This window comes from Anopheles gambiae, chromosome X (assembly GCF_943734735.2).
Source record: "Anopheles gambiae chromosome X, idAnoGambNW_F1_1, whole genome shotgun sequence".
In the NCBI taxonomy this organism is placed as follows: domain Eukaryota; kingdom Metazoa; phylum Arthropoda; class Insecta; order Diptera; family Culicidae; genus Anopheles; species Anopheles gambiae.
The window spans coordinates 24,322,271-24,814,690 of record NC_064600.1 but is presented as its reverse complement, the minus strand read 5'-3'; the positions used below and the strand labels follow the sequence as shown (position 1 = coordinate 24,814,690).

The 492,420-nt window shown below is 41.5% G+C and overlaps 5 protein-coding genes, 8 long non-coding RNA genes and 1 pseudogene across 21 annotated transcripts in view; 7 read left to right on the top strand and 7 right to left on the bottom strand.

The window, feature by feature from the left end:
• Positions 1–11,937: 11,937 nt before the first annotated feature.
• Positions 11,938–349,668, bottom strand: LOC133391686 (protein lozenge-like). Of its 9 annotated transcripts, XM_061647406.1 has the most exons (8): positions 349,041–349,668; positions 348,299–348,595; positions 296,069–296,773; positions 264,671–264,784; positions 180,724–180,825; positions 148,534–148,731; positions 47,601–47,695; positions 15,004–15,193 (listed from the first exon to the last, which is right to left on the bottom strand). In XM_061647406.1, the coding sequence occupies exons 3-8, from the start codon at positions 296,757–296,759 to the stop codon at positions 15,152–15,154; spliced, it is 1,242 nt and encodes a 413-aa protein (XP_061503390.1). In that variant the 5' UTR covers positions 296,760–296,773; positions 348,299–348,595; positions 349,041–349,668; the 3' UTR covers positions 15,004–15,151. The 9 variants fall into 9 exon arrangements, with proteins under 9 accessions (XP_061503364.1, XP_061503340.1, XP_061503351.1 ...); XM_061647380.1 differs by lacking the exon at positions 47,601–47,695 and having other exon boundaries at positions 11,938–15,193; positions 180,736–180,825; positions 349,041–349,601; XM_061647356.1 differs by lacking the exon at positions 47,601–47,695 and having other exon boundaries at positions 11,938–15,193; positions 349,041–349,600.
• LOC133392673 (uncharacterized) lies at positions 69,634–70,187 on the top strand. Its single transcript, XR_009765741.1, has 3 exons — positions 69,634–69,770; positions 69,878–69,968; positions 70,034–70,187. It is a non-coding gene; the product is annotated as an uncharacterized LOC133392673 (long non-coding RNA).
• On the bottom strand, positions 136,930–142,392 carry LOC133391696 (uncharacterized). The gene is made up of 3 exons (XR_009765159.1): positions 139,816–142,392; positions 139,618–139,708; positions 136,930–139,552 (listed from the first exon to the last, which is right to left on the bottom strand). It is a non-coding gene; the product is annotated as an uncharacterized LOC133391696 (long non-coding RNA).
• Positions 194,799–195,699, top strand: LOC133391697 (uncharacterized). Its single transcript, XR_009765161.1, has 2 exons — positions 194,799–195,134; positions 195,200–195,699. It is a non-coding gene; the product is annotated as an uncharacterized LOC133391697 (long non-coding RNA).
• On the bottom strand, positions 250,867–251,570 carry LOC133392206 (uncharacterized). Its single transcript, XM_061651745.1, has 2 exons — positions 251,175–251,570; positions 250,867–251,085 (listed from the first exon to the last, which is right to left on the bottom strand). Exons 1-2 carry the CDS (start codon positions 251,439–251,441, stop codon positions 250,966–250,968), a joined length of 387 nt encoding a protein of 128 aa, XP_061507729.1. The 5' UTR covers positions 251,442–251,570; the 3' UTR covers positions 250,867–250,965.
• Positions 279,033–283,548, bottom strand: LOC133391693 (uncharacterized). The gene is made up of 2 exons (XM_061647418.1): positions 282,380–283,548; positions 279,033–282,305 (listed from the first exon to the last, which is right to left on the bottom strand). Exons 1-2 carry the CDS (start codon positions 283,544–283,546, stop codon positions 282,300–282,302), a joined length of 1,173 nt encoding a protein of 390 aa, XP_061503402.1. The 5' UTR covers positions 283,547–283,548; the 3' UTR covers positions 279,033–282,299.
• Positions 349,669–389,098: 39,430 nt separating the features above from the next.
• On the top strand, positions 389,099–392,478 carry LOC133391347 (uncharacterized). The gene is made up of 3 exons (XM_061645011.1): positions 389,099–389,120; positions 389,643–390,233; positions 390,635–392,478. Exons 1-3 carry the CDS (start codon positions 389,099–389,101, stop codon positions 392,476–392,478), a joined length of 2,457 nt encoding a protein of 818 aa, XP_061500995.1.
• Positions 392,479–407,151: 14,673 nt separating this feature from the next.
• LOC133391345 (uncharacterized) lies at positions 407,152–408,898 on the top strand. Its single transcript, XM_061645010.1, has 3 exons — positions 407,152–408,227; positions 408,390–408,523; positions 408,735–408,898. The coding sequence occupies exons 1-3, from the start codon at positions 407,803–407,805 to the stop codon at positions 408,896–408,898; spliced, it is 723 nt and encodes a 240-aa protein (XP_061500994.1). The 5' UTR covers positions 407,152–407,802.
• LOC133392173 (uncharacterized) lies at positions 408,739–409,975 on the top strand (annotated as a pseudogene).
• A 12,925-nt stretch (positions 409,976–422,900) lies between these two features.
• On the top strand, positions 422,901–424,291 carry LOC133392172 (uncharacterized). The gene is made up of 4 exons (XR_009765502.1): positions 422,901–423,034; positions 423,097–423,187; positions 423,261–423,571; positions 423,666–424,291. It is a non-coding gene; the product is annotated as an uncharacterized LOC133392172 (long non-coding RNA).
• Positions 424,292–463,679: 39,388 nt separating this feature from the next.
• LOC133393094 (uncharacterized) lies at positions 463,680–470,212 on the bottom strand. Its single transcript, XR_009766002.1, has 2 exons — positions 464,824–470,212; positions 463,680–464,749 (listed from the first exon to the last, which is right to left on the bottom strand). It is a non-coding gene; the product is annotated as an uncharacterized LOC133393094 (long non-coding RNA).
• Positions 470,213–488,414: 18,202 nt separating this feature from the next.
• LOC133392696 (uncharacterized) lies at positions 488,415–489,258 on the top strand. Its single transcript, XR_009765763.1, has 2 exons — positions 488,415–488,762; positions 488,836–489,258. It is a non-coding gene; the product is annotated as an uncharacterized LOC133392696 (long non-coding RNA).
• Positions 489,259–490,101: 843 nt separating this feature from the next.
• On the bottom strand, positions 490,102–491,989 carry LOC133392189 (uncharacterized). Its single transcript, XR_009765518.1, has 3 exons — positions 491,194–491,989; positions 490,994–491,083; positions 490,102–490,928 (listed from the first exon to the last, which is right to left on the bottom strand). It is a non-coding gene; the product is annotated as an uncharacterized LOC133392189 (long non-coding RNA).
• Positions 491,990–492,058: 69 nt separating this feature from the next.
• The window catches only part of LOC133392733 (uncharacterized), a 1,085-nt gene continuing 723 nt past the window's right edge, over positions 492,059–492,420 (bottom strand). Inside the window, exons 2-3 of the long non-coding RNA XR_009765781.1 lie at positions 492,277–492,367; positions 492,059–492,211 (exon numbers count right to left, since the gene is read on the bottom strand). This is a non-coding gene — a long non-coding RNA (uncharacterized LOC133392733). The remainder of the gene's footprint in view (positions 492,212–492,276; positions 492,368–492,420) is intronic.

The window sequence follows — 492,420 nt, the reverse complement described above, 5'->3', positions numbered from 1 at the left end:
CTCAAGCGATGTGAGCGAATTGCGCTTGCTGCTCGAAGAATCGCACAGGGAAAAAGCGGAACTGCTTGAGGAGTCACGCAGAGAGAAAACGGAGCTGCAGGCTGTGATTACCCAGCTCCAAGTCGAGCTCGGGCTTATGCGGCAGCAGCTTGCAGAAAGCTCTGAACGGGTAGAACGCGCAGCACAGGAGGCGCGGGAAGATGCCAGGCGTTGCGAGGACACCCTCAGAGAGGAAGCCGAAAAACGCACGAAGGCGTTATGCGAAGAGGCCCAGCGCGATCGGGAGCTGATCTCATTGCTTATGGGAAACAGTTCCAAACCCAGCCATTCAAGAGGCAACCAGCAACAGCAGCAGCAGCAGCAGCAGCGAAAACAACACCGACAACCATCACGGCAGTCACTAACTGTGCGACAGTCGCAAGAGTTGCAACCGTCACTACGTCAGCTCCAACGACAGCACCAGGAAAGTGAATTGATAGAAGAAGCCTCATCGTCAGCGGGGACACTCGAGGATTCCTTCGCAGAAGTTGTCCAGCGAAAGTCGCGTCGTTGGCAGGAGCTGCGGACGGAGCGGCGGAAACAACAACAACACCAGCAGGAGCAGCCGAGGGCGGGTCTGCAGACAACAGACGCAGCTGGTCAGCAACATCAACGGTGCGAAAACCTGCAGAGACGCTCTGCTCGGAAGAGGCCAGATGAAATATTCGTGGCACCGGGTACGGGTCAAACCTATCAAACGCTGTACGAAAAAGTTCGTTTGAACCCGAATCTGGCTGAGGAAAATCGCCAGATTCGAAGGGGACATCGAACGGCGCGCGACCACCTGCGCCTTAAACTGGAGTGCAACGCTGACGCTGTAGCCCTCATGAGAAAAATACAGGAAAAGTTAGATGGGTACTGCGCGGGTTGTCACTGAGATGGCGGAGATAATTATCACCAATATTGGCATGTTGGCCACGGAGGAGGACATCCGCAAGACATTCCAGACAGTGTTAGAGAAGGAGGCGACGCTGGCCACTATCAACATCTGGGAGCGGCGCGATGGTTCACAGCGTGCCCGAGTGCGATTGCCACGCAGCGACGCCAACCATCTGATAGATAAGCGGCTCCTAATTGGCTACTCTTGCTGCATGGTACGAGAAGCACCGAAACCGTTGCCAAATTCGCGCCGTTGTTTCCGGTGCCTGGAACGCGGCCACATGTCCAGGGACTGCCAGGGGATCGACAGATCCGGCATGTGCCTGCGCTGTGGAGCGATTGACCACAAGGCAGCCAACTACAATAACGACCTAAAATGCATGATCTGCGGCGGCCCGCATCGTATCGCCGCCGCCTCCTGTGCGATAACAACACGGACTTGTTGATGGATATTTTACAAATAAATCTCAACAAGAGCAGGACTGCGCAAGAACTTGCGCTCAATACGATGCGGGTAGAAAAAGTGGACGTTACGCTGTTGTCGGAAATCTACGGAGTTCTCCAAAATAACGGCAACTGGGTGGTTGACTGCCACAAAAAGGTGGCCATAGTAACCAGCGGAGTGCGATACCCTATCCAGCGCATCCGAAGTGTCCGAGTTCCGGGCGTCGTGGTAGCAGACGTCAATGGGGTAACGATTGTGAACTGCTACGTTCAACCTCACATCGGAGTGGCGGAGTTTGAGGGGATCTTAGACCGGATCTTCGTATTGGCCCAAGGCCATCCACGGGTGCTGCTGGCAGGCGATTTCAACGCCTGGCATAACGCTTGGGGGAGCGAGCGTACCAACCAGAAAAGTGAGGCGCTTCTCCAGCTGGCCAACAGTCTCCAGCTCGAAGTCCTTAACGTCGGAACCGAACCCACTTTCCGGGGCTGTGGAGTAGCGCGGCCCAGTAGAATTGACGTGGCGTTTGTTAGCCCGTCTATCTGCCGTCCGGACCTGGCGACAAACCCGGCCACTTGCTGGCGAATCTTGCGGAGCTACTCTTACTCCGATCATGTGTACATCCGCTACACAATCGGCGAGCTTCGACGGATCGACGAGAGATACCACGAGGACAACGCTCAGCATCAGCGCGTTTGGCTGGGACACGATGGAACACACGACAGTTCAACTCCCAGTTATTCGAGTCATCGCTGTGGGCTTCCCAGTTTGAGGAGCGAGGCACGAGTGCAGAAAGCTTGGTGGAGGCATTGACACGGGCCTGTGACGAGACTATGTCACGCGTGTTCCCTTCGCAGGAATATACAGGCCGGCCAGCATACTGGTGGACCCCGGAAATCGCGAACCTGGTAGAGGCTTGCCGCGAGGCAGATCAGCTGCGCAACGTATCACCCAACCATCTGGGAGTGGCAGCCGAGGTCCAGCAGACGAGAAATGGATTAAAGACTGCAATTAAAGCTAGCAAAAAGCAATTCTTCGAATGTATGGTGCTAGCGATGCACAACGATGAGACGGGGCAACTTTTCCGTAAGGTCCTTTATCGTATGAAACCCACACGTACGGCACAGGAGCGCGATCCAGCGGTGTTGGAGAGAGTGGTCTCCACGTTGTTCCCGGAGCATCCCCCAGCAGAGTGGCCCACTATAGACGGAAACGAAGCTGGCAACATGGTGCCGCTTCGTGAGATCACCGATCCGGAGTTGCAAACCATCGCTAGTAGCATGCATCCTAAGAAGGCCCCGGGTCTTGATGGGGTGCCAAATGCCGCTCTTGCAGTGGCCATAACGAAATACCCTGGCCCATTCCGACAGGTGTACCAGGAGTGCTTGAACACGTCCTGCTTCCCACAACAGTGGAAAAAGCAGCGATTGGTACTCCTGCCTAAGCCGGGCAAACCACCGGGCGACCCATCATCCTTCCGTCCGCTTTGCCTTCTGGACAACGCGGGCAAGGCGTTCGAGAGGTTGCTGCTGAACCGCTTGAACGAGCACCTGGAGAATCCGGAGAACCCAAAACTGTCTAAGCATCAGTACGGATTTCGGCGCGGACGATCAACATTGCTGGCTATCCAACAGGTGGTGAACGCGGGTCGACGAGCCATGTCGTTTGGGCGCACAAACAACCGCGACAGGCGATGTCTCATGGTTGTTGCACTCGACGTACGCAACGCGTTCAACACCGCCAACTGGCAATGCATCGCGGAGGCGCTGAGAGAGAAAGGAGTTCCTCTGCAGCTGCGCAGCATTCTGCAGGACTATTTCACCAACAGGGAATTGACTTACGACACTGCAGAAGGTCCCGTGACGCGTCGAGTCTCGGCCGGCTGTCCGCAAGGATCTATTCTGGGTCCCACACTATGGAACGTCGGATACGACGGCGTGCTGCGGTTGGACTTCCCTGAAGGGGCTCAGATAGTTGGGTTCGCCGATGACTTGGCGGTTCTAGCGGCAGGAACAACGCCAGAACACGCGGCGAGAATTGCAAAGGAAGCAGTGGAATTAGTGCATGCGTGGATGAGGCAATACCATCTGCAGCTGGCTCCAGAAAAGACGGAATGCGTTATGATATCCAGCCTCCGCCGAGGGCATCCTGAGATACCAATGCGAGTGGGTGGAGTTGAGATTCGCTCCAAGCAGGCGATTCGCTACCTGGGGGTGATGATTCATGACCACCTTTTGTGGCGACCGCACGTGAAAATGGTCGTGGACAAGGCCAGTCGCGTGGTGAGGGTAGTGACCAACGTCATGAGAAATCACAGCGGGCCCCAGGTAGCCAAGCGGAGATTGCTCGCCGGGGTGTCGGAGTCAATCATCCGTTACGGTGCACCCATCTGGGCTGAGGCCACGGAACGCCAGTGATACCGGCGGATGTTAGCAAGTGCCCAACGACACCTGGCGCAGCGAGTGGTGAGCGGATTTCGCTCCATGAGCTACAGCGTAGCTGTACTCATGGCCGGGCTCATTCCACATCACCATCTGATAAGGGAGGATGCTCGATGCCACCAGCGATACCTCGCCGACACAGAGGCGAGTCGAATGGTCATCCGACGCGAGGAACGTGCTGTGACACTTGCGGCATGGCAACGGGAGTGGGACGCGAACGCTGCAAATCTAGGAGCCAGCCGCTATGCACGTTGGGCACACCGCCTGATTCCCGATGTGCATTCATGGATGGTACAGAAGCGGGGTGAGGTGGATTTTCATCTTGCCCAGATACTCTCGGGACATGGATTTTTCCGAGAGTTTCTGCACGTCTGCGGCTTCGCTCCATCTCCAGAATGCCCGGAATGCACAGGCTCGGTCGAGTCAGTGGCTCACGTGCTGTTCCACTGTCCGAGATTTGTAGAAGTCCGGCGCGACCTACTGGATCTGGGAACGGACGGTCCCATTACCGAGGAGAACATCGGGCGGAGGTTGCTGCAAAGTTCAGATTCTTGGACCCGAATCAAGGAAGCGGCACAACGCATAACCACAGTTCTGCAGCTGCGCTGGAGAGAGGATGAGGCAGCGATGAACGCGCTTATCAGTTCCGCCTCCGAAGAGGCGACAGTCAACGCAGAGCAGGCGCAGGACGAGGCTGCAGTACGACGAGTGGCCCGAAACCGCCAAACAAGGGCCCGTAGAGCTCGGCTACGCGCGGAGCAGCTTGGCGACATGGAACTGGCGTCCGCGTTACGACTTTTGTACATGCCAGCAGCCAGTGATGCAACACCAGCCGAAGCCACACCAGCACCAGTAACAGCAGCAGTAGCACCTCCGACACCACAACGCAACCGGAGGCGAACGCAGAGACGGGTCGGACAACAACAACTATCCGACAGTCGGCTGCAGGGTCACACAGCGCAACTTACTGTGGAAATGGACCAGCGCCAAGCTACGGTGACACCATCGTCACCGCCACCATCGGGCGAGAGACAGGAGAGGCGTACTGGCCTAACACCAGAAGAAGAAGCAGCCGTTACCGCTCAAGTAACATCAGGGCCCTAAGAGAGCTGCTCAAGGCACAGAGGATGACTCCCACGCGAGTAACGGACGGGCTCAAGCTAGGTCACAAGGTTTTTTTTCTCATAAAGGATGAAGGCACAATAGTGTATAAATGCGTAATAATAATAATACTAATAATAAAAAAGGAAGGTCCAATCGGACGGTCTTATCCGGTGGGTAAATCCCTAACGGGTAACCCCCATCGGAAGGTGCGCGCAGTTGTATGTTAACTATGTAAATTTTTTGACAAACCTGCGGATACATTTAAAAAAAAGGTATAGAGACACCGGTTCCATGGATCTATACATCTATTATAGAGGCCTGGAGCGTAGGTGCAAAAACTTGCTTAAAGCAAAAAAAAGGTCATACTGGCCGAGGTATGTCAAACACCTCAAGCCTTCCACTTCGCTAATGGAGCTTCAGAGCATGGTGAAAAGGATGCGCAACAGCAAAGCAACAAACGAGAGCGAAAGGGTTTCTGGGGCATGGCTAGAGCCATTTGCACAAAAAGTCTGCCCTGATTTCGCTCAAGTACCACCATTTCAACAGAGTGCTCATGGGAGTGATCCGCAAATGGATTCACCGTTCACAATGGTTGAGCTATCGCTTGCTCTGTACTCCAGCAATAATTCGTCTCCAGGACTGGATCAGATTCGGAACAAATTGCTCCATAATCTGCCAGATCTGGCGAGGAAACGGCTGTTGAAATTATTCAACATTATGTTGGAGCTTAACACCGTTCCGTTGGAGTGGAGAGAAGTGAAAGTAGTCACCCTTTTGAAACCTGGTAAACCGCCATCAGAATGCAACTCATATCGACCGATAGCAATGTTATCTTGTCTGCGAAAATTATTTGAGAAAATGATTCTTTTTAGACTGGACAATTGGCTTGAATCCAAAGGCCTCTTGTCAAGTACCCAATTTGGCTTTCGCAAAGGCAAGGGTACCAACGGTTGCTTGGCGCTGCTTGTGTCCGAAATCGAGATGGCTCATTCTCGTAAAGAAATGATGGCATCTGTATTTCTTGACATCAAGGGGGCTTTTGACTTAGTATCAGTCAATGTTCTGTGTCAAAAGTTAGAATCTGCGGGCTTTACCCCAAGACTGAATAACGTCTTATTCAACCTCCTTTCGGAAAAGGCAATGAATTTCGACAATGGCTACATGAAAATTCGGAGAGTCAGCTTTCATGGACTACCACAAGGGTCCTGTTTGAGCCCCTTGTTGTACAATTTTTATGTCAATGATATAGATACTTGCCTTGCACCTGGCAGTAGCCTTAGGCAATTGGCGGACGACGGTGTTCTCTTTCTTTTACAACACTGAGAGTAATAGACGCTTGAATTTGATTGACTCAAAAGTCGAAGATATCCATTACCAGATCTTTTCGATACCTAGGGGTTTGGTTTGATAGCAAAATTGTATGGAGGACACATATTGACTATCTGGTACAGAAGTGTACAAGAAGAATCAATTTGCTCAGAACGATTACCGGACTCTGGTGGGGTGCACACCCCAAAGACGTCCTTAACCTATACAAGACTACGATACTGTCCGTCTTGGAGTATGGTTGCATATGCTTCCACTGGGCAGCCAAGTCGTATTTAATCCGACTTGAGAGGATTCAGTATCGCTGTCTTAGAATCGCGCTAGGTAACGTGAAGTCGACTCATAACATGTCACTCGAAGTGATGTCCGGAGTGATGCCGCTAAAGCTACGTTTTGAGCTACTATCGCTTCGCCTTTTCGTCCGCTCTACAGTATCAAATCCCTTAATAATCGAGAACTTTGAAAAACTGCAAGAGATAGGTTCTAAATGCAAAATCATGAAGGTCTATCATGATTTTGTTTCCTTACAGGTGCACCCTAGTACTTCTTAAAGTATAACTAGTGCCAGCTTACCAGAGTCCTGCAGTTCCATTTTAAGTGTAGATACCTCATTGAAGGAGGAACTTAAAGGTATCCCCGATAACCTTCGCCGGATGACAATTCCCAGCAAATTTGTGGAGAATCATGGCCATGCTAACAGTAACCATTTTTATACTGACGGATCCTCATCAGAGCAAGGCATTGGATTTGGTGTATACAACACGTGCTCCAAAGCATTCTTTAAATTACGCCAACCATGCTCAGTATATGTAGCGGAGCTCGCCGCAAACTTTTATGCCTTATTATTGATAAGTGCATGCCCTGCGGATCGATATGTAATTTTTTCAGACAGCCAAAGTGCTATGGAAGCATTAAAATCCGTAAAGGCTGTTAAGAGCCCAGACCATTTTGTGAAAGAAATTGTAAAGGTTTTAAGCTCACTGTTTGAAAAGTCGTTTCGCATATATCTGGTATGGTTGCCTGCTCATTTTGGTATACCAGGAAATGAACAGGAAGACCATTTGGCCAAAAGGGGAGCTGCAGAAGGGTCGTTCTTTGATAGGCCTATCCTTCCTCATGAGTTCTTGCAGGCCCCACAGGCGTTTTGCATGGCACGTTGGCAAAATCTGTGGGATTCGGATGAACTCGGAAGGTTTCTATATACAATCACTCCTCGTGTATGCTTGAAGCCTTGGTTCCATAACACCCCTGGCGATCGTGCGTTCATTCGAATGATGTCTAGACTTAGGTCTAATCATTTCGCATTGGGTGCACATCTCCAGCGTATAGGACTGGTCGACTCTAAGGTATGTGGCTGCGGGCTGGGATTCCACGACATGGATCATCTTTTGTGGTCCTGCGTGGAATACGAGTCTGCTCGACCTACCTTGCTGGACGCGGTCGAAAGACTGGGAAAATGTACTGATATCCGATTCGGGATATATTAGCGGCATCGGACTGAGAATTCCTGAAGGCCATATTCAATTTCTGTAGGGAAAACGGCTTAACTGTGTGACTTTCCTTTTCCTTTCCTTAATATCTATATATATATAGAAAGAAATGTAAACAAACAAAAGAATTGACACAAGAGAAACTGCTTGACAAGTCGACCATATGCGTTTTTCTCGATCGAATTGGTAAATCGATAATAGGTAAACGATACCTATTTCGAGACAATTTCGATGTCAATGGACAATTTTGCTTCGATCGCAATCGAGTCGTGTTTTCTTATACGATACGGGTCAAAGTTGTCGCGAAGAACACGCAAAACTGCGGATTTGTATGAAGAATTTTGCGCTTTCTATCCGATTGGCATCCGATTGTCCTTGGGATTGTATCGGATCCTCTATCCCAAACGACCAAACCGCGATGAATGGGTAAAACTATGGACCTGAGATGGGGTCCTATCTCAGTACTCATACTGGTACCCAAAGATAGAGAGAGAGAGAGAGAGAGAGAGAGAGAGAGAGAGAGAGAGAGAGAGAGAGAGAGAGAGAGCAAAAAAACAGATGCTCCTCCCTCTCCACCCCCCCCCCCCGCTTTCTCTCACTTTTTATGTGGTTTCTAGGAGAGGGGGAAAGAGAAGGAGATATATTTTCGTACAGTATCTCTTTGCGACAGTCGATGTTATTGCGCGGTGCCTTACAAATGTTACTGCGTGGTCGAATTAGGAATCGTGCATCGAATCGATGGAATAAGGGAGTACGGAGGGGGGGGGGGGGGGGGAAGAGGAAGCGCAGATATAAACGTTGCACATTCACTCATACATTCTTACAGCACCATGCAATTCGCGAGAACAAGAAATCGAGAGAGTATATTTTAACGCTCGCGAATGAGTGCAAGCAGGTACGGTATAGAAGAGCAAAACAGCCGAGTTTTTGTTCAAGCTAGGTCCAATATCGCTCATTGGGAATCGGGCGTCATTTAATCAATCCCTTAGAACTACAATCGGATGGATGTTGGTATCGGTGTTGCCATGAGTGCCAAAGAAAAACAAGAAGATTTTTCGCTGCCGTACATAAGTAGTGAACAGTGGCGGATCAAACGGTAGGCGGACTAGGCGGTCGCCTGGGGCCCCGCCGATTTAGGGGCCCTGTAGATTGCCATTCTATAGTATGTACTATGGACAGAGTACTAGCGACAAGGGCCCCCGGAAGGATGGCCGTTAGGCTCCAAGGCTGGCAAATCATTTGCACCGCCCCCCCCCCCCCCCCCCCCAAGCAAAAATTTTACAGCCTGTGACTGATGATCGAAGGGGCCCCCGACTGTTCGCAACAGCAAGTTTAGTGCCGCTAACACCCCCCCCCCCCCCCACCGCAACAACATTTACCATTTACAGGGGGCCTCAACTCGTTTTTCCGCCTAGGGCCCCCGATACCTTTGATCCGCCACTGGTAGTGAAATAAATTTCGTCACTCGAAGCTGGTACTCACCGCGTTTGTTTCTCAACTGTATAGATAGAGCATTTGAGTTAGGGGAGGTTTTATGGAGTGTGTGTTGGTCTCAAGCATGCTTGAAAGTGTAGCCCATGAGGGAGAAATAGAAGAGTAAAGCGTAACTTGCTCCCATTTTGTATCAATCAACATTGCGTCTTTTGATATCGAATTAAATCAAAAAATTTAGGCATTGGTCTTTTGTACATTTAGTTTTAATTTATTTTAATGGCGTAACTATCGATGGGACTGTAGCAAGGTTTCCGTTGTTTCTCAAATGGAGTAGTTCGTCTAGTTTTGTCGAGCTTTCAACATATGGCTATCCACATGAAGTTACATCTCTGCAGGCACAATGTATTGTTAAGCCTTTATTTTTATGTGATTCTCTTTGTATTTGATAACTTCATCATTATTAACAATTTGCATTTTATTAAGTATCTGCGTGTTTTTTAGTGTCTTTTATTAATACTGGTTCTTCTACAAGTGAATTTTCTGTTTCAATGCACATATATTACAAACATATCGCAAATACTAGTCATATCATTATACCATGTTGTTTTTACATACAGTGGCCGGCAAAACAAAGTGCCCACTACTTACAATTTAATTTTTTTTACCTTTTTTTCGTAAAAAATGAAGTAATTATACTGCTTTATTTTTTGAAACATTGTTCGTGGCATGCTTACGAATGTGTAGTATCATATCATAACGAAAAAGAGAAGTTTGCTTCAAGAAAATTTTTTTTTCCAAAATTTAACAAAATCACTGTGCCAAATTAAGTAAGTAGTAAATAAAGTAGTTATTCATTTCACAGAAAATATTTTTCTGAACAAATATAACACCAAACTTATAATTTATAAGCAATCCTCTCGCATTCTTTACATGTTCGAGGATCTTTGGCGTGTTTTTTTTCAAAACCCATTTTTAATAAGATGTATCCCAAAGTATTGATGAAGGATGTTAAAATAGGTATCAGCCATAATAGTACTTTCGATTCACACGAAGGTATATCGTGAGATTGTTGAAAAACTGGTATTTGGACAGATGAGTTCTAATAAGAACTGATGTTCAAAAATATCCAGACGCGATCCAACAAACTGGTTTGTATGAAGGGTGCAATGTGATGACCAGGGAGGGGATTTCTATAGGAGAAGTGGGGAGCATGGTTTGAATCGACGGTATAATAAGAGCTTATACCTATATAAGCATCCTGTGTGAATTTATCTGTTTTCTGTGAAACATACGGGTTTAGTAAATAAATTAACGTTCCAACAGGAGACTCAAGCTATACATGAAAAATGTTTTAATTTTTGTTCAATCGAATCGAATAAAACTTCTTTAATGACTCCCACTTAGTCATAATTTTAATCCTATCGAGATTTCGTAGGCAAATTTTGATGCAAGTGTAAGGAAAGGAAAGGATTAGGACAAACAAAATATGTTAACCGTCATGTGTAAAACCGCCTACCCGGGTAAGTCTCGCATTTTAATAACAAAATAACTTTGGATTTAAATGCCTCAGAAAAGATGTTTTCTACCCATGTGCAAAATATAAAAAAATATCAAAAATGTTTAAATATTTTTTTTAAATTATTTAAGTTTATATACCCTTCACATGTACAATCGCCTACCCGGGTAGGCCATACATTTTGTATGGAAGAATTATGTTTTTCGTGGTTTAAAGCGTATATCTTTTGAATTACTTGTTAGATTTGAATAAAAATTGTCTTATAGGGTCACACAAATGTTTTAAACCATATCGTAGTAAAATTAGAATTTTAAAAATCCTGTCAATATTTTTTTTAATCAAAAATGTGCTGTAACTCCAACACCCCAACCGGCCTTGCCGCACGTTTTGAGAGGATGCTTATGTCTATTTCTTTTGTTTCAAATGTTGTATTACAGTGTAACAATACTTTGAAATACTGAAAATATCTCTTTTAAAATGATACCAACCACAACAAGCAAACGAAATAGAATTGGCTGAAAGTTAACACACACATGAATACTTTTGTCATAATGTTACTGCCTTATAGGGATGGGTGTTTTGGAGCGTACCAATGGCTCCGAAGTTGGCTCGGCACCCACGGCTCCAGAGCCGGATCCACACCAACAGCTCCGGAGCCGGATCCGCACCAACAGCTCCGGAGCCGGGTCCGCATCAACAGCTCCGGAGCTGGCGACAAATCAATGGCTCCGGAGCCGGCGGTGAATCAACGGCTCCGGACCAACGGCTCTGGACTAACGTTTCAATAGGGACGGCATTGTATGATAGCCTAAAAAATGAATATATCTTCTCGCAGGTGTAGAAGCTAACACCCGATGTGATTGTGTGATTGTTGAACAATGTTCAACACTTATCGATTTTTTTTATAGATTCCTTTCAACATTATATACTCAGCTAATTATGGATCTTCCCGATTGAAACTTTATTGAAAATGATTTTTTGGTGCAATCTGTAAAACCGGCTCCGGAGCGTGGAGTGTGGAGTCGTTGGTGCGGAGTCGGTTCCGGAGCAGCTGGAGTGGAGTCAGCTTTGGAGCCGTGGATTGGGTTGGAGTTCCGAAGTTGTCTGGAGCCGGTCGGAGCCGGTTTATAATAAAACATGATGAGCATATTTTATCTTTTGAAATGAACTTTTGAACTTTTTTTGTGAACTTTTGAAAGAAACGTAAGTAAAACTTAAAAAAAGACTAATCATCCACTTAAAACATGCGGCGTGGCCAGTTAGAACATATTTTTGATTGAAAAAAATCTTGATAGGATTTTTAAAATTCTAATTTTACTACGATATGTTATTAAATATTATTATGAACCTTTAAGACAGTTTTCATTCAAATTTTAGAAGAAATTCAAAAGATGTACTCTTTTAACCACGGAAAACATAATTGTTCCATACAAAATGTATGCCCTACCCGGGTAGACGGTTGTACGATTACGTAAAATTTTTTGGTCGTAAGCAAGACGGTTAAAGCTCTGAAACACTCGTAGGAAGAAGCAATGCCAAATATGTGCAAATAAAAACAAAATAAATTATGTCAAAAATCCTCGAACATGTCATTAATTCCAGAGGATTGCATATAAATTATGATGATGATTAATGTTATATTTTTTCCGAAAATAGTTTTTTATAAAATGAATAAAGTGGGCACTTTAGTTTGGCACAGTGATTTTATTCAACTTTGGAAAAAAAATTCTTGAAGCAAACATTGCATTTTTGTCATGCTATGGTACTACTCGTTCTTAAGCATGCCACGAACAATGTTTCAAAACATAAAGCAGTACAATTACTTCATTTTTCACGGAAAAGAGTAAAAAATGTTAAATTGTAAGTAGTGGGCATTTTATTTTGTCGGGCTCTGTATAAATTCGTGTCCACATGTGCGCTATATGTGCTCGCAAAATGCAAAAATATCAAAATGAGTGACACTTTGTTCTAGAAACGCAATCTTCATTCAGAATACTGGTAGAATTATTTTAAGTACCACAAATATATGACATATGATAATGGTATCAATGAAAACATAATTTTTGCATATTTTGAAACTCTTTTTAAATCATACTCCTACTAACAAAATCCAAATGCTTTCCCGTTTTGCCCAACAGACCTGCAAACCTGACAGATCGAGAAAGCATGTTGGTTTTGTTGCTATAAATATTTTAGGAAAATACCTCCTCATTTTTTCCAGTCAAATAATTATAAATTCCAAATAATCGATGGAATTTATGCTGCAGCAAAAATATATTGGAAACGTTTAAAATTTTACAACATTTTTATACAGTCACTGTTGGGCCAATATAATAGCGTTTAAATCAAAATTATCGTTTTTATACTAAATATTTACCCGTTTAGAAATGCTACTGTACCTTTTATTGACTTAAAGAATGGACCCATATCCTTTATTGAGTTTGATAAAACTAGGTTGTATCATGCATAATTCTATACAAAATACTACGAACTGCGTGCATATGCGTTACGCGCTCTCCCATCGACACGCATTTGAAAATATATCTGTGTTGTTGTAGCTCACGTTTCTTAATATCTGATAGATATATTCTCAATGACTTGCTTTAATAGGCAATTAATCCTAATGGTTAAATTTAGCATTTATTCACACATTTGTTTCATGAAATTGGATCTACAGGCTTTTAAAAAGACTTTTACGTATCAAACTGTATGGACACAAACAGGATAATTGTACCAATTTTTATTTACAAGAAGCGATTAATAATAATTAATAGCTTCATAATTAATAACGATTAGATGCCCTCAAACGATAAGATTATTTGACCACAAATCTATTCCCACAACACTGCCGAAACAAATGTAATGTAGAAAGATTCCTTGCAACATTTTCATGCTGGCCTGTTGCAATTGGATGATTTTGCTACTCGCTTCCTTCTTCACGAACCTTGCTCAATTTCCCCATCAACGACGAAAAATATTGCTAGATGGATGATTTTTAGGCAGAAATTGAAATTATCGTCTGAGAGCATCCGTAAAAAGTTTTACATACTGATTATCATTGTGCCACTAATTGGCCAGTCACCACGTCTCTTTTTCGTGGCTGTAAGCATATATGGCTGATTCATATATTAAATGTATATTTGATTTACAGGGCTAACATTGCATTTGCATTTCAAACCTGTACATTTTGAATAACGTATTTCTTATAACTAGTCTGATCAACCTTATATAATTGAGGAATTGGATAAGCACTAGGTTGAGGATCAAGATGAGATAGGAGTAAATGATGGTGGAGATGGTAATGTTTTCTCGGATATAAAATTGGTGGTTATACCGGGCACTCTCGCGATAGTTCTGTTTCAGTATGGTCGCCAGACAGAATTCCCATTGTCGGTGGTCTGTCCTACCTGGCTAGTATTATCGGAGTGGCCATTCAATCGCCCACCGACAACTCCAGCACCACTCAGTACTCGATGAGTTGATTCGTCGAGGGCTCCACGGGCCATTGCACTGCAATTTCCAATGAGCGACAATTCAGGATTAGTAATGACCGCTACACCACCACTCTGATTTCCATGGCCGTGTCCACCAATTAGGTTTGCTCCTGTCTGATGATGATGGTAATGATGTCGATGAGACACGGCCGCTGCCGCAACAGCCGCAGCTTGGGTAGTACCAGCCGTAAGATGGTCCATAACACTCTGAAGTTCGCCAGCATGCATAGCAGCAGCTGCTGCTGTTGCCGCGGCGGCTGATGCACTGTTTTGTACCGGACTACCTCCAGTAGCAACGGCAACAGCAGCTGCCACTGCTCCGTGCGTGGACTGGATATGATGGTGATGATTTACTGCATGTCCGAATCCTCCCACCGATTGGTTTGCAGCTGTGTATAGCTGTGAGTATAGTAGACTAGCTGGGAGGACGGGGTAGAGTGGTGATCCATTACAACTGCTGGTCCCATTCGAACCGACAAAGTTGGGTGTTGTGGATGCGTTGGATCCTCCATTGCTTTGGCTCATAACAATGTTTGAGAAATTTTGATGTAGTCCATTGCTATTACCATCTCCCCCACCATTGCTTCCTCCACCATTAGCACCACCATTTACACCGCTGCTGTTACCAGCACCGGTGGTAGTTGTGGGACCGCTGCTGGGACCAAGGTTGGGTGTGTTGGAAGTAAGTAAGTCATCTTGCACAGGAGATTCAGCTTGCGACGAGTCACTTAAACTACGAGGTTCACTTTGATTGCTGGTTAGTCCGTAGGCGTCGACGTGATTGTTAGTACTCGTTGACTGTGCGTATCGGGGTACTATAAGACTATTCGACAAATGAGCGGGAATTTGCGGAGTTAAGCTGTTTCCGCTACTACCGCTACCACCAGTGTTGTTCGAGTTATTGGTAACGCCTCCTCCACCTGAGATTATATTTGTTTGCCCCATGTGGCTTGTGGCTTGTTGTGTTGCCCCAACCAGGCTGCTTAGGTGTTGGTCCAGGTCGGTAGCCGTTGAGTCCGGTAACACTATTAAAAAAAATCAGATAAGTAAATCCCATCATAAGACGTATTGAAAAATATTTCAAGCATGTCATGCAGCGTTCGGAAGTCGAGTCGATCGGACGTGTTTGACCTAGCTATCGTGGTTTAATAGAGAGTAGAAATGGGCACACACGTAACTGTGATAGTGTGAGTATATTAGTCGTCGTAGTGGCAAGCTATGCTCGCGATCGCAAATAAAAGAACAATGCGTGTCCAGTGATAGTAGTAGATGTACGTCTGTCGCGATACCTAACCGGAGCAAGAAAACCGGATTGAAAGAATCAAACCGCGAACGACCTTCATGCTCATCGTCGTCCAGCACGTACAGCTTAGTGGCGGAATATGAAGTAAGCACAAATGATCAAAATGAAATGCCTACTAAAGAGATGAACGTCGACGGGTTCCAACCTATGTTAAAAAAAACGTAGCGTGTGGAAGGTGCAGAAGATCTTTAAAAAGAAACCAAGGCCGATTCCTCCTTTGGTTTCCAACACAGGTACCGCCGAACAAAAAGCAAACGCTATTTCGCTCCGATTTGCAAGTGCTTTATCTCTTGGTGATCATATTGACAGTCCTACGGAATCGGAAGTAGGCAGTAGTATGGATCATCTACAAGAAATATTACGAACAGCTGTGGAGATGTCGCCTGTAACGGTGAGTGACAATGCCCTTGAAAGTGAAATGTACCCTTAAAGGGATAATAATTTTTAAGGCACCAGGGTTCGAGGGGCTTTTCAACATCGTGCTTAAACATCTCAAAGGCAAAGCTCTCACACTAGTAAATAACATTCTTACTAGATGCTAAAATATCCTACCAGCGGAGCAATTTGGATTCCAACATTGTCACTCCACCACTCACCAGCTGCTACGGTTTCACAATCCGCTACAGCATAACAAACGAGCGTCAAAATCCACAGCCATTGTTGTCCTCGGTGTTGAAAAGGCCTTCGACGATGTGTGACACAATGGCTTGCTGCATAAAATGATGTGGTTTGGGATCCCACTCCATCTCGTAAAGCTGATGCAGAGCTACATTAGTGGAAGATCGTATCAAGTCTTACTTGGTTCGACCAATTCGGTTCACCAAAGACATCCCGGCTGGCGTTCCGCAAGGCAGTATCTGCTGTATACATCGTATATAGCTGACCTGCCAAAGCTGCCAAGATCCTGTCAACTCTATTTATATGCTGACGACATTGCACTGACAGTTGAACGGAGGGGTTTACCACAACTTCGCAATACCACCCAGCGTTGCCTGGATACCATCCATAAGTGGATGACAACCTGGAAAGTTACACTCAATTAAGGGAAAAATTCAAGCCATGATTGCCCCACATAGGTAGAAAGAAAGACTGTTAAACCTTAGCATAACTATAAATATGGACGGTATCCCACTTACAAGGGAGAACGAACTTTAGTATATAACAGGTTGGCTGATAAGTCCCCGGTCTAACAAAGAAAAACACATTTTTTTTTGTCAAAATTCGTTTTTATTATTCAACATAGTTCCCTTCAAGAGCGATACAACGATTATAACGACCTTCCAATTTTTTTATACCATTTTGGTAGTACTCCTTCGGTTTTGCCTCAAAATGGGCCTCAGTTTCGGCGACCACCTCTTCATTGCAGCCAAATTTTTTCCCTGCGAGAATCTTTTTGAGGTCTGAGAACAAGAAAAAGTCGCTGGGGCCAGATCTGGAGAATACGGTGGGTGGGGAAGCAATTCGAAGCCCAATTCATGAATTTTTGCCATCGTTCTCAATGACTTGTGGCACGGTGCGTTGTCTTGGTGGAACAACACAACACAAAAGTTGCTTGACAAAAGACGCTCTGTCTCACAAACTAATTGACATACAGACGTCAAATTTTGACACGAATCATTTGAAGGTTGGTACTATATAAAAATAATATGCATTTAATACTAGCGGCGCCATCTATGTGTCAGACCGGGGACTTATCAGCCAACCTGTTATTTCGGCCAATTCGCGGGTCGGAATGATAGAAGTAGTAAAATCGTGTGAAAATTAAAACAAGTTTAGCGTCAGAAAGATCGTTGCTAGGACAATCAGTTTGCGGTTAGTGTGTTTCGGCCATCGTGAACGAGTTGGCGTCAGTGTTCGCCATCGCAATTTGAGGAGTGTCGTGGAACCTTTAAATGGCGAAAGCATCGAAAGAAGCAGAAAAAATGGTGCCGTGGATAAGAATTTACCAAGATCGATTGGCAGGCCTAGAGCAATTTGAAGAATTTATGGATAATTACGTGGATGCACAACGTTGTGAATTAAGTAGTCAGCTTTTGTCCTTGGAAGAGGCAAAAAAGACTTATGAAAGCGTGGGGGAAAAGTTGTTATTGGAGTATGATGAGTGTGATGAGGTACAGTTAAGAAGTGAGAGGAAGGAGTTTCAAAGAAACTATCACAAAGTGAAGGGTTTTCTGTTAGAAAAACAAGGACGAGATGAAAGTGTACGACCGATCGCGAACAGTACTATGACGAACACAATGTTTTCGAGTTCACAAGTGCGTTTACCGAAAATAGAGCTTCCTACGTTTAGTGGTGATAGTACGCAATGGATGAGCTTTAAGGATCGTTTCGAATCGATCCACGAGGTAGTGGAGTTGTCTGAGGTTATGAAACTGCAATATTTACTGACGTCGCTGAGAGGAGATGTAGCTCGACAATTTGAACATGTTCAACTTGTGGGGGAGAACTATTCGAGTACATGGAAGGCGCTTTTGAAGCGTTTCGATGATGAAAAGAAGCTGAAGCGCGAGTATTTTAAAGCGCTCATGGATCTTCAACCAATGGCAACAGCAACACCCGAAGAGTTGACTCGAACCGTTAATGAATCTCGACGGTTGGTGCGGCGAATGGAACGACTAGAGGAGCCAGTATCAAAATGGGCTACACCTTTAACAAGTCTGGTAAGATGCAAAATTAATCAAGATACGTTAATGGCATACGAAATCTTTGCAGCTGACACGGAAGAACATTTTGATGACCTGATGGAATTCTGTGCAAAGAGGATAAAGATTTTGAACAACACTGTTACCGATGGGACAAACAGAATATCTACAAAAGTAGCAAATGATCCCATTTCAAGTCGTGCAGAGAACAACGGGCAGAGAAAGAAGGGAATGAAACCGAACGCAACTTTAGTATGTGCGAGCCAAGCACACAAAGCCGTTACAAAATGTTGCATTGTATACCAGGGTGATCATCCAGTAGCAAGGTGTCCATCATTTGAGCGGCTCTCAGGATCAGAACGCCAGGAAGTAGTCAAACAGAATGCACTATACTTCAATTGCTTGACTAAAAATCATCGATCTATCTTCTGCCGTTCATCAACAAGATGTGAGAAGTGTAAGAGACGTCATCATATGCTATTATGTAATCGTATTGCCTTTCCAACCCCACCAAGTCGAGAAGAAACTATAAACGCTACAACGCATGTAAAAGCTGCCAAGGAGCAGATCGATTGAGGGTAAGAGTTCCCTGTGTAGATGTATCGAAGCCACCGACAAAAAGTCAAGTGATGGGAAGTATTGCCAAGATATACGATCCACTAGGTTTTGTGGACCTTATAAAGATGGTGGCAAAACTTTTTATGCAACGGTTGTGGACGTTGAAGGAGGCAGACGGGACAATGTGGCCATGGGACAAGGAGTTACCAGAAGTATTGCAGAAGCAATGGGCAACGTTTTGCAGCCACTTGGGAGAGTTGAATAACGTAAGTGTTCCACGATTTACCAATCCTACGATGAGCGACGATTTACAATACCACATTTTCTGTGATTCGTCGGAGAAGGGATATAGGGCATGTGCGTATTTGAGGTGCAAGACAGAAGAAGTATGTGTGGCTAATCTGCTTGTATCTAAGTCCAAGGTGGCACCTTTCGCGAAACGAATTACAATTGCAAGACTGGAGCTTTGTGCAGCATTGTTGGCGAGCAACTTGTACAATTTTATTAGGAAAGCAAGATTGCCGGAAGCACCATGCTATCTGTGGACGGATTCGATGACCACATGGTATTGAATCACCTCACCTCATCAAGGTTGGAAAACGTTTGTGGCAAATAGGACGGCCAAAATCCAGTCTTTTACTAATGGATGCCAGTGGAGGCATGTCCCAGGCATGAAAAATCCGGCAGATTTGGTATCGAGAGGATGTCAGCCAACAGCCTTAGTGGAGTGCCAGCTATGGTGGTCGGGGCCATCGTGGTTAGTAAAAAATGAAGATGAGTGGCCAAGATCAGCATCTACTAAACCAGCAGAGGCGACAGGAGAAGAGAGGACAACAGCTGCATTGGTATCAACTGAAGTTCAGAGTGGTTGGGATGAACTCTTTTCTAAATATTCTACATAGAGTAAACTCCGTCGAGTTGTGGGATACTGTGTACGGTTTTTAGACAACATAAGGAGAGGCTCCAAAACAAAGAGGACAGAGCTGGTGATTGAACGTCTCACTAGCGAGGAAATACAAAGGTCAGAAAAGATGCTGTGTAGAATGGCACAAATGGATGGATTTGCCCAAGAGATGAAGGAGTTGAAGGCCGGAAGGGGAGTGGCCCGTTCCTCAGCAGTACGAGTATGTGATCCATGGATTGATGAGGAAGGTCTGATGCGCGTGAATGGCAGACTACGGCATGCGGAAGCAAGCCATTCGATGAAGTACCCGATAATCATTCCGAAAGGACATATGTTGGCAAAATTTCTGGCATATTATTGCCACATAGAATATCACCATGCAGGCCCACAAATGATGCTATCTACATTGCGTCAGGAATTTTGGATCATCGGTGCAAGGTCAGTGACACGCGCAGTGCACCTGGAATTGGTGTCCGACATAAGCACACCAGCGTTTCTGGCAGCATTACGGAGATTTATCGCTAGAAGAGAAACGGTAACGAAAATTCATTCTGACAATGGTACCAATTTCAAGGGAGCAGCGAATGAGTTGAACAAGTTGTATGAGCTATTCAACTCTACTGATCATCAGCAAGGTATTTGGGCCTGGACAGCTGAACAGTAAATCAGATGGAAGTTTATCCCGCCTCGCGCGCCACACTTTGGAGGCTTGTGGGAAGCAGCAGTGAAATCAATGAAGCGTCATTTACTGCGTGTGTTGGGCACATCATCGGTATCACACGAAGACATGGTGACACTATTGACCGAGATTGAGTCTTGTTTGAATTCCCGTCCGATTTCACCATTGTCGGACAGTCCAAATGATTACGAAGTACAAACGCCAGGTCATTTTCTCACAGGTTCAAATATGCAACATTTAGCGGAAGTAGACTTAAAAAACATCCCAGAGAACCGCTTGAGCCATTGGAGACACGTTCAACATTGAATACAGCATTTTCGGAAGCGTTCCCAAGTAACATTTTAAGTTTTATCATAGTTCTAACAATGTTGTTATCATCATGGCATTAAGTATTCAATTAATAGGTGTTTTTCTTGTATGTCCACAGAAAACCAATAAAGCTCCAATAAGCTAATAAAGCTCTTTTAAGCCTAAAAGGGCCAATCTACAGAACTCTATTAAAACCATTCGTTGCGACCTTCTCTAGACTTTAAGATCTTGTACCTTGAAAATTTAATTCAATCTCCAAGTACATGTTACGACTAAGATAATCATATTTTAAGAAGATTCGATGATCTTTAGAAAGTCTTTAAAACACATAAAAAATGAAATCGTAGGATAAAAATCATAACCCGTACCACTATGAAATTGTTATTCTTGGAAGATTTCAGTGGCAATAAAAATACAACCATAACATTATCTGCCTGTGAATCGTGATAGCCAACAAATGAAATAGTCATATTTTTATGTTAAGCAATATGACATTGCCGAAGGGCAAATTTAAATGCCAAGAAAGTTTTACTGATGAAACATTACATTGTATTTCGAATTTTGACGAAGCGCCGACATAATAATACACTTAATAAATAGAGAAATAACAAAAAAAAAATTAATTAAAAATAACTGTCGAGTGTTATGCTATTTTCAAAAAGAAAAAAAACCTTTGACTTTAATCCCATATTGTTGCATAGTATAAAGTAATATCAAGTTAAAAAGGTCATGTATTATTAAAGATTTAATTATAAGCATGAAATCAAACACTTGCATACACAGAAATTCAATATGGCATACACATTTATGTACCAATAAATGTCAATTTCATTACAAAATGGTTTCCATTGCATCAAGACACTTATATCTTGATTGACGACTCTTTCACACACATTTTGATTTAATATGTATGGCAACAAACAATGTTTAGACTTAAAACTCTTAGTTTACCTATTCATGTGCTCTGTTAAGCAAGGTTATTAGACTCTTTACAGGTTGTGACAAAAGCCTGTTTTGGCCGATTTCCAATAAAAAAATGAATGAAAAAATTTTGACAGACAAATTGGAATGGTTTGTTTACAATTCGACTGGTTGCAACTGGATTGCAATCGTGCAATAGATGTTTTAGGTTGAATTGTTAAATTATTGTAAATCTAATTTAAATTATGTACTTTCTATTGGACTTGTGTCGAGTGTGGAAATTTGATTCATATTTTAGTGAAATGAAAAAGAAATAATTTTATTTTTTTATTTCTCAAAGAGTTTCATCTCGCGAGTTACCTTTCCGTCCAAGAACAGTCCTGTGATCTAGTGATGGGCGTTTCGGAGCGCACCAACCCGTTAGTCTGGAGCCGGCTCCGACTTTTTCCCGAAGCCGGCTTCACACCAACGGCTCCGGAGCCAGCTCCGCTCCGACGACTCCGGAGCCGGCTCCGCTCCAACGGCTCTGCACCAATGGCTCTGCAGCCGGCTCCGGACTAACAGCTCTGCATTCATGGTTCCGTTCCAACGGCTGCGGAGCCGGCTTCGGGCCCACTGTTCTGGAGCCGGCGACGAATCAACGGTTCTGGACCAACGCCTCCGGACTAACGGTTCAATAGAGCATTGTACGATAGCGTAATAAAAAAAAAAGAATATATCTTCTCGTGGAAGCTAACTCACGATGTGATTGCAGTATTGACATGTATGACGTTGTGTAGCATTCGTTGGTCTCGCCTTTCGTAACTATATTCGAAACTCATCGATTTTTTTGATAAATTATTTAAGCATGACCTTCTCCGCTATTTACGGATTTCCTCGATTGAAACTTTATTGAAAAAGTTTGTTTGGTCCCTTGTGTTAAATCCAGCTCCGGAGCCGTTGGAGCTGAGCCGGCTCCGGAGCCGTTGGTGCAGAGCCGGCTCCGGAACCGGCTTTGGAGCCGTGGGTGCGGAGCCGGCTCCAAAATTATCTGGAGCCGGTCGGAGCCGCCTCCAAAATTATCTGGAGCCGGTCGGAGCCGGCTCCGACTTTGGAGTAAATTACCGTTCCTTCTTAAAAGCAACTGCTATTCGTGATGGTTGAGGAGCCGTTTTTTCTGACTGTTACTCTGTATACTGCTCTGTTAGTCTGTGGCTGTTACGCCACCACGCGGAAAAGCATACTAGCGTCATATACCACATATACTAGTATCTCCTCCCTCCTAACAGCAAAGCATGATGTACCCAGAACATAAATAACCAGCAACAGCGACTTTAGGGTCCAACAGGTCTGACACGCAGACTGGATGCAAGTGACCACTTCATATTTCATCTCAGCCCACTACAGTATAAACTGTTACAACGAGTTTTTCGTACCGTATAACCGTATAACTAGCATATTCAAATGCTCTACAAGTACCTTTCTTCACGAGGAAAATCTCGCATTACGATCCCAGGTGTGTCGTATGATAATATTTTTCATTTTTGATAGAGGCAGATAAACCCTATCCACATTATTTCATTTTTCCTACAAATTATATGATAAAGAGTAGAAGAAAGAGATGAATATGAGGGTCACCGAGTAAAGCACTTGTGAAGGGAGAGTAGTGGTTGAGCTGGGAAGTAAATGTTGAACGGTCCTGTTGTAACAATTATAATTAGGAAATAAACCATAAGTATATTTGTGCTTATGCATAGTGGTTATTTAAGTTATTGTCCGCGGTTCCATGTCGGTTCGTTGCAGTCGTCGTGTTCGAGACGAGATCGTCTATGCTGCCACTGTTGCCGTTCCAGTTCAAAGAAAACAAATGTTCATTCCATTCTGGCTGCAGCCTTATTCCTGTGGGGGTCGATGATTCATGTCACCTTGGGTGTAGCTTAAGCAGTGTTTTAGTAAGGACGAGACCATGCCACACAAGCTTCTACTTTATCATCATCTCAGCACCGCAATTTCGAAGGAGGGATTCGCATCATCCCCGCTGCCGCAAGTTCGTCAGCGCCGTCGCGGTTAGCTCGGGTCAAGTGCAATAGCGGAACGAAAGTGATGCCGGTAGCATTTTTTTTGCACCACATCATCACAGGTTCCCTGACCAACATCGTCAAAAGGGTGTCATCACATCGATACTCTTTCACTGAATTATTCCGTGTCCGTTCCACTCCGAATAAAGGACGAGCTGTTATGCGCGAAGCAACATGGGATCTGGCCACTTCCCACACGAGGGGCAGCATCTGGAATAACCCAGTTTGGACACTGCTGCTGCTGGGCGGCATGAACCCTCGTCCACTGAAGCTGGGACTGCAATATCAAACCTGTAGAACAATTGAAACTGATGAGACAATCCGACGTTATCCAGGGCATGTAAGCAAAACTGACTCAGCATTAACCAATCCAACATAGAAGTCATATTCTATAAATGATATAACGAGCTAGCATTAAGAAAAAATGTAGCACTAATTTCGTCTTCTGTAAACTTATTTATGTTGTTCATGCCAAGCAACAGCTGGCCGGCATCTATTTTGACAGACAAATTGTAAACAAGGTATCCATAATGGTGACCCTCTAAAACGCTCTGTCGTAACCTGTATGGAGTTTAATAACCTTGCTGTTAAGCATAAATGACTGTACAGCACTGTACGCGATGACATGTGAAACATGTTAACCTGTATGGCAGCACTGGCGCAAGCTATTGTGTCTTAGGAAGCTTAATCGTGTCAAGTGTCAAACTTGTAGACAAAAGCGTCTGTCGTTGTAGTGCTCCCGAAAGAATTGGAAATTCAGTGTTGCAATTAAACAAACTTGTCCAAAATAGGCCTGAATTCGTCTTTCGAGCTCTTATAAAGTGGGAGTCCAACAATGTTTATATTTAGCGATATACTGTCCAGCTGATGAATTGCTGGGAACGCCTGCTCAAGGCACGCTCCAACTCCATTATGCCAATATTTACCATCACCTATCGTGTCTTTTTCTACATTTCGATCAGTTTTTAGAAAAGTCCGTGGATCTTACGGAAAAAACTCCCGGTATCCTTTTGTCAAGTAAACCCATAAGCGACTTCAGGACATTTTTTATTATGTTGAAACCGGACCTGCTTTGAAGATCGTTGTACAGTTGTTCATCATCATTAATAGAGTTTTGAACGGGAGTTACACTTGGGCGATGAATTTCATCATTTACAGCTGGGAAAAACTTTTGTTGTTGTCCCAATTGTAGAGATTGTGTGGATTCCCGAGGCGGTGGTTTGATGTTTCCCCGGTACCAAAATCCATGCGACTTTTCGCTAACGGATTGATTAAATGGCGCCCGATTAGACGATCCGATACAAGCACTTTTCAGGCTTAACGGATTGAGCGAGATACACCGTCGCGGCGACACGATACATGTTGCATACATGTGTACTACATTTTAAGAGCCCCCCTCGCTTTCTTTCGGATTGCAATGAGTTCAGACACACTTAAATCTTCGTTTAACAGATTTTATATTCGTTTTTTATTTTTCACTTTCTTTTCTGAAGTAAATTCTTTCATACACACATCCTCCCCCAGGTATTTTTCAAAGATTTTTCGACGAAACTAAAAAAAAAAATAACGCACACAACTAGATCCGCGAGAGAGTGCGTATCGGCAAAGAAAAAAAAACACATACACACACCTCCACCTCCCCTTGGTGTTTTTCGCAAAGTGATCCCGTAGAACGTGAACGCAAAAACACACACACAAAGCACGCAGGCAAGTACACACACACCCCACTCCTCCCCCACCTCGTGTTTTCGCAAGGTGATTCCGTAGGAGATCGCGAAACAGCAAAAAACACGCACACAGCCACGCACGCATGCAAGCACACATACACAGCCACGCACGCATGCAAGCACACATACACACACATACACAGCCACGCACGCATGCAAGCACACATACACACACACATACACAGCCATGCACGCATGCAAGCACACATACACAGCGCACGCACGCACGAACGCACGAGGGAGCGTAAAGGTTCTATACGTTGCCGGTCTCCCCCTCCCGTGTTCTCGTTCTCCGACAAGGCTGATGTGTGCACGTTTATGCTTGTACCTTTGCCGTCCTGTCAGCTGGAGGATGAGTTCAGCGCTGTTGAAAAAATGAAAGTTAAGAATAAGATTAATCACTCTTTTTTCGTACGCTTTGTGTGTTATCATAACTTACCTTATTGCAAACAAAATCCGGAATGAAGCTCCTCGTTTAGAATATTCCGCATTCGATCACATCCTCGGCGATGCTCGACGCCATCAGTGGATGAAAGCAGGAATAGAAACAAAGAAAAGCATCAGTCACCATCAGCATCATCTTACTCTCACACTTTTACATCGGTTGATGATTCTTACCTTTTCAATTTCACCAAAACAAACAGCGATGGGACCAAATCCAGAACACCAAAATCACACACGACTTCTGGAGCAAACTGACACATCCTCCCCTCCAATTGTTTGCCGCAGACTGACGTGTGTGTGAGCAGCAATGTTCTTGATGCGGTGAGCAACGGTAAAGCACACACAAGAAGAAGCGAGACGGCTATACGAGTAGCGACTTACGCCGCCGCACAGACAGCGCGCGTCATAATTTTATGCGCGAAAATCTAAAAATTTAAGTTATTCATGACAAATTGTATCGACATTTTCATACTCTGACGAACTTTTACGAAAGATATGTAAAAACTTAATGTAGTGCATTTAAATTTAGAGCAATATCATTAGCAGAACATAACATTTTGATATTTGTTTGTAAATTCAGATCCTAAGAGCTACTACTTATTTGAACAATAAGTGTAGAAACACAAATTTTGTCTGAGTCCAGAACAGCAACAGGGAAGATGTCGTACCCTGAGTGTGGAGATGTGTGTGTGTATGTGGTGAACGTTGCCGCGACAAGCGTGCTTTAGGATACATCGCGTGTAGGAGGGGGTAAAATCGTTTGGCTCATTGAAAATACAGGCAAAGTTGGCGCGAAGCAAACGCAACACTGTGGATTGTATGGAAAATGTTGCGCGTTCAATCCGATTGTCATGCGATTGTCCTGGGGGAATGCGTGTAGGAGGGGGTAAAATCGCTTGGCTCATTTAGCGCGTGGCTACGGAGCTGAAAAAATGTTGAAAATTTTTTCAACTTTGTCAAAATTGCTTGTCAACTGCAAAAAAGAGCTTTTCTCGTGGCCGCACCAAAAACATACACAAGAGCGACAAAAAGCTCCAACATCTAGATATCATCTATATTTTGTTTAAGAAGCACGAAATAGGTGCATAAATCAATTAGAATCATGCATTTTAGCATTATTATCATAACAATGGGTCACAACTGCGCCAAATAGCTGTTTGTTTACGCTTTTTCACGAACGTCAAATTTTGTCAACTTTTTTCAACTTCTTTTCCTGGCTGCTCCAGGTCACAAAATTTTGACAAAAGCTCAAAAAAGTGACAAAAGCTCACATTTTGAAAAATTTGTCAGCATTTTGTCACTCCCGTGGCCTTTCGCTTATTGAAAATACAGGCAAAGTTGACGCGAACAAAACGCAACACTGCGGATTGTATGGAAAATGTTGCGCGTTCAATCCGATTGTCATGCGATTGTCCTGGGGGCAGGCAAACCCCGGTACCATTATCCATGCGATTTCGGTCTCATCGGGCTCTATCTGGGCGCCCATTAAAATAATCCCTTAGAAGCTCCAATCGGGCTGAAAGCGAGAAACGTCGCGGCGGCACGATACATGTTGCATGCATGTGTACTACATTTTATTACCCCCCTCACTTTGTTTCGGATTGCAATGAGTTCAGACTCAGTTTTAACTTCGTTTAACATATTTTCTTTTATTTTTCACACACACACCCTCCCCTCTGGTATTTTTTAAAGATTTTTTTCTTATTGAAAAACCAAAAAAAAAAACAATCGATCACATGAGACCCGCGGGAGAGTGCAAAATGGCAAAGAAAAAAAAACAACACACAAATCTCCTCCTCCCCATGGTGTTTTTCGCAAGGTGATCCCGTAGGAGAACGCGAACGCAAAAACACACACACACAGCCACGCACGCACCCAGGCAAGCACACACTCACACCCAACCCTCCCCCTCGTGTGTTTTCGCAAGGTGATCCCGTAGGAGAACGCGAACGCAAAAACACACACACACAGCCACGAACGCACCCAGGCAAGTACACACTCACACCCAACCCCTCCCCCTCGTGTGTTTTCGCAAGGTGATTCCGTAGGAAATCGCGAAACAGCAAAAACCACACACACAATCACGCACGCATGCAAGCACACACACACACACACACACACACACACACACACACACACACACACACACACACACACACACACACACACACACACACACACACACACACACACACACACACACACACACACACACACACACACACACACACACACACACACACACACACACACACACCTACCCCTCTCTTGGTGTTTTTCGCAAGGTGATCCCGTAGGATCTCGTTATGCGAGGCGGCAAAAACACACACAGCCACGCACGCAGGCATGAACACACATACACACACATAGACGCACGAGCGCACGCACGCACGAACGCACGAGGGAGCGTAAATGAAGATGCTCTATACGTTGCCGATCTCCCCCTCCCGTGTTCTCGTTCTCCGACAAGGCTGATGTGTGCCCGTTTGTGCGTGTACCTTTGCCGTCCCTCCTCTCCTTCCTCATCCGTTGACCGTTCGTTGTAAGCTGGAGGAGGAGTTCAGCGCTGTTGAAGAAATTAAAGTTAAGAATAAGATTAATCACTCTTTTTTTGTATGCTTTGTGTGTTATCATAACTTACCTTATTGCAAACAAAATCCGGAATGAAGCTCCTCGTTTAGAATATTCCGCATTCGATCACATCCTCGGCAATGCTCGACGCCATCAGTGGATGAAAGCAGGAAAAGAAACAAAAAAAAAGCATCAGTCACCATCATCTTACTATCACACTTTACCATCGGTTGATGATTCTTACCTTTTCAATTTCACCAAAACAAACAGCGATGGAACCAAATCCAGAACACCAAAATCACACACGATTTCTGGAGCAAACCGACACATCCTCCCCCTCCAATTGTTTGCCGCAGATCGACGTGTGTGTGAGCAGCAATGTTCTTGATGCGGTGAGCAACGGTAAAGCACACACAAGAAGAAGCGAGACGGCTATACGAGTAGCGACTTACGCCGCCGCACAGACAGCGCGCGTCATAATTTTATGCGCGAAAATCTTAAAATTTAAGTTATTCATGACAAATTGTATCGACATTTTCAAACTCTGACGAACTTTTACGAAAGATATGTAAAAACTTAATGTAGTGCATTTAAATTTAGAGCAATATCATTAGCAGAACATAACATTTTGATATTTGTTTGTAAATTCAGATCCTAAGAGCTACTACTTATTTGAACAATAAGTGTAGAAACACAAATTTTGTCTGAGTCCAGAACAGCAACAGGGAAGATGTCGTACCCTGAGTGTGGAGATGTGTGTGTGTATGTGGTGAACGTTGCCGCGATAAGCGTGCTTTAGGATACATCGCGTGTAGGAGGGGGTAAAATCGTTTGGCTCATTGAAAATACAGGCAAAGTTGGCGCGAAGAAAACGCAACACTGCGGATTGTATGGAAAATGTTGCGCGTTCAATCCGATTGCCATGCGATTGTCCTGGGGGAAGTTGGCGTGAATCAAACGCAACACTGCGGATTGTATGGAAAATGTTGCGCGTTCAATCCGATTGCCGTGCGATTGTCCTGGGGGTTGTTGTTGGTTCAACTGCATTTTGAAATGGCTGATTTACTGCTCGTAATGTTTCCACTACTCTTATAGGATGTGTTTGCACAATTTTGAGATAGTTTTTAGCTACATTTCGCCTAAAACTTCCACTCGATTTTATTCTGCTCAATTTGTCATACATGATAGCTACTTTTGTTGGTACAAAAATATGACAACTAGCAACTATTCTTCCAACATTCTTTTTATAATCCTGACGTGTCGGTTTTAAGAGATTATAGTATTAACAAGCGTAATATTAGACAGGATGGTCTTATTGCTTTGAGTTTTAAATAGATCTTAAATTAACGGTTTTTAAAAGCTCTTTACAGCACATCTACAGTGCGATTAAAATAACCCAAAAAAACAACAATTTTGGTTTTAATAGGTGGTTTTGTAGGTGTTTTAAAATGTTTTAAAGATGCTCGTATTTCAAAGACTGCTTAGCAAGTAAAAAATATGCATTACGACATTTATTTCTTAGGCCAATCATGATAAAACTTTGATAAGGCATGTTTAAGTCTAAAAAGCGTAGGAAATGTTCCTTGGGTTGGCATGTGGAATATCTTCAACAGCTGCAGACTAGACCCAAATGGAGAGACCCAGTACGACTGATCTGCCCTGGAATGATGGTAATCGTACGAGGAGATAATGTGCCACCGCCAGTGCTGTAAAATGTCATGAGTATCACGAGATTTTCACCAACGAAAACAATTAACATATCCGTGGTAGCTTGATGCTCATTGCTGATAGTCAATAAAAGTGCGCCATTACATGCTGAACACGACATGTGAATTCTTGAGTCCAACACGATACTCTGACTGACAAGCTTAGCTTAATGCCGGCGCAAGCATTATCATGATTTTTTTTCTGGCTGTGAACAGTGCTGCCAAATGCCACTGTTTCAATCATCAACACTCATGACTGAAACGAAGCTCATATAAGATCACGTACACAACTGAAATGATCAGTGACTATACTCAAACAGTTGGAAAATCAATCACATGCTTGGTGACATTTAGTTTAGCACCCAACTTTTGATCACTCACTTGGTCACGACATTGTTGTCGGCGATAATCGCGACATTCTTGGAATATACTTGGCGCGTAGGCTCTAGCAACAAAATGAGCACGCTTTCTCTCTCTATCTGTTTTGATTATCTGTCGGGTCAAACAGAGCGAGAAAACATGCTCATTTTGTTTCTTGGAACCACTCGCACGCAATGCATATCGCGATGATCACCGACTGCAAATGTCGCGACCAAGTGATTGAACACGAGCTGGTTGCACACAATGTCACCAAGCATGCGATGGTCGCACCAACTGTTTGAGGCTCGCCTCTGATCTTCGCAGTAGAGCTCGTGACGCTGAGATGATTTTGTTTCAGCCAGAATTTGTCATGACTATGTCAGTGACATTTTGCAAAATTGATCACAGCAAAAAAAAGTCGTGATATAGTGACTGACCAAGCGATGGTCGCAAACATGTCATGAGCATGTATTACTCACACCAATCGTTCTGAGTATCACCTCTGATTATCACAATTGAGTACGTGACGCTGATATGAATTTTGCTTCAGTCAGATTTTTTTATGACATTGATAGTGACATTTTGCAGCACTGGCCACCACTAAAATGGCTATTAGCGAGAATAATCGATGTACACCCAGGACCAGACGGCACCGTAAGAGTAGTCACGTTACGTACACCACAAGCAAAAGAACTAAAGAGGCCAGTTAGTAGAGTTTGCGTACTACTATGAACTGAGGCGAAAATCTCGTGCGACAGTTTTTTTTGTCGAGTTAAACATTTGGTTAGTTTTTGTCGAGTTATTTTTTTTTTGCACATAATCTACGAAAGTGAGAAGCATATCTATTATTATTATTATTATTATTATTATTATTTATTTAATCTTCAACGGGCCGTATGGCCTAATTAAGATGTAACAGTTCAATAAAAAAAAAACATAGCAAAAACAAGATTTGCATCGCAATTTACTGCGGCCACGGCAAAAGCCGGAGACGTTCCTTGAAGCACTGAGTTGAGATGTCGAAGTCGAAGCAATCCGAGACAGTGTTGAAGACAGCCGACATGCGGAACATAGGGTCAGGCCGACCAGCACTGGAACGGGGTTGAGCGAGCCGTAGAGTTTCTCTAGACCTAACCCGTCCGGCAAAATGATTGTATTTTTTGAGTGATTTCCACGCAAACAATGAGACCCCAAATTTTGAGTGATTCAGGCCGAGGGGTATGAGGAAGCTTGAGGAAGCAAGGAGAAACGCGCGGCGATGAGAGTTCGCATTCTGTTTTACACGCGCGCTTCACTAACAGCAATACAAATATCGTGCTTTGACGAGCCGTCTGTGTATGTGTGTGTCTTCTTTCATCGAGCTCAACAGCTTGGAGCTGCTCGTCACATCGTGTTGTCTCGCTTACACTACAGCATCGAACCATCGCTCCGTATGTACCCCCTCCTACGCGTACAAAACCACCAGTACAGCGCAACGCTTTGTCGGAGATGGTTGTGCGCGTTTTTTCTAAGTCCCGCGCGCAGTATTTGTGCGTTGATGCGTGAAGTGAACAGTGTGTACAGACGCACATGCAGTGCGTGCATCGACAGGTAAGAATTTGCTGAACAGAGGCAACGCAGATTGTCGACAAGTATCCCGCAGCCTGGCTCGACCCGGTACTTTACAGTATGACGCCATTCGTGAGTATGAACGATTCTAAATGTGTTGTGAAAGTGTAATTTATGTTTCAATAAAATGTTTATGTAACCAAAAATGACCATGTTTGTTGTTAGAATAAGTGCGTATTTGCGATCGTGTCTATGCATGAAAGAAAACGAGAAACGAAAGAAACAAATATCTTTGGATGTGTTGGTAGCATGATTAGAAAGAACACAACACATTGAGAACTGCAGAGCGCACCGTGCGTTAGGGCTCGCGCGGGGGTGGGAAGGGGGAGGGCTCGCGCGAGGGTGTAACTTATTCCTCCAAGAGTAACTTCTAACGGGGGACGGTACTCAAATCCTTCATACTCACGTATGGCGTCATACTATAAAGTACCGGGTCGAACCAGGCTGCGGGATACTTGTCGACAATCTGCGTTGCCTCTGTTCAGCAAATTCTTACCTGTCGATGCACGCACTGCATGTGCGTCTGTACACACTGTTCATTGCACACTTTACCAAAATACACCGACGCACGAGACTTAGACGAAATGCGCACCAACGCACAAATACTGCGCGCGGGACTTAGAACGAAACGCGTACAACCATCTCCGACAAAGCGTCGCGCTGTACTGGTGGTTTTGTACGCGTAGGAGGGGGGACATACGGAGCGATGGTTCGACGCTGTAGTGTAAGCGAGACAACACGATGTGACGAGCAGCTCTAAGTTGAGCTCGCTGAAAGAAGACACACACACATTCACAGACGGCTCGTCAAAGCACGGTATTTGTATTAGTGTTAGTGATGCCTGCGTGTAAAACAGAATGCGAACTCTCACCGCAGCGCGTTTCTCCTTGCTTCCTCAAGCTTCCTCATACCCCTCGGCCTGAATCACTCAAAATTTGGGGTCTCATTGTTTGCGTGGAAGTGTTCGGGATGGTGCATACCCACCGGGCACCAGCACTCAGAGATCCCTTGAATACGCGCTTGAAAAAGAACTTGAGTTGGCGAAATTATTCAAGTGATCCGTCGGGTCCCGAAGCCGAAGCAAACCCGAAGCCGAAGCATAACCCGAACGGGGGTCTGCACGAACCTTCGTTTAATTAGTCCCCTCCCCCTTTTTGCCAGGATTTCTTTCCGAAATGATACAGTGCACACCATCATACTATCGTAATTCGATTTATTGAATATCGAACCAACATAGAATACAAAAAAAAACACAACACTTGCACAACAATCACTGCACTTAATTCTAAATCAACGCACATAATTTAAAAAAAAAACACTTTTTACACTCGCACAGTGAAAAAAAAAAGAAATTCAGCACAGCACTTTCTGCTCCTCATCGCTGTTGCTCCTGGTTTTTCTCGCTGCACTGTACGGGCCACTGCTCCAACACTACGACACAGCCACAGGTTTTTGATGTCTCCGTTCGCCGTGAAACACACATGAAATGGAAGAAAAATGATATTAATTAGAAGGGGGGATGTTGGTTGATAATTTTAATCACTTTTACTTACCTCAAATTAAACAAAACTCCATTTTCACGGGGTTTATCCGCCAAGCGCTGAAACACCACACGAGCACCAACGTCACTGGACTGAAAGTAAAGCCTACTGCGTGAATGTGTGTATGTGCTTCTGCCAAGCCAACCGCGCCGTACTGCGTGTGTAGCCAAGTACGTGTGTGTGTATATTTGCACCACTGGACACAGAACACAAACCTCACCGCACAGCAGAGCGTGTGTCGCCAAGTGTGTGCATGTGTGTATTTGCACCACTGAATTCTGAACGTCCACCGCACCGCACCACACAGCGTGTATCGCCAAGTGCGTGGCTGTGTGTAGTATCACCGTGGACTGCAGAAAACTACCTGCACTAGAACAGAGCGCTGGTGTGGCCAAATGTGTGCATGTGTGTACTTGCTCCACTGAAAGCCGGTATCGCACCAGATTTCGGGTGTCGCCTTGTGCGTGCGTGTGTGTTATTCTCACAGCACACTCGTTCATCATTTTTTCGTTCTTTCGCTTGAGCCACTCGATTTCGTTCTTCGCTGATTTTGGCAGCGCACGAGGGGGTTTCGGCTTCAACTTCCAACAACAACAACCACACGAGGAGGCTCGGGGACACTCATCAGGGGAAAATCGCTCAAATTAGAGCGAGAGACAGATAGAAAAAATGAAAGGTCAATATAAAATCTTCGGCTTTTGACCGTTGGGTAGATATCGACTCGATGCAACAAAGGCGATGAGTCGATAGAGCCATTTAGCAATCCAGCGATGAAAGAGCACTGTGTATTGCGTCTTCTAACCGAAAGAGGTTCAAGGCCTAGAAGACGGCACCGCGCAGCATACGGAGGAAGATTATTGCGATCCTGCCAGGGAAGTAGGCGTAGGGCATATCGCGTGAGCTTACGTTGAATCGCCTCAAGTCGAGCAATTGAAGAAGCGGTAGTTGGGCTCCAGACTACGCACGAATATTCCAGAACCGAACGAACGATACAGTTAGAGACAGCTTTGATGCACATGGGGTTGCGGAATTAATTAGTTGTCCGGATAACCACGCCAAGTAATTGATTTCCTCTGGCTATAACGTCATCGATATGCTGTTTAAAGTTCAAACTAGAGTCAAGCAGAACGCCCAGGTCTTTGGCATGATTTTGTCGATTAACTGTAGTGCCGTCCATGAAGTAGGTCTCAGTGAATGGGCTCCTGCATCGACTAAAAGACACACAGTAGCATTTCTCGATGCAGATAGTCAGTCCGTTACGCTTGCACCACGAACAGAAACTTTCGATGCAGTCTTGCAGGAATGTACAATCACCTGTGTTGTGAATAGGCGCAAAAAATTTTGCGTCGTCGGCAAACAGACTGATACTGTCGGGAGGTAAAGCGAGGGTAACATCGTTGATGAACAATATGAAGAGAAGCGGGCCAATATTGCTTCCTTGTATTATAAAATAATATAAATTAATATTATAAAATATTATCTATTGTATTATATGAAGTATTATGAATTATGAAGCATGTATTGATCCTAGAAGTGAAGTACTTAAGGGATTGAATTATGTTGACGTGAATTGTAAAATTTTCAATTTTGGTGGTCGGGAAATGTTAGCGCCTAGATGTATGCAGAAAAGTTAATTGCATATGTTGGATGTAATCGGTGAATAGTGCACCGACCGCTATAGACGCACATCGATCATCCTCGCTGGATGCTATGACAGCGAGATCAATAGGACAGGTGTACGCGTCAGACCGATAGCGAGGACAATGTATGTGTGCGTTAGACGAAAAAAAAGCGAAGCACGCGGTTTAGGCAAAGAGCAATTGTGAATTATAAAGATTAAATAAAAGTGAACTAAATTGAAATATTATCAAACATTTATGGTCCTTCGAACCGGATAAGGTGCAATAAGTGATAAATTACAACAAAAAGTAAATATAAGCGCGTAATATGGAGCGTTTATTGATTAAACGATCACTGATAGATGCACGAGTTCAGCTGCTCAAGACAACGGTCGAGGAAGTGGTGGCGAGCGAATACGACAGTGTAAGCGTTGCTGTGTGCTTGAAGAGAGTCAACGACCTGTCCACGCAGTATGTGGAATTGCAAGAAGCGATTGTAGATGAGTACGAAAACGAGCAGCATCGAAAGGATATTGTGGATCATCAAATTACATTCGATGAAACTACATCAAATATGCGAACCGCTTTACTAAAAATTGATAATCGTTTTAGGGAAGCTGCTGAAGAAAAAACGTCGGAACAAAATGAAGGCAACGAACAAAATGGTGCGGGCGCCATCAAATTGTTAGCTGAGCAGCAAACAGAATTGTTAAGATTGCTGTCGTGTTCATTTAATCCACATGCCGAAGCAACTTCGGTAGCAGATACAACCCCAAGAATCGATGTAAGACTGCCGCGGATGAATTTACCCACGTTCGATGGTGATATACTCAAATGGGTATCCTTTTATGATTTGTTCGAAACTGCTATTCATCAAAACGCATCGCTACACAATGCACAAAGATTGTACTTCTTGAAGACAAATTTAACCGGCGAAGCAGCTGCTTTAATTTCGCACTTAAAGATCGAAGACGGCAATTATGAGCCAGCTCTAGAGAAACTAAAGCAGAGGTACGAAAAACCTTTAGAGGCAGCTGTGAAACATATCGATCGATTCATGAAGCAACCGGCAATTATTAAACCATCAGCAAGCGGCTTACGATCATTGCATGATATTTCCGACGAAGTGCTACGAGCACTGGCAGCTATGAAGCAAGAAGGACGGGATATTTGGCTGATACATATTCTTATAGAGAAGCTAGATCCTGAAACAAAGCAGCTGTGGTGTCTTAAGCAAGCCGAAGAAGGTGATAATGTGATGAAGTTGGACATATTTCTGAAGTTTATCGATGATCAAAGCTCAGCGTTGTTTATGACAAAACCAGTTCCAGAAAGACCAGTAGTAGCAAGATATGAGAGACGTGAAGCATCTAAAGCATTGACAGTTGGCGTTGTTGAGAACTCAGTTAAAGTTTGTGGCATTTGTCAAGGCACACATAATACGTCAAATTGCACTAATTTCAAATTGATGAGCGTAATAGAAAGATTAGGTGCGGTTAAATCGTTGGGAGTGTGTTTCAACTGCTTACAAAAGGGGCACAGACTACCACAATGCAAGGCAGTGCAAAATTGTCACCTATGTCACAAATGCCACCACACATTTTTGCACATAACAGATCTAAGAAAACAGCCATTTGATAGAACGATTGAACGACCCAATTGCTTAGTCGTGTCCCAAGAAAAGGAACAGAGACAAGATAATGTTATAAAAGAAGGAATTAGTAGAAAGGAAGAACATGTACAAACAATTCTTAGTGCGAGCACTGTTCCAAAATCGAAGGGGCAAATTTTATTATCCACTGCTGTGGTTGATATTTACGATGATTCGGGAAACCGATTTGCATGTAGAGCCCTTTTGGATTCAGGATCGCAACTTAATTTCATCACGACTAGAATGACAAATATTATGACACAAAAAAGAAGAAATATTGACTGCGTAGTAAGTGGCTTTAATGGAAATGAAGTGCGTATTTTACAAGATATGAATATCAACATAGCATCACGCATAGAAAAATGTATGTTGAATATTGATGTGCTCATCACTCCTAAGATCACGAACAAATTGCCTGAAAGATCATTTGATATTTCTGAATGGAATATTCCTACCGATATCGAGCTAGCTGATCCTACCTTTAACATGAGAGGAAAGGTAGATATATTGATCGGATCAGAATGGTTTTGGAATCTGGTTAAGCCTAATCAGTTTGAGATGGGAAAGAGTCTTCCTATACTAACCAAAACATCGCTTGGATGGATAGCTGGAGGAGTCATTAATACTAATGTCCAAGTAATAGCGCAAACATTCTGTTTAACGAATAACGATACACTAGCTGATATACTTACAAATTTCTATAAGATAGAAACATGTGATGAATACGTTCAAACACGAGACGACGATGAAACTGTAGCACACTTTAATGAGACACATCGTCGAGACGTTGATGGAAGATTTTGGGTTCGCCTTCCATTCAAACCCAATTGTGAGAAGTTAGGTGATTCAAAACAGATAGCCATGAAGAGGCTAAGTACAATAGAAAGACGCCTAGCTAAACAACCAGAACTTAGAGAACAATATTCAATATTCATGCGTGAATATACAGAATTGGGTCATATGAGAAAAATTTCGAAACATGAAGAAGGCGATGCGAATGATGCCTATTACATACCACATCATTATGTACTGAAGCCGTCGAGCACAACCACGAAGCTAAGAGCAGTTTTCGATGGATCAGCAGCTACGTCGAATGGTATAGCACTTAATAATATTTTACGGAAAGGGCCGACGGTTCAAAGAGAACTATTTACAATATTATTGAGTTCGAGAAGTTTTCGATATGCCATAACTGCTGATATACCCAAAATGTATCGGCAAATTCGAGTGCTTTCACCAGATACTCGATTTCAAAGAATTCTTTGGCGATATTGCGCTGAAGATCCAATTGACGTTTACGAATTGGAAACAGTAACATATGGCTTGACACCATCCCCATTTCAAGCAACTATGTCATTGCTGCAGACAGCATTAGATCATAAAAATGAGTTCCCAGATGCAGCAAGAGTGCTGGAACAAAATACATACGTTGATGATATAATTGCTGGTGAAAATGATTTAGATCGTGCATGCAAGTTACAGAGAGACTTAGAAAAGATTCTAGCAAAGGCTTGTTTTGGTGCGCACAAGTGGTGTTCAAATAGTAGACAAGTGTTAGAAAATATCGCAGAAGGAGATCGGGGCTTCAAATTAGAGGTGATAGATAAAAGCTCACCAATCTTAGTGAAAACGCTTGGCGTAGTGTGGAATCCTGATAAAGATTGGTATTCATTTGACGTTACTTGCAGTCAGCAAGAAGCGACTACGAGACGTAAAATATTGAGTGAAGTCGCAAAAATCTATGATGTGCTAGGATTGGTAAGCCCTGTTATAACGTTGGCAAAATTAATACCTCGAGAAGTAAGTGAGCTTAGAACTGGGTGGGATGAGATAGTGCCGCAAGTTACTATTAATAACGCTCGCTGTTGTGCGATGATGAGTGAGGTGTAGTTTGTGTTGCTCTCCCTGTTGAAGTGTTTAAAGTGGTGAAAAGGTGTAAATAGTGTGGAAATTTTTGTTACACATGACGACTGAATAACAGGACTTTGATATGTAGTGAAGTTGTATCGAGAGACGATTGAAATACTCTTGATTTTAATTAATTTATTTTGTGTTGTTTCAGTAGCTGTAAACAGTTTCAATGTGTTAGTGAACTGTACGAACGAAGGAGGATCTCCTGAAATAACGTATAACGTGTATTAGTATTAGTAGTAAGCAAAACGGGCATCGATCATTACTAATACACTCGGTGTGCTGATGAGTGTTTGTAAACACTCGTCATGAGTTGCAAGAAATGTATAAGACCGGTGTTGATTAGTGACGACCCGGTTACTTGTATGGGTATATGCCATGGTCAATTTCATCGAGCTTGCACAAGGCTTACTAAGCCAGCGGCTAAGATGATTAACGACATAGTGAACGTGAAGTATTGGTGCGATGATTGCTTGGAACAAGAAGGCTCAGGTGCATCAAAATCCGACGAAATGCTAGAAATCAAAGCGATTTTAGAAAATATTAAATTGTCAATTGTTGCTATCGAGGAGAAAATTAAAACGAGTGTGTGTGAAGTTGTTAGCATTGGTATTACCAATATGCAGAAATCTTCGATAGATGCTATTGAAACGAAATTGGCCAGTAGTGTTAGTGATGCGGTTAACACCGGCATCTCTAGCATTGAGAAAAAATTAAATGCAAAAGTTGCATGCAATATGCCACAAAAAAACTTGGTAGAAAAATCTGATGCAACTTCCCTTATTTTGCAGGATACTGAACACACTGATTCAATAGGTACAACAGAATGGACAACTCTAACTCGTAAAAGAAAAAGGAGGAAATAGTGGAAGGATGGAAACTCCTAGAAATACCAAACTTCCCAATGTCTCAAAAATAGATAATCAAGTAAAAAACAATACTGGGACTTTAATAATTATACCAAATATAGATCAAACTTGTGACAAAACTAGAAGCGACATGAGAGCGAATTTGGATCCAAGAATACATAAAATAACAAATTTCCGTAATAGTAAGCCTGGTCAAATTATTGTTGAATGGGCTTCACAAGAAGGGATTGACCATATAAGAAAGGAAATACAGACATCTTTGGGTGAGAAGTATCTAACTTCCTTGCCAACTAGAAAGTTCCGTATTATCGGTTTGTCGGAAAATTACAAAGAAGACGAAATGGTAGATCTCATCAAAACGCAAAATAATGGCTTTTCAACAGCGTACATCAAAATTTTGGGAAAATTTGAAAAAGCTGACTATAAATATAAAAAGTATAATGTCATAATTGAGGTGGATCACGACACAGCAATTTACTTAGACAGAGAAAAAAAGATTAATATTGGATTTGATAGAGTCTACATACACGAATCTTTTCATATCATGAGATGTTTTAAGTGCGGACAATTTGGTCATAAAAGCACAACATGTGATAATGAAGAAACTTGTTCCAAATGTAGTGGTAAACATAAAACATCAGATTGTAAGTCGTCATCTGAAAGCTGCATTAACTGTTCCACCCAAAATATGCAATGAGGATTAAAACTGAACACTGCTCATTCAGCCTTCAGTAAAGAATGTCCCACGTTTAAATGGTTAAAATCAAGAAAACAGCAATTGAGTAAGTAGCAATTGCAGAATAAACAAAGTAAGAACATACAGATGTTATACATGAATGTGGCTGGATTGTCGTCTAGTCACATAATGTTGAATCATATTGTACAAACAATTCAACCTTGGTTAGTGTTTATAACCGAAACACACATTGTGGAAGCTGAAGCTTTCGAACAGTTTGGAATTCCTGGATTCACGGCAATTTCATGCTTATCCAATTCTCGACATACTGGAGGTGTGACTATATTTATAAAAGAGTCGATAACTTACAAAATTTTAATTAATGAAGCTCGCGATGGAAACTGGTTTTTATCAATTTCAGCGACAATAAGTAAGAAATCATTCATATTTAGTCTAGTGTACCATTCACCAAGTTCTAGCAATGCCCATTTTGTTAATTTACTCGAATGGTGGTTTGATAAATTTCTTGATCTTGGAGAAGACAACATTCTAATAGGAGATTTTAACATCAATTGGTTGAACTCCGCAGAATCTAAACCACTGAGACAGCTAATGGAATCTTTGAACATGAATCAGATTATTACTGAGGAAACTCGAATAACTCAGCGAAGTAAATCTCTAATGTTTATGTTTATGTTTATGTTTATTTGTCTATCGATGGACAATAATGCCCTCTCGAACCATTTTAGCAATGTTTTACAATGAGTTCTTTACAATGGATTACAATAACATAGAACATAAAAATGTGCACTATGGAACCAAATTTAACACAGAATGATCATGATCATAAAAGATCATGTATACTGCAATCATAACTCATTCATAGCGAAGACTGATCCTACATTGAAAATAGCAGACCATGAAACAATTGTTCTATATTTACAAAAATGCAACGTTTCATTAAACAATAAAAAAAACATTTAAAAGTTGGAAAAGATACAGTAAAGACAAAATATGTTCATCTGTAAATGTTAATCTACCAATCACAAATTTATGTTTGCATGATAAAGCACACCGGCTAGAACAAGTAATAAAAAATAGTATAGCTCAACTCATTGATGTTGCTGTAGTAAATAATAACAATTATCAAAAGTGGTACACCGGGGATTTACAATGTAAAAAGCAGCGCTTGGACAAACGCTACTTCACATTTTTAAAAACCAATTCAGAGTTAGACTGGAGATCTTATAAAACCAGTAGAAATTGCTACCTACGTGAGCTCAGAATGACGAAAAGAAATTATTTTGAGCGAAAAATAAATAAATCAAAAAATGATAGCAAACAATTGTGGAAGTTGTTAAAAAGTTGGTTGCAAACAGGTTCCAATGAAACAGGTAGGGTGCAATTAAATGACAAGATAATCGAAGATGAATCAGAAATTGCCCGGTTGTTTAATGAACACTTTGTCAATAGTGTTATGGACATACATAAAAGCATTCCTCAATGCAATGAACCAGAGCAAATTACAAATATGGAGCAAACAAGAAAACGATTTCACTTTCAGCCGATTGATATTCAAACACTCCAAAGAATCTGTTTCAAATTGAAAGGAGCTTCTGGACTTGATGATATAAATGGTAAAGTGATACGAGATTGTCTCAGTGTCACAGGGGACACGTTACTTAACATTATTAACGATTCTTTGATTACGGGACAGTTCCCAAATACTTGGAAAGAATCAATAGTGATTCCCATCCCTAAGATTAATGGTACAATCATTGCAGAAGAGTTCAGACCGATAAATAAACACCCTAGAAAAATTTTTAGAACTCGTGGTGAAGGAGCAATTGGTTCAATACTTAAAGGAAAATAAATTATTAGTTCCAGAACAATCAGGATATAGAGAATCTCATTCCTGTGAAACAGCTCTGAACCTTGTACTTGAGAAGTGGAAAACCAATTTAAACAAAAAACATATAACATTAGCTGTCTTTTTAGATTTGAAAAGAGCCTTTGAAACAATATCGAGACCTTTGTTAATCAATGCCTTAAAAAACTTCGGTATTGTGGGACAAGAACTTGATTGGTTTAAAAATTATTTAGAAGGGAGAACTCAGAGAACTCGTTTTAAAACCACAACATCGGAATCTCTTGAAAACTCATTGGGAGTCCCCCAAGGAAGTGTGCTTGGTCCTATTTTGTTTATTATGTATATAAATGACATGAAAAATGTATTAAAATTTTGTGATATTAATCTCTTTGCTGACGACACGGTGGTCTTTCTCTCTTGTAGCTCTGTAAAAGAAGCAACAACGAAGCTGAATGAGGATCTGGCCTCGCTAGATCAATGGTTGAAGTACAAAAAATTGAAATTAAATGCAAAAAAAACTAAAATGTTAGTGCTCTCCCGTACCAAGACTCTCTTTAACTTACAGATCAATATTGATGACGAGGCCATAGAGAGAGTTAAAGAAATAAAATATCTTGGAGTCACAATAGATGAAGAACTGAAATTTAAAAGCCATATTGATAATATCATTAAGAAAATGGCGAAAAAATGCGGGATTATTTGTCGACTAAAAAAAGACTTAAGTGTTTTTGCAAAGATACAGCTTTACAAGTCTCTTATGGCTCCACATCTGGATTTTTGTCCGTCAATTCTTTTTATGGCTAATGCAGGACAAATGACAAGAATGCAAAAACTGCAAAACAGAGCAATGCGAGCTATTCTAGGATGCGGATGGTATACGTCGTCATTGATTATGCTGGATACCCTAAAATGGATGTCAGTGAAACAGCGGGTAATGTACCAAACAATGATTTTTGTTTATAAACTCCTGAACAGTCACTTGCCTCAATATCTTTGTGATCGGGTTGTTCGAGGATTAAATGTGCACGACTACAACACAAGAAGAGCAGCAGATCCGAGAGTTCCTAAGGTTGAGACAGCATCAGCAATGAACTCTTTGTTTTTCAAAGGCATACAAACTTTTAATATGATGCCCAGAGTAGTTTGTAATGCAGAGACTATACCCCAATTTAAGAGACTGTGTGCAACTCACATCAAGGCCACTATTGTATGAAGTATGACTGTTGTGACAATAGTAAGGAAGTAGATTAATTTAGAAAAGACGAAATCCGCGAAAGCGTGAATGAAATATAAATTGATAAATAAATGTTTTAGTCACTTGTTGTGTAAACCTCACTTGTCATCACCAGCTTTGATGATGATGATGATTTTGCGCTTTTTATTGTTTTTTGCTTTTATCTTTTTCTATATATCTTTTTAAAATTAAATTTAAAAAAGTTAAAATAAATAAACAAGTTAACACAAAAAGAAAAATAAAGGAAAAGAATGAGTCGATATAGCATTGAGACACGCGCGCGAAAAATAGTATATATAATTTGATAACTTTCCTGGGGGTAGTGGTCTGGTCCAATGCAACCCGAAACGTGAATCGTCATAAATTGTACAGTAACGGAATAAGGAAAAAGTACGCTGTGAGATAGTTTTGAAAGTGGTTCTCTATCGCCATTAGTTGGTTGTAGGTTGAACCGGCTATACAAGAGAAACGAAAGCAGGTACCATGTATTGAGACCGACCATGACTGCTTCATAAAGAGGAGAAGAAAGAAGTTTTGTAGCCACCACGTTCTTGAAATACTTACTTGCCTTATGATTTGATTATTTGCATAATTACTAATTTACAACAACACAATTATCGATAAGATACAATCGTTCCTCTCAATACTATATCGGGGTAAGAGGTGGGACTCATCATCATCATCATCATAAGTGGATTTGCTTTCGTAATGAACTGTTTCATTTGAACCAATTGAAAGTGCCACGCTGGATTTTTGCGATTAATACTAAGGTGATTGAGCTCCAAGGGTTTTCGGACGCTTCTGACAATGCGTACGGAGCTTGTGTTTATAGTCGATGCATCAATGACGATGAAAATGTAACAATGAATCTAATATGTAGCAAATCGCGCCTATTGCCAACTAAAATAGAAAAACGAAAGGCTATCACAACACCACGTGCAGAGCTACTTGCTGCACAGTTACTAGCTAGATTGGTTGTAAAAGTGATAGAAGCAATTGATGTGTCATTCAACAAAGTGTATTTGTGGACAGACTCACAAATTGTAGAAGCGTGGATACGTCACCCTCCAGAACAATTACAAACCTATGTTGCGAATCGTGTTAGAGAAATTCAGGGGTTTACAAAGGACTTTACATGGCGCTATATAACTTCGAAAAATAATCCTGCTGATATAATTTCGCGTGGTGAAACCCCCAAACGATTGTTCACTAATGAAGGGTGGTGGTATGGGCCCTCCTTCTTAAGAACAAAGAGTGTAGTTGAAATGCGTGTGAATCCAGAAAATGATTTTGAGGTTCCTAAGTTAAAGGGCAAGGTGACGTTGATTGCTGCAAGTATGAAAGGAGTAAAGTTGAATTTTGAATTTACCAGTGACTATAAAAGACTGTTACGAATGATGGTGTATATAGTGCGTTTTGCGAAACACAGAGTGTCTAAAGGAAGCGACTTAAAGAAAGATTTACCAACAAGTGCAGATTTAGAGGACAGTTTGAAGGTAATAGTGCGGTGTATTCAACGTGAATCATTTGCGAGTGTTTCGAGCGTTAGAAAATGGTAATACGAAACATGAACTATTGAGCTTGAGACCATTTATTGATCCAGTGGATAAGTTATTGAGGGTTGGAGGACGGTTGAAAAGTGCATTTATTCCATATGATAGTCAACATAAGATGCTGTTACCAGCAAACCATAGGTTTGTGGAGATTCTTGTGCGACATTTACATGAAACGAACCTACACCAAGGACAAAAGGGATTGTTAGCAGTGGTTCGTCAACGGTTCTGGCCGCTAAGAGTAAAATCTACTATTAGGAAAGTGATTGCGAAGTGTGTTATTTGTTTCCGAGCAAACCCTACTACCATTGAGCAGTTGATGGGTGATTTACCGTCCTACCGGGTACAACCAGCCCCAGTGTTTCATCAAACTGGTGTAGATTTTGCTGGACCATTTCTAATCAAATCTAGTGCTTCTGGAAGAAAGCCATCGATTATAAAAACTTATGTGTGTTTGTTTGTGTGCATGATTACTCGTGCAATACACATTGAGCTAGTTTCCGACCTATCGACCGATGCATTTTTGGCGGCCCTGCGTCGTTTTATAAGCCGTAGAGGCCTTCCTCTTAAAATCTTTTCAGATAACGCAACAAACTTCGTTGGAGCGCACAACGAGTTGGAAGAACTGGCTAAGATGTTTGCTGAGGAAGAAAATGCTAAGAGAATCGTTTACGAGTGTACCAGCCGCGGAATAGAATGGTCATTTATTCCTCCGAGGAGTCCCCATTTCGGCGGGATTTGGGAAGCTGGTGTAAAACAAGTGAAACATCACCTTACTCGCGTCGTAGGGAGCCATCGATTATCCTATGAGGAACTGAATACGACTCTTATTCAGATAGAAGCAGTACTCAATTCAAGGCCTTTATCCCCTTGTTCTAACGATCCTTGCGATTCAACAGCCTTAACACCCGCACATTTTTTGATAGGGCGAGCAATGCAAACAGCAGCTGAAATTATCTTAAAAATTATCCAGACTGTCTAGATGGCAACTTGTGCAAACAATGGTACAGCAATTTTGGAAGAGATGGACTGTCGAATATCTTCCTGAGCTTCAGAATAGGTCAAAGTGGAAAAATTAAGTAACAATTACACAAGGAGCATTAGTATTGCTAAATGAAACCAATTGTCCTACATTTCAGTGGCCATTAGGTAGAATAATACAGTTACATTCTGGAGCAGATGGTATTGTCAGAGTGGTTACAGTTAAAACAGCAAAGGGAGAATATAGACGAGCGGTATCAGAATTATGCGTTCTTCCCATTGATGATTGAAATACCTATTTCAATGCGGGGAGTATGTTAGATGTAATCGGTGAGTAGTGCACCGACCGCTATAGACGCACATCGATCATCCTCGCTGGATGCTATGACAGCGAGATCAATAGGACAGGTGTACGCGTCAGACCGATAGCGAGGACAATGTATGTGTGCGTTGGACGAAAAAAAAGCGAAGCACGCGGTTCAGGCAAAGAGCAATTGTGAATTATAAAGATTAAATAAAAGTGAACTAAATTGAAATATTATCAAACAGCATACAAATAGCCATAATATAAGGAACGATTATATTAAGTGTTAGTGAGAACGCGTACGTATATCAAAATGCATGAACAATAAATGTTAGAGTCTAAGTTGAACCACCGTACAGAACACATCGGTTTTTGATTGAGTTATTGCAAAGCGTGTTTGAATTTGCAAAACGATGCGAAAGGCCTCTAAAAAAAGAACCTGAGCGATTTAAAAATCAAATTGCGCTTGTGAAAAATAGCATCGGTGCGGTCAAACAACAACTTTTGACTGCTAAACTGAATCTTGAGCTTCTGAAATTGTTTTGCTGACATTTGATTGTGACTTGTAAAACCCTGTAACGTAAGAGAAAAAAAATAAATAAGGAGAATTAAAGATAATTAGAAGAATTTAAATTAAACTTACAGGTTGTTGTAGATCAAAAATGACGGTTTAGGAAAATATGATTAAGCAGCCCATTTATATTAAGATTTAGTGGAGCAACGCTATGATGCCAACGCACAACAGTTTTGCAAAAAAAAAGTACACCCACGAAATTCTTTTGAACTTTTCATTTTGACAGCATTCATTAAGTAGTTGTATAATGCAGGGAATTGGGGATTGAAGCAGACCGAAACGTACCGTAGAGTTCTCTGAGTGACACCTATACCTAACATCTATATCTAACATCTTTATTTAACAAGGCCAGATCAAAGCGAGAACAAAACAAACGGTTTCAATACCGAGTCTCTCTGAGATTGTTGGGAGGGAGGCAAAAGAGATAGAAATTTTTTTTCACGGCTTAACATCCCTCTCAACACTCTAAGAGAAAGTTTGTATGTAAATCCCTATTGATGGTTCTCTGCTTGTTCTCTGCTCGTTGGTATAAGCACTCAGAGAACTCAAAGAACAATTTTAAAATAAAGCGGCGCTCAGTGATGTCACGGAGCGCATTCAACGCCCTCCGAACAATGATCTATTCCAACTGGCTCGAGCCATCACCACACCCACTGTCAAAATAAAAAAACTCAAACGAAACTCTTTTGTTCACTTTTATTGTGCAAAAACCGTATTGTGTTAACTGCAAGTCGAACAGTTCTTTCAGCTGATATGAAATAAATTCCATGGTTTAAAGTGTATTTATTATCTGATAATCTTTGAGTATAAATAAAACCGCTATTTTTGATAACTTGAATCATGATATACCGTTTACTTACATTTGTATTATTATAGGCGACCTGTGATACCGGCTTGGTCCTTGGTGTATTGGTATGTGCTGGTGATTCTGTTGCTGGTTGTTTCTGCTGATAAGCTGTAGGCATAATTTAAGGGTATTTATATAGTTGTACACAAAAGCAAGCAGGACATTTACTTCCATTATCATCGTTGTAGATATCAATGGATAATTGTAACATCGGAAACAGTGTGGAGGCTTCCAGGAGCGGATACTTGGAGCGGAGTGCGTTTGAAAACTTGGCTTTTAAAAATAGCAAACAAATTAATACACTGACCAACATGACCAACCAATCCATGTGCATTTGAAGCTAGATACAATGATAAAGTTACAGCAACAAAATCAATCTCATTCCGCCCAATCCACTTCTGTTTTAGAATATGTTTTTCTGCCAGAGGAAGAAGACTTTAGACGAATTTAGTTTTCCATTAATTGCATTGCAAGCTAGCCTTGAAGAATTTGATGCTGTTGAAGAGAGCAACCGAAGTGACGGTCAAAGGACGAATGTATGATGCATTAAATTTAACTTTTAACGGGGTTTGTCGTTTGGAATGCTGCTGGAGTAGACAAGGGCGCAGTAAGATCAAAATAAAAATTCCGCATTTACAAACATGTTTTGAGATTTTTGAGACATATAGCTGTAGCAGTTAGTGTAGATGGAGGAGAGAAAAGGGTTGATTTTTGTTTGTTTCAATGTTTTGTTTTGTGTTTTTGTTCAGTGTTAGTCGAGGAGCATTTAAACGCAAGGCGAAGAAAGGGAAGGATACCAAATAAGATTTAGTGTTATCAGCACTATCGTATAATTTGATAAGTTTAAAAAAATTGTTGAATTCCTATTTTGTTAATTAATTAAATTTATTTTTGTTAATTGAATAAATCCAGAAATAACAACGATGCATTCTATGTAATTCTATTACTTATTCAAATCAAACATTCACGTTTTGAAATATTGAAGTGGTATTAGTTTGAGTGAGTAGTTAATAAATGAATAAATGAGTGAGTTAAAAGTTAACTTTTTTATTCAGGACGAACGATCCAAAAAGGCCGTAATGCTTAAGTAATAGTAAACTTATAATAGTTCTGTAAATTGATACACGATTGTACTCGACATATATTCAACATCTAGATGACTCCAGGCGATTCCGAACAACTCCGAACGACTCTTGGTGATTCCGGACGATTCTGAATGACTCCGGATAACGCTGGGCGAACCTACCTTCCGCAGTTGATTCCGAAATTATCGAAATTGGATTGGAGTCGACTACGGATTTTTTGCCAACTATTCAAAACAGTTAAATTAAGTATAGCATAATGTCCTTCATTATTACTACAATTATTTGCAGCAGTAGTTATCCGAACCGAATATAACATTACTTGCTTACAAATTATCTAATGCATAAGTGTCCTGAAACGCTCCCAATCTAACAACGCTATTCGTCAGTCGATTGCTTTGGTCTAATGGGAACGTGTGGCTTATGGTGGCTCGATCACTTACTTCGACAGGCTTAAAATATAATGAAAATACTTGCATTAGAGTGTGTTTAGAATAAAGGTCCATGAAGTGTACTTGCCTGAAGCTCTATCTATTAGAGCGGTTTATTTTCAAGCATCTCCTTAAAGATTAAACAGAAGCAGGCAAAGCCATTCGTGCTGACCTCCCTGCTGCTCATAGATTCGTATTAAATGTTTTTCAATGTTTGCTAGACAAAATAGATTGTTACACACAAATTTAACTTAAAGTTTGAAAATATTTAAAATTTTAAAAGGCACCATAATGACAAAAAAGTGGTAGTAGGGTACAAATGATTAATTAGGATTTTAGGTGATTGCGGAAGGATATTAGGGAGAGATGATAATCCAAGTGACGGGAAGAGGCATTAAAGACACTCGTTGCATGTAGTATCGGGTGTTTACGACCAACAGGCGTACGACGAGAAGGGATATTTAAAGGGTGACGCATACGAAAAGGACTGAAGGACATATAAAGATGGATAGAGGAGATCAAATGCGAAACATCGGTGATGCCAAGCAGCCATAGAACGACGAGCTTCCAGAGTTTCAAGACCCAGAAGCCTACATCTATTCTTGTACGACATCTCCCTACTAACGTCCTCTAATTTCTGGATTGCAAATCTGGTGAATGCTCGTTGGACCCGTTCGATACGATCGATATGTACTTTGGCGGTGGGGGTCCAAAGAACCGAGCAATATTCGAGCGTTGTCTTCACGATTGCACAGTATAGGGATTTTAGACAAACTGGGTCTGTTGCTGCGAGCCGTAAAGAAATGTCATTACCTGCATAACATAGACCTGAAGGTCTTTGTTAGGAGATTCTCTGTACAAAAAACGTTGGGCACACTGATCTTCTTCCTTAACCTTTACCTGGTGGAACATTTCCTTTATATCACCAGAGCAAGCAATTTCGTGTTCGCGGAATCTGATGAGTACACCACATAAAGAGGTGGTAGGACCGGATAGGAGGAATGAGTTCAGTGACCTTTCTTCATTTTTTGCGGCAGCATCAAATACTAGACGAGGCTTAGGTGGAAACTTGTTCTTGTTTACTATAGCAAAGTGAGGAATATAGTTTATCTTCCGGTTATATTCGAGCAGCTCCCCAGGTGTAGCCTTTCGAGCATATCCTTTGCATAGGTATTCCGCAATAGTTCGGTGATACCATTCTTTTAATTCAACATCCTTTTCGAATTTTTTTACTTGTGATTTTAATCTTGTCAGGGCTTGGGGATAGCTATTTGTTAACTGTGGTTTGTCTTCCTTCCAAAGTAATCCTATCTCGTATCGGTTTTCCTTATATGCCAAGGTACCCTTCATAATTTCCAACGCCTGCTGTTCTAATTTTGGCATTGGCGCTTCGTTCGATTTAACTCCAAATTCTTCAGTTGAGAAAAATTTCTGCATGAGTGACGACATTAATTTTTCATCTTCTTCTTTTTGATCTTTGATTGTAAATAGAGGACTACACTTGTTTATATCATTTTGCTAATAATGTTTTCCTCCTCCGAATATTGTCCATCCCAGACGAGTCTCCTGAGCTACCGGCTGGTTAGGTTTTCCGGAGCGATATCCAATGCTTTGAGTATAATAAGCATGTGGGAGACCTAAGAAAACTGTGGGAATGGCATCATAATAACTTTTTAAATCGATATTTTTGAAGTGTTTGTACGTTTTGCTTAATTTCTTAGCATCTACCGTTTGTCTGGGGAGGTCGAGTTCCTTCACCGAGCGTAGATTCTTGATGTTGAGCATTTTATTATTTGACCCACGAACCCTCAAAGAAACAATTTGACTATGTGGCTCGTCTTGTATGTTTCCATTCGTCCACGATAATTTAAGAGGCATATTGGGCCCTGTTAGTTGCAGCTGTTTTCTTACGTCATCAACAATAAGACTTGTTGCTGACGCTGGATCCAACAAGGCAAATGTTTTTATTTCCGCACATTCGTGATACAATGTGATCGGTATGATTTGATAGTAAAGCTTTCTGTCCTCTTTGTGGAAGTTTAATCTTTGTGGAGGAATATATGATGGGGGATTGTTCCTCTTTCCTATGGAGCAACGTATGGTGTTTTTGTGAGCAACGTTCCACTCTGCATTGAGCAGGAAGCCGGCAGCTAACTGCCTTATGGTTTTTGTATTTGCAGCAATTAGTACAAATGCCCTTTTGGGTTAACAGTTTCCATCTCTGCCATACTGGCTTATCTATGAGCTCTTGGCATTGAGTTATTTCATGAGCCCTTCCACATACCAGACAATGATTGTCTTTAGAATACATCTTTGGCTGTAAGTGGGCATTTAAACGGTGCCCTCAAAATTTCTGACCATTTTCATTTGCTACCAAAACTGCCGCTAGGTCCTCGGTTGGATTTATCCATAGTGCCAGATCACTTAATGTGTGAATCTCTTTTTCGTTTAATGTTTTTACAATCCATTTATTTCTAAGATCTGTTGATAGTCGTGCTATGAGGTCGCTTAGAAGCCTCTGATCATTTAAATATTGTGTTCTCCCCAGTAAATTCATATTATCTACCATATTATTCAACGCATTGGAAAATTCTATTATTGATGTTGAATTTGCTATTGATATGTGTCTGCAAGCTGTGAGATCGTTAAGCAAAGACTTGTAGACGCTTTCGGGGTTACTATAAAGTTTTTCTAATCGGTCGATAATTTTATCAAGATTATCAGGACTTAACATGAGACCACTGACTGATTTTAATGCATTCCCTTTTAAGTATCGCTGTAGTCTATTCAGATTCTCCAGCTTTGAAAAATTTCCTTTCTTAGTTGTTTCATCAAAGGCCGTTTTAAATCGAGGCCATAGTTTATAACTACCATCAAATTCAGGAAGTTCCATAAGCGTACTTTTGCCAGCAGAAGAACTAGCAGTTAGTGCGCTTACAAGTCTGTTAATATTTTCGGTAAGCGAAATATTTTCCTCGCTTTTTTCGGGATTCAGAGCCTTTTCGCTTAGCAATTGTTTTGTTTCCTGCTTTTTTGATTCTATTATGATTTGATCTTCAAGAGTTTTCTGCAATCTTTCTATTTCTTCTTCTTGCTGCTTCTGTGATTCTCTGTTTCGTTTTTCATTATCTCTCTTTTCCTGCAATAATTTCTCTGTTTGAATTAATGCTTCTCGCATTTCTTTCCCGTCCTTTTTATTCCCGTTTGCGGCTTCGTTTAATTCCTCTTGTAACCGCTCCAAATCCTTTTTATTGTTATTACTTTGTTCTAATTCTTTCTCTCTTTTTTCCTTTAATAATTCGCAAAGTCTTTGTGATTCTTCTAGAGCCTTATTTATCTCCTTCCTTTCTTCTTCAGATTTCTTACATTTTGAACATACGAAATTCTTTGGGGTACACTTTACCCCCAAACAACTCAGGTGAAACCACCTGTCGCATTCCGTGCAACTAACCTGTTTCCCCCACTCATCTTTCTTAGTACAAAGTTTACAATGACCGTTTGGATTAGTAATAAATTCCATTGTTACTCACTCAGCGTTTGAGATGCTTTCGTATGCCGTATCACGGATGTCCGCTTGCTGATGATGCTAGTCGATCTGGTGGGTTCTTCTCTGGTCCGGCTACTGCTGTATAGTCGTCTCTAGTAGGTTGGATGCTTTCTTCAGTCACGTTATTGCCGGCCCCGCTCTGCTGCTTGGAACGTCTGCGATCGCTGTCTGCTGCCTGAAGTCGCTGGTGCACTGACCGTTATCCGCTCGCTGTTTGTTTTGTTTGCCGGCCCTGGCGATGAGTCGCTGCTTGCTGCTTGGTGCTTGGAGACGCCGGTGGACTTGCCGCTTGTCGCTCGCTGTTCGTTTTGTTTGTCGGACCTCACGATGAGTCACTGCTTGCTGTCCGTTCCAAACCGAGTAAGCCTACTACTACTACGTTGTTGTTTAATTCGATGTTTTTAATCAGCTATTTCCATTGAAACTTAAGCTGTTTGTTGTTACTCGTTGTTTTTATTTCGTTGTCGCCGACCTTGCTGTGTAACCACCGAATGGTCACTACGTTGGCGTAGCCTTCTGCTGATTTGGCTTTTTGACGTTTTGCCGTTGGTTTGTTTATATCGTTGTCGGTACCCTCCGTGCTCTTGTTTTCGCTAACGGTTCTCGGGTTTTGTTTATGATGTCACCTTATTCTTATGGTGTTTCGGCGGTCGTGCTTAGTTACGCACTTATTTGCCGTTCTATTCCACTCCTGGTGTTGATTTTAATGCTTTGTGCACTTTCATTCGCGGTGTTTCGGCGGTCGTGCTGGTTTACGCACCTTGTTGCCGATCTATTTCACTCACGGTTGTGATCCTTACTATTTCACTCACTTTAACTCGCGGAGTTTTGGCGGTCGTGCTGGTTTACGCACTTTGTATCCGATCTTTTTCACTCACGGTTGTGATCCTTACTATTTCACTCACTTTAACTCGCGGTGTTTTGGCGGTCGTGCTGGTTTACGCACCTTGTTGCCTATCTATTTCACTCACGGTTGTAATCTTCTCTATTTTACGCACTTTAACTCGCGGTGTTTTGGCGGTCGTGCTGTTTTACGCACTAAGTTGCCGTTCTACTTCACTCACGGTGCTTCGGCGCTTATGCTGGTCTGAATCACGTGCTATTAAATACGAGGAGGTCGTTAGTTCCTCTCTGGAGCCACCATTAATGCTGCTGGCGGATGTGTTGCTCCGTCGCAGTGCCCAACGCCGGTGCCTTACACCGAGTCGGGTATATTTTTCCTTCGTCGACCGGAGAGTGCCTCCGACTATTAAGAAACGAGCGATTCTGAAGTTTGTGTTCGAATGCGCTTACTTTATTTAGGTTTTCATCTCTTATATGCTATTTAGTTGCTGACCGCATATATTTATTTATTTATTTATTAGGTAAGCTAACTGTAACTATGACTATTTTGATAACAAGTTTTATTTAATGCGACATGTACCTATGTTTTATGAATTGCGTAAGTCACTTCCTCGTTTGAACCGTGAGAACGGTTGACTACCTGTTTATGTTTGTTGCGTTTCTGAAGCGCGCGCTATTGCTTGAGGCGTGTTTTGCTTGAACTTTGTTTTAACTTGAGGTGTTTTATCTTGAAGTGTTTTACTTCGCTACATCCGCATATATGCTTTTACTTCATAATGAGGTCGTACGCAACAGCTGCCCTGAGGCACACCAACATTTGATACAAAAAGAGAAAATAATTGATCCTTAACGCAACTGCAGTGATTGACAGGACAACTTCATCAGAAGTTTACGGAACTTCATCACGCTTAAGGCAACCTTTGCACTTGATACAACAAGCGCGCTACACAATATCACAACGGGTTTTGTGGCTCGAAGCAATCATTTAACCACCGGCTTTAAACGTTTTTGAAGTAATGGACACATCTGAAAATCGAAAGTGCAGAGCTATGTAAAGTGCTCGTCCATAACAGGGTTTTCCATGAGTTCTCATAGCTGTGGGACAATTTTTTGACTCCTTCTTAAGCGAAATTAACTTTATGTAATGAGAATTGTACGCTATCGCATCCTTGTTGGACAAACCTAATTAGAATTTCCAAGGCCCTTGTTCAAAAAGGTTGCCATAGAGTCCGATTTCCAACGTATGAAGTTCACTTCCTATTAGACAGAGTCAAGGAAGTGTCCGACAACTTTGAGAATCCCTGAATAATTGTGAATTAACGATTAAAAATTAATGTCGATTTTTTCTCTAAAACTAGTTAACAAACAAATTTTCAAAATGTCCATTAATCTGAATCTGTTTAAACGCATGTAGTTGAATGCTTGCTTGAATCCGTAACACTGGAATTGTGATATTGTACACCGCGCTTGTGATATAAAGTGCGAAGGTTACCTTAGGCGTGATGACGTTCCGTAAACAACTGATGCCGTTGTCCTGTCAATTGATGCGGTTGCGTTAAATGTTGCTACGCTTGCGAAATCAAGTAAAACCCCTGTGTATTTAGCACGATAAGCACGGTTCAATAAAAAAGAACATAGTCAAGAGATAATAAAGAAATCGACGAGTTAAGTTAATAACAAGGAGTTTGGAAAACGATCGAAGGCGAATTTGAAATCTATATACACAACATCATCTTCGTCTCCAATTAATATTGCAACTGCCCTGCAGCACATGCCCACGGATGTTCTAGATAAGTCTATAAATGATATTGTCATCACAAATGAATCGGTAGAAAAGGCAATCAAACAAATCACTTACTTACTTGCTTATCCGGTGCTACCACCGCTTTGCGGTCTTGGCCTGCATCAGCAGTGTCCGAAACCGCTCACGGTCTCACGCCTTCGTCTGCCAGTCCGTTATCTCGGCTTTCATGGCGGACGTCTCCACGCCATCTTGCCACCTCAATTTGGGACTACCACACCTCCTTGTCCTTGTGGACGGCCTAAACAGACTTTACGGGCTGGGTCGTCCGTTTCCATGCGTACAACATGGCCAGTCCACCGGAGCCTGGCGAGCTTGATACGCTGTACGACAGTGAGGTCGCCGTACATCTCGTATAGCTCGTCATTATAGCGGCTCCTCCATTGTCCTTCCACACATACGGGGCCAAGTATCCTTCTGAGCATCTTCCTCTCGAGCGCAGCTAAGAGGGTTTCGTCAGATTTGGACAGTGTCCATGTCTCAGAGGCGTATGTGAGTACCGGAGCTATATAGGTACTATAAAGTCCCAGCTTCGTCCGTCGCGGCAGGTTCTTTGAGGTGAACTGATTTTTCAGGCTGTAGAATGACCGGTTGGCAGCCAGCATCCTTGCGCGCAACTCAGCTTCCATACTGTTGTCGTTGCTGACCTTTGACCCAAGATAGGTGAATTGTGGGACGACTTCAAAAGTGCGTTCACCTATCTGTACATCACGCCTACGTAGATTCTTATTATTTATTGGTAGGCCCGCTGATGTTGCCACCATCAGTTTGGTCTTTGCCTCGTTTATCTGCAATCCGAGGTTCTCTGCCGCCTGCTCGATCCCTTGGTAGGCTTCTGCTACATAGGAGAGCCGCAGACCAATGATGTCTATATCATCAGCGTATGCCAGGATCTGGGTTGACTTATAGAAGATGGTTCTCGTAGTCTCCACACTTGAGTCACGGATGGCGTGGATGGATGGTTGAATAAGAGACAAGCAAGCCCGTCATCCTGGCGCAGACCTTTGGTGGTAGCAAAAGGTCCTGAGAGTTTTCCATCCACCCTCACCTGGCATGTGACGTTGGTCATAGTCATTCTAACTAGCCTTATCAGTTTGGCCGGGATTCCAAATGAGCTCATAGCGTCGTACAGTTTTACCCGTACATACTCTTTAACGTACGGGACAAGACGATCCTGAAGGATCAGGGAGAATATTTTAAAGAATACTCAACACCGTAATACCCTTGTTGTTGTTGCAGTCCAACCTGTCTCCCTTCTTGTATATGGGGTAGATGATGCTGAGATTCCAATCACAAGGCATCGATTCGCTATCCCATGGACTCGAATCAAACGAATTAAACCCACCTTTATCCCGGGTCTGGAAAGGATTCCAGCAATAGTCTTACAGAAGTCAACTTCTCTTTTAGAGCCACTGTTCAAGCTTTCGCTGCACTGTTCTACATATCCTACTTTGTCTTTGTTTGTGGAAGTCTTCGAGGATGACACCCGTTCATAAAAAGGGTCCGAGACATGTTATATCTAATTACCGTGGCGTAACTTCTCTATGTGCATCCGCAAAAAAAAAAATCTTGTCCAGGAAGTGTTTGTCAGGGGTGGCTTGAATGGTATCAGTCCAAGCCAGCACAGGTTTGTTCCCAAACGATGGGTGTCGACCAATCTCGTTCAATTCGTGTCTGAATGCCTTGCGGCAATAGATGACAAGTCACAGATCGATGCAATTTATACTGATTTCATGTCAGCATTTGATCGGACTAACCATGACATTCTCCTTGCGAAACTGAGCCGGCTTAGCTTTAATAATAATCTAGTCACATGGTTAAAATTATATCTAAACCAAAGATCATACAGTGTTAAAATCAATAAGTGCTTGTCCAACCTGTTCGACAGTTCGAACGGTGTCATACAGGGAAGTAACATTGGCTCAGTATTGTTTATCCTATTTATTAATGATATTGTATTTGCGCTTCCAAATCAATGTTTGCTCATGTATGGGGACGATGTCAAGATATATGCGACCTTTAGAAATTATTCTCCTTTAGGAAATAACCTTTAGGAATAATAAATAATAAGCCCATGGCTGTGAAATATTTCGCATTCAAAATTGTTGCAAATTTATAAATGAAATATTTCGAAATTTTCAGCGCTGAAATTTTTGGATTCAAATATTTCTTCGATCGGAATCCAAGAGTTTTCCTTGACATTTCTGCTCGCTTTTTCGATCGCTTCCCGCACGACAAAATCGAGCAGTTTTGTAGCTTGGATTTTCGATCGCTTTCCGCCAAAAGTGAAAACAGCGCCGACTGCTTCGAAGTGTTTTCGACCCGTTACAGCTTTCTATTTTGTCGTGAAAGCAACAGTAACAACTCTGTTGTTGTGTTGTGTCGGTCAAACAATCTGAGATTGGCGCCTTTCCGTGACAAAAAGCTGACGGAAAGCAGTTTGACAATTTTGGATTTCCGTTTGTGTTTCATAATAGATATCTTGGCAGTGTGCTTGTGAGTTTGTGTTTCGTCAAATTTTATTTTTCCAACACACAACACAAACGGATTTCATAATACAAATCTTCCGATTTTGACAACTTGTCTTTACAATTTGTGTTTAATAATCGGGCCTTATATGTTTATATTGGAAACTGTCTTAAAATGAATGGCAGGTGAAGTACTTCTTCTTCTTCTTCTTTGGCTCAACAACCGATGTCGGTCAAGGCCTGCCTGTACCCACTTGTGGGCTTGGCTTTCAGTGACTAATTGATTCCCCCCATAGCAGGATAGTCAATCCTACGTATGGCGGCACGGTCTATTTGGGGATCGAACCCATGACGGGCATGTTGTTAAGTCGTACGAGTTGACGACTGTACTACGAGACCGGCTCAAGGTAGGTGAAGTATATTTTTCGTAAAATCCGATAAGCTATACCGTAAATTAATAATAGTTAACGGTATCGTGCGTAGCCGGATTAGTGCAGTGACCTAAACTATCGACATGTGAACACGAAAAAAAGAGAGAAAGAAGTACGAGTGAGAGAATTGGAAGAAAAAGTGGATCGAGAGAGAGAGATATCATCAAATAGTCTCAGTTCAACGTGTGAGAAGCGGAAGAGACTGTAAGGTGAGCGAAAGAGCGATTCGACCGACAACAGATGTACAAGCGAGAAGGAAAGGCTGAACCGTGCTGTGCGAAGTGATGAAATTGTAGTTCCGTGAGATTATTCAGTTCGTCAAAATTAGTGCGAGTGAAAGAGAACGCTAATTATGAAGGAGAGTGAGAGTGAGAAAACCAACACAGTCGTGACGACGAGAGATCATCCAGATCGTTTTAACGTGACAAAGATAAACTATACACCGTTTGAAATTCGGTAGAACGAGTACGAAGCTCAGCAAGAGAATCGGAGCTAACAGTGAATGTGTTTATACGGCGAAGAGGCGAAGTGACGAAGCGTCGAAGCGACGAAGCAACGAAACGACGGATGGCGAGCGGAAAGCAGACGTATTAATATATCGGGCAGTGGGGTAAGGACTAAGCGTAAGTTAGGAAATAGAACAAGGTAGGCAATAGAATAGAGAAATTTATAAATGATATTATTGTAATTGCTCAATTAAACATACGTTGATATAATTTCGTGCACTGGTTGCTCACAATATTACAAAAAAAACATCCTTCCTTTACATTACCCAACTTCCCATTTTACAATACTATCAAAAATAAACGAAAATGTTCTAAGATTTAAAAAAAATTAAAAAAAACATTATCTGGTGATAGAAAGTTTCGCGAATGTCTGCTTGAACACTATCGTGCCTCTGCAAACCGCCTATTTAAAAAAAACTAAGGCCTATCTGAATACCCGCTGCGCAAAGCGATCGAAAACTTCTCAAACTCAAACTGCAAACATATTTCACAGCCCATGGCTCCAAAAATCCAAAAATTTCGGCGCTGAAAATTTCGAAATATTTAATTTATAAATTTGCAACAATTTTGAATGCGAAATATTTCACAGCCATGGGCTGATAAATGAACTCTTTTTAACAGTCGTTAAAAGTTCATTTTGGTTTAACCGAGTTCATTTCTTGTTCATTCCTGTTAAAATAAACGATCGTCAAAATAGTTAACGACTGCTCGATATCGCATATAGGCAAACACGGGGAAAAAATCGATCAGTATAATTAAACGACTGTTAATTTGTATCGCATACGCTCTTGACAGTCGTTTGTTTAACGACAGCATAGGACCAGTCGTTAAAATTAAAAAATTAACTCAATGCGATCGCAATGCCAAATTCTAGCAATTTTTAACGACTCTGATTAATTTTTAACGACTGTTAATTTTAAACCATTTTTTCGCGATGCCAGCTATTGTTTACGCTATACCTGACTGCCCAGTTCTAAGTGCTCGGTTATTTCGTTTACTCGTGCGAGTTCTTCTTTACGTTTTAATTATGTTCTTTCTGATACTTTATTGCCTCGATCTGAAACTGTTAGGGACTTCATTGTATTATATTAGACACGAGACTTTATTTAGACAAACAATTTGATGACGTTATTGCTAGGGCTAACAGGACTCTCGGACACATCATTAGAAGTAGCAAAATCTTTCATGACCCTCTCTGCTTAAAATCACTTTACTGTTGCCTTGTTCATCCGTTGATTGAGTACGCTTCAGTTGCTTAGTTTCCGGAGCAAGTTACGAGAATTGAGAGGTCTGAGAGGATCCAGTGAAAATTTCCCCGGGTAGCTATTAGGCCGCGGGGCCACGGGGCTTTCTCAAGCTGAGAAAACATTCTCAAGAACTCATTTAAGTTTCTCAAGCACTCAAAACTTGTTCTCAGACGCAAGCTCGTGGCCGTCGTCAATTTTTTTCACTCTGAGAAACTGATAAAGCCACTCAAGTTTTATTTGAAGCTTTAAATAGAAAATATGTTTTTGATCGCATTTTTTTAACTTTTTCAATTATAAACATTGAATACATTTTCCAAAGAGATTATCGAAAAACAAATATCACAATTGCTTATATTTCAGTTATCCGATCGCTGCATCATCAACTTTCTCAAAGATTCTCAAAGATTCTCAAAACCGATTTTGTTCCGATTCGACAAACGCTGAGAACGAGGTTTTCTCAAAAGCACTAATGAGTGTTTGAGAAAAATGAGCGTTGAGAAACCCCATGGCCCCGCGGCCTGAGGTAGGAAAGAGAGAACGAGAACGACATGTGCTACGCCGCTTATCGCAATGAAACAAAAGAGTGATAACAATCGCACGAGAAATTGTCGTTCTCTTCGCTCTCTTGCCATGCGCGACAGTGTGCGTGATACACTGTCTTTCCCTGGACATTGACCGGTGGTAGAGCAACTACCACGGAAAATCCAGGAGTCGGCACGGCTGCCCACAACAAACACCATTTTAATCGCTAACTATGCCTAAAGTACTACGCTTGCTTTTAAAATTCCCATGCCTATCGAGGATACTATCCATGAGCAGCAGGGAGGTCAGCACGAATGGCTTTGCCTGCTTCTGTTTAATCTTTAAGGAGATGCTTGAAAATAAACCGCTCTAATAGATAGAGCTTCAGGCAAGTACACTTCATGGACCTTTATTCTAAACACACTCTAATGCAAGTATTTTCATTATATTTTAAGCCTGTCGAAGTAAGTGATCGAGCCACCATAAGCCACACGTTCCCATTAGACCAAAGCAATCGACTGACGAATAGCGTTGTTAGATTGGGAGCGTTTCAGGACACTTATGCATTAGATAATTTGTAAGCAAGTAATGTTATATTCGGTTCGGATAACTACTGCTGCAAATAATTGTAGTAAGAATGAAGGACATTATGCTATACTTAATTTAACTGTTTTGAATAGTTGGCAAAAAATCCGTAGTCGACTCCAATCCAATTTCGATAATTTCGGAATCAACTGCGGAAGGTAGGTTCGCCCAGCGTTATCCGGAGTCATTCAGAATCGTCCGGAATCACCAAGAGTCGTTCGGAGTTGTTCGGAATCGCCTGGAGTCATCTAGATGTTGAATATATGTCGAGTACAATCGTGTATCAATTTACAGTTTACTATACAGTTACATAAGTTTACTATTACTTAAGCATTACGGCCTTTTTGGATCGTTCGTCCTGAATAAGTTAACTTTTAACTCACTCATTTATTCATTTATTAACTACTCACTCAAACTAATACCACTTCAATATTTCAAAACGTGAATGTTTGATTTGAATAAGTAATAGAATTACATAGAATGCATCGTTGTTATTTCTGGATTTATTCAATTAACAAAAATAAATTTAATTAATTAACAAAATAGGAATTCAACATTTTTTTTAAACTTATCAAATTATACGATAGTACTTGTAGTGATCGTTGCGACATCTATGCGTCAGGCACGGGAACCACTCCACTCACTTAGCATAGTTCCAAACCGTATCAACCAGGAGCTAGGATCGAGCTAGGTGATAAGATCGGATGCGCCGATCTGATTACGAGAGAGGGTCGGATGCGCCGAAGATAGGATCGGGTCGCCGATCTAATGAAGAGAGGAGATCGGATGCGCCGATCTAGCGAGACGATAGGATCGAGTGCGTCGATCGAGTTAGGGACGGACCACTTCTCACACGCACCTGAACCGAAGCACACGTGCCAATAAACGAGACCAAACGTATCACAAAAGTATACAGAAAACAATACAAGTGGTGACCCCGACGTGATACAAGTGAAACACAAAAAGTTTTTTTCAGCTCGGTGCTTATTTGCTCTCGTTTGCCTCGTTTTCGTGCCCGCGAGTGATTATCGTGCACGCCAGTGAGAGTTGTGCCGCGAGTGATACTCGATTCCGCTAGTGATCCGTTCCGTCGTTATTCTGCCAATCGCGATTCGTGTGCTGAAACAGCCAGTGTCTCCCCACTTCCGTCGAGATACAGCTTCGTCGAGACCATCACGGTGACGTCGGACTAGACGCTGGCACCCTGCGCAGCCATCGCGAATCTGCACCAGACGGACGGACCACGTGGTCCGGCCATCGCGATAAGCCGTCGGAGAAGACGCACCCACGCGGTTCGGCCATCGCGATTCCACGTCGAACAAGACGCAACCCAGTGGTGTAATTTCACTTCGGACGAAACGTGCCACGCGGTGCAGCCACTGTGTACAACGAACGTGACGTACCACAAGGTGCGCCTACGGCAAAAATCGGCGGACGAGAAGCAACACGTTGGTGCTATCATTACATATATACGTCGTGTGAGACGCAACAACTCGGAACGCCAATTCCGAATCCACATCCGACGTACGTACCACGCCGCGTAGTCACTGTGAATAAGCGACTGGTGAGACGCAACCACACGGTGTGGCCAGGTTCCACGTCGGACGAGACGTGCCACGCAGAGCGGCCACTGTGAACAGCCGTCGGACGAGACGTAACCATCGCAGTTCCACGCGGTGCGGCCATCGCGATTCAACGTCGGACGAGACGTGCCACGGCGTTTCGGCCATCGCGGTTCCACGTCGGACGAGACGTGCCACGCGGTGCGGCCATCGCGATTCAACGTCGGACGAGACGCAACACGGCGGTTCGGCCATCGCGGTTCCACGTCGGACGAGACGTGCCACGCGGTGGGGCCATCGCGATTCAACGTCGGACGAGACGCAACACGGCGGTTCGGCCATCGCGGTTCCACGTCGGACGAGACGTGCCACGCGGTGCGACCATCGCGGTTCCACGTCGGAAGAGACGTGTCAGGCGGTGCGGCCATCGCGAACAACCATCGTACATGGCCAACGCAGGAGTATTCCGCATCGAATACAGCTAATCATTTTCATTTTTTTTATCATTATCATTCTTTTCAATCATTATTATCATTTATATATATATATATATATATATATATATATATATATATATATATATATATATATATATATATATATATATATATATATATATATATATATATATATATATATATATATATATATATAAATTATTATAATCATTATATGATCGTTGATTGCGTGTGTCCGGAAATATTATATCTTAGTTAGGATAGTTTTTTTTCTCTATCATTATTATTACTAGTATTATTCTAAATATTCATTCATTTATTTTACATTATTATTGCGTTTTTTTTATTTAGTTTTTTTTTTCAATTTACATTTCTTGGTTTTCGACCAATTTAATATTTTCCAAAAGAGAAAAATTTAAACACGATTACTCTGTAATAAGTCACGTAAAAAGGATTTAGTTTTTACTATGAATGAACAGAGTGGTAAAGTTTCGGTTACCGTGAGTGGGGAACCTTCCAAAGTGCCAAAAACGCAACCATGCTCGCCGTCACGCAGCGAACCTCAACCAGAGATCGAAAAAATTTCTATGAAGCTTCCTGAATTCTGGGAGGATGCACCGGACGTTTGGTTTGCCCAAGCTGAGGCAGAATTTGAAAGTTCAAAAATCATTCGCGAAAGAACAAAATATTCGTACTTGTTGGGCGCTTTACCGAAACAAATACTGGTAAAAGTGATTGACGTGTTGAAAAAACCCGATGTGGACAACCCTTACACCTCACTCAAACATCATATTTTGAATAGAGTTACTCAAAGTGAAGAGGCAAGATTAACAAAATTGCTCTATCACGTGGAGATTGGTGACAGGACCCCTTCGGACTTGTTCCGCCATATGGTGCAGTTAGCAGGAGATTCGAGTATGGTAGGTTCGGCCCTCATTCAGAAACTATGGAAATCGAGGTTGCCCAAAGCAATAGAAACGGCACTAATAGCAGTTGACACAAAGGAACAAGAAGAACAGCTGCGGATCGCAGACAGACTGTGGGAGTGTGCTCAAGTGGGAATGGTAGCAGAGGTAAAGAACAAGAGTGAATCTGATTATGATACACAAAATATCACCTCTGAAATAAGGGCAGAAATCCGCGAGCTTCGCGAGGCAATTAAAAAATTGACTTTTCAAGAGCGAGGAAGAAGCCCATCGCGCTCTCAAAGTGGTCGTGCTAGGCAACGTTCCAAGTCTGCTCGGTCAACCTCACAGTCGCGCATGTGCTGGTACCATTTTCGGTTTGGAAAAGACGCCGAAAAATGTGTTGCACCATGCACCTTCAGCAAAAATAACAAAAAAAACTAACGAACTCGCGTGAACTAGCGGATGTCCCGCGAGCTCACATTAGCTTCTCGCCCCGTCTTTTTATCGAGGACGAAATGTCCAAATTAACATTTTTGGTCGATACAGGAGCTGATGTGTCTGTAATTCCGCACACCATGATAGGAAAGGCAACGCGTAAAACAGAGGCAATGCTCACCGCAGCCAACGGCAGTGCCATTGCAACGTATGGTACGATGCTGCTAAGAGTTAGCCTCGGATTACGACGTGTTTTTAGCCATATATTTATGGTGGCTGCAGTCAACCGACCTATATTGGGAGCAGATTTTCTTTTTAGTAATGATATCGCAGTAGACTTGAAGCGACGCAAGTTAGTAGATTCGTCTACTCACATTACTGCTCAAGGGAGAATTGCTCAGGTTGACACGCCTACACCTAAACATTTTTCACATGAACCTTCCGCATTCACGAAGGTGTTAGAAGAGTTTCCAAATCTACTGGAGCCTCCGAATTTCAATGAGCCAGTGCGTCATTCGGTCCAACACCACATCGAAACCAAAGGGACTCTTCCCTTCTCAAGGCCTCGGCGCCTGGACCCCACAAAACAGAAGATTGCACAGGCAGAGTTTCAACAGATGTTGCAACTAGGAATCTGCCGTGTGTCATCATCACCTGTTTCGTCACCTCTACATATGGTGCCTAAATCGAATCAGGATTGGAGACCGTGTGGTGATTATCGGCGACTCAATGCCATCACCACACCAGACCGATATCCAATTCCCCATGTACAGGACTTCACCATGAACCTCAACGGGTGCACATTTTTTTCAAAGTTGGATATAATCAGAGCCTACCACCTGATTCCGGTTGCAGAAGAGGACATTCACAAAACTGCAATCACCACACCGTTCGGATTATTCGAATTTGTTCGAATGCCGTTCGGCCTTAGAAATGCTGGACAGACATTCCAGCGATTCATGAACACCATATTCAGTGATTTAGATTTCGTTTTCATTTATATAGACGATATCCTTATTGCCAGTCCAACAAAGGAAAAACACGTGGAACACCTTCGAATAGTGTTGAAGCGTCTCTCAGAGAACGGCGTAAGGATAAAATCGTCGAAGTGCCGTTTCGGGGTAAGCGAGATAGAATTTCTCAGCCACCGCATAACGGCCGAGGGCATTATTCCTTGCCCAAGCAAAATAATTGCTATCAGAGATTTTCCGACTCCAACTACAGTTAAACAGGCCCAACGCATAGTTGGAATGGTGAACTATTACCACCGGTTTATTAAAAATGTTTCGGAAAAACTGCGTCCTATTCACCAACTAATAGCTGAGCATAGCAACAAAAAAAATAAAAAGATTTTTGAATGGTCTCAAGAATGCGAGAAAGCATTGCAATCCATAAAAATCGACCTTGAAAAAACGACCTTGCTGGCCCATCCCATCAGTGATGCCAAACTATCGGTCTCAACGGATGCCTCCAATTATGCCGTCGGCGCTGTTCTCGAACAGACAACAAACGGCAAGCGAGTACCTTTAGCGTTCTTTTCAAATACCTTATCGCCAACGGAAACAAGATACTCGACTTACGATCGCGAATTACTTGCGATAGTTCTCGCTATTAAACATTTCAGACATTTTCTTGAAGGCAGATCTTTTGCGGTATATACCGATCATAAACCGCTGATTTCAGCATTAACTTCCAAATCGGAAAAATCACCGCGACAAAGTCGCCAGCTAGATTTTATTTCCCAATATACCTCTGATATACGCTATATTACGGGAGATAGCAATGTGATAGCTGATGCACTCTCAAGGATAGGGGAAACAGAGGCAATCACGAGAAATAGCTACGAAATTTTTTCTAGAGAACAGAAAAATGATGAACAACTAGTGAAGCTCATGCATAGTGCAACAAAAGACGTGAACTCAAAATACAGGTTGGAACGCCTAACCTTATTCGACACAGATTTAGTGTTCGAGTCCTCGACTGGGACTAACAGACTTTACGTCCCATCAACCTTAAGGAAACAAACTTTTGAGAGCCTTCATAATCTGGCACATCCAGGCATACGCGCTTCACGCAAAATTGTAACGGATAGATTTTTCTGGCCGTCCATGAAAATAGATATTGGCATGTGGACGCGAGCTTGTCTGGGATGCCAAAAAGCTAAAGTGGTTCGCCACATGAAATCCCCAATCGAGGAATTCAAGCCTACGAAAGGCAGGTTCGAACACATTCACATGGATTTGGTCGGACCATTGCCCCCGTCAGAAAACATGACATACCTACTAACAATTGTGGACCGATTCACAAGGTGGCCAGAGTGCTACCCGTTAAACGATATAACTGCACCCACAATAGCTAGAAAATTCGTTGACGAGTACATCTCACGTTTTGGCTGCCCTGCAGTTATTACTACCGATAGAGGTAGACAGTTTACTTCAAAGCTATTCAACGAGCTTACACAAATAATGGGAGTACACCATATTAAAACAACAGCATATCACCCCTAGTCAAACGGTATGGTGGAGCGTTTCCACAGACATTTAAAGGAAGCAATCAAGGCAAATGAAAACACCAATCAGTGGACGAAATGCCTACCATTGATACTTTTGGGAATCAGAGTCGCTTTTAAAGAAGACCTTAAAGGCGCACCTGCGGAAATGGTCTATGGCCAGAACCTGAGGTTACCTTCTGAAATATTTACCCCATCACAAGACAACTGCTTGACGGATCGAACCGAATTTATCAAAGATTTAAAAGAAAAATTTAGATCGGTGAAACCAAAGACCCCAAGGTACGATCGTCATAAACACGTTTACTTTCCAAAAACCTTAGAGGATTGCAAACAAGTTTATGTTCGAGTTGATAAAGTGAGAACAGGACTTACTGCACCATATGAAGGACCCTACGACGTTATAAGAAGATGTCGAAAATACTACGTCGTAAAAATTAACGAGAAAAACGAATCAATTTCTGTTGATCGACTGAAACCAGCGTTCGAATCGGAAGAGAGCCCAGACATGGTAAAATCACCAACCTCACTTCCGGTTTATCCTTCCAGAGGCGCAAGGAAAAAAACAGTCCGTTTCAAATGATACAATTGTCCGCGTTTTTTTTTTTCGCGTTTGACTGTTCATCGAATTCGCGACTGGGTCACTGGGGGAGGGTCATGTAGTGATCGTTGCGACATCTATGCGTCAGGCACGGGAACCACTCCACTCACTTAGCATAGTTCCAAACCGTATCAACCAGGAGCTAGGATCGAGCTAGGTGATAAGATCGGATGCGCCGATCTGATTACGAGAGAGGGTCGGATGCGCCGAAGATAGGATCGGGTCGCCGATCTAATGAAGAGAGGAGATCGGATGCGCCGATCTAGCGAGACGATAGGATCGAGTGCGTCGATCGAGTTAGGGACGGACCACTTCTCACACGCACCTGAACCGAAGCACACGTGCCAATAAACGAGACCAAACGTATCACAAAAGTATACAGAAAACAATACATACTGATAACACTAAATCTTATTTGGTATCCTTCCCTTTCTTCGCCTTGCGTTTAAATGCTCCTCGACTAACACTGAACAAAAACACAAAACAAAACATTGAAACAAACAAAAATCAACCCTTTTCTCTCCTCCATCTACACTAACTGCTACAGCTATATGTCTCAAAAATCTCAAAACATTTTTGTAAATGCGGAATTTTTATTTTGATCTTACTGCGCCCTTGTCTACTCCAGCAGCATTCCAAACGACAAACCCCGTTAAAAGTTAAATTTAATGCATCATACATTCGTCCTTTGACCGTCACTTCGGTTGCTCTCTTCAACAGCATCAAATTCTTCAAGGCTAGCTTGCGATGCAATTAATGGAAAACTAAATTCGTTTAAAGTCTTCTTCCTCTGGCAGAAAAACATATTCTAAAACAGAAGTGGATTGGGCGGAATGAGATTGATTTTGTTGCTGTAACTTTATCATTGTATCTAGCTTCAAATGCACATGGATTGGTTGGTCATGTTGGTCAGTGTATTAATTTGTTTGCTATTTTTAAAATCCAAGTTTTCAAACGCACTCCGCTCCAAGTATCCGCTCCTGGAAGCCTCCACACTGTTTCCGATGTTACAATTATCCATTGATATCTACAACGATGATAATGGAAGCAAATGTTCTGCTTGCTTTTGTGTACAACTATATAAATACCCTTAAATTATGCCTACAGCTTATCAGCAGAAACAACCAGCAACAGAATCACCAGCACATACCAATACACCAAGGACCAAGCCGGTATCACAGGTCGCCTATAATAATACAAGTGTAAATAAACGGTATATCATACTCAAAGATTTTCAGCTAACAAATGCACTTTATAGCATGAAAATAAAGCTGATATAAGCTGAAAGAACTGTTCGACTTGCAATTAAGCATCGACTTGCAATGAACACAATACGGTTTTTGAACAATAAAACTGAACAAAAGAGTTTCGTTTGAGTTTCATTTTGACAGCGGGTGTGGTGATGGCTCGAGCCAGTTGGAACAGATAATTGTTCGGAGGGCGTTCTATGCGCTCCGTGATATCACTGAGCGCCGCTTTATTTTAAAATTGTTCTTTGAGTTCTCTGAGTGCTTATATCAACGAGCAGAGAACAAGCAGAGAACCATCAATAGGTGTTTACATCCCGCTTGGCAAAGAGTAACTCATTTTGATGCCTCTCGCTACCCCTGACCTTAGTTTTAAAGGAATCATGCGACACACTCGCACTCCACTACCCCATCCCATGGAAAACGCTCCCACCATCGAGGTGTTGACCAAAATTTCGCTGTGTGCATGAGACACACACTCCCACTCCTCCAGCCCTCCACAGCTGAACGCACCCACCGTTGCGAAGATGGGAGAATTTTTACTCTGAGTGTGAGACCCTGAAGCGCAAGAGATGACACTATGTGTAAAGACGATCATAATTCGATATGGTCAAAAAGCGTCGATTGTCGTTTCATTTATCTGGTAATGATGTTTTCACTTCATCAAAATTTTAAACGTTCACAACTAGGCTGATAACAAATTTGAAATGTAAATTAGGATAAAATCAATTAATTTGAAGTAAAAAAAATCCATTATACATTGTTATAACCATATGATCAACACTGTTACATAGTGCCATATGCTTTGTGTTCTTCGCTCTCGCGCTGTGTTGTGAACGTTCAAAACTCATCGCCAGAACGAATACAAAGTTCATTTGGGAAGGATTGGTGCCGCAAGATGCAGCGAAAATCATTAAGTGTTATTAGAAAAGTTGTTAAGTTAATCGTGACAGATGTCAACGCAGGCGTAAATGCCGTTTTTTTGTTACTTGAACTACGGGTAAGTGCATGCATAACAAAAAGAATTTTCCAAATGATGTTTGTAATCTAACAATTGTACTGCTTTTAATGTTTGTATATTCTTCTATTATTTTCCATCACACCTAGCTATTTCATTACCATAGCTCCTGATAACAGATCAAAGCAGGTGAATCGGGCTTACAGAGTCGCCGTTTAACTTAAAATATCTTCGTGATCGGTAAGTTTTAAATAGTAGTAGTTTTGTTCACCATTCTAATGATCGATTTATCTTTCATTCCTCAGGAAAACGCATCAAACAGCAAGTGTTTTTCTTCCAACAGCACGCGCCATCAGTGGAGCAAGCTGCTAACTTTTTGTTCGCCCAGCACGCACCATCCAGAATTGAAATATTTCTGAATAGCTCTGTGAATAAAAAACTGCACAATTACTGTCCGAATTTCCTGGAATTTTTTTATCGATCTACGCTTGCAGGAATGGTGTCCGTTGAGGAAAAGGAATGAAAGGGTAGGAGTGAGGATTAACCAAAAACGCGGCATTGAGAATGAGGGGAGGTGCGCTCAGCGCTCACGCTGGGACACTCACGATGCTTGAAATAAAACCCTCTTGGCAGAAATCGCCTGTACACTCTGCCTCTCCCTACCCCCGCTCTACACTTGCGAGCAATCATGCGACACACTCGCACACTTCCATACGTCTCCACCCCTGAACGCTCCCATCGTTGAGGTGTTAAGCAAAAATCCGCTCTGAGCTTGAGAGACACACTCGCACTCCACCAACCCCCCATGACCGATTGCTCCCGTCATTGCGATGATGGGTTATTGTTACATCTGTGTGTGAGATCCTCGCTCTCACTCCGCCATGCCTTACCAACCTACTTCATGCCGCAATACTTCCACATTTGCGGTGATGGTAAAATTTTCAATCTGATGAGAGAGCGAAAGAAACTATGGGCGGATCATAGTACTATTTGGCAAAACATAAATAAAACTGATAAGCATAATTTGACTTATAGTGTCAGTGTGTGTGCAAGCGTAAAGGCGTTAAATTGGTTTAAATTAGCAGGTAAGTTGTGTAAAGTGTGATGATTGCTGGTGTTTTTTTTCTTTTTCAGTTTATAAACTGTATATTGTTATAGGATCCAGGAATCCAGTTCGTAACGGCTCGAAGCAACGGGCAATTGCTGATCAGAAAGGAGGAAAGAAAAGGTGAGAGGGGAGAATAGTGAGCGAAAGCACTCACAGCCGGTGAGTGCGTAGCTTAAATGGATACCACGCAAACAATGAGACCCCAAATTTTGAGTTATTCAGGCCGAGGGGTATGAGGACCACGCAAACAATGAGACCCCAAATTTTGAGTGATTCAGGCCGAGGGGTATGAGGAAGCTTGAGGAAGCACGGAGAAGCGCGCTGCGATGAGAGTTCGCATTCTGTTTTACACGCGCGCTTCACTAACACCAATACAAATACCGTGCTTTGACGAGCCGTCTGTGAATGTGTGTGTGTCTTCTTTCAGCGAGCTCAACTTGGAGCTGCTCGTCACATCGTGTTGTCTCGCTTACACTACAGCATCGAACCATCGCTCCGTATGTCCCCCCCTCCTACGCGTGCAAAACCACCAGTACAGCGCGACGCTTTGCCGGAGATGGTTGTGCGTGTTTTGTTCAAAGTCCCGCGCGCAGTGTTTGTGCATTGATGCGCATTTCGTTATAAGTCTCGTGCGCCGGTGTGTTTTGGTGAAGTGTGCAGTGAATAAACAGTGTGCACAGACGCACATGCAGTGCGTGGATCCACAGGTCAACGAATTTGCTGAACAGAGTCAACGCAGATTGTCGACAAGTTTCCCGCAGCCTGGCTCGACCCGGTATGACGTCATTGGATTCTAAATGTGTACTTTAGTGTGTACTTTATGTTTCAATAAAGTGTTTAATGTAATAAAAAATGACAGTGTTTGTGTTTAGTTTTAGAATAAGTGCATGAAAGAAAACGAAAAACGAAAGAAACAACTATCTTTACATGTGTTGGTAGCATGGCTCGAAAGAACACAAACACATTGAGAACTGCAGAGCGCACCGTGCGTTACGGGTGGGGAGGGGGAGGGCTCGCGCGAGGGTGTAACTCATTCGTCGAAGAGACACTGTATTTCGACAGCGTCACTCAAATCACTCAAAAAATACACTCATTTTGCCGGACGGGGAAGCTTGAGGAAGCAAGGAGAAACGCGCTGCGATGAGAGTTCGCATTCTGTTTTACACGCGCGCTTCACTAACACCAATACAAATACCGTGCTTTGACGAGCCGTCTGTGAATGTGTGTGTCTTCTTTCAGCGAGCTCAACAACTTCGAGCTGCTCGTCACATCGTGTTGTCTCGCTTACACTACAGCATCGAACCATCGCTCCGTATATCCCCCCTCCTACGCGTACAAAACAACCAGTACAGCGCGACGCTTTGCCGGAGATGGTTGTGCGCGTTTCGTTCTAAGTCCCGCGCGCAGTGTTTGTGCGTTGGTGCGCATTTCGTCAAAGTCTCGTGCGCTGGTGTGTTTTGATGAAGTGTGAAGTGAACAGTGTGTACAGACGCACATGCAGTGCGTGTATCGACAGGTAAGAATTTGCTGAACAGAGGCAACGCAGATATTCGACAAGTTTCCCGCAGCCTGGCTCGACCTGGTACTTTGCTTTGCAGTATGACGCCATTCGTGAGTATGATAGATTCTGAATGAGTTGAGAAAGTGTAATTTATGTTTCAATAAAGTATTTAATGTAACCAAAAATGACCGTGTTTGTGTTTGTTGTTAGAATAAGTGCGTATTTGCGATCGTGGCAATGAATGAAAGAAAACGAGAAACGAAAGAAACAAATATCTTTGGATGTGTTGGTAGCATGATTGGAAAGAACACAACACATTGAGAACTGCAGAGCGCACCGTGCGTTCCGGGTGGGGTGAGGGGGAGGGCTCGCGCTAGGGTGTAACTCATTCCTCTAAGAGTAACTGCTAACGGGGGACGGTACTCAAATCACTCAAATAATACACTCATTTTGCCGGACGGGTAGCGGTAGCTTAAACGATCAAGCCTCTCGTGAGCGGGCACTCAGCGTGGCTTAAAGCGTGGTCAATCCCTCTTGGCAGAAATCGCCTGTACACTCTGTCTCTCGCTACCCCCGTTCTGCACTTGCGAGCAATCATGCGACACACTCGCACACTTCCATACGTCTCCACCCCTGAGCGCTCCCATCTTTGAGGTGTTAAGCAAAAATCGGCTCTGAGCTTGAGAGACACACTTGCACTCCACCAACCCCCCATGACCGATTGCTCCCGTCATTGCGATGATGGGTTATTGTTACATCTGTGTGTGAGATCCTCGCTCTCACTCCGCCATGCCTTACCAACCTACTTCATGCCGCAATGCTTCCACATTTGCGGTGATGGTAAAATTTTCAATCTGATGAGAGAGCGAAAGAAACTATGGGCGAATCATAGTTCTATTTGGCAAAACAGAAATAAAACAGTTAAGCATAATTTAATGATATTTAATACAACACACAATAATTTACAATTAGTTTAAGAGTAATAATGATTCAATAAATGTGTGTTGTGTTTTAAATCTTTTTTTCCTGGCAATTGAAAGTTGTACACAAAACTATTCTAAAAATTTGGACAAGTATTGAAGCTGTCCCATAGTGATAAAAGTTGTTTTCTTCATCTGCGGTTCGCCTCCCTCGTTTGACAAATATCAGTGTTGACAAAAATTGGCTGGTTTGGTTCGGTGAAATTCTGGAGTGATTTATGCTGTTTAGTGAAATAATATTAGTTAAAGTACAGTTTAATTTGCTTGTGCTTACCGAGCATATAAGTGCAGTTAACCAATATTTATTTAATTGACTTAAAGTGTCAGTGTGCGCAAGCGTAAAGGCGTTAAATTGGTTTAAATTAGCAGGTAAGTTGTGTAAAGTGTGATGATTGCTGGTGTTTTTTTTTCTTTTTGAGTTTATAAACTGTATATTGTTATAGGATCCAGATATCCAGTTCGTAACGGCTCGAAACAACGGGCAATTGTGGATCAGAAAGGAGCAAAGAAAGGGTGAGAGGGGAGAATAGTGAGCGAAAGCACTCACAGCCGGTGAGTGCGTAGCTTAAATGGATAGCGGTAGCTTAAACGATCAAGCCTCTCGTGAGCGGGCACTCAGCGTGGCTTAAACTTTTGAATGCCAATAAGCTTTGTTTAAACTACGAGTTTAAGCCTACATGTCGCGCGATTTCTGTCAGAAGGGATGAAGCCTACATGTCGCGCGATTTCTGTCAGAAGGGCGGGAGATCGCTTGCGTGAACGCTTGGTGTAGCAAGCGAAATCGGACAAGTCCCAGAAAAGCGAGACGCAAGAGTTTTTCTCGAACGATGGAAAGAGAAAAGCCATATGAAACATGAGGATGGTTGGTGAGACACAGCCAAGGTGGGAGTAAAAAGTGACCAACACCCAGAAGTGCAAGACAGAGTGAAAATTTTTCTGAATGTTAGAATGAGAAAAATGATAGATACACATAAAAATCGCGCGATAATGCCGGTTGGGTGGATAGCAACAGACGATCGTCAAACCATCTTAAGCTTAAAATGATAGGTCAAAATAGTGTCTGGTGATGTGGTTTTGAACACTCTTGCAGCATGCCAAGACCGTGCAGTAGTTGTAATGCCAGATGAAGAAAGTGGGCATATAGGCTACAGACAAGGGGCTACATAACGGTTACAACTTTGTACAACATTTCATTCAACAATCGTTTCTCTTCTCCTTCCTCTTCTTCTTTGGCACGATAACTCCTACCTCTACCAATATTTCAGCGACATATTTTTTAACCATAGCAGGATAGTCCGTATAGGAATAGGACTATTGTGGTGAAAAAATGTTCTTGGTTCGGTACGGGTTCGCGTTGTAGGCAGCGCTGAGTTAGCACTTTGCGATTGGCGCGGTAAGCTTATCGAACATGACCTTGCGTAACAATTTCTATCGATGTGATGCGTTAGGTGAGAAGCGGACTTCCAGTTATGCCAAACCGGGTAGGGGCACAATACTGCTCCTAAATGAGTTGAAGGGACAAGTTGTACTATCCTATGTCCGATCAGATCCTACCTTCTTTCCGTTCTGGTCGCTTTATTTATACTCCCATCTTAAGAAAGTTAGCGCATATTTGTTCACCAGATGTTTACGCTCGTAACTTTCCCTTTTGCAACTTGGCGCGCTTTGACGAACGAATGTTTGTCCAGAGGAACGCCTTCCTGGTGGGCTTTTACACTTTTAAATGTTTTGCTTAAGTTCTAATGCGTTTCTTATGCTAATTGCTCTTCCTTATGTATGACCTACTTTTGAGGTCTTTCTTGTTTATGTCCTACTTGGGTGGTGCGACTACTATGGTAAAACACGGAACCACATGTGCAGTAAAGCACGGGACGCATGTGCAGTGTTTTACCAGGCTGTAAGCATTCATGTCTTAAGCGGGTACGTGACAGCATGGATGCTAAACCTCCACCCTCCGGAAGAATAACGTAATTTAAATTGAGTTATTCTCACATTTTAATAGCTCTATTTTTATGTACTATTTGGGTTTGATCTTCAATAGTTTCATTAGTTCCATCTATGTTAAATACTTCTTCTTCTCGGCCTGCTCAGGTATGAGCACGTCTCGTAGACATGGTCAGGTCGCCAATTCGTTTCCAGGAAACTTGGTTCTGGGCTGCAGTCCTCCAACCACGGCTGCATCCAATCTCTGACAGGTTCGACTCCACCTGATCCAGCCAACGACCCAAGTAGCAACCGAAGCTTTTTTCTCCCAGTTTCAACCCCCTCATGTCCACAAACTGCCTTCGCTCACTATTCCTATCCCATTTCTACATTCCACAACGTTTGTCGCGTTCTCGCTCATCAGGGTGTTAGTCAATTCTCTCTTGCCACACGAAGAGAATTCTTATGCACACTTCGTGTGTTTGATTCTACCCATCCCTTTTGAACACAAGTCATTTTCTTCCATCGCACTCATCAGGGTGTTTGCTCTTTTCCACCCAAGCCAAAGAGCGACTTCAGTGTGCTCTGAACCGTGCGCATGAAAGTGTGTGTTTGTGTGCTGCGTGAACTATTTTTCCTGCGTAAAACACTTTCCCGTACTGCACCATCCGCGGTGTTCTTTTTGCTTTATAGGAGGACGAATTGTTATCATCTGATTGTTTCGGTAAGTGTTTTTTTTAAGTGTCTAGTGCTATGTACCATCTCTACATTGACTTCAAAGCCGCATATGATAGCATAGCCAGGGTAAAACTGTACGTCGCTATGAGCTCATTTGGAATCCCGGCCAAACTGATAAGGCTAGTTAGAATGACTATGACCAACGTCACATGCCAGGTGAGGGTGGATGAAAAACTCTCAGGACCTTTTGCTACCACCAAGGGTCTGCGCCAGGGGCACGGGTTTGCCTGCCTCCTATTCAACTTGTCGCTAGAGAGGGCCATCGAGGGTGGAGACTACGGGAACCATCTTCTATAAGTCAACCCAGATCCTGGCATACGCTGATGATATAGACATCATTGGTCTGCGGCTCTCCTATGTAGCAGAAGCCTACCAAGGGATCGAGCAGGCGGCAGAGAACCTCGGATTTCAGATAAACGAGGCAAAGACCAAACTGATGGAAGAAACATCAGCGGGCCTACCAACAAATAATCAAAATCTACGTAGGCGTGACGTGCAGATAGGTGAACGCACTGTTGCTACAGATTTGCTATTTGGGTACTAAGCGAAATGGGCAACGCAGGAGAGAAAACGCACTGTTGTTTCGCCCGACCGAGTGAAAAAAGGAAGAGAGTTCAATTTCTTCATCAATTTTTAAAGCGTCACCAATAAACAAAAGTGTGCTATTACAAAGGTGTTTAAAGTTTTCCATCTCTACAAATTTCTTTAAAAATTGATCAGCATCAAGAAGTAGGAAAGATGAACTGCGTTGCTTGCAATCGCCCTGATGAAGCGGAGAATATGGTGTCATGTGACAAGTGTGGAGAGTGGCAACATTATGGGTGTGCAGGAGTCGACGATGAAATTAAGCACAACCCGTGGATGTGTGAAAAGTGCAGTTCTGGAGTGAAGACCACAGTTGATTCGATGGAAATTACGAATCACGCAGAGCAGGTCGGCGGAAACGTTAAAGGAGAGCTTAAGAGTAGGAGCGCCACGCGGTCGGCAAAGGAACGATCGTACGACGATGATAAGCGCTCTCTGAAAGAGGAGCAAAGCGTTTCTAACTCCGCTGTGGCGAGTAGTACTGGTGCGACAAAGAAGCGGTACAAGGACGAGAAGCTATTATCGACAAGTGGTGTAGAGGAGCAGCCAACGGTAATCGACGGGCGGTCGATCGAGCGTAATGCAGCGGTTCGACGGCGTGATGACGATACGCTATCGAAGAATAGCGGTGTAGCGGAGCGGCGAGAGGAAATCGGCGGACGGTCGATACTTCGTGAAACAGGTGAGCGGATGCGTGACGACGACACGCGGTCGATGCGTCGTGATGGAACGGAGCGGCTGGAGGTAATCGACGGGCGGTCGATCGTGCGTAGTGCAGCAGTTCGACGACGTGAGGATGATACGCAATCGAAACGTAGCGGCGAGACGGATCGGCGTGAAGAAATCGGCGGACGGTCGATAGTTTGTGGAACGGGTGAGCGGAAGCGTGGTGACGACATGCGGTCTATGCGTAGCGAAGTGATGGGACAGCAGGATCATTTCAACTATCGGTCGATAGGTCGTGGAACGAGAGAGCGAATACCTAGTGACGACGCGCGGTCGGTGTGTAGTGGTATAACGGGACGAAGACAGGGTAATGACACGCGGTCAATACATGAGGGTGAGGCAAGGCGGAGACGAGATGGTACAAGCCAATGAAGGTGTGAGGACGATGTACTCTCACGGTATACGAATGAGACAGTGCGCAGGGGAGACGACGAAGAAGAAGAATTGCAAGAGAAATTACTGATAAATGAGATTGCATTGCTCAGGTTGCAATTGAGTAAGCGTTTACGTGCGGAGAAAGAGAAACAAGAGAGAGAGTTGGATGAATTGCGTGCTACTAGAAACTCAAGATATTGGTTGGATAAAGACAGTGTGCGATCTATGACGACAGAAAGTAAAGTAGAAGAATGGTTAGATGATGCGTCTAGAAAAAGTAACAAGCCAAGAAAAAATGACGTTAAGGAAGAAAGCGAACCAACAAACAAACAGATTGCAGCGCGACATATAATCGGGAAGGATTTGCCGATGTTTTCGGGTGACCCTAAAGAATGGGCCATATGGTACGCCGGCTACGAAAGAACCACCAAAACATGCGGTTTTTCATTAGACGAAAACCTTATTAGGCTGCAACGGTGTTTAAAAGGGCACGCTCTAGAATTAGTGCAAGGCCGCTTGTTGATATCTGACAATGTTCCTTGCGTGATTAACCTCTTAAAAAACGGTTCGGCCAACCGAATGGTTTGATACGATCGACAGGGTTAGGATGACACCTTCTCCAAGAAGAGATGACCTGCAGAGTCTAATTAGGTTCGGAAGCGTAGTCGATGGTTTGGTACAGCATATCGAGGCAGCAAGAATGAAAAATCACCTTAATAACCCCACACTGTTGCACGATGTAGTGCACAAGCTTCCTACAGAGTACCAATTGAAATGGGCAGAATATAAATTAAAGCAACGTAAAGAAGACGACCTCGGTATGTTCGGATGCTTCATGAATCATCTGTTGGATTTAGTTTTCGAAATAGTTGATGATAAAACGGTCACTGGAAGAGGACACGTCAATGTCCATAACAATAATACGCAAATATGGTCACAGAGGACATGTGCGTTATGTAATGGAGGAGGGCATGGAGTATCGACCTGTGCCACATTTAGATCATTAACAAATAACGAACGGTGGAGGCGAGTAAATAATTTGTCATTGTGTCGAATGTGCCTCAACAAACATAGTAACTATCCATGTAGAAGCTTTTCTGAATGCGAAATATCGGGCTGTCGCCTCCCACATCACACGTTACTACATCGAACAAATTTAATAGATGATCAACAAAATAATGAATCATCACGGCAAACGACGAGCAATAGCGGATATTGTAGTACTCATTCAAATATAGGAAGAACAAGTTTGTCCATATTTAGAATTATACCTATTACGCTCGAGAAAAGCGGTCATACAGTGAGCATTTATGCGCTGTTGGATGAAGGATCAGACTTGACGTTACTAGATGAAGAAATAGCTCAACAAATGCAGATAAGCGAAACTCAACACGAGTTAAAAATGATGTGGACGAGACAAGTAGCAAGGACAGAGCGATATTCCATGAAGATTAACAGTTTAACAATTTACGGCAAACAAAAAAAAAATACCAAGTTAAAGACGTACGAACAGTATCGAGCTTAAAACTCCATGAACAAACGTTGTGCTATCAAGAACTAAAAACAAAATACCCCCATTTAAGTGGCCTACCGATTAAAGATTACAAAAGGATAGTGCCAAGAATGCTGATTGGATTAAATAATTTAAGCCTAATAGTCCCATTAAAAATTCGAACGAAGGTAAAAGAGCTCGAACACTTTTGATAGTACTACTAATAGAGTAGGAAAGCGGTTCGAGACTGGACTATTGTAGAAAACCGATAAAAAAAATTTCCACCAAGCTACGATAGGGCATTTAAAAGGTTGCTTGGACTGGAGAGACGATTACGAAAGGATCAAAAGTTATATGAGAGAGTTCGCAGCTTGTTAAGGGAATATGTAGATAAATAATATGCGCACCAAGCTACAATTCATGAGCTTGTAGCATATCTGCTATACAGAACATATTGTAATACACACTATCAGCCATAGACACATTGTAACACACTTTGGAAAGCCAAATCACACCATTGTAACACATTCATTGTCGCGCACACGAAAGTGTCTTTCGGAGCAGCAGCTTAAGACAGGCACAGTACACGCCGACTTAAGCACAATAATGAACGCACCAACTGGTTCTTGTCAAGTAATGGCTTCATTAATTTATTCAATTGATTTTATACTCTAAAAATGCTGACCGTCGTCGATCAGCATATTCTTCTTAATCTATTTTTCTTAGCCTATTTTTCCATTTAATCGTTAAACCAGCGCGCATCGCTGGCGCGTTGCATAACATAGCTAGTCAGCATTTATTGACCTAGCAACGCTTTGTTTTTTAAGCCTAAATTGTCGTCAGCGACATCCCTCCCCCCGTAAATCCTCGTAGGGGAGTTACAATTCTAGGTTTAAAGTGGGTGGCCTGCATGGAGGAGGACCAATATTTTGTTTTAGATATTTCTTGATTAACATCGCGGAAACCAAGATGACCGTAATAGAAACACTAAGTATGGTTATCGAGAAGAGTACATAGTTACTGGTTACTGATTCTACTTCGTTAGACTTATCTTCTTTTGATATGCTTAAATTTAACATGGGTTTAAAATATGCTCTAACTTGCTCAGATTTTATTAGCATCGTCGGTTGTATTTCGAACTTGCTCGTCAAAATGCTACAGTCTAGTGACAAGGTTATGATTCCGATTGAGCAGCTTGGTGTAGTGAGTGTTTTATTACATTTTAGTAATATCTTATCAGGGTTGGTAGAGAAGAACAGAATACTGTTTGGATTTGTAAGTTGTATAAATTCAGTGACTTCTGGCCCTATTTCCTTTGAACTACATCTGGTACCACTTTCTGTGTGTAGTAATGCTGATGCTATGCAGTCTGGTTCTCGTTGTATTATTTTCTCAGAAGATATGTAATGCGATTCGTTCAGTTTAAAAATTTCCTTCGGGTATAAGTAACTAGTTTCGTTGATGGCTATTGTATTTTCGTGTATGTCTAAAATCGTATAATTAGCAATGTTTGGAATGGCTATGACTTTAAACATCTCGTAATTTTCTATCGATACAATTACGTTTTTGATAGAAAAGACTATTTCACCATTTTCTATCCTCCTATTGGTTATTTCCGAGTATTCTAAAACGTTATAATGACTTGCCATCTTTCTTCGTATAGTTTGTTTTAACATCTCTTCATCCTCTAAATATAATTGGTTTGAATCTATTTCGTGATACTTATTTATCATGTCTTGTACTAGAGCGGTTGTAAGCATGATCGTTTCTTGTATGTACTTTGTTAGAACTTCATTTTTGTTATGCTTAAATTCTTTGCTGAGAACATCTATACCATCATAGAGTTTGTCTATTCGGTGACGTAAATTTTCTGTTAACTCATTGTGTTTTTTATTTGTTTGGGTCAAACGTTCGGACACATGTGTAATTTTTGTATCCTCTGCTGCTCTGAAGGCTGCTAATTGCTCGTCTATGTCGTCTCCCCCGAACATGAAATCTTTTAATATACCAAATATTCCCCGGGAGCGTTTTGTCCTTTTGTGACTTATTCCTTGAATTAGTTGAATTGCATGGTTGCATTCGCGCTGGATTGTAACTTTTAGATCTGAGAGTTCGGAGTCCGTACTATTAACGGAGTTCAATACTGTGGTTAAGTGTTTTTTCAACGTTTGTAACGTATCCGTATCATTTGCCGGACGTGTCCCCGTATGGAATGTCGTTTCCCATGCTCCTTTTTTCAATAGGAGTGTCCCAATATGATCAAAGTATATTCCTGGTTCAGGGATAGGTACGATCGATAAGCATTCGACTCTAAACAGAGCGGCTATGTATATTGTTATTTTAAGGATGAGCTCCATGATACGGGCCTAATTTTGAGCTTTTTCCTTTTTGGTATTTGACTTGCTAGTTCTTCTGCTTTAGCTTTTATAACGTTAAGATTTGTTTCCTTCCTTTTTCCCCAATTTGGAAATGTTTGATCTCGTTTTACCTCGAGTACTGCTAGTTTTACAGTTGGCCTATTAACTACATTATTACCTACTTTGATTCGTGCTGAACGAGTTTGTCCGTCTACGCCAGTTACCAGCTCGCAGATTCGGCCTTTAAACCACTTTCCTTTCCTTTGTTCATCGGGAAACGTGACAATATCGCCTATTTGTAATGGTTTGGCCGGTTGAGTCCACTTTTCTCGTATAGAGAGCTTTGGGAGATACTCAGCTATCCACCGTCGCCAATATTGTTGTGTGATTGCCTGGGCCCTTTTCCAATCGGACCGTACCAATTCTGTTTTGGTGATATCTGAGATATTCGGCTCTGCCTCGCCGGAACAACCTAGCAAGAAATGAGCTGGAGTTAGGGGCTCGTCATCTTCTTCTTCTAGTGTTAAGTGAGTCAATGGTCGATTATTTGTTAGGAACTCTATCTCAGTTAGTATTGATCTGAGAACGTGTTCTTTATAACTCTCAGCCATGGGAAGCAGACTCTTGATTTCTCCAACCATTCGCTCCCACGCACCTCCAAAATGAGGGGCGCCTGGTGGGTTAAAGATCCATTCTATGCCTTCTGAGGCACATCGATATCTTATTTGTTTCATCTCATTGTCGGCTCCGACAAAGTTGGTCCCATTATCGCTGTATAGGAAAGATACCTTTCCTCTTCTGTATTGCAAATTTTTTAAGCAAACAATAAAGGTGCTTGCCGTTAGATCAATGGCTATTTCTATATGGATTGCTCTTGTGGTTAAACACGTAAATATAACACCCCACCTTTTTTCTGACCGTCTGCCTATCGTAACGAATAGGGGGCCGAAGTAATCTACTCCACAATGCGTAAATGGTTTTTTAAACACTGCTGTTCTACATGTTGGCAGTGGTGCCATTATTGGTGGGATTGGTTTAGCTCGTGCGTTTTTGTAGTATTGACATTTGTTTATTACGTGCTTAAGACTGCTTCTGAGATCTATCACCCAGAATTTTTGACGAACTGCAGCCATCACTGATTCGCTCTTCTGGTGGTAGTACCTTTCATGATAATGTTGCAGGATAAGGTTTGTAATGTGATGCCTTTTTGGTAGGACAATAGGGCTACGTGCGTTAAATTGAAGAAATTTAACGTGTTCAAGTCTTCCTCTAGAACGCATGATCCCATCTTGGTCCAACATAGGGCACAGGCACCTAATTTTACTGCTGCCATTAATCGGGTTCTTCAATGAGAGTTGTATCATCTCCGTTTGAAAGCTTTCCCATTGAGCCTTTTTTATTAAGTGGCACTCAGCTAAGTCAAGGGTAGCTTTATCGATTGCTGTCGAAAATGACAGGGATTTAGCCTTACTTTTTAACCAATCCAAGTACTTTAGTGCGTACGCTACCGATCGTTTTAGACGGTGCCAGTTGGAACACCATTCGACGGAAATGGCGTCATAATCTATTCTTTCCACTGTTCTCGAAGTGTTTACCCTTTTCCGGTCTTCAAATGTGTCTGGAATGTCTGGTGTTAGTATTTTTATTTCTAAATTTTTGAGAAAGTCGGGACCATTTAACCATATTGACTTTTTCTTACAAGTTTTTGTAGCTTCGTCAGCAGGGTTTTCTGCAGATGCTACCCAGTTCCACTGCTTCGGAGAGTTGAACTCCAAAATTTCTCCGATTCTCAGGGCTACGAACTGATTATATGTTCTAGGTTATGAGTTAAGCCAAGCTAGAACTGTTTTTGAATCGGTCCAAAAGAATTCTGTTTGAACCCTTAACCGCAATTCCCTCTTGATTGATTCGTTTAGGCGAGTGCCTAGCACTGCCCCTTGCAATTAAAGCCTAGGGATCGACAGTGGTTTGGTAGGAGCGACTCTTGATTTTGCGGCCACGATACTTATGTCGATGCCTAAGTCGTGGACTGTCCTAAGATACGTGACTGCGGCAAAGGCTTTTTCTGACGCGTCTACGAAAGTATGGAGCTCCCTGATCTTTACGTTATTTTCAATCGAAAAACATCTAGGTATGGATATGTTGATCGAGTTTTCGATTCGGCTTATCCAGTTTTCCCATTTTTCCTTTATGGACTGTGTGACTTCGTCATCCCAGTCTAGTTTAGTTTTCCAAAGATCTTGCATCAAAATCTTACCTTCAACAGTAATGTTGGCAAGATGGCCTAGAGGATCGTAGATTTTCATTATATATGAGAACATCTGACGTTTCGTTATTGTTTTAATATCTGCCCTTTTAAACTTGTACGCAAAGACGTCGGACTCTTTGTCCCTAATCAATCCCAACACTTTATCGAAGTTTTGATTTTTCTCCTCTATGCCAAGTACACTTTTCTCGGATAACCTGTTGGTTGGAATGCTTTTCTCCACTTCTTTTGAGTTGGAAAGAAATTTCTCATAATGAATTTATTATCATCATGTATTTTACACACCTCCGAGATAGTATTCACGGCTGTATCAATATCTGGATAACTATCTAGGTAGTCATCTACGTAGTGATTTTCAATAATTGCTTTTACTGCCTGGGGATAAATTTTTTTGTAACGCAGTGCGTTTTCGTTCTTCACAAACTGAGCACAAGTTGGTGAGCAAGTTGCCCCAAACGTCATCACTTGCATAACGTAAACTTGAGGAACGTCAGAAGGCGATTCTCGAAATAGAAATCTTTGAGCGTCTTGATCTTCCCGTCTCACCTTTACCTGGTGATACATTTCCTTGATATCTCCTGAACAGCCTATTTTGTGTTCCCTGAAGCGGACTAGCACTCCGAACAGGGACGCAGTAAGATCTGGGCCGGAAAGAAGTTGAGAATTAAGGGATATATTTTGATCTTTTGCAGCCGCGTCGAATACTAAACGTGGTTTGGGAATGGGTTTATTATGGTTTATCACGGAAAAGTGGGGAATGTAGTTTATTTTTCCGTTTAATTGCAGCAGTTCCATTGGTGTCGCCTTACGTGCATATCCCTTTTCAACGTATGCGTTTATTTCTTTATGATACCATAATTTTAAGTTTGGATCCCTTTCCATTGCCTTCTCTTGACTTTTTAAGCGCGTAAGCGCTTGTCCGTAACTGTCTGGCAATTTAGGATTGTCGGTTTTCCATACTAAACCAATTTCGTATCCGTCGCCAGTATTTTTAAGCGTGTCTTTCATAATTTTTAACGCTCTTTTGTCTTCTTCAGAGGCACGGGTTGGAGTAGGTTTAACTCCAAATTCCTCTGTAGAAAAGAAACCACGCAAGATTTGCATCATGTTCTTGTTTTCTTCTTCGTACGTCTCTGTCATCACAAATGAGTTCTCTGTGACATTTGGCGTATTCGTTCCCCCAAAAATGACCCAACCAAGCCTCGTTTCATGGGCAATTGGTTCGTTTGGTCTACCTTCTCGATATTTTGCACCATGGCAAAGATACGAATGAGGAAGGCCTAGTAGCACGGTAGGCCTCGCATCTGCATAGCTAGAGATACTAATGCCTTTCAAATGTTTAAAATTTCTTTGCAAACACGGAGCATCTATGGTTTGAACGGGAAGGTTAAGTTCCCTTACACTTCTGAGACCTTTTACTTGAAATTTTCTTTTGTTAGCTCCCTCTACTGTTATGGGAACTATCCTACTTTCTGTCTCTTTTTGAATGCTTCCGTCCGTCCAGGAGAGAGTTAGCGGTCTTTTTGGTCCGTGAACGTTTAGTTCTTTTCGGACACTTTCCAAAATGAGGCTAGTTGAAGAGCCAGGATCCATGAATGCATAAGTTTCGAATTTTCTATCATTATGGTGCAAAGTGATGGGCACGATCTGATAGAACAGATTATTCTTTTCCTGATGGCAATTTATTTTGTTTGTAGGTTGCCTTTCTACCAGATTTCTTTTATGAAACATACTATGATGCCTTTTGCCGCACCCGTACACACTACATTGTGGTGGTAGACGACAGTTTTGGGCGTTATGGTTGCTGTACTTGCAGCAATTGGTGCAAATTCTATGCCGAATGAAAAGAGATAATTTTTCATCGGGCATCTTACCGTTCAATTGTCGGCAACGAGTGGTTTCATGAGGAAATCCACAAATTTGACATATCGTTTGCTTTTCTGGCCCTTTATGACGATGCTGCATGTTTTGACGGTTCGACCTTTCTTGTTTGGCTACTCCTTCGTTCGCGGCCAGTATAATGGCCAGTTCTTCAGAGGGTTTCAGCCATTCTGCTAGGTCTTTTAGCGTGAGATTCTTATTATCTTGTTTCCTACTTATTGTGTGTTTCAACCATTCGTTCCGAAGTTCGGTTGAAAATCTTGATGTCAAATCGTTTAGCAGCCTCTGGTCATTCAAAAAACCTTCTTGCTTCAACAACACCATGTTGTCAATGAGATTGCGCAAAGCGTTGGAAAATTCTAAGAATGCTGAGGGATTATCTATCGTTATGTGCTTTACTACTAGTAATTCTAACAGTAAAGACTTGTAAATGCTTTCAGCATTTCCAAACATTTTGTCGAGCCTGTTTAATACAAGCGGAACGTTTTCTGGGTTAAGCATTAACCCACTAACCGCACGAAATGCTTCGCCCTTCAGATGCTTTTGCAGCCTATTCATGTTTTCTAAATTTGAAAAATTACAAGCTCGGGAAGTTTCTTCGTAGGCTTGTTTAAATTGAGGCCAGCATTTATAGCTTCCATCGAAATCTGGAAGCTTTGAAAGTGTTACTTTCGAGTCCTTAGAACACAACGATTGAACCATTTTGTCTAAACTCTGAGTTAACAGATTTACGTCTAAACTTGTCATTGGTTTTTCATTGACATCTTCTGATTTTTTGTTTTGTATCTCTTCTTGTAGCCGTTTTAGCTCTTCTTCTATTCTTACTTTTTCTTTTTCTTTTTCTTCTTCAATTGTCATTTTTTCTTTCAGCAGTTTTTGCGTTTGCATTAGTGCTGACCTATATTCCTGCCGTTCAACTTCCTTATCTTTACATTTTTTGCATAAAAAATCTTTAACAGGTGATTTTATGTCTAAGCATGACAAGTGAAACCACCTGTCGCAATCAATACAAGTTATCAATTTCCCTATCTCATCTGGGTTCGTGCATAATTTGCAGTGCCCATTCGGATTCTTTTTAAAATCGTATTCCATCTTGAACTCACCGTGGTTCAGATCCGCTTCAGCAGGGTCAACTCCTATTCGGCTGGTCAGGGACGGCTGGATCGGGAGTGATGTCTTCACTGCTGCTTGTTGGTCTTCTCAGGATTACAATACGACGTCTTCCGTATTACGTGCCGGTTGCCCTCAAACCGAGAACGATGGTTGCCTCAACCGGAACGATGTTTTCTTAGCGGTGGGTCGGCGGTCATACACACGACGGTCATACACACGATGGATACACTCGTCACAATTAATTTCTTCAATTTGCTCTTCCTACGTTGCACTGCGTCGGATGCCTAGCTCGCGGCACACGTGTTTCGTTATACGTTTCGTCGGAGTTAACGTCCGATACTTGCGACGCACGTTTTACGATAACTGTTTGTTTTTTTTTTTTTCAACTGGAGCTAAATTGACGGTTTCATGTTGCGTTGCGAGAACGGATGCACCTTTCGAAGCTCGCAACGTACACGTATTGGTCACCTTTTTCACTAGTTCAGCATTTGCCTTGTACGTTGGCAGTATCGAGTTCACTTTCGATTGCGTCACTTCACTAACGGTAATGACCGCGTTCTATTCACTGTTGTGTCGTTGCACTTACAGTTCTTTTGCACTCACTCACCGCCGAGGCGCTTCTCGGGTTTTGCTTCGTCGAGCTCGCGGCGTACGCGTATTGGTCACCTTTTCACTAGTTCAGCATTTGCCTTATACGTTGGCAGTATCGAGTTCACTTTCGATTGCGTCACTTCACTAGCGGTAATGACCGCGTTCTATTCACTGTTGTGTCGTTGCACTTACAGTTCTTTTTGCACTCACTCACCGCCGAGGCACTTCTCGGGTTTTGCTTCGTCGAGCAACTGGTGCGTGGCCCTTCTTCCTGGGCTGGCTGTCGTAGATCGGCTACGCCGGATCGTCGTCCGTCGCCGTTGTTTCACTATCACAACCCTGCTTGGGTTGCTGTGGGGTCTATTCACGCCTCTACGGGCTTGTTACTACTTCGGGTTTTTATTTCCCGATTTATTTGACTACTTGCCGAACCATTGGTTGATGCGTCCTCTCTGGAGCCACCATTTGTCGCGCACACGAAAGTGTCTTTCGGAGCAGCAGCTTAAGACAGGCACAGTACACGCCGACTTAAGCACAATAATGAACGCACCAACTGGTTCTTGTCAAGTAATCGCTTCATTAATTTATTCAATTGATTTTATACTCTAAAAATGCTGACCGTCGTCGATCAGCATATTCTTCTTAATCTATTCTTCTTAGCCTATTTTTCCATTTAATCGTTAAACCAGCGCGCATCGCTGGCGCGTTGCATAACATAGCTAGTCAGCATTTATTGACCTAGCAACGCTTTGTTTTTTAAGCCTAAATTGTCGTCAGCGACATTCATTATAACACACTCAGTAAATCAGATCATACCATACACACCCGGAAGTCTCAGGCCACACCGTTCATATAAAAACAATTGTGACACACTTATCAGAACCAACCGAAACGTACAACATAAGTAGGAACAGTTTATGCATTTTAACCCAAAGCAGGAACAGTATATGCATTAAACTCAAAACAGGAACTTAGTGACAAGAACCATCGTTCTTGTCAACAAAAGATAAACGTAACTAGCTGAGTGAAAACAATAACTTTCCAACATAAAAACCCGGAACCAAATGTGCGAAACCCTTAACTTCAGTATAAATAAAACCAACTCCGACCGTGGCAGGTCAGATTCGTTCCGACTGTCAAGATAGGACATTACGCTGCTCAAAAATCTTCGCCTTCCAACTTATTTCAAGAGTTTAGTTATGTCCCCCTTCCCAAGGTAAGGCCTCTAAACTCCAACGTTTCCAGTAAGGGAAACCTCCAAAAGGTTTCTATGATCGCCTGGACGATCAAGTGTCGAAAAGTCCGCTCGAACGAAGTTTTATTTCCACCTCGGCTCATGTCAGCGAAACACTGACCTACCGCGACGATACCCGAAGTACAGTTGTACGATCATCGCATTACAAGCTACAAGATACGAAAATCGACGAATGTTGGTATTTGCCACTAGGATTAGTGATCAATCCGAGAAAACCGAGCAAAGTGAGACTTATTTGGGATGCAGCAGCTGCCTCACATGGAGTATCTCTGAATGCTGCGCTTTTGAAAGGCCCCGACCTTTTAAATTCGCTGATATCTGTACTATACAACTTTAGAAAACACGCATACGCTTTAACGGGAGACATAAAAGAGATGTTTCATCGATTACTAATTCGGCCTGCTGATCGGCAATACCAGCGTTTTTTTATGGAGAGAAAGCCCAACAGAAGACGTGTCTGTATACGTACTGGATGTGGCTATGTTTGGAGCAGCCTGTTCTCCAACTTCAGCGCAATATATTAAAAATCGTAATGCATGGGAAGTAGGTAACGATTCTAAGCGCGCGCTGACCGCCATATTAGAATACCACTATGTGGACGATTACCTCGACAGTTTTGCGACGGTGGAAGAAGCCATTGATGTAAGACTGGAAGTGAAAAGAATCCATGCAGAGGGAGAATTCGAAATACGTCGTTTTTTATCGAACAATCAGGCAATAGTGAAAGGTGTGAGTCAAGAGGCAACGAACATAGATAAGGCTATAGAGATCGACAAAGGAGTAGAATCTGTACTGGGTATGAAGTGGAAACCGGACAAAGACGTTTTAACTTACTCGTTTGTAATAAGGCCGGAAATGGAAAGAATACTGCTGAAAACACATATCCACACAAAGAGAGGGGCATTGAGAATTGTAATGAGCTTGTTCGATCCTCTTGGATTGCTATCCTTTTTCCTCATACATGGAAGAATACTGCTGCAAGAGATATGGGCTGCTGAAATTGACTGGGATGAAACAATACACGAAAGTGATAACCAACAGTGGAGGCGTTGGATCGACATGTTACCCCGATTATCCGAAGTAAATATTCCACGGTGCTACTTTAATGGAGGTAACTACGAAAGCTATATCAATCTAGAAGTTCATATACTTGTAGATGCCAGCAAATCCGCAAATGCAGCTGTAGCATATTTCCGAGTGATTACTGGAGACGAGCCCATGGTTGCACTTGTCACAGCAAAGGCGAAAGTAGCACCTTTAAAGCTGATGTCCGTGCCGCGGTTGGAGCTTCAAGGCGCGATACTGGGCGTACGACTTCTAAACAACGTAGAAGCGAATCACCGGCTGAAAGTCAAACGACGTGTGCTATGGACCGATTCCGAAATAGTTTTAGCCTGGTTAAGATCCGACCATAGAAGATACCAACAGTTGCTGTAGCCAACAGTCCAACAGTCGTAGGCTTTCGAGTTGCTGAGATACTTACTTCAACCGATGTAAGTGAATGGCGAAAGGTGGAGTCCAAGTTAAATGTGGCAGATTTAGCGACCAAATGGAGCAAGGAGCCTAGTTTCGATGAAAATTCACCATGGTTCAAAGGACCGTCATTTTTAAAACAAACAGAAGATTGTTGGCCAACACAAAATATAGAACCATATACAACAAACAACGAGCTAAGAAGAGTTAACATCCATGCAGAACAGCAACAAATGGTAGCGATCGAACGATTCTCAAGGTGCGAGAAGCTTGTAGGAAGTATAGCACGAATACATTGGCTTATAAAATACTTGAAGCATAAATGTCAAGAAAATACAAAATGTGAAGATGCACTGAATCAAGAACAATATGTAGAAGCGGAGATAACACTTTGTATATGGGCACAAAAAGAACACTACGAGGCGGAGATCAAACAAATGCTCAGTTTGAAGCAGATACCAAGATCTAGTACGATATGTAAATTGTGTCCCTTTTTGGACGAACAAGGTGTTATGAGAATGCGAGGAAGAATAGGAGACTCACCATACGTACCATACGGAACAAAATATCCTATAATCCTTCGACAAAAGTCCCGAATAACGTTTTTACTGGTAGACAAATTCCACAGAAGATACAAGCATGGTAATCGAGAGACAGTTGTGAACGAATTACGACAACAATACTATGTGCCAAAACTGCGGGCGCTGATAGCACGTGTACTTCGCGAATGCATATTTTGTAGGATAAAACTCGCTAAATCGTGTACACCCCCTATGGCACCATTACCTATAGAAATAGTTACACCTTTTGTTCGGCCTTTTACATACGTAGGAATCGACTATTTTGGTCCGGTGTATGTAAAAGTAGGTCGTAGCAACGCAAAACGCTGGATCGCTCTTTTTACCTGTCTAAGTATAAGAGCCATTCATATGGCAGTAGTACATAGTTTATCGACAGAATCGTGTGTAATGGCAGTGCGCAGATTCGTGGCGCGAAGGGGAGCACCAGCTGAAAACTTCAGCGATAATGGTACAAACTTCCAGAGTGCTAGTAGACAGCTGTATTTGGAAGAGAGGCAACGCTACAAAGAATTATCATCCGTTTTCACCAACGCAAACACGCGTTGGAACTTTAATCCACCGGGTGCACATGGGAGGAGTGTGGGAAAGAATGGTTAGGTCCGTGAAATCGGCAGTAGGCACAGTTATAGACTCACCTAGAAAACCCGACGACGAAACTTTAGAAACGATAATACTCGAAGCAGAATCAATGATCAACACTAGACCCCTTACTTATATTCCTCTTGAGTCAGCAGACGACGAAGCGTTGACTCCAAATCACTTTTTGCTGGGGAGCTCATCAGGCATTAAACAAATAGAAGTACGCCCTACCGATATCAAAAGCACATTGTGGAGCAGCTGGAAGCTGGCACAACATTTGTTGGATAGTTTCTGGAGAAGGTGGTTGAGGGAATATCTGCCCGTTATAAGAGGGAATATCTGCCCGTCAGAGAGAGATTGACTGTCAAACTGAGTGGATGTGCCTTCCTCGTGCTCCTGATTTTATACGCTGTTTTGCCGTGTTATTTCTGAAATTTCAACATTTGCAACAGTGGTGCTGCTGAGTTGTTCGTACTGGCTAGTGCGTGCCTTCGACTAATATAAAGCTGCACTGGAGTTATTCTGTTTATTCAACATTTATTCAACATTTTTGCCGAGAAAGTGTTTGGCTTCGTTTCTGCTCCTGTCACTCATCAGTTTGTGCTGAGTCATCGTTATGCAGTGCTCAACCTGCAATGCACCCACCGATAGTGCTAATTCGGTGTCCTGTGCCGGTGTTTGTGGTTCCAAGCATCACACCCATTGCACGGGGTTGTCCCGTGATTCTACTCGTGAGCTTGGGCGTAATAATCAGTTATTGTGGTTGTGCAAAACATGTCACGAGTTTCGCATTGGCACAAATTCACTTCTCACAAGTGAGATAGCAGCCCTACTCGAATTGGTGAAAGCAGATATTCTCACCACAATTGACTCATCTCTCTCTTCTCTTAGATCGGCTATCAAGAGCGATTTGCTTCCTGAGATCCTCGCTCTCGTTGATAAGCGAGCGCTAGCACCCATATTAGCTAAGCCGTCTGTCAGCAACGCATCGCGAACGCACACATTCACTAATGTATCGTCGCTCAATGCCACAAATACATCCAGAATGACTAAAACAGCTTCCGCTCGCCGTACATTTACTAACTCAACGGAGCTCACTGATGATATCCAAACTGCGAACGATACCAACACTGTGGAAGATTCTGACAACTGTAACCACTACAATCATCGTACTAAGCCGACTAGTGATGTTAGTGCTGGAAACTATCGAACAAATACACAAGCATCTTCTGATCCTGTTTTGAACCAAAACACCACCAACACGGGCATAGCCGAGAAAGTATGGTTATACTTCACGAACATCAAATCGCATGTCTCCGCTGATGATATGCTTGTGTGGCTTAAAGCTGTGCTACCAACGGACGATATTAATGTTTACCGTCTCACGAAAAAGGGTGTGAACCTGGACTCGATGTCCTTCATATCGTTCAAAGTGAGTGTTCCTAAATCTCTTAAGGAGCTTGCGCTGCAGTCTACTATTTGGCCAGTTTCACTTACTGTTCGGGAGTTTGTTGCTCGTGGCCTACCAAAGCAACGTGTACATGAAAGGGCTCGATTTGACCCTTCTGAGCTTATTTCGCATCGTACAAATAGTGAAAATTGCTCTTCAGCTGTGCCAAAAACTACCGCTCATCCGGATCATTTTTTGGAACATCGATCGCCACCCCCACAGCGCGGGATTCTATCACCATCCCAGATGACCGAGATCCTAGAGGCTATTCAACTGGAGTTTCCTCCCACACCGCCTCAGTTATCACCGGGGGTGGGGCTTCAATCACAATCCAATCTCAGCAACAAGAACCGCTCACCACAGATCAGCCCGTCTGCCAAACGGATAGGTCACAATTCATAGACCCATTCGTGATCTATTACCAAAATGTTCGAGGCCTTCGCACCAAATACAATGAATTGCGCCTTTCTGCGAATGAATCAGGGTTTGAAATGCTTGCCCTTACTGAAACCTGGTTAAATGAATCGATTCCATCCAACATGGTCCTTGATAGTGATGCCTACAACATATACCGCTGTGATCGAAGCAGGTTAAACAACGAACGTTCGCGTGGGGGTGGTGTGCTACTGGCATGTTCCGTTCGATATCCTTCTGTGGCACTTAACATGAATCAACCCACGCTTGAAGCTTTATGAAGCTTTATGTATACGTGTTTCTTTTTCTAAGTTTCGTCTTTATGTGGGGATTGTTTATGTGCCACCGTATTTGAGCAGCGACCGCAACTATTTGGAATCCCTTTCTGCTTTCATCAGTGATGCATACATGCAAATGAAACCGAATGATCATCTTATCCTTCTGGGTGACTTCAATCAACCTGCGTTAGAGTGGTCGCTTTCTACCGCAGTAAGGCCAGATTCATCTTCAGCTATAAGACATTATGTGCCACATATTTCTTCGAATACATCCAGTTCCTGCTTTTTGGATATGTTAAACCTGCATGAACTCTATCAGCTGAACGGGGTGCATAACCATTTAAATCATTATTTGGACCTGGTGCTCTCCAACTCTGCTGCAGCTGCTTGTTGTTCTGTGTATCCTGCTTCGTCACTGCTCCTGCCCCAGGATGCCCATCATCCTGCTCTAGAAATTGCGTTACCGTCTTCTTTATTTAGGGCTAGTAGGGTTTTGAATGTATTACCTTCTGCTCCTAATTCATTGAGTGTTCGTTATAACTTTCGGCTCACAGACTATCGTAAACTTAATTCAATTCTATCTCGTTCCGACTGGTCTTTTTTTTATCAATGTACATCGGTCGACGAGGCTGTCCAATCGTTTAATGCTTTGTTAACCTCTGCACTCCTTTCATGTACACCTATTTTTCGTTCCCCTCCTAATCCTCCCTGGTCCAATCGTACTCTTCGCAACCTGAAAACGGATAGAATGAAATATCTTAGGAGATATTGTCTGAACCGATCTGCTTTCAACTTTCGTTTATTTAAGTACGCTGCCTCTGCGCATCGACTATACAACAGGGCTCGTTTGTAGACTGCAATCGCGTTTCCGTTCTGATCCAGCATCCTTCTGGCAATTTGTTAGGATTCGAAGAGGGTGCAATACGTTACCTAATGAAATGGTACTTGATTCTCGAACTGCCTCTACGCCTGTTGAGATCTGTGAGCTATTCTCTGCACATTTTTCCCAAATGTTTGAGCCACCGGTTAGTGACCCTAACCTTATTGAGGGTGGGCTACTCTACACGCCAGAGAACTTAATTAATCTCTCCGATATTTCGGTTAGCTCTGAAACAGTTGTACAGGTGTTATTTGGGTTGAAACGTTCTTTTACTCCTGGTCCAGATGGCATTCCTGCCTCTGTTTTAATAAACTGTAAGGACGTGCTTGCTCCACACCTTGCTAAAATTTTCAACCTTTCACTTTCTCTTGGGGTTTTTCCTGCTCTTTGGAAATCCTGTTGGCTTTTTCCGGTACACAAAAAGGGATGCCGTAGCATTGTTTCTAATTATCGTGGGATAACCCAAACTTGCGCCACAGCCAAAACTTTTGAGCTATGTATCTTTCCAACCATACTTCATAGTTGTACTTCCGCTATTAGCCCTAAACAGCATGGGTTTATGCCTGGTAGGTCTACTTCTACTAATCTCATGTCTTTTGTTACCAATATTTTCAGATCTTTTGAGGCAGGTACCCAACTTGATGCAATATACACCGACTTTCATGCTGCTTTTGATAGTTTACCTCACTCTTTATTATTAGCTAAATTGTCTAAACTTGGTTTTGGTGATGGCATTATTAGCTGGCTGTCCTCATATTTAAGTAATCGATCATGCAGGGTTAAAACCGGGTCGTACTTTTCTGAGGAGTTTTTTTGTACGTCAGGTGTCCCTCAGGGTTGTGTGCTAAGTCCACTTCTGTTTTCTTTGTTCATCAATGATGTCTGTAATGTTTTACCTCCTGATGGTCATCTCCTTTATGCGGATGATATCAAAATCTTTTTACCTGTGTCTTCTTCTTCTGATTGTATGAGACTTCAGCATTATCTTAAAGCATTTGTTCATTCGTGTTCATATAACTTACTTCGCTTGTGCCCTGAAAAATGTTCTGTTATTTCTTTCTCTCACTCTCTTTCTCCTATTTTATTTAACTATACTCTCTCTAACTCGTCTCTCTCTCGTGTTATGTCCATCCGTGTCCTTGATATTATACTTGACTGTCGTCTTAACTTTAAACTGCAGCTTGATGAGGTGCTACTAAAAGCAAATCGAACCCTTGGGTTTATCTTACGTTTTACCTCTATTTTTAGAGATCAAAGCATCCTAAAAATCCTTTATTGTGCTATGGCCTATTCTTGAATATGCTAGTATCATCTGGAATCCTCCTACTATTGATGGCTGTTCGAGAATTGAAAGCATTCAGCGCCTCTTTACCAGGATTGCCTTTCGTCGTTTGTTCGGTGCTGCCTCACTACCTCCCTATGAAACGCGATTGCAGTTATTCAATCTTCACTCCTTAAGCTTCCGCCGCCAAGTGTTTCAGGCTTGTTTTATTGGTGGCTTATTACTTTCTGCTACTGATGCTCCTGATTTACTCTCGTCCATCTCGCTGTATGTTCCCTCTCGTTCTCTTCGTCCACGTGATCCTCTGTCAATTGAAACACGTCATACTCTTTATACTTTCAATGACCCTCTTCTGTCCTGTTTCAGGTTGTTTAACCACTTTTACTATCTCTTTGATTTCGACTCCTCTCTTAACTCTTTCCGTAACCGTATTTTTTCTTCTAATTCCCTTTAATTATTCTCCTTCGTTTTCTATTACTCTCTTTTTTTTGTTTTTGTTAAGTTTATGATAGTCTCTACGCTCTACTCTTGTTTTTTTTCTTTTCTTTTTTGCTAGGTCAAGACTAGGTTAGTTAGGCTTAGTTTTTCATGAATTATTTTGTTTATTTGTTAGTATTAAATTAGTTTTAAGTCTATTATATTTAGCCTTGATGGCGGATATTGTATGAAATAAATGAAATGAAATGAAATGAAATGAAATAACAAGATAAGATAAATGGTTCACTAATATAAAAGATATCAATGAAGGCGATGTGGTATTTGTAATAGAAAGTGGAAATAGAAATACGTGGAGGAGGGGGCTTGTAACAAAGGTGATAAAGGGAAAAGACGATCATGTTCGACAAGCATGGGTAAAAACTAGCTACGGGTTGGTGAGAAGGCCTGCAGTTAAGCTGGCATTGATAGACGTACAACACTAAAATAGGAGTGAACGCAAGCGGTTCACGGGCGGGGGGATGTTGCTACAGATTTGCTATTTGGGTAACGGTCAGACGAAATAGAAAACGCATCGAGCGAAACGCACTAAGCGAAATGGGCAACGCAATAGAGAAAACACACTGTTGTTTCGCCAGACCGAGTGAAAAAAGGAAGAGAGGAGTTTCCGGAAAATAGACGATCTTTTTGCGATAGGAAAGAGCAACGTGGGCAGCATCAATTTTTAAAGCGTCACCAATAAACAAAAGTGTGCTATTACAAAGGTGTTTGAAGTTTTCCATCTCTACACGCACTTTTGAAGTCGTCCCAGAATTCACCTATCTTGGGTCAAAGGTCAGCAACGACAATAGCATGGAAGCTAAGTTGCGTGCAAGGATGCTGGCTGCCAACCGGTCATTCTACAGCCTGAAAAAGCAGTTCACCTCAAAGAACCTGTCGCGACGGACGAAGCTGGGACTATATAGTACCTATATAGTACCAGTACTCACATACGCCTCTGAGACATGGACACTGTCCAAATCTGACGAAGCCCTCTTAGCTGCGCTCGAGAGGAAGATGCTCAGAAGGATACTTGGCCCCGTATGTGTGGAAGGACAATGGAGGAGCCGATATAATGACGAGCTATACGAGATGTACGGCGACCTCACTGTCGTACAGCGTATTAAGCTCACCAGGCTCCGGTGGGCTGGCCATGTTGCACGCATGGAAACGGACGACCCAGCCCGTAAAGTCTTTTTAGGCCGTCCACAAGGACAAGGAGGTGTGGTAGTCCCAAATTGAGGTGGCAAGATGGCGTGGAGACGTCCGCCATGAAGGCCGGGATAACGGACTGGCAGACGAAGGCGTGAGACCGTGAGCGGTTTTGGACACTGCTGATGCAGGCCAAGACCGCAAAGCGGTTGTAGCGCCGGATAAGTAAGTATGTAAGTAAGTAAGTGATATGTGATTTTTTTTCTAATTAAAACATTTCACTTTACAAGTTTCAGTTGTGTGCTGCTACCGCTAGCTGTTCCTCAAACTTCTTAAAAAGTGTGACACAGTGTGCACAGGCGTTCAAGGTTCAATTGATCCTCAAGCACAAAGGTAAGTTTGTCACATCTTTAAATCAAGTGTAATCTTTTTAACCAAGTGTGTCTATTAATTGTGTATTTTCATCAACAGCCTTCATACAAAACCGCGGTTGAGGCGCGCCAAATCTGATGACATCTTTCCTGAACCAAGCAGGTTGAACACGCGCACCACTACGGGCTCCAGCGCGGTGTAAAGAGGGAAGAAGAAAAGACAGAATGGGAAACAGCCGCGCCAGGCTTCCAACCACCGTGTGTGTGTATGTAAGTATATGAGAATGAAAAAGTGTGCGACTTTCGGGCGAGGGGTATGTAGAAGCATGGGGAGACGGTTGGAAATACGCGGAATTACGCGGAGGCGCGAGCGTGTTTTGGTTTCTACACAGTTTTTGCACTCACACAATTACACATGTGTGAATGTGTGCGTTCACTTTCAGCCTGCGCGCTCAGTTTGGATTTCTCGCAGCGGCATGCGGGTATCGGTGTTCCGCTCGCACTAGTGCAGCGAGTGTTCCTCGTGCGTTCCCTTTCTTGCCACCACACGAAATCGTCAGTTCAGCTCAAGCGTTCGCCGTGAAAGGCCGCGCGCGTGTTAGCCTAAGTCCCGGGCGATCGAAGTTTCGCTAAGTGTTGAAGTGTTGTGCACATTGAAATGAAGCTGCGCTTATCTTTCACCATTTAACTTAAATGTGTGATTTGCGCCGCTTTATTTCAATGTTTTTTTTTGCTTTATTAAACATCAACAACGGGATCCACGCAGTTAGACGGCTATTTCAAATACGACGATTTTTTTTATTTAATGAATGTGTGTGGTTTGAAGCAAGATTGTGTGAAGCTATGTATTTTATTTAAATGTGCGTTTATTTTCAATAAAAGTGATAAAATATAAACCGAGTTTGATGTGTTTAAGTTTTTGTTTTGATTCGGGTGCACCAAGTCCGTGTGAAGCAAAGCGTACAGCGCGCTACGAAGGAAACGAGCGGGAGGGGGTGTCAGTCCAGCGCAGCGCTATTCTCTGGAATCAAGTGGGAGGGGGTACAGTATCGGACAGAATGATAGGACCCTAGTTTTTTCAACGCACCGTACACTTGTTTTGCCACGTTACTTGTGTTTGTGTGTGTGTGTGTGTGTATGTGTGTGTGTGTATGTGTGTGTGTGTGTGTGTGTGTGTGTGTGTGTGTGTGTGTGTGTGTGTGTGTGTGTGTGTGTGTGTGTGTGTGTGTGTGTGTGTGTGTGTGTGTGTGTGTGTGTGTGTGTGTGTGTGTGTGTGTGTGTGTGTGTGTGTGTGTGTGTGTGTGTGTGTGTGTGTGTGTGTGTGTGTGTGTGTGTGTGTGTGTGTGTGTGTGTGTGTGTGTGTGTGTGTGTGTGTGTGTGTGTGTGTGTGTGTGTGTGTGTGTGTGTGTGTGTGTGTGTGTGTGTGTGTGTGTGTGTGTGTGTGTGTGTGTGCGAGTGTGTGTGTGTGTGTGTGTGTGTGTGTGTGTGTGTGTGTGTGTGTGTGTGTGTGTGTGCGGGTTTTTGTCTGAAGAAACGTAGCTTGACATGGTTTCATATTGCATTGAAAGCATTCTGTTTATGTGTGTTATCATGTGAAACAGCGTGCGTTCACACTTGGATAAAAGCTAAAGTTTGCATCGACAGCAGCGCTTGTTCCCCGGACGAGAACGCAGGTGTGCTGTTTCATGAATGTGAATACGACACCGGTGCGAAATGAAAACGCGCACAATAGCAATGAACTCGGCATTCCCTCACAGGTGTTTCTCCAGTGCACGCCATTGAAAGGCATGCGTGCATCTTTGCGTTGAACGTTGTGTGCGCATGGGAAACTTTGTGTGTGCATTGAGCAAGCGCGCAGGTGTTCTTTTCAATGGGCGTTTTGTTTCATGAGCGCGGCAGTATTCTGTTCTGGTTTTGAATGGGTACATGCTCACTCGCTTACTCATTGATTGTTTTTATCCATACGCTTTTTTGCTGCTCGACAACGATGTGATTCATCGCGTATAAAAGCAGAACGCAGGCAGTGCACGGCATCAGTCGTGTCCAAGTTTTTAACCAGTGTGTTCTTGACGGTCTAAGCAAGCAATTTTTATTACAATGGGTCGAGGTAAACATTGTACCGATTATCAGCGCCATATCATTAAGCGAATGGCGGCTGCTGGCATTAAGCGCAGAACGATCGAGTTCGTGATGGAACGATCGCGCACTTTTGTGGCGAACGCGCTTCGGACAACCGAAACGCGCAAGTCACCCGGACGTCCTCGGAAGACCACGGCGGAGGAAGACCGTAAGATTGTTAACATATCGAAGAAACATCCGTTTAGCTCGGCACCAGAGATCCGAGGCAGACTGAAATTGGCGGTGACGCCGAGAACAGTTCAGCGAAGATTGGTCAGTGCCGGGCTACTCGCGCGAGTGCCAGTCAAAGTGCCCAATTTAACACCTGCGCATAAAAACGCACGGGTGTTATTTGCAATTGAGCACATGTTCTTCGATGAAGAGGATTGGCGCAGGGTTTTGTGGTCAGACGAGTCAAAATTCAATCGACAGGGGTCGGACGGACGTAGGTTGGTTCGGCGCCCTGTTAATTGTGCTCTTGATCCGAAGTACTGCTTCAAAACTTTCAAGCATGGCGGTGGTAGTCTCATGGTGTGGGGATGCTTCTCCTACTATGGGATGGGTCCGTTGGTTCGAATCCACGGTAATTTAAATCGGTTTGGGTATCGAGATATTCTTGATACTCATTTGCTATCACACGCTAGGAAAAACCTTCCTCGGTCTTGGATGTTTATGCAAGACAACGATTCTAAGCATACTTCCGGGACTGTCCAAACTTGGCTTGCTGACAACAATGTCAAAACAATGAAGTGGCCAGCCCTTAGCCCAGATCTCAATCCCATTGAGAACCTCTGGGCAATATTCAAGAAGAGGCTGGGTAAAAACATACCGGAAGATCTGGATCATCTCTTCGATCACATGCAAGAGGTGTGGAGCAAAATTCCACCTGAAACGATCCAGAATCTGGTGATGTCGATGCGTCAACGCATGATTAATGTCATCGTGGGCGACGGCAATAAGATCAAAAACTGAGCTTATTGCATTTTTGAATAGGGATCACTGCTCGCGAGGGCGGTGGTCCTGCAAATTACAATAAAAACCTAACCCAAAACACAAAAAAACTACTGACAAATCTATCCGAAACGACCTACTTGTGAAACAAACACACACATCAATACACATTCAAACATACATACACACACACACAAACACACACACATGCACACACACACACACATACACACACACACACACACACAAACACATAAAAACCACACATAAACTTGACCCAACGGGTGCATGGTGCGTTAAAAAACCAATGCCCTATCTTTCTGTCCGATACTGTACCAGTTCAGTGCTGCTCAAGCCGAAAGAAACGGGAAGGAAGCGGTATGATAAAACAGCGCGAGCGAGCGTTCTTTACAGCGAGAGCGCCTCGTGTATTTTAAAGGCAATCAAGAGAGCGCATTCTCTCCGTGGTAGCGCTCCATCTGCCATTTTTTAATTTCGAGCCCAAAACAACGGACTTCGGATTCGATCATGGGCCGGGCCCCCACCGCGTGTTTCTACCTACCCCTCGCCTGAAAATTTCGTTCTCTTTGTCTGTCGGGGTGTGAATCCTCTTGTGTGAACTGCAAAAAGAAGAGAATAAAGAGTGTGAAGCAGCTAGACTGCCGCAACCAAATCAAGAGAGTGAATTCGCATTTCAATCCGAAAAACTGGGAGAGAGTGATGACATGCGAAAGAGAATAAAACTAGAAACACGAGAGAGGGCCACACGAAGCGCTTTCTGGTTTTTTCGCCTTCGCGCACATTTTGCTTTATGCGCGCGAAAAAGTGACCCTTGATGAGCGCGATGGCTCCCATACAAAGACCTTCGGCTTTGCTATCTGGGATTATCGCTCGAACCCTTGCTCGACTTCGAGCGGAAGCGATGGCTCGAACCTTTCTTCGTGCAAAAAGCCGAAATAAGTTCGGGTTTCGAATGGGAAAGAAGCAAAACAACACACGCAAACACACTGTGCAGTTTGATTTTGGGGCGTGCCCTTTTTTTCGCGTTCGCCTTGGGTGGGCAGGTGGGGTGGGCGGGTTAAACCTGGAGCCGCTTGTGCTTTATGGAATCCTTTTTGCTGTCGGTTTACCTGTGAACTGATGGAGAGTTATTTTTGTAAATGAATTAAAGGGTACACCGGTGGACAAAAAGATAGGAAAAAAGTTTGTTGTGTGTTTTTTTGCGTGCAATAGGTGTGTCATCGCCAACAGTTGTTGTTGTTGTTAGTATGGTTTAGAGAGGCTTTGGCTATTGCGGAGTTCGTTGGCCTCTTATCGCCAACAGATCGAGGCGTATGTTGTTGTTAGTATGGTTTAGAGAGGCTGTGGCTCCTGCGGAGTTCTTTCGCCTAACGTTCGAGGCGTACTGAATTTGCAATCGCTGTTTGTTTGCCTTTTATATTCGCATTTGTGATGCGCTACTTATCTGAGTTTTGAGTAACGGCAGCGTTTTTCGGTAGTATAAAAAGAGATCCAAACCATGTTGCGCTTCATTCTTCATTCAGTGGTCAAGGTGAAAGTTTGCGATTTGAAAATTCCACAAGTTCATCATGGGTCGCGGAAAGCACTGCACTCCAGAGGAGCGGAAACATATTCAGGGTTTGTATCGTGAGAACGTGCCTATCAAAACCATCTGCAAGACGTTCGGCCGTTCGCGGACGTTTGTGGACAACGCCATTCGTAGCGAGGCTACGGGTAAATCCACAGGTCATCCGCGAAAAACAACGGCTGACGTTGACGTGCAGATGGTTGAGATAATCAGGGGGACCCTTTCAAAACTTGCAATCGTATAAAGCAGGAGCTTAGATTGCAAGTTTCGGCGAAAACGGTGTCGCACCGTTTACACGCCGGTGGGTTCTGTGCCCGGAAATCACGAAAGGTTCGTAAGCTAATGCCGCACCACGTAGAAGCGCGCATTCGGTTTGCCGAAGAGCATTTAGCTGCATTCATCTTTTGGTGGAGCAAAATAATTTTTTCGGATGAGTCCAGAATCAATCTGGATGGTTCGGACGGCACTAAATACGTCTGGCGCCTTCCTAAACAGGCGTATCATCCAAAAAATACTATAAAAACCCTAAAGCACGGAGGCGGCCACGTAATGGTGTGGGGTTGCTTCTCCTGGCACGGCCCGGGTCCTTTGTTCCGTATCAAAGGGACACTGAACTCGGAAGGGTATAGAAACATACTACGTCGTAAGATGTTGCCACACGCCCGACAAAAATTCGTAGACGAAGAGCATTACATCTTTCAGCACGATAACGACTCAAAGCATACATCGCGATTAGTTAAATGTTTTTTGGCAAACGAGGATGTGCAAGTTCTACCGTGGCCTGCGTTGAGTCCAGACCTCAACCCGATTGAGAATCTGTGGTCAACTCTCAAGCGTCAGCTTAAGAACAAGCATGCACGTTCTGCCGATTCGCTATGGAGACGCTGCAAGGCTATGTGGAAACGTATAGACAGAAGCGAATGCCGTAACCTCATCGGCGATATGGCCCTACGCTTTGAGGAAGTGATAGCGAATAACGGTCAACACATTGACCGTTAGAATATGTTTCCGCTCTGTGGAACACCGCAACACCACCTCCCAACAACCACTTAAACAGTCCTTTTCAGGGCTACCAAATATTTCCGACAAGAACTATGTTTTTCGGTCACAGAAAAAAGTTCCTATTTTTATGTCCACCAGTGTCCACCACACTTACCTACCGCCGGCTCATGATCCAGCATTTGTGATGGGAGAAATGTTTGAAACCAGCCGGTCAAACAATTTAACCATTTATTGCATCGCGCTTGGCGAGATTATTAATGCAATTAGAATGGATATTTTCCATCGTTTGATTTATGTCTAGTATCACAGGCGCTAACTTTCGCGCAATGAAGAGATACCCGCTTACTGCTGAATATTTCAGATATGTGTAGCGACCTTGGCCGCTACCATATAGACCGTCGATGACAGCTGATAACGGCGGCCGTATCCGTACAGGCGGCTAAAGAACACGAACCGTGAAATACGAGAGGAGGTGAGATAAGGATCATCGTGAGAATGGAGAGAGGACAAGGTTGACGATCGAAGGAGCCAACGGGCGATGGCGGTAAAAAGATGAAGGAGATTCTGGTGTCGGTGCTTGGCTAGATCGGAAGTGTAGTGAATTTAAATAAAAGTTCTGGTGTTGGGGAGCATAAAATTTAGCACTTTATTTATAATAAATAGTTCTAACCGTTTTATCTGGTGACAGCGGTAAAGCGCAAAATTTAGCGCATATAAAGTCATTTCTGGCTGGTGTTCTTAACCCGGGTAATTTGGTAACGGTAAATATTTTAGTGATAAGTGGTGTAGGGAAAACGCAGCGTCATAGTGGTAATTATAGCTAGTGAATTAATTTTAATATACATATAGTTAGTGGCCTAATAGTAAAGTGCATAGTTATTAAAATATTTTGAAAAAGTTATAGTGTCCGAAAAAAAAACCTTTATTTAGTGAATTTTTTTTTATTAATCATAGTCACATATTTTTTCGTACATATAACATATAAGGTAATGAACAACAAAGTTCTGTCTCTTAAGAACAGAACTGTTCAAATTAACACCGAAAATATAACAAATATTCGTATCACCCAGACTGCAAATCATTTAAATTCAACAACAATTAGTGAAGCGTGTTTAACTAAAAATTATAGCTTCAAAGAACGCCTTCAAATACTTAAAGCAGAGCTTCTTAATCAAAGCGCGGAACTTGATAGAGCAATAAACAGATCGCATAATAGCATGGCTTACGAGTTTCCCATTAAACAGGCAATGCTTTGCATTCCTGAATTTAACGGAGATGCAAGAGATCTGGATGGTTTTTTGTATCAGATTGAATATTTTGCAAATCAGATTCCGGAGGGAGAGGCTGAAGAGGATTTGATTCGCACAGTTATGTTTAAGTTAAAAGGAAAAGCAGCTGGTTTTTTTAACCGTATTTTGGACGATACGTGGGAAAAGGTGAAGATGAAATTGATTAGACAATTTGGAGAAAAATTTGACATCGAAGCCATTTTTCAACAAGTTGAGACGCTTCATCAAGGGGTCAATGAACCTTTCTCGGAATACAATGAAAGGGTGTTAACACTAAAAGAGCAAATCATCAATAATGACATAAATAACACGGAAGATTCATACGCGATTAAAAATTTAAAAATTCACTTTTTGGCCGGTTTAAGGAAGCCAGAATTGCAAACACTCGCGAGAACAAACAAACATTTACATTTTAATGAACTGTTAGAATATCTCCAGGAAGAGGTAGTTCAAATAGAACACATCCGAAAAATAGAAGAACGATTAAATCGTACAATGATTTCTAAACCAAACGACGCCATAAACAATGCTATTTTCACCAATTCAATCCACAAAAGCGTTGATAACGGAAGCTCATCCAGCCCACATGTCCAAAATAGCGGTATTATTAGAAACCAGCAGTATGTAGATTTTGGGAATAATAGTAGAACACGCTGTGATAATAATATTAATAGCACTCAATTGTCAGACCCGAATCATTTTGGGCTACCACAACATAACAGCACTACATACAATCCTAACATTACTAACAACACCAACAATTTTTCACGGTCAAAAAGATTTCCAACACCGTATAGAAGCTATGGTGCACAACATATTCCAACACAAAACAATTATTCACAATATACTCCAACACAAAACAATCATCCACAAGGGCCTTCTCAATACAACCATTTTAGAAATACATATAATCAACCCCAATCACATAACAGTACAAATCAAAAAAACTACAACACGGAACACCAGTCGGTCTAAATAAAAATTCTAGTGTTCCCATCGTTAAAACTGATTTGTTCTGCCTTAAGGCAGAAGAAGCACAAACAATCGAAAGGGATCCGATAACAAATAGTGAATACATACACAATTATGAATCACTAGATATAGCATTCACTAAGGAAGGTAAACTGATGGTTCAAATTTTATCAGAGAGTGAAAAGAAAAAAAAGATTAATTATCTAATTGATTCGGGAGCATGTTCGAATTAGTGATGAGAATAGTTCCGAAAATTGAGGAACGGAACGAACCTGCCAATCTGGAGAAAAAGAACGGAACGCGGAACGCAGGTTCAAGGGAACGCAGGATGACCTGCCATGGTTACGCTTTTTTCAGTTGCTCACTTTATATATGGTTAACTTGAAAGTATTCATTGAATATTGTGTATTATAGTTTTTGTGCAGTAATCACACAGTTTCAATTAAAACAAAGCTAAATAATAGTTTACTGAATGTGTTTACTATTCTTCTACTAAAATATACTTAACTTACGCTTAACTTAAGTAGCCCGCTATACAGTTCCTTTTTCATTGAAAGGTTAAGGCATTTTGTTGTTTTTGTTTTATTATTCCCTTTTATACTTCTACATAATTCATAATTCATAATTCATAAAAGTAAATCAGAAATTTGTTGCAACGCATATGTAATTTTGATGCAAAATCAAAAAGCTTACAAGTTTAATCGGCTTTTTAAATTTCGTATGGTCTAAATTACACTACACTGATTGAATTGATATTTCTTAATAGAAGCAGATAGCATCGAATAACATTGGTGTATATAAAATACATAGACTGTTAAGTTGTTTCTGTAGGGTTGACATTATATTGTACGGTGAACTACCGGTGTGAAAGTGTCCGGTAGTGCACTTTAATTGTCCATAAGAATGCGCTGTTTCACGGGGCGATAAACGGCGTTAAAGAAATTATTGCGGAAGGCTAAACGTGTCATGCACGCTACATATTTAGTTGCACAAAAAAGATCTCAGGTAAAAATTCAAACGAGTTCATTGGAGATGCATGCGCAACGAAACAGCTTAGCACCAGACACATAGCAATTCATTGACTACCACAATGCAGTCCAAATAACGCACCTATACTGATAACATCCATATGGCAGAAGAGAGACATTCCATTCATTGCGCTTACCGCTAGTGCAGGATTGTCTCTTTAAATTTTGGCGATTAGCTTCCCACCAATCACAAACATCTATCCTTCTCTGGCTTCACGGCTCAGGTGTTGTACCGTTATCTCTTTGACTGAGAGAGTATGGCTTGCGCTGTTATCACTCACATAGACAGAATGTGTGTCTGTCCATACTAGTGTTGGCCGTTCCGGTCCGAACCTAGTAAAAAAGTTCCGTTCTTTATGAAGGCCGTTCCATTCCGATCCTTTATACAAAATCGTTCCGTTCCGTTCATTCCGTTCTTTCCGTTCGTTCCGTTCCGTTCCGTTCATTCCGTTCATTCTGTTCATTCCGTTCCGTTCCGTTCATTTCGTTCTTTCCGTTCATTCCGTTCTTTCCGTTCATTCCGTTCCGTTCAATTCGTTCTTTCCGTTCGCTCCGTTCCGTTCCGGCCTTTGCCGCTTCAATATTGTTAGCAAGGTGCTATCGTTCGTGCGTTCCGTTCTTTGAAAAAACCGGCATAGTCCGGCTGTTGCTTGCTGCATGCAAGATAACTGTTCACTCTTTCTCGCACACGGTATATGTTGCTTGTGCACTCTCCCATGCTCACAGGAATATTCATCGCACTTCGTCGCGTATCGTTTATAAAAATCGTGATAACCGAAACCAAAAATGGTGTTGCATTTGGTTTTATGGTGCAATTTGTAACATCTATTATACTTTTTGTTATAATTTAGCTTGTTTTAACTAGACAAATAACTATTATAAAATTTAAATCTATACTCATATGGCAGAACGGGTTGGAAAAGATGTATTATAATATGCGAGTATGAACAACGAAAAATAAAATGTATTTATTTTTTATGCCACGATATCCACTTGATCTTGGCACTCGGCATGATTCCACCCAAGCGCCACAGATTAAGCTTAAACAACTGGAAAATTGAATATCCATAGAAAAAAAATGAAAGCTCCACAGCTTCATTGGTTTGATCAATAGATGGCGTATTACAACTCATCATTATATTGCTATCCTTTTCTTGCAATGTGTTTCGACAAGTTTCATCTTATCATGACCTATATAGGCTTCTAACTTTCCGAGCAAAAGTCTATATGAATGGTCGTGTGGTCAGATACATGGGTATCAACACCAACGACCATTACTCAAATCTCACTTGCTTCAGTGCTGGTGGTTCCCATTGGAGTTTAGTATTTAAACAATCGTATCGCCGTTCTAGTTCTAGCGATGCACAACTTCAATGCGAAACCATACAACAGTACAGAAGAAATGAGAAAGCTCTCCTCCAAGCGATGAAGTTCCACTGGTTGGGGTATCCCACCAACAGAGAGCGCCACCAGCTTGTTTGCTATTTTTAGAATGCATGAGTCGTTTGCCGTCTCTTAAACGAAGTCTTTCTATATTCCGTTTAGGTAGAGAACTTGAGTCGTTTAGAAGCCGTTTAGTGGTCGTTTAGTGGATTTGTGGCACTTGGGCAATATTTGGCCATTCGATTCGAAACATTCTGTTCCATTCGACAACCGTTTGAGTGCCGTGATCTTGTGAACGATTTGTGTGGGAAACTATTTGTTTTAAATATTAAGTGAAATTGAAATAATTAGTCAATCTCGTGATACAATCGTCAACTCGTAACACTCAATAACTTCGGCATGGGTAAAAGCCTCGAATGGATCGTGCCCCCATACGCTGGGATGATTATCCTGCTATGGGCATTTAATAAGCCAAGCCTATTAGTGGTACAGGAAGGCTTTGACCGAAAATGGTCGTCGCATCTAAAAACTTTTAAAAATGCTAGTTAATAAATGCATGCTTTATATTAGCACAGCTGGTAGAGCTTACTGAGCATAGGTTGAACCCATCTAGATTTGGTGTCAGATATGATTTCAGATTGAAGAAACGCCTTTTCATATCTTGGAATGAGTAACAACCCCCCCCCCCCCCCCCCCCGGATAACAGTTTGGCTTCTAAGCTTTGGGTCGGTTCTTTTGCACCCCAGGTTCACGTTCCGTTCTTTCTGAAAAATGAACTAGTTCCGATCCGTTCCTTTTTTTTTAACGAAATTCCCAACACTAGTCCATACTAGAAAGAAGCAAAAGAGAAGAGAACGCCGTTCTTTACCGGAACGAAAAGAACGCTGAGAGAAACAGGTTCAGATTTTACCTGCTTTCTTTGTACGTACCAAATCGGCCCATCGTATGAAAGAGAGCAGATGATCGTGCGTTCCAGACTGGATCGAAAAGAACGCTGAGAGAAACAGGTTTAAATTGAACCGGCAAACCGGCTCATCAATACAAAGAGAGTAGAATGTCGTGCCGTCTAGGCCGGATCGCAGAGAGCACTGAGAGCAACCGGCACAGCACAGATCGCCGAGAACGCTGAGAGCAGCCGGTTCAGATCGGATCGATAAGATCGTTGATAACAGTCGGTTCAGGTCGGATCGCAAAGAACGGTGGGAGCAACAGGTTCAGTTTGAACCTGCTTGGGTTAAAAATAAGGATCGCGGTCCGGATGCTTGCATGCTGGAACGGATCGCACCTGGCAGGTTCGGAACGCAACGCGCATCACTAGTTCGAATGCATTGAGTTGGGAATTAGCAAAAGAGCTTAGGTGTTCTACAATAGATTATCAGGATAAAGTAACGTTTTCAAGTTTTAACGGAACATTATCCGACACTGTGGGTTCAATTTTTATAAATTTATACGTTGGGAAATCGTTGTATCGAACAAAATTTTATGTTATAAGAACACTTGGTGTTCCTGGAATAATTGGGGCAGAATTTTTAATAAAATATACTGTTGATGTTGGGGAAAACTTTCGAACAATAAATTTAAAGAAACCATCAGGTGAAAATATAGAGGAAACAGAAAAAAAATGGGAACAGAATACAAATACTGTTATCGAAGATAATAATACTATACCACAAGATAATTTTGAACTTCTCCCAAATATTGAGAAGCAACTTACAGATTGTGATTTAATTGAAACAAGCAAAAGCACTCCATTGGTGGGCTTAGAACGATTTGGGGAATTAATGAAACAAATCAATATCGATCATTTGGACAGTTCAATGGCAACGGATATGAAAAAAATTCTCATTGAGTATAAGGATATATTTTACTTGCCGGGAGATAAACTTACATATACCCAAGCGGCAACGCATGAAATTGAAACAAGCTCTAACGTCCCCATTTACAAAAGGCAGTACAGATTCCCTGCATTACTAAATAATATCATGGAAGAGCATGTAGAGGAAATGCTGAAACAAAAAATTATAACCCCAAGCAAAAGCCCATGGAATGCACCCGTGATGTGCATACCAAAGAAATCTGATAGTGAAGGGGCACGAAAATATCGTATTGTTGTTGACTTTCGTGCGTTAAATTTAATAACAAAACCATTTATATACCCTATTCCGAGGATAAATGATATTATGGACAATATTGGAAACAGTAAATTGTTTTCAACAATTGATTTGAAATCGGGTTTTTTTCAAATTTCCATAGCACGCAAAGACGCTGCAAAGACTGCATTTTCAACGTCTAAGGGACACTATGAATTTTTACGAATGCCAATGAGTCTCAAAAATAGCCCATCAACATTCCAAAAACTAATGAACACAGTCCTATACTCAATTCAGCCTGTCAAAGCGTTTGTCTATCTAGATGATATTGTGGTGTTTGGCGAAACGGCAGAGGAGCATAATTTTAATTTAATTAAAGTTCTTAAAGCGCTAATGCAATACAATCTTAAAATTGAACCATTAAAATGCAAACTTCTTCATACAGAAATTAATTATTTGGGCCATACTATAAATGAACAAGGAATTAAGCCAACACAAGGAAATGTGAAAGTTATATTGGATATGCCAACACCAAAAAGTATAAAAGAATTACGATCGTTTTTGGGAACAATTAACTTTTATGGTAAATTTATCCCTAACGTGTCTGAAATCAGGAAACCATTACACGAGCTACTGAAGAAAAATAAAAATTTCGTTTGGGATGAGCACTGTGAAAAGGCATTTGAAAAATTAAAACAATTTCTAGTTTCAGAGCCTTTGCTGGTACGACCAAATTATAAGGATACCTTTGTCATTACAACCGATGCTAGTGATTATGCTCTTGGGGCAGAATTATCCAATGAAACAACGAAAGACAGACCAATTGCATACGCTAGTAAATCCCTTGTAGGAGCGGAAAAACGGTACCATCCTATTGAAAAGGAACTTTTGGCTATTGTATGGGCCGTTGAATATTTTAAACATTACATTTATGGGCAAAAATTCCTAGTTTATTCTGATCATCGACCGTTAGTATCGATTTGGAGGCTCAAAGAAAACTCTCCGATACTATCAAGGTTAAGATTACGACTCCAAGGGGTGGAATGCGAAATTCGCTACAAAAAGGGAAAGGAAAATGTAGTCGCTGATTTTTTATCAAGGCTACCAGAACTTAATCGGAACGAAATACAAGAAAAACAAGCAAACAAGACAGTAGCCGTAGTTACACGTCAACAAAGTAAACAAATATTAGAGTCACTAAATAACAAAAAAGAGAATAATGTACAAGAAGATGTTGTGAAAGACGAACAAGAAGATCACTGGGGAAATTTGTTAAAAATACATTGGGATGGGGATCTAAATGGCAAGGAAATGCAGAGAAAAGAACAGCTAGATAAGATTAAACAAACAGTTAAAACCAAATTTAAAAATTACAGCTCAGATCTAGACAGGATTGAAATTGAAAGAAGCGAAGTCAATACCGTGCTTCAAGAATTTCACGATGCCCCATTAGGAGGACATGTAGGGGTAAGAAGAATGAAGAAAAGAATCAAGGAATTGTTCTTTTGGAGAGGAATGGATAGTGACAGTGAAGGGTATGTCAGATGTTGCAAGTCATGCCAACTCAATAAGATTGGAAAATTTAACAAAATCCCTATGCAGATTACCACTACTTCGAAATACGCATTTGAAAAATTATATATGGATATCGTTGTCCTACCAGAATCAGAGGGGGGTAACAAGTATGGGCTTGTCATTCAAGATGATCTTACAAGATATCTTATAGTTATTCCCTTAGAAAACCAAGAGGCAACAACGGTTGCAAAAGCGTTTGTTGAAGGCGTAATCTGTCTTGTAGGTACCCCATCCGAACTAGTAACAGATCAGGGCACAAACTTCATGAGCCAAGTCATGAAAGACACTTGTAGGTTATTGAAAATTAAAAAAAATAATACTTCGGCATACCATCCACAAGCGAACGTAGTAGAGAGAGCAAACAGAGAGCTAAAAATTTATCTGAGACAATTTGTGGGAAAAAATTATCAGACGTGGGACAGAGTATTGCCATATTTTGCGATGGAGTACAATACTAGTGTAAACTCCTCTACTGGGTTTACGCCTTACGAATTGGTATTCGGTAAGAAAGCTAGATTGCCAACATCAATATTCCATAAAACAGATCGTAAAAAGTCATATACGGATTTTTGTGAGGAGTTAAGAACAAAACTAAGGGAAATACACGCTATTGCTAGAGAAAATTTAATTAATTCAAAAACAAAGAGAAAAGCAAAGTATGACCAAAGTGCAAATGAATGGATCATCGGCTGATTATGAGGCGCTTCGTGTCCTTTCACGTTCATCCCGAAGACAGTCCAACCCAGCTTGGTCTTGATTGCCATTGGCTCATCACTTCGGCCCATTTTGCGCCCTAGTGGTATTAGTAGATGGCTATGATCGAGACCAATTAGTATAGTTGGCCTTGCGCTCTCGTAATCGCTGATGTCAATTCCTCTCAGATGAGGACATTGCTCTCTGAGAACGTTGCAATCGATTGATTGCCTCGGGAGCTGGAGATTCTTCACGGTTCTCATTTTTTCCAGGAGACGTTCTTTCTTCTCCTTCTCTCCTTTCACTAAGCAACTTACTTTCCTACTTTCTTTCTCTCGTATGGACAAATTCTGCGTCCACGTCATCGTAATCGGCTCAGTCGGCCCTTCTAACTGAAGCTGATTAGCTGTTTCTTCCTCGATCAACGTAAATGATGACCCTGAATCTAACAATGCAAATGTTTTCAGCGTTTTATCTTCGTTGCGTAACACGACCGGAACAATTTGGTAAAGTATTTTTTGTTCTTGATGACAATTCTCCTCCGCATCGGCTGTGAAGTGCAAACGGTGATGCGTTTCTTCGCATGGATGTGGGCCGCGTTCTCGTGCGGCTGTGCTATTCTGTGCGGTGTAATCTATTGCATTTCTTGCGTATGTGTTAGTGGCCGGTGAATTGTTTTGTGCGTTACCAAAGTGGTTGTGATTGAACGGTCTTTTTGTGTTGGGCGCTGAAGACTGGTGAACGTTCATCGAGTGTTTTGGCCTTACTGGCCGTTTTGGCAATTCTTTAAGTACCTTTGCTTGAGGCAGCAACCATTTGCCAAAATCTTCCAGCGATGGAAGAACACCCGGTTTGATATTGGTGGATTTATATTCGATCCATTTTAGATGCCTATCAGTAGGCAGTTTACAAGCCAACTCATTTACGAGGCGATGGTCTTGTAAATACATAGGCATATTTATTGCCTTTATGTTAGTGATCATGTCCTGAATCGCGTCGGACAAATCAGGTATTTTGTGCTGATTTTCAACACGTATGTTTTGCACGTCTTTAAGCAGCTCGTCGTACACGAGTTCTGCTCTGCCGAATTGCTCTTCGATCTTCGTAATTATTTCCGGCACGTTATCTGGCTCGAGAAATAGACGGTGCACGCATTTATACGCCTCTCCCTTAAGGGCGTGTTGAAGCCGGGTCATGTTTTCAACATTTGTATATTTAGCCTGCTTAGTCGTTTCCTGATACGCACGCTTGAATTTCAACCATTCTTTGGCCTTGCCATCGAAATCAGGTAGCTGATCAAAGGTCAAGCGTTTGAGATATGTGTTTGTATCTAAGCTGCTACCTTTAAGTGCTTCGATTAGGGCTGCAATTGCCGTGTTTTGGTCTGAGCCAGTCGACGCTGGAGCCTTAATCTTAGCATAGTCTTTTGTGCATTTTATGCACAAGAATGGTTCGTCTGCTTTAGGCAACCGGTTCAGTTTGGCACATGCCATATGGAACCAGCGATCGCATTCGTCGCATTGAACCATATTGGGATCATCAATCCGGCTGCATAAGCGGCAGCTACCATTGTCGTTATCGACGAACGGAGTAAGGTTTCTTTTCGTAGTCATGACGTAGCTAATGTGCTGATGAGTTCGTGTGCGTGTATAGTGCACAGATTGGTGTGGGTGTGCGATGTCGCACTGGTTCAACGGTGCGCAAGGGCTCTCCCTTGGAGCTCTCGCTTAGTGCTCTCTCACGCTATCGCATACGCAGCTCGCTGGAGCTGTACACGTATTAGTGGAGCCTATACGTGAGTGCAAAAGCGTAGGTGGAGAGCGGATGCAATCCTATCGGAAGCGATGCTGTCTTCCTCCTAGTGTGAGTGCTTCCTCTGGAGCGAGGATAGGTTCGTCTAGGAGCGAAGCAATTTCTCTTCGGTGAGAATGTAGAAGGCTAGAGAATTTGCGGAAGCTTTCATACCACGGGCAAATCTCTCTACCATACAAATATGAGGAAGATTCCTCTCTGGAGCCACCAAATGTTACGACGGCGAACGGATCTGTGGGCCACGCGAAGGATGCGGCCTTGTAAATCAAACCCGCTCGGGTAACAGCGATCTTCTCAACCGTTCAACACCAATAATAAACCTTCCCGCTAGTTGCTCTCTCAAGTAATTTGAGGAGCCTATGCCGCAGAAGGGGGTGAAGAGGGATGAGAGATTTCTTTCTTGATCCGAATATGCAAAATCAAAAAAAGACGAGGTTTCTAAGAGTTGCAAAATCCGAATGATCATTTATTAAAAGTTCGGTCCCTTTTATACCCCCGGAAGCCCATACAATTTTTAGGGTGTTAGTTTATCCTTTCCGAGGATAATAGTACATAAGTGTACGTACGCGTGAGTGCCGCATGTTAGTGTATGTGACGCATTTTTATTCCGCTTTTACACGTAGCGTTCCCGGTTTCTCGATTAAGGTGATCGCGCACCACGCGAATTTACAATTTGACACGTCCGTTACGAATTTAATAATTGCGAGCGTAACAATCTGTTTCGATTACATTGGCATCTTCTTCATTCCATATGGCATCTTCATTATGTATGTGTATTACTTCTTTAAACCAATCATCATTCTTTTGTTCTGAAGTAAGGTTTTTTTCCCTTCTCCTTGGCTAGCATGCATTCTCAAATGCTCGTTTAGCAAAACGTATTCCCTATCAAAAAATATAAAGAAATAAAAGTGCAAAACTTACCCAGGTGGGCGATCATTTGTCAGTGACCAGTGATAGGATTGTATTACGTTACGTAACATAATGTGAACCCCCCCTCTCCCCTATGTAACAAACCGTAACGCTACAGGGAACCCCCCCCCCCCCCCTTTGAGCGTTACGTAATTTATGGACGCCCCCCTATACACACATGGAACAGCAGCGAGTGGAACAATAGAAACACGGGTTCAGGGAGGTCGGCACAACGCCAAATGTAACACCAACAATGTTACGAGTTGCTTTCGTCTTCACACATGACGGCACCGATGAAGACGAATTTTATGATAGAGGTTGAGCTGGTGAGGTTGAGCTGTAGATTGAGCGGCGCAATTGAATGATGAGGCATCGAACTAATATGCAAATAGCTCCCCCAGCATGTGTTCGACTCACGGTTAGCAGCATTCAATTTATAACGAGCGGTCAGAACAATATACCCTATCAAATAAGAGAGAAAGCAATTACACAAAACCGAAGCATTATCAAATTAAATAGATATACTTATTTAGCGAGGTACACCAGCACCAGCACACGTCTATTGAAAGCACGAGGAAGGTTTGCCGGATGCGATAAAAAAAATGGCAAAGTTCGGCGATAACAATATCGATATGCATAAAAAAAGAATCCACGTCGGAATTTTCTTGCTAAAGCTTCGTTAAAAAAAAAAGTGTAATGACATGTAGCGACCTTGGCCGCTACGATATAGACCGTCGATGACAGCTGATAACGGCGGCCGTATCCGTACAGGCGGCTAAAGAACACGAACCGTGAAATAGGAGAGGAGGTGAGAGAAAGATCATCGTGAGAATGGAGAGAGGACAAGGTTGACGATCGAAGGAGCGTGTGTTCTAACACTAACTCAAAATATACCTAGAAAAAGTTTTTCGTGTTTTTGTTTTATTTTCATTACGGGTTCAGAAACTTTTTTTAAATCGATAATATAATCAAACTTAGCAATGCGGCTTTTTTGCGCCGTTCCTTCTGAAAAAATTATCTATAGAAACTTTCACGTGTATTTTAATGAAATATTTGAAAAGTGGTGAAAAATTTAGAGAATGGTGAAAAAAATAACATAGTAAGCAAATATTGCAAAGAACATGCAGTTTTTCATAATCATGAGGATGAATGCCACCTTGCGAAAAAAAAACACACCCCTCCCTCAGCAGCGTTGGTATTGGACTGATTAAACCATTAAATTGTTCGGGTCCCGTCAACTGAACGAGAAAACCCGCTGCTTCCCATCTTCATCCATACATTAGCTCCGCGCACATACACATCTACACGCGCTGTGTTTGCAGCTGTAGAACTTGATGCAGAATGCATGCTTTCTCGCTCTGGCACAGAATAAAAGGTTCGAGCGACTTCGGCTTTGTCTGGTGGGTTGATGAGCGCGATGGCTCCCATACAAAGGCCTTCGGCTTTGCTAGCTGGGTAGTAGCCGCCGCATTACCAGCCGAAATCGTTGCGGCCAAGCCAAGGTCGGTACATGTCATTACGCTTTTTTGTTTTGTTTTGTTTCGTTTTGTTGATGCTTGCCTTGCAAGAAAATTATCATTGGTGTTTCTGCTTCAAGCATTTTTCTCTTGCTTCACCTGGCAACCTTTCATTTTTACTTCCGTCACGATACTCGTGTTTCTGTTGTTTGGTGGTGCCGGTTGTATCTTCCAACGTAATATAATTCCCGAGTGCGCATATAACATCTAACGTATTCTCTTCCAGCCGAGTGCCTCCTGCTCTTCATTTTCAACCGAGATGTATTAATGGCATTGCGACAACGCGATCATAATTTCTTACTCCGATGTTCATCGTCAACCTCGTTCTTCTTCAACTTCATCCGATCAACCTCCTCCGTTCAACCTTCCTGTTACTCGTACCGCAGTTCAATTAGCTGATTAGCCCTTAATGTGCAAGATCATATTGTGAATTTACTAACTGGCAATATGATCTGATCTGTAACTATTTGTTTAGGAGTGCCTTGTACACAAATAATTCTTTATCGCGTTATCGCGTTAAGTCATCTTACATGACAAGCCCAGATTTGTTTCCTGCATTTGACTCCGGTAGGACTACTATGTCGACGAAACGCTTTTCGATTGGTACCCCTGACGTGGTCGTTATTTTCAATGGAATTCTGTTATAGTGACCAATCTTGTTCATCTGGCATGATCTACAGCTTTTAATGTACCCCTCAATGTCTTTGTACATATTCTCCCAAAAGAACATATCCTTAATCCTCTTCTTCATTCTTCTAACTCATCCATGACCTCCTAAGGGTGCATCGTGAAATTCTTTGAGAATTGTGTCTATTTCCTTCGGTTCTATTTTTATTCGATCTAAACCGGGTGTGTATTTTTTTAGTTTGGTTTTATCTATTTGCTTTATGTTGTTTAACCTCTCCTCCCTCCGTAGTTCATTTTCGTTCGTTTCTTTATCTATATTCATTTTTCTCAAATCACCCCAATGATCTTCTTGTTCTTCTTCGTCAACCTTGTCGTCTGTAATGTTGATTTGATGTTTTTGTTTATCTTCTATACCCTTTTGTTGTTGACGTGTAATCACAGCCATTGTACTATTTGTTTTTTGTACTTCTTCTACATCTCTCAACTTTACCCCAGGGAGTCGTGCGAGAAAATCAGCAACCACATTTTCTTTTCCTTGTTTATACCTTATCTCGCATTGTTCGCCTTGTAGCCTCAGCCTTAACCTTGTCAATATTGGTGAATTTTCTTTGAGGTGCCAGATGGAAACTAAGGGTCTGTGGTCTGAATATATCACAAATTTCTGCCCGTATATCTAGTGTTTGAAATAATCCACGGCCCAAACAATTGCTAGTAACTCTTTTTCGATTGGATGGTACCGATTTTCCGCTCCAACAAGAGTTCTACTAGCATAAGCGATTGGTTTATCCTTCGTTTTTTCATTCGATAACACAGCTCCAAGCGCATAATCACTAGCATCTGTGGTAATTGTGAAAATGTCATCATAGTTTGGTCGTACGAGTAAGGGTTCTGAGATAAGAAAATTTTTTAGTTTGACAAAGGCCGTGTCACACCTTTCATCCCAATCGAACTTTGCATCTTTTTTAAGTAGTTCGTGCAAGGGTTTCCGGACGTCTGATACATAAGGTATAAATTTTCCATAAAAATTTATCGCTCCTAGAAAGGACCGTAATTCTTTTAGGGTTTTCGGCGTTTGCATTTTGATTATGGCTTCTACGTTTGCTTGCGTGGGCTTGACACCCTTCTCGCTGACTGTGTGGCCTAGGTAATTAATCTCTCTATGCAAAAGTTTGCATTTGGTAGGTTCTATTTTAAGATTGTGCTGTCTTAGTCCCTCTAATACTTTAATCAAATTCAAATTATGTTTTTTCACTGTTTCCCCAAACACAACAATGTCATCCAAATACACTAATGCTTTGACCGGTTAAATTGTGTAGATTACCGTGTTCATTAAATTTTGAAACGTTGATGGGCTATTTTTCAAACCCATGAGCATTCTGGTAAACTCATTAATGCAGTTCGAAAATGCAGTTTTTGAGCCATCTTTGGAATCTATGGGAATTTGAAAAAATCCCAATTTAAGATCGATGGTTGAGAAATATTTGCTATTCCCTATACCAGCTGTGTCAAACTCATTTCTTCAGAGGGCCGCAAGTACAAATTTTCAGTGATTCGCGGGCCGCAAAGTTGGGAATGGAAAATATACCCCAATATTTATGTAAAATACTTTTTTAAATTTTTATTGTTAAACAAATTGACTTTTTATACTCTTCGCTTCTTATCTGGAATCGTTTGTTATGTACAAATTCGCGATGTTTTTTTATATGTGCTATTTTTTATGTGAGAAAATTTTGTTAATGTACTTTCAATGTTATTATTAAAATAGGACATTTTAAATTACTCGCGTTCTCTTACGGCAGTTCTACTAGAAAATATCTGTTAAACACACTTTTTCACTGAAGTAGGAGAAGTCTAGCAGCCTGTAGTGAATCTTTTTCAAGCAATCCGAGCTATCCATCACTGGATGAATAACAAAAATATTTGCTTGCAATGTTTTGACACATCAAGAGAAAAATTGTAATAACACGTGTTTAAACATTATTTTTCGCTAATTTCCAAGTTCCAAGTGTTCTGGTGATATATTCATTTCTTATAACAAGAACCCGTATTTTACGAATAACTTTTTCGAATTACGATAATTTTATCTGACGAAGAGTCTTGGTGTGTGATCCCATACAGATCCGCAAATCTGTTTTTGACACTTGAAGGGAGATGATTCGCGAATTGAGGAATTGAGGACTGTGTGAGCTAATCTATTAATAAGCTTAGTATTGCAAGGCTTCGGCATTTCGATTTTTTTTATCCTTAATCTAAATCCTTTAGGCTTAAGCGTAATCATATCATTTTGGTTTTGATTTTTGGGGAGGTTGGAAATTACATTAACTCGTCCTGCAGAATGTTGGGTACACATAATTCCAGCTTGGCAACAATCATTTTTATCAATATTTATGGTGGCATGATTATGACAAAAAACAGAAGTGGCTCCAATCGAATATCAATGATGTAACATTCTAAGGTCCGAAAAAAATCGAAGCCGACTGAAGCCTTTACTCGGCAGTCGGGGCCATGGAGATTGTCAAATTCGGTGGGACAACCGATGACTCAAACGGTTCCGAATGGCTCTAAATGGCTCTATAGGCTTCGGACAGCACGGAACGGAACTGTTGGTTTGATTTGGCCGGATTCGAAGTCGGAATAGCTATGACCGGAAATGATTTTGAGCCGTGAATGCGATTCCGGCAATCAATCACTAGTTGTTGCAAAGTTTCCTAGTGTATGTATCAAGTTATTTTCATTCCTTTTTCGTTTGTAGACAGTTGACGCAGATCTATTTTTACATACAGAATGTGCAATCGAGTGTGCACAAAATTATGCTAATAGGGTAAATGTACCAATAGTGGTGCAATTTGTAGAGGTACCGATGTGTTTTAATGGATTTAAAGTGTCAGGAAGGACAATTTCTGAATATTTTAACACATAGCAATTGGAATATGTTTTATCTTCGCAATCACAACCATTTTTACCATGAAATATATCAAATTTACGAAAAAATACATATTTTTGTGATTGCTTCGTTGTGCCTATAATGGTGGTATGGTTCCTATAGTCGTCGTATTGTGTTCCTATAGTGGTGGTAAACAAGGATGCCCCAAACAGTGTATAATATCAATATAACTTAGTTTTGAAGATGTTTTCGTGTGAATAGCAACGATTACTGCCATAATATTGGTTTCTTGCGTAATTTGATCGTAAAAAAATGTATAAATTTGATTGATGAAACTATTCACTAAAGTACTGCATTACACCTGTCATCAACCAACACCCGGGAGAGTGTGCTTGATTTGAAGTCAATTTTTCATTCAGCCAGATAAGCGAATTTTGGCCTGTTTGTGGTAAATTACTTAAATAAAACTCATTTCTGTTGCTTATTTTAGTGAAAACAGTACGACATGTCAAAAATTTCCTCGAAAAAATCTAAAATGGCCTGTATTTATTGATTTTATAACTATAACCACTATAGGAACATGCCTGTTTTGTGTACCTATAATGGCACTATGGTAAAAAACACTTAGAAATGCATAAATATGGTCAAAGGGCAAATAATTTTAGTAAAACAATAACATTCCATAACAGTCATTGTCAAATTATTTGACTGCAACAAACTGCAATATTAGCATGGATGAGCCAACCCGATCTAGCAGCGTTACGACAGGCACGCTAGGTGGTGTGAGTTAACGCATATATACACGCATAACGCCTGTCTTAACGCATATATACATAGGGACAGGCACAACGAGCGGCATTCAGTCGCAAGAACTCCAGAAAGGCTGTAATAAATTTTGAACTTTGCTTACAACAAACGTTAAAGATATTACAATTTTCACTCTCCTTTCAAAATTTTGCGACAGTCATGTTGAAAAACTAATTGCGTGAGTATGTGATCATTTAGAACGTTAACAGAAATGTGAGTTTTGTTATGAAATCCTAAGGATTTTGGAAAAATGTTAACACATTTCACAAAATAATGGATTTTTCGGTCACTAAGTAACGGAATGGCCCCATTTAACTTTTAAACCCTTTTTAAAAGGCTAAAGAACATTTCACACTAACTTAAATAACTTAAATACTTTTAATTTGCCCTATGAACCGCATTTTAGAGCAATAGCGCCACTATTGGTACTACCACCACTATAGGTACATTTACCCTATTCAGAATAAAATCGAAACATAATACCACTGAGTTTGCATTCGATTCCATGTTTCTTAAGGGTCTCGATTGATATGTACGTTTGTGTAGAATAAGTTTATGAGATGTTATGGGTACATTCATGTTAGTTTCGAAAAATATACCAACAAAAGGGTTGTTCTTCTTTGGAAAATTTAATACACTTTGACAGATAGTAATAACAGATTTATGGTTTGCAGTGCTTTTAGCAATTCTCAAAATACTCTCGCGGGCCGCATTCAGAATCGACCAGTTTGACATACCTGCCCTATACTATCCATAATGTCATCTATCCTAAGGATTGGATAAATGAAGGGCTTCGTTATTTCATTTAGTGCCCTGAAATCTACTACAATTAGAAATTTCTTTTCTTCCTCCCCATTTCCCTTTTTTGGTATGCACATAATGTTGAGCTTCTCGGATTGATGCGACAAGTGCCTATCAGGCAATACCGAATGATTGCCAATCGGGCCACACTTTGTACACCACACACATGATTGAACTCTGAATAAAGGTCATTCCTGCATTAAGCGTACAAGCGAACACACGTCTTTTCATTTGGTAAAACAGTCCACTCGGTATTTCCACTTTGCGTTTCTCTTCCAGTTCAACAGGTTATGTGCCCAGCTCTGTGTGACCAGTTCAATTGAAAAGTGCGCGACGCGGTTCGGAAAAACAGTTATTTTTTCAGTGTGAAAAAATTAGGACATTTCCGGAAGGTACGCAGGGCGGTTAAGGAATCGTGTGTTTTTTCGTGGTGAAAGAAAAAATCCAACCGGAAAGGTTTTTGCACGGACAAAAATGGATTTTTCGAAAGTGGGTGTCATCCGGCTGAACAACCGAAACTATCGGTCGTGGGCTTTCAAAGAACAGATGTTGATGATGCGGGAGGGTACGTGGACGTACGTTGACCCGGGTGCACGAAAACGACACAAGTTCGTTCACGTTCATGGTTCGTCAGCCTGAAATTCGCGGTAACGATCGGTCGTGGATAATCGACTCGGGTGCAAGTTCGCACATGTGTAGTGACAAAAGCGCGTTCACGGTAATGGAAAAAAGCTTGCGTTCAAATGTTACCGTCGCGGATGGCAGCGAAAATCGCGTTGAAGGCGTTGGCGATTGCCTGATCAAGTGTGCGGTGAAAAGTTGAAATCACGCTACGGGGTGTGTTGTATGTCCCTACGCTGGAGGGGAACATGATTTCAGTCGGTAAACTCGCGGAAAAAGGTGTGCGTGCGGTTTTTTCCGTTTACGGAAATACGGTCGTCGCGGTCGCGGATAAAGTGAGCGATATGTATTGGTTGCGAATCGCACAGGATCGAGTGATTAAATCAGAGGCCAAGGAGCAGACATACGACGATCCCAAAATAGAGGATAGTTCGACTGAAAGCGTTGAAATGGAGTGGTATCTCGATGAAACGAAACGGGAAGCTAAAACTAACGTGGCCAATGATACAATCTCCGAATCTGAATTTTATGGTTGGGATTGTTCAGACAATGGCTGGCCACAAGGTTTTTGGAACAACAATGATAACAATTGGATTCGCAGACTGTGGGACGATGACGACGCTGAAGCTGGAGCTGCGGTGCCGGAGACAGCTGGCGTTCCACCGGTAAGATATGACGAGGAAGTATATCTGGTGAAGGAAAGTGTAGCAGAACCAAACACGTATAAGGAAGCTGTATCCGGTCTTGAGAGTGCCGAATGGAAATCAGCGATGGCAGAAGAAATGCAGTCCCATCAGGAAAATGGAACGTGGGAGCTAGCGGAGCTGCCGCCACACCGGAAAGCTATCGGGTCGAAATGGATCTTCAAGTGTAAGGCGGATGAAGACGGTCATTTCGTTCGGTATAAAGCACGGCTGGTGGCGCAAGGTTTTTGCCAGAAATTCGGGACGGATTACGACCTGGTGTTTGCCCCCGTCGTAAAGCAGATTACTTTCCGGACGATGCTGGTTCTGGCGAGTAAAAGAAAGATGTTAACGAAGCACGTTGACATAAAGACGGCGTATCTACATCTCTTCTCAAGAAGGTCTTCTCAAGAAGGAGATTTTTATGCGCCAGCCACAGGGATTCGAAAGCGATAACCCGAACGAAATATGCAGGCTGCATCGCTTCCTCGTGTCTGGAATACGAAGATCGACGACGTACTGAAAACTATGGGTTTCATCCAATCAACGGCGGACCCATGTTTGTACATACGCGAAAAAGCGGGTAAGTCCATCTTTGTTCTCATTTACGTTGACGATGTGATCGTCATATGTAACACGGAGGAAGAATTTTCTGAGCTGGTCCACGTCCTGACACTGAATTTCACAATCAGCATCATGGGTAACCTAAGAATTTTTCTCGGCATACGTATTCGGCGGAACGATGGGCGTTACTGTATGGACCAACAAGCTTATTTGGAATGAGTTCTGGAGCGTTTCGGCATGCTGGATGCTAAACCATCCAAATACCCGATGGATCCCGGCTTCTTAAAACGAAAGGAGGAGAATGGCAGGAAGTTGGATTCGCCAAAAGTGTATCAAAGTCTCATAGGAGCTCTGTTGTACGCTGCAGAGACCAGCAGACCCGATATTGCAATCGCCACAGCCATTCTGGGCAGGAGAGTGCAAGATCCATCAGAAGCAGATTGGAACGAGGCCAAACGGATACTACGTTACCTCAAGGGTACACTGGATAGTGTATTGTACCTTGGAAGCGGCGGACAAAAGCTGGAGTGTTTTGTGGACGCCGATTGGGCAGGCGACGAGAGTGACCGCAAATCCAACTTGGGGTTCGTGTTTAAGTTCGGCGGCGGGCTCATCGGATGGGGCTGTCATAAGCAGAAGTGTGTGGCACTATCTAGTACCGAGGCCGAATATGTTTCCCTTGCCGAGTGTCTACAGGAGGTAAAGTGGATCCTGAAACTGATGGCGGATGTTGGTGAGCAACTGGATGGTCCAGTTCTGGTCAACGAAGACAATCAAAGTTGCATTGCGCTGACTAAAGGAGACCGAGCCGAACGTAAAGCAAAGCACATCGATACGAAATTTAATTTCGTGGAGGATATGGTTCGGGACGGCATCGTGAAACTGCAGTACTGCCCAACCGAACACATGCAAGCTGATTTGCTTACCAAACCGTTGCAAGCAGTGAAACTCCGACAACTTAGGGAAGCGATCGGAATAAAACCATTCAGTGTTGAGGAGGAGTGTTGAGCTTCTCGGATTGATGCGACAAGTGCCTATCAGGCAACACCGAATGATTGCCAATCGGGCCACACTTTGCACACCACACACACGATTGAACGCTGAATAAAGGTCATTCCTGCATTAAGCGTACAAGCGAACACACGTCTTTTCATTTGGTAAAACAGTCCACTCGGTATTTCCACTTTGCGTTTCTGTTCCAGTTCAACACATTTCATTTCATTTCATTTCATTTCATTTCATTTATTTAATACAATATCCGCCATCAAGGCTAAATATAATAGACTTAAAACTAATTTAATACTAACAAATAAACAAAATAATTCATGAAAAACTAAGCCTAACTAACCTAGTCTTGACCTAGCAAAGATGAAAAGAAAAAAAACAAGAGTAGAGCGTAGAGGCTATCATAAACTTAACAAAAAAAAAGAGAGTAATAGAAAACTAAGGAGAATAATTAAAGGGAATTAGAAGAAAAAATACGGTTACGGAAAGAGTTAAGAGAGGAGTCGAAATCAAAGAGATAGTAAAAGTGGTTAAACAACCTGAAACAGGACAGAAGAGGGTCATTGAAAGTATAAAGAGTATGACGTGTTTCAATTGACAGAGGATCACGTGGACGAAGAGAACGAGAGGGAACATACAGCGAGATGGACGAGAGTAAATCAGGAGCATCAGTAGCAGAAAGTAATAAGCCACCAATAAAACAAGCCTGAAACACTTGGCGGCGGAAGCTTAAGGAGTGAAGATTGAATAACTGCAATCGCGTTTCATAGGGAGGTAGTGAGGCAGCACCGAACAAACGACGAAAGGCAATCCTGGTAAAGAGGCGCTGAATGCTTTCAATTCTCGAACAGCCATCAATAGTAGGAGGATTCCAGATGATACTAGCATTTTCAAGAATAGGCCATAGCACAATAAAGGATTTTTAGGATGCTTTGATCTCTAAAAATAGAGGTAAAACGTAAGATAAACCCAAGGGTTCGATTTGCTTTTAGTAGCACCTCATCAAGCTGCAGTTTAAAGTTGAGACGACAGTCAAGTATAATACCAAGGTCACGGATGGACATAACACGAGAGAGGGAAGCGCTAGAGAGAGTATAGTTAAATAAAATAGGAGAAAGAGAGTGAGAGAAAGAAATAACAGAACATTTTTCGGGACACAGGCGAAGTAAATTGGATGAACACCAATGAGCAAATGCATTGAGGTAATGCTGAAGTCTCAGACAATCAGAAGAAGAAGACACAGGTAAAAAGATTTTGATATCATCCGCATAAAGGAGATGACCATCAGGAGGTAAAACATTACAGACATCATTGATGAACAAAGAAAACAGAAGTGGACTTAGCACACAACCCTGAGGGACACCTGACGTACAAAAAAACTCCTCAGAAAAGTACGACCCGGTTTTAACCCTGCATGATCGATTACTTAAATATGAGGACAGCCAGTTAATAATGCCATCACCAAAACCAAGTTTAGACAATTTAGCTAATAATAAAGAGTGAGGTAAACTATCAAAAGCAGCATGAAAGTCGGTGTATATTGCATCAAGTTGGGTACCGGCCTCAAAAGATCTAAAAATATTGGAAATAAAAGACATGAGATTAGTTGAAGTAGACCTACCAGGCATAAACCCATGCTGTTTAGGGCTAATAGCTGAACTACAACTATGAAGTATGGTTGGAAGGATACATAGCTCAAAAGTTTTGGCTGTGGCGCAAGTTTGGGTTATCCCACGATAATTAGAAACAATGCTACGGCATCCCTTTTTGTGTACCGGAAAAAGCCAACAGGATTTCCAAAGAGCAGGAAAGACCCCGAGAGAAAGTGAAAGGTTGAAAATTTTAGCAAGGTGTGGAGCAAGCACGTCCTTACAGTTTTTTAAAACAGAGGCAGGAATGCCATCTGGACCAGGAATAAAAGAACGTTTCAACCCAAATAACACCTGTACAACTGTTTCAGAGCTAACCGAAATATCGGAGAGATTAATTAAGTTCTCTGGCGTGTAGAGTAGCCCACCCTCGATAAGGTTAGGGTCACTAACCGGTGTAGAGAATAGCTCACAGATCTCAACAGGCGTAGAGGCAGTTCGAGAATCAAGTACCATTTCATTAGGTAACGTATTGCACCCTCTTCGAATCCTAACAAATTGCCAGAAGGATGCTGGATCAGAACGGAAACGCGATTGCAGTCTACTCGAATAGGCCTCAAAACGAGCCCTGTTGTATAGTCGATGCGCAGAGGCAGCGTACTTAAATAAACGAAAGTTGAAAGCAGATCGGTTCAGACAATATCTCCTAAGATATTTCATTCTATCCGTTTTCAGGTTGCGAAGAGTACGATTGGACCAGGGAGGATTAGGAGGGGAACGAAAAATAGGTGTACATGAAAGGAGTGCAGAGGTTAACAAAGCATTAAACGATTGGACAGCCTCGTCGACCGATGTACATTGATAAAAAAAAGACCAGTCGGAACGAGATAGAATTGAATTAAGTTTACGATAGTCTGTGAGCCGAAAGTTATAACGAACACTCAATGAATTAGGAGCAGAAGGTAATACATTCAAAACCCTACTAGCCCTAAATAAAGAAGACGGTAACGCAATTTCTAGAGCAGGATGATGGGCATCCTGGGGCAGGAGCAGTGACGAAGCAGGATACACAGAACAACAAGCAGCTGCAGCAGAGTTGGAGAGCACCAGGTCCAAATAATGATTTAAATGGTTATGCACCCCGTTCAGCTGATAGAGTTCATGCAGGTTTAACATATCCAAAAAGCAGGAACTGGATGTATTCGAAGAAATATGTGGCACATAATGTCTTATAGCTGAAGATGAATCTGGCCTTACTGCGGTAGAAAGCGACCACTCTAACGCAGGTTGATTGAAGTCACCCAGAAGGATAAGATGATCATTCGGTTTCATTTGCATGTATGCATCACTGATGAAAGCAGAAAGGGATTCCAAATAGTTGCGGTCGCTGCTCAAATACGGTGGCACATAAACAATCCCCACATAAAGACGAAACTTAGAAAAAGAAACACGTATACATAAAGCTTCAAGCGTGGGTTGATTCATGTTAAGTGCCACAGAAGGATATCGAACGGAACATGCCAGTAGCACACCACCCCCACGCGAACGTTCGTTGTTTAACCTGCTTCGATCACAGCGGTATATGTTGTAGGCATCACTATCAAGGACCATGTTGGATGGAATCGATTCATTTAACCAGGTTTCAGTAAGGGCAAGCATTTCAAACCCTGATTCATTCGCAGAAAGGCGCAATTCATTGTATTTGGTGCGAAGGCCTCGAACATTTTGGTAATAGATCACGAATGGGTCTATGAATTGTGACCTATCCGTTTGGCAGACGGGCTGATCTGTGGTGAGCGGTTCTTGTTGCTGAGATTGGATTGTGATTGAAGCCCCACCCCCGGTGATAACTGAGGCGGTGTGGGAGGAAACTCCAGTTGAATAGCCTCTAGGATCTCGGTCATCTGGGATGGTGATAGAATCCCGCGCTGTGGGGGTGGCGATCGATGTTCCAAAAAATGATCCGGATGAGCGGTAGTTTTTGGCACAGCTGAAGAGCAATTTTCACTATTTGTACGATGCGAAATAAGCTCAGAAGGGTCAAATCGAGCCCTTTCATGTACACGTTGCTTTGGTAGGCCACGAGCAACAAACTCCCGAACAGTAAGTGAAACTGGCCAAATAGTAGACTGCAGCGCAAGCTCCTTAAGAGATTTAGGAACACTCACTTTGAACGATATGAAGGACATCGAGTCCAGGTTCACACCCTTTTTCGTGAGACGGTAAACATTAATATCGTCCGTTGGTAGCACAGCTTTAAGCCACACAAGCATATCATCAGCGGAGACATGCGATTTGATGTTCGTGAAGTATAACCATACTTTCTCGGCTATGCCCGTGTTGGTGGTGTTTTGGTTCAAAACAGGATCAGAAGATGCTTGTGTATTTGTTCGATAGTTTCCAGCACTAACATCACTAGTCGGCTTAGTACGATGATTGTAGTGGTTACAGTTGTCAGAATCTTCCACAGTGTTGGTATCGTTCGCAGTTTGGATATCATCAGTGAGCTCCGTTGAGTTAGTAAATGTACGGCGAGCGGAAGCTGTTTTAGTCATTCTGGATGTATTTGTGGCATTGAGCGACGATACATTAGTGAATGTGTGCGTTCGCGATGCGTTGCTGACAGACGGCTTAGCTAATATGGGTGCTAGCGCTCGCTTATCAACGAGAGCGAGGATCTCAGGAAGCAAATCGCTCTTGATAGCCGATCTAAGAGAAGAGAGAGATGAGTCAATTGTGGTGAGAATATCTGCTTTCACCAATTCGAGTAGGGCTGCTATCTCACTTGTGAGAAGTGAATTTGTGCCAATGCGAAACTCGTGACATGTTTTGCACAACCACAATAACTGATTATTACGCCCAAGCTCACGAGTAGAATCACGGGACAACCCCGTGCAATGGGTGTGATGCTTGGAACCACAAACACCGGCACAGGACACCGAATTAGCACTATCGGTGGGTGCATTGCAGGTTGAGCACTGCATAACGATGACTCAGCACAAACTGATGAGTGACAGGAGCAGAAACGAAGCCAAACACTTTCTCGGCAAAAATGTTGAATTAACAGAAGAACTCCAGTGCAGCTTTATATTAATCGAAGGCACGCACTAGCCAGTACGAACAACTCAGCAGCACCACTGTTGCAAATGTTGAAATTCCAGAAATAACACGGCAAAACAGCGTATAAAATCAGGAGCACGAGGAAGGCACATCCACTCAGTTTGACAGTCAATCTCTCTCAATAACTGGTGCGTTCCAAGGGCTTTTGCTTGGCCTTATTATGTTCTGCTTTAACATCTCTTCTATCTGGTCTTCCATTATTTTGTTTAAAGCAGCCGGGAATCTTTATTGTCTTTTGTGTATAGGGATGTTTGAATTTGTCTCTATTCCTTGTTTTGCTGCTTGTGTATGTGTCAGCTTATCACCTGGCAGGAAAAATATGTCGGTAAAGTAATGAACAATATTTTTAACATTGTTTTCAAGTCCCTTTCTAGGTGGTGAAGGTTGATTTTATCTATGAAAGCATCGTATTTTTCCCTTCCAATGATTTCTGTATGTTATTTTAGCTCCAGTAAATCACAACCCATCACAATCCTTTCTTTTCCTTTTTTGGCACACACTCCTGGATTTCTACCTTATTGTCCACTATATGTTTATCAGAACAACTAATTTCCTCTTTGTTTTTAATTTCACGTTTAGGTTTAATTAAGATTAAACTTTCAAAATGTTTCCCCTTCATTGAAGATGTACTTGTGCAAAAATTCTGCTCCGATTATGCCAGGAACCCCAAGTAATTTTACTTTATAAAACTTTGTTTTATACCTCGAACTGCCAATGATCAAATCTAACACGGTAGAGCCTATGGTTTTCGATACCGTTCCATCGAAACTTGACAGTGTCAAATTATCTGCAAAGTCGATGCATGAAACCTCAAACAGTTTGGCTGATTCCCAGCTCAAAGCATTAAAGCAAGCTCCAGAGTCGATCAAAAAACTTAACACTCTCTTCTCGATGTTCTCCACAAAAATGGTTTCATAAGTTTACCTTCGTCAGTGAATTTAACATTCAGCTTTTCGTAATCTTCTTCCTTTTCATGCATCCTAAAATGAAAGAGATCATTAATCATAGGATCACTAGCGTTTTGTTTTTGATTGACTAGTGACCCTTTGTTCAGTTTTTTTTTATACTAGATATGAAGCGATGCTTGAGCAGTTGGGTCTTGATTTGGTTTTGGTTGTTGGTATTGGTTGCTCCTGTAAGGGACAAAATACCTCGCAGGACGAGAAAAGTTGTTACTAACATTTGATATGTTTGGTTGTATTGCTGTGCTATTAAATTATGGATTACCGAAATGGTTAGTTTCCATGTTATTTGTGTTCCATGTTCCATTATGTCTGTATTGAGGTTGCGTTGAATTGAACCGTGAGTTGTAAGCACTATTGTCGAAACTCCGGATTCAAGATTCTTCTAGCTCCACGTTATTTGATTGGGACAGCCTTTCTTCAATATTTTGGATCTTCTCAAGTTGGACTATTTCGACCGCCAAAAATTCTAACAATTCTTCGAATTCAAGATGCTTGTTTAAACGTGCTTGTATTTTTAGATTTTTATCCCGTAACCCTGCTAGAAAATGTATGCGCAAATTTTTCATAGCATAGGAATCCTCTGTTGTGTTATGATCGTGATTGATAATGTGTTCTTTTAATGTTAAAGCTCTCTCTTAAAATTTTATGAACGGTTCATTTAACCCTTGCTGCAGTGTTTCTACCTCATGAAAAATTTCCTCCAAATTAACTTTTTCATAAAATAGTTTTACAAGTTTAATTTTCACTTCCACCCATGTTTCTGCGTAAATCCTATTAAATAGCGAAGCAGCTTTCCCTTTCATTTTCATCATAACCACTTGAATTAATGGTTCTTCGGATTCTCCTTTAAGGTTTTTTTTCGCAAAAAAGTTCGTTTGATATAAAAACTCTTCCAATTCTGCTGGAACCGCTATATATTCAGCAGTGGCGGGTAAAGCCTCTCCGAGGCCCTAGGCGTTATGGTAGACGGGGCCCCTTCACCAAATCCATCGACGGAGAGGGGGGGAGGTGAAATGGTGTACGAATCATACACTGCAAATTTTCTAAGTGTGCTGCAGTTAAATTTTTATTGAAATCTATTGAGTAATACATGGTTTTGTCGTTTCACTGAATATCAGTGAAACTAATTACTGAAAATGCAGCTATTTATTCTGTCAAAACGACATGTACATCAGTATGAGCCTCAAAAGAAAACATAATGCGATGCGCGCTTGCTCGTCATGAACAAACATTTGATAACCGCTTACAGACACCCCGATACAATTTTAGGTGCGTATTCGGCTTGCGGGATTTACGTTTTTGTTGAGAAAAATCTTCACACCACTTTGCTGTTCTTGCAGAAATTTCGTGGTAACCGTAAGTGCATACCAAATCAACAATCTTGTTTCGACAAAATACAATTCACATCTGTATAAAAATTTATGAAACAGAGATGAACATGAGCAGAATGGACTGCCACCGTGCGCATCAATAAACACCCCAATTTCAATACTTTTTTTCGCCTATTTTTTATCGATATCAATGTCTAAACAATCAGTAATATCAGAAAGGCTTTGTGGTATATTCAAATTTTGGGTACTGTGGATACTGTTTCAAAGCGGACTTTCGACACTTGATCGTCTAGGCCAGGGGTCTCCAAACTACGGCCCACGGGCCGCATGCGGTCCTCAAGAGCTTATAATGAGGCCCACGATGAATTTGCCAGATTTAATATAAATATTACGTTATTATGACTTATTCAAATAAAAATGTATTTTTTACTTTTTTTAGACAAAAATCAAGCTTTAGTTACACGAAACTTTATTAGTATCGTTAATATTTTGTTGTAAAAACGAGATTTAAACGTTCACTCATCATTTAAAGGTAGCGTCAAATGGCCCTCAAAATAGTTATTTTTGAAGCAATGCGGCCCGCGAGCTGAAAAGTTTGGAGGCCCTAGACCAGGTCTAGGCGATCATAAAAACCTTTAGGGCGTTGGAGTTTAGAAGGCTTACCTTGGATAGGAGGGCATAAGTAAACTCCTGAAATGAGATGTCGATAGATGATGGATGGGCTTAGTCCTATCCTGACAATCCGAACAAATCTGACCTGCCATGATCGGAGTTGATTTTATTTGTACTCAAAAGAAGTTAAATGTTTTGCACTTTTAGTTCCGAGTTGTGTGTCGGAAAGTTATCATTTTCGCTAAGCTAGTTACGTTTGTCTTTTATTGACAAGAACGATGGTTCTAAACGATATTTTCTTTCCTACTTTACAGTTTCCAGCTCTTATTTCATAGTACGGAAGCTTCGATTTAAAATCGTCATCGTGAGGATAACATGAAAACAATGTTTTGCTTTTACGTTGATGTTTATCTATACAATAAATACTGAAGTACCGTCTTGCTTCTAATTACTGCCACTTCATTTTCAATCGGTCAGAGCGATAACTTCTTGCACGCGGGAAAAACAATATTTTCATTCGAAAGTAACTGGAAATATCCTGTATTGCAGTATGTTTGTCTCAAGAGATCCGCGGACCACAGGTTAGAGACAACTGTTTTGAATCAGCTGCTTTCTAAATGATCGAGCGCTGAGGGCCAGGAGAATGCATTTTTACACATACATTATTATATTATTACAGTTAATACACAAAATAACTGCTTTATGATATTAAACAATTCAATTGGTTATATTGTTGTTTTTCTTAAATTATTATATCTTCCAAGCAAGTTTCTAATTTGTTTTATTAACTTAAAATTATTAAAATTGATTGTAAAGATTCTTCAATTAAGAGTCAGCAGCATAGTGTGCAAAAGTCATAAAAAGTTCCAAAAAATTAAGGAAAATCGCAATATCGCTTCTCAATGTACCCTTCCTTCCATGTACCAAATTTGTTTCAGGATATATCTGAAGATGATACAAAAACCTTAACAGCTGAAAAATTATCGAGACAAACGTACAATCGTTCAGTACTATTATGAGGCCACGGACAAGTAAGGCCAGGTCAGACAAATTGATTGCGTAGTTCCTTCAAAAATACTCCCAGAAAATCGTTGCATCCTTAAAAAGCAATAGTGTGTAACCATTGTTCTCGTAAAATCAACAGTCAGGTTTCTATGGAATTATTCGTTTCTATTTTCTAATTTCTTCTCAAATTTTACCATATTGATTGGTCCGACAATCCATGTTATGGTGATCAAATTTGGAAGAGTTCAACGATATGAATTGTCATATTAAAATATGTTCAGTTACTTTTTAATGAATAGGATCTTCCTATCTTTCAAAATCGGGCAAATATTTTCTCGGGCCTGACTGCATATTGTGGCGGGCAGGACTTTGCCGACCGCTGCCGACAGCTTAGTTCAAATTTTAAGCGATCATTCATATCGATATTTCCTTTTCGTCGACTCTTCCAATTTTGACCCAAACCCTTCAACAGCTTGCCTTTCCACCATCACTTTGCCCAGTCAACAATTTTGACTGGGGCCCCAAAGGTTAGCCGGGGTACGAGTTCTTAGTTTTTGCGAGATAACATAGACACAAGCCAAATTAAAGAGCGCACACATCGACATCGGAATTGATTCTTGAATGAAACCTCAACAGATAAAAAGAGCGTGCTTGGTGTCAGCTAATTTTTCTTGCTAATTTCTACGGCTACGAACCGTTGTGTTGAGATCGGTTTCGGAGCCTTTTAATGTCATATGTGCATGTAGTTTGCGTGAGGCATTTCTTGTAACGGATTTTCGCTTTACCCAACTCGTGCGTAGCATTCAATGCATTTGATCCAACGCCTTGGGCCAACAATGATGAAATGATATTGTTTTGAGCTATGGGCATGTGTCGTAGCGTTCTGCGCTTCCAACTAAGGTGCACATGTTAAACAAAAATATTGCACATGTTAAAAAGGCAAATGTTTTCTGCTTCTGATAGTAAAATGCTTCTGTTAAATAAAATAAATATGCTTCTGATAGGTCTGCTAGTTATAGTAAATCTGATTGTAAACATAACCCCCGGAGGGAAAATGGGGGTATATTGGGTTGACAACACCAAATGGAAAGGACCCCTCAATCGACGGGATCATCAACGGGGCCCCCAAATGGCCGAGGTAATGGAGATTGTTCTTCGTATTATGGCTGTGTATGGCTGTATGTAGATGCAGCTGTAACGGTTTTTGGTCTTGTTGTGTTCGCAAAAATTTAAATAGTCGATAAAAACCATATTGTGTATTTTTATACCCTTCCCCCCTTCCTTTTAACTGAAACCTTTCCCATTTTCCCTTCTCTGCGGTCCACAAACTTGATGTGTTCAATTAGGGCCAAGAATGAAAATTTTAGTTTTTGCATTAAAAGACACACATAATCCACTATCCCAGGCCAGAGAATGTGAATACCATTTTTCGTGTGAAACAGCTGTCTGCTTTCGGCACACAATCGCAAAGCGGTAGCGGGGACCCCGTATACAAGAACAGGACGGTTCGTCCCAGCCAAGAGTGAACACAATGACATTGATTTAATCGTTTCTCGCATGAAACCTCAACCCACTGAATCACCGTTGAACAAACGACCTTCCTAAGCTTTTTAAAGCGACGCGTGCTTGGTGTCATTTTTACCTGCTATTTTCTCCGGCTACGAGCCAGTGTATTGAAATTTTGTGTAGGGGCCTTTAAATTTTTGTCTGTGTATGATAAGTGCTTGTGTCTGTTATAACGGCTTTTCTTTGGTGGTTATACGTAGAGTGATGTTCAGTGTTCTGTGGATTGGATTTTAGCAGCAGGTGTCTCCGCGTTTTTTCGGTGAGCTCGTGCACCGACCATCCACACCAAGACATCAAATGGACGGGGCCCCTCATTGACGGGGCCTCCTTACCGACGGGGGCCCTTACCGACGGGGCCTCCTTACCGACAGGGGCCCTTACCGACAGGACCCCTTCATCGAAGAGTCCACATAATCGTTTGGGCCCCGTAAACCACATTTGGGTTTTGACTTCTAGTTGTAACGGTTTTTTTATATTTCATTATATTAAATAGAGATAAAACGTCATTTTAATATTAACATGGCCCAGTTTCTTTTTGGACATATGAATACTACCCCTTACTGATTTCCCCTATTTGTCAGTTGACCACAAAAGTTGAGTAGGGCCCCGCGTGAAAATTTAAGGTTTTGCGTTAAAAGCAAGCACTCTCCACGATCTCAGGCTAGAGATGTGAATACCATTTTTCGTGTGAAAACAGCTGTCTGTTTTCGGTACACATCTGCAAAACAAGTATAGGGCCCCCCAGCCAAGCACAGGCACGTTTCATCCAAGCCAATTGAAAAGCGCACACATCGATATCGATGGAATCGTTTCTCGAATGAAACCTCTACCCACTGGAGCACCGTTGCTTGTTTGATGTTAGTCAATTTTTCCTGCTAATTTTACCGGCTACGAGCCGGTGTATTGATATTAGGCATGTGTAAAATGAACGAGAATCGCACCGTTCGAACAGTTCGGTAAAGTGCACGAACGAACGAGGTTCTTAACTAAAAGAACGACCAGGACTTTTGGAAGAAACTGACTACACCGAACGCGTTCGAACGTTCCGTTCAGTGTTCGACGGCACACATAAATGTGGTAATGAAACGTGCAAAATCATATTGCTTTCTCGCTCTTTCTCGCACCGTGCGAACGGGTCGTCAGAGATCAAAATGTACACTGTTGGTTTTGAAATCGTACCCATACAACTCAATTCCTCGAACGCCGTCGAATTTGTCCAGCAGTGTTCGATACGTGTGCTGTTGGTGTGGAAATCGTGTCTATACGACTGAAATTCATCGAACGCGTTGGAACTGGTGTTCGATCTGTGTTCTGTTGGTGTGTAAATCGTACCTACACAACTGAATTCATCGAACGCGTTCGATCTGAGCCGTTAGTGTTCGATCTGTGTTCTGTTGGTATGTAAATCGTACCTACACAACTGAATTCATCGAACGCGTTCGATCTGATCGGTTAGTGTTCGATCTGTGTTCTGTTGGTGTGTAAATCGTACCTACACAACTGAATTCATGGAACGCGTTCGAATTGGTACAGCAGTGTTCGATCTGTGTTCTGTTGGTGTGTAAATCGTACCTACACAACTGAATTCATCGAACGCGTTCGAACTGGCTCATTTGTGTTCGATCTGTGTTCTGTTGGCATGGAAATTATACCTATACAATTCAATAGATCGAGCCCGTTCAAACGGATTAGCCATTGTTCGCGAATGAACTGAACTGAATTGATTGCGCTCATCATGTTGATCCATATTTAAATAGTTTTTTTTTAATAGAATCCTTAAGTGTGTATAAGGCATGGGGTACAATATATGCAGGAGACATTTTTGCTCGTATTAGTGTAGCGCCTGCAAGATAGGCAAAACGCGCACAGAATAATTATAGCTAGCTAGGTTTAAATTATACACATATACACTTACACACATACACATAGTTAGATTTTAATTATGCATATATATATTTACACACATACATCAACAATTAAGGTTACACGTAGGATAGAATAGAATAGCTTAAGATAGGAAATAGGAAATAGTAAAATAGGCGATAATTAGGATTAGCCAATGAGGAATAGGATTAAGGAATTTTGGCGCGAACGAGTGAGTATAAATTAAGGATAAGTTGAGGTTTAGGATCATTAACAAAAGTCCGATCTAAGAGGAAACGCTGCCCGAGTTAACATAGAAGAAATAAACTCCAAGTAACTACACAAATTCAAGCCACATTATTCTTTTGGGTAGTTAGAAGATTTCATATCACTACATTAGTTTTTTACATGCTAGTTTTTGGTCGGTTTTGCGGTGGATTGTGTTGACCAGACAGCCGAGTGTTTAATGTTTTTAAATGATTGGTTTCAACCGCAGAATGAGTACTTCTTTGGCTACAGTATGTGTCTATGGTGGGTAAATGAAAAAGATAACGAGCGTTTTTTGTGAATAAAAACCCCATGAAACAAAGAACGAAAGAATCGTCGTTCGCGTTCGGTTCTTTTTGGTGAGCGAACTAGTTCGTTCGTGTTCGGTGAAAAGAATCGTTTTGCCCATGCCTAATTGATATCGTGTTTCGAGGCCTTTAAATTTTTGTTTGGGTGTGTTGTATGCTTGTGTTGTGTAACAGGTTTTCGGTGGTAGTTAAGCGCAGCGTTCTGCGCATTCCATTTTAGCAGCAAGTTGCTCTGCGTGGTTTTGGGTTTGGGTGTCTCGTGCACACCCCATCCACACCAGCAAAAAATGACGGTTTCTCGCTCTGTTGCGCCAACGATGATGAGGTATTGATTAGAGCTGTGCGCGCGTGTCGCAGCGTTCTTCGCTTGAATTCACAACTGAATTCATCGAACGCGTTCGAACTGGCTTATTTGTGTTCGATCTGTGTTCTGTTGGTATGGAAATTATACCTATACAATTCAATAGATCGAGCCCGTTCAAACGGATTAGTCATTGTTCGCGAATGAACTGAACTGAATTGATTGCGCTCATCATGTTGATCCATATTGAAATATTTTGTTTGTTTTTAGAATCCTTGAGTGTGTATAAGGCATGGGGTACAATATATGCAGGAGTGTAGAATCGATACGAAGTCGAACATCCACAATGACGGGGTCCCTGGCAGCCGCCCACCGTTTAACGCGCCACTGATATTCAGGTTTGGCCATATTTGTCGGAAATTCATACACCATTTTGTATATTGTGTTTAGTGTTGGGCATTGTGCGCGAGTGCGCACTGTGCGCACATCACACCGCAATGTGCCCACTACAGCACACTTTATACTGTGCGAGCACACTTCGCACAAAGCGAGCACACTTCACACAGTGCGCGCACTCCGCACTGTGCGCGCACTTTTCGCACAGTGCGTGCCCACTCCGCACTTTTGGCACACTCTGCACAGAGCGCACACTTTTCCGCACAGTGCGAGCACAGTCCGGAATTTTCGCACACCTCGCACATTACAAGCACACTCCGCACAGTGGAAGCTCCACTTGCTTCACTTTATAGGCTACCATATTATAGGAAGTCAGGTGGTGTAATACTGAGCATATTTTGACAAACCTCCTTTTGTCGTACAGGTTCTGAAATACGGGGTTTCTCTAACTAACTCAAGCTTCAACTGTAAGCTTCATTTCCAATTCGTAAAATCTCAATACAATATTGTCAAATGTATGCCGAACGTACACAAAGCAACCAATGACATATCATTAGAGAGAGAGAGAGAGAGAGAGAGAGAGAGAGAGAGAGAGAGAGAGAGAGAGAGAGAGAGAGAGAGAGATAGAGAGTGAAAGAGAGAGAGAGAGAGAGAGAGAGAGAGAGAGAGAGAGAGAGAGAGAGAGAGAGAGAGAGAGAGAGAGAGAGAGAGAGAGAGAGAGGCTGCACTTCATTCCTCGCTCTTCTTTTCCACCCTTTTACGCATGACAAAAGTGCAGAACGCTGAAACACGCGCGCACCGCTGAAATCAATACTATTTTGCTGTAATCAATTTTTGTTGGCCCAAGGCATTGCGTAGAGCAAGAAACAACATAATTCTTTGCAAGTGTGGATGGCCGGTGCACGAGTACACCGAAACCGCGCGGAGACATTTGCTGCGAGAATGGAATGCACAGAACGCTGCGCTTGACCACCATCGAAAACCCGTTACACAACCACATGCATACAACACACCCAGACAAAAATTGAAAGGCCCCGAAACACAATATCAACACAGCGGTCCGTAGCCGGAGAAATTATCAGGAAAAATCGACTGACACCAAGCACGCGTCTCTTTAAAACAACTATGAACTGTGAAGGATGTAGGTAAACGGCGCTTCAGTGGGTTGAGGTTTCTTGCAAGAATCGATCTCATCGATGTGGATGTGTGTGCTCTTGAATTTGGCTGAGATGAAACGTGTCTGTGCTTGTACTCGGGGCCACCGCTTTGCGATTGTCCAATAAAACAGGCAGCTGGATTCACGGGAAAAATGCTATTCGCGTCGCAGGCTTGCGATAGCAGGGCATGTTTTAATGCAAAAACGACAATTTGCACTCGGAGCCCTACCCGCTTGGCAAAATGTCGCGCGACATGCATGCTTGAAATCGATGTTTGTTAACATTTTATTTCAAGCATCGTGAGTGTCCCAGCGTGAGCGCTGAGCACACCTCCCCTCATTCTCAATGCCGCGTTTTTGGTTAATCCTCACTCCCACCCTTTCTTTCCTTCTCCTCAACGAACCCAGCATTCCCGCGAGCGTAGACCGATCAAAAAATTCCAGGAAATTCGGACAGTAAATGTGCAGTTTTTTATTCACAGTACTGTTTGGCAAAATATCAATTCTTGATGGCGCGAACTGGCGATCAAATCGTTGGCTGCTTGCTCCACCGATGCCGCGTGCTGTTGGAAGAGAAATACTTATTGTTTGATGAGTTTGCCTGAGGAATGAAAGATTTATCGAGCATTAGAATGGTGAACAAAACTAGTACTGTTTAAAACTTACCGATCAAGAAGATATTTAATGTTAAATGGCGACTCTGTATGCCCGATCCATCTGCTTTGATCTGTTATCAGGAGCTTTGGCAATGAAATAGCTAGGTGTGATGGAAAATAATAGAAGAATAAACAAACATTAAAAGCAGTACGATTGTTAGAACACTAATATCATTTGGAAGATTCTTCTTCTTATGCATGCACTTACCCGTAGATCATGTAACAAAACATACTGCATTTACGCCTGCGTTGACATCCTTCACGATTTACTTAACCACTTTTCTATTATCATTTAATAATTTTCGCTGCATCTACCGGCACCGATCCTTCCCAAATGAGATTTGCATTCGTTCTGGCGATGAGTTTCGAACGATCACAACACAGCGCGAGAGTGAACAACACAAAGTAAATGGCACTATGTACAAGTGTTGATTATGTAGTCAAAATAAAGTATAATGGAATTTATTTTACTTTACATGAATTGATTTTATTCTGATTTACATTTCAACTATTGTTATCAGCCAAGTTGTTAACGTTAAAAATTTTGATGAAGTGAATACATCATTACCAGATAAATGAAACGACAATCGACGCATTTTGACCATATCGAATTATGATCGTCTTTACACATAGTGTCATCTCTTGCGCTTCAGGGTCTCACGCTCAGAGCAAAAATTCTGGGAGCGTTCAGCTGTGGAGGGCTGGAGGAGTGTGAGTGTGTGTCTCATGCACACAGCGAAATTTTGATCAACACCTCGATGGTGGGAGCGTTTTTCCATGGGATGGGGTAGTGGAGTACGAGTGTGTCGCATGATTCCTTTAAAACTAAGGCCAGGGGTAGCGAGAGGCATCAAAATGAGTTACTCTTTGCCAAGCGGGAAGGGGGTGATTCCTTTAAAACTAAGGCCAGGGGTAGCGAGAGGCATCAAAATGAGTTACTCTTTGCCAAGCGGGTAGTCAAATTTTGTAAGGGTGACATGGGACAGGGCTCTCTCTTTCTCTCTCTCTCTCTCTCTCTCTCTCTCTCTCTCTCTCTCTCTCTCTCTTTCTCTCTCTCTCTTTCTCTCTCTCTCTCTCTCTTTCTCTCTCTCTCTCTCTCTCACTCTAATGATATGTCATTGGTTGCTTTGTGTACGTTCGACATACATTTGACAATATTGTATTGAGATTTTACGAATTGGAAATGAAGCTTACAGTTGAAGCTTGAGTTAGTTAGAGAAACCCCGTATTTTACAACCTGGTTTGAGAACCTGTACGACAAAAGGCGGTTTGTCAAAATATGCTCAGTATTACACCACCTGACTTCCTATAATATGGTAGCCTATAAAGTGAAGCAAGTGAAGCTTCCACTGTGCGAAGTGCGGAGTGTGCTCGCAATGTGCGAAGTGTGCGAAAATTCCGGACTGTGCTCCCACTGTGCGGAAAAGTGCGCGCACTGTGCGGAGTGTGCGAAAAGTGCGCGCACTGTGCGAAGTGTGCGAAAAGTGCGGAGTGCGCGCACAGCGCGGAGTGCGCGCACAGTGCGTAGAGCGCGCACAGTGCGAGATGTGCACCGTACACTGAGATGTGCGTGCGTGTGCGCACAGCACACCTAATTGTGCTCTTTTACCCAACACTGATTGTGTTGTTTAAGGCCTTTTCGAGTTAGAAGCTTTGATCTAAAAGTTCTTTCCTAACTGATGCAAGCAGTTTTTTGAACGTTCCGTTTTGCTCTACTTCAGCATTTTGATCACAGTCCGATTTTGCTGAGTTAAAAGCGCAATTATTCGGCTTTATGGATTTATGCAAATTTTGTTTTGCAAGTATATATAAATGGGGTAGATATAAGTAGATATATCAGATGGGTACATTTTCATCCAATACGGCTACAAAGTCCATGCATTTTCGATCTCACTATCTGCGAGACAACCCAACCATTGGATTGGCACCACTATTTTTGCGACCGGCTCTGCTGATGGCGGTTTCAAAAAGACACACGATCGAAGCAAACGTGCATGTGATGTGTAGCATATTTCTTTCCAATTCATATAGCGGACACAAGTGGAAACAACATTTTGAATTGAATCCAAACAAAAGAGAATTCTGGATTTGTTTATTACGGTGCGCATTTGGTGCTGCACCTGTCCGTCCAGAATCTGGCGGCTTGTTGGCTTGGGGTCGGTATCATGACGCCGTGCGACCGGCACTGCCTTGGAATGGGTAAGGCTCGGTAGGTTCATGTCCTTTGGTCGAGTGTATTCCGTGCATTTGTCGCGCCACGTCTGTAGACCCGGCAGCAACAAAGTCAAAACAAACTCTTCCCCGGTACGGATGGCGATTCAAAGGTCTTTTTATTATTATTATTCGTGTCATTACGGCCTACGCGATCATGTTGGCCTTTTCAGGACTTGAGTACCACGTCGCCGGATAGTCACTTTTTGCTACGGCGGACGGTTCATACGCGGTTAGAACCCACGACGGGCATGTAGATGTGCGGAATGAGGTGCCACGGGACCGCTCCTATCCAGCGGGCAACTTGCATACTGCCACACTGTCTCCTGCCCGATGCTGCAGGCAGGGGGAGGGATGCACCTCCACAACAACAAAAAAACACTGTCATGAACCAGCGACGGATCGAACGGTAGGCGGACTTGGCGGTCACCTGGGGCTCCGCTGATTTAGGGGCCCTGAAGATCTCTAGTCTGCAGTATCTCGTTTGTCTACAAGTGTACTGAGTATAAGCGACAAGGGCCCCCGGATAGATGGTCGTTGGGGTCCCTGGAACATCTTTTGGGGGGTGGGGGGGGGGGGGGGGGGGGGGTGGAAAATCATTTGCACCACCACCCCAAGCCGGCAAAACATTTAGGGCCTGTGACCGATGATCGTAAAGGTCCCATGGCCACCCCCCCCCCTCCCGTCGGCAACTTAAGTATACTGTTCAATCTCCCAACAGCTATGTGCCAGTATACCCTCCTCCAGGTCATCAGCTACCATTTACAAGGGCCTCAACATGTCTTTCCGCCTATCTTCATCCGCCTTAATTTCATCGCTGCAATGTTTGTTAACGGTTTTTAAGCACCTTAACAACTCGCGAGCATTGACCACACGCGAGAAAGAGATAGCGCTATGGAGGGAAAAAACACGGACGACTGCTGAGGGCAGTGGCAACGCTGATCCGATTTGATTTTATCGGACGCTTCTGTCAAACGCTATTTCGGCTCCTATTGCGAAAATTTGAATGATTTGAATGGTTTAACCATGTCAGGTGTCAGTTATTTGGTCTCGAAACTTTAGAACACAGGAGAAATAATGCTCAATGTATTTTCATGCATAAATTATTAAATGGGCTTATTGATGCACCTGAAATTTTAAAACTGATCAGCTTTTCTGCACCTACTAGGGATCTTAGAAGCAGGTCTTTAATCAGGATCCCATTTCGATCTTCTTCATTTGGCGCTAACGACCCTTTAATTAAAATGTGTGTCAGCTACAATAGACTTGAATCATCTGCAGATTTTCATATCCCTGTTTCTCACCTTCGTCAGTTGTAAAGGGCTAGTGTTATTTATGTTTAAGTTGTTTACTAATTAAAAATTTGTATCTGTTATTTAGGCTTATTGCCCGATAACGTAAATAAATAAATGATAAATAAATAATAATAATAATAAATAATTTAAAAAAAATCGTATGACGAAATCGCACGTGCGACGTTAACTGTCAAATCCCATAAAAATCTCGTCCGATAAAATCGCATCGGATGAGCTCTGCCACGGGCCTGACAGCGATTGGCAGTATATTCAACTCAAATTTGCGACATCTTGATTGCAAAAATAGAAAAGGCCTGTAAGTTATGATTCATATTCGAGTTCATCGTCAGTCTCCGACCAGATCGGACGCATCTAATCGTTATCTGCGATCACTGATATAGAACACACACTAGTAAAACAGACAACTACAACAACAAAATAGCTAAGGCGTTAAAAAGGCTAGCTCGGCCCATAGCCATGGGCTGCAGCAAGAAAGGATCAGCACCAAGGGACACCGTGCCTTCGTGCTCATACATCACGACACCAAACGTTACCACAAGTAACGATTACGACATTCTTAGCGAAGATGAAGAAGCTCCATCGATAATTGCCGCATCGGCAACGGCAAAACAACAGAAATCAAAAATACCACCGATCACAGTCACCGGCACACAAGTAGGAGATGTGCACAAAAAAATCACCTCCGTTGGTGTAGTGAACTACACAACTAACTGCACATATAAAGGTATAGTGGTTAACACTACCACATCTAACGACTTTAAGCTTGTAGTGGACGTGTTAAAGCGCCACAATAATTCTTTCTACACGCATCAACTACCGGAAGAAAAAACAACGAAAGTGGTAATCTTTGGGTTACCCGAACAAGATACAGAATATATTAAAACTGTTCTTGCTGAAGTCAATATCGCACCATGTGTAATCAAAAAACTCGAACTCAAGAAAAAATGCTACGACGACCAGTGTATGTATCTCCTACACTTCCCTAGAGGGTCAATAACACTGAGCGAGCTGAAACAGGTTAGAGCAGTAGATCATCACCGAGTATACTTTGAGTACTACTCTAACAAATACGGTACAATGCAGTGTACAAACTGCCAGCGCTACGGACATGGTAGCGCAAATTGTTATCTTCCTCCAGTGTGTGTAAAGTGTGCCAATAAACACACATCCAAAACGTGTCCACTAAGCCAAACCACAACCTGTCCAGACGGTAAAATAGCTCCAGCCAAATTGAAGTGCGCAAATTGCAGTGAACATCATACGGAAAATTTCTCCGGCTGCCCAGCTAGGCTACGGCTTAAAAAGGTAACACCAACACCTTCTCGCTCCAGAGAATTTACGTACAACGAGACATTGTTCCCTCGTCTCCCCAACACACCAACACGTTCCACTCCTTCAAACCACGTGAATTTCTCTGAACTGTTCCACCAACAACAAACACGTTCAAACAATAATCTTGACTTTGACCTCAACGAGATAGGGCAAATCGTTAAAGATGTATTTTCAAATCTGAGCAAATGTAGCTCAAAACAAGACCTAATCGCAGTTATTGTTCAAATATCAGCAAAATATTGTTTTCCTAACCTCAAATAATGTACTTAAAATCATTCACTGGAATGCCAACGGTATTTCAAACAAAAAAGACGAATTTTTTAACTACCTTTTGAAAAAAGATATATACATCGCAGCCCTACGTGAGACATTTCTTAAGAATGGTACTCGTTTTTCGCATCCCAATTATCATACTTACAGACTAGACAGAACTCAGGGAGAAAAAGGTGGAGTAGCTTTAGTAATATCTAAAGCTATCAACCACGAAGTAAATAGTGACTACAAATTAAAAGTACTTGAAGCAATAGGAATTAGCATCAAGACCCAAAACAATAAAGTGACCATTATTTCCATCTATAATCCAGGTTCAAACAATGATCACAGTAGTTTCAGGAAGGACAACACAAAACTAAGCAAAATATCAAATCAATTTATTAACTGTGGTGATTTTAACGCACGTCACCGTTTCTGGAACTGTAGCAAAGCAAATCAGATGGGAAAACCCTTTCCGAGGAAAACCAAAGAGGAAAATTTTCTATTGTTCATCCTGAAGAGCACACCCATTATCCAAATGACCCAATCCGTCTCCCCTCAACCATAGATCTACTATTTACTAACAAACCCGAAAAAATTTGCAATATTCTTACCATACAAAAATTTACCTCAGATCACTTACCTGTTTATGTTGAATATAATATTGGCCTGATACAAAACAAACATATTTCTGGAATATCGAACTACTCAGAAGCAAACTGGACTTTATTCAAAGAAATTTTAAATAATCGCCTCAATACAAATAATCTAAATCTCCAAAATATGAACACATCAAACCAAATAGATCAAATGATAAAATATGTCTCAAAATTAATTAACTACGCCCACACTAAGTCTGTCCCATTCATAATACCAGATAAATTTAAAATAATTCTATCCCTTAATATACTTCAAAAAATTAAACATCGAAATATAACAAGGAAGCAATGGCAGAAAGATAGAAATAACACTATACTTAAAAAAACGTATAACACATTAAAAAAAGAAATAGTATTAGATATAAAAAACTTACGAAATCAGAATTGGACAGGCAACCTTGAAAAAATTAATAACGACCCAAGCAAATATAGACTATGGAAATTTGTTAGAATTATAAAAGGTAATTCTGCATTTATTCCTCCCTTAAAAGCTAATGGAAAGTGTTATATTACAAATAATGAAAAATATAAAATTCTGAGAGACCATTTTGAAAAAGCTTACAGAACAACGTTTCCAAATCAGAGCTCAATTGAACATCACATCCAAGAGACAAATAGTAGATTATTTTCCTACCATCAAGCACAACCCAGCAACAACTTCGATCCCATTAACTTTATTAAACCAAAACACATTACAAACATCATTTATAAGTTGAGATCAAAAAAATCTCAAGGGCCAGATCAAATCAATAACCATTCCCTAAAACAGTTGCCTAAAAAAGCCATCTTATATTTAGCGTTTATTTTAAACGCTTGTACCAAAATCCACTATTTTCCTCTTTAATGGAAAATTGGAAAAGTCATCCCAATTCCAAAACCCAAAAAAGACCATAAAGACCCTAAAAGCTATAGACCAATAAGTTTACTCAGTTGTTTGGGTAAAATTTTTGAAAAAAAATTACACAAAAAAATTATTAAGCATCTCAATCAACACACCATCATACCTTCTTACCAATACGGTTTTCAACCAGGGCATTCAACTACTAAACAAATTGATAGATTAACCACAAACATCAAAACACAGCGAAATATTAAAAAATCCACTGGTTTTGTGATGCTAGATCTAGAAAAAGCGTTTGATACGGTATGGCACCAAGGGCTTTTGTACAAACTAATTTCTTTCAATTTTTCTCCGAACATCATTGAACTGATCCAGTCATTTTTATCCAATAGAAGCTGTTTCGTGAAAATAACCTCTTCGAAATCAAATGACATTCACCCACCTGCCGGTTTACCCCAAGGCAGCGTGCTGTCACCCGTTCTTTTCAACATATTTACAAGCGACTTACCTAAAACAAAATCGGTAAAAAAATATTGTTTTGCAGATGACTTTGCTATGAGTAGTTCGGATTCCAATCCAAAATCTATTATTAAAAACCTCAACAATGGGATTAAAAAATATGTGACATTTTGTAAAACTTGGAAATTAAAAATCAACGAGGAAAAATCTGAGGCCATATTTTTTACACGTTGCACTAGCGCATATAAATTACCGGATCGTAATCTAAAAAAAAGTGACTGGGATAATGCTTCGAAAGATAATGTAAAGTATTTGGGATTGTTTTTGGATAAAAGGCTCACCTTCAGGTAACATATAGAGGAAAAAGTTATAAGTGGATCAAGACTTATAAAAATTTTGTATAGCTTCATAAACATGAATACTAAATTGAACTTAAAAACAAACTGTTACTTTATAAAACCGTAATTAGGCCAACAATTCTTTACTCATCTAAAGTATGGGCAAATTGTGCAAAAGTTCATATAAATAAGTTACAAGTATTTCAGAATAAGTTCTTGAAAAGAGTCCTAAACCTTCCCCCATGGCATAGTACATTTGATATACATAGAATTACTGGTTTTGAACTAGTTATAAATTTTGTTCGTAACACATAAGTATTGTAATGCCAGTGAAGGCACAATTGTAAATAGCTAGATTATAATGTAGATGTAAAAAAAGGAGTAAGGACTAGTACGTAGGATTATCTTAAGGTAAAACAATCAGAGGGTTTTTTTTTAAATTTTTCCCGATCTACTTCAATTCAGGTAAAGATGTTCATTCCAAATACGCAAAGCGTTATAACAATCAGGTTATTGAGTAGAGGTCAATCGATCGGAACCAATGTATAATTCGTGGAATACTGTTACAAAACAAATCAATAAATTACTTACTTACTTACTTACTATGATTCATATTCTGCTACTAAAATTTGTTTCAATTGTTTAATATAAAATTGTTGGTGGCCAACAAATGTAGAACGAATTCACAGAGTTTTTCACATTTTATTGATCGGTTCCTATAATTTTTTGGTATCGTCCGATTGGATATCAATGCAAGTGAGCCAAAAAATTGTGGGAAGCACCCAACAAATTGTCTAAAGAGACAATGAAATGGGAATGAACCAATAAATCAAGGGAAACCTCGTAAAATAGTTTTATAAAAACTCATTGAATCCAGAGACAAAATTTAAGTATAGAACTCACTTAAAATCCTAAGAAAAAAAACAGCTGTAAAACCCGTAAAGACAATGCTGTATGTATAACATTTTTGGAGATGACATACACTACTTCATTTGGTTTTTACACTTGTCTGAAAAATTTTGGAATTTTTCATCGTCCATAGTTTTCTACATATGTGCATATATATATGTACATATTTTTTTCTGAATAAACCGAGGTAAAATTAAATACATTTTGTAGGTGTTATATATACATATATTTTTACATCTTTTGCATACTAGCAAACATGCGCTTCTTGTTTCTTTGATGAACCTTTTCAAATCTAAGCATAGATTATGAATGTTGAATGTAAATTTGAAATTGAAAAGCAATTGAGACAAACATCATTTTCAAACTCTTTACATGTGTGTATAAAGTAATACCGCTTTGGTTCAGAAATGTTCAACAAACGAATGTTCAATCAACAAACAAAAGAATAAGTTGCTTTCACGGAATAAAAAAAAATGTTGTAAATAGCATCTATAGGCTCATGTTGGATCACGTAGCCAAATTAGCTGAACATTGCTGTAGAAGAGCTCAGATATTTTAACAGAAATACGAGTAGCGCACATACAACACTTATTAATATAAGGTACTTACTTGTAACGCAGTCACGCGCTGAAGCGGAAAAATCCTGTCCACCAGCCTGTTCACCCGAGCTACACGTAAACCCAAGCGACGGATTGTTAAACTGGGAAGCAGTTGGAGTTGTGCACGAAGTGAGATACGGTGAGTATGGACCAGTTGAGCTGTAGCTCCAGTGAGAGTTAGTGGAGCTTAGACCGAATTGGGTCATATCTATGAAATAAAATATAACATATTTATAAAAAAGACAGTACTTTATAAATAAACGATGTTAAGATTTGATAGGATCAATAAATTAAAACTCAGCATTATTATTGCATTTGTATAAAGATCAAACTGACCATCTTCATCATCTTTCTTGATACAACATTTAATTCGTGTAACCGATCCTCTGCACACCTACTGGTAGGGATTTCCTATCCAGTGCTGCCCCATTTTTAGTAATTCTCGCTTCAGTCAACATAAACTTGTGAGCTTCGCTTTACTTATACTGTAGCTAGTCAGTTTTCCGTATAATTTCGTCTGTATCATTATCGATTACGCGTCTGATAAGCACTCGGATGTTTGAAAACCATTGTGACTGCCTACTTAGCCTGGTGGAGAGTTCAGCTCTTTTCTTTTCATTGTTACTCCATTGGATCCTCTCTAGAGGGAGCCTGAGCCTGGACCTGGATGAAATGAAATACCGCCTCCGCTTGAGTAGCTGAAAGTGTTCGCATGTTTTTTGCGGTTCTCGCCAGACGAGGTAAAACTCAAACCCCGTTAGTTGTTCCCTGTCACTTCTGTTGCTGCTTATAATTCAATGTTTAAAACTGTATTACGCTTATCGTCGGGGAAGGAGACAATCCCAAGCTATGCTGAGATTTGTATGTCTACTTCATCTTCTCGTAGCAGACGAAGAGTGCGGACGTGTTCTACCTGGCGCTCCTCGACCGACCCAAAATATATACCCCTGTGATCAGTGCAGTGCAGAATTTCCTGTGTCCATGCAGTGCAGTGCTGGAAAGTGTTGTTCGTGGTTGGTTGTTCAGGAGTTATGTGCTGTGCGTTATCCTAGTGCGTGTGGGAAAAAAACAAACTTAGACATCCTTTTATGTCGTGCGTTGTTTTCACAGCAAGACGTTAAAGTAAAAATTTAACATTTTTAACAACAATCATAACGCACTTTACGTTGTTCGATTTTCTCAAAGCGCTACGTAAAGTGCTGTGGCCCAAGGTTGTAGCCTGTTTTGTGAGTGCAGATAGTGAAAGTTTCTAAGAAATGAGTGTTTAAAGACATTAGTCTGGTGGACTCGCATAAGACATTTGTGTTCAGAAGCGAAGTGGTATTGTGGTGTAGTAGACATTGAGGAAAAATTGTGACAGTGACGTTTTTCAAGTGTAAGTGCTGAGAGGGCCGACGATATGTTGGACCCTCCTTCTGCCGCGAGGGCTCATCCCCCTCCCGGCACGAGTTCCCGGGCTAGGACATAACCGGAATGGTTTAACGGCGAGGAAGGAGAGCTAATGTATCTGGTTCTGACTACCGAAGAAGGAAAGCCGCTACCAGGTCCGTTCATCATTATCAAAAGTCTACAACCGCATGTTGGACGACCGGTATAAGGCAACCTGATTAACAATAATACCAAGTACCTTTTGAAAACCCGATCATTGTCCCACTACAAAAAGTTATAAACACTAACTAAGCTCATTAATAGAACACTTATCACCATCACACCCCACACTACTCTTAATACCGTCCAATGCGTAATTTTTTTCTGACCTTAAACATATGAAAGATGAAGAAGGTCTAGCAAATTTGAAAAATCAAAAAGTCACTTTCCCAAGCGATTCAAAACGCTCCAAACCCAACGGGACAAAAGTAGAAAGCTTGGAGCAAAATAATCGTTTATCTCCCTCTATCCTCTATACCGCGCATGCTTGCACTCATGCGCGAGCGCTCGAGTATATTCTCTCAGAACTGAGCATTCGCAGTTCAACCCGTGCAGTGAGAATGTATGTGTTAATGCGCAACGAAATTTGTCTCTGTATCTGAATCCCCCACCCCCAAAAAAACACATTCACTCTCCGCGCACTCTTAAAATTTTGGCGCGCACGCTACGTACAACACAATACAAAAGGTCGTTTTAACCGCGCGCACTGATCAAAGTCGCGATGGTTCAATCGGTACGCCGACGTTCCATGTCAGAGATTTGGTGTGTGAAGAAAAAGTTTTTCTGACCAAATTGACAACACACACGCGACGACACACATCGTCACATCGACCGCCGTCGATGGAAGTGTGATGATCTAAAAATAGATCTGTGGGGCGAGTGAGAAGGGGGAGGGGCGTAGAACAAGAACGTAAGCGTGAGTCGTCGCGTGTGCGTGTGTACACTCAAGAACTCATTTTTCGCTCTTTCCTGGAACCCACATGTTTCTACATTCTTCTGATTTTAAGCAACAAAAGTAGAAGGGAAGTAGAAGGCTACTTCATTTCTACTTTCCTTGCTACTTTCGAGCGTGTTGACTCGCTTGGGAAGTAGTATGGAAAAAAAGAACTAGCCTTCTACTTCGGGTTCTACTTTGGTTGCTGAAAATCAGAAAAATGTAGAACATGTGGGTTCCAGGAAAGAGCAAAAAAATGAGATCTCGAGAGTGTACAACTTCAGGACGACTTCACTCACCCAAACGACCAAAACGCGATGAATGGGTAAAATGATGGACCTGAGATGGGGCCCTATCTCAGTACCCATACTGGTACCCAAAAGCAGACAATTTTGGACTTATTTTTTGAGAGAGAGCGAAAAAGCTGATGCTCCTCCCTCTTCTCCCACTCTCTAGAATTTCATATGTATGAGTTCTAGGTGAAGGGGAAAGGAGAGGAGATGTAGCAAGTGAATTAAAGTTGATGAGGAGTGGGGAGGGACACATTCAAGTGCGCCTCAAGGAAACATTTTGGACCTAGCTTGAACAAAAACTGAAATGTCTTGCTATATCTTCTATACCGCACCTGCTTGCACTCATTCGCGAGCGTTAAAATGTTCTCTCCTGATTTCATGTTCTCGCGAATTGCCTGCTGCTGTAAGAATGTATGAGTGAATGTGCAGCGTTTTTCTATGTGCTTCCTCTTCTCCCCCCTCGTTCGTACTCCCTTCTTCCATCGATTCGATGCGCGATTCCAGATTCAACCGCGCAGTTACATTTGTAAGGTTCCGTGACAATGAGATACTGTACGAAATTATACACATTCTTATCATTTAGCATCCGTGGTCCACACGGAACGCCGATAACCCAAACACCACCGGTCAATTCTCGATATTGGCGGTGACTGGTGAATGAATGTGTCTCCCCTCTCCTCATCATTTAATTCACTTGCTACATCTCCTTTCCTTTCCCCTTCACCTAGAACTCATACATATGAAATTCTAGAGAGTGGGAGAAGAGGGAGGAGCATCAGCTTTTTCGCTCTCTCTCAAAAAATAAGTCCAAAATTGTCTGCCCTTGGGTACAGTATCGGACATTAAGATAGGACCCTTTTTTTTCAATGCACCGTACACTTGTTTTGCCACGTTACTTGTGTTTGTGTGTGTGTATGTGTGTATGTGTGTGTGTATGTGTGTATTAGTGTGTGTGTGTATGTATGTGTGTCTGTGTGTGTGCATGTGTGTGTGTGTGTGTAGTAGTAGTAGAAAGAGAGTGTGCTTTTTAATGTGTATTTGCAAGTGCGCGTGTTTGTGTCTGAAATACATAGCTTGCCATGATGTCATATTGCGTTGAAATTATTCTTATTATGTGTGTTATCATGTGAAACATTGTGCGTTTACACTTGGATAAAAACTAAAGTTTGCATCGACAGCAGCGCTTGTTCCTCGGACGAAAATGCAGGTGTGCTGTTTCATGAATGTGAATGCGACACCGGTGCGAAATGGACACACGCACAATAGCAATGAACTCGGCATTCCCTCACAGGTGTTTCTCCAGTGCACGCCATTGAAAGGCCTTCGTGCATCTCTGCGTTGCACGTTGTGTGCGAATGGTAAACTTTGTGCGTTCATTGAGCTGGCGCGCAGTTGTTCTTTTCAATGGGCGTTTTGTTTCATGAGCGCGGCAGTATTCTTTTCTCGATTTTGAAGGGAAGACGCTTACTCGCGTACTCGTTGATAGTTTTTATCCATGCGATGTTTTCGCTGCTCCATAACGATGTAGTTCATCGCGTATAGAAGTAGAACGCAGGCAGAGCACGGGATCAGCCGTGTCCAAGTTTTTAACCAGCGCGTTCTTGACGGTCCAAGCAAGCAATGTTAGTAACAATGGGTCGAGGTAAACGTTGTACCGATCATCAGCGCCATATGTAAAAGCGAATGGCTGCTGCTGGCATTAAGCGCAAAAGGATCGAGTTCGTAATGGAACGATCGCGCACTTTTGTGGCAAACGCGCTTCGGACAACCGAAACGTGCTTAGACAACTGAAACGCGCTTGGACAACCGAAACGCGCAAGTCAACCGGACGTCCTCAGAAGACCACGGCGAAAGAAGACCGTAACATTGTTAATATATCGAAAACACACTAATCGCGAGGGCGGTGGTCCTGCTTATCGCACCGAAAACCTAACCCAAAACACAAAAAAACTACTTACAAATCTATCCGAAACGACCTACTTGTGAAACAAACACACACATCAATACACATTCAAACATACATCCACACACACACACACACATGCACACACACATACACACACACACACACACACACACACACACACACAAACACACATACACACACACATACACACACACACAAACACAAACACATACAAACCACACATAAACTTGGCCCAACGGGTGCACGGTGCGTTAAAAAACCAATGCCCTATCTTTCTGTCCGATACTGTACCAGTATGGGTACTGAGATAGGGCCCCATCTCAGGTCCATAGTTTTTATTTATTTATTTAGTTATAAATAAATAAATAAATAAATAAAAACTATATATACCATTCATCGCGTTTTGGTCGTTTGGGGCGGAGAGTGAATGTGGTTTTTTGGGGGTGGGGGAATGAGATACAGAGACAAATTTCACTACACATTAACACATACATTCTCACTGCACGGGTTGAACTGCGAATGCTCAGTTCTGAGAGAATATACTCGAGCGCTCGGGCATGAGTGCAAGCAAGCGCGGTATAGAGGATAGAGCGAGATAAACGATTATTTTGCTCCAAGCTTTCTACATTTGTTCCGTTGGGTGAGTGCAAGCAGGTGCGGTATAGAAGATAGAGCAAGACAGTCCAGTTTTTGTTCAAGCTAGGTCCAAAATGTTTCCTTGGGTATGTGTTAATGTCCTGTTCCCCTGTTAATGTCCTGTTAATGTTAATGTTCCCCGCTCCTCCAGGGAAAAAACCTCCTTCTCTCCCAAAGATCGCCCCCATCTCCCATCCCTATCCCTTCCTCTTCAAATCTCCTCAACTCCGAGGGAGAGGAGCCCCTTCTCTCACCCGATAATGCCCCATTCATCAAGGTGAGGAGGTCAGAGAGGAGGAAAGCTTCTTAAACACAATGACCACATACACCACACCTTCTTTTTTATCAACTCCAAACATTCTTTCTACAAATTCCCATCCTCAGTTAAATAACAATACACCTTTCTTTGCTATGTCCTGGAATATCCGAAGCATGAGCCGTAACTTTGATGATCTAAAAATTCTAATCACCAGCCACAACCCAACAATAGTCGTTTTACAAGAAATAATGACCATACATAATCAAACCAGTTAGTCATGCAAAGTGGCGGATTAAGGGTATCGGATGCCCTAGGCGGTAAGACAAGTTGAGGATCCCTATAAATGGTAGATGGTGGGTGAGGAGGGGAAGGGGTGGTGGTAACGGCACTAAACTTGCTGTTGGGAGAGTGAACAGTAAACTTGAAATGCCGTCGGGGGGCTCTTGCTATCATTAGTCGCAGCTTGATCATCATCACACGATCAGTAAACTGGAGATCATCATCACAAGCTCTAAAAATTTTGCTGTGGGAGGAGGGGGGAGGGCTTTCTTACCGGGATCCTTCCGGGGGCCCTCGTCGCTAGTATTCTGTCCATACGGCATACTATAGAATCTCCAACGTAATAATAACAAATCCAACGTAATTTTTACCGACAGTGCAAGTACTTGAATCTAGAACGTATCTTGAACGTAGAACGTATCTAGGGAAACAAAATAGCAGACCGATTAGCCACCGCAGAACGTAATAACCCGGCCTGCTGCCATAACACTCTTTCACGAAAATCATCACCAATAGCTGGAATGGTTATTGGGTTAGCAGCGGCCGCTCTTTCCTGAGAACCATCAAGACCACAACACCACCATGGAAAGACCATCCATCATACCAAGACCAGAGAATCCTATCACGACTTCGGATAGGACACACCCGGCTCACCCACACCTTTTTATAAAAAAAATCAATCCCACCACTAAGCAGTTTCTGTAGTGTCGCCATCACCGTTCGTCGCATCTTAACGGAATGCCATGGACATTCTGCGGCACGCATCTCCTGCAATTTGGACCACAGCATCGACACCATCCTCTCACCAGACAGCGATTGCCAGCGTTAAATTTTAAATTTCCTTGGTATCACGTATCAATCGTTTTAAACAACTCTAACCAAAACCACATTTGTAACAGACAATACAATCAACGTATAGCTTTAAATTAACCGGAACTACCTGGTATAACGTAACTGCAAGCCACAAATGGCTTGCAAAGAAAAATGTTAGATTTTAAGTATATAATTAATAAACCGATTGAAAGAGGTGATTGAGGCCAATTTATTTATTTATTTATTTATTTATTTATTACGATACAAATATCTGCCTCAGAGGGCTAAATATAGGGAAACTTACTGACTAAAACTTAAAATTAATGATGACAAACAAATACTTAAATCTAACAAGACAAACATATACTAGACAGCAAGCAACACACGTAAAATGAAAGAATTAGGATGGGGAAACAAAAAGGGAGTCAAAGAACTGAAGGAAGAGGGGGCGAAGGGATTGAGGGGGAATATGAAAATCAAACACACCAGAGGCACTGTTGAAGCGATGGAGGGATCGAAAAAACGGATCATTGGTGCCATACAGCGTTCTTCTCGACGGGATTTGAAGGAAATCACGGCGTCGAAGAAAGCGAGCAGGCGCGTACAGCGGTATTCTGTTAAGAAGTGAAGGACAATCAATCTCGTTCCGAAGCAAACCACTGATAAGCAAAGATTCAAAAGCAGAGCGACAATCATGCAGTGTCATCAATCCAAGCATACGGCATCGGACTTCATAAGGGGGAAGAAAAGCACCCGATTGCCCTAAAAGACGCCTAATGGCAATACGGGTGAATCTGCGTTGAACACTTTCAACCCTTTCAATCCATACCGAGCTGACCGGGCACCACACAATGCTAGCATATTCTAAAATAGGGCGGACTAAGCTACAGAAAAGGGCTTTGAGGCATATAAGGTCACGCACATCATTTGCTATAGCACAAATCATTCCTAGTACACTATTGGCATGGTTAATGGTACGCTCAATATGATGATTGAATGACAGCTTTGCATCAAGGTGAACCCCAAGATCACGAATGACATTAACACAATTTAATACAACAGAGTTTAGTAAATAATTATGAGACAACACATTTAAGCTCCGAGAGAAAGATATACAAGCACATTTATCGATACACAGGGAGAGAAAGTTAGCAGAACACCAAGAGGAGAAGGAGTCTAACAGACATTGAAGAGAGACACATGAATTAGTGTCAGTGATAGGACAAAATATTTTTAAATCATCTGCAAACATAAGGAAGGAATCGGATGGAAGAACAGAGCACACATCATTTACAAATAAAATAAAAAGTAAAGGATTCAAGACACTACCCTGGGGTACACCCCACGAACAATGAAACTCATAAGAAAACCCGTCATTCAATTTAACACAGCAAAAACGATTCGATAGAAATGATTGTAGCCATTCAAGAAAGAAAGGAGAGAAGCCAAGTTTCTTGAATTTAGCAATGAGCAGAGAATGGGGGATTTTATCAAACGCAGCTTTGAAATCGGTATACACAGCATCAACCTGCATGCCAGAGTCCAGATTTAAGAGTGCTGAGGAAACAAATTTCATAAGATTAGTAGTGGTGGAGCGGCCAGCCATAAAGCCATGTTGATTTGGAATGATCCACGATTTCACCATTTCCATTAGAGGTAAACTAATAACAGATTCAAAGACTTTGCTGAACGCCGATAAAATAGATATGCCACGATAATTAGAGACGCAACCACGATCATCCTTTTTAAAAACTGGCTTTATCTATGCTTGTTTCCAAATATTCGGAAAAGTAGCCGTAGACAAAGAAAGATTAAAAAGGAAAGAAACAGGAAGGGCTAGTGCTTCACGACAATGAAAGAGTAAAGCAACAGGAATACCATCGGGACCCGGCACTGAGGATGGTTTAAGGTTACCTAACGCACGTAAAACAGAAGCAGCCACGCAAACAATGAGACCCCAAATTTTGAGTGATTCAGGCCGAGGGGTATGAGGAAGCTTGAGGAAGCACGGAGAAGCGCGCTGCGATGAGAGTTCGCATTCTGTTTTACACGCGCGCTTCACTAACACCAATACAAATATCGTGCTTTGACGAGCCGTCTGTTAATGTGTGCGTGTCTTCTTTCAGCGAGCTCAACTTGGAGCTGCTCGTCACATCGTGTTGTCTCGCTTACACTACAGCATCGAACCATCGCTCCGTATGTCCCCCCCTCCTACGCGTACAAAACCAGCAGTACAGCGCGACGCTTTGACGGAGATGGTTGTGCACGTTTTGTTCTAAGTCCCGCGCGCAGTGTTTGTGCGTTGATGCGCATTTCGTTATAAGTCTCGTGCGCTGGTGTGTTTTGATAAAGTGTGCAGTGAACAGTGTGTACAGACGCACATGCAGTGCGTGCATCGACAGGTAAGAATTTACTAAACAGAGGCATCGCAGATTGTCGACATGTTTCCCGTAGCCTGGCTCGACCCGGTACTTTACACTATGACGCCATTCGTGAGTATTAAGGATTCTAAATGTGTACTTTAGTGTGTACTTAATGTTTCAATAAAGTGTTTAATGTAATAAAAAATGACCGTGTTTGTGTTTAGTTTTAGAATAAGTGCATGAAAGAAAGCGAAAAACAAGAAGCTTTTGATGTGTTGGTAGCATGGCTCGAAAGAACACAAACACATTGAGAACTGCAGAGCGCACCGTGCGTTACGGGTGGGGAGGGGGAGGGCTCGCGCAAGGGTGTAACTCATTCGTCGAAGAGACACTGTATTTCGACAGCGTCACTCAAATCACTAAAAAAATACACTCATTTTGCCGGACGGGTGGAAAGAACACAAACACATTGAGAACTGCAGAGCGCACCGTGCGTTACGGGTGGGGTGGGGGAGGGCTCGCGTGAGTGGGTAACTCATTGGTCGAAGGGACACTCGGGGCGAGTACCGGCTTCGAACGACGAAATCCGTTCGGCGCTCATGAGAGAATGAGAATCATGAGATACAACTGTCAAGCATTTAAAGACGTTTATACCTAGGATTTAAGGATAGTTATGTTTTGAATTTTGATTTTTTTTGCCGTTGGTATTGGATTTCATTCAATACATCATTATTGGATGGTTTGTTATCAATTATAAGGCAGCTTTACTCGCGTTCTTGAAAAACAAAAAAAATATCTCTATATATATATATATATATATATATATATATATATATATATATATATATATATATATATATATATATATATATATATATATATATATATATATATATATATATATATATATCTATATATAGAGAGAGAGAGATATTTTTTTTGTTTTTGTATATTGTATATACATATTATATTGTATTTATAGAACAATAGTATTATACTTATTTTTTATTTTTTATTTTTTATTTATTTTTTTTTTTTTTGGCTCAACAACCGATGTCGGTCAAGGCCTGCCTGTACCCAATTGTGGGCTTGGCTTTCAGTGACTAATTGATTCTCCCCCATAGCAGGATAGTCAGTCCTACGTATGGCGGCGCGGTCTGTTTGGGGATTGAACCCATGACGGGCATGTTGTTAAGTCGTACTAGTTGACGACTGTACTACGAGACCGGCTCTAAAAAAAGTTATTTGTATGTATAGTTATATTCCGATATATTTTATGTTTTTTATATACATTTTCAAAACTGATGAAAATTTATTTCATTGGAAATTGATCACAAAACATTTTTAAAGTGTTACATACCTCTAAGTTCAATTCACTTCAATCATTTAAAGCAAAATTAAAGCAAAACGTTGCATTGAAAACAACATTCGTTCCAAATACGCAGCGCACAACCTCGCGGATTTCTCCCCATACAAACGGGAACGTTCGACCCCGACAGGTAGAACTCATTCTTTCGCGCGCTTCTTACAGGCTCTCAATGGTACGTTATTTTAAAACTGAGCGTCAAGTGAGCGCCTTCTGACAACCGCGGCGAACGGATCTCGTCGTTCGAAGCCCATAGTCGCCCCGACTGTATTTCGACAGCGTCACTCAAATCACTCAAAAAATACACTCATTATGCCGGACGGGAGTGCTTACAGAAACAAAATCAACATTCAGGACATTGACAGGGGTGAATGAAAGACTGGCCTCAAAGCTTGCAGAGTTATTTAAACCATTTTCATAGACACTCGAGAAATGATCAGCAAAAAGCGAACGAATGTCATTCGGGCACGTAGCAAGCACATCACCAAGTGACATACTAGTAGGGAGGCCATTATTGTTTCTCATAGAGTTTATGTAATTCCAAAACGCTCGAGGGTTTGAACGGAAGCGAGATTGAAGACGCAAAACATATAATTTATGGCGATATCTGTTATATGATCTGTAAGCGGATGCTGCATATTTAAATAACCTACGCGTGTACGGTGAACGCCAAGTCCGGTAAGCACGTGTAGCCCGATTTCGATCCCTAAGCAGAGAGCGCAGATGGCGGTCGGACCATGGAGGGGAAGGAGGTGGTCTGAAGAGAGGAGAACAGGAGTTTAAGGAAGTGATAAGGATAGCATTGAACTGTGTTACAGCCTCATTGATGGACGTACATTCAAACAAAAATGACCAATCAATAGAGGACAAAATTGCACGCAGCCTAGCATAGTCAGCCTTCTTATAATTATAAATAGGACTAAGATTAACACTTTGCACAGAAACAGGTAAGTTGGCAGTGGATAGATAATCAATTTAAAAAACAAACGGACGATGGTGGTCATCAATTTTTACAAGAGGAAGATCTGCCTCATAAACGGAACACGGCGTGAAGTTAAGAGTAAACAATAGTATAAGGTCAAGCACACGACCATTATGGTTTGGAATATTATTTAGTTGACAAAGTTCCATAACGTTGAAACAATCGACAAAAGGTGCATGACATAGCAACGCATTATGAGGTGTATAGTGCTGGAAAGGTGTCATTAAATTAACAGAATCTATCCTCTGCAGAGAAGATTGATTAAAATCACCAAGAAGAATAAGTTGATCCTTGTTACGCAAGCGGGCTTTGACATCGTGAACGCATTCTAAAAATTTTTCAAACGTACGCATATCAGCTGCTAAGTAGGGTGGGACATAGATAACACCTATATATATATATATTAAAGCACTCATTTTTAATCACAACCCACACACACTCAAGCGGCGCGGCATTTACAGAAATAGGCGCTGATGCTAAACTGGTCGAAACAGCAATGAGAACACCGCCACCGCGAGTACGAGAACTATTATTTATGTTACGATCACAACGGTAAACGATAAATTTATCACTACTAAAGAGCATACTATTGGGTAAAGAATCATCAGCCCAGGTTTCAGTGAAAACAATCACATTAAAATCAGCAGCATCGGCCGCTAGCCTCAAATCAGTACATTTTGGTCGTAACCCACGAGTGTTCTGATAGTAAATACTTAGCATACTATTGGGTAAAGAATCATCAGCCCAGGTTTCAGTGAAAACAATCACATTAAAATCAGCAGCATCGGCCGCTAGCCTCAAATCAGTACATTTTGATCGTAACCCACGAGTGTTCTGATAGTAAATACTTAGCAATTGGCTCAGAGCCTCTATAAAAAAGCCACCGCGCTTACCAGGAAAAAGCAACCAGCTACACATCGAGCAACAACATCGATCCATCAACCATCATGTAACCTCCGCCAAACCAACGTCAAACCCCGCATTTTAGTGCAAAAAAAAGAAGAAAAAAAATATATTAGCTAGGGTAAATGTACCAAGAGTGCTGCAATTTGTAGTGGTGCAAATGTGTTTTAATGGATTTAAAGTGTCAGGATGGTGAATTCAAGAAAATTTTATCATATAGCAATAGGAATATGTTTTATCTTTGCAATCACAACCATTTTTACCATGAAACACACCGTTGTACCTATAATGATGGTATGGTTACTATAGTCGTCGTATTGTGCTCCTATAGTGGTGGTAAACAAAAATGCCTCAAAACAGTGTATAATATCAATGGAACTTAATTTTGAAGCTGTTTTCGTATGGATAGCAAGGATCACTACCATAATTTCGATTTCTTACATAATTTGATCGTATAAAATGTATAAATTTGGTTGATGACAATATTGACTAAAGTTGACACCTGTCGTCAACCCACACGGAAGAGAAAGCTTGATTTGAAGTCGATTTTTCACTGAGCCAGATAAACGAATTCTGGCCTTTGTTTGGTAAATTATTTGCAGAAAACTCATTTATGTTGCTTATTTTAATGAAAACAGTACGACATGTCAAAAATATCGTCGGAAAAAATCTAAAATATCATGATTTTATTGATTTTATAACTAAGACTAATATAGTATTTTGCGTACCTATAATGGCACTATCGTAAAAAAACACTTAGAAATACTTAAATATGCGCAAAAGGCAAGAAAATTAATAAAACAGTATTATTTGATAACAATTATGTTAAAAAACTTATAATTGCGTTGTTATGTGGTCATGTAGAACGTTACCAAACATATGAATTTCGATATGAAATCCTAAAGGCCGGGCTACATTGATCGTACTCCGTAGTGTAATTTAGATTTTCACTAGCGTATCTGGCGGTGGCTGTCGGAAGCATTTTGCCAACAATTTGTAGCCGCTTCAGAAAATATGTTATTTTTTCTTGTTTTTTAATTAAACTGGACTGGAAAAGCTTTGTTTTTGATAGATAAATATGTTGTGCAAGTATTTCAGCCATTTTCGCATCAAAAAACGGTGAAAAAAAACAACTTAAATTTGAGATCCGGCAGGACCATTCGCTCGGTGACCAAAAAAAGCTTCCACCAGCCGCCGCCAGATGCGCTAGTGAAAATTGAAATTACACTAGCGAGTACAGACAATGTCCCCCGGCCTTAAGGATTTTGGAAAAATGTTGACACATTTTACAAAATAATGGATTTTTCGGTCATTATGTAACGTAATGGCCCCATTAAACTATAAAACCCTTTGTAAAAGGCCAGAGAACATGTCACACTATCATAAATAACTTAACTACTGTTAATTTGGTCTACATGACAATAAAGAATGACTCAGACCACTCCGAGCTACAGCAATACCTTTTCGTTAAAATGTATATGAAGATAAAGAATGACACAGACCACTCTGCTCAAGGAACATTTTAAATCTTATCATCTTATCATAGTTTACATTAAGTCTTCATTTTTCAGTCGAATGTCGTGTATGATCTAACAAGACTATGACAAAGACTGATCATTTAAGACTGATAGGACCCATCTACAGAACTCTGTTAAGACTACTTGTTAAAACCATTGCTTGACCTTTGTGATGTGAGGCGCAAACAAACTATCAAAAGAACAACATATTGCTAAGGATACTTTCCTGAGACGACAATGAAGCATCGTATATGAAGTCATAATAATAGTTGGGAATTGTTTGAGCATTATTATGTTGTCTTGATATTTTTTTCTTTCTAACCATTATATTTCTTTCTAACCATAAAACAGACTAAAATATGATTGTTCAAACGTACTCGAGAACAGACGTACCATCAAGGAGACAACCATATTGTTATCCTATACCCTTTGTTTGGGATTGAAATGCGCCAAAATGTAGGCAATTTGTTGTGCACGTGAATTAAGGCATAAACCCAATAGCAGCGCCATCTCGAGGCAATGACACAATTACTCCCAACTTCACAGTAGCGCCATCTGCGTGGTTAATTTAGCAAATCATGGGGTCAAAAGGTGATGATATTGACTAACAATTAGGAAACATTTGTATGTCCACGGAAAGAGGGGAATTTAAGCCAGCGTACAAACCCAAAAATGTAAACATCGCTAACGGAACACAGCACCTTGTAATAAGTACCCCAAGAAATACATTTAGAATTCAGTTAACAGCACAGATTTTGGAGCTTGAATTTAATTCTACATCTTCATATCACCTTGCTAGCAAATCTTGCATAGAGTCCTTGGCGGGTAGCTCTTGCTTGACACTTGTTAGCGCTCTCCGGTGAATATGGTAACTGTGCTGATTTTTGCTCCCTTAGAAAACTCGAGTCGCGAGTTTTAACTATCTAGTGTGGGGCGCAATCCTACACATTTTGGTCCTTCGAACCGGATAGCCGGAAACCCTGAAATTCCGGTATGTTACGTAGTAAAGTGAAGTAGCAGTGAAAAAGTGAAGACATGCCAAACATGGCTGTAAACATTCTTCGAACCAGTGGCGACGACATCTAATGCAGAACTTCCCTTCGTGGTGCGCGTTGACTCGGACAACGGCACACGGCTGGCCAGTGCAGGTTCATCCACTGGCAACCGATTCTTCCCTTCGTGGTGCGCGTTGATTTGGTCAACGGCACACGGCTGGCCAGCGCAGGTTCATCCACTGGCAGCCGACTCTTCCCTTCGTGGTGCACGTTGACTCGGACAACGGCACACGGCTGGCCAGTGCAGGTTCATCCACTGGCAACCGATTCTTCCCTTCGTGGTGCGCGTTGATTTGGTCAACGGCACACGGCTGGCCAGCGCAGGATCATCCACTGGCAGCCGACTATTCCCTTCGTGGTAGGCATTGACTCGGACAACGGCACACGGCTGGCCAGCGCAGGTTCATCCACTGGCAGCCGACTCAGCCCTTCGTGGTGCGTGTTGACTCGGACAACGGCACACGGCTGGCCAGCGCAGGTTCATCCACTGGCAGCCGACTCTTTCCTTCGTGGTGCGCGTTGACTCGGACAACGGCACACTGCTCACTCAGCGTGAGATTCATTTCATCATTCGGCACATTTCGTTGGAAATCATGGTATCGAAAAAAATCAGCGTCGAATTAAGTAATGCCAACAACTCGATCCACATCGAAGCGTACGGAAAGCCAAGCAATGCAATCAGAAAACGCAACACCTCAGCCTGAGATGCAAGTCTCGCACTCCAAAACACAAGCTGAAGCCATGGAGTCCAAAGCGAAAGCAGTTGTTGAACAATCATTTCATGATGCAGAGTTGTCTACTAAACAACGCGAGCTGAAAATGTTGCGACTGCATCATTCTAGTCAGCAACGAAAACTCGAAAAGTTGGTGGAAGACGTCACAACAACACCAGTAAATGCAACTACATACAACGTGAAATACAGCTACCTGCAAGATCTAAAAGCAAAACAAACAGAGATCTTTGAGAAAATAGTAGCCCTGGACCCAATAGACATCGAAAACGACTTTTCTGACGACGAAGCATGTGCTTGTATGTACATGAAATTAGACACCATGATAGCAAACGGAACTCCAATTGCTGCACCTACTGCAGTGACTCTTGTGGTATCTTCTTCATTACATCATCTGAACATTCCAATGCCAACATTTGATGGAACATATGAACAGTGGCCTAAGTTCAAGGCCATGTTCCTGGATATTGTGAAGGAATATAGTGCATCGGATGCGGTGAAGTTACATCACCTTAACAAGGCCTTGATTGGAAAGGCTAGTGGCGTGCTGAATGCAAGTCTTATCGCCGGAAACAACTTCGCAAGTGCATGGCAATTGCTGGAGGATCGCTTTGAAAATCCTCGCGTGATCGTGGACAGACACATCGCGGGATTATTGCAGAAGAAACCCGTGGTCAAGGAGTCTGCACGTGGGCTGCGCGAGTTGCTGGAATGCTGTAAAACTCATGTAGATGGTCTATCCTACATGAAGAAAGAAGTTGATGGAACCAGCGAATTAATCATCACCCACATCTTGACTTCATGTTGCGATCCTGAAACAAGGAAGCTGTGGGAGCGGACGATGAACCGAGGAGAGTTTCCGAAGCTGAAGACAACATTGGAGTTTTTATGCAGACAGTGCGAAGTGCTGGATCAGTGTGCCTCTGAGAGAGGCGAAAGAGGCGACAAAGGCAAAATGGTGAGCGCCAAGGTGTACACAGCGTCCATTCAAAACTGCAAGCTCTGCAACGATGAACAGCACAACATCGTTCACTGCCCTGAGTTTTTGACGTTATCAACACGAGAGAGACAGATCAAGGCTCAAGAACTTCGTCTTTGTTACAATTGCCTTGGGGCTGGTCACTCTTCACGACGATGCGAATCAAGAAGGACATGCCGTAGATGCAATAAACATCATCACACGTTGCTTCATTTTGAGCAACCTGTTGAAATGCCAAGTTCTTAACATGTAGCAACCGCGTCACATCAAGAAGAAGAGACATCAGGCACAGGGTCATCATCTTCAAGCAGCCCATCATCACCTCAGATTGTTTTGAGTGTGCAAGGAGCAGCAAAATCTACCGTCCTGCTATCAACAGTGCTTTTGAACATCGAGGACGATCAAGGAACGAATCATCAAGCTCGTGCACTGCTAGACAGTGGCGCACAATCGAACTTCATTTCTGGACGACTGGTGCAGCTGCTACGATTGCCACGGAAGATAGTGAACATTCCGTTGTCGGGCATAGGTGACAGTTCAACCATAAATGTGAGACATTCAGTAAGAGCTACAATACGATCACGTTGTTCCGAAGACGCCTTCACTTTGGATATGTTGGTCTTGGCTACCCCGTCGGCATCTTTACCAACCCAACCGGTAGACATCAGTAGCTGGAACATCCCGGAAGACTACATCTTAGCTGATCCCACCTTTAACCAGCCGGGACGTGTTGACATCATCCTTGGAGCAGAACTGTTTTACGAATTCCTGAAGGAGCGCTGCGTGTCATTTGGTCTGCATCGTCCAGTATTGCAAGAATCCAAATTTGGTTGGATAGTCAGTGGCAATGCACTCATCGAACCAGCGTCTGATCCAGTAGTGTGTGCTACAGCTTTAATCACGGACAACTTGAGCATGGTGGCAGCAGAGGACAACGTTGAAATGTCCTTGTCCCATCATCCAGTTGTCAGCAACGCCTGCGCCACGGAGTAATCGAAATTCAGAATGACGAGTTAAGGGTCGGACGGGCCAAACGAGTAGGAGCATCCGTAGCTGACGTCATCTGTTCTAAATCATCAGGGAGAGTAGCTGAGACATCTACCAGTGATTCTACCGCAATCTGTCTTGGTGGCAGTGACTTTGGTGGCATCATATCAGCAACGGGTATACCAAGAAACCACGATTCGAGACTTTGGGCACGATTGAGAACTTTGGGCACGATTGGGAACATCGCTATAATTGATACGTAGATCAATTTCGTCGTGCACACGTGTGCCATTTTACATGAATTTTTGTCATTATTTCACAGAGTTAGTAATCTTTCATATTGAACTAAAGGAACATGAATCAGGGTAGATCTATCACAGAGCGAGATTGCTTGTGCATGAAATTAAATTGTTCCAATTTAAGGTGGCAGGATGTTTGGGATTTAAATGCGCCAAAATGTAGGCAATTTGTCGTGAATTAAGGCATAAACCCAATAGCAGCGCCATCTCGAGGCAATGACACAATTACTCCCAACTTCACAGTAGCGCCATCTGCGTGGTTAATTTAGCAAATCATGGGGTCAAAAGGTGATGATATTGACTAACAATTAGGAAACATTTGTATGTCCACGGAAAGAGGGGAATTTAAGCCAGCGTACAAACCCAAAAATGTAAACATCGCTAACGGAACACAGCACCTTGTAATAAGTACCCCAAGAAATACATTCAGAATTCAGTTAACAGCACAGATTTTGGAGCTTGAATTTAATTCTACATCTTCATATCACCTTGCTAGCAAATCTTGCATAGAGTCCTTGGCGGGTAGCTCTTGCTTGACACTTGTTAGCGCTCTCCGGTGAATATGGTAACTGTGCTGATTTTTGCTCCCTTAGAAAACTCGAGTCGCGAGTTTTAACTATCTAGAGTGGGGCGCAATCCTACACACCCTTCAAGTAGGGCCGTCTGTTTTTTTTTTGACTTGCATTTCTTAGCAGTCAATTACTTCATTTCATTTCGAACCTATAACAGTTAACTTAGGATTACAGCATGCACGTGTGTCAAGCTAGACCAATTCCGAGAAGCGTAGGAAAATTCTGCATCCATTTTTCTCACGGCCGTAAAATTGTTAAACCTAAAAATCATTCAAACGGAGATGCGTTAATAACATTAACCAGATAATGAATTCAAAAAGCAATAAGTTCAAGTATTTGTCAATGATGCAATACATCCGGGACATGCACCACAGAATTCAAGTGTTAGGTACAGTTACGCCAAAAAGGAAAAAAAAACCACAACGCCTGCAATCAATGCAACAATTTGTTCTCACCAGAGAAAGCAATAATAAAAGGGATCACATTTCCTTGAGGATAACGCTTGACACAAAACAGAACCAGAAAACCTCTCAGAAGAATGCGTAGGCATGGCGAAAAAGGAAAAGGCTAGCGACACGAACATATGTGTGAAAAGGAAGGAAAATATTCTTCCCACGTTAGAACGTAAAGCCTATAGTATAAAAACTCTGGTTATAGAAATGAATAAACACTTGCTATTTAGATCTAAAAGAGAAAGGATCGGTGTGTCAGTGTCAGAAGTTCTTGTTTTCCTCGTCTTTAAAAGGTGGTACTGCCAGCGCGTTGGCAACGGACACGATCAATCGTCTGATCGAACCAAAAAAGGTTTTGTAAACGCCTCGAAGTTTTACACTCGCGTATAAGCAGAAATCCATGCCAAGAAAATTTCACTGTTGAAATGTATTATAGTATTTTGAAAATAATCAAAGCGTTTTAATAATATGCATCTTTTTAGTTGAAAATACATTATTTTAAAAATTATTATTTGTTTAGAACACCCACAATTTGCACCAAAAGCATTGTCAAAATTAACATGACGAGAAAAGCGTTTTAAAAATTGCCATTTTTCTATTTGTCACGCAATCTATGAATTTGTCTATCAAAATATCAACATGGCTGACTCACAATCCGCGCTGCCGATCAGTCAAAGAGATCGGGGCTCAGGTCGGTTTTCAAGCTGCGCTCACCTCAACTGTTGCGGCTGTGGGGAAGCTAATTGAACCGATTATCGCCGAGGTGCGCAGCGGATTTACTGTACTGCAAAATGCACCCATACCTCAGCTTTGCAATACCGATCCTCGGCCCGTTGCGGGTAGAAAGCGGAGGCGTATCATCGAGGATTCTATGTCCCCCGATGTCAACAAAAACGTAAAAATTCGTCAAAATAACATTTATGCAGCGTCATCGCCAAGCGCGTACATTAACACTACAGTCGGCATCCCACACCCGTCTACGCTACCGGATGAACTCATGGGAACCGATTCGCTATTGTCACCGCTTCGAGCAGCGTTTCCCCAGCCGGCCACAGACAGAATAAGGATCCGAATATCTCGCTTGTCCACTGCCGTCACCGTGGAGCAAGTGGTCGCTTCTGTGAATCGCCGTTTAGCCACCGATGACGTCCTAGCATACTGCTTGCTGAGGAAGGGAGTCAGTGTTGACAGCGTAAACTGGCTTTCTTTCAAAGTGAGAGTACCGGCCGCCCTTCGTGACGCAGCACTCGCCCCATCGACCTGGCCTGTCGGTATTGGTGTACGTGAATTTGTACAATCCCGTCAACGAGAGTATGGACACTCATCGTCACCAATCACCATCAAACACCGTTCTCTCACACGCACACCTGTTGTCATCGATCGCCGATCGACGCCTCGCATACCAACATCCACTGTCTATCACGCACCTGCACACGCATCAACATCACAGGCTCAAACACTTGACCGATTTTTTTCACGAATAGGCGAACCTCTGTTAAGTCTGTACAAACACCTTGCTATTTTGTTCATGCTGCTAATGCGCTTCGCACTGCCCATTCCACTGCCTCTGTTTACTATCAAAACGTGCGGGGACTGCGCACGAAGGTCGATGAGTTTTGCCTGTCAGTGTTGGAATCCAATTTCGATGTAATAGTGCTTACGGAAACCTGGCTCGATCCTAGCCTACCTTCGGCTTTGCTGTTTGACGGTGTTCCTGCGCTAATACCACGCCTTGACTACGCGCGGACGGACTTTAACAGGCTCCTGCCGATGATCATCTCGTTCGCGAATGTCTTCGAATTCCCGTTACGCCACTCTTGACCTCGCTGTGAAAGATTTTGAGCGGTTCATGTCACAAGCCCTGAATGAATGCACGCCGGTTAAACGACCTAAACGAGGCCCCCCTTGGGGTGACAGAACGCTGCGCAGGCTCAAAACGGCTGAAGCTGCCGCGTATCGCGATTATCTGTTGCGTAGGTGTCCCGCTGCATTGCGCAACTATCATACTGCGCACTCTCTCTATCGGCGCTATAACAGGTTCCGCTACCTCGGGGACGTGCGGCGTACGGTTTTGCGCTGCCGCGGCAATTCACGTGTACTGTGGAACTTCGCAAACAATCGTCGGAAATCCTCTGGATTTTCTAGCTTCGTCAGTTACAACGGGCGCAACGGCAACAATCCGTCTGCTGTATGTGATATTTTTGCCTCGCGCTTTGCCGCCACCTTCCTTCCAGCGGTAACTGATGAGAGGCAGATAGCCGACGCATTATCAAACGTACCGGTGGATGCTATGGCCCCAAACTTGCCAATCATCGATGAGTATTCAGTCTCGAAAGCGATTGACAGGCTGAAACCTTCGTTTGCTCCAGGGCCTGACAGGATCCCGGCTTCCACGCTTAAGCGTTGTGGTACCACCATCGCGCCTATTCTGACCTCGATTTTTCGCGACTCGCTGCGTTCGGGCATCTATCCTGCCTGCTGGTAAACTTCATGGCTTGTTCCAGTGCACAAAAAGGGGGACAAATCAAATGCATGTAATTACCGTGGCATTACATCGCTTTGTGCCTGCGCTAAGGTCTTCGAGCTCCTGGTGTACGAACCTCTTCTCGCAGCTGCCTCGAACTACATTAGCGCAGCTCAACATGGATTTGTCCCTCAGCGTTCAACCACCACCAACCTGGTTAAGTTCGTTAGCCTATGCCACAGGACCATCGATGCCGGCTGCTGGTACGATGCAGTGCAGTCAGGTAGCATCCAGGTCGGTGATGAACGTATTGAGTCGATACGTCATCTAAAATATCTTGGTGTGATCATCGATGACCGCTTAAGTTTCCGGAAGCATGTCGAGTACGCCTGTAACAACGTCTTTAAGGCAGCAAACTCGTCTCTACTGTTTGGTCCAATAGAATAGAAGCTGTCCAAAAGAGAGTTACTCGTATTGTCCTACACTTCACTCCGTGGCGTAATGTAACCCCTCGTCCATCGTATCATACTCGTTGTTTGTTGTTTGGCCTGGACACACTTGCTAGCAGACGTGATAATGCCCAATGTACGTTTTTGTCCAAACTTATTGTCGGTGAGATAGATTCGCCAAAACTACTGGCTAGAGTCAACATAAATGTCCCTCCTAGAGTGTTCCGTAACTACAGACTAATAAGAACTGACCTTACAAGACGTGCATATAGCGAGAACGACCCAATGACTGCGATGGCCCGTAAATTTAATCAGCGTTACATTTTATTTTTTATTTATTTATTTTATTTTTTTAATGTATCCGCAGGTTTGTCAAAAAATTTACATAGTTAACATACAACTGCGCGCACCTTCCGATGGGGGTTACCCGTTAGGGATTTACCCACCGGATAAGACCGTCCGATTGGACCTTCCTTTTTTATTATTAGTATTATTATTATTACGCATTTATACACTATTGTGCCTTCATCCTTTATGAGAAAAAAAACCTTTTGACCTAGCTTAAGCCCTTCCGTTACTCGCGTGGGAGTCATCCTCTGTGCCTTGAGCAGCTCTCTTAGCGCCCTGATGTTACTTGAGCGGTAACGGCTGCTTCTTCTTCTGGTGTTAGGCCAGTACGCCTCTCCTGTCTCTCGCCCGATGGTGGCGGTGACGATGGTGTCAACGTAGCTTGGCGCTGGTCCATTTCCACAGTAAGTTGCGCTGTGTGACCCTGCAGCCGACTGTCGGATAGTTGTTGTTGTCCGACCCTTCTCTGCGTTCGCCTCCGGTTGCGTTGTGGTGTCGGTGGTGCTACTGCTGCTGTTACTGGTGCTGGTGTGGCTTCGGCTGGTGCTGCATCGCTGGCTGCTGGCATGTACAAAAGTCAGCGTTACATTTTATTTGACTGGCATCTACCTACTAGATTCTGTTGATCCGTTTTGTCATTGTACACTGCGTTAGTTATTTAAGTTTTAGTTTTAATTCAGTGATAAGGCCGCTTGTTTGGCCAATCACTTAATACAATAAACAATACAATACAATACAATACAAATAATGCCGAACATTGGAGGGCCCAAGAGTAGCTGCAGGCGACTTCTAGCTGACGTGGCCATCTCACGGTTGCGTTATAACGCTGCGATCTGGGCACATGTTCTGGTGCTAAAGGAAAACCGACAGTTGGTGAACAGAGTGCACCGATTGCTAGCTATGAGAGTTGTTTGTGCCTACAAAACAATATCGCACGCGGCAGTTTGTGTTATCGCAAGCATGGTTCCCATCTGCCTCATATTAGCAGAGGATTCTGAGTGTTGCAGTTTCTCCGGAGTTTCAAACGCGGGATTATCCAGATCCTCAGCAAAACAGCTCTCTATGAGAAAGTGGCAGTCTGAATGGGATTGTTCAACAAAGGAGCGTACGACACATGCACTGATCCCGAACATCGCTGCATGGACGAGCAGAAAACACGGCGAAGTGAACTTCTACATAACTCAGTTCCTCTCCGGCCATGGGTGTTTCCGGAGTTACCTTCACAAGTACCGTCACGCAAGCTCGCCAGACTGCCCAGCGTGTGTGAGCATCGTGGAGTCAGCAGAACACGTGCTTTTTCATTGCCCTCGTTTTGCTGAGGAACGTCATGAAATCACCGTGAAGTGCGGAACAACAATCAACGGAACAAACCTGACCGAGGTGATGTTAAAGAAGTGTATCTGTGCACGAATTGAAGTGAGCCTGTAACTCAAGTGAATGCGTACTTTCTGTGCTTTTGTGTGGTATTACGAGTGTCTCCATGACTGTCATTCTGTCTCGCGAATGTGGTCCATGTTGCAATAGCGAGATGTAATGCTAATGCATAGCCCTTCCCCAAGAAGCATACCGAAAGGTGAACCCATGGGGAAGGGTAGATGACCCAAGGAGGGGGTTTACTGGGTAAAAATCCTATTTCAACACCCGTGCGACAACGGGAGTTTTTCGAAGATTCCCCCTCCTTATAAAAAAAAAAACACACACACACACTCACACACTCACGCACACACACACTCACTCACGCACACACACACACACACACACACACACACACACACACACACACACACACACACACACACACACACACACACACACACACACACACACACACACACACACACACACACACACACACACACACACACACACACACACACACACACACACACACACACACACACACACACACACACACACACACACACACACAAACACAAACACACACACAAACACACACACACACACACACACACACACACACACACACACACACACACACACACACACACACACACACACACACACACACACACACACACACACACACACACACACACACACACACACACACACACACACACACAAACACACACATACACACACACACACACACACACACACACACAACCACAAACACACACACACACACACACACACACACACACACACACACACACACACACAGTGCGGGGAAAGTGACCGTTCACTCTATCATGTCGCGATCCCCCGCCCCGCCCGGCGCTTTGAATGAGGATGCGCTACAAGATAGCTGAACTAGCCTTTCTTCCGATAAGGTAGTCGTAATCGATCATGAGGGGAAGGGGGGGGGTGGGGGGGGGTTGTGGAGGGTGCGTGCTCGCGTGCGCGACTTCGGGGGTGCGTTCTCGCGTGCGCGCTTTCGTGGGTATGTGCTGGCGTTCGCGCGTTCGCATGCACGCGTTCGTGGGTGCGTGCTCGCGTGCGCGCATACATGTATGTGTGCGTGCTTGCGTGCGTGCGTGTGCGTGTGTGTGCGTGCGGAAACCCCACAACTATTTGATTCTGATGCGTACATTTTCATCCACTGCGGCTACAAAGTCCATGTATTTTTGACCTCGCTACTTAAGAGACAACACAACCATTGGATTGGCACCACCATCTCTGCGACCAGCTCTGCTGTTGGGGGCAGTGGCGGATTTTCCTATAAGCGGACTGAGCGGCCGCGGGGGGCCCCGGCCTAAAGGGGGCCCTGAGCTAAACCTCCACATGTTAAATCACTTTTATGAGCGATTGATTTTTTGTTTTTATTGCACAAATGAACGGAAAACTAAATCATTCTCAAAGTAGTTCATTCTTACAAGTAAGTGTGTGGAATGTGTTGATAACGTTTATAACAATTAAAAGTTGATATGAACTTTGGAGATAATTTTTGAAGGCCAAAACAAATTTTACATACTTTTGCACTCTTTCATAGTAAAAACAATAAATCCTCTCCTGATAATAAGTCATAAAGATGCTCCTGGGATGATTAATTTATATTTTTTAAGAACTTCCTAAACGGTCTCGATTGCAAGGACGAAAAGACTACAAATACGCAAGTGCAGGATAATCATTGTCAGACGCTTGGATTTCTGGCACATGTTTTATGTATCTGTGAAACAGAAAATCACACAACCTTTGTATAGCGGTTTTCACTGCTCATGTAAATGAATGAGCAAACAAATGTATTGCAAACTCTGCTCTAAAAATACAAAAGTATAAATGAGTAAAATTCAGATACTTTTGTCAGGTTTTCCAGATATGCCTTTATCTAGATATGCCTAGAACTCTACTGAAATTCGGAAAGTCTGGAGTTTTACTAACTACAGTTTATTATTTCATTGTTCATTGATTTATTTCAATATACAAGACTCTTAGCTAAGAAAAACGACCTAATGCGTACTTGTGTTGAAAAACTACTACAGAGAATGAAATGCTTCTTTACACCAAACACTAGTAACACTAGTATAGCTACACAGAAAACTTTTTTTACTGAACTTCAGCAAAATTTTACTGAAATTTTTTTAACTGAAGGTTCAGTAATCCTTTCAGTAAAAATAATGTTTACTGAATCATTCAGTAATGTCCGGTGCTCACCAAAATGACAGCTCGTTTACTGAAATCCCAGAGAAGCCATTCTCATATTACTGATTTTTCAGTAGTTGGTAGCGATTAAAAAATGACGAAATATTTCTTTTAAATTGAGTTTTTATTTATGCTTGGAGATTGCCAGTTCCTCAATCCATGTTCATACATGTTTTGTGTTCTTTTATACAGTTTTTATACTGTATTTTGCCGCCGCAAGTGTATATGGTTCAGTAAGCGCTCAATGTCACCACGCAATTTCAGCGAGCACAGTGGATTGTAGCAAACATTTTACACACCAGCACAGCTGCCAATTATTTGAAATCAATCTCGTAAGTCGAAATCTCAACTGAAATTTCACCAGGGTGTCTGTAAGCGCCTACCAAATCAACTTTTTGCACATCACGAGCAAGTGGGTACCCTACGGACAAAGAGCGTGTAATTTTTATCATGGTGTGCGTAAAAACCTAGAGTTAAGCCGATGGAAGATTTCCTAAGCTTAAAAAAGGGGGCGGGAACGGGTACCGCGGTTCTCTCCCGCTCCCATATAAAATACCCGGTGCGCTCTCTCAATGCTCGCGCCCATGCGCGAGCATCCTTTCGTGTGCATGTGTTTGTTTCTTTCGTGTTGCGCTGTGTGCGTTTCTTTCGTTCAGCGATCGCTCACACTCGCGCGTATTTTTTTGTTATCTAAAGCTAAACAAAAAAACAAACACGCGTCGATCTTTTTTTCATCACTTTATTCAAACATTTACATAACTTTACACGATTTTACACATTTACATACACAATATTAAACTAAAATAAAATCAATCGCTCCATCGATGCAAACGTTGAAGTGGCCGAATATCTGCGTAGATCCTGTTATAAACATAAAAAAGGTACGAAATGAAGCTGCGCGATGTACATAACATGCATTACGAATCATTCGCGCAGCTTCATTTTATTTCGCACAACACTTGAACACTTGAACACTTTACAAAATCATAACACCAATCGTCCAGGACTTAAGCTGACGCATGTGCGGCCGCTCGCTGCCGATCCTTGAGCTGTACTGACGATTTCGTGTGGTAGCAAGAATGAGAGCACACAGAGGAACTTTCGGTGCAGCAGTGCAAGCGAGACACCAACATCAGCACAGCGCTGCGAGCAGATCAAACTGAGCGAGCTGGCCGAAAATGAACGCACACATTTCCACATGTGTAACTGTGTTAGTGCCAAAACTGTGTCGAAACCAAAACGCGCTCTCGCCTCCGTGTATTTCACACCGATTCTCCGCTTAACTCTAGGTTTTTACACACACCATGATAAAATATCCCGCTCGTTGTTTGTAGGGTACCGCATTTTTTGTTTTGAAATCTCACCTGAAATTTCACCAGGGTGCCTGTAAGCGCCTACCAAATCAACGTTTTGCACATCACGAGCAAGTGGGTACCGCTTTGTTTTGTTTTGATGTTCTGACTGACAGGTCGATTTGACAGAATGAATTGCTGCATTTTCAGTAATTTGTTTTACTGGTATCCAGTGAAACGACTAATTTGACACTTATTTTACTGATTTTCAGTAAAATGCGTATTACTGAAATGAATTCAGTAAATTATTTTGCTGAAAGTCAGTAAAAACATGACATTCATGCTGAAAACCAGTAAAATATTCTATTACTGAACCGTTTCAGTAAAAAACTTTACTGAAGCCAGATGAGAAAATTTGCTGTGTAGTATTTGAATATAGTTTTGATTTTTGCACTACCGGAAACAACGATGATGCACATCTTAAAAATATGCAAAATATGTTAGCTTGATTACACGAAGACTATAGATCCTATTTGGGCCGGTCTGGTGGTACAGCCGTTAACTCGTACGACGTAACTACATGCCCGTCATGAGTTCATGTCCCGAATATACTGTGCCCCCAAACGTAGGACTGACTATCTTGCTACGGTAACAAAAAGTCATTGAAAGCCAAGCCCATTTCACTAGTGGGTACAGGCAGGCCTTGACCAACAACGGTTGATATGCCAATGAAGAAAAAGATAGATGCTATTAAAATTATTAACTAACTGCCATAAAAAACGACAGAAGAAAATTAATCTCTAACGAAATCAGGATGACATATTTGGTATTTTCAACAAGATATTCAAAAAATGCGATATAATTTTCAGGACTTTTAAGGAAACTAGGGGCCCCAATTCTATCCCCCGCTTAGGGCCCCGAGATGGATAAATCCGCCTCTGGTTGGGGGTATTAAAAAGTGAACGCGGGTCGACCCGAACCTATCGGGTCGGAGCCATCCGTAAGCGATCCGGAGTCCGCCGGGTATTGAACCTAACTTGACTCGACCCGGCCCGAACTCGCTGCACCAACGAGTCGGAGTCGCTAATGCTTTCTCGCACCTACTGATCTTTCGGGTTGATCCGAACTCGTTGCACCAGCGGGTCGGATTTGATTCCGACTCCGACCTAGCGCACCCGCTGCACCCACTGGTCGGAATCGATTCCGGCTGGCTCGCACGCGACTTCGGGTCGGGTCGTGAAATGAATCGTATGACCCAACACTAGTATTAAAAAGACACACGATCGAAGCAAACGTGCATGTGATATGTACCACATTTCTATCCAATTCAGCTAGCGGGCTCAAGTGGAAATAACATTTTGAATTGAATCCATACAAAAGAGAATTCTGGATTTGTTTATTAAGGTGCGCATTTGGTGCTGCACCTGTCCGTCCAGAATCTGGCGGCTTGTTGGCTTTGAGTCGGTATCATGACGCCTTGCGACCGGCACTGCCTTGGAATGGGTTCGGCTCAGTAGGTTCATGTCCTTTGGTCGAGTGCATTCCGTGCATTTGTCGCGCCACAGCGGTAGACCCGGCAGCAACAAAGTCAAGACAAAAACCTTCCCCGTGTGTCGACTGCTATGCTAAGTTCTTTTTCTTCTTAGTATTATTATTATTATTATTATTATTATTATTATTATTATTATTATTATTATTATTATTATTATTATTATTATTATTATTATTATTATTATTTTTATTATTATTATTATTATTATTATGATTATTATTATGATTATTATTATTATTATTATTATTATTATTATTATTATTAATATTATTATTATTATTATTATTATTATTATTATTATTATTATTATTATTATTATTATTATTATTATTATTATTATTATTATTATTATTATTATTATTATTATTATTATTATTATTATTATTATTATTATTATTATTATTATTATTATTATTATTATTATTATTATTATTATTATTATTATTATTATTATTATTATTATTATTATTATTATTATTATTATTATTATTATTATTATAATTATTATTATTAATATTATTATTATTATTATTATTATTATTATTATTATTATTATTATTATTATTATTATTATTATTATTATTATTATTATTATTATTATTATTATTGTTGTCTTTACGGCCTACGCGACCGTGCAGGCCTTTTCAGGACTTGAATACCACGTAGCCTGATAATCAGCCCTTGCTACGGCGGAGGTTCATACGCGGTTAGAACCCACGACGGGCATACAGATGCGAGGAATGATGGCGGTGCCGCGGTACCGCTCCTATCCAGCGGGCAACTTGCATACTGTAACACTATCTCCTGCCCGATGCATACGCTTCAGGCAGGGGGAAAACACCGTCATGAACCAGCGGCGGATCGAACGGTAGGCGGTCTTGGTGGTCACCGAAAATCTCTAGTCTGTAGTATGCCGTATGTCTACAAGTGGACAGAGTATTAGCGACAAGGGCCCCCGGAAAGATGGTCGTTTTGCCCCGTGGCTGGAGAACCATTATCCCCCCCCCCCCACCCTCTCATGCCGGCAATAATATTAAGGCCTATGACTGATGATCGTAGGGTTCCCATGGCCACCTTCCTCTCTGCCGGCAATTTAAGTATACTGTTCAATCTCCCAACAGCTGTGTGCCAGTACCCCCTCCTTCCGATCATCAGTTACCATTTACAGGGGCCTCAACTCGTCTTTCCACCTAGGACCCTCGATTGCCCCTGACCTGCCTCTGTCATGCACACCTTCCTTTCCTTGGCCGATGGATCATAACATTCGGGAAGAGCATACATTCGGCGACAGTTTTGCACACACACGCACACTCACACCCATGCGCAGACAGCTCAGCATATCTGTGTAATCTACACCAAACGAAAGCAAAAGCTTATGGTAACAAAGTTATGCTTTATTTTTAACACGTTGTTGACACGTTTTGGCACGCGGTATGATGTAAACAAACACCTGTCAGCGAGTTGAAGCGAACGGATTAACCGGAGCGATTCCACCCCCAAGCGCAGATTGGCGCTAGCGTACGATCAGGAGATTAGGCAGTGGTAAGAGCAAGATGACTAGCGCTTCATGCTAAGGTCGCAAACCTTAGCGAAAGGGTCAAAGAAGGTCAAGTTTGGCGCAATTAGCAGCAAGCAGTTAGATAGCAAACACGAGAGAGACCGGACAAATTTTTAAGCGTGCGCATTAAGTTCGAATCGCCGTTGTTGAAAATTAACGGAAATAAATTTATTGTTACTAAAGTAACACAAGTTCAGTTCGATGACAGGCCCCAGGGACCTTGGGTTTGAAAATCAGCTAGGGTTTTAGATGCCGGCAGAACGGAATGTTGATGAAAATCAGCGCCGGGCTGAACATGTTAATGCGCATTAGGGTTCAGCGCGTTGCACAGCAAACCATCCTACGTGAGCTAGCGATTCTGTAGTCATTTTTACATTGCAGCGTTAGAACTCATTGCGCTTTTTTGGTTTGATTTGTGAAAATGCAACTTCATCGCCGCATCGCGGAAAAAAGACGGACGACGGCTGATAGCGGCCGTCTACGTATTGGCCGTCTGGCGCACCAACACATCGATACCTGTAACAGCGCGCTCAGGCGAGGGGTATGAGGCGGTGTCAGGGACGGGTAGATCGACGAACTGCTTGACAAATTTGCCGTTGGAGGGAAAAAGAAGGCATGATAAAATTCTCCGAACGCCTTGATTTCTTCTGTCGCTTTGCGCAGTGGGCGATCGTAGATTTTGTCCCATTTCCTGCGCAGGAGACTGCTCGAATTTGCGCTGCGGGATCTGCGTTATAATTATTCGTGGGCCCTTCCGAATTTGTGTTAAAACATATGGAAACGGCCAATTAACCTACCGCCACCCGTGAAACGTTTGGTCGTTAAACTGTCAAATGCTATTTCGGTTCATGTTGCAAATATTTGGATAGTTTTAATAGTTGAACAAAATATAGTGTTATTATGTATGTGATGTAAGAACATCATACAAATTTAAGATTTAAAATCGGATACGACGATTTGACTAAATAAAATAAAATTGATTTCGTCGTATGACGAAATTGCAAGTCCGACGTTGTCTATCAAATTGCATATAAAATTTTAAGCAATAGCTTTAAACGATAAAAGATAAACGATATAATACGATACAATCTAGTGGGATGAGCGCTGCCATCACCCTTAGTGCTGTTAGCCATGTTTTAGTCAGAGTTGATCATTGGTTTCAATTTTATGAATACATTGAAAAGGAACCCGAAGCTCCTGCAAACAGTAGCCGGCATCGCGAATAAATGAACTCTTTTTAACAGTCGTTTAAAGTTCATTTTGGTTTAACCGAGTTCATTTCTTGTTCATTCCTGTTACAATAAACGATTGTCAAAACAGTTAACGACTGTTCGATATCGCATATAGGCAAACACGGGGGAAAAAATCGAGCAGTATAATTAAACGACTGTTAATTTGCATCGCATACGCTCTTGACAGTAATTTGTTTAACGGCGGCGTATGACCGGCGTTAAAATTAACAAATGAACTCAATGCAATCGCGATGCCAAATTCTAGCAATTTTTAACGACTCTGGTTATTTTTTAACAACTGTTAATTTGAAACCAACTCTTTTGCGATACCAGCTAGTATCGATGATGTTCGTAACTAGTAAGAGATGAGGAACATATTAAGTATCACATATTGTGCGAAATAGAATAATCAATTTGACAATGATACAATATCGAAAGGCAAAGAAACATTTTTGGGAAGATATTCTAATTTATGGATTTATGGAAGAAGATGGCTGATGGATATATGCTTAAACATATAGAGGACTAGGAAGATGGTAATGCATGAACAAGTGCAAACGGAACTAAGGATCAGATTATCCAATTTTTGTTTTTGAATTTCATTACTCTTTATATGGGACAACTTTGATTTATGAAAAATGCATTATAATTTATTTTTTCATTTCATGTATTATGAATTTACTACAATAAAGAAAAAAGGGAGAAAAAAACAAATCTGATTTTGTTAAAAAAAAGTAAGCGATTAGAGGTGATGGGGGCTCAATCTGTTCCGTTGTATTCGAGGAGTATTGCTTTCAACGTGATAATTTGTTACACTAGGGAAGTTGGGATGGAATATTTGCAATTCAACCGTGACGTAATTGATGTATGACGCCTTAATATGTGTACAAAATTTCAATCACATAATAACACCTGTTATACACTTACTCTGACAATTACCTAGTGGCGGCATCCTAAAGCTAGACAACGGATCAGTCGGGAAGTGAAATGGTCTTTGTCCAAAGGCAAAGTGGAACTGCTGCTGTTGTCCTATGAAATAAGATTCATACAATTATTTTTATTTTATAATGTAAGTAGAATGTAAGTTTAGTAGAAGAAAAAAAGGAACACTCAATTGATGGCGAAAATAATATTCTAAAAATATGTAAGTGGTGAACATTATAAATGTGGTAGCATTGAAGTTGTTTATTCAAAAGCAACATCATTAATTAGTTAAGTAGCAACAAAATCAACATAACATAATAGAAGCAGCTTTTGACTGCATGAATAGGCTAGACTTTCAAAACGATAGAAAATCGCAATTGGTTATCCCCTTCTGTTCTGGCTTAAGTCTTACCTTTAAGGAAGATCGTATAAGGTCTGAGTTGAAAAAAGTTTTTCCGAGCCTTTTATCGCCTCTTTTAAAGTAGCCTAAGGCGTACTTAGTACCCTACTTTTCCTACTGTTTATCAACGATTGTGTCAATCAGGCTTATTATTTTACTCGAATGACATTCCCCGCCTTGCAAAGCGACGGAAGAAATCAAGGCGTTCGGAGAATTTTATCATGCCTTCTTTTTCCCTCCAACGGCAAATTTGTCAAACAGTTCGTCGATCTACCCGTCCCTGACACCGCCTCATACCCCTCGCCTGAGCGCGCTGTTACAGGTATCGATGTGTTGGTGCGTCAGACGGCCAATCGCTATCAGCCGTCGTCCGTGTTTTTTTCCCTCCATAGCGCACGACATAAACAACATGCCCGTCATGGGTTCGATCCCCAAATAGACCGTGCCGCCATACGTAGGATTGACTATTCTGCTATGGGGGGAAATCAATTAGTCACTGAAAGCCAAAGCCCACTAGTGGTACAGGCAGGCCTTGACCGACAACGGTTGTTGAGCCAAAGAAGAAGAAGAAGACCTGCTCGAAAACATACCCTGTTCAAACAAGCTTTCTGGAGGCTTGACGAATACACGAAACACTCATCATTCAGAAACAAAAGCGATAAAAATCAGCCTTCTAAATTCATACACCATTGGATAAGCCCACCTGTATTATATACTCACTTAGATAGCTGCTCAAAAACTGCTATATAATGCAAACAGCTGACAGGCTGAAATTTCAGCCTACCAACTTAAAACGGAAAGGATCCCATTATTGGTTCTTGTTTTCTAGCTACATTAAACGAGAGGCTGAGAAGTTTTCAATCGCTTTGCGCAGCCTATACTACGCGGAAATCTTTTTATACACTAAACATTGCTAAAGTAAACTATGATATGTTATGTACGACATTTGAAGGCATATATTGGTATTTTTGTAACTTTTCTATTGTCATCGAATTATGCCACGAATATGTTCATTTCTTAAGTGACTAGCGTCTTCATTGCCCAATAAAGCAAATTCATTCAGGTAGCGTATCATGTGTGGACCAACCCAGCATTAAATAATTTAAAATCGTCTAAAGCTAGAGCTTATCGTCATTAAAAAAACGCAGAACTTTCTTAGGATAATACTTACTTTCATGAGGTAGCAAATCAATACAGACGCTTGAATTACGTACTCTATTCTCAATACACTGACTACATGCAGAAGAAACTACGCACCGATACTAGGGCATTCTGGGGATATGCAAGCGCTAAGAGAAAACAATTGTCTATTCCTCCCAATATGTGCTTTGGATCTCAAACAGCTTGTAATCCTAACGATATCTGTCATCTTTTTCCAGATAAGTTTAAAGAAACACTATACATCGCATAGCAATCATACGGTTGAGGAATCTGTGCTTTCCAATGTACCTCACTATATTATCGAATTCGTACGGCGAAACAATAATATTACTCCTGATATGACATTAACTGCTATTGAAGCCTTCCTTTTGTACTGGACGTGATGGTATACCATCATACATTATAAACAATTTGCAAAAGTATTGTATGTACCACTTATGGTGCTATTAAAAAATCAATACGTCAATGTAGATTTCCCAAAGCTTTCAAATTTTCTTTTATGACGCCCATTCATAAAAAAATGTCAAAAAGCGACATTAAAAATTATCGAGGTACTATGTGCTGGCGCTAAGGTTCTAAAAACGATTGTGCATGAGGCATTATTATCAGCATGCAAGGGTTATCATTTCTGTACATCAACACGGTTTTGTCCCCAAGCAATCGGTTTCGACTAATCTTGTCCAGTTTGTCTCTGAATGTTTTAATGTTCTTGACTCTGGGTTACAAATAGATGCCATCTATACAGATTGAAGGGCGGCGTTTGATTATGTTAACCACACAGTACTACTGTCCAAACTGTCCAAGCGTCTTGGCATCTCTATTCTTGTTTTAACATGGCTTGAATCATATTTATACCAAAGAAACTATAGAGTAAAACATGACAATGCGTTCTCGGAAACACTCACTAGCTCATGCGGTGTACCTCAGGGCAGTAATCTTGGACCCTTATTTTTTTTTATTAACGACTTACCTTTAGCCATTCCTAACCAATCTTTGCTCATGTATGCCGACGATATTAAAATTTATAGTGTTATTAGTAGCTCAAGTGACTGTAATAGTTTATAAAATTCGTCGATAGCTTTCTCCGATTGGTTTTCGTCAAATCAATTGTCTTTATGTGATGATAAATAATAACGCTATTTTAGTTTTAACCGTCATAAAGCCAATAGTTTACGCCTACTATCTTGATGGCCATCAGCTAGTTCGTATTTATGTAATCCGGGGCCTTGGAACGGTACTGGACTATTAGCTCAACTTTCATGACCATTATCAGTCACTAATCGATAAGGCCAATCGTACGTTAGTATTTATCATCAGGAACCTTAAAACTTCAGTGACCCATTATGCTTTAAAGCTATCTAAACATCATTTGTTCGCTCTATTCTTGAGTTCAACTCAGTAACTTAGGACCCTTGCACTGATTTATGGTCTAATAGAATCTAGTCGATTCAACGCAGGTTTACTAGGCTGGCAATAAAAAATCTACCCTGGCTTAACATAAATACATTGACATTTGACATTGACGTTTGACGTAATAGTCGCATTCATATACAGCTTCGTGTTTTTGTCTAACGTTATGCGTGTTTTTGTCTAACGTCGTAACGTTATATTTGTTCACGCTATTCATCATATAAGTTTTCTTTTTCGTGAATACCATTGCATCCATAAACATCTTCGCGATATTGGAATAAAGTGCAACCGTTCCAACTTTCGATAATCTAGTGTTAATTTCGCTTTTCAACTTGGTCGCACCTTCGCGCATCCTTGCCGTCATCGCTACAATCAACTGCTGTCATCATCGCCAAGATACATCGTTCCCTAATAATGGCAATTTTCAGATAATCTTGCACCACGGGAATCACGGAGGCTTTTATTAGCTGTTGCTTATGCAACTCTCCATTCCATCGGCGCTGCTCTTCTATACCCGGAGACTTACTCCAGCGCATCTCTGAATGCAAACAAATTCACTGATGCTGCAGTGGATGTAACAACGTTTTGATGAATCCGCGCACCAAATTTGTTAAGAACGCAGCCATTCAATCTGGTTTCCAAACGGCTTTGACAACAGTTGCTGAGAGCATTAAATCCGTAATCGAACCATTAAAAACGAGATTAGAACTGTTTTCGCACGTATGACTCAGCTCGATCATAATACGCCACGAAGTAGTCACCCCCTCACAAAAATTCGCCGCACAAATCCATCAAAACGATTGTTTTCTGATGTCATCAACGACAACCGTTCAATGTTTACATTTCGTGCTACATCCATCAACAATCTAAACAATAATTGCCAATGCAAAACTACACAGCCTATTGATGAACCCAACCGTAAGATTCGTCAACCACCCGCAATCACTGGCACAAAAAAAGGCACCGCATAATTTGCAATCAAAATAGTTCCTGCTCAATCTTCGGTGCAGAAATGTGCTTTGGACATTTCCCGACTTTCTCCGGATACCACCAGTGCACAATGGGCATTTACCGGTATGATATTCAAAAAATCAACTTTGTAATAGCGAAATTCCAAACAATAGGTTTTAGTTCTAGGGGTTAAACTAAGAAAAATACCAAATATGAGCTTTTTATCTTTTCTGGTTCTCTATAAAAGACCTCCTAAAGTCGAGACCTGTTAAAAAAACGCAGAAAACTTTTCGCTTTTTTGGAAAACTTTGAACCTTTGTAACTTTTTCAAATATAAACCGTTTGATACGTTACCTTTGATGATACCTTTGCTTAAAAGAGATTGCTCTGGTACAGTCGTCAACTCGTACGACTTAACAACATGCCCGTTATGGGTTCAAGTCCCCGTGCCTTCATACTACGGTACTTCATACCGTGGATAGGGCTATCCTATCCTGCTATGGTAACAATAACTATGGTAACAATAAGTCACTGAAAGCCAAGCTCACTTCACTAGTGGGTACAGGCAGGCCTTGACCGACAGCGGTTGTTGTGCCAAAGAAGAAGAAGCTCTCACCTGAATATTACTCCTCCATCAACGAATGAATGCGCTCATGTTCTCACTGTAGAATGCAATAGCAGTGACAGAGAGGGACAGCATGTACAAGTAGGGAGAATAGGTTGACAGTTGTTATTGAACCACCGCCGAAGACGGGCGAATAAATATAACACCGAACCAGAACTCTACAATTGGCGCAACCGGTACGATTTTTTGTTGGCGGTGTGTAAAGCGCGAGCCTGGAAAAAAGCTGTAGCGCGTAGCGTTTTACGAAAGAAAGACAAAAGGTGAGTTCGGCAAAATCCCGAAGCATTGTCCCAAACGTGGAAAAGGCGCGAGTGTAAATGACAACCATGTTGCGTACTCAATCAACAAAACTGTCGCTAACTAACAGAACCCAACAAACATTTTAATCTGCTAGAGCGAGAGAGCATGATTAACTTTGCTGACGCGGAAAAGAGAATGAGAGTTTGCTTTGAAATTTACAGCGCAGTTTGGCAAACTAAAAATAAGAAAGACCATGAGAAATCGAGAAGAATGCAAGTTCGGTTGAAGACCGTAGTGCACACCCAGAATAATACTATTGATTAAAAAAGAGAATGCGTGTCCGGTCCGGCGCATGGTATTTTTGTAAAAAAGACTTTGCATAAATATAATTTTAAAAGAATGTACGAGTCCGGTTGGAGACCCGTAGTGCACAGTGTTTGTTGAAAAAAAAACAAGACATCAAGGAGCATGCAAGTCCGGTTGAAGACCGCAGTGCAAATAAAAATAGCTCATAAAAGCAAACAGCCATAAAAGGAGATGCGAGTCCGGTCCAAGGCCGTAGCGCACAGCAATCCGAAACAAATAAAATGCGAGTCTGGTTGCATATCCATAGCGCAGTTTTTCCATAGTAAAAAGGCAAGTCCGAAAAAATTCGAAGTGCCGTATTAAAGTTAATGTGAGTCCGGTGTGATTCCTTAGCACAAAAAGGGCAAGTTCGGAGAAATCCGTAGGAGGAATAGGAGTAGGAATCTACTATGCAAAAAAAAAGTCTGACATGAGTCATCGATGAGGAGAGTGATAAATGTAGATGTGTTTGAAGTGTTAAGAATGATGTAAGCAAAGAAAGCGAGAAGGAAGATGACAGGGAGTTTATAGGAGCAATGCAGAAGCAAGTGACACCGAGTAGAATTGAACCAACGAAGGATGTTTAAGCGGTTGAGCGCAGATTTAAAAGAAAAACAAGCTCTAGCTACAGTTACATGTATCGGATAAGTATTTAGTTTGGGAATGTTAAATGAAAACATGAAATTGTTTTGAAAAATAATGGTTTTTTTTGCAGATTATCTTTAGCGTAATGCACAGGACTGTACCCTGAATCATGATGCAGAGAAATCCTTCGAGGTGGCCGAGACACGGAAATGTACTACACGCAATAGGATTTCAAAACACGTGGAGAAGGTGGAGCACATCTATGATACAACCATCAAGTTATTAATGCTATGAAGGAAGTGGAAGAATAGAAGATCGAGATGTAGATGTACAAAAAAAATCATTTGCAAGAAACCACGTCAGAGTAATCATGAAGTATTATGACAATTATCATTTTCAAAAAAATAATTCTTGCATATCTGAGCTTTCCGTGTATTACCAAAACACCCGAGGGTTACGGACAAAACTCTCGAGTTTCTTCAGTGCATCTTCAAGTAGGTTCTTTTGATATCATCGAGATCACAGAAACCTGGCTCAAGGCCATTGCCTCGTCTGCACTCTTCAATGACCGATATGATGTTTTCCGAATGGACCGTAACTCCTCAAATAGCCAGAAAACCCGAGGGGGAGGGGTACTGATTGCGGCTAAACCATGCATCGTCCCTCAGTAATTATTGTTGCGAGCTCATCAACCGAAAGTACAGTGGAGCGCCGTTTGTCTGGGCTTCTCTTGACTAGACCTCGCCCGGATAAGCGAATAACCCAAGCGAGTCAACACGCTCGAAAGTAGCAAGGAAAGTAGAAATGAAGTAGCCTTCTACTTCCCCTTCTACTTTTGTTGCTTAAAATCAGAAGAATGTAGAAACATGTGGTTTCCAGGAAAGAGCAAAAAATGAGTTCTTGAGTGTACACACACGCACACGCGACGGACTCACTCACGCTTATGTTCTTGTTCTACGCCCCTCCCCCTTCTCACTCGCCCCACAGATCTATTTTTAGATCATCACATTTCCATCCACGGCGGTCGATGTGACGATGTGTGTCGTCGTCGCGTGTGTGTTGTCGATTTGGTCTGAAAAACTTTTTCTTCACACCAAATCTCTGACATGGAGCGTCGGCGTACCGATTGAACCATCGCGACTTTGATCAGTGCGCGCGGTTAAAACGACCTTTTGTATTGTGTTGTACGTAGCGTGCGCACCAAAATTTTAAGAGTGCGCGGAGAGTGAATGTGGTTTTTGGGGGTGGGGGAATGAGATACAGAGACAAATTTCGTTGCGCATTAACACATACATTCTCACTGCACGGGTTGAACTGCGAATGCTCAGTTCTGAGAGAATATACTCGAGCGCTCGCGCATGAGTGCAAGCAAGCGCGGTATAGAGGATTGAGGGAGACAAACGATTATTTTGCTCCAAGCTTTCTACTTTTGTCCCGTTGGGAACACGGATAATGAGTCAAATGATTATTTTATCATCAATTCCTGATTAGGTTTTGGAAAATTTTCTTATTTTCTGATAAAAAAAAACCCAGTTTTCATGAACTTCATGTTTTTCCAATGAGAGTGAAATATGCCATGAATTATAGTGTTTTTTGTTATGACAATGTGCTCTTATAATCGGTTTTTCAAATATCATCCTCATAACGCAATGTAACCTTTGTATTGAACTGTCATTTCTCAACAGCACGGATAAACGGAAAGCCGGATAAAAGGTACCCGGATAAACGGCGCTCCCCTGTATCTGGATCCGCATGCGTGTTGACACTTCATTCGTAACAATCGGTACCGTTTACGTTCCACCGATTCTTAGTAATAATACCGAATATGTTGCCGCTTACTGTTCATCACTTATGGAAATTGCTGAGAAATATCCACAAGACTCGATCCTCGTGTTGGGGGACTTCCATCAGCCCGGCCTTTCTTGGCTATGTGACAGTTCTCTACATGTCAACATTCCGAGATCCCGTGTATCCCCAGCCTGCTCCCAATTGCTTGATACTCTCAGCTTTGTGGGACTATCTCAGGTCAGTAATAATGTAAACAATCATGGGTCTTTACTGGAACTAATATTCGTGAGCCCGCGTATAATTGAGAATGGTATGAGAGTTTTCCGTTCCATAGATTGTTTAATTGAGGAAGACCGATATCATTTGAGCTTGCCGGTCAATATTACACTTCCATCAACAACCCAGACTGCTACGGAAGTCACTGGATCGAACAGTTTGAGACATCTCGGTTTTAGAAAAGCTGATTTACCAAAAATGATCGATGCTTTTGCCAATACTGACTGGTCATTTCTTAATTCGGATAGCAATCCTACCTTAACAATCGATTCGGCAATCGACTCCTTTCAAATTAAGGTTGGCCTAGTCCTTCACAAATGCTGCCCTACTTTACAACAGCGCGCAGCCTCCGGTCCCCAGTGAGGCAATAGAGAGTTAAAAATACTTAAATCTGCGAAAAATAGAGCTTTACATCGTCTCCTTAAGTCTAATCTTCACTCCGACAAACTATTGTTTAACACTGTTAGTGGCAACTATAGAAGATTCTACAGGCATCTGTATAGAATTTATATCAACAAACTTCAACGAAGTGTATCCATCGATCCGACCAAAATATTTCTTTTTATTAATCGTAAGAGGAAAAAAGCAAAACAAATCCCGTCAGTAATGCCACTAGACACCGAAATAGCCTCAAAAGAACTTGAAATCAGTCAGCTCTTTGCCAAAAAATGTAGTTCAGTTTTCGACCTTCAATCTTCATCACCAATTAATATTGCAACTGCCCTGCAGAACACACCCGCGGATGTTCTAGATATGTCTATAAATGATATTATCATCATAAATAAATCAGCAGAAAATGCAATCAAACAAATTAAACCCACATTTATTTATTTATTTATTTATTTATTTATTTGAATCAAAGTTATCGGGCAGTATGCCTAAATAACTTAATGCTTACAGAGTACAAGTTTCAAGTATTGATGCTAACGGATTGATTGCTGATAACCCTAACCTATTATACACATCAATCATTTTGAGCAGTGGATCATTGGCACCAAAACCAGTCGATCTAAAAGGGCTTCTTAGTAGCTCTCTACTTCTAAGACCTCTAGAGGGAGTAGAAAAGTAAATAAAATTTAAAATGTCAGGTGCATCGAAATCTCCAATTAATAATTTATGCATAAAAGTTATCTGAGCCGTAGTTCTCCTATGCTGTAAAGTCTCTAAGCCAAATAGTAAACACCGAACATTATACGAAGGACGTGGAATTTCGTTTGACCAGGGAAGACGATGAAACATAACACGTGTGATTTTTTTCTGAATTTTTTAAATTTTATCTATGTATGTGATTTGATGGGGACACCAAACTACACTGGCAAATTCCAGGATGGGACGGACTAAAGAACAGTATAATGTTTTTAAACTGAAAGGATCTTTAATGTCGGCCGAGACACGTAAGACAAATCCTAACAGTTTAAGAGCTTTAGTGACGATAGTTTGATAATGGCTAAATAAACTAGGCTTACTGTCTAAAATAACTCCTAAGTCCCGAACCTGAGAAAAACGTGGAACGCTGTCTTCATTGATTTTGTAGTTATAAATAAAAGGATTTTTTTTTTCTTTGAGAATGTTATACAACTACATTTGCGAACATTAAGTAACATTTCATTATTAAAACACCATGCAGAAAAATAGTTTAACGAGTCTTGTAACATTTCACAGTCGTCAGAAAATTTAACAGGTAGGAACATTTTCAGATCGTCAGCGTATAATAACAATTTAACATGAGGAATTTATTCCGGGTCTGGACGGGATTCCAGCAATAGTCCTAAAGAAGTGCTCAACTTATCTTTCAGAGCCACTGGTCCATCTGTTCAAGCTTTCTCTGCACAGTTATACATATCCTACTTTGTGGAAGTCTTCGTGGATGACACCCGTTCATAAAAAAAGGTCCGAGACATGTTATAACAAATTACCGTGGTGTGACTTCCCGATGTGCATGAGCAAAAATACTTGAAATTCTTGTCCAGGAAGCGTTTGTCAGGGGTGGCTTGAATTGTATCAGTAAAATCCAGCACGGGTTTTTTCCCAAACGATGGGTGTCGACCAATCTCGTTCAATTCGTGTCTGAATGCCTTTTCGGCAATGGATGGCAAGTCACAGATCGATGCAATTTATACTGATTTCATGTCAGCATTTGATCGGATTAACCATACATACTCCTTTCGAAACTGAGCCGGCTTGGCTTTCATAATAATCTAGTCATATGGTTAAAATCATATTTAAACCAAAGATCATACTGTGTTAAAATTAATAAGTGCTTGTCCAACGTGTTCGTCAGTTCATTCGGTGTACCACAGGGAAGTAACATTGGCCCAGTATTGTTTATCCTATTTATTAATGATGTTGTATTTGCGCTTCCAAATCAATGTTTGCTTATGTATGAGGACGATATCAAGATTTATATGACCATTAGAAATAATTCGGATAGCTCGACAATCCAGCACAGCCTAGACAAGTAGTTTTACTCGTAGAAAAGACCCTATTAAGCGTGACTACATGGCCGGTCTCGTAGTACAGTCGTCAACCTGTACGACTTAATAACATGCCCGTCATGGGTTTAAGCCCCAAATAGACCGTGCCGCCATACGTAGGACTGACTATCCTACTATGGTGGGGAATCAATAAGTCACTGAAAGCCCAACTCCACAAGAAAGTGGTACGGAGGCAGGCCTTGACCGCCAACGGTTGTTGAGCCAAAAGAAGAAGAAGAAGAAGCGTGAGTACAATCTTGACTCGTGTATAATCCCACGTAACATAGAAACTAAGAACCTCCCTACTAGCAATGAGAATGAAAAAGTGTGCGACTTTCAGGCGAGGGGCATGTAGAAGCATGGGGAAACGGTTGGAAATACGCGGAATTACGCAGAGGCGCGAGCGTGTTTTGGTTTCTACACAGTTTTTGCACTCACACAATTACACATGTGTGAATGTGTGCGTTCACTTTCAGCCTGCGCGCTCAGTTTGGTTTTCTCGCAGCGGCATGCGGGTATCGGTGTCTCGCTCGCACTAGTGCAGCGAGTGTTCCTCTGTGCGCTCCCCTTCTTGCCACCACACGAAATCGTCAGTTCAGCTCAAGCGTTCGCCGTGAAAGGCTGCGCGCGTGTTAGCCTAAGTCCCGGGCGATCGAAGTTTCGCTAAGTGTTGAAGTGTTGTGCACATTGAAATGAAGCTGCGCTTTTCTTTCACCATTAAACTGAAATGTGTGAATTGCGCTGCTTTATTTCAATGTTTTTTTTGCTGTTTTGAACATCAACTACGGGATCCACGCAGTTAGACGGCTATTTGAAATACGACGATTTTTTTATATAATGAATGTGTGTGGTTTGAAGCAAGATTGTGTGAAGCAATGTATTTAAATGTGCTTTTATTTGCAATAAATGTGATAAAATGTAAACCAAGTTTGATGTGTTCAAGTTTTTGTTTCGAGTCGGGTGCACCAAGTCCGAATGAAGGGAAGCGCACAGCGCGCTACGAAAGAAACGAGCGGGAGGGGGTGTCAGTCCAGCGCAGCGCAATTCGCTGGAATCAAGTGGGAGGGGGTACCAATTCAGCGCAGCGCAAGCCGAAAGAAACAGGGAGGAAGGGGTATGATGAAACAGCGCGAGCGAGCGTTCTTTACAGCGAGAGCGCCTCGTGTATTTTAAAGGCAAACAAGAGAGCGCATTCTCTCCGTGGTAGCGCTCCATCCGCCATTTTTAATTCTCAGCCCAAAACAACGGACTTCGGATCCGTGCTTGGGCCGGACCCCCACCGCGTGTTTCTACCTACCCCTCGCCTGAAAATTTCGTTCTCTTTGTCTGTCGGGCTCGGTACTATTCATGACTCATCATTCTCCTTCCGGCAACAGTATTCGTACGTCATCGACAAAGCATATCGGCAGCTTGGTTTCATTCACCGTCTATACATCTGATTTTAATGACCCTTTCTGTTTAAAACAACTGTTCGTCGCCTTAGTCCGGTCTATACTTGAATTCAACGAATTGAAACATGGTCTTCGCACACTAACAACTGGTAAACACGAATTGAGCGCATTCAGAAAAAAATCACAAAAATAGCTATAAGAACCTTAAGGTGGATCATGGAACATATCAAACTAGACGGTTTCTTCTAGGTTAGCTGTCCTTAGAGAGACGTAGGGAGCTAGCAGGAGCAGTTTTTTGCAGCAAGGTTTATAAATGGTGAAATTGATGGTCCCGAGCTTCTTCTTAAGATCAATTTGTATGCTCCTGACCATGTACTACGTCCTCGGAATTTTCAATGTGTAAAGCTTTCAATAAGTTCTAATGCTCTTTTGACTTCAATATTACCGTTGCCACGTTTAAATGTTTATGTCTGTATTCAAATATACAGCAAGTGAGGTTATCTTAAGTTTTATTTTATTTTTAATATTGCAAAGGCCCCTGCGCGCTACACAATTATCTTCAATCAACAGTAAATACAATGCTAAATTATTAGGATCGTTGTTCTCTACAAGGGTTACAATACCACCGAGGCCTAGTCGCTGAAGCTGTATTTATAGAAAAAAAAAATAAGAGTGAGATAAATGGACCATACGTATTGAACAGATTGAACCTATACGATCTTGAACGCTCTCTAAGAAGTAGAAACACTCTTTGGCTTCCCATTACAAACTTTGCGTACGCAAGCCATGCCCGACAGACAAAGAGAACGAAGTTTTCAGACGAGGGGTAAGTAGAAACACGCGATGGGGGCCCGGCCCAAGATCGGATCCGAAGTAGTGATGGGTAATCCGGAGCGGAGTCATGGATCAACTCCGACTCCGGTGCGCAAAATATGACTCCGGCTCCGGATCATAACTGGATTCGACTCCGGATCAGTCCGGATCAGTCCGGATCAGTCCGGATCACTCCGGATTACTCCGGATCACTCCGGATTACTCCGGATTACTCCGGATCACTCCGGATTACTCCGGATCACTCCGGATCACTCCGGATCAGTCCGGATCAGTTTTCGTACATATTAGACGTACGACTTGAAAGTCAATGAACTCATCAAGAATTGTCTAAACGATAATGGACAGTCATTCCGGATCCGGAGTGATTCGGAGTGATCCGGAGTGATCCGGAGTGATCCGGAGTGATCCGGAGTGATCCGGAGTGATCCGGAGTGATCCGGAGTGATCCGGAGTGATCCGGAGTGATCCGGAGTGATCCGGAGTGATCCGGAGTGATCCGGAGTAATCCGGAGTAATCCGGAGTGATCCGGACTCGGAGTCGATGAGTCCGAGGGTTTTCCCGTACGCCCCCCCCCCCCCCCCCCCCCGCTAAACAGTCCAGAGCAACTCCGAGTCCGACTCCGAGGGGTGCCGGAGTCGGATCAATCCGACTCCGGAAAAAAATTGTATTTACCCATCACTAATCCGAAGTCCGTTGTTTTGGGCTGAAAATTGAAAATGGCGAATGGGAACGGAGAGTTGTGCACATTGAAATGAAGCTGCGCTTTTCTTTCACCATTTATCTTAAATGTGTATTTGCGCTGCTTTATTTCAATGTTTTTTTTTTTGCTGTATTGAACATCAACAACGGGATCCACGCAGTTAGACGGCTCTTTGAAATACGACGATTTTTTAATATAATGAATGTGTGTGGTTTGAAGCAAAATTGTGTGAAGCTATGTATTTAAATGTGCTTTTATTTGCAATAAAAGTGATAAAATATAAACCGAGTTTGATGTGTTCAAGTTTTTGTTTTGATTCGGGTGCACCAAGTGCGTGTGAAGGAAAGCGCACAGCGCGCTACGAAAGAAACGAGCGGGAGGGGGTGTCAGTCCAGCGCAGCGCTATTCGCTGAAATCAAGTGGGAGGGGGTACCAGTTCAGCGCTGCGCAGGCCGAAAGAAACGGGAAGGAAGCGGTATGATAAAACAGCGCGAGCGAGCGTTCTTTACAGCGAGAGCGCCTCGTGTATTTTAAAGGCAATCAAGAGAGCGCATTCTCTCCGTGGTAGCGCTCCATCCGCCATTTTTTAATTTCGAGCCCAAAACAACGGACTTCGGATTCGATCATGGGCCGGGCCCCCACCGCGTGGGAAAAATTTCGTTCTCTTTGTCCGTCGGGTAATGACCCAACCCAACAGACAAAGCCGAAGTCGCTCGAAGGAAATAAGGTTCGAGATGGGTTCGAGGGAGCTTATCGCTCGAACCCTTGCTCGACTTCGAGCGGTAGCGATGGCTCGAACCTTTCTTCCCAAGTAGCAGAGCCGAAGTTGTTCAGAGATTTTTCTGTGTGCCAAAGCGAGATGCCCTGTCTTCTCTCTCTAGATTTTGGACAGCAAACCGCCGCACGTGTAGAGCTGTGTGCGTGTGACGAAAAATGATGGATGAAAAACGCGAGGAGCGGGGTCTGAAGTCTTTCGTTGGTCACACACACATGCATCTACCAGCGGATTGCGCTTCACCGAGTCTACCCATCTCTCTCGATCTACCATGATTTTTTCTGCTATCGCACTCATCCGGGTGTTAAGCATCCTCAGTCTGTCCTGAACTTTCGTTGTGGAAGGATGTGCGGCAGTGATGTGCGATTTCTTGTGTCCCCTACTTTCCTTGTTTACGTTTTGCGCAGTGTTGCTTCTTCTTCCATTGTGTAATGATTTATCCTAGCTAACTTGTTGAGGTAAGTTTTCTGATCTCATATGTGCTTCAATGTACTAATTCCACTAATGCTTATCGTCTTCAAAGTTACAGATGCATGCACCATTCATCAACGCCTACCTGTTGGCATCATCAACAATCTTCAAAGTGGGTGACGGAAAGAAATTGTTTTCCAGTTTTAAAATATTAAGCTAAGTGTTGCTCTCATCATATACGCAAAACTTTCCAAAGTAATACGTACTACATACATTAATTATTGGTTCATTTTTATTGACAGCGTTCAGCACAACTCAGCCACAAAACAACGCACTGGATTGCGCTAAGAACCTATCGAAACGCGCGCAGCCCCCGGGAGCGGTAGGAGAAAGGAAGAACGAGAGGAGGAAAAACTAAAGCCAGCGCGCAGCTCTGATGGTACCCCGTACACGGTAAGAAGAAAAAAGATCGAGAGTAGGAAGAACGGTAAATTTGGAAGGGGGAGACCGTTCTGCCGTCTACACAGTGTGAGTATGCCAAAGCACGTGTTGGAACGGAGGGAAAAAGTTGGAATAAACCGCATGCGAATGTGTGCATACAGCAAATGTAAACATGTGTGCCTCATCATTTCTATAAGCAATCCGAAAAGGGGGTGGAGCAAACACATTGGTATGCGTGATGTGCAGAAGAAATCAGAAGAAATGTGTGAACGCGATCGTTCGGGTGGAAGGTGTCTATGTGTGCGTGAAACCACATTTCCACTTCGACTGCAAGTGGGTACGTAAGTGGGTACATATGTGTACGACACGATCCCATACAAAACTTCGGCTTTTTGCGGACTGGGTTGGTGCAAAAAGCCGAAATTAGTTCGGGTTTCGAATGGGAAAGAAGCAAAACAACACACGCACACACACCACTGTGCAGTTTGATTTTGGGGCGTGCCCTTTTTTTCGCGTTCGCCTTGGTGGGGCAAGGGCAAGGTGGGGTGGACGGCGGGTTAAGCCTGGAGCCGCTTGTGCTTTGTGGAATCCTCTTTGCTGCCTGTTTGCCTGTGAACTGATGGAGAGTTATTTTTCTATATGGATTAAAGGGTACTTAGCGCCGAGTCTAGATCCAGCGTTTGTGATGGGAGAAATGTTTGAAACCAGCCGGTCAAACAATTTAACCATTTATTACATCGCGCTTGGCGAGATTATTAATGAAATAAGAATGGATCTTTTCCATCGTTTGATTTTTGTCTAGTATCACAGGCGCTAACTTTCGCGCAATGAACAGATACCCGCTTACTGCTGAACATTTCAAATATGTGTGTTCGAAGAAAGCAACAGGTATTTGATAAATATCTTTGAAACTATTCATCGTATCCAAAACCGATCTTCGAGAGCTAGATTCAGCAACGCAAAATATACTTAGAAAAAGTTTTTTGTATTTTTGTTTTTTTTTTCATTACGGGTTCAGAAACTTTTTTTAAATCGATAATATAATCAAACTTAGCAATGCGGCTTTTTTGCGCCGTTCCTTCTAAAAATATTATCTATAGAAACTTTCGCGTGTATTTTAATGAAATATTTGAAAAGTGGTGAAAAATTTAGAAAATGGTGAAAAAAATAACATAGTAAGCAAATATTAGCCGGCATCGCGAATAAATGAACACATTTTAACAGTCGTTTAAAGTTCATTTTGGTTTAACCGAGTTCATTTGTTGTTCATTCCTGTTAAAATAAACGACCGTCAAAACAGTTAACGACTGCTCGATATCGCATATAGGCAAACACGGGTAAAAAATCGAGCAGTATAATTAAACGACTGTTAATTTGTATCGCATACGCTCTTGACAGTCGTTTGTTTAACGACGGCATAGGACCAGTCGTTAAAATTAACAAATGAACTCAATGCGTTCGCGATGCCAAATTCTAGCAATTTTTAACGACTCTGGTTAATTTTTAACGACTGTTAATTTTAAACCAATTCTTTCGCGATACCAGCTATTGCAAAGAACATACAGTTTTTCATAATCATGAGGATGAATGCCACCTTGCGAAAAAATAACACACCCCTCCCTCAGCAGCGTTGGTATTGGACTGATTAAACCATTAAATTGTTCGGGTCCCGTGAACTGAACGAGAAAACCCCGCTGCTTCCCATCTTCATCCATACATTAGCTCCGCGCACATACACATCTACACGCGCTGTGTTTGCAGCTGAAGAACTTGATGCAGAATGCATGATTTCTCGCTCTGGCACAGAGTAAAAGGATCGAGCGACTTCGGCTTTGTTTAGTGGGAACCCAACGGTCAAAAGCCGAAGATTTTATATTGACCTTTCACTTTTTCTATCTGTCTCTCGCTCTAATTTGAGCGATTTTCCCCTGATGAGTGTCATCGAGCCTCCTCGTGTGGTTGTTGTTGTTGGAAGTTGAAGCCGAAACCCCCTCGTGCGCTGCCAAAATCAGCGAAGAACGAAATCGAGTGGCTCAAGCGAAAGAACGAAAAAATGATGAACGAGTGTGCTGTGAGAATAACACACACGCACGCACAAGGCGACACCCGAAATTTGGTGCGATACCGGCTTTCAGTGGAGCAAGTACACACATGCACACATTTGACCATACCAGCGCTCTGTTCTAGTGCAGGTAGTTTTCTGCAGTCCACGGTGATACTACACACAGCCACGCACTTGGCGATACACGCTATGTGGTGGACGTTCAGAATTCAGTGGTGCAAATACACATATGCATACACTTGGCGACACAGGCTCTGCTGTGCGGTGAGGTTTGTGTTCTGTGTCCAGTGGTGCAAATATACACACACACGCACTTGGCTACACATGCAGTACGAGGCGGTTGGCTTGGCAGAAGCGCATACACATTAGTGATGGGTAAATTCAACAAAAATCCGGAATCGCTTCCAAATGACTCCGCCAAAATTGGAAGCGGTTCCGGAAGGTAGGTGCAAAACTCCGACCTCGGAGCCATCTGGAGCCGTTTTGAGCCGTTCGGAGCCGTCCGGAGCCGTCGGAGCCGTCCGGAGCCGTCGGAGCCGTCGGAGCCGTCCGGAGCCGGCGGAGCCGTCGGAGCCGTTGGAGCCGTTGGAGCCGTTGGAGCCGTCCGGAGCCGTCGTAGTAGTTGTAATAGTCGGAAGCATTCTGAAGCGCATTAATTTCCCGATATTAGTGATAATTTTATTGTAAAAAACAGCTTACGAGTAATAAAAGAGTCTTCTTCATTTATTGATATGAAGTTTTTTTGTAAGTGTGTTTTTTTTTCAAAAATAAAGCCAAAAATAATTTTTTGCTCCGTATATATATAGGAAAAAAAATGAATCAAATTAGGAGGTCAAGAAGCAATAGAACTATGACGGGAGGTGGGTTTGATAAAATACGAAACAACGAGGCAGACGAGTGTACTTATGGCAGTTTTGCACGGTTGTTTACATCGACTAACGTGTATGGTTTAGGCCGCACTTGTTTTTTACCGAATAACATGATGGCACATGGACAAGACAAAGAATATACAGGGTTTTCCATTCCAATAAACAACTGTCCACAGTCTACTAACAATCTTCGATTTGAAAAAAAAAATCGTCTACCACTTACACACAAGTCAAGCCGTTTTTGGTACACTGTCCATTTCAATTTCACAATTGTCGTCTTTGAAAACACACGACAGATGCGGCACGGTTTGTTTTGGGTTTGGCTGGAACGTGTATCACTTGTAGTTAGGATAGCTGGGCAACATGGACAAATTAGGCATTTTATGTATACTTTAATCTTTCAATACGTCCCAACGTCTCCAACCGGTTCCGTTGGCTCCAACGACTACAACGGCTCCGTCGGCTCGAACGACTACGACGGTTCCGACCGGCTCCGGACGGCTCCAACGGCTCCAACGGCTCCAACGGCCCCGACGGCTCCGGACGGCTCCGACGGCTCCGGATGGCTCCGACGGCTCCAGCTGCCGACTAGCGGCTCCGACGGCTCCGGACGGCTCCGACGGCTCCGGACGGCTCCGGACGGCTCCGGACGGCTCCGGACGGCTCCGGACGGCTCCGACGGCACCGGGCGGAATCGACGATTTTAATTTTTCGGAATCGGAGCCGGAGTAGCAATGCTCGGAAGCGATTCCGAGCCGTGGGTGCGATTCCGGTTACCCATCACTAATACACACATTCACGCAGTACGCTTTACTTTCAGTCCAGTGAGGTTTGTGCTTGTGTGATGTTTCAGCGCTTGGTAGTCAGCGGATAAACTCCGTAAAAAATGGAGTTTTGTTTAATTTGAGGTAAGTAAAAGTGATTAAAATTATCAACCAACATCCCCCCTTCTAATTAATATAATTTTTCTTCAATTTCATGTATGTTTCACGGCGAACGGAGACAACAAAACCTGTCGCTGTCTCGTGGTGTTGGAGATGGTGGCCCGTACAGTGCAGCGAGAGGAACCTGGAGCAACAGTGAGGAAGAGCAGTAAATGTTATGGCAATTTTGTGATTATTTTATGGCAAATGTTATGGCATTGAGCGAGTGTAAAAAGTGTTTTTTTTAATGTGCGTTAATTTAGAATGAAGTTCAGAGTTTGTAGTGCATGTGATTTAGATTTTTATTAGTTTAATATTAATATTTTCAATAAATCGAATGGTGTTGATGTAATAATAGTACGGTCTCGTAGTACAGTCGTCATCTCGTACGACTTAACAACATGCCCGTCATGGGTTCAAGCCCCAAATAGACCGTGCCGCCATACGTAGGATTGACTATCCTGCTATGGGGGGAAATCAATTAGTCACTGAAAGCCAAGCCCGCAAGTGGTACTGGCAGGCCTTGACGGTTGTTGAGCCAAAGAAGAAGAAGAAGAAGTTGATGTAATTGTGTGCACAGTGAAATTTCAGGAAGAAAATTTGCGAAAAAGGGGAGGGGGCTATTAAAACGAGGGGAGGTTCGTACAGTCCTCCGTTCGGGTTTTGCTTCGGCTTCGGGTTTACTTCGGCTTCGGGACCCGACGGATCGCTTGAATAATTTCGCCAATTCAAGTTCTTATTCAAGCGCGTATTCAAAGGATCTCTGAGTGCTGGTGACCGGTGGGAAGCTACTTTGATCCTTCCCGTTTCTTTCAGCTTGCGCTGCGCTGAACTGGTACCCCCTCCCACTTGATTCCAGCGAATTGCGCTGCGCTGGACTGACACCCAATACCGCTCGTTTCTTTCGTAGCGCGCTGTGCGCATTAGTGATGGGTAAAGTTGTCAAAAATCCGGAGTCGACTCCGATCCGACTCCGATAAATTCGGAATCGACTCCGGAAGGTAGGTCCGCGCTGCAATATCCGGAGTCGTTCGGAATCGTCCGGAGTCGTCCGGAGTCGTCCGGAGCTGCCCGGAGTCGGAGTCTTCCAGAGTCGTTCGGAGTCGTTCGGAATCGTTCGGAGTCGTCGGAGTCGTTCGGAGTCGTCCGGAGTCGCCCGGAGTCGGAGTCGTCCGGAGTCGTTTGGAGTCGTTCGGAGTCGTTCGGAGTCATTCGGAGTCATTCGCAGTCGTCCGGAGTCGCCCGGAGTTGGAGTCGTTCGGAGTCGTTTGGAGTCGTTCGGAGTCGTCCGGAGTCGTCCGGAGTCGTTCGGAGTCGGAGTCGTTCGGAGTCGTTCGGAGTCGTCCGGAGTCGACTCCGAACGACTCCGGTCGACTCCGGACGACTCCGGTCGACTCCGGACGACTCCGAACGACTCCGACTCCGGGCGAATCTAGTGGTTCCATTTTGCCGGAGTCGGAATCGAACTAACAATAGTCGGAGTCGGATGGGAGCCGCGGGTGCGCTCCATACAGCACATCACTAGTGCGCATCCCTCCACAAGGACTTGGAGCACCCGAATCAAAACAAAAACTTTAACATATAAACTTGGTTTATATTTTATCACTTTTATTGCAAATAAAAGCACATTTAAACACATAGCTTCACACAATCTTGCTGCAAACCACACACATTCATTATATTAAAAAAAAATGTCGTATTTCAAATAGCCGCGTAACTGCGTGGATCCCGTTGTTGATGTTCAATACAGAAAAAAAAACATTGAAATAAAGCAGCGCAAATCATACATTTAAGATAAATGATGAAAGATAAGCGCAACTTTCAATGTACACAACACTTCAACATTTAGGGAAACTTCGATCTTCCGGGACGTAGGCTAACACACGCGTGGCCTTTCAGGGCGAACGCTTGAGCTGAACTGACGATTTCGGGTGGTCGCAAGAAAGAGAGCGCACAGAGGAACACGCTGCACTAATGCAAGCGAGACACTGATACCAGCATGTCGCTGCGAGAAAACCAAACTGAGCGCTCAGGCTGAAAGCAAACGCACACAATCACACATGTGTGATTGTGTGAGTGCAAAAACTGTGTAGAAACCAAAACACGCTCGTGCCTCCGCGTAATTCCGCGTATTTCCAACCGTATCCCCCTGCTTCTACATGACCCTCGCCTGAAAGTCGCACACTTTTTCATTCTCTTTGCTAGTAGGGTGCTCCCGTTACGGCCATGAGCAGGACTTTCAAAAAATGTAGCCACTAATGTTACCACCATGCTAGCACATCGTCATTTCAAAATAGGATACTGTTAGATTGGATTAATAAATAGGGTAAATTAGTTCAAGATTTGTTGAATTTGTTAATAAATAATAATAATCAATTCGCCTTTCATGAGAAGCTTAACCAAGCTACGAATCACCAAACTCGCCAATTGGACTTCATCGGGCAGATAAGGACGGACATAAGGCATAAAGAGGGCAAGAAAAACATCGTTGCTGATTTGCTCTATCGCTCTCTCGCATTGCTGTCATACCCTGCACAACAAAATCGAGCAGTTTTGTAGCTCGGATTTTCGATCGCTTTCCGCCAAAAGCGATCGAAAAAGCGAGCAGAAATGTCAGGGAAAACGCTTGGATTCCGATCGAAGATATATTTCAATGCTAAAATTTCAGCGCTGAAAGTTTCGAAATATTTCATTCATAAATTTGCAACAATTTTGAATGCAAAATATTTCACAGCCATGGGCTGTGAAATATGTTTGCAGTTTGAGTTTGAGAAGTTTTCGATCGCTTTGCGCAGCGGGCCAGTACGCACCATCCTGAATTGAAATATTCCCGAATAGCTCTGTGAATAAAAAACTGCACAATTACTGTCGGAATTTCCTGGAATTTTTTGATCGGTCTACGTTCGCGGGAATGGTGTGTCCGTTGAGGAGAAGAAAAGAAAGGGTGGGAGCGAGGATTAACCAAAAACGCGGCATTGAGAATGAGGGGGTGCGCTCAGCGCTCACGCTGGGACACTCAAGATGCTTGAAATAAAATGTTAACAACCCGCACGACAAAATCGAGCAGTTTTGTAGCTCGGATTTTCGATCGCTTTCCGCTAAAAGCGATCAAAAAAGCGAGCAGAAATGTCAAGGAAAACGCTTGGATTCCGATCGAAGAAATATTTCAATCCAAAAATTTCAGCGCTGAAAATTTCGAAATATTTCACAGCCATGGGCTGTGCAATATGGTTGCAGTTTGAGTTGGAGAAGCTTTCGATCGCTTTGCGCAGCGGGTAGCATCGATTTCAAGCATGCATGTCGCGCGACATTTTGCCAAGCGGATATGTACCATGTTTATTTATATATGGTTTTTATCGATTATTTCAATTTTTTCGAATACAACAAGACCAAAAACCGTTACAGCTGCATCTACATACAGTCATACACAGCCATAATACGAAGAACAATCTCCATTGCCTCGGCCATTTGGGGGCTCCGTTGATGATCCCGTCGATTGAGGGACACCTTCCATTTGGTGTTGTTAACCCAATATACCCCCATTTTCCCTCCGGGGGTTATGTTTACAATCAGATCTACTATTACTACCAGACCTATCAGAAGCATATCTAATTGATTTATCAGAAGCAGAAAACATTTGCCTTTTTAACATATGCAATATTTTCACCTTAGTTGGAAGCGCAGAACGCTACGACACATGCCCATAGCTCAAAACAATATCATTTCATCATTGTTGGCCCAAGGCGTTGGATCAAATGCATTGAATGCTACGCACGAGTTGGGTAAAGCGAAAATCCGTGACAAGAAATGCCTCACGCAAACTACATGCACATATGACATTAAAAGGCTCCGAAACCGATCTCAACACAACGGTTCGTAGCCGTAGAAATTAGCAAGAAAAATTAGCTGACACCAAGCACGCTCTTTTTATCTGTTGAGGTTTCATTCAAGAATCAATTCCGATGTCGATGTGTGCGCTCTTTAATTTGGCTTGTGTCTATGTTATCTCGCAAAAACTAAGAACTCGTACCCCGGCTAACCTTTGGGGCCCCAGTCAAAATTGTTGACTGGGCAAAGTGATGGTGGAAAGGCAAGCTGTTGAAGGGTTTGGGTCAAAATTGGAAGAGTCGACGAAAAGGAAATATCGATATGAATGATCGCTTAAAATTTGAACTAAGCTGTCGGCAGCGGTCGGCAAAGTCCTGCCCGCCACAATATGCAGTCAGGCCCGAGAATATATTTGTGCAATTTTGAAAGATAAGAAGAACCTATTCATTAAAAATTAACTGAACATATTTTAATATGACAATTCATATCGTTGAAATCCTCCAAATTTGATCACCATAACATGGATTGTCAGACCAATCAATATGGTCAAATTTGAGGAGAAATTAGAAAATAGAAACGAATAATTCCATAAAAACCTGACTGTTGATTTTACGAGAACAATAGTTACACACTATTGCTTTTTATGGATGCAACGATTTTCTAGGAGTTTGTTTTAAGGAAATGCGCTATCAATTTGTCTGACCTGGCCTTACTTGTCCGTGGCCTCATAATAGTACTGAACGATTGTACGTTTGTCTCGATAATTTTTCAGCTGTTAAGGTTTTTGTACCATCTTCAGATATATCCTGAAACAAATTTGCAATATGGAAGGAAGGATACATAGCGAAGCGATATTGCTTAATGGTTTGGAACTTTTTATGACTTTTAGTAATTGTAAGTTAAAAAAACGAATTTAAAACTTGCTTGGATGATATAATACTTGAAGAAAAACAACAATATAACCAATCGCATTGTTTAATATCATTGTTAGCAGCTCGAAGAAAGTCGCGTGGAATGTTCGTACTTTTTCACAGGATTGAAACTTTATTGCATTTCGAAAAATATGCTTAAATTGCAGCCCTTAAAAATTTGGTCGCTTTATTCCCGCTGTCGAATGCTACTGACCATGACCAGCATATTCCCGGTTTCGCGATGGCGCACGCTTCGGGCTTTCGGGTGTTGGATCAACAGCCCTGTTCGCGGGTAATTTCACGAGGTGCTGCCCTCTGCAGGTGGGGATTTAAACTTCCTGCGCTATCTGCTCACACCACGCTCTATCTAGCTCGGTTTTCGCTGTTTTCGCCGACATCCCCCGCCACGTAGATCAAATAGTTCTACGGATTCACTTAATACCTTGCATCGAAAACCTTCCTATCAACCTTCTCCCTTCAACTCCTGCTTTCAACTCCTGCTTTCAACCTCTACTGGCAACTTAGCTAGCTTCGCTACTGGCCGTTTCACGCGCTTGCACTGCGCTGTACGCACAATCGCCTGCCTTACTCTGCCGTCACTACCGGTAAATACTTCTTCTACTTGAGCGCGTGCCCAATCTTTCCGGTGTCCTTCCGCGATGAAGACGAGATCCCCGACTCGCAACGATGGATTCTCCGCTCGCCGTTTCGTCCGACGGTTCAGAGTTGGAAAATACTCCATCAACCAGCGTTCCCATATGCCGTCCGCAAGAACCATGGATCTTTGGTAGCTGCTCTTCAATGCATCGCTAAGATCCGGACACGATCGCATGTGCTGTTTCAGACCAGACAAATGCCCTAGGAGAAAGTGGTTTGGCGTTAGTGCTTCTGAATTGGATACTTTCGGCTGATACACGAGTGGTCGCGTATTAATCAGGAACTCGACTTCGGCTAAAGTTGTTAGTAGAGTCTCATCGTTTATGGTGCGTCCGTCGTCCAGTGCGCTCATCCCTTCCTTGACACTGCGCACCATGCGCTCCCAGACGCCACCCATGTGTGGTGCAGATGGTGGGTTAAAGTTCCACCTGGTGTTAGCGTTGGTGAAGGTGTCCGCGCAGCTATGGTGAGTGTTCGCTAACTGTCTTTTTAGCTCGTTGCTGGCGCCGATAAAGTTGGTACCGTTATCGGACCAGATCTCTGCGGGTGGCCCTCTCCTGCCAATAAATCGTCTTATGGCCATAATGCACTCCGTGGTGGAGAGGCTATGTGCCACTTCGAGATGTACGGCACGGGTTACGAGGCAGGTGAAGACGACAACATACCGCTTTTCTTTGCGCCTCCCGTTAACGACGTCTAACGGTCTCAAGTAATCAATTCCCGTGTTGTTGAATGCTCTGACGTGTGTGGTAAGTCTTTCAACCGGAAGAGGCGCCATGCGAGGATTTCTGGGCTGACACTTTTTTATTTTGCAGCGCTGGCAATTTCTCGCGGACCTATCAACAGCTGCTCGCAGATGGGGAATGTGGATTATCTGTCTGATCTCGTACACCACTGTCTCTCGGTTCACATGTCCGTATCTCGAGTGGTAGTCGAGGATCAGTAAATTCGTAATCGGGTGCTGATTCGGGAGGATTACAGGAAATCATGTGTCGTACGACACGAAATTTGCCTTGGCGGTCCGACCATCCACTCTCAGAACACCCTGCTCATCTAAGATTGGTGTTGCTGCATATAGTGGACTTGAGCGATCCACTTCGCCTTTGTTGCCCACGTCCTTCATCTCTTTATCGAAGGCGTCCTTTTGAGCCATGCGCCATAACGTTTGCTCGGCCTTAAGGTATTCCTTCGTGCTTATTGGCTGCTCATCAGATAGCACATATCTTTTTATGCGGCATGCCTGAGAATTGGTCGCTTTTTCGGACATTATTGGCAAACCTTTGGCCTTGCGTTGACAATTTTGTCTGAATCGGTGCACATATGCTGTAGCTCGCAATAGTCTTTTCCACCTGGAGAAGCGGGTGACATCTATTGCAGGTTCATCGCATAACACGTTGTGATGTGTCAGATGGTATTCCCGTCGCTCCTCAAGAGTACTCACTGCAGCGCTCTGTGATGGCCAGTTTTATTTGGGTAGGTAAAGAAACCTCGGCCCGTTAAGCCATCTACCTTGGGTTTTGATGGTGGTGTCACGGCAGCGCTTGGTAAGACAGTCGGCTTGGTTTTCTTTCGTAAGTAGGTGCCTCCAGTTCTCTGGCTCAGTTAACGATATTATTTCGCCCACGCGACATGCCACGAACTGCTTGAGGTCGCGTGTTGGAGATCGAATCCAGCTCAGCACTACTTCAGAGTCGGTGTGGAGAAACTTTTCCGATACCATGATATCGTGGCTTTCGCAAACAGTTCGTGCCAGCCTTGCTCCCAACAGAGCCGCCTCTAGTTCAAGTCGAGGTATCGACTGGTGCTTCAAAGGTGCTACCTTACTGCGTGCCATCACCAGGGAGCAGTGTATTTCGCTTCCCATGTCGAACCTGAAGTAGGCTGCGCATCCGTATGCTTGTTCACTCGCATCTGAGAAAACGTGCAGCTGGACAGATTCTGGTTGTTTCTCCACATTGCTTCCTAAGTACCACCGTGGGATACTGAGGGCGTGGATACCCGGAAATAGGTTTACCCAATTCTGCCACTTTTGATAATCTTGTTCTTGCACTACAGCATCTCAATCCATACCACTTCTCCACAAGCCCTGCAAGACGATTCTCCCCAATATCAAGACTGGAGCTAGCAAGCCAAGTGGGTCGAAAAGGCTCATTATAATGCGCAAAACCATGCGTTTAGTTGGTCGTCTTTCTCCTGTAGCAAAGGGCTTTAGCTCGTCGTGCCACTTCATGGAGAATTTGAACGAGTCGGTTACAGGGTTCCAGATCAACCCGAGTACGCGGGGATATTTTTCCTCCTGCCCGAAGTCAATGACGCGCTGTTGTTCGCGCGGTCCCTCTGACAAGCTTTCTAGCACTGCATCCTCGTTGCTAAGCCAATTGCGCATGTTAAAACCTGCTTTCGAGTGGATGAGTTTTACCTGCATTGACCTTTGCCGTGCCTCGCTGACCGTATAGCTGTCAAAGTAGTCATCCATGTAGGTATTTTTCTTGATGGCTGCTGCAGCTTCAGGATATTGTTCCGCGTGTTCGTCAGCGTTGCAGTGCATAATGTACTGTGCGGAGCACGGCGAACACGCTGCACCAAATGTGGCTACGTCCATCAGGTACGTCTGTGGGTGTTCTTGCGGATTGAAACGGAAGAGAAACCGCTGAGCGTGGGTGTCTTCTTTTTTTATTTGGATTTGGTGGAACATCTTTTCGATGTCCCCGCCAAATGCCACTTTTCGTTGTCGGAATCTACATAGCACACTAGGAAGCGCTACCAGAAGATCCGGCCCTTTCAGCAGTTGCGTATTGAGCGACACGCCTTTCACCTTGGCCGCCGCATCCCAGACGAGGCGCTTCTTGTCCGGTTTTCGCGGGTGGCCAACGATGTTAAGTGGCAGATACCATACTCGTTTGAGATCTGCCGAAGCTAATTCCTCTGCGGTCGCTTTATGGGCATCCCCTTTCTCCAGGTACATGCGTACCTGTTCGTGCACTGTCTGTTTCATCGCAGGGTCCTTATCGAGCTTCTTTTCTAAAGAATGTAGACGCTTTGTCGCCATTGTCAGGCTCTCGGGGAAATCAACCTCGTCGGACTTCCACAGCAACCCCGTGGTAAAGCGGCCATCATGCTTCTCTGTGGTGCGTTCGAGAAGATCGTTGGCTCGAACGACGTCCTTGGGTTTCGGCAGGAACTCGCTGTATGTCGACACGCCGGTCTCGTTCAGGGTGAAATATCGACGAAGTGTCTCGTTCAGCGCGGCATCCTCTTCGCAACGCTGTCGCACTAGGTTGTACACGTTGCACGTGGCCGCTTGTCGCTGATCTTTGTCCTCTCCGTGAGGGCCGTAGATCGCCCACCCAAGCACCGTCTTAACCGCGATTGGCTCTCCTGGTTGGCCTGATCGTGTGTCTAGCGGCTTCATGAGGTCGACATTGGCAAGTCCTATCAGCATCCTGGGCACTCCGTCTTCATAAGCTTTTACCGGTAGACCCTGCAAGTAGTGGTAAGAACTTATCAGTGTTTTGAAATTTAGGTGATATGTGGGTAAACTTAGCTCGTTTACTGTGTGAGCGGCCGCTATAGAATAGCGCCGCTCGTCGCCACGACCGGAGATCTCCAAGCTGATCTTCCTTGACGTGGTCTCTTTGCGTTCCACATTCGCAGTCCATCTCAGCTCCATCGGCTCCGGGACTCCCTCTAGACCGAGGCTATCAGCTAGGCTGGATTCCACGAACGTCAGCGATGATCCCTCGTCCAGGAAGGCGTGTGTGTCGATCCGGTTATCGCCGTTGTAGAGTGTGACGGGCACGACACGAAACAAAGTTGTCTGCGACTCATTTCGGTGCATTTGGAACTGTGCCGGTTGTGTCGTTGTCAACTGCGTTGGCCGGTGCAGCAAACGATGATGCCGCTCTCTGCATCCCTCGATACCACAGGTGTATCTCGACCGGCATGGCTTAACTCCGTGATAGGTCAAGCAATTGTGGCATAACTTCCAGCGCCTCACTGCTGCTAAACGGTCGCTTAGGGACAGGCGCTTGAACGACTCGCATTGCCGTACTTTGTGGTCCGTCTCGCGACAGTTGTGGCACGGTGGTGGTTGGTATGGCCTTAGCGCGTTTGCTCCTTCTTGGGTTGAAGTAGGTCTAGCTGCAACGGGCTCTTCGAGGTTCGCTGGGGTCGGTTCGGCTTGCGAGTGTACGTTCGAGTGATGTACCCTCTTGGGCTGACTTGCTTTTGGTGGAGTGTATTTGGTCATCTCACAAGCTTCGTCAACCAAATCCTCCATGAATCGACCGAATTCTTCTAGGGTGGGGCAGGGATATTCACGACTATACCTTACCCATTCCAGCTTTCTCGTTGCAGGTAACTTTTCTACCATCTCTTCTAGCAGCTCCGGATTCACGAGGTAGTGTTTCGATTCCGCGTTCGAGAGGTGGTTGCACAGATGTTGGATTGCTAACCCGAATGTTATGAGCTCGTCTAAATGCTCCGGCTTAGGGGGTGCTATACGACGAATTGTCTCTAAAAGATCTTTAACTACAAGCGACGGTCGTCCGTATAGCCTTTGCAGCGTCTTAATCACAAGGGGGACAGATGTTGGTGTGTCAAGCCACCCCTCCACTGCCTCTCGTGCTGGCCCCTTTAAACATTCCAACCGCGCAGCGTTCTCCGCTGGCGATAATCCGCACGCTTTCGTGGATTCTACAAAGTAATTGTAAAATTTTGGCCACTCTCGCGGTATCCCGGTGAACGTTGGTAGCTTTTTCGGCCACACTTGCCTTGCAGCGATGTGGTTGGTTGTTGGGTTGCGCTCAGGCGCGGCCATTGTTCCCTCGCGTAATGACGCCGATTGCTGCCGATTCTGCTGCAATGGTTTCTCGCTGGAATCAACTTGCAATTTTTGCAATTGCTGCTCTCGCAGCCACTTTGCAGTATCTATCGCCACACTTGCAGCCGAACGTTTCGAAAAATTCCTTTCGGAAGCTGCCAAACTGTTCCGTTGTCTTTCTTGCGGCAATTCTAATCCCGCGGCCTTACATTTAAGATTGGCTTCGGCCATGATCTTTTCCTTTTCGGCCATCAGTACTTTGACCTGCAAAGCTTGCTCTCTCTAGAGGCGCTCTAACGCTGAACGCATCGATGTTGTGGTCGATGGCGCGCGTTTCGAAGACCCTGCTTTGCTAGGCCCGGATCTCTGGGCTCGAGACGTTGCTGGTTTGCCATCGAAATTCACTCCCGTCTCGCCGTCCCGTTGCGTCGCCTCAGATTCTTGCGTCGAAAGTAAGTCGCATCTTTGCGCAGGGCGTAACTCTCGCTGTCGCGTCGAACGTAATTCGCGCCGTTGGCTTGGCTTGCACGTCACTTCCCCCTCACCAATTGGATCCGCGCTCGCTTGCTCCGCGGATTTGGCCTTCCGGCAAGGTTTGTAGGCCCACTCCTTATCCTGGATGCTCCACGACACTTTCGCACAACTAGAATGGGACCGCGCTGCACCATATCATCTTCACCATTTTCACCATCACACGCGAGACAGTCTTTCCTCTTGTCTTCTGCGGACATCTGGCTTCGCGTATTAGTAGAACGGTTTCGCGTAAAAAAAATCGCAAATTTAAATTTTATCGCAAATTTTTAAGCTTTGTTAGCAGCTCGAAGAAAGTCGCGTGGAGTGTTCGTACTTTTTCACAGGATTGAAACTTTATTGCATTTCGAAAAATATGCTTAAATTACAGCCCTTAAAAATTAAATCGCTTTATTCCCGCTGTCGAATGCTACTGACCATGACCAGCATATTCCCGGTTTCGCGATGACGCACGCTTCAAGCTTTCGGGTGTTGGGTCAACAGCCCTGTTCGCGGGTAATTTCACGAGGTGCTGCTCTCTGCAGGTGGGGATTTAAACTTCCTGCGCTGTTTGCTCACACCACGCTCAATCTAGCTCGGTTCTCGCTGTCACTCGGTGACAGCCAGTTGTTTGTTTTTCTTAGATTGTTTTCGTGCCAACAATCATAAACCAGTTATTTTGTGTACTGACTGTAATAAAATAATAATGTATGTGTAAAAAAATGCATTCTCCTGGCCCTCAACGCTCGATCATTTAGAAAGCAGCTGATCTAAAGCAGTGGTCTCCAACCTGTGGTCCGCGGATCACTTGAGACAAACATACTGCAATACATGGTATTTCCAGTTACTTTCGAATGAAAATATTGTTTTTCCCGCGTGCAAGAAGTTTTCGCTCTGACCGATTGAAAATGAAGTGGCCGTAATTCGAAGCAAGACGGTAGTTCAGTATTCATTGTATAGATAAACACTAACGTAAAAGCTAAACATTGTTTTCATGTTATGCTCACGATGACGATTTTAAATCGAAGCTTCCGTACTATGAAATAAGAGCTGGCAACTGTAAAGTAGGAAAGAAAATACCGTTTAGAACCATCGTTCTTGTCAATAAAAGACAAACGTCACTGGCTTAGCGAAAACGATAACTTTCCGACATACAACTCGGAACTTAAAGTGCGAAACCTTTAACTTCTTTTGAGAATAAATAAAACCAACTCCGATCATGACAGGTAATTTACCCCAAGTTGAAATAAAGAGATCACGTGGTGGAATCTAGAATCAAAATGTATGTAGTCCAGGTGGTCTCATATCATGTTTTTCAAACCAAATTTGAATATCATTTTTTGACAGAATGGGTGAAAACTTTTGTTCAAACAAGCTTTCTGGAGGCTTGATGAATACTCAAAACACTCTTAAAATCTTTATTCAGAAGCAGAAGCGCTAAAAATCAGCCTTGTAAATTAATAGACCTTGGGATAAGCCCACCTGTAAATTATACCCACTTAGATAGCTGCTCAAAAACTGCTACAAAATGCAAACAGCTGACAGGCTGAAATTTCAGCCTACACAGAAAACTTTTTTTACTGAACTTCAGTAAAATTTTACTGAATTTTTTTTAACTGAAGTTTCAGTAATCCTTTCAGTAAAAAGAATGTTTACGGAATCATTCAGTAATGTCCTGTGCTCACCAAAATGACAGCTCGTTTACTGAAATCCCAGTAAAGCCATTCTCATATTACTGATTTTTCAGTAGTTGGTAGCGATTAAAAAATGACGAAATATTTATTTTAAATTGAGTTTTTATTTATGCTTGGAGATTGCCAGTTCCTCAATCCATGTTCATACATGTTTTGTGTTGTTTTATACAGTTTTTATACTGTATTTTGCCACCGCAATTGTAGATGGTTCAGTAAGCGCTCACAGACACCACGCAATTTCAGCAAGCATAGTGGATTGTAGCAAATATTTTACACACCAACACGGCTGCCAATTGTGTGAAATAAATCCCGTAAGCCGAAATATAACCTGGAATTTCACCAGGGTGCCTGTAAGCGCCTACAAAATCAACTTTTTGCACATCACGAGCAAGTGGGAACCGCATTGTTTTGTTTTGATGTTCTGACTGACAGGTCGATTTGACAGAATGAATTGCTGCATTTTCAGTAATTTGTTTTACTGGTATCCAGTGAAACGACTAATTTGACACTTATTTTACTGATTTTCAGTAAAATGCGTATTACTGAAATGAATTCAGTAAATTATTTTGCTGAAAGTCAGTAAAAACATGACATTCATGCTGAAAATCAGTAAAATATTCTATTACTGAACCGTTTCAGTAAAAAACTTTACTGAAGCAGGATAAGAAAATTTGCTGTGTACGAACTAACAACGGAAAAGACCCCATTACTGATTGTTCAGTCATTGATATCGATTAAAAATTTACGAAAAAAAATATTTAAATTGGAGTTTTTATTGATGCGCAGGGTGGCAGTCCATTCTGCTCATGTTCATCTCTGTTTCATAAATTTTTATACAGATGTGAACTGTATTTTGTCGAAACAAGTTTGTTGATTTGGTATGCACTTACGGTTACCACGAAATTTCTGCAAGAACAGCAAAGTGGTGTGAAGATTTTTCTCAACCAAAAACGTTAATCTCGCAAGCCGAAAACGCACCTAAATTTTTATCGGGGTGTCTGTAAGCGGTTACCAAAACAAATTTTTGTTCATCACGAGCCAGTGGGCATCGGATTATGTTTTCTTTTGAGGCTCAGACTAACGTACATGTCGTTTTGACAGAATTAATAGCTGCATTTTCAGTAATTAGTTTTACTGATATTCAGTGAAACGACAAAACCATGTATTACTCAATAGCTTCCAGTAAAAAATATAATTGCAGCAAACTTAGAAAATTTGCAGTGTATGATTCGTACACCATTTCGTTAATATTGTTAATATTCACCAAATTAATATTTTAAAACTGGAAAAAAATTCTTTGCGTCGCCTATTTTGAAGATTGTTGATGATCCCAGCAGGTAGGCGTTGATGAATGGCGCGTGCACCTGTAACTTAGAAGCCGATAAGCATTAGTTGACTTAGTACATTCAAGCAAATATGAGATCAAGATGCTTACCTCAACAAGTTAGCTGGGATAAATCATTTCACAATGGAAGAAGAAGCAACACTGCGCAAAACGTAAACAAGGAAAGTAGGGGACACAAGAAATCGCACATCACTCCCGCACATCCTTCCACAGCAAAAGTTCTGGACAGACTGAGGATGCCTAACACTCGGATGAGTGCGATAGCAGAACAATCATGGTAGAACGAGAGAGATGTGTAGAGTTGGTTCAACGCAATCCGCTGGTAGATGCATTTGTGTGTGACCAACGAAAGACTTCAGTCGGTTCTCGTCACACGCACACATCTCTACACGTGCGGCGGTTTGCTGTCCAAAATCTAGAGAGAGAAGACAGAGCATCTCGCTTTGGCACACAGAAAAATCTCTGAACAACTTCGGCTCTGCTGCTTGGGTGTTTGTGTTGAGGGATGAAACGGGCGCAACCGACAAATTTAAAGATGTGTGTTTGCATGCGTGCGTGTGTTGTGCGTTAGGACAAGCGCAGATCAACCAACTTGAAAACGCGTGATTATGTGTGTGTGACGGGTTCAGACGGGATCGCAACCGACGAATTAACGGGTGTGTTTGTGGGTGGAGAAGAGTGAACAATAGCCGAAACAAAACGTGTGTAGTCGATACAGTGCAAACAAAGGTTTCTTGCGTTAAGTGAAATACCGCGAAAATGTCGACGGAAGACGACACTGTGGCAGCCGTTGCGGCTTTGGTCGAGGAATACACCCAACTAGGTTTTGTGAAGCAGTGCAAGGAACGGGGAATCGCTACAGGTCCCGCTGCGCAAAGCGATCGAAAACTTCTCATACTCAAACTGCAACCATATTTCACAGCCCATGGCTGTGAAATATTTCACATTCAAAATTGTTGCAAATTTATGAATGAAATATTTCGAAACTTTCAGCGCTGAAATTTTAGCATTGAAATATATCTTCGATCGGAATCCAAGCGTTTTCCCTGACATTTCTTCTCGCTTTTTTGATCGCTTTTAGCGGAAAGCGATCGAAAATCCGAGCTACAAAACTACTCGATTTTTTCGTGCGGGACGGGAAAAGCTTAATTCTCTCTCACCCTCTGTAATGGGATGGTTATTATACCAAATAACTCTGTAATGGGATGGGATCCGAAGCCCCATTGAGGGATAATACAGGCTCTCCCATCCAACTCCTATTCCGACACGTCCTCGTCGTGCAGAGTGGTAACATGTGTCACCACATATCCAAGCTTGGGTACACGGGCTTGACCCAACCCCTTGGGCGAATGGTAGCACATGGCGAACCAGGAGGGGGGTGGGTATCCCGGGAAACTGGGTGCCTGAACGTCGGGGGGGCAACCCGACGCTAAACAAAACGGTCACGTGGGCGCGGAGCCAGTCACACAGTCCCATGAATCAACGACTACGGAAAGCCACAGAAATTTTCGAAACGGACATCCCGATACCGACCATACGCAATGCCCCCGGACTACTCTGAAAATGGGCTCATGGAACGTACGCACTCTAAGCGAAGTCGGAGCCTTGAAAAAACTTGATGATGCCCTAGCCACACTGAGCATGGACCTCGTAGCTTTACAAGAGATTCGGTGGCTAGGGAACGGTGTGCACAACACGCGTGGTAAGCATTGCTACGACATATATTACAGCTGCCACGACCGCCACCACGTGCTCGGAACGGGTTTCGCCGTAGGTCCCCGGTTGAAACCCGCCATCATGGATTTCAAGGCTATAAACGATAGGCTATGCACCCTGCGCATGCGAGGCAAATTCTTTAATATAAGCCTCATAAACGTTCACGCCCCTACCGAAGATAAAGAGGAAGAGTAGAAGGACCTTTTTTACGGCCGCCTCGCTAGAATTGTAGATGCGTGCCCCAGGCATGACCTCATAATCATCCTGGGGGACTTCAACGCAAAAGTCGGTAGGGAGCCAATGTACCGCCAATACACTGGCTGTCACAGTCTGCATGAGCACAGTAATGATAATGGTAGTAGATTGGTCCAGTTCGCCGCAGCGAACAATCTGGTTGTAGGAAGTACCAAATTTGCGCGCAAAAAAATCCACAAGATTACGTGGGCGAACCCGGGTGGAGAATCCTTCAACCAGATCGACCACGTGTTAATAAGCCGCCGACGACAGTCGAGTCTGTTAAATGTCAGAACATATCGAGGAGCCAATATCGATTCCGATCACTACTTGGTTGGCTTAGTGATACGTTGTAGAATCGCCCGCCCCCGCGCCAATGGGGGCGGAGAAAACACGCAGGCTCGGCTCAACACGGACTCTCTAAGGGACATTGCTGTCCAACAGGCATTCAAAACCGCTTTAGAAGAGTCTCTACTACCAGAAAACAGATATGAAACTACGAGCGAGAGGTGGAACGCTCTAAAAACAAAAATAATAAACTGTGCAAGAAATATACTCCCACCACGTCGTGGCAACACCAAATCTGGCTGGTTCGACGATGAATGCAGACAAGTGACCGAACGTAAGAATACTGCATACCGAGCAATGCAGCAACGGCATAGAACGCGGGCATGCGCAGAGGAATATTCACGGCTTAGACGCGAAGAGAAACGAGTTCACCGCTCCAAGAAGCATGCTTTGGAAGAGCAAAACATGCGGGAACTCGAGCAAACCAGAGAGGCGTACGGACCGACACGAAAGTTTTACCAAGCGATAGCAGGTCACCGAAACAACGTTGTACCTAAGGTAACCTGCTGTCGCAACAAGGATGGAGATCTGGTCAGTAACCAGCCAGAGGTCCTCTCGCGGTGGGCTCAGTACTTTGATGAATTACTCAATGACCAATTTAGCGAACAGCTAGAAGCGCCACTAGCAGATAATGTCATGCTACTGCCACCTAGCATAGAAGAAACACGAAAGGCTATCCGTCGGCTGAAAAATAACAAGGCACCCGGAACCGACGGAATTGCAGCCGAACTGGTCAAGAATGGAGGTGCACGACTAGAAAACGAGATTCATCAAATAGTTACTGAAGTGTGGGATAGCGAATCGATGCCTTGTGATTGGAATCTCGGCATCATCTACCCCAGATACAAGAAGGGAGATAGGTTGGACTGCAACAACTACAGGGGTATTACGGTGTTGAATACCGCCTATAAAATATTCTCCCTGATCCTTCAGGATCGCCTTGTCCCGCACGTCGAAGAGATAGTAGGAAACTATCAAAGAGGATTCCGAAACGGAAAATCAACCACTGATCAGATCTTCACCATGCGGCAGATCTTGGAGAAGATGGCTGAATACAGAAACGACACATACCATCTCTTCATTGACTTCAAAGCCGCATACGATAGCATAGCCAGGGTAAAACTTTACGACGCCATGAGCTCATTTGGAATCCCGGCCAAACTAATAAGGCTAGTTAGAATGACTATGACCAACGTCACATGCCAGGTGAGGGTGGATGGAAAACTCTCAGGACCTTTTGCTACCACCAAGGGTCTGCGCCAGGGGGACGGGCTTGCCTGTCTCCTATTCAACTTGGCGCTAGAGAGAGCCATCCGTGACTCGAGGGTGGAGACTACGGGAACCATCTTCTATAAGTCAACCCAGATCCTGGCATACGCTGATGATATAGACATCATTGGTCTGCGGCTCTCCTATGTAGTAGAAGCCTACCAAGGGATCGAGCAGGCGGCAGAGAACCTCGGATTGCAGATAAACGAGGCAAAGACCAAACTGATGGTGGCAACATCAGCGGGCCCGCCAACAAATAATCAGAATCTACGTAGGCGTGACGTGCAGATAGGTGAACGCACTTTTGAAGTCGTCCCACAATTCACCTATCTGGGATCAAAGGTCAGCAACAACAATAGCATGGAAGCTGAGTTGCGCGCAAGGATGCTGGCTGCCAACCGGTCATTCTACAGCCTGAAAAAGCAGTTCACCTCAAAGAACCTGTCGCGACGGACGAAGCTGGGACTATATAGTACCTATATAGTACCAGTACTCACATACGCCTCTGAGACATGGACACTGTCCAAATCTGACGAAACCCTCTTAGCCGCGTTCGAGAGGAAGATGCTCAGAAGGATACTTGGCCCCGTATGTGTGGAAGGACAATGGAGGAGCCGCTATAATGACGAGCTATACGAGATGTACGGCGACCTCACTGTCGTACAGCGTATAAAGCTCGCCAGGCTCCGGTGGGCTGGCCATGTTATACGCATGGAAACGGACGACCCAGCCCGTAAAGTCTTTTTAGGCCGTCCACAAGGACAGAGGAGGCGTGGTAGGCCCAAATTGAGGTGGCAAGATGGCGTGGAGGCGTCCGCCATTAAGGCCGGGATAACGGACTGGCAGACGAAGGCGCGAGACCGTGAGCGGTTTCGGACACTCCTGAGGCAGGCCAAGACCGCAAAGCGGTTGTAGCGCCGGATAAGTATGTAAGTTATCTACTGAAATATGCACAGAACACTTACCTTTTCCCGAGTTTTCACATAAAATTTCACGATTATTCTGCACACAATCTTTACGGGCGGTTGTCCGTGTTTGTTTACGTTTCTGACTTGACAGATATGCGAGTTGTCAAATGACGAAGTCAAATACATTCAAACCTCGCCATTTACAAGTCTGCTTTTTCAATTGAATACAAAAAATCCGAGTTGTTCACATAAATATGAGAAAAAGTCAATTTATCCACATTGTACAAAATAACAAACATGACAAAATACGCAGACATTAGTTTTTTTTTTAAATATATTTATTTGCGTGTACAGATTAATTTCTATTTACTAGTGTGGATATTTACAACAAAAAAAAAACTTTACATTTACAAAAGTAGTGCACACTTCTTCTTCTTTGGCTCAACAACCGATGTCGGTCAAGGCCTGCCTGTACCCACTTGTGGGCTTGGCTTTCAGTGACTAATTTATTCCCCCCCCATAGCAGGATAGTCAGTCCTACGTATGGCGGCACGGTCTATTTGGGGATTGAACCCATGACGGGCATGTTGTTAAGTCGTACGAGTTGACGACTGTACTACGAGACCGGCACACTTAAGGACGACTAAATCTATCTCAACATCGTTGTTTTCAACGATGTGGAAAATGTAGTTAGCAAACAACCTAAGAATAAATATACGTATTCCCAGACTAACTCCTGCTAGTTCTGGAAATCGCAGACTATTGAACAAATAGGGGCGTCCTGGAGCTATTGAAACTATTTCTTGCTGCAGCAGTGCCCAAGCCGCCGCTACTCTACTACAGCAAGCAAATTTGTGTTCCAGACTTTCCATTTGGGGACAAAACGAACATTGATTGGAAGCCCTTCTTCCCATCCGAAACAAGAGCTCTCCATGTGACACTATACCATTTGCTAGCATGTATAGAGTAGCTCGTTGTTGTGCTGATAAATCAAAGCTTTGCATATTAGCCCAGATTCTGGTCCAACAAAGTTGTTGATTTTCATGTGCTACTTTGGCATCTGGTAGCTTGTCCACAAGTATGCGACGAAGTTTACATGAAGAGGGGTTTGCGACATATTCAGCGGGTAAATAGGCCAGTTGTCTCACCACGATTTTTAGGCAGGGATACCAGCTTGGAATGGTGGCCAGATTTGGCGGATTACCAGCTTGGACGATATGAGGCTCGCTGTATTTGAGGGAGCTGCACTCTGCTCGGTATCGGTTTGTCAAGAGGGCATATGCAGTTATTGCTCGTATGTGCAGGTTCAGTCCACCTCGCTTCCGTGGCAAAGCAAGTTGCTGCAGTGGAACTCGGATTCCTCCATTGCCATGCCAAAGAAATCCTCCTATTATGCTGGAGACTCTTGCCGTGTCTAATGCTCGAGCACCACATATTGAAGCCACGTACCATAGCTTGGGGAGCAGAAACGTGTTCAACAGTAGAACTTTTTGCACGATGTTTAAATTCCTCATGCGATGCAGCCAGACTAACGAGGCGAAGTACTGGATCACGACATCCCAATTGATATTATTAGAAAATAATATACCTAGCAGACGCAATCTTTCCACGGTATGCAGCCATGGAACAGATATCCTTGATGGTGTGGTCAGTCCTATGTCGAGCGCTGTGGTTTTCTGCACGTTGAGACGGGCTCCAGAGACACAGCCAAATGCCTCAAAGAGTTCTCGCATACGCTCGATTTTGTCGGGAGATGTTGTCACCACAGAGATGTCGTCGGCATATGCATTGACCAGGTCATCCTGATCGCAACAAATACCTTCTAATCTTGTGATGAGGGGTTGAAGGTAGAGGATAAAAAGGTGCATGGAAAGGGGATCTCCCTGACGGACGGAACGAAGCATCGGGAAGGAAAGAGAGAGGATTCCATTGATAAGATAAGATTCCATTCCAAAAAAACGGCAAACGTCATAGTGACTGGTCGATGATTCTTTGCGCTCCGATATTTTATAAAATTATTCAGTGAAAACTTATCCATAACGCAACTTGCTTGGTTGTGCTGACTGCCTCAAGACCTGGTTTTCATTAACAGTCGGAAATTGCTCATCTGCAATCACCTACAATCATTTTTCCTGCTCTACAATCAATACCCCATTTCAACTATTGCTGTACCATTTTACAATGGCCGGTATCTGCGCCGCTTGTGCCAACGACATCGTACCTGCTGATCGAATTGTGAAATGCCAGGGTTGGTGCAATGCCGAGTTTCATTTCACATGCAGTGGACTCTCTGAGGAACTGTCCGCTATTATAGAGTCCTGTGCACAACTTTTTTGGGCATGTAAGGCTTGTGTAAAGTTTCATAGAGATCCGCGTTCGGCTTTGCTTAGGTCGTCTACCCCTTACACCCACACCACTGTCGACTTATCGTCCAGCATTGCCGACCTTAAAGCGAGCCTCCATAGTGAGCTGCCAAAACAAATCACTGCCGTTATTAAATGCGATCCCCTCGAAGTGCTGAAGGATGAGATGCGTTCCTGTTTGCTTTCATCATCCACCTCAACCGATTTACCTGCTCAACAACCCATTCATCGCAATCCAGCAACATCATACCCCGAATTGTTTAACTCAGTAATTAACAATATTCCCGATACCATTACACCAACACAAACACAGTTCCCATCTTTGGCGGCCTCACTTAGTGTAAGTGCAATCAAACCGACATCCTACATCAACAAAACACCACTTAACAACCTGCAAACACCACTACTAAGAGGATCGGGATCACCGCTTGCTTCAGATACACTGGATATCATTCCACACACTGATACGCGTATGTGGCTATTCTTTACACGTTTCGCCCCATCAGTTACCACTGAGCAAATTTCTCATATGGTGCAGGTACGTTTAGCGCTTGACAAGCGGGATGTGTTTGTTCACCGCCTGACGAAATTCGGCGCTAACACAAGTACACTCTCATTCATCTCATTCAAAGTGGGCATACCGGGGACTTTACGCAGTAAGGCTCTATCACATGAGACATGACCCTCCGCTCTAACATACCGAGAGTTTCGTGACTACCGGAACAACAACAATAACAATCTCAATACACGCACCGTCATCGATACTAACTCGATACATCAACTCACACACGATCACACTGCCACTCTCGCTGCAGACAGCTATCACAATCCACTCTCACGGTCCGGAATAAGCGCTCCGATATCAAACACCACTACAGATATGCACTCGCAGCCGATCTGCGATTCCCATTTCCTTTCAGGTCCGATTTCCTCTCCTGCTATGACCACTACAGATGCAGGTTTGTTTACAACTGAACCACACCAGGATCTCAACGAGCGACTAAACACTAAACGGACTGATGATTCTGCGGAAGCCAGTCCGTCAGATGAATAGCAATTGAATATCAACAACACAACAATAACATACCTACCGATGTACTACCAAAATGTTCGTGGCTTGCGTAAAAAACTGAATGATCTTAGACTAGTACTTTCCGAAACTGAATACAAAATCGTAATATTAACTGAAACCTGGTTGAACAATAACATAAACAATGAGTTATTCAACGACGATCGCTATTCTATTTTCCGATGCGATAGAACCACTACCAACAACACTTTCTCCATCGATGGTGGTGTTCTAATAGCCTGCTCTCGCTCTCTTTAATCTTGCGAAATTACACCGACGGATCGAACTATGGAACAGTTATGGGTCAAAATTCGATTGGGCAATATTTTTGTTTATATTGGTGCCATGTATATTCCACCGTACAACGCATATAACGACATAATTGTTAACATTTCTTAACATGTTAACATCATTTGTTAACATCTAGAAAGTATACGCGAAATTTCATCACGCATGAGAGATAACGATCTCCTGCTTGTCGCTGGAGATTTTAACAAATGGGACATTACGTGGTCCAAACTCAATCCAGCCGATGTCGAGGATGTACCATTGCGCTCCACTTTCATGCACTATAAACCGTCATCTAAGTCTCGAAATAATTATATTTTCATCGATGGTATGGCAGCAAACGGCCTTTATGAATTAAGCAACGTTAGAAACTCCATGGACCGACAACTCGATCTAATTTTTGCTAACTCCAACGCCGCTGAGATCTGTTCTGCCGTGTCTAAAGCCGAACCGGCCCTGCTCAAGCTCAACAATTATCATCCTGCACTCGAATGGTCAATACGTCACTATGATCCTCATGAGTCTAGCTCCCATCCAAGCAACACATATCAGCAACGATTAAATTACTCAAAGGCTAATATCGTCGAACTGGAGGAAAGAATATTTCTATTCGGTTCTACTTTTAACTGCTCCAACTTTCCATCTGTTGACGACGCTGTTCATACCTTCACGATTTTCATGAAAGATGCTCTACAATCCTGTACACCAATTATGCTCCAGAAACGCTCTCCAGCATGGAGTAATAACAGGCTTATTTTCCTCAAACGAGCCAAAAACAAAGCCATTAGTCGACACCGTTTTATGAGAAGTAATATCACTAGGGAAAATCGTAACAACGCGATACATGCATACCGTCAGTATAACCGATCAAGATATAAGCAATATATATCTTCAATCGAAAGGTACCTTCTCCGACATCCCCGAAAATTTTGGCGCTTCAACGACAGCAGACGACGCTCAAACGTAATTCCAAGCACAATCAAATACAATGATTCCGTGGGCACGTCACCCGAAGATATTTGCAACATTTTCGCTGAACGATTTTCCGATGCCTTCTCCACCTCAATTGTAGATCAAACGGTGATCTCAAGGGCCACATCTTACACACCTCTAAACATGATTGATTATACCATTCCTACGTTTGATATACGCACAGTAGAAAAGTGCCTCAAAAGCCTTAAACCCTCTACAGCTCCTGGTCCCGATGGCATTCTGAGTTACATCATCAGTAAATGCTATCAGTCCCTAGCATCTGTATTAACAAACATATACAACACGTCACTGAGTTCCGGTATTTTCCCACGCTTATGGAAGACCTCGTGGATGGTACCAATATTTAAAAAGGGGATCGCTCATGTGCTTCAAACTATCGCGGTATCACATCACTTTGTGCGGTGTCAAAAGCTTTTGAGCTTCTGCTTTACAGCCCTATGCTCTCCGCTACATCGAATTACATTATGGATAACCAACACGGGTTCGTACCCAAACGTTCAACATTAACGAACCTCACTGAATTCGTTAGTTTCTGCAAACGTAATTTCGACTCCGGAGGTCAAGTGGATGCTATTTACACCGATCTCAAAGCTGCTTTCGACCTCATCTCACACGACATTTTAATCGCCAAATTGCTCAAATTAGGGTTTTCGGAACAAATAGTTAAGTGATTACATTCCTACCTCACAGAACGCTCATACAAGATCAAGGTAAACGATCATACATCTAGAGAGGTGCTTGGCACCTCAGGGGTGCCTCAAGGCAGCAATTTGGGCCCGCTGCTCTTCATTCTTTATATAAACGATGTAGGGCAATTGCTAGCGGAACACCGTTTTCTTCTGTTTGCCGATGACGTTAAGCTGTTCGCTCCTATCAACGATACCAATGACTGCATCAATCTTCAACACGCCATCAACCTATTTAGCATATGGTGCCGTGATAATGCAATGGTGCTATGTATCGAAAAATGTCGTGTTTTGTCTTTTTACCGTTCTCGGTCTTGCACACGATTTAACTACCAGATCGATAACATATCCGTTGAACGCACCGATACATTCCGCGACCTTGGGATCATTCTCGACACACGTTTAACATTTAACGATCACCTAGAGAATATAGTGTCTAGAGGGAACCAACTACTGGGTTGGATTATTCGATCAACGCAAGGTTTCCGTAATCCCTTGACCATAAAAACCATCTACTGTGCCTACGTCCGATCTGTGTTAGAATATGGCAGTATTGTTAGCGACCCCTGTACCGAAGAATGGAGTAATCGAATCGAGGCCATCCAAAGAAAAGCGACTAGATATGCTGTAAGACTCTTACCATGGCGACAGGGCGATGTGTTACCCTCATACCATTCCCGGTGTCTGCTTTTAGGGATTCAGTCGTTGAAAAAGCGCCGTGAGACAGCTAAATGCCTTTTTATATCAGGACTACTTAACCACCATATTGATGCTCCTACTCTATTAGCTACGATAGAATTTAACGCGCCATCTAGGAATCTACGTACACGTCAATTCATATCCGTCCCTCGTTATAGAACTCGTTTTGGCCAGTCCGATCCTATGTCAGCTATGTGTCGAACTTTCATAAATAACTTTGATTTATTTGATTTCAACATGCCACAGAATGTTTTTAGAGATCGACTCAAGACACAACTTACGTAATAATTTTATTTTCAAAATACATTTTCTATTCTTGTGCACTTGTTCTCCCCGATCGATTTATGTACCTTACATTCATGTAGGATCTTCAAGATCCCGATGGATTAATCAATAAACATATAAACATAAACATGAGAAACATAAGGATACGGGAGGTGGACCGTTCACCAATTGTTCTCAAAAGCCCCACTAGCCCCGAATTGAAACCCCAAGAGAGCATGTTGTTGAAGAGAAAGTCTCTATTGACGCGATCAAAAGCATGTGAAAGATCGAAGGAGACAAGCTTACCACACTTTCGTTTCCTCTGCAAATCTACCACCCTCTCCTTAACGGAAAGAACAGCCTGAAAAATGTTGCATGGTTTATTACAACACTTTTGCGCTGTCGAGATTATCTCCCACCTACCGATGATGCCATCGATTCTGTGTTTGACAATCCGCGACAGAAGCTTGTAATCTACGTTAAGGAGTGATATAGGTCGAAATGCAGACATGGTAGTCCCACCTCCCCTTTTCTTAACCAGCACTATGACCCCGTCAACGAAACTTGGAGGAATCTCTCCTAAGAGAGCCTCATTGAGCACGAGCAGAAGCTCGCGCTGAATGGTGCTGAAGGCGCGGAGATAAAACTCTCTTGGTATTCCATCCGGGCCGGGGGACTTCCGCAAGTCCGAGTTGTTCACATAAATATGAGAAAAAGTCAGTTAATCCACATTGTATAAAATAACAAACATGACAAAATACGCAGACATTAGTCGTGCTACAAAATGTCTTTCTCATAAACAAAATCTATCTTTTTTTTGTAGACATATGATATAAATGCAATTAGCGAGTTCTAATTGTATCATATATATTGCTATTTTCTAAGTGGTTTAAATTAAAACAAACATCAGTGTTTTTTTTTAAATAATCAGAAAGATAATTTTAAACTTAATAATGATTAAAATGTATTTTATTACATTTATGTACAACGATAACCTAACAAGTAAGCATGTTCATGCACGTGTGTAATTATTTGATAATTTTATTGTGATCCCAATATGAATGTTATTAAGTAAAACAGACAATTTACTCTGTTCTTTTTAAAATTCTTCAAGATAAGGTTTTTTTTAATAGAAACATGTAAGTTTGTTTAAAAAAACATATATAAATACGTATATAAATACACATACAATTGTGTTCATTAAAATAGCAGTATGCCACACATTAGAATACTAATACCGGTTATTGTATATATATAATCTACGATTTGATCTCTTATCACCTGAGAATGTAGTAGTGTCATCTCAAGTTTCAAATAAGTACTATCATTTATATTCCCGACTCTTTCTATTGGCTGGGGCTCGTGTTTGCTTATTGAAACAGGTTTGCAGTTGTTCATTATAATAGCAGTGCTTATCATTTGATCGATTAGTATCGTTTCGTTGTCTAGAAAAGTAGCTGTTTTGCTGTGTTACGTGCTGAGACGTGTTTAAAACGTATAGTAAGTTCAATATTATCATTCAATGATTCGTTTAGTTCACCAAAAATTTCAATAATCAACAGGAAATGGGACGAGGTAAACATTGCTCTGATGAGAAAAGCGATTTGACAAAAAGAATGAGAGCAAAGGGTAAAACATACAAAGAAATTCAGGATACGTTACAATGTTCAGCAAAAATGATAAGTAATGCTTTAAAATGGGAAGCAAAACCTGAGACAAGAGGAAGACATCGAAAAACTACGAAAACAAACGATAGAAACATTGCGAAACTTGCTAAAAAAAATCCGTTTACGACATCTAAAAAAATTAAAAATGACCTTGAGCTACCGGTAAGCACTGTGACTATAAGGAGACGTTTGATAGAAGCTAACTTGCTAGGCCGAAGCCCTCGGAGAGTACCGTTATTAACAAAACGAAACGTTTCAAATCGACTGAAATTTGCAAAGCTTCGTGTTGCTTGGCCCAAGGAGAAATGGCGTAACATTTTGTGGACTGATGAGTCTAAAATAGTTTTATTTGGCACAAAAGGACGTCGAGAGTATGTAAGACGTCCACCAAAGGTTGCCTGTCGCACCCAGTATACTGTAAAAACAGTTAAACACGGAGGAGCAAAACTCATGGTGTGGGGATGTTTTTCGAACAATGGTGTTGGTCCAATTTATCGCATACCGGGTATAATGGATCAACATGGATACATAGCAATTTTAGAAGAAGTGATGCTGCCTTTTGCAGGTAATGAAATGGCACCAGATTGGGTATTTCAACAAGACAATGACCCTAAGCATACTAGCAAACGAGCTAAGTCTTAGTTTATAGCGAATAACATCGATGTTATGGAGTGGCCAGCGCAGTCTCCAGACCTCAACCCTATTGAGCATTTATGGAAGGACATAAAATACGCGGTTTCTGAAGCTAACCCTAGAAATTTGGAAGATTTATGGAAAGTAGTTCTGGACTCATGGAAAGCTATATCTGATTCCCGTTGCCAGGCATTAGTTGATTCGATGCCGGCAAGATGTGCTGCTGTTATTAAAAATAAAGGAAATGCGTCAGGATACTAGGGTAAATGTACCAATAGTGGTGCAATTTGTAGTGGTACCGATGTGTTTTAATGGATTTAAAGTGTCAGGAAGGATAATTTCTGAATATTTTAACACATAGCAATTGGAATATGTTTTAGCTACGCAATCACAACCATTTTTATCATGAAATGCATCAAATTTACGAAAAAATACATATTTTTGTGACTGCTTCGTTGTACCTATAATGGTGGTATGGTTCCTATAGTCGTCGTATTGTGTTCCTATAGTGGTGGTAAACAAAGATGCATCAAAAACGGTGTATAATATCAATGAAACTTAGTTTCGAAGCTGTTTTCTTATGAATAGCAAGGATTACTGCCATAATATAGGCTTATTGCGTAATTTGATCGTAAAACAATGTATAAATTTGATCAATGAAACTATTGACTAAAGTACTGCATCACACCTGTCATCAACCTACATCCGGAAGAGTGTGCTTGATTTGAAGTCAATTTTTCATTCAGCCAGATAAGCGAATTTTGGCCTGTTTTTGGTAAATTACCCACATAAATCTCATTTCTGTTGCTTATCTTAGTGAAAACAGTACGACATATTGAAAATATCCTCAAATAAACAGAAAACGACCTGTTTTTATTGATTTTATAACTATAACCACTATAGGAACATGCCTGTTTTGTGTACCTATAATGGCACTATGGTAAAAAACACTCAAAAATGCATAAATATGGTCAAAAGGCAAATAATTTTAGTAAAACTATAACATTTCATAACAGTTATGTTGAAAAACTGGTAATTGCGTGGTTATGTGGTCATTTAGAACGTTAACAGAAAAATGAGTTTCGTTATGAAATCCTAAGGATTTTGGAAAAATGTTGACACATTTCACAATATAATGGATTTTTCGGTCACTAAGTAACGGAATGGCCCCATTTAACTTTTAAACCCTTTGTAAAAGGCTAAAGAACATTTTACACTAACTTAAATAACTTAATTACTTGTAATTTGCCGTATGAACCGCATTTAAGTGCAATACCACCACTATAGGTACATTTACCCTAATGGTTAAACTTGCAAAAAGGAACATAATGTAAAGAATTAACACGAAAAAAAATTATGGAGAACAATTTAAACTAAAAAAAGTATAATTCTAATAATTTTTTTCAATACTGCTATTATTTTGAACACAGCCTTTTGAAGCTTTATTGAAATAACTTGAAATTAAAATTAAAGTAAAATTAATTAGATGCGTTTTAGTTAGATTGTATGTTACTGGTATTTAAAAAAATAAGAAAGTGAATATATGAAATTTATCTTACTGCTAACAAGTATTTTAAATATATTTAAAAAGAACTGCTAGTTTTATGAACGCAATTGTACATATATAAATATAAATATAGAAAGAAAGAAATATATACATATATATAGTTATGTACACATGCGCTACGCGCTATGATACAGGTGCTGAGTAAGAAAACGGTCGCAAGCGAGCCATCGATGTTACTCCACGCGCGGAGTCAAGTTCCAACGGGAACTCCACTGGAAGCAGGTTCCCACGACCAGGTGTGGTGTCGTATGTTCAGACGGACCGAGGCAACATGATCATCATAAACGTGGACGACAACGTGACCGGCAAACCTGGCAGCACCGAAAACACCAGCCTAGCTAAATAGTACCGAATCCAGAAGTTAGCTTTAGTCTTAGTTTAGCAGTTCGCAAATAAAGATCCCCAGTAATATTTTTTAAAAACTTACTCCGGGCTATCGTAAACATAATTATATATATATATATATATATATATATATATATATATATATATATATATATATATATATATATATATGCAAAAGGCAGCATCACTTCTTCTAAAATTGCTATGTATCCATGTTGATCCATTATACCCGGTATGCGATAAATTGGACCAACACCATTGTTCGAAAAACATCCCCACACCATGAGTTATATATATATATATATATATATATATATATATATATATATATATATATATACAGTGTCGGACAAATCAATAGGACCACCTCATCATGTTTTATTCATATATCACATTTCATTACCTAAAGTGCATCAATATTTACCAAATTTTCATGAAAGCACTTTTTGGATGTTGGCTTGAAGTCTGCTTTGAAAGTTTGTTGAAAAGATAACAAACAAAAAAGTTTTTACAATAAATGTTAAAAAAAACCCAAAAATTATGCGACAAAATAATAGGACCAGTATATAATTTTTTTTTTTATTTTAACCATTTATCATTATTAAATAACAGCTCCGGCTTTTAATTCGCAATGTGGCCAGCCCGTACATTTGAAAAACTAAAGAAAATAACAAAACAGCCTTATCCTGGGCTAATTTGGTAGCATTTAATATTTTGTTGCATGCCCTTTGTTCCGGATGACAGCTCGCATCCTTTTAGGCATGGATTCCACCAGACTTTTACAAGTCGATGGCGGAATGCTGTACCAAGCATTCTCTATATGCTTCCACAGTTTCTCTTTAGTTCGAGAACCTGCCGGTGGAAGCTTAGCTTTAACAATCTTCCACAGGTTCTCGATCGGATTCAGGTCAGGCGATTGTGCAGGACAATTCATGACGTAAATTTTTTTATCAAACCATTTTTTAACCGCTTTTGCGGTATGTTTTGGATCGTTGTCATGCATGAATTGCCATTTCAATGGCATCTCCCACTCTGCATGAGGCAGCATGACAGTTTGGATGATGTTTAAGTATCGGTGTTGGTCCATGATATCTTTTATCCAAAAGATAGGACCGACACCGTACCAAGAGAAACATGCCCAAACCATTATGTTGCCTCCGCCGTGCTTCACGGTTTTTAAAGTGTACTGTGTACGGTATTCTTACGGTACACACGGTATTCTTTGGACGACGCACAAAGCGTTTCCCATCCGAACCTACCAAGTTCACTTTGGACTCGTCCGACCACAGTACATTTCGCCACTTGTTCAGGTTTTCACCTGCCCAGTCGTAGTGCTCTCGAGCAAACTGCAACCGGGCTTGAACGTGGCACCGTCGAAGCAACGGAACTTTGCGGGGATTCCGGCCGACTAGGTTGTTTTCAAATAGGCGACGCTGCACTGTCCGATCACTTACGGAAAGTTGCAGCTCGTCCCTAATTGCCCTGGCCGACTTGAAAGGATCAGCCTTGCACAATCGCGTCATCCGAGCATCATCCCTAGCGGATGTCTTGCGTGGCCGACCCGTTGGTATTTTCGTGCCCGTGCTATGCAGCGCGTTATACACGAATGTTTTGGATCGGCCAAGTATTTCCGCGATTTTACGCTGGGAGTACCCAGCAGCGGACAAACGTTTGATATCTAAACGCTGTTGTTGTGTGGAGTGTGCACTACGGCCCATCGTTGGAATTCCTTCAATTAAGCGCTTGAAGTAGTGCACCCAAAAATACACGAGCTAATTGATCGTGTGAAGTGTTCTAGGCAACGGCTTAGAACACAGTGTAAGCGATCCAGCGTTGTGACGCGCTTTTATACCCATAGACGAAGGTACTCACCACTATTTCGTCTCTCAGTGCAAAGGGAGCTCAAAACCCTCAAGCGAGTGCCGTAATATTCTCGCATTAGTAAATTAGAGCATGTTAATTAAAGACACACCAAATTGCCACTGCGCTAAGCGTTTCTGCAAAAGAAATGTGTACGCATTAGTTCACTAATTTAAGTTAAGCTATCCGACAACTAAATAACATCAAAATCTGTTATTTAATAATAATAAATGATAATTATTTTAAAATTTTCTGAACTGGTCCTATTATTTTGGCGCATGATTTTTGGGTTATTTTTACATTTCGTATCATAACTTTTTTGTTTCTTAACTTTTCACCAAACTTTAAAAACATTCTTAAAGTTAACATTCTAATAGTGCTTTCATGGAAGTTTGGTAAAGATTGATTCACTTTAAGTAATGAAATATGATAAATGAATAATAAATTGATAAGTGGTCCTATTGATTTGTCCGACACATATATATATACATTTATTCATATGGTATATTATATTATAATATATATAATATACTTTATATAAGTTGTTAATATAATTAGTTTTATATCATTATACCGATGGCGGAGACCTTTAATTTTTTCATAAAAAACGGCTTTTTTTTTGAACGGTACAAGTTTTTGTTAATTTTGTTTTAAAATATGTGATCTGAATCGTTGTGAAATATCCATCACTCATCTTTTCCAAATACAGTTAGACCATCTCGTTTTGCTTTGAATTCTAAGTCAGAATGTATGGGGTGCGCGGTACGGGTAAGAAGAACATAGGGGCGGGGGTACAAATAAACGCATCACAACACCAAAGTCTGGGTGAGACGGTGATGGTGTGAAACGCTTCTTGCTTCAAGCTCTTGTGGTAACAGTGTTAAAAGCAACAACAACAACAGAGAATAACGCATCGCGTAGAAACAAATACACCGTTCGTTGGTATGTCAGGGGGAGAAACAACGGGAAAAGCTTAATTCTCTCTCGCGATGCCGCTTGGGTTGGGACGGTACTCTCCCACTCCCATATAAAATAAACGGTGCGCTCTCCCAATGCTCGCGCCCATGCGCGAGCATCCTTTCGTGTGCGTGTGTTTGTTTCTTTCGTGTTGCGCTGTGTGCGTTTCTTTCGTTCAGCGATCGCTCACACTCGCGCGTATTTTTTTGTTATCTAAAGCTAAACAAAAAAAAAAAACACGCGTCGATCTTTTTTTCATCACGTTATTCAAACATTTACATAACTTTACACAATTTCACACATTTACATACACAATATTAAACTAAAATAAAATCGATCGCTCCATCGATGCAAACGTTGAAGTGGCCGAATATCTGCGTAGATCCTGTTATAAACAAAAAAAAAGGTACGAAATGAAGCTGCGCGATGTACATAACATGCATTACGAATTATTTGCGCAGCTTCATTTCAATTCGCACAACACTTGAACACTTGAACACTTTACAAAATCATAACACCAATCGTCCAGGAATTAAGCTGACGCACGTGCGGCCGCTCGCTGCCGATCCTTGAGCTGTAGTGACGATTTCGTGTGGTAGCAAGAATGAGAGCACACAGAGGAACTTTCGGTGCAGCAGTGCAAGCGAGACACCAACATCAGCACAGCGCTGCGAGCAGATCAAACTGAGCGAGCTGGCCGAAAATGAACGCACACATTTCCACATGTGTAACTGTGTGAGTGCCAAAACTGTGTCGAAACCAAAACGCGCTCTCGCCTCCGTGTATTTCACACCAATTCTCCGCTTAACTCTAGGTTTTTACACACACCATGATAAAATATCCCGCTCATTGTTTGTAGGGCGGTCTCTCCCCCTTTTTTAAGCCTAGGAAATCTTCCATCGGCTTAACTCTAGGTTTTTACGCACACCATGATAAAAATTACCCGCTCTTTGTCCGTAGGGCTATGCGTCCTAAAAGTCTTCCGTTAACAGTATCATTTGGCCTTCTTTAATCGGAATAATCTTCCTATCACGCTGTAGAACGTTATGTAACTCGGTAAAATATTCCTTCTTCCATCTTCTCCAATGACACTGTACTATATGCTGAAGCACCTGATATTATTGAAGTCTATTTTCTGCTTGTAGGGTAATATCGTCCTCTGAGAGGACATTTAACGCCGTTCCGATCAAAAAATGGCCTGGGGTTAAGACATCTAGTTCCTCAGGATCTTCGGACATAGGCGTTAAAGGACTACTATTTAATTGTGCTTTCACTTGCGATAGAACCGTAACCATTTCACCTAAGGTTAATGGTATATAGTGAACTACTACTAATACGATATGTATTAGTACGATCGTATTAGTACTAGCTCTAATCGTATACGATTAGTATAAGTTAGAGTAGTAATGTGAGTGCAGACTGTTTTTGGCTATTGTTAGAATCTCAATCCTCTTCTCGGGATCATTCCCCGACAGCACGTCGAATAAAACACATTAAAACATAACACAGTTTTGGCGACGAGGATATAAGGTAAACGTGTGAAACCTCTCTCAAATCAGTCGTGCGTTTTGATCAACGTCGGATCATATCGTTATCAGTCAGTCAGTTAGTCGATCTCGTGTCTTAGATTAGTGCGGTGTAGTGTTGTGTTAGTGTGCAGAGGCAACTTAGGATGCCTGACGGGGAAGAGCCAAAGCCGTCAACGTCAGGCTTAGGGCATATGAAAATGGCAATGCCAATGTTTAGCCACATGGAAATGTTCGTCGTTGGTGAAAATTTCGACGAATATGAAAATCGCCTGCAGCAATTCTTCATCGTGAACGACGTAGAAGAAAGTAAAAAAGTGCCAATGCTGGTTACAATGGCGGGTCCATCATTATGTAATATGTTTGATGACTGTCACGGTCGTCATGTGGTATGTTTTGAGATAGTCCCGGTATGTTCGATTTTTGGGACGGTTGCCATGTAGTAACTTTGAACTCGCGTTGGTCAGGGTGGCCTTCGTCATCGTTTGCCGAATTAAGTAGAACTGAGGTGGATACTGTTTCGAAGCGGACGTTCGACACTTGATCGTCCAGGCGATCATAGAAACCTTTAGGAGGTTTCCCTTACTGGAAACGTTGGAGTTTAGAGGCCTTACCTTGGGTAGGGGGACATATCTAAACTCTTTAAATGAGAACTCGATAGATGTAGGATGGGCATAGTCCTATCCTGACAGTCCGAACGAATCTGACCTGCCATGATCGGAGTTGGTTTTATTTATACTCAAATGAAGTTAAGGGTTTCTCACATTTGGTTCCGGGTTGTTTGTTGGAAAGTTATTGTTTTCACTAAGCTAGTTACGTTTGTCTTTTGTTGACAAGAACGGTGGTTCTTGTCACTAAGTTCCTGTTTTGGGTTTAATGCATATACCGTTCCTGCTTTGGGTTATAAAGCATAAACTGTTCCTGCTTATGTTGTACGTTTCGGTTGGTTCTGTTAAGTGTGTCACAATTGTTTTTATATGAACGGTGTGGCCTGAGCTCTTCCGGGTGTGTATGGTATGATCTGATTTACTGAGTGTGTTATAATGAATGTGTTACAATGGTGTGATTTGGCTTTCCAAAGTGTGTTACTATGTGTCTATGGCTGATAGTGTGTATTACAATATGTTCTGTATAGCAGATATGCTACACCTCCCCCCTTTAATAGAATAACGTAAATAATGAAATTGTTTGAAGTTATTCTTTTCATTTAATTAAATTGATTTTTTTTTTGCTATGCTTTTTTTTTTGGTTTAGTAATAAAATCATTTCTTATCTCTTAAGGTGGGTAATATTTTATGTAAATAGATCGATTGTTTAGAGATAAAGAATTGGGAATATTTAATTTTCCTATAAAATATTTAGATTTTCCTATAATTTGTTTGTTAGGTTCACATCTAGAGTTTTCTGCTTTTATAGATATTATGACTTTTAGCATGGAGATAACATTATGAAATTTTACTAGGAGCTCTTTTAAATACTTTTCGTAAGCAATAGTTCTTCTTGGTTCTTTTACGTTTACGTCACATAATGTGGAATAATTCATTTTTCTAGCCTTTTTATCCTGGCAATATAATTCATTGTTTGATTCATTTATATAATTCTTCTTTGATTTGATGCTACGTTTTCTTCTCTTTAGATGTTTTAGCTCGGTTGTATGATTTTTGTTGCAAGAAATCTCATCATTTATTTCCATTTTGTCTAGCAGTAATAAACTATCTATCACTTGTTCTTCAACAATATTTTTCTCATTGTCATTACTTGTTGTAATCATTTGTATATGTTGTTTGTTTTCATGTTTATAATTATGTTTAGTATCATTTTCATATTCTTTTGTTAAGTTATTATTTTCTTCTAATATCATTGCAGAGTCGTCTCTTGGCCCTTTAATATCATTAATTGTTTCATTATTTAATGCATTTCTTCTTTTTGATTTATCTTCAAGTTTTCTGTTTAAATATTTCGTTTCGCTTTTAATATTTGTATAATCTTTTTCAGTTCGATCGTTCATTTGAATAGTATCTGTATAATCTTCGTAATTTTGATTATTGAATTGTGTATGATAACATTGGATTTTATTGTCATTGTTCTGACTACTGTTTTTATAGTTGTATTCGCGATTATTGTATCCTTGGTTAATTTGACTCATACTACTACAATCGCTTAACTGATGGTGGCCTTTATAGAAACTGAAATTGTTATTATTTCTATAACTGAATTTGTTGGATGGTGTTTTAGTTGTTATTGATTGATTAAAATTTGGGTAAATTTGATAATTAACTTGGGTATCTTTGTGTTGAAAATCCCTATTGTTGTTTCTGTTGTTGTTCTGTGCATATCTTACGGGTGGGAACCTGGGTAGGTTTTGTGCCTGAAATCTATTATTATTTTGGAATTTGTTGAAATTATTCCTTCCTTGGTAGTTGTTTCCATACTCTCTATTGTTCCTGTTAGCGTTTGCATATAGGATCTTTATACGATCATTATTTCCCTTTTTCATTCTGTCTTCTAGCTCCAACTCTACTGCTCGCTCTATTGCTTCATGCAAGGTTTCGAATTTACTCGATCTCATTATAATTTTGGTCTCGAAATTTTTGAGTCCATAACTCAATGCACTGATTCCTGATTTAGTTGCCTTTTTTCTTGCTACTTCTGGCGCTATCTCTTCTGCAATGTATGCTTCTTCTAGTTGTTGCGTTAATTTTTCAATAACGCTTCCAAAATCTTCTATCCTTCCAATCTGTTTAGTATTGTCCATTTTCAATACTAAGATCTCTGGTGTTACCTTTATGCTGCACCTGTCTTGTAATTTGCTAATTATATCTTCGATTGAGGTTGGGTTTTCCCCTACGACAATTCGTGCTTTTCCTGTAAAACGTCCTAATACCAGTTCTATTGTTGTTTCTTTATTTTCCGGATTTACTATTTTCTTTAGTACGTTTAAATTTGACACCATACTTTTCAAATCCTTCTCATTACCATCATACTTTGATATGAGAGAAGTGGTGATTTTAATTAATTCCATAATGTCAGCCATTTTGTCTGGTTTAGTTTCTATTGTTAGTCAAATTGCCTAAAGAGGCAGAGCCTACATTTGTTCAGCTGTTTCACCTGATCATAATTTATGTCTGATTCTTCTATTTTCTGTAACAATTTTTGCATCGTTCAATTTGTTATTGTTAGTATTGTCACAGTCTATAGACAATTTAAGTAAATTCCTAGCCTGTTTTTGCTACTTTATGCAGTCTGATCAGTAAAATTTCGTATTTACGGTACCTTTTTTTAAATACATAGCATGTATCTTTGTTGTTGCTGCTCATGATGATGTCTCGTTACCGGTGCTTGGTGTTTAATCGATGCTTGGTGTTTACTCGATGTCTGATAAGAATTTCTACGATGTCATCAGTCGTCACTCGACGTCTTGTCGAGGTTGGGACCCTATGTCCATTCGCGCATGCCAATCCATATTGGGCAGTGAACTCGCCTTGTCTTCTCGTCTTCCACGTTCGGAACGGTTGTTCCATTCAATCACACTGGTTACATCTCGTAGACTGTATTCTCGCCATTCATTCTATCACCTTTCCGATGAACATCACTTCTACATAGGTATTGCTTATGGTTTCACTGCACTGCTTCTCATTACTCATGACATCATTATTTCCGTTTACTTTAGTTTTGGGGTCGATGCGATGTTCCTCACTTCAAGGTAGCTCTAGTTTGCAAACTGATCGCTTAAGGGTTTATTCATAATGTTATTGCGTTTTTGCACGTTGAGGAAGGTTGTCACAACACTTTTTTTTGTATAATTGCTGTACATCACTTTTTTTTCGCCCTTCAAACGGTTCACCACTTATATTTTCGCTGAGTTATCATTTTGTACACCACACTGTACTTGCTTTTGATCGCTCATTCATAGCTATTGTTTTTTTTCATATATGGGTCACTTGTGCCAGCTGCGTTGTTCAATACAAATTTGCACATTTGACACTTTTTTCCGCCGTATACCGGTTATGGTCAAAACGCACTTTTTTTTTACACTATTTGATGCGTTAGCACGACACTGCTGTACGTTACCGTTGTACGTATCACAAATAATTTGTTTACACTTCTGCCCGTCGATTGCAGATTAAGGTCACGGTCGCCATGTAATATGTTTGATGACTGTCACGGTCGTCATGTGGTATGTTTTGAGATAGTCCCGGTATGTTCGATTTTTGGGACGGTTGCCATGTAGTAACTTTGAACTCGCGTTGGTCAGGGTGGCCTTCGTCATCGTTTGCCGAATTAAGTAGAACTGAGGTGGATACTGTTTCGAAGCGGACGTTCGACACTTGATCGTCCAGGCGATCATAGAAACCTTTAGGAGGTTTCCCTTACTGGAAACGTTGGAGTTTAGAGGCCTTACCTTGGGTAGGGGGACATATCTAAACTCTTTAAATGAGAACTCGATAGATGTAGGATGGGCATAGTCCTATCCTGACAGTCCGAACGAATCTGACCTGCCATGATCGGAGTTGGTTTTATTTATACTCAAATGAAGTTAAGGGTTTCTCACATTTGGTTCCGGGTTGTTTGTTGGAAAGTTATTGTTTTCACTAAGCTAGTTACGTTTGTCTTTTGTTGACAAGAACGGTGGTTCTTGTCACTAAGTTCCTGTTTTGGGTTTAATGCATATACCGTTCCTGCTTTGGGTTATAAAGCATAAACTGTTCCTGCTTATGTTGTACGTTTCGGTTGGTTCTGTTAAGTGTGTCACAATTGTTTTTATATGAACGGTGTGGCCTGAGCTCTTCCGGGTGTGTATGGTATGATCTGATTTACTGAGTGTGTTATAATGAATGTGTTACAATGGTGTGATTTGGCTTTCCAAAGTGTGTTACTATGTGTCTATGGCTGATAGTGTGTATTACAATATGTTCTGTATAGCAGATATGCTACAATTATATTCCATGGCATCACGAATATGTTCCCAAGATGATTCGTGTTCTAAATCGTATAAGGACCTGATCAAACTGTTGAAACAGCACTTAGCCCCAAAAGTTAACGTGGTGGCAGAGCGATACAAGTATCGCAAATGCGAACAAGCGATAGGTCAAACAATAACGGAGTTTATTATCGAACTAAAAGCGTCCTCACAATCTTGTGATTTTGGAACGTTTTTGCAACAAGCGCTACGCGATCAATTCGTAGCAGGGGTGCATAACTCCGGGTTGCGCACTAAACTCCTTACCGAAGAAGGTCTCACCTTCGAAAAAGCGTATGAGATTGGCAGAAGCTGGGAAGCGGCGGAGCACGAGTGTAAAGAGATGCAGGAAGCATCAAAACTTGCAACGCTAAAGCCACGCACAGCTTGGAAGCCGTCAGAAAAATGCCAGCTAAACAGAATAGAAAAGGGCCAACGCATGCGGGATCTAAGCCTTCATCGGAACGCGACAAAAACTGTTTCGATGTGGTTTGGTCCTGCCAAACAATGGACGTGTTACGCATGCGGAATGGTTGGTCATGTGTTATCGTTGTGTCGGTCAAAAAACAAAAAAAAAATCGAGTGGCTGAGCTCGTGGATGCTACGGAGCAGATGAACCTGAACCAGTTGAAAGATGCTGACGATACATCGAAACCAACAACGTGCCAGAACGAGAAGTTCACCAGTACGATTTGCAGTGCCAGCGGTGCGAGTTCAACGCGCACAGATGTACCAGCGACAATCGAGCAGCAAATTGAAGGTGTGTTTCGAGGTGGACACCGGCGCGTGCGAACCGGTGATATCGAGAGAGACGTACGAGGAAAAACTCTCTCACGTGCAGTTGCGGAAAGTGTTTCAAACGGTGTCAGGGCAAACTATTCGTCCAATAGGAGAGCTACTAGTAGAAGTGAGGAACAGGTATGGCAATTTCGTTTGGTTAAATATTTTTGTGCTAGAACCAGAAAAAAATAAGGTGCTTACACCGCTCCTCGGTCGCTCGAGTTTAGATATCATCATGCCAGAATAGAGAAAACTGCTAATTCTCAATTTTTCGTCTATTGATACTATTCAACACAATTTTAAGTCTGAAATTCAACACAAATACCCATACGTAATTACGAGGGATGCCAGTTAGGCGATTGAAGGGTTTACTGCGGATATAATACTTAAGCAAAATGCTGTACCCATATTTCATAAACCATACACTGTACTGTTCAAATTTCGTGAAAAAGTAGAAAAGGAAATAGATAGCATGGTGGAAAGCGGAATCTTAGTCCCAGTACGTACGTCCACATGGGCTAGTCCTATAGTAATTACACCAAAAAAGGATGGAACAATTCGAATTTGTTTAGATGGGAAAGCTACATTAAATCGATTTATTTTCACGGAACATTATCCGTTGCTGGCTATTGATGACAAACTAGCCAATTAGTCGAATTTTATTTATTTTTGCAAAATCGATTTAACCGGGTCTTACCTACAGGTACAGTATCGGACAAAAAGATAGGGCATTGGTTTTTTAACGCACCGTGCACCCGTTGGGCCAAGTTTATGTGTGGTTTGTATGTGTTTGTGTGTGTGTGTGTGTGTGTGTGTGTGTGTGTGTGTGTGTGTGTGTGTGTGTGTGTGTGTGTGTGTGTGTGTGTGTGTGTGTGTGTGTGTGTGTGTGTGTGTGTGTGTGTGTGTGTGTGTGTGTGTGTGTGTGTGTGTGTGTGTGTGTGTGTGTGTGTGTGTCTGTGTGTGTGTGGATGTATGTTTGAATGTGTATTGATGTGTGTGTTTGTTTCACAAGTAGGTCGTTTCGGATAGATTTGTTAGTAGTTTTTTTGTGTTTTGGGTTAGGTTTTTGGTGGGATAAGCAGGACCACCGCCCACGCGATCAGTGTGTTTTCGATATATTAACAATTTTACGGTCTTCTTTCGTCGTGGTCTTCTGAGGACGTCCGGTTGACTTGCGCGTTTCGGTTGTCCAAGCGCGTTTCAGTTGTCTAAGCACGTTTCGGTTGTCCGAAGCGCGTTTGCCACAAAAGTGCGCGATCGTTCCATTACGAACTCGATCCTTTTGCGCTTTATGCCAGCAGCAGCCATTCGCTTTTACATATGGCGCTGATAATCGGTACAACGTTTACCTCGACCCATTGTTACTAACATTGCTTGCTTGGACCGTCAAGAACGCGCTGGTTAAAAACTTGGACACGGCTGATCCTGTGCTCTGCCTGCGTTCTACTTCTATACGCGATGAATTACATCGAGCAGCGAAAACATCGCATGGATAAAACTATCAACGAGTACGCGAGTAAGCGTCTTCCCTTCAAAATCGAGAAAAGAATACTGCCGCGCTCATGAAACAAAACGCCCATTGAAAAGAATAAATGCGCGCCAGCTCAATGCACGCACAAAGTTTACCATTCGCACACAACGTTCAACGCAGAGATACACGCAGACCTTTCAATGGCGTGCACTGGAGAAACACCTGTGAGGGAATGCCGAGTTCATTGCTATTGTGCGTGTGTCCATTTCGCACCGGTGTCGCATTCACATTCATGAAACAGCACACCTGCGTTTTCGTCCGAGGAACAAGCGCTGCTGTCGATGCAAACTTTAGTTTTTATCCAAGTGTGAACGCACAATGTTTCACATGATAACACACATAATAAGAATAGTTTCAACGCAATATGACATCCTGGCAAGCTATGTTTTTCCGACACAAACCCGCGCACTTGCAAATACACATTAAAAAGCACACTCTCTTTCTACTACTACACACACACACACACATGCACACACACACACACACACACACACACACACACATACACACACATACACTCACACACACACACATACACACACACACACACACACACATACACACACACAAACACAAGTAACGTGGCAAAACAAGTGCACGGTGCATTGAAAAAAAAGGGTCCTATCTTAATGTCCGATACTGTACGTTTGTCCAACTCAGCACAAGAGTTATGTACCGTAAATACCCATCGAGGATTGTTCAAATACACAAGAATACCTTTTGGTATAAGTTCAACGCCGTCTGTATTTCAATCTATAATAGATCAAATACTACTCGGGACAAAAGCTATTCCTTATTAAGATGATATTCTAATTGGTGGAAGTATCATAAGTGAATGCAAGGAAAATTTATTCCAGGTGTTGTTTAAATTAAATAAACATAAAGTTCAAATTTATTGGGCTAAATCGCGTTTTTTCCAAACAGAAATCGAACACCTCGGGTTCATGCTTACAAGCGAGGGAATTCGTTCTTGTAAAGGTAAAGTGGAAGCAATCTGTCTTGCTCCAGCACCTAAAGATATTGGTCAATTACAGTCATTTTTAGGATTGTTAAACTACTACCACAGATTTTTGCCGAATTTGTCATCGGAGTTACATCCGTTATATACTTTGGTAAAGAGAGATAACAAATTAACATGGTCCAACGAGTGCGAGACAGCGTTTAAAAAATGTAAGGAGCTCTTGGTTTCTAACGATGTGTTGGAACCCTACGATCCAAAAAAGCCACTTATACTAACAACGGATGCCAGTCCGTATGGAGTAGGTGTCATGTTATCGCACATAGCAGATCAAGTAGAGAAGCCTGTGTACTTTGCCTCATCAACACTAACAAGCGCGCAGATGAACTACGGGCAAATACATAAAGAAGCTTTAGCGGTTGTGTTCGGCGTAAAAAAAAATTCATAAGTATTTGTATGGTACGAGTTTTACTCTCGTTACCGACAGTTCTTCGCTGAGGCAAATTTTTAACCCACACAAAGGATCGTCCGCTGTCGCAATTTCTAGATTGCACAGATAGGCAGTAATTTTGTCGAATTATTCTTACAACGTGGTACATAGGCCAGGTAAATGTATTAGTCATGCCGATGCATTATCTCGTCTACCATTGCCAATCGAAAATCGTATTGAGCATATATCGGTTGCAGATAATAACCTGCAACAATTTATTGGTGTGGAGGAAATAGAGGAAGAGCAGCACAAGGATGCTGTTATCAGTAACATTATTATTTGGACTGTAAATGGTTGGCCAAAAGAAGTAGAGGAAGAAGGGAAACCGTTTTCAAAAATGGTACAGAATTTTTAGGTCAAAAATAATTGTCTCTATTTTGAAGCTCGTGTAGTAGTGCCAAAGTCACTACAAAGTCGAGTGTTAAAAAAAATTGCATGAAATCATGACGGGGTTATAAAAATGAAAATGATCGATCGATCATATTTTTGGTGGAAAGGTTTTGACAAGGATGTACTAATTACACTTAAATCTATTTGTCTATTTGTCAAAAAACTCAAAAGGTACCAAAAAAGACAGTTAAGTCAAGGCCTTCAGCTACACATGCCTTTGAATGCATTCATTTAGATTTATTCTATTTTGACGGAAATACTTTTTTTAAAGAAGTGGATGCTTATTCAAAATTTATAGATGTTAAATCATTACGTAAAACGTGTACAGAGAGTGTATTGGAGCGTTTAGATGAAATCTATACGAATTTTGGGTTCCCAAAAGAAGTGTGTTCGGACAATGGTCCACCCTTCAACTCCTCAGGTTTTATAGAAGCCTGTAAGGCAAATAATATAAAGGTGTTGAAATCTCCTCCTTATCACCCCCAGTCAAATAGATTAGCGGAGAGAGGAGTCCAGACAATTAAAAAAGTGTTGAAAAAATATCTGATTGACAAGCGATTGAAACAAATACCACTTCAGGAAAAAATTAACAAAATACTATTCAATTATCGCAATACTCCATATACATCTACTGATAAAACACCTTCTTCATTATTATTTAGCTATGTGTCACGCACATTATTAAATACAAGCAAACCGGTTAAGCTATCTATACAAAACGATAAAAGATGCGTAACTATACTTCCCAAAACATATTGCATACACAATGCATACACAAACTGCATACACAAACAAGCAAGTCCCACGCATACATACAGCCGCGGAGATAAGGTATTCTATAGAAACCATATGGAAGAATATGTTAGATGGATACCAGCGGTGGTATTAGATAAGATAAGCCCAAACACTTATTTGATTAATTTACAGGGCAATGGTTCAAACAAATCAGATTCGGTTTTCTGAGCTTGCAGATCAATACCTTCCAACCCTTCCGTTAATAGAAAGTAATTCAGTTCCAGAGACAGTTCCAATCACTGATCAAGTACCAAGCATACCTTTAGCGAAACAAAACACAAGAACTACAAAAAGAAAATGAAGTGAGTCTTCTTCACCCAAGTTACGCAGGTCAAAAAGAATCAAGAATAGGCAAAGAAGAAATAGCAAGCGTAATTTTGGATTAAAAGAGTAGTCTGTAATCCTTAAAAAAATATCTCTAAAATGTCATTTAAAGCTGGGAAGAGTGTTATATAGTGAACTTCTACTAATACGATATGCACTATATTAGTATAAGTTAGAGTAGTAATGTTAGCCGGTCTCGTAGTACAGTCGTCAACTCGTACGACTTAACAACATGCCCGTCATGGGTTCAATCCCCAAACAGACCGCGCCGCCATATGTAGGACTGACTATCCTGCTATGGGGGGGAATCAATTAGTCACTGAAAGCCAAGCCCACAAGTGGGTACAGGCAGGCCTTGATGTGAGTGCGGACTGTTTTTGGCTATTGTTAGAATTAGTATAAAAGGGGCTCAATCCTCATCTCGGGATCATTCCCCGACAGTACATCGAATAAAACACATTAAAACATAACAGTTAATTTATGCGTTCCTATTACTTTCGTAAGCCCTCTCTTGGTTGCTTTTACTGCCGAATAAACTCCCATTCTATACCTTGTCTAGTAGCTGCTACCTGGATATCGTTCAAATTTTTCTCGCATTGAAACATATCATAGAGTTCCCTTAAACAGTTACTGGTACCCTTGAAGTTCAATCCGTTATCCGAAAATACTTTCGCAGGAACGCCCCGACGTGCGATGAATTGCCGAAACGCTGCCAAGAATGCTTGTGTTGATAAATCTTATACAAGCTCAATGTGTACGGCCTTTACACTGAAGCACACGAACTCGGCGATGTAAGCTTTCTGTTGAGCAGCTCGTCGATGGACCGGTTTGAGGTACACTGGGCCGCAGTAGTCCCTGCCCACTAACGAAAACGATCGCGAAGGGGTGATACGATATATTGGTAGTTGTCCGGGGGGTTGAAACACGGGCACAGGGTTCAACCTAAAACAAACAATACAATTGCGATAAGTATGATTTGCCAATGTACCCGCCTTAAGAATCCAATATTCCATCCTGAGGGAACTAAGTGTTGATGTAGGTCCTTCATGCAACGACATACGATGATAGGCTTCGACGATTGCTTTCGAAAAATTTCGAAATTAAAAATAGCTTCGTCTTCGCTGTTCGCCCCGCCAATAAAATCATCCACATAGAAATTTTCTCGCAGAGCCCTTTGAGCACGGCGGTATGTTTCGCCTTCATCAACAGCTAGCTGTAACAACACTCGCGTGGCTAAAAACGATGATGGTTTGAGTTCAAACGTAACTCTCTGTAGTTCGTATGTGCCAATTGGGGTTTCTTCAGACGATCGCCAAAGGATGCGCTGAAGAGGGGTCTGATCCGCATGTACCTTTACCTGCAGATACATTTTCTCTATATCTGCCACCAATGCTACACGATGCATCCGAAAACGCAGCAACAGATCAAATAGGGGATCTTGAATAACCGGTCCTACAAGCAGAGGATCATTTAAAGAGAAACCCGGTGAAGTTTTAGCAGAACCATCAAATACTGGACTGATTTTCGTGCTTGTGCTGGATGCTTTTAAAACCGCGTGATGTGGAAGATAACAGATTGGCTGATGTGTGACGACCTTTCTTTCTTCTGATATCTTGTTCAGATATCCTCTAGTCATATACTCATCGATAATAGCTTCATAGCCGATCGATAATAGCCCTTTTTCAACTCTGGATCGCGTTTGAATCGCAGCTCGAGTTGCAGGAAACGCTTAAGTGCTGCATCCAGAGAGCCACCAATCATCTCCTTGAAATTAGTCTTAAATGGAAGCTTCACGTATCTACCCTCTATGTCTCTTTTGTGATACTGCCGAAAATGCTCCTCACAATCACGTTCTTCTTGAGATTGTTTAGTTGATACTGGTAACTCGTCAACTACTTAAAAGCGTTCTATCTGTTTGGCCAAATCGTACTCATCGCTGACAGTACACACGCTAGCTTCTGTTATATTACATCGAGGGATGCACTGTATTTTACCCATGGCAATTCAACCAAATACAGTTTTGACTAAAGCTGGTAGTGGTCCTTCGGCCTTTCTAATATAAGGTCGGTTTCCTTAGACTGACAAAAAATCGACAAAAAATTCCGATCCCAATAGCAATTCTATGTCTTGCATTTTATCAAAATTTGGATCGGCAAAGTTTAAATCTCTAGGTAAGTTGGTTCTTATTGCTGCTACGTCTACACTTGGTTGATATCTAGTGATCCTCGGCATCAACACAATACCCATCTGCTGATCATACTTCTCTTTTCGAGCTGCAATTGATGTGGTTACGGATCTCGAGGTAGAAACACTCCGCCTACCAACACCAAACAGCCGCATGCCATTTATGTTTTTCGCCAAACCAAGTCGTTAATAATACAAGCACCGATATGCGTTCCGCTAACATTAATAACACTAATACGACGAATACGTTTTTAAAGATTCTTGCACTACTACCATTGCATCTGTAAGATGAATTACTACAGAATAAATTTAAGTCAGTCCTATCTCGCAACTCATCTCGCTCACATCTTCTTCCATTAGATAATTTAACTTACATTGTATTGTATTGTATTGTTTATTGCGGAAGTAATTGGCCGAGCGAGGTGGCTTTATTACTTAATACTACCCTATAACTTAAATCTACCAATACATAGCTTATAAGTTACCGAACAAATACATAACATAACGCACAGTACAGTAAACAGGTTAAAAATGAGTCGCGTGATGCCAGTCAAAATTATTATTATTAGCGTTAAATTTCAGAGCCATCGCAGTTATGGGATCATTTTCACTGTAAGCCCGTCTAGCCAGTTGAGTTTTAAGTAGTCGGTAGTTACGAAATGTTCTAGAGGGTACATTTATGTTAATTATAGCTAGTAGTCTGGGTGCGTCAGTCTCACCTAAAATTAGCTTAGAAATAAATTTCTGCTTAGCTACTTCTCGTCTCTTTTCAAACGTCTTTAACCCAAACAGTAAACATCTAGTTTCATAAAACGGACGAGGATCTAGATTGCGACACGGGGTAAAACGCAGGACAAAACGTGTAAAGTTTCTCTGTACTGACTCCAATTTTTTGGACCAAAAGCTGGATGAAGTTGACCATACTACTGAACTAGACTCAAGCAGTGGACAAACAAGAGACTTGTACAACATTAAGAGGCAGTGTGGGTCGGAAAATTCTCTCGATTGTCTGCGAATGAAACCTACCATTTTGTTGGCCTTGTCTAAAATATCGGAGTAGTGCTGATGAAAATTCAATTTACAGTCTAAGGTAACGCCTAAGTCCCTAAAAGTCTGGCAACGTTGCAGTATGGTTCCAGGTATATTATAGTTATGGGTTATGGGACTGACAGTTCGGTGGAACGACATACATATATACTTATCGACAGATATTAGTAAGTCATTTTTCTCACACCAGTCGGAAAAGCAGTTCCATTAACTTTGCAGGGAGATAACATCGGATGCTTCACGGATTGGAAGGAATAGCTTAAGATCGTCCGCGTACAAAAATCATTCAGAGTTGCTAACAGCCGAAGTAATGTCATTGAAAAAGAGTGAAAAGAGTAGTGGTCTCTGGTTTCTACCCTGTGGAACGCCAGAAGAGCTCTCAAACACGGTAAAAAAGAAGCAATCAACTTGTACGCGGTAGCTACGAGCTGTTATCGTAGCTACCACGCTCGTATCGGCTCGTAAGTTAACGAGCGGTTAACAACAAGTATGTTCTGACAAAAAAAACACGCGAATGCGATCATTAATTAGCAAAAATTGAGAAGCAAAGGCACCGAAGGCATACATAACTTAGTGGACGGATTTGAACGGCATACGAAACTGTTGTCCCAACTAGGGGAAGATGCATCAGGTTATGGTATGCTGCTAACCCAACTTTTGGTATCTAAGCTAGATGAGGAAACCAAGCACGAGGTGCAGGTGTAAGTGACAGGTAAACACTCGATCAGTGAACTCTATGATTTTCTACATTCACAGACCAGAATTCTTGATGCGGCAGCGGCGGACTATCGTCTCAAATGAAGGCACCCTCAACGACGTTTAGTGGCGAATGTTATGGCTAGCAACTCACCAATAGTTTGCGAAAATTGAGACGAAGTCACATCTATGGCGATGTGACGCGTTCCAATTATTAACACTGGAGGAGCGGGCTTCATTCGTAAGAGCGAGAAAATTGTGTAACAACTGTCTATCTCCTGGACATTGAGCGAAGACATGTAAGTCGAGATTCAGGTGCACTCATTGTTCTGGTAAGCATCATATCTCAATGCATGGTAATTTAAAGCTGGAACAGAGCATTCAGCCACAAGATCGACGTTTCGATAGACAGCATGAGGTAATTAATTTGACGGCTATTAGTATTCCGGCAGTAAAAGCGAATCAAGTGTTGCTATCTACGGAAATTATAAAGGTTAAATAAGCAAACGAGCAATGAATTTTTGTGAAAGCCCTATTAGATATGGTGCACAAGTCAATTTGATGACAGAAGCCCTCTGTGCACGACTTGGTTTGGCGAAAAACATAAATGGCATGCGGCTGTTTGGTGTTGGTAGGCGGAGTGTTTCTACCTCGAGATCCGTAACCACATCAATTGCAGCTCGAAAAGAGAAGTATGATCAGCAGATGGGTATTGTGTTGATGCCGAGGATCACTAGATATCAACCAAGTGTAGACGTAGCAGCAATAAGAACCAACTTACCTAGAGATTTAAACTTTGCCGATCCAAATTTTGATAAAATGCAAGACATAGAATTGCTATTGGGATCGGAATTTTTTGTCGATTTTTTGTCAGTCGAAGGAAACCGACCTTATATTAGAAAGGCCGAAGGACCACTACCAGCTTTAGTCAAAACTGTATTTGGTTGAATTGCCATGGGTAAAATACAGTGCATCCCTCGATGTAATATAACAGAAGCTAGCGTGTGTACTGTCAGCGATGAGTACGATTTGGCCAAACAGATAGAACGCTTTTAAGTAGTTGACGAGTTACCAGTATCAACTAAACAATCTCAAGAAGAACGTGATTGTGAGGAGCATTTTCGGCAGTATCACAAAAGAGACATAGAGGGTAGATACGTGAAGCTTCCATTTAAGACTAATTTCAAGGAGATGATTGGTGGCTCTCTGGATGCAGCACTTAAGCGTTTCCTGCAACTCGAGCTGCGATTCAAACGCGATCCAGAGTTGAAAAAGGGCTATTATCGATCGGCTATGAAGCTATTATCGATGAGTATATGACTAGAGGATATCTGAACAAGATATCAGAAGAAAGAAAGGTCGTCACACATCAGCCAATCTGTTATCTTCCACATCACGCGGTTTTAATAGCATCCAGCACAAGCACGAAAATCAGGCCAGTATTTGATGGTTCTGCTAAAACTTCACCGGGTTTCTCTTTAAATGATGCTCTACTTGTAGGACCGGTTGTTCAAGATCCCCTATTTGATCTGTTGCTGCGTTTTCGGATGCATCGTGTAGCATTGGTGGCAGATATAGAGAAAATGTATCTGCAGGTAAAGGTACATGCGGATCAGACCCCTCTTCAGCGCATCCTTTGGCGATCGTCTGAAGAAACCCCAATTGGCACATACGAACTACAGAGAGTTACGTTTGAACTCAAACCATCATCGTTTTTAGCCACGCGAGTGTTGTTACAGCTAGCTGTTGATGAAGGCGAAACATACCGCCGTGCTCAAAGGGCTCTGCGAGAAAATTTCTATGTGGATGATTTTATTGGCGGGGCGAACAGCGAAGACGAAGCTATTCACTTCAAGTGGAATTAATTCAAATATAAGGAAGGGAGCGGCAGTTATGCAGTAAAGCATCCTTGGATAATGCAACGGGAAATTTTTCGAAAGCAATCGTCGAAGCCTATCATCGTATGTCGTTGCATGAAGGACCTACATCAACACTTAGTTCCCTCAGGATGGAATATTGGATTCTTAAGGCGGGTACATTGGCAAATCATACTTATCGCAATTGTATTGTTTGTTTTAGGTTGAACCCTGTGCCCATGTTTCAACCCCCCGGACAACTACCAATATATCGTATCACCCCTTCGCGATCGTTTTCGTTAGTGGGCAGGGACTACTGCGGTCCAGTGTACCTCAAACCGGTCCATCGACGAGCTGCTCAACAGAAAGCTTACATCGCCGAGTTCGTGTGCTTCAGTGTAAAGGCCGTACACATTGAGCTTGTATAAGATTTATCAACACAAGCATTCTTGGCAGCGTTTCGGCAATTCATCGCACGTCGGGGCGTTCCTGCGAAAGTATTTTCGGATAACGGATTGAACTTCAAGGGTGCCAGTAACTGTTTAAGGGAACTCTATGATATGTTTCAATGCGAGAAAAATTTGAACGATATCCAGGTAGCAGCTACTAGACAAGGTATAGAATGGGAGTTTATTCGGCAGTAAAAGCAACCAAGAGAGGGCTTACGAAAGTAATAGGAACGCATTAATTAACTGTTATGTTTTAATGTGTTTTATTCGATGTACTGTCGGGGAATGATCCCGAGATGAGGATTGAGCCCCTTTTATACTAATTCTAACAATAGCCAAGAACAGTCCGCACTCACATTACTACTCTAACTTATACTAATATAGTTCATATCGTATTAGTAGAAATTCACTATATAACACTTCTCCCAGCTTTAAATGACATTTTAGAGATACTTTTTAAGGATTACGGACTACTCTTTTAATCCAAAATTACGCTTGCTATTTCTTCTTTGCCTATTCTTGATTCTTTTTGACCTGCGTAACTTGAGTGAAGAAGACTCACTTCATTTTCTTTTTGTAGTTCTTGTTTTTTGTTTCGCTTAAGGTATGCTTGGTACTTGATCAGTGATTGGAACTGTCTCTGGAACTGAATTACTTTCTATTAACGGAAGGGTTGGAAGGTATTGATCTGCAAGCTCAGAAAACCGAATCTGATTTGTGTGAACCATTCTCACATTGCCCTGTAAATTAATCAAATAAGTGTTTGGGCTTATTTTCTCTAATACCACCGCTGGTATCCATCTAACATATTCTTCCATATGGTTTTTATAGAATACCTTAAATATAGAATGTAGATATAGTTTCTATAGAATATCGTTTAATACGATTAATCGGAACGTTTCCTCATGCGTGTTCAAAAATCAGTTCGGTAAATCACCTCGAATGGTCCTTCGTACGGAAGTGACAACGATGGTCGAATTTAATTGTTTACATTCCTGTTGAATATGTATATATATATATATATATATATATATATATATATATATATATATATATATATATATATATATATATATATATATATATATATATATATATATATATATATATATATATATATATATATATATGTGTATATTCAACAGGAATGTATTTGTGCGTAACAATTAAATTCGACCATCGTTGTCACTTCCGTACGAAGGACCATTCGAGGTGATTTACCGAACTGATTTTTGAACACGCATGAGGAAACGTTCCGATTAATCGTATTAAACGATATTCTATACAAACTATATATATATATATATATATATATATATATATATATATATATATATATATATATATATATATATATATATATATATATATATATATATATATATATATATATATATATATATATATATATATATATATATATATATATATATATATATATATTTATATATATATATATATATATATATATATATATATATATTTTATATATATATTTTATATATATATATATATTTTATATATATATGTACTAGATATAATATATATATATATATATATATATATATATATATATATATATATATATATATATATATATATATATATATATATATATATATATATATATATATATATATATATATATATATATATATATATATATATATATATATATATATATATATATATATATATATATATATATATATATATATATATATATATATATATTATATATATATATATATATATATATATATATATATATATATATATATATATATATATATATATATACATATACATATATATATATATATATATATATATATATATATATATACATATATTATATTCCAACGTCTTTGACAGTTGTCAACATAGCGTGACTACTGCTATCGCTCCGCATTTATCCGCTGTTTTATTGGTGTAATCTGGTTTTGCTATAATCAACACCAGTTTTAGTGTGTCCATAAGTGTAGTCTCCTGACCCTGCCATCGTGTTCCTGACGAGAACCACCGTGTTCGCGATATATTTGGATTTTATTTGTGGCTCCTTCGACGTTCATCTGCAGTGGCATCTAAAATGGAGGATGTGTGTTATGCATGTTCGGAAGCACTGGGCCCGGTTGAAGGGTCAATTACGTGCCTATATTGTGAGGGTACATACCATCTGGCGTGCACTAAGGTGCCTGTATCGGTCATCGACGAAGTGAAACGGATGGCCTCCCTGCACTGGAGTTGCATTGGGTGTACTAACGCCATCGGGAATCCGCGTAGCAAGGCGATCAAGGGCATGGGTATGCAGGTTGGGTTTCAGGCAGCCCTCACAGCTGCTGTTGATGCCATGAAGGCTAGCTTGGTCCCACCGGTAATACAGGAGATTCGGGATGGCTTTGCCGGAATCGCCACGGCCCATTCGGCATCCTTGCAACATAGCAATCAATTGCTCCCAGATGCACTACCAAACGGAAAAAGACGTAGATTATTTCGTGATGCAGTTGCATCCTCAGATGCCGTGTTTGTTGACAGTGCAGCAATCTCAAACGCCACAAATACAAACAACACTCACCGGATCGATCGTCCTTCACTACCACCAATAATCACAGGTACTAATACAACCTCCGCTTCAATACCAACTGTTTCACAGACACCAAGAACCGATTATTTGTGGCTGCATCTTTCAAGGTTGGCTGCGTCCGTCACCATAGAGCAAGTTGTCTCGTTGGTATGTTTGCAGTTGGACACTGCAGACGCAATTGCTTTTAGTCTGCTAAAAGCAGGAACGGTTCCTAGCCCATTGAGTGCTGTATCGTTCAAGGTCAGAATCCCTGCTGCCCTTCGTAGTAAGGCACTTAACGCAGCCTCCTGGCCGGTCGGGCTCGGAGTGCGTGAGTTCATCTCGCTCCCGCCGCGATCTCTACATTCACGAACACAACACACGAACACTTACACACCGATACCGCAACAACCCCGTAATCAGCAGACACCGGCACCACTACAGCCTCGCAATCAGCACTCACCGGCACCACAGCAGCCTTGTACCCAACGCAATAATCCCCACAATAATCCGTACTCACCTGCACATATCCATGAACCCGCACGAACACAAACCGAACAATCACCAACCGATATGAACTGCACTCTCCCTTCACCCACTCTTCCGTCCACGTCACGTTCAAAAACACTTCAAACTACACTGGTTCATTTTTTTCCGAAGTAACCGCACTACAGCAGCGCACCCATATTTTGCGCATACGGCTCGAGCAAATCCTTCGACAACAAACACAATACACTCACCTTCTACGATAAGCTCGCTCAATTGCAACACCACAGCGCCTACTAACACTATGCAACAAGCACCTACTGATCGAGCGGCTTGTATCACTGTGTACTATCAGAATGTGCGTGGCCTGCGTTCTAAAGCCGATGAGTTCCGTTTGTCGGTTCTTGAGACGGAATACGATGTATTTGTACTCACTGAAACTTGGCTCGATCCCTGTATTCCCACCGCTCTCCTCCTAGGAGATGAGTATCGTGTTTACCGATGCGACCGGGATGCCACTAACAGCTCTCACTCTCGTGGGGGTGGTGTTTTAATTGCATGCAACGTTTCTCTTCTCTCTTATGTGCTTCCTACGTTGCCGCAACTGTTAGAACTCACTTGTGTATGTATTCAGTTATGCGACTACCGTTTGTTTATTGCCGCTGCCTACCTGCCTCCTAACCATAGCATGAATGAGGAGAAAATAAGTGCATTGATCGACTTCGTTGCTAATATCAGCACTACTCTTGGTCCGAGAGACAGGTTCATGCTTATTGGTGATTTCAACCAGTCTACGCTATCGTGGACATCGGCATCAGAGGAAAATGGAGCTGCTTTTGATTTCTATGAGCCTCATGCACGCTCCACGCGCAGTGTCCAGTTCGTTGATGGTTTGCATCAGAGTGGACTATACCAGCTTAACTCCAATACTAACTCATCGGGGCGAATACTTGACCTAATTTACGCAAATTGGCCAGCTGCATCTACATGTTCTTCAATACGTGTCTGTGAATATTCCCTTACTACTAACGACGAACACCACCCTTCGCTTGACTTTGACTTGGACAACGTAGCCCCAGTTACGATCGCTACAGCCATTGATGCTGATAAAAGGCTGAATTATGCTCGTGTTGACCTTCCAAAATTGGAGCGATTGATTTTATCTTTTGACAATTCTTTTAACTGTTCGGACTATTCAACCATTGACGATGCCACAGAGGCTTTTTGTGAGTTCATGAGATCTGCTATATGTGAATGCACTCCTGTTAAAATTCCTCGTCGTGGACCACCATGGGCTGATCGCACACTAAATGCATTAAAAAAAGAAAAAAGAAAAGCCTATTCTGATCAACGAGCAGAACGAAACAGCACGTCACGTCTTTATTACAACAGAGTTCATTCTCTCTATCGCCGATATAATAGATCCTGTCACCGAAGTTATTTGAAACAAACTGCACGTTCCCTCTGCAAGTACCCTAGGCGCTTTTGGAGTTATATGGACAAAAAACGAAAATCTGCTGGGCTACCAAGCATTATACGTTATGACGGTGACAGTGCCTGTTCCCTGCCAGAAATGTGTAAATTGTTTGCCTTGCGCTTCAAGGACAACTTCGCTTCTCAAACTACTGGTCCAGAAGATGTGGCCGATGCTCTCTCTAACACACCTGTTGGTGCACTGCTCCCTATGCTACCAGTCATCACTGTCGATACGATCATCTCTGCCATCAAACGTGTCAAATCCTCATATACCTCTGGCCCAGATGGTATACCGGCCGTTATCCTAAAGTGGTGTGCTTCTGCGCTTGCTCCCTCGCTGATGAAGATTTTTAAGGAGTCCCTGAGGTGTGGAACCTTTCCTGCCACTTGGAAATCTTCCTGGATGACGCCCATCTACAAGAAGGGCTGTAAGAATGATGCTGTAAACTATCGTGGCATAACCTCACTCAGCGTGTGTGCAAAGGTGTTCGAAATGCTAATCTACGAGCCATTGTTGGCCTCGGCCTGCAACTATATTAGTGTGAATCAACATGGTTTTGTACCCAGGCGATCTACAACGACTAATCTACTAGAATTTGTTAGCAAATGCCATAAATCTATCGATAACGGTTTACAACTAGATGCTATTTATACGGATATCAAGGCAGCATTCGACAGTGTATCGCACTCCATATTGCTAGCGAAACTCGACTTACTTGGTCTCCCAAACCCTATGATAATGTGGCTTAGATCGTACCTTACAGATCGTCAATATTCTGTGAAGTTAGGCCCGTACATGTCAAGTCCAGTACATGCATCTTCTGGAGTCCCGCAGGGCAGCAACCTGGGTCCTTTGCTGTTCCTTCTTTTCATCAACGACGCGACATTGATCCTTCCGGCTGATAATCATCTACTGTACGCAGATGACGCGAAAATTTTTCGTGTTATTCGTGAACCAGAAGACCACGCCCGACTGCAAACTTCCTTGCATGAGTTCCAGTGTTGGTGCAACCGTAATGCTTTATCCCTATGCACACATAAATGTGAAGTCATCACTTTCAGTCGTTCTCGCTGCCCATCATTGTATGAATATGCGCTTGATGGACAGTCCTTGGTGCGAAAACTATGTGTTAAGGATCTAGGTGTTTTGCTCGATACAAAACTATCATTTAAGGATCAGCTGGATCACGTAGTAGCCACCAGCAATAGAATGCTAGGACTAGTTATCAATATGACTCGCGAGCTTAACGATATACCTTGCACCAAGGCGCTCTATTGCTCACTTATCCGGTCGTTGATGGAATATGCAACTATCGTATGGTGGCCAACTGCAGCGCGTCCGTTAGCTCGATTGGAATCAATCCAGCGCAAAATTTCACGATTTGCTCATGGAACCAAAGGCTCGATTACCGGACTAGGTGTTTACTACTCGGGCTACCCACCCTAAGTGAGCGAATACGAAAAGCCAGGTTGTCGTTCATCACGGGACTTCTCGACGGCCGTATTGACTCTCCGTCACTACTGGCTGCCATCAACCTGTACGTTCCTGCCAGGCCGCTCCGGACTCGGGCAATGTTGGCCCTCGACGACCGTAGAACGCAATTTGGCTCCTCTGACCCGTTCCTACTTATGTGCCGTGCTTTCAACGCAGTCAGCGACGCTTTTGAGCCGAGGATTTTGCCAACTGAGTTTAATGATCGTGTTTCTGTGTTAAATTTGGTTCCATAGTGCACAGTTTTATGTTTTATGTTATTGTAATCCATTGTAAAAAACTCATTGTAAAACATTGCTAAAATGGTTCGAGAGGGCATTATTGTCCATCGATAGACAAATAAACATAAACATAAACATAAACATATATATATATATATATATACATATATATATATATATATATATATATATATATATATATATATATATATATATATATATATATATATATATATATATATATATATATATATATATATATATATATATATATATATATATATATATATATATATATATATATATATAAGATTCGTCGATGGACTAGATGGTCCACTAGCGTCGCATGTGAGAAGTTGTAGACCGATAAATTTAGATGAGGCTTTTTCAGTAGTAAAAGAGTACACGAACGCTGCGTATAGACCTGCATAGACAAACCTGTCTCAAACTACGACACGATAAGATAAATTTAAGCCGATTAGTAAGAGAGATGACGATGTAATCATGAGAACAATGTTATCAAAAATGCAGGTCAATAGCTGGTACAGACCATATATAGATCTATATATATATATATATACGTCACGCACACATTTGTATGCGATAGTGTTAAGAACATGATTATACTAGGATAAGGATAAGATTTTAGAGAAACATAGAGCATCCGAAGTTGAGCACTCGAAGCAGACGGACGCATCCCGTTTATCTTCTTAACACTTTAAGCGCCGTGTCATATAAATTCGCATGACGGTTTTGCTCACCGTTCAGCTTTGTATCTGACGCCCAGTGATTCTCTTGAGAACGAATGAGGTAGGAAAGAGAGAACGAGAACGACATGTGCTTCGCCGCTTATCACAATGAAACAAAAGAGTGATAACAATGGCACAAGAAACTGTCGCACACATCGCTCTCTTACCATGCGCTACGTGCTCACTCAAAAACTGTGACGTCAGGCCGGCGGTCAAAGTGTTAACTGGCGCAGTCGTAAAGCGAACAAGCATCCTTTATCATCCCGGTTTATCCATTCCTGAAAGCATATCTGCGGAGTTGCGGAGAGAATCGAAGCGAAGGACACAAATTGCTCGAGAGCGGAGTGCGTACAAGCACGGAATTTGCTGAGAGACAGCGTACCACCTACGCACAATAGAGAAGAGACTACATCGACAGACAACTACAAGCACAAACAAAGCGTGTAAGTAGAGTGACACGAGTTACATAAAAAGTGCAAAATCCACCACGCACGATGAATCAAGAAAATAATTTTACCCAAGAAGAGCTCTTGGAACACATAAGGCGTTTAACCGATACACAGAATAGCCTAGTCGAAGAAATGAATAAGATGAGGGCGGTTGTAAAAGATGATCCAATGCTTTCCTTTAAAACGCCAGATCCTATAAAAAATTTACCAATATTTAATGGTAACAAAAACGAGACACAAGCTTGGATAGAAGATACCGAAGCAACGCTTAATCTATTTGACACCTATAAGGGCACACAAACGTACGAACTTATTGTTCGAGCAGTGAAGAGCAAAATATTTCGAACAAAAATTACATAATACCCAAAAAGGCAAATTTTGAAAATTGTTTAGACGAAAATGGCATTTCTGTTAGTAACATTAATGAAAAACATGCAATTAAAAAATCATTGCTGCTCGACATCGTTAACATTAACAAGAAAATTAAATTTAACATTTTTCATTTCCACGATTATTTTGATGGATTGATAGGCTTTGAAACACTTCGAGACCCTGATGCGTATTTTGACATAGGGAAAAACATGCTTAAGATTGGAAAGAAAGAATATCAACTTAAAAATAAATGTCCAGACTAGTGTTGGGAATTTCGTTAAAAAAAAGGAACGGAACGTGAACCTGGGGTGCAAAAGAACCGACCCAGAGCTTAGAAGCCAAACTGTCATCCGGGGGGGGGGGGGGGATGTTGTTACTTGTTACAGGATATGAAAAGGCTTTTCTTCAATCTGAAATCATGTCTGACACCAAATCTAGATGGGTTCGACCTATGCCCAGTAAGCTGTACCAGCTGTGCTTATATAAAGCATGCATTTATTATCTAGCATTTTTAAACTTTTTAGATGCGACGAGCATTTTCGGTCACAGCCTTCCTGTACCACTAATAGGCTTGGCAAGCAGTAACTTATTAAATGCCAGGATAATCATCCCAGCGTATGGGGGCACGATCCATGGGGGCTCCGCACTAACAGTTCAATAGAGACATCATTGTATGATAGCGTACTAAAAAAAGAATATATATTCTCGCACGTGTGGAAGCTAACACACGATACGATTGCAGTATTGACATGCATGACATTGTGTAGCATTCGTTAGTCTGGTCTTTCTTAACAATATTCAAAACTGATCGATATTTTTTTGATAAATTCTTTTAAACATGACCTACTCCGCTATTTACGGATTTCCTCGATTGAAACTTCATTGAAAAAGTTCTTTTGGTCCTTTGTGTTAAAACCGGCTCCGCAGCCGTTGGAGCGGAGCCGTTGGTGCGGAGCCAGCTCCGGAGCCGGCTCCGGAGCCGTCGGAGCGGAGCCGGTTCCGGAGCCGTCGGAGCGAAGCCGGCTCCGAAATTGCCTGGAGCCGGACGGAGCCGGCTCCGAAATTGCCTGGAGCCGTTTTGCCCATCGGAGCCGTTTTGCCCATCACTAGTGCACAGGCAACACACACTATGTGCGAGAAAGAGTGAAGTTATCTTGCATGCAGTAAGCAACATCCGGACAAAGCCGGTTTTTTCAAAAAACGGAACGCACGAACGATAGCACCTTGCTAACAATATTGAAGCGGCAAAGACCGGAACAGAACGAAGTGAACGGAAAGAACGAATTGAACGGAACGGAATGAACGGAAAGAACGGAAAGAAACGGAAATAACGAAATGAACAGAACGGAACGGAATGAACGAAACGGAACAATTTTGTATAAAGGATCGGAACGGAACGGCCTACATAAAGAACGGAACTTTTTTACTAGGTTCGGACCGGAACGGCCAACACTAGTCCAGACTATCAGACTATTAACTATACCGACGAAGTACGTTTCATAAAAATTGAAACAAAAAGTAAAAACGATCTTGTTGTTGGTGAAGAAACCGGTTGTGGACCATATTCCATTTTTCCAGGAAATTACAGTAGTGATGGAACAAGCGCACTACTTACATTAAAAAATAATAATAATATGTATCAAGAAACTATCCTCAATGAGCTTCATCTGCACGAAGAAGAATTTGTAGAAACAGAAGGACCTTCTGAGCTGTCTGGAAAAAAGTTTAAAGTAATAGACAATTATCTTTCCCGAGAGGAACAAAAGGAACAATTACAATCTCTGATTGATGAGCATACAGAAATAATACACTGTAGCATATCTGCTATACAGAACATATTGTAATACACACTATCAGCTATAAACACATTGTAACACACTTTGGAAAGCCAAACCACACCATTGTAACACATTCATTATAACACATTCAGTAAATCAGATCATACCATAGCACCGCAACCGGAAGAGTTCAGGCCGTCCATTCAAACAAATAACAGATGTGACACACTTATCAAAAACAACCGAAACGCACAACATAAGCAGGAACAGCATGTAACCCAAAGCAGGAACAGTATATGCATTAAACCCAAAACAGGAACTTAGTGACAAGAACCATCGTTCTTGTCAACAAAAGACAAACGTAACTAGCTGAGTGAAAACAATAACTTTCCAACATACAACCCGGAACCAAATGTGAGAAACCCTTAACTTCTTTTGAGTATAAATAAAACCAACTCCGATCATGGCAAGTCAGATTCGTTCGGACTGTCAGGATAGGACTATGCCCATCCAACATTTATCGACTTCTCATTTAAAGAGTTTAGTTATGTCCCCCTACCCAAGGTAAGGCCTCTAAACTCCAACGTTTCCAATAAGGGAAACCTCCTAAAGGTTTCTATGATCGCCTGGACGATCAAGTGTCGAAAAGTCCGCTCGAACGAAGTTTTAATCCACCTCGGCTCATGTCAGTAAAAACTGACCTACCGCGACGGTACTCGCATTACATGGTAACCGTGACTATCGTCCGAACTCATTACAATACTTTGAAAATGAAAAACTCACATTTACTCATGCTATCAATCACAATATAAGAACAATAGATAACATTCCCATCCATACAAAATCATATCGATACCCCCAAATTTTTGAAAGCGAGGTACAAAACCAGGGGAAAAAATGTTAAAAGACGAGGAATCAATTTCCCCATACACATCACCAGTAAGGATAGTCCCAAAAAAGGCTGACGCTACAAGATTAATTAATACAGATTACACAAAGGAATTTATTTTCACTACCGACGATAGTAACTTCGTAGTTGGAGCAGTGCTATCTCAGGGCCAGATTGGTAAAGACAGGCCAATTGCTTATGCTTCTCGGACTCTGAACAAGTTAGAGGAAAATTATTGTACCACTGAAAAAGAACTCCTTGCAATTGTCTGGGCAGTAAAACAATTTCGACAATATTTATACGGTCGGAAGTTTAAGTTGGTTACTGGCCACCGCCCATTGATTTATGCTTGATCAAGTTTAAATCAAAAGATAGTCCGATGGAATCTTGTTCTAACAGAATTTGATTTTGAAACAATTTATAGGCCGGGAAAGGAAAATGTGGTGGCCGATGCTTTGTCTAGAATAAGACCAAATTTTGCATCTAATGAAATAGGAGTAACAGGTTGGCTGATAAGTCCCCGGTCTGACACATAGATGGCGCCGCTAGTATTAAATGCATTTTTTATATAGTACCAACCTGCAAATGATTCGTGTCAAAATTTGACGTCGGTATGTCAATTAGTTTGTGAGACAGAGCGTCTTTTGTCAAGCAACTTTTGTGTTGTGTTGTTCCACCAAGACAACGCACCGTACCTCAAGTCATTGAGAACGATGGCAAAAATTCATGAATTGGGCTTCGAATTGCTTCCCCACCCACCGTATTCTCCAGATCTGGCCCCCAGCGACTTTTTCTTGTTCTCAGACCTCAAAAGGATGCCCAATTCATGAATTTTTGCCATCGTTCTCAATGACTTGTGGCACTTGTGGGGAAAAAATGTTAAAAGACGAGGAATCAATTTCCCCATACACATCACCAGTAAGGATAGTCCCAAAAAAGGCTGACGCTTCAAGATTAATTAATACAGATTACACAAAGGAATTTATTTTCACTACCGACGATAGTAACTTCGTAGTTGGAGCAGTGCTATCTCAGGGCCAGATTGGTAAAGACAGGCCAATTGCTTATGCTTCTCGGACTCTGAACAAGTTAGAGGAAAATTATTGTACCACTGAAAAAGAACTCCTTGCAATTGTCTGGGCAGTAAAACAATTTCGACAATATTTATACGGTCGGAAGTTTAAGTTGGTTACTGGCCACCGCCCATTGATTTATGCTTGATCAAGTTTAAATCAAAAGATAGTCCGATGGAATCTTGTTCTAACAGAATTTGATTTTGAAACAATTTATAGGCCGGGAAAGGAAAATGTGGTGGCCGATGCTTTGTCTAGAATAAGACCAAATTTTGCATCTAATGAAATAGGAGTAACAGGTTGGCTGATAAGTCCCCGGTCTGACACATAGATGGCGCCGCTAGTATTAAATGCATTTTTTATTAAATGCGCTAGTATTAAATGCGGTATGTTGTCTTGGTGGAAATGAATGTTAAATGAGTTGAACGGTGACACAAACAATAAAATGACAATACACTCGGCAGACACGAGTGATGATCATTACATACGTATCACAGAAAAGACTACGAATCTCTTCAAAAATCAGTTGATTTTTCTTGTTGACTTCAATGTAGCAGAAACGCATGAGGAAGTTTTCCCTAAGTTCCATAGGTTCATAATTTCAAAGCCGCAATATTTTGAGGAAGGTATTGTCCACATTATTAAAGAAAAAGTTAAAAATAACGGTTCTTCTTGTATTCATTGTCCCAATTCACTTATCCAGCTCATTCAAGAGACGTACAGAAAACACTTTGCAGAAAACAAGATATTTAAAATTTACATCTCTTTTACCTTGTTAGCAGATAAAAAATCAGAAGTAGAGCAAGATGATATCGTAATGAAAACCCATTAATATGCGCATCGAGAGATTAAAGAAAACAAAGCACAAATTCTAAACAAAATTTTTTTTCCATCTATCGATAAAAAAATTAAAGTATTCATTCATCTGAAATGGAATGAGATCCGAAGCCCCCTCGAGGGTTAATACAGGCTCTCCCATCCAACTCCTATTCCGACACGTACTCGCCGTGCAGAGTGCTAAAGTGTGTCACCACATATCCAAGCATGGGTACACGGGCTTGATCCAACCCCTTGGGCGGATGGTGGCATATGTCAAACCAGGAGGGGGGTAGGTATCCCGGGAAACTGGGTGCCTGAACGTCGGGGGGGCAACCCGACGCTAAACAAAACGGTCACATGGGCGCAGTGACCAAGTGACCGAACGTAAGAATACTGCATACCGAGCAATGCAGCAACGGCATAGAACGCGGGCATGCGCAGAGGAATATTCACGGCTCAGACGCAAAGAGAAACGAGTTCACCGCTCCAAGAAGCATGCTTTGGAAGAGCAAAACATGCGAGAACTCGAGCAAACCAGAGAGGCGTACGGACCGACACGAAAGTTTTACCAAGCGATAGCAGGTTACCGAAACAACGTTGTACCTAAGGTAACCTGCTGTCGCCAAAAGGATGGAGATCTGGTTAGTAACCAGCCAGAGGTCCTCTCGCGGTGGGCTCAGTACTTTGATGAATTACTTAATAACCAGTTTAGCGAACAGCTAGAAGCACCACTAGCAGATAGTGTCATGCTACTGCCATCCAGCATAGAAGAAACACGAAAGGCTATCCGTCGGCTGAAAAATAACAAGGCACCCGGAACCGACGGAATTGCAGCCGAACTGGTCAAGAATGGAGGTGCACGACTAGAAAACGAGATTCATCAAATAGTTACTGAAGTGTGGGATAGCGAATCGATGCCTTGTGATTGGAATCTCGGCATCATCTACCCCGTATACAAGAAGGGAGACAGGTTGGACTGTAACAACTACAGGGGTATTACGGTGTTGAATACCGCCTATAAAATATTCTCCCTGATCCTTCAGGATCGCCTTGTCCCGCACGTCGAAGAGATGGTAGGAAACTATCAAAGAGGATTCCGAAACGGAAAATCAACCACTGATCAGATCTTCACCATGCGGCAGATCTTGGAGAAGATGGCTGAATATAAAAACGACACATACCATCTCTTCATTGACTTCAAAGCCGCATACGATAGCATAGCCAGGGTAAAACTGTACGACGCCATGAGCTCATTTGGATTCCCGGCCAAACTAATAAGGCTAGTTAGAATGACTATGACCAACGTCACATGCCAGGTGAGGGTGGATGGAAAACTCTCAGGACCTTTTGCTACCACCAAGGGTCTGCGCCAGGATGACGGGCTTGCCAGTCTCCTATTAAACTTGGCGCTAGAGAGGGCCATCCGCGACTCTAGGGTGGAGACTACGGGAACCATCTTCTATAAGTCAACCCAGATCCTGGCATACGCTGATGATATAGACATCATTGGTCTGCGGCTCTCCTATGTAGCAGAAGCCTTCCAAGGGATCGAGCAGGCGGCAGAGAACCTCGGATTGCAGATAAACGAGGCAAAGACCAAACTGATGGTGGCAACATCAGCGACCCTACCAATAAATAATCAGAATCTACGTAGGCGTGACGTGCAGATAGGTGAACGCACTTTTGAAGTCGTCCCGCAATTCACCTATCTTGGGTCAAAGGTCAGCAACGACAATAGCATGGAAGCTGAGTTGCCCGCAAGGATGCTGGCTGCCAACCGGTCATTCTACAGCCTGAAAAAGCAGTTCACCTCAAAGAACCTGCCGAGACAGACGAAGCTGGGACTATATAGTACCTATATAGCTCCAGTACTCACATACGCCTCTGAGACATGGACACTGTCCAAATCTGACGAAACCCTCTTAGCCGCGTTCGAGAGGAAGATGCTCAGAAGGATACTTGGCCCCGTATGTGTGGAAGGACAATGGAGGAGCCGCTATAATCCGGCAGGCCATTTTATACGCATGGAAACGGATGACCCAGCCCGTAAAGTCTTTTTAGGCCGTCCACAAGGACAGAGGAGGCGTGGTAGGCCCAGATTGAGGAGGCAAGATGGCGTGGAGGCGTCCGCCATGAAGGCCGGGATAACGGACTGGCAGACGAAGGCGCGAGATCGTGAGCGGTTTCGGACACTCCTGATGCAGGCCAAGACCGCAAAGCAGTTGTAGCGCCGGATTAGTAAGTATTCATTCATATTTGCAGCATTTGTAGGAAAAGTAAATATGACAGAAATCCTCCAAGATTGAGTGATCAAGAACCGGCTTTTGTATCCATAGATTTTGTTGGTTTTCTTCAAGATTTAAATATAGAAATCCATCACGCCAGTGGAAGCAATTCCAATGGCATAGTAGAACGATTCCATTCAACCTTCATAGAATTGTATAGAACATTAAATAGAAGATACAATAATTTGGATTTTTTCGATAAGATCAATGTACTAGTTGACATTTATAATCATACTATCCATTCGGTTACAGGCTACATACCAAGAGAATTAATTTTAAACGTTCAAGGAAAAACTAATACGGAAAAAATATTAGAATGCTTCAACAAACTGCATTCAAATGTAAAAGTAAGACTTCAAAAACAAAAAAAAAATTAATGGAAAATGGAAATAAGAATAGAGAACTACCGCATAGTTTAAGCCCCGGGGAGAAAGTATTTGTAAGAGTTACGCAACGAAATACGAAAGATAAAGAACCATTTAAAGCTTCTGAAGTAAAACAAGATAATGAACTACCATTTAGGGATTGGTTTGATTTTAAGGTTCATAAATCAAGGATAAAAAAATGAAATGTCATTTGTTAGGGATCATTAAAACCAAGCGAGGACGCTTGTAACTTAAAGGGGAGGCGTAACGCAGACATTTGTATGCGATAGTGTTAAGAACATGATTATACTAGGATAAGGATTAGATTTAAGAGAAATATAGAGCATTCGGAGTTGAGCACTCGAAGCAGACGAATGCATCCCGTTTATCTTCTTCTCTTATATACCTCTTCTCTTTCATCCTTCATCATCCCTTCACAAAAAGTGATTTACAAAATGTGTTGCTTGCACTACATTTAAACACATTTCTAATTGTTTCTCGAAACTTTAGCATGTTTTAAGAGCGTAGTCACCAACTAATCAAAGTATATATTAGAAAAACTGGATGCCGAATGAGGAATTATATTGGAAAATACAAATCAAATGGACAAGGTACTGAAAAAAACATATTGTATAAGGATTAAAAAACTTACTTGTTTTCGATCGGGGTTCCCGTGGTCCGTCTACCGTAACTTTGATTGCTTTGTTATAAGTAGCAACTTGTGGTGGACTTGTTGATACAGTAATAGTTAGCGTGAAGCTTTTTCCTACGTCGTTTTGAAATAGTTTTTATTTTATAATTGTTTGTCAAACAAATGAAATGATTGATTCAACACCACATTATGTACCATCAGAAGTTGGCGAACGGTGCACAATACATTTTACGGCGAAGAATTGAGTGATGCATATGGAAAGAAAAAGATAAAGGATATATTAGCATATAAGTATGATAGAAGTGTCCTACAACAACTATAACTATCGTGAGTAGCATAGAACTGGAAAGAACAATAGTCGGCACCACGAATAAAACAAATATTTCTACAGTTGTTTAAAGTTCATTTTATTTTAACCGAGTTCATTTGTTGATCATTCGTGTTAAAATCAACAAACGTCAAAATAGTTGACGATTGCTCAATATCACACATAGGCAAACACAGAAGAAAAATTCGAGCAGTTTAGTTTAAAATTATGTGGATTTGTATTGCAACGCTCTTGACAATCGTTAGTTTGCGACCCGCTGCGCAAATTCGAGCAGTTTCCTGCGCAGGAAATGTACCAAAATCTGGGCTAGCCAGCGCAGTTTTTGGCCCGATACCCACGTGGGACTTCAGCGATTTCTGCGCAGGCCTGCGCAGGTTTAGCGCCCTCTGTGGGCGAAAAGGATGAACTATTTTAGGCGGCGGAGCAAAAAAACGGTCAAAAAATTTAAAATTATTGGCGCCCATTTGTATACATGTTGAGTAGTATGTACTCACAATGTATAGTATATTGTGTTTAGACGGGTTTGATTACGTTTGCTAGTTTTATTTTTAGTCCTACGTTGTGTTACAAATTACAAAGTTTTAGTGAAGTTAATGAAAAAATGGCTGAACAAAATCCGTGGTGTTTAAGTGTTGCGCACAAGTACGACTTTCTTGTCTCGAGTTCACGAAGCGTCTGTCTTCTCCTTACAAAAAATGATAGTGATGAGCGTCACAACGGAATCGATCATTCCGTGCGGATCGGAACTGTATCCCTCGCTGAGCTGTCAAAATATGACCCAAGCAGCAAATTCTCCTTAACAAAATGTACGATAAATTCAAATCCAAACATATTGTATAATGTATAGTATAATGTATAGTTTATATTATTTTATAAAATATAGTTTTAATAATTTTACTAAATTTTATGTTTTTAAATGTGCCGAAATCTGTCTCGAGTTTTTGGGTCGCGACACACACACACAGTGCGGGGAAAGTGACCGTTCACTCTATCATGTCGCGATCCCCCACCCCGCCCGACGCTTTGAATGAGGATGCGCTACAAGATAGCTGAACCAGCCTTTCTTCCGATAAGGTTGCCGTAATCGATCATAAGGGGAATGAGGGGTGGGGGGGGGGTTTGTGGAGGGTGCGTGCTCGCGTGCGCGACTTCGGGGGTGCGTTCTCGCGTGCGCGCTTTCGTGGGTGTGTGCTGGCGTTCGCGCGTTCGCATGCACGCGTTCGTGAGTGCGTGCTCGTGTGCGCGCATACATGCATGTTTGCGTGCGTGCGTGCGTGCATGTGAGTGTGTGTGTGCGTGCGGAAACCCCACAACTATTTGATTCTGATGCGTACATTTTCATCCACTGCGGCTACAAAGTTCATGTATTTTTGACCTCGCTACTTGAGAAATAACACAACTATTGGATTGGCACCACCATCTTTGCGACCAGCTCTGCTGTTGGTGGTACTAAATAATGATGGGCGGGTCGACCCAAACCTATCGGGTCGTAGCCATCCGTAAGCGACCCGGAGTCGTTCGGGTCGACCCGAAAGGTACAAGTAGGTTCAGTGGGTGCAACTACTCCGGTAGGTGTGAGAAAGCATAAGCGACTCCGACACGTTGCTGCAACGAGTTCGGGTCGGGCCACGGTAGGTTCAGTTTGACCCGAGGGTGCAGCGAGTTCGGGTCTACCCGAAAGATCAGTAGGTGCCAGAAAGCATAAGCGACTCTGACCCGTTGGTGCAGCGAGTTCGGGTCGGGTATTGAACCTACCTTGACTCGACCTGGCCCGATCTCGCTACACCAACGAGTCGGAGTCGCTTATGCTTTCTCGCACCTACTGATCTTTCGGGTTGACCCGAACTCGTTGCACCAGCGGGTCGGATTTGATTCCGACTCCGACCTAGCGCACCCGCTGCACCCACGGGTCGGAATCGATTCCGGCTGGCTCGCACGCGACTTCGGGTCGGGTCGTGAAATGAATCGTATGACCCAACACTAGTATTAAAAAGACACACGATCGAAGCAAACGTGCATGTGATATGTACCACATTTCTATCCAATTCAGCTAGCGGGCTCAAGTGGAAATAACATTTTGAATTGAATCCATTCAAAAGAGAATTCTGGATTTGTTTATTAAGATGCGCATTTGGTGCTGCACCTGCCCGTCCAGAATCTGGCGGCTTGTTGGCTTTGAGTCGGTATCATGACGCCTTGCGACCGGCACTGCCTTGGAATGGGTTCGGCTCAGTAGGTTCATGTCCTTTGGTCGAGTGCATTCCGTGCATTTGTCGCGCCACAGCGGTAGACCCGGCAGCAACAAAGTCAAGACAAAAACCTTCCACGTGTGTCGACTGCTATGCTAAGTTCTTCTTCTTCTTAGTATTATTATTATTATTATTATTATTTTTATTATTATTATTATTATTATTATTATTATTATTATTATTATTATTATTATTATTATTATTATTATTATTATTATTATTATTATTATTATTATTATTATTATTATTATTATTATTATTATTATTATTATTATTATTTTTATTATTATTATTATTATTATTATTATTATTATTATTATTATTATTATTATTATTATTATTATTATTATTATTATTATTATTATTATTATTATTATTATCATTATTATAATTGTTGTCATTACGGCCTACGCGACCGTGCAGGCCTTTTCAGGACTTGAATACCACGTAGCCTGATAATCAGCCCTTGCTACGGCGAAGGTTCATACGCGGTTAGAACCCACGACGGGCATACAGATGCGAGGAATGATGGCGGTGCCGCGGTACCGCTCCTATCCAGCGGGCAACTTGCATACTGTAACACTATCTCCTGCCCGATGCATACGCTTCAGGCAGGGGGAAAACACCGTCATGAACCAGCGGCGGATCGAACGGTAGGCGGTCTTGGTGGTCACCGAAAATCTCTAGTCTGTAGTATGCCGTATGTCTACAAGTGGACAGAGTATTAGCGACAAGGGCCCCCGGAAAGATGGTCGTTTTGCCCCGTGGCTGGAGAACCATTATCCCCCCCCCCCCCCCACCCTCTCATGCCGGCAATAATATTAAGGCCTATGACTGATGATCGTAGGGTTCCCATGGCCACCTTCCTCTCTGCCGGCAATTTAAGTATACTGTTCAATCTCCCAACAGCTGTGTGCCAGTACCCCCTCCTTCCGATCATCAGTTACCATTTACAGGGGCCTCAACTCGTCTTTGCACCTAGGACCCTCGATTGCCCCTAACCTGCCTCTGTCATGCACACCTTCCTTTCTTTGGCCGATGGATCATAACATTCTGGAAGAAAACACATTTGGCGAAAGTGTTGCACACACACGTACACTCACACGCATGCGCAGACAGCTCAGCATATCTGTGTAATCTACTCCATACGAAAGCAAAAGCTTAGGGTAACAAAGTTATGCTTAATGCTTAACACGTTCAGCACGATGATATGTCCCAGGGACTACCAGTGAACTTTCCAGGATGCTGGTTTCACAATTAGCTTGCGTTCTAGATGCCGGCGAAAAGGAATGTTGATGAAAATCAGCGCCGGGATGAACATGTTAATGCGAATTGGGGCTCTCTGCGTTGCACAGCAAACCCTCCTGTGTGAGCTAGCGATTCCGTAGTCAATGTTACATTGCAGCGTTTCAATTCACTGCCCTTTTTTGGTTTGATTTGTGAAAATGCAACTTCATCGCCGATATGTTTGTTAACGGCTTTTTTAAGCGCCACAGCAACTCATGAGCATTGACCACAAGTGAGAAAGAGATAGCGCTATGGATGGAAAAAGCACGGACGACGGCTGACAGCATATGGCCGTCTGAAGCACCAACACATCCAAACCTTCGACAGAACGCTCAGGCGAGGGGTATGAGGCGGAGCCAGGGACGGGTAGCTCGATGAGCTGCTTGACAAATTTGCCGTTGCAGAGAAAAGGAAGGCATGAGAAAATTCTCCGAATGTCCTGAGATCTTCCGTCGCTTTGCACACCCGCTGCGCAAAGCGATCGAAAACTTCTCCAACTCAAACTGCAAACATATTTCACAGCCCACAGCAGTGTGCTTGTGAGATTGTGTTTCGTCAATTTTTTGTCCAACACACAACAAAAACAGCTGTCATAATACAAATCTTCCGATTTTGACAACTTGTCTTTACAATTTGTGTTTAATAATCGGGCCTATTATCTCGGCTTTCCCATTCTGCTGTCCCACCTAAAAAACTTAACAACTCCCCTCCCTGGTCTGACTTTACTCTCCGCTTCCTCAAAAGAGATCGCAATCGCACACTACGTAATTATCAAGACATGCGAGACCCTCACCATAAGCGCATATTTAAATACTCTTCTAATGCATATCGCATATATAACAGGGCTTGCTTTAGATCTTACGTCCACCGAGTGCAAGCACAGTTTAAAATTCACCCTAAAGCCTTTTGGGGACATGCTGATTATCGTCGTAAATCAAAAGATATCCCTTCTCATCTTACTCTTGACAATCTCTCTGCATCCGGGACTGACGGCTGCTGCAACCTTCTAGATGAACATTTTTCAAGTGTGTATCCTGAATCAATCAAAACCATACCATCAATCTTCAATAGCACTAGCAACACGTCCACCGATGTAATCAACGACAGTAACCTAAACTTACAGCTTAGCACAGTTTTACAAGCAATAAAAAATCTTAAACAGTTATTTAATTCCGGTGCAGATGGCATGCCAGTAACAGTATACCAGAAATTTAATGCTGTGCTTGGTCCTCTCCTATTAAAACTGTACCGTATATTTATTAACTCATGTTCATTTCCGGACACATGGAAATAAACTCATATTACTCCTATCCCTAAGAAAGGCAATCGCGCAAACGCTACCAATTGTCGTGGAATCTGCATCCTCGGTGCAAGCTCCAAAATATTTGAATCTATAATTTACTCACCTATCCTATTTATTACAAGAAACTGCATTATACCTCAGCAACACGGTTTCATTCCTATACGCTCTACCTTGACAAACCTTATTTCCTTGACTTCCGTTATCACCTCTAGTTTAGACAGCGGTTCTCAGGTTGATATCATTTATACTGATTTAAAGTAGCCTTTAACCGTATTCCTCACCCTATACTTCTTGCAAAGCTATCCAAAATGGATTTCATAGACTCATACATTCGTTGGCTTCATTCGTTTTTTAGCAATCGCTCTTTTCGTGTTCAACTAAACTCCTGCTTTTCCAGATCCTTTTCATCCAAATCGGGAGTGCCTCAAGGTAGCGTGTTGAGTCCTTTATTGTTCGTTTTATTTATGAATGATGTTAACTCTGTCATTCCACACGATTATTTTCTATGTTCTATGTCCCGTTACGATTGCTAACAACCTCGAGGGTATCGCAATAAATCACGTAATCTCGGTAAAAGATCTTGATGTAACTTTCGATAGCAAGTTATCATTCCTCGATCACATTGACGTTACCGTTAATAAGGCTCGTAAAACAATCGGTATGATCAAACGTTTTTCAATCCGCATAACCGACCCTCTGTGTTTAACAGCGTTTTATTGTTCGTTAGTACGACCTATTTTGGAATACTGTGTTGTTGTTTGGTGTCCAAGCTCATATACATCGATTGACCGCGTAGAAAGAGAGATTATATACTCGGTATATTGTCGGCAAAATGCCCGGCTATACGTCAGATACCCTACCGCAAGACCCGTGAAAAACTATTTGGAAAATAGTGGATGGGAAGTTTTGACCCACTCGCTTTATAGTCCGGACCTTGCTCCGTGTGACTTTCATTTATTTCGCTCGATGCAAAACGCCCTCACCGGGATACGCTTCACTTCAGAGCAAGGCATCTGAAATTGGATAGATTCGTTTTTGGCCAATTTTTAGGCATGGAATTCATAAATTGCCTGAAAGATGGGAAAATATTATAGCTTCTGACGGGCAATACTTTAAATAAAATATATTGTAAGATTTTTCCACAATAAAGCATAACATTTCGCTAAAAAATCCGGGTTTCAAATCAAATCAAAGCGCCTCAATTAAATGCAGTTTTTTTGTTTAAAAATAATTTATTAAAAATACAGATTCATTTTAAACTCCCTCAATTTGTACCAAAAGGAATGTCCTAATAAACATGAGGTGAAGGTCGTTTTGGAAATTGCCATTTTTTTCTTTTTTTCATGCAAACTATGAATTTGTTTAACAAAATATCAACATGGCTGACACATATTGCAAACACAAAATGAACAATCATATTCATAAAAATAGATTCGATTGGCTTAAGGTCAGAAGGACTTTCCTGATCACAAGATCAGCTAATTTGTAGTGCAATATGTGTGGCTAAGATCTTTTTAAACAGCACATAGCTTTAGGAAGCGCTTGTGCAGACTAATAAGTTTTAAGAATCTCCTCGTACAGGCAGTGTCAAAGATACGTGAAATCTGGTATATTTACATAATCGTGATTTTCTCAGTTTTATGAATTTTATTTATTAATAAAATTAGACATATATCAAATAATCTGTGCAGGGTATAAAACCACCCACTGCAAGCAAAAGTGAAATAAAATTAAATATTGTTTGGCTGAAAATTCCGAAATACAATTTACATAGAAGTTAGAAATATTCGGCTTATCAAGTTTTTTCGTTAATAGCGTATTTCAGGTACAGTATCGGACAGAATGATAGGACCCTAGTTTTTTCAACGCAGCATGCACCCGTTGGGACAGGTTTATGTGTGGTTTGTGTGTTTGTGTTTGTGTGTGTGTGAATGTGTGTGTATGTGTGTGTGTACATGTGTGTGTGTGTGCATGTGTGTGTGTATGTATGTATGTTTGAATATGTATAAGTGTGTGTGTTTGTTTCACAAGTAGGTCGTTTCGGATAGTTTTGTTAGTAGTTTTTTTGTGTTTTGGGTTAGGTTTTTGATGTAATAAGCAGGCCCACCACCTTCGCGATCAGTATTTTTCGATATATTAACAATTTTACGGTCTTCTTTCGCCGTGGTCTTCTGAGGACGTCCGGTTGACTTGCGCTTTTCGGTTGTCCAAGCGCGTTTCGGTTGTCTAAGCATGTTTCGGTTGTCCGAAGCGCGTTTGCCACAAAAGTGCGCGATCGTTCCATTAAGAACTCGATCGTTTTGCGCTTAATGCCAGCAGCCGCCATTCGCTTTATCATATGGCGCTGATAATCGGTACAATGTTTACCTCGATCCATTGTAATAAAAATTGCTTGCTGAGACCGTCAAGAACGCGCTGGTTAAAAAGTTGGACACGGCTGATCCCGTGCATTGCCTGCGTTCTGCTTCTATACGCAATGAATTATATCGTTGTAGAGCAGCAAAAAAAGCGTATGAATAAAAACTATCAATGAGTAAGCGAGTGAGTGTCTACCCATTTAAATCGAGAACTGAATACTGCCGCGCTCATGAAACAAAACGTACATTGAAAAGAACACCTGCGCGCCAGCTCAATGCACGCACAAAAGTTTCCCATGCGCACACAACGTTCAACGTAGAGATGCACGCAGGCCTTTCAATGGCGTGCACTGGAGAAACACCTGTGAGGGAATGCCGAGTTCATTGCTATTGTGCGCGTGTCAATTTCGCATCGCTGCGCATGCACATTCATCAATCAGCACACCTGCGTTTTCGTCCGAGGAACAAGCGCTACTGTCGATGCAAACTTTAGTTTTTATCCAAGTGTAAACGCACGCTGTTTCACATGATAACACACATTATCAGAATACTTTCAACACAATATGACATAATGGCAAGCTACGTTTTTCAGACACAAATCCGCGCACTTGCAAATACACATTAAAAAGCACACTCTCTTTCTACTACTAATACTACTACTACTACTACTACTACTACTGCTACACACACACACACACACACACACACACACACACACACACACACACACACACACACACACACACACACACACACACACACACACACACACACACACACACACACACACACACACACACACACACACACACACATACACACACATACACACACACACACACACACACACACACACAGACACACACACACACACACACACACACACACACACACACACACACACACACACATACACACACACACACACACACACACACACACACACACACACACACACACACACACACACACACACACAGACACACACACACACACACACACACACACACACACACACACACACACACACACACACACACACACACACACACACACACACGGTTGCAAGAGAGTTGCATGAATTCACTAAAGATCGAAACAATGTACATGCTCCGATCAAGAAGATGTCGGTGAGCATCCTGTCGTCGCTAACCTGTATTGTAACCAGATAGCCCCAGAACCTATTGAAGAGCAGGAGAAATCAGAGAGTAGCGAGTTATGGAGCACGGTGGTCAGCAAAAAGGCCAAACGTAAGGCTACAATAGATTCGGCCACAGATGTTGGTCAAGGTAGACCTGGTGCACCAAATGGTCCAACTAAACTGACCTTATGGCGACCGAAAACGGAGGCGATCCTGGTCGAGACAAACGAAGTGTCTACACACAAGGACATACTTCGAAAACTGAAGACTGATCCCGAGCTACAGCCGTTTGGCAAACAAGTCGCACGAGTTAGAAGTACCAAAAATGGAGGTTTACTCTTTGAGCTAAAGAAGAACGATGGTACCTACAGTGAAGATTATTCCGAAAAAATCCAAAAGGCCATCGGAGAATCCGGAAAAGTAAAAACCCTTGGGCAAATGGAGACTGTCGAAATTCGCTATATCGATGAAGAGACAGAGGCAGCTGATGTCGAACGAGAAGTGCGAAATCAATTTGCCTGCACCGAAGGCTATAAATTGGAAGTAAGAATGAAATCTTCTTACTCGGGTATGCAGACTGCCATCGTTAGACTTCCAGCAAAGCTAGTGCCGGCGATGACAGCAGCAGGGAAAATACAAATAGGCTGGTCAGTCTGCCCAGTGCGGGTCAGCACTCCGAGCAGAAAATGCTACCGCTGCTGGCAAACGGGCCACATCTCACAGGACTGCAAGGGTCCAGACAGGAGTAAATGCTGCCTGCGCTGCGGAAATGAAGGTCACTTCGCTTCTGCGTGCCAAAAAACTCCTCGATGTGTGTTCTGTCCAGCTGGTTTCATCGCGCATCATTCGAGTGGAGCATTCTGCCCAGTGACGAAAAAAACAACATCATGGAAGTAGTCCAGATCAATCTGAACCACTGTGAAACAGCCCAGGACCTCCTGAGCCAGGTATTGATTGAAGAGGAGGCAGATATTGCTATTATATCAGAGCCTTACAGGGCTCCAATCGGATCTACGAATTGGGTGGCTGATAAAACTGGCGCAGCAGCAATTTGGGCGGTGCGAAGATATCCCATTCAGCGGGTTGTTTCAAAAACGTTCGAGGGCTTCTGCATAGCCGAAGTTAACGGAGTATTCTTTGCCAGCTGCTATGCACCTCCTAGCTGGGAACCAGAAAAATTTAGTGAAATGCTTAACAATCTATGTGCAGCACTGGAGGGATGCAGTCCTTTGGTGATTGCCGGCGACTTTAATGCCTGGGCTGTTGAATGGGGGAGTAAACGGACAAATAACAGAGGAGAGGCAGTGCTCGAAACTTTTGCCCAACTTAATGTAGTTCTGGGAAACGTCGGCTCAAGCGCTACCTACAGCAGAAACGAAAGGACATCTATGATAGATATTACGTTCTGTAGCCCATCTCTGGCCTGGCACCTACACTGGCGCGTCAGCGATACTTTTACAGGCAGCGATCATCGTGTGATACGGTATGCTGTCAACAAGGGGCAAATGAGTAAACTAACTTTGGCGACGACAACGGATATAAGAGGTTGGAAAACACAGAGCTTTTGCGAAGACCGGTTTGTAGAGGCCCTGAATTTCGGTGACTTTGGAGACGTTGCAAATCCTTCTCAGCTCGTGTCTGCACTGAGCCGAGCGTGTGATGTCACAATGCCTAGAAGGAAAACACCAATAAACACCAGACCACCGGAATACTGGTGGAATTCTTCGATCAAGAAGCACCGAGCTGAGTGCATTGCTGCTCGTAGGAAACTACAACGCGAGAGCAATCCTACAACAGAGAGCTACTGAAAATTATCTACGTCAAGCTAAGATCAGATCTTAAAAGGGAGATAAAGTTGAGCAAAAGAAAAATATTCCTTGAGCTACGCGACGAAATAGCTCGGAAACCTTGGGGATTGGCTTTTGAAACTCTTATGGACAAAAGAAGACCCAAGGAGCCTGTGGAAAGATGCCCCGTGAAGCTTCTCCAGATAATCCAGCAGCTGTTTCCTACCCATGGCCCTCCGCTACTGAATTCGATTATCGACTCGCCAGAATCCACCCCTGTGCCTATTACGACCACAGAGATTGAAAAACTCGCAGATCGCCTCAAGTGTGGAAAAGCCCCCGGCCCAGATGGTATCCCCGCTGAAGCAGTCAAAGTGGCCATGAGGATGTTCCCTAGGGTGTTCCAAAAAGTTTTCCACAACATACTTACGACAGGACAGTTTCCATTAGTGTGGAAGAAGCAGTTGTTAGTCCTGATACCAAAGCCAGGGAAGACTCCAGGGAATTTATCAGCCCTAAGACCACTGGGACTGATCGACGTACTGGCCAAAGCACTGGAAATGGTAATTCTCGATCGCTTGACACCATATACAGAAGGAGAACACGGCTTATCAGATCGTCAGTTCGGTTTCCGCAAGAAGCGCTCCACGGTTGATGCGATACAGGCGGTACTGGTGAAGGGTGATGCTGCCTTTCAACGGAAGCGATGTGGGGCTCGTTACTGCGCGATCATCACCATCGATGTGAAGAACGCTTTCAACTCTGCTAGCTGGGAGGAAATAGCAAAAGCTCTAGAGCGCATGAAAATCCCCTTGCATTTGTGTCGGCTACTGAGAAGCTATCTCAGCGGGCGCGTTCTACAGTATAGCACGGAAGAGGGAACAAAAATAGCTACCATCTCTGCTGGCGTACCGCAAAGATCAGTACTTGGCCCCACCTTGTGGAACATTATGTACAACGAAGTATTAACCCTGGCCCTACCCACAGGAGCTGAGGTCATCGGGTTTGCAGACGATATTGCACTGACTGTCGTAGGAAATAGTGTAGAGGAGGTCGAGTTGCTGTCTACGGATGCTGTCGGCAGGATTAACGATTGGATGCGAGAAATGAAGTTGGAAATAGCACACGCCAAAACGGAAGTTATTCTCATGAGTAGCCACAAGGAGGTCCAAAAAGCGCACATAATGGTAGGCACTAAGCAAATAGAATCTATAAGAAGCCTCAAATACCTTGGAGTTATCATAGATGACAGATTAAAGTTCCGAAAGCACCTTGAGGAAGTTTGCATAAAGGCCACAAAAACTGCAAACGCGTTGGCTAAATTTATACCCAACATAGGTGGTCCAAGCAGCACAATAAGACGCTTACATGCCAACGTAGCCATTTCTAATATAAGGTATGCAGCACCAGTATGGGCACACATACTAAGAAATAAACAGAACCAGTACGCTATAAATAAGGTGCACCGAAAAATGGCCATACGCGTTGCTAGCGCGTATCGTACCATCTCATATGAAGCAGTATGCGTAATTGCGAGTATGATGCCCCTTTGCATCACCCTAGAGGAGGACTCCGTAAATTTCCAGAGCTCACGCGCGGGAGATACTCGTGCTGTATCCCCAAAGGAGGCAAATGAGGAGTCCATGCGAAGATGGCAGGCGGCTTGGAATAACGCTTGTAATGGGAGATGGACCTTCACGCTAATCCCCGATGTAGCTATGTGGATGAACCGGAAACATGGTGACGTGGATTATTTTGTCACGCAGATGCTCTCTGGCCACGGGTGTTTCAGGAGCTACCTCCACAAATTCCGACACGCTTCTTCACCTCGATGCCCAGTATGTAAGGACAATGACGAGACTGCGGAACATGTAATGTTCTACTGTCCACGTTTCCTAGAGGAGCGCCAGCTGCTTGACACGAAGTGCAGAACCGCCGTAAGACAGACCAACCTAGTGCAGCTGATGCTACATAGCGAAGAGTTGTGGGAAGCTGCAACAACATGTATGAGACTGATCCTGACAAGGCTGGACCAGCTGTGGAGAGGAGATCAGGACCTGCGACGCGTGTGAACGTGGTACGGTTTGGAGTGTTTTGTATGTGTGCCCCATGGAGCAGTATGCGAAGTGTGAAGTGCTTGGTGTATTGATTGTGAGCTCTATTGCTGTGTGATGTTTGATAGTACTTTTGATCTGTCTCGCGAACTCTGGTTCATTGTGCAATAGCGAGGATGCAATGCTAATGCATAAGCCCTTCCCCAAGAAGCATACCGAAAGGTGAACCCATGGGGAAGGGTGTATTGCCCAAGGAGGGGGTTTACTGGGTAAGAATCCCATGTCAACACCCGTGCGACAACGGGAGTCTTTCGAAGATTCCCCCTCCTTGTAAAACAAAAAAAAAAAAACACACACACACAAACACACACAAAAGGAATGTCATAATAAACATGAGGTGAAGGTCGTTTTGGAAATTGCCATTTTTTTTCTATTTTTCATGCAAACTATGAATTTGTTTAACAAAATATCAACATGGCTGACACATATTGCACACACGAAATGAACTATCATGTTCATAAAAATAGAATCTATTGGCTTAAGGTCAGAAGGACTTTCCAGATTAGAAGATCAGCTAATTTGTAGTGCAATATGTGTGGCTAAGATCTGTTCAAACAGCACATAGCTTAAGGAAGCGCTTGTGCAGGCTAATAAGTTTTAAGAATATATATATATATAATATATATATATATATATATATATATATATATATATATATATATATATATATATATATATATATATATATATATATATATATATATATATATATATATATATATATATATATATATATATATTTATATATATATTTATATATTTACATAAAAACGAGAAATGTCATTTTGCTCTGAACCAAGGTCTTATAAATGACAAGGTGAAGTTGTTCAGAGCAAAATGACATTTCTCGACTTGACATTTCTCTTCCGGGGGCTCCGGTATAAAAATTGGGGAGGGCTGGTGCGGGGTAATGAAATTTGTATGCAGAGAATGACAGATGTCCCCCACAATGTCGCCCAGCAAAAGCGATAAAAATCAACCTTCTAAATACATTATCCTTGCTCTGAACAACTTCACCTTGTCATTTATAACACCTTGCGTGCGACGACGTCACGCGCGACAAAAAGTAGGTCAATTTTGCAAACTACTCGTCTCGCGCATTTTTGCTTAATCCTAAATAATCGAATTATCTAGTTTGTTTACATGCCAGATTAATGCAAAACAAAATAAAATAGATTTGAACACATTTCAACCTATTTTTGTGTGTTTTCAAATATAACAAAAGTTGGTTGACTGAGTCAAATGAGCTACAGTGGAGCGCCGTTTAGGGCGGTGGCAACGCTCATCGGATGCGATTTTATCGGACGAGATTTATATGGGATTTGACAGATAACGTCGGACGTGCGATTTCGTCGTCCGACGTTATCTGTCAAATCCCATTTTAAAATTTGACAGGCCGTCTGATAAAATCGCATGCGAAAAAGCGTTGCCACCGCCCTTATCCGGGTACCTTTTATCCGGCTTTCCGTTTATCCGTGCTGTTGAGAAATGACAGTTCAATACAAAATTGACATTGCGTTACGAGGATGATGTTTAAAAAGTGGTTATAAGAGCACATTATCATAACAAAAAACACTATTGTAATCTTTCTTAATTTCGGAAGAATTAACTGAAGGCTGAAGAATTGCGTGTTTTCTGTTTTAGCGCTCAATCACGAATGACATCTCTATTTGACAGTATTGCCTGAGATACTTAAACCTAGGTGTGATCGCGCAAACAAGATGTACATATAGAAAAGGTGTATGTGTAAGGATGTCAAGGTGTATGTGTGAGGTATATACAAATTAGAATTTCTAATTTCTACAGCTCGGCCATCCTGACGAGAAATTGACCTCAATTTTTCCTGCATATGTATAGCCCTACCCTTAATCTTAAGTGTAGCTTTATGAACATATTCCGATCAAGCTCCCCCCAGAGGCACTATCCATCTTCTCAACTTGTCCGACTCCAACACTCCATCATATGGTATTTGCGTCATTTGTATTCCATCGATATCACGTATAACATATCTGTCATTAGGTAAACGTTTGTGGATAACGTATGGACCTTTATATCTGGCAATGAGTTTTTTGTTTGAATTTGGTGTGTTATCTACATTTTTAATTACAACAAACTCTCCTTCATTGAATACGGGAGCAGGGCGATGGTGTTTAGCATGTTGTTTCTCATTATTTTGTTGTGATTTTAAAATATTGAATGATGCTTCTGCACGTATAGTTTCTAAATCTGAAAATGCTTTGTTTTTGTCTTCTAAATATTCGGTCAATATATCTACTGAAGGGCCTCGTTGGTTAACACCAAACAATAGCATAGAAGGGGAAAAACGAGTGGACGAATGAATGGTATTATTAAGAGCGTATTCTGTAGATAGCAAATGGGTCACCCAATCTACATGGTCGGTCTGATTTGATAATTTGCTCAATATGGGACGAATAATGCGATTGACCCTTTCCACTTGACCATTAGCTTGTGGTGATCCTGTGGCATTCAACACATGGCTAATTCCGCGAGAAGAAAGGAAATTGGAAAATGCGGCTGAAGTAAAGCATGTACCACGATCGCTAATTATTCTTTTAGGTCGACTGTAGTAAGAGAAATATTGTTTTAGAGCATTGCACACCTCTTTTGTACTAGTGGAAGTTGTTGGATACAATTTAACGAATTTCGTAAATGCGTCTATTACTACCAATAAGTATTTTTTCTTTAAAGATGATGTAGGTAGCGGTCCAAAATGGTCAATGTGCAAGGTATCAAATGGGTAAGGTTCTTTTTGGATGCTATGAAGGTTCCGATTATTTACTCTAGATGGAGCAGAGTGAATAATGCACTTCAAGCAGTTATTTATAAAGTTTATTATCCGTGTTTTTCTGTTAGGAAACCAATAATTCTGATCTATTTGGTTGCAACATTTTTCGGCTCCCAAATGACCTATTTGTTCGTGTATTGATCGTATCAGATTATTAACCATTTCTGTTGGCACGTATAATTTTAGCCTATTAGAAGGTGATCGTTTGAATACAATACCGTCTTGTAATTGGTAACCTTCGACATCCGTCGTCTCTAACTCTTTTTTCAGAGTTTGGATAAGCGGATCCCTAGCCTGAGCTACACGTATTTGGAAGTCAATATCAACATCATCGAAGGCAGCCAAATGTTCCAGTCGGCTTAATGCGTCTACATGACTCATTGCTAATCCAGGGCGATGTTGAATAATGTAATTATAATTCTCCAGGAACAGTGACCAACGTGCTATCTTTGCGGACGAATTTCTATTTTTAAGCGTTTCTACCAGAGAATTACAATCAGTCACTATCTTTATTGGAATGCCGTGTACATAGGTATGGAAACGTTTGAGCGCATATATAACGGCCAATGTTTCAAGCTCGTAGCTGTGCAATTTAGCTTCATCAGCCGAAGTGGTTTTGGAAAAATACGAAATAGGGTGATATCTACCATCATCCTGTTTTTGCAAAAGCACAGAACCAAAAGCTATCGAACTTGCGTCACAGTGAAGTTCAGTTTCGCGTTTAGGGTCGTATATGGCAAGCACCGGAGCTACTATCAATTTATCTCGGAGTGTTTCAAATGCTTTTTTACACTCATCATCAAAAATAAATGGAACATTGTTTTTCAAAAGATTAGTAAGTGGTTTTGCAATACTAGAGAAATGTGGAACAAACCTCCGGAAAAACGAAAAAAGACCTAAACATTGTTGTACCTGTTTTGTGTTCTGAGGAACAGGATAGTTTTTGATAATTTTTACATGATTATCGCTAGGACATATACCTGAATGATTGGCCTTGTATCCTAAGTAATCCAATTCATCGTAAGCAAACTTACATTTATCAAGCCGTAGCTCCAACCCATTATTTCGTAGAGTATGCAAAACTTCACTAACTATTTCAAGATGTTCTTTAAAGTCTTGAGAAGCTATGAGAATGTCGTCAATGTATACAACCAGCTTTTCATTCTCGATGAATTTCCGCAAAATTGTATTAATGAAACGCTGAAATTCAGCTGGCGCGTTTTTTAATCCGAAGGGCATACGCGTGTACTCGTACTGGCCGTCTGGAGTAACAAACGCTGTGAATTTAATTGAATCCTCGTCCATTGCCACTTGATGAAAACCACTCTTTAGGTCTAGTAACGTAAAGAATTTTTTATTGCCCAAGTGTTCTAGGCACGTCTCTATGAGTGGAAGCGGGTAGTTGTCGCGGATTGTTACTTTATTAAGAGGTCGGTAGTCGACACACTTACGAATTTCGCCATTTTTCTTCCTAACGAGTACCAGTGCGGAAGCATAAGGAGAGTTACTGGGTCTTATTATATTTTTCTCTAATAAATCCTTCACAATGACTTTTACTTTATTCCTTTCATCGAAAGAAAGTCGTCTAGGCTTTGTGAAAATAGGAGTATCATGAGTTAAGCTAATTCGCATTTTATGAGCAGATGGTATTATATGTTTATCCGGAAAATTAATGTAATTATTGGACACTATTGATCTTAAAGCAATGCCTTGTTCTTTAGAAAGATGTTCTCCAACATTTATAGTGCTAGCCTCATCGCTAATATTTATAGAACATATTTCAGAAAAAGTTGTGTCATATTGTTGTTTATGTTCAGATTTGTCTGATATCGAAATGAATTTTGAAGAAATATTGGGATCGGACAATTTCGAATCTTTGCATACCTCTGGTAAGGGAGCCTGGATCGAACTACGTAAAAGACCCAACGTTTGGAGCTTATGGTAAAAACCCGGTTTTTTTAAGTTCAGAATTTTATCTTTATTTAAATTCATCAGCATAAGTTTGCTGTAATGTTTACGGAATTGAGCGAGTGTGATGTTAAATTCTGATAACAAATCTCTCCCTACTATCATGGATAGGGACATGTAGCTTTTTGGTAAAATATAGAAATTGTGAATGAATGTTTGATTACGAAAACTAAGTTTTAGCTGTACTGTTCCAAGAGTTTGTAAATTCACATTTCCTATTCCTCGAAATCCACTTGGTTGGGGAGCGCTTAGTTTTGTAACCGGAACAATGGCTTCATTTATGAAGCTTTTAGAGCTACCGGAATCAAAAAGAGATGTTATAATTAACCCTGGGCTCCAAACATTGTTTCTCTTAAAAGCTACACTTACCTCCTGATAGGCCTCAAGTTGAACGAAGTTTCCATTTTCCCCAGAATCTAGATGCGCTGTTTCATTGTCGTTGCCCTGTACCGCAGCAACCGTTAGTTGACGTCTATCTGGGACAGGACAGTTGCGAATGACATGTGATGTGCTACCACATCGGAAACAGGAACCCGGAGCTCGGCGAGGTTGTGTGCATTGCGATGAATGATGTCCATGATTCGAGCAGTTATAACATCGAAGAGGTTCTGTCGTCGTTTGTCTTGGTGGAATCGGTCTCGGGGAAATGGTGTTGATGTGAGATGGGCTGCGGCGTTCTGGGTTTTTGCGCAACAGAAGATGGGATTCATATCGCTTAATGTTATCAATCAGGTCGTAAATATCGCGGTAATCCTTGGTCACAAGGCTATCATAGAGAGGGTCACGAGAAAGTCCTCTGATGACATAAGTTATGATAGCCTCCTCACTCACGTGGCCTGACATTCCCAGCGCATTTACTCGGTATACATAGCTTGTGTACGACTCAGAAATTTTCTTGTAGACCGATGCTAATTGGCTATGAATAACGGCTTCGTTACAGCGATCAGGAAAAGCCTTTTTAATTGTGTCAGCGAATTCGTCGAATGTCTTCAAAGTGTTACGGAAGCCATTGTACCATTCGCTTGCTGCTCCAGTCAACCGACTGCCTGCATATAAAAGCATCGTGCGATCCTGCCATCCATATAATTCGCTATTGTAGCGAATCGTATTGATCCACTTATTGATACCGAGGCCGTCAGAAAATTCCGGTATCAAATGTTTCAACTCCTCGGGATGAACCAATCGACCATCCGTAAACGTCTGCCGCTGTTCCATTTCCATAATTTTTGCTCGTAGCGCCATTAATTCCAATTGATGAGAAGTTGCGTCGAATGAAGCACCTTGCGTCGAAGATGTCGGAGCAGCTTTGTCTTTCATCAAGATGGCGGCTGCTGCAACGTGGTTTCCATTGTTCGTCACTTCGTCTTCATCTGCACACACTCTTTGAGGAATGAAATTCTGGGTTGATTGTTCCTCCATTTTGTTTTTCGGTACACTTTGCTCGTACAACATGCGTAGTTGTGGTAAAGTTGCTTTCGGAGGCACTTCGATGTTAGCAACTTCCAAAGCACAAAGAAGTTCCTCTTTTGTAAGCATTTTTCGGCAAAAACGGTTTATCCCACTTCTGAATTGTAATCTTTCTTAATTTCGGAAGAATTAACTGAAAGCTGAAGAATTGCGTGTTTTCTGTTTTAGCGCTCAATCACGAATGACATCTCTATTTGACAGTATTGCCTGAGATACTTAAACCTAGGTGTGATCGCACAAACAAGATGTACATATAGAAAAGGTGTATGTGTAAGGATGTCAAGGTGTATGTGTGAGGTATATACAAATTCGAATTTCTAATTTCTACACTATAATTCATGGCAAATTACAAATATTATCATGGAAAAAAACATGAAGTTAATAAAAACTGGGTTATTTTTATCAAAAAATAGGAATTTTGTAAAGAACTAATCAGAAATTGGTGATTAAATATATCATTTGACTTATTATCTAGGGTAAATGTACCAATAGTGGTGCAATTTGTGGCGGTACAGATGTATTTTAATGGATTTAAACTGTCAGGAAGGACAATTTCTGAATATTTTAACACATAACAGTTGGAATATGTTTTATCTTCGCAATCACAACCATTTTTACCATAAAACACATCAAATTTACGAAAAAATACATATTTTTGTGATTGCTTCGTTGTACCTATAATGGTGGTATGGTTCCTATAGTCGTCGTATTGTGTTCCTATAGTGGTGGTAAACAAGGATGCCTCAAAACAGTGTATAATATCAATATAACTTAGTTTTGAAGCTGTTTTCGTGTGAATAGCAAGGATTACTGCCATAATAATGATTTCTTTCGTAATTTGATCGTAAAAAATGTATGAATTTGGTTGATGAAAATATTGACTAAAGTACTTAAAGTATTGACTGAAGTACCTGTCGTCCACCCATACCCAGAAGAGTTTGCTTGATTTGAAGTTGATTGTTCACTCAGCCAAAAAAGCGAATTATGGCCTTTGTTTGGTAAATTACTTACAGAAAACTCATTTTTGTTGCTTATTTTAATGAAAACAGTACGACAAGTCAAAAATGTCGTTGAAAATATCTAAAATTACCTGTTTTTATTGGTTTTAGAACTATGACCACTATAGGAACATGCCTGTTTGGTGAACCTATAATGGCACTATCGTAAAAACACTTAAAAATACGTAAATATGGTCAAAAGCCAATGAATTTGAATAAAACAATATAATTTGATAACAATTATGTTAAAAAACTAATAATTGCGTTGTTATGTGGTCATTTCGAACGTTAACAAAAATATGAGCATCGTTATGAAATCCTAAGGATTTTGGAAAAATGTTGATACCTTTTACAAAATAATGGATTTTTCGGTCACTAAGAAACGGAATGGCCCCATTTCATTTTAAATCCTTTGTAAAAGGCTAAAGAACATTTCACACTATCGTATAAAACTTAACTACTGTTAATTTATCGTATGAGACGCATTTTCGTGCAATACCACAACTATTGGTATGAGCACCACTATAGGTACGTTTACCCTATAATTCATATGAGTGAATTCTACACGAAAACGTGTTTTTTAACAAAGACGTGTTTGAGCTAGTGAAGGAAAAGAAACGCGGACGCGACTGCTTTGGTTCAGTTCTTGTTTGTAAGTCCTTTATTAACAATGAAAAAAATGTCTTATGTATGTTCTATTTTACTTTTTAGGTTCCGGGTTCCGGGGTACCCTTTTTTGCTATCTTTGGCTGGATCGCTTGTCTCCTTTCTTTTCCGCGAGGACCAAGGATGTAAATGTTCGCCCGCCCTATTCTTTGTTTCGCATGAAGTTTTTTGTTACCGCGATCCTATTGCCTGTTTATTTTGTTTTAATGATTTACCCTGTTCGTGTTATATATATATATATATATATATATATATATATATATATATATATATATATATATATATATATATATATATATATATATATATATATATATATATATATATATATATATATATATATATATATATATATATATATATATTTATATATTTATATATATATATATAACCAATAGTGGTGGTATTGCACTAAAATGCGATACGATAAATTAACAGTAGTTAAGTTTTATACGATCAGCTCGAACCCACGTGGAACGTATCGAGCGGGTGCAGCGATCGTTCACCAGGTTTGCTATATGTAAAATCCTGGGTAGATTGTCCTCCCCCATACCTCCTTACGAGGACAGGTGTCGTCAGCTTGGCCTGGAACTATTGGAAAACCGCCGTTCCCATGCCCAATCCTCCTTTATTGCCGCATTACTCCTTGGTAATATTGATTCTCCTTCCCTTCTTTCTTCTATCCCTTTCTACGCCCCTAACCGTGTTCTTCGAAACCGCCCTCCCCTAGTGATCCCTTCCCGCCGAACTGCAGTGGGCCGTAATGACCCCCTTCTTCGTGCAATTCGTCGATTTAACTGTGTATATTCTATGTTTGATTTCAACCTTCCCTTATCCTCTTTCCGATCCCGCATCAGAACCCTCCATAATCCCGTGCTGCCTTAATTTTTAATTTTTAATTTTTAATTTTATATTTTTTAAATTTTTGATTCTAATTTTCTAAAAAAAAAATTTTTTTTTCTCAAATTTTTGATAATTCGTGTTAATTTTTGTTAGGTTAGGAACATAGGTAATAAGTATTATTTAAGCATTTGTGTAACCAAAAGGTAGACAAATAAATATGAATATGAATATGAATATACGATAGTGTGAAATGTTCTTTAGCCTTTTACAAAGGGTTTAAAATGAAATGGGGCCATTCCGTTTCTTAGTGACCGAAAAATCCATTATTTTGTAAAAGGTATCAACATTTTTTCCAAAATCCTTAGGATTTCATAACGATAAATCTGACAGCTGTTCATACGTACGGCGAAAGTTTGCAGCGATAATCAATTGGGAAACCAGTTTCTTGTGCAGCTCAGTAGTGTCTAGGGGTATTTTCGAAATTCATTTTTGTTCATGAATAGTTGTTAAACCTACAGTCATTGATTAAAATAATATTCTACTAACGATTAATCGATTGATTCTAGGTGAATTAATAATAAAACTAGTGAATTTGATATATTTTATATGCGTTTGACATTTCTTGGACCATTATCCGTGCAAATCGATTAACCGGCAACCGTCCGGTCCCGAGCTGCCCGGATAATCGACGTTCTACTGTATATGAATGAACTATTATCGTTGCGTTCGCAACATTACAGGGTTTTTAAATTGAGTTTAGACTAGCAGCATACTTTTTTTGAATAGTCGCAATACATTCTTGACTAGCATCCTCTATTTTTGATTACGAGCAATGGATTATTCACTAGGAGCAATTGATTTCAGCAGATCCCTGCATGACAGCCTAAGAGCGACGCGTTTATAACATCCGGTGTGACAGATCGACTTGAATAATAATCTGTGGATATTATTTAATTTCATTTGCCCATTAGTTTAAAGCATTTGTTTTGTTGCTATATATCATCCACTAAGTCAGATATATTTTATGTGATAAGTTTTCGGTGCTATTGTTTTGATTTTATTAATGCACAATAGAACACAAAAGCACTTAACGGCTAAATTGAAATATGCAGTAGTGGACCCACAGGCATAACCTAACCAAAAGTTAGATTGGGCAAGTTTTTCAGAGTTACCATATGTAGTTCTATCGATTTTTTATCGAATATCGGTTTACAATTGAGCGCACTATAACTCAATTTTTCTAACCAAAAATCAAATGTTTTTCTAGGTATTCACCGTTCAACGTTAAATTAGAATTTAATAAATTTTGTGAGTGAATAAAAAGTTGTTTTTACCGAAAATTACCGAAATTGCTTTAGATTTCCTACCCATAACCTCTAAAAACAATCTGGTCACTCCGCGCCAGCAACCGGCCTGCTGAAATCTATTGCTCCTGGTGAATAATCCATTGCTCGTAATCAAAAATAGAGGATGCTAGTCAAGAATCTATTGCGACTATTTAAAAAAGTATGCTGCTAGTCTAAACTAAATTGGAAAACCCTGTATCCGTGTTATTTGCTTATCCGGTCGAAGTCAAGTCCCGAGAAGCCCGGATAAACAGCGCTCCACTGCACAATGGGCATTTGCCGGGATGAAATTAAAAAAATCAACTTTGTAATAGCGCAATTCCAAATAATAGGTTTTAATACTAAGGGTTAAACTAAGAAAAATACCAAATATGAGCTCTTTATCTGTTCTGGTTCTCTAGAAAACACATCTCAAAGTCGAGATTTGTTAAAAAAAAACGCAGAAAAATTTTCACTTTTTTGGAAAACTTTGAACCTTTGTAACTTTTTCAAATATGAACCGATTTTGATAAGTTTAGACATTTTATAAAGGATATTTAGTCAGCTTTATAAACACATGAAACAATTTTGAGCTAAGTTAATTTTATGCAAAAATATACGATAATAACTGAAGAAACCTCCTGAAAATTTTCATCATTTTAACTTTTGACTTGATGCCATTATAAAAGTGGCGTAGAGTGGCGTTGTCTCATATATGTCACATCATAGTGTAATATATATACTATCAATCTGTGAAGAAATATTCTGCGAAAGTTTGCGAACGCGAATTTTATTGAAGTTTTTTCACATCAACTTTTTCTAAAAACAGACACATGCGTAACTAGGCGGCTCCATAGGTGCCTAGTGTAGCGTATTTCGTGTATTCTACAAAAATATATTCTACGTGCTTTTGATCAACTTTCATTTCAATTACGAACCTGTGTATCTTAGTTTCAGCTCATGTACTTATCTAATATGTAAATTTCTATTCTAACCTAACTTTATCATTAAATATAATGAAGCAAATCAGAACCAAATACCTTTTGGTCCTACTGCAGATTATATATAAGGATATAAGGAAAATACTCGCAACTCGTACGACTTAACAACATGCCCATCATGGGTTCAAGCCCCAAATAGACCGTGCCGCCATACGTAGGATTGACTATCCTGCTATGGTGGGAAATCAATAATTAGTCACTGAAAGCCAAACCCACAAGAGGTAAAGGCAGGCCTTGACCGACAACGGTTGTTGAGCCAAAGAAGAAGAAGAAGATAAGGAAAATAATTCTTAAATTATACGCATAACAGGAAAACGTTATGAATGCAGTAGCATCTATTGGCGTTTTGGGAGAAGAAACTCCCAAAACTCATGACAAACTAAATATAAGGATAGAGGGGAGATGCTACAAAGAATATTTTGCAAGAAAGAAAATGCATCCAGAAGGACATTTTGTATAATGAGCTGTATTCCTCTGATTCGTTAACCAGTTCAATATCAGTAGCTACACGCACTAAAACAAAGACAGGGTTTAACTTTACAAATGAAGTAAATACTTAGTTTGTAGCTATCGTACAATTTTGATTTTTTCAGATAGTTGTAAAACCAAGAAGAAATTTGTAGTTTTATTACCCCTTCTGAAGGCAGTACAGCACTTGGAAAGGTATTGGATGAATATTCAAAGACAAACAATATGTGCTGCTTTTCATTACGAATATGGGAAGTACTTTATTTCAATGCACCTGCTCTATCCAATTATTTAAATGCCTTTATTCATGTCTTTAGAAAAGTGAACTAGACGTCAGGAGCTTGTAATAGCATCCACCTAAGTTGTGTGTGTAAGTTTTTAATATTTGTACTACCTTTGAGTAAAAGTGACGAGAATTAGCTACAATTGTCCTATACAATGCAGAAAAAATTATCTTATTCAAAATTATTATGTTTTGTTTATATATTATTATTATTATTATTTATTTAATCTTCATTATGGAACATAACAGTATATTTTAAAATGGTTTATACTATTAGCAACAAATAATACAAGAAAAAAAACACACAAATTTAATAAAACTAAACAAAGATCCCTTAAAACACTATTTTATGTAGCGCCACCTGGTGGTATGGATGCGAACTACAAATAAAATGTTATTTACTATCATAATACTTTACTACAAACGATAAAAACAAACCATTTCTGCAAAAATAATTTTATCCCGCAATTTGTTCTAAACTGCCCATTGTGCACTGTACAGTCTTTCCCCGAGTTACGCGAATAATGCGTTCCGGAGACATTCGCGTAACTCGGATTTTCGCGTAAGTCGAATATCACATGTTACAGCAAAAATATACTTTATTTATCATAATTTTTGATTGAATTTAGTTCATTTCTGTAATTTAATACTTATTTGATGCAATTGGTGTAGAAAATTTGGTTATTTATCGGTAATTATTTTTCATTTGACAATTGATGGAGAAAATTGTACTGATTTGATATCTGAACTGTCAAAAATAAAAATTCGCGTAACTCGAATTCGCGTAACTCGAGTGTCGCGTAACTCACGGAAAGACTGTACTTTGATCTACACGGAGTGAAATTTTGAGCTATTTTTCGTCGCGCGAGACGTTGTCGCTCTATGTCTATTTAAACGGTAATTCATTCTCTTTTGCACATTTTCTCAGGCCTTCTTTTTCCCTCCTACGGAAAATTTGTCAAGCAGCTCGTCGAGCTACCCGTTCCTGGCTCCGCTTCCTACCTTCGCCTGAGCGCGCTGTGACAGGTATCGATCTGGTGGAGCGTCAGGCAGCCAATGGCAGTCAGGTGTCGTCTGTTCTCATTCCATCTCTTTCCCACGTGTGGTCAATACTCATGAGTTGCTGTGGCGCTTAAAAAAGCCGTTAACAAACATTGCGGCGATGAAAATGCATTTTCACAAATCAAACCTAAAAAGCGCAATGAGTTCATACGCTGCAATGTAAAAATGACTAAGGAATAGCTAGCTCACGTTGGTGGCAACGCCCAGAACCCTAATTCACATTAACACGATGATTCACATTAACATGATTTTCATCAGCTTTCCGTCCTGCCGGCATCTAGAATGCAAGCTGATTGTGAAACCGGTATACTGAAAAGTCCCTGGGGTCTGCCATCGAACTGAACGTGTTAAGCATTAAGCATAACTTTGTTACACTAAGCTTTCGCTTTCGTATGGTGTAGATTACACATATATGCTAAGCCATCTGCCAATGGATGAGAGTGTGCGTGTGTGTGCAACACTTTCGTCAAATGTGTTTTATTCTGGAATGTTATGATCCATCGATCAAACAAAGTAATGTATTCATGAAAAGCGGAAAGACGAGTTGAGGCCCCTGTAAATGTTTACTAAAGACCGGGAGGAGGGGGTATTGGCACACAGCTGTTGGGAGATAGAACAGTATAATTAAATTGCCGGCGGAGAGGGGGTTGCCATGGGACCTCTACGATCATCGGTCACAGGCACTAAAATTGTTGTCGGCATGGCGAGGGGGTTCAAATGGTTCTCCAGCCACGGGGCCCCAACGACCATTTTTCTTGTCGCTAATACTCTGTCCACTTGTAGACAAACGGCATACTACAGACAAGAGATCTTCGGCGACCGCCTAATCCGCCTACCGTTAGGTCCGCTGCTTGTTCATGGCGGTGTTTTTTATTTATTGTGGAGGTGCATCCTTCTTCGTGCCTGCAGCGTATGCATCGGGAGACAGTGTGGCAGTATGAAAGTTGCCCGCTGGATAGAAGCAGGCCCGCGGCACCGCACCCAAGTGCCACAAATCCACTAAACGACCACTAAACGGCTTCTTAACGACTCAAACTCTCTACCTAAACGGAATATAGAAAGACTTCGTTTAGCAGACGGCAAACGACTCATGCATTCTAAAAATAGCTAAAAAGCTGGTGGCGCTATCTGTTGGTGGAATACCCCAACTAGTTGAGCTTCATCGCTTGGAGGAGAGCTTTCTCATTTCCTCTGTACTGTTGTATGGTTTCGCATTGAAGTTATGCATCGCTAGAACTAGAACGACGATACGATTTTTTAAATACTTAACTCCAATGGAAACCACCCTAGGCCGCGGGGACACGGGGCTTTCTCAAGCTGAGAAAACATTCTCAAGCACTCATTTAAGTTTCTCAAACACTCAAAACTTGTTCTCCGACTCAAGCCCGTGGCCGTCGTCAGTTTTTCTCACTCTGAGAAACTGATATAGACACTCAAGCTTTATTTAGAGCTTTAAATAGAAAAACAGTTTTTAATCGCATATTTTTTTTAACGTTTTCAATTATAAACATTGAATACATTTTCCAAAGTGATTTCCGATATACAAATAGCACAATTATCCATATTTCAGTTAACGGATCGCTGCATCGTCCACTTTCTGAAAGATTCTCAAAGATTGTCAAAACCGATTTTGTTCCGATTCGACAAACGCTGAGAACGAGGTTTTCTCAAAAGCACTCATGAGTGCTTGAGAAAATGAGCGTTGAGAATCCCCATGGCCCCGCGGCCCTACAGTGGTGGTGCAAAGTGAGATTTGAGTAATGGTTGTTGGTGTTGATACCCACGTATCTGACAACACGACCTTTCATATAGATCTTTGCTCGGAAAGTTAAAAGGCTATATAGGTCATGATGAGATGAAACTTGTCGAAATTCACTGCAAGAAAAAGACAGTAATATAATGATAGGTTGTATTACGCCATCTGTTGAGCAAAAAAGTGAAGTGTTGTGGACAGAATAAACGTTGCGCAACATTGTGCTCTGGGCCGCTCGCTACGTGCGATGGCTTTCAGACGCTAGAGCTATCAACATCCACGTGCAGCTAAAGGGCGCAGCCATCCCGATTCTTCCGAGGACCGAGGTCGGAACGATGTCCTCGGGGTTTGACCGTTCACACACACTTCACTGCAGACCATCAGCGTTAATAGGTGCGAGCGCGAGCGTAAGGGACTAGCGGGCGTATCGGTGTTTATATTGTAATATTCCAGTGTCGATACGGAGGAAATTACTATTATTTTATTATACTCGCGTCCGTTCAGCCTGGCGGTCTAGCACAAAGAGAGCGATCCCTTTCTCCTGACTTTCTTAACTAGCCTAACTCGCTTGTCTAGGCTCTCATTCCTTGACACTCATATTATACCTACACCTGTACTACTTACGCCTGCGCTAATCTAAAGCTCTCAACCTAAAGCTAAAGCTCTAAAGCTCTGACGCATGGTGTTTCACATGTAGGTGGCGCTGATCACCACAATATGTATAGTTTTAATGCGTTGTTAAACCGTTATTGTAATAAAGTGTTTTAAGTATTTTATCCTGGTGTTCGGACTTATTGATTTATGCGTTAAAGAACATAAAATGAAGCTATGGAGCTTTCATTTTTTCTATGGATATTCAATTTTCCAGTCGTTTAAGCTTAATCTGAGGCGCTTGGGCCATCAATCCACACATCTTAACAACATGCCCGTCATGGGTTCTAGCCGCGCATGAAACGTCCGCCGTAGCAAAGGCTGACTATCCGGCTACGTGGTGTTCAAGTCCTGAAAAGCCCTCATCTAAAGCGGCGGGGTGGGGGATCGTGACATGATAGAGTGAACGGTCACTTTCCCCGCGCTGTGTGTGTACGTGTGTGTGTCGAGACCTGAAAACTCGAGATATATTTCAGCAAATTAAAAAAAATATTTTATTGCCACTGTACACTTTGCTACATGATGCTTAAAAGGTCGTAGAAGCATCATACATGTTCGAATAAAAAAAATAGATTAGTGTTAGACGTTCTCCTTCGCTTGTTTAAAATAGCCTTCTTCGCCCTCGATTGGCACGAGCATCGAATGGTCTCATCAGCAGCGGCACGAAAGAAAATGAACCATCAATACACCAATAACATAATAACCTCTAAAAATAATCTGGTCACTCCGCGCCAGCAACCGGCCTGCTGAAATCTACATTGCTTCTAGTCAGTAATCGATTGCTCGCAATCAAAAATAGAGGATGCTAGTCACGAATCTATTGCGACTATTCCAAAAAAGTATGCTGCTAGTCTAAACTCAATTGGAAAACCCTGTTCACAGGCAGTAAACGTAGCCGACAAATACAGAGTTACCAATGCTCTATGTTTGTTTCCCGAAAATGTTTGAATTCTTAGTGTTATGTGTCGTTCCCACGATTTATAGAGCGAATTCCATTATTTTTTTATCATTTGCATCAAATGGTCATGGAATGTTAGAAAATGCTCTGATAATCTATGAATTGTAGTGAATAAATCATGTGACAAAACTTGAAAAATATGGGACGAACCAATTTATCATAGGAAACCCTGTAAAGCCAGCCTTGCGCACCAAACAACTGAAAGGTATTATGCGAGACGACAGACGTCCATGCCGTGGGGTAGAAAGAAATTCAGTGGAGGAGATGTTGAAAGCTTGGCTGGCGAGTACTGTTCTACGTGGAATCGAGATGAACTAGCTCTTGCTCTAGTTCTCTATCCCCCAAATACCTTCGCATTGCTTCGCAGGAAAACTTAAAACATATAAACAATGCAAGGTACAGACCTTAACATCCGCAGTAGTAAAATTAGATCCACAAAGTACCACACCATTGAAAATGTGTTTTGTTCGTGAATTTAGCAATTTTTGTATCAACAATGTTATTAAATGTATTGTATAACTTTCAGTTTGGATGCTGCATTGTTGAATTACTTTTATCATATATTAATCATGTAACCGTAAAGACGGACACTTTAACTAAAATGTTGAAAATCTAGAGATTTATGGATGCAGTGACCATGAAAAGTAGCAGCCCTTATGCTACCCTCATATTTTATATGAAAATGTGTTGAAATTTTGAAGCATCTATCCATTTTGATATTTTTTTCACTAATTAAAAACATTTTTTTTGGTGCAGTTTTGAATTGTTCAAGTATGGGATCAAAACCTGGTATGGGAAAGATGGACACCATGAAGGGACACCTGTAGAAAACGCTGGAAATTGAAGAGTTTTACAGTACTTTAACATTATATGTTGTTTTCTTGACTCCTTTTACAAAAGAGTAATTTAGCAATCAAATAATTTAGCAAGCAATCAAAACAAATATAATCAACGAAAACCTAATTAAAAATATCACATTTTTAACAAACGTCATTTAATGCATTGCAAATTCAGGTAATAATCAATGAACACAAAATTTAAGAAGAAAGGACATAAGAACAGTTTCTGTAGAATATTTCAACGATGTTAAATCATTCTGAGTGGAACCAAGAGAAGCATTTCGAACACATAGTCCATCCTGTCCCCTGGTCTGAATTGGAAAATGGAAAACCACATGTTTCACATAGGGTGTACCACATAACGTAGGTCTTGCATTGCTTTTGATTCATCTTCTTGCAAGATAGCTTGGGTTCTTTTTTTACAAGCGACGGATTTTTAGCTTCGCAAATAAAAATATCGATGCTTAAAAAACGCTTGTTTTAATAAAAACAATATACTTCGGCTGAAAGAAAGAATCCTGTTGCAGTGTGCAACACCCGCAGAGTCCGTCTTTTCCTACCTCCCCCTATAAATTTTCAAAATCGTAAGAGAATTAGATTTTTGCTGATGGTTTATAAAATTTTGAAAAAGGAAGGAAATGGTTCCTGAATTTAAAAATATTCGATGTGCCGTAGTTTTTAATAAGTGTCTCGTTTTTTCATCCACTCCATCTGGTTAGCCTCTTTTATGGGTAATGGGTTATCTCTTATTACCGCATACAAGCTTTACTCTACTTCTTCTAGGGATAACAGCTATTGTCGTTCAGGAAGACCACTAATGAGCTTGACTGTGACTTTTTGATTGAGGACAATAAAATCCGTCGTATGGGGAACACGTTGCATACAGAGCATGTATCCTTGACGGGTATGTAAAGTTGAGCGACTTGACGACCGTACGTACCAAACGTATTCGTATCAATCACTACTCAGATACAGGGTGTTCGAGATAAATTTGACACCTGGCCTTTGGGTTTATATCTCAGGGTTGAGTTGACGTATCGAAATGATTGATATGTCATTCGATTGCTAAAAGTTGTGCGAACAAGTGTAAAAAATGTCTAGCTCCGTAAATATGTGGAACCCGTCCGAATTGTACAAGCGCGTAACGTGTGTTATGATGGTTCGTGCCGGCCATACGAATGCCGAAATTCGAAAGGCAGCGATGTGTTCGCAGAACACCGTAAAAACAATACGGTGGCCAATGAGCGGCCGTACGATTGGCAGCAGGATTCTGCACCATGCCATACGGCCGTAAAAACACGCCAATTTTCATCAATTTCACTGTCAATTTCGACCGATACACCAGCACCGACGTTTGGCCACCCAGCTCCCCTGTCCTTAATCCTATGGATTACTTTGTGTGGGGCACAGTTGAGCGGGACACCAACAGGGCGTCCTGCAATACCAAAGCGGAGCTGGTGGCCAGAATAAAGGCCGTGTTTGCGGCCATCCCCAGAGAGATGGTTGTCCGGACTTGCGCGCGGTTCCGGAAGCGGGTGCAGGCGGCCATCGACGCGGAGGGCGGAGGGATTTTTTACTTCGATTAAAAAATGCGGCAAACATGGTAAGCTAAACGTTGTAGAATTTGTTTTTTTTAATATTTAACATTAATTTGATAAAAATTCCTTTCCTATTCCCTCAGAAACTGTCAAATTTATCTCGAACACCCTGTATACATAAAACATGAATGAGAATGCATACTCACCACGACCACTTCGGCCCACGAATCGCAGATCGTTGAACTTGGCAACCTGATTCTTCATTACCGCTGTACAGTTACGCAGTTCGGCGCAATAGTTTTCATCGTTGCCGGCTCGCACCGTTACCATCGTACCATCACCGACGTCACCGAGAGCGACGACCTTGAACGCAACCGGAAGTGTTTTATTCGAGCGCCAGTGCGGGGGCAGCACAGTGCACACAAACAGAGGACTCCCGGTTCGGATAAGCTCGCCCGGGTGCTCGGACAGAAAGTCGCCCAACGTCCGCTCCGCAAGGATATCTGATGTCATTTTGGTGTAAGTATCGTTCAAGATGCTGGCCGCCGACGGTGGGCCACTTTCGCTTCCGGCACCCGTGCTCGATCCATTGCCATTGGTCGCGGTACCGCTAACGTTTCCAGTTTCGCCAACTCCTCTGCCGTTGGTGCCATTGCCATTATTACTGGATCTGCCTGTATTTGCACCGCTGCCTGAACCTCCATTGCCTGGGCTTTCATGTTGTCCAGAGTGACTGTTGCCATTTTGAGCACATACATTTAGACTTCCACCACTGCCAGCAGAGCCGCCACTATTTCCAGTCGATGAACCGTTGTTTCCATTACCAATATTTCCTGCACTAACAGTAGCACCGTTACCATTGCTCAGTGAGGGTGCACTATTGATTGTGAGGTGCATTGTGGGCACAAATTCTGTAAGAAACGTAAATCACGTACGAAGAATGAAACATAGATAAGTTAGGCGTTACGAACCATACATTAAATTTAATTATCTATTTTGATCTTCAGATATGTACATGAGGCACACCTGCCCTTGGCTGGAGAATTGCCTAAGTTTTTCACGTCGGTGCACTGTAGGATTGCACGCATACATGTACGCCATCCTCACAGTCACAGCCATCCTCGTCGAGCGACACATTAGGATTATGATAGTGGATGTGAACATCATTAGATGCGTGCGCGGCTGATCCTAATACACTGACGGCGGGTCAGTTGCAAATCAGAGGTACTTGTGTTCGGATTATTCCATCAATAAAAATTGCTATCGTTTTATCCATAACTGGCGCAGCCGTTCGGACCATTCCTAAGTGCGTGTTTTTCTTCTTCACTTTAAGTGTGTGGTGATCGTACCACATACCGCGTACCCGTAAGGCGCTACGTTTTTGTGTTCAGCACTGTCAGCGCCGGCAGTGCAATCACGACGTTGTACTAGCGTCCGCTAGATGGCACTAGAAATGATAGGGAGTAGCAGGACGACAACGTAGGGACCGAACATCCACGAACCATAGGAGAGCAGGGATAAACGATCGCACCGATAGGAGAGCAGGGATAAACGATCGCACCGGGCGATCGTCTTTCTCTTATCATTCCGACCGCCAAACTGTACGCTCGTGAGGTTCTTCCGTTCCGTTTATCTGTGCGTGATTATAGTGCGTAATAATAAAGTTGGTGTACGACTAAAACCCAACAAGTGGTGACCCCGACGTGATCCGCGCATAACGGAAAAAACGGAAGATAGTGCAATAGTGAACGCTACATTGCGCTGTTTAAGGTGCCGTTGTCCAGGAAGATAGTGCAACCGCACCGATCAGCTTCCTCTTCGTGTGCGAGCTTAACCAACGCCGTCGCACCGCACCGCGCAGCATCCTCTCTGTGTGAGAATTTGTGCAATGTCGTTGCACAGCACCGTACTGCACCGTGCTTGAGTTCATCGTCACACGAAACCGAGCCGCGTTTAGCTACGTTTCGCCTGAACTACGTCATCGTCTCGCACTACGCATTGACACAGCAAAGCTAAACGCACTTTGGCGCGTCGTGCACAAACGGGCAAACCAACCGCGCATTGCACCAGTTCCGAGCGTCACCGGAGTCCTGCCATCCATACGCACAGGCAGTGCCATCCATGCGGACCCCATACTCGGCATTAAAAGTGCAAGCCGGTTTCACATTCCGGTTGCCGTCATCACCCTAACTCAGTGGCACCGATCGGCAGTTGCGAAGTGCCTGCAGCACAGCAGCAGGATAATCATCTTGCGGCATCTACCGTGTCATCAGGATTATCGCAGCTGCACCAGAAATCACGTGAAACGATACCACTGCTGCGTCATCGCTCTCATCGCAGTTCATCGACGCCACCTCGTGGCAACCGCCATCGCAATTCATCGACGCCACCTCGTGGCAACCGTCATCGCAGTGCATCGAAGCCACCTCGTGGGAACCGCCATCGCAGTTCATCGACGCTACCTCGTGGCAACCGTCATTGCAGTGCTCGAAGCCTTCCCGTGGAAATCGCCATCGCAGCTCATCGACGCCATCGCAGCTCATCGGCGTCACCTCGTGGTAACCGCCATCGCTGTGCAGCGACGTTATCGTTGCAGTTTATCCACCACAAGGAAACCATCGGTGAGCGCGTTCCATTTTCTATCATTTTTTTTTTTACTCTGAATATTTTTTTTTTTACGTGGTCGAATATCACCAAACCATTGTAAATTGCCGCACTACGCACACAAGATTAGCCAACAATCATTATATCATATTACTTTATTATATTCATTTACACATTATTACATCATTATATTCATTTACACATTATTACATTATTGTATTCATTTACACAATATTACATTATTATATTCATTCACACATTATTACATTATTATATTCATGTACAAATTATAGTCGGTCGCGCACATTATATATGGTGAAATTAGAACAGTGTAGTTAGCATAGTCGAAAGTGTCAAACGAACAACAGCCATAATTGTGAAACGTAGTGATTGCAATGCCGGGGACTGCGGTGAAGGACACAAAAACTGGCGGGGGGTCGGTACCTGGTACTCCAACCGCCAACCAACCTCCAGTCGTGATCACAATGCCGGGGGCCGCAGCGAAGGGCACGAAACCTAGCGATGGCTCGGTACCTAGCACTTCTGCGACCAATGCAACCCCAGAGATAGCACGTGTGTCCACAAAGCTTCCTTCTTTTTGGGAAGACTCTCCTGCAGCGTGGTTTGCAGCGGCTGAGGCAGAGTTCGACGTTTCTAACGTCATAAGAGAACGCACACGTTATTCGTATTTGATAAGTGCGCTTCCAAAGGATGTTTTGAAAAAGGTGATGGACGTTGTTTCCACACCGTCACAAGATCAACCATACACTTATTTGAAGACTCAATTGCTTGAACGCCTTACGATCAGTGAGGAGCAAAGGATATCGCAACTTTTATACCATGTTGAGATGGGAGATAGAAGTCCCTCGGAATTTTATCGCCACATGGTACAGTTAGCCGGAAATTCTGCTAATTTGACCACTGAGCTTATTCGTAAGCTGTGGCTCTCGAGGTTACCGAAAACAATAGAGGTCACGCTCATTGCAATCGACGCAAGAGACATTAACGAGCTTCTACGGATAGCAGATAGATTGTGGGAAACAACACAAGCTGGAACAGTAGCTGCAGTTGCAAGTGGTTCTTCTGAGAGAATCTCGAGGCGAATTCCCGAAAATCAAAATACGGAATTTCTGAAGCAGGAAATAGAAGAACTGCGACGAATGATTGAGAATCTTTCCCGACGTTCTAGGAGCAGCTCTCGTGGACGCCCACGAAACGACACGCGTGGTAAGCGATACAATCGCTCACAAAGTCGAAGACAGCATTCGACTTGTTACTATCACCATCGTTTCGGTGAGGCAGCAAGGAAATGCTTGCCACCCTGTGATTTTGGGGTTTCACGTGACACGTCTTCCAACCCTTCCGTCCCAAAAAACTAATTCGCTTAGCGGATGAGACGGAAAATCCGCGAGCAGTCAGAGGGTCCCATCGTCTTTTCATTGACGATGAAGCATCGAAACTAACCTTTTTGATCGATACTGGAGCCGATGTTTCCGTCATACCCCACAACTTGCTTGGCAAATGTGCAAAACAAACTGATAATTTTTTAGTTGCAGCAAATGGCAGCTCAATTTCTACATACGGTACTCAATTATTAACAGTCAGCCTTGGTTTGAGACGAGTTTTTAGCCATTACTTCATCCTGGCAGCCGTAAATCGCCCCATTATTGGAGCTGATTTTTTGGCCACACACGGACTGCTGTTAGACCTCAAGAGGAAACGTTTAATCGATCCTCTCACAGGACAGGAAACAACAGCAGTGGTCGCAGTAGTAGATACTCCGACGCCGAAAAACTACCAAATGGAAACCAATCCATTTTCAGCCATTGTAAAACAGTACCCTTGCTTGGTGGAACCCCCTAACTACAAGGCACCAATTCGTCACACAGTGACACATTCTTTAGAAACCAAAGGTCCATTGCCATTTTCTAAACCACGGCGTCTCGACGCACAAAAACACAAGATAGCTCAAGCAGAATTCCAACATATGTTGGACTTGGGAATCTGCAGAGTTTCTTCTTCTTCAGCTTCATCTCCTTTGCACATGGTACCCAAAAAGGATCACGATTGGCGTCCATGCGGAGACTACCGTCGGCTGAATGCAATAACTACCCCTGACCGATATCCAATTCCGCACGTGCAAGACTTCACGATGAATCTGCACGGTTGCAAATATCTTTCGAAATTGGACATAGTGAGAGCGTACCACCTCATCCCCATTGCTGAGGAGGACATATATAAAACTGCCATAACAACACCGTTCGGATTGTTTGAGTTTCTACGTATGCCATTTGGTTTGAGAAACGCGAGCCAAACTTTTCAACGATTTATGGACAGTATATTTAGAGATCTCGACTTTGTTTTTGTTTACATCGACGATATCCTGATTGCCAGTTCGTCACATGATGAACACGTTGAACACTTACACACAGTCTTCAAACGACTAGCGGAGCATGACATAAAAATCAAAGCATCCAAATGTGTTTTTGGTGTCTCCAAATTGGCCTTCTTAAGCCATACTATATCGGAAGAAGGTATAACTCCCTCGTCAGAAAAAATAGACGCAATTCGCTCCTATCCGACACCAATGTCAGTGAAGCAACTTCAGAGAATAATAGGGATGATCAATTATTATCATCGATTCATCCCTCATGTCTCAGAGAAGCTTGAACCATTGTATCGCGTAATTGCTCATTATAGCAACAAAAAGGTGAAAGAAAAGTTCATTTGGACGGATGAATGTGAAATTGCTTTTCAACAAGTAAAGGATGATATATCAAATGCCACTCTTTTAGCACATCCCCAGCGAGAAGCACCTCTAACCTTGACAACAGATGCATCCAACGTCGCTGTTGGAGCAGTGTTACACCAGAAGCAAGGCCAATATTGGGTACCTTTAGCATTTTTTTCTAAAACTATTACGCCTACCGAGCAAAGATACTCCACATTCGATCGTGAATTATTAGCAATAGCACTAGCCATTAAACACTTTCGATACTTTTTGGAAGGTAGATTGTTTACAGTATTCACAGACCATAAACCTCTCACAACCGCGCTAACATCGAAGGCAGAAAAATCACCACGTCAGAGTCGACAACTTGATTTTATATCACAGTTCACCAATGACATTCGTTACATAGCTGGTGATAGCAACGTTGTAGCTGATGCGTTGTCGAGAGTGGGCGAAACACAAGCTATAACCAACATAACTTATGAGACGTTCTCTCAAGAACAGAAAACAGACAAACAATTACAACATCTATTAGAAAACATGAAAAACACAAAATACAAACTTAGTCAACTAGTGCTAGACAAAACCAGCCTAGTTTTTGAAACCTCTGCGGGAAAGAACAGGTTGTACGTACCATTGTCTCTGAGAAAAATAATTTTCGATAATACTCATAGCTTTTCGCACCCAGGAATCCGTGCTTCACGGAAATTGCTGGTGGAACGATATTTTTGGCCTTCTATTAATAAAGATGCAGCAAATTGGACGAGAGCCTGTATAGGATGTCAGAAAGCAAAGGTGGTGCGACACACTCGTTCGCCACTGGAAACGTTCCAGGTACCAAAAGGAAGATTTGACCACATCCACATGGATATCGTGGGTCCGTTGCCTCCTTCAGAGGACAAGATGTATCTTCTGACCATCGTCGATCGCTTCACACGATGGCCGGAATGTTTCCCCATGACAGACTCCCCATCACAGCACCCCAATGTTTCCCCATCACAGCACCAACTATTGCAAAAACATTTGTAGAGCAATATATATCGCGCTTTGGATGCCCGTTAGTTGTAACAACTGATAGAGGTCGTCAGTTTCAATCTAGACTGTTCGAGGAATTGACAAAATTGCTCGGCACTCATCACGTAAAAACTACAGCCTATCACCCGCAAGCCAATGGCATGGTCGAACGATTTCATCGGCAACTGAAGGGAGCTATAAAAGCGCACGATGATACCTTACATTGGACTCAATATTTGCCTCTAATTTTGCTTGGCATAAGAGTTTCCTTTAAAAACGACATCAAGGGTTCCCCAGCGGAAATGGTGTACGGACAAAGCCTAAGGCTTCCGTCCGAAGTTTTTACACCCTCCGATAATAACCCGACAGATCTCCCCGATTTCATCCTAAATTTGAAAAATGCATTCAGATCCGTGGAACCGATTCCTCCTAACATAAAACATAGCTACTCACAGTTCATGCCCAAAAGCCTGGAGACGTGCAAGAATGTCTTCGTTAGAGTTGACAAAGTCAAAACTGGTTTACAACCACCTTACGAAGGACCCTACGAAGTAATACGTAGATGCAGAAAATTTTTCATAGTCAAACGAAATAACAAGAACGAATCGATCTCCATAGACAGACTCAAACCAGCGTTTGTTCTCGAGGGTCTGACCAAAAAGAAGCAACTACGATTCCACATCAATTAATGCCATAGTCCGCGTCTCGCGTTTGACGGCAATCATATCCAAAAAAACAGTGACTCCGTCACTGGAGGGGGGTCCTGTGGTGATCGTACCACATACCGCGTACCCGTAAGGCGGTACGTTTTTGTGTTCAGCACTGTCAGCGCCGGCAGTGCAATCACGACGTTGTACTAGCGTCCGCTAGATGGCACTAGAAATGATAGGGAGTAGCAGGACGACAACGTAGGGACCGAACATCCACGAACCATAGGAGAGCAGGGATAAACGATCGCACCGATAGGAGAGCAGGGATAAACGATCGCACCGATAGGAGAGCAGGGATAAACGATCGCACCGGGCGATCGTCTTTCTCTTATCATTCCGACCGCCAAACTGTACGCTCGTGAGGTTCTTCCGTTCCGTTTATCTGTGCGTGATTATAGTGCGTAATAATAAAGTTGGTGTACGACTAAAACCCAACAAGTGATTAGTGCAGTGTCCTGCCGTTTATTTTGTGGCATCATCCGGTTTTTACCATCTCCCGATACATGGACGATTTGTGGTGGTACCCAGGTATTTGTTTGTTTGTTTGTTTGTTTGTTTTTTTTTTTATTACGGCCTTGCCGTATTAACCCCTTTCGAGGAAGTGTATTTTGTTAAACTAAAAAAAACCTGTCTGTTGTAAGCTGTATTTGTTGTGTGGATGTGTGTGAAATGTAATGATTATGTGGAAATATTATTATTTTGCATAAACGTGTGGATAATTTTAAGATAATCTATATCTAACATAGCTAATAGGTCTCGAACTGAGATGAGTGGTGTCTTTTTTAGAGTTTTCACTGATGAAGGAGTTGATACCTACAATTTTCGTACGTTTGACACGAGCACAGTAAGTGGTCAATGTCATGATGAGATGAGCGTTTAACCCATAGTGATTTGAAATCAGTCTTGACATAGCCCTGATAAAAGAACGTCCAACCTTCAAGCCTCTAAACCATGGGTGTATATTAACATTCGGTAATATGGAATGACGATGGCGACCAAGAGCATCTTCACTCCAGTATTGTTGCCACTTTTCTATACAGTAATGCCTTGGTACCATAAGCACTTCTTGCGGATATATAGGCTGACTGAGTATTTCGATCGAGTTCGATCCCGCTTTTGCCAGTCTTTCAGCGTGTTCGTTGCCAGCTATTGCACTGTGAGCAGGAATCCAGGCTATGGTTATCATGAAGCCTCTATCAGAGAGAGAGAACGCAAACATATTTTTATCTTCCGATAAAAATAGTTTGAGTGTTCAATTGATTGAGACCTAATGGCTTCGATGGCACTGAGGCTATCTGTGAAAATTGCGTATCTATCTGTTTGTCTAGAAGCGATGTCTTCTAGCGCACAGAAGATAGCAGAAAGTTCTGCAACAAATACAGTGCATGGTGCTTCTAGCTGTAAGGAGATATTTCGATGACGCGAAAATACTCCACAGCCTGTTTTGCCATTTATCTTGGAGCCATCCGTGAAGTACTCATTATTCAAGTTTACATTCCCAAAACGCTCTCCGAATAGTTTTGGAGCTATTTCCGGTAGAGTGTCCTTGGTGAATATCTTCCTTGAATATGTCATTGAGATGTCAATTGATAGGAATTCGTCTGGCAAATTTGTCTGATGACTGATCGGAGGTGGGGTGTTAGTTAGCAGCGGTTTTATGCCCAAAGTCAAGTAATCGTTCCATATATGTAGTATTTTTGAATTATGATTCAAATCTTGCAGTTCTATGAAGTTTTTTTTTATAAACAGGCTATTTGAGGTGCAGGCGGAGTTCTTAATCAGGATTCTTAGAGATAGCTATTTAAATCGCATGTCCAGTGGCATGATCCCAGCCATCACCTCGAGGGACATGGTGTGTGTAGAAAGCATGCATCCCAGCGAGATACGCAAGCATCGATATTGAATTCGCCTGAGCCGGTGGACATGTGTACTAGCTGCCCAGTGAAAACATATGCAGCCATACTCAAGGGAAGATAGGATTGTTGATTTGTACAGCTGCAGTAAATCTCTGGGATGTGCTCCCTACCACGTACCGGTAATCGTTCTGAGGAAGTTTATCCTTTTGCTACACTTTGTTACTAAGTATTGTATGTGTCTTCTCCAAAGGCATTTGCGATCGAACCAAACTCCAAGATATTTAAATGTGTTAACATTTTCTATTCTCTTGTCCTTCAATGATATCCTAGGAGCAGGAGGGTGATGTTTCTTTGAAAAGACTACAAGTTTTGTTTTTTCAGTGGAAAACTCAATCCCCAAGTTTGTTGACCAGGTTGTTAAGTTATTTATGTTTTTTGCAATGAAGCTTCCATTTTGGCACTGTCGGGGCTAGCAAAAGACACTACAGCATCATCTGCCAACTGTCGAAGAGTACAACCGTTTACAAGGCACGAGTCGATATCTCTCACGTAAAAGTTATAAAGCAAAGGACTAAGACAAGAGCCTTGAGGTAGCCCGTAGTAATTTGTCCTGTTAAAATTTAGAAAATTGTTGTTGAAGTGCATTATTTTTTTAGACAGTAATGTGTAATATATATTATTGAGTTTCGGAGGAATACCGGCTTTTTCTAATTCTTGACATAATATTTCTATACATACGGAGTCAAAAGCTCCTTTAACATCAAGGAATATGGATGTCATATCATGTTTACGACCGAAGGCTAACTGAATGTCTGTTGTAAGTAATGTAAGACAGTCATTGCAGCCCTTCCCTTTACGGAAGCCATATTGTGTTTTGGATAGCAACTGGTTGTTTTCCAGCCAGCTGTCTAACCTAGGCAATATCATGCTTTCAAACAGTTTCCTTAAGCAGGATAACATATCGATGGGCCGGTGAGTTGGTGAGTCTGTTGACGTGCTGTTTTGTTTTGGAATGGCTATTACTTTTATTTCTCGCCAGCAAGGGGGAACAATATTATTTTCTAAAAATTTGTTAAATAGTTCGAGTAACTGTTCTTTGGCAAAGTTTGGTAAATTTTTAAGCAGTTTTCCCTTTATGTGATCCAACCCAGGTGAGGTGTTGTGTATTTTGTTCAATGCTAATTTAAATTCATTCATTGTGAATAAAGTATCAAGTTCAGGATGTGAGCCAGGAGAGGTTTGAGAAAACTCTGAGGGTGGAGCAAAATCTTTACACATTTTTTGGGCGAATGGGCCTAGCCAAGACCCATCCAACTTTTCACTCTCGTTGGTTATTGTGCTATTTCTCATTCGTTTGGCTGTGGTCCACAATTCACGCATGGATGTCGATGAGGTGAGACTGTTAATAAATCTCCTCCAATACCCTCTTTTCTTAGCTTTCAGTAGGTTTTTGCAAGCTTTTTCTTAAGTTTGGTATCTTTCGTACAGTGACGTGGAACCTACCCGACTATATTCTTTAAAAGCTAAAGATTTTTACTTGTACATCTCGCTGCACTCGGTATCCCACAATATCGTAGGAAGTTTGCTTTTTTATTTTTGCTAGTGTTAGTTTTTGTTTGGGATTCTAAAGCGCACTGGAGGATGGAATCTGCAAATTTTTTTTCATATTTTTCCATTGGGTTATTTGTATCGCGTGAGACAAATGATTTTTTAATAAGCTCCCCATATTTGTGCCAGTCTATGTTGCGTGTAAGGTCGTGTTTCAAATCTAAATTATTTTCCGTACTATTACCTCTAACATTTTTGTCAATGTTGAATGACCTCCCAGGTGCAATCTAAAGCGAGTGTTGCGGAAACTATGGAGATATCTAAGCCGCTTGGCCTTGCCAGGGGTTTGGAGATTCGAGTTGCTTCATCAGTAGTCAAAATAGATAGTTGAAAATCATCACAGAAGTTACGGATTATTTCACCACGGGCGTCGTTAAAGTCACCCAAATTTGCAAAAGGGGCTGGTAAAATTTTAGCAAGATGTTCTAATTCATTTCTAATACAATTGTTTTCATTTATTTTGGTTAATGGTTTTATGTAAATCGATACCAAACAAATATCTTCACCTTTTATTTTGGCTTGAATCGCAGTCGCTTCGATCAAATTCATAGCAGGAAATGAGAGTTTATAAAAGGAATGGGGTTTTTTAACACCCACCAGTACGCCTCCACCCATACCATCATCTCGCCCTGATCTGGTTATTTTAAATCCAGAAAGAAAAAAATCCTCAGTTTTGGCTAACCAGGTTTCACACAAAACGAAAGAGTCAATGTCCTGCTCATATTGCATTGCATTCAACATTTTTATGCAGGACACTTCTGCAGTTCCACTGGAATATTTTTATCATTAAGTTCTCACTACTATTTTGTGGTAATTCATAAGCTAATCGCGCGTCTGTTTTTGTTCTTTGGTGGTCGTCCAGACTTGCGTTTGTGTACACTTGTTAGCGAATGCATCGTCGCTGTCGGATGCATCGTCTGTCCTTCTTTTACTTACAATAGCCGCACTAGTTAGTGCGCTATTGGTAAGGAAGAGATTAGGTGACGGTGTGTGCCGGTGGAGCCTTAAATTCCACGACAGATGTCGAAGCAGCAGGTTTGGCTAGCGCTACTGTGGGCCCTGTCGTACTAGGCAGTGTTTGTAATAACACTAAGGGCGACGTTGGTCTGAGTGACAACGTTGGCGCCAACAGCGACGTTGATGTTAGTGACACCGGTCTGGTGGGTGTTGGTACGGTTGTCGGATTTTTTAAGAGCCGCGGAAGTTTCGGGCTTATTTTGCACTGGCTCGCTGGTGTGATTTGTAAGTCGATCTTGAACGTTACTTCTTCTTCTTTGGCTCAACAACCGATGTCGGTCAAGGCCTGCCTGTACCCACTTGTGGGCTTTGGCTTTCAGTGACTAATTGATTCCCCCCCATAGCAGGATAGTCAGTCCTACGTATGGCGGCGCGGTCTATTTGGGGATTGAACCCATGACGGGCATGTTGTTAAGTCGTACGAGTTGACTACTGTACTACGAGACTGGCAAACGTTACTTACCGTTCTTATATTCTTTTCTATTATCAGAACATGTCTTCCCATGAAGCTGCGGATCGACATGTTCTGATTTGGCCTCGATACGTTACGTACGTATATTCTCCGTGTATAGTTATGTGCGATGGTATAGGTTTCTCTAAAACCATCGTCACATATCTGTTGCCATCGGGAAGGCCTTTGCACGGGTATGTGTGACTACAGGTTCCTTCACGATCCTCACGCACTTCACCGTACTTACCGAGAAACTGGGAAATGACCTTATCAGGCACATCTGCGGACAGGTCGTGAATTCTCAAGATAATTGACTGGTCGTCCATACTGAAAAGGATTACAAAATCCGTTCCATTGCACTGGACGCTGTGCTTACCATCGTTTTCTTCCACTATACGCAATGCCGAAGCTTCATCCTCCATCTGTATAAAGACAGCGGCTAAAGCTCCTTTGCACTGCACTCGCACAATTTTCTCCGTGGCCGTGCCTAAACGAGACCAAATGAAGTTTATGGCTTCACTTGGTTTTGGTCTAGACGGGACCTGTGAGAAATCTACTCGGAATGTTTTCCGAGATACCGACATCACTTCTTGAAAAAAAAAAACACTTGGAGCGTTATCAACACGTCTTATCGCTTTGACAGCCACGCACGGAATGATGGTACCCAGGTAAATAGAAAAAAAAAAACATCAAACACTTAGCGGATTTTAATCCAGAGAATTAACACCGTATCTATTTCCCATTTGAGCTAAGCTGTTTTGTTAAACGTTTAAGCCTAGATTTAATCCTTTCCCAAAAGTGAAAGCTCTTTCGTGTGATAGAAAAATGAATCAAGTCGATTTGCAAACTCTCATAGGGAATTTTGCCGCCATGGAACCGTTTAACCGTGCTTCAACAACAAAATGGCGAACTTTCTCAAATGCTGCAGCAGCAGCAACAACAACACAATAGTTTTAATCCTACCGAACGTTCGGTTAGATTCGAAAATGATATGTTTAGGTTACCAGATCCTTTGAAAACCATCCCAACGATTGATAGTAATAAGAAACATTTAATATCATGGATTGCCACTGCGCAAAAATATTAAATATGTTTAAACCAATTGTCTCCGTGCAAGTTTACGAAATGTATGTTCAGGCCGTAATAAATAAAATAGAAGGCAAGGCACGCGACACTTTTTGTGTTAACGGCAATCTGACCAGATTTGAAGAGATTGTCGAAAATTTGACGTTTGGCGACAAGAGAGACATGGCTACTTATCAAACGCAGCTTTGGACCATGAAGATGGATGAATCCATACAAGTATATTATAAGCAAACAAAAAAGATTGCACAAAATATGAAAGCGTTAGTGAAACAAAAAGATTTGTATCGCAACAGTTGGCAAGTGATTACCGATTTTATAGACCAGGAGTGTTTGGCAGCATTCATAAAAGGGCTCAGTAAGCAATACTTTGGATATGTGCAACCTGCGAAGGCAGAAGATTTAGAAACAGCCTACTCGTTTTTGTGCAAGTTCCGGAATTCGGAACAAACGAAAAAAATAACAGAAAATTTTAATGGGTTTAATAAGAGCAAACCTACACCTTTTGTTCTGAAAACGGGTAATTCCAAACATCCTAGCAGTGGTATTGTAAACCCGCTTGGCAAAGAGTAACTCATTTTAATGCCTCTCGCTACATCTGGCCTTAGTTTTAAAGGAATCATGCGACACACTCGCACTCCACTACCCCATCCCATGGAAAAACGCTCCCACTATCGAGGTGTTGACCAAAATTTCGCTGTATACATAAGACACACACTCGTACTCTTCCCGCCCTCCATAGCCGATCGCTCACACCGTTGCGAAGGTGGGAGAATTTTTTCTCTGAGCGTGAGATCCTGAAGCGCAAGAGATGACACTATGTGTAAAGACGATCATAATTCGACATGGTCAAAATGCGTCGATTGTCATTTCATTTATCTGGTAAAGATGATTTCACTTCATCAAAATTTTAAACGTTAACAACTAGGCTGATAACAATGTTTGAAATGTAAATCAGAATAAAATCAATTCATTTGAAGTAAAATAAATTCCTTTATACTTTATTATGACCATATGGTTTGTGTTCTTCGCTCTCGCGCTGTGTTGTGAACGTTCGAAACTCATCGCCAGAACGAATGCAAAGTTCATTTGGGAGGGATTGGTGAGAGAAGATGCAGCGAAAATCATTAAGTGTTAATAGAAAAGTGGTTAAGTTAATCGTGACAGATGTCAACGCAGGCGTAAATGCCGTTTTATTGTTACTTAATCTTTTAATGTTTGTTTATTCTTCTTTTATTTTCCATCACACCTGGCTATTTCATTACCAAAGCTCCTGATAACAGATCAAAGCAGGTGAATCGGGCTTGAAATGAAGATCAAAGCAGGTGAAACAGAGTCGCCATTTAACATAAAATATCTTCCTGATTGGTAAGTTTGAAATATTACTACCCGCACAACAAAATCGAGCAGTTTTCGAGCTCGGTTTGTAGCTCGCTTTCCGCCGAAACCGATCAAGAAAGCGAGCAGAAACGTCCGAAGAACCGATCGAAGTTCTTGATTGATTGAAGCGTTTACGATCGTTCGAGAGAGCGCGCTGTCTGTGTTTATCTCTTCTTGAGAAAAAAGCTCCGGTACGCAATCGTGTTGGCGCAAAAATCATAATGGCCGAAAAATATTTCACACCAACGTTCTTTTTCTCCCCTCCTTCTCTCTTCACCATCCTTTCACTTCGCTTTATCATTATTGGTTCTTGTTCTCTAGCTACATTGAGCGAGAGGTTGAGAAGTATTCGATCGCTTTGTGCAGCGGGTAATTTTGTTCACAATTATAATGATCGATTTATCTTTCATTCCCGCTGTGCTAAACTCAAACTGCAAACATATTTCACAGCCCATAGCCGGCATCGCGAATAAATGAACACATTTTAACAGACGTTTAAAGTTAATTTTTGTTTAACCGAGTTCATTTGTTGTTCATTTCTGTTAAAATAAACGATCGTCAAAACAGTTAACGACTGCTCGATATCGCATATAGGCAAACACGGGTAAAAAAATCGAGCACTATAATTAAACGACTGTTAATTTGCATTGCATACGCTCTTGACAGTCGTTTGTTTAACGGCGGCATATGACTAGTCGTTAAAATTGAACTCTATAACAAATGAACTCAATTCGATCGCGATGCCAAATTCTAGCAATTTTTAACGACTCTGGTTAATTTAAATTTTTTTTTTTTTGGCTCAACACGGACTCTCTAAGGGACATTACTGTTCAACAGGAATTCAAAGCCGCTTTAGACGAGTCTCTACTACCAGAAAACAGATATGAAACTACGTGCGAGAGGTGGAACGCTCTAAAAACAAAAATAATAAACTGTGCAAGAAATATACTCCCACCACGTCGTGGCAACACCAAATCTGGCTGGTTCGACGATGAATGCAGAGAAGTGACCGAACATAAGAATACTGCATACCGAGCAATGCAGCAACGGCATAGAACGCGGGCATGCGCAGATGAATATTCATGGCTCAGACGCAAAGAGAAACGAGTTTACCGCTCCAAGATGCATGCTTTGGAAGAGCAAAACATGCGAGAACTCGAGCAAACCAGAGAGGCGTACGGACCGACACGAAAGTTTTACCAAGCGATAGCAGGTTACCGAAACAACGTTGTACCTAAGGTAACCTGCTGTCGCCAAAAGGATGGAGATCTGGTTAGTAACCAGCCAGAGGTCCTCTCGCGGTGGGCTCAGTACTTTGATGAATTACTTAATAACCAGTTAAACGAACAGCTAGAAGCACCACTAGCAGATAGTGTCATGCTACTGCCATCCAGCATAGAAGAAACACGAAAGGCTATCCGTCGGCTGAAAAATAACAAGGCACCCGGAACCGACGGAATTGCAGCCGAACTGGTCAAGAATGGAGGTGCACGACTAGAAAACGAGATTCATCAAATAGTTACTGAAGTGTGGGATAGCGAATCGATGCCTTGTGATTGGAATCTCGGCATCATCTACCCCGTATACAAGAAGGGAGACAGGTTGGACTGTAACAACTACAGGGGTATTACGGTGTTGAATACCGCCTATAAAATATTCTCCCTGATCCTTCAGGATCGCCTTGTCCCGCACGTCGAAGAGATGGTAGGAAACTATCAAAGAGGATTCCGAAACGGAAAATCTACCACTGATCAGATCTTCACCATGCGGCAGATCTTGGAGAAGATGGCTGAATACAGAAACGACACATACCATCTCTTCATTGACTTCAAAGCCGCATACGATAGCATAGCCAGGGTAAAACTTTACGACGCCATGAGCTCATTTGGAATCCCGGCCAAACTAATAAGGCTAGTTAGAATGACTATGACCAACGTCACATGCCAGGTGAGGGTGGATGGAAAACTCTCAGGACCTTTTGCTACCACCAAGGGTCTGCGCCAGGATGACGGGCTTGCCTGTCTCCTATTCAACTTGGCGCTAGAGAGGGCCATCCGCGACTCGAGGGTGGAGACTACGGGAACCATCTTCTATAAGTCAACCCAGATCCTGGCATACGCTGATGATATAGACATCATTGGTCTGCGGCTCTCCTATGTAACAGAAGCCTTCCAAGGGATCGAGCAGGCGGCAGAAAACCTCGGATTGCAGATTAACGAGGCAAAGACCAAACTGATGGTGGCAACATCAGCGACCCTACCAATAAATAATCAGAATCTACGTAGGCGTGACGTGCAGATAGGTGAACGCACTTTTGAAGTTGTCCCGCAATTCACCTATCTTGGGTCAAAGGTCAGCAACGACAATAACATGGAAGCTGAGTTGCCCGCAAGGATGCTGGCTGCCAACCGGTCATTCTACAGCCTGAAAAAGCAGTTCACCTCAAAGAACCTGCCGAGACGGACGAAGCTGGGACTATGTAGTACCTATATAGCTCCAGTACTCACATACGCCTCTGAGACATGGACACTGTCCAAATCTGACGAAACCCTCTTAGCCGCGTTCGAGAGGAAGATGCTCAGAAGGATACTTGGCCCCGTATGTGTGGAAGGACAATGGAGGAGCCGCTATAATCCGGCAAGCCATTTTATACGCATAGAAACGGACGACCCAGCCCGTAAAGTCTTTTTAGGCCGTCCACAAGGACAGAGGAGGCTTGGTAGACCCAAATTGTGGTGGCAAGATGGCGTGGAGGCGTCCGCCATTAAGGCCGGGATAACGGACTGGCAGACGATGTAAAGTTGGAGCAGTTAAAAGTAGAACCGAATAGAATTATTCTTTCCTCCAGTTCGACGATATTAGCCTTTGAATAATTGAATCGTTACTGATGTGTGTTGCTTGGATGGGAGCTAGACGCATGCGTTTCTTCGTCACAATATATTTATATGTATATTAAATATATATATATATATATATATATATATATATATATATATATATATATATATATATATATATATATATATATATATATATATATATATATATATATATATATATATATATATATATACATATATATGTATATATATATATATATATATATATATATATATATATATATATATATATATATATATATATATATATATATATATACATATATATATGTATATATATACGTCCGATCAGTGTTAGAATATGGCAGTATTGTTAGCGACCCCTGTACCGAAGAATGGAGTAATCGAATCGAGGCCATCCAAAGAAAAGCGACTAGATATGCTGTAAGACTCTTACCATGGCGACAGGGCGATGTGTTACCGTCATACCATTCCCGGTGTCTGCTTTTAGGGATTCAGTCGTTGAAAAAGCGCCGTGAGATAGCTAAATGCCTTTTTATATCAGGACTACTTAACCACCATATTGATGCTCCTACTCTATTAGCTGCGATAGAATTTAACGCGCCATCTAGGAATCTACGTACACGTCAATTCATATGCGTCCCTCGTTATATAACTCGTTTTGGCCAGTCTGATCCTATGTCAGCTATGTGTCGAACTTTCATAAGTAACTTTGATTTATTTGATTTCAACATACCACGGAATGTTTTTAGAGATAGACTCAGCACACCGGACTAGGTGTCTACTACTCGGGCTACCCACCCTAAGTGAGCGAATACGAAAAGCCAGGTTGTCGTTCATCACGGGACTTCTCGACGGCCGTATTGACTCTCCGTCACTACTGGCTGCCATCAACCTGTACGTTCCGGCCAGGCCGCTCCGGACTCGGGCAATGTTGGCCCTCGACGACCGTAGAACGCAATTTGGCTCCTCTGACCCGTTCCTACTTATGTGCCGTGCTTTCAACGCAGTCAGCGACGCTTTTGAGCCGAGGATTTTGCCAACTGAGTTTAATGATCGTGTTTCTGTGTTAAATTTGGTTCCATAGTGCACATTTTTATGTTGTATGTTATTGTAATCCATTGTAAAGAACTCATTGTAAAACATTGCTAAAATGGTTCGAGAGGGCATTATTGTCCATCGATAGACAAATAAACATAAACATAAACACAACTTACGTAATAATTTTATTTTCAAAATACATTTTCTGTTCTTGTGCACCTGTTCACCACTATCGATTTATGTACCTTACATAGTCTATAAGCACTAATTTAATTACATTCATGTAGGATCTTCAAGATCCCGATGGATTAATCTATAAACATATTAAACATATTAACGAATTGTAATCCACGACTTTTAATTGGCGCAACCGTGCGGAGTTAAACTGTCTGCTAATAAATGGTGTTAGGTTATAAACAGTGACAGTGACAGGGCTCGTTTTGAGGCCTATTCGAGTAGACTGCAATCGCGTTTCCGTTCTGATCCAGCATCCTTCTGGCGATTTGTTAGGGTACGAAGAGGATGCAATACGTTACCTAATGAAATGGTACTTGATTCTCGAACTGCTTCTACTCCTGTTGAAATTTGCGAACTCTTCTCTGCTCATTTTTCCCAAATGTTTGAGCCACCGGTTAGTGACCCTAACCTTATCGAGGGTGGGCTACTCTACACGCCAGAGAACTTAATTAATCTCTCTGATATTTCGGTTAGCGCTGAAACAGTTGTACAGGTGTTATTTGGGTTGAAACGTTCTTTTACTCCTGGTCCAGATGGCATTCCTGCCTCAGTTTTAATAAACTGTAAGGACGTGCTTGCTCCACACCTTGCTAAAATTTTCAACCTTTCACTTTCTCTCGGGGTTTTTCCTGCTCTTTGGAAATCCTGTTGGCTTTTTCCGGTACACAAAAAGGGATGCCGTAGCATTGTTTCTAATTATCGTGGGATAACCCAAACATGCGCCACAGCCAAAACTTTTGAGCTATGTATCCTTCCAACCATACTTCATAGTTGTAGTTCAGCTATTAGCCCTAAACAGCATGGGTTTATGCCTGGTAGGTCTACTTAAACTAATCTCATGTCTTTTGTTTCCAATATTTTTAGATCTTTTGAGGCAGAAACCCAACTTGATGCAATATACACTGACTTTTATGCTGCATTTGATAGTATACCTCGCTCTTTACTATTAGATAAATTGTCTAAACTTGGTTTTGGTGTTGGCATTATTGGCTGGCTGTCCTCATACTTAAGTAATCGATCTTGCAGGGTTAAAACCGGGTCGTACTTATCTGAGGAGTGTTTTTGTACGTCAGGTGTCCCTCAGGGTTGTGTGCTAAGTCCACTTCTGTTTTCTTTGTTCATCAATGATGTCTGTAATGTTTTACCTCCTGATGGTCATCTCCTTTATGCGGATGATATCAAAATCTTTTTACCTGTGTCTTCTTCTTCTGATTGTATGAGACTTCAGCATTATCTTAAAGCATTTGTTCATTCGTGTTCATATAACTTACTTCGCTTGTGCCCTGAAAAATGTTCTGTTATTTCTTTCTCTCACTCTCTTTCTCCTATTTCATTTAACTATACTCTCTCTAACTCGTCTCTCTCTCGTGTTATGTCCATCCGTGACCTTGGTATTATACTCGACAGTCGTCTTAACTTTAAACTGCAGCTTGATGAGGTTCTACTAAAAGCTAATCGAACTCTTGGGTTTATTTTACGTTTTACCTCTATTTTTAGAGATCAAAGCTTCTTAAGAATCCTTTATTGTGCTCTGGTAAGGCCTCTTCTTGAATATGCAAGTATCATCTGGAATCCTCCTACTATTGATGGCTGTTCGAGAATTGAAAGCATTCAGCGCCTCTTTACCAGGATTGCTTTTCGTCGTTTGTTCGGTGCTGCCTCACTACCTCCCTATGAAACGCGATTGCAGTTATTCAATCTTCACTCTTTAAGCTTCCGCCGCCAAGTGTCTCAGGCATGTTTTATTGGTGGCTTATTACTTTCTGATACTGATGCTCCTGATTTACTCTCGTCCATCTCGTTGTATGTTCCCTCTCGTTCTCTCCGTCCACGTGATCCTCTGTCAATTGAAACACGTCATACTCTTCATACTTTCAATGATTCTCTTCTATCCTGTTTGAGGTTGTTTAACCGCTTTTGATTTCGACTCCTCTCTTAACTCTTTCCGAAACCGTATTTTTTCTTCTAATTCTCTTTAATTATTCTTCTAAGTTTTCATTAAGATTATGATAGTCTCTACGCTCTACATATGTTTTTTTTCTTTAATTTTTTTGCTAGGTTAAGACTAGTTTAGTTGGGCTTAGTTTTTCATGAATTATTTTGTTTATCTAACAAATTAAATTAATTTAATTAGTTTTAAGTCTGTTTTATTTAGCCTTGATGGCGGATATTGAATTAATAAATGAAATGAAATGAAATTGTTGTTTATTGGACTCTTAAACCCTGTAATGTTTCCGTATCAATTAAACCATAGAAAAAATCGTGAAACTTTTTTCCGTAAAGTTCGATAGGGGTCAACTTTGATCCCAAGAAAAATGTTTCGCCTTTTGATTAAACTGTAAAGTTACCATACATGTTCTTTACGGATGAATGATGACATTCTTTTAATCTTTTTAATATTCTTGGTCGCAAAACATTTTTATTTACACCAGAACCAATAAGAATATTTAATGTTTTTGGATGATATTTATCTAATATTGAAATTTAAGGAAGAAAGTTTTGCTTGTTCAGGGCTATTCTGGAAATTTCGGTTCTGAAGTAAAGCAAAAATTTTCATCACTGTTTTGTTCACTATTGTTTTCCAAAATTTCATGATTATTTGTTGATCTATTAAGGGTTAGCTTTGAGCGAGTTGTATTCGTTTCCATAGGAGTGTAATGGTTTTTGCTTCCTAATTGTTACTGTATAATAGATTTTGTTTAGCAATATTTTTTATTACTATTATTTTTTCCGACTATTTCTTTGTGACCATAATACTTGTGTATTGTCATATTTTTAGTCAATTTCCACTGCCATAATTGGCATTTTTAAGTAGAAATTTCTTGACGGTCGCCGAAATTATTTATTAATATTGCTTTTATCTTAATATTGCATTTATGAGGATTACCCTCTTGGCAGACGACATCATTTACCTTTCCTATAAATTTTCCACTTACGACAATTTCGTACATTTTAAATAGCGTAACTGTACCAGTTTTCGGCAGTTTACCTATTTTCGGCAGAGTAAGCTAAAAACGTGAATTCTGCACAAATGCGGTAAAAAATTTCACAAAACACAATTTTGAAGTGAAAGTGTATTTATTTGTTATTTACATACGAAGTTTCACACAATTTCATAACGTATTTTTCAAAATATCAAATAAAATGTGCCTTTTTTTCGTCAGCTTTGCAATGAGCCAATGAGGTTCGGCAGGTTTTGTGATTAAGAGAATCAGAGCAGTAAAACAATTAAAAAGTGGTGTATATTGAAGATTTTATGCTTATTTAATTTATTCTAACTTGTTCGGAATGTTAAAATCACGATAAACAAGTTATTTTTCACTTTAAATGCTGCCGAAAATAGGTACATAGTAAATATTCATTTTTGACAGCTCAATGTTGTGGGCTCCTGCCGAAACTCGGAACAATAACACACCTTGGATTAGGCTGAATATTCCTTTTAAACTTGATCAGAAAACTACAATGCGTATGTCGACCCATAATATGACCTTTCTTGTACCAAATATCACCAATTTCATGACAAATAATGCACTAAACTCAAGAGAAAAATAAATATTTGTAAGCCAGTTCGCACCGTACGCTATAACCATCAAACTGTCAATGGCTGCTCTGTTTAAATGTCGCATTAAAATGGCTGTCAAATGGGCCAAAATAAGCAACATCAAATTAATAATTAAAGTGCTATTTAACACCAATCTTAGGAAAGTAAGAGTGTTAAATTGCTTTTAAAAAATTTTTGTACATATTTACATTGATAAAAACATTTTCTGACCCGTATTCGCGATGCCGAAAATAGGAACACAGCCTGCCGAAAATAGGAGCAAAATGTTTGTATTTTAACGAATATTTATAAAAAAGAACTTTGAACCGACAAATAAAAAATAGTGTTACATACTATGATAGTTTATCAACCAGAATAACATCACTTTCATGAAAAATAAAAAATAAAAGTTGATGTGTCAGCAGTTTTTGTGAAACTGCTGCACTAGCGTGCCGAAAACTGATACAATTACCCTATAACGGCAGATACCATAGGTCTGAAAATATTCCGAGTGGTTTCAACTTTGGAAATCCAAGGCAATAATTGTTTTTTTATTACCTACAAATGATGGTAGCTCGAAAAAATCACTCCGTTGGCTTAGAGTGTTTGTATTCATATGCACCTGATCGTGTGTTCTATCCCTTTGTTGCTCCTCCACGTGTATCGTTGAGAACGCAGTCTCAAGCGAGATCTCAAGAAGAAAGGTCATATTAAGGGTCGACATACGCATTGTAGTTTTCTGATCAAGTTTAAAAGGAATATTCAGCCTAATCCAAGGTGTGTTATTGTTCCGAGTTTCGGCAGGAGCCCACAAAATTGAGCTGTCAAAAATGAATATTTACTATGTACCTATTTTCGGCAGCATTTAAAGTGAAAAATAACTTGTTTATCGTGATTTTAACATTCCGAACAAGTTAGAATAAATTAAATAAGCATAAAATCTTTAATATACACCACTTTTTAATTGTTTTACTGTTCTGATTCTCTTAATCACAAAACCTGCCGAACCATTGGCTCAATGCAAAGCTGACGAAAAAAAAGCACATTTTATTTGATATTTTGAAAAATACGTTATGAAATTGTGTGAAACTTCGTATGTAAATAACAAATAAATACACTTTCACTTCAAAATTGTGTTTTGTGAAATTTTTTACCGCATTTGTGCAGAATTCACGTTTTTAGCTTACTCTGCCGAAAATAGGTAAACTGCCGAAAACTGGTACAGTTACGCTATTTAAAATGTACGAAATTGTCGTAAGTGGAAAATTTATAGGAAAGGCAAATGATGTCGTCTGCCAAGAGGGTAATCCTCATAAATGCAATATTAAGATAAAAGCAATATTAATAAATAATTTCGGCGACCGCCAAGAAATTTCTACTTACAAATGCCAATTATGGCAGTGGAAATTGACTAAAAATATGACAATACACAAGTATTATGGTCACAAAGAAATAGTCGGAAAAAATAATAGTAATAAAAAATATTGCTAAACAAAATCTATTATACAGCAACAATTAGGAAGCAAAAACCATTACACTCCTATGGAAACGAATACAACTCGCTCAAAGCTAACCCTTAATAGATCAACAAATAATCATGAAATTTTGGAAAACAATAGTGAACAAAACAGTGATGAAAATTTTTGCTTTACTTCAGAACCGAAATTTCCAGAATAGCCCTGAACAAGCAAAACTTTCTTCCTTAAATTTCAATATTAGATAAATATCATCCAAAAACATTAAATATTCTTATTGGTTCTGGTGTAAATAAAAATGTTTTGCGACCAAGAATATTAAAAAGATTAAAAGAATGTCATCATTCATCCGTAAAGAACATGTATGGTAACTTTACAGTTTAATCAAAAGGCGAAACATTTTTCTTGGGATCAAAGTTGACCCCTATCGAACTTTACGGAAAAAAGTTTCACGATTTTTTCTATGGTTTAATTGATACGGAAACATTACAGGGTTTAAGAGTCCAATAAACAACAATTTCATTTCATTTCATTTATTAATTCAATATCCGCCATCAAGGCTAAATAAAACAGACTTAAAACTAATTAAATTAATTTAATTTGTTAGATAAACAAAATAATTCATGAAAAACTAAGCCCAACTAAACTAGTCTTAACCTAGCAAAAAAATTAAAGAAAAAAACATATGTAGAGCGTAGAGACTATCATAATCTTAATGAAAACTTAGAAGAATAATTAAAGAGAATTAGAAGAAAAAATACGGTTTCGGAAAGAGTTAAGAGAGGAGTCGAAATCAAAAGCGGTTAAACAACCTCAAACAGGATAGAAGAGAATCATTGAAAGTATAAAGAGTATGACGTGTTTCAATTGACAGAGGATCACGTGGACGGAGAGAACGAGAGGGAACATACAACGAGATGGACGAGAGTAAATCAGGAGCATCAGTATCAGAAAGTAATAAGCCACCAATAAAACATGCCTGAGACACTTGGCGGCGGATGCTTAAAGAGTGAAGATTGAATAACTGCAATCGCGTTTCATAGGGAGGTAGTGAGGCAGCACCGAACAAACGACGAAAAGCAATCCTGGTAAAGAGGCGCTGAATGCTTTCAATTCTCGAACAGCCATCAATAGTAGGAGGATTCCAGATGATACTAGCATATTCAAGAAGAGGTCTTACCAGAGCACAATAAAGGTTTCTTAGGAAGCTTTGATCTCTAAAAATAGAGGTAAAACGTAAAATAAACCCAAGAGTTCGATTAGCTTTTAGTAGAACCTCATCAAGCTGCAGTTTAAAGTTAAGACGACTGTCGAGTATAATATCAAGGACACGGATGGACATAACACGAGAGAGAGACGAGTTAGAGAGAGTATAGTTAAATAAAATAGGAGAAAGAGAGTGAGAGAAAGAAATAACAGAACATTTTTCAGGGCACAAGCGAAGTAAGTTATATGAACACGAATGAACAAATGCTTTAAGATAATGCTGAAGTCTCATACAATCAGAAGAAGAAGACACAGGTAAAAAGATTTTGATATCATCCGCATAAAGGAGATGACCATCAGGAGGTAAAACATTACAGACATCATTGATGAACAAAGAAAACAGAAGTGGACTTAGCACACATCCCTGAGGGACACCTGACGTACAAAAACACTCCTCAGATAAGTACGACCCGGTTTTAACCCTGCAAGATCGATTACTTAAGTATGAGGACAGCCAGCCAATAATGCCAACACCAAAACCAAGTTTAGACAATTTATCTAATAGTAAAGAGCGAGGTATACTATCAAATGTAGCATAAAAGTCAGTGTATATTGCATCAAGTTGGGTTTCTGCCTCAAAAGATCTAAAAATATTGGAAACAAAAGACATGAGATTAGTTTAAGTAGACCTACCAGGCATAAACCCATGCTGTTTAGGGCTAATAGCTGAACTACAACTATGAAGTATGGTTGGAAGGATACATAGCTCAAAAGTTTTGGTATTTTATGCTTATTTAATTTATTCTAACTTGTTCGGAATGTTAAAATCACGATAAACAAGTTATTTTTCACTTTAAATGCTGCCGAAAATAGGTACATAGTAAATATTCATTTTTGACAGCTCAATGTTGTGGGCTCCTGCCGAAACTCGGAACAATAACACACCTTGGATTAGGCTGAATATTCCTTTTAAACTTGATCAGAAAACTACAATGCGTATGTCGACCCATAATATGACCTTTCTTGTACCAAATATCACCAATTTCATGACAAATAATGCACTAAACTCAAGAGAAAAATAAATATTTGTAAGCCAGTTCGCACCGTACGCTATAACCATCAAACTGTCAATGGCTGCTCTGTTTAAATGTCGCATTAAAATGGCTGTCAAATGGGCCAAAATAAGCAACATCAAATTAATAATTAAAGTGCTATTTAACACCAATCTTAGGAAAGTAAGAGTGTTAAATTGCTTTTAAAAAATTTTTGTACATATTTACATTGATAAAAACATTTTCTGACCCGTATTCGCGATGCCGAAAATAGGAACACAGCCTGCCGAAAATAGGAGATCTAAAAATATTGGAAACAAAAGACATGAGATTAGTTTAAGTAGACCTACCAGGCATAAACCCATGCTGTTTAGGGCTAATAGCTGAACTACAACTATGAAGTATGGTTGGAAGGATACATAGCTCAAAAGTTTTGGCTGTGGCGCAAGTTTGGGTTATCCCACGATAATTAGAAACAATGCTACGGCATCCCTTTTTGTGTACCGGAAAAAGCCAACAGGATTTCCAAAGAGCAGGAAAAACCCCAAGAGAAAGTGAAAGGTTGAAAATTTTAGCAAGGTGTGGAGCAAGCACGTCCTTACAGTTTATTAAAACTGAGGCAGGAATGCCATCTGGACCAGGAGTAAAAGAACGTTTCAACCCAAATAACACCTGTACAACTGTTTCAGCGCTAACCGAAATATCAGAGAGATTAATTAAGTTCTCTGGCGTGTAGAGTAGCCCACCCTCGATAAGGTTAGGGTCACTAACCGGTGGCTCAAACATTTGGGAAAAATGTACAGAGAATAGCTCACAGATCTCAACAGGCGTAGAGGCAGTTCGAGAATCAAGTACCATTTCATTAGGTAACGTATTGCACCCTCTTCGAATCCTAACAAATTGCCAGAAGGATGCTGGATCAGAACGGAAACGCGATTGCAGTCTACTCGAATAGGCCTCAAAACGAGCCCTGTTGTATAGTCAATGCGCAGAGGCAGCGTACTTAAATAAACGAAAGTTGAAAGCAGATCGGTTCAGACGATACCTCCTAAGATATTTCATTCTATCCTTTTTCAGGTTGCGAAGAGTACGATTGGACCAGGGAGGGTTAGGAGGGGAACGAAAAATAGGTGTACATGAAAGGAGTGCAGAGGTTAAAAAACCATTAAACGATTGGACAGCCTCGTCGACCGATGTACATTGATAAAAAAAAGACCAGTCGGCACGAGATAGAATAGACTTAAGTTTACGATAGTCTGTAAGACGAAAATTATAACGAATCACTAGTTTATAACAATAATCATTTTGAACGTATCACTTGTTTATAACAATAGTCGTTTTGAATAGACCCCGCTGTCTACCACTTGCTCACACGTTAGATGGTGTAAGCTACTCTGTCCAATTTAATAACACAATTTTCGCTTTCCATTAGCAACTGTCAGATTCGGCACAATTTATTTTGTTGGGACAAATTTCGCCAACACAAAACATGTTCAAATACGTTTCTTTTATTCAAGCAATATGCAGTATAAACCACACATTTCAGTAAATCACAACATTAATTTTGTTAATACTGCAACAACCATAAGAAACCGTGCCGAATACGACCGTTCTGCAATCGAAGGCGAAAATTGTGTTATTAAATTGGACGGAGGAGTAGCTGACACCATCTGACGAGTAAGCAAATTGTAGACAGCGGTGTCTTTTCAAAACGACTATTTTTATAAACAAGTGGACAGTTGTTTATTGGACTGGTAAACCCTGTATCAACTCTCGAATCTATTCTTAACTATAAAAACGAAACTTTAAGTTTACTGAATCAAACAATAGAATTTCATAAACACTTCATAAACATATAGAACCATTATCAAAATAATTCTTCATGTTGAATTGTTTACCTCACATGGAATTTAATAAACTAGAAGATCAAATAAAAACAGGCCATTTTAATGAATTTGATAAAATATAATTGATCCAAACATTAAATAAACACGCACAAATTATTCACAAAGAAAACGAAAAGCTGTCCGCTGCAATTAACATAAAACATCATATTAAAACTACAACAGATAAAGCTATCTACACAAAGTCATGTAGATATCCACATGCTCATAAAAAGATATTTAAAACGCAAATTCAGGAAATGCTCACCAACGGGGTTATTAAACACTCGGATTCTCCTTGGAACGCACTTATTTGGGTCGTCCCAAAAAAGAGCGACGCTACAGGAGCAGAACGTTTTCGCATGGTTATTAACTATAGGAAACTTAACGACGTTACAATTGACGACAAGTATCCGATTCCTCAAATCGACGATATTTTCGACAATCTGAGACGGTCAGAATATTTTTCTACCCTCGACCTAAAGAGTGGTTTTCACCAAATAGAACTGGAACCTTTGTCACTAGAATAAAACAGCTTTTAGAACAGAATGTGACCATTACGAATTTTTGCGAATGCCATTTGGCCTTAAGAATGCTCCTTCGACTTTCCAAAGAGCAATGAACAACATTCTAGGAGAATTCATAGGTGAAAAATGCTAGTGTATCTAGACGATGCCATAGTATTTGGAAGAAATTTAGAAATCCATCTTTCAAATCTCAACTTAGTATTAGAAAAGCTACAACAAGCAAATCTAAAAGTCCAAATAAAGAAATGCGAGTTTTTGAAGAAAAATTGTGAATTTCTCTGCCACATCGTTACAAAAGATGGCATTAAGCCCAACCCAGATAAAATTAAGGAAATTAAGGAATTGGCAACTGCCATCAAACGAAAAAGAGATAAAAACTATATATGGATCTTTTAGGATACTACAGAAAGTTCATAAAAGATTTTGCTAAAATAACAATGACCAAATATTTAAGGAAAGACAAGGTCCTCAATTTAATGGATCCCGATTACATCGAAGATTTCGAAAAGACAAAGAAAATGCTAATAATGGATACCATTTTGGCATACCTAGATTTTTCTAAATCATTTATATTGACCACCGATGCCCCTAACTACACATTAGGCGCAGTCCTTTCCCAGCTATTCGACTGTAAATACTACCCAATTGCGTTCGTTTTTAGAACCCTAAACCACGCTGAGGTAAACTATTCTACAACAGAGAAAGAGGCCTTGGCCATCATTTGGGCGATCGAAAAATTCAAGCCTTATCTTTTTGGTCATAAATTTACCTTAGTAACAGAGCACAAACCTCTAATTTTTATTAAACATTCTTCTAAAAAAATTTTGCCCAGACCAATAACAAAAGCTTCAGTTACGAGTTATATATATATATATATATATATATATATATATATATATATATATATATATATATATATATATATATATATATATATATATATATATATATACATATATATATATATATATATATAAAACGGTCGCAAGCGAGCCATCGATGTTACTCCACGCGCGGAGTCAGGTTCCAACGGGAACTCCACTGGTAGCAGGTTCCCACGACCAGGTGTGGTGTCGTATGTTCAGACGGACCGAGGCAACATGATCATCATAAACGTGGACCACAACGTGACCGGCAAACCTGGCAGCACCGAAAACACCAGCCTAGCTAAATAGTACCGAATCCAGAAGTTAGCTTTAGTCTTAGTTTAGCAGTTCGCAAATAAAGATCCCCAGTAATATTTTTTTTAAAACTTACTCCGGGCTATCGTAAACATAATTGGCGCAGTCGGCTAGGCCCAATTCACGTTCAGTGACAAGTGTTCAAGTACAGTGCAGTGAAATAACGGAAATAAATCTGTGTATCGCCCGGACTTTGCTCCATCGCCCGATCCGTGGTTGACTCGTGACGATCGCGTGAATTTCATTATTTCATAAAGTGTAAGAACAAGTGCACGAACGGTTGGTTTCAACTATTTAGAATTGGAAGAGAACATTCGAACAAAAGCTAGCGGCAAGACTCCCCAGCCAGCGTTACTGGGTAAACTAATCAACGCAGGACAATCGCTGACCCAACCCGTGGACAACGAGTGACCAAAGAAGAAAAGGAAGGACAATCGCTGACCCAACCCGTGGACAACGAGCGACCGAAGAAGAAAAGGAAGGACAAAGCAAAGGACAGGTAACGGAAACCCCTAATTTCCCGACACGTGGATAAAAAAAGGTGAGTTACATCCTAAAGCATAAGTTCCCCCACTCTTATAATAAAAAGGCGGTAGGCAACAAACAATTTTTATCATTGAATGCCAAAATATACCCCTTTCCCAAAAGTTCGTTCTTTGAAATTCACTAGGGACAAGAAAATACCAGTGAAAATGGAACAAAATATATACGCATTGATTGAATCTATGCGCTTGTTAGAGGAACGCGTTAACACACTCCAAGCGGAAAACGATAGTTTACAACGCTTCCAACAACAACAACAGCCAACCTCGAGTCTACGAGCTGACTATTTTCGTATCCCGGATCCAATTAGGGTCATTCCCGGATTCGACGGAAACAAAAAACAGTTAATCGGTTGGTTAACAACAGTTAAAAAAACACTAGACCTCTTCAAAAACAATGTGGCACCAGAAATATTTAGTGTCTACGAACAGACCGTAATTAATAAGATAGAGGGCAAAGCACGTGATACTACACTGGTGGACATAAAAATAGGAACTTTTTTCTGTGACCGAAAGACATAGTTCTTGTCAGAAATATTTGGTAGCCCTGAAAAGGACTGTTTAAGTGGTTGTTGGGAGGAGGTGTTGCGGTGTTCCACTGAGCGAAAACACATTCTAACGGTCAATCTGGTGACCGTTATTCGCTATCACTTCCTGACAGCGTTTGGCCATATCGCCGATGAGATTACGGCATTCGCTTCTGTCTATGCGTTCCCACATAAACTAGCAGCGTGTCCATAGATCATCGGCTGAACGTGCAGGCTGGTTCTTAAGCTGACGCTTGAGAGTTGACCATAGATTTTCAATCGGGTTGAGGTCTGGACTCAACGCAGGCTACGGTAGAACTTGCACATCCTGGTTTGCCAAATAACATTTAACTGTTCGCGATGTGTGCTTAGAGTCGTTATCATGCTGAAAGATGTAATGCTCTTCGTCTCCGAATTGTTGTCGGGCGTATGGCAACATCTTACGACTAAGTATTTTTCTATACCCTTTCGAGTTCAGTGTCCCGTTGATACGGAACAAAGGACCCGTGCCGTGCCAGGAGAAGCATCCCCACACCATTACGTGGCCGCCTCCGTGACTAAGGGTTTTTATCGTATTTTTCGGATGATACGCCTGATTAGGAAAGCGCCAGACGTATTTAATGCCGTCCGAACCATCCAGATTGATTCTGGACTCATCCGAAAAAATGATTTTGCTCCACCAAAAGATGGATGCAGCTAAATGTTCTTCGGCAAACCGAATGCGCGCTTCTACGTGGTGCGGCTGCAGCTTACGAACCTTCCTCGGTCTCCGGGCACAGAACCCAGCGGCGTGTAAACGGCGAGACACCGTTTTCGCCGAAACTTGCAAACCAAGCTCCTGCTTGATACGAGTGCAAGTTTTGAAAGGATCCGCCCTGATCATCTCAACAATCCGCGCGTCAACGTCGGCCGTTGTTTTTCGCGGACGACCTGTCGATTTACCCGTAGCCTCGCTACGAATGGCGTTGTCCACAAACGTCCGCGAACGGCCGAACGCCTTGCAGATTGTCTTGATTGGCACGTTCTCACGATACAGCCCCTGAATGTGTTTTCGCTCCTCTGGTGTGCAGTGCTTTCCGCGACCCATGATGATTTTGTGGAATTTTTAAACAGCAACCTTTCACCTTGACCACTGATGGAAGAATAAAGCACAACACGGTTTGGCTCTCCTTTTATACTGCCGCAAAACGCTGCCGGCACTCAAAACTCAGATAAGTAGCGCACCAAAAATGAGAGTATAAAAGGCAAAATTCGGCTATTACAAATTCAGTACGCCTCGAACTGTTGGCGATGACACACCTAGTGTATGCAAAAAAAACACACAAAATTTTTCTTCCTATTTTAATGTCCACCAGTGTATTTGTGTGAACGGAAACCCTACTACTTTTGATGAAGTCGCAGATATTTTGCAGAACGTTTATGGCGATCGAAACAACATCGCAAGTATCAAACACAACTGTGGAACCTAAAACAAAACGAATCTTTGAGCCTTCACTATAGAAAAACAAAAGAAATTTTGATCAATATGAAATCAGTAGCAAGACAGAATACGGTATACGCTTCACATTGGGAGGCAATTAACCTGTTTTTAGAACAAGAATGCCTCGCTGCGTTCATAAATGGTCTGAGCAAAACATATTTTGGATATGCACAAACCGCACAACCAGAAGACTTGGAATCAGCTTATGCCTTTCTATGCAGATTCCAAAACGCTGAAAGAACCAAATCAAACACCAATAATGGGTTCGAAAAACATGCTAGTGTCGACAAAAATGTAAAAAGGGATAATAAATTTTCACAACCTAAACACCTTGAAAATAGACCATTCAATAACATGAAACCATCTTCAGATCGTACAAAAATTGTTCCCATGGACGTCGATCAATCCTTACGGTCCAATATGAGAAACAAAATTTTCTCGCATACATCCGAAGAAGATGACGGAAAAACAATATCAGAAGAATCCGATTCAGACGAAGAAACCGATAGTGAAGAAGATGTTAATTTTCAAATTACTGCAAACTTAAAACCATCGAGTTAAACGCAATTAACGGACTACCCTTTTACACAACAAAATTAAATGGCTCAAACATCAAACTTTTAGTAGACAGCGGAGCGAACAAAAACTTTTTAAATCCAGAATTAGTTCCACTAACTCAAAGAGTGAAATGCGAAACAATCACCATAAAAAATAAAAATGGTAAGTTCAAATCACAAGAATGCACATTCATAACCATTCTAGATAAAAAATTAAAATTTTACCTTTTCAAATGTCACAATTATTTTGACGGAATACTCGGATACGAATCACTCTCCGATATGGAAACACTAATTGATACAAAAAATCATAAACTTATTCTACCCGATCGTACAATCGACTTAGAAATAAGAACATTAGAACCCCCTTCAATTACATTAAATGCTAATAATTCTCAAATTATAAAGCTTCCTGTTTCTCAAACAAAAGGAAACATTTTTCTTCCAAAAGACATTCAAATAAAAGATGCAATAATTCCTTCAGGCGTTTATAAAGCAAAACAAGGATATGCTAAAGTTCTTGCCAGGAATTACGGCGACACATTAACATTTCATTGAACTAAACCAGCAAAAACATATGAATTGGACAAAATGATCGAAATAAATCACATGAGCACACACCCATATAATGATCATCCGCAAAATTACATAGCAAATCTCGAAAATTTAATTCGCACCGATCATTTAAACAAAGAAGAAAAACATAAACTTTTCGAAATTCTTAAACAAAATCTAGGCATCATCCATCAAGAAAAAGAAAAACTTTCATGCACCACCGCTATTAGACATCGAATAAAAACTAAAGACGATATACCCATTCACACAAAAACTTATAGATACCCCAATATTCATAAAGCAGAAGTGAATAGGCAAATCGAAGAAATGATTGCTGATGGTATTATCCAACATTCTATATCCCCATGGACATCCCCAATCTGGATAGTCCCTAAAAAATCAGATGCAAGTGGAAAGGAGAAATGGCGCATCGTGGTTGACTATAGAAAATTGAATGAAAAAACGATCGATGATCGATACCCTATTCCCAATATAGAAGAAATTTTGGACAAGTTAGGTAGAAGCATGTACTTCACTACACTTGATTTAAAATCCGGCTTTCATCAAATTGAAGTTGATAAAAAGGATAGACCAAAAACAGCTTTTAGCACAGAAAAAGGACACTTCGAGTTTATACGAATGCCCTTTGGCTTGAAAAACGCACCTGCTACTTTTCAACGGGCCATGAATAATATTTTAGGTGACCTTGTAGGAAGAAACTGTCTCGTATATCTAGATGATATTATTATTTTTGGTAAATCACTCCAACAACATTTGGACAATTTGAATAAAGTGTTGAAAAAATTAATTGAATCAAATTTAAAGGTTCAATTAGACAAATGTGAATTTTTAAGAAAAGAGTGTGAATTCTTAGGACACATCGTAACTCAAGATGGCATCAAACCCAATCCAAACAAAATAGAAAAAATATTGCATTGGCCCATACCAAAAACAACAACCCACATTAAAGGCTTCTTAGGAATCCTTGGTTATTACAGAAAATTCATAAAAGATTTTTCAAAACTGACCAAACCTCTCACAAAATGTCTTAAGAAAGGTTCTAATATAACACATAATGACGAATTTATAAATTGTTTCAATGATTGTAAACAAATGCTCACTACTGATCCAATTTTAAAATATCCTGATTTTAGCAGAAAATTCATTTTAGAAACAGACGCAAGTGACTTCGCCCTTGGCGCTGTACTTTCACAAAAATTCGAAGATGGTAAGGAACACCCAATCGCTTACGCTTCTAGAACGCTTAACGAAACAGAGTGCAACTATTCAGCCACCGAAAAAGAGCTACTCGCCATTGTTTGGGCAACCAAGCATTTCCGACCGTACATTTTCGGAACAGTTTTTGAAATAAGAACTGACCACAAACCTCTTGTTTGGCTAAGACAGAAAAATGATTTAAATAGAAGACTTCTTCATTGAAAACTGGCCTTGGAAGAATTCGAATTTGAAATTAAGTATAAAAAAGGTACTCTTAATGGAAATGCAGATGCATTATCCCGCATAACGGAAAACCCTGCTTTAACATCCGAATTAAATGCAAATACTGCCTCTAACAATACTGACACTATGACGCAACACTCAGCAGATACTAATGATGACGAATTCATCCCAGCAACTGAAAAACCACTAAATGAATTTAGAAATCAAATAATACTAGAAGAAAATAATAATGATTCTCGAGAAGCAATTACACTTTTCGGAAATTATCATAGAATAACAATAAAAACACCCCTTTTTGGACCAACTATGTTGATCAACATAATCAAAGAATATGCATCTTCCAAATGTGTTACTGGCATTTGTTGCAGCGAAAAAATCTGACAAAATTTACAAATTATCTACAAAAACTATTTCTCTCGCGCAAAATCGATCAAACTATTTTGGACAAAAACAATTTTAGAAGATGTAACTGATGAAATTGACCAGGATTTGATTATTGAACGACAACATAATGCAAACCATAGAGGAATTATTGAGACCAAGCTACATATTGCTAGAAAATATTATTTTCCAAACATGAAAACTAAAATTCCTATATTTATTAACATTTGCAAAATATGTCAAAAAGCTAAATATGAAAGACGCCCATATAAACAAAAATATCAAATTACTGCCACTCCTAAAAAACCTTTGGAAATCGTTCATATGGACATCTTTATAATTAGTGATAAACATTTTCTAACCCTTTGCGATAAGTTTTCAAGAATAACCATGGCGATTCCTTTACAATCAAGAAACGCTATACATATACTAAAAGCACTAACTCAATTCTTCGCTAACGTTGGAAGACCTTGTTTGCTTGTGATGGACCAAGAATGTTCGTTTAAATCCACCACAATCAAACAATTTCTTGAAGAAAATAATGTAGAATTCCATTATACAAGTGTTGGTCAATCCTCTTCAAATGGAACAATTGAAATTGTCCATAGAACAATAAGAGAATTGCACAACATAATCTCACTACGAGATTCTACAAAAAATCTATCAACTACTTCAAAAATTAATTTGGCAGTCTCAATTTACAATGATTCTATACACTCTCAAACAAACATATCCCCTAAAGAACTATTTTTCGGCTTCAAAAACGAAGATCCTATCCCTGAGGACCTTCAAGAAAGAATTAAACAAAAAGAGGAACTTTATAGAGTGTATGCCACAAAACAAAAAGAAAAAAAATCCAAATACATAGAAAAACTAAATAAAACACGAGAAGAACCACAACTATTCAAAGACAATGACACGATCTTCGAAAGGAAAAGAAATAATTTAAAACACGAGGAAAGGTATCGTGAAACGAAAGTTTTCGATAACCTAATTACAAATATTTTAGACCGAAATGGAAGAAAAATTCATAAATCAAAATTGAAAAGGAAACGAAAAACCTGACATACAATTTAATTTCTTTCTCATCCTTACGGAAATCACAGCTGAATACTATAAAAAACTAAAAATGAAATTTGGAATGATTCATTTCCTCATAATAGTTTTAACAAATCCAAAACTTATAACAGTAACAATTTATAGAGACTTACCTTAACTATATTCAGAATTTAGCCAATAATATTAGCCTAACCAACCATCTTAAGAACACCTTATAAAATCCTATAAGCTTATAAAAAAAAGAGGAAATATAAGACCTAGAAAACAAAAGACAGGCATAATAAATGCAGGAAATCGCAGATCAGAAAACACTTAGAACATTCAGAATTTGGAACATTCAGAAAACAAAACCATATCCAACATTAACGCTCAAGTTAGAATTAATTCCGAAATAGAAAAATCAGTGAAAAAAATTACACAAACTCTAAAAAAAAAAAATCGAAAATCAAATGAATAATCAGATAAAAGATCAGATCAGATCAAATGAATAATCGTAAAAACTGAAATAGAACAAGTAAATCTTATCCTGAACATTGATAACATTGTACAACTGTAGAAGACATAGAAGAATAGACGGATGTAAAATTTTTAACCAAGCATAAAAACACCATTTTCAATGTTAACGAGGAGTGCACGATTTGCAACAACCCACAACCGCTAAACGACAAGTGTATCTCAAATATCATCAGAAATCATCCATCTAAATGTACCACCACCACGAGCTCCGAGCATACGATAATACGAGAAACGAAACCAGGAGTCATTCTAATAGATACCACCCTTGGAGTGCCAGTCATTGATTCATGTTCAAACAGCCAAATAATAGCAGTACCCACACTAATTGAAAACGGCAATTGCACCGTAAAAATCTTAAATAGCTCATTTACTGCGCATATTGATGTGTTAGACCAAGAAGACTACTTCCTACCCTTAACTGGCAGCAAAACAGAAATAACTCTTAACAAGCCAAGTATACAAGATCTGCACACAATGCATATTAGTAACATACATCAACTCCATACAATAACACTCCGCTTACGCACGCATACAATTGCAGGAGGGATATTAATTGTTGTTCTAACAGACTTTCTTATAACTGCATTCTGCATCTACAAACACAAAACCAAACATGCAGAGAAGAAAATGTCTACCGAAGCTATTCACAACATCATCCCACTATATATATATATATATATATAAGTTATGACAACGGGTTATGATGTCGCTTCGGAGTACGTTGCCCGACTGCGATAGTTTTATGTAATTCAACATTTTTGGACTAACACTACTACTTATGGCTAGGCTTACACTAATACGCTTAATATACTATTATAATGTAATGTGTAAGTTGGTATTATCATTTCTAACACTGATACCAACAAATGTATTATACCGTTACACTAGTCATACCGTAACGTCTCCCTCCTTAAAGTCAAGCGTCCTCGCTGAACGTCGTTAATTTTCATATTTAATGTGTAAGCTATAACAAAGTTATTTCGTAAGCCTAGACTTAAGGATTTTTATGTTATAATTATCTACGAAAGTTAAGTCGTTGTTTTTACATACTTTCGACGATTTATATGGTTTCTTATCTTTAGTAATTCTTTGATTAACCTTAACGTAAACGTCTTGGCCTTCAGTTAACTCTGGAGGTTCTGTTAAATTTAGATTTTCTCTTTCAATTTTCTTGCTCTTCTTTGTTAAGTTAACTTTAACATTTGATTGTAGTTCTTTGAATCGTTGATAAATTTCTTCTGTGTTCGTAATACCTTCTACATTGAATACAATTTGTCTTGGTTTTGTTCCTGTGGCAGAGTGAATAGTATTGTTGTAAATATCCACCATGATATTAATTTTGTCATTAAAACCAAATTCATTGTAAGTAGAGTTGATAGTTCGGTATAGTTCTATTAAAGTAGAATGGAATCTTTCCACAATTCCGTTAGAATTACTACAACTGGCATGATGTACCTCTATGTTTAAATCTTGCAGGAATCCAATAAATTCAATAGAGATAAACGTTGGTTCCTGATCGCAAGCTATGACTTTAGGTCTACCAAAAATTCTTATATGTTCCGTTATCGCTTTCTTAAGGTCGACGATAGTTCTCGTTTCTAAAGGTATGACGTTCGCAAATTTGGAGAATGCATCAACGATTGTCAACATTTTTTTTCCTTTCATGAAGAAAATATCGATATGGATTTTTTCGTGTGGCTTCTCTATGCTGACGGTTTTCTTTACCAACTGAGGTGAGCTTCGATCGTACTTGCAACGTTTACAAATTGCACAGTTGTTGACTACGATTCTTACTTTTTTTAATGTTTGGAAAGAAATAGGATTCGAGTATTTGCGCTACATTTTCTTTAATCCCTCGGTGTGCACGTTGGTGAGTTTCCTTAATTATTTCGTCTTTATCTTCGACTTTTTTCACATCTGTTACCAACAAGGGGGAATAAACCAGTTTAAACATTTTATATTGAAAAAATATTTGCGATAGGTTTCTTGTACGGTTTGTATAACTGTCGTGGGACCGTGAATACAATTAGTTCCCTTTGTGTTAATTTTTTCTCGGAATATACTAACTATGTGTTTTTCTGAATACTCTGGCCTGCATATTGTAAATCTGTGATACGTTGGGAAAACTTCTTCATGTGATTCGTTTTCATCACCCATTTTTAAAACAATTTGCGTTTTAAACGTATTTGTTGGCCTTTCTGATGTTCGTATATAATGGTCGTCACTTGTATCTGCCGAGTGAACTGTATCGCTAGCCTTAATTTCGTTTTTGCTCACGTCGATTTCATTGGGTTTAATTCAAGATAGAGCATCTGCCACGATATTCTCTTTTCCAGGCTTGTAAACTATTTCAAAATCGAATTCTGTTAGTACCAATTTCCATCTTATTATTTTCTGATTCGCACTTGTCATAGAATATATAAGAGGTTGGTGATCTGTTATTAAAGTAAATTTTCTTCCGTATAGATACGGTCGAAAATATTTCACGGCCCAAACTATAGCCAACAGTTCTTTTTCTGTTGTGCAGTAATTCTCTTCCGTTTTATTTAAAGTCCTGGATGCATAGGCAATAGGTCGATCTTTTTCTATAGTTCCTTGGGACAATATAGCGCCAACGGCAAAATCGCTAGCATCTGTTGTCAGAATAAAAGTTTTCTGGAAATCAGGGTAAACTAAAATCGGATCCATGGCCAACAGAGACTTGCATTTTTCAAAACATTTTGCTTTATCGGGTGTGAAAATGAATTCGTTATCTTTACGAAGTAATACAGTCACTGGTTTAATGAGCTTGGCAAAGTCTTGAACAAACCTCCTGTAATAACCAATCGTCCCAAGGAATTGTTTCAATTCTTTAGGATTTTTGGGTATCGGACAATTTTTATGACCTCGATTTTGTCCGTATTAGGTTTAACACCTTCATTCGTGACCGTGTGGCCCAGAAATTGAACTTCCTTTCTGAAGAAATGGCATTTTTCAATTTGTATTTTTAATCTTGCATCTTTTAATTTTTGTAAGATGTTTCGAATGTCTTGTACATGTTCTTGAAAAGAGCTTGAAAATATAATTATATCGTTCATGTAGACGAGGCAACACGACCCTATGTGTTCTCTTAGAACTGTATCCATGACTCTTTGAAAAGTAGAGGGTGCATTTTTGAGGCCAAAAGGCATCCTTGTAAACTCGTATTTTCTTGAACTAACAGCAAATGCTGTTTTTTCTATGTCATCCTCTTCTAACTGTAATTGGTGAAAGCCTGCTACAAGATCGATTGTAGAAAAATAGGAAGCTCTACCTAATCTGTCCAAGATTTCAGTAATGTGCGGTATGGGGTATTTATCTGAAATTGTTTTTTCGTTCAGTTTCCGGTAATCAATTACTAAACGATACTTTTTCAATCCTGTTGAATCTTCTTTCTTTGGTACGATCCAAACCGGAGTAGTGTATGGAGATATGGATTCACGAATTATACCATCTCGAAGCATTCTTTTTACTTGATCTTGTACCTCGGTTTCAAATACCTTAGGATATATTTATATATATATATATATATATATATATATATATATATATATATATATATATATATATATATATATATATATATAGGATGTGGTTTGAATAGAAACGTTACCGACTGTTCTAATTTTATGCTTGATTTTATGTGTAAATGATAACTTATCCTCATCGAAATACAAAACTTCTGGTATTTCTTTTAATAAATTTCTAATTGCCTTTAGTTCGAATTGGGTGAGATAATCGTCGTTAAGTTCGAAGCTCTTGGAATGTTCTATTTTAGGTCCTTCATCTTCGAGAAATTTGGTATCGACGATTTCAATTTCGTTTAAGTTAATCTCAATATTCTTGCCAATATTATTTTTTAGGGCTATAACTGCTCTTACTAATTGATCATACATAGAAGATCCTGCGTAATTTTTAAACAATTCCAACGCAGTTTCGGTATCCTCGATCCATGCCTGCGTTTCACTTTTGTTTCCGTCAAAGTTCGGCAGATTACGAATTGGATCAGGCGTTCTATATGACAAAAAAGGGTAACCTGTCCTAACTTTCATCCTTTTTATATCTTCTAGCAGGTCGTTGTGTGAGTTTGTTAGCTCACGAATGTGAACAAGCAATTCTTCTGGTGTGAAATTTTGTTTCATCTTTCACTATCGCAACTCACTATACTCACGCACAATTAAAACCGGATTGCGTTGCTTTCTCTCAGCGTATGTGCGTGGTGCTTGAAGTTTTTTGTTCTCACTGTCGGTCAATATTCTTCCTTCCTTCGACGTTATCGTGACGTGCTTGGGGCGTTAGCTGGAACAGTTGCTTCTCTCCGCAAATCGACTGATATTCGCTTAGTGACGGTTCGTACCGGGATGAGATGGCTTACACTTATTACCAGCAATTCGACTTTCGGCTGCGCCAGTTATGACAACGGGTGATGCTGTCGCTTCGGAGTACGTTGCTCGACTGCGATAGTCTTATATAATTCAACATTTTTGGACTAACACTACTACTTATGGCTAGACTTACACTAATACGCTTAATATACTATTATAATGTAATGTGTAAGTTGGTATTATCATTTCTAACACTGATACCAACAAATGTATTATACCGTTACACTAGTCATACCGTAACTTATATATATATATATATATATATATATATATATATATATATATATATATATATATATATATATATATATATATATATACTATATATATATATAGATATAGATATAGATAGATATTCAGCTTATATAGATATATAATATATATTTTATATATATATATATATATATATATATATATAAAACGGACCTGATTTTCACCATCGCTGTTTTCTCCCAGCTCACTCCGGATCGCCACACGCACTGCATGATGTCGCGGTTGTCGCGACGGCGCCCATCATCATGATGCATGTGATCCGCTTCCACAATGTACTCTTTTTTGTCATTTTTTTTTTCACGGAATGTTTTCGCTGCTTGTTCCGTACACTTTTATCTGTCGAATGACGTATTGCTTGTTTTCCTATGCCAACTCGATCACGAGCTATACACAAAAATGTAACTGTCAAAATTATCCCGAACGCCCTGTATATATATTTATATACCTATATTAAATTATGAGTCGTGGATTGGAATTCGTTACGTGTTTTCGTCACAAAGGTCCCGAAATAAAATAGAACGATCCTCTTTCTGCAGGTCGCTGGCGGTCTTCTACATTATCATGATAGGATAAATACGCTGAAGGCGGTTTATCGGTGTTGTTTAGGATTGTGGGTTTCATCCAATAATTCCTTCGGGGGAAGAAAAAGGTCGTCCTTGTCCGTAATTGTATTCGTCTGTAGAATGAAGGACTCTCTTAGTAGAGAGTAGCGATTGCATTTGTGTTTCCGTTAGATAGTGGTTATACGTTTTGCGCACTTAAATCCTAGCTACTAACAAAAAATCACGCATAACCTATTCTTAAAACTAAAGACCGATGTGTGACCAACTTAATTTACAGTGATCTATTTACTATCTCTGCCAATTAGCCCAAAAAGAGGAAAAGGGGAAAAATATTGAGAAATAACCATAATGACTTTAATTTGATTGATTGCAGTTTTTTTTCTTATTCGCTTTAGCTTACTCTTATTTCAGTTTACGTTTCTGCCGATTTTTATAGTTTTAATATTATTTTAAAGACAGGTTTTCATATGGAATCGTGGGTCTAACTTTTTTCTAACTCCTTTTTTATACAAAACACCATTTCCTTTCTGTATTGTAGGAGGTTCTTCTTTCTTTTCGTTATTATTTTCCATTGTCTTTTTTGCTTTTTCTAGATTGCATATTACCTTATCAAATATCTCTTTTGCTTGAGTCATAATTATCCTAGGGTCTAATGTGTTGGTTTGATGAAACACAATTTCGTTAGGTGTGAAATTTGTTGCCGAATGTACACTATTGTTGTACAAAGATACAGTAAGCTGAATAATATCGGCTGTATTGAGTGATGTAAATTTTTGCTTATTTGTGTTGAAAATTTCGATAATTGTACTGTGCGTTTTCTCTACCTGGCCGTTGTATTCCGAGCTAGAGGCAAATTCTAATTCGATTTCAAGACTGTCTAAGAATCCTCGTAGCTGAATGCTTCTGAATGAACATTCGTGGTCGCATACTATCTTTCGTGGGGTTCCGAAGGTAGAGATATAACGTGTAAGGCCAGATTGTATGTCTATCGTATTTCTTGATTCAATCTTGATTCAATCTTGATGAGCTGCAAATGTTTAGAGAATGCACACACAAACGATAAGAAATAGTTCTTGTCTATGCCAAAAATATCCATGTGGATTCTTTCTAACGGAGCTTTTGTTATTGGTCTGGGCAAAAAATTTATATTATATGGCCGGCGTTAGTATTTGTGTTGGGCACATATTTAACAGGAATTAATATTTTCGTATGTGCTGAACCATTTTAGGAAAATAATACGATCTTTTCAGTTGCTGCTCGATGTGTTGGATGCCTCTATGCGCACGATTATGAGCTTGCTGTACGATTTCGTATTTATCGTCGTCTAACACGACGTCCTCGGCAAGATTCGGAGCTATTACTAAATGAGAAAGTACATCTGCAGAATAGGTTCTACTTGCTTCTTGGATCAGTTGTAACAGGCTTTCAGGGGCGTATATTGCGCTTTGTTTTCCATCGTAGAATTTCCTCCGATACGATTCAATCTCCTCGGAATTAAATGAATTTGGTGTCTGCGAAAAGGTTATTCTTCGTAAATTTGTTCTTGTTCTGCTAGTTTGAAGAATTTTTGGTTTCTATAAGTATTCACTGCTCTTTCGGTAAAGTGTACAAAGAAGTCTTCTGAAGTCTCTGTGAAATGGCGTGTGTGCGTATCATATATTATTATATAAAATAATATATATGTGTGTGTATATATTTGTTCGTATTATATATATATATATATATATATATATATATATATATATATATATATATATATATATATATATATATATATATATATATATATATATATATATATATATATATATATATATATATATATAACCTTGCCCAACTGAATTGTTAGGCCGCGGGGCCACGGGGCTTTCTCAAGCTGAGAAAACATTCTCAAGCACTCATTTAAGTTTCTCAAGCACTCCAATCTTGTTCTCAGACGCGAGCCCGTGGCCGTCGTCAGTTTTTCTCACTTTGAGAAACTGATAAAGTCACTCATGCTTTATTTGGAGCTTTAAATAGAAAATATATTTTTGATCGCATTTTTTTTATTTTTTTTTTCAATCATAAACATTGAATACATTTTCCAAAGTGATTACCGAAAAACAAATAGCACAATTGCTCATATTTCAGTTAGCCGATAGCTGCATCGTCAACTTTCTCAAAGATTCTCAAAGATTCTCAAAACCGATTTTGTTCCGATTCAACAAACGCTGAGAACGAGGATTTCTCAAAAGCACTCATGAGTGCTTGAGAAAATGAGTGTTGAGAATCCCCATGGCCCCGCGGCCTTACAAATGTCCATTGGAAAACACAGCCGAGCTCCTCACATTACCTCTCGGCCGCGGGGCCATGGGGATTCTCAACGCTCATTTTCTCAAGCACTCATGAGTGCTTTTGAGAAATTCTCATTCTCAGCGTTTGTCGAATAGGAACAAAATCGGTTTTGAGAACCTTTGAGAATCTTTGAGAAAGTGGACGATGCAGCGATCGGCTAACTGAAATATAAGCAATTGTGCTATTTATTTTTCGATATTCACTTTGAAAAAGGTATTCAATATTTATAATTGAAAAAGTTAAAAAAAAACATGCGATCAAAATATATTTTCTATTTAAAGCTCCAAATAAAGCTAAGCCACTCAAGCTCAAGCTTCAGTTTCTCAGAGTGAGAAAAATTGAAGACGGCCACGAGCTCACGTCTGAGAACAAGATTTGAGTGCTTGAGAAACTTAAATGAGTGCTTGAGAATGTTTTCTCAGTTTGAGAATGCTCCGTGGCCCCGCGGCCTTCTATTCCGACCGTTGGCGAATAAACTATATCAGTCTCTCAGGGTGAGAAAAAACTGACGACGGCCACGGGCTTGAGTCTGAGAACAATGCTCCGTGGCCCCGCGGCCTTCTATTCCGACCGTTGGCGAATAAACTATATCAGTCTCTCAGGGTGAGAAAAAACTGACGACGGCCACGGGCTTGAGTCTGAGAACAAGTTTTGAGTGCTTGAGAAACTTAAATGAGTGCTTGAGAACGTTTTCTCAGCTTGAGAAAGCCCCGTGGCCGCGCGGCCTAACAGTGCTAGTGAGTGTATTAGGCTGCGGGGCCATGGGGATTCTCAGCGCTCATTTTCTCAAGCACTCATGAGTGCTTTTGAGAAATCCTCGTTCTCAGCGTTTGTCGAATAGGAACAAAATCGGTTTTGACAATCTTTGAGAATCTTTGAGAAAGTTGACGATGCAGCGATCGGATAACTGAAATATAAGCAATTGTGCTATTTGTTTTTCGATAATCTCTTTGGAAAATGTATTCAATATTTATAATTGAAAAAGTTAAAAAAAATGCGATCAAAAACATATTTTCTATTTAAAGCTCCAAATAAAACTTGAGTGGCTTTATCAGTTTCTCAGAGTGAGAAAAATTGACGACGGCCACGAGCTCGCGTCTGAGAACAAGTTTTGAGTGCTTGAGAAACTTAAATGAGTGCTTGAGAATGTTTTCTCAGCTTGAGAAAGCCCCGTGGCCCCGCGGCTTTACAATCTCACGCAGATTGCCCGAAAACATAGCCACTTCTAGATAGAGCTATAATTTCATCTCCGAACGAAAACAAAGTGCGGACGACTTGTGACAACGCCGTTTCTAATTCAACGACAGAACCTTCCTTCCTTCTCTCCTTTTATCCAGAAGCGGATTGAGGTTAGGGTACTACACGTGTTCTCAAACACGCACGCATAGGTAAGCGAACTTGTAGTATTAATCTTTTGTTTGTCTAAGAGTGACAGAGATTAAAAACATTTGCTACTGTGCAGCGAATAAATACTACCTGATAGGTTTATTCGCATTCTTTATCAGGTTGCTAAATAGGCGCTTGATCTTGGAAACAAAAAAAAACGCAGAGAGTGTAGTTTCACGCTCGATTTTTTTTTTTCATGTGGAGAAACAATTCCACTGTGTGTTCAGAATCTGATACAGATTCATCATCGAACGATTCGGGAAGCCTTTCACATATACTGATAACAGTTGAGCTTCCATTTGCTAGCCTAGCAGCAGTTAACGAAAAAAAATACCATGGATCAAATTCTGGAGCAACTAGAACAAATGAATCGTTTAATGCAAACTCTCGTTGCAACACAGAAAGAGCAGGAGCAAAGGCTTTCTGCATTAACGGTTAACAATGCAACTAGTTCAAATAACCATACAATCGCTCAAAATTCTAGTTCCGAAATAAGCATTGAATCGTTTTACAAAATCCCAGACCCTATTAAAGGCATACCTGTGTATGAAGGTAATAAGAAGCAGTTATTTTCTTGGCTTAAAACAGCGGAGAATGCACTCAACATTTTGAAAGACAAAGTGCATCCTTCAATCTTCAGTATGTATGAAGCATCCGTGATTAATAAAATTCAAGGTCGTGCAAAAGATATTATTTACCTTGAAGGTAGCCCTAACGACTTTAATGAGGTATAAGATGTGCTTATAAACGGTCTTTCTGATAAGCATGATCTATCAACTCATATAAGTCATTTGAGGCAAAATAAAATGAATCACAACTCAACTATTAAAAATTATTACCTTCAAACAAAAGAGGCAATACAAAGCATAAAAATGATAGCCAAGCAAAATGAAAAATATAAAAACAGTTGGGTGGCGATAAAAAGTTTCATAGACGAAACAAGCTTAGCAGCTTTTATCGCTGGTCTCTCTCACCCCTATTTTGGGTATATGCAAGCAGCAAGACTAGAAAGTTTAGAAGATGCGTATTCATTTTTATTTAAATTTAAATCTCACGAATCAACTGCAATTAACATGAATACAGGAAAAGTTACAGAAAATAACAAATTTTTCGGAAAATCTTCTCATGATCTATATCCCTCGAATTCGAAAACGACTCGACGGGAGACAAATAATTCAGTTTGATCCGGTGTACGAAAAATACAAATAAAACTAACCACATGAAAACAAATTTCCCCGTCCCCATGGAAACCGAATCCACAAGGACAAGATTAACGTTAATTAAAAAAGTTGCGAATTCGAATGAAACGTGCAAGCAAGACGATCATAATAATTGTGAACAAGATGAAGACATACTTGACATAAAATTTTTGCGAAGCATTACAAATAAAAACAAAGACATAGACTTTTCACCGTATATTTTAGTTATACATCCTTATTCTATGAAACAAGTTAATGTACTTGTAGATACCGGCGCTAACAAAAACATATTAAAGAGCGGAATTATTCCTCTAATTCAACCTACTTACACTATTGTGAAAAACATCAGTGGCTCACATGATGTTACACAAAAAGGAATAATTAATTTACTAGGAGGCAATCTTCCGGAACAACTATTTTACGAAATGGATTTCCATGCTTTTTTTGACGGCCTAATTGGATCCGAGTATTTAGCAATGTGTGAAGGCACTGTCGATTATAAAAATGAAGTTATTCACCTGTTGGATAAAACTTTCCCTTTTCATAAATATTTTCCTACCAAAAAATATTATCATCACATAGTTTCAATTGAAACTCAACAAAATGGCGATTGATTTGTGCCATACCATCAAACACTATGTAAAAATATTGTAATAAAACCAGGACTGTATAAATCGGATGGATATAAATCAACTATTAACATTTTAAGTCAATCTCAAATTGCACCAAACATAAAGAAAACTTTTGATTTGAAAGTTAATAATTTCGAAACCATAAGTCCGATCCCGCTAAGTTCTCTTAAAAAAATCCCAGTTGAAAAGCTAATTTGTACCAAACATTTAACTCCATATGAAAAAGATGCTTTACTAAATATTATTTTAGGAAATCAAAAAGTACTGCTAAAGCGGCATGAGACACTTTCATCAACTAATGCAGTCAAATATTAAATAATAACAACGGATAACGAGCCAACTTATACAAAAACATACCGTTTTCCTAACCATTATAAAAAAGATGTCGAAGAACAAATTAAAGAATTGCTCGATAATGGTATAATTGTTCCTTCTAACAGTCCTTATTCATCTTCTATTTGGGTAGTCCCAAAAAAATCGGACTCATCTCACGTTAGGAAAGTAAGGGTTGTGATAGATTTTCGTAAACTTAACGAAAAAACTATCAATGACAAATTCCCTATTCCTCAAATAGAGTAAATTTTGGATAGTTTGGGAAAATCTACTTACTTTTCAGCCCTGGACCTCAAAACTGGTATTCATCAGATAGAAATGGAAACTTCCCACCGTGAAAAAACGGCCTTCTCCACATTCCAGGGACATTTCGAATTTACGAGAATGCCGTTTGGGTTAAAAAATGCCCAAGCAACTTTCCAGCGTGCTATGAATCATGTGTTAACTGGATACGGATTGGTTCGATTTGCTTTGTCTACCTAGACGACATTGTCATTATTGGATGTAATTTAGAATCACATTTGTAGAACTTAAACAAGGTTTTGAAAAGATTATCCATATTTAATTTAGAAATCCAAATCGACAAGTGTGAATTTCTAAAGAAAGAATCTGAATTTCTAGGTCATCTAATAACACAACATGGTATAAAACCCAATCCCGACAAAATTCAAAAAATTATTCAATGGAAGTTGCCATCTAATCCGAAAGAAATCAAACAGTTTCTTGGGCTTGCAGGCTATTACCGTAGATTTGTGAGGGATTATGCCAAAATACCAAGGCTTATTTCGAAATATTTAAAACAAGGAGCTATTTTCTCAAATGAAGATATCGAATTTAGAAAATCCTTCACAGAACTGAAACAAATTATTGCTTCAGATCAAATACTAGCGTATCCTATATTTGAGCTGCCCTTTATTTTAACAACAAATACTAGTAATCATGCTTTAGGAGCGGTTCTATCTCAAATTCAGGATAGTTTTGAAAGGCCGATAGCGTTTGCAAGTAGGACTCTAAATAAAACAGAGATGAATTATCCTGCTACTGAAAAAGAAGCATTAGCAATCATTAGGGCAGTAAAAAAGTTTAAACCCTACTTGTACGGGCAAAAATTTACCTTGATTACTGATCATAAGCCGCTTACTTTTATAAAAACTTCATTTAAGAATTCAAAAATACTCAATTGGCGATTAGAATTGGAGAACTTTGATTACGAAGTGAAATACAAAGAAGGAAAGACCAATGTGGTAGCGGATGCTTTAAACAGGAGGCCTGAAACATTACCAGATATTAATATTTCTTCTATTTCATCAATATTTTCTAATGACACAAGTGATTGTTCAAGTTATGGAACAACAATTCATTCGGCTGATAAATCGAACGATTATTATATTCATTACACGACGAGACCTGCAAATTTCTTCAGAAACCAACTCGTATTTAAAATGGGTTCCACAAACTCAATAATTCAAATATTACCGTTCAATAATTTTCGCTGAACAGAAATAACACGTAACAATTTTGACTCAGATAGTATTATAACCCAATTTATAACCCAGTTTCATAATGGAAAACAAACAGCGATTTTTGCACCAGAAGAAATTATGCACACTTTACCAGAGACTTTGAGTAATTATCAGTTTAGTAAAGGTCATTTCGTAATTACAACTAACATAGTAGAAGATGTTCTAGATCCAGACAGGCAAAAAATTTTCGTAACATCCGAGCATGATAGGGCACATAGAGGTATAAGTGAAGTAGAACACCAATTACGAAGATCATATTTACTGATTTATAATACTGTACATTCAGCGACAGGATTTACACCAAATGAATTGCTATTTAACAATTCAGATAGCCGTAAATTGCAAGAGATATTAGGGAATGGGGAAACATTATTCTCTGCGGCACAAACAAATATGTAAAAAGCAGGCAATCAGCAAACCAAACGAAATAATGTAAAATGTGACCCTCCTCCTCTTGAAGAAAATCATGTGGTGTATATGGCCGCGAGGCCCTGGGGCTTTCTCAAGCTGAGAAAACATTCTCAAGCACTCATTTAAGTTTCTCAAGCACTCAAATCTTGTTCTCAGACGCGAGCCCGTGGCCGTCGTCAATTTTTCTCACTTTGAGAAACTGATAAAGTCACTCATGCTTTATTTGGAGCTTTGAATAGAAAATATATTTTTGATCGCATTTTTTTATTTTTTTTTTCAATTATAAACATTGAATACATTTTCCAAAGTGATTGCCGAAAAACAAATAGCACAATTGCTCATATTTCAGTTAGCCGATCGCTGCATCGTCAACTTTCTCAAAGATTCTCAAAGATTGTCAAAACCGATTTTGTTCCTATTCGACAAACGCTGAGAACGAGGATTTCTCAAAAGCACTCATGAGTGCTTAAGAAAATGAGCGTTGAGAATCCCCATGGCCCCGCGGCCTATCAGTCTCTCAGGGTGAGATAAACTGACGACGGCCACGGGCTTGAGTCTGAGAACAAGTTTTGAGTGCTTGAGAAACTTAAATGAGTGCTTGAGAACGTTTTCTCAGCTTGAGAAAGCCCCGTGGCCCCGCGGCCTTATACGATACGGGCTATTAAACATACGAAGATTTTTTTTGGCTCATCAACCATTGTTGGTTAAGGCCTATCTGTACCACTAGTGGGTTTGGCCTTCAGTGACTTATTGGTTACCAATTGCAGGATAGTCAGCTCTACGTATCAAGGCACGATTCATTTCGGGCTTGAATCCATGGGGGGCATGTTGTTCAGTCGTACGAGTTGACGACTGTATCATGAGACCTGTTCAAACAGACAATTATTAAATATTATAATACACAAGCAACGTATTAAACTATAAATAATTCAAAATCATACAATAACGATAAAAGGTCCAAATAAAAAAAAACTAATAAGAAACAGGAAAACTGCAGAAAACTGAGGACGGCTTCATCTCGCCCGGGAGGAATCATGGATATCTCATCTATATGAGTAACCGCATGAGCATAGTAGCGATCGTCACTCTTTTTCGCTCTCACTTTTCGCTGACTCAGATGTACAGAATAGGTAAGCATATCAGATGATGGAGTAGTCGGACTAAAATTTTCCTGCCAAACCCCCATCGTCCAAACTTATGAAATTATGAAATTATACGCGTACTTGTCTCGAAACTCATCTAAACTAATAAATATATATATATATATATATATATATATATATATATATATATATATATATATATATATATATATATATATATTGCGATTCATTCTCATGGATTGCGATCCATAGCAACCGGAAAACGATTCAGAGGAAAGTGAGAACAGGTGTATATATATATATATATATATATATATATATATATATATATATATATATATATATATATATATATATATATATATATATATATATATATATATATATATATATATATATATATATATATATATATATATATACATATATATATATATATATATATATATAATAATAAAATCTATATATATAAATGAAAAAACGTGTGGTTAAAATACATGTATTTAGTAGTTAAACCGTAGAACATAACCGTAGCTTTAACCTGACATAAAGCTGTTCGTCAAAAAACAGTCTCTGTTCGAGTCAAGTAATGAAAATAACAAATCGAGTTCTCTAACATGGATCATGATAGAAAATGAGCATTTTTGATACATTCTCTCAAATACTTGAGTCACATAATTGGCCCTAAAATCGAAAATCAGCATTTTTGATATATTGTTTCTCGATTGTACACTCGAGTCACATAATGGGCCCTGTAGTGTTGTTTTCGTTTAGGTATTATTAAGTAAAGAATGTATAAAATACTAAAATGACGACATTACTATTATAGGAATACGCCTGTCCGATGTACATATGGTATTTTAATTAGAAACTAATTCAAAAACATCTATGTATTAAGCAATCCTACGATATCTGGAACTATGTTGATACATTGCACACAGTATTTTTTATTTTTCTGCTTAGCAGAATGACTTCTACTTTGTTTCTTCAATTTTGCGTAACGTTCTACGTGGACATACCGGCCTTAACAAGCTTTCGAGACTTAATTCATTACCATGCAGTCGGATAGTCAGTCCTTGCTACGGAGGGACGGTCCGTTCTAGGCTTGAACTCTTGACGGGCATATTATTAAGTTGTTCAAGCGGACGACTGTTCCATGAGACCGCCCCCTACTTCTACTTTACCAGATAAGAGAAAATGTACTAGAAATGCTATTTGTTTGTGATTTGGTTTTTCATTATGTGGAATAAAAAATATTTAAAACCTATCACATATGACACAACTTCATACGGTTTATGAGTTGATTTATTGAACGGCGTAGGGTTACTGATATGTAGAATATAATAAATTGATATGTTGGCGCGAGGTTGATAGAAGAAGCAATGGGTTCGACCGAAACCATTTTTGTTGAAATTCACTTGGGTGTTGCTGTTATGGGTGTTTACACTTGGTTTTCTGAAAGCACTTTTCAAAGTTTGATGGCGTTTCGCATACCACCGACAAAAATTATTATAATGAAAAACCACAATTCTCATAAGACAAAGAATCATTGGAATGCTTAAAACACGCACTATTATCGTTATTAAATGTATGATCCTTACCGTATGATTTGAATGCGGCTCACGACTGAAGTGCAGTGAAAGATACCGTTTTTTACTTTTCTATTTCCTAGCGTAAACTTTTTCTACTGAAGCTTATGGTAAATTTAAGATCCTATATTATAAAATATATGATCCTTACCGTTTGATTTGAATCCGGCTAACGACTGAAGTACAGTGAAAGAAACCGTTTTGTACTTTTCTATTTCCTAGCGTAAACTTTTTTCACTGAAGCTTATGGTAAATATAATACAGACACTATTAATTAATTAAAGGAAGCTCGTTCGGAAACGGTTAATCTTCTTTTGTCATTAACATAAAATTTGTATTATCTGTTAATTAACCGCACACACACTTCACAAACCAAACACTAACAAACACAAAACAAAGATGCAAACACCATTTTCTTTTAGTAGTTTTAACAGATGCTGACAAAGCACTATGTATTAGATGTATGTATATATATATATATATATATATATATATATATATATATAGATAGATAAATATATATATATATATATATATATATATATATATATATATATATATATATATATATATATATATATATATATATATATATATATATATATATATATATATGTATATATATATATATATATATATATATATATATATATATATATATATATATATATATATATATATATATATATATATATATATATATATATATACATATGTTAACATACATTCCATGGTTGTACACACACACACCGACACACTCTCACACTATATATATATATAGTGTGATATATATATATATATATTTTATATATATATATTTTTTTTTTAACGCACAAGGTACAGCTTCCTTCCAGAGCTCAAATTTTACACTAGCATTACACTAGCACACGTACACTAGCATTACACTGAACCACTATCTTAATGAGTGCTGTTGTGACGATATGCCGAAGTACAAATAAGGTCGTGTCGGCACTGTTCCATTCACTCTACTTGCGTGCTTCTCCAACCTGTAACATATTCAGACTGTTCTACTCTATCACAAGACCTGGACCACGTTTGCCGTTGTTTAATGTGTGAATCGGAAATCCTTCGTGTCAAACCAAACCGAAGCAAGGCAGTTATATTTCTGCCTTCACTCACAGCTGATGGTGCAGACGGCACCCCAATAACCACACCGTGTGTAGATGCGAAGAAACCCGCAGGTGGAAAAGTTTGTTTCAAAAATGTAAAAAATAGCTAGGCACACATACACATTTCACATTAACATACACACTACGTGACACCGAAATGTTTTATGTTAGTCGTATTTTATCCACCCGACAGATCTCATGTACATTAAACAACAAGCTAATAGCATGACACGGAAGAGAGAGCATTCGGATTGACCTCGTGTGTTGTTTCTATTTAAACGGGATTCATTAATGAAATCTTCCTGAAAATCCTGGACGAGAATGACTGGCTTTCTAGATCCATTCCTCTATTAAGGCGGAGCAAGTGTTAGGTTGGCAGCCCATCCCAACTCTAAAAAAAGTTGATCAGCTAGTTGTTTCGCGATCTTGATAACTTGCTGAAATTATAACTAAAAAAATTACTTGTTGATATTGAACGTAAACTGGATTCCAGTCCTAATGCGCGTAAAAACAAATTTTCTTGTTAAGGGATGTACTCGCGTTGTATGTATCAGATCCAAAACTATTTGTGCAAACTCTCTCTCTCTCTCTCTCTCTCTCTCTCTCTCTCTCTCTCTCTCTCTCTCTCACCCCCTCTCTCCCTCCCCCCTTCTCTCTCTCTCACTCCGTCTCTCCCTCCCCCTCTCTCTCTCTCTCTCTCTCTCTCTCTCTCTCTCTCTCTCTCTCTCTCTCCCTCTCTCTCTCTCTCTCTCGCTCTCTCTCTCTGTAACAAAAACAAGAGAACACACACACACACACACACACACACACACACACACACACACACACACACACACACACACACACACACACACACACACACACACACACACACACACACACACACACACACACACACACACACACACACACACACACACACACACACACACACACACACACATACACACACACACGCACACACACACACACACACACACACACACACACACACACACACACACACACACACACACACACACAAAAGCGCGCGCGCACACATACACACACAAACACACACATACAAAAGCGCGCACACATACACACACATACACACACATACACATACACATACACACACACACACACATACACACACACAAGCGCGCACACACTCACAAGCGCGCGCACACACAGTTTGTGTGTGTGTGTGTGAGAGAGAGAGAGAGAGAGAGGGAGAGAGAGAGAGCATGAACACACCCGGTCAGTAAGCAATAACAAAACGGTGGAATGTGGAATAACTGCCACGACCAGCCTTAACACAACTTACAAAAAAAACCCAAGCGGTTCTGACAATCTCATTTTCCTCCATATTTTTATTAATTGTCGAATGCGAAGGTCGCTTTAATTTATATTTCAAGAATCTCAATTAAGTAAGTTACAAATATGTGTTAGATACGTGCTACACTAAGTAGCACAGCACTTACATATTTTAAGATTTTGTGTTATGATACGCGGCCGTTATGCGGGATTATGCTGTTTTTAAAACTATTCTGATTTTCAACGCTACCCACTCATACACGTTTGTTTTTCTATTTCATGTATCTCGCCCTCACTCTTTTTATTTGTTTCGGGCTCCTCCTGTCTGTAAAATTTCTGCGACTCCGGGTTTCTCCCATCTCATTAGTTCAATTTAATGTATCTTTTTTGAACGCATCCACTGCTTGTCTCCTTGTCAAGCCAACTGTAACAACAATACTCATTTGCACTCTTCTTTCATTTATGCATGATACATATCCGTGGTCTTGCTCTACCCTTTTCGACACTCTAACGCACGACACGGGTATTGCCGACGGAGAGTTCGTCGTGTCCCAAGTTATAGGCTACCAACTCTATCTCGCTTATTACATTCAGATAAACAGTCACTTTCTCGCTTTTGCTCTTTATATTTGCTTGCACATTACCTACATCTATAGTGCCTCATTGGCGTAGAACAATTGACCTAGGTGGCATGACACAACCGAGTAAAACAACCAACCAATCTTTTCGACCAAAAAGAAGAACCAAAATGTGTAAACAACAGACGAATTCTTAACAACATCGTCCAGCAGGTTTTTGGCATGGGAAACGATACCGGAAACGATATCGTTTTGGTATAAAACGATACTTTTATGAAATATAAAATTTCTTCATACAATGCCAAACAAAATTTTGGGGTGGCTAAACTGTTATACTACACCTACTGGATGAATGCCCAGGCTCGTACAAGATCGAACAGAACCAATTTACTACAGCACTGAAGTAGAGAAACTATTCAGCTAAATTTACGCAATAATAAATAGCGCAGGGAAGAGTACTTATCGTCTATACCGATCATCAAGGAAACTTTTTATGGAACAACTTTTACAGATAAAGTTTTTTAAAATTAAATATAACAACAAGCACCATATTTCCTATGTATTCCATATTATAATTAAAACAGACATATTTTTCGTAATTCGACCTGTCTCCCCACAACAGTTCAACGTAAACATTCTTTTGTTCTGGCAACTCTGCTGTGTGTGTTTCAACAGTGATGATAGTCAATCAAATATATCACAATATAAAGTTTCTGCATTAATTCCATGCATGCAATTCCAAGATGTATAAGTGTATGATTTTCATTGATGAAAACATTCAATAACGCATTGTATAACTACAGTTGTTATCGGTGATATGATGTAGATTTTTCGTTTATCAATATAAGCAACTTTTCTGTGCTTTTCGTGAAATAGTTTTTTGAACAAAGTCAATTTTGCGAACCTAATTTCACTGATAAAATACACTCTGTAAAATCCAGGAATGACTGACCTTCGAAAGGGGCATCCCTGTTTGCAAGTAAGTATAGAAGTACGTAAGTAAGTATAGAAGTATTATGATAAAATGTTTCTAAAATAGAGAAAATAGTTGCAAAATTCAATGAGCTAGAGTACATCAAAACCATTACTTTGAAGTTGTGCTTAAAGACAAAAACAAATTAATTAATTCGTGAGATACCATAAAAATCATTCTAAAAAATAGCTTTCCATATGAAAACGTAGGTAATTCGGAGCAATGTTGATACATTTTATTCATTTATCTTTCGTATTAAAATGTAATCATTATTAAAATGTAATATTATTTTTGAATAAATACAATTAGCATTGGTTCTGCTACAGCTAGTGGTACGTTTACCCTAAAATTATATTTATGTTCTGAACTACTTCAACTCCTTCAAATGAATCACTAACATTTTATGTGAATTGTATTTTTCTTTCTATGTTTAAATGTCCCAAATCGAGAAAACAAACCATTACATAAACGTCATCTCTAGTAGATAATCTGCATTTTAAAGAATACATATTGTACTAGTCCCTGGCACAATGGATTTACAGTGTTAACAACATTAGTTGCGGAATACTGGTTATGAAACAAATGGCTTATCAGCAGGTGGAAACGCAAAACCTACCAACATTTGCCCGTAGACTTACTTTCCTGCACTTAAGGACGTTCAAAAGCAAACCCGAATGATGCTTATTAAACAACTGTAAAACCTACGACCCTGACACATTCAGCATGGTGAATGATGTGTGATAGGGTGAAAAAGACATAGTGTGCAAATGAGAAAAACATGATGTTGTGAGAAAAACAAGGGAAATTCGTGAGCATATTGAGATGAAGCAAAGGAGTTATAACGGTGCTAGCACCGTTTTAAACCAAATTAATATGAACAACCCGGGAAATTGAGATTCGAGTGCCCCTTAGCTCAGATAGATTCGATGCTCCGTTTTGAGCTGTTTTACCATATGGTCGATTTTATTTGTACCTACATCCATACCCGGCATTACATTTGTATATGTTTACATGTACTCCGGAGTGCAATTAACGACATCAGCATAATCATTGTATATATGTGAACGTACATTAGCAAACTTACTTGCTTGGTGCACCAATTTCGGCTTATATTTCTTCAGCTGGAAGAGGGTAATGACGTTTTAAATTATATTATATCTGATCATCGACTAACACTGTAAGTACAGTTTATTGCTTACCATCCTTTTTTTGAATACAACTCAACTGAGCATTATGCTAGGGTAAAATAATTTGGCAGAATTATTTAGCTTACTTTCGTGCTTTTAAATTGATTTGTTATTTCGATTTGTTTAAAAGCGTTCCGTAGCCCACAGTCAAATAGATATACTAAAACATAGTTCACGAGTTCGGTTCATATATTGCCGAAACAACTCGACTTTTTTTCGTAATTGCAGTTTTTTGAAAATCTTTGGAAGCATTATTGATGTATCAATGGAACTACGACCAAACATCAACACTGTTATAAAACCAATGACGCACTGTTTGAAGTTAATCCTAAATTTGTATTAAACGGATTAAGTTAAAATAAGTGTTAATAAGCTTTGCTAGCCTGTTAAAGCCGGCATTATCGAAGACCAAACAAAACAAACATCGTGTTATATTAATTTATTGTTCGAAAATATTCGGAAAATAGTAGAGTACAGATATTTATTGTGTACAGAAAAAATGATGAATATATAATAATTATTTCTTTAACATTATGTTCGCAATGTGCTTTTTCACGGAGAATGTTTATGTAGCATAGCTGAGTTTAAAATAAGTTGTTTGTTGATTATTAATTTTCTAATATGGGAACACTGCAAAATATAAAACCATGAAACCTAAACATATATAACATAGTGCATAGTCTACATTTTCTTGACCTAATCCTTAACTATACGAAGAACAGAAGAGATATGTACTGGAAAATATAAACTTGTGATGTATCATTAAATACGTTGTTCAGCTACTTCATTATTTTACTCAATGAGCTCAGGCGAACTGTGTTAATTTTTTTTTAATTTAAGTTTCCTATGATTTTTTTTAATTTTTAATAAGTTAGTTACTTTATGTAAATCGTTTTGTTATGCCAAGATGACGAGTTAAAAATAATTTTAATACTTTGCTTTATTCAACATATATATATTTATTTTTGGATGTAAATATGCACACGTAATCCATATCAGCACTGTACATGTATGTAAGAATCGGGGATGTATGCATAAGCCGCAAAAACATATGTTTATTATGCATATTTAGTTCTGATTTCCTGTTTAGAAACAAGTGTGAATATTTAATGAGTTTTTTGGTTTTTATAATTGTTTATCTATGCGGTTCTTAAATGTCATGCGCTTTTTCTAATTATACTGCTCGATATTTACACCCTTTTCTACGTTCCAATCTCGTGCTGTTTGCATCGAATCACGCGCCGCTTGTTTTGAATCGCAGTCCACTATGATCGAATGCATCCCGCTACGGTTGAATCATGTGCCGTTACTACTGGATTTTTGACATCTCCAGTCTGTTTACAATTCAAAAGCAACCAATTGAATACGTTTTCAGAACTCTGTTTTATTGCATGATTTTCTTTAATGTAATGTTTTTCTTCCTCTTTGGCACAACAACCGGTCGGTCAAGGCCTGCCTTTGTACACACTAGCGAAGTGAGCTTGGCTTTCAATGACTTATTGTTACCATAGCAGGATAGTCAGTCCTACGTATGGGGGCACGGTATATTCGGGGCTTGAACCCATGACGGGCATGTTGTTAAGTCGTACGAGTTAACGACTGTACCACCAGCCCGGCCCCGTCCCATTAATAATAATGTTATGTATTATTGCATAATTCCTTTAATATAATTCCTTACATGAGCTATAATATAAATAAAACTTAGCCAGAAGACACGTTGGAATATCGAATAAACAACAATTTTGCTATAATTGCAAGTCGAGCGGAGTGAGTTTAAGATAACCTCTTTATTGGCCTGATCAAACCAGAATGCCGATATCCAAATCCGATGTCGTTGGTGATGGTGATGTGGAATGCAGGGTTACGTATACATAATTACTCTGGGGTGTAGATAAGAGGCGTCCTCGGCTCGTTGCATGCCTTCGGAATAAGAGGTTTTGCTTATTCTCTTTTTTCAAATACGTTATAATAGTTCGATCTTATTTCTATTTATTTTGTAGCTTAGCTAATACCTTAACAGTTGGTACTAATTTTACTTATTAATGAAAGATTTTTCATAAATTGTCTTTTTCTTAAATTCTTGTTGACAAAAATATGAAAGAATCACCTAATACTATTCATTATTTCGTTCGTAGTTTTTTTAATTCTTATAATTTTTCCCTTATGTCTTTTGATGCCGCTTATTCTCAAAGGTTCTTTCTTTTATTTGACATGCTTTTGTTTTGATTGCTCTTGTCTGGGTTTTTGTTCGTAAGTTGGGTACTACAAAAACGTCTTGATTTTCAACGATATTTGGGGGGGTTTTTTAGTTTCGTTTTTAGCTGTTTGTCTTTTCGCAGCTTTTTCTAAACTTTGTTTTGTTTCGTGTTAAATAATTTATTTACATTCTCTAGTATTTGAACTTCATTTCGCTCATTAGATTGGTTAAAAGTCAGTTCGTTTGGAGTGAATTTTGTAGATGAGTATATCGAGTCAGTATAATGCAACTGATATCCTGACCATGGATTTTGTATCATGTCCAGTGTATTTATGTTTGATGAAATTTTTAATTTCTGTTATGCTGCTGTGAGTTTTTTTTTCCACTTGTCCATTTGACTCAGAGCATGACGCATAATTCAGTACGACGTCTAAGGAAGATAGATAATTTCTCAGTTGTACTAATCTAAAAGTAGTTTCATGATCCGTTAATATTTCTTTTGGAATTCCATAAAGCGTGAGAAATACAATACTTAGTGAGTTTTTGTTGAACTTGAGCCATATTGTTGTTTCTTAGGTAGAACATGGTGTTTTGAAAATAAATCTACAATAGACAAGAAACTACAATTATTAGTTATATAGATGTCCATATTTACTCGATCTAATGGTTTGCATGTGACTAGCCTTGGTGATATTAGTATACGGTAAGGCTTTCGTTCGTATTTTTCTGTCATACAGATCTCACAACTGTTTACAAATTTTTTGATAAATTTCTGCACTCTCGGAAAAAATAATTACGTTGTAGCTTATTTTCTACTTCTGAAATTTCTGGATGGGCTCTATTGTGTTCAGTTGATATTAAAAATTTTTGCCTTTTTTGTCAGTTGTAAGAATAAAAGGCAATTCAAAATTTGGATAAGCTAAAAAATGATCTGATGAGATAATTGCTTTCAAATCATTGAATGATTTTAAATATGAATCGTTTGTATGATCGACTATTGCTTCTTTCTTTAGACATTTCGTTAATAGTTTGGATATTGCAGCGTAGTCTCGTATAAACTTTTGGTAATACACAGTTAATCCAAGGAATTGTATCAACAATCAACGATTTTTTTAATCAAATCTGGGCTCAGTTTAACGCCTTCGGAAGTAATTATAAATCCCAAAAATTCAGTTTCTCTCTTCAGATTTTAACATTTTTATAGCTTTAGATTGAAATTTTATAAACTTTTAAGCACCGTATGAGGGTAATCAATATGAGATGTTAAATTATTTCCAATAACAATTATATCATCCATAAATACAAAGCAAATTGTCCCAATTAAAACGGATAAGATATGATACATAGCCCTAGGCATGGGCAAAACGATTCTTTTCACCGAACGCGAACGAACTAGTTCGCTCACCAAAAAGAACCGAACGCGAACGACGATTCTTTCGTTCTTTGTTTCATGAGGTTTTTATTCACAAAGAACGCTCGTTATCTTTTTCATTTACCCACCATAGACGCATACTGTAGCCAAAGAAGTACTCATTCTGCGGTTGTAACCAATCATTTAAAAACATTAAACAGTCGGCTGTCTGGTCAACACAATCCATCGCAAAACCGACCAAAAACTAGCATGTAAAAAACTAATACGAGCAAAAATGTCTCCTGCATATATTGTATCCCATGCCTTATACACTCTCAAGGATTCTATTTAAAAAAAACTACTTAAATATGGATCAACATGATGAGCACAATCAATTCAATTCTGTTCATTCGCGAACAATGGCTAATCCGTTTGAACGGGTTCGATCTATTGAATTTTATAGGTATAATTTCCATACCAACAGAACACAGATCGAACACAAATGAGCCAGTTCGAACGCGTTCGATGAATTCAGTTGTGTAGGTACGATTTACACACCAACAGAACACAGATCGAACACCAGTTCGAACGCGTTCGATGAATTCAGTTGTGTAAGTACGATTTATACACCAACAGAACACAGATCGAACACCAGATCGAACGCGTTCGATGAATTCAGTTGTGTAGGTACGATTTATACACCAACAGAACACAGATCGAACACCAGTTCGAACGCGTTCGATGAAGTCAGTTGTGTAGGTACGATTTACCTCTGTGTTACCTCTGGCTCTGTAATGGGATGGGATCCGAAACCCCATTGAGGGATAATACAGGCTCTCCCATCCAACTCCTATTCCGACACGTCCTCGTCGTGCAGAGTGGTAACATGTGTCACCACATATCCAAGCTTGGGTACACGGGCTTGACCCAACCCCTTGGGCGGATGGTAGCACATGGCGAACCAGGAAGGGGGTGGGTATCCCGGGAAACTGGGTGCCTGAACGTCGGGGGGCAACCTTACGCTAAACAAAACGGTCACGTGGGCGCGGGGCCAGTCACCCAGTCCCATGAATCAACGACTACGGAAAGCCACGGAAATTTTCGAAACGGACATCCCGATACCGACCATACGCAATGCCCCCGGACTACTCTGAAAATGGGCTCATGGAACGTACGCACTCTAAGCGAAGTCGGAGCCTTGAAAAAACTTGATGACGCCCTAGCCACACTGAGCATGGACCTCGTAGCTCTACAAGAGATTCGGTGGCTAGGGAACGGTGTGCACAACAGGCGTGGTAAGCATTGTTACGACATATATTACAGCTGCCACGACCGCCACCGCGTGCTCGGAACGGGTTTCGCCGTAGGTCCCCGGTTGAAACCCGCAATCATGGATTTCAAGGCTATAAACGATAGGCTATGCACCCTGCGCATGCGAGGCAAATTCTTTAATATAAGCCTCATAAACGTTCACGCCCCTACCGAAGATAAAGAGGAAGAGGAGAAGGACCTTTTTTACGGCCGCCTCGCTAGAATTGTAGATGCGTGCCCCAGGCATGATCTCATAATCATCCTGGGGGACTTCAACGCAAAAGTCGGTAGGGAGCCAATGTACCGCCAATACACTGGCTGTCACAGTCTGCATGAGCACAGTAATGATAATGGTAGTAGATTGGCCCAGTTCGCCGCAGCGAACAATCTGGTTGTAGGAAGTACCAAATTTGCGCGCAAAAAAATCCACAAGATTACATGGGCGCACCCGGATGGCGAATCCTTCAACCAGATTGACCACGTGTTAATAAGCCGCCGACGACAGTCGAGCCTGTTAAACGTCAGAACTTATCGAGGAGCCAATATCGATTCCGATCACTACTTGGTTGGCTTAGTGATACGTTGTAGAATCGTCCGCCCCCGCGCCAATGGGGGCGGAGAAAACACGCAGGCTCGGCTCAACACGGACTCTCTAAGGGACATTGCTGTCCAACAGGCATTCAAAACCGCTTTAGAAGAGTCTCTACTACCAGAAAACAGATATGAAACTACGAGCGAGAGGTGGAACGCTCTAAAAACAAAAATAATAAACTGTGCAAGAAATATACTCCCACCACGTCGTGGCAACACCAAATCTGGCTGGTTCGACGATGAATGCAGACAAGTGACCGAACGTAAGAATACTGCATACCGAGCAATGCAGCAACGGTATAGAACGCGGGCATGCGCAGAGGAATATTCACGGCTTAGACGCGAAGAGAAACGAGTTCACCGCTCCAAGAAGCATGCTTTGGAAGAGCAAAACATGCGGGAACTCGAGCAAACCAGAGAGGCGTACGGACCGACACGAAAGTTTTACCAAGCGATAGCAGGTCACCGAAACAACGTTGTACCTAAGGTAACCTGCTGTCGCAACAAGGATGGAGATCTGGTCAGTAACCAGCCAGAGGTCCTCTCGCGGTGGGCTCAGTACTTTGATGAATTACTCAATGACCAGTTTAGCGAACAGCTAGAAGCGCCACTAGCAGATAATGTCATGCTACTGCCACCTAGCATAGATGAAACACGAAAGGCTATCCGTCGGCTGAAAAATAACAAGGCACCCGGAACCGACGGAATTGCAGCCGAACTGGTCAAGAATGGAGGTGCACGACTAGAAAACGAGATTCATCAAATTGTTACTGAGGTGTGGGATAGCGAATCGATGCCTTGTGATTGGAATCTCGGCATCATCTACCCCATATACAAGAAGGGAGATAGGTTGGACTGCAACAACTATAGGGGTATTACGGTGTTGAATACCGCCTATAAAATATTCTCCCTGATCCTTCAGGATCGCCTTGTCCCGCACGTCGAAGAGATAGTAGGAAACTATCAAAGAGGATTCCGAAACGGAAAATCAACCACTGATCAGATCTTCACCATGCGGCAGATCTTGGAGAAGATGGCTGAATACAAAAACGACACATACCATCTCTTCATAGACTTCAAAGCCGCATACGATAGCATAGCCAGGGTAAAACTGTACGACGCTATGAGCTCATTTGGAATCCCGGCCAAACTGATAAGGCTAGTTAGAATGACTATGACCAACGTCACATGCCAGGTGAGGGTGGATGGAAAACTCTCAGGACCTTTTGCTACCACCAAGGGTCTGCGCCAGGATGACGGGCTTGCCAGTCTCCTATTCAACTTGGCGCTAGAGAGAGCCATCCGTGACTCGAGGGTGGAGACTACGGGAACCATCTTCTATAAGTCAACCCAGATCCTGGCATACGCTGATGATATAGACATCATTGGTCTGCGGCTCTCCTATGTAACAGAAGCCTTCCAGAGATCGAGCAGGCGGCAGAGAACCTCGGATTGCAGATAAACGAGGCAAAGACCAAACTGATGGTGGCAACATCAGCGGGCCCGCCAACAAATAATCAGAATCTACGTAGGCGTGACGTGCAGATAGGTGAACGCACTTTTGAAGTCGTCCCACAATTCACCTATCTGGGATCAAAGGTCAGCAACAACAATGGCATGGAAGCTGAGTTGCGCGCAAGGATGCTGGCTGCCAACCGGTCATTCTACAGCCTGAAAAAGCAGTTCACCTCAAAGAACCTGTCGCGACGGACGAAGCTGGGACTATATAGTACCTATATAGTACCAGTGCTCACATACGCCTCTGAGACATGGACACTGTCCAAATCTGACGAAACCCTCTTAGCCGCGTTCGAGAGGAAGATGCTCAGAAGGATACTTGGCCCCGTATGTGTGGAAGGACAATGGAGGAGCCGCTATAATGACGAGCTATACGAGATGTACGGCGACCTCACTGTCGTACAGCGTATAAAGCTCGCCAGGCTCCGGTGGGCTGGCCATGTTATACGCATAGAAACGGACGACCCAGCCCGTAAAGTCTTTTTAGGCCGTCCACAAGGACAGAGGAGGCGTGGTAGGCCCAAATTGAGGTGGCAAGATGGCGTGGAGGCGTCCGCCATTAAGGCCGGGATAACGGACTGGCAGACGAAGGCGCGAGACCGTGAGCGGTTTCGTACACTCCTGAGGCAGGCCAAGACCGCAAAGCGGTTGTAGCGCCGGATAAGTAAGTAAGTAAGGTACGATTTACACACCAACAGAACACAGATCGAACACCAGTTCGAACGCGTTCGATGAATTCAGTTGTGTAGGTACGATTTATACACCAACAGAACACAGATCGAACACCAGTTCGAACGCGTTCGATGAATTCAGTTGTGTAGGTACGATTTACACACCAACAGAACACAGATCGAACACCAGATCGAACGCGTTCGATGAATTCAGTTGTGTAAGTACGATTGATACACCAACAGAACACAGATCGAACACCAGATCGAACGCGTTCGATGAATTCAGTTGTGTAGGTACGATTTACACACCAACAGAACACAGATCGAACACCAGTTCGAACGCGTTCGATGAATTCAGTTGTGTAAGTACGATTTATACACCAACAGAACACAGATCGAACACCAGTTCGAACGCGTTCGATGAATTCAGTTGCGTAGGTACGATTTACACACCAACAGAACACAGATCGAACACCAGTTCGAACGCGTTCGATGAATTCAGTCGTATAGATACGATTTCCACACCAACAGCACACGTATCGAACACTGCTGGACAAATTCGACGGCGTTCGAGGAATTGAGTTGTATGGGTACGATTTCAACACCAACAGGGTACATTTTGATCTCTGACGACCCGTTCGCACGGTGCGAGAAAGAGCGAGAAAGCAATATGATTTTGCACGTTTCATTACCACATTTATGTGTGCCGTCGAACACTGAACGGAACGTTCGAACGCGTTCGGTGTAGTCAGTTTCTTCCAAAAGTCCTGGTCGTTCTTTTTATTAAGAACCTCGTTCGTTCGTGCACTTTACCGAACTGTTCGAACGGTGCGATTCTCGTTCATTTTACACATGCCTACATAGCCCTTTGAAATCAAGGTATGAAATTAGCTGGAGCGTTTTTCTGGCCAAAAGGCATTCTAGTGAACTCGAAATGCCCTTAACCCGTAGAAAATGCAGTTTTTTCCGAATAATCTGGATCCAGCTGTATTTGGTGGAATCCTGATTTAAGGTCGAGAGTTGAGAAATATGTTGAGTTTCCTAAGTTATCAAGGATCTCTTCAATTTAAGGGATAGGGTATCTATAGTTTACAGTCTTCTCATTTAGTTTGCGGTAGTCAATGACTTTGGGCCGGTCTGGTGGTACAGTCGTCAACTCGTACGACTTAAACAACATGCCCGTCATAGGTTCACGCCCCAAATAGACCGTGCCCCCATACGTAGGACTGACTATCCTGCTATGGTAACAATAAGTCAAAGAAAGCCAAGCTCACTTCACCAGTGGGTACAAGCAGGCCTTGACCGACAACGGTTGTTAAGCCAAAGAAGAAGAGAAGAGAGTCAATGACTACTCTATCCTTACTTTTTACAGATGAATCTTTTTTTTTAGGGACAACCCAGATTGGTGCGGAAATGAACTGCTAGAATGTGTCCATCTTCAAGCATTGTGATATCATCTTCAAGCATTTCTTTAATTTGATTTTCAACGTCTGTTTTGTAACTGTTTCGAAACATGAAAAATGAATTTGTATATGTTGGCTCATTATCTTTTGTGATTATTTAATACTTTATAATAGAGGTTGAAGATAGTCTTTCATTTTCTTTCAACAGAACTTGTTGATTGTATAGAATTGTTTTCAATATGTACTCTTTTTCTAGCAGTGAAAGATGTTCTGTTGTAATAAGATTTTCAATTACTAGTTCGTCTAGGTTTTCGTTATCTTGAAGCGGTACAGGGTAATCGTTTCGAAATTGTTAACATTTATTCCAAATATTTTTTCATTGAGTGGCAATGAACTGCATGGGCTAATAATAAACACAATTGATTGCTTGTTTTTAGCGTGGTATAATCCGGGTTGAATTATAGCATTTATGCAAAGGACTTGGTAGCTTCGTACAAACCAATCGCTGTCTAATAACGTGTTTATTGTTACTATATGATTAAATAGCTTTTGAGCGGAAAAATATTTCAAAAAAGGCAACGAATAGAATAAGATAGACTATTTATTTAATTATTTATTGAACAAAGTTATTTAGCCATGCTGGCCTCCATAACTCAATACTAGATTTCTAACTAATATATACACTGAACTCATGAGAAAATAAATAAAAGCTGACCACAAAAATAAATTGGTAAAAATAATAAGAATTTCACTCGTCAGTAAAGGCTTCGCAAAGTTTGTTTTATTACATTTACGCTTACGCTAGGATCGACAATGCTGTGAACAGAGCTATACGAGTCAATCATTCTCAAAAGTCGATCATTACAACCAAATACCGTACACCTAAAATCAGTACTAAATAAGAGATCCCAAGTGCCACAAATCCACTAAACGACCACTTAACGGCTTCTAAACGACTCAAGTTCTCTACCTAAACGGAATATAGAAAGACTTCGTTTAGCAGACGGCAAACGACTCATGCATTCTAAAAATAGCGAAAAAGATGGTGGCGCTCTCTGTTGGTGGGATACCCCAACCAGTTGAGATCGCTTGAAGGAGAGCTTTCTCATTTCCTCTGTACTGTTGTATGGTTTCGTATTGAAGTTATGCATCGCTAGAACTAGAACGGCGATACGATTGTTTAAATACTAAACTCCAATGGAAACCACCAGCATTGAAGCAAGTGAGATTTGAGTAATGGTCGTTGGAGTTGATACCCACGTATCTGACCACACGACCATTCATATAGATTTTTGCTCGGAAAGTTAGAAGGCTATATAGGTCATGATAAGATGAAACTTGTCGAAACACATTGCATAAAAAGGATAGCAATATAATGATGAGTTGTAATACGCCATCTATTGATCAAACCAATGAAGCTGTGGAGCTTTCATTTTTTTTCTATGGATATTCAATTTTCCAGTCGTTTAAGCTTAATCTGTGGCGCTTGGGATGTTGCCTTAGATTCCTGCTAGATAAGCTTATGTATAATAGTACACTGTGCCGTCATTCGTCTATGGTGTAGTGAGACTAGTCCGAATAGCAGACATCTATGACGATACGAAGGGTACACAGATTGTCGAGACCATGGTAAACGGTACTAAAGAACACGTGAAAGTTTTCTTTGAACTGCTCCTAGTCTATCGATTTTGTACTGCTGAGTTGGTGTCCATAAAATGCTAGCAAATTCTAGAAACGGTCTTACATTAGCACAATACAGTGATTTTAGGGTAAAGAAGTCCTTGAAATCTTTGGCGACACGTAACATAAAACTTAACAAACGATTTGCTTAAGCTAAACGCAACTCAAAATGATCGTCAATGTTGCGAAATGAAAACCAACGCGGTGTAAATTCTTTGCCGAAACGATTTATTGTTCTACGTTTGCCAAAACATCAGTCTTCCATTCCCGCTTTTGGTTTAGAGGCCTTCTGCGCGTCTTGTCACCCTTCTTATCCTTTTCTTGCCGAACCGAACGCGATCGGTTGAAATCCGAACCGATATCTTACATATTTCAAAACGCGCGTTTACGACAGGTCGTTGGGTACCTTGCGAAAAGATTCCAACATTCAGTGGCGATTTTAACGGTAAGCAAAGTAAGCAATTGCGGGGGGCCCCGTCAATGAGGGGCCCCGCGAATCTTTTGTCCATTATCTATAACAGTTGATAGAACATGGCACAGTATTAGCAAGGAGGGCCCCGTGTGTGATGGACGTTGGAGCCCCGTGCTAGACGAATCCTTAGCACCTCCCCAGCAAAAAATTAAAGTTGAAATGTTACATAATCCAAGATGGATGCCGGGTACAGTATCGGACATTAAGATAGGGCCCTGGTTTTTTCAACGCACCTAGCACTTGTTTTACCACGTTACTTGTGTTTGTGTGTGTGTATGTGTGTGTGTGTGTGTGTGTGTATGTGTTTGTGTGTGTGTGGGTGTGTGTGTGAGTGTGTGTGTATGTGTGTGTGTGTGTGTGTGTGTGTGTGTGTGTGTGTGTGTGTGTGTGTGTGTGTGTGTGTGCATGTGTGTGTGTGAGTGTGTGTGTGTGTGTGTGTGCATTTGTGTGTGTGTGTAGTAGTAGAAAGAGAGTGTGCTTTTTAATGTGTATTTGCAAGTGCTCGGGTTTGTGTCTGAAAAACGTAGCTTGCCATTATGTCATATTGCGTTGAAAGCATTCTGATAATGTGTGTTATCATGTGAAACATCGTGCGTTTACACTTGGATAAAAGCTAAAGTTTGCATCGACAGTAGCTCTTGTTCCTCGGACGAAAACGCAGGTGTGCTGATTGATGAATGTGCATGCACAGCGATGCAAAATGGACACGCACACAATAGCAATGAACTCGGCATTCCCTCACAGGTGTTTCTCCAGTGTACGCCATTGAAAGGCCTTCGTGCATCTCTGCGTTGCACGTTGTGTGCGCATGGGAAACTTTTGTGCGTGCATTGAGCTGGTGCGCAGTTGTTCTTTTCAATGGGCGTTTTGTTTCATGAGCGCGGCAGTATTCTGTTCTCGATTTTGAAGGGAAGACGCTTACTCGCGTACTCGTTGATAGTTTTATCCATGCGATGTTTTCGCTGCTCGACAACGATGTAATTCATCGCGTATAGAAGTAGAACGCAGGCAGAGCACGGGATCAGCCGTGTCCAAGTTTTTAACCAGCGCGTTCTTGACGGTCCAAGCAAGCAATGTTAGTAACAATGGGTCGAGGTAAACATTGTACCGATTATCAGCGCCATATGATAAAGCGAATGGCGGCTGCTGGCATTAAGCGCAAAACGATCGAGTTCGTAATGGAACGATTGCGCACTTTTGTTTCATACGCGCTTCGGACAACCGAAACGTGCTTAGACAACCGAAACGCACTTGGACAACCGAAACGCGACAACCGAAAAGTCAACCGGACGTTCTCAGAAGACCACGGCGAAAGAAGACCGTAAAATTGTTAATATATCAAAAACACACTGATCGCGAGGGCGGAGGTCCTGCTTATTACATCAAAAACCAAACCCAAAACACAAAAAACTACTAACAAATCTATCCAAAACGACCTACTTGTGAAACAAACACACACAGCAATACAAATTCAAACATACATACACACACACACACATGCACACACACACATGCACACACACAAACACAAACCACACATAAACCTGTCCCAACGGGTGCATGCTGCGTTGAAAACACCCCCGGTAATCATATACAGAGGGCCTCAAAAATTCATATATCATATAATCATATATCATGTATATCAAAAATTCATATATCATGTAATCATATACAGAGGGCCTCAAAAATTCTTACTGCTTAGGGCCCCCGATACTGTAAACTCGCCACTGCCAACATTGGGTAAAAGTAAGGCAGCGCTCTAGCAGCAATCGAACACGACATCGAACATGAAAAATATATGGGATTTGACATGTTCGATTTGATAAACAACAAATCGAACATGTCAAATCCCATATATTTTTCATGTTCGATGTCTTGTTCAATTGCTGCTAGAGCGCCTGGTAAGGCTCAGCCCTCTACGTTACATTGGAGAAGCGTTATATCCCTTAAAATATTCCCAAGCAGCATTTTTACTACAGTTTTGTCATCCAGGCGACCGACCAGCGTACATTATTTGTATAAAAAATATTTTAAATTGAGATGAAAAAAACGTTAATTGCTGTAAGATGAACCGATTTCAAGGAGATTTAATTTTTAAATAACGATTAAATAACAGGTTTAATATTTTTCATTGTTGCATTATGATTAATGAAAAAAAGTCTGAAAGAAGGAAGCTCATGAACACCCCAAAAGCTTTCAATTGGAGTAATATTTTCCATGATTAGAAAATATAAAATATTAAAATATTTTTAATTAAATTCTATATATGAAATATAACTATTCCCAAGCGCCACAGATTAAGCTAAAACGACTGGAAAATTGAATATCCATAGAAAAAAATGACAGCTCCACAGCTTCATTGGTTTGATCAATAGATGGCGTATTACAACTCATCATTATATTGCTATCCTTTTTATGCAATGTGTTTCGACAAGTTTCATCTTATCATGACCTATATAGCCTTCTAACTTTTTGAGCAAAAATCTATATGAATGGTCGTGTGGTCAAATACGTAGGTATCAACACCAACGACCATTACTCAAATCTCACTTGCTTCAGGGCTGGTGGTTTCCAATTGGAGTTTATTATTTAAACAATCGTATCGCCGTTCTAGTTCTAGCGATGCATAACAATCTCAACTGGTTGGGGTATCCCACCAACAGAGAGCGCCACCATCTTTTTCGCTATTTTTAGAATGCATGAGTCGTTTGCCGTCTGCTAAACGAAGTCTTTCTATATTCCGTTTAGGTAGAGAACTTGAGTCGTTTAGAAGCCGTTTAGTGGTCGTTTAGTGGATTTGTGGCACTTGGGATTACCTTTTCAATCTATGTTTCTGGCCATTTTGAATAAAAATTACTTTAGATGCAAGGGCTCTTTTCAAAATGAGGTTAATGAAGTTGTTGCGTCCAGCAACAAAGCTCTTTCTTTCGCGAATTTAAAGTTGAAACATCAGTTTTCTTAATTAACTTAAATTTTATTAAAAAATTCACTGAACTTTCTTCTCTTGGCGCGATGGTAGAAAGAGGTCGATTTTCGTCTTCGTGCCCGTTTTAAAACTTCACGCAAACCCGATTGCGGTCATTCCACTTAATTTGCGTAGGTTTATCCGTTGCACGCGAAGCTCCTTCGGGATGAACCATTCCTACTCTCTCTATTTCGCCCGTGTTTGTTTCGCCTGTGCTACCTGTCCCTCTCTCTCACTTCACCACAACGCAGCTGTCAAACTAGAACCGCTGTTGGTAAACAACAGAAGTTAATAAATACTTGTAAGTATTTCATTTGACTACTTTATCAATAACTGGGTAAATAAATAAATAATTATTTTTTTAATATTCACATCTTTTATTTATAAGATTGTTAAAATTATAATTCTTTAAGTTGTGACAACTTTTCTAATGATCAATGTGGTATGTGTTGTAAGAGCTCGGCTTTATTCCGCTCCTTGCTAGAGCGCGGTATAATCTGACAACGATGACAGATAGTCAGAACACATACAGAACGGAGTGAAGCCAGATCGTGTATTACAGCAAGTTACCCACCACAATCAACAAAGCTTTTCTAATTATCATATAAAAGTAAACAATAATAAGACATGATTATCTATTAATTTGCTCATCCACGGCGGTTAAAACAAACGTTCAAAAATGTTGCCTGGGTTTTTGATAAACAGGCGTTACGCGTAACGCTAGCGTAACGTAGAGGGCTGAGCCTTACTTATACCCAACATTGTCCCCCCAAGTGTACCACAGTTGATTTTTCGCTAGCTTCGACTGGGGCTTCACTTTCTTATCGAACCTGTCAGATTAGCGCGTGTCGTTTGTTTACATTTGCTACCTCGTGTTAAAGTGGTCTCACGCAGCATTTATGATCAGTTTTCTCACCGTGCTTATCCTTTGCGCTTCGAAAGATACTATCCCGAACCGTATACTGTTATTTGTGAACCGTTCGTATATGCGAAGGATTTCTGAAACAATTTATTATGTGGACCCTTTTGGCGGAGTCGGCAGCTGCTACACCGCGTTTGCCCCGGGAGATTGAACCATCGCTTATTTAGCAGTTCAACTTGCATCACCGGCCCATGCTCCTGCGGCGTTCCCTCCTGTTTACGAGAAGGTAGAGCCCGTTTCATCACCCTGTAGAACCGACGCTTGGTCGAAGCATTGTTGTCTGCTCGCCCGCTGCGGTCATCAGATAAGTGTGGTTTTATCTTCGTCTTGGTTTTATCGTCTGCAACGGGATTGATTATTTTATCTGTTTTTAGGCATACATACTGCTGCTTTGCCGCAGCCTTGCAGAGTGATTTTGGACCAACGGAAAACTCAAGCGCAGGTAGATCGCTTTCGTGCTCCGTATTCTGCAGCGGTACGGAGGTTGAGCTAATCGGTGCAATGGTCCGGTGGCTGCGACAGGTTGGCTTCTTCGCGATGACGTCGAAGTCGATCGAGATGACTGCGTAAGGACCGTAAATTAGCCATCCTAAACGGGTCCTGCAAGCGACTGGCTCGCCCCGTTTGCCCTTCAAGATCTTCATTGGTTGGCTCAAATGGCAGTTGTCGGCTCCAATAAGAACGCGAGGTACGATACGCACATATCGACTTACTGGTAGTCCTCTCAGGTGACCGTATGTGGCGGCAAGTTGAGCCACATCCAGTGACTGTGCGGGTAGCGCAAGTTGCTTAACGGTGTGCATGTGTATCAGCTCCTTCATACACGACTCATTGCGGCCAGACACACGTACTGACACCTTCATGGAATCCTGCTCCTTTCGGGATACCTTCCCTGTCCATTGTAGGTTGAGTGGGTGTGGTGCGCCGGTTACACCAAGTTCCTGCATCAGTCTTTCATCGATAAGCGTTGATGTGGACCCGTCATCCAGTAAAGCGAACGTATCGACGCGCGCGGCAGGCCCATACATAGTTATCGGCACGTATTTAAGGAGTGTGCCTTCATTTGATCCTGTATGGAGTAGAATATTAGCCATGTCTGGTTCAGAAGTGTTACCTGTCCCTCCAGTACACGGATCATGTGAAGTAGATGTGGCTGTAGGTCGGCGTTCCATGTGCAGCAGCTCGTGGTGTTGTACACTGCATCCATCGATACCGCATGGCCTTGTACGACTGCATCTGTCGCCGTGATTGGCAAGACACTTCCTACACATCTTTCTCTCGGTTACGTAACCTCTTCTTTCTGTTACAGTGCTTTTCCGGAACGTCGCACATTGATCCAGGGATCCACAATTGGCACCACAGAGAATGCACGCTGGATGCATCACTGGTACACTGGTGGATATAAAAATAGGAAAAACAAATTTGTGTGTTTTTTTTGCGTGCACTAGGTGTGTCATCGCCAACAGTTCGAGGCGTACTGAATTTGCAATAGCCGATTTTGGCCTTTTATACTCGCATTTTTGGTGCGCTACTTATCTGAGTTTTGAGTGCCGGCAGCGTTTTGCGGCAGTATAAAAGGAGAGCCAAACCGTGTTGCGCTTCATTCTTCCATCAGTGGTCAAGGTGAAAGGTTGCTATTAAAAAATTCCACAAAATCATCATGGGTCGCGGAAAGCACTGCACACCAGAGGAGCGAAACCACATTCAGGGGCTATATCGTGAGAACGTGCCGATCAAGACAATCTGCAAGGCGTTCGGCCGTTCGCGGACGTTTGTGGACAACGCCATTCGTAGCGAGGCTACGGGTAAATCGACAGGTCGTCCGCGAAAAACAACGGCCGACGTTGACGCGCAGATTGTTGAGCTGATCAGGGCGGATGCTTTCAAAACGTGCGCTGCCGCACCACGTAGAAGCGCGCATTCGGTTTGCCGAAGAACATTTAGCTGCATCCATCTTTTGGTGGAGCAAAATAATTTTTTCGGATGAGTCCAGAATCAATCTGGATGGTTCAGACGGCATTAAATACGTCTGGCGCCTCATGGCGCCAGGCGTATCATCCAAAAAATACTATAAAAACCCTTAGTCACGGAGGCGGCCACGTAATGGTGTGGGGTTGCTTCTCCTGACACGGCCCTGGTCCTTTGTTCCGTATCAAAGGGACACTGAACTCGGAAGGGTATAGAAAAATACTTAGTCGTAAGATGTTGCCATACGCCCGACAAAAATTCGGAAACGAAGAGCATTACATCTTTCAGCATGATAACGACTCTAAGCATACATCGCGAACAGTTAAATGTTATTTGGCAAACCAGGATGTGCAAGTTCTACCGTGGCCTGCGTTGAGTCCTGACCTCAACCCGATTGAAAATCTGTGGTCAACTCTCAAGCATCAGCTTAAGAACCAGCCTGCACGTTCAGCCGATGATCTATGGACACGCTGCAGGGATATGTGGAAACGCATACACAGAAGCGAATGCCGTAACCTCATTGGCGATATGGCCAAACGCTGTCAGGAAGTGATAGTGAATAACGGTCACCACATTGACCGTTAGAATGTGTTTTCGCTCTGTGGAACACTGCAACACCACCTCCCAACAACCACTTAAACAGTCCTTTTCAGGGCTACCAAATATTTCTGACAGGAACTATGTCTTTCGGTCACAGAAAAAAGATCCTATTTTTATGTCCACCAGTGTACCTCAATAATGTTTGCTGGTTTCCTAACGCCTTTCCTTCGCGCAATCGTCGTATTACAGTAGGTCGTTTGGACTCGTCCGGTACTGCTCGGTCGCACTTTGTTTGGTCTAGCGGGCTGAAACTTTAGACGCCAACTTTGACGGTGCTGTAGCTGTTGCGTCGGGAGCTGTTTTGCATGCGTCCCGTCATGTCTCTCCAAGCTGGACGTCATATCGATGACACTGCACAAATCATCAGCTAGCTCACCAATCCATTTTCCGAACTCGATCGAAGTAACTTTCGAAAACCTCTTCCGCTCCCTCGACCAATCAATGCATATGACGGGGGACAGCTTCTTTACTAGCTCCTTAAGCAACGTAACATCGTACACGTAAGCCTGTAGCCCGGAAACCTTTACCACTCCAACCAACCGCTTAACGGCAAACCCGAACTCTACTAAAGTTGATAAGTCCTCAGCGTTAGGTGCGGTCATTCCCCTTATTTTGCGGATCATCGGTTCCACAATTAAATCGGGTCTTCCGTAACCCGCTTTAAGCGTGTTGATGGCATCCTTCAATCCGTCCGGGAAAGATAGGAGATGTCCAACTGTCTCCAGTGCGGGCCCTCTTAGTGCATGATGCAGTCGGGTAATGTTCTCGTCATCCGTATATGCACAAGAAATGGTGGTGCGTTCATATGCGGTAATGAAAACCAGCCAATCGTCAACATCTCCGGAGAAAATCGGTAAATCCCGTGGTAATGGTTGGCGAGCCGTTACCTGACTATGGCACTATGTGCAGATAATATGTGTTTTCCGCCTTACTTTGCACCCGTTCGTAGGATGTAGTATCTCTATCTATAGAGATAATCCTTGGGGTGCCTCCTTCCGACGGGGTAGCAGATTCGCGCAATGGTCCTGGGAAACGATTTATTGTTCTACGTTTGCCAAAAAATTAGTCTTCCATTCCCGCTTTTGGTTTAGAGGCCTTCTGCGCGTCTTGTCACCCTTCTTATCCTTTTCTTGCCGAACCGAACGCGATCGGTTGAAATCCGAACCGATATCTTACATATTTCAAAACGCGCGTTTACGACAGGTCGTTGGGTACCTTGCGAAAAGGTTCCAACAGTCAAACTTTAACCAGCTATCTAGCTGTACACCTAAATCGCGAACGCCAACAGGTCCGCGGAACTAAACTGCCAGCTATTTTGTAGTCAAAAAGAATAAGGGATCTTTTTCTGGCGAACATTATCAAAGAACATTTTTTAATATCAACATTCATGCTATTTAACTTGCACCAAGAGATAAAGCTAGACAGACAATTTTGTAGTCGAAGACAATAAGCGGTATCCGAAACAGTTGTGTAAATCTTTAGTTCATCGGCGTATAACAATTTTTGGCAGTCAGGAATTACATTGACGATGTCGTTAATGAAAATGATAAACAGCAATGGTCCAAGGATGCTCCCTTGCGGTACCCCTGAAGTATGAGTGAAGGGCGTAGAATACGTAGAATTAATCTACACCTTGATATCCCTGCTGTTTAGATAGCTTGAAAGCCATAGCACTAATGCGTCATGGACACCGTATTTTTTTTTAGTTTAGCTAGTAGTGAAGTATGATTGACGGAATCGAAAGCAGCATGAAAGTCAGTATACAAGACATCGATTTCCACTGTCGAGAGCAGGGTAGCAGGAACAAATCAGTGACAGAAAATTAGTTTCGATGCTTCTGTTTTTTTAAGAACCCATGCTGATCGAAGGAGATTATGAAGAAACTTCAGCTTTAGAAAATAAGGGTAACGGCACATCAACGGCGTCAAGTACCGAGGCGATCGCTGCAGCTATGTCAGAGTTAGAGATCGGTTTGAAGGTGTAAAGCGAAGTAAAATGGTTAGCTTGGCAAATGCTCTCGGTGTTTGCCAAAGTTTCTTCTATAGTAAATGTTTCATTTTTATAGTTCAAAACACCACCAGTCTTTGCTAAATATTCTGACCCTAAAATACCATCGAAAACGTTATGAAAGTTCATTTCGTAATAAGTTTAATCAGGTAATCGATGACCAAGTAGATTAATTGTACCTTTTGTTTTGATACAATAGTCACCCGTTATATTTTTAATCGTTATTTCTTCGCACAATTCAACGGACGAGATGATTCTTTTCTTGATGAAAGTTTTGTTCGATCCACAGTCTATTAACAATTTTAGTTCCTGTTTTGAAACACTGTTCTCACACAAGATATTAGGAAGATAATCTACTTTGGAGGATGATTTGTACTTGCCTCCCAAAAATCTTATCTTATTACATTCGTCCTCGTCGTTTTATTTGCAGTCAAATGTTTCACTGTTATTGAATTCATTTCTGTGTATCGTTAACCGGGTTTTAGCAGTCGATGTATCCATGGTGTTTGATGAACGAGCTTGAAACAATGATTTAGATGTTTGAGGTTGTGAGGGGTCGGTGCTATTATAATTATATGATCTTGTACCATTTTCATTATAGCTTTCCTGCACTCTGTTTGAATTCCCATTATTGCTTGAACTCTGTTGGCGATAAGTGCGCTTGTTTTCAATGGGAAAAGATTCAAATTTGCATAGAAAAGTATACGTGCTTTCCAGATCGAGTAGTGGAGCTGCTTGAACCTAACTATAAAATGAATCATTTAGTCCAGCGACAAATGCTTTCCGATCACCTAGAGATTTTATCTTATTTTATTTTAGTAATATTTTTATTTTGCCCTTTACTTCTTCGATATTTTGTGGCTTTCCCTCGGCGCTTATAAAGTCTCTTGCCTTCCCTACTATTTTATTTTTTACTGCATCGACATAAACTTCGTAGAGAAAAGGATCAATACGATCTTTAAACAAATTAAGTGCATTTTTAGCCGTTTTTATCCACGAAAACAATAGTTTTTTTTTTATTTCCATTAAAACTAGGAATAATTTTGATCGGATCCGGTATGCAAGGTACAGTATCGGACATTAAGATAGGACCCTGGTTTTTTCAACGCACCGTGCACTTGTTTTGCCACGTTACTTGTGTTTGTGTGTGTGTGTGTGTGTGTGTGTGTGTGTGTGTGTGTGTGTGTGTGTGTGTGTGTGTGTGTGTGTGTGTGTGTGTGTGTGTGTGTGTGTGTGTGTGTGTGTGTGTGTGTGTGTGTGTGTGTGTGTGTGTATGTGTAGTAGTAGAAGTAGTAGTAGTAGTAGTAGTAGTAGTAGTAGTAGTAGTAGTAGTAGTAGTAGAAAGAGAGTGTGCTTTTTAATGTGTATTTACAAGTGTTCGGGTTTGTGTCTGAAAAACGTAGCTTGCCATTATGCCATATTGCGTTGAAAGCATTCTGATAATGTGTGTTATCATGTGAAACATCGTGCGTTTACACTTGGATAAAAGCTAAAGTTTGCATCGACAGTAGCTCTTGTTCCTCGGACGACAACGCAGGTGTGCTGATTGATGAATGTGAATGCGCAGCGATGCCAAATGGACACGCGCACAATAGCAATGAACTCGGCATTCCCTCACAGGTGTTACTCCAGTGCACGCCATTGAAAGGTCTGCGTGTATCTCTGCGTTGCACGTTGTGTGCGCATGGGAAACTTTTGTGCGTGCATTGAGCTGGCGCGCAGGTGTTCTTTTCAATGTGCGTTTTGTTTCATGAGCGTATTCTGTTCTCGATTTTGAAGGGAAGACGCTTACTCGCGTACTCGTTGATAGTTTTTATCCATGCGATGTTTTTGCTGCTCGACAACGATGTAATTCATCGCGTATAAAAGTAGAACGCAGACAGAGCACGGGATCAGCCGTGTCCATGTTTTTAACCAGCGCGTTCTTGACGGTCCAAGCAAGCAATGTAAGTAACAATGGGTCGAGGTAAACATTGTACCGATTATCAGCGCCATATGATAAAGCGAATGGCGGCTGCTGGCGAAAACGATCGAGTTCGTAATGGAACGATTGCGCACTTTTGTGGCAAACGCGCTTCGGACAACCGAAACGCGCTAAGACAACCGAAACGCGCTTGGACAACCGAAACGCGCAAGTCAACCGGACGTCTTCAGAAGACCACGGCGAAAGAAGACCGTAAAATTGTTAATATATCGAAAAAACACTGATCGCGAGGGCAGTGGTCCTGCTTATTACATCAAAAACCAAACCCAAAACACAAAAAACTACTAACAAAACTATCCGAAACGACCTACTTGTGAAACAAACACACACACCAATACACATTCAAACATACATACACACACACACACACACACACACACACACACACACACACACACACACACACACACACACACACACACACACACACACACACACACACACACACACACACACACACACACACACACACACACACACACGCACGCACACACATGCACACACACACACACATGTACACACACACATACACACACATGCACACACACACACACACACACACACACACACACACACACACACACACACACACACACACACACACACACACACACACACACACAAACACACAAACCACACATAAACCTGTCCCAACGGGTGCATGCCGCGTTGAAAACACTAGGATCCTATCATTCTGTCCGATACTGTATGTCAAACTGGCGGCCCTCGTCAATGCTGAATGCGGCCCGCGAGAATATTTTGAGAATTTCTAAAATCACTCCAAACCAAAAAACTGTTATTACTATTTGTCGAAGTGTATTTAATTTTCCAGAGAAGAACAATCATTTAGATGGTATATTTTTCGAATCTAACATGAATGTACCCATAACATCTCATAAACTTATTCTACACAATCGTACAGAACAATAGAAACATTGAATTGAATGCAAACTCAGTCGGTATTATGTTTCGATTAAATTCTGAATATTAGCATAGTATTGTGCACACTCGATTGCACATTCTATATGGAAAAATAGATTTGCGACTACCTTCTACCAACAAAAAGTAATGAAAATAACTTGATACACACACTTGGAAACATCGCAACAACTAATGATGAATTGTCAGAATCGCATCCACGGCGCAAAACCATTTTCGATCTTAGCTATAGCAACTTCGAATCCGGCCAAATCAAACCAACAGTTATGTTCGGAGCCGTCCGAAGCCTATAGAACTGTTTAAAGCCATTCGGAACCGTTGGAGTCAGGGCGGTGGCAACGCGCATCGATTGCGATTTAATCGGACGAGATTTATATGGGATTTGACAGATAACGTCGGACATGCGATTTCGTCGTCCGACGTTATCTGTCAAATCCCATATAAAAATTTGACAGGCCGTCTGATAAAATCGCATGCGAAAAGCGTTGCCACCGCCCTCATCGGTTGTCACACGGAGCGGCTAATCTACAGAGAGAAATGGATCCGGTCGGTCCCACCGAATTTGACCATCTCAATGCCCCCGAGTGCCGAGTAAAGGATTCATTTGGCTCCGAATTTCTCCGATTTGCACGGCTCCAACCTTATAATGTTACATCATTGATGTTCGATTGGAACCACTTCTGTTTTTTTGTCATAATCATGCCACCATCAATTTTAATAAAAATGATTGTAGCCAAGTTGGAATTTTGTGTACCCCACATTTTGCAAGACGAATTAATGTACTTTTGAACCTCCCCAAAAATCTAAACCAAAATGATATGACTACGCTTAAGCCTAAAGTATTTAGATGAAGAATTAAAACAATTGAAATGCTGAAGTCGTGCGATACATAGCTTATTAATAGATTAGCTCACACAGTCCATACCTCAATTCGCGAATCACCTCCCTTCAAGTGCAAAACAATATTTGCCAATCGTTATGGGATGACACACCACGATTTTTTGTCAAATAAAAATATCGTAATTTAACAAAATTATTTGTAAGATACGAGTTTTTGGAACTTGGAAATTAGCAAAAATAATGTTTAAACGCGTTTTATAACAATTTTTCTCTTGATCTGTCAAAAAATTGCAGGCAAATATTTTTGTTATTCATCCAGCGATGGATAGCTCGGATGGCTTGAAAAAGATTCGCCACGCGAAAAAGATACCTCAGTGAAAAAGTGTGGTTGAGCGATATTTTCTAACAGAACAACCGTGTTAGAACGCGACTAATGAGAAATTTCCTATTTTTATAATAAGGATGAAAACAACGCATGTGACTTTAAAAGTACATTAAACATTTTTTAAATAAAAAAGTGCACAATAAAAAAAACATAGCAAATTTGTAAATAAGAAACTATTCCAGATTTGAAGCGAGGAGTACAAAAAGTCAATTTGTTTAACAATAATGATTTTAAACAGTAGGGTAAATGTACCAATAGTGGTGCAATTTTTAGTGGTGCCGATGTGTTTTAATGGATTTAAAGTGTCAGGAAGGACAATTTCTGAATATTTTAACACATACCAATTGGAATATGTTTTATTTACGCAACCACAACCATTTTTATCATGAAATACATCAAATTTACGAAAAAATACATATTTTTGTGACTGCTTCGTTGTACCTATAATGGTGGTATGGTTCCTATAGTCGTCGTATTGTGTTCCTATAGTGGTGGTAAACAAAGATGCATCAAAAACGGTGTATAATATCAATGAAACTTAGTTTCGAAGCTGTTTTCGTATGAATAGCAAGGCTTACTGCCATAATATAGGTTTCTTGCGTAATTTGATCGTAAAAAAATGTATAGATTTGATCAATGAAACTATTGACAAAAGTACTGCATCACACCTGTCGTCAACCTACACCCGGAAGAGTGTGATTGATTTGAAGTTAATTTTTATTCAGCCATATAAGCGAATTTTGGCCTGTTTTTTGGTAAATTACCAACATAAAACTCATTTCTGTTGCTTATTTTAGTGAAAACAGTACGACATGTCAAAAATTTCCTCGAAAAAATCTAAAACGAGCTGTTTTCATTGATTTTATAACTATAACCACTATAGGAACATGCCTGTTTTGTGTACCTATAATGGCACTATGGTGAAAAACACTTAAAAATGCATAAATATGGTCAAAAGGCAAATAATTTTAGTAAAACTATAACATTTCATAACAGTTATGTTGAAAAACTGGTAATTGCGTGGTTATGTGGTCATTTAGAACGTTAACAGAAAAATGAGTTTCGTTATGAAATCCTAAGGATTTTGAAAAAATGTTGACACATTTCACAAAATAATGGATTTTTCGGTCATTAAATAACAGAATGGTCCCATTTAACTTTTAAAACCTTTGTAAAAGGCTAAAGAACATTTCACACTAACGTAAATAACGTAATTACTTGTAATTTGCGGTATGAACCGCATTTTAGTGCAATACCACCACTAATGGTACTACCACCACTATAGGTACATTTACCCTATTTTATATGAATATTGAGGTATATTTTTTATTCTCAACTTTGCGGCCCACGAATCACTGAAAATCTGTACTTGCGGCCCTCTTATGAATTGAGTTTGACACAGCTGCTGTAGAGATAAAAAGGAATGGTTCGATGAAGAGTGCAGACGAGCACTATCCGAGAAGAATGCAGCGCACGCCTCCATGCTACGGCATCTAACCCGTCAGAACGTGGAGATCTACAGACGACTGAGGAAACAGCAAACCCTGCTCTTCCAGGCCAAGCAGCGCCGTTTTGAAGAGTCAGACGAATAGCTGCTGGAGCAGCTTTCTCAGTCGGGGGACACCCGCTTGCTCTACAGGAGATTGAAGGAGGCACAGAGCGAATTTGCTCCTAATACCGCAATGTGCCGGGATGCGGAAGGAAATCTCCTGACGGAAGAGCGGGAGGTGTTCGAAAGGTGAAATTGCTACTACGAAAGACATCTGAATGGAGCAGGCGCAGGAGAGGCTGGCGCAACTGGCAGAACAAGGCAACCACCACAGCAACAGCACAGCAGTAGCAACAGCGACAGCATCGGCGCAGACGACGAGGTGCCCCCGCCATCTCTGGATGAGATTCAAGCAGCATAAGAGCAATAAGTCTGCCGGCAGCGAAGGACTGGCGGCCGAGCTCTTCAAGATGGGACCGGAGAGGATTACCGTCGAAATGCATCAGCAGATCGTGAAAGTCTGGGTGCAGTAGGAACTACCGGAGGAGTGGAAGCTGGGTGTTATTCACCCAGTCTACAAAAAGGGCGACAGGCTGGATTACTGGATTGGAAGGTGTCCTTCGAGGCGCGGGTCTAGACAACGACATCCGTGGCACGATCTTCTACCGATCTCTTTAATTTCTTGGCTTCGCGGATGGCATCGGCATTATCGGCAGGACAACAGCGAAGGAGTGTGAGGCGTACACCCTGTGTTCAAGCCTCTCCGAGGCCCTAGGCGGGGCCCCTTTACCAAATCCATCGACGGGGGGGGGGGGTTTGTGAAATGGTGTACGAATCATGCACTGCAAATTTTCTAAGTTTGCTGCAGTTACAGACACCCCGGTAAAATTTTAGGTGCATATTCGGCTTGCAGAATTAACGTTTTAGTGTGTTAATAGTGTGTAACCATTGTTCTCGTAAAATCAACAGTCAGGTTTTTATGGAATTATTCGTTTCTATTTTCTAATTTCTCCTCAAATTTGACCATACTGATTGGTCCGACAATCCATGTTATGGTGATCAAATTTGGAAGAGTTCAACGATATGAATTGTCATATTAAAATATGTTCAGTTACTTTTTAATAAATAGGATCTTCCTATCTTTCAAAATCGGGAAAATATTTTCTCGGGCCTGACTGCATATTGTGGCGGGTCGGACTTTGCCGACCGCTGCCGACAGCCTAATTAGTTCAAATTTTACGCGATCATTCATATCGATTTTTACTTTCCGTTGACCCTTCCAAATTTGACCCAAACCCTTCAACAGCTTGCCTTTCCACCATCACTTTGTCCAGTCCACAATTTTGACTGGGGCCCCAAAAGTAAGCCGGGCACGAGTTCTTTTTGCGTGATAACATAGACACAGGCCAAATTAAAGAGCGCACACATCGACATCGGAATCGATTCTTGAATGAAATCTCCACAAACAAAAAGAGCGCCTGACACCAAGTAGCCAATTTTTCTTGCTAATTTCTCCGTCTACGAACCGTTGTGTTGAGATCGGTTTCGGGGCCTTTTAATGTCGTATGTGCATGTAGTTTGCGTGAGGCATCTCTTGTAACGGATTTTCGCTTTACCCAACTCGTGCGTAGCGTTCAATGCATTTGATGCAACGCTTTGGGCCAACGATGATGAAATGGTATTGTTTTGAGCTGTGGGCATGTATCGCAGCGTTCTGCGCATCCAACTAAGGTAAAAATATTGCACATGTTAGAAAGACAAATGTTTTCTGCTTCTGATAGTAAAATGCTTCTGATAAATAAAATAAATATGCTTCTGATAGGTCTGGAAGTAATAGTAAATCTGATTGTAAACATAACCCCCGGAGGGAAAATGGGGGTATATTGGGTTGACAACACCAAATGGAAGGGGCCCCTCAATCGACGGGATCATCAACGGGGCCCCCAAATGGCCGAGGCAATGGAGATTGTTCTTCGTATTATGGCTGTGTATGGCTGTATGTAGATGCAGCTGTAACGGTTTTTGGTCTTGTTGTATTCGCAAAAATTGAAATAGTCGATAAAAACCATATATAAATAAACATGGTCCATAGCTTCCTTGAGTATTTTTATACCCTTCCCCTCTTCCTTCTAACTGAAACCTTTCCCATTTCCCCTTCTCTTCGGTCCACAAACTTGATGTGTTCGATTAGGATCAATAATGAAAATTTTAGTTTTTGCATTAAAAGACACACACAATCCACTATCCCAGGCCAGGAATGTGAATACCATTTTTCGTGTGAAACAGCTGTCTGCTTTCGGCACACAATCGCAAAGCGGTAGCAGGGACCCCTTATACAAGAACAGGACGGTTCATCCCAGCCAAGAGCGCACACAATGACATCGAATTAACCATTTCTCGAATGAAACCTCAACCCACTGAAGCACCGTTGACCAAACGACCTTCCTAGGCTTTTTAAAGCGACGCGAGCTTGGTGTCAGTTTTTCCTGCTAATTTCTCCGGCTACGAGCCGGTGTATTGAAATTTTGTTTAGATGCCTTTCAATTTTATGTCTGTGTATGTGTGCGTATTTTATGTATGTGTATGATGTGTGCTTGTGGCTGTTGAAACGGGTTTTCTTTGTGGTTAAACGCAGCGTTCTGTTCTGTGTTCCGTGCATTGGATTTTAGCAGCAAGTGTCTCCGCGTTTTTTTTTTTTTTGGTGAGCTCGTGCACCGACCATCCACACCAAGACACCAAATGCACGGGGCCCCTTATTGACGGGGGCCCTTACCGACGGGGGCCCTTACCGGTTTCATCGAAGAGTCCACATAATCGTTGGGGCCCCGTAAACCACCTTTGAGTTTTGGCTTCAATATAGCTGTAACGGTTTTTTATCTTGTCTTCACGTAAAAAGTTGTAGCTAAAAAGTGATAAAACATCATTTTAATATTAACATGGCCCAGATCCTTTTTGGACATATGAATACCACCCCTTCCCGATTTCCCCTATTTGTCAGTTGACCACAAAAGTTGAGTAGGGCCCCGCGTGAAAATTTAAGGTTTTGGGTTAAAAGCAGGCACGCTCCACGATCTCAGGCTTGAGATGTGAATACCATTTTTCGCGTGAAAACAGCTGTCTGTTTTCGGCACACATCTGCAAAACAAGTATAGAGCCCCCCAGCCAAGCACAGGCACGTTTCATCCAAGCCAATTGAAAAGCGCACACATCGATATCGATGGAATCGTTTCTCGAATGAAACCACTACCCACTGGAGCACCGTTGCTTGCTTGATGTTAGTCAATTTTTCCTGCTAATTTTACCGGCTACGAGCCGGTGTATTTATATTGTGTTTCGGGGCCTTTAAATTTTAGTCTGGGTGTGTTGTATGCTTGTGTTGTGTAACGGGTTTTCGGTGGTAGTTAAGCACAGCATTCTGTGCATTCCATTTTAGCAGCAAGTTGCTCTGCGTGGTTTTGGGTTTGGGTGTCTCGTGCACAGGCCACCCACACCCGCAAAAATTGAAGGTTTCTCGCTCAGCCCAATACTTTGCGTCAACGATGATGAGGTATTGATTTGAGCTGTGCGCGCGTGTCGCAACGTTCTTCGTTTGCGACTTTGGTGCAAGTATCGGCAGAGTTCTTAGAACATTTAATGTGCTGCTTTGAGTACTATGGGGCCCCGGTTTTCTGCAGTTCGGGGCTCTCGACAAAATGTATTGAGTGAAGCGATGGGAAAAATGAATTAATTAAAAATAAGTCTTCTTGAAATAGATGGTAAAAGTCCCATCCAGGGGGGGGGGGGGGGGGGGGGGGGTAGATTCGATACGAAGTCGAACATCCACAATGACGGGGCCCCCTAGATCGCCGGGGCCCCTGGCGGCCGCCCAGTCCGCCCACCGTTTAACGCGCCACTGCGTACACCCGACTCAAACGCAAAGCAGTAAGAATTGGATTGAGAATCAATACGACGAAGACAACGACCTGCTTGCCGGTGACTCTGACTGTGGTGAAGAAAAAATGTTGCTGGTTCGGTACGGGTTTGCGTCATAGGCCTGGGGGCAGCGCTGAGTCAAATGCGAGCATCTACATGACGTCCACGGGCTTGCCCACGCCCGAATGCAGAGCCGATGCCATACGATTTTATCTTCATCATTAACATGAGAGGGACAGAGCTTATATCTCGAACGTACGCGAAAGGTATGCATGCTTCACTCGTCAGGACCCGACGGCGGCATACGGCAGGTAAGCAGTACAAATGCTGCTTCTACGAACACAACCATCTGAATTGGCTCAGTACAGGTCGGGATTAATCGACGGAGTAGCCGGAACGCAAAGGCGCAGACTTTTTCATGATTTTGTAGGACTTCGGGTGTTTTTGACCACACGTGTAGGCGCTCGCAATGAGACGAATGTTTGTCAAAAGGGTCGCCTTCCTGGTGGGCTTTTACACATTTCAATGTATTGCTTAAGGTCTAATGCGTGTCTTATGCTAATTGCTATTCCTTATTTATGACCTACTTTGGAGGTCTTCCTTGTTTATAGCCAACTTGGGTGGTGCGACCACCATGGTAAAACATGGAACCGCATGCGCAGTAAAGCACGGGGCGCATGTGCAATGTTTTACCCGGCTGTTAGCATTCATGCGTTAAAGGGACACGCGATAGCATGGATGCTACACCACCACTCTCCGGAAGAATAACGTAATCTAAATGAAGTTATTCTCACATTTTATGAGATCTATTTTTATGTGCTATTTGGATTTTTCCTTTTTGATCTTCAATAGTTTCATTAGTTCCATCTATTTTAATTACTTTATATGGCCCTTGATAAATTGTAATTGTGTAAATTTGGTCCAATTTTCGGCTATTCTCATTCGTTATTGCTATCTCATCATTGATTTGTAAATTTATTGGGTTTACTTTGACTTACTGGCTTATCCGTTTAGTTGTTTCTCTCTCCATAAAACTTCTTGTTCTATCGTGTGGTATAGTTTTAGTCTATATCTTAATTCCTGTGAATAATCTTCGTAATCGTAGATTGGATTTTTGTTATTTAAGATTTCGTGTTGGAATTTCTCTCTTCTTCCAGAAACTAACTCAAATGGAGTGTATCGATGCTCTAGATATGGCGTAGTGGTATATGAGAATGTGTAATAGGTAATCCATTCATCCTAGTTGTCCTTAGGTTCATTAGTGTAGCTCCTAAGATATTCGTTAAAGCATTTGTGGTTAAAATCTAGTGCTCCTATAGTTTGAGGATGGTAAGCCGTGGAAAATGTATGTTCTATTTTAAGTATATCTGTTATATTATTAAATACATCATTTTTATACTATGTACCCATATCTGTTCTTATTTGTGATACATTTGTTCCATATATTAGCATAAACTGTTCTATTATAGCTCTAGCAATCGTGCTGGCTTCTTTATTTGGTATCGCGAATATGGTTATGTGTTTTATGAAATTATATTGTATTGTTACTGCGTATCTATTCCCTTTGTATGTCTTTGGAAATGGTCCTATAGTGTCTATAGATATAGTTTGAAATGGTTGGTATGGTGTATCTGTTTTTATAAATTTTTCAATCGTTTCTTGTTGGTGTTTGTTTAGTTTTTAAAGTTTACAATTGTTTACGTTTTATTTTACGATTTTTTTCATGTTATTAAATTTAAATTCTCTTCTAATCATTTTAAACATCCTAGTTTGTCCTAGATGACCTCCCGTAGGTGTTTCATGATTATTTTTGAGTTTATTCATTATTTTTTCCTTATTTGTTATCTCTTTTTGGCTCTCATAGATTGTTATTTCGAGATTTATTAGGCTTTCGTGGGCAATTTTCTTGGCATCTTCTACGCTGATTTTTTCAAATAGCTTGTCTTTATTGAATATAGCGAAATTTTCTAATTTGGTCGCCTTGGCTTTTCGCTCTAGTATCCGTAAAAATTGCACTAATTCAGAGTTTTCCCTTTTTTTATAGAAGTCTAATAATACTAATAAAGGCTCTTCCTTCCCTATATTACCCTTGAGATAAAAATCTCTTACTAATAGGAGAACTTTAGTTTTATTTTTGTTTAAAACCTTTCCTGATATTTAAATAGTGTTTTCGTTTTCCTACACCTCATTTTGTAGTTTTGGAACGTTCTGCTTCACCATTGATCTTGTCAACACGATGATGTTTTTAATGTCATCCGTTGTGATGTTGATAAGGGATAGAGCGTCCGCCACTACATTCTGTTCTCCTTTCACATGTTCGATTATAAAGTCGAATTCTTCAAGACGGATCTAGACGGATTCTTGTCAATTTGGAAGAAAAGTTTTTCATTCAAAACAAACATACAAGAGGTCTATAGTCCGTTTTTACTCTAAATCTTGTGCCGAAAAGATACGGTCTGAAGTGTTCTTTTGCCCAATGAATTGCTAGTAATTCTTTCTTTATTATTGCCTTATTGCATTCTCGCTTTGTGAAGGTCCGATTTGCGAAAGTGATTGAAAGTTCAGTACCATTGTGTGTTTGCGATAATACTGCTCCGCAAGCTGTTGTTGACGCATCGGTTGTTAATATACACTCCTTCTCGAAATCAGGATACTGCAATATTTTAGGATTTATCAATGCGTCCTTTAGGTATTCAAATGCCGCTGGGCATTCCGGGGTCCATTCAAAAGTTACTTTTTTGCGCAGCAGATTATTAAGTGGTTGTGCCTTTCTCGAGCAATTTGGCACAAACTTCCTATAATAATTGTAGAAAGCAACAAATCTCCTAACTTCATCCGCATTTGTGGATACCGGGTACTTTCTTGAGCTGTCGTACTTAGTGTCGTCAGGCAAAATTCTTTTATCGGTAATTTTGTGCCCTAAGTATGTAACCTCTTTTTTGAAAAAATGGCTTTTTTCGGGGTTCAATTTCAAATTGTATGGTCTTAGTTTTTCAAATACTTCTCGTGAATTTTTAAAGTGTTGGTTCTCCGAGCATCCAATGACAGCTATGTCGTCTACAAAAACGAACGCGCATTTTGGGGGAAGCCCAGTCATGGCCATCATTCTTTGGAAGCTGTTAGGGGATATGTTAAGTTAAATGGTAGCCTTTTAAAATGGTAGTGGCCATCTGGTGTAGAAAAAGCAGTGTATTTTTATGAATTTTCTGTCAGCGAAATCTGGTGAAAATCTAACATAAGATCAAGTGTGCTGAAAAATTTAGCACGTCCTAATTGGTCTAGTATTGTATCAATTGGGGGCATTGGGAATTTATAGGGTAAGAGTTTCTTGTTTAATTGCCGGAAATCGATCACAAGTCTCCATTTCTTCCTTGTCGAAGATTTTTTTGGTACGAGCAAAATTGGTGAGTTGTAGTGCGACACTGAAGGTTCAAAGATGCCGTCCTCTATAATTTTTCCCAGCTGCTCCTTTATTTCCGGTAGTTGTGCGTGATTCTGTTTAAAATTTGGTATGTATACCGGAGCTATATCTTCTAATCTTATCTTCTGCTCGTAGAAGTTATTAACTGTTAGTTTATCCCCGGGTAGATGGAATATGTCATTAAATTCCATCAGCAAATTATCGTATGCAATACTTGTATTTTTTTAGCAGTTACTAGTTTGTACTGCATTTTTTGAATTTTCCACCCTGTTATCATTGTTGAGTTGATTTTGTACAACATCGTATTGATCAAGGGCGATTGTTTTCAGGTGGTTAATTCAATCCAGTTTTGGCTCGTTTGAAGTGTTAATTATTTTCAAATTGGGTGAACTTTCATTCGCGATGCAGTTTCCAACTAGAACATCCGTTTAAAGTTCTTATGCGCATACTACTTCGTCTCTCCTGAGCTTATTTAAAAAATTTACTTCTTTGATTATTTCGCATCTAGGGGGTGTAGGGATTGAGATAGGACAGGGAAATAATAATAAAAAAATAAAATAAAAAAAGGAAGCAAGTGATGAACTAATATATCAGTTGAATGAGAAGGAGTAATACTGATAGGAACGGTTAATAATAATATTCAAAACAAAAATTGAATTACCCTTGCAAGAAAATATTTAATCAAGCAATTTGCTTGAAAGGGCGAAAGAGCGTCAAGCGCAAAACAGGCCGGGCGAAACTGGAAAGTAAAGGAAGTTGGGGAAGACGGACGTCAGTCTTGTGGTTGATCAATTGAAGCAAGGTTGTGGGGAGGTTTAAAGCGAGGAAATAAAGAAAAAAAGTTTGATAAAAGTAAAAAAAAATAGATAAAAGTGAAGAAAAATGTCCATCGATCACGACAGGGGGTATCAAAATTTTACCCTGTAGCGTATCCTCCATGGGAACCTCCAGATCTTCCCCTTCATAGTTTAATCCACAGGATCTATAGATAGTAATCTATTCTGCATAGGTAGCTAGTATAAAAATCCCTACCTAGAATTCCATCAAAAGGAATGGGAAAGTCATGAGGAACTATATGAAATTCCTGGAAAATACGTTGTCCTTCGACTAAAATGTCTGTATATGTGGAACCATGGGAAATAATTGTTCCTTGACCGATTCCCTGAATGTCACAGTTATCTTTAGGTAGATATACCTGTGTCTTTTTCACAAATTTTTTTATTATTTATATTTTTATTATTTATTTATATTTTTTTTCTTTATATAATACAAATATCCGATCCAGTGTCGACTAGAAGAGTACAAATGGAATCTGATAATCCTAACTTAAATTTAACGAAGTTGGATGTTGATTTTGATTCGCCTCCGCGTTTCTCACCTCCCTCTGGTTCTGTCCTACAAACATGTTTTGTTGCGCTGATTGGGGATTAGACTTCCAATTTTGCTGGGGTGTTTCTTTCCAGCTTTGAAGTTTCTGCTCCCTCCAATTTTGGGCGGGCTTTTTCCAATTTTTGGCGATTTCTCGCTGTGGGGGTGAGGGATCATTCTTTTTATACGATTCCGCCTTATTGACGGCCTCGATTGCCTGTAATAAGGAGGCAAAATTTCCCGACATTACGATTGTTTGATTTTGTTCCCTTTTCAATCCTGTGACTAGGGCTTGCATTCCCGCCCTATTCGCTTTTTCAGTGGCTCTTGCAGCTGGCGTTTCTTCTTCTAGATAAGCATTTTCGAGTTGTCTGGTCAACTCTACTTGTTGGAGCAGCTACGCGAATCGAGCAGATTTGAACTGCGGATCGGATCACATCCGTGCCCGTTCATGTACACATCTCTATCGATCTTCAATTAATAAATAGAGGGCGAAAAGGCTTTTTCCCTCTCTTCATCACCAGCAATTTCTTACAACGGCTTCGGTAATTATTAGCAGCAAAAACCAAAGAAAGAAAAGGAAACTTTATCCGAAAACTATTCGCGACGAAACATTGGTGCCGTGACCAGGATTGTGCCGATATCCTGAATATACGCAATTTTTTCGATAAAGTGTTAAACACCTTTGCCTTTCACTGCCCGACCGTTACACTGCACTTTACACTACACTCGCGCACACGATAATCGCAGTTATAGTAAGATGCCAGCTCAACCGCTTATTTTGAAGAACGATTTTGATTGCCATTTTGGCCCGTTACAAAGAGTTTCTTCAAAACTACCAGCCCGATAGGGATTCTATTGAGGTGGAAACTCGTATGGCCAAATTTGACCAAATATGCAAGGATTTGGAGAGCCTTCAACAGCAGCTGGAGGACAGTGCAACCGCTGCTGAAGAGATGACACACAATGCCGCCCTTAGGGAGGATTTTGAACGGCGCTTGATTTGCGTTCAATCGGCATTGAAAGCGAAATATAGAGAAATTCCGCGCAGCGAAGTGTTGCAGCAAGGAGCCGGTAGGAACCCGCTACAAGGCATAAAACTGCCCACCATCGCTCTGCCGGAGTTTGACGGCGATTATATGCAATGGCTGACCTTTAGGGATACCTTTGAGTGTTTGATTCACGATAATGTTGATTTGCCGCCAATACAAAAATTCCATTATCTACGCGCAGCCCTAAAAGGTGAAGCAGCGCAAGTGATCGACGCCATTACAATAAGCGCCTCCAGCTATGAATTAGCTTGGAAAACACTCGCTGAGCGATATTCGAATGAATATCTACTGAAAAAACGCCACTTACAAGCGATGTTCGGCATCACACCAGCGAAGAGGGAAAGTGCGACAACCCTGCACCAGCTAGTGGACGAGTTTGAGCGTCACAAAAAAACTTTAAATCACTTGGGAGAGAAAACTGACGGCTGGAGTAGCATTTTAGAGCATTTACTTTGCACAAAATTGCCCTCTAACACATTGCGCGATTGGGAAGAATTTGCTTCGACCAATGACAATCCGAGCTACGATTCGTTGATTGCCTTTTTGCACCGCCGTATGCGCGTACTCGAGACGCTATTAGTAAACAAACCCGAACCATCACCTATAGAAGCACCGATACCACCAAGACGCTCCATTTTTCCGCGCACTGCTAGTTTTGCTACCACTGACCGCGATGTTAATAAATGCCCGTTGTGCAATATGCCGCACACCATAACAAAATGCCAGCGATTTAATGCCATGAATCCGGCCCAGCGGTACCGTAAGGTACTTGATGCCCGCTTGTGTTTGAATTGTCTGCGAGACAATCACCGTGCCCGCGATTGCTAGTCACAGTACAAGTGTCGTCATTGCAACTTGGCGCATCACACAATGATTCACACTGAAAGCACTCCCAGCACATCTTCCACTACATTTCCAATGCTAGCTGCGCAAGATGAACCTTCACACACAACACACGCCACTGATGATCACACGGCTAGCATACAACGCAGCTACGCAGCTGCAATAAAACAATCACCTTCACAAATATTATTACAAACTGCACTTCTAAATGTAACCGATGCACACGGCATTCTGCATCCTGTGCGTGCACTCTTAGACAGCGCATCACAGCCCAATTTGATGAGCAATCGCCTTGCTCAGAGGTTGGCTTTGAAAGGTAGCACGGTTAACATAACCCTCAAAGGAGCAGGACTATCCACCAGAACGGTGAGGAGGTCGGTTCGAGCTCAAATTGCTTCACGTGTTGAACATTTTGACTTGGATGTCGATTTTCTGGTAGACAAGGTGATCGCTAATCTGCCGGCGCATGATGTTTCCACTCGCGGCTGGAACATTCCTTCGGAATTTGTTTTGGCTGACCCGCAGTTCGATAAATCAGCCCCGATTGATCTTATCCTTGGTGCCCGTCATTACGCTTCCTTCTTTACGAACGTAAAATCGCACGAGCTTGCTCCGAACATTCCAACTATGCTGAACAGCGTGTTTGGGTGGGTCATGATTGGTCCCACCTCTCCTCAGAATCCTGCATCTCCGACCGATTGCACCGCCGCGTCCACAATCGTCTGCATGGCATCCCTGGAGGAGTCTCTCGAACGCTTTTGGAAGCTGGAAGAGTTAAGCGTCAATGATTCGTACTCACCTGATGAGCGGCGATGCGAAATATTGTATAAAGAAACCACTCAGCGCGACGAGTCGGGTCGCTATATTGTACGATTGCCCAAACAGACCGACTTCACGGAAAAGCTTGGCCTGTCTAAAACTACTGCTTTGAGACGCTTCGAGCTGCTGGAGAGGAGGCTAGAACGCAACCCACAGCTCAAGGAAGACTATCATGCCTTCATGAAGGAGTATTTGGAGCTGGAGGAGACATGTCGCTCATGAACAAAGATAGTGGGGATGAACGGGCGTACTACCTACCGCACCACCTCGTATTTAAAGCTTCCAGTACCACCACGAAAGTAAGGGTCGTGTTCGACGGATCTGCAAAAACAAGCACCGGTTATTCCTTGAATGATATTCTATGTGTTGGTCCAATCGTGCAGGGCGAGCTGCTTGATATTGTGTTGTGATTCCGCACCTACCAAATAGCACTTGTGGGAGATATAGCTAAAATGTACCGACAAATATTGCTGCATTCTGATGATCGTCGATTGGTGAGCATATTTTTTCGATTTTCGCCGCAAGCTCCGATCCAAGTATATGAGCTCAACACCGTTACATACGGACTAGCACCTTTCTCGTTTCTGGCTACACGCACACTTATCCAACTAGCAGATGATGAAGGGACTGAGTATGCGCTTGCACGTGCAGCCCTGAAACGAAACTTTTACGTGGACGACTTCATTGGTGGTGCCAATAACGTTCGCGAAGCTGTTCAGCTGCGTAAGGAGTTATCAGCGCTACTTGCCAAAGGTGGGTTTGAGTTGCGCAAGTGGACCTCAAACAATCTGAGCGTGCTCTCCGGCTTAAGCACCGAGTATATCGGCACACACTCATCGCTGCATTTTTTACCCAACGAGACGGTCAAAGCACTCGGCATCTCGTGGAAGCCTGAATCGGATGAGCTGTGTTTTGAATCCAACACTGAGGCTGATGAAGCCACGTCCACCAAGCGATCTATTTTGTCGAGCATTGCCAAAATGTACGATACGCTCGGATTGATAGCACCGATGATCGTGCGTGCTAAGATGCTGATGCAGGAGCTATGGTTACTCAAATCCGGCTGGGATGAACCTGTTCCTAATCACATCTGTAAAAAATGGAAGGCGATTCAGAGCGACTGGAAAAAGTTATCCGAGTACAGGACTAACCGTTACGCTCTCTTACCAGATACAACAGTAGAATTTCACACATTTACCGATGCTTCGGAGGCCGCCTACGGAGCATGTATCTACGCTCGTTGTGAAAACGCGGCGGGAGAAGTCCGCATCAGCCTATTAGCTTCGAAGTCTCGAGTGGCACCACTGAAGCGCGTCACGTTGCCGAGGCTTGAACTAAGCGCAACTGTCCTGGGCGCCCATCTGCATCATCGCGTCAAGGAGGCAATGCAGATCGTGTGCGCCGAATCGTTTTTCTGGTCCGACTCAACATTGACGCTAAAATGGATTGCGTCACCTCCCAACTCCTGGAAGACGTTCGTGGCAAATCGAGTAGCTGAGGTGCAATACTACTCTCATCCAAGGCAATGGAGGCACGTTCCTGGCACATCCAATCCTGCTGACTTGGTTTCCCGAGGCATGTCGGCAGCACACTTCACGCAGAATCAGCTTTGGAATAACGGTCCAGATTGGCATGTGCTACCTTCGTCCCATTGGCCCAGCTCAGATCCAGAACCAAGCGATGAGGCGGACCTAGAAACACGCCAGGTGAGTGCCGCTTTAGTTTGTACACCAACTCATCCATGGTTTGGCATTTCTTCATCCTTCACCAGAATGGTACGCATCATTGCATACTGCATACGGTTTGTGCGCAACACCAAGCAGAAGGCGCGATCCCAGCGACCGATACCGCACACCAATGCATCTAAGACGATCACGCCCGAGTACGTGGATGCTGCAAAAACTGTGCTTTGCCGAATAGCCCAGCATGATGCATTTTCCGCGGAAATCAAGCAGCTAAAAAAGGGAGAAGCATTGATGAAACAATCACCTTTACGAAAACTTACCCCATTCCTGGATACAGAGGAAGTAATACGGGTGGGAGGACGATTGAACTTGTCGCAACTACCGTATCAGTCCAAGCATCCAGCTGTTCTACCGAAGAACCACAAATTCACCCGTCTGCTTGCGGAAGATTACCACGAAGAGCTGAAACATGCTAGTGGAAGGCTATTGCTATCTCGCATTAGAGAGCTGTATTGGCCACTGGACGGACGTCGCTTGGTGAAAAGCATCTCAAGGAACTGCTTCCGCTGTGTTCGGCAAGATCCCGCACTCGCACAGCAGCCGGTTGGCCAGCTTCCACCATCCCGCATCACACCGAGCCGACCGTTTTCTGTAACCGGAGTGGACTACGCCGGTCCATTCTATTTGAAGCCAGCGCACCGGAAGGCAGCAGCTACTAAGAGCTATCTGTGCGTTTTCGTGTGTTTCGCTACGAAAGCTGTGCATTTGTAACTCGTAGGAGACCTCACAACGGCGGGATTCTTAGCAGCGCTACGCCGATTCACATCACGACGCGGATTGCCAGCCCACATCCATTCTGATAATGGGAAAAACTTCGAAGGCGCAGAACGTGAACTGAATTAGCTTTTTGAGCTGTTCAACGACGAACAACACCGCAACACCGTGGCTACCAGATGCGCTGACCGGGGAATCACTTGGCATTTCAACCCACCAAAGGCTCCACACTTCGGCAGATTATGGGAAGCAGCAGTAAAGACGGCGAAGCGACACCTCTATCGTCACCTGGGCAATACGCGGCTGTCGTACGAAGGCTACTGCACTGTGCTCCACCAAATCGAAGCAGCGATGAATTCCCGTCCGCTGTTGCCTTTATCCGACGATCCTAACGAGCTAGCTGCACTCACACCGGCACACTTCCTTATTGGCACATCGATGTTCGCCGTGCCTGAACCGGACTACACCCAGCTGAAATCCTGCACGCTAGACGATCTTCAGAAGTGGCAGCTTTTGGTTCAGCGTTTTTGGAAGCATTGGGCCACTGAGTATCTACAAGAAATGCAAAAAAGTTATGCAAATGGTGGCAGCAACAACAGCAACATACTTCCCGGCAGGTTAGTGATCCTCATGGACGAATCGTTACCCACCACTCGTTGGCCTCTCGCGCGTATCGTTGAAATCCATCCCGGTGAAGACAAGATAGTACGCGTCGTTACGCTCAAGACAGCTAAGGGAATAATTACGCGACCGATCACGAAAATATGCGTTTTACCGCTCAGCACTGATAGCGAAAACCCCGTGTAATGTAGGAAACAACTTTTTGTTGACATTCGTCAAGGTGGGGAGGATGTTCGAGCAGCTACGCGAATCGTGCAGATTTGAACTGCGGATCGGATCACATCCGTGCCCGTTCATGTACACATCTCTATCGATCTTCAATTAATAAATAGAGGGCGAAAAGGCTTTTTCCCTCTCTTCATCACCAGCAATTTCTTACAACGGCTTCGGTAATTATTAGCAGCAAAAACCAAAGAAAGAAAAGGAAACTTTATCCGAAAACTATTCGCGACGAAACTCTACTATTTCCTTTCCAAAAGCCTTTGCTGTCCCCTTTTGCGTGGTTCGATTTATGAGCTCCACGAGATCTTCTGGTGTTTTTTTCATATGCATTTTTCTGAGATTTTTTCAAAAATTGTTTGTATATTTTCAGGGTTTTCTCCTACCACTGTAAGAGCTTTTCCTCTCAGTTTCGATATAACGACGAAACAGCGATCCCGTTGTTTGCGTCCTCACATACGGCCTTTTACGCTTTTAAGACTGCAATGAATGTTACAGCTTTTTTCTCGTTGCCGTTATATGTCGGCACTAGTACCGACGCGATCTTTAAAATTTCTAAAGGCGAAGTCATTGTTCGCGTAGTGTTATCCTGAATTTTGTTGTCGTGAAACTGAGTGAGTTCTGTCAACTCACAGAAGATTTTCCTACTACTTCGTACCAGGTTATTTAGCTCTTCTTCCCGGATTTTCCCTTCAAACCTGACAAGGTCGATCTCTTATTTTCTCGTACCCGTCGCTAATTTGCTTTTTTATAATTTTTAGCTGACACGTCCTAAAAGTTTTAGTGATATCTTTTAGTCGGTGTTTGAATGTATCGAGATTTGAAATTTGTTCTGCTATCAAAGATGCCATGAAAAAAAGAAATTGTCAACGTTTTTCTTTTCAGTAATCTATTTTTTTATTGCGAAAGCCTTCACATTTTCTATTGTGGCTACCGTGGTGTCTAATACTCCCTGTTGTAGCCCTTTTGCAGAATATCACATTTTATGTTGACGTCAGAATTTTCATGAGAGTTGCCTTCTCTTCCGCGTCGAACATCCACCTAACGTATTGCAGTGCTCGCTTGTAACCGCCGCGCGATGCTTGCTGATTCTTCTTGATGCCTTAGTTGCTCTGTACTCTAGCTGGTTTCTGCATCTTTTCGTGCTGCTGTTGCTGCTCGGGATGATTCTGATGATGGTGATGAGGTTGTGATGATGTGGCTCTATCACGGCTGGTTAATTATGATCGTGGTGTTGCAATTTTATGTTGTGAAATCTGTAGCTTTTTTTGTTCACTGCACTTAATGTTCTTTTGTTTTTTAATAAAATCCAAGGCACTGTACTGCTATTACAGTACGTTTTTACCAAAAAAGACAATTTAATAAAATGAGTGAATGCATATTTGTTTTATTAAAATATTTACAAGTGTTTAGAAAGTATTTTGAACTGTTTAAATAATATTTTTTGGTAAAAACACCAAAAGAATAATTGGATGTTTCCAATACACTGATGTACACAAAGGTTTTACGTGTAAAACATACTCGACCGCATGTCCTCGGCGTGGAACAGTGTGTTCGAGAAATGTGCCGCAGATTCAGCATTGCATCCGATAAATTCATCATCAACGTTTTCAAGCATCATACCGCAGCCTTGGCTTTGGCTAAGACAGATTCGGGAAGGGGTCCCGCGGTCTTGAGATAAAGTGTAAAACCCTGTAAAGGTTTATTAAACACTGCACTTGGTGGGAGAGGGGGCGGCAGGAGATGAAACTACCACCGCGACTTGGCCAAGGATGGAGGAAGGGGAAGGAGGAACAAACCGGTAAAAAATTTGACTGGAATTGCCACAGGAAAGGGAAGGAATAGAACCTGACTGGTTGTTGGACGTGCCGAACTACCTAGGTCGAGGGAGAGGGAGGAAGCAACTGATCGTTGGACTATGCCGAACTGATCAGGTCGAGGGTGGGAAAAAGAGAGGAAACGACTGATCGTTGCAATATGCCGAACTGATCGAGTCACGGTGAGAGGGTGAGGAGGAGCCAAGGGAGGAGGATGGGTTCTAGGGCTTTGTCGAGTTGAGGATGTGAAAATAATTTCGACTCCGAACAATTCGCTTTTTCTCTCGAATCTCAATTGGATTAATTCTGCGGTCATAGGACCTAAACACAGGCATGCGCTTCTAACGATTGTTAAATTAGGTTTCACGGTTACATTTACATCATGGCTCCTTATCGAAGGAACAGTGATAATCTACCATGATGTTAATCTTCATTTTGATTAGTAGTCCTGCAGATTGCATATCTGCTGGCGGATATTTGTTATAAATCCAACATCCTGCCACCTAAAATTGCTAAATTTTACTATCGATTGGATCTATATGGTCTAATTCAGGAATTAGACATATTTTGGCTATGGGTCTAGTCAGTTCTTTTTCCTTGCTAGTCTGGATTGTAACTACACGAGCGACACCATCGTTTCCTGGATGAATTTCAGTAATCCTAGCGAGCGGCCATCTAGAAGGTGGAACATTGTCTTCATGAACAATAACTAACTGCCCTACCCTTATTGCATCATTCTCCTTAACGAACCACTTGCTTCGCGTTTGCAATTGCTGCAAGTATTCGGTGTGCCAACGTTTCCAAAACCGCTGAAGATGTTGTTGGATAAGCTAGCATGCAGGACGATGACGGTACTGCGTGTCCTGCCTTCAATGCTTTCAGTTCTGCCTTGAAGTTGGTTTCTTGTGCTAGACGACATAAATATAAATCAGCTTCTATCATACTTCGCACTGATAGAAGCTTGCTGGGAGGAATTTGCTTGCGAAGTGGATAATTTGCTCTGGGAAGCAGTGGATACGAAAGAAAAGTTTGGTTTTTTGTGTCGCTTTATTGACTAACTTAACACCGCTGCGTTTGCGTCTGGCTAAGCCGGTTGCTACAAACAGAATGCCGTTTCAATTCGAAATTCACCGCTCGCTCTTACCACTACCAGTATAAATTCATCGCATACGCGTTTCTACCTGCTCGCCTGTTTCTAGCCTCGTGCTCTTGCTCCCACACTTACTTGCCAAACAAGACTACACGTACACCAATACACCGAATGGAGTTTCGCTCGACTTATTATATCGATACATACGTACGTGCCTACCGTCAACTACAAATGTCGTTCCGTGTGGCACGATGCCTCCCTCTCTCTCTCTCCTCTTCATCTTCCGTTATCAACGGAACATACTCCCACACAAGAAGTGTCTAACTACTCTTCTAATCCTGGGATAGGCGCTAACTTATGTATTGGCCGTTTGTATGTTCCACCCTAGGTGAACACCTCTGCTACCCTTACTAAACCGTCAGGCCCTGTATATGTCTTAACAATTCGACCCATCTTCCAAAACTGTGGTGGCATATTATCCTCTTTTATCAGCACTAACATATTTGGTTTAACATTAGCCTGTTTTGTGATCCATTTACTTCGCACTTGTAATTCATTTAAATATTCCTTTGACCATCTTGTCCAAAATTGATCCCTCAACTGCTGAATTCGCTGCCATCTGTTTAGTCTATTTTCCGCAACGTCTATAAACGAGCGCTCCGCAACTCCTACCAAGGGTCGATTGATCATAAAGTGTGCTGGTGTCAAACATTCGAGATCATGTGGATCACTTGAATGCGCGTACAGTGGTCTAGAATTCAGAATCGCTTCAATCTGACATAGTAAGGTATAGAATTCAAAGATTGTTAACGACGCTGTCTTGTACACCTTTTTGAGTACCGCCTTTACGCTTTTAACTCCACTCTCCCAAATTCCACCGAAATGTGGAGCGTTAGGAGGGATGTATTTCCAACTGATCTCCTTTGCTTGACAAAATTCAACAAATCCCTGAGCTGCAACAGCTTTCGTATAGGCCTTTCGCATCTCTCGAATCTCCGCATTCGCACCCACAAAGTTCGTGCCGTTGTCACTAAATACCTCCTGTGGTATTCCCCTACGTGACACGAATCTTTTAAAAGCCGCCAGAAACGCTTCCGTCGTTAGATTTTCGACAGCCTCCAGATGTATTCCCTTGGTTACCATGCACACAAATATGCAAATGTAACCCTTCGATGAGGAAACCCGCCGTATTCCTGATCGAAGCAAAATTGGTCCTGCGTAGTCCAGTCCAACACGTTCAAACGTCGGAGCTGCATTCACACGATACAAAGGAAGGTCCCCCATCTGTTGGCTTACAGTCGTTGGATTGACTCTAAAACAGGTTACACATCATCGAAGAACCTTGCGCACTGTGGACCGCGCATTCGTCAACCAGTATTGTTGTCGTAGAATGTTGATAACGCCCGAGCACCCCACATGCAGATGCTCACGATGTATCATAGTGATGATTCTGCTCGTAATCACACTCGTATTAGGCAGCAACAATTGATGCTTGCTTTCGTATCGTAGCTGAGAATGTTGCAGACGTCCACCCACTCTCAGCAAACCATCTTTTAGAAACAGGTTCAAATTCGCAAAACGATGATTGCGGCTACCGTTTTTGACTGCCGTTATGATGCTCGATAGTTCCATCTGCTGAACTAATCCTACAATCCGTCTTGACGAATCTCGTAGTTCTGTAATTCGCAAGGTAGAGTCCTTGATACGATTCTCCTTCAGACGCCTGGTGTTGTCTGCGAATCGTAAAACATATGCCATTATTCTTTGAACCTTACGAAATGACTCATACCTGAATAAGAACGGAAACTCCTCCTTGGCCATTGCCAAGTGAATTTTAATCTCCGAGCGTAGTTCCGGAATGGCAGATTCAGGAAGATCCCTTACCGGCTCAGCTTCTACCGTACATTCTCTCAAGAATGCTGGCCCGTTCCACCAAAGCTCGTTGTCGGCAAGTTCAGAAGCCAACTGTTCTCTTGACACGATGTCCGCTGGGTTGATTGCTGTGTTAACGTACCGCCATGTAAACTCGCGATGAGACGTGATCTCTGCTACTCGGTTGCGTACAAACACTTCCAAACGATCTAAAGGTTTTTTCAACCAGGCAAGCACCACCTGACTGTCGGACCATAAGTTGATGCTTCTAAACGTTGTTCTAAACAAAGCATCCACAACCTTGATCGTCAATCGGCACAGAAGCACCGCAGCCATCAGTTCCTTTCGTGGTATCGAAGTAGGTTTCAGAGGAGTAACCTTAGACTTGCTTGTCACTAAACGCACCTCAGCACTACCATGTCCGTTAACCGACCGAATGTACACGCACGCACCGTATGCTTTGTCCGAAGCGTCTGCAAACCCATGCAACTCGAAGAAGCCTGAGTCATCGTTCACCATTTGACGCGGAATACGTATTTGATTCTCTCTTGGTAACGCAGCAAGAAATTTCGTCCATCCATGCAAAAGAGAATCATCCACCTTGTCATCCCAGCCAAGCTGTGCCTTCCACAACTCTTGCATTAACATTTTAGCAATCACAATCACTGGTGAAATGAGGCCAAGAGGATCAAAAATTTTGGCCAATGCCGAAAGCACTTCTCTTTTCGTTGGGGCCGAGTTTTCCGATATCTGTGGGGTGATGAAAATAAATTCATCCGTAGCAGGGTTCCACTTGATACCCAAAGTTTTTATTATTTCATTTGCCTTGCTCTCGCCCAACACCGTAAATGAATCTCGATCTTCTTTCGGCACTTCGCTCAACAACACTTCAGAATTAGACGCCCACTTGTGCAAATGCATCCCAGCTGAATCGAACAATTGAACAATCTGACGCTGCACCTCTAACAACTCTTTCACATGGTTCGCACCGAAAAGTCCATCGTCTACGTAGAAGTTTTCCTTTACTACACGACTAGCCAACGGAAACCGTAGCTGTTCATCGTCAGCCAACTGTAGCAAGGTTCTTGTTGCCAAGAAAGGGGCTGTAGCAGTCCCGTAAGTTACAGTTGTTAATTCAAAAACACGGATAGGACTTGATGGCTCAGCTCGCCAAAATATTCTTTGTAAGGGCGTATCCCTCGGGTCAACCTTGATTTGCCTAAACATTTTGGCAACATCAGCACTCAGCACGTATCTGTGCATCCGAAACCTCAGCTGAACTGAGAATAAATCAGCCTGCACAGTGGGACCCGTCATCATAACATCATTTAATGAAATATCATTCACTTTAGCCGATGCATCAAATACAACCCGGCATTTGGTGGTATTCTTGCTGGGGTTCAAAACTGCATGGTGAGGAAGGTACCACCTTTTAACTTCAGCTAAATCGAGCAACTCATCCACCTCGCGACAATGGCCCATAGCCTTGTATTCCTCCATAAACATGGAATACTGCTCCTTCACTTCTGGACGGCGACTTAGCTGAGCTTCCAAAGCAAAAAATCTACGCAAAGCCATCGAACGTGAGTTGCCAAGTTTGTCAACTGTTTCCCTTAATGGAAGCCGAACGATATACCTACCGTCCACATCGCGATGATGACTTTTCTTAAAATGTTCTTCACATTGTTGCGCTTCCGTTTGAACGCACTGTTCGTTAGAAATCTCTTCTATTTCCCAAAACCTTTGTAATAACTGATCTAAATCATCAGAAACTGCTATGTTCGTATGAACATCTTCACCAATGTCACTGCTGTCAATACAGCCACCAATCACCCATCCTAATTCAGTGTCCATCACAACTGGAAGTTCATTCGAGAGTTTGACGAACCCTGACCTCATGATGAAAGGTAAACGATCCATGCCAATAAGCCAATCTATTGACGCCGGCTTGTTAAAGTCAGGATCAGCTAAGTCAAGATCACTTGGTATTTTCAGAGTATCAATACTGAAATAAGACGCTGGAAGGGTTCCCGTTATTTCATCATACACAAGACAACGCAAGTCAACAGTAAAGTTTCTACACATTGATTTTACAATCACCGAACAACACTTGTTTACTGGTGACTTAACGTTCCCGATCCCTGACACTGGCATGTTAGTATTCACCATTCGACACCCCAATTTATTCACGAGCTGCCGTGTTATGCAGCTTATCTGAGAGCCACTATCCAACAATGCTCGGCAACGCACTAACCTTCCGCCATTGGCTATTACGTTCACTAGAGCTGTTTGTAAGATTACACGCACTCTCGGCAACGTTGAAACCCTTGAGTGTTGGCTCACACTAAACACTGCCACATCGGAATCTGGCACTTCATCGGATGCTGTTTGATTCACTACACTCTCTGCTTGATCGTAATGCATGATTGTGTGATGAAAACCCGAACACCTTTCACACTTGATCTGTGACTTGCACCGATTTTTCCAATGACCATACTTCAAGCAAACAAAACACAATCCTTTTTTCTTGAGCAACGCTCCTCGTTGTTTCACATTCAATTTGCTTAGTTCGGGGCACTTTTCCGTTTCATGTGCAGCCTTACAAACCGCACACCTTTGCTCAGTGATAGCCGTATTTGCCCTGTATCCAGAACGACCGGGTTTATCGACGAAATTCTTTTGTTTCTCCGATTTACCACTACACTTGCAACGCTCAAGCACTGATACACGACTCTTCAGGAACGTTATAGTGTCTTCGTATTTCGGGAACTCGTTCCGTGATACAGTTGACTCCCATTGTTTGCGCGTTTCATTGTCCAAGCACTGTGAAATAATGTACACCACAAATTTCTCACTCAGACCATCAAAACTCTCACCAAGAAACTTCAGATTTGCAACATGTGTCTCTATACCCGTCACCAGTTCACGCAAACACTCATAATTTTCCTGCTTCATCTTTTCCGTATCCAAAAGTCCCTTGATGTGCAAGTCCACTATCCGTCGTTTGTCGTCGTACTTTTCTTCGAGCAATTTCCATGCATGATCATAATTGCCATCACTGATCGTTTTTGCATCAATTATCATTGATGCTTCACCCGTTAGAGCTCTTTCCAAATGATAGAGCTTGATTCGTGGTTCTTCGTTGGTTTTATCAACCACGTCCCGAAACATTACCTTAAACTTTTGCCAATCCTCATATCGTCCGCTGAACGATGGAATGGCACGCGGCAACGATGTGTGCACCACTACAGGCGCACTCGCTTGCACGGGTATTGTTTCTGGTTCTTTCTTTTCAACCACAGGCGGCGATCGGCCTTCCAACGTTGACTCCAATTCCGTCATTGTGTCCTCGTATAGAACACGGAATTCCTGGTAAGTCGCGGTTTCACTCTGACGATCACTCGCTGATAAGCTTTTCAACAAACGTTGATGGTGATCGAGAAACTGTACACTTGCACCTTCCACTGACCTTTGAAATATTCTCAACCGTGCGTTGGAGAATTCGCTCCCTTCGTAAGCGGCCTTTAGCAAAGTGTCCCTTATTCTCACCACCTCGTCGATTGCTGCTTGTTGCATAAAATCATGCGCGTCCGGATCAATCTCAATAGATTGCACCTCTTCCGCATGTTCCTCGTCGGGCTTCTCCTTTGCAGACTTCGATGTTCTAGTCATCATGATGCACACTTCTAACACTTTTCTAACATCCGGTTCGAAGGACCAATGGATAGCTTGCTCTGGGAAGCAGTGGATACGAAAGAAAAGTTTGGTTTTTTATGTCGCTTTATTGACTAACTTAACACCGCTGCGTTTGCGTCTGGCTAAGCCGGTTGCTACAAACAGAATGCCGTTTCAATTCGAAATTCACCGCTCGCTCTTACCACTACCAGTATAAATTCATCGCATACGCGTTTCTACCTGCTCGCTTGTTTCTAGCCTCGTGCTCTTGCTCCTACACTTACTTGCCAAACAAGACTACACGTACACCAATACACCGAATGGCGCTTCGCTCGACTTATTATATCGATACATACGTACGTGCCTACCGTCAACTACAAATGTCGTTCCGTGTGGCACGATGCCTCCCTCTCTCTCTCTCCTCTTCATCTTCCGTTATCAACGGAACACGAAGTATGTTGTAATACTGAATCCAGTAGCCAATCATGCGTCTAAGGGTAAATAAAGATGAGTATTTACCGAATAATTGATGCACTGGTGGCTCAACTGCTACGTGAGCTAGTACGGGTTGCGATCGTCTTTGTTGTTCAGCATCGACGTTTTCTTGTACCGTAGGAATTAATGGCCAAAAATTGTCTGAGCATGGTAGCCAGGTTGGACACTGCCACCATTTTGTGTCGTTGATTAATTCAGAACCAAAGCAACCGCGAGAAACTGAATCTGGGGCCCTTCACGATTCTAGTCAGTTTTTTGTGTGGAGTTTGACAGTTGGAGGCTGAAATCATGTAAACACTCCATACAAAACCACGCATAAAACTAGCCTTAATTTTCAGTCTAGATTATTCTAGCCTAAAAGCTAGAATTAGATTCGAGTACCTGCTCGAAAAATGGCAAACCATGGTGGTGTTTACATTTATCCCAAGGTACATTAAAGAGATCTGGTGATGGAATCCAACATCAAAGTGTATGTAGTCCAGGTGGTCTCATAGCATGTTTTGTATAACCAAATTTGAATATCACTTTTTGATGGGATGGGTGAAAATTTTTGTTTAAACATGCTCTCTGGAGGCTTGACGAATATATAAAACACTCTTAAAATCTTCATTCAGAAGCAGAAGCGATAAAAATCAGCCTTCTAAATTCATACACCTTGGGATAAGCCCACCTGTATGTTATACCCACTTAGATAGCTGCTCAAAAACTGCTATACAATGCAAACAGCTGACAGGCTGAAATTTCAGCCTACGAACTTAAAACGGAAAGGACCTCTCTGCCGGATTGTCGCATCCTGTAATGTGTCGCCAGGAAAATCCTTTGGTCACTCTTTGTATGTGAGAGACACAATTTACGACACAAGTTTTCCAGCTCTGTGGAGATTGTAGCCAGTGATAAACGATCATTGAATCGGTCCAAAAGTAAAAATTCGAAAATGTTGGAATTGCTTCCTTTACTTTCGCAAATAGATCGCTGCCTAACTTTGCTGCGCACAGCTCTAGTTGGGCTATAGTTAGTTTGTGGCTAAGTGGAGCTATTTTTAACTTAGAAGTCAATAGTTGTGAAGTGATATTTTCTTCATCGTTGTCGTTACGGAAGTAACAACAGGCGCCATATTCCTTTTCTGCAGGGTCACAAAAAACATGTAATTGCACATTATGAATGGATGTATGGACAGCTGCTCGAGGAATCTGAAGGTAACGAAGAGGTTCAAGATGTTGTTGAAAGTGAACCCAAGCTTGTTGTAGATCCGACGGAAGTTCATCATCCCAATAACAGTTCTTCCCAGCTATTTTCTTTAGCTCCCAAAACTGCTGCATAATTTGTTTCGCCAATACCTTTACAGGATCAATGAGGCCTAATGGGTCATAACTTTTAGCATTGAAAAAAGAACGAACCGTTTTGACAGGTGATAAATGGTTTGAGGAATATTCACCTTTTTGCTAAAAGTGTTCGCACGGGGTCGCCAAATAAGTCCCAGGGTAGTCACATGTCCATTGACGTCGTCTGCAGGCATTGTGACATTTTTATGTTGCCGATTTCAATCAGCGCTTTAGGATCGTTTGAACACCACTTCAGTGTACAATTGTTGTACATCAGTAATTGAATCAGCTCCGGAAACAAAATCGTCCACATATTGGGTGTACAACTTCAAAACCGGAAGTTTTTAGCGAAATTTTATGCTTTATTGTGGAAAAATCTTACAATATATTTTATTCAAAGTATTGCCCGTCAGAAGCTATAACATTTTCCCATCAGGAAATTTATGAATTCCATCCCAAACAAATTACGCCGGCTTGCCGGCCAAAAACGAATCTATCCAATTTCGGATGCCTATTAGTTTTTCACGGGTCTTGCAACATGCGGATCTTGTCGTGATGAAAAATTATAGCCTCGTGTCTGATCGCAGATTCCGGGCGTTTTGCGATGGCATGCTTCAAACGTATTAATTGTGTTCGGTACAGATCACCTGTGATCGTCTGACCCGATTTCAACAACTGATAATGTAACGGCCCCTTCTGATCCCACCAAATACATAGCATAACCTTGGCGCCATGGATATTTGGCTTCGCCGTTGATTTGGCTGGTTGGCCGGGCTTCACGTATTTTCACGACATTTTGCACTTAGGATTGTCACAATGGATCCATTTTTCATCCCCGATCCGACGCAAAAATGATTTCTTCTTATGGCGCTCAAACAGCATTTCAGACATACAGAAGCGCCGTTCAACGTCTCTCGGCTATAATTCATAGGGGACCCAATTATCTTCCTTCTGAATGTATCTGGCGGCTTTCAAACGTTTCGAAATGGCTTGCTGAGTCACTCCCAACGATTTACCAAGTTCGTCTTGTGTTTGACACGAATCCTCATCGAGAAGCGTCTCTAATTCTTCGTCTTCAAACTTTTTTGGTCCTGGGCGTTCTTTGTCTTTGATGTCAATATCGCCACTTTTGAAGCGTTGAAACCATTCAAAACACCGTGTTTTTGCTAAAGCATCGTCGCCATAAACTTCTACAATCGTTTATGGCGCGTTTTTTAAACTTCTACAAAACTTGTTTTTAAAGTTCATAAATGATTGAAAACCAAACATCACTGCAGAATTATTGGATATTTTCAATTTGGAGCGTGAATTTTTTTTATGATTCGACTCGATTTCACTCATGAGTCGTATATCATAGGAAAGATCAACATTTTTCCAACGTTTTAACGTTGAAATTAGCTGAAATTAGCATTCGCGACCCTGAAAATTATTGAACTTTTTCTTGAAAAAAGCGCAACAGATTTTGACATGTGTTGTTGTATGGGCCATACACCACCAGTATGCAACTACGTGTCATAAACGGGTGAAACAAAACTAAACCTGAACTAAACTACACTTTATTTTAATAAAAGATACTCGATTTTAATCTTTACACCGTGTTAATAGCCAATTTATTGCACCTTCTAGCTTCCCATCTACCGAGTTAATCCTCTTCGCATTCCCAGTTTGCCACCACTTGACCTCTCTCCCGAGGAGGAATGACCGGACGACCACCCCTTCTTCTGCTTCTTCTCAATTGCTCTATTTTTGACAATTTTTTGTCGATCCTAGCGTTGTCCTCCGAGCGATCACTAACGCGCCGCTTTGTCTTATCCTAGCGTTGCGCTTTATAGCGTGAGCGGAACGCTTCACAAGCATAAGAAACAAAGCTGATCAGAGACAAAACAGTTTAAAAAGGTCGTAAGATAGTAATAAGCTCTTTTCAAAACTAACCATGAAAAACTCGGCTTTTATAGCGCGTAATACTTCAAAAATTGTTTTTAGTAAGTGTTGTGGCTGCGTGTTGGACTCCCCTGGCTCATGACCTGTGTCGGACCATGATGCTAGGAAGGCGGCTAAGTAGGTGTAATTCTAGTAATGAGAGCGATTTGATTACGATTGAAATACGGAGAGCCGTGCAGGGCTTGGGAGATGGACAGATCGGTCTCTCTTGATTCAGGCTTGGGAGCAGACGTGTGTCGTGATAGATAATTATATTTGTTAATATATGTTTTAATTAAATTAATTGTGTAGGCGTCATATTAGCAAATCCGAGTAAGTAACTTACTCCGCCTTTGTTTAGTTTCTTAACAATAATTGTTGATGCTGTTAAGTACTACGCTATAATGCAATGTTGTAAGCGATAATTATTAGGGTTTATTCGCTGTCTTGACAATTTTAGTATAGGACTGCCCTGTATAGTAAGAGCAATGGTATTGAATGAAGAAAAACTGCAATAGCACGAGGAATTGATTTTCATCCCGGCGTTTGTATGGCCGTTGCCCACTGTGCATTGGTGCATGAAACATGTACCAAGTGTTAAACGTGACACGTACAAAAAAATTGGCACGAAACAAGGAACAATGGGACGTAAAAATTGAGGAATGAAGTTATGACACAAGGAATTTATATAATCAAATTTCTGTCATTCATCAAATTATTAATGCGATAGGATTGTTTTTTAATTCCATTACTTCAACACCATATGTTGAGTCGTGTGAAATAAACACTCCAATCTTAGGAAAACAAATAAAAATGTTCTGGTCGTACCGAGATTAGCACCTGGACGATTTATATAATTTTTGAAACAAGCGATTAACAGCTATGACTAACATATTGTTATAATCTGCAGAAATGTTTGTACAAAAAGCATCTATGTAAAAATATTTTTTTAAGTCGCGCCGGACGCTCAATCACATGCATTGGAAAAAAATCAGGCGTGCAGCTACGCGGCTCAATACACATTAAACTATGTCCTTGATAACAATAGGGCGACATCGTGGTCAATTCCCATGCACGATTATTTATTTATTTGGTTTATTTATTTATTTTTACATGTATCGGTTTACAAGCTATCGAAGCTTTGTTCAGCTTTTTTAGAGCTGTAATTAAAGTTTTTTCTTAACCGAATACACACCAATGCCATACACAAATCAACACATTCACATGTCCACGGAAAAGGGAGAAACGTGTCTATAAATGTGAACAGCAGCACGCAAGAACTTATAAAACATAAAAATCAAAAGCCAAGGATGTTTCGAGAAAGGCATGTTAGGTGAGCACGGGGGTGCGTGTAGCAAAAATATTGTTGCACGTTGTAGAACATTGATGAAATTACATTACTATGATGAAAACGAAATATCAGAGCGAATTGGGCTAACTTCTTACGCGCAGGGAAAACTAATGTTTCCATTTGAAAGTGACTTGAAATACTCTGCATTGTAGTATGTTTGTCATAAGTGGTACGCGGACCACAGGTTGGAGACAACTGCTTTAGACCAGCTGCTTTCTAAATGATCGAGGGTTATGGGCCAGTTTATTACAGTTAAGAAACAAAATAACTGGTGTTGAGAAACCCAAGCGGCATCGCTGAGAGAGAATTGAGCTTTTCCCGTTGTTTCCCCCCCTGACATACCCACGAACGGTGTGTTTGTTTCTACGCGATGCGTTATTCTCTGTTGTTGTTGTTGCTTTTAACACTGTTACCACAAGAGCTTGAAGCAAGAAGCGACTCTCAGCGTTACGCTGAGTTACACTGGTATAACGCGTCGGCGTTCAACCCATACATTGAAATTGTTTCTTCTTTTCTTTCCCATACATTGAAATTGTTTCTTCGTTTTCTTCTTTCCATCTGGTACGTTTTACACGTAGTTCTTACGTTTTGACTTAGAACGCTTAGCAAAGTGACAAGTGGAACACTGATAACAAGTCGAGGTAAGTTGATAAGAATAGATTCATATTTGATTGATGATGATGTGATTATCAAAAATAAAAATAAAAATAAAAAATAATTTGATTTTTTTTTATTATTGTTTACAAACAACAGTAGCAAACAGTGTGGGTTAATGACAAATTATAATAATTCAACAGAAAGTTCTGTTACCTTACTGGCAGAGTGAAATGAATCGGTATATGTAAACATAACCCTTAAATGTATTACCATAAAGATGTATATTTTTAGTAAAATATAAATTACTTTAATTTCGAATGTTTTACTAGCTTTTACTTATATATGATTAGATTATTCCTTTACTCGGCATTTTCTATAAATAATAATATTTCCCATATTGTAGATGACATTCCCTGGGTTATGGATGAGACAGGAAATGTTGTTCCAGAAGAGGAAATCATACTTGATGTAGCTAATGATGACTTAGGCAGTCAAGAAGAGCAAGAAGATTACCCTGGCCACGAAATGTTCAATTTTAGAGACCATTCTTTGCTAGACTGTCTTCGTTTTTGGGCGCTGAAGACGAATGCACCGCATTCTTCTGTAAACATAATTTTAAGAATTTTTAGAGAAAAAACGGAACACACTCCACCCAAAGATGCAAGAACATTGTTACGGACTGATAAAAGCAGAAAGGATATTGTAAACATTGGTGGTGGCAGATTTTGGTACAACGGGGTTGGCAAATGCCTTAAAAATGCGTTTAGGTGAGCATAAACTTGTAGATTTGTTTTACAACATATAAAAAGATCTACATGTTTTCACATACTTATGTGTGAAAAGTTGGGTCAACTTAGAATTTTTTTGTATTTTGTTTATAAAATTGTTTGGTATTGTGTTTTGTGGATATTACATTAATGCATTTTATCATTTTTATATGGTCTCAAAAGAAAAATTAATGTGGCACCTAACACTACATTAGAACTAAACCTTTCTGTGGATGGCATACCACTGCATAAAAGTGGCAGAGATACTTTTTGGCCGGTGTTGATGAGCGTGCAGCGTATATTATATATATATATATATATATATATATATATATATATATATATTATATATATATAAATATATATATATATATATATATATATATATATATATATATATATATATATATATATATATATATATATATATATATATATATATATATATATATATATATATATATATATCTGTCAATAAATTATTCTGATACATTTATTGCGTTGTAGGTGTGACATCACACGTAGGGAAACACGGTTGCATGAAGTGTACTGTGGTTGGCACCCAGTTTCACGTGCAGTTTGTTTCCCGGGAGTGGGTGCTCCACCTCGAACTAACGAAAATTTTCGAGGTCGTGCCTGTGCAGAACACCATAAGGAAACATCACCTCTAGAAAAACTTCTTCATTTTGACATGGTGTTAGATGTTATTATCGCCGACCGTTTGCACCTCATCGATTTAGGTGTTATGCGCAAATTTTTACAGGCCTACGTATTTGGATTGTTTGGAGCTGAGCAGTGGTCGGCCGATGATCTCAACGCTATTTCCCGAGAATTGGAAAATATTGCTTTGCCTTCAGAAATTCACCGTAAGTTTCGAAAATTACACGATATAAAATATTGGAAAGACTCTGAATATAGTTCATTTTTGCACTATGCTAGTCTTGTTGTACTACAAGATCGAATAAGCCCTGAAGCATACAACCACTTCATGCTATTTTTCTGTGCAGTGACCATTTTGTCATCAAAATTTTACAAAAGATTATGGCCTGTGGCAGGTCAAATGCTGAAGCATTTTGTGGCTGACTTTGCTAAAATATATGGGGAAGGATACATTAGCAGCAACATACACAATTTGTTGCATGTGGCTAGCGAGGTTGAGGATAAAGGGCCACTCAACACAATGACAGCATATCCCTTTGAAAATGCACTACAGCTTCTGAAGCTTCTAATTCGAAGTGGATGGAAAAACCTGGAGCAGGTAATTAATCGGTTGTCAGAACTAGAAATCTTCAATGCTCCAGAGGAAAATGAGTCTTTTAATTATAAAATCCAAGGAAAAGGCAATAACGTTACTCTTCACTGTTAAGATTTCATTTTAAAGAAAGGTAATCGAAATGGTTGGTTTCTCACTACACAATACGAAATCATAGAGTATTGTTCAGCAGCAAACGTAGCTTCTTCTCTAGTGATACATGGAAAGAAGCTTATTATTAAAGAAGAATATTTCACCATTCCATTTTCTAGTGCTCAACTTTTAATCAGTAAGGGTAACATAAGAAACGTAGAGGCCCAAATAACTGAGTATACCCCATCCGACATTTTATGTAAACTTGTATCTGTTCCTTTGAAAGACCACGGTGATATGTTATTCGTTCCATTAGTTCATTCTCTTGACAACGAAGAATAGATAGACCATAGACGAAAGGGTTTACCAGTCCAATAAACATATGTTCATATTTTTTTAATAAGCGTCTTCATGTGCTGTGTTATCTCTTCAATTGAACGATTGTTTTAAACACCTGGACAGTTTTCTATTGAAATTTTAAACCCAGTAGGTGTACATATAAAAAAACTGTGAAATAAATAACTGTAAACTGAAAAAAAATTTTTTTAACAATATTAATTCCTAACCTGCTTACAAATATTACAACATTTAAACATCTTCCTTGTCGGATGGCAATTGCCAATTTTGCGAAAGCACTGGCTCTCTGGGACTCGGTTTTCGTTGCCCTGTCAACCCTATTCGCCGCTTTGCATTTTTTGTTTTTGATTCAAAAAATTTTTGAATAAGTGTTGGAAAACGTTAGTTTCCCGTGTAAAAAAGTGAGAGAATTAAATTCTTTAGGCTACTTCAACGCAGTGCCAAAAAATTAGTGTTTTTTTATTCTCTCTCTTATAATCGTTTGTACACTTGCTCGCTTTTGTCGTTAAGGGCTGATTTCGCGGTTTTTCTCCCTTTTTATATGTTTTGAAACCGGATCAAAACATCGCCTGGTCTGACAGATGTTGGAACCTTACAAATGTTTCCAACATTGTCCCCCCGAGTGTGAAGCTTTCGCTGTCGCACTCTCGCATATCTGTCAGACTCTTGTTCCGTTGCTTTGTTTACTTCCGCGCTACAATGAAATGTGCATACACGCGGTTCTACCCGGCCGACGCTTCTAAAGGTAAGTTCATACGCGGTTCAGTTAATTATCTCGCTAATTCTTTTCAGCTGGTGTTTTCGTAATTCGCTTCGACCTTTCCGAATCTATTCTGCCTATTCGAGTAAGATTTCGATGCGTGTAACTATCTTCAATCAACCGCACCACATTCATCGAATCCGCATTGTTATCGGCGCTCCGGTGTTTATCCTGTTTACCGTCTTCTTTGGCCGTTTCTATTGGCAAGTGAGTATAGTGTTTTCTTCTACATCCTGGTGAACCGTCTAAGACAACAATCCTGTCTTTCCTTAGATATGTACAACGCGGCGAAGTACCAAATACCGTGTTTTCTATGAAACGCATTTCTATACACGGTACCGCTGTCACTCGAATTGGTTCCCTAATTTCGACCTTTCTACGCTCTGCACCTTTGACGTCAATGATTCGCGGCGAAGATCGTGCATTCAACTCGACGGAGATCGACGGAACGAGATCGACGGAACTCTCGCGTACCCGTGTGTGGAAAGCTTGCAAAGAAACTCCTGGTGTATTGGTCGCTATCGGACAGGGCCCATACGCTACCCATCCTAGGCGAGTTTTTGAGACGATTGGCTGCCCCCATTTCCCTTCAACGCATTTCAACGAACGCCCAAGGATGCAATTGTCTATCCCTATGAGGATGCGTGGTGCTGCATCCGCATACGACGGCAGCTGAAGTCCCCGTAGGTGCTGATATTTTGCCGCAAGCTGGGAAGTGTTGACCGATTGTCTCGGGAGAGCCAATTCCTTAACGGTATGAACGTCGGTTAGCAGATACGGCGTGGCCGAACCCTGTCTACCCGATATTTTAACCGAGAGTTGTACCGAGTCCCTTTCCTCTCTCGTAACGTCACCGGTCCAATGAAGCTGGACAGGGTGGGGCGTGCCTTCAAGACCAAGTTCGTCCATCAACCCATGGTCCATAAACGTTGACGTTGAGCCATCGTCGATGAAGGCGAATGTTTCCACCTTTCCTCGTGGCCCGTACAGCGTCACTGGTACGTACTTCAACAGCACGCTCTCGTTCACTCCTGAATGTGTATTAAAATAATTATTATTTGTTTCATTAGACATACCGGAGTTACCATGGGTGCCTTCCTGGTGCAGCAGTGAATTATGCAAGATACTGCACCCATCTACGCCACAAGGAGTTGTGATGTTGCATCTTCCGTTGTGGTATTCGAGACATCTGCGACACAGTTTGCGTTCGTTGATGAACGCCCTCCTGGCAGCTACCGTAGTCCTGAGAAACTTCTCACAGGCGCTCAACGACACGCACGTCCCCCCACAGAGGATACACGACGATGACTCCGGGTGGCTGCTCGATGAAGGTACACCGCTGCTGGACTCATCCTGGAGTACCACGGCGTTACAGTAAGCAGGAGTAGTACGTACATATGGAACGGTACGGTGAGGCTGCATTGCCGTGGGTCGATGTGGCGCGTGCCGTTGCACATTATGACGCACGGGTGGTGCGCTTCTCTCAGCTTGCTCCGTGCTGGCTTCGGGCATGTCGATAACCGCGCACAGATCATCCGCAAGCTCGCCGATCCACATTCCGAACTGGTACAAGTTCACTGATCGCAATCGCTTTCGGAGTCGTGCCCATTCCATACACAGTACAGGTGGTAACTTTTTTACCAGCTCCTTCAGCAGCATAACGTCGTGGATGTAATCCACCAATCCAGAAGCCTGCACCGTCGCTATCAACCTTTTCACCGCAAAACCGAACTCAACAACGGTATCTAGTCGTTCCATTTTGGGTGCTGCCATCATTTTTATTTTCTCCACCGTCCGATCCACAATCAAATCCGGCCTTCCGAAACGAGCTTTCAAAGTGTTAATAGCCGCTTTCACACCTTCCGGAAACAGTAACAAGTGACCGACTATATCCAACGCAGTACCTTTGAGGCAGTGCTGCAGCCTCTCAAGGTTTTCGCCATCAGTGTAGTTGCAGGAAATAGTGGTTCGATTATATGTCGATATGAATCGTGGCCACTCATCTACGGATCCGTAGAAACTCGGCAGATCCCGTGGGAAACCGTTTCGAGCTGTTACTTGGCTTTGGTTAAGAAATGTGTTCGCTGGTGTTCGTTGTGTGTAAGTGTGTGCAGTGGTGTGTGGCGCATACGAAGAGCGTCCTGTGGCATAGTATGCGCTTCCCCTTCGGTCGTACATTCCCAGCTCATCAAACCCTGTGCGTTCATTATACATCACGCGTTCATCGTGCAATGTGCGTTTTCCTAGCATCGAACGTTCGGTCAATACCGCGCCTTCGTTGTAAGCACCGGATTCTTCGTACATTGCTGGTTCTCTGTACATTGCGTGTTCGCCACGCCTGCCATATGACGCCGTCTGTGCAGCGTAGTCGCCATTGCCGTACGTCATCCGCACGCCATCATTGTTTGGGTCGTGAACCTGTATCGGAGGGTTTTGAACCCGAGCCGGTCCGATTTCTCTCCTATCACTGATTTGCAACGAATTTTCCATTCCGCGAACCCATTCGTCGAAATCAGGTTCGCGTACCCTACCATACTCGTGTACTAGCGGTGCTGATCTTGGTGCCCCCAAACGGTCAGTTTCCCGGCACCATTCTTCCGCCTTTTCGAGCTCATGCATTTCTAGCAGCTCTTGAAGCTCGTGCCTAATGTCGGCAGCTCGTTGCCGTCGTTCTTCGAACGACATTCGCGGCTTTTCACGCACCTCCTTGACCACACTTTGGCTCGAAATGCCGTTGCCCTTCACTGACTCACCGATACTGACGGTCGATGTCCTGGATCTTGCATCCAACGCTGTCTCGTCCCGCTCCTGCCTTTGCGGTATTGCGTTACCGCCCGTAGCGCACCGGCTTGTGCCTGCTTCCAGCGGAATATTTTTCACAGCATCGCGTTCCGGAACCGAGCTTGACGACGCTCTTGGAGTTTGAACGCCGTTGTGCCCTGTCGCATGACTCGTCACAGGAGTGGAATAAGCCTCCTGTACATCGTAATGCAAATTCCGTGCTTGATCCATTGTTCGGTTCTCAACCTTCGTAAACTTCCCACTAAGTTTTATTGTTTTCACTACGCGGACGCGGGTGTAACTCACTTACGCGGTACTTTATCGATTCGGTTATACGACTCGCGACGAATTAGCTTGTAAACTGTTAAACAAGTAATTTTTTGGAATGTTGGAAAACGTTAGTTTCCCGTGTAAAAAAGTGAGAGAATTAAATTCTTTAGGCTACTTCAACGCAGTGCCAAAAAAATAGTGTTTTTTTATTCTCTCTCTTATAATCGTTTGTACACTTGCTCGCTTTTTATATGTTTTGAAACCGGATCAAAACATCGCCTGGTCTGACAGATGTTGGAACCTTACAAATGTTTCCAACAATAAGAATATCATTAAGTTCGCCCAAGCGTTTGAACAACCTAACTTTGTTGATGTAATTTCTTATTCCTATTTTCGCGCCGGAACGATAGCATCCTGTCCAACTACAGTCGGCAAATAAGCTTCGCGAAAAAATAATATCAATTGCCCGATGCAATATGTATTTTTTTCTGGTGTCATTTACCATCGACAAAACAAAATTAAAAATATTTTCTTTAAAAACAGCATCATATCCAAACTGTTTATCGAATTCATCTATTTCAGCCTTGCTTTGCAGAGGACTGAATTGGAATAATTCATTTTGGTTCTGTCTGGGAGGAACAATGATGTTTGATTGAACTGCGTGTTCCACATATTGATGCAAATGATCATTTTTTTTTTCTAACGATGCGATTGAGCAAGTATGCTTTGATTCCGTCTGCGTTGAAACGGAACTTGTAGCCCTGGTCGTGCAGATCTGATGTGTTTGTTCTGGCATGCTGTTCTGGTTGTTTTCGACTCGAGACGGCGGTGCCGGGGAAAACGACATCTTTATCGGCCTCAAATTCTGCCGTGACGTACCAGGCTGCCCTGTTTCAGCAGAGATCGGCAGAGCAGCGGTAGGCCGAGGCACCTGTATCGGCCTCAAATTCTGCCGTGACGTACCAGGCTGCCCTGTTTCAGCAGAGATCGGCAGAGCAGCGGTAGGCCGAGGCACCTGTATCGGCCTCAAATTCTGCCGTGATGTACTCGGTATATCTTCCAGCATGTTTGATGACGGTCCAGAATTGAAGTGAGATGCCGAGATTTTCGTTAGCATCATTTTTGGTACACCGACATCGTATGTTCTAGGTATAGATACATTCCGATACGGCTTTGAAGCAGTGACGTTATGCGTAAATTCTTTATCAGGACTATCTACTGGCAAAGGATAACACAATATTTCCTTTTCGCCCACAATCATCCGAATGGTGTTTTTTCTTTGACCGACTGGCAATTTAACTTTACTTCCTGGTTCTAAGCCGACAGAAGTAACGGTGATTTCGCTTTGCTAAAAGTAAAAACAACTTGAAAGAATAGGACAATTAATTGTATCAATAATGATACGTACATTTTTAACTTTGGTCTCCATTTATACAAAAAATATCACTAGAAACAGAATCACAGTTAATGTTGGGTAACTATTTAGCTTTTATTAATTATGTTTTTTTGCAACCAACACAAATCAAAACAACAATGGTGTACCGTAAATTTCAAAGCATGAAGAATAAACACGTATACACATAGCGTAATTTATAGTTTGCGCAGTTGCGAACTCACTGCAAACTTGGGGATATGTGTATACAGGTTAGCTCATATTGTATCTATATGTCGTGATCGATGGACATTTTTCTTCACTTTTATCTATTTTTTACTTTTATCAAACTTTTTTTCTTTATTTCCTCGCTTTAAACCTCCCCACAACCTTGCTTCAATTGATCAACCACAAGACTGACGTCCGTCTTCCCCAACTTCCTTTACTTTCCAGTTTCGCCCGGCCTGTTTTGCGCTTGACGCTCTTTCGCCCTTTCAAGCAAATTGCTTGATTAAATATTTTCTTGCAAGGGTAATTCAATTTTTGTTTTGAATATTATTATTAACCGTTCCTATCAGTATTACTCCTTCTCATTTAACTGATATATTAGTTCATCACTTGCTTCCTTTTTTTTTTATTTTTTTATTATTATTATTTCCCTGTCCTATCTCAATCCCTACATCCTACGCCACCTCTACTCTTAATCAACAAATATGGTACATTAGTGTATTTTTGAATCTTTCCGGTATGCGAATGTCTCTCTTAGGTCTAGCTTCTACATTGTTTCTATTATCGGTAACTTGTTGTGAAACAGACATTGGTAGCGTTGTAAAACAATCTTCCTCTGTTAATCCCTGATCCTCGACTGAAGAGTTATCACTAATATTTGGAACGCGCCTGACATCTCGGACATTTCTAGTTAGCTTATTCCCGGACCCGTCTACGATAACAACCTTGGCGCCTTCTCTCGTTAATACCGTGTACCTTTCGTTGGAAAAGGTAGGATCGGTTTTTGTTCTTTGAGAAGTAACTGTTAAAACTATGTCGCCGGTTGCGATGTCATTTTCTTTTGCTCCTCGATGTTTGTCTGCGTACTGTTTACTTATTAGTTTTGATAAGTTGTCATTTTCCCGTACCTCGTCTCTATCCGGTTCGTACTTGGACCTCCACAAGCAAGGAAAGGTGCCTCGATACCGCCATCCCACCAGCAGTTCAAAGGGTGTTATTCCCAAACGCGAGTGATGTTTTCGTGTGTTATGAGTATGGACGTACTCGTCCAATGCTATTCTCCAGTTCCTTCCTTCTGCTTTTGCTGCTGCTACCGCCTTAATGACACCTTGGTTCTGTCGTTCTACCGCTCCGTTCGACTGTGCGCTTAGGGGTATTGATTTTCTAACCCTAACCCCTTTAGCTTCCCAATATTGAATAAATTCCGAACTCTGAAAAGGAGGCCCATTATCGCTTTGGACAATTAAAGGCAACCCCCATATTGAAAAGACTTTAGATAGGGCTGCGTTGGTACTCTTAGCATTTGTCAGTCTCATTTCTGACACGTGTAAATAACGAGAATACGTATCTACGATCAGCAGAAACTCCCCCGATCCAAAACCCTGTAGGGATAGGAAATCGATCTGTAAAATCTCCCACGGTCCGTTAGGTAATTCTCTACATGATAAGGGTATAGGTGGGTTCCTTTTCGAGACTACGATACAGGTCTCGCAATTACTCACGTAATCCGCTGCTTCCCTCGACATATTCGGCCACCAAAAGAATTCTCGCAGTATCTTCTTTGTAGCCCCACAACCGACGTGACCTCGATGGGCCGCTTCTAGTGCTCTAGCTCGAAGATTTGTAGGTAGTACTATAAGGTCGCCCTTGAAAACGATAGGTCCTAATGTTTCGAGGTTTTTGCTTTCTGCCTCATATCGCCGGAGGGATTTTATCCACTTCCCGTTTTGAATTGCCGTTCTAACAGCTAGCAGTTCTTCGTCTGATTCGGATGATGTTTGTATATCTGTCCATGAGATATTCATATCGCCAGCGTCCAGTGCATATAGCAAATGTTTTTCGTTATCTTCATCGAACGCGTCGTCTGTTTGAGACTTACCGATCAATCGTGAAAGTGCGTCGGCAACGTTCAAATCTCCGGGTATTCTAGCTACATTAAATTGATATGGAAGAAGACGAAGAGCCCATGCTTCTGCCCTTGTAATCGCTCTTTTACCCGTACGTTGGCAGCTGCTGAATATAAACTCATTAGCCTCAGAGTCTGTTCTAATTGTGAAGAATTTGTTTATCAAGTAATAGGTAAACCTTTCTACACTCCATACTATTGCCAAAGCTTCTTTCTGCGTATGAGGGTATCTTTTTTCTGATGATGTGAGTGATTTGGAAGCGCAAGCTATTATACGTGGTGTTTTTGCGTCGTTAAATTGTACAAGTACTGCGCCGAGTCCTGTTGGGGACGCGTCAACATAAAGTTCTGTGGTATCCTTTTCATCAAAATATCCGAGTCTATTAATTGCGTTAAGAGCTTCCCTAGTCAGAAATTGAAATTCATTTTCTTCTTCCCTCGTCCAGTAAAAAGTCTCGGATCTGGCAAGAGTTCTTAGTCTCTCTGTTTTTTCGGCTCTTTTAGGGATGAAACGTTCTGCAAAATTCATTAGCCCTAAGAAACTTTTGACTTCGGATAAGCATTCCGGTCTACGAAAGTTCTCGATGGCTTTTCTCTTGTCGTCCTCAACTCTCCATCCGTCACCAGATAAGTTGAATCCCAGAAATTTAACGGACCTTGCACCGAATATACATTTGTTGTCGTTTAAACGGACATTATGTTCACGCAATCTTAAAAGGGCTGAATCTAAGTGTCGATCGTGTTCTTTCTTAGTAGAGCCAAACACTAGAATGTCGTCTAAGTAATTAAGGACTCCTGGGCAGTCAGCCAGGACAACGGTTTGTAAAAGTTCCTGGAAGATATCTGGTGAGTTGCATAATCCGAACGGCAATCTTTTGAAACGGTAAGTACCGTTACCAGCGAAGAAATTCGTTAGATGACGACAGGATTCGTGGAGCTCAACGTGGAAAAAGGCACTAGTCAAATCTATGGTCGAAAACCATGATGCCCCGTTTAGTTTTGATAGTATCGCTTCCAACGTTGGCATTCTGAACGGCGATCTTACGATACATTTATTTGGTCCTCGAAGATCAACGACTAGTCGGATGTCGTTTTTACCCTTCGGTACTACCAGGAGTGACGAGCAAAAAGACTTGTCCATTTGTTCATTTACGCGTTCTATAATCCCGGAGGATAAGAGATTCTCTAAACGCTTTTCTGTTTCGTTTCTGAAAGCGATTGGTATATTGGTAAAAACGTTTCGAGATGGTGGTAAGCTTCGATCGTATGAGAGAACTACAGGAGCAACGTTGAATTTTGGGAATTCTCCCGACATTGATATCGCCAGTATTTCTCCCGGTAACAACCGATTATAGATTTCTGATGCGCAACATTTTACTGGCACGTTCAAGCCCAATTGCAGCACGCTATATCTAATTGCTGTACTTCTACTCAGCAAAGGCTTTGCTTTTGCAATAACGTAGAATTTTTCTAAAGATCTTGGGCGTTCTTCAGATATGTAGAGCTCGGCTATGAAGGAAGCAACCACAGGAATTTCCTTCTGTACCCCGTAAGCTTTCAATGTCCGATCGGTTCCATCTTTTATATTGTATATCGGGTTCGTTCTAGGGTCACTTGCTCTTAACTCTTCATAAATATCCTCAGCTACTGTGTTCACGTCCGCTCCGGAGTCAATCATGAAATTCACAGGAACGCCTGCGACATATCCGACAATAAAGCCTTCGTTGTCGATTCCCTTCTCGACTGAGCACAACTGGTCATTATTTATAGCGGTTGTCTGTTCAGGGGACTTTGTTAACTGTAAATAGCTGTCTTTACTCGCCACTTTCATCATATCCTGGAAGTACATTAAAATTCAATATGTCTGGTTTATGTATATACGTGTGTACATATAAGCGCCCACCCGCACATATATACGTGTACGCCGTATACCCATGTATATATGTCCGTATGTATATACATACGCATGTACCTGTATAAAATATTCCTTCAAATAGAATATAATAACTATCTGTACTCTAATTTAATATCATTCCGTTCCGGTATCTCGTCCCGGACTAATAATAGGTATGTTAGGTGTACCATGTTAAATAAAGTTGTAGCTTGTGGAATATATTTTTAGCAAGAAACTGTAAGTACTATCGCTGTATTAATATTATTTATTTTTATTTTTATTTTTTATTATTTTTTTTATACCTAATTCGTCAGTTGCAAACCATAACAAATTTTAAGGCGTTAATTCTTGGAATTCTCTTTTGTGAACAATTTAGAAGCGTGAATAAATTTAGAATATGAGTGAATAGAAAAATCATAGAATTCAGTATAGGAATATATAATTTGATCGAGCGGTCAGATAAGATCAGATGATTGTATATCACTTACGATCTCTTTATCACTGGTTGTTTCGGGCGTGTTATTGCTGTCCATAATTGCCGCGATCTTCCGGGTCTTAATTGCTGGTGATCCTGCTTCTTCTTCCTCTGCGCGACGTTTAGTTTTATCCTGAATCCCCAGACGGCATGCACGTTCGATGTGCCCTACGGTGTGGCAGTTGCGACATCTTTTGCTGATGGCGTGGCAGTTCTCAGAAGAATGATAGTTGCTAGTGCATCTTCCACATGGTTCGCGACGACCTCCGGAAGGTCTATTTGATGAAAACCGCGATGGTGTTAGTCTAGATGTTCCTCTTCCGCTTTGCATGCCCCAATATTTCTGATGGTACAGTGAGTTACCGCGATGGAATCCTCCCATACGAGGCCCATTGTTATGGTAAGAGCTGTTGGACACGGCGGCCACTAGTGCTGATGGTTGGACTTGTGAGTTTTGCTGGTGGGTCCTTGCGAAATTTATATCGTTCATTTGTTCCATTTCGCATTCTCGCACTTTGTCCAAAAGATCTGTTATTGATCCACGTTTCCTTAGAACTTTTATTCCTGTCTTACGGACTCTTGGATTAGTAGCATGTGCTTGGATCACGTCGACTACTGTTTCTATCAATTGGTTGTCTTTGTAATTGCAGAGCTTTGCTAGGTCAATTATTTTCTTTACGTATGTTAAATCGGACTCGCCGTCATTCTGATTCATAGAACGTAATTTTTGTCGCTGTAGGAAAACGTAATCGTGTGAGCTATAGTATTTATGCAACCTTTCCATTGCATTAGTATACGGGAATAACTGTGCATCGCTCGATGAATCATTCGGTGATGTAGCTTCCAGAGTATCTAATAAGGAATAACCTGCTTTCATTTTGAAAGCAATTCATTTTCATGTTTTCGTTAAAAATGCCTGCGAATTTCATTGCTGCTTCGAGCTGTTCCTTCCATCGTTCGAAGGATTTTTTATCCACTTCCTCTCCTTCCTTGGGAGTACAAGTGGAAACTTGTAACGAGGCGAATGACATCGACGTAAGCATCGAAAGTTCGTTAGTAGACTGTACTGGTGTTTGGATCATTGTCGAGGACCCGTATGGTTCGGGGTTAAACGGTTGATTTTCCGAAGGTTCTTCTATCCAGGTGTTATGCCGGATCTTTTTACGAGTTTCCTTAAGTTCTTTCTCCAAGAGGGCATTCTTGTTTTTTTCTGCTAATAAAGCCTCCGTTAATGCATCAATGTTGGCCTGTGTCATGCTATGATAAAATATTAACAAAACGCGAAAACAATACCACCATAAATAAATTAACTATGAAGACAAACCAAAATATAGTTCTGTTAAGTATTATGGAATGCTGATAGAGGTGCTGAGACCGTATCGTTCGCGTCAGAAGTTAATACTAGAAGTACACAGCCTGTTCATAAGGTGCGAGTTTACGCGTTCCCGAGACGTACGGTTGAGTATTTAAGTATAATATTTAAATGGGGATAATTTGTGATGCATAAAGTATTTTTTTTTATTATTATTTTTTAAACTTAAATTATTTTTGGGTACATATCCGTGAAAAGAGATAAAACTATTTGTTGTTTGTAAATTGATTTAAAATTATACTATTTATCCCGGATTCACGTGTCTCGGAAACAAGATGTGTCTATGTCATGCATTTTTTAATATATATTTTTCGGAAAATTCCTCTCAGAGAAACAGTGTCCTCTCAGGGATACATGGTTAATTTTTCTGGAAATTCCTCTCAGGGAAACAGTGTCCTCTCAGGGATACATGGTTAATTTTTCAAGAAATTCCTCTCAGGGAAGCACCGTCCTCTCAGGGAGCTGGCTGTATTCTTGAATTTTCCATATTGCCAAATCACTCAGGATTTGCTAGTCTAGGTATTGTTTTTTTTTTTTTGATAAGCGTATTATTGCTTGCATATGCACATGAGTATGTACATGCACACAGGTGCCCGGTGCGCACAGGTACGTGCCTGTATATTACACAGTTATCATATGTATTACTTTAAGCTATTAAAATTTAATATATTTTTGTTAAAAAAAAAACCGATGTAAATAACTAATAGTAAAACAATGTGAAAAAAACGTCTATATAAAGAAGATGGTTCGTTGTAAAACTTTTTTTTTCTGTTTTAAAATTTGAACCCTCCATTTTATTTACGTGATCGTGTGGTTTTTTTTTTTTTGTTACCGGGACACACATATACATACACACGTGCACACGCACAGACACACACGCGCGAGCTTCGTACTATATTATAATTCTATAAGTATGTCTTCGAAATTACAGTTCCTTCTCCAAAAAATAATAGAAAACAGTTGCGCAATTTTCGAAAAGAAAAATCGCGACTTATTATTTCTCTGCACTGGAAACCACACATCGCCATATTGAAACACTTTCTTTCCGCCTTTACTTCGGCAAAGACATACTTGTACATACATATATATGTATATAATTTCGTCGTATATCGTATATATCGACGCTCACACACGAGTATATATTTAATCCGTAATATCTTATTTATGATCATTAAAGAATTTTAAAGTGTTAACTAAAATCGTACGGGGTCTTTAGATAAAAAAGTTTTGTGGATGAAAACTGTACAACATTTTATCCGCTTGACAGAGCACCGCCATTTTCTGTGTCGCGTGCGTCGTATTTTTATGACGATCTTCACTTGAATTCAACGCGCTACATTCTTGTCGAGAGCTTCTTTACTCACAACTCACCGACTTGCGCCATTGTCGTGATCGATGGACATTTTTCTTCACTTTTATCTATTTTTTACTTTTATCAAACTTTTTTTCTTTATTTCCTCGCTTTAAACCTCCCCACAACCTTGCTTCAATTGATCAACCACAAGACTGACGTCCGTCTTCCCCAACTTCCTTTACTTTCCAGTTTCGCCCGGCCTGTTTTGCGCTTGACGCTCTTTCGCCCTTTCAAGCAAATTGCTTGATTAAATATTTTCTTGCAAGGGTAATTCAATTTTTGTTTTGAATATTATTATTAACCGTTCCTATCAGTATTACTCCTTCTCATTCAACTGATATATTAGTTCATCACTTGCTTCCTTTTTTTTATTTTTTTTTATTATTATTATTTCCCTGTCCTATCTCAATCCCTACACTATAGTTTAGCTAACACAGTTTCAAACAGTTTATTATACAAAAAACTGGTTATTTGTTGTGCACACATAATTTATTCCAATTTAATTTTAAAGTATTACAGAAACTTTGTTAGAGTTCGCTAGTGCGCAAACTGTTTCCTGCGCAAGGTGTACGTGTATACGATGTCATTCTACTCGCGCAGTTGTCAAAGTGCGTAAACAAAGTGTAAGGTTGGCCATGCGGATAAGCAGCAAATAATTTGTGATTTTAGTGTAAAATAGCCATGGAATATTGAGTAAGTTTAATATATTACATAAATAACTACATCATGTAACATTGATTCGTAAATACTCACAGGAAACGCACCGGCCCATGGATTATTCATCGGTGAGAGGAGGTTTTCATCGATGTTTATGTATGTGGGTGAATGCTGACGGTATGTGTGCCGGTAAGGTCAAAAGATTCCAGCGGTTAGATTAAATGTGAATAAACTATTATATGTTTAATCTTATCATCGCCAGAGCTTGAATAGGATCGCACTGTAAACAGCATTACATTTGTGCATCCAACGGAGACACATCATATTTATTGCTGGTCGTCACTCAACGAAATGACGTGATAGTATAGTGCAGCGAGAATATAATCAGATGGGAAGTATTATTTACATTTTACCTCTCATATGTACCCATCTACATTTCTTAATTATACAATTTTTTCACAGGAAACAGATAATACTTCCGGTAGTTGCGATTGACACATACGGTCATACAGCGTGTTATTAATGGAAAAAGGAAACATCGTGAAATTGTACAAGAATTCTCGTAAAAACTAAGTAAGTAACTGAATTAAGAAAACTAATTGTAAGTGTTTTGTGCATTTTACTGTAACTAAACCATCCCTTAATGCTCTAATACATTATTTTACAGGAAAGTCATCATTTTGTCATCATTCGCCCGTGTATGGTTGTGTGTGTGTTAGTGATTGCCAAAACGGCTCCAAATCCGGCTCTGATCGGCTCCAGGAAATTTCGAAGTTTCACTACTTTTAATATTTTACTACAACTTATTTACATTCCGCATTATGCAACGGATTTTCCTGTTTGAAACTTTAATGGAAAGGAATTGTTTCGGAGCACTGTGCTGCTTTGGATCCTTTTTGTGCAGTCGTTGGTTCGAAACCGGCCCGGAGCCGGCTACGGAGCCGTAGGTGCGAAGCCGGCTCTGGAGCCAGGTAGGAGCCTCCGAAATGCCCATCACTAGTGTGTGCATGTGTGTGAGAATGCCGAAGGAATTTGCGCGGGAGAAATGATATGTGTGGATTTTCAAATTGAGTCACAATGAAATATAAAAATAATACATGCATGATACTGATGTACGTTGCAGTTGACACAACGATCAAGAATGGCGGCTGTGAACAACTAGAACATCCGCGCATACTCAACTGGACCAAAACACTTTCCACTAACACACTTGAAGCAAACCAACATTGCCACACACCACAAAATAACATTAAAAGGAAAGTAATACAAAACATGTTGATTTACGCATTATAATCTTTTCTTGTTCTTTTTTTACTGCAAACAGGGGACATTGTATCACCGAATCTGCAAGTGGAGTTTATGTACGGAAAGTGCTGTGAAGAAGCGTGTTGTGCGGTGTGTTTCGTTGTATTTCTATCTACAAGATATGCATCAACAATTGATTAGTGCGTTAAATCGTGTGTAATTCAACAATCGATAGCTTTATCCGAGCATTAGAAGCGGCAACAATACATGTGCCTGACGCAGAGACAACAACGCCGTCGGCATCCGTTGATACCATCCAAAGTGATGGTTGAAATCGTATATAAACGTGTAAAACCATATATTGGGGCATGTAAGTATTGAATAATAGTTAAATAAAATACATTTTATCATTGTACTGGACAATGTGCATCGAAATTAAAAAAAAAAAAATGTGTGTGTGTTTTTGTTTACATCCGAATACAGAACCCACAGCGTTATACTGTGGTTCAAGCACTCGCTAAGTAACGCTTGAGCTTTGAGCTTTCATTGAGCTTACATAGAATGTTACACGCTACCTGCTCACTAAGGACTGCTATCGAGCAGTGTTATGAGCAGGTAGCGAGCAGTAACGCCTCCATACAAAAATCGCGAAACGTAACGCTCCAATGCTATTTGGGAAGCGACAATTTAAATTTAATCAATCATTTTTAACGAACATTTTTTAAAAATCTTTAACCGCCAATGGGGATATTCAAATTCAAATGATTTTCTTTAACGAGCAATTCTCGAAGTAGCCATAAATAACATTTTCTTCTTATTTTTAACTGTTGCAAACGAGACACCCTTAAGTTTTATGATTATCATATAAATCAATTTATCTTTTTTTTCGCCACGACGATCACATTTTCAAACTCAACGGTCATTTACGACTGTAAGGTAGAAAGAAACGTTAAGAAAGATAAGACTAGAATTCGTAAAAATCAACATACTTCCCAAGCCGTCTTTTTATATTTAATCAAAGTGTTAAAACATAGACAGGAAATGCTGTACGAAAAAGCGTATCATAAATAAGCTCAGATTTCTAACAAATTCAGCTTAAACAACCTTGCAACAGGATAGCACAGAATAAGGAGGCGTCCATAAATTACGTAACGCTCAAAGGGGGGGGGGAGGGGGTTCCCTGTAGCGTTACGATTTGTTACATAGGAGAGAGGGGGGGTTCACATTCTGTTACGTAACGTAATACAATCCTATCACTGGTCACTGACAAATGATCGCCCACCTGGGTAAGTTTTGCACTTTTATTTCTTTAGAGGTTTTCAGAGGTTTGACATAAAATTGCCATGAAAAAATCCACCGTGTAATACAGGTTTAAGAGCCGTGTGTCTCAGGTAAAGACTGTAGTTTTCAATCTTACCGTCAACAAAATTCAAACAGTTACATGTCATTCTACGCTAAACGCATCGACCTGTATATTATTGTTGGTAAACAACAGTCGTGCGGTGCTGTCAATCAGGATTATGGCAAGATGTCTAAAAATGTATACATATGTACAATGTACAACATATATATTATGCGTTTCTTTAATTTTAAATTTTTTATCTAACTTTCCTTTCATTAATTAGACATTAATTTTAATTAAACATTAATTAAAACAACTCTGCATACTTTATAAAAGCAATCAAATAAAAAAATATAAACCCATTTTTTTTTTTGTATTTGTTGATGCAAAACCAAATTATGGGGGGGGGGGGGGGGGTGTTCCATCATGCGTTACGTAATTTTGGAAGGGGGGTCTCCTCCAACGTTACGTTTTGTTACGATCGAAAAATCGAAATTTCAGCGTTACGTAATTTATGGACGGCCCCTAATCAACAGTTCAGACTAGCAAAATATCATACTTAGGGAGTATAATTGCTATCATAAATAAACAATATTCTTTTCAAGGATGCGAAATATGCATAACACGATCTACATACGCACAACTAGGTGCAAGAAAACAACAGGCTGGATAAGAGAGCGATACATGCATCCATTCACGGCGAATAACATATACAACCCACCCGCACATGGCAACATTAGACATTAGATTAACATTAGATAGGGTAAAACAATAAAACAGACCAAGCGAGGCGAAAGGGATTGCGGTAAAAAACTCCTAGCGAAACGAAGGATAAGGCGGGCGGACATTTACATCCTCAGTCCTCGCGGAAAAAGAACGAGACACGCGATCTAGGCAAAAGATAAAAGAAAAGCGTACCCTGGAAAATCGGGTTAACCTAGAATGTAAAATAGATAATAAGGATTGTTTGAATTGTTAAAACGCCAAAAATGCTATTAAGATATCAAACTGAAAAGATCGGTGTGTCAGTGTCAGAAGTTCTTTTTTCCTCGTCTATAAACGGTGGTACTGCCAACGCGTTGGCAACAGACTCGATCAATCGTCTGATCGAGTCAAAAAAGGTTTTCTACACGCCTCGAAGTTTTACAAATAGTTAATGATATTAAACAATGCGATTGGTTGTTGTTGTTTTTCTAAAATTATTGTATCATTTAAGCAAGATTCTAATTCATATTTTAAATTACAATTATTAAAATTAATTGTAAAGATTCTTCCGTTAAGAGTTCTGTTTAGTTTTGTTTAGTCTAATGTTTATTATTCGATGGACTATGAAGCTCTTTCGAGTCAAAATTTGTTTACAATATACATTAGATAACGAACAGAACATTAATATATTGTTATTTTTGGACGCATTTAGAACACATGAACGTGAAGTCAGTTCTGCTATCGTCATTTCAGGCTGATAGAGATCGTCAGCTGAATTTAGTAGACGGCACATACAAAGAAGGGAGTTGCGAGAGCCAAAAGTTGTACGGGTTTCAGCGACTGTCAGCATTAGCCGGCGACGGAATATCCTTGCAGGAACATAGAGGTGAATCCTTGAAAGCAGCTCGGGACAGTCGATGATTCCGTTTAACATTCCCGTGAGAAATGCTAGCCTGGCGTAAACAACGCTTAGCTGCCTTAGTCCCGCCTGTGATGCACTAGATCCGTGAGGGCTGTTGCTGCGAATCTTAGGCCGCGGGGCCATGGGGATTCTCAACGCTCATTTTCTCAAGCACTCATGAGTGCTTTTGAGGAATCCTCGTTCTCAGCGTTTGTCGAATAGGAACAAAATCGGTTTTGACAATCTTTGAGAATCTTTGAGAAAGTTGACGATGCAGCGATCGGCTAACTGAAATATGAGCAATTGTGCTATTTGTATATCGGAAATCACTTTGGAAAATGTATTCAATGTTTAGAATTGAAAAAAAAATAAAAAATTGCGATCAAAAATATATTTTCTATTTAATGCTCCAAATAAAGCATGAGTGACTTTATCAGTTTCTCAAAGTGAGAAAAATTGACGACGGCCACGGGCTCGCGTCTGAGAACAAGATTTGAGTGCTTAAGAAAATTAAATGAGTGCTTGAGAATGTTTTCTCAGCTTGAGAAAGCCCCGTTGCCCCGCGGCCTTAAACAAATAGAGCAGAACTGTCACCGCTGCTGACAGCCAAGCATTCAGCACTTGCGATCGAGAGAGATTCCACAATCTCACCTACAGAGGGCACTGTAACGGGTTCGGGTACAGGGAATGGCGAATGAAAAAGTTATTACTATATCGTTACGCGACTAGTTCAGGAGCTAACAAGGGCTTTCCCGGTTTTGCCGCGGCCCATCAAGCTCCTAGCGAACGCTTCAACGTACCGCCCCCAGATGCCCTCCTGAGCGAAAAACGTAGAAGGTTGTTCCGAGACGTTGTTGCATCCTCGGAAGCCGGTGTTGTTGACAATGCTCCACTTCTTCTTCTATTTGGTGTAACGTCCTACGCGAACATGCCGGCCTATCCACAGGCTTTCGACACTTAATTCATTACCACGCACACTGCCGGACAGTCAATCCTTGCTACGGGGCGACGTCCATTCTAGATTTGAACCCATGTCGGGCATGTTATTGAGTCATTCGAGTTGACGATTGTACCATGAGACCACCCCCAATGCTCCACTATACCCTGTTATTACAAACACCAACCATACTCACTGTGGTGATTAGTGCCATCTGTACATCAGATGCCGCAATCTCAACACCGCTCTCATATTCACCACCTTAAGTGGATATCACCTTGTGGTATAGAGTAAGTTAACAGAGCGTAAGTGTATGTGTATTAGATTAGTTTAGTGCAGGACGAATGAGGAAGCAGCGATCGGATGCACCTAACGCTCGGCCACTTCTCTCGCAACCATCGGCCGGGTCGGATCCGCGTCTAATAAAGCAATAAATTAAACTCCAACCTAAAAGCTCACACTCAGCAAAGAAGTCGCCCTTCACTACCACCCATAATAACAGGAACCGATACCACCACCACGTTGATATCAACCGTGTCACAACTACCGAGGACAAGCTATATGTGGCTACATCTGTCTAAGTTAGCCACAACCGTAACCGTTGACCAGGTAGTGTCGATGGTAAAATCACAGCTGGACACCACGGACGTCATCGCTTTTAGTTTGCTTGAAAGCGGGAACAACCATTAGCTCTGTTAGCGCACTAACTTTTAAGGTTAGAATTATCGCTGCTCTTCGAGATAGGGCACTTACCGCAGGATCTTGGTCGGCCGGGCTCGGTGTTATTTGTTATTTGTTATTTATTAATTAAAATTCAACGGACCGCGAGTGGCCCACTTGAAGCGAATTCATTTACATTCATTCATTATAACATATTCACATTTCGGTCATTCATTTGTCACGCTTAGTCTTAAGTAACATAATTAACATGTAAAAGGTCGCACGACACGAATACTATTTAACAATGCGGTGCGCGACATGTCAGGTTGATGACGATCACAAATTACATTAAACTCACGGCACATACGAATAAACGGATCAGAGGAGCCAAAGCGAGTGCGGCGTTCCTCCACGTCAAGTAGCGATCTAGCTCGGAGCGATCTCGGCGTGACATACATGTTGAGCCTCGAAAGAAGTGCGGGCGAGTCGATCCGATTGTCAAGAAGTCCCGCGACAAACAGCCTCTGATCGTTGCAGTTCTGTTGCTTCAGTGTCTCGATGCCAAGCAACGCACAGCGTCCCTCATAGTCAAGTTGGACACTCCAGGAGCGCAAAGCGAACCGCGTGAATTTGCGCTGGATCGACTCTAATGCAGACCGCGTCAGTGATGTCTCGTGCTATTTATATTAGTAAGCCAATCAATCGGTTACCCTTAGTGAACGTGCTCTAGCTGGTCGTGGAAGCTCAACTTTTCGTCAAGGAGCACTCCTAGATCCGTGACACAGCTTTTGCGCCCAATGGTAGATCCATTTAACGCATAGTCATACACTAAGGGGCACCGCTTTCTCGCAAACGTAACGACAACACACTTCTCGACGCACAATTCAAGACCATTCAAAGAGCACCATGACTGGAAGGCACTTAGAGTGGCCTGAAGGCGGAGTTGGTCTGACCGGTCACGGATAGGCAGGAACAGCTTCGCGTCGTCTGCATACAGTAGGTGGCTATCAGCAGGAAGCAACCGTGTTACGTCATTTAGGAAAATGAAAAATAGCAGCGGTCCAAGGTTACTCCCCTGGGGCACCCCCGAAGAAGGATCGATACGGCGCGACGTATGGGGTCCCATCTTCACGCAGTATGTGCGACCAGCAAGATAGGAACGCATCCAGGGCAGCAGCTGCACAGGCAGGCCAAGCGTTTCGAGCTTTGCGAGCAGCAAGGCGTGCGGAACGCTATCGAAGGCAGCCTTGATGTCCGTGTAGACTGCGTCGATCTGCGAGCCGGCATCGATGGTCCTGTGGCATAGGCTAACGAACTTAACCAGGTTGGTGGTGGTTGAACGCTGAGGGACAAATCCATGTTGAGCTGCGCTAATGTAGTTCGAGGCAGCTGCGAGGAGAGGTTCGTACACTAGGAGTTCGAAGACCTTAACGCAGTCACAAAGCGATGTAATGCCACGGTAATTACATGCATTTGATTTGTCCCCCTTTTTGTGCACTGGAACAAGCCACGAAGTTTTCCAGCAGGCAGGATAGATGCCCGAACGCAGCGAGTCGCGAAAAATCGAGGCCAGAATAGGCGCGATAGTGGTACCACAACGCTTAAGCGTGGAAGCCGGGATCCTGTCAGGCCCTGGAGCAAACGAAGGTTTCAGCCTGTCAATCGCTTTCGAGACTGAATACTCATCGATGATTGGCAAGTTTGGGGCCATAGCATCCACCGGTACGTTTGATAATGCGTCGGCTATCTGACTTTCATCAGTTACCGCTGGAAGGAAGGTGGCGGCAAAGCGCGAGGCAAAAATATCAGATACAGCAGACGGATTGTTGCCGTTGCGCCTGTTGTAACTGACGGAGCTTGGAAAACCAGAGGATTTCCGACGATTGTTTGCGAAGTTCCACAGTACACGTGAATCGCCGCGGCAGCGCAAAACCGTACGCCGTACGTGCCCGAGGTAGCGGAACCTGTTATAGCGTCGATAGAGAGAGTGTGCAGTATTATAGTTGCGCAATGCAGCGGGACACCTACGCAACAAATAATCGCGATACGCGGCAGCTTTTGCCGTTTTGAGCCTGCGCAGCGTTCTGTCACCCCAAGGGGGGCCTCGTTTAGGTCGTTTCACCGGCGTGCATTCATTCAGGGTTTGCAACATGAACCGCTCAAAATCTTTCACAGCGAGGTCAAGAGTGGCGTAACGGGAATTCGAAGACATTCGCGAACGAGGTGATCATCGGCAGGAGCCTGTTAAAGTCCGTCCGCGCGTAGTCAAGGCGTGGTGTTAGCGCAGGAACGGCTGATTCCTCTCGTGGTAGCGGGATGGCCAACTCAAGCGCAGGGTGATAGGTGTCAATTGCTAACAGCGGGGTGAGGCAAAGTTCAAGCGGAAGGCAAACAGAAGCAACAGCATTATTTACAAACACCAGGTCTAAGACGCGTCCGCTGGTGTTCAGATGACCATTGATCTGGAAAAGTCCGCTATGATGCATCTCGTCCATAAACAGAGCGGAGAGAGCCGATCGCGTACGTGACTCATAATGCAGAAATGGCAAATCCGGATCATGCTGAGCGGCTGACCAGGAGACGAGAGGTTGGTTGAAGTCTCCTGACAGGAGGATACCGTCTCCGGGATGCATAATGAGCATAATGAGCAAATGCAGTTTTCGATTTCACGGAGCGTGGCAGCATTTGCGGCAAGTCTAGGCGGGAGATATGCAGCAATGATGAATAGTCGGGAATTGCCTAGTTGTATTACAACGCACACAAGCTCAAGGGATGGATGCACCGTTATGTGTTCCTGTGACGTCAGAGACTGAGAGCATGCAATCAACACACCTCCACCGCGAGAACATGTACTGTTGTCAACACCACGATCGCATCGGTAGACTCGGAAGCTATCGTCAAACAGCAAAGCCGAAGGTAGGCTAGGATCGAGCCAGGTTTCCGTCAGCACTATTACATCGAAATTGGATTCCAACACCGACAGGCAAAACTCATCGACCTTCGTGCGCAGTCCCCGCACGTTTTGATAGAAAACAGAGGCAGTGGAACGGGCAGTACGAAGCGCATTAGCAGCAGGAACAAAACAGGTAGGTGTTTGTACAGACTTAACAGAGGTTCGTCTATTCGTGAAAAAAATCGGTCAAGTGTTTGAGCCTGTGATGTTGATGCGTGTGCAGGTGCGTGATAGACAGTGGATGTTGGTATCGGCGATCGATGACAACAGGTATGCGTGTGAGAGAACGGTGTTTGATGGTGATTGGTGACGATGAGTGTCCATACTCTCGTTGACGGGATTGTACAAATTCACGTACACCAATACCGACAGGCCAGGTCGATGGGGCGAGTGCTGCGTCACGAAGGGCGGCCGGTACTCTCACTTTGAAAGAAAGCCAGTTTACGCTGTCAACACTGACTCCCTTCCTCAGCGAGATAGTCGGATCCATATTCTGTCTGTGGCCGGCTGGGGAAACACTGCTCGAAGCGGTGACGATAGCGAATCGGTTCCCATAAGTTCATCCGGTAGCGTAGACGGGGGTGGGATGCCGACTGTAGTGTTAGTGTACGCGCTTGGCGATGACGCTGCATAAATGTTATTTTGACGAATGTTTACGTTTTTGTTGACATCGGGGGACATAGAATCCTCGATGATACGCCGCCGCTCTCTACCCGCAGCGGGCCGAGGATCGGTATTGCAAAGCTGAGGTATGGGTGCATTTTGCAGTAGAGTAAATCCGCTGCACACCTCGGCGATAATCGGTTCAATAAGCTTCCCCACAGCCGCAACAGTTGAGGTGAGAGCAGCTTGAAAACCGACCTGAGCCCCGATCTCTTTGATTGATCGGCAGCGCGGATTTTTCAGGATATTGGTGCACCCAGTGCAGCTCCAGTGCAGATCGATGTGGGTCAGGACCGCATCAATCAGCTCCGAAGGCAGCCTGCAACAAACGCGGTGAAAAGTAGCTCACAGTACGCACAGCCGACGATACAGTCGGCAGCATCCAGAGGCACAGCACACGCAAAACAGATAGCCGCCATAGCAAAATTATGCGCGGTTTTGATCACACCACCGTTAACCCGGATTAAAAACGTTAAAACACAGTCGTGGGTCAATGAAATAACACTCTAACACGCAACAGTAACAAGAAGCAGTTGGGTAGTCAATTGGACGCGTATTAACTGGGTACGTTAGAAAATACACTTAAATATTTTTGGAAAAACGCGGAGCACAGCGATATGCGACCGAGCAGTTAGACGTTAGATGTCAAATCATGTGCGTGAGTTTATCTCACTCCCGAAAAGACCGTCACACCATTATCATGATCTCACAAACACAAACTCACCTATACCTGTTCAAAATACCTCGATTCACCCTGTACAATTATCACCCGATATCAACTGCACTTTGATATCGCCTGTTGAAACCCCTTTTGTGTTGTTTGAACCTCTTACTAGTTCAGTACGTAGCGCCTAATTCGTCGATGGACTGCACCAGAATGCGCTTTACCAGCTAAATAACAACACTTACTCTATGGGGCGTATTTTAGACCTTGCATAAGGAAATTGGTCGAGTGCAACAACTTCTTCTCTCATACGTGCCAGCGAGCACCCGCTACTGCCAATAGACTGCTATCACCCACCGCTCGTTTTTGATTTGGAGATCACAGTATTATAGTGTAATAATGCCCTAACGCTTTCTGCTGCATGGGCAAACATCGACTCGCAGGTCGACTCGCGCAATCGCGACACGAAGCCGAAGCAAAGACGGTTATAGTACAAAGGGTATAAGTACAGGTGTGAGGTACAGTATCGGACAAAATAATAGGGCATTGGTTTTTTCAACGCACCATGCACCCGTTGGGACAGGTTTATGTGTGGTTTGTATTGGTTTGTGTTTGTGTGTGTATGTGTGTGTGTATGTGTGTGTGTGTGTGTGTGTGTGTGTGTGTGTGTGTGTGTGTGTGTGTGTGTGTGTGTGTGTGTGTGTGTGTGTGTGTGTGTGTGTGTGTGTGTGTGTGTGTGTGTGTGTGTGTGTGTGTGTGTGTGTGTGTGTGTGTGTGTGTGTGTGTGTGTGTGTGTGTGTGTGTGTGTGTGTGTGTGTGTGTGTGTGTGTGTGTGTGTGTGTGTGTGTGTGTGTGTGTGTGTGTGTGTGTGAATGTGAATGTGGGTGTGTGTGTTGTACTTTTGTATGTGTGTGTGTGTGTATGTTTGAGTGCGTATTGGTGTGTGTGTTTGTGTCACAAGTATGTCGATTCGGATAGATTTGTTAGTAGTTTTTTGTGTTTTGGGTTAGGTTTTTGTTGTTATTAGCAGGACCACCGCCCTCGCGATCAGTGTTTCTTCGATATATTAACAATCTTACGGTCTTTGTTTTCTCCAGTTAGTATAATTCATTTATTTTTACCCCTGGGGATTTAAAACCTTGTTTTTACAAATTTTCCAAGAAAGGTATGCATCCTGCTGGCACATGCTGCTCTAGCGATCGCTAAGCCCTTGGCCCTTTGGCCCTATGCCCTACGCTATTGACATTTGTTGTTGTTGTTGGTTGGTAAGCCTTTGGCCCTTGTTCCTACGTCCTACGCTCTACGCTATTGACATTTGTTGTTGTTGTTGGTTGTGATGCAGATTGCATACCCCTTTGGCGCAGCCTAATTACCGCTGTCGGCGACAGTCTTCTTTCGCCGTGGTCTTCTGCCAGCTCACCTGCGCGCCAGCTCAATGCACGCACCAAGTTTTCCATGCGCACACTACATTCAACGCAGAGATGCACGCAGGCCTTTCAATGGCGTGCACTGGAGAAACACCTATGAGGGAATGCCGAGTTCATTGCTGTAGTGCGCGTATCCATTTCGCATCGCTGTCGTATGCACATTCATCAATCAGCACACCTGCGTTTTCGTCCGAGGAACAAGCGCTGCTGTCGATGCAAACTTTAGCTTTTATCCAAGTGTAAACGCACGGTGTTTCACATGATAACACACATTACTAGAATAATTTCAACGCAATAAGAAACCATGACAAGCAACGTTTCTTCAGACAAAAACTCACCCACACACTCACACACACACACACACACACAAACACACACACACACACACACACACACACACACACACACACACACACACACACACACACACACACACACACACACACACACACACACACACACACACACACCGACACGGTCCGCTGGTATCAGCCAGCCATGCTACTGCCTTCTCCGCCTGGTTCGGTGTGCACGCATCCTGTAGAGCAAATTGCCGCGTGATTTCGAGCTCACGCTCCTCGAATTCAAGCTCTTTATCTCTATTTCAACAGTCGTTTAATTATACTCTTCGAATTATTTCCCCGTATTTGCCTATATGCGATATCGAGCAGTCGTTAACTGTTTTGACGATCGTTTATTTTAACAGGAATGCAAAACCAATGAACTCGGTTAAACCAAAATGAACTTTAAACGACTATTAAAAAGAGTTCATTTATTCGCGATGCCGGCTATTGTGTTAGTCTCGGGAGTGAAGTATAATTAGGGAACGTTAAGTTAATCTCCGGAGCGTGGCGTAAGACGGTGCGGAAGTGACGCGAACATTAAATCAGTGCAAAGTGAAAATGTTAAGCGACAGGTCGGCAGTAGAAGACCCCCGCGAGCGGATCGTTGACCAGCAGGAGTCTTTAGCTGGACCGTCGATGAGCGACAGTTCGCCAGTAGAAGACCACCACGAGCAGATCATTTACCAGCAGCAGCCTCAGGCTGGACCGTCGACGAGCTCGATAGTACGAAGCAGCGAGACAAAGAACGCTGCACCGGTAAAGGTGGGCGCGTCATCGACCCCAGATATCGTAGCTTCTCGCGAGCTGGCGGTGCGTATGAGAAGGCTTAAGCTCGACCGGCTCCAGTTTGAAACAGAGATAAAGAGCTTGAATTCGAGGAGCGTGAGCTCGAAATCACGCGGCAATTTGCTCTACAGGATGCGTGCACACCGAACCAGGCGGAGAAGGCAGTAGCATGGCTGGCTGATACGGACCGTGTCGGTATGGCGACTGGGACGCAACGCGATGGCGGCGGCATCGGGTACCCTCGATCCAGTCATCCCCCCTTTACATCAACGGAAAGCCGTGGGAGTATTCCCCGCACTACGAACCGACGTGGATGTATGACCAACGAGCGGCGCAGGAACAAGAATACGTGGCGTGGCGGCGTGCGGTGAAAAACTCCTTTACAAAGGATCGCGAAAATCATCCCAGATGACACCATCTTGAGTCAACCGACGTACAAAATGGTGGTCCAAGTCGCGTGTCAACATTCTTAAACATTGGTCTCAGAGATACAGCGTTGAACCAAAGTCATGGAAATGCACGTCAAGCTATCGGAAACGATCTACCGATATTTTCTGGAACCGTTACGGAATGGCCAATATTATATTTGTATATTTATTAAATGATCGACAGACCTCATAAGCCCTCTCGATATATGTAAGGGTACAATAAGAATATAACATAAATAGTCACACGCTTTACAATAACACAATAATAACAACAATAACAATTACAAGGACGCTAAAGATTCTGGCGAGAGGCGCGAAGTAAATTAATGCGACTCAACACATTTGCCATCGTCATGCCGGGCTCATACGCATCAAATTCCGCATTCAGAGCAAGACAAATACGCAAAAACGAGTCTCGGGAGGCAAAGGCGGTCCTTGTCTCTGGGATGGCCAGCATCGCCCGAGGGCGGAGAGTTCTTACAGGCACGTACAGCTGTATCGACGAGAGCAAAACCGGACAATCGATGCTACCATTGAGAAGCCCAACGATAAAAGCCAGCCTAGCATTTCGTATTCGGTCGTCGAGTTGGGGAAACCCGAGCAACAAACACCTTGTTGTGTAGTCGTTGTTGCTGCCCCACGAACGGAGCGCGAAACGGGTAGCCCTACGCTGGATGGACTCCAAGCGCGCAACCCCCCGAGCAGAGGAGGGCCACCACACAACGCTGCCATACTCCAGCACTGATCGAATAAGAGCACAACAAAGAGTTTTGGTGCAGATTGGGTCAGAGAGCTCGCGAGTCATGTAAACGACTAAACCTAACAATTGACTGCATCTTGTCACAACGTGATCAAGGTGTTGCTCAAACGTGAGTCTCGCGTCGACGAAAACACCCAAGTCCTTGACACAATCGACTCTCTGCAAAGTTTGCCCGTTTATCGTGTAGTCGAAATGCACTGGAGAGCGCAAACGGCTGATGGTGATGGTAACACACTTATCAACACAAATGGTTAATGAGTTTCGCGTGCACCAGTTATCCAATTTTTCTAGTGAAGCCTGGAGTATGCGATGGTCGTCTGGTCCCTGGATTTGCCGAAAGATTTTGGTGTCGTCCGCATAGAGCAGGTGATTATCCGCAGGAAGGATCGTGGAGACATCATTTATATAAAGGACAAATAGTAAAGGTCCCAGATTGCTGCCTTGAGGGACACCAGAACAAGCACAGAGGGATCTAGATAAATGGGGCCCCATCCTAACGGAATGAGTGCGGCCCATTAGGTATGATCTCAGCCAAGCAACTAGGGGATCTGGGAGGCCGAGTCTGTCGAGTTTTGCTAGCAATATGACGTGAGATATCCTATCGAAGGCGGCTTTTAAATCGGTGTAAATGACATCTACTTGAAAGCGAGCATCAATGGATTTATGGCAGCTACTGACGAATTGCATAAGGTTTGTGGTTGTTGATCTGTTAGGGACAAATCCGTGCTGATTCGGGCTGATGTAATTGCGGGCAGAGGCCAGTAACGGTTCATAAACAAGCAGCTCAAGCACTTTTGCAATGGCCCCTAGCGATGTAATGCCGTGATAGTTAGAAGCCTCATTCTTGCAGCCTTTCTTATGGATTGGTGTTAACCATGAGACCTTCCAGGAGACAGGAAAGGTGCATGAACGTAGTGATTCCTCGAAGATTTTTACTAGTATCGGAGCAATCGACGCAGTGGACTTTTTCAGTATCACTGCCGGGATGCCATCAAGGCCGGCGGTGTAGGACATCTTTAGGCGGTCTATGGCGCGGGTGACTGACGAGGTATTAATGACCGGAAGCATGGGACGAAGTGCATCTGCGGGTGTGTTAGTAAGTGCAGCATGAAGAGCCTCGGGGTGCATGTTTTCAGAAACAAAAGTGTCCTCAAAACGTGTAGCAAACAATTCGCACATATCTGGGAGTGTGCAAGCTCGGTTCCCCTTGTAGCGGATCAAACCTGGGAAACCGGAAGATTTGCGCTTATTGTTTGCGTAGGTCCAGAAGTGTTGAGGATGCACGCGCAGCTTTTTTTATACGCGCACTTCAAGCGATCTTCCGCTGCATGTGGCTTTACTGAAGAGGAAATCTTGCTACGGTTACAAAGGGCGCTACGTGCACCTGCGCTGGAGGCTGTGGAAGACCTGCTGCTGCTTTCCAATAACTTGGAGGAGACGTTAGGTGTACTCGAGACCAAATTTGGAAGGCGGGAACTGATGGTTGACAGCATGATCGAAAAGGTGAGGAAAATACCAGCTGTCAGGATTGCAGTAGCATCGGAACGACTTTGCTTAATGTGTCGTGGTTCATGCAGAAGTCTTGGTGAATGCTTTCGCTTCCTAGGTCTAACCTCTACTGATAGGCGAGCTTTCGTAAAGCGGCAAGAGTTGTGCCGAAAATGTTTAAAATTCTAAAAAAAATGGCTGCTGTGATAAGAAGGAATGTGGAAGAGAAGGGTGTGATGGAATGCACCATCCCCTATTAAATGAAGCAGGTGAGGCCATACCAGCGACCGCATTAAATCAAGGGCATGTAATATTCTGTATCAGGTTGCAATTGTTAGAGCAGCGGTGCAGAAGGATTAAACATCACTCGCGAGGTCAATTCGTCAAAAACAAAGCATTAGTTTCGGATGATCACTGGGAGCCATCAGGGCTCCAGGTAACGAGTGGACACAATGAATTAATTTAACATATTTGTGTTGTTTGTGCGAATTACGATAAGACTTGAACGGCTCCACTGAACCGTGTCACTGTGCGTACTGTGTGTAACTGAGCAGCACTCGGTCTCATCTTACATCTTTATTTATACGATTCATTTCCTTTTAGTTAGATTTGGTTTTACTTTACTTTCTATTTTGTGTCAATTATGCTGAATGTCAAGTTTTGTGTTTACATATGGTTGTGCTTATTATGTAAGGTCAGTTCTGGGTTCTGACGCTTACGCGGTGTTTTGTTTCCTACGCTTACGGTTCTGTTTGTACACACGAGGTACAGTGTCTCCTATTTCATTATTTATTAACTGTTGGTTGCTATTATGCAATGCTGTGTTTTTACGCTTTACCCACTTGAAGCGTTTTGTGCTGGGTAAGGTTTTTTCGCACCTCCGGGGTTGTGTGTCGCTTGTGTGTTTTAAGTGTTTTTGGATAAGGGTTTTTCTGCTGACTTACAATTCCTGACGTAAGGTTATTTATGTGGTTTGGGTTGTGTTGGTATCTTGAGTGGTTGGAATTTGGTCTTTTTGTGTGTTGTGTTGTGTTGACAATTTTGTGTTTATTAAGTGTAATAAGAAATGTGTGTGAACTGATTGAAAACAGTATAGCATGTGCATGTGCATGCTACACCTCCCCCCTTTAATAGAATAACGTAATGAATTACAATGATTGAAGTTATTCTCCTGTGTACTTAATTAATCTATTTTTGTGTACTGTAGAGGTTTTCTTTGTTGTATTATTTTGTATTACGCAATTAGGCCCTTGGTCACTTACTACTGTGAAAGGTCCAATGTAGACTGGATCTAATTTTTTCCTATTTTCATTTTCCAAATATACCTGATCTCCTAAGTTTATAATAAGTGGTACTGTATCTTTATTTAAGGTTTGCTGTCTTTTAATTTTTGCTTTTATCAAATTTTCTCTGGCAATTTCGTTTGATTTTTGGAGTTTATATTTCATTTCGAAATAATATTGGTCAATATTATAAACTGGTTCAATTTTTGTTTTAAATATATCTTGTGGTAAATTCGCTTTTCTACCAAATACTAGTTCGTATGGTGTGTAGTTTGTGTCTGAGTGTTCTGTTGTATTGTAAACAAATTCGTAAAATTTTGTCCAATCGTCCCAGTCATCATGATGTTCGTTTGTATAGCTTCTTAGGTATTCGTTTAGACATCTATGATTTCTCTCTAATGATCCTATTGTCTGTGGGTGGTAAGCTGTGCTAAAAGTTTGTTTGATTCTTAAAATTTCTGAGATTTTGTGTAATATTTCATTGTTATATTCTAGTCCTTGATCTGATTTTAATTCTATAAATGTTCCGAATGTAAGGATGAAGTTTTCTACCAATGCCTTGGCTATAGTGTTTGCTTCTTTGTTATGGATAGGTATTACTACGATATATTTCGTTAAGTCACATTGTATGGTTATTGCATACCTGTTGTTTTTGTTAGTTTTTGTTAGAGGTCCTACTGTGTCGATTGAAATTATGTTAAATGGTTTTGTCGGTGTTGTAGTTACAACTGTTTTTTCTTTAGTATGTCTAGTCGTCTTATTAACTATGCATGCTTTACAATTTCGTACGTATTTCTTGATATCATCTTTCATATTTTTCCATTTATATTTTTCCCTTATTTTCTGGTACAGTCTGTACTGGCCTATATGTCCTCCCGAAGGGGTCATATGATAATCTGAAATTATTCTCAGCCTATCTTTTTCTGTTGTTATTCATCTAGTTGGAGTAAACAGGATTATTTCAAACTTGGTAATGGCTCTGTTGGCTATTTCCTTAATAGTTTGTTGGGAATATTCTTCGAATAAATGATCTTCTTCTGACCATGCTAGCTTATTTCTTCCATATTGTTTCGCGATTTTGCACATTTCTAGAAGAGCAAACTCTAATGCTTGACTTCCATTTACATCATTTCTCAAAAGAAATTTTCCTAGTGCTTTACTGTATGAATGGTTGTATATTATGAATTCAACGTTGTTCTTAATTCTCTGCGTACCTATTTTTAGTACCTTTCTCACTTCTAAAGGTCTATCTGTTTTCCACATCGCGGGGTGATCAGTCCCTGTTGTTGCGATTGGTTCGTCTTTGTTTATATCAGTTTTCTCGTTATTTTTCTTAACCATGGCTCTTGTATTAACCATTAAAATCGTTTTGGATTTTGGTATTGATGCTTTTAGGTCATCTGAGTTAAGGATTATTCTTGATAGTGCGTCTGCTGCAACATTAGCTTTACCTGCTAAATATTCTATTTCAAAGTCAAATTCTTCTAAATCTAGTCTCATTCTAGTAAGCTTAGAAGTAGGATTTTTCATACCAAATAAGTATGCTAATGGTCTATGATCTGTTCTAACTTTAAATTTTTGTCCATATACATAAGGTTTAAAATAATTAATTGCCCAATGTATAGCTGTAAGCTCTTTCTCGATAATTGGCTTATTCTTTTCCCCTGGTGTAAAACTTTTACTCGCAAATGCGACTGGCAAATCGTTTCCATCTGTTATTTGTGATAACACTGCACCACATGCCATATCCGATGCATCTGTCGTAATAATGAATTGTTTTATAAAATCTGGATATTGTAAAATTGTGGGTGAGAGTAAGCTTTGTTTCAATGTATCAAAAGCTGCTTGACATTCTGAAGTCCATGCAAACTTAACGTCTTTCTTAATCAAATTATTAATTGGATTAGCTATCTTAGCAAAACTCTGTACAAATTTACGATAATAATTACAAAATGCGACAAAACGTCTTGCTTCATCAGCATTAGTAGGAATCGGGAAGTTTTTAATTGTGTCAAACTTCGCGTCGTCTGGATAAATTCCTTTATCTGTTATTTTATGACCTAAGTACGTTACTTCTGTTTTGAAGAAACAACATTTTTCTGCATTTAGTTTAAGGTTATATTTTCTTAGCCTATCAAAAACTTTACCTAAATTACTGATATGATGCCGTGCACTGCATCCAGTAACTATAATATCATCTATATATACAAATGCTAGCTCTGGTGTTAAACCAGCCATAGCGATAGCCATCATTCTTTGAAAGCTGTTTGGGCTAATGTTGAGTCCAAATGGCATTCTTGTAAACTGATAGTGGCCTGTAGGTGTCGAAAAAGCTGTGTATTTTCTCGAATTTTTATCAAGTTTGATTTGATGAAACCCTGACATCAAATCCAATGTGCTGAAATATTTGGCTCTTCCTAGCTGATCTAGTATCGTGTCTATGCGAGGTAAAGGGAATTTGTCTGGTAAAATTTTCTTGTTCAATTGCCGAAAATCCACTACTAAACGCCATTTCTTTTTTCCTTCACCTGACTTCTTCGGTACTAATAGTATCGGTGAATTATATGATGAAACAGAATGTTCTATAATGTTATTTTTCAACATCTTTTCTACTTGTGATTGCATTTCCTCTGTTTGTGAATGTATTTGTTTATAATTTGGTATATAAGAAGGAATATTATCTTTTAATGAAATTTCCTGGGTATAAAAATTGTTAGTAGAGACCGGTTCATCTTCTAAACAAAATATATCCGAGAATTTTGTGATAAGATTTTCTAACTCTTCTCTTGCTATTTGTGGAATATTTTCTATATGGATTTTGTTATGAATTTTCTGAATTCGTTCCTTAGATGTGTCCAGTTTCTTCTGTAATTGCTCATACTCTCTTAATGGTTCAACTTCTGGTGTATAAGATTTTATGTTAAAAGAAACATCTTTATCTGTGGTATTAATGAATTTGATATACTGATTACGTTTTGAGACTATTGTGTTTCCGCAAAATACCCCTGGTTGGATTTCTTGTGATAAGATGATTGAATCTTCTGTCAAGTTTGGTATACTTATTTTTCGTACTACTTCACTTCGTTTTGGTAAAATATAATTTCCGTTTACATTGTCTTCTATTGGGTGTGAAATCAATCCGTTATCAGATGAGAAGTATATCATCCAATTAACATAATCAACAATACATCTGTGCTTTATAAAGTCTTTTCCTAATAGTCCGTCGGAAAAAATGGATTCTACATCTTCTATTATATGAAATTCGTGCATAATGGAATAATCGCCAAAGTGAATTGTTGTCATAGCAGTTCCTAAAGTCTCTGATTCATGATCACTAGAGCTTATCAAGGTTAATTTTTTTGATGTATTGATTTTACAACCTGGTTTTAATTTACTAGCTTTAAGTACGGATACGGTTGCTCCGGTATCTATGATGAGTGTGCTATAGATTTCCTTTGTAATTTCTATTTTTACTTTAACAAAATTATCTGCATCAGGATTTATGGTTAGTATTGGGTATTTTCCGATGCTTGAGGTTGCCCTAAAAAATTATTCTGTTCTTCGGCTGTTACTGTGTTATGAATAGGCGCTCGATTATTTTGCAAATTGCTATTATTTCTCTGATTGGATTGTACGTACTGATTTCTATTGGAATTATTTTGTCGATTTGCGTGCTGATTTCTAGTGTTGTTAAAGTTGTTATTTCTGTAGTTATTATTGTTTCGGTTATTGTTATGTCCATATCTTGCGGGTGGGAACCTGGGTGGGTTTTGTGTCTGATACCTATTATTATTATTATTTGAGAATCTATTGTAATTGTTCCTTCCCTGGTAGTTGTTACCATACCCTCTATTGTTCCTAGTAGCGTTTGAATGTAAAATTTTTGTCTGTTCATTCTTTCCTTTTTTCGTTCTGTCTTCTAGTTCCAATTTTACTGCTTGTTCTATTGCTTCATGCAGGGTTTCGAATTTACTTGATCTCATTATTATTTTGGTTTCGCCATCCTTAAGTCCATAACTCAATGCGCTAATTCCAGACTTAGTTGCTTTTTTCCTGGCTACTTCTGGTGTTATTTCTTCCGCTATGTATGCTTCTTCAAGTTGCTGCGTTAGTTTTTCTATAATGCTTCCGAAATCTTCTATTGTTCCTGTCTGTTTCGTATTATCCATTTTGGATACTACTATTTCTGGTGTTACCTTTATGCTGCATCTGTCTTGTAGTTTGTTAACTATATCTTCTATTGAGTTTGGGGCTTCTCCTACAACAATTCGCGCTTTACCTGTCAGACGTCCTAATACTAGCTCTATTATTGTTTCCCTATTCTCCGGCTTCACTATTTTCTTTAATACATTTAAATTTGACACCACACCTTTTAAATCTTTCTCATTACCATCATACTTTGATATGAGAGAAGTGGTGATTTTAATTAGTTCTATAATGTCAGCCATTTTGTCAGATTTAGTTTCTATCGTTATGTCGAACTGGTTTTCTGATAATGTTGTATTTAACGAATCTGGATGTCTTTCGAAATGTATTTTAATGCACTTATTTATTTCGTAATATAGGTGTCTACTTTTTTTAACTAAGGTTGTTAATATTTCGTCTTTAATGGATAATTCGTGCTTTCGTAGAAGCTCTTGTATTTCGTCATATAATTCCTTAGTGTTATTTCTTAGTGTGGTTAACGCGCAGAGCCTATAGCATTTGTTTAGTTGTCTAACCTGATCATACGTTCTATCTAGTATTTCTATTTTTTCTAACAGCTTTTGCATATTTATGCAGCTTCATCCGCAAAAATTGCATGTGTACGGTACCTTTTTAAATACATTTGTTGTTGTTGCTGCTCACGGTGCTACGTTGTTCCCGGTGCTCGGTGAACTGCTGTCCCTTGGCCCAGGGATCTCTTCTTTCACCTGTCTGTCCGACAGTGAGCAACCGTCCATTTTTGCCTTATTCTTCTCGTCTTCCGCGTTGGGAACGGCTGTTCCAAACCATACCGCTGGTCACAGTGTTTTTACACGTTGAGGTAGGTTCTCATACGCGCATAATTGTTTTTCATAATCGCGGTCAATAGCTGCATTGGTGAACTTACGGTACTTTCCCACAGCCTTTACCTATTTTTGTGGGTCAAATAGCATATCACCTTTTTCGTATATCATTCATTCACTGTTCTCGATTCAATGTTTACGTTGCTACTTTGGTAGCGTAAGCACTTTTAAAGCGTGTTTTTGCGCTTGGTTACGAAGGTGTTTGTAACAAGTTTTCGCTATTTTAACAATGCACAGGGTGATTAGCAGCCCTAAAATAATGTTTAGTTTTAAATCCTGAGTCAGATGATATTCTGTATGAATATTCTGAGTTTGAACTATTGTGAGATCATGGTCTCCTTTTATATTTGTTTCAGGTTTTGCAGCCTTGCCTCCCATTTTGAAAATGATTGGTTTTCACTCGTAGTTCACTATTGTTGGTAATTAATCACTTTCCAAGTCATTTCAGAAGCACTTGCGATTTTTATAAAACGTTTCCACTTTGCACTTTTTGTCCGTGTTTGAGGTTTCATTCGTCACTTTTTTTTTTGCACATCCGAAGATTACAGTTTAAAAGTCACGGTCGCCATGTAATATTCTGTATCAGGTTGCAATTGTTAGAGCAGCGGTGCAGAAGGATTAAACATCACTCGCGAGGTCAATTCGTCAAAAACAAAGCATTAGTTTCGGATGATCACTGGGAGCCATCAGGGCTCCAGGTAACGAGTGGACACAATGAATTAATTTAACATATTTGTGTTGTTTGTGCGAATTACGATAAGACTTGAACGGCTCCACTGAACCGTGTCACTGTGCGTACTGTGTGTAACTGAGCAGCACTCGGTCTCATCTTACATCTTTATTTATACGATTCATTTCCTTTTAGTTAGATTTGGTTTTACTTTACTTTCTATTTTGTGTCAATTATGCTGAATGTCAAGTTTTGTGTTTACATATGGTTGTGCTTATTATGTAAGGTCAGTTCTGGGTTCTGACGCTTACGCGGTGTTTTGTTTCCTACGCTTACGGTTCTGTTTGTACACACGAGGTACAGTGTCTCCTATTTCATTATTTATTAACTGTTGGTTGCTATTATGCAATGCTGTGTTTTTACGCTTTACCCACTTGAAGCGTTTTGTGCTGGGTAAGGTTTTTTCGCACCTCCGGGGTTGTGTGTCGCTTGTGTGTTTTAAGTGTTTTTGGATAAGGGTTTTTCTGCTGACTTACAATTCCTGACGTAAGGTTATTTATGTGGTTTGGGTTGTGTTGGTATCTTGAGTGGTTGGAATTTGGTCTTTTTGTGTGTTGTGTTGTGTTGACAATTTTGTGTTTATTAAGTGTAATAAGAAATGTGTGTGAACTGATTGAAAACAGTATAGCATGTGCATGTGCATGCTACAGGCATTGTGCTGGAACCGTATGGGGCGGAACCGTAATGAAGTAAATTGTACAACGGAACGGTTTTATCTCTATCTAAAATAGTTGTAGTCCTGTAGTGCTTGTAGTTCGGCTTCTCTTCCTCAAGTGTCGTAGAACGGTAGCGGAAGCGATCGCAGTGTATATAGAATCTAGCTATTCATACCACGGTGTATATAGAAGATAGTTGTTCGTACCACGGTGTGTATGGGGAATAGCGTATGACACCTCTAGTGCTGCCAGAAGTGAAGCCCAGATATAACACATTGCTTTAGGCATTGTGGTACGAGCGATGGTATACTCTTCCAGTATCTTCCGGTTATTCTTCATGGCCCAAATACAACGATCCGTACTTTCGCGTTTATAGACAACGGATCATCATCAACGTTTATTGATCATTCGTTGATAGAGGAACTTGATATTGAAGGCACTCCCAGTCCCCTTTGTTTAAAATGGAAGGGAAACACAACCAGGAATAAGACAAGATCGTTAAGAGTATCACTGCGTATCTCCGGGATACACGAAGGGGCAGTGACATATGATATACCGAAGGCTCACACTCTGTGCAATTTGTCCCTTCCTGTACAATGGGTGTCCGCCAAGCAGCTTATAGCGAATTATGGTCACCTTCGGGGCGTTCTTGTTAGCACGTACTATAACCAAGCGCTTCGTATACTCATCGGCACGGATAACAGTAACCAGGGAACGCCGTTAAGAACTAAAGAGGGAAGTAATAACGAGCCTATAGCATTAAAAACCAGACTTGGCGGGACGATTTATGGTCCTTGTTTGATCGCCTCTTCATCGAAGGGTGACAGCAAATATTGTTTTCACATATGTGATTGCGAAGAATCCGGGGACGACGCTCTGACCAAAGCCGTAAAGAGACACTTTGCTATAGAGTCTCTGGGGATCGAAGGTCAGTCCCATAAGCTGATGTCCGCTGATGATACCAGTGCAATTCAAATACTATCAAAAGAGACTAAACATGAGTCCGTGAGATATAGGACAGGACTTCTTTGGAAATACAACAATGTTCGGTTGCCTTGTAACAAACAAATGACTCGTCGTCGTTATGAGTGAGTGAAAAAAAAATACGAAAAAACACGGCATTAGCAGAAGCCATTACGGAAAAAATGAAAAATTATGAGAGAAAGAGATACATTCCACGCTTAGAAGAAAACGAGATAGCAGAACATAGGCCACGGAACTGGTACTTGCCAATATTCCCGGTCTTTAATGCGAACAAGCCGGGTAAACTCCCAGTGGCGCGTTAAACGGTGGGCGGACTGGGCGGCCACCAGGGGCCCCAGCGATCTAGGGGGCCCCTCGTTGTGGATGTTCGACTTCGTCTTGCAACTTGCTGCTAAAACGGAATGCACAGAACGCTGCGCTTAACTACCACCGAAAACCCGTTACACAAACAAGCATACAACACACCCAAACAAAAATTTAAAGGCCCCGAAACACAATATCAATACACCGGCTCGTAGACGGTAAAATTAGCAGGAAAAATTGACTAACATCAAGCAAGCAACGGTGCTCCAGTGGGTAGAGGTTTCATTCGAGAAACGATTCCATCGATATCGATGTGTGCACTTTTCAATTTGCGCTTGCAATTGCGCTTGGATGAAACGTGCTTGTGCTTGTCTGGAGCCCCTTTGCCCCTTTGAAGATGTGTGCCGAAAACAGACAGCTGTTTTCACGCGAAAAATGGTATTCATATCTCAAGCCTGAGATCGTGGAGCGTGCCTGCTTTTAACCCAAAACCTTAAATTTTCACGCGGGGCCCTACTCAACTTTTGTTGTCAACTGACAAATAGGGGAAATCGGGAAGGGGTGGTATTCATATGTCCAAAAAGGATCTGGGCCATGTTAATATTAAAATGATGTTTTATCACTATTTAGCTACAACTTGTTACGTGAAGACAAGATAAAAAACCGTTACAGCTATATTGAAGCCAAAACTCAAAGGTGGTTTACGGGGCCCCAACGATTATGTGGACTCTTCGATGAAGGGGCCCCGTCGGTAAGGGCCCCGTCGGTAAGGGCCCCGTCGGTAAGGGCCCCCGTCAATAAGGGGCCCCGTGCATTTGGTGTCTTGGTGTGGATGGTCGGTGCACGAGCTCACAAAAAAAAAACGCGGAGACACTTGCTGCTAAAATCCAATGCACGGAACACAGAACAGAACGCTGCGTTTAACCACAAAGAAAACCCGTTTCAACAGCCACAAGCACACATCATGCACAGACATAAAATTGAAAGGCCCCTAAACAAAATTTCAATACACCGGCTCGTAGCCGGAAAAATTAGCAGGAAAAACTGACACCAAGCTCGCGTCGCTTTAAAAAGCCTAGGAAGGTCGTTTGGTCAACGGTGCTTCAGTGGGTTGAGGTTTCATTCGAGAAATGGTTAAATCGATGTCATTGTGTGCGCTCTTGGCTGGGATGAACCGTCCTGTTCTTGTATACGGGGTCCCTGCTACCGCTTTGCGATTGTGTGCCGAAAGCAGACAGCTGTTTCACACGAAAAATGGTATTCACATTCCTGGCCTGGGATAGTGGATTGTGTGTGTCTTTTAATGCGAAAACTAAAATTTTCATTATTGATCCTAATCGAACACATCAAGTTTGTGGACCGAAGAGAAGGGGAAATGGGAAAGGTTTCAGTTAGAAGGAAGGGGGGAAGGGTATAAAAATACTCAAGGAAGCTATGGACCATGTTTATTTATATATGGTTTTTATCGACTATTTCAATTTTTGCGAATACAACAAGACCAAAAACCGTTACAGCTGCATCTACATACAGCCATACACAGCCATAATACGAAGAACAATCTCCATTGCCTCGGCCATTTGGGGGCCCCGTTGATGATCCCGTCGATTGAGGGGCCCCTTCCATTTGGTGTTGTCAACCCAATATACCCCCATTTTCCCTACGGGGGTTATGTTTACAATCAGATTTACTATTACTTCCAGACCTATCAGAAGCATATTTATTTTATTTATCAGAAGCATTTTACTATCAGAAGCAGAAAACATTTGCCTTTTTAACATGTGCAATATTTTTACCTTAGTTGGAAGCGCAGAACGCTGCGATGCATGCCCACAGCTCAAAACAATACCATTTCATCATCGTTGGCCCAAAGCGTTGCATCAAATGCATTGAACGCTACGCACGAGTTGGGTAAAGCGAAAATCCGTTACAAGAGATGCCTCACGCAAACTACATGCACATACGACATTAAAAGGCCCCGAAACCGATCTCAACACAACGGTTCGTAGACGGAGAAATTAGCAAGAAAAATTGGCTACTTGGTGTCAGGCGCTCTTTTTGACTGTGGAGATTTCATTCAAGAATCGATTCCGATGTCGATGTGTGCGCTCTTTAATTTGGCCTGTGTCTATGTTATCACGCAAAAAGAACTCGTGCCCGGCTTACTTTTGGGGCCCCAGTCAAAATTGTGGACTGGACAAAGTGATGGTGGAAAGGCAAGCTGTTGAAGGGTTTGGGTCAACGGAAAGTAAAAATCGATATGAATGATCGCGTAAAATTTGAACTAATTAGGCTGTCGGCAGCGGTCGGCAAAGTCCTGCCCGCCAGAATCTGCAGTCAGGCCCGAGAAAATATTTGCGCGATTTTGAAAGATAGGAAGATCCTATTTATTAAAAAGTAACTGAACATATTTTAATATGACAATTCATATCGTTGAACTCCTCCAAATTTGATCACCATAACATGGATTGTCAGACCAATCAATATGGTCAAATTTGAGGAGAAATTAGAAAATAGAAACGAATAATTCCATAAAAACCTGACTGTTGATTTTACGAGAACAATGGTTACACACATGGGAATTTTTTTTAAGGAAATGCGCTATCAATTTGTCTGACCTGGCCTTACTTGTCCGTGGCCTCATAATAGTACTGAACGATTGTACGTTTGTCTCGATAATTTTTCAGCTGTTAAGGTTTTTGTATCATCTTCAGATATATCCTGAAACAAATTTGCAACATGGAAGGAAGGGTACATTGAGAAGCGATATTGCGATTTTGCTTAATTTTTTGGAACTTTTTATGACTTTTGCACACTATGCTGCTGACTCTTAATTGACGAATCTTTACAATCAATTTTAGTAATTGTAATTTAATAAAATGAATTTGAAACATGCTTGAATGATATAATAATTTGAGAAAAACAACAATATAACCAATCGCATTGTTTAATATCATAAACCAGTCATTTTGTGTATTAACTGTAATAATATAATAATGCATGTGTAAAAAAATGCATTCTCCTGGCCCTCAGCGCTTGATCATTTAGAAAGCAGCTGATTCAAAACAGTTGTCTCCAACCTGTGGTCCGCGGATCACTTGAGACAAACATACTGCAATACAGGATATTTCCAGTTACTTTCGAATGAAAATATTGTTTTTCCCGCGTGCAAGAAGTTTTCGCTCTGACCGATTGAAAATGAAGTGGCCGTAATTCGAAGCAAGACGGTACTTCAGTATTCATTGTAAAGGTAAACACCAACGTAAAAGCAAACTATTGTTTTCATGTTATGCTCACGATGACGATTTTAAATCAAATCGTCCGTACTATGAAACACGAGCTGGAAACTGTAAAGTAGGAAAGAAAATATCGGTTAGAACCATCGTTCTGGTCAATAAAAGACAAACGTAACTAGCTTAGTGAAAACGATAACTTTCCGACCTTTAACTTCTTTTGAGTATAAATAAAACCAACTCCGATTGTTGACGCCACAACTATAACGGTCAACTCAAACCGGCGTTATAAATGCGCAAGCAAATTCCAACTCACTGCAGTTTATCAAGATAACTGCCATGAAGTCTGCGGAAGTCAGCAACGGAAAAAAAACATATGAAATAAAAGAGGAGAGTGACATAAGTTGTAAATGGATCGAGTTGTGTTTTTTTGCCAACAAGTAAAACCGCAGAAATATCACCAGATTTAATATCTAATCATCACCGATCATGGCAGGTCAGATTTGTTCGGATTGTCAGGATAGGACTAAGCCCATCCATCATCTATCGACTTCTCATTTAAGGAGTTTACTTATGTCCTCCTACCCAAGGTAAGCCCTCTAAACTCCAACGTCCTAAAGGTTTTTATGATCACCTAGACGATCAAGTGTCGAAGGTCCGCTTCGAAACAGTATCCACAGTACCCAAAATTTGAACATACCACAAATCCTTTCTGATATTACTGATTGTTTAGTCATTGATATCGATTAAAAATAGGCGAAAAAAAGTATAGCAATTGGGGTATTTATCGATGCGCAGGATGGCAGTCCATTCTGCTCATATTCATTTCTGTTTCATAAAGTTTTATACAAATGTAAACTGTATTTTGTCGAAACAAGTTTGTTGATTTGGTATGCACTCACGGTTACCACGAAATTTCAGCAAGAACAGCAAAGTGGTGTGAAGATTTTTCTCAACCAAAACGTTAATTCCGCAAGCCGAATATGCACCTAACATTTTATCGGGGTGTCCGTAAGAAACCGCTTACCCAAATTAAATTTTTGTTCATCACGAGCAAGCGGGCTTCGCCTTATATTTTCTTTTGAGGCTCAAACTGACTTACATGTCGTTATGACAGAATAAATAAATGCATTTTCAGTAATTTGTTTTACAAATGTTCAGTGAAACGACAAAACCATGTATTACTAAATAGCTTTCAGTAAAAAATGTAACTGCAGCAAACTTAGAAAATTTGCAGTGCATTATTCGTACACCATTTCACGAGTACGAGCATTACGTGGACGACATGCTTGCCAGCATAGAGACGAGTGAAGAAGCAGCACAGCTGGCTATCGATGTTCGGTATATCCATGCACAGGGAGGGTTAGAGATTCGGAACTGGGTTTCGAATTCGAAGGAAGTTTTAGAGCAGCTACGGTGGGGAGTTAACAACGAAGATAGTAAAGGCATGGATCTAAAGTCATCCTCTGCAGAAAAGGTTTTAGGCATGTGATGAGAAACCACTAAGGACGTCTTTACATTCCGCCTCAACATTAAACATGATGAAAGCCTCTTGTCCGGTGCGAGAATCCCAACTAATAGCGAAGTATTGCGTACATTAATGTGGGAATGGGTTCGACAACCCTGGTATAATTTGTCAATTCGAAACGAAATGAAATTTACTTCGAGTGTAAGAGTGTGAGGGGAGGCAGTAGCAATCGGGAAGTCGAAGCGAACAGTCAATAAACGAATTTTATGAACCTATACCCTTTCTACATGGGGGCTCGTCCGAGAAGGATTCAATAATTCGAGAAAATACTGCGAAACCGCGATTGTGAAAAAGACGAAAACGATTGTGCGTAAAGACGACGCGCATCGTGGAATAAGTGTATGTGCGTATGACGACGTGCTTACACGGTAGAGGAAAACGCGCATGACGGCGTGTTTGTATGTGTGCATAAGAACATAAGACGACGTTCTTTGTACCGGTAGTTGGGAGTGCGTATGACGACGCGCATTCTAAAGACGATAACGCGTAAGACGAAGTGTTTGTGTATGTGCTCAAAACGTGCATGACGATGTGTTTTTATGTGTGCTAAAGTGCGTAGGACGACGTGCTTGGTACTGGTTGCGTATGACGACGCGCATTCTAAAGACGATAGCGCGTAAGAGTAAGCGTTTGTGAATGTGTTCATAACGCGCATGATGGCGTGTTTGTATGTGTGCTAAAGTGCGTAGGACGACGTGCTTGGTACCGGTTGTGTATGACGACGTGCGTCTTAAGAAACGAGAACGCGTATGACGACGTGTTTGTGTGTATGCCTGTGCAAAACGCGCATGATGGTGTTTGCGTGCGGGCATAAGAAAGGCGCTTAACTAAGACGCTTTGTGCCAATTATCTGATGACGTGTTTGTGCGATACGTGTATGAACGTCATTCTGTGAGATCAGAGGCGCTCTCGTGTATGTATTTGTGCGTATGAGAGGAGTGCATTTGACGGCGCGCTCGTAGTAGCACAAAAGAACGCAGGTGGCGTGATTGTGAGTGAAAAAAAGGCGTTCCGAAAAGACGCGTTGAGCAAATAAGTTCGGTGTGCGTGAAGTAAAGGTGAAGTAAGCGAAATGGCGGAAGAAAGAGTGTTGATTCTCATACAAGACTATACGCGCACGGGACTTATGCGGTTATGTGAGTTGAAAGGTATACCTGCAAAGGGAACCAAGGAAGAGATGGCGATGCAATTGGTGGAACATGAACAGCAAACATCAAGCAGTGGATCGGCTGACATGGAGCAATTTCATGATGTCGATGCAGAATCAATTCAAGATGCGGGACAGGCATCAGGTGTAAATGAAATGGATTCGTCGGTAAGAACGTTAATGCATCCTTATTCATTTAGAGATGTAGAGGAAAGTATTCCTACGTACGGTTCCGATAAGACGATCGATTTCTGTGTGTGGATGGATGAATTTGAAGCGGTTGCGCGAATGGCAAAATGGTCCGATGACCAAAAATTCATCATGTGTCGCAAGAAAATGACCGGCAGTGCGCGGAATGTCTTACTTACGATTTGCAACATAACGTCATTTTCGGCATTGAAAAAAGCACTTTTGGTCGAGTTTGGGAAAAGAGCGCGTCCCTCCGATGTTCATCGCCAGCTAGCAACATGTCGACGTGCAAAGGACGAGACGGCGCTTGATTTTATCTATAGAATGCAACGCATTGCTAAACAGATAGATTTGGACGAGGAGAGCATATGTGAGTACATCATAGATGGAATCACGGATGACGAAACGCAGAGAGCTGCTTTATATGAAGTGCGTACGATCAGTGCATTAAAAGTAAAAATTGAACTTCGAGAGCGTGCTATTCAGAAAGGAGCGACCCGAAAAACATTCAATGCCTCGCAGAATACCGTCGCCAAACAAAAGACGATGAGCACAAAAGTTCGTTGTTACAATTGTGGTGAAACCGGTCATCGTAGTTCTGAGTGTGTGCGTAAGAACAGCGGACCGAAATGTTTCAAGTGTGGTGAGTTTGGACATGTGTCGTTGAAATGCACAACAAAAGATGATCGAGCGACCAACCAACAAAACGTGTTACTGGTGAAAAACCTTCCAAGTATTCCAGTAAGAATAGCGAGCGAAAAATACGAAGCGGCTGTCGACACAGGTAGTGAAGTGACATTGTTACGATCAGACGTGCATAAGCTGATTCCAAAAATCTGCAGAAGTGGAGCCCAACGACACAAAGGCTTTGCGGTCTGGGTGGCAAAGTAACAAACACTTCAGGAGAAGCTATTGTATTTGCAACTGTCGGCGAAGCAGAATGTGAGGTAAGATTTGACATTGTTCCTGATGCGGCACTTGAGGTACCGATGTTATTAGGAATGAATTTCCTTAGAAGTGTTGATTTTGTGATTAACAGTACGGGCGTAACGATATAGCGTAAAAAAGTGGATAAAAGCGAGACCAGTGGTACAGGCAATGGTGAAAACGTGGAAGAGAATACATCGTGGATTTTTCAAATTTCATGTGAACATGATCAGTTGGATGTTCCATGTGAGTGGCGACAAGAGGTAGCGAATATAGTGAACAATTATGTACCCGCTGAAAAAGTGAATTCCAATTGTGAGCTAAATATTGTGGTGCAGGACAATAGTGTAGTTCGGATGAATCCGTGTAGGTTGGCTCCGTTGGATAGAATGGTTGTTCGGGAGCAGATCGAACAATGGTTGCGTGACGATCAGTGTTGCGAACGGTGACGTTGATGGACATAAAATTGAAACATTCATTCGATTTGAAGCTTCCCATTCCCATCTCTCTCTGTCATTTGACATTCCCGTCAAAAAATGTCATTTGACATGAAGACATTTTCAAGATACATTCATTTGACATTCGCCAACCTGTATGAATCGTGAACTGTGTCGTATTGCAAACGGCCGTATTCATGTCAAACTACAACAGAGCGTGCGGTGCAAAGGCTTTCGTTTCACTAGTTTTTGCTATTTCATTAGAATCCCCATTTTCAGCGACGATACACTTCATAATCCTCCGATCGTATCGATTTGTGTTGTTCAAAAAATGTCAAATGACATTCAGACTACATTGTTTACATTTCATGTCATTGCATCAGCCCTGACGGTAGCGACACGAATGAATTTCGTTTAATGACAGTCGTGTCGTGGAAGCATTGAATGTCATCAGCCAAAAATTATTTTGACCGGCTGTTTACGGTAACTGTCATGAAAAATGTCAACAGTTAACAACACTGGTGACGATATTATTCGGCATTCAGAAAGTGCATACGCGAGTGCAGTGGTAGTGGTTCCGAAAAAAGACGGTTCTCATCGGGTGTGCATCGACTATCGTGAGATAAACAAGAGAATCGTTCGTGATCCCTATCCTATGCCGAATATAGAGGATCAAATTGATCAGCTTGCTGATGCTAGAGTGTACACCACTTTAGATTTGAAGAACTCATACTTCCACGTACCGGTAAAGGAAGAATGTAGAAAGTACACAGCATTTGTAACACCAGAAGGGCAGTACGAGTTTATGCGTGCACCGTTTGGGCTTTGTACGAGTGGTAGTGCGTTCGGGAGATTTATCAGTTCAGTGTTCCGTAACTTGATAAATGAAGGATTAATGTTGGCGTTCGTCGATGATGTCATCATCCCATCGCGAGACGAGGAGCAGGGGCTAGCAGCGATCAGGCGTGTGCTGGATGTAGCGCAAAGCGCGGGCCTGAAATTCAATTGGAAGAAATGCGTATTCCTGCAACGACGTGTCGAGTATCTGGGATACCAAATCTACGAAGGGCGAATCGAACCATCGTCGCAGAAAGTGGAAAAGGTAAGAAGTTTCCCCGTACCGACGATTGTGAAACAGCTTCAGCGTTTTTACGGTTTAGCCAATTATTTCCGGAAATTTATTCCTGATTTTGCGAATATGATGAGGATATTATCGATGTTGTTAAAAAAGGAAGTTGAATTTATTTTCGAACGTAGTGCATTGGAATCATTTGAGAGAGTGAAACGAATACTAACGGAATATCCAGTTTTGCACATTTTTAAATTAGGTCGTAAAACAGAAGTGCATACGGATGCCAGCAAAGACGCCTTGGCAGGGATTTTGATGCAGTATGATGATGAAGGGAAGTGTCATCCATGTTATTTTTATAGCCGGCTGACAAACGCAGCGGAAAAGAATTATCATTCTTTTGAATTAGAAAGACTAGCAGTGGTTGAATCTCTCAAAAAGTTTAGATGCTACTTGTTAGGTCAAAAATTTAGTGTCATAACGGATTGCGTGGCATTCAAGCAAGCACTCAACAAGAATGTAGTCAATGCAAGAGTTAGTAGATGGCTTGTCGTATTAGCCGAGTTTGATTTTGATATTGAACATCGACCCGCTGAGAGAATGCAACATGTAGATGCATTATCACGAGTAAGTGTGTTAAAGATATCGGTATTGTTTTGTAAAAAGATGATTAAGGCTCAAAAAGAAGACGAAAAATGTTGTGAAATCGTACACACTATAGAGCATGGAGGAAACTGTGGTAATTTCGTATTTGCTAATGGATAACTTTATAAAGAAACAGGCGGACACAAAAGAATGTACGTACCACGTTCCATGGAAGTAGAAATAGTTAGGCGAGCGCATGAACAAGGACATTTTGGAGTGAAGAAAACTATGGAGCGGTTAAGGGAAGAATATTACATTCCGAATGTTGAAGAAAAGATTAATGACTGTATTAACAATTGTGTTGAGTGCATTTTGAGTGAGAAGAAGCGAGGAAAGGCGGAAGGTCATTTACAGCCAATTCCTAAGGGCGATGTACCGTTAGATACTTTTCATATGGATCATTTGGGATGCATATGCCCATGCCTTCGACTCGAAAATCTTATTATTATATTTTGACTATTATTGATGCGTTCACCAAGTTTGTCTGGATGTTTCCGACAAAGACGACATCAGCGCAGGAAGTTTTGAAGAAATTGGAAGTAGTGGCTACTATGTTCGGAAATCCTAGGCGCATATTTTCTGACCGTGGAGCAGCGTTCACGTCAGGAGCTTTTCAAAAATATTGTGAAGATCGTGGTATAGAGACATGTGGTAATCAGCGCCACCTACATGTGAAACACCATGCGTCAGAGCTTTAGAGCTTTAGCTTTAGGTTGAGAGCTTTAGATTAGCGCAGGCGTAAGTAGTACAGGTGTAGGTGTAATATGAGTGTCAAGGAATGAGAGCCTAGACAAGCGAGTTAGGCTAGTATGAAAGTCAGGAGAAAGGGATCGCTCTCTTTGTGCTAGACCGCCAGGCTGAACGGACGCGAGTATAATAAAATAATAGTAATTTCCTCCGTATCGACACCGGAATATTACAGACACATACGATAGCGACAGGGATTCCTAGAGGTAATGGCCAAGTCGAACGAAATCATCGTGTGATCATACCGGTACTGACGAAACTTTCTATTAAGAATCCAGAAGAATGGCACAAATATGTCACTGACGTTCAGAAAGTATTGAATAATAGTTGGCAAAGAGCGATATAAACAACGCCGTTTGAATTACTATTAGGAGTGAAAATGAGGACTAAAGAAAGTGTAGGATTAACTACTCTATTGGCAGAGGAGCTGCGAAATAATTTTCAAGAAGCTCGTAATGAATGGCGAAAATGTGCAAGGGATGGAATTCAGAAGATACAGGAAGAGAACAGGAAGTATTACAATCTTCGCAGAAGACCAGAACGAATCTATCAAGTAGGTGATATTGTAGCTCTGCCGGTAACACAACTTGTCACAGGAAAGAAGGTTAAGCAAAGGTTTTATGGTCCTTATGAAATAACTAAGAAAATGCCATATGGGCGATATGAGATGAGAAAATTAGATGATAGTGAGGAAGGTCCTAGAGTGACCACTAGTGCTGCGGATGCGTTAAAGCCATTGGAACATTCGGGACGAATGTAGGTCAGGAAAGGCCGTGTGGGAATGGGTTCGACAACCCTGGTATAATTTGTCAATTGGGAACGAAATGAAATTTACTTCGAGTGTAAGAGTGTGAGGGGAGGCAGTAGCAATCGGGAAGTCGAAGCGAACAGTCAATAAACGAATTTCATGAACCTATACTCTTTCTACATTAATGCTAATATATGATCCTCTTGGCCTCTTTGGAAACTTCTTAATGTTTATAACGATTTTACTGCAAAAGATCTGGCGCTTAGGCTACAGCTGCGATAAACCGATCGATGTAGGTTGTGCCGAGAGATGGCGAAAATGGATCCACGTTTTACCAACAATTCAGTCCGTCATGGTTCCACGCTTCTATTGCCTGACAACGTCCGCTGCAACTCCAAACATACAATTGCATGTTTTCTGCGATGCCAATGAATACAGGATGGCAGCTGTAGCATACTTCCGTTTCGAGGAGGACAACGCGATCGAGTGCGCCTTGATCGGATCGAAAACGCGCGTCACTCCGCTAAAGTTCCTGTCGATTCCACGGCTAAAGCTTCAAGCCGCTGTGATTGGTACCCGACTAGCCACGAGCATTGCATCTTCACATCGGCTGAAGATCGGGTAAAGGGTGTTCTGGACGGACTCGGGAAATATGATAAGCTGGCTAAAATCAGACCATCGGAAGTACAACCCGTTTGTAGTTTTTCGGGTAAGCGAGCTTTTGGAAAAGACGGACGTCAACGAATGGAGATGGCTTTCCACCAAAGCAAACGTTGCAGACGAAGGAATGAAGCGGCAGAAAATCTCCGATATGAGTCCATCTAGTAGATGGTTTCGTGGACCCAGCTTCAAATGGAAATCCGAGGACGAGTGGCCAGCAGAAAATCCCGTATCGACAGGCATATCGGAAGAACTACGCCTGTCTGCCGCCAACTTGCCACGCAACAGCTGACCAAAAGGACGTGTGTTGGCAGTACAGTGGAGCGCCGTTTATCCGGGTACCTTTCATCCGGCTTTCCGTTTATCCGTGCTGTTGAGAAATGACAGCTCAATACAAAAGTGATATTGCGTTATGAGGAGGATATTTGAAAAAGCGGTTGTAAGAGCACATTGTCATAACAAAAATACTATAATTCATAGCAAATTTAAAAAAATTATCTTTCGAAAAACATGAAGCTAGTAAAAACTGGGTTATTTTTATCAAAAAATAAGAAAAATTTCCAAAAAATAACCAAGAATTGATGATAGAATATATCATTTGACTCATTATCCGTGTTATTCGCTTATCCGGGCGAAGTCAAGTCTGGAGAAGCCCGGATAAACGGCGCTCCACTGTAATAAATTCTGGGGACGGACAAGTACGAAGAGCTACAGTACAAACCGCAAATGGTATTTTAGAGCGTCCGGCACTCGCGGTTTTGGATGTAAGAAGCGAAAACGATGAAAGGACTGTAATCTCAGCAAAGGATTATGAGGGATACGATAAAGAGGTACAGAAAGCATCGCGGGAACATAAATGAAACTAGAGTCTATCACTGATGGGGAGAATGTTATAGTGTAATAATGCCCTAACGCTTTCTGCTGCATGGGCCAACATCGACTCGCAGGTCGACTCGCGCGATCGCGACACGAAGCCGAAGCGAAGACGGTTATAGTGCGAAGGGTATAAATACAGGTGTGAGGTGCGCCATCGCCCTTTTTCTATCGTTGGGGCCCTTCACGATTCTAGTTAGTTTTTTGTATGTAGTTTGACAGTTGTTGGCTGAAATCATGTAAACACTCCATACAAAACCACACAAAAAACTAGCCTGCGATTTTCAGTCTAGATTATTCTAGCCTGAAAGCTAGAATTAGATTCGAGTACTTGCTCGAAAGCACGGTGTTGTTTACATTTGCCCCAATGTGCATTAAAGAGATCACGTGGTGGAATCTAGAATCAAAGTCAATCTAGAATGTAGTCCAGGTGGTCTCATAGTGTGTTTTTCAAAACCAAATTTGAATGTCACTTTTTGACAGGATGGGTGAAAACTTTTGTTCAAACAAGTTTTCTTGAGGCTTAACGGATACTCAAAACATTCTTAAAATCTTCATTCAGAAGCAGAAGCGATAAAAATCAGCCTTCTAAAACCGTACACCTTGGGATAAGCCCACCTGTATGTTATACCCACTTAGATAGCTGCTCGAAAACTGCTATACAATGCAAACAGCTGACAGGCTGAAATTTCAGCCTACGAACTTAAAACGGAAAGGGTCCCGTTATCGGAATAAAGACACGTTTCACAAAATTTATGTTATGACAAAAAGCTATAATGAACGTGTCATTTAATTTACTGTATAGACTACCGGTAGAAATAAGATGCAATACCAACACACAGCATCGTCTATGAATACCGTTACCACTGTTACGGAAATAAAGCTTAGTTACGCACGTGCTGACCTTACTAAACTCAAGAGACTGATCTGCTCCTTCAACCAATCCTTTGAATGCTCAAACTATACATCCATTGACCATGCCGCAAACGATTTCTCAGAGTTTATGCGGGCCGCGTTGCGTGAATGTGTTCCTATTAAAAAGCCCCATCGCGGACCACCGTACATTGCTTGCCCTAAAAAAGCGAAGCGAGCCGCTTATGACTATTTGCGCCCTAGTCGATCCACACCGGGTCGGCTATACTACAATGGTGTTCATGCACTTTATCGACGTTATAATAGAGTCTGCTATCGTCGATATATAATCCGGTGTACATTAATAAAGCGAACAAAACCACTTTTTATTCAAATAATTATGTGTTACTCGGATAAGTTCTAAACTAAAACTAACTCTAACATTCGTTCTACCTCGGTTGGCGGTGCATAGTTGTGGGAGCCGTCTGCCTCCGGCTGCGTTGACGGCCCGGCTGGTGTCCGATGACGCGCGCCCGTGGGGACTAGAAGAGATAGAATGTGCCGCGCTGCAATATGGTAAGGCACGACACAATAACCCCGAGCTGGTGTCCAATGCCACATAACTATATACGCCACACTGAACGAAGCCTGGGGAAGTACCCTCGCCGCTTTTGCAGTTTTGCCGACAACATGCGCAAGTCAACGGGCCTCCCCGGGACTATTCGGTATAAGGAAAATTTTGCATACTTGCCACTAGATATTTGTGAACTGTTCGCCACGCGTTTCGAGGATATCTTCATTTCTAACATCACACATCCGGAGGCTGTTGCTTCTGCACTCGTGAATACTCCTGAAGTTGCAATTCATCGACCCAAAAAATCGAGCGTCTCAAATCGTTTTACTCCGAGGGTCCAGATGGTATCCCAGCGACAATTCTTAAGTGTTGTGTTGTATCGGTAGCCTCTGTTTTGACTAAGATTTTTAACGAATCTCTGCGCACAGGAACCTTTCCATTACTGTGGAAGGTCTCGTGGCTAATACTCATCCACAAAAAGGGCAGCACAAACAAAGCAGTGAACTATCGAGTGAATGCCTACCGGTCATTCTACAGCCTGAAAAAGCAGTTGACCTCAAAAAACCTGTCGCGACGCACGAAGCTGGGACTATATAGTACCTATATAGTTCTGGTACTCACATACGTCTCTGAGACATGGACACTGTCCAAATCTGACGAAATCCTCTTACCCGCGTTCGAGAGGAAGATGCTCAGAAGGATACTTGGCCCCGTATGTGTGGAAGGACAATGGAAGAGCCGCTATAATGACGAGCTATACGAGATGTACGGCGAGCTCACTGTCGTACAGCGTATTAAGCTCGCCAGGCTCCGGTGGGCTGGCCATGTTGTACGCATGAAAACGGACGACCCAGCCCGTAAAGTCTTTTTAGGCCGTCCACAATGACAGAGGAGGCGTGGTAGGCCCAAATTGAGGTGGCAAGATGGCGTAGAGGCGTCCGCCATTGAGGCCGGGATAACAGACTGGTAGACGAAGGTGCGAGACCGTCAGCGGTCTTTGGCTGCCTGCGCCAAAATGTTCGAGCTCCTTATATATGAACCATTAATAACATCTGCCGGCAAATACATCAGCATCAACCAACACGGATTCATGCCTAAGATATCAACTACGACAAATCTGATGCAATTCGTTAGCAGCTTTTATAAGTCCATTGATGATGGTATGCAAGTTGATGCCATGTACACGGGCATTAAGGCGGCTTTTGATAGTGTGTCCCACAACATTCTTCTGGCAAAACTTGATAGACTCGGATTATCACCACCCTTGGTAACGTGGATGAAATCGTATTTATGTGGTCGTTCATATGCTGTTAGAATGGGCTCCCACCAATCTAGATCTATCGATGCCTCTTCCGGCTTGCCCCAGGGCAGCAACCTGGGGCCTCTGTTGTTCCTGCTCTGCATAAACGACTTTGCATGGCACTCCCGGACAATAGTTGCCTACTCTACGCAGATGATACTAAAATCTATAGTGAAATCTGTGAGCCAGAGGACTATCTTCAACTTCAAGCCACCCTGACTGAGTTTGCGCACTAAGCGTAACGCACTAAGCATCTGTATCGATAAATGTGCCTTAATCTCATTCAGCCGTTCAAGAGCTCCAGCGCTGTTTAATTATACGCTTGATGGTCCGAACCTCGAAAAAGTGAAAGCTGTGTAAAGGATCTAGGAGTCCTTCTAGATACTAAACTCTCCTTCGAATAACAGATAGACCAAGTAGTCGCTAGTGGCAATCGTGTACTTGGCTTGGTCATAAACATGTCGCGCGAGCTTCGTGATCCAATGTGTTTCAAGACACTGTACTCAGTGGCGGATTAAGGGTATCGGGGCCCTAGGTGGAAAGACGAGTTGAGGCCCCCTGTAAATGGTAAATGTTGTTGTGGCGGGGGGGGGGGGGGGTGGTAGCGGCACTAAACTTGCTGTTGCAAGATTGAACAGTCGGGGGCCCCTTCGATCATCAGTCACAGGCTCTAAAATTTTTGTTGACGGGGGGGGGGGATGATTCGCCAGCCTTGGGGCCCCAACGGCCATCCTTCCCTTGGCTTGTACTCTGTCCATACGGCATACTATAGCATGGCGATCTACGGGGCCCCTACATCGGCGGGCCCCAGGCGACCGCCTAGTCCGCCTACCGTTAGATCCGCCACTGACTGTACTGCGCACTTATCAGACCACTGCTGGAATATGCTAGCATTGTTTGGTGGCCAGCACCTACTCGGGCACTTGCGCGGCTAGAGTCGATCCAACGGAAGGCAACGCGCTTCGCCCTTCGTGATTGGCCGCGTCGTCTCGACTACAGAACTAGGTGTTTGCTGCTTGGGATCCCGCCTCTCGCCGAACGTGTTGACCACACCAGACTGGCATTTATCACGGGAATCTTAAACGGAACCATCGACTGTCCCGAGCTGCTTTCAAGGATTCCCCTCTATGTTCATGCCAGAATACTCCGTTGCCGACCAATGCTGGCAGTCGCTGAAACCCGAACAACATTTGGCTCTCGCAATCCCCTTCTTTGTATGTGCTGTCTACTAAATTCAGCTGACGATATCTATGAGCCTGGAATGACGATAACGAAACTGACTTCACTTTCAAGTGTTCGGAATGCATGCAACAACAACTATATATAAATGTTCTGTTCGTTATCTAATGTCTATTGTAAACAAATTTTGACTCGAGAGGGCTTTATAGTCCATCGATTAATAAACACTAAACTAAATTAAACTAAAATAAACCGGTCGACGCGTGGAGTAGTATTACGGTAATGATAAAGAGTATATTTTTTATTGGAAGACTTAGTTGAAAAAAAGAAAATAATAACGTATTTTTTACTAACTTAAAATGTGTCATCAGCACATATTCTATTCCCTGATACCAGAAATGCCCGCCCAAGACAGGTTGAATTTCTAAGCCTACTTGGGTTGGCGTTTTCAATAAAGTCCGCGCATCTGCTGGAAGTCTAAGCTTAAGCTTCCTGCAAAGCAGTGCCAACAGCATGTTTATTGTGGACCGTGGTAGATTTTTCGTTATAGCAATATAACGCAGACCTTCCTTGAGGGTGATATTGTCGAAAAAACTGTATGTGCTGTCTCTCTCTACATACACATCTTCCACGTCGTGATCCGCGATTTCGACGTTATCATCCAGCAAAAAATTCTCAGCATTTGCATCCAATACTGTATCACTATGGCCAACATCTTCACCACCACGGAATGTATCTTGAGATTGATGATCTGTTTCGGCAAAGCTGTTAGAATCTATTTGAGCTGGGCTCTTGCTTAATGGTTCGTCTGTGAAATATTATTAATTTCATATTTTGTTTTCTAAACAGTTTAATATTAGTGACAGGTAAATTCAAGAACAACCGGATGAGTTATTATGAGCCGTCGTAGTTGTTCAGAACCGGCCGCAACAGCCGACAAACGGCTCTGAACGGTTCCAAATGGCTCCAAACGGCTTCAGACGGCTCCCACGGTTCTAACGGCGCCGGCTACGGTCTACCGGCTTAGCTGCCCACTAGCGGCTTCAGCCGGCTCAGACCGGAACTTTCAGTTTGATACAGCGGGAATCAGGACCGGAATGGAAACGTTCGGAAGCGCTTCGCAGTCCTCGGTACGATTTGGGGAACTTATCACAAATTTATGTATAAAGTAACTTTCCTTCAACGATTAGATTCAGCATAGCAGATATTCCACTTGGACCAGCAATTTGAGCTTGCCGTCACTCCTCTTCAGCTTCGCGGTCCAATTCATCCATAATTTTCCTTCTTCTTTTCGAGAAAGTGCCATATCGACGCATTTTTTCGAGGCCATTTTTGGATCCTATAACAATACACAGTTTATTAACTGAAAAATAAAAAAAAACACTAGCAATCATCACACTTTACACAACTTACCTGCTAATTTAACCCAATTTAACAACTTTACGCTTGCGCACACACTGACGCTATAAGTCAATAAAGTTAAATATTGATAACCGCACTTATATACGCGGTATGCACAAGCAAATTAAACTATACTTTATTGAAATAATATTAGTTTAACACATAAATCACTCAAGAATTTCACCGAACCAAACCAAGCCAATTTTTGTCAACACTGATATTTGTCAAACGAGGGAGGCGAACCGCAGATGAAGAAAACAACTTTTATCACTATGGGACTGCTTCAATTTTAGCTTCAAATATTTAGAATAGTTTTGTGTACAACTTTAAATTGCCAGGAAAAAAAAAAGATTTAAAACACAACAAAAATTTATTGAATCATCATACCTCTTAAAATAATTGTAAATTATTGTGTGTTGTAGTAAATTTCATTAGATTATGCTTATCAGTTTTATTTCTGTTTTGCCAATTAGAACTATGATCCGCCCATAGTTTCTTTCGCTCTCTCATCAGATTGAAAATTTTACCAACACCGCAAATGTGGAAGCATTGCTGCATGAAGTAGGTTGGTAAGGCATGGCGGAATGAGAGCGAGGATCTCACACACAGATGTAACATCATCTCAATGAAGGGAGCAATCGGTCATTGGGGGGTTGGTGGAGTGCGTATGTGTCTCTCAATCTCACCGTATTAAAACACGATGCGCAATCTCAGATTGCGCATATATTCGTTTTGTAAAAAAATATATCATATGGCGAAGCCAACCCTGAGCTATAAACGTCATTTCCATTCAATTTGAGATTGCGCCAAGATTGCGCATATATTTTCAATATTATATGTCCGAGATATGTAAATATTTTTTGACAGATAAATACATCAAACCAATGCGTTTGACAGATAAATATATGCGCAATCTGAGATTGCGCATCGTTTATTGATACTGTCAGAGCGAATTTTTGCTTAACACCTCAACGAAGGGAGCGTTTAGGGGTGGAGACGTGTGGAAGTGTGCGAGAGTGTCGCATGATTGCTCGCAAGTGTAGAGCGGGGGTAGCGAGAGACAGAGTGTAGAGGCGATTTCTGCCAAGAGGGTGGCTGTTTTCCTGAGTCTCACTTGGACTGTTTTAAATGTTTCTCCTTTTAATGCTTGTTGCAGCCTTATAATATTTTCACCGTCTGAGAAACCACATAGTTCCGTCGTCTCATAAAACGCGTTTTCGAACACGGACCACTCCTCTGGGTTACCGGCGAACGTTCAAGGTTGTATCACTCGAACATGACGCCGTAGATCCGAGATTGTCCCAGCGTGATCCTTGCGGATTTTGTTCTTGATTCATCCGTTGAACAAAGGTGTTGAGCACGGATTCGAGCCGTTGTATCACGTCAGGCTCTTGCCTACGTGGCTCGCGTGCTTCTTCCAAGAAACTTTGGAAGGTTCTGCTAAGATTGTCCAATTGAAAATTAGCAGTTTGAATGGGTATTGCTTTCGATGGATCATTTGGAGGGTTCGATATAGGCGAGATCACTTCCGTCGATCTTGCTCTGGTGGATGGTTTCAGATTCACTATGTTCGTATCCACTGCTACCTGGGCTGTTTGGGTCGCTAACGCGGGCGTCGCACGATGAAGGTTAGATGAAGCGAGGGCGGTGTTTCAGGAGTGCACAGATGGCATGTCCAATCCCTGCTGTACACGGTTTCATCTTCGTTCACGCACGCGATATGAAACATTCCTTCGCATCGATCGCACTCCACTGCATTTTCCATACTTGCACTATTGCTAGTGATGAGTCAAGTACCACTTTTCACTGTGTGGTGCTGTGGCACCACGCACAGTCTACTGTGCTGTGTGTGCGTGGTACCACACTTAATGTGTGGTCGCACAGTAGCTGTGTTCCCGCACAGATTTTGCACAGTTGCATACTGTGTTATCGCACAGTTAGTGTGCTTTGCACACTTTTTGTGCTCCGCACAGCTACCACACAGTTTGCACAGTTTGTGTGCTCCGCACAGTTATTGTGTGCTCCGCAGTTTCTGTGCTCCGCACAGTTTGTGTGCTCCGCACAGTTATTGTGTGCTCCGCACCAGTGCTGCAAAATGTCACCATCAATATCACAAAAAAACTGAGTGAATCAAAAACATTGTCAGCGTCACGTACTCAATTGCGATTATCACAGGTGAAATTCTCAAGTGGTTGTAACGAGTGATATGATTGGTGACAATTTGGGAATAAACTTTTAGTCAATCACTTTCTTATGAAATTTTCTGAACCAGGAGCACCACTGTAAAATATCACTGTTTCAGTCACCAACGCTCATGACTGAAACAAACCTCAAATCAGCTCACGTACACAAGTGCGATGATCAGACGCAAGATGAACATAGTCGTTGTGACGTGTGACCAGATTGGTGACATTGCAGCAACCACCTCTTGGTCGGTCATTTTGACGTGACTTTGTTTGTATGTGATCAATTTCGAAATGTCACTGGTTCTATCACGAGCACTCGTGATTGAACTGAAATGCATTTCGGTTCACGTACACATGTGCGATGATCAGGGGTAAGACGCACATGGTCGTTGTGACGTCTGATCTGATTGGTGATATTTTGGTAACCAACTCCTGGTCAATCAGTTTGTCGTGATTTTTTGGTATTTTATTATCGTGATAGACTTAGAATATACGTGGCGCGGGCGAGTGGTGTTTTATTAACCATGTGCATATGATTACAAGCAGTAATCGGTTCTGCTAGCTGGTTAAATGATCCCGCATCCTACACATATTGCCAGACTCATTTTGCTGATCCAAACGTTTATGTATGAACTCTCGTAAGCAGTGCACATGCAAGGATGCCGCGAGCGTTGCCTTTCTGTGAAAAATTCACAAACCCGCGACAATCACGGTTGCCTCTGATTTAGTTCTAAAACTGAGAAGTTGTTTTAGAACAAAGAGCTCGCAAAAATTGTCGCGGAAGATTTTGTGGGTCGTCTAGAAGCAGTGTGACAGAAAGTAGCCCAATTTTGCAAACAGAGCTACTTGCCTAGCGCAATAATTTTGCTGCACCAAATAGAATCAAATTATCCAGTTTGTTCTAGCCAGATTAATGCCATACTAAAAGAAAAATAAAATTGAGCACAATTCGACATGTTTTTTATGTTTTTTTTTAACAAAAAACAAGCAGGTTGATTGGGTAAACTGAGCTACTTTGATCTACTCGGTGTCAAATTTATCAATGCAATTCACCAAAAACGTGAGCGAAATTGTCGCAAAAAACGTTGTCGCTTTAAGTCTATTTAAACGGTTACGGGTTTCAATCATAATATGCCATTCTATTAAGTCACTAATATTAAGATGTGTCGTACAAATTTGGAAATTAAAAAACAGGCTATGAGCAGCCTGGTCTCCATACACCTTGGGCTTGGAGAACGATTGTTGTTGATGTGTGTTTAATATTTACATTTCAAGAGGCATAGCAAGCGGAAAACGGTTTGGTTTGTTATTCGAAGCTAGGAGATAAAATTGCAAACGGTTCGTGTTTCATACCATTTAACATATCAGCAAGTCGAAGCACACGTAGAATGGGATCGAAGTAACGGCTTCATATTTTGGAACCATGCACCAACGTTGGATGCTGGTGTCATACTTAGCACTCATACTTAATTCATGGTAAGTTTTGCTTCTTTCTTTCACTCGATTGATTGATAAACATTATTATTTGCTATTTTTAGGAACGGTTTATAATGTAATAAGCTCGCGTGAAGTTTTTCCAGCTTAGTTAGATTGCGTTTCAACAGCTTCTACCGTGTGATGTAGCTGTTTCTCCGAGTTTTGCCGGTTTCAAAGGATACCCGCTCGCTGTCGGTTACTAACCAACGCTGGATGTATACAGGAGTGCATTGCCACGATTACGACGGTGCAGGCCATTTGATGTGCCGGCTGATTCTCTGACCGATCTAGTTTTGACTACCACATTTGCTCGCTTTGATGTCACCATGCTGTTGCATGCCATCGCCGAGATAAGCATCTACTTGGCTGTGAATCCACTGGATTCGATATCGCGTATAATGAACCCAATACATCACCGACGCTGGGCATTATAACATTTACCGTGGCGTGCAGCAGATCCTGTAGAACTACAGGACGCTCCAAGAAATAATTCCCATCCTGACAATGAATGAGCTGTTCGTAGTGTTGCACATAGTGCATTGTGCTAGCACTTTTCGCACAGTTTGGTCTACGAGAACGGTGCGCTTTTTGTGCTCTTAACGTGCTATGCGCTTTGAGTTTTTGAGCCCTGTCCGCTCTTTGAGCACTTGAGGTTTGGTCTCCATTTTTTCCACGTCCACGTAAAACTTTCCGCACAGTCGCGTACTTCAAGCGCTGTGTTGTAATGCGCTCATAATATGATGTGCTGTGCGCATGATGTGCCGTTTCTAGCGTTTCGAATTACAGGCGTTTCAGGTCACAGAAGTGTTCACGGGCTATGCCGGCAAGCTGGTGAACAAAGAGAACATTATCAAGGTTTACACCATGTTCATGAACGGCAAACTCGACCGACTGACGGAGATTGCCTTTTGGTCATGGTCGGTACGATTGAGAATTTTGGCAAAACGAAGTAAAGCGTCTGGCCAAGGAACCGGCCTAAGAATCCGGTCGACTCAAAAAGATAAAGTAGGCAGTTTTCCAGTAGTTGCGTCGGCGTTCGAATTCGGTTGGAAAACGATCAAGCAGATCTCCTCGGATGTGAACTCACTTCAGCGGCACCTCCTCATTCACTGTGCTGTTAGTGTAATAATTTTAATCGAATCGATGATATTCTTAGCATACGAGGCGTGTAATTTGTTAGTTTCTCCATAGTGCAAATATAAAAATATTTTTTATAGATGGATGAAAAGGTAGATAATTTTTGTTTTACATCCTGGTTTTATTATTTTCATATCCGAAAGCACTAACTCTAGACAAAGCCACCAAATTCCTGCACCTTTCATAATCCACCTTTGGCGCAATTGACACCGCGCATGGGTACGGATTTTCTAACGGGCACGGCATGCTGACACCTAGCGTCTATCCACTGCCACCAACAACAGCCCGTGTATCCGCCCCCGGAGATCATCATTAACATAGGATTCCCGTTACCATCGAACAGCGTAAAATTGGTCATCTGGACAAGAAACTTAGGTAATGTCCGCTAAAAGTCGTACTGACTCTTCCTTCCCTTCTTCCAAATCGCCTGAAATTCCAGTGCCGGCTGTTTGTGGATCTAAGTGTTTTTCTAGAGTAATTAATAAATACATTATGAAGCGGTAATCTTTGCATGTGCACTGCTTACGAGAGTTCATACATAAACGTTTGGATCAGCAAAATGAGTCTGGCAATATATGTAGGATGCGGGATCATTTAACCAGCTAGCAGAACCGATTACTGCTTGTAATCATATGCACATGGTTAATAAAACACCACTCGCCCGCGCCACGTATATTCTAAGTTTATCACGATAATAAAATACCAAAAAATCACGACAAACTGATTGACCAGGAGTTGGTTACCAAAATATCGTCAAAGTGACCGACCAAGAGGTGGTTGCTGCAATGTCACCAATCTGGTCACACGTCACAACGACTATGTTCATCTTGCGTCTGATCATCGCACTTGTGTACGTGAGCTGATTTGAGGTTTGTTTCAGTCATGAGCGTTGGTGACTGAAACAGTGATATTTGGCAGCACAGTACACAGCCAGCAATAGTCATGATTATCCTTATGCGGGCAGTAAGCTAAGCTTGTCAGTCAGAGTATCGCGTTGGACTCAAGAATTCACATGTCGTGTTCAGCATGTCATGATGCACTTTTATTGACTATCAACAATGAACATCAAGCTACCACGGAGATGTTGATTGTTTTCCTTGGTGAAAATCTCGTGATAGTCATGACATTTTGCAGCACTGCTCCGCACAGTTTGTGTGCTCCGCACAGTTATTGTGTGCTCCGCACAGTTTGTGTGCTCCGCACAGTTATTGTGCGCCGCACAGTTATTGTGTGCTCCGCACAGTTTCTGAGCTCCGCACAGTTTCTGAGCTCCGCACAATTTCTGAGCTCCGCACAGTTATTGTGCGCGCACAATTACACCACGCTCTCGCATCAATCGAAACAGACATCATACGGACGTCACACGAGGCGTAAACTTTGACGTAAACTGGATTTAAGCCATACAACTCTATAATCTTTTGACGGGAAGTTTATGCTCTCACATACAAATCAAGCGTGAATTTTTTGAGTTTACGCTTTGTGTGCTGTTATAACCAGCAAATCAGAGACGAACAAACGTATGGATTTCCCGTCAGAAATCTCGAACAAACAAGACAAACATCCTCTCGAACCGATCAAATTCACAACAAATGTGGTGTCTTCTTCGATTGGTGTCAGAGCGCGAGTTATTTTTCTTTCTTCGATGCTAGAAAGAAGTGGACCTTTCGAGTGCTAGAAGCCAACTAACTTTATTTTCCATTATTGTTACCAACGCTTAATGTGACCGGTCGGCTAACGGTATCGATATGCATATATCGATCAGCATATCGATACCCAAGTTATTCAACCTGCCGCATCAGCAGTTTGATGCCGATGTGCTAACTCGCGGTGTAATTGTGCGCGCACAATAACTGTGCGGAGCTCAGAAACTGTGCGGAGCACACAATAACTGTGCGGAGCACACAAACTGTGCGGAGCACACAATAACTGTGCGGAGCACACAAACTGTGCGGAGCACAGAAACTGTGTGGAGCACACAATAACTGTGCGGAGCACACAAACTATGCGGAGCACAGAAACTGTGCGGAGCACACAAACTGCGGTTTCGCTAAGGTACTGCGTGAAACGAAAGTAATGATTTTTTAAATTGTTGCGTCCAGCAACAAAGCTCTTTCTTTCGCGTAGTAAAAGGTTGAAACTTCAGTTTTCTTAATTCACTTCAACTGTATTAAAATTTTCACTGAAATTGCTTCTCTTGGCGCGATGATAGAAAGAGGTCGATTTTCGTCTTCGTATCCGTTTTAAAACTTCGCGCACACCCTATTGCGGTCATTCATACGTTGCACGCGAAGCTCCTTCGGGATAAACCATTCCTACTCTCGCTATTTCACCCGTGTTGACTTCGCCTGTGCTACCTGTCCCTCTCTCTCACTTCACCACAACGTAGCTGTCAAGTTAGAACCGCTGTTGATAAACAACAATGCCCTTGTCTTGCACTCTTTCATCTTTTGCGCCGATGGTGATTTGATGATATATCTTTTGGTGTGCGCGTTTGGAAATCGCGTTTTGCTGCCTGCGTTCGAATTGGTTAAAACTTTCTTCCTCCTTTTGTTTTAACGACCGGAATATTTCCAGTTCGATTCTTTCGTTTCTTTTTCCCACAAAGAAGTTGTTAAGTATTTTCACTGCATTTTCGTACACAGATGTAACTTTGAGTCGGAATGGTATTTCGATTCGCCGGAGTGCTTCTTCTTCACTGGGCACTTCGCTAAATTATAGAAAATTCGATGCAGGCCCCTTCCTCCTCGTTCTAGCATACACGCTAGTTTGGTGTTTTGTTATTTAATAGATTTAAGCGATAAAATTAATTCCAGCGCACGATGCCACTCTTTCCATTCTCGCCGTAAGTCTGCCGGGTTCGCCGCGTCGTTGAATGGTTTCAATGGTCAACGTTCCAAATTCATATATGGAAAAATGAAAATTAATATGATTTATCTCTTTACAAAGATGTCCCTTTACGTAAGTGACGCACACAATTGATTGTAATATCTGACGCGAAAATCTAACGAGAATAAAAAAAACCGTCCAAATATTATTTTTACTTTTTGGTTATCGTTACCATTTTACACTCTTGGATATTCTCAACCATTTCCCGCTCCCGCTTTGTGCTGCGGCCACGCACCGGACTCACAATTGAACTGTGTTTTTTTCCTTTTCGACACTTTACCGGACTTTACCGGTGTTGGAACCTTACAACAGCAAAATAGGATGGTTCCAACGACCGGTCGACATATGAGTTAGGTATAAGAGACAGAGGAAAAGAGATGGGAAAAAGAGAGAATAGTTGTAAGGAAATAGGATAAAAAGATTCGCAAAATTAGCCAGAGCGATATTTACAAACGAACTGGCGGAATAAAAAGACTTTCAACTCGTACGACGTAACAACATCAAGTCCCGAATAGACCGTGCCCCATACGTAGGACTGATTATCCTGCTATGGTAACAATAAGTCACTGAAAGCCAAGCTCACTTCACTAGTGGGTACAGGCAGGCTTTGACCGACAGCGGTTGTTGTGCCAAAGAAGAAGAAGAAAGTATCACAAAAAAAACCTTTAACGTGTTCGGCACTAAATTATTTTCTCCTTCGTTTGCTAACAACCGGTCTTGTCTTTTGTGCTGCGGTTCTATTTTGTACCGGACTTAGGGCTTGGTACTTGTTTCGACGCAGCGTATCGCAACGCATTGCGTGACGCTCGCTGGTATCTAATCGCTGCGTTCTGCATGAATGTGTCAACACATGTTACAAAGAAAAACATCAACAAACAGCAATAATACCTATTATTTACAGATTCTGAAGTGATTATAAAGTTAATTACTTACTTTATTTACTTATTACTTACTTTCTCTACATTTATTCTCTACATTTTTATGTCGAAATATAAATTTTTCTACTTTGACGCTGCGTCGTGCTTCGTTAACGCATGCGTCTGTCAAATCCCATACATTTTGGCAAAATCGCAACGCATTGCGTCGGAACAAGTACCGCTCTCTCACACTTTTACACTTTTCTACCCGTGTGCGACACTTCAATCTGTGTTCTGTTGGTGTGGAAATTATACCTATGCAATTGAATAGATCGATCCCGTTCAAACAGATTAGTCATTGTTCGCGAATGAACTGAACTGAATTGATTGCGCTCATCATGTTGATCCATATTTAAGTAGTTTTTTTAATAGAATCCTTGAGTGTGTATAAGGCATGGGGTAAAATATATGCTGGAGACATTTTTGCTCGTATTACTTTTTTACATGCTAGTTTTTGGTCGGTTTTGCGATAGCTTGTGTTGACCAGACAGCAGATGGGCCGAATGTTTAATGTTTTTAAATTGTTGGTTACAACCGCAGAATGAGTACTTCTTTGGCTACAGTATGCGTCTATGGTGGGTAAATGAAAAAGATAACGAGCATTCTTTGTGAATAAAAACCCCATGAAAAAAAGAACGAAAGAATCGTCGTTCACGTTCGGTTCTTTTTGGTGAGTGAACTAGTTCGTTCGCGTTCGGAGAAAAGAATCGTTTTGCCCATGCCTAGTTCACACCAACGATCCGTTTTACTTTCACCCTTTTATATTCACTAAAGCAGCGGTCTATTTGCTATTTAATATAGTTACTCTTTCCGGGTTCTTTTTTTTAATATACCGACTGCGCCAATTGTAGAGTTGTCCCGTTTGGTCTCTTTATTTCGCTTTGCTTCTGTGGTTACATATGTTTATACGTCCGTTTTAGTGATGCGCGTTGCGTTCCGAACCTGCCAGGTGCGATCCGTTCCAGCATGCAAGCATCCGGACCGCGATCTTTATTTTTAACCCAAGCAGGTTCAAACTGAACCTGTTGCTCCCACTGATCTTTGCGATCTGAACCGACTGTTATCAACGATCTTATCGATCCTATCTGAACCGGCTGATCAATCTAGGGTTGGACGTTGCGGTATTTTTTATGTTTAATTTTATTTTAACAAACAACTTAAAAACTAAGCGGATTGCGCGCGCGTCCGATCGCTGCCGTTGCCGTTCGTGGAAGAAGGTTCCCGCTGTTCGGGCGATCACCTTTCTGCTGTTGCCCTCTCACGCACACCAACCAACGCGTTGATGGCCGCCAAATTATGGCACTCTAATTATAGCATTATGGTTCAATTCGCTAGTTATAATATTCGTTAATTATAGCATTGCAGCTGCCTCAGCTCCTAACTCTTGTGTATAAACATCCTCCCCCCCTTGATATGGCATATAAACAAATCGATTGCTACCGGAAAGCACAACACAACAAACTCCCGTCAGAACGGTGCAACCAAAAATACAGACTGCTGCACGTGCATTCAGCGCTATCAACCTATTCTCCTATCAATTTCTCTTTGTTCAAATCAACCTCCTCTGAAGCTGCGTCGTCTATTGACGATGGTATCGGTAACAGGCATATTTTTGTTATGGGACGTTTGTATATACCCTTACTGGTGCGCACAGATACTACTCTCGTTATTCCGTCCCTTCCAGCATGCGTCTCAACAATACGTGCCAAAGGCCATCGGGTTGCGGGTAACAGCTCATCGATGAGAATGACCATCCTGCCGATAGTGAACTGAGGATTCTGTTCATGTCCCACCGTGTCCTTTTGCAGCTCTTGCAAATATTCGCCTTTCCAGTGGACCCAGAAACGCTGCACGTAGGCTTGTAGCTTCCAATAGTGCTCCAACCGGTTTAAGGGAACGTCACACAAGTTAGGTTCGGGAAGTGCTTGCATGGAGGTACCGATCAGAAAGTGGCCCGGAGTTAGCGCCGCCAGTTCATCAGGATTTTCTGAAAGAGGAAGCAACGGTCGCGAATTCATGACCGCTTCGATTTGCGTTAGTACCGTATAAAAATCTTCAAAAGACAAACGAGATGCACCGAGGATACGACACAGATGTCTTTTTGCTACCTTCACCGCAGATTCCCACAGTCCGCCGAAATGAGGAGCCCTTGGGGGATTAAAGTGCCATGATATCCCTTGGGACGTGCAGAACTCATTCACTTGCTGTTCTTCTTCCTTTCTAGCGATGAGCGATGCCAATTCTGTTATTTCGTTACTAGCTCCTTCGAAGTTTTTTCCGTTATCCGAGTGAATGTGACACGGCTTACCACGGCGAGCAATGAATCTTCGTAGCGCTGCTAAAAAGGCTGATGTAGACAAGTCACATACCAGCTCGAGATGTACCGCCTTTGTAGCGGAACACACAAAAAGGCAGAGATAAGCCTTGCAGGCGGCCCCTCTTCTGTGTACCGGTTTTAAATAAAATGGGCCGGCGTAGTCGATTCCCACGTTGCTGAAAGGTCGGCTAGGTGTCACTCTGGATGCGGGTAGCTGTCCAATTCGCTGGCATGCGATAAAAGGATCCGACCGAAAACACCGGAAACATTCCCGCGTTATGCTTCTAACTAATCGTCGAGCATCCAAAGGCCAAAACTCCTCTCTTATGTTGCTGATGAGATTTCGCCCTCCAGCGTGAAGTAGTTTCCAGTGATAGTGAACCACTATGTTGCGTGTAAACGGATGCCCCTTTGGAAGGAGAGCAGGATGCTTTGACTGGAACGGCAAATCAGCTAAGTTTAACCTTCCTCCGACTCTAAGCACACCTTGGTTGTCCAAAAACGGGTTGAGATTTCTAATCGATGAGTTTTTCTTTATAGGTTGGCCGTTCCGAAGGGCTGAAATTTCGTTTCGGAAGGCATCGTCTTGAGCAGTCTTGACCAGAAATGCCTTTGCCTCCTCATTCTGCTCTGGTGTCAGTACGATGGATACCGGGTCACAAGAAGGCTTTGTTCTCGCCTTAAGCCTTAGATTTTTTATAAATCGCTTGCAGTATGCAATAATGTGCAGTAATTGGGAGTATGATGACCACCTTTTGAACCAAGGGTTAACTGCAGGCGATGCGCTGGCAACAGCAACTAGCAAACGCGTTTCCTTTTCGATGCCGGTCGGTAGTAGAGGTTCAGATGTAGGCCATTCAGCAGAGGGTAGCGCCAGCCAAGCTGGCCCAGAGAGCCAAATAGTGCTTTTTATAAAATCGGGTGCCGTCATGCCTCGCGAAACGAGATCAGCCGGGTTCTGCTGTCCAGGTACATGCCTCCACGTGTGGCCCTTCGTACATTGTTGAATGTTTGCTACTCTATTTGCCACGTATGTTTTCCAGGTATTTGGAGCCGCTTTGATCCAATGTAGTGTAATACTGGAATCGGACCAGAAATGTACCGACTGCACAGTAAGCTGAATGGCTTTGGCAATGTGCTCGTAAAGATGAGCCCCTAATACGGCACCGCAGAGTTCTAATCGAGGCAGGCTTATACGCTTCAATGGAGCTACTCTAGATTTCGACGCAAGCAAAGATATTTTAATATTCCCCTCGGCATCCTCGCACCTTGCATAAACGCATGAGCCATATGCCGCCTCTGAAGCATCAGTAAATATGTGCAGCTGCACATTCGATCGTAAGGCGAAACAGTATCGTTCGATTCTATAGCAAGCCAAAATCTCCAACTTCTCATAAAAATCTTTCCATTTCAGCCCAAATGACTCTGGTACAGTCTCATCCCAGCCAATCGATAGCGCCCAAAGCTGCTGCATCATTATTTTTGCTCGCACTACGACAGGAGCGATAAGACCCAACGGGTCAAATAATCGAGCTATCTCCGAACAAATGCTCCTTTTAGTAGAGGGTGACTGTAGTGGCTTGATGCTTGATGCAAAGCATAAATTATCGCGCTCAGGTTCCCAGCAGACACCTAGGGCTTTGATAGTTTCGTCGGTATCAAACTGCAGAGATGATTTGGTTCCGATTTGAGAAGCATCGAGCTCTTGCAAAACCTCCAAACGATTTGAGGTCCACTTTCGTAATGGAAAGCCGCCCTTTAGCATCATTCCAGTTAGCTCAGATCGGAGCTGTATAGCTTCCTCAACAGATGATGCTCCGCCAATGAAGTCATCTACGTAGAAATTGCGAATAGCACGACTGGCAAGAGGGTAATTGCTTCCTTCGTCCTGCACTAATTGAAGTAATGTGCGAGTAGCTAGGAAAGATGAAGGAGCCAAACCGTATGTGACAGTATTCAGTTCATACTCTTTTACTGGTGATGTTGATGAGAATCGAAACAATATTCTCACTAATGCGCGATCATCTTCATGCAAAAGGATTTGACGGTACATTTTTTCGATATCTCCGACTAAGGCCACAAAATAGGTGCGAAAACGCAAAATAATGTCCAACAGCTCATCTTGCACAATAGGTCCCACACATAGTGCTTCGTTGAGGGAATAGCCTGTAGATGTTTTCGCGGAGCCGTCAAAGACTACTCTCACTTTGGTAGTGGAACTGCTCTCCTTTATGACTGGGTGATGAGGCAGATAAAAGGTTTTCGTTGAGCTTGACGCATTTTCATTAACAGGTTGCATGTGTCCGAGATCTATATATTCCTGCATGAAGGCATGATACTCCTTCTTCAATTGCGAATTTCGAGATAGGCGCTTTTCTAATGCGTAGAATCGGCGCAACGCCTGGCCTTTTGACTCGCCCAAGCGTATCGAGAACTCTGGATGTTTAGGCATCTGCACCACATATCGTCCGTCACTATTTCTTCCTGTCTTTGATCTATACAGCTCTTCGCAATGGTTTTCTTCTATTGAATATGGTTCGCATGCATGTAGCTCTTCTGCCTTCCAAAACTGCTCTATTTTTTCTTCCAAAGAAACCATTGCTACTCGTGTTGGGTTGGAGTGAGGATTAACGACCTCCTCGCTAGCTGGACCGACTACAAGCCACCCAAACACGCTGTTGATCAGTATTGGTAATTTATCTGCCAGATAAATACGCTCTGCAGTTGGAAAAAAGGTGTAGAAATGCTCTGCTCCGATTATCATATCTATTGATTCGGCCTGATTAAAATGAGGGTCCGCCAGGGATAGTCCAGGCGGAATGTTCCAGCGACTTATATTAATGTGGTGGGAAGGAAGTTTTGCAGCTACTTCATCCATTAGCAGGAAATTTACTCCACAAGAAAATTGGCTGGTGCGAGATCGAATTTCAGCATACATGGACTCCCGCACCCTCGTCGTAGCACAACCAGCACCTTTAACGTCAATGTCCAATCTGGAAGTAGGTAGACCTATTAATTTTGCCAATCTTTTGCTTATTAGGTTAGGTTGTGATGCGCTATCTAATAATGCTCTTGCTGGATGGTGATTGCCAAACGCATCCACAACAATGACAATAGTAGTGAGTAAGAATACCTCTCGTTGGTCCGCTGCTCGGTTTTCGTTTTCCAATGCTGCTGTGCTGTTAAATGAAGCGCTAGGCGCTACCTGAGGGCTGGTACGTAGTGTTCGGTCGTGGGATTGCTGCCGGCGTACAAAATCAAAGGAGTGCAATAAAGAATGATGTTGCTGGTTGCAATGTTTGCACCGATTGATCGAAGGACAATCTTTCATGCTGTGGTCGACTCTTAAACAATTAATGCAGAGACTCTTCGCTCGCACTATCTGAAGGCGCTCAGATTGCGGAAGTCGCATAAATTGGTTACAGTACCATAATAAGTGATCTAGTCGACAGCAAGGACATCGTTTTGTATTATTTGCGGTGTACGAATAGTACGAAAGATGCGAAGAAGGCCTTACGGCAGGCACCGATGTAGAGCTTGCATCCGCAGATTTACTCATATAAACAGAATCTAATGTTTTCATTCTTCTTTGCAGAAATTCTATTAACGCCTCATATGTTGGCTTTTTCATGCTAGCTGCCTTGTCTTCCCAATGTGTAAGAGTTTCCGATGGTAGCTTGGAGCACAAAACATATTCTAACATTGAGCTCCATTGGTCGGTTGGCTCTCCTAGCTTTTGAATCATTTTTACATGCCGATTAAATTCATCTACCAATCTATGCAAGTCGGCTGACGATTCTTTTCGTAATTGTGGGATGCCGAACATTTGCTTAAAGTGCATCTTTTGCAGAAGGTATTCATTTGAGAATCGCCCCTTGAGCTCCTGCCATGCGATGGAGTAATTTGATGCGCACAATGGGATCGACTCTATCAATCTAGCGGCCTCACCAGTTAATGAAGCTCTCAAATAATGGAATTTTTGTATGTCCAAAACGCTTGCATTGTTGTGAACTAATGCTTCAAAGGTATCATGAAATGCCATCCAGTGCATTATATCACCGTTAAATTCGGGCAAAGAGATGGCTGGTAATTTAACGTGGTTTTGGATGGGAGAGTGGCTTGGGTTTTGAGCGTGGCTTGAGCCAAGCTCAGAGCTAACGGCTTGAGCTGTTTGAGTAGGCATGTGCGATAGCATGGCGCTTTTCATAGCTATGAACCTTTCCTCAAAATTATCCATCAACTCCTCTTCTTCTAGCTTCTCAGCTTCACTGGGCGCTAACAAACACAAGTGCGTATGAGCCGTTTCAAACTCCTTTTCCATACCATCAATCGTTTGGAGCCGGACAGGCACGAGATGCTTGTGTTGTTCAGCCTGGAAGTTCGCTATAAAAACTTCATTTCTTTTCAGCTTCGTAAATAAAGAATTCAGCCGTTGTCTTAGGCTCGCAATTTCGGTCATCTTTATACTTGACCTGTTGAGATGGCAGGATTCGGGAAAGCAGTTGCAATTACGATGGAGGGGAAATCTCTACAGATGATGACGGATGGCTGCTTCAAACTGCGACTGGCGGGAAACACACGATTACGAAGACGGATATCACACGCGCGAAAAACAACCGGTTGCGACACGGAAGATAAGCTGACGTTTTCTCACACTAATGTTCAACGGATTGGACAGTAACTTAACTTTAGTGTTCTTTGTAACAAGACGTTACACGCTTCGTGACACGAAGACGAACGAAACCTTATATTATAATAAAGGCAAGACGCCTGCGCCTTTTTTTTTTTTTTACGCGACTGCGGTAAATCGCTGAATTGTATCCAAAAAAACTCGATGGCTGAGGTAGGACGCTTCTTATAGCTTTTACGATGGCCGTGGCAAGACGCCGAAGAAGGCGGTAGTTAGCCTGTCTTTTTGGCAACGAACTGAATACGACGGAGACGCGGACACGCAATCAATGAAGAGTAATAAGCGGCACGACTGTCCCTTTGCAGGTTGAAATTTCACATTTACTGACCGCCAAAGTTCGTACACTCAAACACGTATTAACGATAGTTCCTTTTCACGGTACGCACTAAATCACAAAACGAACCAGAAAATGCTCAACGAATAAATCTTTTCACTTAGCGCTTGTCGAAAAAGGTTTTCAATCCTGGTCACGGCACCATATGATCAATCTAGGGTTGGACGTTGCGGTATTTTTTATGTTTAATTTTATTTTAACAAACAACTTAAAAACTAAGCGGATTGCGCGCGCGTCCGATCGCTGCCGTTGCCGTTCGTGGAAGAAGGTTCCCGCTGTTCGGGCGATCACCTTTCTGCTGTTGCCCTCTCACGCACACCAACCAACGCGTTGATGGCCGCCAAATTATGGCACTCTAATTATAGCATTATGGTTCAATTCGCTAGTTATAATATTCGTTAATTATAGCATTGCAGCTGCCTCAGCTCCTAACTCTTGTGTATAAACACCGGCTGCTCTCAGCGTTCTCGGCGATCTGTGCTGGGCCGGTTGCTCTCTGCGCTCTTTGCGATCCGGCCTGGAACGCACGACATTCTACTCTCTTTGTATTGATGAACCGGTTTGCCGGTTCAATTTAAACCTGTTTCTCTCAGGGTTCTTTTCGATCCAGTCTGGAACGCACGATCATCTGCTCTCTTTCATACGATGGGCCGATTTGGTACGTACAAAGGAAGCAGGTAAAATCTGAACCTGTTTCTCTCAGCGTTCTTTTTGTTCCGGTAAAGAACGGCGTTCTCTTCTCTTTTGCTTCTTTCTAGTATGGACACACACACACATTCTGTCTATGTGAGTGATAACAGCGCAAGCCGTACTCTCTCAGTCAAAGAGATAACGGTACAACACCTGAGCCGTGAAGCCAGAAAAGGATAGAAATTTGTGATTGGTGGGAAGCTAATCGCCAAAATTTAAAGAGACAATCCTGCACTAGCGGTAAGCGCAATGAATGAAATGTTTCTCTTCTGCCATATGGATGTTGTTGTTAGTATGGTTTAGAGAGGCTTTGGCTCCTGCGGAGTTCTTTCGCCTAATGCCATATGGATGTTATCAGTATAGGTGCGTTATTTGGTCTGGATTGTGGTAGTCAATGAATTGCTATGTGTCTTGTGCTAAGCTGCTTCGTTGCGCATGCATCTCCAATGAACTCGTTTGAATTTTTACCTGCGATCTTCTTTGTGCAACTAAATATTTAGGGTGCATGACACGTTTAGCCTTCTGCAATAATTTATTTAACGCCGTTTATCGCCCCGTGAAACAGCGCTATTCTTATAGACAATTAAAGTGCACTACAGGACACTTTCACACCGGTAGTCGACCGTACAGTATAATGTCAACCCTACAGAAACAACTTAACAGTCTATGTATTTTTTTTTTATTCAGGAGTAACGGTCCAAAAAGGCCGTATTGCTTAAGAGTAGAAAATACAAAGGTAGTTCATGGCGCTACAATCCATATTGGCAGGGAGACATTTCCTTCTTTGAGCCATGGATGGGCACCTTATCCTGGGTGTACTCGGACGGTTTGGTTTTAATCATTCCAGTCCATGATTTTGCGGTCCTTAAAGCGTGGCGAAGGTCTACATCATTCGGGTTTCGAGGTTGTCTATTCCAGTTCAGTGTTCCAAATGGCATTGCGGGGGTCTGTATCGTGTGGATTCCAGGCATTTCGTCGGATCCATCCATCAGAAGCGGTCCGAGTATATTCCCATTTAGTGGCTCAAATGACATTGCGAGGGTCTGTATCGTTGTAGTCCTTTCCTTCAGTGGTACGAGTGACATGGCGGGGGTCTGTATCGTTCCAGTTATCTAATAAATCCTTGCAAGAACATCGTTCAAGCAAGGATCTTCTGTCTGCCGTCAATGCCGATTACTCAGCCTTACACATTGCACTCATTCATTCTTACATTCATGCATACATTCATCCATCACAAACATACAAGCGATGTACAACATGTAACACATGGACAAACAAGAGGAAATCAGATAGGATGCAAGATTGCTGTTGCCAACAATGTTGGTTGGTTGACAGACATTTTGCTTAAGGAAAGTCACACAGTTAAGCCGTTCTCTCTATAGAAATCGAATATGGCCTTCAGGAATTCCCAATCCGATGCCGCTAATATATCTCGAATCGGAATATCAGTACATTTTCCCAGTCTTTCGACCGCGTCCAGCAAAGCAGGTCGAGCAGATTCGTATTCCACGCAGGACCACAATAGATGATCCATGTCGTGGAATCCAAGTCCGCAGCCACATACCTTGGAGTCGACCAGTCCTATACGCTGGAGATGTGCGCCCAATACGAAATGATTAGACCTAAGTCTAGACATCATTCGAATGAACGCACGATCGCCAGGGGTGTTATGGAACCAAGGCTTCAAGCTTACACGAGGAGTGATTGTATATAGAAACCTTCCGAGTTCATCCGAGTCCCACAGATTTTGCCAACGTGCCATGCAAAACGCTTGTGGGGCCTGCAAGAACTCATGAGAAAGGATAGGCCTATCAATAAAGGACCCTTCTGCAGCTCCCCAGTCTATGTATTTTATATAAACCAAAGTTATTCGATGCTATCTGCTTCTATTAAGAAATATTAATTCAATCAGTGTAGTATAATTTAATCCATACGAAATTTAAAAACCCGATTAAACTTGTAAGCTTTTTGATTTTGCATCAAAATTTCATTTGTGTTGCAACAGATTTCTAATTTACTTCTTTAGTTAGAAGTATAAAAAGGGAATAATGATTAATTTTAGTAAAAACAAAAACAACAACATGTCTTAACCTTTTAATGAAAAAGGAACTGTATAGTGGGCTACTTAAGTTAAGCGTTTATATTTTAGTAGAAGAATAGTTTTACACATTCAGTAAACTATTATTTAGCTTTGTTTTCATTGAAACTGTGTGATTACTGCACCAAAATTATAATACACAATATTCAAAGAATACATTCAAGTTAACCATATATAAAGTGAGCAACTGAAAAAGCGTAACCATGGCAGGTCATCCTGCGTTCCCTTGAACCTGCGTTCCGCGTTCCGTTCTTTTTCTCCAGATTGGCAGGTTCGTTGCGTTCCTCAATTTTCGGAACTATTCTCATCACTAGTCCGTTTGCTAGCGCCGTTCGATCACTTCTGGCGTCCAACATCAATTCTTTTCTCCTTCCGCTCTAAATTCTCCTCTCTCGTCTGCCTAAGTCTCTCATATCGCTCACGATCATTCTACACTCCTGAGTTCTTCTGGTATTCAACTCTACATAATAGAGCATACGGCCGTCGACATAGACGAAGTAGAAAAGGCTTCCGCAGATGACGAAGAAATGTAAGCTTTAAGAGAGTCAGTGAGGAGTGGGAGATGAAGGTATTCTAACGTTGTTTATAAAAAAAACACCAATCCCAGCTTGAATTAGGTATAGTAGGCGATATCGCCATTTGAGGTAGTAAATTGATAATTCCTTACAATTTGAGACAAAGATTACTCGAACTCAGCCACGAAGGGCATCCGGGAAGGACTAAAATGCAGCAAAGACTGCAAACTACCTGTTTGTGGACGAATGGACGAATTAATTATTCGTATGGACGACACCTGTACGCGATGTCGGCTAGTAAGTCAGCCTGACTGTCCAGAACCAATGACCGTTACCATCCAAGCCGTGATTTGACGTAGCGATAAACTTTTAGGTTCAATTCCGTCTGGGAATATCTGCTGGCAATAAAATATTATTTCAGCAGATATTAAGAGTTTGAGACAATGAGGAAAATCACGGCTAGCTAGAACAGCTAGAGAAATTTTTTTCCAAGGTTAGGATACCCGCGGACGATTACATTGGACAACAGAAGGCAATTTTTTATCACGCACTTGGAAAATTATAGAAGAAGAAAAGAAATAGTCCTCAAGCAAACTACTCCATACTGGCCTCAGGAGAACGGACTAGTTGAACAGCAGAATAGATCTTTGGTGAAACGATTGAAAATTAGCCAGGCGGAGATCAGTGATTGGAAAACCGATTTTAGGACGTACCTTTTAATTTATTCTACCACACCTCATAGTACCACAGGCAAGACACCGTCCGAACTGATGTTTGGACGGACGATTCGAACTAAAATTCCCTCCTAGCAAGATATTTGCACGAGTCCTGTAGTTGATTCGACAGATTTTAGTGATCAAGATCAAAGAAAAAAAGGAGAAAGGGAAACTAGCGGAAGATAAACGTAGGAGAACTAAGTGTTCAAACATTGAACAGGGAGACAGGAATTCAAACATTGAACAGGAGTTCTTGTGAAAAATAGTATTCCTACAAATAAACATAGCACTAATTTCAACGCGACCGTGATGACGGTAATAGATAAGAGTAGCCCAAGGGTTACGGTGAAAGATAATGAATCAGGAAAATATTGTTGTAGGAATTCAGGACACTTGAAAAAGATTAACTGCCCAAGTCAAACAAATGTGCAAGCACCTCTGGTTCAGGAAACCCCAATTGAGAAATCTAAACCACATCGAGCACTTAAACGTCCAAGCGGATATTTGTAATTATCTATTCTAGCAGTAAAAGTAAAAAAAATGAACACAAGAGAAAGAGAAGTGATATTTTGCACATTACGATAATTCAGTTATCCAACACAAAGAGACATGTGGTAGTGAGCTTCATATGATAGCAATCATTAGATAAGTATTAGTGCAGTATCATCGAACTAATTTTGTAAAAAACGCAAAAATGAGACCTGTTCACTTGCTCATTTGGCGCATTCGAGCAATCGCCTTTGGTTCTCTCAGGGAAGCGATGATCCGGATCTTTCAAAAACTGATGCATGTTTCACTCGCTAAATTTACTGATCCGGTTTATTTGAACGAATCCGGATCTGATCTTACATCACTACATCGAACACAACGATGAGTTTGATGAGCACAGAATGAAGATAGTTATCAACCGAGCAAACCATACGTGTTTTTATTGAGAACCACATATATATATATAGACCACACTCTGTCCAGATGCAACTTCCCCCAACACCGCATCCTGATACCGTTCCGCCGAGGACACGTCGAGTTCGGCTTGAACTTCTTCGTTCTCCACAAGCAAACGTGCCATTTCTTCTTTTGTTCCTAAGATCGGTACTTCCTTTTCTTGGCAACGTTTTATTAAGCCACAGCGTGTAAACTCTTCTGCCAATATCGCAATACGCACTTCTTCCGTCATTGTCACACGTGTACCTACTATTCACACTTGCACCTGAATCTCGCGTTAGCACTCAATTATTCGTGATATTCGGGGCGAGTATCGGCTTCGAATGACGAAATCCGTTCGACGCTCATGAGAGAATGAGAATCATGAGATACAACAGTCAAGCATTTAAAGACGTTTATACCTACGAGTCAAGGATGGTTAAATTTTGAATTTTGATTTTTTTTACCGTTGGTGTTAGATTTCATTCGTTACATCATTATTGGATGGTTTGTTATCGATTAGAAGGCAGCTTTACTCACTTTCTTGAAATTTGAATTTAACTTAATTCAAATTTGGGAGGGACGACAGGATTTGATTTATTTTTTTAAAATCTATAACAATACTGATTGATTTTATTTTAAAGAGTTATAAGCGTTATTTACATGGTGAAAATGTTTTATAATATTTTTCTATAAAGTTTTCAGCAGTGTAACAAACTTATATGAAAAACATTAAATTTGACCTTTACATAAATATTGAAATATCTTTATATGTATATATATATATTAATATGTAATTGCATAATACTGTTTGTGTTTATATATGTAAGTATATAATGTATGTATATATAATGCATTTATACAACAAAATCTTATAGATATTTGTATATATATTTATATTCAGATATATTTTGTGTTTTTATATACATTTTCAAAACTGATGAAAACTTTTTTTTATTGGAAATATATCACAAAACATTTGCAAATTTTTACATACCTCCCCAAATAGCCAGCTCGTACTTTATAGCTGATTTAGGGCTGTTTAACGAAAAATCGTTCCGATGTCGTACTTTGTGGCTGATTAAGAGATAGACGGTACTTTGCGGAACTATGGAGCTTTTTAACAGGCACATGGTACTTTTTGGAACTTTGCGGCTGATTAGCACTATGTGTAGGGTGCATGATGGCACTTGAAGGCTTGTTAAGAAAGGGTACTGAACTTGGTGGAACTTTATAGCTTTTTAATGCATGACATCGGTACAAGGTGGCTCTTGTCAAAGTGTCAAAGACGAACGCCGGCAATAATCTCATTGCTGCTGCACAAGTTAGATTCGTTAATTGAAGAATGAATATTTAGTGAAGTGATTGTGAAATATCAGTAAATTGTGTAAAATTTTGTGTAATTCATCAATACAAAGGATTCAAAAATATACATATGTGTTTAAACGAAACAAATCTTGTTGTTCATTTCATCGATGACGCTTGCTTGAAAATAAAACACAAAGAAAAATAATCCCTGGCATCGTGGCATAAGGAAGCTGCTTAGGCGCTATTTGAAAGACCCACATAGAACTTTGATGCTGTTTATCTACTGCAAAAGGCGAATTAGAGCAGCGATCTTTAGCGTGCCAAAATGAGCTGCTCAAGCAATTCCGGCTATTTGGGTCTAAGTTCAATTCACTTTAATCATTGAAAGCAAAATTTAAAGAAAAACGTTACATTGAAAACAACATTTGTTCCAAATCTGCAGCGCAAAACCTCGCGGATTTCTTCCTATACAAACGGGAACGTTCGACCCCGGCAGGTAGAACTCATTCTGACACGCGCTTCTTACGGTCTCTCAATGGTACGTTATTTTAAAACTGAGCGCCATCTGACAACCGCGGCGAACGGATCTCGTCGTTCGAAGCCCATACTCGCCCCGATTGTGACACACGCACAGCGCTATCTCTACGCATACACCATATACTTCCGCACACAGCAGTTTCTTAGTTTCGCTTGCATCAAACCACGATGCTCACAGCATAACGTTTTGCACACAGCGTTTTATGTTTCGCACTCAGCAGTTAAACTCGCACACAGCGTGTTTCACATCGCACTCAGAGGTGTCGCGTGTGGACTGCAGAGCTGAACAGACGTCCCGCCCAACCGGCATTATCGCGCGATTTTTATGTGTATCTATCATTTTTCTCATTCTAACATTCAGAAAATTTTTCACTCTGTCTTGCTCTTCTGGGTGTTGGTCACTTTTTGCTCGCAACTTGGCTGTGTTTCACCAACCATCCTCATGTTGCATATGGTTCTTCTCTTTCCATCGTTCGAGAGAAACTCTTGTGTCTCGCTTTTCTGGGACTTGTCCAATTTCGCTTGCTACACCAAGCGTTCACGCAAGCGATCTTCTCTCGTCCGCTCTTTGTATCATCTTGCAGGTACTCCCCGATATACGCTATTAATGCGGACCGGAGGCAATAGCGTATCTCGAATATTAGCAAACGTCGAGTTTTCAGTCAAATTATAGCTAATTTTCGTATAATTTTGCTTGAAGTGGTAGGATTTACCACTTAATTAGTTATTTGATCTGATTCAACTGAAGATTACAATTGTACACCTTTTGAAATGGCTTTTAATATTCGATCAAAAGGGAATTTATTTTGAATTTGATATTCGATGTGTCAAATTAGTACAATTTGCTCAAAAAACTTTAAAATTTAGAAAAAAAGCGTATAGCGAAATCGTGTATATCGAGTATGGCGTATATCGGGTAATACCTGTATAGCCACCAGAGGAAGGCGCTGCTTCGCGTTCACATGAAAATGTGGTAGTGTGAAATCAAGTTTGCAAGCGGTAGGCTACGTCGATGCGTGCCCGTTTTTTTCTCTCGTGAAACCAGTACGGAAAAACTATTTGGTAAGTACAGCTTTTAATAAAGGATTGTATCAATCTGTATCAAACTGAATGGTATTAATAATTGGTGATATCAAATCAATTTCGTTTTCTATAGAAAATCGTAACACACGCACAAACGGAAGTGAGCACGGACCACGATAGAAATAATTAATTGGTTGGTAAGTATCATGCTTCGCGTTAAATGGAACAGCGGTTTTCAAAATAGATAATATTTCCCTCTTTCACCAACAGTGCCAAAAACAAAAGGACAGGAGAGGCAGGAACGATCATTCAACGCGTTAGCGCCGGACGAAGGAGAAGCGGCAGGAAGGCAGGAACGATCCTCCAACGTGCTCGCGCTCCAACGTGCTCGCGAAGGCAGGAACGCGCCTGGTAGAGGAGAGGCGGCAGGAAGGTAGGGACGATCATCCAGCACGCTAGCGCAGCACCTGGGAACAGCGAGGGGGAGGCAAGCAGGAATAATTTTTAACGCGTACACACCATTCGACGAAGACAACGCTGAATGAAAGGAAGAACGAGGAGAGAAGGCAGGCAAGACGGGTACGTGTGTATTCCGCACCGGTTTTCGGCAGTGTGAATTGTGTGAGTATGTAAATTTGTATGTGCGAGTAAGAAGGTAAAATAAAGAGCGTAAGCATGTACGGAATCGACAAATGAGAGAAAGAGCTTTGTAGGGAGAATGAAGAGAATGATAGAAATTGAGAAGGGATGTAGCATACATAAACCAAATGTATGATACACGCTGTCGCACGATTTCAAAAACCTTCTCTATAGTTCTGCTATCGAGAACGATTTGACCGCGCTATAGAGAACACTTTTTCTATACAAAAAAAACCGCTTGCAACGTGACAATGTTGGTTGGGCGCTTGGCAAAATGTCGCGCGGCATGCATGCTTGAAATCGATCCCGCTTGGCAAAATGTCGCGCGACATGCATGCTTGAAATCGATGCTTGTTAACATTTTATTTCAAGCATCGTGAGAGTCCCAGCGTGAGCGCTGAGCGCACCTCCCCTCATTCTCAATGCCGCGTTTTTGGTTAATCCTCGCTCCCACCCTTTCTTTCCTTCTCCTCAACGGACCCGACAGACAAAGAGAACGAAATTTTCAGGCGAGGGGTAGGTAGAAACACGCGGTGGGGGTCCGGCCCAAGCACGGATCCGAAGTCCGTTGTTTTGGGCTGAGAATTAAAAATGGCGTATGGAGCGCTACCACGGAGAGAATGCGCTCTCTTGCTTGCTTTTAAAATACACGAGGCGCTCTCGCTGTAAAGAACGCTCGCTCGCGCTGTTTCATCGTATTTTCCTCATACCCCTTCCTTCCCGTTTCTTTCGGCTTGCGCAGCGCTGAACTGGTACCCCCTCCCACTTGATTCCAGCGAATTGCGCTGCGCTGGACTGACACCCCCTCCCGCTCGTTTCTTTCGTAGCGCGCTGTGCGCTTCCCTTCATTCGGACTTGGTGCACCCGAATCAAAACAAAAACTTGAACACATCAAACTTGGTTTATATTTTATCACTTTTATTGCAAATAAAGGGGCATTTTCACACATAGCTTCACACAATCTTGCCACAAAATCACACACAATATTTTTATAAAAAAATCGTCGTATTTAAAATAGTCGCCTAACTGCATGGATACCGTTGTTGATGTTCAATACAGCAAACAAATATTAAAATGAAGCAACGCAAATCACACATTTAGGATAGATGATAAAAAATAAGCGCAGCTTTATTTCAATGTGCACAACACTTCAACACTTAGCGAAACTTCGATCGCCCGGGACTTAGGCTAACACGCGCGCAGCCTTTCACGGCGAACGCTTGAGCTGAACTGACGATTTCGTGTGGTGGCAAGAAGGGGAGCGCACAGAGGAACACTCGCTGCATTAGTGCGAGCGAGACACCGATACCCGCATGCCGCTGCGAGAAAACCAAACTGAGCGCGCAGGCTGAAAGTGAACGCACACATTCACACATGTGTAATTGTTGAGTGCAAAAACTGTGTAGAAACCAAAACACGCTCGCGCCTCCGAGCAATTCCGCGAATTTTCAACCGTCTCCCCATGCTTCTACATGCCCCTCGCCTGAAAGTCACACACTTTTTCATTCTCATTGCTAGTAGGGGACCCACCATTCCCGCGAGCGTAGACCGATCAAAAAATTCCAGGAAATTCGGACAGTAAGTGTTCAGTTTTTTATTCACAGAGCTATTCGGGAATATTATAATACTTGATGGTGCGTGTTGGGCGAACGAAACGTTTGCAGCTTGCTCCACCGATGGCGCGTGCTATTAGAAGAAAAACACTTGCTGTTTGATGCGTTTTCCTGAGGAATGAAAGACATATCTAGCATTAGAATAGTGAACAAAACTAGGACTATTTAAAACTTACCGATCACGAATATATTGAAGTTAAATGGCGACTCTGTAAGCCCAATTCACCTTCTTTGATCGGTTATCAGGTGCTTTGGCAATGAAATAGCTAGGTGTGATGGAAAATAATAGAAGAATATACAAACATTAAAAGCAGTACGATTATTTATTAGAACACAAACATCATTTGGAAGATTCTTCTTTTATGCATACACTTACCCGTAGATCAAGTAACAAAACAAACTGCATTTACGCCTGCGTTGACATCTTTCACGATTTACTTAACCACTTTTCTATAAACATTTTATAATTTTCACTGCATCTTCCGGCACCGATCCTTCCCAAATGAAATTTGCATTCGTTCTGGCAATGAGTTTCGAACGATCAAAACACAACGCGAGAGTGAAGAACACAAAGTAAATGGCACTATGTACAAGAGTTGATCATTTGGTCAAAATAGAGTATAATGGAATTCATTTTACTTCAAATGAATTTAATTTTTTCTGATTTACATTTCAACTATTGTTATCAGCCTAGTTGTAAATGTTTAAAATTTTGATGAAGTGAAAACATCATTACCAGATAAATGAAACGATAATCGACGCATTTTGACCATATCGAATTATGATCGTCTTTACACATAGTGTCATCTCTGGCGCTTCAGGGTCTCACGCTCATAGCAAAAATTCTCGCAACTTCGCAACGGTGGGAGCGTTCAGCTGTGGAGGGCTGGAGGAGTGCGAGTGTGTGTCTCATGCACACAGCGAAATTTTGGTCAACACCTCGATGGTGGGAGCGTTTTTCCATGGGATGGGGTAGTGGAGTGCGAGTGTGTCGCATGATTCCTTTAAAACTAAGGCCAGGGGTAGCGAGAGGTATCAAAATGAGTTACTCTTTGCCAAGCGGGATGCTTGTTAACATTTTATTTCAAGCATCGTGAGTGTCCCAGCGTGAGCGCTGAGCGCACCTCCCCTCATTCTCAATGCCGCGTTTTTGGTTAATCCTCGCTCCCACCCTTTCTTTCCTTTTCCTCAAAGAATCCCGCATTCCCGCGAGCGTAGACCGATCAAAAAATTCCAGGAAATTCCGACAGTAAGTGTGCAGTTTTTTATTCACAGTACTGTTTGGCAAAATATCAATTCTTGATGGCGCGTACTGGCGATCAAATCGTTGGCTGCTTGCTCCACCGATGGCGCGAGCTGTTGGAAGAAAAACACTTGTTGTTTGATGCGTTTTCCTGAGGAATGAAAGATATATCTAGCATTAGAATGGTGAACATAACTAGGACTATTTAAAACTTACCGATCACGAAGATATTTGAAGTTAAACGGCGACTCTGTAAGCCCGATTCACCTTCTTTGATCGGTTATCAGGTGCTTTGGTAATGAAATAGCTAGGTGTGATGGAAAATAATAGAAGAATAAACAAACATTAAAAGCAATACGA

What these genes read in the sequence shown, in the direction of transcription:
- LOC133391686 (XM_061647356.1), bottom strand. Translation starts at nt 296,759, where the DNA reads ATGCACCTCACAATCAATAGTGCACCCTCACTGAGCAATGGTAACGGT. An exon ending in GGAACCCCGATCGAAAACAA is followed by an intron (nt 180,826 to 264,670) that starts GTAAGTTTTTTA and finishes CTTATTTCATAG; the next exon opens with GACAACAGCAGCAGTTCCAC. An exon ending in GCCACTAGGTAATTGTCAGA is followed by an intron (nt 148,732 to 180,723) that starts GTAAGTGTATAA and finishes TTTATTTCATAG; the next exon opens with ATATGACCCAATTCGGTCTA.
- LOC133391693 (XM_061647418.1), bottom strand. Translation starts at nt 283,546, where the DNA reads ATGCTTACAAAAGAGGAACTTCTTTGTGCTTTGGAAGTTGCTAACATC.
- LOC133391345 (XM_061645010.1), top strand. Translation starts at nt 407,803, where the DNA reads ATGATTAGATTATTCCTTTACTCGGCATTTTCTATAAATAATAATATT. An exon ending in TGCCTTAAAAATGCGTTTAG is followed by an intron (nt 408,228 to 408,389) that starts GTGAGCATAAAC and finishes ATGCATTTTATC; the next exon opens with ATTTTTATATGGTCTCAAAA. An exon ending in GGTGTTGATGAGCGTGCAGC is followed by an intron (nt 408,524 to 408,734) that starts GTATATTATATA and finishes ATTGCGTTGTAG; the next exon opens with GTGTGACATCACACGTAGGG.
- LOC133391347 (XM_061645011.1), top strand. Translation starts at nt 389,099, where the DNA reads ATGAATCCGGCCCAGCGGTACC. An exon ending in GAATCCGGCCCAGCGGTACC is followed by an intron (nt 389,121 to 389,642) that starts GTAAGGTACTTG and finishes ATTTTCTGGTAG; the next exon opens with ACAAGGTGATCGCTAATCTG. An exon ending in TTTGGAGCTGGAGGAGACAT is followed by an intron (nt 390,234 to 390,634) that starts GTCGCTCATGAA and finishes TTATCCAACTAG; the next exon opens with CAGATGATGAAGGGACTGAG.
- LOC133392206 (XM_061651745.1), bottom strand. Translation starts at nt 251,441, where the DNA reads ATGTTGCAAGGATGCCGAATGGGCCGTGGCGATTCCGGCAAAGCCATC. An exon ending in ACCTTAGTGCACGCCAGATG is followed by an intron (nt 251,086 to 251,174) that starts GTATGTACCCTC and finishes CCTCCATTTTAG; the next exon opens with ATGCCACTGCAGATGAACGT.